The 505,393-nt window shown below is 37.7% G+C and overlaps 3 protein-coding genes, 1 non-coding gene and 2 pseudogenes across 9 annotated transcripts; 3 read left to right on the plus strand and 3 right to left on the minus strand.

The window, feature by feature from the left end:
• Positions 1 to 72,036: 72,036 nt before the first annotated feature.
• Positions 72,037 to 392,927, minus strand: RNGTT (RNA guanylyltransferase and 5'-phosphatase). 2 transcript variants are annotated; one of them, XM_055330806.1, is made up of 16 exons: positions 392,671 to 392,927; positions 385,220 to 385,329; positions 379,770 to 379,873; positions 379,582 to 379,670; positions 366,552 to 366,627; positions 365,033 to 365,273; positions 357,671 to 357,780; positions 356,373 to 356,474; positions 314,005 to 314,140; positions 295,941 to 296,012; positions 291,028 to 291,192; positions 239,327 to 239,395; positions 209,606 to 209,706; positions 122,953 to 123,019; positions 76,179 to 76,302; positions 72,037 to 74,685 (listed from the first exon to the last, which is right to left on the minus strand). In XM_055330806.1, exons 1-16 carry the CDS (start codon positions 392,732 to 392,734, stop codon positions 74,522 to 74,524), a joined length of 1,794 nt encoding a protein of 597 aa, XP_055186781.1. In that variant the 5' UTR covers positions 392,735 to 392,927; the 3' UTR covers positions 72,037 to 74,521. The 2 variants fall into 2 exon arrangements, with proteins under 2 accessions (XP_055186781.1, XP_055186782.1); XM_055330807.1 differs by lacking the exon at positions 295,941 to 296,012.
• LOC129513168 (U6 spliceosomal RNA) lies at positions 121,392 to 121,494 on the plus strand. Its single transcript, XR_008665153.1, has one exon. It is a non-coding gene; the product is annotated as a U6 spliceosomal RNA (small nuclear RNA).
• On the plus strand, positions 245,012 to 245,280 carry LOC129513096 (ATP synthase subunit f, mitochondrial-like; annotated as a pseudogene).
• Positions 392,928 to 442,783: 49,856 nt separating the features above from the next.
• Positions 442,784 to 443,672, minus strand: LOC129512933 (phosphatidylethanolamine-binding protein 1-like; annotated as a pseudogene).
• Positions 443,673 to 456,839: 13,167 nt separating this feature from the next.
• Positions 456,840 to 461,004, plus strand: PNRC1 (proline rich nuclear receptor coactivator 1). Its single transcript, XM_055329550.1, has 2 exons — positions 456,840 to 457,535; positions 459,861 to 461,004. The coding sequence occupies exons 1-2, from the start codon at positions 456,996 to 456,998 to the stop codon at positions 460,302 to 460,304; spliced, it is 984 nt and encodes a 327-aa protein (XP_055185525.1). The 5' UTR covers positions 456,840 to 456,995; the 3' UTR covers positions 460,305 to 461,004.
• Positions 461,005 to 471,318: 10,314 nt separating this feature from the next.
• On the minus strand, positions 471,319 to 490,136 carry SRSF12 (serine and arginine rich splicing factor 12). Of its 5 annotated transcripts, none has more exons than XM_055329555.1 (5): positions 490,040 to 490,136; positions 480,059 to 480,165; positions 478,651 to 478,752; positions 478,358 to 478,499; positions 471,319 to 474,000 (listed from the first exon to the last, which is right to left on the minus strand). In XM_055329555.1, exons 4-5 carry the CDS (start codon positions 478,486 to 478,488, stop codon positions 473,631 to 473,633), a joined length of 501 nt encoding a protein of 166 aa, XP_055185530.1. In that variant the 5' UTR covers positions 478,489 to 478,499; positions 478,651 to 478,752; positions 480,059 to 480,165; positions 490,040 to 490,136; the 3' UTR covers positions 471,319 to 473,630. The 5 variants fall into 5 exon arrangements, with proteins under 5 accessions (XP_055185530.1, XP_055185527.1, XP_055185528.1 ...); XM_055329552.1 differs by lacking the exon at positions 490,040 to 490,136 and adding an exon at positions 488,336 to 488,518; XM_055329553.1 differs by lacking the exon at positions 490,040 to 490,136 and adding an exon at positions 487,537 to 487,609.
• Between the last annotated feature and the right edge of the window lie 15,257 nt (positions 490,137 to 505,393).

Consider the following 505,393-nt stretch of genomic DNA (forward strand, 5'->3'; position numbering starts at 1 on the left):
TACCATGCCTGAAAGAGTTCCAGACTGTTTCTATGTGTGTAACAGAGGCTGTGGCGGGAGAACCTCAAAGCCTGGATAGGTTTGCTTTAGAAGGAACTGAGAATCGATGTGTAGAGGAGCAACTACTGGGTAGGAGCACACCGCTGAGAAGCTGAGGACTAGGGGGTGGAGAGAAAGACGATTTTTAAATCTTTTTCCTTGCATTATTATTATAATCTGTCACCAGCATTTTCTCAGTAAACTGAAATGATGATTCAAGTTACTTTTAAGCATTTGGGGGTAATAGATTTTACTTTGAAAGTGACTCCACCCTGAGGAAGGGCCACATGGCAGGCAGCTTATCTTTATCCAGGTTATAGATACATCTAACATATCTATAGAAATTAAGTTTATAAATAAGAGCTGGCAAGGAAAGCAGTATTGGTTGGGGAGGGTGTTCAGGGGAAAAATAAGTGAGGGAAATAAGACTCTCACAATAATATGAAAAAGTCACTCTCAATTTTTCATCAGACTGTCCTTGAATACTAAACAGTCACTTACAGAACAGTGACAATTGTGAAAGAGGCCCAGGGCCCCAGATCTCCCCTAGGTAAAACCTTCTTCTTATTAAATGACAGTTTGTGGTCAAAACTGCGATGCTGACCCCACCCCCTCTTCCCAATCACAGGCCAGGTGGAGACACCATGGCAATGAGGGCAGGATTTGTCTGCTGGAGAGGCTATTAGCCGCACTTTACATAGCATTAGGGACCTCCTCTGTGCTCTTTCTCAGCAGTTTATCTAAATGTGTCCAGCATCTTGGAGGCTAAAGGGAAACTATGAGAGAACAACTCCACTCCCTTAGAGTTTATTGAAATTATTAACAAATTACCATAAGTGAGAAGTTATTTTATAGCAAAAAGAAGAGATCAGTTCCCCCAAATCATCATTCAGAATATTTAAGAGAACTGTTTTAAGAGTTGCTGAGAAGATGGACAGAGATGGTCCCTGGCCTTGCCCCTTCTTGGCGTTGAAACATGTATACCAAAAAAAAAAAAAAAAGGAAACATGTATACCTGGATCTGTATCTGGGTCCACTGGGATGAATGAGGTTGCCCCCAGGCAGGGAGTCATGGAAACTCCAGGCCAGACAGGTAGAGGGCTTGCCCCACAACATGCAGGCTCCAACTCTCACACCCAACCACCCAGCCTCTCCAAGGTGGAAGGAGGAATCTTCCACTCTAGGGAATGCCACTTTGTCAAAACAATCATAGCAATCCTGACCCACATTAATGTCAGCCCCAAGAGTGGCCCACGGAGCTCCAGGGTCAAGTCTTGGTGCCCGATATTTAAAATTGTATAATCACCAGGGCACCTGGATGGCTCAGTCAGTTACCCATCTGACTTCAGCTCAGGTCATAATCTCAGGGTCCTGGATCTAGCCCGATATCAGGTTCCCTACTCAGCGGGTAGTCTGCTTGTCTCTCTGCCCCTCCTTCCTCAAATAAATAAATAAAATAAAATCTTTTAAAAATAAATAAAGTTGTAAAATCATCATGATCACTGTTAAAGTCTATGAAATATATACATAGATAAAAGACTAGAAACATAGCCCATGTTTACATTAGAATAATTCTTATTTTCTCCATCAAATAAAATGTTTCTAGTTGCCTACCTTTCAGCCACACTCATTTGTAACTTCTACAATCAGAAAATACCTCTTTTAATTGTGAAAATAATCATACATCCTTGCTCTGGCCGTAATTAGCATAATAACCTCTCCAAACCTTATTTCCTCACCTACGAAATGAGAGGCTGTGTGTGTGACTTGCTTGCCAAGGTCCCATTCAGCACCAATATTCTGGAAATTTGTGAGAAATTTAATTATAAGCAATACTAATTTAGCCACAAGAGAGTACAGTTCTTATAAACTTGTTAGAAATCCCAATTATTTGTATCTAACTTGACAAAAAAAATTAAATTTGGCTTGACATAAGGGAAAATCATTATGTATACTAATTCTATTTTCTCTTTTGGAGAACTTAATGATCCATTCATTTATCAGATTTTGTTAAGGGCTTATTACGTTCCAGGAACTCTGCCAACCATTGTTATCTTCACAGCAGTGTATACTTCTATGAAATTGGTGTATTAAGGTAATGCTAGCTGCTATAACAGATAAACTATCAGCTATCAATGGTTTACTATGAGATGATCGTTTCTCACTCATTTAAAGCCCAAAATGGGCATTCCTAATTAGGGTGTCATTGTGCTTTTCCAAGTAAAGACTCAGAAGCTAAGGTTGCTGCATCTTGCGTCTCTGCTACCTTCAAGACACTTACTAACTCACAGTTCTCTACTACCTTAATCTGGCAGAGGGAAGGAAAGAATGGAGGTTTTTCTAACAGCGAGGATTGTTAGTGATTCGCATAACTCGTGCTTATATTCCATGGGCTTTCCTCAGTCATATAACCAGGAATCACTATAGGGGAGGCTGGGGAATCTTGCCATGTACCCACGAAGAAGAGGAACAAGTCTGGTGATTAGCTGTCAGTCTTCACCTCAACAGCCATCATGCCCATCTTTAAAATGAGAAATGAAGCTCAGCAAGTAAGTGGCAGCTTCCAGATTTGAACCCAAGAGCCTGGCTGCCACACAAATGCCACATTCACATAAGTAGAAAATAAACTAGAATTGTTAATGCTGTGATACTGATAAGGGAAGAAGAAATAAACTCTTTGGGGAGGGAGGATAACCTTGCCTAACATAACTAGTGGTGGACAGAGGATCACAGAAGTTAAGTAAACTGCTCAAGACCAGACAACTAGTCAATGGCTAAATGGAGGCTCCAAGCCCAAAACCTTGTGCTTTTACTCTGTTACCAGATTTCCTGCAATTCCGTCTTGAAGGATGAAATGTGTGTTTGCTGGCCAACAAGAGGAGACAAGGCACTGACAAGAGAAGGAACAGCATGTATATAAGTCTGCTGGCAGGATAAAGCCTCCAGAGAAAGAGCAAGTTGCTTCATGTGGTCAGTTATCTGTTATGAAAGCAATCAAACTGTCTATAGCCAGCTCCAATGTAGATTATGTCTGTGAAATATTATTTCTCAGATAGCCCAATTGTTATATTGCCTGTCATTTTTATTTTTGCATAAAATTGAACTTTATGGTTCTATGGTAATAAAATCCTTTCATTATACCATGTTCCTACTCACTAAGCTTTCAGTAAGATATACTCTTCTATGTTACAGCTATATACTTTGATTAAAGCAGTTATAGATTCATCTAATTCCACATTCGAATAACTGCCCTGATCAATTTTTATTTTCTATACTTTCCCTTTTGATCCATTATCCCATTTCTCCAGAATGGGTCTAAGATAATTTGCAATCCCTGGCATTTTGCTCTATGTATAGGTGCTGACCTATACATTTAATAGTTTTAATAGTTGTGCAAATCAGCCTGGCTTGCTCTGTGTTATTCACTATTTGCAGCCTGATTAAAGTCATGAATCTCTGAAATATAACTATGTTTTGAAGATTGCCATCTAAATTATGTAAATAACTAGCCCTGTAATTAGCTTTCTTCTTTGATGAGCTTCCTCTCAGGTTCAAAGTGTGTCATCTATATTTATCAGGTTTGAGGTGTGCTTATCTCCCAGATAGGCATGCCTATGCAAAAGGTGAGGCTCCCCAGGGAAGTGTCATGTCAGCATCCTGACTGAGATGGCGTGGCCACCAGCCCTCATCTCCTTGCTCTACTCACACATTTGCCAGTTCTCAAGTTTGGAAGATTCTTTCAAGGAATGCAAACAGTTGAACCCTTATTTCTCCTAACTACTTTTCAGGCTCCTAAGGTAGAGCACCATGTTTCTTTTTCCATATTCTAGCTCTGTAAGGTATAACTATTTAGAGCCTTCTAAAGGAATTCTTCATATTTCTCAACTTCACTTGAAGATAAGAAAATAACTAAGTAGTTTCTCCTCAATAATCAGGGGCTGGGGACATCTGGGTGGCTCAGCAGTTGAGTGCCTGCCTTTGGCCCAGGGCGTGATGCTGAAGTCCCGAGATCGAGTCCCACATCGGACTCCCTGTAGAGCAGGATCGAGCCCCACATTGGGCTCTCTGCATGGAGCCTGCTTCTCTCTCTATCTATGTCTCTGCCTCTCACTCTCTGTCTCTCTCATGAATAAATAAATAAAATATTTAAAAAATAATAATAATACTCAGAGGCTCTTCTTTCTAGCAGGATAAGATCTAAGGCTTCCAGGCTGAACTTTGGAGGGACCGAATCACTGGTGCTGTCCTTGGCAGCATTTCTGTGGGATGAACACATTTAATCTGGGCTTAAATTCTGGCTCTGCCATCTATGAGCTGCATGACAGTTAATCTGAGCATCAGGTTCCTTATTGGAAAAATGGGGTTATAATATTGACTTTATGGAGTTTTCATGAGAGCTCAGAGAGGTTAATGTGTGTCAGATCCCCTGGCAATATTCCTCAGAGAAATGTCAATGCAATGATTACACAATTAATTCTGGACCAGAACCCCACTCTACCACTTTTCAGTCAGTTTGAGCAATTTACTCAACTCCTTTGGGTCTCAGGTTCTTCATCTCTAAAACAGATTTGGTGATAGCACCTATTAGTTGGGTTATTTTGAGAATTAACTGGGCATCAGAGCTGAACTGATAACCCAGTGGACACTATGTTCTTAGCTATTATCATTCTGGCCCAGTGCTTGAGAAAGTTAGTTTCCATTCCTTCTCATTCCCTCTCACAGAGGCCCCAGTATTGGGTGGGAGCTTACTGCCAACTCACCAAAGTTGGAAGGTGGTGGGCTGGAAGTAGCTAAAAGACCATGGGTAGCTCCTTGTTCAGGCTCTCCACAAATAATACCATAGATTTCTGAGAGCCAACACCTCCTGCTCACGTTTTCTTGTCATAACTGAGTTTTGCAGCTGGGGCCGTTTGCAGATTTTCATCTTGACCTTTTCACCTCTGCCCATCACCTTACTGCTCTAAAGCCAAAAAACCTCAGTCACTGATATGACTTCCCGGAAATCTAACTGAATGCAGACCTAGCTGGTCCATCTCCTCACTCATATCTTTCATTGCTGTTTATTTTTTTGTTCCCAGAAAGCATGCTTTGAGGCCCATAACAAAGCAGCCAACAAGCCATATTCACTCCATGACACTGACTACTAAGCACTGGCGTGAGAGCATGATGGGAAGGTATCTGCCCCAGTAAAGTTCTTTTGCCAAAGTGAGCTGTAAGTAGCTCCACTCCACAGCCAAGCCCTAGGTTAATGGTTAGAGTGTTGGATCAGAGAAGAAAGCAGGGAATGCCTCCTGGAAAAATAGAATATGGAGCTAGACTTTAAAGCAAGATTTAAAACACCCAAGGGGAGCAGCCATGGTGGCTCAGCGGTTTAGCGCTGCCTTCAGCCTAGGGCGTGATCCTGGAGACCTGGGATCGAGTCCGTCAGGTTCCCTGCACGAAGCCTGCTTCTCCCTCTGCCTGTGTCTCTGCCTCTCTCTCTCCTCTCTGTATATTCTCATGAATAAATTAATAAAATCTTAAAAAATAAAAATTAAAAAAAAATAAAACACCTGAGGGGGAAAAGAAACTATTGGGTCAGAAGAAAAAAACCCTATCCACACTGGCTGTTAGGTTTGCAAGCTAAATACTTCATATTTAAGAATGGAATTCTGCAAATCCATAAAGACAGAAAGTATATTAATGGGGAAAGTGGTGCGATTGTTTACGGATATGGAGTTTTGGGGGAGGGTAATGAATATGTTCCAAAATTAAATAATGGGAGTACTTGCACAATTCTGTGACTATACTAAAAATCACTGAATTGTTCGCTATAGAAGGATAAGTTTTATGGTATGTAAATTATATCTCAACAAAGCTGTTATTTTAAAAACCAGAAAAAGAATGAAGTCCTAATAAGATCCTATTATAGAAAGGTCTCTCTGTTCTACGAGTCCTCCTCAGACCTTGGGAACTGCCAGGAAGCAGATATGCTCATGATACAGTGCCACAAACCATGAGGATAAGCATATTTATTGATTGATGATAACATTTTTCCATTTAATTCAGTAGTTCTCAACCGTGAGCAATTTTGTCCCAAGGGACATTTGGTAATGTCTGGAGACATGTTTGGTTGTCACGACTTGGAGGATGCTACTGGCAGATAGTGGGTAGAGGCCAGAGATACTGCCAAACATCTTACAATATACTAGACAGCCTCTCGCAACAAAAAATTATCTAGCCCAAAATGTCAATAGTATCAAAGCTAAGAAATCAGATCTAACCAAAAATTATATATGTTCCTCTTAACCATCTCTCCTTTAATGCAAGTTTTTCAAGGCAATAGAAATGAATATCTAAAACAATTCAAAAGTACTCTTCCAAGAATTTTTCCCTATGTATAATTGTAGCAATAATATCCTAGTTTCAATTTGTTCCGGATTCACAAGGAAAATAGGCTTTTCCTGTAATTTCCTAGTTTATTCTTCTTTTGAAAGCAAAACTGGGTAAAATCTTTAAAGGAATATGGTATTTTTGCTAAATTAAAAAGTTAGTATGTTCAATTCAATTATTCTCTAAAGTTTCCTAGGTACTCCTCTAGGTGCAAAAACATTTTTACTTAACTGAACAAAAAAAATATATGTTGCTTTTTCCTTTAAAATGAAATTTGGAAGAAAGCTATCTTGTTGGAAAAACAGAAATATGCGTTCATTGTTAAGAGGATGTCAGAACCAGGTCGCAGTTTGGTAGAGGGAAGGAAACCAGAGCTTTTGTGTTACTCCAAGTTTGATTTTTAGCTCTGCCTTGTCATCTATATAGCCTTGGGCAAGTCATTGCTCTCTCTCAACCTTATTTTCCTCCTAAAAAAACAGACTTAATGCCTATCATTCCAGGTTATTGTGAGAGTCAAATGAAATCATGCATGTGTGGCACCACGCCATGCTCTTGTGTAGCCTTGGCCACCTCACCCTTGACACACTCCACTGCTACCTACCAACCCCCACATGTTAGTAAATACAGGACCTTTTTGCTCTTTAGCAGGTAGGCACAGTGGTATTTTCTAGAAATGGCATTAAGGAAATGGGTCTGCCACATGGGGTGGCTCTGCCCATTACCAAGCCTAGAGCAGCAGTGGTTGGTGATGGTTTTTGTCACCTCCAAGGCCTGACACCTTCTGACTGCAACAGCCATCCCCTTCTCTATGGTCAGGCAGGCATCCCCGGGTACCTGTGCCTCATCTGTTCTCTCACATCATGTGCATTGTGTCTCTTAACTCCTTACTTCAAGACCCTACATCAGTAGGAGAGTGCCTTTAGCAAAGGAGGTACCAACCCTTGTTGAGCATCATCATCTCATTTAACTCTTAGCAGTAAGTAATCATGGTCATGATCCTGACCTTTAATGATTGCTTGATCATGTGCCTGGCACGGCGCTAACACTTCACATGTTTTGAATCATTTTAATTTAACAATAAACATATGAAGAAGATACTACTATTATCCCTATTTTAAAGGTGAGAAAACTGAGGTGTAAATGAGTAATAAATTTGTCAACGACACAGAAGAGGTGAGTCAGCACTTGCACCTTATATACCAAGTGGTTTCACGTGACATCAGGAACATCTTCCTTGCCCCTTTCTTGCCTTACCCTAAACTGGCTCCTTTCTGTTCTACAATGACCTACCTTCAAGATGGGAACCATAATTAACCTGCTTTGGCTTAGGTTAGCATATTTGAACACTGTCCACAGGCGTAGTGTTTCAGGACCAAGTTCACCTGCCTCTGGGAATGCCGAGAATCAAGTTCATGTTCTTAAACTCAGATGCCAAATCTGACTCAAGTCAGAAGCATACATTTAAAAATTAGATAATACTAATGCCTCAGACTTCAAAGTACTTTTAATTTTAAATGAGGAAGTCAAGCTAGTTTCCCATTCTCCTGGGGATACAAAGACTTTTATAGAGTCCTTGACGTGCCAGTTCACCTCTCAGACAGAAGGATCCACAGTGCCTTCCTCAGCATTTCACTGCAGTTTTGCATGCCCTGATGCCAGGAGGGTTCTGAATCTAGGTTTGTATTCAAGTGGACTCAGGGGCTCTGTTCTACTTTGAACCATAAGTTGTGTGTTTGTGGGCAGTCCTAGATTTAATAGGGCCCTTTTATACCTCCCAGGTCAAGAAAGGATCACACTTTCTAGGACAGCTCTGGGCTATATGCAGTTCCCCTGCTCAATACAGCCCAGACCTTGAACTCAAAAATGACCTCTGGGGAAATGGAATAAAGCTAATGGAATGTACCAAAAAGCTCAGTATTTCATCACATGTCACAAGAGTAGAAAGAAGCACAAGCACATGATATATCACTGATGAATCATCCATCAGAGATCTACCCCAAATGACATTTTCCTTCTGCTTAAAGTGCCTGTCCACGTTCCTCCCATCTTCATCTCTCTTGCCCTTCAAGAGATGCAGCTCAAATGTCCCCACCTCTGGGAAAACTTTCCCATATGCCTACTGAATGAACTGCTCCCTCTTTTGGATTCCTGTAGGACAATGTCCTTCACTAATCACTCCAGCACCTACTGTACCTTGAAATAATGTTTAGGTCTATTTCCTCCACCAAACGAAGCTATAGTGACTCCATATTTACTTGTTTTTGGAGTCCCAATGCCTACCAGTATCTGGAGTGGTTAATGAAGACCTTTGTGAGAAGGGGTAAATAAGAAAAGTGAGAGGGAAGGAAGGTATAATGGGAACAATAAAAGAATATTGAAGTTTTCCACAAAGAACAAATCCCAAGAAATTGTATTAGCGTCCTAGGGATGCCACAAAAATATTACCACAAATTTGGAAATTTTCCAACAACAGAAATTTATTCTCTCCCAGAACTGGAGGCCAGAAGTCTAAAATCAACGTGACGACACACTCCCTCCAAAGGCTCTAGAGGAGAATCCCTCCTTGCCTCCTCCAGCGTTTGGTGGCTCCTGGCATTCCCTGGCTTATGGCCATATCACTGCCTCTATCTTCACATGGTCTTCTTTCTGGTTTGTATCAAATCTCCCTCTCCTTTCTCTTACAAAGGTATCAGTCATTGGATGTAGGACTCACCTTAGATTCAGGATGATCCTATCTTGAGATCTTTAACTTAATTCATGTGTATAAACTCTTTTTCCAAGTGAGGTCACATTCATAGGTACCAGGGGTTAGGACTTGGACATATATCTTCAGGGGGACACATCTCAACCCACCGCGATAAACTCTGAGTCTTCAATACCTCACACTCCTACACTGACTCCCGGGTTCCCAGACTGAGGAACTCTATTCCAGGGCTTCCCAACCTGTTTACCTCCCAGCATACATAGAAATGATGATGTTTCAGCATCACCCTGGAGCAAAGATGCAGTTTTTCATGGTCTGAGGCTCCCTCAGAGAGGATGCGGCTGCTCCATGGCACTGAGCTGAGGGGCTCATTTATCTCAGCACTCGTGATCCATTTCTAGCAGCTGCAGTCCACCATCAACACTCCATAAACATACAAGAGTCACAAAACTTGGGTTACTGCCTCCAATCCCACAGTATCTAAAGCTGGTAGAAGGCTCACAAGCAACATTTCCCCCAGGGAGCCCTTTTCTTCTGTGGTGTTCACCCCACAAGAATTTCTTGCTCTCCTGTCATGGTCTATGAACAGGAGAGACATGGCAGTCCAGTCTCTTCCTTCAACTGTGAAATACCAGAAGGCATCAGAAGCCTCACCCTTTTTCCCTGTGATCTTTTTCCTCCCAAAAAAAACATGTATCTTACCTCTGTGGTTGTAATCCAGTTTCAGGTTACACTCCAACTTCTTTCATCATGCCACCTGGGTTTCTAAGTATGTGCAGGGCATGCCCCAAACCACAAAGATGACTGGTATTCTTTATTCTTTCATTCCTATATGTGTATAGGTTGAGGGCTTTTCCTTAGCAGTTATGTGAATTTTCTGAATGAGGTCTTGAGAAGAAGAAAGTACAATTTTCCTCTGTGTGGAATAATTCTACCCAGCCCCAATATGGGATTCAGGAAAATGCAGTTCCTAGATAGAATTCACTTCACATCTCTATTTTGTATTCTGATGGTGATGGGAGTGTAATCTGTTCTTCCTGAAACACCCTCATCAACTAGGTTGGCCAAGTTCTTTCCTAAACAAATCCTGTGCAGCTTCCAGTTCTTTTTCTGCAAGAAATACCAAATTAGCTGCTTTGTGGTTTGCTGGTAAGCCCTGAGACCTTTATTTCATTATTAGGCAATCCCTGGTCTATGGGTAGCACTGCTTGGAATATCTAAAACTGCCTATTGTTGAAGTTCATTTCATTTCCTTCCTGTGCCTGCTTCCGTTGGTGATCTTGAACATGGGCTGTATATCAAAATGTTACCAGAGGGGGAAAAATACATGAATAAGATGATTATTATGGCAAAAGAATTGAATTCATTTAAAATATCCACATTTCTTTTCAGATTTAATCATTCGTTCTCTCTTCTGTGCAAGGATGATAGTCAGTGTCGGCTGATCTTAAAGATAACCAGTTAAATTTTCTAGGAATATATTCTCAAGCATGCTGCAAAATATATGTGGCTCAGCTTTCCATATTCAAATGGGAAGGTAATTTTTATAAAAGCAATTTTTACAAAGGATATTCAAAGTCTCATTTACAGAGCTGAGGAAGTAATTTTGGTGGGCAGTCTGCCCTTGCTGGACTCACATCTCAGCAAGGACCCTGACAACCCTGGGAATTTGACAGGGCTCATTTGCAGCTTCAAAGACAGGAACTATTTAAATTCACAGCCTTCGTAGCAGTTGGATGTAAGGAGTTGTGGTGATGCTGACATTTTTGCCCCTTAACTCAGCTGTGAGTCAGAACATAAACTATCACAGTGCCAAATTTTTTAAGGGAGGACAACTTTCATGTGTTGGCTGGATTAAGACAGGCCATATATATGCTTGTCCTATGCCCTGAAACTATGCTGGGATAACGATATAGTTTATCATCCAAATGGGGGACGCTTCTGAGAGGATAAGTGGCTAATTTGTAATAATTTACAAAAATGGAAAAATGGCATAAACTAGTACTATCCTATGCAAACTGGGAAATATTGTCAATCTCCATCTCATCCCCACCTCATCCCTGGACATTCCCTCCACAACCTTGTGGATAGTGACTGTGGGGGTGGGGTGGATGTTGGTGGCATTCATCTTTATAGCAACTCCCTCAATTTTTTTTTAAATTTTATTTATTTATTCATGAAAGACAGATTGAGGCAGAGACACAGGCAGAAGAAGCAGGCTCCATGCAGGGAACCTGATGTGGGACTTGATCCCCGGACCCTGGGACCATGACCTGAGCCCAAGGAAGACGTTCAACCATTGAGCCACCCAGGCATCCCATCCCTCAATTTATTAATCAGAGTCTGCCATTGTTGATATATAAGACAACATGGAGAAGGCTAAAGAGTGGCCTCAGCAGGAATGCATGTGGCTCCCAAATGTATGTGGGAGACTTCCCAGTCCTCAGTCTATTCCTCAGTTGCCAACACCTACCTCATTATACGATGACCCACCTCACTGCTACCATATTCTTCAACTCATTTATGTCACAAAACCTAGAAGTACCCAAACTTCCACTAGGCAAACAATGCTTAGCAAGTCTTTTGGTTAACCAACATTGGCCTTGATGACAGAAACAGATTTAGAATCATACAGTTGGGAGAATCCTGGAGAACAAGGCTGCCCATCCACACATTAAAGTAAATAGTTTCAGCCACAAAATAATAAATTTTATTGTTAGAATCTGTCTAGAGATAGAGTTTACAAAGCCTACTTCGACAAATCTGTTCTCATATTTGTACACATGAGCCACCTGAAACCCCATATGTGTCACATGCTCTGCAATTTGAGATTTATTTCCTCTTCTCTGCCAATATGGAATGCCCCCTGTAGGACAACCCCTTCTCTGCTCTTTTCTTTCTAGTTTTTAATCATCTTTCTTGTTCCAACTGGTTTCATAATAGTTTTGGTTACACACACTATCCAAGAGATGATTTAGAAGGAAGAGTTTTCCTATCTGATATTTCTAGGCCCTAAAGATCTGGACTGATAATAACAACATAATCATTAGTGTTTTTCCATAGGGACACCCATGTGCTCTTCCACCTCATTTGGCCACAGACATCATTTTGCCACTTATTTTTAAATACGGATTTCAAATCTAGAGAGTTCAAAGCTATTGTGTCCTGGGTTTTTTCCCACTTGGTCTTTGGCTTCTAACACCTCCTCTGGTGTATCAAGGATATTTGCATTCAATATTATGCGTCTCTGCCTTAACTAAACCAATTAAGAGGAAAAACAGAAAAAAATCTATAAAAACTTTGCCTTGGGAGGACACACAATGCAATGCACTTACTGAGTACTCAATATATTTACTGAATTGAATTAATTAAAGCCCAAACTGTTCTCTTTTAAAAAATATTTGGACATGTTATAATGTTTCCAGTGAAAAATCTTGTGTCACTTACCCTGAAAGAAACCTGGGGATATTTTGTCATTAAGAAGGTTTTGTTTATGGGGTTACTCTTATGAGATATGTTGGACAGAGTTCTTGGCTGGGGGCCCTCTTGTAGACCTGAATTACATCTTGATGGTGCCCAGTTCTGAGACCTTAAAAAAATTCACTTCACCTCTCTTGGTTTGGTGCAAACTAGAAGCATACTCTAATCTCCTGGATTGCAAATGCCATGATCATTCTTCTATTTAGATAAATAATGCATTTCCTTAAATTCTTTCTTAAAAAATATCGTTCATAGGGATATCTGGGTGGCTCAGTAGTTGAGCATTTGCCTTTGGCTCAGGGCGTGATCCTAGAGTCCCAGGATCGAGTCCCACATCGGGCTTCCTGCGTGGAGCCTGCTTCTCCCTCTACCTATGTCTCTGCCTCTGTGTGTGTGTGTGTGTGTGTCTCTCATAAATAAATAAATAAAATCTTTTAAAAACATATTGTTCATAGAAAACATCTAAAACACAGAAAATTACAAACAGTATAACAACTATTTACTATCCACTGCTATTTAACACATCTTAAAATTGTGCTGTATTCCCTTAAAATTTTCTCTTTGAGAAGGAAGGAAGGAAGGAAGGAAGGAAGGAAGGAAGGAAGGAAGGAAGGAAGGAAGGAAGGAAAGAAAGAAAGAAAGAAAAAGCAAGCTACCCTATGACCCAGCAATTGAGAGCCTTGGTGTCCATCAAGAGATGAATAGATAAAGACGATGTGGTATATATATACAGTGGAATATTACTCAGCCCTTAGAAATGATGAATACCCACCATTTGCTTCGACGTGGATAGAACTGGAGGGTATTATGCTGAGTGAAGTAAGTCAATCAGAGAAGGACAATCATTATATGGTTTCACTCATACGGGGAATATAAAAAAATAGTGAAAGGAATTATAGAGGAAAGGAGAGAAAATGAGTGGGGAAAAATCAGAGAGGTGACAAAACATGAGAGACTCCTAACTCTGGGAAACGAACAAGGGGTAGTGGAAGGGGAGGTGGGCAGGGGGAGGGGGGGACTGGGTGACGGGCACTGAGGGGGGCACTTGATGGGATGAGCGCTAGGTGTTACACTATATGTTAGCAAATCGAACTCCAATAAAAAAATATACAAGAAAGGAAGGAAGGAAGGAAGGAAGGAAGGAAGGAAGGAAGGAAGGAAGGAAGGAAGGAAGGAAGGAAGGAAGGAAGGAAGAAGAAAGAAAGAAGAAAGAAAGAAAGAAAGAAAGAAAGAAAGAAAGAAAGAAAGAAAGAAAGAAAGGTATTTGAAGACTGAAGACTTCTCTGATTCCTTTCCATTCCATCTCCCAAAAGCTTAACAATATCCTAAGACTATTGTGTTTTGTTTCCATCTTTGTTTTTATACTTTCATAATACATGCAGGTATTCATAAACTATAATTAGTATGCTTTATGTGTTTTTCAATTCTCTATAAATGATGTCACAGCTTATATTCTTAAATCCTTCTTTTCTCTCACCTTAATTTCTGAGAGGTTTAGGATCTACACTATCACTAAATCACCCTGGTAAATTTCTGTTGTGAATTTACCTCACACATCACATTCCTCATCTTATTAATTATTTTCGTTTCTCTTGGGAGTTCATTTTGATTTATATTCAACTCCATTTAACTGTTTGCTCCTTCTTGTCATGATCTAAAACTGTACATTCTTGAAAGGGGAAGGAAAAATCTCATTCAAAATTCCAGAACTAAAATATTAAATGAGAGTAAACAATTACAGAAAATTGCACAGTTCTGTAGTGCAGTTTCTCTAAAGAATACTTAACAACCTCTAGTGCACTTGTCCTATGGAGAAATAATTTCTACACAGTATGGAATAAAGAACAACGGTTTCATTTCATTTATAAACAGTGTCCTTTGGGAAGGCTCACAGAAAGGCTTGCTAAACACTTGGATGGACTGGTAAATTTCTCATATTTATTCATCAACATCATCTCTCTTACAAGGTAAGCACTAGGGAAACCTCTGTCTTGCAGAGTGCTGTAAAGAATATTCAGCATGTAATAAAAGTTCTGTGATAAAAGTGATGGTAGTCATTCCTCAGGATGTAAGGCACTGAGGGAAAAGGACTGGGACAAACCAAGACAAACATTAACCTTTATTTGTACTAGAATCACATACCCTATAATTATCACACCAAAAGAAAATTAGCATCAGCATTATTAAATCCCCTTCAGCTAAAAATGGGTGAGGATGATAATGACCACTTATTTTAGAGCATCTCACATTAATATCAGAGTACAAACCAATATTCCAACATCCAGTGGAAAATACAACTTTCTGCATTTTATAAATATTGCTGCTGTGGGATGCTCAGTATCCAAGCTGTTTGATAAAATTATGTAAGTCAATGAATGGTCAAGCTAGGATTTGAACTCTGATGGAGAGAATACTATTAACCATTCAAAGAAGATCTTGCTGTTAGGCAACAACAACAAAAAAAAAACATTTCTAAAGCAAATGAACTACAATGCATCTGAAATAATGAACAAATTAATTCCCCATCTGGGGAACATCTTCCAAATTGGTAGATATCCACCTGGGGAAATGGCCCTTTTCTAAGGTTCTCAGAGACTACAGACATATGAGAAAACTTAGATTAGTACCCAACAGAGTATATCAGGCTGAAGCATCTAGTTATGGTGTTAAACTATGTGCCATCTTGAATCTGAAACTCCAAAATCAGAATTCAGAATGAAAGCCCTTTGAACACCCTCCTAGCTTACTAAAAGAATGTGACAAAATGCCCAGGGAAATTAAATGCGATGAAGAGTATTTTTTAAGCATGAAAAGGATAATATTTACATACCAGGCACCATTACTGATCCCTAGAAAATAATAAAGAAAGTTCAACATCAAAGGCATGGTATATTTCCCTCCTACTCTCCCAAGTTCTCATCATTCATGACTACACATAATAAGCATTATACAGCTATTCTTAACTGTTGGAAAAATAATCTCTTAAAATGTATAAATATTATATCAATTTAATCTCTTTCTACCATTACCTTACTAATAGCTAACATTTAGTAATTCCTTCATGAAAGGCACTGTGCTAAGCACTTCACATGCATTTCTCATATCTTTATAATAACATGCATAAAGTGGTATTTGGGTAGTGGATAAATAACTCAATGAAAATCAATCTAAGAAAAAAGTGTATACTCTGGAAAACAGAATGGAGGTTTCTCAAAAAGTTGAAAATAGAACTACCTTATGACCCAGCAATTGCACTACTAGGTATTTACCCTAAAGATATAAATGTAGTGATCCGAAGGGGCACCTACACTCTGATGTTTATAGCAGTAATGTGCACAGTAGCCAAACATCTGGAATGCCCAATCCCTGAAGTTACAGCCTTTTTGATGCTGAATTTGGCTTAAGAACAAAGAGAACTTAGTCTTATATCAGGCTTCCTGCAGGGAGTCTAGGCATGCTTATAAACATTCTCTTTATTTTTTTATTTTTATTTATTTATGATAGTCAGAGAGAGAGAGAGGCAGAGACACAGGCAGAGGGAGAAGCAGGCTCCATGCACCGGGAGCCCGATGTGAGATTCGATCCCGGGTCTCCAGGATCGTGCCCTGGGCCAAAGGCAGGTGCCAAACCGCTGCGCCACCCAGGGATCCCTATAAACATTCTCTTAATTGGAAATGCATAAACTTTTAGTGTAAATTTTTCTGGATAATTGATATAATCCTTGAGAATAAATGGGCAAGATCTTAGCAAAAATTGTGCTTTCATGATCTGGAAAGAAGTAGACAATATTGCTGGCAACTCCAGAGCCACATTAAGGATTTCATGGGCCAAGAGAAGCAATATCAAGATATGCTCTATGTGTTCCTCCTCTGCATGGCCTCACTGATTGCAGTAAGATTGTGTATCTTTGGGTATTTAAGAGAGGAACTTAATATAACTTTACATTTGAGTGTAGTGCAGGAGAGTCTATGGTAGGAAGCATGTGTATATATATTTTTTTTTGAGGGGGAGTCATATTAATGTAGTCCATCTATCTATCTACCTCCAATAGGTTAGCCCTAAGGGATAATTTTAAAAGTCATTTTTCAGGAGAAGATGTCCCTGAGCATTGTTCTCTGGCTTCTCCTAAATATGCCAGTCATGGCACTGGGGGCAATTGAAGATCCCCAAAGATAAGAAATGATAATGAACCAGAAAGATTTCTCTTCTACATTATCTGGGACCCATCCCTCTAGGTTCATACCGAGCAGAAACTGGAAAATTGCTGAGATTTTGGAAATATGAAGGGGTGAACATGGAGCTGAAATTTACCTCAAATCTTGCTCATTTAACTGCTACCACAGGAGGGATGACAAAACAAGGGAGAATTAAGTTTATTCAAAAAACTTAATTCCCTGGCCCTAAAAAAAGGGGGGGGGTGGCCAAGAGCACTAGTTCTGATTTTAAAATTTTAACTGTGAGTAATTCTGTTTCTAAAAGTGTGTGCAAAGTAGTTTCCATAGCATGCAAGTCTGACCTTGAGACATATCTGGACAAATGTCCTAGGAACTAATTGGCTTAAATTCTGTGTTCTGAAGTTTCACATTTTTCTTAAATAAGAACATAATATTTTTATTACTAAATAAGTAAGCAATTGCTTTTTGAAACTTCTGCTTGAAACAAGTATGAATATGTAACCTGAAGCAGTAGCAGGTTTGTGTGTCCAGGCTAAATGTAGAAGAAAGGAAGACTGAGGCATCATTTTCAGGATGTTCATGGCTTCCAAGAATACTGAATTAAATGATCTCAAGACAATTCAGCTAAAGCATTAAGTATCTAGTTTCTGTGTTTTAGATATGATTTTGTTTGGGGCATAAATGTACTTGCTGGATCAGAGCCAATGGAGATAAGGGGAAGCTGCCAGTGTGCCCAATGTCTCCAAAGTGAGAAATCTTAGGAAAATAAGTGTTTTTCCTTTCTTTTGGGTCACCTTAGAATCTTTCCCTATGGCCACAATTTCTTTGGTAGTAAGGAGGGTGATTAGACAACTGCATGTCCCTCCTTTCTTCAGTAAAATGTCAGGAAATGCTGCAGAAGATGAATATTGTAGAAGACTGGGCACGGGATGTCAAATGGATACAGCTGAACTGAGGGTAGAGTACTGAGCACTGGAAGAGAAAAAATATCAAGGTCCTTATTAGAAGATAAATCTCTTATGAAGAGAATAACCAAAAGGAATTGAGACAGAGACAGAAAAATAGGCAGGGTCCACTGGAGAGTGTGTGTGCCGTTACTTAGAACACTAACACAAGGGACAGAGCCAGCCAGATAAGCAGGAGGGGAGTGGGTGCAGAGCCCCTGCTCCCTGCCCTCAGCAAAACCAGGCCCCCACATCCACACAACCTCTCCATGCCAGAGAAATTGAGATGGCAGCCCACATCCTGTCTGGACCAACACAAACTGAATTAGCCAAACAGTGAGATGGGGGACATCCGCTGAGACTTCACTAAAATAAAGGGACACAGAACTCAGCTTCCAAAGGAAAAGAGGGGAGGAAGCTACATGCTTCAGCAGTATTACCCATAAATCTGGCTGAGATGAGCCCTGCCAGCATTCTGTATGTTGATTCACAAATATATTGTCTGAAAACAGCAAGCACAAAAACAACCAAACAAAAACAAAAAGCAAATATCTGACTAGCCACCTAGGATCAAAGAGTGCACTTCAAACAGGTTTGTAATCAAGTCCTCAGACCAAACTATTAAAACACTGACAAAAAGGAATAATACTCAGAGTTAGACATTGACCTGCTCCATGACCCTAAAAACCTAGAGACAATACAAACGATTTTAAAAACATATTATGAACAGCTATACGCCAATAAATTAGGCAATCTAAAAGAAATGGACGCATTTCTGGAAAGCCACAAACTACCAAAACTGGAACAGGAAGAAATAGAAAACCTGAACAGGCCAATAACCAGGGAGGAAATTGAAGCAGTCATCAAAAACCTCCCAAGACACAAAAGTCCAGGGCCAGATGGCTTCCCAGGGGAATTTTATCAAACGTTTAAAGAAGAAACCATACCTATTCTACTAAAGCTGTTTGAAAAGATAGAAAGAGATGGAGTACTTCCAAGTTCGTTCTATGAGGCCAGCATCACCTTAATTCCAAAACCAAAGACCCCACCAAAAAGGAGAATTACAGACCAATATCCCTGATGAAGATGGATGCAAAAATTCTCAACAAGATACTAGCCAATAGGATCCAACAGTATATTAAGAAAATTATTCACCATAACCAAGTAGGATTTATTCCCGGGACACAAGGCTGGTTCAACACTCATAAAACAATCAATGTGATTCATCATACAGCAAGAGAAAAACCAAGAACCATACGGATCCTCTCATTAGATGCAGAGAAAGCATTTGACAAAATACAGCATCCATTCCTGATCAAAACTCTTCAGAGTGTAGGGATAGAGGGAACTTTCCTCGACATCTTAAAAGCCATCTACGAAAAGCCCACAGCAAATATCATTCTCAATGGGGAAGCACTGGAAGCCTTTCCCCTAAGATCAGGAACAAGACAGGGATGTCCACTCTCACCACTGCTATTCAACATAGTACTGGAAGCCCTACCCTCAGCAATCAGACAACAAAAAGACATTAAAGGCATTCAAATTGGCAAAGAAGAAGTCAAACTCTCCCTCTTTGCCAATGACATGATACTCTACATAGAAAACCCAAAAGCCTCCATCCCAAGATTGCTAGAACTCATACAGCAATTCGGTAGCATGGCAGGATACAAAATCAATGCCCAGAAATCAATGGCATTTCTAAACACTAACAATGAGACTGAAGAAAGAGAAATTAAGGAGTCAATTCCATTTACAATTGCACCCAAAAGCATAAGATACCTAGGAATAAACTTAACCAAAGAGGTAAAGGATCTATACCCTAAAAACTGTAGAACACTTCTGAAAGAAATTGAGGAAGACACAAAGAGATGGAAAAATATTCCATGCTCATGGATTGAAAGAATTAATATTGTGAAAATGTCAATGTTAACCAGGGCAATTCACACGTTTAATGCAATCCCTATCAAAATACCATGGACTTTCTTCAGAGAGTTAGAACAAATTATTTTAAGATTTGTGTGGAATCAGAAAATACCCCGAATAGCCAGGGGAATTTTAAAAAAGAAAACCATATCTGGGGGCATCACAATGCCAGATTTCAGGCTGTACTACAAAGCTGTGGTCATCAAGACAGTGTGGTACTGGCATAAAAACAGACACATAGATCAATGGAACAGAATAGAGAACCCAGAAGTGGACCCTGAACTTTATGGTCAACTAATATTCGATAAAGGAGGAAAGACTATCCATTGGACGAAAGACAGTCTCTTCAATAAATGGTGCTGGAAAAATTGGACACCCAAATGCAGAAGAATGAAACTAGACCACTCTCTTTCACGATACACAAAGATAAACTCAAAATGGATGAAAGATCTAAATGTGAGACAAGATTCCATCAAAATCCTAGAAGAGAACACAGGCAACACCCTTTTTGAACTCAGCCACAGTAACTTCTTGCAAGATACATCCACGAAGGCAAAAGAAACAAAAGCAAAAATGAACTATTGGGACTTTATCAAGATAAGAAGCTTTTGCACAGCAAAGGATACAGTCAACAGAACTAAAAGACAATCTACAAAATGGGAGAAGATATTTGCAAATGACATATCAATAAAGGGCTAGTTTCCAAGATCTATAAAGAACTTATTAAACTCAACACCCAAGAAACAAACAATCCAATCATGAAATGGGCAAAAGACATGAAGAGAAATCTCACAGAGGAAGACATAGACGTGGCCAACATGCACATGAGAAAATGCTCTGCATCACTGGCCATCAGGGAAATACAAATCAAAACCACAATGAGATACCACTTCACACCAGTGAGAATGGGGAAAATTAACAAGGCAGGAAACCACAAATGTTGGAGAGGATGCGGAGAAAGGGGAACCCTCTTACACTGTTGGTGGGAATGTGAACTGGTGCAGCCACTCTGCAAAACTGTGTGGAGGTTCCTCAAAGAGTTAAAAATAGACCTGCCCTACGACCCAGCAATTGCACTGTTGGAGATTTACCCCAAAGATACAGATGCAATGAAACGCCGGGACACCTGCACCCCGATGTTTATAGCAGCAATGTCCACAATAGCCAAACTGTGGAAGAAGCCTCGGTGTCCATCGAAAGATGAATGGATAAAGAAGATGTGGTTTATGTATACAATGGAATATTACTCAGCCATTAGAAACGACAAATACCCACCATTTGCTTCGACGTGGATGGAACTGGAGGGTATTATGCTGAGTGAAATAAGCCAATCGGAGAAGGACAAACATTATATGTTCTCATTCATTTGGGGAATATAAATAATAGTGAAAGGGAATATAAGGGAAGGGAGAAGAAGTGGGTGGGAAATATCAGAAAGGGAGACAGAACATAAAGACTCCTAACTGGGAAATGAACTAGGGGTGGTGGAAGGGGAGGATGTCGGGGGGTGGGGGTGAATGGGTGACGGGCACTGAGGGCGGCACTTGATGGGATGAGCACTGGGTGTTGGCAAATTGAACACCAATAAAAAATAAATTTATTATTAAAAAAATAAAAATAAAAAACTAGAGACAAAAAGAATGTCCCAGGGTCCCTGGGCCCTGACTCTGTATGCTAGAAGACAATGGTCTTCAGGAATATATGTGACTACTTCTCAAACTGAAATGCATGGTTGCTTGAGTAATACCTTCTGGAATGGTAATGTGAGCTCAGGCCTGAGGTGAGGTCTGTGCAGCAGCAAGAACTGATGGGGTTCTGGGTGTGTGGACAGCATTGCCAGTAGCTATGTATCCTACAAGGAAATCCGGGGCCATAGGAAGCCATTCAGAAATAGGCCATCTCTTCTTGCCCTGAGTGTCCCCCTCATGGCTCATAAGACTATATGCTTGGCTGATCAAACCAGGAACTTAATGTAACCTCACTGCTAACTAATGTGAGTGTGTTGAGGGGAGATCAGATGGGGGAGGAGGACCTCTTGATTTGCCAGACTATAGCCCACCTGACACATTACATTTCTTATCTTGAAAAATGTTACCTAAACAAAACAAGTAGGAGTGTAATTTCTAGAACAAAATATCTGAAATCTCCGGATTTTATCCTCTATCCATTTCAAACACAATGCTACTCATCACTGCCTAACATGCTTCTGCTTCTTTGAAAAGTATAGTTTCGCTTACAAATATTTTTCCCTTATGTCTCACAGGAGGCTGTGAAATTTAACTAGAAGACATTTATGATCTCCGATGAAAGGTACTCATTAAGTATAATTGTTATCATTACCTGAATCTATTTTTACTTTCCTTGTTTTATATATGAATCCACATGGCTAGGTGTGGTCCACAAGAGCTCCAACATTAGCATTCTTCCCCATTTGCTCACATTCTTCAGTGTCTGTCCTAGCAGGTGGGTGTTTCAGAGCCTTGGGTCTCAGGGCACTGGGCCTCATGGCAATCCTAGATCTCGTGTTCCTATAGGTGGCACTTTCTGACAGGCATAAAATTTCATTCCAAGACAAATGTGCCAATAGTTGGCTTGCTGTGGGTACAATTAGTCACTTTCTCAGAATGAGGAGCAAAGGGCTAATTGTTCTGCAAGTGGACAATTGCTGCTGTAATTATTAGGCCCTGTAATTTCTCATCCATACATAATTGCACATGTGGATGAGGAGAACTTCGGCTGTCTTCTTGCAATTCTGTCCATAAGGCTTCTCATTGTTATGCTCAGGTTTTTTTCCACTTCTATTGGTCACGGTTGTGCTTTTCCATGATTGTCCCTTTTTTCCTCCATAAAACACCAATGCCAAAGCAGCTTTTAAAAAGTTGTCCAGAACAATTTAAATACTGAATCAACCCTCCACTGGGTTTGTGTTAAATGTAACTTGGATATTTACAAAAGAATGTTTCTGGCTGAAGTTTGTAGACTCATAGAAAAGAATAAAGCAAGACACTTCCCCTAGGTTCCCAGTATCTTTTTTCCCCTATAATCCATGCTCTCCTCAAAATCTCCAAGAAAAGAAATTTCAATTTCATAGCCTCTCTTTGAAACTTCATTTCAGCATTATGTCTCTAACTCTAACATGTCTGAGCCTTGTATGTTCCCATGCTCAAAGCAGAAGTTCTGGGATCATAATGGTGGCAGTGATTTCATTGTTAGTTTCTTTGGGCATCGTGGGACCAAATTTGTTATATCCATGCTTATTAGCCAGACACAACCTCAAGGGGTCAATTAATCTGTTTTAGGTTTGCATGTGAAGTTTTATTTATATAAAATGCTTTTGGAAGCAGCTGATCTTCCTCCTGAGGCATTTCGCCAAAATACATTCGATTCCTTTCACCGGCATCCCCAAAGCCTCAGCACATGGCGGACAAGTATCTGGGTGACAGAGAAGACTTGCCTCCTTCCAATTTGCAAAGCTGCTTGAGAACTCCTTGCACAGAAGGGCATCCCACTGTTCCCTGTTCCTGGAGCATGGCTGGGTGTCCTAGACTAACAAGCTTCCCTAGCACCCATGGTGCTGCAGGCTTCCCTTCAGATGAAAATGGAATACTGAAGAAAATTCTGTTTGGCTTTGTGAACTCTCATAATACAAAGCTTGGTAATGCTGGAGAAGGCAAAACTGACTTAAAGGATTTGGGGAGAATCATGCCATTAGGCAATGCTTTGATTTTTTTTTCTTTCTTATTCTTTTGATAGTTCCAAACAAAAGTGAAACACACTGAAAGATATAATACCTACCTGCTGAAACTGAGAAATAGGCTCTGGTGAAATCATTTGCTATTAAAGGTAAATCTGCCTGTATAGAGACAGCAAATGCATGCCTCTCTGCCTGTAGATCTCAGGCAGCCTCAAAATAACACTCAGCTGCCCCCTACCTTATGACCCTTAAAAGCTGCAACCTAAACTCCCCCAACTAAGAATATTAATAAGCACTGTCAAGATCATGCATTGCATTTCCAGCGCCCAATCCCCCCTTTTCCTGCTCAAAGTGAATGGAATCCTAAATGCGCCACATTTGCTTTTATGAGGATGCATTTGCCAGTCGGCCTCAATGCAAGCACGAGTGCTTCAATAGCATTAATAAAAGGGGTGGTAATCTGAAGAGCCTTATTTTTGTCCCTAATGTTCACCCCAAAAGGAAATGTGCTCCTTACTAATAATAGAGGATGTGACCAAAAACATCAAGTGTATTTATCTGTTCCTAGTTCATCTGCCAAGGCTTATATTTCCTATCAGCGCTCTTTTAGAAAGGCTAAAACAATTAACCTCTTTCTCACTTGCCCTGCCAAAAGCCAAGGTCTGGCAGTTTTTGTTTGGGAAATTCAACTGAAGACCAACCCCTCCTCCTCTAACACACAAACCAAGTTAACACAAAATAATGGTAAGAGCTAGCATTCACTAAGACCTAGATGCACTGAGCTAGCAGCCAGGCACTGCTTAGCACGTTATACAGGTTAACTCATTTAATCTTCACCATAACCTGTGAGGTAGGTCCTGTTTGGATCCTCTTATACCACCATGGAAGCTGAGATACAGAGGCATTAAGTAACTTGCTCAAGATAACACAGCTGGTAAGTGATGATGCTCTAGAAACATTGTTTTTGGTCACTATATGATCTACCTCTGTGTCAATGCTGTTTTATGTTTTAAGTTGATATAGACTGACCCATTGCCTTCCAGGTGGCATCAAGCAGCACAGTAAGGACAGTACTGGCTCTCCCCCATTCCTTAAAACCCACGTTCCCTTTATACATCCCATTGTCACTTAGCTCATTCATAGTTTGGCTAGGTTTCTGACTTCCGAATCAAATGTGCTAAAAAAAAATCTTGGGCCCTGGTCCAACCCAGGTTCTTCCAGATTCACTCAGAAGTCCTTAAGTTTACCATATAGCACATGTATTAGACAGACAAGCTCATTATCAGATTATGTGTCTAAAGAAATAACAAGCAACACACAAGTGCCCATCATAGCAGATTAATGACCATTAGGCATTTGGTAATGATAGTCACCAACTTTAGTGCTCATTGGTAAGTATCCATGAACTGTGCAACACTAGCAAACAAGAAGATAGCTACAGATAAGTTGTGTTGTCTTGTGCTTCAATCTGTGGAGATTTGGCCCATCTCCATATATCATATAATAACTTTTTTGTCAATCTGCATATTAATATCTACATTATTTTAAAATAAGTGTTCAGAAGCTGTTAACTCTGTAATAATTCGAATGGGCACTTGTATGCTGCAGTTTTGTCTTTTAAACAAAAGCTAATTTTTAAAAAACTTTTATCCTGATAAAACTCTTATGCCCTTGGGGATCCCTGGGTGGCGCAGTGGTTTGGCGCCTGCCTTTGGCCCAGGGCGCGATCCTGGGGACCCAGGATCGAATCCCACGTCGGGCTCCCGGTGCATGGAGCCTGCTTCTCCCTCTGCCTGTGTCTCTGCCTCTCTCTCTCTCACTGTGTGCCTATCATAAATAAATAAAAATTCAAAAAAAAAAAACTCTTATGCCCTCATTTTAATGCCTTCAGCAAGCTCCGTATAGGCAAGATGCTAAAAATAAAAGTTGGCAGCAAGCTATATTCTATAAAATCAAAATGTTTCTCTAGTGTTTTTTTAAAAAAATAATAAGCAACTTTTTTCCACACTCAATTTGTTAAACTTAAGCCCAAGAAAATGCAAAGGGGATCCAGATTTCTGTTTTACATGTTTAATGGAGTGTGTGTCCACGATGCAACTTTTCCCTCCTCTGGAAATCAATAAACCCACTGCCCTGGCTGATGTCCATCTAGTTCACCCACTCCTAGCACAAAATCTGATCTAAAAGAGGGACAGACTTGGAAAGATCTCTGCTCTAAGTATAGAACAGCATCACTCTGAGTTAAATTAATAGTGATTTTTAATTTTTTAATAGTGAGTTAGTTCATCATACACTTTATGTCACAAAATGTTTTCCTGCTCATAAAAAGCTCATGAGCAATATATAAATCATCTTTCATGTCCTCCAGCCTATAGCCTTCCAAGTTTTCATCTCCTAACTAACACTGTTTCTCTTCAGAGTAATTAACTTAAGGAGAAGCCGGCAATCTGCCTTTAGCTTAACCTTCATTGGTTTCCAACTAAAAACAAAAGGAGAAGAATCCAACATTTGGCCAATGGCCCAGTCAACCTCTTCCCTTGCCAAGAGAGTTTCCAACAGGTGCTGCCATTCTCTGAGGGCCTAGAGATGTGGATTTTGAGCAGCAAACCCTGTTTTCATTCTGCCTTTGGCTTTCCTCTGGATCCTGAAATGACTGTGTTTAACCATAGACCTATAGATCATGGAAGATTATTTTTTCTCCACTCCAAGCAAAGAAAGCATAAGTCCAGGTTCATCAAAAAGGAAACTTCCAGCAGTACTTTAATTAAATGTTAACCTTTCTGTGAAGAATTATAAATTGCATTAGAACATAAACGTCAACTGACGACATTTGAGACCTGAGTTGAACTTATGTAATGTTTCCAATAATAAGTGTGTCTATTTAAGATGTCAGTTAAAAGTTCAAAACCTTGATATGTGGGGGCTGTCAAAAGGAATCATTAGAGCCACATGTTGGAGTTGGTCTTCAGGGAGAAATTTCAGAAAGGTGACAGAGTTTGACCAGAATTGAAGCTTACTTTTGGCCTCAAGATCTGTGTTCATTCCATTCTCCTGCACCTCCCAGGTGCTTGGGGAAATCTTAATAATACTAGACATGTTTACAAGTCAGACGCAGTCAATTCTAGAGTCAAGATCAATAATGCTCTTTTCCCTTTCCCTAACAAGCTGATAGCCCCTGACTGACATCCCTTCACCTCAGAGTAAATGATATGGCTGGTTCTAATATCCCAAATTCCTTTCATTCTGCTTACTGGTAAGAAATGACTCTCCCTTCCATCTGGGTGACAGGTGCCATAAACTGCACATTACTTTGTCAGCCCTAAAGTCAGGGCATCGATAACTTCCACAGGGACAAAGTTGATAATAATCTCTTGGTATAAAATTGTCTTTTAGAGAATTAGATAAATGTGAAACACTCCACATTGTCAAGAACATCACTCAAAACTGCTTGGCCCGTTTGACAGCCCATGATAGAGGACACATTAAGAGGCTGAAAACGTGGATATCTGTTTTCAGGGCTGTACTTCCCACAATCTGTCCCCCTTTGTTTCAATCCAGGCAACAAACTCAGCTCCACAAAGTGGTTGCTGGCCACACTCTTAAACCTGACCAGGACTGAGTCCTGGGAACAAGCCCTGCCTCTCAAGGGCAGACTTACAAGTCCCGCTGTGAAATGTGCCGACTCTGGAGAATAAATAATTCAGTGCACTCTGGTAATATCTCTTTTCACAGAGATTCTGTGACAGGGCCTTGACAATAGCAATGTTCATTGTGTTTGTTAATCCACAAGTAGTAAGGAAAAGGACCGGAGAGGGAGAAAGAAGCTCCCACATGACTCCAGAATATAATTTCATACTGTTATCCCAGTCAATGTCGAAAATTGTTTTAACAAAAGGAAATAAGTGGATTCATAGGATTTCTGAATTGATAATTGGTGGAAGAGTTCATTTGGTCTAACCTAAGGCTCAGGTAGGACCACGTCCTGGTTGGTCAAGAGAGTCCTTCCTAGATACTCTTTAACTCACTTCTTCTAGTTTTTAATTATCCAGAAAAGAATTTCTTTCCTGTGAGTCAAAACTCCTCCCTCACTGCAGTAGACAACCTTTCACTTGAGATTTTCCTTTCCCATGTCCTCCATGAGCTGGACCTGTCTTTCTTCCCTCCTCCACCACAAGTATTTGGAAGTATCTAGGAAGCACTCTTGCATAATAATATGGTTCTGTGCAATCCTAACCAGATCATTCAGATGCAGACTTTGAGGTTTAAGATTTCATGAGTTCACAACATTCCAGGAGCAGACATAGCAAAGCCTTGCAATGGTTCTCCATTTCACCCTCAATAAAAACAGAAATCCATACAATGGTCTTCAAGGCCTGCATAATCTGTTCCCCCATGACCCATCCCCTACACACATGTGCACACACTAATTATGCCCTTCTCTTTCTCTCCAACCTTATCCCAGGCACATTATCCACCCACTTCAGACCAGCTCCTATCTCAGACTACTGCACTCCCCATTCCTCTGCTTGGAGCTCTCTTCCCCAGGATGACCATGAGACTCACTCCTCCACTTCCTTCAGATCTTTGTTCAGGTGTCACCTTTTCACTGAGGACCGGTCTGGCCACTCTGTGTTATATTGCAACCTCACTGCATCCTACTGCCACACCTCTGACTCTAAGACCTTGTTCTATGATGTCTTCTATATTAATTACTTTCTAACATACCATATTATATATTTAGTTATTATGCTCATTCATAATTGGTGCCTCCCCAAGGTAGAGTATCAGCCACAGGGATAGAAATTTTTGTTTTGTTCACTACTGTTTCCCCAGCAACTACAGTAGTGCCTGACACATAGTAGGTGCTTAATAAATATTTGTTGAATGCATGAACAAGTAAACATCAAACCAGTGATGGGCTTCTCAGGCTCCAACAGAGGAGTAAAAGAAGAGGACTGTTGGACGAGATGGCCCTCACTGCCCGTTTGCTGAGGTGGAGAGAACAGTCAGCAACACAGAGCAGGAGAGCATTGAGCAGCCTCTCTAGGGAGTCTGGACTTCCAGAAACCTTCATTTACCTCCCTGCCAGCTCAAACACTGCTATCTCTTCCACTTTTCACACACTATGATTTCTCATAAGGCTCTCTCCTAATTCACTTACAGTCTCTACCCAATATCTGTCCAACCGAGATTTCTAAACACAAATCAAATCATCCACTCTACAGAGCTGCCACTGTGTTCCAGAAATGTTCTAGGTACTGGGGATATAGCAATGAGACAAGACTCCCTTTCCTAGGAAAGCTTACAATCTAGCAGGTGTGGCAGACAGTAAGCAAGATAAGTAAAACCTATCATTAAATGTTCCTGAGGAAAGGCCTCTTCCTTGCTTGCTTAAAACTTGTCCTTGGTTCCCTATTGTCTCCAGAATAAAACTCAAGCCCCTTATGACTGGGAGGAGACAGCTCTTTCATGTCCACTTCTCCAGCTCAATGCTTGCTACGTGCACTCCACCTTCCAGGCAGAACGAACTTGTTGCAATTCCCTGATTATGCCTTGTTCTCTTACACATGTGTCTTTTCATGCACTGTTCCTTCTGCCTGGAGTGCCCTTCTCCCTTTCTTCCATTTTCTTGGCCACTTTAATTTGTATTCAATACCCACCTTAAGCATTATGTCTTCCAGTAGTCTTTCTCTGCCACCCCACCCCTATATCAGTGGGGTATCCTTTTTTGATCTTTTCCCTCTCATTGGGAACACTTCTATCTTTGTCCTTTCCCCACTAGTTTATAACTGTCTATGTCCCACTGTCTGTAGACATCTTAGGCCTTTATAGCTCATGGGTGCCTGACCCATTGTAGTCAATAAATATTTGCTGACATGTCCACAATAGCCAAACTGTGGAAGGAGCCTCGGTGCCCATCGAAAGATGAATGGATAAAGAAGATGTGGTTTATGTATACAATGGAATATTACTCAGCCATTAGAAACGACAAATACCCACCATTTGCTTCAACGTGGATGGAACTGGAGGGTATTATGCTGAGTGAAGTAAGTCAATCGGAGAAGGACAGTGTATGTTCTCACTCATTTGGGGGATATGAATAATAGTGAAGGGGAATATAAGGGAAGGGAGAAGAAATGTGTGGGAGATATCAGAAAGGGACACAGAACATAAAGACTTCTAACTCTGGGAAATGAACTAGGGGTGGTAGAACGGGAGGAGGGCGGGGGGTGGGGGTGAATGGGTGACAGGCACGGAGGGGGACACTTGACGGGATGAGCACTGGGTGTTATCTGTATGTTGGTAAATTGAACACCAATAAAAATTAATTTATAAAAAAAAATAAAAAAAAATAAATATTTGCTGAGGGACGCCTGGGTGGCTCAGCGGTTGGTGTCTGCCTTTGGCCCAGCGCATGATCCTGGAGACCCCAGATCGAGTTCCATGTCGGGCTCCCTGCAGGGAGCCTGCTTCTCCCTCTGCCTGTGTCTCTGCCTCTCTCTCTCTCTCTCTCTCTCATGAATAAATAAAATCTTTTTAAAAATTTAAAAAAAAATATTTGCTGAATAAATAAATGGATGAATAGATAAATGGAAGAATGAAAGAAAGGAAGGACAGATAAATTAAAAGGTGACTGGATGGAAGGGAAAGCATTATGGACTAAATTGTGTCTATCAAGATTCATATGTTGAAGCTGTAGCCCCCAGTACCTCAGAATATGATTATATTTGGAGATAGCATCTTTCAAGAGGTAATTAAGGTAAAACCAGGTCATCAGGGTGCGTTCTAATCCAATATGACTAGTGGCTTTATAAGAATAGGAAATTTGGAGACACATAACAGACAAAAGTCCATGTGAAGACACAATGAGAGAATGCCCATCTAGAAGTCAAGGACAAAGGCATCTATAAAGATCAACCCTGTTGAGGCACCTGGGTGGCTCAGTCAATTTAGTGCCCAACTCAGTTTCAGCTCAGGTCATGATCTCAGGGTCATGAGATTGAGCCCCACTGGGCTCCATACTCAGTGCAGAGTCGGCTTGAGATTCTCTCCCTTTTCTTCTCCCTCCTGCTCTGCCCATCCTCTTGCATGCTCTCTCTCTTTCTAGAAATATAATCTTTAAAAAAAAAAAAACCTGCAGATACTCTGATCTAAGACTTCCAGCCTCGACAACAATGAGAAAATAAGTTTCTGTTGTATAAGCTACCCAGTCTGTGGAACTTTGTTATTGCAGCCCTAACAGACTAATACAGATGGATGAATGGGTGGATGGATGGATGGATGGATGGAAGGATGGATGGATGAAATGATGAAAGGAGGAGGGAGGGAGAGTAGGTGAGCAGACAGATGATACCTTCTCCACAGTCTCTGTGTCATCTAAAATTCCTGACCCTGCCTATGACATCCTGACACCTCCAACAGGTCACAGCCCCACTCTGTGCAGTATTGAAGATACAACCTTTAGTCTCCACCTCTCACCCTCCCATGGTCCTCAACCTCCTCTACTTCCCCTGGATGTCTTCTCTCAAGGAACCTTCTCCAGTTCTCCCAGCACAATCTCCCCCACCTCTGAAGCCTATTCCTTCACAATCTGTTTAGCAGCCCCTCAGCCCCAGCTCTCAGACTGCTGGAGACTTCCAGAAGAATTTACATACCTCTTTTCCTCTATTGTGGCCCATCTACAGCACCTGCCTAGGTTCTCATATGCCCATTTTTTAGGACCTGGACACTTAGATGGCCGCATCTGGCCAAGCTTGTGGGGCTCCTTGGGCCTCTGCTGTTACTCTCCTTCACATCTCTTTAGTGTCAGAGCCCCAGTATATACTCAAGAATAATAGTCCAGATCCATGTGACATTGGTTGGACTTACCAATCTCTTTGCCTCAATTCCCACATATGTAAAATGGGAATAAATAGTAGTGCCTGCCTTACAAGGTTACCATGAAGACTAAAAGCATGGAATTGCATGCAATTATTGTGATCCACTCAACTTTCCATAAATAGACTTGTTGCCTCTAAACCCACTCATTGGTGCCATTTTTCCCCCATTACTTCCTCCAGGCACAACTCTGCTTTTCCTGTTTCTTTAGTTGAGGCAAAACAGATTTCTCTAGGCCCACAAAATTGGGAAGAACCTGGAAGAAGCTGGACAGCCCCAGCAGGGTCCCCTCTCTCCGACCTCACTTGCCTGTCAGCTTTAGTTTCTTCTTCTGCAGCCCAGCTTCTCCTCAGAGATATGAGCCTGGCATTGTCTTTGAGAGCCTGGTGTGGTCCTGAGGCCTGCCTAGAGATGGTCTGTTCTGGCTCTCCCCACAGCTGCTGGAGAGGGTGTCACTGTCCAGCTAAAAATATTCTCAGTGACTAGGGAGCTGTGGGGAGAAGTTAGGCTAGCGAGGGGATGGCTATTTTTTTTTTAGCACAGTACTGTTTAATTCTTTTCACTCATATGCATGTATTACTATAATAAAAATTTAGGTAAAACAAACTGTTTCCTCTTGACTGGCAAACTGTTAAAAGACAACATGAATAAAAAGCATGGATAGCTCACCTTTTCTTTTTTTAATTATGGTAAAGTAGAAACATAACACAACATAAAACAGCCATGTTTAAGTGTACAGTTCAGTGGCATTAAGTACATTTACATTGTTGTGTAACCATCAACACCATTCATCTCCAGAACTACTTCATCTTGCAAAATTGAAACCCATTAAACAATAACTCACCATTCCCTGTCCTCTCGGCCCCTGCAACCACCATTCTACTTTTTTGTCTCCATTAGTTTGATTACTCTAGGTACCTCATATAAGTGAATCATCCAGTATCTGTCTTTTTGTGACCGGCTTATTTCACATAGTACAGTGTCTTCAAGGTTCTTCCATGTTGTACTATGTGTCAGAATTTTACTCCTTTTTAAGGCTGAAAAATACTCCACTGTGTGCATATACCACATTTTTTTAATCCATTTCATTCATCAATGGACACTTGAGTTGCTTCTGCCTTTTGACTATTGTACATAATGCTGCTATGGACAGTGCACAACCAGCTCAGCTTTTAAAAAGTATGCTTTTAAGAGCTTCTCTTGTTTTTATTATGAATATTAGGAAAGCAAAGGGAGGCCAGGGCACCTAGGAAATAAAGGATCCCTCCATCATCTGGTCATCAAATGGATTCATCCTCCATATTCTTTGGGTACCCTCTGAAGCAAAGATTATTATCCCTATTTGATACTGAAAAATTGAGGCTCAGAGAGATAAATAAGTCACCCAAAGTAATACAACTAGAAAGGGGCTGACACTCAGCCCAGGTCTGACTCCATGGTCCAAAACCTTTCTGCTATCTCATGCTGCCTCCCAAAAGTAGGATCAAAGCTGGACCTGATGTGTGTGCAGATGAGGAGGAAGGCAAGAGGCTGAAACTCCATCCCTCCCTCCCCTATGCCTGAGAGACAAATATCATTCTTTTAGAGCCAATGGAGAACAAAGAAAAGTACAGAAAATTGAGCCTAAAGGATGCAGACATGAAGGCGGATGTTCAGACCAGAACACACTTAACTACTTGTAACAATGCCAAAAGGGAGGAAGAATTCTCAAAGTCTGCAAGGAAATGCCAAACGAAAGGGAGCAAAGTGCCAGGAATTATTTCAAGGCCATGAGTGGACAAGAAAATGGCAGATGAGTTTTGGGAGAGGAAAATGCCAAGAATTGCACTCAAAGAAAATCATCCAGGGCACCTGGGTGACTCAGTAGTTGAGCTATCTGCCTTTGGCTCAGGTCGTGATCCCAGGATCCTGGGATCAAGTCCCACATCGGAGTCCCTGCAGGGAGCCTGCTTCTCCCTCTCCCTATGTGTCTGCCTCTGTGTGTCTCTCATGAATAAATAAATAAAATCTTAAAGAAAAAGAAAAAGAAAAAGAAAATCATCCAAAGTAGTCTAACAGGAGGATTGTGCAGAGCTAGTAATGTAACTGTGGCAAAATTTTGGGTAGGTGTGGACTGTGCAAAGGACACAGAGCTGCCCAGTTGCACCTCTGAAGGAAAAGGAAGTAAAAACTACTGGCCATCTTTGAAAGGATATTGATCACAAAATAGAAAACAAAAGAATAAAAATCCTTACAAAGGTGAAAAATAAGACTTGTGTTAGGGGAATGAGTAGATCCCACTGAGAGGCATACAGAGGAAATCATTTTTCTTAGAAAATATCAGAGCTACCTGTTGTGGGTACCAAAATGGTAGGTAAGATACTGAGCAGCCTTCAATAGTGCTCCATAAGCAACCTGAGAACCTGCCCATTGGATGTTCCCACTCAGTGGTATCTCAGGAAAGGATGTGACAAGGGTACAGGAAAAGTAAGTGTGGCCTGAAGGCCAGGTTGACCCATGAGAATGAGATCAGGAGCCTGGGGTTTTCACAGCCCACCACCCCCATGAAGGGTCTGATCCAGGAGCCTGCAGAAGATGACACTATACCTGAACAGGTTACATCCAGGGGCCTGGCCCAGAGTCTGTTATGGGCTTGTCTTTGTGTCATGAGGGGACAGGAAAGGGAGGAGATCAGAGTAGACATCTGATGCTCTGATATTAGGTCTTAAAGATCCTTTGCAGAGTTTCTCTATGTAAGGATGTGGCTTGACTCCTAGAATATATTAACCACCCCACCCCAAAGCATTCCACCTAGACCTGGCCCTGGCTCGGGAGGTCCACAGCTATAGGGAGAAGGGTCCTAGGATGAGCTCAGGGGGACATTCTCAGAATCTTACCTTTGAGACATTTTGCTGAAACTTCTAAGTCCAAAGTGATACCTCTGCCACCTGGAACAAGAATCTCAAGTAAGAACAGTGATGGAGACTGTGGCTTCCTGGGTCCTATCCAGGAAGGACTCTGTTCCATGAGTCAGTGCTACCAATTTCCTCACAACCAAGCACTTAGAAGTAAGGCTTCCCTGATCCCTCGGTCTGGCACACAAGCCCCACATAGCCTTGATCCAGGGGCTCAGCTCTGGATGGCCTCCCTCAAGGCTCTGGAGGGCCACTCTGATCTGTACATGGTCCCCAGAGAATAAGCTGCTTGTGACCTGGTGGGACTTAGTTTGGGAATGAGAAGGGAGTGAGGGCAGGAGATAGGACGGCACTCTGAGGAGCGGAATAAGCAAATGGTAGAGAGAAAAAGTTAGGCAGCCAGTCAGGCTGCTCCTGAGCTAGAGGTGACCAATGGGGTTCCCAGTGCAATTGTACAGCGCCCACACAATACAAAGGTGCTCCACAGAGGCCAGGCATGGAGGTAGAGCTGCACATGGAGGCTGCTTGCCCAGGCCTTGGCCCTAGCACAAGGCTGTATCCACTATAAGGATAGGGACTCTTCCTTATTTACACAAAGACGCAGCACATACGTAAACAGCCCTAGGCTTCTCAGGACACATCACTGAGTGTGAGACAGTTGATGGAAGTGTGTGCCCTTCTTCCTCTAGGGAACACATGGGTCATAAAGACTGAACCACATCTGTGCCTAGACTTAGCTAGGTCAGTTCTGGCTCAGCAAAGCCCCATCCATGGCTGGCATGTGGGGGAAGAAGGTTATACATGTGCTAAGCTCGTTACCCATGGGGAAGATACCTACCTGACATTACACCAGAGGCTGGGCATCAGGGCTTTGCCTCATTCAGAGGCTTGGCAGGACCCCAGCATGCGGAACAGAGCAATGGTCCCTGACCAGTGCAGCCTACTCCCCCCTCCATTCCCACCCATAGGCAGAAGAATCTCTGCTGCCATTACCCAGCCGGCTCCCAGGGTGTGGGGATAATACCCTCCCCATGGCCACTCCGCAGGGATGGCCTATAAGAACCATCCAAAGTGCAAGGGGATTGACCCTGCTCTGCAGCGCTCTTTTGGCTTAATAGGAACAGCTGGTCAGTGAAGTGTTTGCTAGCAATTTAACAAGGCTCAAACAGCAAGAGGCATCTGCTGATAAATCAAAAGGGAGCGCCCAGCTAAATGAGGTTTAATTTAAATTCCTATCTCGAGCTGAGAGAAGAGTGCGGTTATGCCTTCCAGTTGTATTAGTACCAGCAAGACCTGGGCCTTGGGGGAGGATGGCCCCAACAAGACAGAGCTATAAAGCCATGCCAAACTGCTGATAGGAAGGTAGAGGGAGAAGGCAAAGAGAGAAGTTGTCATTTCTTCTCTCATAGAAACAAAACAAGCTTCACTCTCTTAGAAGGCCATAAAACTCCTTACGGCCATGAGCACGTCCACTGTGGCTGCCCCATTACGGCAGAGGGCAGGAGCCCACGCACAAGAGCACAAATGAGCCTGGCAGGGAAGAGGACTGCTCTCTGGAAATGTCATCAGTCCAGAGCCATGATGACATCCAGGGAAAACAAGAGCTGCTTCTCTCTCATTATTTGCTTCCACAAAAAGCATCTCCATCCACTTCCATTAAATCCTCCTCTGCCTGTGAGCTGTGCACAGCCTTGCGTTTCCATATGTAAATGCCCAGTCCCAAATGGACCTGACTCTCCCTTTCTGCACATCCTATTTGTTTCTTAAATCAGAGGCCTGAACTAACATCAGGCAAAAAGCTGACTGCTGCTTTAATCATTCCCACTGCATGCACCTCAGGAAGTTGAGCGGTGACTCACTGAAGATCCCTCCTTTCAGGAGGCCAATCTCAACTGACCTTTTCCCATGTTTCATTTCACTGGGACTAGTGACAACTTCCCTATGGGTCTGAAGGGTATATAGCTGGATCTCAGTTCCCAGGGCCTGTTGGCAGAGGGAAACTCAGAAAGCAAAAGGGTAGAGAAGGAGGTGACCCCCTACCAGCATACAGTGAAAGTATGGCTTAAAGTTCATGCACACCCAATCACTCCTCACCCCCCCCATCCTTTCCAAGCAGCGTCCTCCCCACCTCCACACTCTTCTCAGCTACTCTGACTCTCCTCTTCAAACACATCAGCACATGTTCCCTTGACATGAGTACATGCTCATTAAGAACATGTGACCTGCCACAGTAACCTCATCTTGTTTTATAATAGGTTCCAAGGCTGATAGGCCAGGGCAATATCTCACATAGGTGTGTATCTATTAGTAATTGTGTTTGACTTGCTAGTAAGAGCAAAGAGAATACAGTTTTTCTTTTCTCACACAGAGTTCACAGATGGCAGTCCCAGCCTGGCATGGCAATGGGCATCAAGAACCAAGGCTCCTTCAATTTTCTGACTCTATATCTTTAGCTTCTGACTTTCATTCTGAAGGCCACCTCATGAGCAAAGAAAGGACTAATGGTGGAACACCGACCATCACATCTGGATTCCAGACAGAAGGCAGAAGAAAGAAGAGGGGCTCCCCCACTTCAAAACAGCCACTTTATAATTGTCTTTTAAAAATTTTTCCAGGGGGAGGGGCAAGATGGCGGAAGAGCAGGGTCCCTGAGTCACCTGTCCCCACCAAATTACCTAGATAACCTTCAAACCATCCTGAAAATCTACGAATTCGGCCTGAGATGTAAAGAGAGACCAGCTGGAACGCTACAGTGAGAAGAGTCCGCGCTTCTATCAAGGTAGGAAGACGGGGAAAAAGAAATAAAGGAACAAAAGGCCTCCGAGGGGGAGGGGCCCCGCGAGGAGCCGGGCTGAGGCCGGGGCGAGTGTCCCCAGGACAGGAGAGCCCCGTCCCGGAGGAGCAGGAGCTGCACCAACCTTCCCGGGCGGAAAGGGGCCCGCAGGGAGTTGGAGCAGGACCCAGGAGGGCGGGGATGCCCTCGGGCTCCCTGGGACACTAACAGACACCTGCGCCCCGGGAGAGTGCTCCGAGCTCCCTAAGGGCTGCAGCGCGCACGGCGGGACCGACCGGAGCAGCTCGGAGGGGCTCGGGCGGCGGTTCCGCGGAGGGGGCTGCGGGGCGGGAGCGCGAATCCACCAGCGCAGGCCCCGGGGCACAGGGCGCCGGGACACAGCCCAGGATCCGGCCTCCCCGGGACAGGCAGAGGCCGGGAGGGCCCAGGACAGCAAGGACGCTCCTGCCCCGAGCTGAGCAGATCAGCGGCCCCGCCCCGGAGCCTCCAGGCCCTGCGGACGGAGAGCCGAGAGCCCCGAGCCCGAGCCCCGTAGTTCCTGCGGAGGCTGAATCCAGGCTTCCAGAATTGCCATAGCAACTGCTGCTGTTCCTCCCTGGGTCCCACGGGGTAAACAACCCCCGCTGAGCCCTGCAGCAGGCAGGGGCAGAGCAGCTCCCCCAAGTGCTAACACCTGAAAATCAGCACAGCAGGCCCCTCCCTCAGAAGACCAGCTGGACGGACCAGTGATACTCCCCCGTGTTCCAATACAACTTGTTTCTGGCCACTCTGCACTGAGCAAAATGACTAGAAGGAAAACCTCACCTCAAAAGAATCAGACACAGCCCTCTCTCCCACAGAGTTACAAAATCTGGATTACACTTCAATGTCAGAAAGCCAATTCAGAAGCACTATTCTACAGCTACTGGTGGCTCTAGAAAAAAGCATTAAGGACTCACGAGACTTCATGACTGCAGAATTTAGATCCAATCAGGCAGAAATTAAAAATCAATTGAATGAGATGCAATCCAAACTAGAAGTCCTAACGACGAGGGTTAACGAGGTGGAAGAACGAGTGAGTGACATAGAAGACAAGTTAATGGCAAAGAGGGAAACTGAGGAAAAAAGAGATAAACAATTGAAGGACCATGAAGACAGATTAAGGCAAATAAACGACAGCCTGAGGAAGAAAAACCTACGTTTAATTGGGGTTCCCGAGGGCGCCGAAAGGGACAGAGGGCCAGAATATGTATTTGAACAAATCCTAGCTGAAAACTTTCCCAATCTGGGAAGGGAAACAGGCATTCAGATCCAGGAAATAGAGAGATCCCCCCCTAAAATCAATAAAAACCGTTCAACACCTCGACATTTAATAGTGAAGCTTGCAAATTCCAAAGATAAAGAGAAGATCCTTAAAGCAGCAAGAGACAAGAAGTCCCTGACTTTCATGGGGAGGAATATTAGGGTAACAGCAGACCTCTCCACAGAGACCTGGCAGGCCAGAAAGGGCTGGCAGGATATATTCAGGGTCCTAAATGAGAAGAACATGCAACCAAGAATACTTTATCCAGCAAGGCTCTCATTCAAAATGGAAGGAGAGATAAAGAGCTTCCAAGACAGGCAGGAACTGAAAGAATATGTGACCTCCAAACCAGCTCTGCAAGAAATTTTAAGGGGGACTCTTAAAACTCCCCTTTAAGAAGAAGTTCAAGTAACTCTGAACGTGAATGGGCTTAATGACCCCATCAAAAGGCGCAGAGTTTCAGACTGGATAAAAAAACAGGACCCATCTATTTGCTGTCTACAAGAGACTCATTTTAGACAGAAGGACACCTACAACCTGAAAATAAAAGGTTGGAGAACCATTTACCATTCAAATGGTTCTCAAAATATATCCTAAAAACTACAGAACACTTCTGAAAGAAATTGAGGAAGACACAAAGAGATGGAAAAATATTCCATGCTCATGGATTGGCAGAATTAATACTGTGAAAATGTCAATGTTACCCAGGGCAATTTACACGTATAATGCAATCCCTATCAAAATACCATGGACTTTCTTCAGAGACTTAGAACAAATTATTTTAAGATTTGTGTGGAATCAGAAAAGACCCCAAACAGCCAGGGGAATTTTAAAAAAAGAAAACCATATCTGGGGGCATCACAATGCCAGATTTCAGGTTGTACTACAAAGCTGTGTTCATCAAGACAGTGTGGTACTGGCACAAAAACAGACATATAGATCAATGGAACAGAACAGAGAACCCAGAAGTGGACCCTGAACTTTATGCTCAACTAATATGCGATAAAGGAGGAAAGACGATCCACTAGAAGAAAGACAGTCTCTTCAATAAATGGTGCTGGGAAAATTGGACATCCACATGCAGAAGAATGAAACTGGACCACTCTCTTGCACCATACACAAAGATAAACTCAAAATAGATGAAAGATCTAAATGTGAGACAAGATTCCATCAAAATCCCAGAGGAGAACTCAGGCAACACCCTTTTTGAACTTGGCCACAGTAACCGGAGAAGGACAAACGGTGTATGTTCTCATTCATTTGGGGAATATGAATAATAGCGAAAGGGAATATAAGGGAAGGGAGAAGAAATGTGTGAGAAATATCAGAAAGGGAGACAGAACATAAAGACTTCTAACTCTGGGAAATGAACTAGGGGTGGTGGAGGGGGAGGAGGGTGGGGGGTGGGGGTGAATGGGTGACGGGCACTGGGGGGTACACTTGACGGGATGAGCACTGGGTGTTATTCTGTATGTTGGTAAATTGAACACCAATAAAAATTAATTTATTAAAAACAAAAAAAAATAAAATAAAATCCAGGTGAAAAAAAAAATTTTTTTTTCCAGAAGTCCCACCCAATAACCCTTTTGTGTATCTCATTGGTTAAAACTTGTCACCTGTCCACATCTAGAAACATAAGAGGTTGAAGATTGTAGTCTATTAGTTGAGCATCTTGCCACCTCCCACAATAAATAGAGATTCTTCTACAAAGGAAGAAGCAGAGAAATGTATTTGGGCTGGCACTATCAGTCTCTGCCACAATGGGCAGTATCATTTTCATTTGACAAGGACTCTCATAAGGTTCTAAGGTTGAGATGGTAACACACAGACTGTGTGGGATTCTAAGCAGCATCTCAAAGGGTGTTGTGGCTATGCCAGCTGGGACAGAAGTCTATAGGGACCACACAGGACCTAGTCCTGATAGCAAACATTAACAATAGCTTGGATGAAAATTTTCTAGAAGACAAGATTTTTGCCCCAGTGAGAAGGAAAATATACACAAAAATTATCAAAAATACCACAATGGGGATCCCTGGGTGGCGCAGCGGTTTGGCCCCTGCCTTTGGCCCAGGGCGCGATCCTGGAGACCCGGGATCGAGTCCCATATCGGGCTCCCAGTGCATGGAGCCTGCTTCTCCCTCTGCCTGTGTCTCTGCCTCTCTCTCTGTGTGTGTGACTATCATAAATAAATAAATAAATAAATAATTTAAAAAAATACCACAATGTGTCAGTATCTACAGGAGCCCAGAGAGCTCACATGCAAGGCAGTGAGGGAACACAAGAGTGATTTGCCCTGAATTCTGACTCTGATGGTTTGCACCTGACCCCAGATCCCCTAAGCACATGATGTCTGTTGATGTTTATACACATACAGATACCAAAATAACAAATTCTATTTCTTTTTGCATGAACCTTGTGCTTAGTAAACATATGCTGACTGATCAAAAATTAGCCACGAAGTTCTATAACATCAACATCAGTGAGAGGAGCAGATAGAGAAAGAGGGGTTAAAGACTCTACAGCCCCTGGAAAAGGGGTCCTTAGCTCCTTTCACACAGATGTTTTGAGTAGAACTATGTTTGTCTGAATTGTTTGCAAGACGTTCTTCAAGGAATTAGGTAGATAGATTTGATGACCCAAAGGAAAAAGAAGCAAGAGAGGGGCTCTCTCCAGTCCTGAGTGCCATGCTAATCCAGAAATGCTTCAAGTTATCTGCAGAGCAATATTCAGAAATAGTGCTTGTTCAGTTTTTTTGTTTTATTTTGTTTTTTGCTTTCTATTTTGAAATGATGTTAGACTCCCAAGAGGTTGCAAAAATACTAGATCCATGTACCCTTTATCCAGGCTTCCTAAATTATAATATCTTACACAATCATAATAAATTATCAAAACCAGGAAACTGATATTGTCACAATATTATCAACTCAACTACAGTCCATATTCATATTTCATCATTTTAGCACAAGACTGTACTAATGTAAACACCATCCTAATCAGTATATAAAAGTGTTCTATTCCCTTAATGAAAACCCTTTTCTACTCTTTTATAGTTCCTTTAATATCTCTAGCCCCTAGCATTCAATGATCCATTACTATAATTTTGTAATTTTTTTAAGAGAGTGTGCACATGCCATAAGCTTGGGGGGAGGGGCAGAGGGAAAGGATAGGGAGAATCCTAATAGGCTCCACACCCAGAGCAGAGCTCATCACAGGACTCAATCTCACATCATGAGATCATGGCCTGAGCCAAAACCAAGGGTTGGATACTTAACTGACTGAGCCACCCAGGAGCCCCTAATTTTTTAAATGTTATATAAACTATGTCACACAGTATATAACCTTTTTAGATTTTTTTCATTCAACATAATGCCTTCAAGATCCGTCCAAGTGATTATGTGTATCAATAGTTTGTTCCTTTTTAATGCTGAGTAGTATTTCATGACATGGATGCACCAGTTTGTTTAATCATTTACTATTAAGAACATCTGAGCTGTTTCCAGTTTTCATCTATTATGAATAAAGTTGCAAAAAGAAATAGTGTACAACTATAAACATTTCATACAGGTGTTTGTGTTTGATAAGCTTTCATGTATCTAAGATAACTACCCACAAGTGTGACTGCTATGTCATACGGTAAATGTATGTTTAACCTTGTAAGAAACTCCCAATGGTTTTCCAGATTGGCCACATCATTTTATATCCCACTAAGCAACATGTGAGAGTTCCAGTAGCTTCACATCCTTGCCAGCATGGTAGTGTCAATATTTTTTATTTTAGCTATTGTAATAGGTGTGTAATGGTATCTCACCATGGTTTGAATTTGTATTTTTCTAATAAATAATCATTTTTTGTGTTTTTATTAGAATAGCTTTATTGAGATATAATCTGTGTACCACACAACTCATCCTTTAAAGTACATAATTCAACATTTTTAAATATATTCACACATTGTGTAACTCATACAGTCTCAATTTTTTTTTATGATAGTCACAGAGAGAGAGAGAGAGAGAGACAGGCAGAGACATAGGCAGAGGGAGAAGCAGGCTCCATGCACCGGGAGCCCGACGTGGGATTCGATCCCGGGTCTCCAGGATCGCGCCCTGGACCAAAGGCAGGTGCTAAACCGCTGCACCACCCAGGGATCCCCCGTCTCAATTTTAGAACATTCTCATCACCTCACTAAGAAGCCCCGAGTCCCTTAGCAGTCACCTGACCACCATTTCTCTCATCTTCAACTGCCTCTGACCCAACACCAAGCAACCACAAATCAACTTTACATGTCTATAGATTTGCCTAGTTGGGACATTTCATATAAATAGATTCATACAATATATGGTCTCTTCTTTTTTTTTTCTTTTCCTTTCCAAGTTTTTGTTTAAATTCCATTTAGTTAATGGAATAGTGTAATATTAGTTTCAGGTGTAATCATGTTGAACATCTTTTCATATACTTATTTTCCATTTATATATTTTATTTGGTGAAATGTCTTCAAGTCTTCTGTCCATTTTCTAATTACATTGTTTCACTGTCAAGGTTAAAGAGTTGTTGATATATTCTAATGCAAATGTTTTGTCAGATGTATGATTTGCAAATATTTTCCCTTAGTCTGTGGTTTATCTTTGTATTCTATCAATAGTCTTTCACAAAGCAAAGTTTTAAATTTTGATGAAGTCCAATTTAACAATTTTAAGAAATAAAATAAATTTATTTTTCTAAGAAATCCTCACCTAACTCTAGGTCATGTAGATATCATGGAAACTATCTTCTCTGATCACAATGAGATAAAGTTAAAAATCAATAATATAAAAAACTGAAAATTTACAAAATTGTGAAAATTAAATACACTTTTTAAAAAGATTTTATTTATTTATTCAGGAGAGACACAGAGAGAGAGGCAGAGGGAGAAGCGGGCTCCATGCAGGGAGCCCGACGTGGCACTCGATCCCATGTCTCCAGGATCAGGCCTTGAGCTGAAGGCTGCGCTAAATTGCTGAGCCACCCAGGCTGCCCAAACAATACACTTCTAACAATCAATTGATCCAAGAAGAAATCAAAAAGGAAAACAGAAAATGCTTTACAAATGATGAAATTGAAAACAGAACAAAACGTATGAGATGCAACAAAAGCAATACTAAAATGAGGAAAATTATAGCTATAAGCGCTTATATCAAAAAAAGAGAAAGATCTCAAGTCAACAACGTAACTTTACAACTTAGGAACTAGAAAAAGAAGAACTAACTAAACCCAAAGCTTGCACAAAGAAGAAAATAATAAAGATTAGAGCAGAGAAAAATGAAATAAAGGAGAGAAAAACAATAGGAAAAATATCAATGAAACTAACAGTTCTTTGAAAACATCAAAAAAATTGATAAGCATTTAGTTACATGGACTAAGGAAAAAGAGAGAAGACTCAAATTACTAGAATCAGAAATGAAAATGGGAACATTATTACCAATTTTACAGCAATAAAAAGGATTATGAGAGTAGAACAACTGTACACCAACAAATTGGATAACCCAGAGGAAATGAACAAATTCCTAGAACCACAAAACCTACCAAGACTAAATCACAAAGAAATAGAAAATCTGAATAGATCTATAACTATAAGGAGACTGAATCAGCAATCAACTATATCCCAAAAAACAAAAACCCCAATTCAATGGCTTCACAGGTAAATTCTACCAAACATTTAAAGAACTAATACCAATCCTTCTCAAACTTTTCCAAAAAACTGAAGAGGAGAGAATTGTTCCAATCTCATTTTATGAGACCTTGAGGCCAGCTTTACCCTGATGATAGCAAAGCCAAACAGACTCTACAAAAAAAGTACAGATCACTATCCTTTACAAACATTGATGCAAATATCCTCAACAAAATACTAGCATGCAGAATTCATCCACATATCAAAAGTATTACACATCATGACCAAGTGAATTTATTCCCTGAATATAAGGATGGTTCAACATATGAAAATCAATTGATATAACATGCCACATCAACATAAAGAAATAGAATACCACATAATGATTTCAGTGGATGCAGAAAAAACATTTGACAGAAATCCACACTCTTTCATGATAAAATCACTCAACAAACTATGAATAGAAGGAAACTACCTCAACAGAATAAAAACTACATATGAAAAACCCACAGAAAAATTATATTCAATGATGAAAGACTGAAAGCTTTTCCTCTAAGATCAGGAACAGAATGAGGATGCTTGTTTTTACTATGTTCAACATAGTCCAGAAGTTCTAGCTAAACCAATAAGGCAATAAAAAATAAAATAAAAAGCATCCAAAATGGAAAGAAAAGAGTAAAACTATCTTTGTAGATAATACAATCTTTTATATAGAAAGCCCTGAAGATTACACACACACACACACACACACACACACACACACACACTGTTAGAACTAATAAATGAATTTAGCAAAGTAGCAGGGTACAAAGTCAACATATAAAAAATCAGTTGCACTTCTACACACAATGAACAATCTGAAACAAAAATTGCAAAATAATTTCATTTACAATAGCATCAAAAAGAATGAAATATCTATGAATTAACTTAGCAAAGGAGGCAAAAGACTTATAAAGTGAACTACAGTGAGATATCACTGCACATCTGTCAAAATAGCTAAAATTGGAAACACAAAAAACAAGTGTTGGTGAGTGTACAGAGAACCCTTGTGCATTGCTGGTGGGAATGCAAACTGGTGCAACCACTATGGAAGCAATATGGAAGTTTCTCAAAAAATTAAAAATAGAACTACCCTATAGGGATGCCTGGGTGGCTCAGCGGTTGAGTGCCTGCCTTCGGCCCAGGGTGTGATCCTGGAGTCCTGGAATCAAATCCCACATCAGGCTGCCTGCAAGGAGTCTGTTTCTCTCTCTGCCTGTGTCTGTGTGTCTGTGTCTCTCTCTCTCTCTCTGTGTCTCTCATGGATAAAATCTTAAAAAAAAAAAAAAAGAAAAAAGAACTACCCTACAATTCAGTAATCATTCTACTGGGTACATACCCCAAAATACAAAAGCACTCATTCAAAGGGATACATGCACCTCAATAGTTATGGCAGCATTATCTACAATAGCCAAACTATGGAAGCAGCCCAAATGCCCATCAATAGATGAAAAAAAAATCAATAAAGAAGATGTAGTGCATGTGCACATGCATGTGTATGTGTGTATAATGGTTGTATGTGTGTTTATGTATAATGGAATATTATTATAATGGGATATTATTCAGCTATATAAAAGAACAAAATCTTGCCATTTGCAATGACATGGATGGAGCTAGAGAGTATAAATAATGCTAAGCAAAATAAGTCAGAGAAAGACAAATGCCAAATTATTTCCCTCATATGTAGCATTTAAGAAACAAAATAAATGAGAAAAGAAAAAAAGGAAAGGCAAACCAAGAAACAGATTCTTAACTATAGAGACAAACCAATGGTTATCAGAGGGGAGGGGAGTGTAGGGACGGGTGAAATAATAGATGATGGGGATTAAGGAATGCACTTGTCCGGACGAGCACAGGGTGATGTATGGAGTTACTGTATGTAATCATTATATTGCACACTTGAAACTAATGCTGTATGTTAACAATACTGGAATTTAAAAGAAGAATTTTCAGAATTTTTTTAAAAGAAAAAAATGTTTAAAGACTTATACAATGAAAACTACAAAACACTGCTGAAAGAAATGAAAGACATAAATAAATGGAAACATATCCCATGTTCATGGATTGGAAGACTCAATATTGTTAAACTGCCACTTCTATCCAAAATGATTTACAGATTCAAAGCAAATCTTAATCAAAATCCCAATGACGTTTTTACAGAAATAAAAAAACCCATCCTAAAATTCATATGGAATCTCAAGAGACCCCAAATAACCAAAACAAAGCAACAGTAACTAAAACAATGCGGTATTGGCATGAACACAGAAATGTAGATCAATGAAACAGAATAGAAAGCCCAGAAATAAATCTTTGCATGTATGTTAAATTATTTTTGACAGGAGTACCAAAATCAATCAATGGGGAAAGGGCAGTCTTTTTAATGTAGGAAAACTGGATATCCACATGCACAAAAATGAAATTAAACCCTTATCTAAGACCATACACAAATATTAACTTAAACGCATCAAGATTTGAAGGCAAGACATAAAGTAATAAGATTCTTAGAAGAAAACATCAGAGGAAAGCTTCATGAGATTGGACCTGGCAGCAATTTCTTGGATATTAACACCAAAGACACAGGTAACAAAAGAAAAAATAGACTGGACTTCATAAAAATGAAAGCCTTCTGCCCATCAAAAGATACTATCAATAGAGTAAAAAGGCACACTAAAAAATGGGATAAAATATTTCCAAATTACATATATGATAAGGGTTTAATATCCAGAATATATATTCAGGTAGAGTTAAAACAGTCCGTCACACAGGACCACCCTTTCCCAGATCCTTTGGCCAGAGAGGGAAGGCTTTCTTGAGAGTTCTTTGGTGTCACGTGGCATTTCCAGATTTCAGGCTTCTCTAGTGCCCAGGCTAGGATATCCAGGAGATACACACTCACAAGCAAGCATGCACACACACACACACACACACACACACACACACAGACACACGCATACCAAACTCACCTCTGGGTTATTCTTGAATCTCTAGGTCTCTAGCCATCTGCTTCTTTCCTCCACCTTTCAGTTTTCTGGTAGTTAGTGCTTTATGCATTTTGTCCAGGGTTCTTAGTTGTAATTAGCCTGAAAAATAGGCGGCATGCATTTTTATCCCTTTTGTCTGGAATCAGAAGCCCCTGCTCAGTTGTAGGAAAGTGCTATGTCCAGGCATCAGAGTAAATTTAACCTTGCAAACTGATGCTCACTGAGGCAAGCTTGACCCACAGACTCTGAGATGCAAAGGGGGCAACAGCAGGCAGGCTCCCTGATGTCTGGGGGGTTACATTTGGGGGACAGGACTGCAGCTGCTCTTGCTTATGCACCAACAGAAGAGGATCACCGGGTTTGGTTTGGGTGTTGGAGTTTTCCTTTGTTTTGTTTCACATCTCATGAGAGGAAAATTAACTCTCACTGGCAGCCAGCATCGGGGCGCAGAGCAGCCTCTGGTGAGATCTGGGGTAGGCTGCAGTTAAGGCGACAGAGCGGTAACAAGCCCACGAAGACGTCACCGTCCTCAGAGGAAGGTGTGGGAGAGAGAGAACCCGCCACGAGGCGGGACACGCACGTTCGCCACTTCCCACGGACACGTGCTGCAAAAGGGCTGAGGGTCCCACCAGGCACTTTGCGGCTCTGGGTCTTCCCCAGAAAGAGGCCTGTGTCACGGTGTCGCCAAGGAACGCAGTCCAGCTCGTTGCTGAGCAAGGCCAGCCCGGCTGTGAATCTGCACGCGGACCGGCGCCAGCCACTCACCCCAGGCAGGGAGCGAAACTGAAGGAAATAAGCAAGAGCTGACCACGCTCTAAGAGGAGGCCGAGTTCCTCCGCCAGGGAGCGCGAGCGGCGCCCACCACCACGCAGCGCCGACTCCCGGCGACTGGCCCTGTGCGAGCGTCGAGCGTCGAGCGTCGGGCGCGTGCCGCCGCGGGGGGCGGGCACTTCCTCCGGAAGCCGTGCCGGAGCCTCGCGGGGCCGCGCGGCAAACTGACCGGAAGACGCGTGGTGGCGGCGACGCCGGCGGCAGCTGTGCATCCTGACTTGCCGCGCTGAGGAGATGCCGTTTCCCTTCTCTCTGCTTCAACAAGTGAGTTCGCATTTCCGCTGTTGATGTGTCTTAAAAGCCAACATTGTCAGTGTGTTTTCGGTGTGGGAAATGATCATCCCACAATTGGCACGGCGAGGATTGTTTCACAGGCGAGGCGTTTCCTTTGAAGCTGAATTGCCATGTGTACAGTTCTGTGGTTGAAGACAACACATTGCCTGGCTGCTCGGGGAGCAGAAGAGGAGCAAAGTGACGAGCTTCTTCGGGAACCGGCGAGGCGGCCAGCTGCCGTGGGCGAGCATCTGCCGTGGGCGAGCATCTGCCGTGGGCGAGCAGGCTCTGCGCGTGCGCGGGGCCGTGGGGCGGGGCGTCACTCCAGCACGTGGTCCTCCCCTCCCCCACCGCTCCCCAAAAGGGCTTCCTGCTCTGACCACCGACAGCGGAACTCTTCAGAGCAGAAGGGTGGAAAATGACTTTTTTTTGAACGGAAGGCAAGTGGAATCCAAATTCTGGGGGGGGGGGGGGGGGGGGGAATGTGGCCATGCTCCTTGTTTTAGTCCTCCTAGGGGATGTTCCCGCTCCTCACATACATTCCTGATGGCTCTTCCTGTCGTCAGTCTTCCAGGCCTCAGAATGTTCTCCTGGGGACGTCAGTTGGTTTAGGCATTGAGCTTAAAAGTACAGACACAGTTATCAGTGAAAGAAATGTAGTTGGGGTGTAGAAGCCGCAAAGTCAACTTCTGGTGTGGTGCTTTGGTTATCATACCCCTAAAAATGAAGGCGTAAACTCAGGACATTGGAGAATTTTTTACTCAAAATGGATGAATGGGTGGATGGATAGATGGTTGAGTAGGTGGATGGGTGGATAGATGGATGAAGTAAAAAAAGTGAGAATGGTAGGCTCCATGGCCCCTGGAAGTCCAGTGAGTAGAACAGAAAAACTACCAGTCTTCCTGTCTTCTAGGAAAACCCACCTCCTCCGTGGCCCTGGCCCTGACTGACTGATGCATAAATAACAGGCAGGCCTTGGAGCACTCTCACCCATCCCTATCTTACCTACACGTAGGTCTCTGCCTTTGCTGATGCAAAAACATGCTGTTTTCAAGAAAGAAAGATAGAAATAGGAAAAGGCCAAGGGCTGAGAACCAAGACACAGGCCTATTCAGTTTCAAGGCCAAAATCAACCAGCTACCACTGCCCTATTATTATGTTAGAAGTGATTCAGCAGAATAGAAAAAAATAATTCTGTGTTTCCTGATCCTACAACATGTCTTTCTGTCCTAGCAGAAATGGGAACCTTGGCATTGGAACAGTGCACCGGGCAGAGCTCCTTCCCAGCTGCTGGGCAGCTTCTTAGGTCACTTCACAGCCCCAGGCACCTTCTGACTCCAAGCACCCCAGCCTCTTAGTGGGTGGGAGCTGGGCTGGGGTCTGGGACCTGCTCCCAGGCCCCTCACTCAAGATCAGTGGTGTTGGGGTGTTAGCCAGCAAGACCGCAGATGGAAGTGGTACACTGAAGACAGCCTACTCTGCCCTTCCTAGCTCACCAAGAAGTTCCACAGGGGCCAGACTGGCTCCTCCTCCAGATGCCTTCTAGCAAATGATCCTTTGCTGGCACAGACTTTGAAGAACACGCTTGCTGGCTCTGAGTTGGCAGGTGGGATGGGCATGAGTCCTGTCTCAGTGGCCAACTCTTCCTTTTTCCGCTGTTTCTTTTTCCTTCCTCCTCTTTTCAATAGTTCTCCAACTTTATTCTCTGTCTTAATGCTCTGGTCCTAAACCCTTCATTTTTTCCAGCTTTGGCAAGTCTCTTGGCTCCCGAGGGGTGGGAAAGTTTTCCCTGCTCATCTGCTCTGCCCGCCCTCTCCACACCCCAGCGGGTTACAGACCTGCTGAGATCCAACTTCTTCCTTCTGGAAGCACTTGGCCAGATACTAACTTCCAGCCCTGGTACTTCCCTTTAAAGAGCGGGTACTTATTTTCTTCCTTAGAACCCCAGAGTAGAGATCCTGCTCCTCACACCTTCTGGGCTGCATGGAAAACCCAGAACTAAAAACAGAACAATCTTCCCATCCATACCCTCTGCTCCGTCCATGCCACAGGAGCCACTAGCCACATGTGGCTCTGTATATTTACATTTAGTTATTAAAATGACACAAAGCTTAAAATTCAGTATTTCAATCACATTAGCCACTTTCTGGTAGCTGCAGTTAGTGGCTACTACATGAGACCATACAGAAAAACATTTCTATCATCACAGAACTTTTTCCTGGACAGTCCTGCCCCACACTGGGTTTGGGTCCTAGGGCTGAGAAATGCCCTGGCACATGGGGCTGGCAGGCACATTCCTAACCATTCCAATCTGAACCCACATTCCCATGGTAAAGAGGAGACTTTAACACTAAATGTGAGTCAGAGAACTATCCCCAAGTCTCCAGACATGAATCTCATATTGAAATTTGAAGCAGTCAGCCTTCCTGCTCTCACCAGCACCATCCAGGGACCCCGTCCCCAGCATGCCCTGCGCCAGATACATGAGGACTCAGTGAAGGAGGAGACAAACCAGGCTGTGGTGTTGCCACAAAGGGGAGCTAGCTAGTCTTGTCTTCTAGGACGATAACTCAAAGCAAGACACATGCTCTGAGAAGTCTTCCAGCCAATGCAGAAAGACTGTCTCTGCTTCCTAACCCACTCAACTAGTCAGGAAAAACAACCCCCAAGATGTTTGCACTTGCACTTTTAGGGGCCCTCTGCCCTCCATGCACACTCCCACTCAGGTAAGACCTGAGTCCCTGTGCACACAACACAAGAGACACAAGAAGTACGACTGCCCGTGTCCTCTCAGCACCAAGCGTCCAGATGGTAAGGCAAGACCAGCCTACAAGGCAAAAGATAGATGTACTATGGCCATCTTTCTATCCACTCCCCTTCTTAGAGTCCAGGAGGGGCCAGCTGTCTGCAAATGTGGGAACCTACCGAGTGAAGGCGATAGTCCTGGCCCTTACTTTCAGATTCTTCCCTGGAAGCGTTTATGAGCAGCAGGACTTTCTACCCAGTTGTCCTCTTGCCCTGAGATCTCATCCTCACCTCCTTGCTTGTAGGCACCTCTGCCTCACTTTGTCCTTAAATGTTGCATTTGCTGTCTTTCTGCTAAGACTTTGTCTCTTCATTCCATTCATGTTTGCTGATTGGTTTGCATTCGCTGTTGTCCACGTGTGTTCTCCACCTTGATGCATGGTCTGGGAGCCTGGGCTCCACACATGGCATTACTGCTTCCCTTACCCTCTGGTCCCACCACTGAGTCAGCTGATGGGAGACCTCAGCAGGAGATGGGAAGGTCAGAGGAGAAAGAGTGAGGGGTGTTTGTAGCCATTTCCTTCCTACCCTCCTCCCCAGGCTTGCTGAGATTCTAGTAGGCCCTCATCTTTCTCAGTTTCTCTTTCATATTTGTCATGGCCACCAGGCTCTAGCCACACTGTCTTCTCCCTTTATCTTGGCTGGCGCAGAGGCAGGCATGACTCCTGTTGCTTTTTTCTGGGTACTTCATCATCCCTTATTGGTTCTCAGCCTTGCCCATACTTATGTAGATAACCTTTTCTTTAAACTCTCTCCTTTTAACTCTTCTGCATGGACCCTCTGTGTTTTGCCAGCACCCAGAATGATCTAGCACCCTTCCCCATTTGGAGTGGGTTCTGATTACCTACTGCTGCATAACAAGCCACCTCACACATAGTGGCGTAACATGATAGTAACAGAAGTCTGTGTTACTTCTCAGAGTTCTGGCTCTTGACTCAGCCTAGCTAGGTGGTTCTCATTTCAGGTCTCTCATGAGGCTGTGGCCAATGGTAGCAGAGGCTGGAGCCATCTCCAAAGGCTTTCTCACTTGCGTGGTCCAGCTATCAGTTTGCACCTCGGCTGGGGTGTCTACCGAAGGCCTTCCCACTTGGCCTTGGCTTTCTCATAGCATAGTAGCTGGGTTCCAAAGGCAAGAGACTAAGAAAGAGCCCTATAGAAACTGAATTAGGTTATGACCTGGTATTAAAAGTCACATGGCATGACTTCTATTGCCTTATATTTATTAGGAGCTAGTCACTAAGGCAAGTCCATATTCAAGATAGGAATAGTGTTAAAGAAATTGTGGACATGTTTTAAAATAAGCACAGATGGTACATTCCAATCTGATACCTTCTCCTCCTACTGCCACTTTGATCCATGTCCTCCACACCTTCTTGGGTCCCCAAGGCAGAAATGAGAATGTCTCTCCAGACTCTTCTCTTCTCACCCTAGACCCATTGAGCACCAGGCCTATTGATCTGCCTCCCAAATTTCCCTTAAATGCCTCAGCTCCCATCCATCCCTTGGCCACTGCTGCAGTTGGGCCTCCATCATGTCCATCAGTTCCTTTGGGTCACTGGTAACCTCCCTTCTCTCTCCTAGAGGTCCTTGGGCCACTATTGGAATGCACCTAAGACCATCCCCTGACCCTCCACTAAAGAAAAGGAAGGACTAGAGAGGGGAAGGCCTTTGTCCAAAGTCACACAGTTAACCAGAGGCAGGGGCAGGCTGGAGCTTAGCCCTGCTGCCCATGAGGGCTGGGCACCTTCCAGCACCTTCTGTGCTTGAGGGTAAATCTTTGGATGTTCTTGGAAGGCATTCTCCCACCAGAGGCCTGGGATAGTCTCTCTACCTCTTTGTTTTAGGCCCAAAATATGGTCTCTGTTTGCAAAGAAATGGCTGCTGGAGGAATAAATAAATGGCTAGTTTTATTATTTTCTTTATTCCGATGTACCAATTTACCATTTAGATAGGCATTTCCAGATTTCTGGGTGTCATCATCTCATGAAGGAACTATTCTTGCTCTTAAGGAACTTCCATTCTAAAATTAAACAAGACAGACAGAGGAGATAGACACACACAGTGAGACACTATGCTTTTCTTTTTTTGGTAAGGGCTGGGGGAAGCGCAGAGAAAGAAGAGAAAATAGAAGAGGAGAGAGAAAGATCAGCACTGTTTGGTGGATGGAAATAGCATGAGAGACAGCATAGAACTTGATGGGATCTGGCCCCCAGAAGAAGGGATTTCGAAGCTGCACAACTATTTATTTATTTTTGCATATGGAATCAGCCATTTTATGCAACTGATAAAATCAAGGACAATTAGACCAAATTGAGCTTTAATTTTGGATTGAAAGTGTGATTCTTCCACAGAGAACTCCCTCCCACAACATCTGAAATTACTAACTAGCTGCGGAAGGCACCCGGAGCCATCAGCCCAGAGAAGTGTGAGCTTATTGCCTGTCAAAAATGTAGACTCTGATAAGATCCGGTGCTCCTGCAGGGGCATTAGAAAGTCTAGACAAGATGCAGATTAAGGTCGCACCTCAGGGAGCATTATTGAAAACATTTACTTGTTTACAGTTCATTCAACTTTGGAACTGAGGAAGAAAAAGTGACCCCAGAACCCCTGAAGTACCTGGGCTGCTAGTTTGGGGTGAGGAGGATTTGGGGTGGAGGAGGTGTTGGTAGGATGCATTCAGTCTCATTCTTCAGGGGCACCTGGGTGGCTCAGTGGTTGACCATCTGCCTTTGGCTTGGGTTGTGATCCCAGGATCCTGGGATCGAATCTCACAATCAGGCTCCCCTTGGGGACCCTGCTTCTCTCTCTGCCTATGTCTCTGCCTCTCTTTGTTTCTCTCATGAATAAGTTATTAAAAATCTTTTTTAAAAAAATTCATTCTTTAAAATGTGCTGAGCCTCCCCTAAACTTTAAAAAAAAATTCCATCACTTTTTTTCTCTTTTCTAACTCTCCTCTTCATTGCCAACCTGTGTAACATCCATGTTAAAAATTTAGATTCTTTGAGGCCAGAGAGATGTGGGATGGGACCCCTCCTGACCTTACCATCTCAGCGTGACCTGAACAGGTGAGTTCTTTCTGAGCCCTGGGACTCACCTCTGCTAAGTGCCAGTAGTGACGGCATCTACCGTGCAGGGTGTTGACAGGATTAATGAGATGACATGTGTAAAGCATTAGTACCATGCCTGGCACCACATCAGAGTTCAGATAATGCTCAGCATCATTATTATATCTATTACTGTCATCATAGAGCCTTTCATGCTTCTAGGCCACTTTCTCCTGGTGCCTGCTAACCATTGCTGACTACTTTCCCTCCTCTTTTGGCTGGTCTTCCCTTTGGAAGTTTCCATCCTTGTTGGGAAGCCGGGATGCCAGGCCAGGATGGGTGTTCTCAACTGCGAGGAGTGTGGCACTCCACACATGTCCCTGTTTGGGCCCCCCTGGCCAGACAGAGATGAGAACAAAGCTTTTCCCAGGTATAGTAAGGCTGGGTCCTGCTAAGGTCAGGGAAGGGTTGGACAGGGTTCACCACTGGCCTTCTTCCCCTAGGCAATGAACTCTGAGCTCGTTGGTCAGGAGGTGCTAATGGTTGAATGTAAAGCTTGCCACTTCCTGGAAGGTTTCAAGAAGATGAAGGACTGTGTAATGAGAGGATCCCCAGCTGAGGACACATGGCAAGGCCTTCAGAACCTTCCCTCTATGCTCTAGGGTGGTGCCTGGCCCAATATCACACAAGCCTTCTATCCTTTTGAGCTATGTTGGACTCTCTGACTCCCTCAGTTGACCTGGATTTCTCTTTCCTTCAGGGGAGAGAGAAGCAGAGGCTGAGCAGGCTTTTGCTGAGGACAGGAGCCTTGTGGTGGAATGAGACTGGATGGAGGAGCAAAAGGAAGATGCAGTGAAGGAATCGCTGTCACCTGGTCATGAAGTTCCCGGCAGAGTCATTCACTGGATCAACACTACCAGGCACAGTTCCTGCCCCAGGGGCCCCTGAGGGCTGGAAGAGAGGGATTACCAGTAATATGGGAGGTAAGACAGGGCATGCTGGAAACCCACAGGAGGTGTCCTTTTAGAAGGAAAGGTCTGGACGAGGATGTCATGGGGAACTGAGCAGGAGTTAGGGGTTAGCCAGGTTACAGAGAATAAGGAGAGTCTGTCATGGGGTTGTGTGTGTGTGTGAGTGTGTGTGCATGTATACTGCAGTACTACAATCTGTTTAGGGTGGCTGAGGGTGCAAATGTGATGGGCGGAATGACAGGAGGTGGGGAGGTGGGCCCTGATCATAGAGGCCCTAAAGGTCGAAGTTATGGAATTGGGATTTTCTCAAGTAGGTGATTGGAAGCCCCTGAAGACACTGAGACAGGCGAATGCCAAGTAGGACTGCATTGTCTTCCATCAGCCCACACTGCCTTTGTCCCAGAAACACCTGCTGGGTGCTGGGGTCTCAGATTGCCGAGCCCCCAGCTGCTCCGTCTGTGCTCTGGTAAATTGAGACCTGAGGCAACACCGTTTTTTGCTGCCTTTGCTTAGCAATTGAAGCAAAACAAACTAGTCTCCCATGATTTCAGAGGCCCTTGAAAATGTATTTTTATTTATTTTTTTATCAAAGTACCACATGTACATAGGTCTAAAAAGTCAGAGGCTACAAAGCATTAATAGACAACAGCTGTCATGGACCCATTTGTCTCCCCGCTAATTCTCATTCTTCAAAGACCATGTCTTCTGGTATTTATCTCCATATCTGCAAGCAGCATACATGGAATGCTTTTTTCCAGTTTTAGATTGATTGTGGAAGACGATGCCATCTCTCCCATATATGTATATATATACACCATTGCCTCCTCTCCATTTTCTCAATATAGTTACATCACTGCTGTTGGCTAAATCAGTGGCTGGTTTAATGTTTTCAGCAGAGCTGAGCCACCTGATACACTAGAACATTTTTTTCAGTTTGCTTTTTGTCTTTCCTGGTGTTAGTAATTGTCAGTTTGCTTTGTTTTTAAATGAAACTATCGCTGACTCATTCCCAAACTGCAACGGAGCCCAAAATTCCCTTTCATACCTTTGAGTACAGCAAACCTTCTGTAGTATCCTGCCTCCCCCCTTTTTTTCTGAGCCATTCCTCCTGGACCCTCCCTCTCCTGTTCCAGGTGGGGAGATGCAGCTTTCCAGGCAGCTGCCCAGGTTGAGGGGGGTAGAGGGGAGGGGAGCTTCTTTTCATTCTCAGTCTGGAAAGTCCATTTGCTTTCAAGGCCCTTTTGGGAACCATTTGGGGACCCTGCTTCCTCAAGAAGAAGAAGCTATACAAAACTTCAAAACAAAACTAGAATAAAATTTTATTTTCCTTTTACTTGCACTGGAAACTACTGTTAGCCACATGCATGCCTTGGCTTTCTGAGGGTGCAAAACTGAATCTCCTTTTTGATTTTAAATCTATTAAAGCCTCTATTTTGCCAGTCTGATTTATACAATGGCATATAAGAAATGCAGCTGTTATTACTTCCAGGTGCACGCACAGTAATTTAACTAAATGCTATCTAAGCCTTTCTAAGTAAAAAGGCCTCCTGGGTGAGTTTTAATGAATAGATAAAGCTAATTTGTAATTAGTACATTTAGTTGTTAATATGCAAATGAGGCCTGCTGTTATCTGTAATTAGCACCAAACTCTTGATTGCTAAGGATGCTACTAAAATACTTAGGAAAGTCTGTAATCGTCACTGAAGTCTCCCAACTACCTGAGGCTCTCCCAGACCTAACGTCCAGCCCAGATCTCCCTTACACCTGCGCTCCCCTCCCAGGGGTTCAGCTGCCTGCTGAACTTCTCTCTGTCCTGGAAGCACCCTGAACCTGTTTAAACCTGACCTAATCAAGTTCTGTTCTCTCCTTACACCCGCAGCCCCTTCTAAGAAATCACTCCTCTGGTGCACAATTGTCTTCCCCTCTTCCTTCTTCTCCCGGAGGACCTCCTATCAGAGAATACACCACCTTGCAGTGAGTCACCCGGGCCAGAAACACAGGCTTCCTCCTGAACTCCTTCCTCTCCCCCTCCCTCTGCATCTCATCCATTTCCAAGGTTGCTGCTTCTTATTCCACCCACTGTCACTCCCCTAGGTCAGGCCACACCCCCCTTCCCACAGCCTCCTCTCCTTCCTCAGCATTCCCATTTTATTGCCCACGTGGCAGTCAGCATGATTTTTCCAAACTGCCTCCTCACTTTACGTCTTTCAGGTCTTGGTTTTGACATGACATCCACAGGAAAGAAAGACATCCAAGATCCCCAATCCCTGGGTCTGACATAAGCAACCCTCAGCCCACTCCCATAGCACCTCATACCATCTCAGGTGGCATATAGGCACCCAGGGATTGTTGTTCATTTGTCTGCTTTATTCCTTAAAAGAGGGATATATGTCGCTACCCTCATCAACTGACACACAGTAAACCATCAAATACTTGTCAGACAAATGACTCTGTTGGTCTTCTCAGATTGTTTTTAAAAGTTCTCCATCAATTTTTGCTATTTGATTAATCTCTGCAAATTGACTCCTACCCAAAGCATGCAAGGGAAAATTTTGTCTTAACCTTGATCAATTGGTAGTGAGTACTGATTTAGAAAGGCCTGAGTGAACTTTTGTGTCTTCTCTGACTGCCACTCCCCAGGTAAACACACAGTTCACTCTGGGAGGGCTGGGATCTCCCCATCTCTGGGCTGTGACACCTTGGACCAGTGGGCTCTGCTGTTGGACCTGGGGGGCTTCAGTGGTGTGGGCAGGGGCTGCCAGATGAAGCCCGAGGACAGCCAGCTCTGCCACATTGTGTATGATTCCAGCCTCCATCACCCACATCTGCAGCCACCCAAATGCAGATTAAGTCCTTTGATGGCAGGCTCTAAAAAACAGGAGGAAGATTTTCTCTCTGGTCGGAACATTTGAAATAACATCTTTTCAAATGCGTTGAAGATCAGAATATGAATAAGTTGGGGGTGTGGTAGAAAGGAGTAGTTGAAGGAGGGGCTGGGCTATTCTGAAAGGGGTGGTCTATTCTGCAGCTTGGTCTATTCTGAAAGGGGTGGTGGTGAAGCTTGCTTTCTTTTCTCTGCAAAATGACAAAATCACTGTGGGGACATTTACAGCCAGAATCTTTTTGACATTTTTAAATCTCTGAAATCATCAAAAAGAAAACATTCTACCATGTGCATTGGCACGGGAAATGCTTTTTGTCGTGGGGTTGTCTAAAAGACACTAATGGAGCTTGGTTAGCTTCGTCAAGATGGCTCTCTGAATTTTTGGATCTCTGAAACATTACTTATAGTCTCCTGAGCAGCGTGTATGCCACGTGGAAGGTGGGGCAGAGAGTCCTAAGTTCTCACAAGTCACTGCAGATGCGGCCAGCATGCCAGGTTCACATCTCCCTTCTTGGAATGGAGGGACAGGGACAGCAATGAAAATATTTGAGGTGTGGGACTCTGTCTGACTACCCTTCACTGACTCAAGTCAGCCTGCAAGTTAGCTGATGGAGGCCAGTCCTGCACCCCAGCTCATGTCTAACAATCTAGGAAAATGAAGGAGCTTCAGCTTTTCATTCAGAACTAGGAATGGAGCCCAGCAATTCCTGGAGGGTCATGGAGCCTTTGGCTCCGTCACTCTCCCATGTCCCTTGTCAGTGGTGACTTATTGGACAATGTTCATAAACAAGCACTTGGCTTGGAAAGCAAAGAAACCATAATCCTGATGTCCCAGTGAGGGGCAAGCAGTTTTCACTTTCAGTTACTTGGCCACCTGTAAATAAATCACTTACTTTTCCCAGTTTCCACCTGGCATTCCATCATGGCCATCAGTCCAACCTCAACAATTGCTGACCCAGTTCATTGTCCTTTAGGATCCAGTGTGATGCAAAATCCAGCGACCCACTAGCACTTAATGACAACTCCGAGCAAAGATGCACTGACCACAGGGACACCTTTCGTGTTACTGAATCTATTCCTTTCATGGAAGAGCGAAGCTGAGGGAGAAAAGGGGCTCGGGCCTTGCATGTCCAGACTCAAAGGATGAGCCTAGGTAGACAGTGCAGCTAGAGCCTCAAACAGACTCTTCAACACAGCATGACTCCAGACTGTGCCCTTCTAGGAAGCCCGGGACATACTATGGGCTGGCTCTGAGGCAACATGTTAGCCATAACCTTCATGTCTAAGAGGGGCTAAGTAGCATAACCCCACATGAACATAGGTTGGTCACTCCTTTTGGATATGGGAGGCAGGGTCAGCTCTGTGTCCAGGGTTCCTCTTTTATAATTTTTACAGATGCTCACAGAAAGGTGTGATAACTTGCTAGGTGCCAAGAACAAGGGAGTCACCTGGCCTGAACATAATTCATGGCAGTAAGCACATCTAAGGGACTGTCCTGCCCAGATCTGCACAGGTGTGCTCAAATACTCAACTCCAAACTTATCCAAAAAACTGCTTTCGGTTCTTAAACTGCTTCTGGATTGTTAAACCCTCTGAGCATTAATTAGGCAGAAGCTCTGGACCTCTTTTTTTAAATATTTTATTTATTTATTCATGAGAGACACAGAGAGGCAGAGACATAGGCAGAGGGAGAAGCAGGCACCCTGCGGAGAGTCCAGTATGGGACTCAATCCCAGGACCTCAGGATCATGACCTGAACCAAAGGCGGACACTCAACTGCTATATCACCCAGGTATCCCAAAGCTCTGGGCCTTTCCAGAAAAAATACACATATACACACATTTTGCCTATAATTTTTCCCTAAACGAGGCCATTGGAGCTCAGTTATAGCCTCCAGGTTAATACTGGTTTAAGAGCAGGAGTTGCCAAAAAAAAAAAAAAAAAAAAAAAAATTCCCTCCAAAAGGAAGAATCTTAACTGTAGTAGTGTGTGAAATATTGAGTTCTCTTTGAACACAGTATAAATTATTTTTTCCCCAAACTCAAATTATTTACAACTTCTCAGGAATGTCTCTGTCAATAAAGCAAGCTACACCTGTGGCATGAAGGAAAATGCCTCTGAATGTTTCCATGAAGGCTGGGAGGTTTTCCCTAGAATGCACATCAACTGCAGTCCTGATTCCCTCAAGAGATTGTCTGTGTTGTGATGTGTCACTGACATTTTTCTCAGGCAACTTGGCTGCTGCTTCTTTTTTATTATGTTTTAAAGATTTTATTTATTTATTTGAGAGAAGGCCCAAATGGGGAAGGAGGGGCAGAGGGAGGGAGAGAGAGAGAGAAGCAGACTCCTGGCTGAGCCAAAGGCAGACACAACCCACTGAGCCACCCAGGCGCCCCTCCTCTGTTTCTGATAATTTATCTGGACAGCATTTGTCTATGGTGTGAACGGTGACAATGTTATTAATGAATTTTGGTGCAGATTCACCCACCCTGGTGTGATTTATTGCTGACTGATTTATTGAGCTGTGATTTGGTGTGGCTGAAGCATACAAAGTTCCAGGGAGTCGACTCCTTGTTTCCATCTATTCGGTTGCCACCCTTGCCTCCCCAACACCCCAGGTGCACTCTCCAGAATGATCATTAGAACTAGAAATTTTAATAACCACTGTCCAAACCAAATTCTTCTTGGGGATGATAGAAGTACTGGGTTTGGGGGAAACACTTCTCCAGGGGCAGCTATAATGGAGTGAGCTGCTTGGCGGGGCATTGGCTGGCTCCAGGAAGAGCTGAGAAAGAATAGCCAGGCTCACCCCTTAGGATGTGCAGTTAGTGTTCTGCTCTTGGGTAGAAGGGGCTGAGCACCAGTTCACTCTTGGCTTAGAGGCTCTGCAATCTTTGTGCCGCCTTGCCCAGAGGAGGCAGTTTTTCCAATCCCACAGAGGCACCATATGGGTGATACAGGCCTAGGAATGACCCCCTACTGGTGAGTGTGATGACGAGTCCAGCTCTGGGGTGGAGAAGGAGGGTCCTAGGAGCGTGTCCCTGTCAGACAGCTGTCTGGGCCTCAGTAAGAACAAATAGGACGGGGCCCAGCTGTCTGTTTGGTACTTGGTACTTGGGATGGGGGTTTGCTATAGCATCCAAAGAACTGGCCTCCTAGGCGAAGGCACTACTCCCTGCCAGGAACACCCTAATTAGTGGCAGATGTGAATCAATATTCTTTCAGCATACAAGTTGCTACAAATAATTTTCCAGGGTTTTTACACTAGGCACCTTACCTTCTCCATCTTAGGGTGAGTTCCAGGAGAACGGGGTCTTCTATTTTTTTAAGGTCCCCTCATGGCACCAAGCCCAGCCCTGAACCTGTAGAATTGTGTGTCTGGGCCCATGCAATCCCAGGTCCACCTCTCTGGACCCCAGTCCACTCCCCCACACGGTAAGGATAATGATGACTACTTCCCAGAGCTGCTGGGAGTGTTAATCACAGGCTGGATGTGGTGTGTTCATTACAAAGTTCTGCACAGTATTGGCTCAAGAAGACGGCTCTTCCTCCAGGCAGATTTCCTAAAGGAACCAAGGACTCTCTCGGCCTCTTTCAAACCTCCACTGCAACGTGTACCCCTCATACCTCACTCTTCTTCAAGCTTGGCATCACTTACCACACGTCTGCACAATGCATGCCTGCTGTCCACACTCCCCGCCCCCCCCCCGCCCATCCCCGGCCTCATACATTCCCCCTGGAAGCTCGGAGGGCCAGGCTGACAGCTCAGAGGGACACATGCTAGAGCCTCCAGCACCCTACGAGGATTGGTGCCTGGGTTGCAGGATAAATATTCAAGTTCTAACAAGAAAAGACGTGCAGATACACACCACCAGTGAGGTTTCCAACTTGAAGTCTTCCTCTGCAACAAAACTGTGTTTTTCTATCAGCAGCAGCCTTAGCCAGCCATGTGAATAATTTTAAACAGCCTGAGAAATTACCATTGATTTCAAAGCATTGATTTTCTGCACCACAGTAACACATTAAATCTCTTTTCTAAAAAAGACAAAAGAGAACTAAAAAAATAAACTTTCAGTCCAAAGGGTGGGGGTAAGGGGTCCTTACACAACAAAATTAATTTAGTGAGTTGCCTATTTTTATACTAGATGACCCATGAAGGACATTCTGCTCCCACCCAGAAGATTTTGTTACCTAAGAAGGGAAAGCTCAGTTGTGCCTCCAATAAGAGGAAGGCCCATGAACCCCTGGCTGCCAGAGAGGATGACTGAGTGATGAAGACTGCAGGGCCACCACCGCTGCCCAAGACCCTGGACCCTGGAGGGTGGCGGGACAGGAGAGCTAAGGGCACGCCCCCTCACTTGGTTTGCACCCATACTTGGTTGTCCTGCGGCAGATGCTGTGTCTCCTGATCTGAGTCCTGTGAGTCGGGTCAGCTCTGGGTTTGACTTGTTTTGTTACTGACACTACAGAGGAGTGTTGGTTTTCAACTCAGATGAAATCTCCTCTGGCATATGTGTGATGATTTAAATGGATAACCACCATTCATAACTTTTTCCAAGCCAACCTTGTTTCTGTGACCTTTAGTAATTTTGTTATACTCAGTAGAAAATGCTCAGAGCTAAAACAGTACAGTTATAACTCTGTCTTTCCACTGGGAGAAAAAAAATTCCAGTGTCCTTTACCTTGCTATCCGCCAACTGCCCCTCGCCAAAAAAAAAAAAAAAAGAGACCCTGAAACTTCTATACTTGGTTTCAAACTCCAAGCAGATTTTATTTATTTATTTATTTTTAGAATGCATCAGTTAAATCTGTTCATCTTTTTTGAGTTGAGGGACTGGAAGAAATCACACATCGTTTCTGATGTGATATACCCATGGGCGGTTTTGCATCCTACCCAAAGATAGCTCAACTTCATTTTAAGATGTTTTGCCTTCTATGGCAATCAAAATCAAACTTTTCTAAGTAGACATGTGCTTGTAGGTTACGCAACTCAGAGCACCCATCCGCGGTGCGTGTGGTCTTTGCTTCACCTTGAATAAACTTCCAAGCCCTGGAGGTGTGTGTGTGCACCTGTGCTCCCCATGGGCATCTGGGCGCCTCTTGTCGCTCAAGCTCCAGATGAAAACAGGGCAAAGGGCAGCCACCTCTGGGCTACCTATGGGCTTTGTCAAAGGTTAGATTGCCTGCCTATCTGGAGGCAATCATTTTTCCTCCCCATCTTTATCTTCACAGGGAATAAGACCAAGAGAGCTGAGAATCAGAAAGACGGGGACCAGCGGTGCTAAAGTCACCTAGTATTTCTGGGTCTCACTTTACTTACCTCTAAAATGGGACCAGATGCCCCAGAAGAGGACTTCCAGCTCAAACCCAGTCTCATGCTTTTCTTCTCTGGGAAGATCCCAGGAAGGTGATCGGGAGCCTGGAAGTAGCTCCCCCCTCCCAAACTTCCTCCAGCTAGCCAGCCTCATGCTTGTCATCACTCTGCCTGCTTCTTGCCCCAGGGCAGTGCCGTCCCTTCTGCATACCACCTGGCCTCCTTCTAGCCCCGCACCCCACAAGCACCCTTTCCACTGGATCCCATCAACAAGAAATCTGGGGAAATATATTTGTAACCAAGACAAGCTCCAGATGAATCTTCATCACTGTCCCTGGGCAACTTGATTGTGTCTATTTATCATACATTCCCTAGAAGTCCTATCCGTTTCCTCAAACTTTGCTTATTCTTTCTCCTAAATTAAACTGGATCTTCCTTTAACTGTAATACTTTTTTTTTTTTTGCAACCCTTTTAAAGGAGGCCATTGCATTCATTCAATTAAATTATTCAGGACCCACTATTTGTTAGGCTGAAGAAATGCTTGCTGTGTAAGTGAATGAACAAATGTACCTTGTCAGGTGCTATCTGAGATTTAGGAACAAATAAACCTTTAGGAAGATGGTCTATGTATGGTGGTGGAAAGGATTAAATACACCCCAAAATAGCTGGAATACTAGCAGTGCCACTACTCTTGTTATAGCAACGCTGCTTATAAATAACTAGCTGAATACTAGTTGGGAAACAATCTCTTCCCTAATCACCACCTGCAAATTCCTCCTCCCAGGTATCCTGCCTCTCCCCTGATATCCCCTGACCTCCCTATAACCTAGCAACCAGATAGAGTTAACACCTGGCTTGGCAGGGAACGGTCAGTATGCTGCTCCAGAGCTGTTCTGATTGGTCAGCACCAGTGCCTACAGTTGGTTAACATTTTGACTATAACTAATGAATATGAATAAACCTCAGGTAGGGCCAAAAGGAAATGCTAAAAGTGATTAAAGAAGGGAGATCTTGGGAGACTTGGTTCCATTCCCAGCTATAGCAGTGGGTACCAGCCTTAAGCCTGGCCAGAGGGCATTATATTTCCTGGCCACAGTGATTGGTTCAGTAAGGGGGAAATGATCATCAGATGCAGTGAAATGTAATGAAACTTTTGCTGGGGTTCTTAGTAGACAGTTGTTCTTTATGATGGGTGTGAATTGAGATGTGATTCCTAAAGGACCAGGAGCTACCACAGGAAGCCCAATGATACTTGAAGTTAAGAGTTGCAAGGCTCCTGGATGAAACCGATCCTGAAGTCATCATTCCTGCCTTCTGGACTATGTAGTTATCTAGAGTAGGTGAGTTTGTTTTCCTGTCATGATATAACAAAATAGTCCTGATACTGGCATGAGGCAGCAAAGAAAATACAAGTGTGGAGAAATGGAAAGCAGTGCCCTGCCCTTCTCAGTGTAGCTTGACTCTCCACTCTGGTCTTTCAAACTGGCCTTCTCACTCTCCCATTCACCCAGGCCATCATCTAACTTTCCTTGATTTCTTACCCAGCGTGGAGTTAAATCCCTCATCTTTTCAACTTTCTTCTTTCACTTGGCCAATCTCCAATCCTCAGCCATCAGAACAAACTTCCCGGCACTTTTCACATCATGGCAAACACAGAAAATGACAAATCTTTGGAGGGCACCCTGGGGTAAGCTAAAGCATTAAAGGTGTCTATATGGTCTTGGGGGGAAAGGTCCATTTGTTTTTCTTTAGATTTTAAAATTGTGATAAGGAAAAGTAAGATACAAAGTTTTAAGGGAAGACACAACTTTATATGAAACTTCAAAATAAAATCATTTCAAAATGTTAAATGAGGAACCTGACCTAGCTTCCATGAACATGCCTTTTTAATATCAGATTTAATGTTTTAAATGATGTCCTAAAATCCTGATTAAACTTTTTAATGATAATGTCTTCAGCTTCTTGGTAGTCAATATCAGTGAGAAACCTTGCCCATGTTGGGAATGAAAAAAATTAAAGCCATTTTTTGGCAACCTTTCAAAAACGTCAACTGTTGAATATATTTAAAGAATTCAGTAACATGCTCTGTTTTTCACTTCTACATACAAATTCATTGTGATTTCTTGCTGACGTTACTTGTGATAAAGCAAATGGGCTTCCACTCCAAGACAATTGTTTTTACATAAATTATTTCTAAATAATGATGAGGCCCTAATGTGCAGGATGCATGTGCATTGTTAAAACAGTCTCCTTATACCTAAAAACGGAGCCACCACAATAGTTTGTCAGTCACAGTGGACAGGAATCTCTGACATACAGGAAGGCCGAGACAGCCCACGCCCTAAATACCTGCCCTCACCAGTTCCCAGGAACCTCTTCTAAAAAGCCACACCCCAGGCAGTGCACTCAGCTGCCCCACAGCCTCTCTGGGCTGGGCAGCGTCAGGCTCTGAGACCTACCTCACCTAGGCTCCCTGGTGGAGCAGCAGCAGCATGTGTACTTGGGGTTGGCCCTTGAACTTCTACCTGCAGGAATCCCAAGACGCTCCCTCTCAAGAGCCCAGAGACAAGGCTCAGCTGGAGACAACAGTCGCCCCACCCAGCCAGACCAAGGGCAGAGAGGATCAACACCTCTCCACCAGACCCAGGAGTCCCTGACCACACACAAGGGTATCTTGAAACGGGATGGGAAGCTGGACAGGTCATCGTGACATGAATACATGGCACCACCACTACCCTTTGGGAACAGTCATTCATCTGTTGACAGGCTAAGGCCCAAACCCTACCACCTTCATTTCCTCATATTTTCTCTTGGTTTTCCCCTCACTCCAGCCATCCCTATCATACTTCTGAAGGCTCTCTCTCTATGTACCTTTATCTCAGTCCTTCTCTCTCCATGACTTGCTCCTGAAGCAATGGGAGCTATTTCCTGCCTCCTCTATCAAGACACACCTCTCTCTCGGCTGCTGCAGGCTATACCTTCTCGACTTTATTTTCTTTTCCTTACTTTCTTGAGCTTTATTTGATCTGACATCCTGATGTCTTACTTACTTTACTATTTTTTTCTCCACCCACTAACACGGGGGTTGCTTGACCTCTGTTTACTCGATACCTTCCACTCACATTCCTTTTTCCATCACTGCTGTGTGAGCACATTTAAAATCTTGCTAGTTGTCTGACTCTCCAAGTTGCATTCTAAAATTTCCACCTTGTCATTGAGCATTTCCATCTGAATCTCCTGACAGCACCTCCAGTTCACCATGCTCAGAGGGCCCAGCCCCAAATCAGCTCTTCCTTCTCATGTTCCTGTTTCTGGGAAGGGCACCACCGTTCCCCCACTGAGTTCAAACCTCTGAAGGTAATCTGGGCTTCTCAACATATTGTTGAATCTTTATGATTCCCCCTTCTGAATAATGCCTGTCACATCCCTCTCTTCCATTAGGTATACTTTATCCTATTCTAGGTCCTTTACCTCTCACTGGGATTACAATAGCCTCTCCTCTGGCCTGTCATCTTGTTTTTCTTTCTTCTGTCACCTTAGACAAACTCTCATAAAGAATGCCCATGTTTAAAAGCTTCCAATAGCTCCTTACTGTTAACCAAACTGAGCCTAACTTCTTAGCTGGACATTCATATCCCTTCATAATCTGTCCCCAGCCTATCTGTGCCACCCTATCCATTTCTAGATTTAGAAATATTTATTAGACTTCTATACTTTGTGCCAGACTGACCTAGGCACAGAAATACACCAATGAATGAAATCGAATTCAGTTCACATTCTAGAACTTGTATTCAAGGGCAGAGAGTCAGACATCAGGAAAACACATAAACATGTTAGTAAGTGCTTATGGAAATATAAATTAGGGTAAGACGGCAGGTGGTGATGGGGGCCATAGCACTTTAGATGGGATGGTCAGCCAGGCCTTTTTGATGAGGTGGCATTTGTCTAGAGACTAGAATGAAAGGACAGTGAGCCTTATGAATAGCTAGGGGAAGAGCATTTAGGGAAGAAAAGTTCAAAGTCCTTGAAGTGGGAACATGCGTGGCAAGATGAAACTACAAAGGTGCCAGTAGGATGAGCAGAGTGAACAAGGAGTAGGATAAGAGGTGAGTTCAGAAGAGGCGGCTGGGGCCATGTTATGTAGGCCTTGTGGGCTATGGTATGCATTTAGAATTTAATTCTGAATGAGGTGGAAGGCACTGGAAGGTTCTGAGTAGTTGAGTGACATGTTCTAAAGAATATTACAGACAGCTGTGTGCAGAACAGACGGAGGAGGGGATGAAGGAGAATGAATACCAGGATACCAGTTAGGAGGCTATGGCAATAATGTAGGCAAGAGATGGGATGAGAGACGTTGTAGAGGTTGAGAAGTTGTCAAATTCTGGATACAGTTTGAAGGGGGTGCTGACAGCATTTGCTGATGGATTGGACGTGGAGTGTCAGAGAAGAAAAGAATCAAGGATGATTCTGAAGCAACTGGAAAAGTGCAGTTGCCATTAACTAAGCTCTACAAGAAGGCTGTGGGAAGAGAAGCAAGTCTGTGAGGGGAGGAGAGTTCAGTTTAGGGTGTATTAAGTTTGAGGCGACCATTAAACATCCAAGTGAAGATGTCAAGTTGTCAGTTGGATATTTGAGTCTAGAATTCACAAGCAAGATCCAGGCTAAAAATAAATTTAGAAATTGTTTGTATATAGATGGTATTAGCGTTCAGGGATTAGGAGAGATCTCTTAGAATTTACACTCTGTCCACATGTGCAAAGAGGCCTATGGACTGAGCCTGGTCACTACAACATGTAGGGGTGGAGGAAGTAGAGGGCTCAGCAAGAGAGACCAGTAGGTAGGAGGAAAGACAACCAAGATACAATAGTGGCTTAGGCCAAGTGCAGCAAGAGTTCAACAAGGAGAGGGCATGCGCGTGTGTATGTGCATGTGTGTGTGTGTGCATGTACGCACATGCGCATGTGAAGGAGGATGGGGGACTGGTTGGTGTGTAAATAAACAGGAACTACCACAAACTGATCCCTGCTAACTATGGGTAGATGGGGGTTCACTGTATCATTTCCTTAGTTTTGCATATCTTTGAACATTTCTCATTAAAAAGAGTTGAGAAAGAGAGAGAAAGAGAAAAAACGAAACAAAATCAAAAACCAGGGAGTGAGAAACTCTCAAATGCTGAGAGTGCTGATAGGTCAATTAAGAGAGTGGATCTGACCCTGCAGAGGGCACTGGTGGGAGTGACAAGAGCGGTCTCAGTAGAGACAGAGCCTGTTGGCAGAGGGTTCAAGAGAGAACACAAGGAGGGGCCACTGGGTGGCTCGGCCAGTTAATCATCTGACTCTTGATTTCAGCTTGGGTCATGATCTCAGGGTTGTGAGATCGAGCCCCCACATGGGCTTGGCACTGTGTGTGCAGCTGCTTAAATTCTCTCTTTCTCTCTCCCTCTGCTCCTCCCTTCCCCCACTCTCAAGCGCCCTCTCCCTCTCTCAAAAAAAAGAGAGGGAAAAAAATACAAAGATAAGCAGTGAGCAAGTGCAATCACCTCCTTCTAGGAATTTTGCAAGAAAAATGAACAGAGAGCTAGGTAGCTGGAAGGAGATCAAGGGGCCAGGGGTGCTTGGCTGGCTGGTTAGTTGAAGTCGGAGTGACCACAGCCCCATTTCCTACCACTGTCTTTCACACAAGCTTTAGACAAGCCCCCCAAAGCGCCCTTCCCCACGTTCTCTGTCTGCACCTCCCTACCCATCCACTACGGTCTGGGACACTCCCACCTCCTGCATCATCCCAAAAGTTATGTGATGTCTCCAGGCATACAATTTCTACCTACATGTGGAATTTTCAAGAAATTTTCTACAGGAGCGTTTCGGTTGTCGTGTTGCTCAGCTAAGCTCCCCACAGCCCGCATCTCCATTGTGTATCAGAGCACACGGTGTGTTTATAGTGGAGATCAAAACCACACAGTGTTGCCCTGGCAGCTTTCCGAAGGGAGGAGAACTTCTACAGAAAACTATAAAGTTTCTTATTCCTTTAGATCCTGGAAGATAGCATTCGATAGCAGCAACAAGAATAATATCTTTCGCTTGTCTTTCCCACTCTAAAAGACACCGCTAGAAGCACCAATTTATGCTAAGGGATCATGGGCTGGTATTTATTTTTAAAACGAACTGAAAGCCTCAGCAGTTACTGGAGGATTTCTCTTTGAAAACATCAGAAATCAGGCGGGAGTAGGTGGGAAGGGAGAAGGAGCTTCCCAGTCGAAGATGTGGCAGGCTCAGTGAAACTGCACCAAAAAATAAGACGTGATGAAGACGCCACTTCTCTCCCGCTTCCCTCAGAGTGTATCACGGCCAGGGCACTTTCTTAAGATCCGTCCTGCTGAGAAGTTTCCTCAGAAGCACTCATTTTCAGGACAAAAGGCAAGAACAGACAAGGCGCTTCTCATCAGGATTAAATACAAGATGCTTCATGGATGGCCTCTGAAGAAATTCTGAAGAAACGAGATGTTATTAGAGCTTCTATTATGACAAGAGGCCAGAGTGACAAAAAAAAGTCATGCTCACAGATGGCTAAGCTGAGGGAGACAACAGCAAATGCATCTTGACTGTCTCCATAGCAAGTACAACAGGGCATTTGCACCTCCTGCCCTAGGTACCCTCTGTGCTATGGGCCGAGGCCCTCGTCTGGAGAGGAGGCCGGCGGACACTATCCCGATACAGCGTGAGATCTAGGAGGCTAGCGATGGCAGGAGGGCCCTTGGATCCTGGGAGGAAGGGAGGGTGGGGGTTTCTGGCAGAGCAGTAGCAGCACCATGAGCAAAAGTTCCTGGGTTCACAGAACACAGAGTTCTGGGAATAGCAGGGAGGCACACAGCTGTATCATGGGGCAGGCTCGATCCAAATCTGGATACAGGCTGAGACCAGCTCACGGCCGGCCTCTGACGTCATGTGCCAGGGAGCTCTTACTGGGGGGCAGTAGCAGGAGCAGGTTTGCAGCCTTGAGAGGTCAGTCTGGTGGCAGTGCCCCGAAGGAAAAACACACTGTGCACCACTTCAAAGTTGTGAACATTGGTGACTGTGGGATTTGTTAGCAAAGCCAAATTCTGTTTTTCTGTGTTGTATTTGGCTATGCTTATTTTTGTACCTTAAACAGCTAAGGGTTTCATTCTCTTTGGGGATTTTTCAACATTCAGACAATTCATATTTCTCCTGTACACCTTATATCTCAAGGGCACAACATAATCAACAACTGCAGGGTATACTATGGTCAACTCTGGCTTCGAAAATGACCTTTGGCTATGGAACCAGGGGCTGCTTCTTCCCAGGGGGGTTTCTTGTCCCTCTCCCCACTTATGAATGAGCTGCCTGGAATTTCACCTGTGCAATGATTCCCAACACTGGTCTATGAAAAAGTTTTCACCAGTTTGGGGTGAAATATAGAAGCAAAGGACCATGTAAAGAGTCATAAAACAAAATTTGTTTTCCGTAAAGACCTGTCCCTTCGAAATTATGTCCTACTTCCTTTTTTGGGTGTTAAGATTCTATTTTATGAAATAATGGCAACCTAATATTTTGTAAAGCCCTTCCATGGCAAAAGTTGGCAACCCAGCTGCATGCACTCATTTTTTGAAACGTAAAATCCTCTTAGAAGGCCGGAAGTCCCCTGCTCTGAGTGCCCTCCACCACCACCCTGTCACACAGCGGTCACCTGATATCAGAGTCTGGTAGGAGGAGGGACACTTCTGGGTTAACCAAGGCTGACACCAACCTGCCAGAGCATCAGAGTTGACAGTTAACTATGCGACAATCAGAAAAATGTTGGCCCAGTGTGTAATTTAATCACTTATTTCTTCCTAATTATGTCTTTGGAATTTAGCATCTTAATGAGAATATTAAACTTCTTTTCATGGTCTCTGTGTCACTCACATTTAAATATTGTTAAATAAGTGGTTAAACAAGTCCCTAAAAACATATTTACTTTGCTGATCCCAACTTCATGTCCCTGTTTTGGAGAGAGGTGCTTGAAAGCCATTACCTGTTAGCACCAAAAAAAAAAAAAAAAAAAAAATAGGTTGGGACCCTGCCACGAAGCAGCCCCTGTGCTGGGACCGCAACAAAGCCTTCAGGAGTACTGAACAACAGGTTGGGCGTTGGAGTCAGAAAGACCCATGTTTGGGTCTCAGCTCACAACTTACTAGCTGTGTCACCTTGGGTTCATTATCTGAGTCTCTGGTTCCTCGGCTACAAAATGAGGCTTAGAGATGGTACCTGCCTGCACAGTGTAGTTGTGTTTAGGACAACCCTGGTGCCTGGCAAATATTCAGCAATGGTAATATTGCCTTCATCGTGAATATGGGCTATTTACAAAGTATAAGCCTTCATAAGAATCATGTTAGATCTGAAAAGGCTCTTTTTGACCATCTGGCTCAATCTTAGCATTTTTAGAAGGGGATGGAGGTAGAGAACCAGAACCAAGAAGAGGCAGGGCCTCGACTTGATTTCTGGGGTTAGCCCGAGGTTTTCTCCACAACATTAGTCTTCGTCACCTGTAAGCATTTGATTCTTGACTCTCAAGGTCTTTTGGTTATAAACGACTATACACACTGTTCCAAATGGCATCATTTAAAAATGAAAAATGGCAAATTCCATACTACAAAAAATCAGATAGGTCATTACTTCATTACTTTAGAGTATTTACTGCTGAAAAAAATTAAATGTATTAAAAATGATGTAACAGAGTATCTATGGGGTACTAAGATGATGAGGTGGACAAATAGAAATACCACAGATATCATTTAAAGATGGGCTTTCTTCCCGCTCCCCTACACTCCAAACAAAAAGAAAAGGTGCAAACTATACTTCCTATGTCACTCCAATTTCTTGGTTTCTGGGGAAGAAAAATAGAGGATGTTCCAAGTCTTTATGTTAATTCTAGAATGCAACAAAACCAGATGGATTACAATGGGTATGGATGACAGGCAGGATAATGTCAGCAAAAGAAAGGACACAAAATCGTTAGTTAAATAAACGGACACAAAGGCATCACCAGCAAAACAAAGTAGATACGCTTTCTGTTATTTTAAATCAGTAGTTTTATTACAATACACACTGACACACAATTAGAGAAGGAATGTCCTGACATTTTCTGAGCATTTCACGGAAAGCAAATGTAACCATCCAGGCAGTCAAGTCATCCATATCTTTTCCAAATTCAAAGCAAAAGCTTTTATATTTGATAACTCAGGAAAGCAAAGTTTTCTTACTGTTGTCTATAAAACTTCAGTGTCAGAAAATGGTTATTGTGAAGTGGACTGAGAAGGGAAGAGTTTCTGTCCTTCTTGCTGTCCCAATTCCTGCCTCTTGATTTCCCCCCTTGACTTTCTAGATGACTTTTTATGATACTGCAGATGATAGTGTGTTAAAGGGGCCAAATGGGATCTACTTATTAGGCCGGCTATTATACTTCACTGTAATTGAAAGGAAAGAACAAATTAAGAAAATTAAATCCTGGAAAATGCACAAAGGCAAGGAAAAAATATCTGGGTATATTAAAAATGAGATGCTCTTTTCACATAACTCATTTAAAAGGTTACAATTACCATAAACATTTTAACTCCATTGAAGATCACTGGCAAAAACTAGCTCTTATATCTGCAGAAGGACTGTGCATTATACAGGCTTGGAAGAAAACAACATACCATGTGAAACGAGTCACTAATCCTGGTGAAGCAGGCATCAGACTATTTGGAGTTGCATAGGTGGTTTTTCAGACCCACTCTGTACAAGACACTATGGAACCTTGACAAATTTCCACCTTTCAGCAGTCATTGTGGCAGTCAGGTATTTGAACCCCTTTAGTACCCAAACTCAAAAAAACACTCTAGGAATGAAATACTAAAATGACATTCTGGATACGTTCACTACACATTACATAACTTGGAAAGAACAAAGGAAAAAGCCCAAGCATGACTCTAATATTTCATATAGAAAAGCACTGCAGGAGAAAATTTTGTTTAAAAACATTAAAACTCAGGTGAATATAAATACATTTTTGGTTAATCTGTGCTATATCATATATAGAAATCCTGTCAGATATTCAGTCTGCTGGGTAACTCACTTGCATTTTTATGTCTGATTGTATTAGTAGAAGAATATACATTGATGCATATACTGACATATATATGCATATATATATAAAATTTAGATCATGAAAATTTGTTTTAAATACACATACTTAAAACCTGTACCTCTAAAAATAAATACATTTAGCCTCTAATAGGCTAATTCTCAGAATTTCCTTCACAAACCAATCAGAACACAGTTTCTCAACAATGGCAAATAACCAATTAGCTGCTCTTTAAATCCATTATCTATCAGTAAATGTTTTAAAATTCAGATGTATAACAGAAATAGCATCCCCAGCACAGAACATAGATAGAATTCTGGCTTTGAAAATAAATGTCTTGGCTTCCTTGATGTTTAGTTCCTACAGATGTCTAGGCTTTGCCTCTGCATTTATCTAGCAGTGGGAGAGCATTTTCTAGTGACAGCATTCTATTCCATTGGTATTACCTTCTAATCAAAGGAGTTGGCTGGCATTTCCTTTGCTGTTTTGTTCAAGGGAACTAACACAACATTGTTTGTATTTGGTATCATTCCCCATAATCACAGTGAGTTGTGTGTTTTAATGTAATTTACAATGTGCCAATACCACTGAGGTAAAGCAGAAGTACCCCTGTCTTTTTTAAAAGAAAAAAAAAAGTCTCCTGGGAGAACAACACATAAAAGGGACCTGGTGGTGTATATCTAAGTTCTATGAACTGACTCAAAACCACAGCCAGAATAGACACATTGGATATCTGATATTTTAGTTCAAAGAATAGAAACATGAAAATACTCCATATACTTCTTTAGAAAGTATGCAATTCACAAAAATGGGGCTTTACTTTTTTACTCTTACATTTCAAAAAAAAAAAAAAAACTTCTTAAAATGATATACGCCAGACCAAGTTGTTTAATATATAGTACAATACTTAACAACCTTGTCACTTGTTTTTGAATACAAGAATCTCAGAAATGTAGGAAATCCATGATAAGTGATAGCAAGAATGTTTAATGCCATTGCCTAGTTTTTTTTTAAAGGAAAATTTACCATTGTTGAAATTCAACTTCTAAAAAATACAATGTTTTATGCGCTCACAGTTCCAGATTACTAACTTTATAAATTAAAGATAAAAGTTATCCATATACAAACAAGGCCTCTTTTTCATTGATTTCAATCTCAATTAAACCTTTGGATATTTCAATCTTCAGATTCACAAGGTAAGGCTGAGTTTATCAGATATAAATAAAATGTTTAAGGTCCACGATGTATTGTAGCACTGAGGAAACAAATGCATCAAATATTTACAGGCTGGCTACAATACTTCTCTTTTAAAAAAAAAAAATCAAATGTGTATCAACATCAAGCCACACTCTTTTTCGAATTTCTCTGGCTGCAAAAATGGGGCAACAGCATTTTTTCTCACTCATTTTTCCTCTCAATCCTTTAGTCAGAGGCAGGTCTTAGGTCAAAGGGCGAGGTCTTTTGGGAGGTGGTGGAGGCATGAGCTCTGTGTCAGGGTCCAGATGATGCTTTCGCTTCTGTCCTTGAGAAGCTGCTGCACATCTGTCGATGAACTCAAACAGCATCTCCTTGGTGACAGGGTTGGAGATGCTGTTGCACACAGCTGTGGACAAAGAGAGACACGTGTCTCAACGTGAGGGTTAATTAAGGCAGCTGACTCACCACAGGGAGAAGTGAAAGGGGAAAGGTTTTCATCCCACTATGCTAAACACTTTCATTTCACCGATTGGGGTGACATGCTTCACACATTAAATGATTCTCCGCCTTCCCTGCCCCCCAAATGGGGACTTTTCTGGTGGCTACTCTTTCTTGTAGTGTTAATTTTAAGCCAAGACTTTAAGTATTTGAATTATAACCACACCTTCACTATGGTTTTTCATTTTCCCAAAACTGTTTTAATAGGATTTTCATGTACCACCGTGCATCATGCTATTGTCTATATTCAACTAAAACTTGTATAGAAAATGTGTGCTATCTTCCTTGAGTCTCATCTGTCAGAAGGAAACCACCTTGTCATCACAGCACCAGCCACCATTTCCACTGAGCAGGGAGGTTCCACTGTACCTGACAGATCGTACTATTTTACTTTAATAACTTGTTTGAGGTTAAGTATTACAACAAAATTATGAAGAAATATGGCATCTTTTCTTATGTGATCAAAATTTACCACCAGTCCTTGGAATTGTATTCACATATTTAGTTTTTTGGGGAAAAAAACCTGGCTTAATTATTTCTATTTTCAAAATTAACTCATCTTGTCTGAACACAGATGCTAGTTCCAACAGAACCCTTAAATGTACAATACTAACTTTCATAAACTGCAAAACTGAAACTGGCAATTTCTGTATTTTCTCATAAGCTTATCATATAATCAGCATCATCACTGACTGAGCAGTCTAAAAGCACACAATTCTATTAACCTTTAATCTTAGTTTTTATCTGTTTCTGTTCTCAACTTCACTAAGAATGCAATCCAGAGCAATAACTGCTACTAGTTTACCTTATAAACTTAATTAATTTATGTTGTTCTCCATGAAAGAAACTTTCTATTCTGAATTCCCAAAGCATTTATATTGTACCCAAAGAACACTCAGAAGGATAGCATAGCAGGTTTTAGGAGGTTTTTTTTTTTAGTGGTTTTCATTTACTTTGTTCTCCATTGTTTGTAAAGCTATTTTAGGAGCTGGAAATTACATTTTCCCCTGCTAATTTTGTCTTTTACCATCTGGCAAACAATGGTTTTTATAGTTCTGAATAGATCTGAAATTATCATGGCTTTTGTTGTTGTTGTTGTTCAACAAATTCAACTTGTATACAGCCCATTCATTATCCTGCCCTTTATACTTCTCTTTTGGACACATGGGCGTAAGTGCACAGTCCTAGAGAGGGGAATCCATAAGCCAAATGGAGCTGACAGTCATAGCCTCTTTCCCAACCAGCAAGGACAGGGGTCTGAATGACCCCATGCCCCATCAAGCAGAACACATTTTGATTCTGAAACCTTAATATGCACATGCGTGCACACTCCTGTGCGCTCGCTCCTCTCTCTCTCTCTCTCTCTCAATGTAACAAATACCGGTAGGCTGTCATACTCACCCATGGCAGTGTTGTATGCATTAGGAAAACTTTTGTCTGTTCTCTGTCTCATGAAGACCCAGCTGTTATTCTCAAATTTGCATTCTATAATTTTGTTGTCATACTGTTTTAGCTCTTTTGTCACCTGTTTTAAAAGAGAATTGAAGAAAATATTTAAATCATTTGAAAGGCTTTTTGCTTCCACTATGTGACAGACACATTAGGGAATGCCAAAAACACCTCAGTAACTCTTCATGCAGAGCTTTTTGTCATCTGAAGTGTCTAATCAAGCCTAAGGATATGGTGTGCACTTCCTTGTACACATGCTCATTAATCCGACATTTTACAAATAGTCGTGAAAACAGCTGTCAATATATAGCAATTAAAAGAGGCTAAGCACAAACCAGCCACTTCTGGGCCAAATGCAAATATGTTACCATAGGGACCAAGGCCTTCAGTATCTCTGTGTCCCTATGGATTTCAGAAATTGAGTATGCTGCTTAGGTTCATCAGCTTTCAGAAGGGTCTCACCATCTAAATTCCTATGTCAAAACCTAAAGAAGTTCCCTTCACTAGTTAGTTAAAAGAAAAAGTTACACACAAAAAGTAAATATCAGGATCAGATTCAGGTAATGTGCACCCTACATAGCTTGCTTTTCAAGAAGTAACAACTAATCCAAACTCTAATCTTTAGGTTAGTTACCCTTTCCATCTCCAAACTACTATGAAATACAGATGAAGCTACTTCAGATTTTAGTCTGGCGGGTTTTTTGGCTACTTCACCTCCGATGATTGAATATGAATTACAACTTACTCTATCAAAGCTAACAAGTATCCATGGAAACTATGAAACCTTTTAAGATATTTCATCAGGCTGTGAGGATAGTTTTCATAAATAGGAACCTAAGCTTATCTTTGCAGTTTTCAAATCAAATGCCAGTCATGGTAATATTTTAATTCTGTCCTCATCTTTCACAGCTAACAACTTTCCCTCACAATATGGTAGATTGCAATCATTTAAACTTCATTAGCATTATTTGAAATGCTCTCATTTTTCTACCCACAGATTCAATACCACCTAGGAATATGAAGGGAAGCAAATTTTTTAAAGATGATTTCAATTCACAGATTAGGCAGTACGTATCTTTATAAAAACTATCAAATTGTATTCCTTGTTCCTTAATGAGTATTACACTTGATTGGATTATTTGCATTTTCAAAAAATCCAACAGGACCAATAGATTCATCGGCTCTGGAAAAGACCTGCCCAAAAAATTGACGTTGCACTTAGCAAACTTGCCAAAATTATTCTCTAACATTCATTATTTTAATATCAATTCCCCTCCCTTTCTTCCTAAGGATCCACCTCCTTTTACTTTTAGACATCGATAGCCAAGTGTTAGGCAACTCATTCAGGTAGGTAACCACATTTACCACATGTAGGCTCTAACAGAGGTAGTTTCTAAACCTTTCAGAGCCTCCGTTTTCTAATTTCTAAAATGGGCAAAGGAGTTCCTAACTTACTAGGACATTGGAAGAATTACAAATAATAAATAGCACATAATGGCCAACCAGTAAAATTCTTAAATATAAAATTAGGAAATAACACATTGCTTTCAAAAACAAAAAATGCTTTAAAGTAAATTCACTAAAGAAATCAAGATGACATGGAAAGATACACTTTGAAAATAGGCGTCAAGAAAATTATATCGTATGTACTATACAAGACAGGCTTGTACCAAAAATGTGGAGTTGGTCGGTACGTTTGCTGACCAGCAATTATAGTAAGTCCTTAACATATAGCTCATCATTCTTGTGTTCCTGGTTCCAGAATTGCTGTAAATTATGTGCTCCTCAATATGACTACAGCAATTAAGCAGTATTATTAAGTATCTGTGCATTTATTTGGGCATGCATTAACAACAACTGAGAAACAGCTTTAAGAAAAATGCATGACCTGCCACTATACTAACCTAAATGTATGTCCATATTAAAGAACAATTCATTGTTCTTTATTGATCACATCAGTTATATTCCCAAGTTATATTCCCAAGACACACTGCAAGGTACTCATTTGGTTCAGTAGTAAAATATATTTGACAAAAATAATACCTTTCATATGTGCACAAACTAAAGACAGTTGTCACTAATGGTCAGATCAAGAGAATGACTGCCATACATGGGAGAAGTTTAATTTTAGTATCCAAATCCTAATTTGTTATTATGACAATAACCACTCACAGCCAATTTAGTATTATTATTTACTAAAACAAGACTCTGTTAGGCCTTCTATAATCAACTCTGTTACTCTAGTTTGAGCTATTAAGAGCTTGAAAATAATAGGAATAAAATATTTATAAATCAGGATCTCATATCTGTACTCATAATTATATTTGAGTTAATGAGATTTTTTTTAAAAAAGCAATATACAATGTATTTTATATTGAAAAATATTTTGTTCACGTATCCACCTTGTTGAGTACCACATTTGTTATACTATTTGACTATACCAATAAAATTAGGTTAAGAGACAGTCCAATGAAGTTGGATCTAGTATCTCTGGAGGTTTTTTGTTTTTGTTTTTAAAGAGAGGGAGAAAGAGAGACAGAGAGAAGGGGCCGGGGAGGGGCAGAAGGAGAGAGAGAATCTTAAGCAGGCTCCATGCTGGGTGTGGAGCCTGACTTGGGGCTCGATCTCACAACCCTGAGATCATGACCTGAGTGGAAATCAAGAGGCAGAAGCTTAACAGACTGAGCTGTCCATGTGCCCCTAATATCTCTGGAGATTTTAAATTAGCAGCTCAACAATAATACCTCCAATAAAGAGCCCATGGTAGAGTCAAATACAATCACAGGTGGTCCACTCTGTACTATTCTTACAGAATACTTTTTGTAATGTAAGTGCTAGGCAATTAATTACCTACACTACCAAGTCCCAAAAGGAAACCATCAGTGTTGGCTGAACTGACCTATACAGAGCAGGCAAAGTTGCATTTCTAATACTAGTGGTGGAATGAAACTCTAAAGCTTACTGTCTCTGTTTCGAGGAAGTTGTTTTGCTATCAAGGGCTCATCTTAGGGCACCTGGATGGCTCAGGTAAGTAACTGAATCTTGATTTCAGCTCAGTTCATGATTTTAGCTTAGGTCATGATCTCAGGGTCATGAGATTGAGCCCCACATTGGGCTCCACACTCAATGGCATATCTGCTTGTCCTCCTGTTTCCCCCCCTACTTGTGCTCTCTCACTCTCAAATAAATAAATAGTAGATACATAAACGAAATCTTAAAAAGAGAGAGAGAGAGAGCTCCTCTTTCTTTTATAGAGAGACTGCACAAAGGCTTGAGGGGAGGGGGATTTTTCTGAATTAATTTGCTCTGGAGACACTAATAATAACTAATATCCTTAGACTGAGAAAGCTATCAGTGAGTTGTTTGATTTTAACTTTTAATTTTGAAAGAATTCCAGATATACGAAGAAGCTGTGTATAGATGGTGTAGAGAGTTCTACTATGTAGAACTAATGTTCATATTTTACATATCATGCTACATTTATCATCTCAAATTCACATTGGCTCAACACAATTAACCAAAATGCATGCAGATTATTCAGACTTTAGTTTTTCCACTAATGTCTTTATCTGTTCCAGGATCCCAGCCAGGAAACCACACTGCATTTAGTCATCACGTCTCCCTAGTCTCCTATGATCTATGACAGTTTCTCAGACCATTCTTGACACTTTTGAGGAGTACTAATCAAGTATTTGTAGAATAGTCCTCAATTTGGAATTTTCTGATGGTTTCTCATTATTAGACTGAGGTTATGGATTTAGGGGACAAATGCCAAAAGATGAAGTGCCTCTTCTGTTGTGTAACATCTGGGGGTGTGTGGTATCAACAGGACTTATCACTGGTGATGCTAACTCTGACCACTTCATTAAGATGGTACATGCCACATTTCACTACTGTAAAGTTACTATTTTTCTCCTCTCCATACTCCACTGGTAGTTATTAGTCACAATGAACAAACAGCTCCATTCAAGAATAAGGGAAGTAAGCTCCACTTCCTGGGAAGGAGAGTATCAAAAAAGTTGTGGACATTTATTAGAATCACCAGAGAAATTACTAAGTTTCTTGAGAGAGATATTTTGAGACTGTACAAATATCCTGTTTCTCCTTAAGGTTTTGCTCATTAATTTTAGCATTCATCTGTGAATCTTGCCCACAGCAATTATTCCTGTGGTGTTCTAATGGGGTTTTCTCTTTTCTCCATTCCTTCTACACTTATTATCTGGACTTTTTCTGTAAGGAACAACTTGGCCCATTTCCTTCATTTACTTAGTTGTATCAGTATAAACTCATGGATATTTTATTCTTTGGTTTATAATAAAATACTACTGTCATTCATTTTGTTGATCAAATTGTTCCAGTTTTGGCACTGGGAATTCTCTCAGGTTGGCTCCTGTGTCCTTTTAATTTGCTTCCATTTTTACTTACTTATTTTCAGCATTTACTTTCTGGCAATTCAAGATACTACTACAGGCTCATCTTTGTATTTTCTCTGCCCCAGCCCTAGAATCAGCCATGAAGTCCTCTACCAGGATTTTATAAGAACAGAATCACTCCTCAACAGTCCAGGCTATGCTAAGAAAGTACTGTCACCACCTGTTCAGGTCAGAATTTAAAATTATTATTGAGGGAAAGAGAGAGAGAAAATAACAATGAGACTCTACAGATGAATAGATGTTTCACTTAGAAGTTTCCACTCCATCTTTTGTTAACTGCTCTCTGGAGCTAAACTTAAATTGGCCATTTTTTCTTTTTGAAGTTATAATTGTACTCTGATAATTCAAGTTCTACCTCTATACAGTGACAGAAGGTAAATTTTAAAAACATAACTAGATGAAACAAAAATCTTTCATGTAAATAACTTCAATTTCTAGTACCTATAAAGGTATAGAAAATAAAATAACACATTAGAAATGAAATGGAACTAGAAAAGTTTTCCTAATGGTATCACAACAATACAAATAGCTTAAATCTGAATTATTAATCTTTTAAAAATACTACATTATAGTAGGGCCTTGATATATTACTATTAGAAAGTGCATCCACTATTAAAGAAAGTAAAACACTTGACAAGTTACCCTCTTAAAAAAATGTTACGCCCACCACTACTATTATGTATAAATAACATACTTTGCATTTCTTAGGTTGGAAACAGAGCAGCAGGAAGTCTTTCTCCCTTGTGAATGATGGGGTCTTCAAGCCCTCCAATCAGGTGTTTAATTAATGAAAGCAGCCAAAAAAAAGAAGGCAGCCTAGAACTCTTATTTGTCATTTGTCATAAAGGTCATTACAATCACAACTTCAGGGTATGAAATTCTCACTAAACCATAGATTATTACCTTCCAATAAAGTCAGAGTTAGTCACAGTTCTTACTCAAAATATAATAAATATTCATATAGAATAACAGACATAAAGATAAAACAATGATATGTAGGCAATGGTTATTGGTAGACGGTGAAATCAGGAATGACTTTTACCTGTATCGTGCTGTATTTTTAAACTTTCTATATTATATGTGCTTAACTTTCATAATTTTTAATAATGAAAATTTCCTTTAAAAACTATTACATAAAAGATAATAAACTTCAGCTTGGTTTTCATGAGAGATAGAAAAATAAAAAGAGATAAACAGTTATAGAAAACAAAGTCTTGGAATAAGATCCCAAGACCACAGTTCCCAAACTGTGCAATGAGGTACCCTGGTGTGCTGCAACAAACTCAAGAGAGGTACTGTGGGATATTTTATTTTATTTTATTATTTTTTTTTTGACCCTGGTACACTGGGATCACGCCCTGGGCCGAAGGCAGGCACTAAACCACTGAGCCACCCAGGGATCCAAATTTTTAAGGAAACAGCGGCAAATGTTAAACACCATACAAACTATTAATTGGAAGAAGTTCACAGTTTCAATATAAGATTCCTTGAGATGACTTTGCAAAGCTGAGTTTGGGGGCAATTATTGCGATAAATACCAAGTACCACAAAAATCAGAATAGTAAATGAAGTTGATGGTGTATAATCTGACTCCAAGGTTTGATAAATTATGTAATCCTTAACATGTGCTAAATTGTTAAAATCTAGATACTCATTAAATTTTTTGGTTCCATCCTCTCAATCAATGGCGGTGTTAGTTATTTCTTTTGCCTTAGAGATGTTGTGTATGAGGCAAAATGAACCAAGAAAGTTTCATAGCCTCTGTCCTAAGACCTTTTCATTCATTCATCCTTCCCCAGATCCTAATTTGTAAACCCACATGTAGGTTTTTATCTAGCTCCTAGGGGAAACCAATCAGAGTAGTAAACAACTTTGCCTGAGGTGCAGAATATAGATCATGGTAGAGAATGAGAATTTCTATCAAGTTAATCTCATTGGTTTGGCTCTAGATCACTAAAATATATATTCCTCATTCATCTCCCCACTGTTATTACAGTACTTAATCCCAGGTAGATCCTCAGAGAGGATGTTTACCGAATTCAAGAGAATCATGAGCCTCAGTTTATCAAACCAGTTTGTAGTGTTTGATGGCTGGTTAACTAAAGTAAGCTAATACTATCTCTAGCCTTTCTCTGCTTCCTTCCTCCTACCTTTTCTTTCTTTCCTCCAAAACAAAACAAAACAAAACAAAACGTTTTACGGCTTAAATATCTTCAGTTTGTCATCTGAATAAACAATGCATTTGTACTCTCTGTTTCTGGGTGCCTAAAATGGAGGCGGTGACATTACTAGTCTGCTATCATAGTGTTAAAAGCAGCATTTCTGCCTTGACAGTAAAGAACAAGTAGAGAAAATGAAAGATAAAAGATTTGTCTCCTCCCACCCTGCCCACTGGTCAAGCAATACCAATCATTGCTAGAACTATATGACTCATTTTATATAAATGAATTTTAACAATTTATTCATTGAGCACTTAGTATGTATCAAACAAATATAAATTTGTTTATATTATAAATTAATTATAATAAATTAATTATAATTATTATAAATTAAATTATAAATTTGTGACCCATACACATTATCTGATTTATTTTGCACCACAATCTTATGATAGGAATTCTATTATTGCCCTTCAACAGGTATGGAGTCTAAAGTTCAAAGTGGTTAAATATCCCACCCAAAGTCACAGACCTAGAAAATGGAACAGCCAGGTCTCAATATAGGTTTCCCTGTCTAATGCCACAATGCCATTTCATATTCCACCAGCTATCACAAAGCCTGGCACTCTGTGGACAATAAATGCAGAATGAAACAAATAAGGTTATTTTCCTACTCAGACTTTGGCTGAAATGGAGTATAGAAATCTCTTCACATGTAAGTGTAAGGTAAGTCAGTCATATGAAAACACAAAGACATTGGACCTAATGCAGCCACGGCAAAGCGTTGAAGATCCTTCCTTCCCACCATCTGACAAATACTATTGACCACCCATGTGTCAGGCACAAGGTTGTAGACTGGTGATACAGACACAGTTCCAGTCCTTTGGAATATATAGTCTAGTAAACAGTCAAATAACAAATTATGTAAGAGCTATGAAGAAAACAGATATGCAATAGAAACTAAGGCCAGGAGAAAGGTATCTGGTTTTAGGTGGGGTAGTTTGGGGAGATGATACTTGAGATTTATAATATGATGAGAGGTCAGTTATAGAACGAAGGAAGGAGATGGAAAGAAGGAGAAAGACAGAGAGGGAAACAAATAAGAGCAGGCAGGGGGAAATGGGAGTCATACACACTTCAGGGAGTGATTAACAGTATGTCCAAAGGTCTGAGGTGAAAAAAAACTTAAGATCTTGGCATGCTGAAGGAACTGAAAATAAAGAATGTTCTCTACACGCCTTTAAAGAGGGTTCCACATAAGTCTGACTCATTCCCAAACTCTTCCTCTCATATGGTATGCCCTATATATACCTTTTTATATCATATATATAGAGAGAGGGTCCAGCTGCCTACTTGACATCTTTATTTGAAATTCCTATAGATTTCTCAAACCTGACATATTCAAAACTCAACTCTATCTTCCCCCAAATGTACTTCTTCTCTATCTCAATATATGGGAACTCCACTCACCCAGTTCCTCATGACAGAAACCTTAGTGCCCTCCTGATCCCTTTCCCCTTTTATTTTCTCTCCTATTCAATTTATTACCAGAGTCTACCAATTCTACCTCCAAAATACATTCTGCACATGTCCATTTGTCCCCTCTCTATCTCTCAGATTCCTACAAAAGACTATTCTTCTACATTTCCCCCACCCCATCAATTCTTTACAGCGCAGCCAGACTGGTCTTTGAAAATTGCAAATCCAACCAAATCATTCCCTTGCTTAAAATACAAATAAAAGATATACAGGTTGGGAAGGGAGAAATAAGATGGTCTCTATTCACAAAAGGCATGTTACTCATAAAAAAGGAATCTACAAAGATGCTCCTAGAACTAATAAGTAACTTTCACAAGGTTGCAGATACAAGGTTACTATACTAAAACCAATTTTATTCCTATATATTAGCAATGAATGGTTAGAAGTTTAAAATTTAAATGGCATCATTTACAATAGCTTTCAAAAACATGAAATACTTAAGTATGAATTAAAAAAAACATGCAGGATCTGAATGCTGACAATTAAAAAACATCAATAAAAGAAAAAAAAATCAAGGAGGACCTAAACAAATACCATGCTCATGAATTGGAAGATTTAATATTGCTAAGATGTCAGTTCTTCCTAAATGATCTACAGATTCAACATAATCACAAGCAAAATGCCAAAAGAATTTTTTATAGATATCAACAACCTGATCTAAAATGTATATGGAAAGCCAAAGAAATTAGAATAGCCCAAACAAAAAGACAATGTTGGAGAATTGACACTGATTTCAAGACTTAATAAAGCTATAGTAATCAAGACAATGTGGTTGGTGAGTGGAGAGACACATAGATAAGTGGAACAGAAGAGTGTCCAGAAGTAGATCTGTAATTACAAGGTCCATTGATATTTGCCAAAATTGCAAATTTGCAGTGAAGAAAGGATGGTCTTTTTAGCAAATGGTGCTGGAGCAAATTGCACACCTGTTTCCAAATTATGTACCTAAACACAAATATTTTACTTTATACAAAAATTAACTCAAAATGGAAAATATACCTAAACATGAAACCTAAAACTATAAAATTTCTTACAGAAAACACAGAAGGAAATCTTTGTGACATACGTTAGGCAAAGTTTCTAAAATCAACACCAAAGGGATGCTTGGGTGGATCGGCAGTTGAGCATCTGCCTTTGGCTCAGCGCATGATCCTGGGTCCCAGGATGGAGTCTCATGTTAGGCTCCCTATGAAGAGTCTGTTTCTCCCTCTGTCTATGTCTATGTCTATGTCTCTCTCTCTCTCTCTCTCTCTCTCTCTCTCTCTCTCTCTCTGTCTCTCATGAATAAAATCTTAGGAAAAAAACCTCCACCAAAAACATGACTCATAAAACAAAAAGTTGATAAATTTTAAAATTTATGCTCTGTTAAATATATTGCTAAGTGAATGAAAAGGCAAGACACAGATTATTTGCAAATCACATCTGACAAAGGATTTGTATCAAGGATACACAAAGAACTTTTAAAACTCAGTCATAAAACACAATTAAAAATGGGCAAACACAGGGTGCCTGGGTAGCGCAGTTGGTTAAACATCCAACTCTTGACTTCAGCTCAGGTCATGATCTCAGGGTCCTGAAATTGAGCCCCGCATCATGGTCAATGCTGAGCATGGAACCTGGCTAAGATTTTCTCTCTACCTTTCCCTTTGCCCCCCACCCCACGTGCATGCTTATTCATAAATAAAAAAAGGCAAACAACCTGAACAGATACTTCACCAAAGAAGACATGGATGGCAATTAAGCACATGAAAATATGCAATTAAAATCACAATGAGATACCACTGCACACCTATTAGAATGTCTAAAAAAAATAAAATTGATAAATACGAATAATATCAAATGCTGAGAAAAATGTAAAGCAACTAAAATCTTATATCAAATGGTATAACCACTTTAGAAGACAGTTTGGCAGTTTGTTTATCAAGTAAGATATACACTTACCACAAGAACCAGCTAGGGATTTACTCAAGAAAAATGAAAACACATTCACAGAAAAACTTGAATACAAATGTGTATAGTAGTTTTATTCATAATCATCCCAACCTAGAAACAACTCAAGTGCTCTTCAATCACTGAAAAGATAAAGAAGTTTTAGTATAGCCATACAAAGGAATACTACTCACAGCAGTAAGGACTAAAGCAATAATAGATGAATTTCAAATGCAGTATACTAAGTTAAAGAAGCTAGACTTAAAAAGCTGTAGAGTATGTGACTCCCTGTGCATGACACCCTGGAAAAGGCAAGATTACAGGAACAGAAAACAGATCAGTGGTTGCAAAGTTTGAGAATGAGAGGTGCAACTGATTGCATAGGGCTGTCCTGCAGAATTTTGGGGGAGGTGATGGGCTCATGCTATCAATATTCCTCCCTGATTTGTGGCACATATGTTCTAAGACCTCCAGCAGATGCCTGAAAATGTAGATTGTACTGAACCCTAAATATACTCTGTTTTTTCCTACACATACATATCTATGATAAAGTTTAATTTTCAAATTAGGCAGAGTAAAAGATGAACAACAGTAACTAATAAAATAGGACAATGATAACAATATACTGTACTAAAAGTTATATGAATAAGGCCGCTCTCTCTCAAAATATCTTATTGTTCCATACTCACCCTCCTTGTGATGAAGAAATGATAAAATACTTACATGAGATGAAGTGAGGTGCCTGAAGTAGGCATTGTGACAGCCTAATTGACCTTAAGCTAATATTGACCTTCTGTGGACACAGCAGAGATCAGATGGAGGATCATCTGCTACCTGACCATTGTTGAGTGTGCAGGTAACTTGAAACCACAGAAAGGAAAACCACAAATAAGGGGAACTAGCATATCTTGATTCCAGTTGTGGCTATACACCTCTATGCATTTATCTAATCTCTCAGAATTATACACCAAAGGAGTGAGCTTGATGTATGTTAAATTTTAAAAGCTGAATTTAAAAAGACACAAGAACGATATGAATTTTGTAAAAAGTAAATCCAATCACATCATCCTTTGTGGATGCCTTCCCATTACAAAGTACTGAATGATACAGCCCTTGCTTATCTTTCTAGCTCATATGAACTGTCTCAGAGCACCCTACACCTTCCCTTTAGAATATTTATCATTACTAGTAAATAAAATTTGTTGATTATCCATTTAATATCTGTCAACCAGAATGGTTAATAATTATTAAACACTAAGTGTTGATAACTGTTCTAAGTGCTTTACATGGATTAATCTATTTAATCCTCATAACAGTTGTAGGAAGTATCTTCATTTTTCTAGATACAGAAACAGGCACAGAGGTTTAAGTAATTTGGTTAGGGTCTCATAGCTAGTAAGTGACAGAGAATTGTACTGTATCCCTACTTATCCCTACTAGGTTTTCTAACAAAGAATCTAATTTAATCTGTGTATGTATCTAATAAGACATGTAGAAACTGAAGCCCAGAGAATTTAAGTAATTTGCATAAGGATAGAGCTCACTTGTTTTGGTATCAAAATTCAAATTTTAGGTCTTTGTGAGTCAAAAACATGGGCCCTCCTTATCCTTAAGAATCTAGGTTCTAGGTTGAAAATGTATTAAAGGAGGCAAAGACAGATCCCACTTGTGAACAATTTTACTTCTTGTGTTAGAAAATAATTTAAGTAATTTAAGTAACTATTTCCAAGGATTACACTCCACTTGGAGAGTCTGGGAATGGGAGACAAAGTGATGTGAGATGGATGAAGGGCTTAACATATTGGCTTGAACCAAGCACAATATCTAACAAGTTTCTTCTTCTTTACTTTCTCCCAATGCACACTATTCTGACCTGCATCATCTCTGCTGTTTGCTATTCTAGTTGTAGCACAAACCACAAATCATAGCAAATTGCAGAATTTCTCAATCATTAAGGATTTACAATAGGTTAATTTTAAAATGGACTGCATTTCACAGCTGCAAAGCTTTTGTCTGATTTGTAGACCAAATGAGAAGCCATTAGTGGATTGAAGACCTTTCTGTGGGCACAACTAGCAAAAAGAAAAGGTCATGTGGACAAAATAGGCAGCTCTGCCAGGTAAGGTGGGGTAATGGCTTAATAAGTAGAGTGCCAAACTTGATGACACAAAGCATTGCTCCCTGTTTAGTACTGAGCATGATAAGAATTAGAAGCAGATCATGGATTCAGTGCATGCTTGGGATAATAAAAACAAAACACAACCAAGGAAAGCTTTAGTATCTACCATTTTGGGAAGAAGGGTAAAACCAATATGCACGTTAAACACTTTTTTTCTTCCTAAACAGTTAAAAGTCTGATGAAAGACTTATCTGATGTTGCCTATTTTTAAAGATGTGTGTCCCATAGCCAATGCAAATAATTCATAAAATGTATTTGTCAGATTGAATTTGATGAATGGCCAAGGGGCAGAGGGAGAGGAAGAGAGAATCTTAATTAAGCAGGGTACATGCCCAGTGTGGAACCTGATGCAGGGCTTCATCTCACAACCCTGGATTCATGACCTGAGCTGAAATCAAGAGTCAGATGCGTAACCGACTAAGCTGCCGAGGTGCCCCTACCTCACACTCATTTTAAACTCAGCTATTCAACAGTGAATGCTCTTTTTATGGTTTAGAAACCTCAAGAGAACTGTCCTCCACGTGGATCGGTGTGGCATATGGCAATAAGCCAAAATGCTACAATAAATAAAAATTTCCTTTCCGTTCTGCCCTCATTTAGAATGACAACAAAAGCGTCTTGTTCTTTCCTTTTGACTATCTTTAAGAGTAAATACATTCCTTTTAGAGGAAATACATTCCTTTAAAAGGACTCAGTTTGCTCCAGCAGCACGAATGGGCACCAAAGCCCACAGACCCACACACCTTTGAATCATTAACTTAGGTACACACAATGCCTTAGTTTAGTGGTAATGCTCTTGTGGATAACTAGGACCCATCTGAACAAACAAAGCTTTCCAGGATTCCTTTCTTACCTGTCTGTACCTCAAGTCAGTGGAGACTTATACTGAGATATTCTGACCACAGTACCTGTAACCTGCCTTTGCTATGTCCACTAAGCCATTTAGAGTCATTCTTTTACTCCTTGGCACGCACATTGCATTCTATTTTTACAAATGCTTTCTCAGCAGCTATATTTCTTCTTCTTTGAGAAAGAAATCCTGGAGGTACTGATAAAGGTATTACACAGAGTGATAGTAACACTGCTTAGAATCCAAGGGTTCTATCTTTTTTTCTCTGTATACCCTATGAAGGCTATTCGCAATAGATTTATTTAAATCTGTCTCATCAGCTTCATTAATTGCGCAATCGAAAGCTACTCAGAAGATGCTGGAAGCTTGAAAATTATTACAATAAATTATCTGCCTCAACTGTCATATTCCCTAAATACTTTCCTCAAAAAAATTTTTTTGCCCTTAAACATATCACAATCCCCTTTCATAAAATCCAATATTTTGGAGCTGATAGGAAACTTAAGATCATCAAGTCACTTTTATTCTAAAATATTCAAATACTAAAATGCATCCCCCATTATTTCTATTAATTAGTATATCTTTACGTATGTGAACATTCATGCATTGAGGAGGCATAAAACCAAGAGGAAATAGAAAACTCATTATTTTTGTAACTGGTACACAAAATTAACTTAACGTTTTTACCTAAGATACTTATTTTCTTTAGAGCTATTTTTTTTAAAGATTTTATTTATTTATTCATGAGAGACACACAGAGAGGCAGAGACACAGACAGAGGGAGAAGCAGGCTCCATGCCGGGAGCCCGATGTGGGACTTGATACCGGGACTCCAGGGATCCTGATGTGGGACTTGATCCCAGGTCTCCAGGATCATGCCCTAGGCTGAAGGCAGCGCTAAAGAGTTGCCCTCTTTAGAACTATTTACTTTTAAAATTATTGCCTGAGGGGCAGCCCGGGTGGCTCAGCAGTTTAGCGCTGCCTTCAGCCTAGGGTGTGATCCTGGAGACCTGGGATCGAGTCCCACATCAGGATCCCTGCGTGGAGCCTGCTTCTCCCTCTGCCTGTGTCTCTGCCTCTCTCTCTCTGTCTCTCATGAATAAATAAATAAAATCTTAAAAAAAAAATTATTGCCTGAGATTTTTCCTTCATAGGGAAGGAAATGGGAGGGAACTAACACTGATTAAGTAACTACTTTATAGCCAGCACCACACAAGGCTCTTTATATACATTATTATCCTTTGAAAATAATGAAGACATTAAGGATCAAAGTATTTAATTCTTTTAGGGTTATGTTTGGATCTAGAACTCTATATCGCCCTGCCCCTGAGTAATATCAAGGAAATTCAAGAAATAAGAGGAAAGGAAAATTTTATTATAGTTCACTACTAATCAAGAAATTACTAAATAGCTAAACCAAAGAGCTAATGGAGTATCCTTTGCAGTCACCACAAACTAAAGGAGACATGTGAGCTAGTCTAATAGTAGGTCATGTTAAGTTTAATATAACAATCTTCTAAAATAAAAATAAGAAACTCAGGCTGCATGTGAGAAAAACAAAAACAAAAAAATCCACCAACCTCAAGTATCATTGGTTGGCTAATACTAGTCTGGAGAAAAGAGGTCTGGAAAGAAGTCAGGAGAAAGAGAAATCTCAAAAGTAGGGAGGGAAAAGATGTGAAAAGGAGACAAAGGAAGTTCTAAGTGTCCTAAGCCAGGTCTGTGAAGTGAAGATAAAGTGCTTTTCCGTTGAGTAATACACAACAAAGAAAGATTTCAGTGATGATTAGAGCTATTTAAATTTCTAGTAGGTTTCAGTGATTTAAAACAGTCTTTTCTGTCCTGGCAACTGTTTTATCTCCTTTTATTTCAAAGTGGGGGCGGTGGGGTGGGGGTGGCGGGGAAGGATTGCTGCAAAGAATTATGCATGTATATAAAATGCACATAAGTACTGGCTATTATCTAAAGATTTAGAAATACTGAATTGCTGATCTTTCAGAGAACAGAATTGTAACAATTCACAACTCCCGAAGATTATATGTGGAACCAGATTAAATTTCTCATTTACTTTCTCCTCTCTCCCACCCCCTCCTTCCCCTTACGTTTTTGTTCTAATCCTGTTCTGGTGAAGATAATGGGAATGTGTCTTAGTGGGAATAAAGAACCAGAATCAAAACTTCATTCATGGGCCAAGAAAACTACATCTTTGGACGTTCACCACTTAACTGCTCTTCCCAAGGTAGCCATGGTTATCTATTATTTTCTGGGCAATAATGTTAAGCTACTTGGAATTAAGTCTGAAGAAAGTAAGATCAGTGGCTTTTACCTTTCCTCTAAAAGGTATCTAGCACAATCTTGATGCTGAGTTAAAATTCTGTATCAGGTCATATGCTTGGCAGGAATGCTTTTAAATCATCAGTACTTTTATAGGATATTCCTGCACTCGTGTGCTTCCCTCTAATGTTGACTAAGTCAGCTCAATTCCATGACTGTCAGAAATCACCATCTGAGTCTTTGAAGAGTGCTCCTCCTGTCAATGCCATGTTGTATACTTCTGCCAACTTTTAGGCCAGCATACCTGCAACCCTGAGCTCCCATGGCTTCCGCTGTGGTGGACTGTTGTGCCAGTAACACACTTGCTACATGAAGGTCTGCTCTAGCCAAATGACGATACAGGAAGGATGTTTGTTTGAGGGATTTATTCAAAATTGGAGAACATTATGGAAAAGTAACAAGCTGAGAACACATCATCTGCTTTGTTTGCCAGCTGCCAGCTGTCACAGAAGACACAGTGATCACCTCCTAGGACTGTGCTGTGCCCAAAGGCTCCAAATTATCACTGCTTTAACGGTCTTGCCACCACACTTCAGATGTTACCACTATCATTTCCATTTTTGCTTTTGGAATATTCCAGGAACAACAGTCCTTCGAATCCTACCATCTAATTGGTGCTAAATTTACATATAGTTATGCATCCCCCACTTTGATGTTAAATGGATATTATAGTCCTTTTCTGTCCTTAGGACAGGGAAAAGGGATAAGTCCCTGTCTTAACTACTGCACAGCCTGGAGTTTCACTAGCAGATAAATGCTGCGTAGCCCCACTCCAGAGCCTACTGATGGCAGAGAAAACAACTGAATAACCTGAAATTAATCATGAAACATGAACTCTTGAGTTAAAAATATTGGCAATGGTTTGGCAAGTTAGGGGAAGGGGCAGAGCGAATATTTGGGACTTAAAAATCTGATATGATAAAAGGAAAAGTAGCTCACTCTTAGTTACATTTCTTTCTGCTGGTTTTGGGGTTTTTAAAGCAATTTTTCTTAAATAACTTTTTAGAAATCAAAACCCAACAGTGAGAACAATTATGTTAATAATGCCAGGAAATTTGTTTGCTTTGTTAAATTGAGCTTCAAAAGCACTTCAATTGAACATACATTTGTGATCACAAGTAATGCCTATTCTTATATCCATTTAAAATGTTTACTTTATTACAGCTTATTATAAATGTGAGTCTGAAATGCAGCACCATGGCTGCTCAATTTCCAGGCCACAATTTTATGATAATAGTATGAAATGTATTCATGTGTCAACAGAACTGTCTAACAATGCCCCAAATGGGGTTGTTAGCCGCTCTTTCTGATGGCCACACAGTTCTGTGCTCCATAGCATTAAGAAACTGCTGCAAGCAGAGAGCTCTTTGAGAATTTTAACATCCTCTGTAACATGTACTATTTTGTTACATTTAGCTCAGTTTAATTGCTACTATCTCAAAATACAGGTAAGCACCTACAAGAAAATTGACCCTAAATACCCAAACATATGAATGGGATAAACTGGTTCTGTGACTTTATTTTATGGTTGAGTTTCCTTCTTAGGCAGTCTTCCTGCATGCAGCACAGGGGATGAGACTGGAGAAACTCCTGTGTACTTGATGTTCCCTATTGTGTGCAGTGGTAAAAAGGTAGCTGGGAGATACAATCTGTCACCCTGGCATCTGACAGAGGGGTAAGGAAACAAATAGTATATGCAGATCGGATAACTGGAAATGGATGGTAGGTAAAGGGTGCCCATCCGTTTCAAGTACTGGTTTTTCTGCAGCACTCTGACCTTCCTGACTTTTGTGACAAGTAGCCCATATAACTGTCTCGGGCAGGGATTGAGATCATAAGCAACATTTTCTCAATTAAGCATTTTTTAAGGCTCTATTATGCGAGTGCCAGGCCAAGTGCTTTTATGTTCATTATTTCATTCATAGGATCTATTTGCATGCAGTGGACCATCTGCTTTATAGAGGAAGGGACAAGCATGTCCTGTAGGGAACCAGGATCATGTGATAGTAAGCCAGATACAGTTTTTTGCTTCACGTTTTTGTGTTTACTCTTAAGTCTACCTCTCTAAATTGGTAAAGCTGTGCAAATGCTCAGTTTTAAGATAATTTGCTTTTTATACCCGACTGCCTTACAGAGAATAGTAAGTCTAGAACCTTGATTGGCAGGGAGAATAAGAGCTTACCTAGGCCAGCTCTCTTTTCAGATTAAAAATACTGAGGTTCACAGCCTACCCTTTGTCGAAAGCGTATATTTCATTAGGAGCAGAGTTAGAACAAGGGTCTAGACTTTTGGCATCTATCTCAGTCCAGCACACTAATCCTGTGATGTGTAAAACAATCATTAACAAGCAAAAGAGATATTTTCTCAGGCCAAATTTTTACTTACAGTCATATAAGTTTCACCAAAGAGGAGAAAAATGTTTGACCTAATTCACCTAACATAGGAAAAACAGTTTATATCCCAACCTACCATCTCTCTCTCTCTCTCTCTCTCACACACACACACACACACACACACACACACACACACATTTCATATAACATTTATACCCTTACTAGGTGCACTTTGCTATTTTCTCTTCTATTTTATTTCATTAAAACAAAACCAAAATTGTTTGAAATCCACTAAATTGCTTTCAGGACCAAACTCCAAAGTTAGAAAAATAAATAAATAAAAACCCTCACAGAGTATAAGGTATCGATTTCAAGCAACTATCAAGGAAGTGGGGAGCATTTCACCTTTTCTAGTCTTGAATTATATGAAAAATGGATGTGGACAACTCTCAGGACAGGAATCTTCCTGCTCAAGATGCCAAGCTAGATAGACCCTACCCCCATGACTCCTTCCACCTTCCACATGTCATCTCCTTCCCCAGAGTGACTGCACTGCGAAGAGGCTGCCCTGGGCCAGGCACAGACTCTCACCCATCTCTTCCAGAGTCCCGCTGGCATAACATGCTGGCAAAAAAGAGCTGATGCTTGACTTTAATAATTTCAAATGACATTTTTCTCTACAGAATTAAATCTATTTTGTCAGGTCCTGAAATATCATGTGATATATTACTTGATGGTATAACTTCTTCCTTCTGTTTATATTCTCTGCCTCCCTTAGATGGTAAGCTCCTTGAGCAAACAAAACAAGAGACCTTGTTTGTTCATTGCCAGATCTCCCTAAACACATAATGGGTACTCAATAAATATGTGTTCAAGAAAAAACAACAAACTTGATGAATATTACACAAAGAAATTATAGAAATGACATCAGATGTTAAAACATTCCAGCTACTATTAAATGATTTTCATTCTCTGGACTGATCTGGTTCTCTTCTTGATCCATGCATTTGTACTTATTTTCTAACTAGCACATCATCCTCTCTTCCCCTCTGGCTAACCACTTCTTTCTTTTATTTTTTTTTTTTGAGATTTTATTTATTTATTCATGAGAGACACAGAGGGAGAGAGAGAGGCAGAGAAACAGAGGGAGAAGCAGACTCCATGCAGGGAGCCCGATGTGGGACTTGATCCTGGGACTCCTGGATCACACCCAGAGTCGAAGGCAGAAGCTCAACCCTGAGCCACCCAGGTGTCCCAAGACTCTAATTTTAAACAGGGACTTAGGATCTTTGTAAATAAGGATGAATTCAAAATAGGTTTCTAAAAAACAAAACAAAATAGGTTTCTACCTTCCTGTTGCTACTATAAAATTGGCCTTTATTTCCTTCTTAAAATAACTTTCCATAATAAAAATCTTTAAAAAATCTCTATCAAGATTTTCTATCAAATCTACAGATAGAAGGATCAGCAAATTGTCTCAAGAAATATGACTTGCCAATCAGTTCAAAGTGGCCTTGGTAACAATATTCAATCAGACTACACAAAGCTGAAAGGTTACAGACTGAAAAAAGACATATGACAAGCCACTGAACGTCTGCCCTGAGAGTACAAAGGGCTGGCTTCAAGTCTCTAATAATTTATCACTTTATTAATGATCCAATAGATGATTTACTGAATAGCCTATTAATAATATCTAAATTCAAATTTCAAGGTTCTTTTGATTATCCATTAGGAAAATTTATATAATAAAATAATTCTAGAGATGTTTTTGTAAAGGAGAATTATAGAAAATAAAATATGACTTGGAAAAAACATAAAAGATGAATTCCCAGTTAATACTTAATATGTAAAGGAAAAATGGAAAAGCTGTAACGATCATGGAAAGAGAAATGACAGTCGACAGATTGTTCAAATGATATTTAAAAAGAGACATTCCATTATATTTATATATTATTGTTATTAATAGTTCTCATTCCTTTTAATAGAAAGAGAATCATATTATTATAGCAGGAGGTACTTTTTGAAGAAAGATTCTTGAAGTAAAATAAATATCCTACCGCTAGATGGAGAATTAGGGTGAAGTTTGAGCAGCTTTGAGCAGTTTGCTAGGCTCACTCTTTTTTCCATCTTTCTCTCTACATTCATCCAGTAAAGTATAAAATGCTGTTCAAAAGTAACAAGGAAGATATAAACACAGAAGCAATCATTCCTTTATATTTGTTTTCTATGTTTGATGTGTGTGTGCGCGCGCATGCACACATGATTTGCAAGGGCATGCGTACGTATATAATATATACAAAAGTTTTTTTTCAGATCTTACATACCAAATACAAGCACGTATCTGGTGTTTGGATATATATATATATAAATTCTAAAATTTAGACAAGAATAAGTCAAACCTTCCAAATGAAGACAGGATAAGAACAGAAACCTTCGCTTTCATTTTTGAACCTTCCTAAGACCTAGAATGATAAATAAATCCCAGTCCTCAGTGTACATATACGTAACTGCCTGTTTAGTCAGAAAATGGCATATTCAGGAATAGAACCCCACATCATTGGTGATCAGTCCTGCAGTGTTTAATTTCATCATTTTGGGATGTCTGTGCTTATTTTTATTTATAGCCTCCAGATCTGCAGATATAGGACTTGTGGTTTCTAGTATTCACCCTATCTGGAAATGTATCAGATTCAACCCCCTCCTGCTCTTTGGTCCAAGGATAGAAACAAACACATTCTCCTTTTTTAGAGTATAGGTCATTTATACAACAAATGGTATCACTGGTATCACTGTGCAGTCAAATTCTGGTGAATCAAAAGAACTTCCCCTACCACTCACGACCTGGGGGCAGGTAGGGGGAGTACATTTGTATCAGAAGGAAACCAACAACAATTCTGTGGGAAGGGCTATCTCTAGCATCTGCCCTGCAGGATGAGGAGGAAGTCCTCATTTGATCATTGCTGTCTGATACATACATTGTCAGGCACTTTGGAGCAGATCTAATTCTTTTATTAATGACAGAATGGTTGCCTCTTATAGACCTAACATTTTGAATTCTGCTTTATAAGGAAGGCTATTTTAGAGTAATTCCAATTACTATTCCTAATTAGCACATCACCCTTTGGTAAACTAGACCAAATTTATAAGGAGGAGCAGATATATGTTACCATGAGGTCACAGTGTATATAAAACTCAGTCATGGAAGGTTTCAAGCTTACTTTCTCCTGACTCCAAAGCTCTTACCCATATAGTCTCTCAATAGAGTCCTCAAAACATTTATTTTATTTAACTTTGAATATTTTTACTTTCTTTTTAAACCCTTAAAGCCAAATAATCATAAATGTGTTTTAGTTTGGGCTAAAAAAGGGAAACCTTAGGAAGGTTTTCATGATTGAATGAAAAAAACATATTTCTGATTTAAAAAAAAAATTTTAAGGCAAAAATGAGAACACCGAGTCTCATACCCAATTCTGAGCTCCTTCTGACATACCACATCACTTCCTTTTTACTTCTTCACAGAAAACTAAATAGCATGCAATTTAAGGACAGTTTGATATAGAGTATTCCTAACCTTGCAAGATTATTGGGACAATTTAGGAAGGAGTACTACAAGAAAATAGTAAGAACACTGGAGTAATAAGCAGAACCAGATTAAAATCCTGACTCCGGTGCTTCTGATACATGTGCACTGTACTCCATGGGACACGATCCTTAGGCTCTACACTATTCAGTTTTTAAGCTATTTAACCTGGAGCACAATGCTTGCAATTTGCCAGATGGTTTGCTGTTGGGACTGAATGAGTTAACTTTTGTAAACCATTTGGTAGACATCAGGGGACACGACTTGTTAGTCTGCTTTCCTGTTATTTCCTGGGGTTATTCTGCACTCAATTTATGTAAGAAAACATAATAATGTATTACATAAACAGAAGAATTTTTTTTCCATTTCCTTCGATTTCCACTTTAAACAATAAGAAAATAAAACTAAATACAATTGAAGAAACTAAACCCCATGTGGTTCACTCTTACTGATTCAATGTATGTTTTAGCATAAAACTATTAATGGTAGTAAATGAAGGCAAATAATAGACTATTTGGTTTATTTGCAATCTGTTTTTGTCAACCTGGATTGGAAAAAAAAAGTTGGCTATTCCAAAAAACGATTTATGAATTAAAATCAAAGTAAAACCTAGCTTTGAGAAAGTACACCTTGAGCTCAAATTATCTCTTTAAGCTGGAATTCTGTGCCATAGACCTGAGCTCCCGAGCACAGTACCCATGTGCCCTGTTTTCTCAGGAGACAAGTATCAAGTTTTGGGCAGCCCGGGTCTTCTATGACAAATATTCAAAACACATAATCTGTGGTGTTGGTTATTTACTCACTCGATTTCTCATGTCATAATTTCTCATATGAAGAAAAACTGTAAAAAGAAAGTGTATATGAAGATCCTAATGATCTGGATCCTAAGGTAATAAAAGAATAAGTTCCCTATTTGTAATGGCTTATTAAATGCCTAGGAGGAGGGGTGATGGGAGTAAGGGAAACATCATTTTTTAAAAATGACTTTTATAAACCTGGTATTGTAGATGCTTTGTCCACACTGTTCTGTACAATGCACACAATAATTCTCAGAAGTAGATATTGTTATTCCCATTTTATAGATGAAACACCAAAGTATATAAATTGGATAAAAATCTCAGCAGGTTTTTCTCGTTCTAAAGTCTATCCTAAGGTTCAGGGATTAACATGATTTTCAATCGAATGGCAAATCAATCTTGTGCATTTTAATATATTCATGAAAACATTTCCATAAAGATTTCTAAAAACTAATTATGAAAGTTAATCCCATACCCCATAAAGGACATAAACATGCTTCACACATCAGCCTGTCACATTTCTCACAATTATATCTATACAAAAAAGCACAAAAACTAAAACAAACTAAAAACTGAAGTGTTCTATTCTTTTGGATAAGGTATACTTTTTCTCTAATGTGCCAAATTTCTGAATTGGTTACATAGCATGAGCAATTTTCTCACAGGAAATCTCATATTTATAGCAAGCTAATTACTCTCTAGAAGTGATTGTCACATGCATGTGGATGGTTTTAGGATTCAATTTTGTCAAAAGCTAGAAAATTAATTCATGCCTCATCCCATGCAAGCCTTATGTTTTAAGAGATTAAAAGCCACCACAAAGACCTATTACCAGGGAATTTCTGAAGACTACCCTTGACTAAAAAATCCATTAATCAAGTTTTCTTTGTATGGTATAATTTACCAGATAGTTTGACTGCTATGATAAATTCAAGTTCCATCTAATTGTGAAGGAAATATCTGTTTACTAGAGAGAATAGTTTTATATTTTAAAATTTAGAAAAAAAAAAGCTTACATCATTAATGTACTTGACACAAAAACAAAAGATTCCTGCAAATAAAATGCTCAGTAATTTTCTTTTCTTTTAAAAGTAAATAAGACATATAGGCATTATTAGTTGCACATAATGTGAGATAGTCACACTGTTCTCTACCAGATATGAAAAGGCACTTTTCCCATCTTTACAGCTGTTTTAAATACACACTTTTCTCAAAAGCTACAATAAGCTATTTACTACACAATAACTGTTTCCTCTCAAAAGAGAAATATAAGCAACATTTTGAAAACTTCAATTTGTTGAAATATATAACTGCGGAGTTTATTTTGTATCAGCAAAAGTGAATTATGCTACTTTTGCTACTGTCAGATAAAAAAACACTTAAAATGATTACCAATTTTGACTCTTACTCTAATTTTTTTCAGTTGAATATGGTAATACATTTCAAAAATGATGTCAAAGATGCTACTTGACTACCACAAATATGGAATCAACATATGGTGTATCCTTGAAGAATATGAAGAACATTTTTTATTTTAGAGGCAGCATCTATTTCTTAATCTACATGGCATCTCAATAAAGCATATGATACTATTATACCAGAGGTCTCTACCAGTTATGATACTTCTGTACAAACAATCCTAAAAAGTTCAACAGTTTTCTGAGACTACACATTAATATATAGAGCATCTACTATTCATATACTTTAGTGTGTGAGATACATACTTTCTCATGACAAACATGGAAAGTTTCAGTGGCATGTAAAGATATATAAAGGTAAAATCTTCAAGGGTAAATAAATAATACAGAAAATACAGTCTATTAAGTGTGTAATAGCACTATGTGTAAAACAATGTACATACCTTAATTTAAAAGCACTTTATTGCCAAAAAATGCTAACCATCATCTGAGCTTTCAGTGAGTTGTAATCTTTTTGCTGGATGGAGGGTCTTTGCTCAGTGTTGATAGCTGCTGACTAGTCAAGGCAGTGGTTGCCGAAGCCTGGTGTGGTTGTGACAATTTCTTAAAATAATATGACAATGAAGTTTGCTGCACTAATCGACTTCCTTTCATCAATATCTCTGCCGTAAGTGATGCTATTTGATAGCATTTTACCCACAATAGAATTTCTTTCAAAATTGGAGTCCGTCCTCTCAAATCTTGCTGCTGCTTTATCAACTAAGTTTATGTGATATTCTGAATCTTTTGTTGTCACTCCAACAGTCTTCACAGCATCTTCACCAGGAGTAGATTCCATCTCAAGAAAACACTTTCTTTACTCATCCATGAGAAGCAGCTCCTCTATCCTTCAAGTTTGATTATGAGACTGCAGTAACTAAGTCACATCTTTGGGCTCCACTTCTAATTCTACCTCTCCTGCTCTTTCTACCAGTACCAAGCAGTTACTTTTTCCACTTAAGTCTTAAATTTCTCCAAGTCATCCATAAGGGTTGGAATCAACTTCTTCCAAATCCCTATTAATGTTGATATTTTTATCTCTTCTCATGAATCACAAGTGTCCTCCATGGCATCCAGAATGGTGAATCCTTTCCCAGAAGGTTTTCAATTTACTTTGGCCATATCCATCAGAGGAGTCAGCATCCACAGCAGCTCTAGCCTTAGAAAATGTCTTGTCTGTTTCTCTTTTTCTTTTCTTTTTTTCATTTTTTTGGCCTTAAAGTAGGCTTTATTCCCATCATGGAGCCCAACATGGAGCTTGAACTCACAGCCATGAGATCGAGACCTGAGCTGAGATCAAGAGTCAGATGCTTAACTGACTGAGCCACCCAGGTGCCCCACAAAATGTACTTCTTAAATAAGAAGACTCAAAAGTTGAAATTACTCCTTGATTCATGGGGTACAAAACGGATGCTGTGCTAGCAGACATGAAAACAACATTATACATCTCTATTAGGGCTCTTAGGTGACCAGATGCAGTAATATTTATGGGTTTTTTAAAAATTATTTTATTTTATTTTTTCATCAAGATAAGTGATCACCTATTTCACCCCACCCACCCATCTCCTCTGTGGTAACCATCAGTTTGTTCTCTGTAGTTAAGAATCTGTTTCAGAGCACCTGGGTGGCTGGCTCAGTGGTTGAGCGTCTGCTTTTAGCTCATGTCATGGTCCTGGGAAGGAGTCCTGCATGAGGCTCCCCGTGGGGAGCCTGCTTCTCCCTCTGCCTATGTCTCTGCCTCTCTCTCTCTCTGTCTCTCATGAATAAGTAAATAAAATCTTAAAACAAACCCTATTTCTTGGTTTGTCTTTCTTTTTTCCTTTCCTTGTTTGTTTTATTTCTTAAATTCTATATATGAGTAAGATCACATTATATATCTGTCCTTCCCTAATTGACTTATTTCACTTAGCATTATTTTTTTAAAAGATTTTATTTATTTATTCATGAGAGACAGAGAAAGAGAGAGGCAGAGGCACAGGCAGAGGAAGAAGCAGGCTCCATGCTGGGAGCCCTACGTGGGACTCAATCCCAGGACTCCAGGATCATGCCCTGGGCTGAAGTCGGCGCTAAACTGCTGAGCCACCCGAGCTGCCCTTCACTTAGGATTATACTCTCTATCTACATTGTTGCAATTGGCAAGATTTCACTCTCTTTTATGGCTAAATATTCCATTTTGTGTGTGTGTGCATATGAATACACACATCTTCTTTATCCATTCATCTATGATGGATACTTAGGTTGCTTCCATAGTTTGGCTATTATAAATAATGCTGCAATAAACACAGGGGTACATGGATCCCTGTGAATTAGTGTTTTGGGTTTTTTCAGGTAAATAGTACTGGATCATAGGATAGTTCTATTTTCTATTTCTATTTTCTGAGAAACCTCCGTACTATTTTCCATAGTGGCTGCAGCAGTTTGCATTCCCATCAACAGTGCACAAGGGTTCCTTTTTCTCTATATCCTCGCCAATATCTGTTGTTTCTTCTGTTTTTGATTTTAGTCATTCTGACAGGTATGAGGTGATACCTCACGTAGTTTTGATTTGTATCTCCCTGATGATGAGTGATGTTGTTCATCTTTTCATGTCTGCTGGCCATCTGTACGTCTTCTTTGGAGAAATGTCTGCTCATGAATGAGCAGTAATGTTTGGAAAGAATCTTTTTTTTCTGAGCAGTAGGTCTCAACAGTGGGTTTAAAATATTCAGTAAACCATGCTATAAACATATGTGCTGTCATCCACGCTTTATTCCATTTATAAAGCACAGGAAGAGTAGATTTAGCATAATTCTTAAGTGCCTAGGCTTTTTAGAATGGTAAATAAGCACTGACTTCAACTTAAGGATCTGGCTACATTAGCCACTAATAAGAGAATCAGCCTTTCCTTTGAAGCTTTGAAGCCAGACACTGACTTCTCCTCTCTTCCATAATAAGTCCTAGATGGCATCTTCCAATATAAGCCTGTTTCATCTACATTTTAAAAAATCTGTTTATTGTAGCCACCTTCATTGATTATCTTAGTCAGATTTCCTGGATAACTTGCTGCAGCTTCTACATCAATACCTGCAGCTTTACCTTGCACTCTGTTATGGAGACAGTTTCTTTCCTTAAACCTCATGAGCCAGCCTCTGCTAGTTTCAAAATTTACTTGCACAGCTTCCTCACCTCTCTCAGCCTTCATAGAACTTTAGGGCCTTGTTTTGGATTAAGCTCTAGCTTCAAGGAATGTTGTGGCTGGTGTGATCCTTTACCCAGATCACTAACTTTCTCCATATCAGCAATAAGGCTGTTCCACTTTCTTAATATCTGTGTGTTCATTGGAGTAGTACTTCTGATTTCCGTCAAGAATTTTTTCTTTGTAATCACAACTTGGCTGTTTGGCACAGGAGGCCTACCTTCCAGCTTATACTGGTTGCTGACACACCTTCCTCACTAACTTTCATTTCTAAGCTTTTGAATTAAAGTGAGTATGTGACTCTTTTTTCACTTGAACACTTGGGAAGCCATTGTTAGATTACTGCCAGCCCTAATGTCAGTATTCTTGTGTCTCAGGGAATAGCGAGGTTTAAGGAGAGAGAATGGCCAGTTGGTGAAGCCGTCAGAAGACACAGAACATTTATCGATTAAATTTGCTGTCTTATATGGGTATAGTTTGTGGGGGCCCAAAACATTTACAATAGTAACGTCAAAGATCACTGATCACAGATCACCGTAACAAACACAATAGTAATCAAAAAGTTGGAAATAGTATGAGATTTACCCAAATGTGACACAGAGGCACCAAGTAAGTAAATGCTGCTGGAAAAATGGTGCTAATCGTGGCATTACAGCTGAACTATTTCAGAATACACATTATTCATGTATGCAAGAAAACTCAACATCCTGTTTAAGTTGTAAACCTCCAAAATAAAAATTCAGAAAGGGCCCTTATTAACTGCAAAATAGATAAAATCATTCTTTAAGAGGTTCCTCTTAGTAATACATTGCTTTTATGAGAATACCTGGAATCTGACAATTAGCGTATTTCTAGTTAGGTAGAAAAGCTCCCAGCTTCTGTTAAAGCTCCTGTGTGTTTTCTTTAAGATGATACCTGAAACTGAAATATACTGATACCTTGATGATAAACCATAAGCACTCAGACACAGAGATGAGCACTGTGCTAGAGAGACAAGCTAAGTATCTAAATCGGCACGTGACTTAAAAGAGTATGGATTATAAACCACACTGCACTGCGGGTACTACAACAAAAGCGAGAGCTATGAGGCATCACCTGACAAGGGAACTGAATGCAGAACTGATTCAGTCATTTTGCTGGAGAAACTTGAAGATACACAGGTGCAAGTTACACTGGAAAAGTATTTTAAGCTTCAAATCTGTTTTATATCACTTGGTATGGTTGTGAGTAGCAATGACAGAGACATCAGCTACTGCCACAGAGATGAAAGGGAGACTTTGAGTAAAGGCAGCAGGCTCACTGAAGAAAAAACCCCACTGCAAATGAAAGATTCCTAGCATAACAGCTGATGCTTTTTGCCTTCTTGGCTGTATTCAAATAAATAAGCAGAACCACATTCAAATACTTAGGATCACAAGAGCAATATACGAAATTAAAAGAGATAAAGGTTAAGTCTGTAGGCCCTTCAAATATAACACACACACACACAAGAGAAGTCTGAAATATATAAAACACTACCACTAGTGTAGTACTGTCTTCAGGAAAACACAGAAGAATGAGCACTCCCTCTCATTAAAAAAAGAAAAAACAGGAACAGTGTCCATGAATTATACTTTTCCAGGAGGATGGAGAGATACCTTTAGGACCACTGGTCAAAGCTTATTGATATATGCAAATTAATGTCACTGATTTAACAAGTTACCTGATTTTCCCTATAAATCTTGGCATTTAAGTTATTGGCAAGTAAAAAAATAGAAGCAGTAAGAAAGGAACTGTCAGAAGCTGACTTTGAGAAATGACAGCTGACAGCAAATCACTAACTACGAAAGCACAGTAATCTTGGACCATTTTCTGAGGCAGTAACTGGCTTAAGAAACATTAACAATTCCTGAGGCCATCACTTGATTAAAGTACAAGGTAACAGCCTAAGATGACACTCGAAATAAGTTATATAAATTACAAAACACTTTAAGGAGGTAGGGATACTTCTAATATATCAAAGGAAGAAATTAACTTAAATAGCTGTACGGGAAATATTTTACTAAATGATGTTACTTAAGTCTTTACTGTCTTGCACTTCTTTAAATTTTTATTTATTTATTTATTTATTTATTTATTTATTTATTTATTTATTCATTCATTCATTCATTCATTCATTCATGAGGGAGAGAGAGAGAGAGAGAGAGAGAGAGAGAGAGAGAGAGAGAGGCAGAGACACAGGCAGAGGGAGAAGCAGGCTCCATGCCGGGAGCCCGACGTGTGACTCGATCCTGGAACTCCAGGATCGAGCCCTGGGCCAAAGGCAGGCACTAAACCGCTGAGCCACCCAGGGATCCCCGTCTTGCACTTCTATAGAGCTCAATCTTTTCAATGCATTGTTGTATGAGCTGATTCCCTTGAAATACTTGATCAACATTCCTGAGTGAAAAATTTAATCCAGCAATATTCACACAAAACCAACAACATAGGAACATAGAAAGTGGGATTAGGGCGTCAGAAAAACCTGGTTTCCAATCCCAATTATATCATTTACTGTTTGCATTATCGTGGGCAAGTTATTTAATCTGTGTCTCAATTTTCTCATCTGTAAATACAAAATATCTACTTTATTATGACTGTTAGAAATATTACGAAGTATATATGTCCTGGGCACATAATACATGCTCAGTAAAACTTCTTTTGCTATTTATAAAAATACCTTATTTCTACTCACACTTAGAACCATTAAAATCGTTACAATTCCATTAATGACAGCTAAGTTTTAATTATCATTGATCTTCACATAAACATCTGACTTTGAAAATAATGTCAAAAGTTATTATTTCCAGGATGCCTAGGTGACTTAGTGGTTGAGCGTCTGCCTTTGGCCCAGGTCATGATCCCAGGGTCCTGGGATCGAGTCCTGCATTGGGATCCCTACAGGGAGCCTATTTCTCCCTCTACCTCTGTGTCTGCCTCTCTCTGTATATCTCTCATGAATAAATAAAATCTTTTTTTAAAAAAAGTTATTATTTCCAAAAAGAACACATATATCAAACCAGAAATATGCAAATACATTTCTGCTTCCTTATTACCATGTAGAAATACTGAAAAATAATTTTTTTTTGAAAAATAAATTTTAAGTGAAAATAGTATACTACAGGAAGTAGATATTTGGCATTATGCATTATTCATGAATAATTATTATTATTGGTGCCTAGGTGGTTCAGTCAGCTAAGCATCTGCCTTTAGCTCATATCATGATACCAAGGTCCTGGGATGGAGCCCCATGTCAGGCTCCCTGCTCACTGGGGAGTCTGCTTCTCCCTATCCTTCTGCCCTCTCCCTGCTTGTGCTCTCTTGCTCACACACTCTCTCAAATAAATAAAATCTTTTAAAAGATAATAATTATTTTTAACTCAATCATAGACTTGCTGCTGTATTTTAAAAGTCACAATTCTGAAAATTCTCTGAAGAAGCTGTGAATTCAACAATAAAGGGTTATTATCACCTTCCATGCTGGAAAGGATATAATGAACTAATTTCTTTTTCAAAATAAAAATCTGCAATGAACAAACTTGGACCAATCACTCTGTTGTCTTTTTCTAGAATACAATTATCTTCTGAAAAATACGTCTAACAGACTTTGGCTTAGCCTTAATTTCACAAGACTCACAAAAAAGATGAAAATGATTTAAATAGCAACCATGGAAAAGAAGGCTCTTCCATGACTGAACTGTCAAATTCAAAGATATAACTAGCCATATTAAGAAAAGTTCTCTAGTACATCCACCTCTTGTCATAAATAATAGTTCAACTCAAGCAGCAACACAATGTCAGAAACAACTAATAGAAACATTAATTTGATTTTTTAAAAAGATTTCATTTATTTATTCATGAGAGATACACACACACACACACACACAGAGAGAGAGAGAGAGAGAGAGGCAGAGACACAGGCAGAGGGAGAAGCAGGCTCCACACAGGGAGCCCGACACGGGATTGGATCCTGGGACTCCAGGATCACACCCTGGGCTGCAGGCAGCGCTAAACCGCTGCGCCACCAGGGCTAATTGACTAATTTGACTTTTTAAAAAGATTTTATTTATTTGAGAGAGAGAGAGAAAAAAAAAAGCGTGAAAGGGAGCATGAGCAGAGAGGAGAGGGAGAAATAGGCTCCCCACTGAGCAGGGAGCCCGATGTGAGGCTCAATCCCAGGACCCTGGGATCATAACTTGAGCTGAAGGCAGACACTTAACTGACTGAGCCACCCAGGAGATCCTAATTTGAACTATTTTTATATTAGTTCCATTTCTCTTGTTTCCCTTAGAAATGAACACTTCAGATTAATACAAAGAGGATATAAAAATATTTTACTGCCTGATAGTTATGATTTTAGGAATCTAGGACCCTTTTGTCATTGCCCATGTCAGTGACCTTTTTAGGATTAGTTTCTTTAGCTGGGGCCTAAAGAAGTCATCTAGAATACTGACATGAATTGTCGGGAAGATGTCAGTTCTTTATGTTGAGCATGGATCTCACCTAAAATTTTAATGTTTCTCTAAAAAGGCATTAGGGTCCCCCTAATTTCTAAGTCTTATTCCAACTTAGAAATTCTTAAAATGGTCTGTACAGTCTTGCTGTTAGTATGGCTGGGTTTTTTAAAAATTCTCTAATACAAATTTACCTCTTCAACTATATTTCCTATTACTTCCTTACATAAGCCTTATATCCAAGGCAAATCTTCACAGTTCCACAACTTTGCATTTTCTGTTTTCCTGAATCACCTGACATCCTGCTATCCCTACAGGAAAAGACAAAGACAAACACTCTCTCTCAAATACATACACATCCTACTATTCACTTAGTTGTAGGACAACACAATTTGCGTTTCCTTTGTAAATCTTAACTGCCTCAGTCCACGGTTCTTCTTCAACTTTTGACATTTCTGGTTAATTACAAGCATTTGACATATCACATCCTATCTGAGTTCTTCATTATCTTTTTACAAAGAAATTTCTTTCAGTTCACTATAAATACTATAAATATTTTCAGACTATAAATAAGTTATGGGCAAATATCTTATTAATCTTTATATCCCCAGTCTCCATATATATACTTAACTGATGTTCTTTTTTGACTAGCAGGAAGTTTTGAGACATATAGTGGACAAGAGAATAGTATGTATAGTGAAAGAACAGGGAATTGTAAACATCAGAGGAATGGAAGTTAGGGAAAATAAAGACACAATGGGATGGGAAAGGGTAATGGGAAGAAGTTATATTTGCTAGAGTGGGCAGTAAGAAGTCATGGTGGTGGTAACTTAAAAATGAAAAAAAAGCAAACAAATGCAAGGTAAACTTATGAAAGGTTCTGAAGGCCATTAATAGGAAACTGCATCTATGCTAGAGAATATCAAAATGCCTAAAATAGAGACTATGAAGGAATGTAAGTTTGTTCTTTGTTTTTTTAAGGGTGGGGGAGAGGGAGAGCCAGAATCTTTTTTTTTTTAATTTTTATTTATTTATGATAGTCACAGAGAGAGAGAGAGAGAGGGCAGAGACACAGGCAGAGGGAGAAGCAGGCTCCATGCACTGGGAGCCCGATGTGGGATTCGATCCCGGGTCTCCAGGATCGCGCCCTGGGCGAAAGGCAGGCGCCAAACCCCTGCGCCACCCAGGGATCCCGGAGAGCCAGAATCTTAAGCAGGCTCCATGCCCAGCTCAAAGGCCACCAAGGGGCTTGATCTCATAACTCTGAGATCACGACCTGAGCTGAAATTAAGAGTCAGATTCTTAGCCAACTGAGCCATCCAGGCACCACAAGGAGTATAAGATTTTGAGGAGGTAAGTGAGGAAGATCAACCACAAGTCACTCAAGAGAGGTGGATGTTAACTGTCCTGGCTAACAGAACAAACTGCAGCCTCAAGGAAGGTGGATCTACTAAGGACATTGAGACTCCATCAAGGAGTGGAATTCCAAAGAATAGACTTGCCCTTACTTTTTTCTCTCAAACTATAATTTTTCATGATTTTATTGATTTAATAAATTATTCAAGCCAGTAAAAGCATTTAAAAAATCAACATCGGACTTAAGATTTTACTTATTATAGATAAGAATAACTCCTACAAGAGCTTGGGGTCTGTATCTTTTAACAGGATACAACAGAATGGAATAGTTCATCACTAGTAGTAACTTACCCCCACCAACATAATTTCTACCCTTTCCTTGAATGGCTTCATTTCACTCCAGAAATCTCCACTTTCTGACATCTAATGACCTATATTATATATATGTTCCCTTATTTCATTCATCCTTTTGCTAAACCAAAACGACCCTGAGAGTATCTCCTTGTTTATTCTTAGTGTCACTGTCTTTTGCATCATCCAATTACCCTGTGCTATGCAACCAACCTACTCATCCCGAAACTTAAAAAACATCTGTTCCTTCTTGCAATTCTGCTATAATTCTTTTTGCAGCTAAAATCAGCCCTGAGTCATCAAAATGCCTCCAAGATACACTGATCTTGAAAAATATTTAAATGTTTTAATTCTAGCTATTCTCACAAAGCAAATTCAACTTTGAGCCAGACAATGAGAAACTGTTTATCACTATATCTAGCAAAACTGCCACACCTGGTTGAAAAAAAATCTTGCAAATGAGATACTTTTTCTTTCTAAGCTAATCAGAGCGCTCACAATCGCAGATGATTTGTTTATATACCTGATTTTCTATCAGCTGGCTCTTTCTTAAAGAAACAAATTAGATTTCCAGAGATTGTTTCAAATTAATAATCACATAATACTTCACCCAAATCTCTTGAATATTAAGAATAAAGGTAAAATAAAAAGCATTTAATATAAAAGAAAAATAATAAGTAGAATTGGCCCTTCTAAAAATGATGGCTGAAGAGAAATACATAACAAAATAAATTTCAAACTACATGTTTCGGGAACAGAAAGAGAAATACTTCTTAATGAAATCAGAAGATATTATAATTAGAAGCCTTTTAATATCTCATATTCACAAATGTTCCCAATACAAGAACTCACAGCTCTTGCTATTAACAACTAATGAACATAAATACTCAACACTGACTAAGCAGCAGAGGTGAGATTATAACTTTGAGTTCTTTATATTCCCTTCTCTTTTTATGTAAACAAACCATAATAACTCTCTATCTTGATCTCTGTGGTGAAACCATTTCTTTCAGGTAACTCATTAAGTTCAGCCAATGTCTTAACTAGTATTATATCAACTACAGAGAAAATGTGGCCTACTGTACAAGCAAAACTCAGAAGGACTTCAATGACTATAATAACAATGTATATAATAATAATGCAATATAAATACTTAACTAAATAGTACACACTAAATACTAGACACTAATATTCCATAGAAGGCAACATAATATAACTGTACTGCCTATGGGCAGTATAATCTTGGGTTGGTCACTCAACCTTCTAGGTATTCCTAATCTGTAAAGCTGGAAATTCTAAGTACTTAAACTTTTGTTTGAGAATTATTTAGAAAAGTGCCTGGCATACAGTGTTCAACAGATGTTGATGTATAATATTTTTTGCTTGATAACAGTACTAAAACTGTTTGTGCTTTTGGTTTTAAACAAATTATCCTATTTTCCTATTTCATGACAAAAAGTTTTCAAATACTGACAAAGAAGAAAAAAGATGACATATCCAAAGAGGTACATATGGCTATAACATTTGATGATAAAATGAGAAAAATTATTACACTTTAGGGATATATTACATTAAAATACTCTCATATTCTTTTTATTTTTATTTTTAAATTTTATTTATTTATTCATGAGAGACAGAGAGGCAGAGACACAGACATAGGGATAAGCAGGCTTCTTGTAGGGAGCCCGATGTGGGATTCAATCCCCAGACCTGGGATCACGCCCTGAGCCAAAGGCAGACGCTTAACCACTGACTCACTCAGGTGTCCCTATATTATTTGTTTTTCAAAGTCTAAGCCCCTTTTTTGGGGAAAAAAAAAAGTTTTACATTAAATGAATTTTCTACCAGATAACTTCTTTTTAAACTAAGACTTGGAAAGTCTAATCTGATTCTAAAATATTGCACACTTTTGAGAAAAAACTGTGGGTAGTTAAATAACCTAAAATGTAATTTTGTATGTCTATCCACATAGATTCTGAATAGATTTTTTTAAAGAATGTATGTATAATGTATGTTCACTGATATTATTTTGACTAAGATTAAAGTCTTAGAAGAAAAATTAATGAAAAGTACTTTAATATCAGAAACAACATCAATTATTTTAGCAAATGAATGATCACCTGTGAATCTGTTTCTTGGATATCAGAAATGCACTGATCTGGTGACACTGTAAAAGAATTTAAATATTAATATTTAAAATATTTTAGTAAAACTGTAAAGATTCAAATGGTACCTCAATACTGACCTGTATTTGTAATGTGAAACTTAAAATTTATAGTAGTTTTTCCAAACCTAATCCTTCATTGCATTTAGCATCATTTGTGAATTTTTTTTTAATTTTATTTATTTATTCATAGAGACACAGAGAGAGAGGCAGAGACACAGGCAGAGGGAGAAGCAGGCTCCATGCAGGGAGCCTGACGTGGGACTCGATCCCAGGTCTCCAGGATCACACCAGGATCATGCCGCTGCAGGCGGCGCTGAACCGCTGTGCCACCGGGGCTGCCCTATGAATTTCTTAAACTATAAACTTGTCATTTTTACTTACAGGCAAATAATTCTACTGTTAATAAAATTTTAAGATGGAGAAAATGAATACTTTTTTCACTATTTAGAAAAAAATTATTTTAAGAGATTGTTAGATTTACTTGACTACATTTCTGTATTCCTGTTTTAGAAGATTAAAGATTCCTCCCATCCATGCCCCACGGTATTTTTTATGACATGATGTCACTTAATGCAGCAGTCTCAAACTTCTGAAGGTGCTCAAGGTAGCAACTTCAATACTGCTGATTAAAATTTTGGCAACAGTTATTGATTTGTATTATCTACTCTCAGAGCTGTTACTGTTCTTGAAGAGCCAACAAAGACAACACCCATCTGGAGCTTGCCAAACTCTTGATTCATGGTCATGGACACCTGAAGTAGATCTTTCTCTGTAATTGAGGAGGGGGGGTTGTTTTTTTTTTTTTTTTGAAACTTTATTAGAGAAGAAGATATGTGAATATTCATTTATAACTGACTACTGGAGAAATTATTTTTCTTTTTGTGGGAATAATATGAAATATATAATTTCTAAATGTCTCATAGAAATCTAGATCAGAAACTGGAACTAGTTATCTGAAATATGACTTTCCCAATAGTTAATTTAGATGTAGTATCTCGTATTGAAATGGTTACCAGTGCCTTTGAAATTCAAGCCAGAGAACTATTTTTTTGGGAAGTAAATACTGGTAGGAAAAAACACAAGGGGGATAAGAAGTACCATGTTATTTCCTTTCACCAAAATAGGAGGTCCGTTGCATTATAAATACTTAAACAGGCATGATATCATTTACTTCTTTGAGAACATTTCAAAATTACAAAAAAAGAATTATTATTTTTCTCTCTAAATCATGCTTAATAAGAACTAAGCTTTCATATAATTCTGGTTTTTAACAAAAACTAGAAAATACTAAAATAATTTCCAACATTTTTCTATGAAGTATCTGGCTCAAAAGAGGTTGAAAGTTATTGGAATTTTTTAGCTAAGAAAAATGCTACTTTCTTAATTGGAAAATAATTTGAGAACTATATTTAAAATGTTCTTAGAATAATGTATTCATAAAATCTACATTTCAAATAGCTACTGATGTTAATAATTTACAACCACAACCTTAAATTAGAAAATAAAATTAATTTGTATTGCCTCAAAGATATCCCAACTCAAGATGTAATATAGATTAGAAAATAAAGTTTTCAGCCAGTAAATATGTATGTAATTAGAGCCAGAGTTTTAAATACTTTGATGAACTTCATGGCAAATACTTAATGGTTAAAAAAAAAAAAAAAAAAAACAAGGAACAAAACACAAAACAACATAAAACAAAACCAAGCTCTTAGATATAGAGAACAGACTGGTGGTTGCCAGAGGTTCGGGTGGGAGTGGGTGAAATGTGTGAAGGAGGCCAAAGGTACAAACTTCCAGCTATAAAATAAGGAAGTTATGGCGATGTAATGTACAGCATGGTGACTAGAGTTAATAATACTGCATTGCATCTTTGAAAGTGCTAAGAAAATAGATCTTAAAAGGTCTTATAATAAGAAAAAAAGATTACTGTGACTATGTATAGTGATAGAGGTTAGACAATGGTGATCATTTCATAATGTATACAAATGTTGATTCATGTTGTACAACTAAAACTAATACAATTTTATATCAGTTATACTTCAATAAACAATAAGAATGCTTGGCTTTCTACGTATCCTCAATAATAATGGTAAAAAACATTTATTTAGTGCTTTTATGTCGCAGGCACTAGGCCAAATGCTGAGGATCTCAAAGCACATAAGACACCATCCAACTCCACAGGGCTTATAGTCTCATAGACAAGTTTTCTAAGGATAGGAAGATAAGAATGCCAAGCCTGAAACATGTATGACTACAGACACGCAATAGCGTTACCCAAACTACCTTGGTATAAAGGGAACAAGAACCATAATTCGGGAATATTTTGGGAACTTTTTGGAACCCTAGTCTGCAATTACTACATGACTTCGTAAACAATGCATGACTATACAGAAACTCACAACATTGGGCTTACCTGAAAGCCCTGCAGTGACCCTGCAGCACTCTGTCAGCAAGTGTGTGAGACAAAAAGTGGGTGGCAATGTAAGAGCTGTTGTATAGAAGGATGAAGACTTTTAGCTTCCATGAGGATTTGTGCTTTTTTTCAAACCTTCTTTCACCCCTTGAATCTGTTTTCAACAAAGGGAAAACCATGTTTTCCCTTATTACTACATTTGAGACAATGAAAATTTACCTCTTCATTTACAGTGTTATAAAAATTAAGCTATTATCTAATAAATAGGCTGTACAAATCTAGATCTGATTCCACTGCTTTCTCTCAATTTCTCACCCATCTCCATGTCTTCCTAATTTTTCCCCTAGGGGAGATGTTACCTTTGTTTCTTTCTCTATCCTCAAAATACATGAAATCACTTGGAAGACAGAGTAGGCGTGGAAGGCTCCCTTCTGTTCCTGAGAATTAGAATTTTTTAAAACAGAAAATAGCTTTTACTTGGCTCCATAAAACATCTTAATGCATTTCTCATTTATTTTTTCCTTGCTTTCCTCTTTCCTCTTCCCAGCAACTATGACATCTTACCATTTTCTTTTTTTTTTTTTTCATCTTATTTTCTTCTCCCTCAAAGCCACTGTCATCAACTGAGGGGCAGGTAAGCTTCCTCATGATTATATGCATTGCATAAGTGTAGCAGTCTCCTGGCAGAAGCACAGAGCAGCATTAGCTGGACAAGTCCTACTCTGCAGCAATATTTGCCAAACTGAGTCGTGACCCATTTTCCAAGAGAGAAGTTAATTTAGTGGGTGAAGACCAGCATTTAAAAACCAAATCAACAGAAAAATAAACAGAATGGAAAATAACAGTTATTGCATCACACTTATTTTGAAATTTCAGTTTACACTGTGTGTATATAAACATATGCATGTGTATGTGTATAGGATCTCAATGGAAATACGTTTCTTACCTTCCTACAGGTCATGGTCAATAGTTTGGAAGCCACTAAACTACAATACTCAGTTCTAAGGACTGCGTCTTTATTTCATGTAATGCTTCAGATATTTCAGAAAATTAAAATATGGATGCCAAATATTTTCTTTTATTAAAAAGTGTTGACCTAATAAATACATTCTTTATTTTCTAAATTCAAATATTTTCTAAAAAATCATCAGCCAGTAAGTAGATCAGTTTTCCTAGTGTTTTTCAGTTTTTTCATAATTGAGAGTCCCTAAACACTTTACCTTTAAATTAAACCTACCCTAAAAATTAAAACTGACAAGTTATTAGCCATCTCAAAAATGTTTAAGTAGCAAATAACAACCTGCTTAAAGAAAAAATATCCTATTTTCTGTCAGCAGAAAAAAAGTCTGAGCGAATGGCATGAATTTCCAAATATGATTTTGAAAATTAAGGAAAGCACTATTTCTTTGCATCTATTGCATATGCATATGAATGCAAACACCAATACTATATTTCCTTGGCTATAAGGAGATTTTAAAAATTCAGGCTCAGAAAGCTTAGCATATGAGACTGTGACAAATGGCACCCAGTTACTCAGCAAGGATAAATCTAGGATTTCAGGCAGGGAATAATAACTTTGCTGTACTGACCATATAATAACTGCCTCAGAATAATGGTTGTATTCCTTAGTTTTCACATATAGTTGCTACATGGAATTCATAGTTAAAATAGGACATTTCTGAGCCATTCTATGGTGTCAAAGTGGAAACTGTCTGACTCAGCCTCCAGCCTCCCATATATCTTAGGCTGTCAGAACTGGAAGAGGCAACTAATACCAAGCCCGGCAGGGAGGGGACAGCCCTGAGGCCTTGAGTTTTTCCATAACAACCCCTGAGTTGATTAAAAGTGATGTTGACAGGCTTCACTCCTTGGTTTTATGGATTCTGGCTGCTAAGTGGAGCCTTAAGAACTAGAAACCTCTAAGAATAGCCTTAAGATTTTTACTAGACTGTGAGATATTCTAGAAAATAAAACAGTAGTAGGCATAAAATGTAAACTATTACTTAAACTTTTTATGTCTATAAAAATGAGCTATGAATAATATAATTTATATACACCCAATTAAGATAAAGATATTACATGAAGATACATGGAAATACCATCCCACACCCTCAAATAAGGGACCTCTGAGAAACTTCTGACATCTTGAAAGCATGCAAATAAGGATTAAGCAAAATTTTACTTTAATCAAAGCACTCCTTTTTAATTTCAAAGACTGCATATGAAGGTTTACTGAACCACATTTCTTAAGAAAACTTAAGTCATGTACAGCCTAGTACATTTAGAACCTTGATCTCAAAAAAAAGTTAGTCTTGGATGAGGGTGAAATCTGCTTCATTTATAACACAAAAAAGTATCAGTGGATATGTGAGGTACTGCTTTCTGACTCTGCTTGGCAACTTATTATAAGATGATCCATGTTTTATTTATTTGTTTTATTTTAGGATAAAACAAGAAATAATCATGTATGCTTAAAATCGAGTTCTTCAGATGATAAACTTCCCTTAAAAACTAAAATTTACATGTTTTCAATACCTTTTTGGTTATTTGAAAAATTTGGAAAAACACGCTTTATTTGCTTTTTAGGATGCTTAACTTGGAGTCCTTAAAAACCCTTTACGAGGGTCCATGAACTCCCTGAATTTTAAGTAGAAGTGCATGTATTTTTCCTATTTTTCATAGGATTCTGAAAGGGATTAACGATCTGAGAAGAGAGTAACTGCCCTGAGTAAAAGTTATATACAAAAGAACTGAGCCTTCTGAAAAAAGAACCTTCCAGACAACTTATGGACAATGTTAAGAGATAAAGGTAAGTTGGAATAACTTCCCCTAAAAACAGTAAAACCTGAAACTAGCATGAAGATGCACTAGTCTAAGGCTAATAAAGTCACATGTTTGTATATATTTGTATCTTTAGCCTTGGATAAGAAATAAGAACTAGGGGCACATGGGTGTGGTTCAGTCAGTTAAACATTTGCCTTAAGCTCAGGGCATGATCTCAGGGTCATGGAATCAAGCCCTGCATCCGGCTCCCTGCTCAGCAGCATCTGCTTCTCCCTCTCTCTCTATGATCTCTTTGGCTCTCAGTCTCTCTCAAATAAATAAATAAAATCTTAAAAAAAAAAAAAGAAATTAGAACTAAAAGGTGGGTAATAATGGAAGGTGTACATGTTGTGTAAGAATAGTTGTAATGACTCATGCTATTAATAGTACAGATATCTCATACGCTATAGTAACTTTCAGAATCCAATTAACATCTAAGTATCTATTATCTATTTTGTGATTTTTTCTCTTTTTCATCTTTATAAAATGGAGCTGCTTTTTAGAAATAGAACCGTAACATGTCTCTAACAAAAAGAGCCTTTAACATCAAACCACTCAAACTTAGTCCTACGATGCTAAGAACTTTTCCTTAAATATTCAAGTGAACACTTTTATTTACTAAAAAAATTCAACCAATATGCTCTTAAGGAAAGCCAAGCAGTTTCCATTTATTAAAGGTTATATCTGATATCTGTGCTACACAACATAGTATCATTACACTTAGCTTAGTGGGAGAAAAATTAACATAACAAGTACTGGTATTTCATTCATGTCCAAAACAAGTCAGGTCCAAAGCAAGGGAGGAAATGAGCCCTATTAGTCTCAAGCATGTAAACCATGATTGTTTCATTGTTTTCCAATTAACTTATAAGTATTCTAAATAGGTAACAATCTATATAGCATTTGCATAAGAACCATAAGAATTATGAAGGAACTTCAATAATTAATAAAGATAAATCCTTTCACAGTTTATGAGAGAAACCATTCTCACAACAACATGAAAAAGAAAAGGTGCTCTAAAATAATGGACCTTTTTCTATTGAGTTGATTATCCAGGCATAAAGGGCTAGGTGACAGGCATGAAGGAGGGCACATGACGTGATGAACACTGGGTGTTATATGCAACTGATGAATTACTGAACTCTACATCTGAAACTAAAGATGTACTATATGTTGGCTAATTGAACTTGAATTTTTAAAATTAATTAATAAATTAAAGATAAGGAATTGACAAAGGATTGATCTCTGTCTGTCACTGAGCTTATTAGGAAAGGCCCAGATAAAGAAAATAAATCAGGTGAGTAACAGGAATTAACCTCATACATATACTTAGAATATGGTTTTGAGAGATGTAACTCACAGACACACTCTCTTCTCTACTTTCCCTAAATACATAATATAAGCCTCTCACTTTTTAGTTATTTCAGTTCTAATAAGGAGAAACAGGATTTTCCAAACCAACGGACAGAAAAAAATTAGGCTTTCAAAAATGTTCCTGCAGAAACTTATTAGGGATTCCTGGCTACACTGCTGAATTAGGTGAACAGGATAGAAAGAGAGGTTTATGATGAAACTCTTGCCAACTTGTGTTCCAGGGATATTTAAAATAGAGGAAAACAAATGTACCTGAATGTCTGTCATTGCTTAAGAAATTAGAAAAGTTCAAAAGGGTCCATCAGTTAAGATTCTGATGATGAACTTTTTAAAAAAGATTTTATTTATTTGAGAGAAAGTGTAAGAGACAGAGATCACAGGCAGGGTGGGGGTGGGGTGGGGTGGGGTGGAGTAGAAAGAGAAGCAGACTCCCTGCTGAGCAGGGAACCTGATGTGGGGCTCAACCCAGGACCCTGGGATCATAACCTGAGCCAAAGGTAGATGCTTAACTGAATTGAGACACCCAGGCATCCCTGATGATGAACTTTTGAGAGTGTTCTGATTTAAATTAAATTAAATTAGTGGAGCTATTTAAAGAAGGGCTAATCCTGGTAGCTAAAATAAGATTTTTTTCACTTAAAAATGTCAATAATGGGGATGCCTGAGTGGCTCAGTGGTCTGTCTGAGCCTCTGCCTCTGTGTTCTCATGAATAAATAAAATCTTTAAAAAAATAAAAATAATGTCACTGTTACTAGACTTTCATAATATTAAATATATTTTATATGGGATCCCTGGGTGGCGCAGCGGTTTGGTGCCTGCCTTTGGCCCGGGGCGCAATCCTGGAGACCCGGGATCGAATCCCACGTCGGGCTTCCGGTGCGTGGAGCCTGCTTCTCCCTCTGCCTGTGTCTCTGCCTCTCTCTCTCTGTGACTGTCATAAATAAATAAAAATTTAAAAAATATATATATATTTTATATGTCCTGTTCAGGCTCAGTCTATTCTGAAAAAAATCCTTGTTTTTCAAAGCATAAAAATACATCTCATGTAGGCAGGTAGAAAGAAATTTAAACTCACACCCCTCAACTGGAACAAGAGAAAACTTACACAACCAAGAAACAAATGTGAAGAAAAATTGGAAAACAGAACAAAAAAACATAAAATAAATTTTACAGGCCTATCAGTAAACATTAACAAAAAGTTATAATAACAAAAAAGGATGACTTCAAATCATCCTTTTTAATTAACTACTTTGAAGGTTCATAATATTATTCCCTTTCTTACAAGAAAGCCTAGATGGAATCTAGGATTTAACCCTTAACTAATATTACCATAAAAACAATTTTTGATGAAAAGGTTGAATGATTTCCCTCTAAGATCATGAACAAGGCACTGATGGTCTGTTCTCACCATTTCTACTCAACTCAGTACTGTAGATTTAATTCAATGTAATAAAGCAATAAAAGGCATTCAGATCAGAAAGGAAGAAGGAGGGGATCCCTGGGTGGCGCAGCGGTTTAGCACCTGCCTTTGGCCTAGGGCGCGATCCTGGAGACCCGGGATCGAATCCCACGTCAGGCTCCTGGTGCATGGAGCCTGCTTCTCCCTCTGCCTATGTCTCTGCCTCTCTCTCTCTCTCTGTGACTATCATAAATAAATAAAAAAAAAAAAATTTAAAAAAAAAAGAAAGGAAGAAGGAAAACTGTCTCTATTTAAGTTGATGATGTAATCACTTATGTAGAAAAGCCTATGAAATCTACAAAAAAACAGTACTAGCACTAATAGTTGAATATAGTAAAATTGCAAGACTTAAAGTAAACACATAAATACTGAATCCTTTATATACCAGCAATGATCAAAAATTAAAATGAAAAATATTTTTTATATATAGAAAAACGTTTCTACAGTCAATGTCAAAGAAATTACTACTTATGTTTTCTCCTAGGAGTTTTATGGTTTTTAGGTCTCACATTTAGGTCTTTAATTAATTTTTTAGTTTTTTGGTATGTCTGGTGTAAGAAAGTGGTCCAGTTTCATTACTCCACAATGTAGCTATCCAGCACTGTCTTTGGAAGAAACAGTCCTTTCCCCATTGTATAATCTTGCCTCCCTTGTCGTAGATTAATTGATCATATAAGCATAGGTTTATTTCTGGGCTCTGTATTCTGTTCCATCGATTTATGTGTCTATTTTTGTGCTAGTACTATCCTGTTTTGATTACTACAGCTTTGTAGTATATCTTAAAAGCTGAGATTGTGATACCTCCAGCTTTGTGCTTCTTTCTCTAGACTGCTTTGGCTCTTTGGCGACTTTTGTGACTTCACACAAAATTTTTTTTTTAATATTGTATTTATTTATTCATGAGAGAGAGAGAGAGAGAGAGAGAGAGAGAGAGAGAGAGAGGCAGGGACACAGGCAGAGGGAGATGCAGGCTCCATGCAGGGAACCTGACACGGGACTCGATCCCAAGTCTCCAGGATCACGCCCTGGGCTGAAGGCAGCACTAAACCGCTGAGCCACCCAGGCTGCCCACTTCATACAAATTTTAGTATTATTTGTTCTAGTTCTATAAAAAATGCTGTTGGTATTTTGATATGAACAAATACCATATGATTTCATTCATATGGGAATTTAAGAAACAAATGAATAAAAAGAGAAACAAAGAAAAAAAAACCCAGAGTCTTAAATATGGAGAATAAACTGGTGATTGCCAGAGGGGAGGTAGGCTGGGGGATAAGTGAGTGAAATAGATAAAGGGGACTAAGAGTACACTTACCTTGTAAGCACTGAGTAATGTACAGCACAGATGAATCATTATATTGTACACTTGAAACTAATATACTATTTTATATTAATTGTATTTCACTTAAAAAAACCTTTTTCCTATATTTATTGTATACAGAAATTATGCAGTCTTTATAAAAATATGTTAAAAAATACTTTTATAACATCATAAGTATAAAGTATTTATAGACAAATCTATTAAAAATGTACAAGGTCCATACACTGAAACAAAATATTGTTGAGATATTAAAGATCTAAATAAACTGAGAAATATGCAGTCTTCATGAATTAAAATATTTGATATTCTTAGGATGTCATTTCTCCTCAAATTGATCTATAGATTCAACATGATCCAAATCAAAAGTCCAGTGGGCATTTTTAGAGAAATTGACAAGATGAATCTAAAATGTGTATGAAAATTAAAGGAATCCAATTAGCCAAAACAACTTTGAAACAGAACAAATTTGGAGGATTTACTCTGTCCCTATGACTTATTATAAAGATACAATAATCAAAACAGTATGGTATTGGTGGAGGGATGGAACAGAATAAAAAGTCCAGAAATAGATTCACATAATCACATAAAATCAACTGATTTTCACCAAAGATGTAGAGGTAATTCAATGGTGGAAAGGATAGTTTTTTAAAAATGGTTTTAGTGCTTGCTTCAGTAGCACATAAACTAAATTTGCAACAATACAGAGATTAGCATGGCCCTGTGCAAGGATGACATGCAAATTTGTGAAGCATTCCATATTTAACAAATTTAAAAAGCAAATAAGTAAAATAAAAATAAAAATGGTTTTATAACAGATGGATATCCATGTGCCAAAAAGGTGGGGAGGGGCACTCAGCATTCCTCTATACCTGGAATTTTGAATCATACACAAAAATTGACTAAAATGTTATTAAACCTAAATGTAAAACCTAAAACTATTAAGATTCTAAAATACAAAGGAGAAAAATCTTTTAAAATCTTTTGTGACGTTGGTTAGGCAAACATTTCCTAGATCAATACCAAAAGCATTAGCCACGGAAAACAAACTAATAAACTGAACATCAACATTAAGAACTTCTGCTCTTTGAGGACCCTGTTAAGAGAATGCAAAGAGAAGCCATAGATGGGGGGGGGGAAGCTGCAAATCACAGATCTGATACAGGACATATCCAGAAATTATAAGAATATCTTACAACTCAACAGTAAAAACACAAAAACCCAATTTTAAAAATGGCAAGAGTTGAACAAACACTTCACTAGAGATGTACAGATGACAAGCACATGAGAAGATGCTCAGCATTATTAGTCATGACAAAAATGAAAAATAAAACTGCAGTGAAGCACCACTATGTACCCCTTACGATGACTAAACTTAATAAAAGATGGGCCAGACCAGGATGGAGGAACTGGCACTCTCATACCTTGCAGGTGAGAAAATAGGTTTTGTTTTTTTCCTTCAAAAGTTAAACATACAACTGCCATTTAACTCAGCCATTGCTACTTTAGGTATTTACCCAAGAGGAAAGAAAATATATATCCACACCGAGACTTGTATACAAGTGTTCATAGTAGCCAGAAAGTAGCAACAACCCAAAAGTCCATACAGCAGGTGAAAGGATAAAGAAACTGTGCTATAACCATATAATGGAGTACTATTCAGCATTAAAAAGAATGAACTATTGGTAAGTATGACAATATGGATGAATCTCAAAATAATTATGCTGTATGAAAGCGGTTGGGAGAAGGAGAAGGGGGGTGAGAGAGTATAAATACTGTATAATCCTATTTATATAAAATTCTAAAAAATGCAAATTAATCTATGATGACACAAATCAGATCAGTGGTCGCCAAGAGACTGGAAGAAAAGAAGTGCAGGAGTGAGGAATTTCAAAGAGGCACAGGAAACTTTTGGCGGTGATGAAATATGTTCATTTTGTTGATTGTAGTGATGGTTTCACAAGCTTAAGCATATCAAAATTTACCAAATTACACAGGTTAAATAGTGCTTTGGTCAAATTTAACTCTACTATGAGCAAGAAAATTAAAACAATCCTTTGAAAAACTTAATGACTTCTTCAGGAGAAACATGCAAAAACAAATGAAATCAGTAATTCACATTCATAATATTTTTGATACGTTTATAGTTATTTGCAGGTTTTTGGTGGGTTCCGGACAAGTGAACTACATCTAAAAAAGTATACTGAAAAATGAACAATCATACCTTGATTTGTGCAAAGGGTCTTTCATAACCTCCAACATAGAGCAGACCGACATTCTGAGGAAGTAAACTACAAAACAAAAGAAAAACACTTTATTTTGAAAATATTCTTCCTTATATAAGCTTGTATAATTATCAAAATTTGTATAACAAATAGATACTGTGAAAAAATTATCTTTGCAATTATTATCTTTTGCACTGTGAGACAGTAACCAGCAAAGGAATAATCCTTTTTTAAACTAATTTGGAAATAGATTATCACAGGAGGGTACTTCTTTGTTTTTGTTTATTTATTCAAGTATAATTAACATACAGTGTTCTATTAGTTTCCAGTATACAATGTGATTCAAGAATAATTCTTATACTTAAAATAGTGGTAAATGCTGAGAATGAAAACTTAAGACATAAAAATTATTAACATATTATTAGTAATTCTGGCAAAATTACCACAGAGTGTCTCTGGGAAAAAACTGAAAGAAGTAATGCATATATGTAAAAATCTATAAGGATTCAATTCAAAAATCACTCATAGTACATCTATACTACATACTTACAAGAGATAATACAAACCTAAATAACTGAGTCCCAAAATCTAACAAGAAAACCAGACAAATAAATAATGCTACCAAAAGGTGGTCTCTGGTAAGTGCTATATAGATGTATTTGCCCCTGCAAAATAGTGGAGTAAGAAGTACTTATATGGAGGGAGCTGGAAAAGTTCAAAAAGCTGGGTCAGTCTTAAAGGGTGGATAAGGCAAAGGGAAAAATTTAAACCCAGTCCTGAAAATGCAGGAGATCTGAGACAAAAATGTAGACGAGTATGGCTTGAGGGAGGAATAATTAGGTGAAGATGAAAATCCAAAGGGGAAAAAAAAAAAAGAAAATCCAAAGGGAGGGGTGCCTGAGTTCCTCAATGGTTGAGCATCTGCCTTTGGCTCAGGTCATGATCCTGGGGTCCTGGTGTGGTATTAAGCGCTCCACAGGGATCCTGCTTCTCCCTCTTCCTATGTCTCTGCTTCTCTCTCTGCATGTCTCATTAATAAATAAAATCTTAAAAAAAAAAAAAACCCAAAGGGAGTTTGGAATAAACCATGAAGAATGTCAAATGCCATATCTTTATTGTATAAGTAATATGAAGTCATTTCTATAAAAGATGCTTAGTTCTTATAAAAAATGTACACAAAATAAAAAGCAAACCATATAGAGGGTAAAAAAATATAATAATGGTTACGTTCCCTTTATCATAATTCCCTTCCTATTCCCATTTCAAAGAGATCCTTTATTTCTCATTGCATTAAATGTGAATGAAGAAATATCATTATTAGAACTGTGTTTGTGGAGCATGTAGTGGTACAGGATATAAGAAGAACATAATTAAACATTCTTGTGATTATCTCATTTTTTTAAATCATAAACCTTTTCTTAATGGACACTGTGAGTAAATGAACACAACTCCAGCCTTAACATTAGTGTACATAAAGCATATATAAAAAAATTTGCCTATACCCCTTGTTCAAAGCAACTAGCTCAAAACACATCTCCTTACACTCTAGGTAATGAAAATTAACAGTATTTTACGGCAGGTTAAAAAATGATCTCAAGGATAACTATATATTCTATTACATGAATCTAATAATGAAACATTGAGTAGTATTTAAAGTGAACAAAAGACTGCAAACTCAAAACAATACAATAGAAATTTCTCAGTGTACCATATTGGCCTAATCATAAAAAAATCAGAACACAGGGTATCCCTGGGTGGCTCAGCAGTTTAGCGCCTGCCTTCGGCCCAGGGCATAATCCTGGGGTCCCAGGATTGAGTCCCGCATCGGGCTCCCCGCGTGGAGCCTGCCCCTCTCTCAATCCCTCTGTCTCTCATGAATAAATAAATAAAATCTTTAAAAAAAATCAGAACACAAGATTATCATAAGTATCTTTTAAAATTTATAGTGAGTGACTTCAAAACTCCTAATTTAATAATTCTAGGATATGCATTTCTTCATATTTTAACTTCTCTGAAGACTGGATGCCTCTGATATTCTATAGTGTCTTATAATCATTGTCTCCAGGTGACAGGTGTAAGACGGTTTTTTGGGGGGGTTTTGGGGTTTTTTTTGTTTGTTTGTTTTTTGAAAGATGGTTTTGTAGTTACCTTTCACTAACTCAGTCTAGGAAGATTAAGAAAGCACACTCTCAAAAGCACCTTAGATTTTATGAAATAAGGCAGATAGACATTCAATCTCCCAGGAGTATCCTTGGCTTCTCAACATTCTATAAAGACTTATAAAGCATTAAAGGCCACTAAAAAGAATGTTAATAGCTGATGAACACACAATCCTGATTAAACCAATTTAGCAAAAAGATACTTAAGTTTGGAATATAAGTGATACTTGCAGTAATTCATTTTAGCATGTTGTTGAAGGTCATGAACATAACTAAAGACATTTGTTTGCAATGTCTCTAAATCTCAACAGTGAAATGGAAAATTTCTTAGCCATCAATTAACATATAAAGAATTAAATCTCTCACAAACTATTGCCAGTATCACAAATTTAATGTTAGTTTTATATATAGCAGTGGTAATTTATTTCCTATATAACAAATGTTCACAATAACCTTAATAAACCCCCCTTCAGAAGCAAGAATAGTCCCTATTCATACAAATAGATGCTAGAGAAAGAAGAGAATAAAAGCTGGCTGACATTTAAAAATCAATGTGCCTCAAATTACTATGCATATGCATTTCAGGAAGCTTGCCAATATACTATTTAGTGTGCCCCTCTTCCTCCAACTTGCCTAACAGCTACCCTTCCCTAAGCAAGACATTTCTTAAATATATCAATTATGTAGCATATACATGTTTCACTTTTTACATACTGTTCTCTCTCATTCATGTACCTATTATTACTAACCATAGATTATATTACCACCATCAACTGAGTGGGTTTTAATATATACCATCATCTAAATGCAAAATAATTAACACTCTGAAAACACTTTTAAGATGGAACATTTCTTTAACCATTTTTACCTTTCAAAAAATTAATTTGCCAAATTGTATACATAATTGTTGTCAAATAATAGATACCATTTTGTGGTGAAAAGGTACTTGCATATAATACAGCTATCATATATTTTAAATTCCCAGAGTAAGGCATTAATTCAGCACTGATAGGTGCATTCACATGTATTTGTTAAAATAGAAACTCTCACTCATTTAGTACCAGATAACTGCTTTGCCCTGAAGTTACATGAACATTAACATAACCTTTATTCAAATGCTAACAATTCCTAAAATATCTGCTTTAACTAAATACTTCTGTAGTGTGGCTATCAAAGAGGGAAATAGCAGGGCATCTGAGTGGCTCAGTAAATTAAACATCTGACTCTTAATCTCAGGGTCATGAATTCAAGACTATACTTTAACAAAAAAAAGAAGGGGACAATAGCAATAAGACAGCAATAACATGGAGGGGCGGGGGGGCAGAAGAATCAGGAATGGACCTATTCGCGTTTTTGAAAAAGTAACCACAGGTAAGACTAATGTTCATTTTGCTTCAAATTCCCAAATACTAATATTAACAAATACCTATCCTGGAAAGAATGCTGTGAAGTTGTTTCCAGAAAAGCTTCTCATGTAAAGAAAAAAATAAAACTTGTCAGGTAACAGAATGAACATTATTTAAGTCTCTCATTCACCATAACCTAGTGATTATATCAGATGTAAAACCATTGCTTTAAAAGGAAACTGAGTTTTTTGGGGGTTCTATGTACAGTATCATGTCATCTGCAAAGAGGGACAGTTTTCTTTGCCAATTTGAATGCCTTTTATTTCTTTTTGTTGCCTGATTGCTGAGGCTAGGACTTCAAGTACTGTGCTGAATAGCAGCGATGAGAGTGGACATCCCTGTCATGTTCCTGATCTTAGGGGAAAGGCTCCCAGTGTTTCCCCATTGAGAATATATTTGCTGTGGGCTTTTTGTAGATGGCTTTTAAGATGCTGAGGAATGTTCCCTTTATCCCTACACTTTGAAGAGTTTTGATCAGGAATGGATGCTGTATTTTGTCAAATACCCACCATTTGCTTCAACATGGATGGAACTGGAGGGTATTATGCTGAGTGAAGTAAGTCAACTGGAGAAGGACAATCATTTGGGGAATATAAAAAATAATGAAAGGGAATAGAGAGAAAATAAGTGGGAAATATCAGTGAGGGGGGCAGAATATGAGACTCCTAACTCTGGGAAACAAGCAAGGGGTGATAGAGAGGTGGGCGGGGGTTCCGGTGACTGGGTGATGGCACTGAGGGGGGCACTTGATGGGAGCACTGGATGTTATGCTACATGTGGCAAATTGGACCCCAATAAAAATATATACCAAAAAAAAAAAGATAATAATACTGACATGCTTGGATTGTTGAGAAGACAAAGTAAAATGCCAACTTAAAGTAACTGGCCTGGTCCAGCTATGTATTAGGTGCTAAATAAATGTAAGTTTCTTTTCCACTATCATCCTTAATAGCTAGAGGGAACACGTATCCCAGTTTTTCCCAAACTGTCCTCATTTATCCTTGTCTTCATATCCCAAGTTTGTTAAAAAACTAAAAATCCAAAAGAAAAAAAAAATAAAAGGAAACTGAGGGCAGCCTGGGTGGCTCAGCGGTTTAGCACCGCCTTCAGCCTAGGGTATGATCCTGGAGACCTGGGATGGAGTCCCATGTTGGGTTCCCTGCATGGAGCCTGCTTTCTCCCTCTGCCTGTGTCTGTGCCTCTCTCTCTCTCTCTCTCTCTCTCTCTCTCGTCTCTCATGAATAAATAAATAAAATCTTAAAAAAAAAGGAAACTGAGTCTATATATGCCTCAAATTAAAAGTTAAAAAAAGGAAAGGGCATCTTTTTAAAAATAATAAGCTAAATAACTCAAAATTAACTATTCTGTCAACCCATAATTACAATACTTACTAATATATATTTTTCAACTGCAACAAAATAGTCTGAAAAAATTTAGTCTCATTGTGTTGTCTTTTAAGACAGCTCACATGCATGTGGCGGTAGGGCAGAGGGAGAGAAGAGAGGATCTTAAGAAGGCTTCACGCTTAGTGCAAGGGCCCAAGGTGGGGCGATCTCACGTCCCTGAGATCATGACCTAAGCCAGCCATCTAGGTGCCCCAAAATTTATAAAATCTTTAATGCTTATTTACATAAAATCCTACTTCTTAGAGAAGCCACATCTGATATCTCTACTATGAGGAAAAAAGAGAATACAAATGCATTTCATATGGGATCAATAGCGCCCTTCTGAATTTGAAAAAATGTATATTACTGAGAGGCCTCTATTCTTTGAGACTCCTAGTAGGATGTAAATAACAGCAGCGTATGCCTTTAGGCCCAGAAAAAAAACTGGATGAGCCAATGAGTAAGTTTATTATTATCTTTAGAGACTTTCCACAGCCTACATTTTTCTATCTGGTTTATTTTCTAAACCTTAATACAGGCATAACAAATGCTCTAGATTTTTGTTAAAAAAACAAAAACAAAAACAGAAAACACACTACCACCACCACCAAAACCATGCTGAAAGAGTCTGTGTGTCAACAGAAATAAGTTACCTAAAAATGAAGCTTTGATTAAATGAAGTATATATTGAGTGAAATAAATAAAAATAATAAATAAACCTGGAGGATAAATACAATGCTGAAGCAAACAAGAGAAAACTAAATCATTTTACAAAGGTATATAAGAAGAAATGTTGAGCTACCAGTATTCAGAGAACAAATATATCTGTAACTATATAATTATCAGACAGAAAAAAGTCAATGTAAAAAGTATTATTGAGGTCAAGAGAGATACCTCAGAATAATAACAGGTTCAACTTGTCAAGAGATTTATATGCATCTAATAGCACAGCTATAAAATATATAAAACAATGATGTACATGATGAAATTAAACAAATCCACAATGATAGAAGTTTAAACTTTCCTCTCTCAATAAATGATGGAAAAACAGAGCACAAAAGCAACAATAATACATAAGAACTCAGCAATACCACTGACAAAAATATATAGGGACACCAGCCATAGTTGCACAATACATGGACCACAGAATATACATACACAGAAAATTTATAAAAACTGGCCATATGCTGGGCCATGAAGCAAACTTAAAACAAATAATTTAGATTACAGTCTTTAAATACAAGAATTCAGTTAGAAGTCAAGAACATAAAAATAATCATAAAATCCTCATGTCTAAAATGATATAAATACATCAGTAAGTAAGCTGTAGGGAATTCCAAAGGAAATTATTGAGTATTTTTAAATAGGTAACAAAATAATAATATATCAAAACTTGTAAAATACAGCTAAATCCAACTTAGAAATTTATAACCCAAACTATGTCAAAAAAGAAATGCTGAAAATCAGTGAATTAAGCAATCACCCACCTCAAGAAGTGAGAAAAAATGCCACCAAATTAAACCCAAAGAAAATAGAAGAAAACAGTAAGCTAAAATTCACGAATGGAAAACATACACTGAATAGGGTTAAAGATTAAAAACCGTTTCTTCTAGAAGAATGATTAAATTGACAAATCCCTAATGAGCCTCGACAATAAAAGATAAAGCACAGATAGTATCAGGAACAACACAGAGAATATAACCTACATATACTAAAAAATATTAAGAGTATAAGTACCTTTACACCAACAAGTTTGAATATTAAGACTATAAAATCTTCCAGAAAAATACAGTATACTAAAACTGACATAAGAAAAAATAGAGTATCTTACTTGTCCTACCACAAAAATTTTAATGATCTCCCAAAAGAAAGCAAAAGGTTTAGATGGATTCTTCAGCAAATTCTACCAAACATTTAATGGAAAATTAATTCTAATCATATACAAATTCTTCCAGAAAATAGAAGAAGAAAGAATATTTATATTTTAACAAGTCAGCATAACTCTGACACTCAGATGCGAAAATGCAATGTTGGGACACCTGGGTGGCTCAGCGGTTGAGCATCTGCCTTTGGCTCAGGGCATGATCCTGGGGTTGGGATCAGATCCCACAACGAGCTCCTTGCTGGGAGTCTGCTTCTCCCTCTGTGCCTTTGCTTGTCCCTCTGTGTGTCTATCATGAATAAATAAATAAATAAATAAAATCTTTAAAAATAATAATAAAATGAAATGTTGATCAAGAGAGAAATGAGAAGACAAGCAACAGACCTGGGGAAAATATTTGCAAGACATATCTGATGAAGGACTGTTATTCAAAATATTAAAAAACTCTTAAATCTCAACACTAAGAAAATGAGCAATCTAATTAAAAAATGGCCAAAGACCTAAAGAGACATCTTGCTAAATATATATATAGCAAGTAAGCATAAAAAAAAGAAAGGCCCAACATCACGAGTCATTAGGGAAATGAAAATTCAAATAAGATACCACTATATACCTATTAGAATGGCCAAAATCTAAAACACTGATACCAACGAATATGGAGCAACAAGAACTGTCAGTCACTGCTGGCAGAAATGTAAATGTAAAATGCAGAAGAACAGTTTGGCAGTTTCTTATAAAATGAAACATATTCTTATTATATAATCCAGCACCACACTTCTTGGTATTTACCAAAATTAGTGAAAAACTTTTATCTACCTAAAAACCTAACAGCTAGGTGATAATAACAGAAGAAACTATGTGCTGGGAGAGAGAAGATATATGGGAATTCTCTATTTTCTGGTCAAATATCTGGAAACATAAAACAGTTCTGAAAAATAAAATTTATTTTCTTTAAAAAATGCAATGCTGGGCAGCCCGGGTGCTCAGTGGTTTAGTGCCACCTTCAACCCAGGGCCTGATCCTGGAGACCCGGGATCAAGTCCCACGTTGGACTCCCTGCATGGAGCCTGCTTCTCCCTCTGCCTGTGTCTCTGCCTCTCTCTGTGTCTCTCATGAATAAATAAATAAAATCTTTAAAAAATAAATAAAAATAAAAATAAATTAAAAATGCAATGCTGATAATAACAGAAAGGAAATGTATAGGCTAATTTCTCTCATGAATAAAAATGCAAAAAGGAGGAGGAAAAGAAGGAAGGGAAGCCTTAAATGAAATGAGAGAATATATCATGTTCATGGATAGGAAATCTCAATGTTGAATATACTTAATGCAATGTTAATCCTGAGAGAATCTCGATGAGAAACTTAATAAGCTCATTACAAAATACACATGGGAAAGCAAAAGAACAAAAATACAAAAGATTCTCTTAAAGAAGAAAAAAGTAAGGAGACTGGCTCCATTAGGTATCATGACTTCTTACAAAGCTTCAGCAGTAAAGAAAATGTGGTATTAGCAAGGGCCAGGCAAGAACGCCAGTGGACTATAACAGAGAATCTAGAAACAGACCTACACATAAATACTTGATTGATTAAAGGTGGCACTGCAGGACAGTATAGAAAAATTTTATAAGTGTTGGAAGGAAAACAAACCTGGGTATATTTCTCTGTAATTTTAATGTGACAAAAGAAAATACTGGTAAATCACATTATACAAAAATTTCAACAAACCATCAGGGCACAAATAGCATAAACAGTCAAGAGATACCTAACAAACTATGAGAAAACATTTGCAACATACACTACAGAGAAGAAACTAATAATTCTATTATTAAAAATTCTTAAAAACTGAAGGGGAAAGGAACAAAAACCTGATAGGACAATGAGAAAAAGACATAAAAAGGCAATACACACACACAAAAAGGCATTAGTAATATAAAAAATATTCAAACTTACTTGTAATTAGAGAAATACATTTTTTTTTGTTGAGAAATACATTTTAAAACAGCACCAAGTGACCATTTACCTATCAGATTGGTAAAAATTGAAACACATAGAGACTGTATTCTGCTGGCTAGTCTGAGGGAAACAAAAGTTCTCATATACTACTGTGGAAAAGGCAAACTAGGACAATGTTCATGGAGGGAAACTTGGCAATATCTAACAAAACCACATATGCACTTAAGCTTTTGACCTAACAATCTCTCTTCTAACAATCTGCCTTGAAGATACACTTCCAAAAACTCAAAAATACACACGTACAAGTCTATTTACTGCACATTCTTGGTATGCAAAATACTGGAACAACCCAGGTACACAGCAGAGTAGTTAAATAAGTTATGGTAAATCCACACAATAGAGTAATATGTAGCTGTAAAAAATAATAAGGAAGATCTCTAATTACTGATGGGAGCAATTTCTAAGATATACTTACTATTAAGTGAAAAAAGAAAAGTAAAAAAAGGTATATAGTATGTTATTCTTTTTATGTATTTTATTACTTATTTTTATTTACTTATTTGAGTGAGAGACCGGGAACAAGTGGGGTGAGAGGCAGAGGGAAAGAGAGAGAAGTAGACTCTGCACTGAGTACAGAGCCCAATGAGGGGCTCAATCTACTGATCCTGAGATAATGACCTGAGCCAAAGTCAAGAGTCAGACGCTTAACTAAATGAGCCACCCAGGTGCCACTATAGTATGCTATTCTTAATGTAAGAAAGAAAAAGCATTAGAAAATATTCATGTATCTATTCATTTGTGCAAAAGAATTTCAGGAAAGCTAAAATACAAACTCTAAAGATCGTTTTCCTTTGGGGGATAGGTATTATGGTGAATGAAGAAGCATAATTCCATGAGAGCATCTTTCTGTAAAGTCATGATTACCATAACCATAACAATGTTTCATACACTAAATAAATAAACTAAGTAAATAATCAAAATCAATCAGAATGTTGAGGGAGTCCAAAATGGAATAAAAATCATTGTATTACAAATGAATAACATCCCCCATTAGGGGATGAGGATGAACAAGAAAATAACTTCAGAAAACATATTTAGACTATATTCCATAAGGCCACAGATAGAAAGCACTGTACACAAATATCGTCCTTGAGCTAGTAAACCTGTTTCTCACAGGGGTATAGGTTAATAATTCTGAAAATGTTATATGTATATTAGGATTTAACAAACAAGTAAACATACCATGGGTAAAGAGATACAGGTTTCTCACTGCACAAAGAGATACATATAAGCAAAGGGGGAAAGCTAGAATTAACATTATGATGCTAAATTAGAATCAGAGGTATTAAACAGGAATTCATAGCTTTTAATACATTCACAGATGGATAAAGAAATAAACATAAATGTGTGTGTAGGTGCATGTTAGTACATGATACATTCCTAGCTCTGACAACTGAGAGCGCCTATGATGACACTAAGCAGCAATGACTAGACTGAGGATCTAGGTTTTTCTATGTTCACCACACACACCCACATACGCACACACACACACTATATACACAGTGGGGTCCTTGGAGAAATGGCTGATTCCTGGACTGCGGGAGGGAAAATACAAGAAGGACCTGGAATATCTATGGAACTAGAAAGTCAGGAAGAGCTGAAAAATAATGAGAGAATGTCAAAAAGACATAGAAGCCAAATTGAAGAAGTTCTCAATGACTAAAGCCAAAACAGCAACATAAAATGACAGTACTAGATTATAAACCATAGAATAAACTATTCTTAAATCCTTACTAATATAAGTAAACATATAGGGAAGGGGGGATTGGGGGGACAGTTCTATACAATGAAAAAGAATGAGGGAAATTGAAATTCACCATTATTTGAAAAATTCACCAGCTCGAAAAACAACACATTGATAATTGTTACAGGCAAAAGCCAATGAAAGATGTTACAACTAGAAGATGAAAGTATGAGAAACCTGATATTTGCCTAGTCCCAAAGTTTCTCCCCAGAAAACTTATAATCACAAAGCAAATTTGGCAGCTTTAGAGAAACCCAACCAACTAAATCTAACATCACAGTACTTAGATTTATTAACATGCCTTCACCTTCCCCAACACCATTAAATGCACTTAAAAAAACACAATGTCACTTCCATGGTGCTTCTGTCAAAAAGTACTGAAAGAGATCAAAATAAGGGACAATATCTGATCAGTAGTCTCCCAAAAAGTGTCAAGATCATGAAAAACAAAAATGAGGTATTGTCACAAATTTGATTAAGGACATGAAAACTAAATGCAATGTGGAATCCTGGGTGAGAAAAAGAATATTAGTGGGAAACTGACAAAATTAGAATAAGGAATGTAGTTAAGTTCACAGTATTGTACTAACATTTATTTCCTGATGTTGACCGTAGGGGAAAACAACGTGAAAGATATACAGGAATAGTCTGTGTTATTTTTGGAACTTCTCTATATGTCTAAAGTTATTTTAAAATAAAAAATTTTTAAAACATGCCATGAGACAACATGAATGGGAATAGAGGATATTACACTAAGTCAGAGAATGATTTGATTCATATTATTTCACTTATATGTGAAATCTAAATGGGTGATGGTATTAAGGAGGGCACTTATTATATGATGAACAGTGGGTATTCTAGGTAAGGAATGAATCACTATATTCTACTTATGAAACTAACATTAAAATATGTTAACTAACTGGAATTTAAATAAAAACCTGAAACAAAAAAAAAGTAAAAAAATAAACGAACAAACAAAACAAGTTCTTAAATACAGAAAACAAACTAATGATTGCCAGGAAGTAGGTAGGTAGAGGGATGAACAAAATAAATGAAGCAGATTAAGAGGTACAAACTTCCAATTATAAATAAGTCATGGAGATGAAAAGTACAGCACAGGGAATACAGTCAATAATACGTAATAACATTGTGGTGATTACACTTACTGTGGTAAGCACTGAGTAGCATGTAGAATTGTTGAATCAGTATGTTGTGCACCTGAAACTAATGTAACATTGTCCATTATACTAGGAAAGAAAGAGACAGACAAACAGACAGCTGGCCCACCCATCCCCACACCATGCCCAAAAGTTAACTCAAAATAGACTGAAATACTGAATGTAAGACCTAAAACCATAAAACTCCTAGAAGAAACATAGAAGTAAGCTCCTTGACATCAGTCTTAGCAATAATTTTTTGACATCAAAAGCAAAGACACCAAAAGCAAAAATAAACAAGTGGAACTACATCAAACTGAAAAAGCTTCTGCACAGCAAAGGAAACAATAAACAAAATGAAAAGGGAACTTACAAAACTGGAGAAAACATTTGCAAATTAGGTATCTGATAAGAGGTTCATAACTAGGGGCACCTGGGTGGCTCAGTTGGTTAAGTGTCTGCCTTCGGCTCAGGTTGTGATCTCAGGGTCCTGGGATGGAGCACCATGTCAGGCTCCCTGCTCAGTGGAGACTCTGTTTCTCCCTCTGCCCTCCCCCAACTCATGTGTGTGTGTGCATGCACATGCTCTCTTCTTCTCTCTCTAATAAATAAAGAAAATCTTTTTAAAAAAGAGATTAATAACCAAAATATATAAAGAACTCCTATAATTCAACAGCCACACACAGACACACAAATCCAATTAAAATATGAACAGAGGAACTAAAAGACCTACAAATGGCTCACAGGTACCAGGAAAGGTACTCAACATCACTAATTATCAGGGAAATGCAAAATCAACCCCACAATGAGATATCACCTCACACCTGTTAAAATGGCTATCATTAAAAAAACAAAACAAAACCCTAAAACAAGAGATAACAAATGATGGAGAGAATACAGAGAAAAGAGAACCCTTATACACTGTTGGTGGGAATGTAAATTAGTACAGCCAATAATGGAAAATAGCACAGAGGTTCCTCAAAATATTAAAAATAGAACTACCTATGATCCAGCAATTCTACTTCTGGGTATATATCTGAAGGAAATGAAATCACTATATCAAAGAGGTATCTGCACCCTCATGTTCAATGCATCATTATTTACAATAGCCAACACATGGGATAACCTAAGTGTCCATCAGTGGATGGATAAAGAAAGTGTGCTATATGTACAAAATGGAATATTATTCAGCCATTACAAAAAGAAGGAAATCTGCCAATTGCAACAAGATAAACCTTGAGGACATTATGCTAAATGAAATAAATCCTACAGAGAAGATAAATATGATACACTCTCACTTAAATATAAAATCTAAAAAAAAACCCAAAACCAAACTCACTGTTTAGAGAACAGATAGTCACTACCAGAGATGGGAGTTGGGGGAAATAGATGAGGGTAGCTAAAGTTACAAATTTCCAGTTGTAAGATAAGTAAGTTTTGCAGATGTGATGTAAAAATCATGGTGACTACAGTTAATAATACTTGTAGATCCGCTAAGATAGTGGATCTACAAGTCCTTATCATAAGAAAGAAAATTTTATAACTACTTGAGGTGATGGATGTTAACTAAATTTATTGTAGTGATCACTTCACAAAATATACACATATCAAATCATTATGCAATATACTTTAAACTAATACAATGTTATATGTCAATAGTATCTCAAAACTAGGAGTAGGAGAAATGCTAATTTAAAAGAAAAGACATTAAGTGACTGAAAGCACTAAATAGAAGAAATTTATAACCCACATTATATTTTAAGTTCAACACACGCTTCAGAATACAGCAATACCAATTTAAGTATATACCTATCAGACATGTATGTATGCGTCCTAAAGCACACATACAAAGATGTTTGACAATTACAATTAATCACCTCAAACTGCCATCTATTCAAATACCTTTATATAGTATGATGTTTTATAAACAGAGAGAGAGTGATGAAAGACTGAATTTGCACACATAATGGATAAATTTCAAAATCATGACACTGAGCAAAAGAAGCCAAACCTAAAAGAACATAAGGTTGCATTTATGTGAGGCTCAAAAACAGGCGAAACCAAACCTTGCTGTTTAGAGATCCATACTTAAGTAATAAAAGGGTAAAGAGTAAGGAAGTAATTCTGGATAGTGGTTATCTTTGGTGGGAGGGAAAAATTTGTGAATGAGAAAGTGCGTGCTGGAAGCATCTAGGATGCTAGAAATATTTTCTTCTTGACCTGGGCAGTGGGTTAAGTGGGTGCTAATTACACAAAATTTCATAGAACTATACATTTATTTGTTTTATGTACTTTTTGTATATTTTCTTTTGTGATATAAGAGGTCTTAATATTAAAAGTGCAAAGAAAAAAACAAAATAAGCAATCAGTGAGAGTGACTACTAAATGAAGTTATTCATTGATAAGTAATATATTTTAATATTCTTGTATAAATAGATGAGTATTTAAAGAGATGAGCTCCTAGGGAATCCAAAAGTCACTCATCTCTTCTTTAGTACTGGAGCTACATATTTTATGGCATAAATATAATATGACAACAAAACTCACATATCTGGGCATAACGGTATTTTATGAAGAAGAAATACATTCTTGAAGAAAAGAAATAAAATTGCATTAAAAATATTTAGACAAATTTTCCACTTCCAGTCACAAGAACTGGACTAGCTCCTACTCCCACTAAACAACTAAATACATTATTTTATACAATGTTTTTCGGAAATTAGACAAGAGGGACACCTGGGTGGCTGAGTGGTTGGGCAGATATCTGCCTTCGGCTCAGGGCGTGATCCCGGGATTCCGGGATCAAGTCCTGTATCGGGCTTCCTTTGTGGAGCCTGCTTCTCCCTGTGCTTATGTCTCTGCATCTCTCTCTGTGTCTCTCATGAATAAATAAATAAAATCTTTGAAAATAATAATAATAAAATAAAAACCAAATTGCACATTTTAACTGTGTGCAGATTATATATCAATTACTCTGATTAAAAAAAATGTACAAACTTCTTCTTCCAAGGTTTGCTAAATATATTTTATTTTATTTGCTAAATATATTTTAAAAAGAAAGTCTACAACGGTTCACAGGCCATATAGCAAATAAAAACTGAGCCTACAAATAATTCTAAATTGATCCTCTCTGATCATTCTAAATGAAGAGATTTGTTATTTGAAGAACTGCTTGTGTGAACAGGAAGCAGAACAGTTTGAAAGGGGAATTTAACAGGGAAATCATTACATACATAAAGCTTACTGCCTAATTTGTTATCTAATGATCCTAAACATTATTTTATGGCTTACTTCTACCTACAAAGGAAGAGATGAGAGAATGACTTATGTGGGAATTAGCCTCAAACCTAAACATCTAAAATCATCTGAATCGTCACATCCATAAACGTACATCTCCTTGACAATGACACCATGATGGATATATGTGTAAAACACATTTGTTAAAAGGTTAAATGGAATAACATCTTCATTTCTTGTATGGGTAACTTCTGAATCCTCTTTTATTTTTCCTTCTGTTTTTGTTGTACTACTTTGGACATAAAGAATTTGACCGTGAAGTCCTTGTTTTCCTCTGGGAAAATGTAGGAACATTACATTAAGAAGCCACTTCTGCAGGGAAAGAAGTACAAAAGATGCTCTGGAGAGTAGAAACAGAGAAATTTAAGCTGAGTGGATATAATTCACAATTCAATTTTTTCAGGCTAAATTATAGCACCATGTCACATGTTACCAGCTATTTGAATAATAGCTATGATCAAAGAGAAAAATGTTATTTTTTTAAATCACAGACCCCAAAATGACTGAGATTGTTATATTGCACATTGAAAAGAATTACTGCAAATGTGAATTTCAGCTTCATTGAACTCTTTACAAAATGCTGACTGACACGTGAACTATAACCAAAAATAGAGAACCGCCTAAGTGTCTCATTGATAGAATACTTATTAAATTGGTCTTCTATTAAATTTAGTTTGAATATTCTTCTAAATATTATATATTTTATATTAAAATAGGATTATAATAGGTACTATATCCTAGGCATATACTGGCAATCCTTACTTTTAAAAGTAATTAACTTTTTCATGACTATAAAAATGAATCAGCCTATTTTGAGTTAGCTCAAAAGACAGTTCCTCCTTAATTCATCAGTATATTTTTTGTTCAAACAGGGTAACTACTGACTGGTTGTAGTTTGTAGAGTCCTTGAAGGAACTTTTTACCAGCTGAACAGCTCATGTAAAAGAATTTGAATTATGACAATTCATTTTATCTTTTATTTTGATATCTGTTCCAAACATATTTATAACTAATGATATAATACCAAAATTCTTTTAAAATTACTTCAAATTTAAAAGTGACTGTCTGGAATGCTGAATTGCATGTCAATTATTTATTAATGACAATATTTATCTTTGAAATATGCCTTTGATCAATTAACAATTAAAAGTTAACATAATGAGTGAGATAGTTCAACCTCAATAATGTAACTATAATCAAGTATTCAAGACAAAGTTCCAGAATCTCATGTGTTAGTCTGATAAAAGAAAATCATGAAATGTCCCTAAGAAAGTCATTTTCACTATATAGTGCCATCAATGCTATAGTGCCATCAATGCTATAAAGCATGATAATTTTAACATTTCTTAAAACATTAATATAAGGGCGCTGTATGGCTCAGTCAATTAAGCATCTGACTCTTGATCTCAAGGTCTTAACCTTGGGGTTATGAGTTCAAGCCCCACACTGGACTCCATGCCTACTTAAAAAAACAAATAACAACAAATAACAATAAAACAAAAAAAACCCACATTAATATAAATTAAATGATATCTAGCTAACCAGGACCACATTTTATAAATGACTTTAAAGACCCTCATATCCTTATGACTAGGTTATTCTCTAAAAGTAAGATGAAGATTACCTAATAATCACAATATTTTTCCATTCACTTTCCCCATTCTATTAAATGACTGATGTGAATTCTTGAAGCAGGTTATGGTCATTACAACTTTAGGATATACTCAGCAAAAACATGATGGACAGAGACAGAAAGTAAAATAGTGGTTACCAGGAGCTAAGGTGAGGAAAAGAACAGGGCATTATTGTTTAATGGGTACAGAGTTTCTGTTTGGGATAATGAAAAAGTTCTGGAAATGGACAGTAGTGATGGTTGTACAACACTGAGAATGTACTTAATGTCACTTATTTGTATACTGAAAAATAATTTTAATAGTACATTTTATATTATACATATTTTATCATAATTTTTAAAAGCCCAAAAATATCCATTCCTAAAATACAAGTCTATCAACAACTTTAAACGTTTTTCTCTTCTTGATTTCCAGAGATTGTTCCAGACCTCCTCTTTTCTCCAAATCTCCTCAGATCCATCCTTTCTCACTCCAAAAAACACTTTCATTCCTCACTGAATGGAGAAATCTAGTCGTGTGCTACAAGCTTATATATTCTTAATTCATCTATATTTCTATACATACATTCTTAGCTTCCCTTCTTGTCTCCATGCTAAAACTATCTAGTCCTCCATTTATTTGATATTTTCTGAACGTTAACACTTATTCTTTCTTTTCTCAAAAATTTGTAATCTTTTATTGTGTTCTACTCTACGAGTTAACAAGGAGGGTTATAAAGTCAAGAATGGTAATACTCAAGTTGAGTCCACTGAAAATAACTACAGAATGATAATATTTATGGAAGTAATCCACCTTAGAGAGATGACTCATGATGCTGTGGAAATGGTAGTTTTGAGATTATGGAGTAGGTACAATTTCTAACTGTAGTGCTTATTAACTACATTACTTTTGGCATCTCATTTAACTTCTCTTTAGCTTTAATATTTTGTTGAACAAATGGGTATAGCTTACTTTACAGAGATGTTCTGAAGATTAAATGAAATAATATAGGTACTCAATATTTTATTTATTCAATCAAAATTAGTTGAATACATTAAATGACCATGGTATAATCTCAAAACACATGAGAGTTTAAAAAGAAGAAAAAATTCATTTCCTTGTATGAAATATGGAGGTTTGTGGTTAATGACAAAGTTTAAAAATATAAACTTGTCAGAATTTATATGCTATGTGTATATCTGCATGTATGAAAGAAGGAGAAAAAGAGAGACGTACATGGGCAGAAGGGAAGAGAGACTGACATAATTAGCAAAAATGAGTTATCTAGATGCTAAAAAAGTATATACTACCACGGAAAACCTGACTTTCTAAACTCTATTACAGTCTGAATGATATCCTTCAAGATCACCTAACCCTTTTTCTTTGATCACATAGTCACAAAGCAATCTTCAGATGACTAAGTTTCCTGAGGAGTTAGGTCAGAAATAAGATGCTATAAGTACCAGGTCTAAGTATGTATGTATAGCTGACCCCTGATCAAAATGGGTATGAACTGCACATATCCACTTATATGTCAATTTTTTTCTGATAATTACAATATAGTACTGTAAATGTATTTTCTCTTCCTTATGATTTTCTTAGTAACATTTTCTTTTCTCTGGCTTTATTGTTATGATACATATGATATACAAAATATGTGTCAATCAACTGTTTATGTTTCAGTAAGGCTGTTCCAGTCAAGAGTAGACTATCAGTAATTTGGGGGGGGTGTCAGAAGTTACACAAGGATTCTAACTGCATGAGGAGTTGATGCCCCAACTCCTGAATTGTTTAAAGGTCAACCGCATATGTGTGTATTTGCGTGGGTGTGTCCACACATATAAATGTAATGATATACATTATAAATTGGTACTGATACTTACAAAAGCAACTTTATTCACTAAGAATGTCAACAAGCAAAGCCATGTGCTAAGCTTAATTTTATATTATGTTGATCTCCCTAGTATCAATTTTAATTTAGGACTGTCATTTAATCTTGTCAAAGAACCTCAAGAGTTAGGTACCATTATTATCCCCATTTAATAGATATGGAAGCTAACAGAAAAGACTTATTTGCCTAAGGGCACACAGCTAGTAAGAGATAGAACTGGGAATCAAAATTTTCTTTCTCTGGCTCTTTGTTCTTAATTTTCATGCTGTATGGGCATTATTTTAATAATTAAGAATTTGGCTAAGGCTAATTAATTCCCCACAACATGATCAACTCTGAGTTAAAGAATCAGTTTGGGCCTTGCAAAACTCTATCCAATCTCTTCAGATATACAGGGTACCTCTTCAATCAACATAGCCTACTTAAAAAGAGAAGGTGGGAAAGGAAAGGCAACAACAAGGTAGGGAAATTAAGTCAAACCTGTATTCATCTTGGCTTTCCCCCATCTTCTTTCTCTTTCTTTATGAAAACTGAACCATTTAGTGTATATGCCAGACTTTGGACCAGGTACCAAAGATATAAAGATAATCCCTACCCCCAGGAGCTCATAGCCTTAAAGAGGCAGCAGGTGTGAATGAGTTAAACTACAAGAAACTAAGACAAATTGGTAAATCCTATGCTAAAGACTTAAACACTGAAAGTGGAAGTTTGCATGTTAAGTGGAAATCCATATGCTGGTTTTTAGGGAATTCCTTTTAGATACACTATGACTCAACACTGGAACCACTAATAAAAGTTTTCATATTTTAAGACTCTCTTACCAAACACTATGAAATGTCATTATATGAAATTTTATATTACAATCCCAAGTTTCTAGTACAGTGCACACAAGATGGGTGTGATCAATGGTTGCTTGGTAAGTAAAAAACAAAAGTAAAAAAAGAGGGAAGAAACAAAACAGAGATGTCTGGGTGGCTCAGTGGTTGAGAGTCTGCCTTTGGCTCAGAGCGTGATTCCAGGATCCGGGAGCCTGCTTCTCCCTCTGCCTGTGTCTCTGCCTCTCTGTGTCTCTCATGAATAAATTAATAAATCTTAAAAAAAAAAAAGACTACCTGGATTTAGGGAATTTTAAAGTAGGATTCCTACAAATGAGATGACAGATAAGGCTTAACAGAAATAATGAAGAAGCGTAACAGCTTCCTAAAAATCTCGATTTAATTTTAGAAAAATAAACCTGAGGTATTCATGCAAAATTTAAAAATGTTGCTTGCTCTTTTACAGCCTTAGCTGGAACAAAAACATCAGGAATTATCTGTGGCATAATAATCAATATAAATTATTTTGTAAATGTTCTGATTATGGCTAATGGGGCCCAAGTTAATTTATTTCTAAGATCAAAATTAAAAATTCCACTTCATTTCCTAAAGTTTGGTTATTATTATAAACTCACAGGTTCAGAGCCTGTTACTTTCTAGCAGGTGATACTCAAAAAAAGTTTGGGATTTAAAATAGCCTCTAGAATCTCTGCTTCCAGAATCTGAATTGATTATATGTAAAATATTGGGATGTGAATAGGAAGAATGAGAGTAGATAAGGAAAACAAAGTCAGTAGAACATAAGGGACATCAAAAATAAAAGAACATCAATTTACTAGCCAATAAATTTTTTCATCTGGTATTATTCCTTGACTCAAAAAAAAAAAGTTGTTCTTATGACTTTTTTTTTAAATTAAGAGGAGCAAGGCAGCAGGAGCAGGCAAGAGACATGAGGCAAATCTTACAATCAATATGAACAGAATATGTCATCAGTGCACTGACATACACTTTTTGGGGAGAGAGGGTGGAAAAGTAAGCCTCTTCTGGGTGGATAAATGAGGTAAAGCAATGTGTTGCTTCTGAGATCAGATTAATTTTACAAGGAAATGGAAATATACTTACATTGCATTTTCTCAAGTACAGTGCTTATAAGAATAATAATCTTTGCCATCATATAAAACACATGGCTAGTAAAAACAAAAAGACATTGTGGGATTTATCTGTTATATATAAATAATCTAAAGATGGATGCAAATAATGTTACTATAAATGAGAAACAGCACTAGTAGATTTCCTGTCGGATACCATGTAAGAAAAAGGGAACCTTAATATGATTCTATTACTGAAATGGTCCCAAACAGCAATTGGAAGCTTCCAACTAGTACTGTTTTTAAATGTTTTTTTTTTAATTTTTTCCTGAGAGAGAGAGAGAGAGAGAGAGAGAGAGAGAGAGAGAGAGAGAGGCAGAGACACAGGCAGAGAGAGAAGCAGGCTCCATGCAGTGAGCCCGACGTGGGACTCGATCCCAGGTCTCCAGGATCAGGCCCTGGGCTGAAGGTGGCGCTACACCGCTGAGCTACCAGGGCTGCCCCTAGTACTGTTTTTAAATACTATTCTACTACCATATCTGAAAATGGCAAGCACATTTCAACTTTTTTTTTAAAGATTTTATTTATTCATTCATGAGAGACAAAGAGAGACAGAGACAGAGACACAGGCAGAGGAGAAGCAGGCCCCATGCAGGGAGCCTGACGCGGGACTTGATCCCAGGACCCCAGGATCATGCCCCGAGCTGAAGGCAGGCGCCAAACCGCTGAGCCACCCAGGGATCCCCACATTTCAACTATTTTATAAATAGTTACTTTACTTTTATAAAGTAAAACATAATTTAGTAAGGCATGTATCAAGGTAGCCTAAAATAAAGTGAAACAATTCCATATGTATACAAGGCATGACAAAATTAAAATCTAAATGTACACAGATATTAGGGAATTTAACTTTTCATAAGTACTTAAGGTAAATTTTAATAGTCTGTCATTCATTAGAGATGTACTCAAAAGATTATAAGTACAGTAGTGAAGACATCCTGAAGAGGGATGGCAGATTAGATTCTATTTATCTGCTATTGCCATAACTAAAATCATCCAAAATACTTTGTTTCATTTTTTTCTTACAGTATGTATACTGTTGTTTATAAACTACCTATCAATGCTGCTTATAAAGTACTTACCAAATTTGTATTTCCTGAAAGTTTTAGCCATAGTTTAAAAGTAGTCTGATATTACAGTGAACCTCAAACTATGTAGCTACTTATAAAACATGAAAAGTACAGTACTTCCAATATAACCATTCCGGGCTATGAAAAACACGGTTAATGAAACAACCTCATACATGTACCATGTAATAACAGTTTGAAAAGAAACAGAAATTTCATGGATTAGTGTATTTCAATACAAATAACTGAACACAAGTAAGATGATTCAGTTGAAGCTACTAATTCTTCATACATCTCTCTCAGGGAAAGGAGGGCAGAGTAGCCAGGTGTTAAAAACACTATGAAAGAATCTCTTTATACAAGGACAATTTGTTAAGAGTTAATATACTGATTTATAATTTCTTTGTAGGAATATTTAACATTTTAGCTTTTCTTCCCTTTTTATTAATATTTCATAGCTCTTCCTTCCATTGCTATTCCCCAAAAGGGTGGTCTAGAAATAAATGTGGAAACTGAGTCATCACAATATAACAACAACAAAGTAGGAAGAAAGAAAATCGATGCTAACTGCATCATCAAGAGAACACAATGAATTACAATGACAAGAAGTCCTCTTGCAGTAATAAAAGTTCAGAAACAACCTGATACTTACAATCTTGCCTCAGAGAAAGTGACATGTCAGTATTCATATGAGAACAGGGTGGTAATACGTTTATATAGTTAGATGTATAAAAGAGAAGAGCTGAAAAAGTTTTAACATAAAACTTTGCTATTAAGATGCTTAAAATCGAAGACAAGAATTTAGACCTTACTTTCTGATTTCCTTGTCATCAGCAACTGGAGGCCTCTGCTTCCTTTAATTCTTCTTTACTCTCTTGTGAATGGGCCCTACTCATCTCTACCTGCAATATCCTTTTTCTCCAATAGCACCCATTTTTCCAGACATAGCTCCAGTGTCATGTCTTGTGTGAGGCTTCCCTTGATTGCCCCACCCTAATTTGTTACTGTTCTGAATTCTTGTGCAGTATCAACAACCTGTGCCACACAGTTGGATCCTTCTTTACATATTGTCATACATAGTTCACCATTGTTTCATGTTTTTTTTTCATTTTTTCTTGTTTTTTTTTTTTAATTTTTATTTATTTATGATAGTCAGAGAGAGAGAGGCAGAGACACACAGGCAGAGGAGAAGCAGGCCCCATGCACCGGGAGCCCGACGTGGGATTCGATCCCAGGTCTCCAGGATCGCGCCCTGGGCCAAAGGCAGGCGCCAAACCGCTGCGCCACCCAGGGTTCCCTGTTTTTCTTGTTTTTAAAGAAAGGCAGACTGCCACATGCAGCACCTCATTTGGGTGTGTCAGGAGTCTTGGAAGCCTGACTACCCTATGTTCTCCTACAAATGGACTTTGAAGGTTTTTTTGGAGGTTCCAGGAGGGGAGCCCAGGTACTTATACACCCTTGACCAAAGAAAGGTCCTCTCTGACCAAGCCTGACCAAGCACGCAGCTTAGGAAAAAACACATATTGAGCAGTGAGGGAGGAAGAGACCTGCCTGCCTAGCCAGCCAGATCAGCATAATCAACCCTGTGAGACACTGGGGTGACAGATGTCACAGCCAGATTGCTCTTAGATACTTATGTGTTTGTTTTATCACAGCTATGTTGTAACTCCCTATGGGAAAATGATATTCTTCTAATATCCCTCATATGGTAGTATTTTTTTCTATATCCCTCATATGGTCTATCACTGCTCTAGGCATTCAATAAGTTATTCAATAAACATTTGTAAAATAAATTATGCTAATTATTATACTAAAACCCAATGTTTAGTATATGTATTAGACACTGTGCTAATTGACTTGCATTAATTTAATCTTCACAGTAACTCTATGAGGCAGGTTATAATTAATACTAACGATATTAGTATTAATGTCATTTTACTCATGAGAACATTAAAACTTAGTTTGGTAATAAACAGGATCATAGTTTAGAGCTTTCATCTCAAAGTAATATGCTATCCATAAAAGATACAAAAACTATTATACTTGTGCTTTCAATCTATGACAAGTCTCCCATGTAGAAGTGTAGGAAAGTTGAAAGGCCAACTACTCAATTAATGCTTCAAACTCACCAAACAGTCCTGGGTCCTTAAAGTTGGTACCTCTAGCTCTACCTGGAACTTACTGGCAAGGGCCACACACAAGGCACACAGTAACCTTAAACAAGTGAATTTCATGTTAAAATAAATACACCTTATAAGAGCCTCCCTCCCATCAAAAGAACAGAAGTAAACAATAGGGAATAATCCATTCTTCTCTTCCTAATTTTATTAGGGTAAAATAGTCATTAATGAAGAAGAAAACAACAATGGCTTTATTGAGAAAGTACTAAACGGTCCCTTGCAGTTAAGCTCATTGCCCCCCAGCAAAATTCAGAACATGATCTTAATATTATCAAACAAAAGATTCCAAGAATAAGAAATTTAATTAGATGGTTCAATTCCTTGTTCAATTACCAGGATAAAAGGAGATAAAGGGTCAAGTGTGATAATTTCAAGACTCCTTTGAGGAGATGATGCATAATTACTTCAATAATGGAAATAAATGTGTGGTGCATATGTGACACATAATAACTAAATTATATATATATGTATACATACATACATATATACATCTATAATATGAAGTAATAAACCATGTTTACTAGTTTAGATATTTAAGAGATCATTTTTTAAGCAAATAGGATTCCAAATTTATTTTTCTCCCCCTGAATCCTCTAAAACTAACAACAGATTTAAACTCATTTATGGATGACTGGCCCTAAAACAAAACACTTGCTATATCAAGAAATAGGATGTTACACAGAAAACAATTCCAAATAATGATTAAACAAATTAAAAAGTATCTAGCTCAAAAGTAATGAGGACAGAAATGTTATCTAAAGATCCTTGAATAAGGTAGAAAGATTATGATTGATCCCATACATCAAGGTTGTATTCCCAAGAATCATTTCACAATGATTGTTTTAAGAATGGAGAAGGTAAGAGGGCTGAGAAATATAATTGATTTCCCAGAGTCTGATGTGATCAAGCAACACATTCTACAAAAAACACTTTTTCCTCATAAAAATTTGCTGTTTTGCATTTGCAAACTGTGGGATCCCAGAGAACAAATCTTCTATTCTCTTAAGACTCAATTTTTTATTTCTTCAGTTACAATATATCTTAAAGAATAAGCATGGGGATTTAGTTTTTTAGTGACTACTATTCCATGGAAAAAAACTTTCCACAGTAAAATTGTTTTATTATATCTAGAAATCAATGATGTCCTACTATAATCTGTGAAAACTGAAAATATAAAAAGTCTAGTAGCACCATAGGCCTTTGCCAAAGATAAAAGATACCAGGATAAGAATGCAATCTTTCGGGATCCCTGGGTGGCGCAGCGGTTTAGCGCCAGCCTTTGGCCCAGGGCGCAATCCTGGAGACCCGGGATCAAATCCCACGTCGGGCTCCCGGTGGAGGGAGCCTGCTTCTCCCTCTGCCTGTGTCTCTGCCTCTCTCTCTCTCTCTCTCTCTCTCTCTCTCTCTCTCTATCATAAATAAATAAAAATTAAAAAAAAGAATGCAATCTTTCAAGACTTCTTAACTCTTGAATTTAAGCAATAAATACTGTGTGTGTCAGGAATCAGATGACAAGTGTTTCCAAATAATCCTGCTACCAATTTACCAGCACAATATCAAACATCTTTCTTTTTTATGTTTGATCTCACAAATGATACAATTGTAATCAGTAATAGCATGAAAGAGAACATTCTCCACAAACAGTATAGATTATTATCTCTGCTATTCCTCTTCCCTCACAAAATTTGCTAGGTAGAAATTCATTTAGGAAAAAGAGAACCCAGTGGTCATATCAACTAGATTTTTCCATCTTAGAAGTTTGATTTATATCTTTTTTTCATTCTATCAAATTTATGACCAAGAACATGTATTTTTAAAATACCAAGTAGTCATAGCTACGAAAAAAGAAAAAGAATTATACCTGACATACAGGATATATGTTACAACAGATCCATCTTACTATCTTTGTACTTCATTAAGGTGCTGACTAGCTATGCTAGAAAGGAATAAATCACATTTCGGGGAACAACTATCATTTGGTTTAAGTAGAGTTAGGTTTATACAGAGTGATTCCGTCAAAGAATTAAGAAAATCATTACAATGAGCTCTTTATGCCTTCTTAGAGTAGAAGTCTTAGGATTTTTATTCTTCTGGGCAAGGAAATGGGTAAGAACTGTTTCTCAGAAGATAGTTAAACAGTTCTCTGAAATATGAGCATACAAACTAGGTCGATTCCTAGCTGATATCACTTTTTCCTAATTTAGAAAGACTTTGATGGCAATACTTTTTCAAATCATGACAAATGCTATTACCTACAGCACTCATCCTCTCCGAAGTACAAAAGGTCTTCAAAGCCACAGGAACTACGTTTTATGGTTGAACAATAGACTCTAGCCTCAAGAACATTGATTTTTAGGGAAAGAAAAATCAAACTCCATAATTCAATGTAATTAGCTAAATACACAAAAGAAGGACCAACAGACTCAGGGCAAAGGGGACCACCACGTAAGACCTCATCTACCACTGTTTTGCTTCTGTTCCTCATGGTTGTTTTATTTGTTTCTTTTTCCAGTAGTATATTTTATTTGATCCCATATCAATACTGTAATTTAGGTTGAAAACCTTAGGTTTTCCTAGATCAGGTAGGAAGTTCCAGTGAAGGCAAGGTTGGGAGAAGAAGGTAGCCTTTCAGACTTGAAATCCAGGTGTTCTCTCTTTTAGTTTTCATTAACAAACTATTCCTTTCAGATCCCTTTTTTGCATCATTGGGTCCTAGAGGGCTTCTGTAGCCAGCACAGTTCCCCTAGCTACCTGGCTACCTCACTGACTACTGTCCTCAGGGTAACACCCTTGCTTTCTAGGGTGACCCCCCCTGAACTTCAGAATGTGTGTTTTTGTTTGTGTGCTGAGATCTGCCACTGTCAGACATTTCCACACCTCCTGCTTCCCTTTTCACCCGACTTCCCCTGGCAGCTATCAGATCTCAATATCAGATCTCAGCTTTGGGCATGGAGGCTCCAGCTCTAGCTTCTAGACTATAGGAATGGTGACTGATCTTTACGTAGTTTATTGATGCTGGTACTTTCTGAAATGTTACCACTCTGGTCCCTCAATTCTTCCCAGGCAGCTCCATGCTACCGAGTGCTGTTTCACCCATGGCTCTGCTGGATTGCAGCCACTTCTGGCAGCACTTTGGAATCTTATTTTAGTAAAAATGGAATTCATGCAGTTTCATGTGTTTTCCCGGTTGTGTATATGTTTTCCAGGAGGAAAGGGTTTTCTTTTCTTTTCTTTTCTTTTTAATGCTAAACTATAAGCTTCAGATTTTGGCAATAATACCAAGCAGGCATAAGCCTTCCTCTGCAAAAAGAGGAATCTGAAAGGTAGCCAAGGCCATAGTTTTCACTTCTTCAAAACACAGTATTAAATTATTCATATTCATTTAGTGAATGAATTGCCAATGTCTGTGACTTCTAGAGAAAGAAGGATGAAATCTTAATTTATAAATATTTACCTTAAAATACTATGAAGATTAAGAAAGAAAAGATCTTATGCTGAGACACAGCTTTCAACTAGACTGTGGCTGAGTAGGAGAAAAATATAAAAAAAGAAAATAAGGTCAAGAAAGACACCACATCGTCAAGACAGTGTGGTACTGGCACAAAAACAGACACATAGATCAATGGAACAGAATGGAGAATCCAGAAGTGGACCCTCAACTTTATGGTCAACTAATATTCGACAAAGCAGGAAAGACTATCCACTGGAAAAAGGACAGTCTCTTCAATAAATGCTGGGAAAATTGGACATCCACATGCAGAAGAATGAAACTAGACCATTCTCTTACACCATACACAAAGATAAGCTCAAAATGGATGAAAGATCTAAATGTGAGACAAGATTCCATCAAAATCCCAGAGGAGAACACAGGCAACACCCTTTTTGAACTTGGCCACAGTAACTTCTTGCAAGATACATCCATGAAGGCAAGAGAAACAAAAGCAAAATGAATTATTGGGACTTCATCAAGATAAAAAGCTTCTACACAGCAAAGAAACTATCAACAAAAAACTATCTCCCTACAGAATGGGAGAAGATATGTGCAAATGACCTATCAGATAAAGGACTAGTTTCCAAGATCTATAAAGAACTTATTAAACTCAACACCCAAGAAACAAACAATCTAATCATGAATGGGCAAAAGACATGAACAGAAATTTCACCAAAGAAGACACAGACATGGCCAACAAGCACATGAGAAAATGCTCCGCATCACTGGCCATCAGGGAAATACAAATCAAAACCACAATGAGATACCACCTCACACCAGTGAGAATGGGGAAAATTAACAAGACAGGAAACAACAAATGTTGGAGAGGATGTGGAGAAAGGGGAACCCTCCTGCAGTGTTGGTGGGAATGTGAACTGGTGCAGCCACTCTGGAAAACTGTGTGGAGATTCCTCAAAGAGTTAAAAATAGATCTGCCCTACGACCCAGCAACTGCACTGCTGGGGATTTACCCCAAAGATACAGATGCAGTGAAACAGCAGGATACCTGCATCCCAATGTCTATAGCAGCAAGGTCCACAATAGCCAAACTGTGGAAGGAGCCTCGGTGCCCATCAAAAGATGAATGGATAAAGAAGATGTGGTCTTTGTATACAATGGAATATTACTCAGCCATTAATTTTTTTTTAAATTCATGATAGTCATACAGAGAGAGAGAGAGAGAGAGAGAGAGAGAGAGAGAGAGAGAGGCAGAGACACAGGCAGAGGGAGAAGCAGGCTGCATGCACCGGGAGCCTGACGTGGGATTCGATCCCGGGTCTCCAGTATCGCGCCCTGGGCCAAAGGCAGGCGCCAAACCGCTGCGCCACCCAGGGATCCCTACTCAGCCATTAGAAATGACAAATACCCACGATTAGCTTCGATGTTGTTGGAACTGGAGGGTATTATGCTAAGTGAAATAAGTCAATCCGAGAAGGACAATCATTATATGGTCTCATTCATTTGGGGAATATAAAAATAAGTGAAAGGGAATAAAGGCAAAGGAGAGAAAATGAGTTAAAATATCAGTGAGGGTGACAAAACATGAGAGACACCTAACTCTGGGAAATGAATAAGGGGTAGTGGAAAGGGAGGTGGGCGGGGGGGGGTGACTGGGTGACAGGCACTGTGGGGGGCACTTGGCGGGATGAGCACTGGGTGTTATGCTAAATGTTGGCAAATTGAACTCCAATAAAAAAATTTTTTTAAACAAATAAATAAATAAAATATTTTAAAAAGAAAAAAGAAGGACACCACAACTGAACTGTGTTTGGAACACAAGTTAAGCTACTGTGGTCATTTAATACATATATATACTATAATATTTAAGATCACATAGCTCAGTGCTATCCATGAATGCAAGCTACATATGTAATTTTAAATTTTCTAACAGGCGTATTAAAAATAATAATAACATGAACAAGATGAAATTAATTTTAATGATACATACAAAAGTATTATCATTTCATTATGGTAATAAATATCAAAGTTATTAGTGAGATATTTTACTCTCTTTTTTGTACCAAGTCTTCAAAATCTGGTGTGTACTTTATACTTACACATCTCATTTCAGACTAGCCACATTTCAAGTGGCTAGTCAACAGCCACATGTGGCTAGCGGCTACCATACTATATGAGGAGACTATATGTTCTTTTGGGAATGTGACCTGAAAAAAAATCCTCAAAAAACTCAACTGAACAAAGAAGAAAATTCTGCTGCATCTCAAGGTGGGATCTATTGTACCCATTGGAGCAAGAGTGGAAAGTAACTGCTCATAAACTTCTTGCCTCTGTGAAGACTGCCTAACAAACTAGGGTAGGCCTGTATCATGCAGCCAGAACCTTTCCTTAGACAACATTCTGGAAAGCCAGAAGATGGAGATAATATGCAGTAAGTAATCATCTCGAATCCAGAGGTCATAGTCTCTTTGTAGAAAAAGATTCTATCCTGATCTCATCTACTTGGTTTAAATCAAACAGGTAATCTTGTCAGCTAGGGGTCATAAATTTTTATAATCAACAAGATACATGTATATATGTTACACATTACTTAAATTTGCCTACCTTTTTAAAAAAGATTTACTTCTTTGAAAGAGTGAGTGAGAGAGAGCAAGCACAAACAGGCAGAGGAGCAGAGAAGAGGAAGAAACATACTCCCCTGCTGAGCAGAGAGCCCAACCTACACAGGGCTGATCTCCAGAACTAGGAATCATGACCTGAGTGAAAGGCAGACACTTATCCAACTAAACAACCCAGATACCTCTGGATTAGCTTACTTTTCAAAATCAAGAGTTCTCACTATTTCTTATAGCCAGCTTGAGATTCCTCCATTATACATTTTGCTCTTTCAGCGCTGTACTGTTACAAAAATGCAAAATAGAAGTTATGCTAGATGATGTAAATAGCATATCGGTTGTATACAAATGAATGGAATTAAAATTGCTTAGTGATTCTTTGAAAGTTTTTGTTTCTCCTTCTGCTATGAACTGAATGTTCATGACCCCTACAAATTCCTATGTTGAAACCCTAATCCTCAGTATAAAAGTATTTGAAGGTGGGACCCATGGGAGATGATTAGGGCTCAATTAGGTCATGAGGGAGGCCTCTCATCATAAGATTAGTGCCCTTATAAAAAGAGGAAGAGACTTGAGTTCTCTCTTTCTCTCTCTCTCTCAGCATACACATACTAAGGAAGGCCATGCAAAGACATAACCAGGAAAAGGGCCATTACTGAGACCTCAACAATGTTGGTACCCTGATCTCTGACTTCCAGCTGTGAGAAATAAATGTTTAAACCATCCAGTCTGTTGGATTTGTTATAGGAATCTTAACGAAAACACTCTCAGTAAGACTAAATATACTTTGTCGAGCATAAATTCATTAAGCAATATAAAAGTACACTTCTACTCAACCTGTGTGCAAAGTATGTCCAGACTTCTAAAAGAGTCTAATCTAAATTAACAAGGTCTTATTACATGAATGTACTTAAATGCACTACATTCGGTCTAAAGGTTAAGACTACTGTCTTTAACCATCAAAAATTCTAAGTAGGTTCTTCAAAAAAAAAAAAAAGAGCAATAGATTTATTGATTTTTAAAAAAGGGAACAAAATAAGAACAAATGGAATTTTGATTAAAATGGTTATTACACACCAAATTTTAATGGTTCTTTATACCATTTCCAAGCATAATATTTAAAACTCTTCCTTTTAAGATGCTGCCTTGTGACCACAGTAATCTAAATAGTGAAGTATAATCTGTCATAACTGGTATATATAGAGGTCTAGACAGCAAATGACCTCTGAAGAAGCAATATTTCCATTAAATAAGTCCATAGCACTTTGTACTATCCTACCATATACAAATTTAGAGGACAAAAAAATAACATAAATAAAAAGAAAATTTTATTGAAAAACGTATATTCTCTTGGCAGGAGTTGAGTATAAGCTAAGAAACATATTTCATAGTAATTTTTTTCATAGTAAGTTTAGTTTTTGTTAGTTAATTGTTTTTGGCTGAAAATTAAAAAGCCAAATATCACTAATGTACTTAAATGCTTTCTTGCGTGAAACTGGGAATCTTTTTCAATGATGTAATATGTTTTCTAATCTACAAATGAACTATTTTACTTGTTTCCTTCTCATTCTAAATTAAATAAACAGAAAATCTACCTTGTTCTTGAATAACCTCTAAAGACAAGATTTAATCTTTCAAAGTTCGGTCTTCCATTATTTCTTACAAATAAATCCAAACTGCTAATAATTTATCAAAAGGGGTTCCTTCCAAAGCTTCACATTTGAGTTACAGCAATGACATTAGGAAATTTGTTATCTAATAATAATAATCTATCAAAATTATATTCTATATACTTAGTTATTAATTCTTTGTAACTTTTCTTATGATTGCACCTTTCTAATTATTTAGAAACACCTAAAGATATCTTACCAAGAATAAGCTTTAGTCTATAATTTGACAATCTATAAATCCAGCATATATATCCAAACACATATTGCATATACCCAACACTACATATACTGTAGTCATACTACAATAGTAGTTTAATATGTATTACTGGCTTCAAATTAATAATAAAAGATTGTTCAATGAACAGACTAATCTTTGCATAGTAGCTTACAGTCTATAGACTCTCTTAACATTCATCAAGTCTCATTTAATCTATGTAACAATTGTACACTATTCTACTTAATGGCCTCTAATCTATCAATTTAATTTAGATATAACTATTAACTTGCTACATCGTAAGTCAGTTAACAGTTTTCATGTTGCATGCTCATACAGAGAATCTGCATTCAGCACTAATAAGTTTAAATTAAGAATTTTCAACAAATGCTTAAACATAGTGACCTTCCCTATAAATACCTAAATGAAAAAATTTTTAAACAGATAGGGTATAAGAACCATTCACTAGTTTTCTCATTCATCCATTTATTCGCTTGCTGCCTATTGGTAGGCACTATTCTCACTGGACTGACATCTAAATGGCATTTATTAGAACAGAATTTATATTTTAAAATAATTGAGCAGGGGCATCTGAGTCGCTCAGTCAGTTAAGCATCTATCTGACTTGATTTTGGCTCAGGTCATGATCTCAGAGTTGTGAGATAGAGTCCTGGGGTGGGTTCTGTGATGGGCATGGAGCCTACTTAAGATTCTCTCTCTCCCTCTCCCTTGGTTCTCCCTTCCACTCATGTTCTATTTCTCTCTCTTAAAAAAAAAAATCAATAAAATACTTGAGCAATGATCATCTAATTTTTCTTTAAGTTTCTTTTTCTAATATTTTATTTATTTATTCATGAGAGAGAGAGAGAAAGAGAGAGAAAGGCAGAGGCATAGGCAGGAGAAGCAGGCTCCATGCAGGGAACCTGACGTGGGACTCAATCCTGGGTCTCCAGGATCACGCCCTGGGCCGAAGGCGGCGCCAAACAGCTGAGCCACCCGGGCTGCCCCTTTTTTTAAGTTTCTATTAAATCCCAGTTAGTTAATATGCAGTGTAATGTTAGCTTCAGGTGAAAATATAGTGGTTCAACACTTACACGCAATACCCGGTGCTCATCATAAGTGTACTCCTTAATCCTCATCCTTATTTAACCCATGCCCTCTATTCATCTCCCCTCTAATAACCAACATTTTGTTCACTATCATTAAGAGTCTGTTTCTTGGTTTGCTGCTCTTTTCTTTTTTCCCTTTGCTCATTTGTTTTGTTTCTTAAATTCCACATAAGAGTAAAATCATGTGGTATTTGTCTTTCTCTAACTTATTTCGCTTAGCATATGCTCTTTACCTCTATCCATGTAATTGCAAATGGCAAGATTTCACTCTTTTATGGCTGAGTAATATTCCATTGTATATAACAATTTCATTGTACATTATACATTTGACTCTTTTTATGGCTGAGTAATATTTCATATATATATATCACCTCTTCTTTATCTTTTCATCAGTCAATAGACACCAGGGCTGTTTCCATAATTTGGGTATTATAGATAATGCTGCTATAAAAATCAGGGTGCAGGCAGCCCGGGTGGCTCAGCAGTTTAGTGCCACCTTCAGCCCAGGGCCTGATCCTCGACACCCCGGATCAAGTCCCACGTCAGGCTCCCTGCATGGAGCCTGCTTCTCCCTCTGCCTGTGTCTCTGCCTCTCTCTCTCTCTCTCTCTCATGAATAAATAAGTAAACTATTTTTTAAAAAAATCAGGGTGCATGTATCCCTTTGCATTAGTACTTCTGTATTCTTTTGGTAAATACCAAATAGTGCAATTGCTGGATCATAGAGTAGCTCTATTTTTAACTTTCTGAGGACCTTCCATACTGTTTTCCAGAGTGGCTGCACCAGTTTGCATTCCCACCAACAGTCCAAGAGGGTTCTTTTCTCTTCACATTCTCACCAACATCTGTTGTTTCTTATTAAGCCGCTGATTTTAGCCATTCTGACTGGCACAAAAATAGACACAAAGATCAATGGAACAGAAAAGAAAACTCAGAAATGAACCCACAACTATATATGATCAGTTAATCTTCCACAAAGCAGGAAAGAATATTCAATAGAAAATAGTCTCTTCAACAAATGGTGTTGGGAAAACTAGACAGCAATATTCAAAAGAATGAAACTAGACCACTTTCTATACCATACACAAAAATAAATTCAAAATGGAAGAAAAACCTAAATATGAGACCTGAAACCATAAAAATTCCATAGGAGAACACAGGCAGTAACCTCTTTGACATTAGCTATAGTAACTTCTTTCTAGATAAACCTCCTGAGATAGGGCAAACAAAAGCAAAAATAAACTATTGGGACTTCAACAAAATAAAAATCTTCTACACAGTTAAGCAAACAATCAACAAAACTAAAAGATAACCTATGGAACAGGAGAAAATACTTGCAAATGACATATCTGGTGAAGGGTTAGTATCCAAAGTTTTATAAACAACTTCTAAAACTCAATACCCCAAAACAATCTAATTAAAAATGGGCAGAAAACATAAATAGACATTCTTCCAAGAAAGACATACAGATGGCCAACAGACACATGAAAAGATGCTCAATACCACTGATCATCAGGGAAATACAAATCTGATTTTTCACCATGCAAATTAAGAGTACTGGAGAAACAAAATCTTAATAATCTAACCATGTGAAGAAAACTATGAATAGATAATAAAATTAAATATGAATACATAAATTGGCAGCCCAATGAAAAGCAAGCTGAAACAGAAACAAAATCAACATTCCGTATTTAAAACAAAACAAAACAAAACAGGTATTACGAAGGGGTAACTTGCTTGCTTACCTTGTCTTCAGAGAACTAAATTCAACTCAAACTATGTACTTGAGAATAGACAAAGTGTAAACACTTTCATAGATACTATGGGGGTCAAGTTAACAGTTCATTATAATATAAAGCAAAATACAATAAATGTTAATAACAAAAAAACTATGAAACTTCAAAGATAGAATTAGTTAGGACTTGGGGAATAAAATTTATAAATCAGTTTCATTATATGCATTCCTAATCTGGGACAACTGAGATATGGGCTTTAAATTTTCTTTAGTATCACCTCAAACCGAGCTATTGTAAAGAAAATATCCACTGTGAAAAGCAGAAGCAGTGAATAGAAAAGCAATACATTATTACCCAGCTTTACTTCACCATGACCATAATTTTAACAACAGAGTACAAAAGGAGAATTTTAGGTATAGGAGAAAAGGTTAAAAATTAGCAGAGAAGAAATCTCCATGGTGCTACAATATTAATTAACTGTTATATCAGGATTCTAATTCCCAGACAATACTACAAATATACTTCTATGGTTAATCTATTTAGCAGAATAGGAAGTAAATCTAGAACCCAGACCCTTAATTTTTAGTGATAAATTCTTCACACGTATTATAACAAACTACTCTAAAAAGAAAGCATATATATATATTTTATATAAGTATTTCAAAATGAGAAGACAGATATGGAATAAAAGTCAATTAAATAAACCAGTTCCCAAATTCCAACTTACTTGACACAATAGTATTCTTTAACATGATAATACTGATAGGTTAAAAACCTATCATAAATTTTCAACACGTTTTATATCACATATGTGCAATATATATGGTATAGCTATGTAATCGATGGTAAGGATATGTGCCATATTTATGTTTGTTATACATATCATTTTTAAGCTTTTCTTTAAATTGTAAAAATTAAATAACTATCATATTTCTTGTTAAGCAGAAAATATTTTTTGAAACTATTGTCTTATGTGTATGGACTTTTTATTATGCTGCATATAAAAGAAGGGATATGATAATGATGAAATATTCTTGATGCATCAGACTGAAAAATTAGATCTTTATGGACCATGTCTGCAGCTAAAGTTCTAATTGGATAACTCTCTTTTCCCCCCTTGCTCTCATTTTGAAAGATATATAAATTTAATTTGGTTACTGGCATGGTCTATTGGACTGAGCACAGACGGTGTTAAAAAAAAAAATAGAGTTCCAATCTTGGCCTATTGTTCCAGTTCTAATCTCAATTCACTGAATGCTCTTGGATAAGTCATAAACTGAATCACATTTTTCAATTTCCTCATCTGTAAAATGGAGATAATTATCCTACAAGTTATTATTCAAACTGAAATTTTAAAGAATACTTTTTAAAATCTGAACTGAATACTCAAACATTTGAAAATCACCTGACTCATGTGAACCTTTATCTTTCAAATGGTTGAAGAAGCCTCAAAATAAATGAGAACTTATAATTTAGAAATAGATGCTTTGACTGGTTCACCAGCTCCAGAGGTTATCTGTGGTTTTGTAATACAAGACTAGGCTAATTTACAGTCTGTAGCACAAAATTAAAAGACAAATGATCATCCAAAATGAATTTCACATAATAGAACCAGCTTCCAGTTAACAATGGAAATGACAGGAAAAGACTAAAGTTATTGTTCAACACAATACTTTCTATCTTTCCTCCCCTAATCATAAATTATGTTTACTAAAAAGTATACGAACTGATATATTTGAAAACAAACTTGGTATAAATGCTGCACGTGTTTGTTTTTGTTGCATTTTCCTCTTCTCAACTCACAAACATCTTAGATGGAGACAACTTTCCTAACAAAACATGCACCACTTTGACTCAATTCAATAACTAACTAGTGAACAACAGTATCTATTCTTATAAGGTTATGCATAATTATATATCTGTAAATTAAATATGTTCTAGGACTTCAGCTTACAGGAAGGTAGAAAAGACAAACCTTTTCCCTTTTTCTCTCACGAAGTACAACTAAAACCTAGAGACATGCTATCTAACACAATGGTAAGAACACTCTAACAGGTAGGAAGAAGAAGGAAATCCAACTAAGGAACTCAGGACCCAAAGAACAACAAGATAATGAATATCATAGGGTTTTTTCTGGCTTCATATGTTTCAGAATGAGTATCACAGAAGCCAGAAAGCCAAAAATATTAATGAGAGAAGACCCAAAAATCCCAAGAAAAGCCTGCTGTCTTTACCCAGGAAAGAGATAACCTAGCAAGATAGAAAACTTTCAGATAATTACTACTCTAATCTAGCAAAACACTGTAGAAAAAAATTACCATTCCCGGCCCTAACAACAAAGGCCAAGTGGGAGCCTAGACTTCCAATCTCACTAGGCTATATTGAGGACCCCCAGCCTTCTGACAGTATGTGGACAGAGAAAGCTGGCTGGGGAGCTAAGAAGTATGAGACATTCCCTACCCCAAGGTCAGTGAAAACCATGGGGAGAACCTAGACTTCTATCCCCACCCTGCTCTAAAGTGGTACCCTTCCATCTCTCACTGGGATGGTCTAGGATAATCAGGATTTCACCACCATCCATTGATAAAAAGGCTATCCCTCCCCCAAGACAATATCAATGGAGGCCAAATGGGGATTCTAAATTTATATCCCTGCCCAATGGAAACCTTCATTCTCCCAACAACCCCTGCTCTACAGACCCCAAGTGAGAAACCTGGGGCTCAACTCTAACCTGGCACTAACAAAGCAGCACCTTCTTTTCCCTGCTAGAGAGTTGTCAAGGGAGGCCTGCTAAAACAAGAAGCTTAAATAAGACAAGAGCCAGAGTCTGATAACATAATATCCAACATGACCAGGTTTCAATAAAAAGTGATTAGTTACACTGAGAATCAAGAAAATCTCAAGAAATTATACAATTTTACTTACTTTAATTTATAAATAGCTACCTTTAATCATTTTTGAATGATTTTTAATGGGCAGAATTCTCTAAAATTAATGCCAGACACAAAAACTCAGATCCAGGAAGCTCTGAGGACATGAAGCAGATATATAGAAGGAATTTACACCTACATACATTATGTTTAAACAACAGAAAACCAAAGACAAAGAGCAAATCTTGAAGGAAGCCTGAAGGGAAAAAACTCACTATACCCATGAAGAAACAAGGATAAGAATTAAGAATTACATCAGACTTCTTGTCAGAAATCATGTAGCAAGATAAAAGTAGAGTGAAATATACAGTGTGAAAAGAAAAAAAAATTCACCAACCCAGAATTCTTTATCCAGCAAAATTATCCTTCAAAAGCCAAAGACAAAGATTTTCTCAGACAAAAACTGAAGGAATTTGTTGCCAGAAGACCTGCCCTGCAAGAGTGTTAAAAAGAAGTTCTTGAGAGGAAAAAAAAATTACAGAGGTCAGAACTCAAATCTATATTTAAAAAGAATGTCAGAGAAGGAGTAAATAAAAGTAAAATAAGGATTTATTTTTATTATTAATTGAAATAATTACTGCTAGTTCAAAGTAGTAACAGCAGAAATGCATTGAGTGATTATAGCAATTGAATAAATGAAATGAATGACAGCAATGCTATAAGGGATAGGAGAAAGGAACTAGGAATACTCTGTGGGGGGGGGACAGGGGGAGGTGTAGGGGAATTCTTTGTACTATCTGCCCAATTTTTCTATAAACTTAAAACTAAAGTCTATAAATAAAACACACTCACAAAAGCATGTGATGGAAATAACAAAATATAACAGGAAAACTATTTGATTTTCACTGTAGCCAACAGAAATTATACAATACTTAATTAAATGAGATAATGTATGTATATGTATGACATACAAGGGAAATTTAGCAGATTAAACACTTTGAGTCAATAAATGATACTATTATTTAAAGAACTGATAAGACAAAAGGTAAAGCAAAATTATGGAACTGAGAGCTTTTGTAAGAAGCTTTTTAAGTTAGAGGAGTCCTCATGTTGGGTCTATACCTGACAATTCACAAATGAAATACTTCTAGCTGGATTTAAGGTAAGATGGAAAACAGAGAAAAGTGAGGAACCAAAACCAAGAAACTACCTATATAACAGAAAAAACACTAAATAATATCATTAAATAAGTATCTTTTAACAGAAAAAAACATCTTGGGAACAATAAAACAGAAGAAAAGATATTTTTATAAATCCTAAGATACAATAATCTTCCAGTATCTGTCTGTACAAGCTTCAAAAATAGTCAGAAAATGTGATTTTTAATTATAGCTTCACAGGGTGGTATCCCTGTCTTTGTTGGATAAATATTTTAACAATTTCCTGTCCATAAGGTACAACATTTGCTCACTAAATTATGGTACAAATAAAGTACACATGTAGGATCAATAAAGTAACTGGCAAAAATGACAGTGCAAATCAATTAAGGACCAAGGGGGAAGCTGAAATGCATGAGCAGGTGAAACATGAAAGAGTAAGAGACACAGGAAAGGGCAAAGTATGAGTTTTATGAATTCAAAAATAAGAAGTCACACTGATTTGAATAAAATAAATCAATGGTCCTTAATGACAATTTGAAAGTCTGAAGAAAAGGTTTATGTTTGCATGTGAAAATAATAAGTAATTAAATAAAATAGAATTTTTGCTTTTAGAAACTATTTTCTATCATGTAATGATAGATTTTTTTAAAAAAAAAATTGCATCTCATATAGAACAGATTGAAAAGACTTTAAAATGTTAAAAATGTTTACAATTTTACCAGTTCAAATTTCACGCTTTAGAATGTCCTACCTAATACATGTCCTATGTATCTAAACGAACATTGCTTAATTTTATTATAAAGCCCGGTAAGTACAAAATTTGAATTGCTATATAAAGCTCCCATTAAAATGTACTCTTCAGATATAACATGTGAAATAGCAGAAATTTATTTTTTAAAAGAATATCAACAAAATATATGAAAAGTATTCAAGTACCTCTCATGGCCAAGTAGATCACCTCTCTTAATCTTTTAAGTTGATCATATTTAATTTTTACAAACAAAGCCATTAAATAACATTTAGAATATATATTTATACATTAATATTACCATCTTAAAGGAATCGATAAAATAATCAATTACCCTCCCAATCTGTCAATAGCCAGATATCATCCTAGTCTTCTTGTAGGAAACAATACTTATGCTGAAGTCCCAATATTCCTTTTCCAGAAACAGAAAGATACCACAAAAGAAAAAAAAAGTAATTCTGACAAGTAGGAAAGATGTTTAAGAGAAAATCAAGAGAGCCACTCTGGAATTCAAAACTTCTCAGAAATAGAAAAGCACAATCAAAAGCAATCAAAAGATGAAACAGAATATTGCTTTACGTTGTCAGCCCCACTCTCTTCCATATACTGAAGCCAAATGATGTGACATTACAGTCCAACAACCATTACACGAGTCCTCAGCATATTTTCAAAAGATTTAATGAAGAGAAAAGATCTTCATTAGACACAAGAAAAAGACCTATTTAGACACAAGAAACTATTAATAGTGGTTGTACATAAATAATGAAGAGAAAGAACTTTTACTTTTCATGACTCCAAAGTTTTGTTCTTTCCCCTCATAAGCATCTATGAGCTTTATAATTGAAAACAAACCCAAATAAATAATTATCAAATACTATAACATCTTAGCTTTCCAGTTGTTACTAGCAAAATCAGATGTTCTTTTTATAGGTTTGTAGATCATAAAAATAATCATATAATCTAAAATACTACAAGAAAGGAGCTAGAACAATCATATTTACTTCATCAATATATAATAATAAAAAGCATTTACTAACTGCCCTTCCATTTATGGCATGACGACAATGTAACATAAAAATAAGAGGTCCTGCATCCTATGAAAATAGAGTTTAAACAGAAATATGTTAACTCAAGATAAGTAAGATGCATACAAATCCAAAGCCAAAACAAAACATTTGTTCTAATAACATGTATTAGGTTACAATATAAAGTTTAGAGTTTACTTTCCAAAAGGGAAGAAGAAAGAGTCAATGGCTTAGAAATCACAGACAACTGAGAGGAAATGACTGTTCAAAAATGCATCAACTCTGTTCAAACATATTTTAAATTTGCAATAGAAAAACATTTCTTTTAAGGATGCTTTAAAAAGACCTCTGATTGTATTAAATAGTATGACAGTTAAAGGGTCATCTGGGTGGCACAGTCAGTTCAGCATCCAACTCTTAGTTTCAGCTCAGGTCATGATCTTATGCTCCTGGGATTGAGCCCCACATTGGGCTTCCCACTCAGCATAGAGTCTGCCTCAGATTCTCTCTCTCTCCCTTCCTGCCTCTCCTGCTCTCTCTCTCACTCTCTCTCTCTCAAATAAATAAAATCTTTAAAAAAAAGAGTACTATAGCTAAATAAGGATGTCCACTCTCACCACTTTTATTCCACTCTCACCACTTTTATTCAACATAAGACTGCAAGTCCTAGCCACACCAATCAGACAAGGAAAAAAAAGAGGCATCCATATTGATAAAGAAGTTAAACTGTCACTACCTGGAGATTGCATAATACTATACAGAGAAGACCCTAAAGACTCCACCAAAACACTGTTAAAACTAATAAATGAATTCAGTAAAGTTGTAGGATCCAAAATTAATACCCAAAATTCAACAGCATTTCTATACACTAATAACAAAGTAGCAGAAAAAATATTTTTAATTCCATTTACAGTTGCACCAAGTAAAAATGAAATACCTAGGAATAAACTTAACCAAGGAAATGAAAGACTTGTACTCTGAAAACTACAAAACACTAATAAAATAAAGATGACACAAATGGAAAAATATTTCATGCTCGTGGACTAGAAGAATTAAAGCTGTTAAAATCTCCATACTACCCCAAACAATCTACAGGTTCAATGCAATTCCTACCAGAATAACAACAGCATTTTTCATAGAACTAGAACAAATAATACTAAAAACTGTGTGGAACTATAAAAGACCCCTAAAAGCCAAAGCAATCTTGAAAAAGAAGAACAAAACTGGAGGTAATACATACCCAGATTTCAAGATATAGTACAAAGCTGTAGTAATCAAAACAGCATGGTAGTGGCATAAAGACACAGAGATCAATAGAAAATAGAGAGCCCAGAACAAATCCATGCATATATGGTTATTTAATCTATGAAAAAGATGAAAGAATAAACAATGAAGAAAAGACAGTCTCTTCAATAAACAGTTCTGGGAAAACTGTACTATTACATGCCAAAGAATAAAAAAGGACCACTTTCTAATACCATACTCAAAAAAAAAAAAAAAAAACTCAACTTGGATTAAAGATCTAAAGATAAGACCTGAAACTATAAAAATACTAGAAGACAACACAGGCAATAATTTCTCTGACATTGGGTATAGCAAGATTTTTCTAGATATGTCTCTGAAGGCAAAGGAAACAAAAGCAAAAATAAACTATTTGGACTGCATCAAAATAAAGTTTTTCTTCACAACAAAAAAAAGCAACCTACTGAATCAGAGTAGATACTTGCAAATGATATGTCCAATAAGGGCTAATATCCAAAATATATAAAGAACTTATACAACTCAACACCAAAAAAAAGAAGAAAAGAACTACTTTAAAAATGAGAAGATAACCTGAATAGACATTTTTCCAAGAAGTCCTGCAAATGGCCGACACATGAAAAGATACTCAACATCATTCAACAGGGAAATGCAAATCAAAACTACAATGAGTTACCACCTCACATCTGTCAGAATGGCTAAAATAAAAAATACAAGAAACAATGAGTGTTGTTGGCAAGGATGTGAAGAAAAACAAACCCTTGTGCACTGTTGATGGAAATGTAAATTGGTTTAGTCACTGTGGAAAACAGTATAGAGGTTCCTCAAAATATTAAAAATAGAAATATCATAAGATCAAATAATCCCATTACTGGATATTAACCCAAAGAGAATGAAAACACAAATTCAAAAGATTTATGCACCCCTATTTACTGCAGCATTATTTACAACAGCCAAATACAGAATCAACCTAAGTGTCCATGAATGGACAAAAGGATAAGGAAGATGTGCATTTATGTATGCGCGCGCACGCGCACACACACGCGCACACACACACAGTGGAATATTATGCAGCCATAAAAAGTGTTCTTGACATTTGCAACAACATGGATGAACATATAGGGTTCATCCCTATATGACTATGTGAAATAAGTCAGACTATGAAAGACAAATATCAAATGATTCCACTCATACATGGAATTTGAAAAACAAAACCAATGAATCAAAAAACAAAAGCAGAATCAGACCTATAAATAACAGAGAACAAACTGGTGGTTGTCAGAGGAAAATGGGGTTAGGGGAAAGGGCCAAATAAGTGAAGTGGAGTGAGAAACAGAGGTTTCCAGTAATGAAATGAAGAAGCCACAGAAATAAAAACCACAGCACAGGGAATACAATCCATGACACTGTAAGTGTAAGAGCATTATATGGTGACATATGGTAGGTATACTTGTGGTGAACAGAACACAATATATAGAGAAATTAAATCACATTGTTGTACACCTGAAACTAATGTAACATTGTGTGTCAATTATACTCAAATTAAAAAAAAATTGTTTGTTTGTTTTTTTTAAATTGTTAGACCATTCTCTAGTTAAGTGACCTAGAACTGCTGACAAGGCTGAGAGAAAATTTACCATCAAACGCTTCTTCAAGAATTCCAAGATAAGACTGCCAATAACTAACAACTGAAGTTTGGCAGCATTTACTTAAAATACTTATGTGTTAATTTTTCAAACTTTTTAAAGAGTGCTTATTGAATAGTGATTATAGATTAATTTTCTAGAGTTACAGTTGTAAAGAAAAATGGATTGTTATCCCTATTCCTCCATTTACATTCAATAAATGCAGAAGCATTACTTCCATTTGGAGAAAAATACACAGACCACAGAAGCAATGCCTAGGAGAAAATAATCAGGCATTACAAGCTAACCCTTAAATTTCCAAACACATAAAGGTATGCTAAGTTTCACAAAGTGGTACCAACAGTTTTAATTTAAAATAGTAACACAAGAACTTTACATTAATCATCTTTTATATAAAAAGTGCACAAGAGTGCAGCGTAGAATCCTTATTCAAACAAAATATTATTCGCGGAGCAGTTTGAAAATCACAACTATAATAAAGGAAGTTTGGGAGCATAACAAGAATTTGAATACTGACTCTTATTTAAAGCCATATAATTTTAGGGAAGCTACTGAACCACTTTAGTTTACTTACTTCAAATGAAGATAGCAACACCTATTTTATAGGCTTATGGTGATGAACTGAATTAACAAATATAAACTGCTTACTACAAAGCCTAGACATATTTTAAAACACTTTGTTAGTACACTTCTCTATTTTCCTAAAGAACTAAAAAATACCTTATGTAAACTACATTCTAATACTGAACTTATATTCGCATTTGCCACCACACAACGAATTTCATTATTAAACTTAAGATCATCATCTCTAGAACATATATCACTTCAAAGAAGGAAACAACCAGTAACTGTTCTAAAATAGTTGAAAAGAATGAATCATTCTTATCACTTTTTATAAATACATAAGATAACAGAGGAAGAGAAAACTGACCATTACATTGGCTTTTTTTTTTTTACCTCAAGAGAATCTTATTTCTGTTATTTAACATGAAGAGGTTTTTTTTTTATATTATAAAGTGAGGTTGATTCCTTATAAGAAAAGATCTCCATGTATTTTCAATGTGACTTATACCAAACAAGGTGAATAATTTAAGAGAAAATAATGTAAAATCTCAGGGTTTGACAGTCTGTTATCAAAACACAGCAAACTTTGAAAGGATGGTTTTATCTATTAAAATATGATAAATTGGGGGATCCCTGGGTGGCTCAGCGGTTTAGCACCTGCCTTCAGCCCAGGGCGTGATCCTGGAGTCCTGGGATCTAGTCCCACATCAGGCTCCCTGCATGAAGCCTGCTTCTCCCTCTGCCTATGTCTCTGCCTCTCTCTCTCTCTCTCAATATCTCGCTCTCTCTTCTCTTTCTCTCTCTCTGTGTCTCTCACAAATAAAATAATAAATAAATAAATAAATAAATAAATAAATAAATAAATAAATAAACAAACAAACAAACATCAGGAGTGTTTAAGGAAGTTGACAAAACAGCTTTCATTTTCTTTACAAATATGATATTTAATAAAATAAGCAGCTAAAGAAATTTATCACATGAATATTTTTCATTGCAAATAAACACAACTTGTTTCTATATGTATATAGTCCTAGGATACTTAGGGATTAAAAAAAAAAAAAACAATTTCTGGAAGCAGAAAATTACCATGAGAACACTGCAGTAATAATTGTTGCAAGGAAGATCACCAGTGGAAGCTAAAACTAATGGGTAAAAAACGACAAGATATTTGCATAGCCTGAAACCATCTTTCTCAAGAATGTATTAACATTCTGTATTAACAACAGCAACAACAAAGCAGCAGCTTTACAAAGGAGATATCTAGCAGCCACCACCTTGACCCAAGTGATCAAGAAACATCACCAGAACTAAGACCTATCTCCCTACATCACCTACTTCTGATATAATACGCTAAGAAGGGCACATCACCTGTGTGGTATCCTGGGGAAAAATGCACAACTTCAATCTAACCAGAAAATACCAAACAAACCAAATTTAGGTACTATGTGGAGTATTCCCCAAGACCTCATACTCAATCATTTCCTAGAAGGACTCAAAAGTTGTTATACTCATGGTTATGGTTTATTACAGCAAAAGTACAAGAGTAAAATCAGGACAAGAGTAAAACTTTGCCAGAGAGAAAAGGAAATATGGGGCCAGGTCCCGAGAAAACCAGGCACAAGCTAAGGGAACAGGATATGAAAAATCTATACTATTTTTACAACTGTTCTGTAAGTCTAAAATTATTTCTAACTGAAAAGTTAATATTTTCTTGATTTTGAATCTGAATTTCATACATGAATATGAATTTCATACATACATACATTTAGTTATAGTATTTTCAAGCATATTCAAAAGTTTAAAAAAAGTAGTAAATGACAATGAACATATAAACATATAAAACCATGCTGCAACAAATATTACCTCATGGTGAATCTTATTTATTATCCCCATATGTTGACTCATACCTCCAAATTATTTTGAAGTAAATCACAGACATGATACCATTTCATACATACGTATTTCACAATATGTATTTCTAGAATAGTCATTTTTAAACATAACTACAATATCCTTGGTTCCATCCAAGAAGTCAATTCTCTCTGTATCATTAAACACCTCGCCTGTGTTTGAATGTTTCCTATTGTCTACTTTTCTTATTTTTAAGGAAGTCTTTATATTCAATTAGTTAATAAATTATTGAAGGTTCTTTGGTTCTGCCTCCTCTGTCATCTTATTTTTAAAGAAATCAAGTCTATTATCATGTAGAGTATCCCACAGTCTGGATTTTACTGATAGTACTGTTTTATATACTTCCTTTAGTCCACTGTATTTATTCAAAACAGGTGGTTAGATCTTGACACTTAACGAGATTCATGTAAGTTTGTTTATTTTGGCATAACTACCTCCTGGGTAAGTATCAGAAGATGTATAATGTCTGGTTACCTTCTTTTCTGTAACGTCAACATCACTGATGCTCAATCACTAGATCTGAACTATTCAATATGGTAGCCACGAGCCAAGTATGACTAAGTATATCAAAAGGAGCTAATCAAAATGGAAATATGCTGTAAGTATAAAATACAAACCAAATTTTAAAACTTGGTACCAAAAAAAGGGAATAAAAACTATCCTGCTATATTTTTATATTGATCACATGTTGAAATGGCAATATTTTAGACATATTGGGTTAAATAAAATATACTATAGAAACTAATTTCATCTACTTCCACTTTTTTTACTAAGGCGATCAGAAAAATTTACATTACGTGTGTGATTCACATATTTCTATTGAACAGTGCTGGCCTAAATATATTAGGAGTTCACAAAATGTGATAGTATATTATTCCTTCTTCATTACTTGGCTGAAAAAACTTTGATAAAGAAAAACCTAGCCTCACTGACTATTTGCTTACCTGAGGTATATTTTATATAATAGAATCAGAGGAAAAGGCTTTATTCTTTTCCTTCATCAGCTTTCAAAATAGTGACTTGGTCTCCTTACATCCTCTAAGTACAATAGTGCCAGTTATCAATTTTAATTATGCCAGTTATCAATTTACTACCTCCTAACTCCAAATCTACTCTTCTTGCTCTGCTTTGGGATTCCAGACCAGAACCCTATAATATTTCTCTCTTGCCAACTGGTGCAACATCAGGCTTTATCAAAATAGAGCAGTAAAGGGATATTACATGGCCCTTGCCTAGGTTCTGGTATGCTTTTCTTCACTGGTGCAGTTGTCAATTGAATACTGTATGGGAAGCCAGGTGGCCCTCACCTCAGAGGTCTGGGCAAACCAGCTCTGCCTTACTGACTTTCTCTGGTAAATTGTTTCATCACCAGAGTAGCTCCCAGCAGAGACTGGCTCTGGTTTTCCAGCATTCTGTTGCAAACTCTTCACCACCTGCCTGCTTCCTGTGGTCTACCTGGGGCCTGCTGCTATCCTCTCACCCACTGTTTAGGTCTAAGTCAATCCCCAAAGCCACAGGCCCTTGATGAAAGGGAAGCTAGGTCCTTTTAAGGAGAAGACCCTGTAGTATTACTACAACTATCAATTTTCTATCAAATCTTCCTCAGGAGGCCTGTTATTTTTAATAGAGTAACCATGCCATGGAGAAAAATAAATATACAGCCCTTTCAGAGATTACTATAAACTGACTCTAGGAGAATGAATGCTATTTCTTGGGGACATAAAACACCATTAGGGCCCATGAGTCAAAGCGAAAACTTAAAGAAGACAAGTGATAGGTGAAGTCTTAGCACCAGTTTGATTCACAGTGAGCCCTGCTAGTCCTCAGACTCACCCAGTAGTTACTTCTCCTATGGTGAATGCATAACTAGAAGGTTAAGCATATCTGGCATCTGGCAGAATCTCTACAGGCACTCCCTTATCCATGTGCTAAGGGCCATTACAGTACAAACAGGTAGAAGCTTCTGGAATTTCCCTGCATAACAAGATATTAACACCAGAAGTAATACTAATATCCCTGGGGGCAGTGCAGAGATTAGTATTACAATCAAAACTAAAATGAAGCAAGAATAGTGATACCTATCACATTCCCATTTAATTTACCAGCTTGGCCTGTGCAGATGTCACACAGATCCTAGAGAATGACTAGACTTTATGTAAGTTTAATCAGGTGGTGCCTCCAACAGCAGCTATTGTTCTAGATTGTTACTAGAGCAAATCAGCACAACTTCTGGTACTTGTTAAGCAACTACTGACCAGGCTAATGTCTTTTTCTCCACACCAATCTGTAAGGAATAGAAGCCAATTGTCCTGCCTACTAGGGTCAACAATATACCTTTACAATGTTGTCTCAGGGCAATGCCTATTCTCCTCTACCATGATATAGTGCAGAGATCCCAGGTGCTATTTTATCAAGGTGTTCCTCATGATTTTTGCTTGCTTTTTTTCTTTCCAAATAAACTATATAATCAACCTCTGTCACCCCAGGAAAAATAATTAAGGGCACTTTTATTGAAATGTGGTTAGATTTATAAATTAGCTCAAGCGAAACTGAGTCTTTATGCTGAGTTTTTCTATGCAAGAACATGGTATGTCTTTCCAAATGTTTGAGGATTTTTAAAAGTGTCTTAGTTTTCCTCATATGTTTTGCACATTTTTTATATATTTACCCTGAAGCATTTTCTTTTTTGCTACTGTAAATCAGATCTTCTCTTTCATTATATATTCTATTTTTTTAAAGATTTTATTCATTTATTCATCAGAGACACAGAGAGAGTCAGAGACACAGGCAGAGGGAGAATCATTATATATTAGTTGTTTTTTTAATTTTGCATATGTGAGGCTATTGAATTTTACAAAAAATTTTCATTGCTTATGTCAATTTTTCTATAAATTCCTGTGGAATATACTCATATGATCTAAAAACATATAGTTTTACTTCTTTTCCAATTTCTATGCCTCTAATTGCTTTGTCTTATCAAACTGAGTTGCTAATACCTATAATATAATATTACAGAACAGAGTAAATATTGACCATTCTATATTACTCCTGGATGTAACAGAAAGACTTCTAATGAGAAACGACAAATACCCACCATTTGCTTCAACATGGATAGAACTGGAGGGTATTATGCTGAGTGAAATAAGTCAATCGGAGAAGGACAAACATTATATGGTCTCATTCATTTGGGGAATATAAAAAATAGTGAAAGGGAATAAAGGGGAAAGGAGAAAAAATGAGTCGGAAATATCAGAAAGGGAGATACAACATGAGAGGTTTTTTTTTTTTTTTTTTTTTTTTTTTTACATGAGAGACTCCTAACTCTGGGAAACAAACAAGGGGTGGTAGAAAGGGAGATGGGTGGGGGGATGGAGTGACTGGGTGATGGGCACTGAGGGGGGCACTTGACAGGATGAGCACTGGGTGTTATTCTGTATGTTGGCAAATTGAACACCGATAAAAAATAAATAGATAGATAGATAGATAGATAGATAGATAGATAGATAGATAGATAAATAAATGAAAATATAAATAAAAATAAAATAAAATAAAGACTTCTAATGAATCTGACTTCTTCTGGAGAAGTTAGTGGTTTGGGGGAAGATAGATAATTACGCTAAGGAAGCATTCATTAATTCCTATTTTACTAGGTGGTTTTTCAATGACTGCAAAACAAGTACTATCAATTATAGAGATAATTATATAACTTTTTTCTTTATCTCTAATGAATTCGTGAATTTAGTGAAATTAGTGAATTTTACTGACATCCCCTTTGTATTTCTAGAATATACCCCACTTGGGCCATAATATAATATTATTTTTAAATGTGATATTAGATTCTTCATGTAATAAGTATTTTTTCTTTTTATTTCAGTGTGTACTGGAGTTGTTTTTAAAATCGTATTTTTTCTGTATAGGTCTGACTCAATAAAGTCTGGGTCAATAAGCAAAGAGGTAATTTACAACATAGTGAGATAAATACTATACACACAAAGGGGCCTACCCCAGATAGGGAAAAAAGGGTTAAGGATTGTTTTCTGGAGGAGATTCTTGAGCTGTATCTTAAAGCATAGGCAAACTGTAATAGATGTGGTATAAAATATTTCCAGGAAAGGAAATAGCACAAAGACTCAAAATCCTTTTGAGTAAAGGAACAAGTATAATAGTAATAAGATATAAGATATGAGTAAGTGGAAGGGACCAGATCAAGAAGCTTCCACTCTTCACCATACTGAGAAATTTGGATTTTATAATGAGGTCAGTAAAGGGCCACTGAAAGATGGAGAAGTGATAAAATTTAACTTCTGGGTTGCTTTCTTTATTGTAGATTACTGCAGTTAGCCTTCTGACTGGTCTCCTTGCTTCCACATTCATTCCTGTCCCTAGTCTGTTGTTTTTTATTTTTTTTAATTTTATTTACTTATTCATGAGAGACACAGAGAGAGAGAGAAGCAAAGACATAGGCAGAGGGAGAAGCAGGCTCCCCATAGGGAGCCTGATGTGGGACTCAATCTTAGACCCTAAAATCATGCCCTGAAGCCAAAGGCAGATGCTCAACCGCTGAGCCACCCAGGTGTCCCTGCCCTTAGTCTGTTCTTAACACAGCAGCTGGAGTGATCCTTTAAAAAAAAAAAAAAAAAAGTCCAATTGTGCCACTTCTTAAAACCATACACCTCCTCATTTCACTCAGAATAAAAGCCAAAGTCCTTAAAATGGCCCAAATAACTGTTCCATGATGCCTCTGCTCTCCCTTTGCTTACTGTATTCCAGCCAGTTTCTGAAGTGCACCAAGCATATCACTTCTGCCTTAGGCGCTCTGCACTGGCTGTCTATCCTATACAAAATATTCTCCCCTGGCCCTCATTATCTACATGGCTAAATTCCCTTGTCTTTCACATCTTGTCTCAAAAGTCATATTCTCAATGTTGCACCTTTGCCATAAAATATTCCTGATCTCTTTTATCCTATTCTTTTTCTTTCAATGTAGTACTTTATAATGGTCCACAAAATTTCCTTATATTTTTATTCAAATAATCTCTCTTTAGTAATGTACCTATAAAAATTCTTAACTGCAATCAATCTATTACTTTGTCTTAAAATACCACTTTATATTCCATATTTCCTCTTTAATGTTATTTCATTCAAATAATAATGTTATTTCATATCCATTAAGATCTGCTACAGAATGATAGTTTCAAATAAATTTTTAGTATTGTGGGGTATTTTGGGGGTTTAGGGGCTTTTTTTTTTTTTACATTTTTATCTCCTTTACCCATTTCTCCTACACCTTGCCTCTGGCAACCATCAATCTCTTCTCGGTACACAGGAATTCATTTTACGATTTCACATGTGAGAGAGATCATACAGCATTTTTTCTTCTGTGATGGACTTATTTGACTTAGCATAATGCCCTCAATATCCATCAACATTGTTGCAAATGGCAAGATTTCATTCTTGTTTAGGCTGAATAATACTCCAATACATATAAATATATATTCCATTTTCTTTACTCACTGATGGGCACTTAGGTTGTTTCCATATGTTGGCTACTATAAATAATACTGCAATGAACATAGGGTACAGATATTTTTTTTAAGCTAGTATTTTCACTTCCTTTGGGATAAATATCTGTAAGTGAAATTGCTGGATCATAGAGTACTTCAATTTTTAATTTTTTAAGGAAACTCCAAACTGTTTTCCATGGTAGCAACTACACCATTCCTACCAACAGTACACAAGGGTTCCCTTTTCTTTACATCCTCACCAATCCTTGTTATTTCTTGTCTTTCTGAGAATAGCCTTTTTAACAGGAGTGACATGATATCTCACTGTGGTTTGGTTTGCATTTACATGATGATGAATGATGCTGAACACCTTTTCATGTACCTGTTGGCCATTTATATAGATCTCCTCTAGAAAATATCTATCCAGATCTGCCCATTTTTAAAGAAAGATTTTATTTATTTGAGAGAGACACAGAAGGAAAACATGAACAAAGGGAGGGGAAGCCAACTCCACACTAAGCATGGAGCCCAATGCCGGGCTCTGGGATCATGAGCTGAGCCAAGAAGGTAAATGCTTACCCGACTGAGGCACCCAGGTATCCCAAGATCTGTCCATTTTTAAACCGATTTATTCTGTTATTAAGTGGTATGAGTTCTTTATATATTTTGGATATTAGCCGTTTACATATGATTTGCATATACATAACCACAAAGCAAAAACCTATAGTAAATACACAAAGATAAACAGAAAGGAATATAAGTGTGCCATTAAACAAAGTTATCAAAAACAAAAGAAGAGAGTAAGAAAGTGAAGAAAAAGAGAACTAAAAAAACCAGCCAAAAAACAATTAACAAATATTAAATACCAAAATTTGTAAGAAGCCACAAAAACAGTTCTAAGAGAGAAGTTCAAAGTAACAAATGTCTACCTTAAGAAACAAGAAAATCGTAAACAACCTAACTTTACAGCTCAAAGAAATAGAAAAAGAAAAATGAACAAAACTCAAAGTTAGGAGAAGAAAGGAAAGACTAGATAGAAACAAGTGAAATAGAAACTGGAAAGACCAATGAAACCAACAAAATTGACAAGCCTCTAGTTAGAGTCACCAAGAAAAAGACTCAAATAAAATCAGGCATGAAAGACACGTTAAATTGATACCACAGAATACAAAGAATCATAAGAGACTACTATGATCAATTATACACCAACAAATTGAATAACCCAGAAGAATGGATAAATTCCTAGAAATATACAACAGACTACACCATAATGAAACAGAAAATCTGAAAAAACTGATTATTAGCAAGAAAACTGAATCGATAATCAAAAACTCCCAATAAACAAAAGTCCAGGTATTACTAGTGATTTCTACCAAACATTAAAAAAAGAATACCAATTTTCAAACTCTTCTGATAAACAGAAGAGAACTGTTCCAATCTTATTTTATGAGACCAGTATTATCCTGATATCAAAACCAAACAAGAACACCACAAGAAAAGAGAATTACCAAGCCAATATCCCTGATAAACACAGACACAAAAATCCTTAACAAATATTAGCAAAACTAATTCAACAAAACATTAAAAGATCAATCACCACGATAAAATGGGATTTATTCCAGGCATACAAGGATGATTCAACATTCACAACTCAGTCAATGTGATATACCACATTAACAAAATAAAGAATAAAAATCAAACCATCATCTCAATAGATGCTGAAAAAGCATCTGACAAAATTCAACATCCATTTATGATAAAAACTCTCAATAAAACAGGCATCAAGAGAACATACCTCAACATAATAAAGGCTGTATATGACAAGCCCACAGCTAATAGCACACTTAACAGTGAAAAGCTGAAGTCCTTTCCTCTATCTCAGGAACAAGACAGAGTTGTCCATTCTTGCCACTTCATATAATAATAATATTGGAATTCCTAGCCAGAGTAATTAGGCAATAAATAAATATTTTAATGATACTGGTGTCTTTGTTATGATTGAAGTAAGTAGTATTGAAATACTATTAAAATAAATTCAATTCAATAGTATATTATATACCCATTATTTTGGAAAAATAAACCTTGACTTTGAAATTACAGATTTAAAACTTCAGAACAATATAAGCAACACTTACCAAGTGACCAGTATGTGTCAGGCACTACACTAGAAATTTACATTTATTATTTCTAACCCTTAAAGCCTGCAAGAAAATGATCACTTAAGACAATAGGCAATGTTTAAAAAATATATTATTCCATGCCTTTATGCTTTGGACACACAGTTTCCTCTCCTAGGAAAGTCCTCCTCAGTCTTTCTCACCTAGCAAATTCTTTTAAGATGCATTTCAAATGTCACCTATATCCAACTCCCATACTGGACAACTCCTATTCTCAAAAATATTTCTCACGTAACTACTACAGTTACTTGTCTACGTGTCTTTCAACTAAATGATATTTTCCCTGAAGGCAGATATTCTCTTTTCCATTTTGTTGTCCTAAAATACAAAACAGTGGGGGCACCTGGGTGGCACAGTTAAGTGGCCAACTCTTGGTTTCAGCTCAGGTCGTGATCTCAGGGTCATGAGATTGAGCCCATGTTTGGCTTCGTGTTCAGTGAGGAGTGTGCTTAGGACTGTCTCTCTCCCTCTCCCCTGTCCCTCCATCCCTCTCTCTCTCTCTCTCCCTCCCACTCTTTCTCTCGCTTACTCAAACAAACAAATAAATAAATGAAATGTAAAACAGTGTCTGGGCATATTAAATATTTAACAAATACCCACTGAATGAAAAAAACAGGATAGGAAATAAAATACTAACATTTATTGAGTATAAACTCTGTACAAGGCAATATGCTCTCTATATTTACTATTCTACTGAATGAATGAATGACTGAATGAAAGACAGGAAGATAAAGGATATATTTTACTTTTTTAAAGATTATTTATTGATTGATTGATTGATTGATTCACAAGAGACAGAGAGAGGCAGAGACATAGGCAGGGAGAGAAGCCGGCTTCTCACAGGGAGCCTGATATGGGACTCAATCCCAGGACCCCGGGATCACAATCTGAGCCAAAGGCAGATGCTTAACCACCGAGCCACCCAGGTGCATTTAAATATTATTAATGGCAACTGTAGAGAAAACAAACAGTTCACTATCCATGGAGTTTTTAGTAATTCTATTTGCTAAGCTACCTATTAATTCTATTTACCTTCATATTTATACTATAGGTGAATTATATATTTGGATGTCTATTGGAATGTTTAATCCAAGAACTGCTAATGGATAAAACTATAAAAAGGTTAAAAGACTAAAGTTAGTACTTAAGATATATGAAATTTATTTAGGAAGAGCAGGATATTTGGAGTATGCCTACATTTTTTAAGTTTACATCACATGGAAAATATAATCTCCCAGAGACCTGATATTAGACAGATTGTACTACTGATATAATCTAATATGTAATACTTATGTTATTTAATTTCATAAACTTTGCATCTCAGGACGAATACAAGTTGTCTCATGAACATAGAATTAGTGAGTAAGCAATGGGTTTGACTGAAATTTTAAAATACCACTTACTTATAGGGTATCTTTCCAACAGTCTAACACTCCAAGAAAGATTCTGTATTTCTAATTGTCTGTGAACGATACTAAGCAATACCCATGTATAATTAAACACACAATGTTTTTTCAAGTAATTATGTTCCTCATGACAGAATTAGCAGAATTACAAAATCTAATAACATTATAAAAACCAAATTTATGAACCACATTATACAAAACCCCAAAGGTTTTCACAATTTAATCATAAAAATGCTTATTGATATCCATAACTGAGGTTATAGTGATACAATACCTTAATCAAGATACACCACTTTAAAAAAAAATCAATCAAGAAAGCTAGCATGTCCTTACAAACTCTTGGTCAGAGTCATAATATGACAATTACCAACCTCAAGGTAGATATCAAATTATACCATAGCCATGGAAGTGTCATACTACCTGACATATACATATATATTTGTTTATTTTGTCTTCTTTCACTGGCATGTAAGATTTATGATGGTAGGGACTTCCTCTTTACCATTCAGTACTATATAGCTTTGCTCCTAAAATAGCATCTAATATGTGATAATTACAAAAAAAAAAGCCCCTTTTTAGTTGAATGACTGAATGGAAGTATATAATTTTTCATGGCTATGAAAGATGTATTAGGAGGATCCCTGGGAGGCTTGGTGGTTTGGCACCTGCCTTTGGCCCAGAGTGTGATCCTGGGGTCCCAGGATTGAGTTCCGCGTCGGGCTCTCTGCATGGAGCCCGCTTCCCCCCCACACACACCCGCCTGTGTCTCTTGTGTCTCTGTCTCTCTGTTTCCCATGAATAAATAAATAAAAATCTTAAAAAAAAAGAGAGATATCAGACAGATCTTTCACTCTGTCTTCTTGAACAGATTTTATCAATAAAACCATTAAATCCTTCTTGAAAGTACCATGTTTTATTGAATCTAAGAGGCTACTGATTGTAAGAGCCACAATTAATTTATCTACCACTAAGAAATAAAAAGCTACCACATGACAAAAGTAGCACATGCTGTGGTTGGCTACCAGATCTCTCCTCTCCAAAAATGCGGTATTCATTTTCCCAGGTATCAAGAGTACTGGATGTTGACAGCTCACAGCTGAGTCATTCTCTGGGGATTGCCTACAGCTCAAAGAAGCTCCTTCACCCAAGGTTAGGACTTTTTCCTATTGTTACTGGCATCTAATGATGTGGAAGTACAAAGGGCCAGTGCCTGTATCTCAATTAGGGAAACTGAGAGATAATCCCAGTTCCAGAGCTTCCCATATACAAACTGAGGTTTCTACTACAAGTGCACAACAATGCAACTTTTCTTAAACCAGCCCTGCTTCTGTCATTCTAAGTGATGCATGCAATAAACATGAATGCAAATTTCTGCTTCAGAATCTATTTCCTAGGGAAACCAACTTAAGACAGGCACCACTGACTACAAGACCAACCTGATTTCAAAGATGTTAAAATGGTGGTGGAGGGGAGAATGTGCACCTTAAAATTGTTGAAACACTGTAAATGGAACAAGAGGGTCACAGAGAAGTTCTGAAATTGAATAAAGTATCACAACTTACAACTGCTAGTACCTTATGTGAGGAAAGGGTTGACTTTCTCCTCCGGGTCAAAACACAGTAAAGACATCAGGCTAGAAAGCAAAAGCCCAGAAACAGATCACCCTGAGAAGGTTAACTGTTCCTAGGATCTGCTGGTATCTGGGACTTTGAACTTCAACAGGGCATGTAATTGAGTAGGAGATGAGGAAAAGGGCAGCAAGAAAAGAGAATCAAATCAATTCATCTAAAATTCAAAAGTCAGGAGGTCCTTGATGACATCTAAATTACAAAAAAATACTAACAGAGGGGTCCCAATATGGCTCACTTGGTTAAGTGTCCAACTCTTGATTTCAGCTCAGGTCATGATCTCAGCGTCGTGAGATGAAGTCTCACATCAAGCCCCATGCTTAGCATGGAGTCTGCTTGTCCTTCTCCCTCTGCTCTTCCCCTGTGCCCCTACCCCCACTCGTGCACATGTTCCCTCTCTCTCTCTAAAATAAATAAAATCTTTAAAAAAAGAGAGAGATCCTCTGGCTCTCACATTTTTAAAAAAATACTTAAAGACCTACTAAAAAATCCACACACACACCCCAAAAAAACAAGTTATTAAAGCAAAGACCTAGAGAATACTAGGTCAAACCTTAAACAATCACTGAGTAAACTAATGGACCTACTCAGTCACTCTCCAGTTCAATTCCCCTTATATAATAAAATATAAAATAATACTAATACGAGCTTATTCAACAAGTAGAGTAAAAGTCCATATTGGTGCATAAGAAATACTAATACAGGAAATCTTATTAATTGAAAGCTAACTCATGCTGCCCAGGTAATTTCCATACTAAAATGTGTAAGTTAAATAAAAGGAGACTAAACTATAAACAAAAACTATAGAATGCCATTGTTTATAAAGAACTATGAGAGTTCTACTTTTAGGATGACAAGTCACTGACTTACTGATTGAAGCATGGTTAGTTGTTAATAGGGTTAATATCTATGCCTATGCTGAAATGGACAGTGAGGTTTGTAAAATTTCATTTTCAGGGCTTCCTATGAGCAGAAATAAATAATGTATGAAAATATTGTTATGTCCGACATAGGATATTCATGAAAAACAAACTTTAAAAAAAAAATGACATACTTGGAAAAAACTTCTGAAGAGCAACTTATACAAGTACAAATTAGCCAGTGAAATTTTGGCAGATATAATTACAGGAAATTTTGCCAGAACATGTCTAATGCAATTTTTCAAAAATACTTCCAGGACTTTTTATAAGCATAAGAATTCCAAATCCAAGGTCTCTTCAAAATGATACTTTCGGTTTCATTGAATCATGACAATGTTCTGAGACATTAGAGAAAAAAAGCCCTTCATCAATAACATTTGCATCTGTATACATCTCCAAAATACTAAAGAATTCTAATCTAATCCCATTTCTCAAATATAACAAAATGAAATCCTAAACTGAAAGTTAGTAATATTCAAGTGTAGTATCTTTTGTACTCAAATATAAATTATGCAATATTAATTTGTCCAACAAAAAGGTACTAGTCATCTATTATATGAGAAGATACAAAGATCCCCTTATCCATTGAACAGGTGTTTATTAAATGTAGTCAGTGTGTAGAATTGTATATCCTGGGAGTAAAGAAGAGCTTATTATTCCAAGGAGCATAAGGATAGGATAAAAGAAAAAACATTCAGTCTATTCTTGTTATTCACAGTAGCTAGGTTCTATAAAGTCACCAAGAACACTAAATTAGTGAATACTGAACTACTGCTCTTAAGGGAAATACAGCATTCGATTCCTGCAATCCTCTGATGATAATATTTTTGTCAAACAAATAATATATAACTTAATTTCCTATATTTTGTTTAAAGACACATTATTTAATATATATTGTTAACACTGACCTCACAGCCAATAACACTACAACTCATGTCTGAATGAAACTTATCTAACACACATATTTTCTCCAAAATGCACATCACTGCCTTCTTGCATTAAGAAACACTAGACAGCACTTCAGCATTACTCTTGGAGGTAACTTAAACAGCGAAATCACCAATAAAAAAGCACAAAAAATGTAAAAAACATAGAGTCACAAAAAGGACATTTATTTAAAATCTTAGAGTTAAAATAAGAAAGCTGAGCACTGCCTTGTTCAACCTCAGATGGGAACATGGCCATTGCAGGACTCCCAATATTTTGTTACCCTGTGCATGTCTATGAGTGACTGCAAAGGCTCTGCAAGTATTAATTTTGAGGTTACAAAAATTTTACCAAGTAGGCAAACTCGCAACTGCAGAACCTGCAAATAGTAAGGATCAATTGTATTTATGATCAACAATCATAAATATTGGGGGAGGGGCAAGATGGTGGAAGAGCAGGGTCCCCAAATCACCTGTCCCCACCAAATTACCTAGATAACCTTCAAACCATCCTGAAAATTTACGAATTCGGCCTGAGATGTAAAGAGAGACCAGCTGGAATGCTACAGTGAGAAGAGTCCGTGCTTCTATCAAGGTAGGAAGACGGGGAAAAAGAAATAAAGACACAAAAGGCCTCCGAGGGGGAGGGGCCCCGTGAGGAGCCGGGCTGAGGCCGGGGCAAGTGTCCCCAGGACAGGAGAGCCCCGTCCCGGAGGAGCAGGAGCTGCACCAACCTTCCCGGGCGGGCGGAAAGGGGCTCGCAGGGAGTTAGAGCAGGACCCAGGAGAGCGGGGATGCCCTCGGGCTCCCGGGGACACTAACAGACACCTGCGAGCGCAGGAGAGTGCTCCGAGCTCCCTAAGGGCTGCAGCGCCCACAGCGGGACCGGAGCAGCTCGGAGGGGCTCGGGAGCGGCTCCAGGGAGGGAGCTGCAGGGCGGGAGCGCGAATCCCACAGCGCAGGCCCCGGAGCACAGGGCTCCGGGACACAGCCCAGGATCCGGCCTCCCCCGGGACAGGCAGAGGCCGGGAGGGCCCAGGACAGCAAGGACGCTCCTGCCCCGAGCTGAGCAGATCAGCGGCCCCGCCCCGGAGCCTCCAGGCCCTGCAGACGGAGAACCGAGAGCCCCGAGCCCCATAGTTCCTGCGGAGGCTAAATCCAGGCTTCCAGAGTTGCCATAGCAACTGCGGCTGATCCTCCTGGGGCCCCACGGGGTAAACAACCCCCGCTGAGCCCGGCAGCAGGCAAGGGCAGAGCAGCTCCCCCAAGTGCTAACACCTGAAAATCAGCACAGCAGGCCCCTCCCCCAGAAGACCAGCTGGACGGACCAGTGATACTCCCCCGTGTTCCAATACAACTTGTTTTTGGCCACTCTGCACTGAGCAAAATGACTAGAAGGAAAACCTCACCTCAAAAGAAAGAATCAGAAACAGCCCTCTCTCCCACAGAGTTACAAAATCTGGATTACACTTCAATGTCAGAAAGCCAATTCAGAAGCACTATTCTACAGCTACTGGTGGCTCTATAAAAAAGCATTAAGGCCTCACGAGACTTCATGACTGCAGAATTTAGATCCAATCAGGCAGAAATTAAAAATCAATTGAATGAGATGCAATCCAAACTAGAAGTCCTAACGACGAGGGTTAACGAGGTGGAAGAACGAGTGAGTGACATAGAAGACAAGTTAATGGCAAAGAGGGAAACTGAGGAAAAAAGAGACAATCAATTAAGGGACCATGAAGACAGATTAAGGGAAATAAATGACAGTCTGAGGAAGAAAAACCTACGTTTAATTGGGGTTCCCGAGGGCGCCGAAAGGGACCGAGGGCCAGAATATGTATTTGAACAAATCCTAGCTGAAAACTTTCCCAATCTGGGAAGGGAAACAGGCATTCAGATCCAGGAAATAGAGAGATCCCCCCCTAAAATCAATAAAAACCGTTCAACACCTCGACATTTAATAGTGAAGCTTGCAAATTCCAAAGATAAAGAGAAGATCCTTAAAGCAGCAAGAGACAAGAAGTCCCTGACTTTCATGGGGAGGAATATTAGGGTAACAGCAGACCTCTCCACAGAGACGTGGCAGGCCAGAAAGGGCTGGCAGGATATATTCAGGGTCCTAAATGAGAAGAACATGCAACCAAGAATACTTTATCCAGCAAGGCTCTCATTCAAAATGGAAGGAGAGATAAAGAGCTTCCAAGACAGGCAGGAACTGAAAGAATATGTGACCTCCAAACCAGCTCTGCAAGAAATTTTAAGGGGGACTCTTAAAACTCCCCTTTAAGAAGAAGTTCAGTGGAACAATCCACAAAAACAAGGACTAAATAGATATCATGATGACACTAAACTCATATCTGTCAATAGTAACTCTGAACGTGAACGGGCTTAATGACCCCATCAAAAGGCGCAGGGTTTCAGACTGGATAAAAAAGCAGGACCCATCTATTTGCTGTCTACAAGAGACTCATTTTAGACAGAAGGACACCTACAGCCTGAAAATAAAAGGTTGGAGAATCATTTACCATTCAAATGGTTCTCAAAATATACCCTAAAAACTATAGAACACTTCTGAAAGAAATTGAGGAAGACACAAAGAGATGGAAAAATATTCCATGCTCATGGATTGGCAGAATTAATATTGTGAAAATGTCAATGTTACCCAGGGCAATTTACATGTATAATGCAATCCCTATCAAAATACCATGGACTTTCTTCAGAGACTTAGAACAAATTATTTTAAGATTTGTGTGGAATCAGAAAAGACCCCAAACAGCCAGGGGAATTTTAAAAAAGAAAACCATATCTGGGGGCATCACAATGCCAGATTTCAGGTTGTACTACAAAGCTGTGTTCATCAAGACAGTGTGGTACTGGCACAAAAACAGACATATAGATCAATGGAACAGAACAGAGAACCCAGAAGTGGACCCTGAACTTTATGGTCAACTAATATTCGACAAAGGAGGAAAGACGATCCACTGGAAGAAAGACAGTCTCTTCAATAAATGGTGCTGGGAAAATTGGACATCCACATGCAGAAGAATGAAACTGGACCACTCTCTTGCACCATACACAAAGATAAATTCAAAATAGATGAAAGATCTAAATGTGAGACAAGATTCCATCAAAATCCCAGAGGAGAACTCAGGCAACACCCTTTTTGAACTTGGCCACAGTAAACGGAGAAGGACAAACAGTGTATGTTCTCATTCATTTGGGGAATATGAATAATAGTGAAAGGGAATATAAGGGAAGGGAGAAGAAATGTGTGAGAAATATCAGAAAGGGAGACAGAACATAAAGACTTCTAACTCTGGGAAATGAACTAGGGGTGGTGGAGGGGGAGGAGGGCGGGGGGTGGGGGTGAATGGGTGACGGGCACTGAGGGGTACACTTAACGGGATGAGCACTGGATGTTATTCTGTATGTTGGTAAATTGAACACCAATAAAAATTAATTTATAAAAAAAAACCAATCATAAATATTGAGAGCAGAAAGTTACTTTGGAGATAATCTTTCCAATGTTTTCATTTTTCAGAAGAGAAAAAACATAAGGTGTTGCATGATTATAGGCAAGGTCAGAGTCTAATTAATGAAGGTCTCCAAACCAAAAACATATAGCACTTTACAGAAAACAAAGAATATCAAGATAGTTTAACTGACTCTTTGCAGCAAAAAACTTAGTAAATTATCATAGCCATGCCACACTTCATTATGTGGTTAGTCTTAATTTCCACCATTTCCCATTTTTTACATACTAGAAATAGACAGCTGTCCCTCTAATCAAAATAGGGAAATCCAGAACTTTCTTAGTTCTCCTGGTAACTTCTTGTAGCCAGTCTCAGATTTAAAAAACTCTGCATCTTTCTGACAACCTATATCTATATTTTTAGGGAGTGGGGAAGTGGTAAGAAAGAATGTATCAGGGAAAGACAAAGTTGATTACAGTATTGAGTACTTTTCCTTCTCAGAGGAAATGCATAAAACTGCATGTATCCAGGAGGACAAAAGTACCTAAGGAAATCCACATTAGTCTACTCTTCAGAGTCAGTGGCCTAGCACAAAATCTAGGAGTTGGCCTCCCATGAAACTTCAGCTTGTTCTTATCAAAGTTAAAATAGGGGATGACGACTAGTGAACATAAGTACAGGTTTTGGAACCAGTTCCAGAACACAATATTCTTAGAATATTTAGCAGCTAAACATCAAAACTGATGAGCTTTGATAGCTTTCTTTTCTAACATGTATTTGGATGACTACACAAAGAACAATGAAAATAGCCAGAATGCAAAAGATGGCAGAAAAAAAAATTATTTTGATAGACCAAAGTCTGATTAACTGGTATGCAAAGTGATAGGTGATTATAATTCATTTAAAAAGACTAAATTTAGTAAATTAAAAGGAATCTAGCAAAATGTTTATGATTTCCTAGCATGAAAGAAGGACAAGAATAAGCGGTAACTTGCCAAATCAGAATTTTGAAGTACAATATATTTTTCAATAAAGACGGACCGATGTATGGAACAAAATAACTATCCTGGACAGATATCAGGATATATAAAAACATGGCACAAAATACAAAATATGTCCTACTAGAGTAGAAGACAAGCTGAATATTAAAAAAACAAACTAAACTTGAATCCAAGCGGGAATTCTCAGCTCCCATTAAGTTGACTTATAGACATTTCTAATTCCTTGCGAAGTTTTTTCCAACCTTCTTTTTGGCTGATTCCTCCCCTTCTCCCCAGCCTCTAAACATCAGTAGGTCCAGAGCTCAATCCTTCATCCTCTTCTTTATCCACATGTCTTCCTTTAGCTGTATAATCTAGTCTCAGAGCTTTAAATTCCATCTGTACACTGACACTGTTCAAATATATCTCCAAAATTCTTTTTTTTAAATTCTTATTTATTTATGATAGAGAGAGAGAGAGAGAGAGAGAGGCAGAGACATAGGCAGAGGGAGAAGCAGGCTCCATGCACCGGGAGCCCGATGTGGGATTTGATCCCGGGTCTCCAGGATCGCGCCCTGGGCCAAAGGCAGGCGCCAAACCGCTGCGCCACCCAGGGATCCCCATATCTCCAAAATTCTAAACTCTTAATATTTATCAACTACTTAACATATAGAGATGGATAGCTACTACACTATCAAACTCAAGATATTTAAAATTGAATTCTAAAACCTTTCTTTCTACACCTACTCTTCCACATTATTTCCCATTATTGGAGGATAGCAACTTCATTCTAGAGCTCAGGAAAAATCCTAGAGTCAACCTTGACTCCTCTCTTTCTCTCATACCTCTATGTATCAGTTATGATTTAATCTGAGTACATTAAGAAACACTAGACAGCACTTTAGCATTACTCTTGGAGGTAACTTAAACAGCAAAATCAATAAAAAGCACAAAAAAATGTAAAAAACAGAGTCACAAAAAGGACATTTAAAATCTTAGAGTTAAAATAAGAAAGCTGAACACTGCCTTGTTCAACCTTAGTTGGGAACATGGCCAGTGGAGGACTCCCAATTTTTTGTTACCCTGTGCATGTCCATGAATGACTGTAAAGGCTCTGCAAGTATTAACTGCTAACTATTCAGTGATATGGAGTCAGATAGTGATTACAAGGATTAGACCTTACATCACTGTGGGAGAAGCAAAAGAGTAAAGATCACAAAGGAGATGATTAAAGGATCTGAGAAAAGCCGCTAACCAGGGACCATTAGGGGACACTTGCAAAGAAGTCTGAAAGCCTGGGGCCTTTGTGTTTGATGGTGGGCCTGAAATCAATCAGTATGGCACACAATTGGGAGGAAATCTGGATGTGAACTGGGGAAAAGGAGAATCTCCAAGAACAAACTAGAACCATGTCTACTTTTACCGCATCTACACTTGATGATGTTGGTGACCTAAAGAATCTGCTTGCCTTTCCCAGAGGAGTACATGTACCTGGCCCAGAACTCAGAGAGGCTAAAGGAGGAGATGGGTGGCCAGTGGCTTGTAGGGCCAATTATTGTCCTACCCCAATCAGGTAAGCCAGAAAAGCAATGATAATGTGCACATCTGAAGGTAGTAGCTACTACTGTACTTTTGCATTCAAGTATCACACCTTTCTTAAAGCCAGCTCTAATCTGCTACCATACAAGGACAGGAATTCTGGGAAATATCATTTTAATTCAGCTAAGTTAAAAAAAAATCACCATACTTTACCTCCAAAAGATACTCAGAATCTGACCATTTCTCACCATCATCAATGTTACTACTCTATATCCTAACTCACAAGAACTTTTGCCTGGTTTCTTATAATAACCTCTCAATTGGTTTGCCTGAAACTTTCCTGTCCATTCTCATCATAGCAGCCAAAGGGATTCTTATGAAATATAAGCCAAATCATGTCACTTCTCATTCTAAAATCCTGCAATGCCTACTTCCCTCAGACTAAAGCTGAAGTCTTTACATCAGCCAGAAGGTGAAATAATATGATAATATAGGGTCTGATCTTCTCCCTCCCTCCTTTATTCATCTCTTGCCACACTGGCCACCACGCTGATCATGGAGCCTTTTGCTCTCTTTCTTTTGTCTGGTAGGCTCTTCCCCCATTATTTGGCTAGTTCCTTCACCTCTTACAACTCTTTGCTCAGATCTTATTTCACCAACTAGACTTACAATAGCTCAACTTGTCCTTGCCTGACTGGCTTAGTCAGTTAAGCATCTCACTCTTTTTATTTTTTTTTTAAGATTTTATTTATTTATTCATGAGAGGTACAGAGAGAGAAGCAGAGACATAGAGGGAGAAACAGGCTCCCTGTGGGGAGACCACTGCAGGACTTGATCCCAGGACCCTGGGATCATGACCTAAGCCAAAGGCAGACGCTCAACCACTAAGCCACCCAGGTGTCCCAGCATCTGACTGACTATTGATTTCAGCTCAGGTCATGATCAGGCATGATCTCAGGATCTTAGGATCAAGCCCCATGCTGGGCTCTGTGGTCAGCAGGGAGGCTGCTTGAGAGTCTCTCTCCTTCTTTTTCTGCCTTTCCCCCCAAATCACACTCGCTCCTCTCAAATAAATCTTTACAAAAAAGACTTCAACTTGTCCTTCCTCCCCTCTAACCTAGAACACTCAATCTTTTTTTCTAGTTCTTTAAAAAATTTTCCATACATTAATTGCCTTTCCACACATCATTTAATTCACTTATTTGTTATAGTTATTGTCTGTCTCTCTTGGTTAAAATGTAAATTCCATAAGGCAGGGATCTGATATTTCAAAATGTATTACAGTTCTTAAAACAGTAACTGGCAAATAGAGGATGCTTAATATTTATTTGCTTAACAAATGAATCAACTGGAGCTCTAAGATTAGGGAAAAAAGATATAATATTTGAATAATGATGGCAGGAAATGTTCAGAACTGATTTTTTTAAAAAGCCTAATAAATTCCAATTAGGAAAAAAATCCATACCCGCACTCATCACAGTGAATCTGCAGCACACTAAAGACAGTCTCTTAAACAGAAAGAAAATAAAGGTCATCTTCAAAGGAGACAATTACACTAACAGCTGATTTCTCAACAGTAAAAATGAAAGTCAGAAGACACTGGAAGAAAATCATCTATCTGCTAAAGAAAAAAATTTGTTTACTTCAAATTCAATGTCCAGTGAATAAGGACAAAATAAAGACTGTCATTAAAACAAATGAATTAGCTACTAGAAGAGCCTAAAAGAAATGTTAGAGGATTTAACTACTGGCAGAAGTTTAGTAATTTCACAGAGTAGAAAATATAAGAAGCATAACAAAAGAAGTTATAAATAGGAAAAGCAACCAAATATGATTGTACATAATAGAAATCATAATGTTTTCTGAGCTTTACTATAGAAAAACATAGAAAAAAGTCAACAACACATAAGTTGGAAAGGGGTGATCAAAGTACACAACTTAGAAAGGTAAAGATACCAACTTTAGACTTATACTAAGTTAAATATGAATGCTAAAATTTCTAGAGTAACCATCAAAAGAGCAACATTTCAAATTGAACAGGGAAAAAGATCTATCAAAATAAAAGCAAGAAAAAAAAGAGGAAAATAAATACAGAAAAGGTAAGATACAACACAAGAATGCAAAAATTTTCACATATATGATTAATTCAGATAATTGTAAATAAGCAAAATGCTTCATTTAAAAGATGAAGAATGTCAAAGTACAACTAAAAAGCCTAAAGATATAAAGAAAATGGAAAGTTAAACTTAAAAGATAAACAATATATACCAGGTGTATTCATTTCCTAGGGCTTCCGTAACAAAGTAACACAAATTTAATGGCTTAAAACAACAGAGATTTATTGTCTCACATTTCTGGAGGCTAGAAATCTGGAATCAAGATGTTGGCAGGGCCAGGCTTCCTCAGAAACCTGTAAGAGAGAATCCTTTCTTGTCTCTTCCTAACTTCTGGTAGACTGCTGACAATCCTTGGCATTTCTTGGTTTATAGCAGCAGCACTTCAATCTTTGCCTCCATCATCAAAGGGCTTTCTCTCCTCATGTATCTCTGTATGTCTTCTTTTATTCTGTCTCCTCTGGTGGATTAAGGGCCCACCCTACTCTAATATAACCTTATCTTAACTTATATCTTAATTACATTTACAAAGACCTTATTTTCAAACAGGGTCACACTCACAGGTACCAGCATATTCAACATACCTACTATACCAGCCAAACAGTAACCAAAATAAGAGGGAAGAGAGGAAAAGCTGGCAGAGTTCTAGTAATATCTACTAAAGTCACATAATATACTACGTGAGAACAAGGGTATTACAGTAAAACCAGTGAGGGGCTCTTACAAGTGATAGAATGTTAGTTTGAACGAAGATCTTGTCTACAGCACAGGGGAAAGTCAACAGATTTAAGCAATATCCAGGAAGTAAAACTTACAGTACTTTATAACCAGATAAGGAAGATAAAGATGATTTATAGGTTTCTGGCGTGTGAAACTGGCTGAAATATGTTACCAATATCTGTCTTCTAGCCAGGATAACTTTCTAAAACACAGATAATATCAATTCTTTTTATAGTCTTCATTAACTCTCCAAGGTTAGTCCTAATTCTTTACTCTGGCTTTCTTTGTCTATTGCAATCTGATTCTGGACTACTTTATTCAAATCTGCACTTCCATAAACTCAAGTTATTCAATCAACAGTCCATGTGATTTCATGATTTTTTTCAGACTACACTTTATCTTAAATGCCATGCCTATGTATTTACAAAGTTCTACTTAAAGAAACCATGTTCTTTGGGGCCTTCTTTCTGCTATTACTAATGATGTTTTTATATGTAAAATAAGATTGCCTGGGCCCCAGTAGTATTTTATTCACACTGACAGTACCACATTTGTCACACTGATGTTTATCTGTATCTATCCCTCCAGTCAAGCTACTCACATCTTCAGAGTAGGGCTTATCCATCCTTTTTATTCCCAGCACCTAACAACCTGGTTTGCACATAGTTTTCAATAATGCTTAATGAATAGTGATTAATCAGTTATAACTAGCACTGCTACTTACTATGATGAAAGTCTAAAAGTAAATGGAGCACAGTAGGATTGTGACTTTTTTCTTTTCATAAATTAGATCCTGAAAAAGGTAGAATAAAGGTCTTTGTTTCTTAGTAATGAATTCATGCAATTTGTAGCTAATTTATTCTAAACTCCCTTGAGACCATGTAATATGGTCTATACTTTCTACAATAAACCTGTATTTAAATGCCCAAGCAAATTTTAAATCTATATAATACATATGGCAACTCTACTTATATAAGTTAAAACATTACCCAAAAGAGATAAATTTTATGATACTTAAGGAATTTATGTAACTGTAAAATGGTCAGTAAAAACATCTTTGATATAACATGTTAACTTGTTAGCTTCTTTGGTCAATTTCCAAAGAATTAAATGAAAATAAAATGTACTTTTTTAAAAGGCTGCAAAAGCTAGACAACCTTTGATTACTGAAAATGTGTCTGAAATCTTCAATGGCTTCTGTTTATCAATATGAACATAAAGCATCTTTAAGCTATCGATACACAAAACCTCCAGTTGATAGAGGTTTCCACTTAAAAGAATTTAAGATAATAATTTAGTATAAATACTATGATTACATCTGTAGTGTTACACATTCGACAATGCTGGTATAGTATGTATATATATAGGCATTTAGAAAATCTAAAGCTTCAACTGCTATTACACAGTGAAATGCACTTTCTATGATTAAGTATAATTTTTTTAAATAAAAGTCATTAATAACAGGTGCCAACATAATAAAATTAAGATATTTAAAAATAACCATGAGCATAACCACTACATGTAGATTTGCAAAAATCTTGGATCATAATTGTTCTTATTGTGCCATTATTCAATACTTGGAAGTCCAGTTTGCTAAGATAGTTTCCTGATGTACACAAAGAACAAAATGAGCTCCTTCCATACCCTCCCCCCATATTCTGTCCCCTGAGATTCAAAGCTTAATATGAGTTCCATTTTCCAGAGATAAAAGGACTGCATTAACAATGATGTGCCCTAGCTTTCTTCTTTTTACAATAAATTACCATATTTATATTTTGATGCTGTCATATGCTAGAGGATATTAAATATCCTTTTGTAATAATTAACTCTTTAAACCAAATTAAATAGCTTGGCTCAAAACAGACTGTGAAAGTTAAGAGAATATAATTCTACTACTATTTATTTTGCAATTATTTTAATAATCAGAGCTATTTCATTTATTCCATTACTGATTTTAAATGAGAAATGCAGTAGCTAAAAAGCTCAAATCTTTCCTCCTTTAAGATACAAACAAGAATTTGAATTTGGGGATTTAGCAATAATAATCTGGTAACTTCATAAATACCTCAGGCTAAATCCTAATACAAAAACTATAAGCAACTGCTAATTTTTAAAATTCCATCCATAATTAAATCAAATATGAGCCAGTTAGTGATATTTTTATTATAAACACAATTGTTTCTGCAGTAGACTAATAAAATGCCATGGAAAAGAACTCTCCTTTATATATACAATACAAACAGAGAAGTCTTTTTAGGAGTAAATGTAAATTCTCTACTTTTCAAGAACAATCTAAAAATTTCTGATGGCCTAGAGATATTATAAAGATTTTTTTTAAAAAATAAAAATCTCTGTATATGGTCTGAGAAAAAAGTTTCTTAGAAATACAAAGAAAAAACAAAATTAATATTCCAAATTAACTTTTAGGATTTTAATAAATATACAAATCAATGAGAGCTGTTATAATGTAACCTTTTATTTTCCAACATTAAGGTGATCGTTTATTTTCTGCAAATTAAACCACAATAGAAAGATTTATGGTTATGAGAAAATACTATATAAGCATACTTCTTAAAAATATTATATGCAGGGATCCCTGGGTGGCGCAGCGGTTTGGCGCCTGCCTTTGGCCCAGGGCGCGATCCTGGAGACCCGGGATCGAGTCCCACGTCGGGCTTCCGGTGCGTGGAGCCTGCTTCTCCCTCTGCCTGTGTCTCTGCCTCTCTCTCTCTCACTGTGTGCCTATCGTAAATAAATAAAAATTCAAAAAAAAAATAAATAAAACCTATTTAAAAAAAAAAAATATAGGGATCCCTGGGTGGCGCAGCGGTTTGGCGCCTGCCTTTGGCCCAGGGCGCGATCCTGGAGACCCGGGATCGAATCCCATGTCGGGCTCCCGGTGCGTGGAGCCTGCTTCTCCCTCTGCCTGTGTCTCTGCCTCTCTCTCTTTCTCTCTGTGTGACTATCATAAATAAATAAAAATAAAAAAAAAATTTTAAAAAAATATATATTATATGCAAATATACTTGAATTTAGAAAGGGTTCTGAAAAAAGGGTAGAGTCAAGGTATGAAATGACTGCTCATGAGCACCAGAGCCAGGTGAAATAGGAATGAGTTTAAAAAATTGTCAAAATTAAAATATAAATCCTAACAACCTTTTTGAAGCTATATAAAGAAAAAATAAAAACACAATGCACATAATTTATATGTAAAAGACGAGACTGTACTGACAAAGAGCAAGAGAAGCAAGGGACTAGCTAAATAGCCTATCAAGCTTTTTGTCTTACACAGAGTAGTCTCAAGAGATAGTTTCCCTCTAGAGTGAGATATTTAGAGTTTAAAAGGCCTTTGACAAACTTAAGGGTCATTACAAATAGGAGTAAAAATAGAATACACAATATTGACCATAACAATATATATATTATGGACTGTTCATATTCTTCAGATTTCTTATGCTGAAATGTAATCCCCAGTGTGATGATATTTTGAAGCAGGGCCTTTGGGAAGTCACGAGGATGGAGCCCTCATGAATAGGTTTAGTACTGTCATAAGAAGAGGTCAGGGGCCCCTGGGTGGCTTGGTCGGTTAGGTGTCTGACTCTAGATCTCAGGTCACATCTTACATCTTGGAGTTTTGACTTTGAGCCCATGCCTAGCATGGAGCCTACTTTAAAAAAAAAAAAAAAAAGAGGCCAGAGAGCTAGTTCCCTCTTTTACTGCCATGTGAAGATACAATGAATCTGCAATCTGGAAGAAAACCCTTTACCAGAACCAAACTATGCTGGCAGCCTGATCTCAGACTTCCAGCCTCTGGACTGTGAGAAATAACCAGCCCAATCTATGGTATATTGTTACAGCAGTTTGAAGTAACTTCTGGGTGGGGGGAGGAGAGAAGAGGGTTATGCTGGAATACTTTTGTGATCCTAATTTATAAAACAAGGTATAAAACACAACAATACATAAATATATTTTTTAAAGTAAAAAAGAAAAAAAAAAACAGGACTACCTGAAAATTTAAAATAAAAAGATTAAGGATCACAGAAGATAATTTTAAACATGTCTGATTCCTCACATCCAATTCTGAATTATCAGCCTTTTAAGTCAAGTAAATATCTTTTGAGGATAGAATTTGAGGGATTCCTAGCAAGGGATGTGATTTGTGGCTTTCTCCTGCCTGGGCTAAAAAGAGCCCCAAGATGAAGACCGAAAATTAACAAATCGTGAGAGGAGCACACACCACAGAAATCTGTGAAAATCCTAGAGACAAGGGAATCACCAGCCCCAGGTGACATGCCTAGCCTTCTTGGACCATTAGGAGCTAAGGTTGAAAATGTCTGAGCTACAATGTACACAATAAGCAGGCAGGGAGGCTTTCCCCAGTTATTTAGTGCAGAGAACTAGAAACCTCTATAAAACCGATGCAGTGCATAAAGAATACATATTTTCCCTTGTGTTGCACTCCAACAACCAGAGCTGAGCCCCAATGAGCCAATAACGAAAAATAAGAACAAGAGAGCCCATAAAGAAAGGAAAAAGAATCAAACTGACTTAGAATCTCATCTTCAACAATAGAGCCAAATGACAACAAAAAAGAAAACAAATGTACCTCAAAAATTCTATACTCAAGACATGATTAACCTTTCAGGAAAAAGACAGATGTACAAATTAAGAGTAATAACCTATGCTATCATTGAGGAACTTACTCAAAAAAATAGTTGAGAGAAAAATAAGATATGATTATCCAGAAAACAAATGAATCTGAACAAGAAACAGAAAATAAGGGAAAGAGAAAATTGGTAGGCGATTAATCTTGGAATAAATAAATGCTACTAAATTTAAACTAGATGACAAACTGGATATATGCAGTACAACAGCCAAAAAAATATATTGTTGATTAAAAGGAATATCTAGGGTTTAAGACAAATTCTAAAAAACCAGCTTTTTAAAGTAAAACTATTAAGATGTTTTAGTAATATACATAGGGTTGAGTTGGGGAAAATTTCTGGTAAATACTCCAATAAAACTTAGGTTGGGGAAGGTAGTGAGAATAAAAACATTGCAAGGATTTCATCTGGAGAAACAGAGAAAGGTAAACATTAGAAAGTATTCCAAGTTTCTTATGTAATAAGAGGGGAGAGTGAAGCGACCATCTTGGTAAGGGAAATAGTTGGTATCTTAATTTCAAATAATAGAGAAACATATATCTAATTATGAATATACGGAAAGGAAAGGTAACCACTAATACAATGAAAAAGTATCATATAATTCCTAAGTTAACAAGGAGAAAAATGCAATGAATACTAATGTGATCAGAGTTTTTTTTAAAGGAAAAAAATGCTAGCAGGTAAAATAAGTAATAAACTTAAATTACAGTAGAAAGAATAAAATCAAATACCTTAACATATTAATTTTGAATTACCTAAAATCTCTTGTTACAGACAAGAGACTAAAGAGTGAGGTAAGTAAAACCAAACACATTTTTAAGAATGAACTTAAAACAAAGTAACAGAATTTCTCCAACAAAATATTTGGTTTGATATTTAAAAAGAATAACTATATTGACCATATACAAATCACAGTTTATCACTACATCCTTAAAATATATCTACAAAATTCAGTAAGATGGCAGCAAAACACAGAGCATGTGGCTTTTCAAGTTTCTTCTAGTTTGCTCATTTGGAGCTAAGTGCTAGCGATATGAGGGAAACTCACCATAGCGAAAGTTGTGGAAAATGCCAGATAGAAAGGTAAGGGGAGAAGAGGTTCACCAGCATTCTAAAATTCTTGTATCCTCAGCCTGGAAACCAAGAAAACCCTAGAAAAGTTATCTAATTTGATTGTAAAAAAATTGTCTTTCATTAGCCATCTAGATGAACTAGATGTTAGTTCAACACCTGACATCTACCGTATCACATCAGTGCATTATCCACTGATTTCATAAAAAGCACTAGTCATCTAATATGCACAGTTGCACTATCAATGTGTAACAATGACTGGTCCCTGCATATGTGTGATCATGTATTTCCTATGTCCCAAAGTCAGAGGATCTTAGCATGATAGTTGTAGTCATGAACTACCACAGTGAAACAAAAAAATAAATGGGCAAAAAAACACCCAACAAATTCAAGGGGAAAAAAAGCATAAGAAGCAATATTAGTATCAAACTAGAAGGAATTTAGAGTTAAAAGCAGTAAAAATAATAAAGAGGTACATGATATAATGGCAGAAGGCATGATTTGAGAGGCAGAAATATTAACTTTAAAATCTGCACATATCAAACAGCATAGGATCTAAATATAAAAGGTATGCAAAGAGAACGTGGTTATAATATAAGGCTTCAAAACATCTCTTATACAGGGCAGAACTAGTAAAATGAGTATAGGAATTCACTGATTCAGTTTTTAAAAACATACAATTTAATAAATACAAAGAAAATGTTACATTCCTCAAATAGTGTAATATTGTTGTATGTCCAAGGAAGATCTAGAAAAGTCAACACATACTAAAGACACAGTTAACAAAATAAAAAATTTTAAGATTTTACAAGCTAGATTTTCTAATTAAAATTCAGTGAAAACAGGATAAAAACAAAAGGCAACAAAATGTGCCTGGTTAAAAAGATAAAAGTTTTTTTCTTTTTGAAATTATACCATAGGAGTTTGACAATATTTAAACTTTGACAGGTCAATCACAAAGTTACACCTTTCACAGATTAATCCTAAACCCTGAAATTTTCCAATCACAGGCTTCAAAAAGCAACTTTTATTTATCTTTACAAGTTTAAGTAACAGCCTTAGGCATCACCATCTGTCATACCAGCATTTGTATTTTGTTAAGTTCCAGTATGCCATACGTCAGACGCATATGATTATTTACGTGATTTAGAAGATTTAAAGACTATTTTTAAATGGATTTCAAATCTATTTTTCCTCATTATATCTCAAATTCAGTTATCCCAGATTGTTCTTACTCACTTGATAGTTTTTTCCACTATACTGCAGCCTTTAAAAAGGTGAAGATGTTCCTTCCTCATAAGGAAGAAGAACATAAAAAGCTCTGAAGTGATTCATGCCTTGTAGAAGTGTTTGTGAATTGTTCCATAATAAGTAAAAGCCTATTTGATAGAAAATTACCAAAATTAATTTTATAACATTGTTGTGATAACTGTAATTCAGAAATTCAATTTAGAAAATATTCACTGAATATACTCCAGTGCCTGGCAAATAGGAAAAAACAAATGAATGAATGTTCAACAAGGAAAGAGTTAGCAAAGAAGTACAGGAGGCAAGCTTCTCAGATATTATACTCTTGCTACAAGGTGTGTATTATACTCCAGGTAGTATCTGACTTCTGAAATCATGTGCAACATTTTATGCATACATTCCTCAGACTACATTTTATAACACTGACATATTTAAATAATATAAACACATCTTTAAAAAACACAGAATGTTCTACATTTGGGATCTGTTTACTGATTACTCATGGTTAGACTCACGTTGTATATTCACAGTCAGAATACCAGGTAAATGAAACACACGATGCCTATCTTCCCTTCACTGCTAATGTTAATTTTGATAAGCCAGTCATAGGGTTATCCAATTTCTCAACTGAGTAAATACTATTCTTCCCCATGTAAATTAGAAGCAATCCACAGAAAGACATTTCACAACCATAAAAATATCCTGTTTCTCACAAAAATTTTTCTCCTGGACTTAGCATCCATTGATTATTCTTGCTTGAGCCAATCTTCACTATGATGGTGGCAAAATGTTTTCCACCTCCAAGATTCCTTCCACATTTACCAGTGAGCATTCTACTTTACACAAGACTATCTTTTCTCCTCATTTATTATCAGTATCAGCTCATGGGTTCCTATTTTTGTCAAGGTTTATAATTTATTACAACCCTTCATTGTTTTGGTGCTGCTCACACAGTCCTATATTTAGCCATTAGGAGTCACTTTTACTTAGCTCTTGTATCCTTTCAACATGCCCCCAACCTTTTTCCTCTTTTATTTTTGACCACTTTCTTACCTTCTGGCATAAGAAGATGTTCTAGGGTCATCCTCCAATTTCTCTGCCTAGCCCTAGAAATAAGCCATTTCTTTGAAGATATTTGATTCTTGTTAGTGGGAAAGGGGATTAGAAAGCAGCATCTTGGTGCTGGATATATTCATTATAATTGAGGCATCTGCTTCTGGGTTTTGCCAGTAGACGGAGCTAGGAAAAGTGTTTACATATGTGTCCCACCCACATACATACAAATATACATATTTATATATGTCTATATATGCTTATATATTTGTATATTGTGCACATATATACATATTTGACTATTTTAAAAATTCAAATCCATTCTACAGGATTCTTCACTGCCTTCTTCTATTCCATATTACGGTCTTCCTCTTTCCTCAATGAGAACCCTGACTCCCCAAATGAGTACTCATTTGTTCAATTCCTAACACCTGTATAAAACAGTCTTACATTTCTACAACCATTACACTGTAACAAATCTACTAAAAAAGAGTTCAAAATTTTAGAGTCCTCTCCATCTCATCCCTCCAGAGGGTCTACAGTCGAATATTATGTTACCTAAATTTTCCCCCACACCCTGAATATGATTGATTCAAAGTAGGAATTTAACTAGCATTTGTTTAATCTATACAACATTCCCCAGAGGTATCTAAGTGACAAGCTTCTCATAACATTAAAGCTAACTTAGAGAAATTGTAATTAATGAAAATATACATTAGATTAGAGCAAAAAACACAAGTAAAAGGTTCTCATTGTAAGGAATAATTTAAAATTAATAAATATAAAAGTTAAACTCCAAAGAACCAAATGATAAAACTAAGATGACACCAACTTCTCTTTTAAATTAATAAGTGAAAGGAAGTAATTTGACTTCAGAGTGAGGTCATCTGCAGATATTCTGAAACCGCATGATCCTTTTCTCCTACTAGTAACTCACAGGCACTTTGACTATGATACTTATTTTTGGTAAATGGACTGGGAAAGATTTTCTGTGAAGCAGGGAGGAAGAAACCCAAGAGTAAACAGGAATTAGTAATACCTACTATAGAAAGCTAGGCAGAACTAAAAAGTCAGCTGTAACTCCTCCTTTCCTCTCCTAGCCCACACTGGAAATAAAATATAATCAAGAATTTAATAAATTACCTAAAAGCCTAAAATCCAAGGAAGCATTTGTCTTTAAAAAAAAAAAATAATAAGTTTAGGTGATGAGAATATTTCAAATAAGGTAACTAAAGCAGTTACCATGGGCCATTTGCTAGAAGATGAAAATAGCCATTATTACATACAAAAAAAAAAATACTACCAACTATATGCCAAATAGCTTAGTCATTTAGTATGTAATAAAGTTGACTATATTAGTATTTTCCCCTAATTTCGCTTATTTAAAATAATTTTTATTGACATATAAATAAAATTTATGCATTTCATTCCAAAATAGAGCAAAGGAAGAGGAAAAAACAAAAGAAAAAGACCCTGCTCAGCAAAGAAATGACTTTTTCCCCCATACAGTCTATTAGCCATATTCTTGCTGACTTAATCCTTTCTTATACAAGAACACTTTTTTCAACATTTCAAATATTTTACCACTCTAATTTCCTTCTTAAAAATAAAAACACTAGCTCAAATAAGCATAAGAAATAGAATTAATCAATGTTTTTAAATAAACCTGAGCAAAAGGAAAAAAAAAAACCCACTCTCGTTGGCAGAGTAAGAAGATGTTTTCATATATTTTCAATAGAAGGTGAAGTGAAATCATGTAGTTGATTCTACTAATTTGATTGTGCTTGCTAGTAAGCTGGCATTTCTCAACTTCAAGTGCACAAACCTAAGATGAAGATCAGAGCGCCTTAGCAGATGGAGAGGCCAAGTTCCCTTGAAGAAGGACCTAACAACACTCCTCAAGCATATATTGTATAAATCTGCCACCGGCAAACAACCACCACAGGCCATATCAAGCCTAGCACCTGTTTTTGTAAATAAAGTTTTATTAGAAACAGCCACACTCATTCATTTATATATTGTCTGACTGCCTTTGCACTAGAATGGCAGAATTAAGTAACTGAGACAAAGACTGTATGGCCTGCAAACCCAAAAATATTTACTATCTGACCTTTTATTAAAAAGATGTGCTGACCTTTGCTGTAAATCTTCATCAAATTATTCTTCAAAACACTAGCAGCGCTTGCTAGGGTGATTATGCACTGGAAAAAAGAAATACTCAGACCAGTCAGGAACTCAGACAGACACTTTAAACAGACATTAATTACCAGGGACGTAAAGTGCCATCATGGTCTCTCAGAGAGCTTAGGGAGGTCTGGTGATAAATGAGTTTCCGGCTCAAGTTTAAATCTAAATAGAACAGTATGTCCACAGATGCAACCTGTGGTTACTTTCCAGTTCCTGAAAGTATAATTGGAACAGAAATATCTGGAAACTGGAAGAATTTCCACCTGGGCTCTGTGACCCAGGGCATAAGCATAACTATACTAGGAAAGCCAAATGAAAGCCCCTATAATTTGCTCTCCCTGCCAAGGATGAAAAGCAAAAGGAATAATACATCCATATCCCCAAGGCAGGTGCAAAGATTAGTGACACTATCCAAGACTTAAAAGGATGTTGGAGTGATAAAAATCAATCATATATCATTTAATTTACCTGGTTAGCCTATTCAGAAGGTGGGTGATTGTGAAGAGTGATTATAAACTACCATAATTTAAACAGGTTGTGACACCAAATGCTGCAGCTGTTCCAGACGTGCTATCTTTAATGAAGCAAATCAACACAATCTGAAATCTTACATACAACCACAAGATGGCAAATATATTGTCTCTATGTTAAGTGAGGTACTATCAGAAGATATTTGCTTTTGCCTGGTATGATCAACAGCAAAATTCATGGCCATCAACTCTTCTGCTTTTTGTCATGGTATAATTCATAGAGGCAGTGGTCCTGTTTTCTTAATAGTTAATATATACTTAGTATTTACTGTATGACATGAAGTGGATTAAATGTATGTACTTTCTCATTAAATTTATAGACACTTCTATTATCTACATTATACAGTTGTAGAAATGCAAGCAACACAAAGATTAAAAAACCTAAGAGTGGCAAAGCTGAAACTGAAACCTTGGTGGTAAAATCTGGAGCCCCATTGCTTAAGAGGATCTACCATACTAAGTTTGATGAATAAAAGACCTACTTTGCTTGCAAATTTATGTATTTTTTTTAGTTGACTGATATTTGGGTTGTTTCCACTTTTGGCTATTATGAATAATATTGCCAAGAAGATTCATGTATGGATTTTTATGTGGATATACGTTTTCATTTCTATTGGATATAGATCTGGAAGTAGACCTGCTCAGTCATATGATTAAGTCTATCTTTAACATTCTGAGGAACTGACACATAATGGCTGCACCAATTTACAATCTCAATATCAATGTTTGAGGATTCCAATTTCTCTATATCCTTGCCACCACTGAATATTATCTTTATTTTCTTCAGAGACAGTGATCACTTTGACATTACACAGAACAAAACACTGATCCATGACACTGATGACTCTGGGCTTCCACTTATTAAAAATGAGGAGGAGGAAGCATATAGTTCTTTAGATGCCTTAGTAAGACATATGTGAGACAGAAGATAAGAGAGAAAATCCACAAAAATTAAGGGGCCCATTACTGAAGTAAGATTTCTAGGAGTCCAATTGCCCAAGATCTGTCAGATAATCTCTCCAAGGTGAAAGACAAGTTACTACATGTACTCCATTTACTACTAAAAAGGTGAGGGAGGGGGGGAGGTGGGGGCACACTGCTTGACAAGCATTTTTAAGTTGGGATCAGAACAAAAGAAGGCTCTATAACAAATCCAGTTTGTAGTATAAACTGTTTTACTACTTGAACCTTATAACCCAATATATCCATTATCTAAGAGCTTTGGGCAAGCCCCAACAAGAAAACCATACTAGTCTTCAGGGTTTTAGAGCAAAATCATGCCATTTCCTAAAGATCATTATTCTTTTGAGAAACAGATCCTAGCTTGTTATTGGACCTTGAAAGACACTGAAGGCCTGATCATAGGAAACAAGTAACCACATGATGACTTCAGTTGCCCATGATGAAAGGGGCTCTATTTAACCCACTAAGCCATGAAGTGTAGGGACAGCTGAAACAAACTATTCAGTAGTAAAAATGCTACATAAGACGGGCACCTGGGTGGTGCACTCAGTTAAGCCTCTGACTTTTGATTTCAGCTCAGGTCATGATCTCAAGGTTGTGGGACTGAACCTCTTACATCAGGCTCCACACTGGATATGAAGCCTGCTGAAGATTCTCTTTCTCCCCTTCTCAAGAGGGAGGGAGGGAGAGAGGCAGAGAGGGAGAAATTGGTGTCAAAATTTTGATTTGCAAATAAGAATACTTTTATATCAAGGAACACAAGAATGTCCCACTAAATTGGAAATTGAAACTGCTAGTTAACCGTTTTGTGCTTCTCATATAACTGAACCAACAAGTGAAAAGAAAGAAAAAGAGACAGAAATTGATTATTGACTAGAGTGACCAATTGTATTACCAAAGAAAAGTTGGACTGCTGCTACAGAAACCATTAGGAAGGACTATGTCTGGAACCTAGGATGCTCTGCCTCTTATCCATATCCTCCATATCCAAGAATAAAAGTTAATGGAAAACTATATGAACAAACAATAAACAAAGGTAAAACCACTGAGGATCAGACCTACCAGTATTAAAGGTTTTTGTGTCACCCCACCAAGTAAAAAGCCTGGATCATCTCAGAACAAAGGAAAAATGAAATGGACAGTGGAAAAAGAAAGCTTCAGCTATGAGGTCTCATGACCAGTGTCAGGACTGCTGATGTTGACTAAGTTAATGATTCAGTCATCAGGTAATAGATATTTGCATGGAACTGTGACTGAATTTGAGGAGTGATCAACACTGCCCAGAGATAGATATCACGACTATCTCCTAGAAATGGGTAAATGATTGAAACCCTATATCCCTACACTTTGAATTAGTAAGAGAATATATGCATCTCAAGTCAAAGAATACTTTTGCTGTTCTCTGGAAATTGAAGAACGTGTAGAATCGAATGGACAATAAGTAACTACAGAAGTACACTGTGCTAATACTAAGCTATGGTCACTTGTTTCAAACTCACCCTCCATGCTCCAATATGTTATTCTTAAACTCCTGGTGGGTGAGACTAAAGAAGAAAGAAAGGACCTACTCTCTTTGTTTGCACATAAGTTTTCTACCCCTGGGTGACAATTGATTCCAATAGTAACAGCTGGCTCTATTAAAGTTTTTCCCATAGTCCTAAAACTAGCTTCACTGGGCCCCCTCTGAAAAGTCAGCACCTGCTAGCCAGTAAGTTTACCCTTCCTCAGATGTCAAAATTCAGAGCCATAAGATCTATCCTCCAAGATCTTAAGGCAACAACACCACCAGCTGGCAGTGACCTTCTAATGAGTTCCAGGAGGCCCCTGCAAGCTTTTATGTTTTAATAATTCACCTTCATTCCTTTGTTCCTTACATGGTATGTGCTTCCTACAGTTACTATCTCTTTTTTTTTCTTAAAGATTTTATTTATTCATGAGAGACACACACACACACAGAGAGAGAGAGAGAGAGAGAGAGAGAGAGAGAGAGAAAGGCAGAGACATAGGCAGAAAGAGAAAAGCAGGCTCCATGCAGGGAGCCCGATGCGGGACTCGATCCCGGGACTCCAGGATCACACCCCCAGCCAAAGGCAGACACTCAACCGCTGAGCCAACAAGGGATCCCTACTATCTCTTAAACACTTCTTTGCCTTCTCTCCTTTTCAGTTCTTTAGTAACTGCAATTCTTCATATTAAATTAATTCTGTTAAAATAATTGCTGTGGTTTTTGTTTTTTACTAGACCCAAACTGATATATCTATTAATATCACATAAATATATGTGAATATAAAATCAAACAAGAAAGTTTGTAGGTCTTTCTGTAGTAGGTCTGGTGTAGTAGGTCTGAGTTTAGTTTCAAACCTCTAAGATAATCTTGTATCTCAACAGACTGGACCCACTTGTAAAAGACACCATTTATATTAGTAGCAACTTCCTAGAAACATATATGAAGACATAGAAACCTCAAAAGATTAATACAGTTAAAAAAAGAGAGAGAGAGAGACATTGAGTATTTTTCATCTGCCTATTATAGGTGATACTTCAATATGATTCTTATATACACATCTTTTGGTATTTTTATTTGTTTATATGTACATTTCGCCATTTAATATTTCTTGAGTGTCTACCATATACAAGTCACCACACCAGATACCAGAAATACAACTATGTAGAAGGCAAGATCTCTCCTTTCACAAAACTTGAAGCATACTTCCTCAGGATATATGCTACCTTACTACCAGAAGAGTTGTACCATTTTGTATTCCTATCAAACGGAAGATGGAAGAACCTATTTGCTCACACCCTAATCAACCCAATCAAAATATTTGCCAAAGTGACAGATGAAAAATTAAGCTTCATTGTTGTTTTAGAATGCATTTTCTTTATTAGAAAGAGCAAACATCTTTATCTTTTCACAGAAAAGTGCAGCTTCATTCAGAGCACTTTCCCCCTGACTTGATTAAACAGGGCACACTTTTTGTTTTTTAAAGATTTATTCATGACAGACACAGAGAGAGTGAGAGGCAGAGACACAGGCAGAGGGAGAAGCAGTCTCCATGCAGAGAGCCTGACATGGGACTCGATCCCAGATCTCCAGGATCACACCCTGGGCTGCAGGCGGAGCTAAACCACTGAGCCACCTGGGCTGCCAGAGGGCATACTTTTAATCCATGATATAACCACACAGGCTACTGAGGTTAAATTAATAACTATAACTACCAAAATGACAAAAACAAACATTTATTAGGTTCTATGCTACACTCTTCACATGTATCATTTTACTTAATCCCTACCAAACCTCAAAAAGCAGTTATTATTTTTCCACTTTATAACCCAATAGGTTGAAATTGCAAAGTCTATAATGGCAGAACCCACATTTATTTTGTTAACTCCTGCAATTTTATAGAGAATAAGCAAATTTTCACATCAAATCTATGAGATAAGAACTATTACTAAGGACATTTTAGAGATTAGGAAGCTTAGAAAGATCAAATAACAAGAAAGTATGTAACAGTAACAAGAAATGACTGGAGCTAGGAGTTGATTCTGTGCAGTCTTGGCCAAGAACCCATGTCCTTAACGATTAGACCTGTGTTTAACCACTATATAATATTGCCAAGGCTATTTTAAAATATTTGTTACAAAAATTCTACAAATAAAACTTTTGTGGCTTTATTATGTTGTTCTCCAGGTGTTTAACAATTTATGATTAATTATATTAATAAGCTGAAGATATATGCATTTTAAAAGGGAAAAATTAACAGGGATTAGGATCAAATGAGAAATAATTCACATAGAAAATAGAATTTACACAGTTCAGCAAACAAAAGAATTGCAGGAGAGACAAAAAGGAAATATGGACTTTTAAACCTATTTTAATTAAAACAAAAAAGACAGGAAACATTTAAATGCTTACCATGCAACATCTGTTCTATTTTACATATATTAGCTCATTTAATCCTTTTAAATCTTATGAAGTTGATTTCTATTTTATGAATGAAGAATATGAGCCACAGAAAAAAGGAATGTGTCACACAGTTAATAAGGATATTTAAATCCAGGCAGAATCTGTCATCTAAACTACTATGCTATACAAATAATAAGTTTGTACTACGCACTATAAGCCATTAACATTGTACGCAAGAGTTTGCACTTTCCAGGATAGACCTCTGTAATCCTAGCTTTTGACACAATGACCACAGTTTGGTTGCAGGTAAGTTAATATAAATATGACATTTTTAAAAAAAGATAGCTCTCAGATGAACATCTATATTGTATGTCTATAAAATTCAATACAATGCAAATAGCTAATATATACAAAAATTATTTTAGGCCATGATAAATCAAAGTTAATATACCCCAAATTTTCAGAAATGGTACTAAAAGGAGTTTTAAAAAGCAAAGTTTAGATTTTAATGCCATCTAAAGGGCATTTAACACGTACGTTTTTCTATTTGTATTAAATTTTAATCTAACAAGAATCTATACTATACCCACTTTATTATAGCAGCTGAGTAAGACTCAAAACAATATTTTGAAACATAAGACTTCATTGAAGAAAAAAAAACTGAAGACATTTTTAAGGCCTGGTACTTAAATTTTTTTAAGACATTCCACTCCATCCTAAGCTTTAGATTAGATTAGCTTTTAGATTTAGAAATATTTAGAAGTACAATCAAGAAAGGAAATGAGTTTGTCTCATAGTATTTTAATATCTTAGTACCACTTCACTGGTCACATGCTATGATTCTTAGAATTTAGAGATATGGCTACTCTCCTTTCAAACTATTCCAGGCATATTTCTTAAAATGCTCTCTAACATACAACATTTAACAAAGCATTAAATAAAAGCTCACTCATTTAGTGAAAACTACTGTAATACCTAATTCTTTACATTAAGAAAAGCTTATTACTCTGGCTAACTTAATAATACATATGTTTTATGTAATAGTTATCACACCATATTTCAAATTAAATACTCTATTTTTGAAAACTGACACTACATTACATAAATTATGTACCTATGCAAATGTACCTTGCACATTCCTATCATAAAATGACCTTAAGTGTTGACATGGTGGTGTGTTTTAAAGATGCACCAGAATCAAAAATAATTCCTTTTTTTTCCTGTAAGAAGACATTTAAAAAGAGGTAAAATTTTAAAAGAAGAAAATATACTTAAAAACATACTAAGAACAAAGCAAAACTGGGATGACAAACTACTAAACTGAATTACATTTTGCTATATTTAACTGCAGTAGAAAACTGCAAGAAAAATTAATACTTCATTTTTGTTACTTAGAAAATGGACATTCAATATAGAACCACATACAGTTTCTCGGTGCTAAGATTTATGATCTGTAAAAAGGGAAACGAAGTAATATTTCAAAACTCAACAAAACATCAATAAAACACACACAAAGCCCTATGACCCAGCAATTGTACTACTAGACATTTACCCCAATCATACAAACGTAGTGATCCAAAGGGGTACCTGCACCCCAAAGTTTATAGTAGCAATGTCCACAACAGCCAAACTGTGGAAAGAGGCCAGATGCTCACTGAAAGATGAATGAATAAAGAAGATGTGATACACACACACACACACACACACACACACACACACTGGAATATGACTCTGCCATCAAAAAAAGATGTGGATAGAACTAGATGGCATTATGCCAAGTGAAATAAGTCAATCAGAGAAAGACAATTATATGATCTCGTAATTGGAATTTAAGAAACAAAGCAGAGGAGTATAAAGGAAGGGAAGGAAAAATAAACCAAGATGAAATCAGAGAGAGACAAACCATAAGAGACTCTTAATCGTAGGAAACAAACTGAGGGATGCTGGAGAGGAGGGGGGTGGGGGAGTGGGGTAACTGGATGATGGACACTAAGGAGGGCACATTATGTAATGAGCAATGGGTATTATATAAGACTGATGAATCACTGAACTCTACCTCTGAAACTAATAATACATTATATGTTAATTAATTGAATTTAAATAAAAACACACACACAGGGCTTACACTGCTTGAGTATTATAAACACATCATCAGACAAAATAGGAAATTAAGTAATAAAGCAATGTAAAATTTTTTATTTCATCTTTGGAATCATATTTCCAAAGAACTACATTCATCTATGTCTTTTAAGGAGAAAAAAAAAAAAAGATGCAGGCAGCCTATCAGAATCCCTCAGCCTCCAACTATTTTAGAAGTGAGGCAGTCTTCTAAACAGCAATTTCAGAGAACACATCAAGTCTACACTCAGCTTGCATAACTATTGATGGACAGGTTCCACAGCAAGTTGGCAACTCAGAATATCCGCATACCAGATACTATGTTGGGAAGAATAATCTTGAATTTAGTACTTTTCAATACTTATCCAAAGATTTTATATATATATGGGGCAGTTTTAAAAACTTGATTGATAATATATGATTATTATTATTATTAATAATTACTAGCATGTTAATATAAAACATTTATTGATGCTGTTGGTTAATAAACTTAATTGGTATCGATACTAGTATCAATAGTTATCCAAAAATTAAATAAGAGAAATAATATTTTTGAATAAGTATTGGTAAGAAATAAACTCAAGATTATTCTGGGTTGCCAATGCTATTTCTTTAATCTTTGATATCAATTGATGGAGAAAAAAAAGTATATATATGTATCCCATATGATCCTATAAATAGTAAAAAATTTATCTATCTATCCTTGGATGAACTTAGACCAATACAGAGTAAAATACCCAAGCAACAGTATTTGAGGCCCCAGATAATTGTTCCAACTAAACTATACTTTGCTACTAAGTCAGAAACTCTTAGTTAAGGATGTAAGATATTAAATATTCTATCATAAAAACTGACACTCATATGATTTATTAAACTACTCTCTCTCTCTCTCTCTCTCTCTCTCTCTCTCTCTCTCTTTTAACTTAGGATTACACCACACTGCATAGTATCCTTTATCTAAAAATGCAGTTTCTTAAGAAACTTTATCTTCTGGAGTCTGGACTCAAATTAACTGATCATATATCCTTTGTTCCATTAAGCTGCAAAAAGTAAATCTGTAGTTTACCTTTGCCAAGTAAATAAAAAGGATTTCATAGCATGTACTAGTAAACTTTTAATCTTTCAGTGTTATCTTATTTACTTTTTCTTTATGATTTCCTTTATTAAACATTTCTTATTTTGGTGTTCCATATTTACTTATATAAAAGGTCATAGAGATTTGTACAAGGTTTTGAGAAAATAACGAAAATATTCAGGCTAAAGCATCTTTTTATTCTAAAATCACAACCAATAAAGTCATATAAAGAAGATCAACCAGTAAATGAAAAACAATGAACATTATGAAAAATCTTAATGAAAGTCAACAATTAAAATATGGAAAAATGTTTTTGTCAGGCAAATGCAAGTTTGAAGTAGTTTCTTTCAAAGCAAAAAAGGCTTACTTCAAAACATTTACTTATAATAACAATGATTATATCTTACATTTATAATTCATTTGACAGGAACTTTCAAGTAAAATCTATATTCACTTTTATAATTTAACAAAGTTCATTTTTTATATTAGAAATAACTGTACTTTTAAAGACCAAAATTTTTAAAGTTTAAAGGATAAGTACAAAATGTTAGTAGCTCTAATAGCTGAAAATCAGATGTATGGGTATATACATATATTGTAAAATAAGATATTTTACTTTTGTGGGGGTAAAGTACATGTAAAGTATCCAGTAAACAGTGAAGTCTTATACAAATAGTATTATTTCATGTAAAATTGGTGGCAAAAGTGTATACTTACCCTTCTCCTCCCATTCTTGTTATCTTTAGGCGAAAATCCACAGAATTCAGACTGGGAGGCTTCCATTTCAAAATATCATCACATCGACCCGGTTTATATTTCTAAAATGAATTAAAATAACAATGGTTAATAAGAAGCTAAAAAGTTAAAAATAACAATTACTTTATACAGTAAACTTTGTACTTTTTAAAACAAAGTATAATTGATATACAATGTGTTAATATCAGGTGTACAACATAGAAGTTTGAAAATTTTACATATTCTACATACATGCTGCTCACCACAAAAAGTGCAGTTACCATCCATCATCACACACAGTTATTACAATAGACTATAGTCCTTATGCTGTATTTTTCATCCCTGTAACTTATTTATTTTACAATTGGAAGTCTGGGGCCCTCAATTTAAGCAAAATTTTATTTTTATTTTAAGTAAAATTATTACTTTTTTTCTGAATGTTTTTTTATTTTTTTTATTTATTTATAATAGTCAGAGAGAGAGAGAGGCAGAGACACAGGCAGAGGGAGAAGCAGGCTCCATGCACCGGGAGCCCGATGTGGGATTCGATCCCGGATCTCCAGGATCGCGCCCTGGGCCAAAGGTAGGCGCCAAACCGCTGCGCCACCCAGGGATCCCTGAATATGTTTTTATCTTCAACTGATGACTGAAGCTAGATATCTAACTTCTTAGTGATGGCCTTTCTCCTTTTCCTGACAAAGCATGCAGACCCTTGTTTGTGAAAGTCCAGAAAAAGAATGAAACTGGTTATGCTCTCCAATCTTCTTATGACTTAAAGGAAGTTTGATCAGTTTTTAAAATTATTTTGTCTTGTTCAGCTTTACTGTGGGATAATTTACAATGAATAAAATTAATGAGTGAATTTTAACAAATGGATACAATCGTGTAACCACTGCCAAAATCATGATATATACCACTCAATCACCCCAAAAAGTTTCCTCCTGACATGTACACTCAATTCCCTCCAAATCTCTGGCAACAGAGACCTTCTTTCTATTACCCTTCTATGTACGTTTCCTAGAAATCATAAGAAATTCTTAACAAAAGGTTCTGCACACCATCAGTGATCATACGTATATGAGTAGTTAGCTCCTTTTTATTACTGAATGGGATTCCATTTTATGTATATACAACAAATTGTTTATGCATTTACAGGCTGATGCATATTTGGGTTGTTCCCAGTTTTAGACTATTGTGAATGATGCTGCTCTGAACATTTGCACAGATGTGCTTTCCTAACTCTTGGGTAAATATTTAGGAGTAGAAAGACTGGGTCACATGGTAAATGTATATTTAACATTATAAGAAACTGTGAAATTGTTTTTAAAAAGTGGTTATAACGGTGGATCCCTTGATGGCTCAGCGGTTTGGCATCTGCCTTTGGCCCAGGGCGTGGTCCTGAAGTCCCAGGATCGAGTCCCACATCAGGCTCCCAGCATGGAGCCTGCTTCTCCCTCTGCCTGTGCTCTGCCTCTCTCTCTCTCTCTCTCTCTCTCTCTCTCTCTCTCTCTCTCTCTGTGTGTGTGTGTGTGTGTGTGTCTCATGAATAAATAAATAAATCTTAAAAAAAAAAAGTGGTTATAACATTTTCCATTCCCACCAGTAATATATGAGAGGTCAGTTTGATCCATATCCACTCCAGGACTAGGTATTACCAGTCATTTTAAGTCAAAGGTATATCTCATAATTTTAATTTGCATTTCTCTAATGACAGATCTTAAAATTTTTTAATTTGTTTATTTGTGATTTGTGGATCTTCTTTGGTGATGTGTCTATTCAAAACTTTACCCGGGATCTCTGGGTGGCGCAGCGGTTTGGCGCCTGCCTTTGGCCCAGAGCGCGATCCTGGAGACCTGGGATTGAATCCCACGTCAGGCTCCCGGTGCATGGAGCCTGCTTCTCCCTCTGCCTGTGTCTCTACCTCTCTCTCTCTCTCTCTGTATGACTATCATAAGTAAATAAAAAAAATAAATAAAAATCAAAAAAAAAACTTTACCCTTCTTTTTACTGGGTTATCTCCTTTTATTGACTTGTAAGAGTTGTTTATATATTTTGAATAAATAACCTTGGTTGGATGTATATACTGCAAATATTTTCTGCCAGTCTTTGTTCTGCCTTTTCATTTCCTTACTTAATTTCTTTTGAAGAGTATTTTTTTTACTTTAATGAAGCCAAAAATCAATTTTTGCAGCCTTATTGAGCTATGAGAAAAAAATTTAAGATGTACATGATCTTTTGATTATATGTATAAACTGTGAAATGATTACAATCAAGCTAATATATCTATCATCTCACATAATTTAATTTTTGGTATGTGGCAAAAGCATTTAAGATCTACTCTCTTAGCAAATTTCAAGTACACACAGTAACCATACTCAAACCATGGTCACATCAGGGCTCCAGAACTTAATTATGTAATGGAAAGTTTTTCCCTTTAAGCAGTATCTTTCCTTCTCCCCTACCCCCAGTCTCTAGTAATCACCATCCTACTCTGTTATAATGTGTTCAACTTCTCTTTAAAAAAGGGGGGGGGGGATCCCTGGGTGGCTCAGCGGTTTGGCGCCTGCCTTTCGCCCAGGGCACGATCCTGGAGTCCCGGGATTGAGTCCTGCATCAGGCTCCCGGCATGGAGCCTGCTTCTCCCTCTGCCTCTCTCTCTCTCTCTGTGTCTATCATAAATAAATAAATAAATAAATAAATAAATAAATAAATCTTTTAAAAAAATTTTTTTTCTTAAAAAAAAAAGATTCATTTTAAATATGAGATCATGTGATATTTGTTACTGATATTAGCTTATTTCATTTAGCATAAAGTACTTCAGGTTCATCCATGTGGCCACAAATGCAGGATTTCCTTCTTTCCTTCAGACTAATATTCTACTGTGTGTGTAAGTGTGTGTGTATGTATGACCCATTTGAAGTTAATTTATTTATACAATATGAAATAAGGGACTGGGTACACTGGCAGGTGGGTATCAAATCGATACAGCACCATTTATTTCAAAGATTATCTTTTCTCATAGAGTTGCCTTGGCACCTTTGTCAAAAATCAGTTGTTTACAACTATAGATACAGGTCTATTCTCACTAATCTGTTGCACTGAACGTACCTTTCTTTCCACTAATAACACACTGTCTCGATTATTGTGGCTTTTTACTAAGTTTTGAAATCTGGTTGTGTAAGTCCTTAAACTGTTCTTCTTTTCCCAAACCCTCTTAACTAAGGTTGTGTTTATATTTCCAAATAAATTTTAAAATCAGCTTGTCAATTTCTATGAAAAATAAATCTACTGGGATTTTGATTAAGATTGCACTGAATCAAAAGGTCAGTTTGGGGAGACATGACATCTTAGCAACATGAATCTTCCAATACATTAACATTGCAAATCTGTTTATTTAGATCTTCAAAAATTTTTTCAGCAATGTTTTCTGGGTCTTTTTTTTTTAAGATTTTATATATTTATTCATGACAGACACACACACACACACACACACACACAGAGAGAGGGGGGGGCAGAGACACAGGCAGAGGGAGAAGCAGGCTCCATGCAGGGAGCCTGATGTGGGACTCGATCCTGGGTCTCCAGGATCATACCTCGGGCTGAAGGTGGCACCAAAACGCTGGGCCATCGGGGCTGCCCTGCTGTTTTCTGGTTTTCAATATACAAATCTTAACACAACTTTTGTTAAATTCATTCCTCATAATTTAATATTTTTGGTGATATTATCAATATAAAATATCAGTCGTGTTTCTATCCAACTGCAATGTAAACAATCCAAAAAGGAAAGTAATTCCATTTATAATAATTCTAAAAGAACAAAACACCTAGGAATAAATTTAACCAAGGAAGTGAATTATCTGTATACTGAAAACTGCAAAAACTTACTGAAAAAAATTGAAGACCTAGAAGTTGGAAAACATCTTATGTTCATAGATAGTGTGACATTGTGATTTACAGTAAGAAACACATATTTGGTCTTCATCCTGTTTCTGGTACAGAGGTCCTAAAACCATTGAAATCTCCTAAGTGATGAGTGCAGTAAAGGTCTTTTGTTCTGTCAGTGAGGTAGATTTTGGAAAGCACTTAAGGCTGAGGACTGGTTGCCAGAGCAGCCAATCGTGCAATCAGAGAGGGTAGGAATTTTTCAGTCCCACCCCCCCTGACTTCTGGGAAGGAGAGAAGGAGTGAACATTAGATCAATCACCAATGGCTACTGATTTAATCAGTCATGCCTATGTAATGGAAGCTCCATTAAAAAAAGAAAGAAAGAAAGAAAAAGGAGAGGGTTCTGAAAGCTTCCAGGTTGGTGACCATGTGAAGATTTGGGAAGAATGGCAAGGCTCGAAAGGGCATGAAAATTCCATGCACCTTAGTCATTACTCTATCGATGGATTCCATCTAGCAAATTAATCAAACCTGAGGAGAATGTCATGGAAACCTCTGATTTATAGCCAGTTCATCAGAAGTACAGGTAACAACCTGGACTTGCAACTGGCATCTGAAAGGAGAGTGGGGAGGCAGTAATCTGGTAGGACTGAGTCTTCAACTCGCAGAATTTGACACCACCTCCAAGTGTGAGAATTGAGTTGAACTGTAGGACACACAGCTGGTGTCATAGAATTACTTGTTGATGTGTGGAACACACACACACTGGAATTAGTCTCAGAGTACCAATTTAAGAAGACTCAATATTGCTAAGATGGCAATACTACCCCAAAGCAATCTACAGATTCAATATAATCCCTATCAAAATTCCAATAGCCTTTTGTGCAGAAATAGAAAAGTTGATCCCCAAATTCATATGGAATTGCAAAAGATGCAGAAAAGCCAAAACCATCTTGAAAAGAGAGCAACAAAGATGGAGGATTCATACATCCTAATTTCAAACCTTAGTACAAGGCTATTGTAAATCAAAACAGAGATACTGGCATAAAGCTAGACATATAGACCAATGAAAAATAATTGAGAGTACAGAAATAAACCTATATGTTAATAGCCAATTGATTTTTTTAAGATTTTATTTATTTATTCATGAGAGAGACACAGAGAGAGAGGCAGCACAGGCAGAGGGAGAAGCAAGCTCCATGCAGGAAGCCCGATGTGGGACTTGATCCCAGGAGTCAGGGATCACGCCCTGAGCCAAAGGCAAATGCTCAATTACTGAGCCACCCAGGCATCCCTGATGTTTATTTTTTTAACAAGGATGCAAAGTCCATTCAGTGGGGAAGAGAATATTCTCTTCAGTAAATGACACTGGGATAGCTAGATCTCCCCTTGCAAAATAATGAAATTGGACTGCTATCTCCCAGTATATAAAAAACGAATTAAAAATTGACCAATGAGGGGCATTGGTCCCTGGGCTGCTCAGTTGGCTAGGCATCTGACTCTTGATTTTGACCCAGATCATACTCTCAGGTCGTGGGATCGAGCCCCCTGTCAGACTCCATACTCACTGAGGAGTCTGCTTGAGGATTCTCTCCTCCTCCATCTACCCTTCCCAGTGCCTTCTCTCTAATATTTTTTTAATGGACCAATGACCTATAACAACTAAAACCATATAACTCTTTAGAAGAAAACAGAAGGAGACATTTTTATAATCTTGGATTCTTAGGTATGACACCAAAAGCACAAGCAATAAAAGAAAAAAATAGCTAAACTGGACCTCATCAAATTAAAAAACTTTTGTGCACCACAAGACATTATCAAAGTGAAAAGACAACCCACAGAAGAGGGGAAATGCAAATCATATATCTAATAAGGATTTTATACACAAAATATATATAAAGAATTCCTACAACTCAGTAACAAAAGACAAACAACCTAATTTAAAAATTGTCTGGGGTGCCTGAGTGGCTCAGTCAGTTAAACATCCAACTTAGCTCAAGTCTTGATCTCAGGGTTATGAGTTTGACCCCATATTTGAATCAAATAGACATTTTTACAAAAGATACAAAATGTCCAATAAGCACATAAAGAGATGTTATCATTAATCATGAAAGAAATGCAAATTAAAACCCCTTCATACCTACTAGGGCGACTTTCATTTTTTTTAAAAAGAAGAGAGGGGAAATAACAAGTGTTGGAAAGGATATAGAGAAGTCAGAACCCACATATACTACCATAAGGAATAAAAAGTGATGCAGCCACTACAGAGAACAGTTTGGTAGTTCCCCAAAAAGTTACTCACAGAATTACCCTATGATTCAGCAACTCTACTCAGGTACACAGCCCAAAACATTGAAAAGAGGGATTCAAACAGACACTTATATATGTAAACATTTGATGCAGCATTATTCACAGTAGTCCAAAGGTGGAAACCTAAGTTACATCACCATATAAATGATAAACAAAATATATTATGAACATGCAATGGAATATTATTCAGCCATAAAAAGGAATTAAGTTCTAATACATGCTACAAAATCAATGAACCTCAAAAACGCTATGCTAAGTGAAATAAGCCAAACACAAAAGGACAAAAATTGTATGATTCCACTTGTATGAAATATCCAGAATAGGCAAATTCATAGTGATGGAAAGTAGATTAGAAGTACCAGGAGCCAGAGGGTGGGGGAAATTTAAGTTAATGCTTAATGGTTACAGAATTTCTGTTTGGGGTGATGTAAAGTTTTGGAAATAGTAGAAATGGTTGTATAACACCGTCTATGCAATTAAAGAGATTATAGAAAACAAATGTTTTAAATGTATTCTGGGAACATTGTAAAAAGAGAAAATATTTTACTTGAGTGAACTAATAACTGATTATAGAAGAATGATCATTGTAAGCCTTGACAAATGGATAATATTCACTTATGGAGATCTGAGCACGAACTCAAGTAAATGTGAGTAAAACACAGGAGTAGAAAAATATAGCATCTACTGAAGGAGAGGTAAGTATGTCCACTCAGCAAGGGCATTATAGGGAGTGCAGCCATATTCATGGGTGAATAGCTATCCTGGCTGCAACCAGGAACCCACAGTAGAATAAATGGGCATCCTGCGAAGAGGAGAGACCACCACCATCAATAATTCATAAGGGCCTTTATATACCTGATATGGCCAGTGAAGCCTCCTTTCAAAGCTAGACCCTGAGGGTAGTTCTCAGCCATCATCTGTTACTGTACAACAGAAGGCTGTTTTCTGCTCAGCTTTTAAGTTCTGTCAGCCTTTTGGAATTAAGTTCTTAAAACACTGTATTTCTCTCTGGATAAATTATATTTGATACTGTCGACAAAAAAAAAAAACACTACACACAAAAAAAAACAAAAACAAAAACAAAATTCTCAGCATATTCTCACCTTAGCAAAAGGAGAAATTTCCATGACACGATAGGACAAAGCAGAGCAAAGAAAGAGAGGGCTTTGAAGTGAATTTGATCTGGGTTCAAATTCGACCTAGCCCCCTGGCTGCCTCAGCTTCTACAAGGCGTGTAATTTTGTTTCAAGTAGAAGGAGCTAACCTGCCCTGCTGGACTGTTTTGTGCATCAGACCTCATGAAGATTATGCATTTAGCACCCTGCTTGGCACCCAGTAGGTGCTAAATAATGATAGCTTTTTTCTTTTTTTCTTTTTCAAAAATACTTTTTAAAATCAGTATAACTCAAGTTTTTCAAGCTCAGCCCATGGTGGGCAGCCTTCCCTCCTTGTCCCCTCACTTCCACCCCTTAGCCACATCAAGGGGAATGGAAAATGGGAAGCCAAGAGGGCCCCTGCCAGGGGCAGGCTGCCGGGATGTGTGGTGAGGGCAGCCCTATAAATTAAGTACCTGCAGCCACAGCTAGGGGCGAGGCATACTTGTGGAAGTAAGGCCAGAAGGCAGCATCCCTGACCCCCAGCCAAGGAACGGACTGAGGGCAGGGCTCAGGGGGAAAAAGAAGCCAAAGGGAAAGAGAAGATGTATGGGAGCAGGGGGTAGTGAGGTCTCCAGATTTTGGTCCCAAGAGAAAAGAGGCCTGTTGGTCCAGTTTTGGTGGGTTTAAAGAAGGAAATATATTAGTAAGCACAGGGGAGAGCCAGCCATCAGGCACCCCCAGAGGAGGCAGGCCCCCACCCTGTCCTAGGGGAGTCTGAGAGAAAGATACTCATTGGGAAGGAAAAAGTGCTAAAAGTTCTCTATTAGTAATATTTTTCTTAAATGTAAAAGTTAAATTGCATTCTAACACATTTTTATAAATCTGAGAAAAACTTCAAAAACTTTAGCCATAGGATTACTTATGTCAAACAGAAGTCCACATAGAGACAAATTTAGTACAACTTAAGTTTTGCTAACAAAGACAAACACCATTGGTGTTGATAGGAAAGATATTTTATCTGTAGCAAATTTAAGAATATATGCTATTGCCCCCCCAAGTCTTATGTCTAAACATAAATGAATATAAAATCAGTATTAATATTCAGTGGAAATTTCATCCATTTATTTCCCCCAAGATATTCATTTGGGTAACATATATCCTTCAGGATGATCACAAATAAACCTTTAAACTTATTACTGAATATAAAAAATTTTTAAATGCTAATAAAACTGTTAATATTTTCCAGTTGTCAACCCATTAATGAAAAGAATCTGATAAAATTTAGTTTTTTCTAAAAAAGCATACTTGATAAAAATGTCATAGATCTTTTAGTGAGAGTGGTTCACTATGCTAGTGAGGGGTAAAAAAGAGTAAGTGAAGAAAGGAAAGTCAGCATCCCACCTTGACCTCATTCACAACCTCTGCCAAGGGAATGTCATACTTAAAGACAAATCATTTACTTCTGTTCCCTATTTATTTATGAGTATGAGACCACTTAGAAGTTATTAAACGTAGGAAAGTTTAATGGTGTACAGTCTTAAAATATTTCATGACAAATAGCTAACAACAAATTCTAAAAAGAATTTAGTATATAATATTATTTGTATAATGAATATTAAATATCCTTCACATTCTTCTCTCTGGAAATCAAGGTTCAATCTTGATTCTAATGAGAAAACAGCATGTACTAATTCTGTTTTTCACAGCAATAATTCAGAAACTTAAGTCTTTCCCTCATCTCATTGCACACCAAACCATTTATTAATGTGAAATACTAGACTTGATATTATTGGGAATTTCAAAGCACCTTTGTGAAAACTAATGAAATTCATGATAATAAATTTTAGAAAATTATATTTTAAAATATCAGAGTTCTCAATTACTGACTATAAATTCTACAGTGACATAGATTCCACAAGTATAATGTATTTAAATACTTATTAGAATGTAAATTCTGGGATCCCTGGGTGGCGCAGTGGTTTGGCACCTGCCTTTGGCCCAGGGCACGATCCTGGAGACCCAAGATCGAATCCCACATCGGGCTCCTGATGCATGTAGCCTGCTTCTCCCTCTGCTTCTCTCTCTCTGTGTGTGTGACTATCATAAATAAATGAAAATTTAAAAAAAAATGTTTAAAAAAAAGAATGTAAATTCTACTCCAGAAAAAAATCATGTCTAATTATGTGCCTACGAAACACCTAGTAAAATGCTCAATAAATACTTGACCAAAAAAAACTAAAGTGCAGGGTGTCTGGGTGGCTCAGTCAGTTAAGTATCTGTCTGCCTTCAGCTCAGATCATAATCTCAGGGCTCCTAGGATCAAGCCCTTTAGCAGACTACCTGCTCAGTGGGGGAGCCTGCTTTTGCTTCTGCCCCTTGCCCTTGCTTGTGCTCTCTCTTGCTCTGTCAAATAAATAAAATCTTCAAAAAAATAAAATAATAAAAATAATAAAGTGCAAAAATTTTAAGTTTATTATAAAGTATTATTCTCGGGTACATTTGAGTTTATTTTTTAAATAGAATAATTTAGATTAGGAAATGATTTAAATTAGTAATATTTATGAAAGACTATGCATATCAATCACTACTAAAAAAATCCTTTTTTCATGATCCCAAAAATAATAAAGGCAAAGATATTATATAATAAGAGACTTGTCTTTTAAAATTAAATATTTATGAGTTATCAAACTTAAAATACAGAATCTTGCTGAACTATAACATGGATACAAAAACATCCTTTCAGGCTATAATTTTCAGGGTTAATTAGGGAGGAATGCATTTCGATTTTATTAAATTCACCAACATGTATCTCAATTAAAAAAATTATCAAAGCTATATTTAACTGATACTAATAATACTTAGTTCTACAGAAATAAATCTGGTTTTACCAGGTAAGCTGTTAAGTAAAAAATTGGAGATAAATTACGTCTGAAAGCAATCACCAATATAACCTGAGTTATCCATTATCCTCTTAAAGAAAAAAAATGTAATGAATGCAATTCAGACAGCAGAGTAATGTTTGAGAAAGTACCAAATGGAACAGAACCTGGTTTAGATAGAGGTAAAAGATGGCTATGTGCCAAAGAAAAGTCTCTAAAACTTAGAAAATAAAATGGAGGCATAAGTGATATATTTGTTGGATAAAACAGTGGTTCTCAATAGGGATGACTTTACCCACTTCCCAGCCCAACAACCCCACCCTACCCGACCCAGGTGTGGGTATTTGGCCATGCCAGCATTTTTGGTTGTCACACTAGGGAGGGGGAGGGAGTAATGCTGCCATCTAGTGGGTAAAGACCAAAGATGTTGCTAAACTTCCTGCACAAGGCAGTTGCCCACAACAAAAAATTATCCAGCCCAAAATGTCAATGGTCCCAAAGTTGAGAAATTCTAATGTAAAGGAAGCTAATAGTAATAATAGCAAAAGGGACAAGATATTTAGTTCTTTTTTCCCTCTACTACCTCCATGATTTTAAGTAAGTTCAAAAGTTTATCTATTTCCCTTGTAAAAATGCAGTAGTAATAGTATTGTGCTTGCCTAAAACATGGTATCTAAACCAAAGATATCTCATATTTTGCAGCCCTATGCTACTCTATGATTCCCACTAGGAAAATGTGAGCAGTTATGTTATCATATTCCATCTAGGCCCTACACTGAAACCTGAGACAGAATGCCTTCTTCACAAAGATCAGACTCTGAAACTAAGAAAGATCCCTGGCCTTATCATAATGTTAGTTTTATTTTTGTTGTTCTAGCATTTAGTTTTAAGAAAAACAAAAGAAATTCTAATTGGCAATGCTACTGGAGAGAAAAGTAAAACAACTCCAGACTTAGTGGCTTGGTTAAATCCTCTGCCCATGTTTCACAGAGAAGCAAATAGCAAATATCTATTGCACAAAATCAAGATATAAATACCTTGTATGGAAGAAAAGTCATTCATTCAACACTAATTACTTAGTATGTGCCTAATACCACACTAGTTGGAGAAGATACAAAGACTAACAAGACAGTGAGCTCAACCACAGTGAGGCTTTTAATCTAATCTGCAAGAGATTATAGAGGTGCTTCAAAAAAAACCCTACAGACATAAAGAGTTGCTTAGGAAATACAACAAAGATATATCAAAATTAGGGGAAGGGGGTAAAGGAAGTTTTCCTGAATAAGAAAAACGTATAAATTGAATTTTGAAAACCAATCAGATTATAAGAAAATTCTAAACAATGTGACCAGAAACATACCTGAAATGAAGGGAAGTTAGTTCAAGTTTTCTGAGACTCAAATTGGCTCACTACTCTATGCTGTTCTTGATGTAAAGGGCGGAGGTGGGCGTGGGGAGAGAGAACCACTCTCCCAATAAAACTATCTCAAGGCAATCACTTGGCATTCTACTTCTGAAAAGTCACAAACTTGGTAGAGACAGTAGGAAGAGGTATCATGGAAAGACTCAGGGGAAGAAAATGGAGACTTCCTAGTTTCCAGAAGCTTGCTGACATCTCTCATTTACTTATTAAGTTTTATTGCTACTTATGGAAATTGAAGTTGTAATTTGAGAGTAAAATTATAAGAGATTTGATATAGTTTCTTGGTTTATTCAGGTAGGAAAAATTACTCAAAAACATATTCAGATGACTATTTCTATCTTATTCAAAGTCTAATTAATTTCTTCTTGCTGTTGTTGTAATATAAAACAACCTGTGGCTTATATTTCTAATGAAACAAGTTTTGAAAAAAACTGTTATTATACAGAAACTCCTGAGACTTCAGCTTTAGTTTCTATATCTAGGCAGTTCCATAGAACTACAATGATTTTAAAATTTAGCCATTGAGGAAACTGGCATAAGACAAGTCAAATGAAAATAGTTAATACCAAGATCAGTTAATAGACCTGGATAAGAATACTAGAAAAATGAGGGGCCTTGAAAACATGCAGTAAATGTGCTCTTTTTAAAGATGAACAAACTGATAACCAGAATAGTTATAACTTGTCCAAAAAAATTTCCGAATCACAGTAATACAAAAAGTCTTCATACCATTAACTAAATTAAATGTATCATTTGCCCAAAAGTAAATGATGAAAGGTTGAAAAAGTTGGATTATATGATGTCATGAGGTGAGATTACAAAACTGTTCCAAAGGAAGCCAATTTTAAGTCAGTGGTTTTCTAGTTACTCTTTTGTGGGGAGGAATAAGTGGGAGGAGAAAGCAACTGGCAAGTAGCCTGGATAGCAGGAAAAGAAAGCTCAACAAACCTAAAAAAACTTCTTCAGCACCTAAACCACTTAGCTTATCTCTACCACCAGTGGAAAGCCTACTAGGCCAAGTATCTAGACCTATCTTTAACAAAGGCCTAATCTCCCAGTGCACCCTGAACCTTTCTCTGGGCCGACCAAAGTATCTCCCCTCCATAAGTCTGCACTCTTTCACCTTATACACTATAATATAATATACTATGTCAAGCTTCTCCATAGTATACAAGTGCTTTGAGGGCAGAAACCCTGCCTTTATCCATTTTTATTATTTTCAAAACTCAGCAATATATATATGACATATATAGTAAGCACCCAATTTATTAGATGAAGGAATGAGCTAATACATTCCACAATTCCAGAGTAATTCCCATTTAATATCTATGATTACAGTCATATGATCTTTAAAAATTAACTTTTAGAGCTAGCAGACCCTCATAGTTCCTCTTCTAAAAGACACAAGTCTAAATCAGTCTACTGATAGATGATCAAACTCTAGATACACATAACACCTGCAGCCTAATTACTTTATACATCAACTACTTTAACCTCCTTTTTACTAATTTATACATAGCACTACTAAAATAATTTTCTATGCTCCCAGCATTGGTATGAAGCATTGATATGATAGATAGTGCTCTCAGTTGGAGGCCATATAATTTAGTTAAAGAAGACAATGAGAGCAACCTTGCCCATCTGTCAAAATTCCAGTTTAAGAGAACTCAATTTTTTTATAAATCACTTATTTAATAAATCTAGCTTTAAAACAAATCCAAGAGTTTCAATTACCTCAGAAAGCAAAGAAGTTCTTAAAAACATCGTAACAAAAATAATTTTATAATTTCATGTTACATCACTCAACACAGAAACACAGAAACACACACACACACACACAAGCTGAATGACAGAAAACAAGAACAGAAAGAAAACACATACACAGATACAGGTATCACACAACAGCATGGCAGACAGGGAGTGGAAAAAAAAGTGACTATATATTACTATATAGGCTTATTCTGCTTCATTAAAAACCATCAGAGAAACATTAACATTAAATATCTACCAGAGGTTTCAAAAAAACTGTGTCTATTAAACAGTCATCTGGGGTAAATTTCAAGATAAGAATCAGTTTTGAATATACATTCTTCAAGTATCTATTCCCTGCCTCCTTGTTACTGTTACTCACTGCATATAGCCCACTCCTCTAAAGCTCCAAATACATCTACAATAACAATCACTTCCAAATCTTCATCTGTAGTCCAGGTAAGAGTTTGTTTGGATGGGGGTAAGGGGGCTGTCCTATGCATTGTAGAAGGTTTAGCAGCATCCCTGGCCTCTCTACTCACTGATACTACCACCAACATCTACCCCCTCTCAGTTGTGATAACCAAAAATGTCTCCAGACATTGTCGAATGTCATCTGACAAATAAAATGGCCTCAGTTGAGAACCAGTGGTCTAGAGTATGCACTCACTCTTTTTATCTCGAACAAATATCTATTGATCAACTAGTAGGTCTGTGTCAACCTCTATGCTAGAGGCCAGAGAGACAAAGGTAATGGGAGGATTTCAGACAAATAAGCAATTACAGTAGACTGTGAGCTTTATGAAATGTGCACTTCAGAACTGTGACAGCATGTAATAAAGAATATAACATATAATAAAAAAGATCAAGAGAAGCTTCCAGGAAGTGAAATTTAAGCAGAGAGTTATAGGGAAAAAGAATGAGTATAAACAGAAACAAGTGTAGTGAATCTCAGGAAATGAGACATTCAGAACGTATACATATAAAATACAGCACCTAATATTCATCTCTGAAAACCTATGTTATAGGTACTAAAAATATCACTGCGAATGAGACAAATATGGTCTCTGCTTTCACGGTATTTATAGTCTAATTATAGAAATACAAAATCTTAAAATAACTAAAAATCACAATATGGCATTAAATGCTTTGGAGCCAACAAGAGTACCATGGTAGCAGGACAGAGTCACATTCACCTAGTTGGACCTGGCTTCCCCAAGCAAGCAACACCTAATTTGACATTCAAAGGATGAATGGGAGTAATACAGGAAAGAAGAAAACAATTTGAAGCAGGAAATATAGCTTGTATAAATATGTACTCATTATAGAATATTTCAGTGTGCAGCTTTTACAAAATGAATCGGTCTACCATTAGAAAGAGCTGCTAAAGTTATCACTCAACTTCAACAAAAGGAAAATGGATTTTTTTCATTCTAAATTGACAGAATGTGCACTTTTAAATATTTCCTTCTAAAATTCTAAATTGGGGATCTCTGGGTGGCTCAGTGGTTTAGTGCTTGCCTTCAGCCCAGAGCATGATCCTGGAGTCCCGGCATTGAGTTCCACATCGGGCTCCTTGCCTGGAGCCTGCTTCTCTCTCTGCCTGTGTGTCTGCCTCTGTCTCTCTATCTCTCATGAATAAATAAATAAAATCTTTTAAAAAAATAAAAAAATAAAATAAAATAAAATTCTGAATTGCCACAAGCATAAGGGATGGAGGTGTCAAAAATAAGCCCTATCTTTGTGCTGATCCAAATATGCGTCCAGATGCTAAAATTAGAGCACTAACAAAATACACATTTCAAAATATGGTTGGACAAATTCTGAAAAGCAAACTGCAAAATGACATGCTATCTTTCTTGAAAAGTAGGGTTGGAATAAGAATGTATTAACACATTTGTAATTGCTTATAAGTGGATAAAGAAAGTGTGAAAAGTTAAACACTAACAATAATCAATAACTGAGGGAGGGATGCCATGTGAAAGCAAGACTTTCTTCTATGTATTTTTGTTTTTACAACATGTTAAAATTTCTGTATTATCTAGTCAAAAATTTAAAACACACCACTGTCAAATACAATTTTTAAAATATCTATCATTAATGTTTCAACACTAAACATGTTATCAATAAAAAAGAACTATCTTTAATTCATTGTGTTTAATATGTATCACTTACATAAAACTGATTTTATACTTTATATATTCACCCTATTGGAATTCACTGATTCATTCATTTTTGTAAAGTCCTTACTTATATTTATTTCCCTTTGCTCTGCTACCAATATATCATCATTAGCAGTGTCTTTTAGTTGTACAATAAGATTATATATCTGTATCCAACTGAGACTGATTACAAATTATTCATCTTTGACTGTTTATTTTGTCAACAAAATTCAATGGAAATGCAATACTTTATTTCTTAAGAAAACTAGAAAAATGATGTTCTCCTTCTTCCTTATACAGAGCAAGCTAAGAATATTTTGCTGTGTTCTAACAGTTGAACAAGGAAAAAAAATAAAAATTAAGGTGTACTTTCTTGGCACTTCACTATTACAATTCTTTGGAAATTATTATATTTTTCAGTAAAAAATAACATTTTGGGAAAAGATAGAATGACACTTTTCCAGTCTGCCAGGAAACAGAGCCCTTCTTCAAATGAAGACCTATCAAAATATGCAAGCAAATGTCATGGCAACAGAAGCTCTCACCATGGTAACATCATCCCTGCTTCAGAGGAAAACCACTCTAATTCGTCATGTACTTCAAGACAAGGCATTAGACTAATTCTAATTTTCATTTTACAATCTATCCATAACATTCAATATACCTGGCAGTAGTAGAGATTTAATAAAAACATTAATATTTCACAAGAAAGTAATATTAAAATCAAAGCTGACTCCATTTACATGCAAACTGATTAATGCCAGAGATATAAAATCAAGCTGACCCACCTTACAGAAAATCAAGATAGTGATGAAGACATAAAAAAACAATGACATCACAACTGCTTCAGAGGAAATACTTTTGACTCAATATAGAAAAAAATATACAGTTAATATTTACAGGATAGCTGATATATAAAAGCAAGAAAAGCCTTTTTAAAAAATAAAACAAAGAATATAATTTCAAGATTTTTATTATTACTTTTACTTTGTAATCCATCATACAAAATTGTTTTTATTTCAGTGACAGGTTACTAAAAGAACAAAAATTCTTACTCAGAAATATGTGTCTCCAAAAAAAAAAAAAAAAGAAAAGAAATATCTGTCTCAGATAACAAAAGTAAAATCAAATATGGTTTTTAAAAGGTTAGAAATTAATCAGTTATTACTAAATATAAAATTTTACTATGCTACATAAATCGCTAAAATCCTCTTATAAAATACTATTAAGTATTATCAACTTTGTAAATGAAATTAAAAGATCTAATAGCTGTTAAGTAAAAGATCTACTACCTATAGCATATTAAAATGCCAATGGTCATTTTAAAATATTCATTTTTAGATGACAAAGGTTAGCAATTCAAACTGTCAAGAAAATCATAAAACAAAATCTTATATATGAGTCTAATAAAATCCAACTGGTTTATGGTATAGACTAATAACCAAATGATCACTTTAGTCTGATCAAAGTTTGAACCTTAAAACTTAAAAATACATAGGTTTACATAAAAATAAGCAGCTAATTTTCCTTTGAAGAAAATACCCATTTTTCTCAAAATATTTAAACATTTTGTCAAATACAGCTTACATTTGAAATTTTTAAAAACACTGTGCACAAAGTAATATAAGTCACCTTTAAATAAAAATCAGCTATTTTTGCATCAACAGCCAAGTACTTGGGGAAACCAAAAGACAGCATGTGATAAAGAGTAAACTGCCTTTAAATCTAATTTTGGTATTTAACTTGAAAGCCAGGGGAAATCACTAGAAGATCACTGAATGCAGTGTGAAGAAAAGACCAGAGGGAGACAAAGTGAATGTTGCAGGACCAGTTAGGATGCCACTGCAGCAGACCAGGCAAGAGACAATGAATGGTAAATCAGATTAGAGCTGTGACAGAGGTTACAGAGAGAAAAGGGAATAATGTATGAGATATTTAGGTGATACAGCAGGAAGACAGAGTAAGACCTGGACATGGATGAGAGGGACGAAAGAAGGGAAAATGTCAAAGATGGCATCTAGCAGATTTCTCATTTAAGTGGAGTAGGAAATGCTGGGAAAGGAAAGGTTTTTACAGTTTGTGTGTTTGCTTGTTTCATTGTATGGGGAGTAGAAATGAAGTTTGGCTTTAAAATGTATTGAGTCTTTGGTGTTTCTGAGATTTTCAAAAGGCAGTGTCAAGGTAGGCAATTAGTTAACAAATACGGAGCTTAAATCAAGTCTGGCTTGTAAGAGGGTAACTAAAGCCATGGGTGTGAATAAGATTTCTAGGGAGAGAGTAGACCATTAGAAAGAATGAATGTGGGAACCCTGGGTGGCGCAGCGATTTAGCGCCTGCCTTTGGCCCAGGGCGCGATCCTGGAGACCCGGGATCGAATCCCACGTCGGGCTCCCGGTGCATGGAGCCTGCTTCACCCTCTGCCTGTGTCTCTGCCTCTCTCTCTCTCACTGTGTGCCTATCATAAATAAATAAAAATTTAAAAAATTAAAATAAAGAAAAGAATGAATGTCCAGGACATTAACTGAGAAAGTCCAAACTTGAATGGTTAGTAGAAGATAAAGAGCTTGAATGAGATGGAGAGAAAATGGTATAACACTAGAAAGAATTAGGAGCATGTGGTGTCATAGAAGCCATGAAAGAGAATATTTCAAGAAATAGTGGACAGCAGTGTAGACTACCACTAGATGATTAAGTAAAAAAAAATTTAAAAATTTAAAAAGCCCGCAAAATATTGATTTTGCAATGAAGAGAAATTATTGTTGACTTTTAAAAAAAAACTGATTCACATAATATTTACTTAGTCAAAGCCCTTTTAAAAATACAACCTTATCTAAAACTACAATACGTAAAAGAAAAAAATCAGAGCTGTTGTGATGTAAACACAATGCTTACATAGTAATCAATTCCTCCATGTGGCCCTGAGGTAGTTCACAGAAATCTCTAACTTCAGAAATTAATGTTTTGAAGCCATTGGTCTAATCTTGGAAGTATCTTTTCAGCCCTGATTTTTCTATAATTCTGCAAATGCAATTTAATCTACTTTTTTAAATTGAGGCTTCCATGATAATTAATGACTGCTCTGTGTTTTAGTAAATATCAGATACTGGTGGATTTCTTTATAATCACAAAAAAATATACTCTAAGTTTTATTCTCCTGAACATATCATTAATTAACTTTGGTTTTCCTTTTTCCTATAAAAAAATGAGCTATGTGAAACACAGGACAATAAATGAAAAGGTAAGCAAACTTTCTTCTAAGCCAATGTTTGGTTTACACTCAATAGAATCACCACCTTTATATAGTATCTTTATCACTATTCTTCAGTTTTTTGCTAAGATTCAAATATTTTCGTTTTTACTCTTTAGCAAAAGTTATATGTTCTACCTTTTATCCAACTCTAATTCAGTCACTATAATTAATGTAATGGAGCAGAATTAACTTCTTGCTAAGTTTTAAGTAATTAGCACCAAACAAATGTAAACCAAAGGGTTTTTTCATAAGTAGATACAGAGGAATCCTCTTCATCCTTCACCATTCATTTGCCTTTGGAATATTTCTTTGGTATCAGGGACTGGATTACAGGTTAAAAATCAAACTTTGTCTACTCTGACCCAGACTCCTCTCCACTTTATGCAGATTCACTCAGACTGCTAGAATGGTCACTCGATTAGTTCCTTTCTTCATTTATTTTAAATTTTGGTCAAGGGAATCCAGCAATGCAATACTACATTGTGAAAAGTTTGGAAGATTTTCAGATAAACATGGTGAATTAAACAGGTGCATTGATATTCACTTTGATTTGAAACCTCACTTAAGCAAGAGTTACAGAAAAGAAGTATCAACCGAAAAGGAAACATAGGAAGGAAGACAACAGCAGAAAACATGTCAATACATTTTTGAAAGGCAAAAAAAGAGATGGAGAAGTTAGTAGGGCACAGAGCACAGAAATCTGAATACTAAGTGCTTGCAGAAGAGAATACCAATGAAAGCAATTCATGCTGCATGTCACAGCTCCTCAGAACAGTTAGATAATGTGGGGAAAATAACTCAGAAGGTTGCCAAGGGGGAGAAAGTTGAGGCATGGCACTGAAAACAAGAAATGTTGAAAAATTTTAAAAGGAATATTTAAACCTCTATGTTCCCTCCTCCACCCTAGGCAAAATGCAGGAGATACCCTTATTCCATGAAAAAAACTGAAGCACAAAAGCTCTAGTCCAGAAGATTCAAGTGTAACTGAAGAGGTTAACTGAAACCTGATGAGTTCAGTAAGGCTTCCCTACTTAACAGTGGGCCCTCATCCCATTACCTTCTCTAGTCCAAGAATGTGCAACAATCAGGCAAATGCAACCAAGAAGGGGTCTGGAGGCTTGGTCTCTGAAGAGGTAAAAGAACTCCACAGAAAAGAACCTCAGATCCTAAGATTCAGATAACTCCCAATTTAAAAAGAGAAGGTGAAAAATTTACACATTTTAACATGATAAAAAATACCATAATGCCTATCATATTATTACAATATAGCACATTAATCTGCCTAAGTGCCCATCATTTATCCTGCCTGCATTTAATTATTAAAGCTGAGTTTTAGATTTCCCCAGAAGAAAAATTTAGAAATGTTGGCAAATTTTACATTAAAAATTAGTTCTTGGTCTGATTATAGTTCCTAAATTCTCATTCAGAATTTGCTTTCCATAGAAAGCCTAACAAAGGAAGGTAATTTACAAATCACACAAGTGCAGAATCAGAAATTACACTGGGTATTGGGCTCTACAACTATTAGTGAGAAATACCACATCAAGCTAGGTAACAATGAAAGGTTGAAAAATGGCCCCCAAATACAATTGGGAAAGTTCATCCAAACAGTGTAATATTTATGCCATAAATGAAAAATGTTATTGCTTACCCTAATAAGTAGTCCTAAAATTACATATGATGAAAATGAATCATGGATACTAAATTATAGTAAATATACTGCCTTTAAATAGTGTAAAACCAGACCCACACTTAGTTGGTTGAAAAGGGAAAGATTAGCAAGCCTTAGATATTAAAACTAGAAGTAAACTTTTTCTTTATAAACTGAGAGAATAAATAAAAACTGGAGTGGAAATAAATTTCTCATTGTGTGATGCAATGTCATTTAATGCTCTGTCTCAGGATTATCTAAAATCACATCTCCCATCATTGGAAGCTACACCTGTCTGTAATCAACTCTGTTCTTACCTCTTTATACAGAAAACTCAGAGCTGCTGAAAAGGAAAATTAATGTCTTTCCTTTCACTATGCAACAGCAATCAGAAAAATGCCATTTTTCTTGGTAAAGAAAAGGAACTGGATACAGTATATGAGCACTATGGTTTCAATCCCAAAGAATTAAGGGAAAGAAAAAAACTTAAGCATTCCTTCTTTGAAAGCAATAAAAAGAAATCATAAAAGTCATGAATTATTAGAAAAATAGATCTTAAACTCTGCTCTCTTTAGCAGAATATCATGAATACAATGTTTGATAATGTCATTCAAGTTCATCTACTTAATAGAAACTTAGATTTTCATTTTTTAAAAAGGTAGAAAAGTCACAAATCTCTGTGTAGAAACCAAGTATAGTCTCACTAGTGGCTCTGATAAATCAAAAATGTGAAAATGGAATACAGAGGGCCCTTCCTGTGGTAGTGGCCCAAACTAAGGACACAGTACATAAGAATAGAAAAATCAGACTGAAATTACAAAAGTAAGATCATAAAAAAATAATAAACACTACAAAGTTGCATATAATGAAATTTTGCATATGAGTGAGAAAATTGCTCTCCTAAATGGATTCATGCTAAACTGGAACCTACCCTGGAAGGCAGAGTTAATATATTTTATACTCAGAATACTCTTTAGAATATTTAACACAAACACAATAGAAATAAAACAAACAAACAAAAAACCTCACTGTAGAATTAGAATAGGACATGTGACTAAGTACCACATCCTTCTTACAGCCAGATGCCAATCTAATCAATTAACAGTGAAGTCCGACTAAAGGGCACACTATAAACACCATTAAAAGTATGCATCTGTGGTAAAAATTAAGACAGAAAGAGCTGACAAAGTGTACTTTTAAGAAATAAAAAACCAGATAGGAAACCTCCATGAGAAATTACGATTAAAAATGAAACACATCAAAAATCATTAAAATGTTATGGAAAATGAAAAGAATTAATTAGCCAAAGATTAATAACTAGTACCGTACAGTGCTGTCATCAATTAAACTTTTGCCAAAATAAGTGGCTGTGAAATGCTTCTTCTAACAAAATGAGTCTTTGTAGATATGCACTAACCTAAGGATCTGAAAGGCTAAATTAATAAGAAATTGACAACGTCCACTGATGAACAAAATGTGACTTTCAAAGGCATTCCATATACTATCATAACCTTAATAAATTTAGAATGCAAAAGTGAAAATTCTTAAAAAAAAAAAAGAGTGAAAATTCTATTGAAATGATGGTAGGAGAAAAAAATTATCAGAAATACAGTCATATAATGGTGATAGTGATAAACTTTATAACAACTCTATTTTATTTATTGCAATAATATAAATCTCCTTTTAAGAGATATATTGTTTTTATGAGAGTAATATTAGAATTTATTCTCTCTCTTATTAAGAATTCTTTACCCAATATATTTTCCCTGATATTGGCAGGAAGAATAAATTCTTAAGTGTTAATTTATACTCACATATGTTAATCATCATATGATCATTATAGAATTTCAGAGCTTAAACTATTATAACCTGTACATTTTACAGATGAAGAACTGGATAACCAAAGAGATATAAAGTGCCTTGTCTTAAACGGAGACCAATTCTAACCCACTGGGAAGTCTCTGAGAAGAATATGCAAGTAGCAAAGCTTGTATTATTGTTTCATGAGGAATAGTTGTTTGCATTGGGGATTCTGCAAGGAAATAAGTGAGAATTTAAAGAAGGTCACTGAAAAATTTCTTTAAAAAGAGAGCATAAATTAATTATACATATGCATGTACAAGAAAAATAAAATAGCTATAAATTTTAAAAATGTTTGCCTATATTTCTTTCTGTTGTTTGATTGCTGAAGCTAGGACTTTAGTACTATATTAAATACAGTGATGAGAGTGGACATCCTTGTCTTGTTCCTGACTTTAGATGAAAAACTCTCAGTTCTTCCCTAATGAGGATGATACAGCTGTGGGTTTTTCATATATGGCCTTTATTACGTTGAAGTATGCTCTCTCTATCCCTACTTTTTTTAAGGTTTATATCGTACATAGATGTTATATTTTGTCAAATGCTTTTTCTGCATCTATCAAGAGGATCGTATGGTTCTTATTCTTTGTTTTATTAATATTGACATATCACAGTGATTGATTTACAACTGCACCAAAAACCATAAGATATCTAGGAATAAACTTAACCAAAGAGGTAGAAGACCTGTACTTTAAAAAGTATAAAATACTTATGAAAGAAACTTAAGATGACACAAAGAAATGGAAAAACATTTCATGCACATGGATTGGAAGAATGAACTTTGTTAAAATGTCTATATTATCCAAAGCAATCTATACATTTAATGCAATGTCCATCCAAATACCACCAGAATTTTTCACAGATTAGAACAAACAATCCAAAAATTTGTATAAAACCAAAAAGACTCCAAATAGCCAAAGTAATCTTGAAAAAGAAAAGAAAAGCTGGAGGCATCACAATTCCTGACTCAAGTTATATTACAAAGCTGTAGGGATCAAGACAATATGGCCCTGGCACAAAAAAAAAAAAAAAAAAACAGACACATAGATCAATGGAACAGAACAGAAAACCCAGAAATGGACCCATAACTACATGGTCAACTAATCTTTGACAAAGCAGGAAAGAATATCCAATAGAAAAAAGACAGTCACTTCAACAAATGGTGTTGGAAAAACTGGATAGCTACATGCACCACTTTCTTACACCTTATGCAAAAATAAATTCAAAACAGACTAAAGACAGGGGTGCCTGGGTGGCTTAGTCGGTCGGGTATCCGACTCCAGATTTCAGGTCTGGTCATGATCTTAGGGTTGTGAGATCAGGCCATGTCTAGCTCCACACTCAGGGCAGAGTCTGCTTTGTACGACCCCATGCCAACCCCCCCACCCATTGCTTATGTGCCTTCTCTCTCTTTCTCTCTCTCAAACAAATAAATAAAATCTTTTTTAAAAAATAGATTAAAGACATATGAGACAGGAAACTAACAAAATGCAAAGGAAAAAACTATCAAAATGCTAGAGTAAATTCCTTGACATTGGCCATAGCAACTTACTAGATATGTCTCCTGAGGCAAGGGAAACTAAAGCAAAAATAAACTACTGAGTTTTCATCAAGATAAAAAGCTTCTGCACAGCAAAGGAAACAATCAACAAAACTAAAAGGCAACCTTTGGAATGGAAGAAGATATTTGCAAACGACCTATCAGATAAACAGCAAGTATCCAAAATCTATAAAGAATTCATCAAACTAAAAAAATAAAAAAGAATTTATCAAACTTAACACTCAAAAAATAGTCCAGTTAAAAAATGGGCAGAAGACATAACTAGACATTTTTCCAAAAACATACAGATGACTAACAGATACATGAAATGTTGCTCGACATTACTACTTTCCAGGAAAATACAAATCAAAACAATGATGAGTTATCACTTCACACCTGTCAGAATAGCTAAAATTAACAACATAAGAAACAAAAGGTGTTGGCAAGTATGCAGAGAATGGTAAATCTCTTACACTGTTGGTCGGAATGCAAACTAGTGCAGCCACTCTGGAAAATAGTACGGAGGTTCCTCAAAAAGTTAAAAATAGAGACACCCAACAACCCAGCAATTGCACTACTAGTTGTTTACCCAAAGGATACAAAAATACTTATTCAAAGGGATGCATGCACCCTGCCCAAAGTTTATAGCAGTATTATCAACAATAGCCAAATTACGGAAACAGCCAAATGTCCATCAACTGATGAATGGATAATAGTATATCTATACACTATATATATATATAGTGTGTGTGTGTGTGTGTGTGTGTATATATATATATATATATATATATATATATATATATATATATATAATAGTGTATTGCTCAGCCATAAAAAGGAATAAAATCTTGCCATTTGCAATGACCTGGGTGGAGCTAGAGTGTATTATGCTAGGCAAAATAAGTCAGAGTAAGACAAATACCATATGATCCCACTCATGTGGAATTTAAGAAACAAAACAGATGAACACAGGGGGTAAAAAAAAAAAAAGAGAAAGAGAGAAAGGGGAGGAGGGAACCAGAAAATAGACTTAATTATAGAGAACAAACTGAGGGTTATTGGAAGGGAGGTGGGCAGGAGTTGGGGTGAATAGGTAATAGGGATTATGGAGGGCACTTGTGATGAGCACTGGCTGTTGTATGTAAGTGATGAATCACTAAACTCTACACTTAAAACTAATTTTACACTGTTTATCAGGTAACTACAATTTAGATAAAAACCTGAAGAAAACATTTTTTCCTATATTGGTAAAATATAAAACCAGTCAAATCTGAAAGGCAAGAGGAAAATCTAATGATATATTTTCATTTCTTTGATGAACATTTTCTAAGACATATTGGGACAAACACTATCCTAGACATTGGACAAGTAAAGATAAATAAGAAAGGAAAGTACTAATAACCTTAGAGAAACCCACAGTATTTATGAGACAAAAACATAATCAATATTTACCTTGTGAGGTGGTAGCTACTTCTTTACCTAGTATAAGAAACAGCAAGGTTATCTTGGAGCTCTTTCTTGCTTTGAGAATAATCATTTAAGTCATCTATCTTAATTATAAAGATTCTTAGCAAGTAATAACAACTGTTTAAGAAAAGAGGAAAACAAAATTTTTCTTGGTTTCATAAAAGCAAACCTCTCCCCATAAGTCTTAAGAAATGGAGAGCAGGGACAAGATGGAATATGAACAGGAACCCAAGATCTCATCAAGCCTCCAACTGTTGTTTCTTTTTCAGTCACAATATAACATCTCTCTTCGTCTGGTAGCCTCAAATGAGATCAGTTGGCGTCAAAGAATCTGAGAATCTCCATGTCAGGGAACGGGAAGGGAAGATACAGATCTGTGACCACGGCCTAAGCTGTTACAGGAAAGATTTACTTCTAGACAAAGGTGTATATGAGGCTAGAAATCACTTTGACCAAGGCAGTCTAACAGTAATGACAAAGGAACAGTATGTGATGTGCAGGTGTATGTGTGTGCTGCCCAAAGAATTAAAAGAGATTAAGTGCTCATGCCTAAGGTGACCTAGAAGAAATCTAGAAACTACTTTTCCATCTTCTTTATACCCTAAAAGACTACCATCAGGTTAACAAGAGTAACTTAGAAATACCCATCCTCAACAACATCAACAAAGAAATGATGGCAGCAAATGCACAAAAGGATAGGGTCAATCTAAGAACTCATCAGAATTCCCCCTTTCTAGAATCTGGTAGCTAGAATCAAGGTGACTAAGATGGGATAAGTTTAAAAATCTCAGGACATAACTGTAAAGAGGAAAACCCTAGGAAGTAAAAAGGGATGCTTACAGTACTACACTACACTGTGACTCATTTCTTCACAGGAGAGAAGCGGTCAAGCTATTCCATTTGAATAATAAGGAAATATAAACTTAATTTTGTTCTGCAAGCTGGGAACTCCCAGGATGGGTGGAGACAGTGAAGAGAAGTCTCAAGGAGAGAAAGCAAGGCAGCAGGACTATGGAATGAAAGGCTCTGGGCAGCCCAGGTGGCTCAGCGGTTTAGCACCACCTTTGGCCCAGGGCATGATCCTGGAGACCTGGGATCAAGTCCCATGTCGGGCTCCCTGCATGGAGCCTGCTTCTCCCTCTCCCTGTGTCTCCCATACATACATACATACATACATACATACATACATACATACAAACATACATACATAAAATGTTTAAAAAGAAAGGCTCCAAAAGGAATGCCTTCAAGTAAAACTCAAACTGGATATATCACCTGATAAATTTGACTGTATTGAAAAAAAATTAAATAGTTCCTTTAAAGAGTTTAAGGGAAGAAGTAGTGATAATCATAATAAATGAAAATATAAGGCATTTCCTAACTTTAGAGGAAAAAAGTTTTCTATGAAAATATAATATTATACAACTTGACTCAGATGTGAACAATATTTATGTTACCACAGAAATACAAATACTGAATATTCATTTGACCAAAAATGTGATATAATTATAATGGGATGACAGAAGGAGAAGGGGTGATGTTGGAGGAGTGAAAGAACTCAATCCTGTTCTTCAACAGCAGAGAGTAGGCAGATCATGTATAAAACAGAAAACCAAGGAAGAGCAGCATAAACAGATTCTGTAGAAATAGAGGAAAAAGAGAAAAAACACACAGCAAAAACAACAGAAAATAATTACCTCCTAGGAGTGGCATGTTGAATGCGGGGAAAAGTATGAGAAGAGATTTTTCTATTTTTCAGTAGAAGCCATGATATTGGATATTTTGACTTTTAAAAACATATGCATATGTTATTATGTGTTACTTGGAACTTACAATATTTTTCCCCTAATATTACCTTCTTTATTTTGAATATACAAAAAAAAGGGGGGAAACGATAAGAAATACGATAGCATAAATCCTCAAAAAACTATTACACTCAGATCCAAAGGTATATTAAAAATTATATATGTCAAAAAAAGTATATATGTCATAATTAAGTAGCATTTATGTCAGAATGTAAGGATGGATCAACAGGAGAAAATCACTATAATTTACGTCATGAAAAGGAAAATGACATGGCAATCTCAATCAATAGATACAAAGAAAACACTTGTTAACTCCCAAAACCTATTTATGATTGGAAAAAAAAAAATCTGAATAGAAACAAAAATTTCTTAGCATGATAAAGATTCTCTAAGAGAAATATACCAAAAACATCCTTAACGGAGAAAATTTAGCCACATTTCCTTTGTAGTTGAGAATAAGGTAAGAATGTAACCCTCTCCTCCACCCAATAAAGTCAATGTTTAAGCCAGTACTAGAGGTTCTGGGCAATATGTAAAATTAGACAATTATTAGAACTAAGAACACTCAACAAGATTACTGAATCAACAAAATAAGTCAACAATGTGGCAGTACATTAGAAGTACCAAATAAAGACACCATTTACTCTAAAAATGGGAAATAATAAATATCTAGAAATTAAACGACAATTAAAAACTTAACACTGAATTAGAGAACAGAAAAAGACCTGAAAAGAGCTAAACCTTATTCACTGAGATGAGCTAAACCTTATTCACTGAGATTTCATAGTGTAAAAACATCAACTTTTTCCAAATTAAATTCAAAGCAATTCTAATTGAGCTACTAACAAGAATTTTTCGGTAACCTGACAAGCTACTTCTGAAATTTATATATTAAACCGAATGTCCACACATGTTTAAGAAAATCCTGGCAAAGAACAAAGACTTGCCTTACTAGTTATCAATTACAAAATCACTGTACTAACAAGTCTGGTTATTTGAGTGAGAACAGACTAATACATCAGCTGACTTTTCTAGACATGCCACAGGCTCACATGTCAAGTTATTTCTCTTACATATACTTGAAACCTCATATACACATGGATGTGAACTATGAGTTGAACACAGTAAAATTTACTGCAATTACTTCTATCTTTAAACTTCATTTCAATCTAGGGAGATAAGGCCTAGAAAATACTGGAATTCAAAGATCTAACTTCCATCTTCTTAAGATAGCATTTTCTACAATTTGTCCCCAGCCTTTAACTCTCCTCCATCACCTTTCCCTCGACCACAGAATAGCCTTTCCCTACCTGTTTGGCAAAGGGGGCTGGAAGGAAGATAGAAGCCAATCACATATCACATTATATCTAAACTTGTATATTAAAGTTCTACTATACATGTAAAATATAGATAATATAGTATTTAATACACAATCTTCAAAAATATTAGTTTCCTTCCCTTTCTCCAGGTACCCAGTTTGATGTCTCTCTATACAACTTCCTAGTTAGCCCATACCCTAATTTCTAAGGATAGAGTTACTGAAAGAAAAATGCAGTGTATGAGGCATACTGCAGCACATGCTGAGGTGTAGTACATGAACTGCATGAGGTATAGTACAACTCTTTCCTGCAGAGCAGTGGTTTTCATACTTGAACATGCATCAGAGTCAGTGGAGAGCTTGTGAAAACACAAATTGCTGGACTCCATTCCAGGAGTTTCTAATCCGTAGTGTCTAGGGTGAGCTGCTTTTATAACAACTTTCTGGGTGGTGCTAATTTCCTTGTCCACAGGCCACATTTTGAGAAACAGTGCTCTATGGAGCACAAGGTGTTAAATGAGGGCAATTTTGTTCTCCACGGGAAAGCAGGCAGTGAACGTATATATTTTTGGTTGTCATACCTGTAGAGATGGGACTGAGGGAAGAAGTAACACCGGCACCTAGTAAGTATGGACTAAGGATACTGCTAAACCCCCTAAAATACACAGGACAGCTCCCCAAAGCAAAGAATTATGTGGCAAAAAAATGTCACTGGTGCTAAAGCTAAGAAACCACACTATCAAGCAAAAATGGAACTTACGCCCAATATATGATGACCATTCAGTTACTGCAAGTTCTTCAATGAGTTTCAGAAATCTGACATGTATTATTCAAAGAATTATATTTTCTTCAAGTATTACAGATTCTTTGAATTTCACTCATCCATAACAAATTTTAGAAATATTAATATTTAAGGGTAATTGGGGTACAGAAAGAAATAAGCATTTAAGTAATGTTATCAGTAGACTTCTAGTAAGGAAACAAATTAACATTTTGCAAAAATTATTTAAAAAACTAATTGTATCAAAAGACTAATTTCCTTGAAAATTAATGATCAATGTTTATTTCATAAGCTTAGTGAAAAGCAAATAACTGTTCATTTTATCATTATATATTGAATATAAGTGAAATATCTTGTAATAAATTATTTAAGGATAGGCAGTAATTGTAGCAGTAATCAATCCTAAGTAAATATACCTCAAGAAAATGTACTTTATATATACAAATACATGCATGTGTAGACATATATTTATATACATACTACAAATGCACACACTGCATGCGCACACACACACACACGAACTTACTCCAACAGGCTGAAAAATAAGTCCATCCATTTCATGGCTGACTTCTTTGGCAAAATTTCCTTCAAGTAACTATAAAATAAATACACACATTTTCAGAAATACAATAAACACTTAAAGAGTATTTTAATTTTTTGCAAGCTTTACAAAAAGTTCTTAATACATAAGCTTTAAGAACTGAAATACAAAATGGGGGAGACAGATGACACAGAGGGATCTAGATTAACATATTGCAAGATTTTTTTTTTAACGGATAAAGACTGTCACTCCATGGCAGGCTAGATATCTTGAAAAACAGTCGTAACTAAAACAACCAAAATGATGGATAAAATATTAAAAACATTTTTAAATGCATTGCTGAGGCAGCACAAAAGGAAGGAAGACAGAGGCCAAAATCAAAGTGAAAATAGAAATTCTGAGAAGTAATTAGTACAGGGAATAAAACATAAAACATGCACAAAAAAAGGAAATAGCAGAGAACCTGCAAGGGGTAGATGGAGGCTGGGGGCAGAGGAGATATCCCCTGAGAATCTGTAACCACAAGCAAGCTCAGACATGGGATCACAGTCCAAAAACATATCATCTGTGTCTTCCCCAAACCCACCAGATTTTTTAAAAAAAATTTTGTCCTACTTTTTGTTTTGTTGTCTTTTTTGTATTTTTTCAAGCAGAGAAATGCATTACAAGGGATATACAGTATAAAATACAAATGAGTTTTTTCAATGTCATTATCTACTAAAGAGTAGACATAGTCCCAAAGCTCTCTCATTAGTTCTGAGCAAAGAGTTTTAAATGTTTCTTTCACAGATTTCTATTATTCTGAAGAACTGAATATGTGTTATCACTAACAGAAGCCCTAAACATTGATTTCCGTATTTCAGAGAGCCAGAGTCTGACCAATTTACAGCACAGTCCAGATAGGTACGGGATTCAAATATTCCATATCCAAAATTTTGGATATGCCGCAGGAGACATCTCTTTTATCACAGTCACAACCTCTTAAAACCACTTCATCTACAGGGAGATTTGTATTCCAAAAGCAATAACCAAAATTTCAAGTTTATTTCACATGCAACAAATCTGTGAGTCTCATCCCAAACTGTGGCTTCATCTTCTCTGCCACTTCATTCTTCAAAATTTGTAATTTGTCTAAACTGAGGGCAGTTCAGAAAGAAAAACAAGAGCAATCTTAGTTTGCAACGACTTTAAGACCACTCTGATTTAAATATCTAAATTCCCTTAAAACTATAAAGCTCCTTAGTCAAATTCATAGGGACAGAAAATTAGGGAGCCCGGGCAGGGGGAGTCAGGGGAGAATAAGGAGTTAGTGTTTAATAGGTACAGAGTTTCATTTGGAATGATGAGAAAAATCTGGAGATGGATAATGGTGATGGTTGCACAACAATGTGAATGTCCTTAATGGCACTGAACTGTATGCTTAACAATGGTTAAAAAGGTAATTTTATGTATATTTTAACACAGTTTTTTTTAAAAAAACTACAATGCTCTTGAAGTTCTCTTTTTGGTTCTGCCTTTTCCTTTTATTACAATATTAAGACTTCTTAGGGAGTTGGCAAACTGGGAATCTTAGTCACATTATCCAGAGTCTGGCCAAACAGGCAAAAATTTCAAGAGTTCCGAGATTCCTATGTTTGTCTCCAATGCACTCAGTATAAATGACCTAACCAATTAAGAAGGCAATTTTCCAGAATAAAAATTCCATATGAATTAAAAACACTGATTTCTTATAAATTTCTTTTAAGAGAGGAAAAATAAACCCTAAGTATCAAAGAGTCAAAATATCAGCTTACATTCTTGCTGGAAATTTGGAAGGCAATGTTAAATTAAAGACTTTGGATCATGTATGTGATATATTCATCCTAGAGGAAAAATATTTGAAACTTGTACTCATACTGAGAAGCATATCTAATTAGACTTTCATGTTCTATTTCAACCTTTTTCAAATATTTACAAACTAATGATGGGTAAAGGCTCAAGCAAGATAGAAAAAGTACAACTTTAATACTTCTTATATCCTATCATGTAAGAAAAGGTAACCTGCTAAATTCATAGCACAAATTCTACTAAGAAATAATACAACGAAAACCAATGCCACATCACCATTAAAAAAAAAAAGTTGTTTGTTGTTTTTTTTCCAAGTAGGCTCCGCACCCAACCTGGGTTTCAAAATTATGATCCCAAGACCAAGAGTCACATGCCCTACCAGCTGAGGCAGCCAGGTGCCCCTAAAAAACTTTTTAAAGGTTAAAGGAATTTGTTCTCCTTTAATTGTAGGTACATCATCTATGGCAAGTATATATAGCTTTTCCATTCTTAGATCAGAAGTCTCAAATTTATATAATGGCTCCTCCCTTTATACAAAGTATGTATAAAGTAACAGTATAGAGTTGGTAAGACTCTAAATAACATGATGTTACTTGTTGCAGAAATGAAAATAACTTCATTTTTTATTTTACTTTTTATGAACTAAAAACCTGTTGAGACAAAACAAGAAACAGTTTTTGTTTTTAGTCTTATTTTACTCCTTGTTGATTACTCCAGACAATCTTTCTTTTTTAACATTTACATTAGTACCTATCACATCCTATAGGACCTATAAAAAAGTGTTGTTGTGTTTGGTTCTTAAAATATATCATTCAAAATACATAATTCTTCACAAGATTTGTATTTCTGAGTTATTATTATTTAACTTGCCAGAAAAAGAAACTGAGGCTATTAGAGATTCAGTAATGAGCTTCAAGCCAGACAGCTAAAAAAAAAAAAATAGATTTCAATTAAAAATGAGAAAAAAAGCAAAGAAAATCTGCTTTAACTCTGAAATAAATGTCCCAAAGATTTTTGCAACATCCTATATATATAGGTCCTCCAATCATCATTCAAGGTTTACATATTTTATTTTCTTCATTAGATTGTATATATGTATGTATGTATGTACGTATTTATTATTTGGAAAAGAGAATGCATGTAAGCAAATGTGGGAGCAGGAGTGAGAGGCACAGACAAGCAGACTGTACTAAACACAGAGCCCGAAGTGGGATTTGCTCTCACAACCCTGAGATAATGACCTGGGCCAAAAACAAGAGTAAGATACTCAACTGAGTCACCCAGGCACTTCAATGTTTATAGACTTTAAATGCATTGTACCATGTACTACTATATAAAAAAGGTATATACAAAGGTAGGTAAAATTCTTGAAGGGGAAGAAAAGATTTTTTAGAAATAGAGATCAAATCTATATATTGTATGAATATTGTATAATTTATCACTAATAGAGTTACGTGTTCATATTTGAAATCATATAAAGTATGTTAAATTAAATCATATAAAGTATGTTAAATTAAAAATACTGCTCTTTCCCCTTCACAACTCTTGAAAGACAATATATCCAAATTTCTCGTCATCTTCATATATCACTATCTTTATCATTATAGCCAAAATTTAAGACATTTAACCTATTTTTGTTATTGTCACTCTTGTCTCCTGAATAACAATATAATTCAAATTATACATGCAACTTTCACAATAAATCTTATCCCAAGTTAAAAGTACCAATTGAATAACATTAGGAAGGTTTTTCCCCTTCATTCATTCTATATGTCTATGTTCATAATCTTCTAAGTGTTTAGCCCCTTTAAAGTTATCCTTTTTAAAAAAACAAGATTTTATATAATTATTTGAGACAGAGAGAGAAAGAAAGAGAGCATAAGCGATGGTGGGAGAAGGGCAGTAGAGGGAGGGGGAGAAACAGGCTCCCCACTGACCAGAAAGCCCACACAGTGGGGTTCAATCCCAGAACTCTGGGATCATGACCTGAGCCAAAGGCAGACATTTAACCAATTAAGCCACCATGTGCCCCTCCTTTAAAGTTATCTTTAAAAGTCTGTTTTAAGGGAAAGTTCCACTTTCACTTACTATAAAAAGTGGCAAGAGAATGTTGCTTCTAATATGATAATTATAAAAAAGCAGATAATCTATAAAATCATAATTTTTGATAAGGCTATTAGAAAGCTAAGGTCTCTAGGCAACAGGATGAACTGAATCCCAACCCCCTCCAAAAGGAGAGAGACATATAAATTGATCCACCTTTGGGAGAATTCACCTTTTGTATTGATTTGTATTGATTCAATACAAAAGATGAACAGTTTCTTTTGGTAGAAACTGTTCTTTGCTCCACACTCTCAATAAGCCCATGAATAGCAGTCATGTGCTGAGGGGATGTGAAGTCTCTGGAGTATGAAAGACAATTATATAGCAACACAAACCCATCTCAGAAAGAAACAGACTGATTCAACCACTAATTTCCCCACTTCAAATGAGATCTATTAACAAACTGAAAAAGAAGTATACCCATTTACTAAGCACAAATACATTTACCTCAGTCTCTACTGTTCAAAAAAAAAAAATCTAGCACCCAATAAAAAAAATTATCACATATACACAAAGCAAGAAAAAAAATGATATACATTGAACAGGTAAGACTGTCAAAAGAACAAGACTCAGATATGGCTAATGTTTTAAAATTATAAAATACTTTAAAATAACCTTAACAGGGCAGCCTGGGTGGCTCAGCAGTTTAGCGCTGCCTTCAGCCCAGGGCAGGATCCTGGAGACCTGGGATCGAGTCCCACGTCAAGCTCCCTGCACGCTTCTCCCTCTGCCTATGTCTCTGCCTCTCTATCTCTCTGTGTCTCTCATGAATAAATAAAATCTTTAAAAAATAAATAAATAAAATAAAATAATCTTAATATTTTAAAGGAAAAGGTGAAAAACATGTATGAACAAATGTGGAATTTCAGCACAAAGAGATGAAAACTATAAAAATGAGACAAGTAGAAATATAAAATATAAAAAAAGGTTCCTCAAAGAGTTAAAAATAGAACTGCCCTATGACCAGCAATTGCACTGCTGGGGATTTACCCCAAAGATACAGATGCAGTGAAACGGCAGGACACCTACACCCCGATGTTTATGCAGCAATGTCCACAATAGCCAAACTGTAGAAGGAGCTTCAGTGTCCACTGAGAAAGATGAATGAATAAAGAAAATGTGGTCTATATATACAATGGAATATTACTCAGCCATTAGAAACGACAAATACCCACCATTTGCTTCAACATGGATGGAACTGAAGGTACTATGCTAAGTGAAGTAAGTCAATGGGAGAAGGACAAACATTATATGGTCTCATTCATTTGGGGAATATAAAAAATAGTGAAAGGGAATAAAGGGGAAAGGAGAGAAAATGAGTGAAAATATCAGTGAGGATGACAGAACGAGAGACACCTAACTCTGGGAAACGAACAAGGAGTGGTGGAAAGGGAGGTGGGCGGGGGGTTGGGATGACTGGGTGACAGGCACTGAGGGGGGCTCTTGATGGGATGAGCACTGGGTGTTATGCCATATGTTGGCAAATCAAACTCCAATAAAAAAATATACAAAAAATTAAAATTAAAAATTAAAAAATGGGGGCAAAGTAATTTTTTTTCCAACAGACAAAATCTGATAAAATGAATTTCCACCAGGCTATCCTACAAAAGATTTTAAAAGTCTTCTAGTAGAAGAAATATGATATAAACAAACAACAAAAACCTGTATCTAAACAAAAAATTTCTGAAGAGCTTCAGAAATGGCTGAAAACTAGATAAAACAGACACCCATGACTCCTAGATGGAGTCATATGTACCAGTGAAGGAGATGAAGTTCATGGATGACAAACTAGGAGAGCTGCCAAGCTGGATACTAATGCAGAATTTCTCCCCTACAGGCACTGCTGGAGCACTTTACAGAGGTTACTACTGGTACTACAACAACAAGGACGTCAATATAAGAAAAGGGGGCATCACTGAGATTTCTATGGTGCTGGCAACTATGGGCTTTTCAACTACCGTCGTTGCTACCAGGAACTTAAACATGAGCGGCTACAAAAGTACCACTGAAGAAGGCCCAGTGTGGAGGCACATTCTGCATTCCTGACCATGACTTTTCCCTGGCACCTGAATCTTTTCATATCCTAATAGAGAATTAACATCCAATAAAAGATGACTGGTTAAAAAAAGAAAAGAAGAAAAGAAAGAAAGAAAAGAAAGGGAAAGGGAAAGGGAAAGGGAAAGGGAAAGGGAAAGGGAAAGGGAAAGGGAAAGGGAAAGGGAAAGGGAAAGGGAAGGGAAGGGAAGGGAAGGGAAGGGAAGGGAAGGGAAGGGAAGGGAAGGATAGGGAAAGGAAAGGAAAGGAAAGGAAAGGAAAGGAAAGGAAAGGAAAGGAAAGGAAAGGAAAGGAAAGGGAAAGGGAAAGGAAAGAAATGGTTGAACAATAGAATAAATCCTTTCATATCCTATATGAGAATTAACATCCAATAAAAGACTGTTAAAAAGAAAAAAGAAATGGTTGAAAAATAGAATATTTGTTCATTTCTTTAAAAAATAACTAATTAAAGCAAATATATTAAAATGTACTGTGTAGTTTATAACATGCTTTTGGAAGCAAAATATATGACAGGAAATGGAATGATACTGTTGTATGTTTTTTACCCCAACTATAAAGTGATACAATATTATTTAAAGATAAACAGTGAAAGGCTAAAGAGATATATTATAAATCTTAGGCTAACTCCTAAAATATAAAACAACGATGTATACCTAATGGGCCTAAAGTGGAGCTATAAAGAAATGAAAACATTCTCAAGTAATCCAAACGACAGTAAGAGGGAAAAATGAAAATAGGAACACATAGGCAAATACAAAGTAGCAAGATGGTAGATCCACACCAAGCCACAGTAATAATTACATTAAATTTAAATGGTACAAGCACCCCATGTAGAAATTGTCAGGAAAAAAATAATCAGAACCAACTAACTATAGGCTGTCTACAATAAACCCACTTTGTATATAAAGACTGAAAGCAGAAGGATAGATTAAACTCACACAATGTTATAGGTTAATTATGCCTCAATAAAGCTGGATGGATGGACAGACAGAAAGATAAACGTACAATGAGAGAAAAGATATTAAATCCTAACACTAATGAAAAGAAAGCTGAAGTGGCTAGCCTATATTAATATTTGACAAAGAAGACAAGAACAAGAAATATTACCAGAGATAAAAAGGACCTATAACAATCTTAAGTGTATATGCACCTCACCAAAAATAATAATAATAATTCAAAATGCATTTTTTAATTAACAGAGTAGATAATAAAAATAAGGCAAAACTCCTCAATTATACATGGATTATTTAACTCTTTTCTGAATAAATGATTCGACAAGTAGAAAAAAACATTCAGTAGAGATAAAGATGTCTTGAAAACACATATGTCAGAGTAGGCAGTTAGTTAGGTTCTAACAGGATACCTGGACATTGGCAAAAAGGAAGTCATGGTCAGCTCTTGGGAAAGTCAGAGGCCAGTCCTGGCACCATCCAAAACAAAGCCACATGAAGCAAACCCAAGATGGCTGACATAGGAGGCCAGAAACTTGGAGGCCTTTTGTGGATGACTACATAAGGAAGAAAAAGCCCAAAACCTGCTCCCAAGAAATCCTCATCCCAAGTAATATTCTACTCCCTGGTTAACAACTGTCAATAAAAGGTAGAAACTCAAACCCCAGGACATGCAACTCTGTCTCTGCTTCTGTCTCTGTCTCTGACTCTCTCTCTCTCTCCCACTCTCTCTTATTCGAGCTCATGGGCTCTCATCTCTACTTTTCACTTAATAAACTTTCCTGTATATGTTACTTATCTGCTGTGCTGCACATCTGAACTTGAATTAATTCTTGTTACAAGATCAAGAATCTTCAGCAATTCCCTTTGTCTGGCTGGGTTGAGGCCCCAGGGTCCAAGGTCTCCCCAGTTTACACAGCAACACTTAAAGAACACCAGTCAGAAAATGAGTAAGTATATGGAACACTATAGCAACACTGAAACAACCTGACCTAGCTGACATTTACATGACATTCTATCCAACAACAGGAAAAACTACTTTTTTTCCAAGTACATAGAGCACATTTATAAATCAAAGTCACACCAAGTATGTTCTCTGATCACAATGAATTAAATTAAGTATCAAGAAAAAGGTATCTGAGAAAGCCCCTCAATGTTTGGAAACTTAACAACACACTTGTAAATAACCCATGAATAAAAGAAGAAATTAAAAGAGAAAACTTAAATATTTCAAATGGAAGGAAGATGATAAAACAGTAACTGAGATTTGAGGGATGTGGCTAAAGTACACTTGGGAAAATTTATTGTACTAGATGACTAATCAGAAAAAAAAAAAAAAAGAAGTCACAAATCAATGATGTCAACTCTACCTTAAGAAACTAAGAACTCTAGAGAATGTAGAAAGTTCAGGGGAAAAAAAGAGCCACCTTGGCTGAGATGATAAGCCCAGTGAAAGAGAACCATGCGCCCCTAAAGCTAATAAGCCCCAGATATAGTTGAAGAGGAGGGCACAATCTCAATTCACTAGAAGGCAGAGAAGTTGATGAAATGTCTCACAAGTTTTTAAGAGATGTAAGTTGTGGTTAGAAAGGAATATGTCTGCACTTAAAACTTTAAAGTAGGAATAGTAGCCAGAAATAAGTTGCCAAAGTGAAAGTGACTAAATCAGAAGAAAGTCACTGAGTTAAAAATTGCAAAGAAATGGAAAACCCATTGTAATAAACAGATCAAACCAAACACAGGGAAGCTGTATTCAACAAGAGTGACGGGCAGTCTGAGAGAATTTAAGTCAGGCAGTGTCTCCAAGGAAGGAATAGTTAACCAAGGAGCCAAAAAGAGTTTCAATATACACTGTTAAAATAGCATGGCTTGAAAAGTTAGGTTATTCTAATAACTTAAATAATAGGTATTCTAAAAACTCATTTTGGTATTCTCTTATCTCTGATATTACATTCCAAGATAGAACGTCCTATAATTTTAAGCTTCTTTGGTTTTTAACTCTTCCATATTTTAAGTATAACTTATTTATGAGCTGCACTGGTATTCTTAAAAAAAAAAGATTATTTATTTATTCATGAGAGACAGAGAGAGAGACATAGGCAGAGGGAGAAGTAGGCTCCCCCTGGGGAGACTGATGCAGGACTCGATCCCAGGACCCCAGGATCACAACCTGAGCAGAAGGCAGACATTCAACCAATGAGTTACCCAGGCATCCCTGCACTGGTATTTTTATGTAAGAAGTGCTAATCTAAGTTTTTCTGAGAGAATTTATTGGATAACACTTCAATAAAAATAAAATTTCCATCAGTGTTTATTAGGTAGCTATTTCCTGACTGCCTACTAATGCTAGCAGTCTAGCTAGCATTAAACAAACTGGGGACCCAATGATAATATAAGCATAGGCCAATATGCCTAAATAATACCTTAATTTCAAGTCATTAGCAAAAGCATTAAATGCAGTGATAGAACTAGCCATTACCTGTCAATCTTTCTACAGAAAGATAGTTCAACTTAAATTACCGAAGTTGTTTCTAAAACACTTCTAACAAATTCTTAAAAGCTATCTCACTTTTAAATACAAAATTTTAACTCCAAAGCCCTGGAAGCTTTAAAGCGGAACATATAGTGAATTAATTTTTTTATCTTCCACCAGATTAAATTAGATGAATAAAAGGTAAAATAGTAGACATAATATACCAAATATTTTTTTAAGATTTTATTTATTTATTCATGAAAGACGGAGAGAGAGAGAGAGAGAGAGAGAGAGAAGAGAGAAGCAGATACACAGGCAGAGGGAGAAGCAGGCTCCATGCAGGAAGCCCGATGTGGAACTCGATCCCAGGTCTCCAGGATCACACCGTGGGCTGAAGGCGGCGCTAAACCGCTGAGCCACCCAGGCTGCCCCCAAAAAATTATTAATGAAACATTACAGTGTGTCATCAAGTTTTACTTATAAAAACATAATCCCATCACTGGAATACCATCTGAAACATCCTAGAGGAGACATGTAACTACATGTAACTTTCTATTGACCAAAAATTGGTGGAAATGGCAAAAAGGTAACACACCAGATGATGGACTTTGAATTGGTATTTTATGCGTCTATGAATCAGAAGTAATTGGAAACCAAATTGTTATAAATGTATAAGCAAAGAAAAATAATGCAAAAGGGCTTGAAATTAGAAACATAAAAAACAATACAGAAACTGCAAAGTTATAAAGCACAGAAAGGAACCTCTTAGCAGTAAGTAAAATGATAACTTAAGACCACAATGAAGAAGAAAATGAATCCGGTGTATTTGGGAATGCAATTGGCAACATCTATTCATTAAAGTAAAGAAAAATACACCAAGGGAATACTTAAACAAGAAAAGAATAATCTCCATCTTTCTGTTCTGGACTATTCTACTCACATAAAACATTTTCTGAGCAGATAGCCCCACACAGCCCCAACCATTTGAGAATATTCAATACAGTAACTTATATCTGCTTATTTAATTGTGCTTTCATAAATCCCCTAAAATTCACGGCTTTATTTTACCAATCCCCCCAAAATGGAAATCTCCACTCACCTGGATACTACTCTTCATTCTTTTTCATTCCTAAAGTCTAACTTCTGGTTTAGGTTAAGATTATTCAATGCTTCTGTACCCTAAATATTTTTCTAATCAGTACATAATCATTCTACAAAACTCATCCATCTAGCTCACCAAAAAGGCAAAATTATTATCTCCTTTTGAAAACAATGATTTGATTTCCATTATTTACCAATGATGATTCAACAACTATATCATTAGCTAATCAAAATATAAATAGCTTCAAATGGCTCTTTCAACCCATACTACTACAATTAAAATCAACCTTAGTATAAATCTGGTAAGTGCCACATGACAAGTTAGAAAATCTATTAACAAAATTTCTCTAGGAAATATAGGTTCTTTATTATTTTTGGTATCTTGTCAGTCTTACTTTTACCAAAATTCCCTCATAATTCTATAAAATGAAAGTCAACTCACCTTCATGGAACAATTAAAGTTCTTTATGCCAGACTTCTTTTTCATCTCATAATTGAGGCATTATTCATTTATTCAAGAAACATTCATTTGATGTCAATAACTCACAGCCATTCTATCAAGTGTTTGAAATTTAAAACAGATCAATAGGTTTTTACCCTGGAAGAGCTAGTGTCAGGGTCTAGTGTGGAGGTCCCAAACTCAAATACCTGGAGGCCAGACCATGAAGCTGAACAGGACTCGGTGTAAGAAAACAGGGACTAGTTGATAAGAATTATGATGAGCTGGGGAGCACATCCTCATCCTCAAGCAAACTCAGTGTTTCTTAAGTAATAGAAGAGCTTACACTTTCGGGAGCCTACCAGTTTATGACTTGTGGTTAAGATGGATCTAAATACACAAAAACAATCCTTTTACAGTAAAGTGCATTTAGGAGAGCTGTTTAAAGACTTCTAAGAAAACAGAAAAGTAATTATAATTTCATCTAGTTGTATCCAAATGTTTACTGAGTGCTAATCATGTATCCATGAAAACAAAAAACAACACAAAACAAAACATGAGAAAGAAGAGGTAAAACATCTAAAAACTATACCGCAGGCACTTTTCTAAGTACTTTACATATATCAAGGCATTCTAGTCTCATAACAATATTACGAACTAGGGACTATTATTATCCTCATTTTATTCTTTTTTAAAGATTTTACTTTTTTATTTAGAGAGTGCACATGACAACACTCAGGCACACACACAAGCAGTAGGGAGCGGCAAGAGGAGGGGGAGAGAATCACAAGCAGATTCCATGCTTTGTGTGGAGCCCATCACAGGGCTTGATCTCATGACTTTGAGATCATGACCTGAACCAAAATCAAGAATCAGTTGCTTAATTGACTGAACCACAAAGATGTGTCCTGATTCCCATTTTAAAGGTGAAGTTTAGAACTTGCCCAAAGTCACACAGCAAGAAACCAAGAATCCAAAATCATTCTGGTCCAGAGCCCATGTTCTTAACTGCTTTTCTATGCTAGCAGGTCATGTACACAGAAATCTTCTCCTAATCTCTATTTGAGGTTATGTGCTCCTTCAACATTCTGTCAGAGCACCCTGTGCTTCCTTCTACCACAGGATTTTCCTCTTTGTCTACCAAATTGAACTGTGGGCTTTTACAGGTCAATAAAATCACACACATATCATTGTATCTTCAGCATCTATCACAGTACTCTGGAGGAGTATGCTCTCACTTCAACAAAGGTTTACTAAATAAAATGAACAGCACAGTTTTGAGACCAATAATAAGAAGCCAGGAGTACCAGGGTGGCTCAACTGGTTGAGCATCCAACTCTTGATTTTTGGCTCAGGTAATGATCTCAGTGTGGTGAGATTGAGCCCCACATCAGCCCATGCTGGCCACGGAGACTGCTGAAGATGCTCTCTCTCCCTCTCCCTCTGCCCCTCCCCCTGCCCCAACACGTGCTCAAGCACTGCGCTCTCTTTCTAAAAAATAAATAGGGGTGCCTGGGTAGTTCAGTCAGTTAAGCACTCGACTCTTGATTTCAGCTTAGTTCTTGATCTCAGAGTCCAGCGATCAAGCCCCAAGTCCTGCGATCTGCACCCCAGTGTGGAGCCCACTTAAGATACTATTTTCCCTCTTCCCCTGCCCCTTCCCAATCCTGAAGGCATGTTTACTCACTGTCTCTCAAAATAAATTTTTTAATAAAAATTTAATAAATAAATAAATGCAAGCCAATGGATATAGTTAAATAGAAAACACATGGAATTATCCCAAGAAACTGTGTAATATAAAAACATTTAAAAAAAATTATTAAGAAGTTTAAGTTATTAATATATGTACAGATTATGAAAGGGGCAAGAATTTTTTAAAAGATGAAATCATCTCTCATAGTAACTTTCTCATAAACCATCCCTTATTACTTTTATTATGAAGAGCAAGGATAACACTAATAGGGTCCTAACTGGCCTTGTTGCTAATAGGTTAACTTTTTCTTTCAAACTATTTCTACTCTACCTCCACTAGAACTGACTTTCTAAAACAATTTGTTGTATGTCATAACCACAACCAAAAAGCTTTGAGTGCTCCTCACTGCCTATATAGTCCAAGCTCCTTCAGCATGGTTTTTAAAGCACTTTTTTTTCTGGGAAACCTTTCCTAAATGTTTTCCAGAATGTTTATATAGATTACAGCTGGTAAAAAGTATAGGTGAAAAAAAATAAATAAATAAAATAATAAAATAAAATAAAATAGTATAGGTGAATATTTCCTTTGTGGGTAAAAAAGTATGATCTACTAGTTTGGGAGAAAAATAAGCACTTTTGGAAAGAATACAAGAACAGAATGGGTACTTTACCATAAACACATATGTGATGCAATACAAATAAAATTAAACTACATAAGTGGCTGGTCTGATTGTTCCAACAAAAGGGGCACAAATTTGAGAAAGAAAGAAGTTAAATATTTGTAATTTGAGCAAAAAGAGGAAATCATATTTTTTTTTTAACTTAAGACTTTCAAAGAGCTACATGGTAAGCTGCAAACAATACATCCTTTGTTTGAATAGGTATGTACTGAAGAGTTAACTTTACCAAGAGAGGTTTGGCCTTTGCCCTCCACTACCAGGGGATGATCTCTAGGCCCCTGGAATGTCCTGCCTGACAAGCATATCTTTGTTTGCCTGGGGCGTTTAGGCACCAGAGACTCTAAAAAGGTGATTTACAATGGAGACTTTGGAATAAGCATATCAGTTCTGCCCTCCAGAGGAACTGGAGATTAAATCTATTAGCCCAGACCTCTTAGAATTCTGAGCTGAAGACTAAAGGTCATCTATGCAGGTAATATGTGACAGAATCACAATATAAACTTTGTACACCAAAGGTTCCCTGGTTGGCAGTACTCTTTGGGTACTGTCAAATGCCTCTTAGCCAGAAGTAAGTAATGCTGTCCATGATTTCTTAGGAAGAGACCACCAGAAGCTTCAAACTTGGGTTCCTCCCAGATTTTGCCCCATGCAGTTCTTCTTCCTTTTTTTTTTTTTTAAGAATTTATTTATTTGGGGATCCCTGGGTGGCGCAGCGGTTTGGCGCCTGCCTTTGGCCCAGGGCGCGATCCTGGAGACCCGGGATCGAATCCCACATCGGGCTCCCAGTGCATGGAGCCTGCTTCTCCCTCTGCCTGTGTCTCTGCCTCTCTCTCTCTGTGTGGGACTATCATAAATAAATAAAAATTAAAAAAAAGAATTTATTTATGCATGAGAGACAGAAAGAGAGAAACAGCCCGACATGGGACTCGATCCCTGGTCTCCAGGATCACGCCCCAGACTGAAGGTGGCGCTAAACCGCTAAGCCACCAGGGCTACCCAGTTCTTTTATTATAAAACTATAATGACAAGTACAGTGCTTTTCTGAGTCTCTGAGCCATTATACTGAATTATCAAACCTGAAGGAGTCCCTGGGAACCCCAGAATTTGTAGCCAGCAAATCTGAAGCAAAGGTGAGCCTGGGAGCCAAAACTTGGAGCTGGCATTTGAAATGAGGGCAGTCTTGCAGGGACTATGCAGGTGGACTAAGCTCATTGTAGTAAGTTTTTGTCACTGAATTCCTCTAGTCGACATAATTTGGACTGTTGTCAAAGTCATACTGATCAGTAGGAAATCATGACTTTCCTTGTTGGGCATTATGTCAAGAGACTGTTCAAGAAGCTACAGACTATGGAATGATGCTGTAGTTCCCCTGTCAGTTAACAGGTATAGTGAACCAATTAGCTACCACACATGAGAACTTTAAGAGACGCTGCATATCTTTGAATGAGGATAACCCATACTGGGATACCAAATGGCATTTATCTGCAAACTAAACATGTTCTATAGCCTAATAAAGTACAGAAAAAATGGTAGTGGGACCTTAAGAAATAAACTTTGTTTTCCACAAAATAAAAAGCATGCAACATTTCCCTTATTCTTTGTATTAAGGTAGCATAGAAATAAAAATAGGACCTAAGATTTATATCTAGACCGCTGTAGAAAATAAAATACTTCATGAACAAAATAGCAAAATATATTTTACCTCTGTTACAGTGATATTTTTTCTATACTTAAAGTTACGCATCTATCAACAATTTAATGCACCAAAACAATTACATGGTTCACTGAAATTTTACCTAGCACCTTAAAGAATTATTGCTTTCATTAATTGTATTGTCATTAGTCTCCTATGCCCAAGTCAAAATTCTTAATAGTTCTCTTTCATGCATGTACTTACAGATTCTTTCCCAGAAAGGCCTCAATCTACTTCAGCCTAATGAGTCATTCTCTACTTCTCATGGGGTACATACATGTGTAAACAGTATAGGTGGATACATATGTGCACTAAGCTTCTACGTTAATAAGACTAGAAATTCTAAGGATATGCAAACAGAAAGGCAAAGGATAAAAATAAGGAAATAAATGAAAACCCTTATGAATGAGGAAAAGGAATGGATAGAACTTTTCTTTTGGCTGTATTGTACAAAATTAAACATACTCTTACCATATAATCCAACAACAGTGCACCTTGGTATTTACCCAAAGGCTGAAATTTTACACCCACACAAAATTCTACATGTGGATACTTATAGCAGTTGTAGTCACAATTTCCAAAACTGAGAGCAATCAAGATGTACTTTAGTAGGTGAATGGATAAACTGATATATCCAGACAATGGAATACTATTCGGTGTTAAATTATCAAGTCATGAAAAGAACTTAAATGGATATTACTAAGTGAAAGAAGCCAATCTCAAAAGGTTACACATTGACATTCTGGAAAAGGCAAAACTAAAAAGACAATAAAAAGATCAGTGGATGAAGGGGTTAGAGAAGAAGCAATGATGAACAGGCAAAGCACTGAGGATTTTTAGAACAGTGAAACTATATAATACTTCAATCTATAGGGATCTGTGTCATTAACATTTGTCAAAACCTACAGAATGTACAGCACCTGAAGTGAAGCCTAATGTAAACTATGGATTTTTGAGTAAAAATAATTTTGAGTAATAACATGTCAACAGAGGTTTAATCAATCATAACAAATGTACTACTATGGTGCAAGATATTGATAGTGGGTTAGATGGTCCATGTGTGGGAGTAGGGAATATTCTGTACTTTCTCCTCAATTTTATTGTGAACCTAAAATTGCTCTAAAAAATAAACTATTGGGGAATCCCTGGGTGGCTCAGCGGTTAAGCGCCTGCCTTCGGCCCAGGGTGCAATCCTGGAGTCCCAGGATCGAGTCCCACGTCGGGCTCCCTGCCTGCTTCTCCCTCTGCCCCCCAACCCACCCCGTGTGTCTTTCATGAATAAATAAAATATTTTTTAAAAAATAAATAAATATAAATAAAAAATAAACTATAAGGAAGGAAGGAAGGAAGGAAGGAAGGAAGGAAGGAAGGAAGGAAGGAAGGAAGGAAGGAAGGAGAAAAAAAAGAAAAGAAAAAGAGAAAGAAAGAAAGAAAGAAAGAAAGAAAGAAAGAAAGAAAGAAAGAAAGACAGACGGAGGGAGTGGGGAGCTATCAAACCATAAAAAGCACCAGAGGAACTTTAAATGCATATTGCTAAGTAAAAGAAGATCATGTGAAAGGGTTATATACTATATAATTTTAACTATATGATATTCTTCTGGAAAGGGTAAAATTACAGAGACAGTAAAAAGATCCATGAGTGCCAGAGGCTCAAGAGATGCCAAAAGGGATGAATCAGGGAGCACAATTTACAAATTAATCTGTATAATCCTATAATGGTAGATACATGACATTTTGCATTTGCCAAATCCATAGAACTATATAACACAGGGAGCTAACCCTAATGTAAAATATAGACTTTAATTAATATCAATATTGGTTCACCAAGTATATCAAATGTACCATATTCAAGTAAAATGGTAATGGGGCAACTGCATACTGGGAGAGAGAGAGGGTCTCTAAGATCTCTGTACCTTGAGTTCAATTTCTGTGAACATAAAACCACTCTCAAAAAATAAAGCCTTTTAGTTTTGTTTTTAAAGAAAAGAAACATATAGACCAAATTTTGTCAACAACATAGAGGAGGTGAGGGGAGATCCAGCTGATGCAACACTACTTACTGAGCAGACTCATTCTTTCCCCACTGCTCTATAATGTGACATTTATCATAATTCAAGTGGCCACATATTTGGGCCTGTTTCCTTACTATTTTGGAGATATATATATATAGTTTTTTAAAAGATTTTGTTTATTTATTCATGAGAGACACAAAAGAGAGAGGCAGAGACACAGGCAGAGGGAGACGCAGGGAGCCCAATGTGGGACCTGATCCCAGGACTCCAGGATCACACCCTGAGTTGAAGGCAGACGCTGAAACCACTGAGCCACCCAAGCGTCCCCGATATTTTTAAAGTAATATATGTGTGTGCACCAAAATGTTCACATCAACACTACTAGTTCTAGTAGAACTAGGCTAGTCCTAGACTAGAAATAATCCAAGTATCAGTCAATAGATTGATTAATCAATAATAGAATGGATAATAGCCCTAAACTAGAAACAACCCAAATATCTATCAATAATAGAATGGGTAAGTAAATTATGATATAGTCAGAGTATACTGCAATAAAAATGGTCAAACTATGTCTACATGTAACAACAGAGATGAACTGTACAAATATTAACTGAAAGAAGCCAAACACAAAAAACTCATATACTATTTAATTCCAGGACAGTAATAATTTCTGGGGAGAAGAGAGTGAAGGAGAGAGACCAGGAGGGCACACAGGGAAGGTTTTGGAATACTGACAGTATTCTACATTTGTGCATTTCATGTGATTGTTCACTTTGTGAAAACTGTTGAAGCTTTAAATTTATGATTTATGTACACATTTCAGAATATATCTATGAAAAAAGTTTGCTTAAAAACACTATATGAAGAAAGAATTGGCTAATTTTTAGAAAGCATATGCTTCACGTTCTAAATAAATTTCTGAAAAGCACACTAAAATATAAAGAGCAAAATTAACTATGGTGAAAAAAGATGTGTAAAGTATAGGACATTTTAAGCTCTCCAATAATACCAAAGAACGAAGAAAAAACAATAAAGTATACAGAAGAAAAACACATGTGAAACAAAATTTAAAAAAAAATAAATAGTGGGGATCCCTGGGTGGCTTAGCAGTTTGGCACCTGCCTTCGGTTCAGGGTGTGATCCTGGAGTCCTAGGATTGAGTCCTGTATCGGGCTCCCAGCATGGAGCCTGCTTCTCCCTCTGCCTGTGTCTCTGTCTCTGTCTCTCTCTCTTTCTCTCTGTGTGTCTTTCATGAATAAATAAATAAAATCAATCAATCAATCAATCATAAGCAAAGCTATATTAGGAGACAAACAGAAGGGGTGCCTGGATGACTCAGTTGGTTAAGCAACTGACTCTTAGTTTCAACTCAGGTCATGATCTTATGGGTCATGAGATAACCCCTGCATTGGGTGGGCTCTGGGCTGAGCAGGGAGTCTGCTTGAAGATTCTCTCTCTCTGCCCCTACCCCAACTTTCACTACTAAAAGACTTACTAATTCTTCCTTTGCTCTGACAAAACAAGTAGAAAAAAAGTTTATAGAATGTTATAAAAACTGATGATATATTAAGCCATAAAGAAAATGCCACCTAATTCCTAGAGATAAAATTTTCCCGACTACATTCTCTAAGAACAAAGAAATCACAACTAATAAAAAATAATAAATAGAAAAAAAATGGGAAAAAGTTGACAAAATCGAAATTTAAAAACATTCTGTTGAGTGTTGTTTAGTCAAAATAAATGAAAATTACAATGATCTGCTTCTGGGCAAGATAAAGTAACATGGCAGACAGTGCTATCAAAGAAATCACTAAACAGGCCAATATTAAGTAAGGACAGAGGAAAAATGGTCAAAAGTGATGAATTAGACAGTTTTTCCTTAGAAGCATTTCCCAATTCTAATCATTGGCAAAATTTAGAAAGTTCAGTTTTTCCCCTAGGCCAAGGGACACTCTGAGAAACAGAGAAACAAAGGAGAAACTTTGTTAGACTCACAAAAATAGAGACACAAGATTGGGAAAAGATTTAAAAATATAGCTGAATTACCCCCTCAAGATTATTGCAAAATACTAAAGTTACACAGATACACAGAAAATAAAAGTTAAAGATAACATTTTATCTAACAATAAACATAATCTGAAAATGTTAAAGTTATACTTTTCTAAAAAATACAGTATTAACAAAATTCAGTCAAAAATGTAAAACTGTGAGAGCCATCTTTTCAAAGATTCTCCTTCTTTAAAATGTCCTAAAACATAGAGACCAAGAGTAGGAGACCTTAGTTTCCTCTGATCCCAGGAACTCAGCTAAATAGTTATTAAATCCTTCTGAACACTTGCAAACTCAACCAGAGATCCAAGAAAATAGTTACAACTCTACAAATAGAAAAGCAACCATCTTCTGCAAGGTAGGAGGTTCAGAGAATCCCAGGCAATACATGGGAAGGTAGATGCCAGGGGTTAGGGAGCCTCCCTAAGCCGACTGCAGGAAAAATATAGCATCAGAGCACAATATCCAGACTTTAGAAGTCTGCCCTGGTGAGAGACTTCCCACCTGAAAGGTGCTCAGGTGGAGAAGTGGGGGTGGAATCCTAGGTGGGACAATGTAGTCTCAGGACCCTCAGGGTCACAAGAAGACTGGGAGTGCCTGAGCACCACAGAGTTCCCAGGCATCAGAGCAGGGAAACTGGCGGCAATCAGAAGGCCTGACAGTGGCTCTCAACTTGGGGTTGCCATAAACCCAGAACCACCGCAGGGGACCAACAAAAGGCAGAACAGGTGAGACCCACCCCCTAGCTGCACTGGAGCCCACTTGGCAAGAGTCTATAGAGCTTGGAGATTCCAAATGGGGTCACGTGCCTGAAATAAAAACAATCAGTCACAGGTTGGGTAAGCTCAGAGTGCAGATGGAGACAAGGGAGACAGGAGGGACTGCCTGTTTTTCCCTGATGGGTCACTGAGGAGTGGGAAGGAGGGTGCCACCTTTCAGCTCCTGGGCTGGAGACTGGGAGGTCAGGATTTTCATTCATCTAAAGCTGCAAGGGAAGCCTTAAGGAAACAAAAGCCACATAGAGCAATCCAGAGCAGATACTTAGCCTGGCCCCCTGGCAAGGATGGTGCAATTCCACCCAAAGGCAAGGACACATGAGAATGTAACAGGCCCCTCCTCCAGGAGATCAGCAAGAGCATCCAGCCAAGACCAAGCTTACCCATTGCTGAGAACGGTATAACAACAGCACTAGGGGAATAAAGTGTATAGAATTCATCGAGGGTTTTTTTTCCCACGATTATTTAGTCTTTCCATTTTAATTTTTTTCTTTCCTTTTTTCAACAAATTTCTTATTTTATCATCTTTTTAATAAATCTTTTTTAAGGGCAGCACAGGTGGCTTGGCGGTTTAGTGCGGCCTTCAGCCCAGGGTGTGATCCTAGGGATCCAGGATCAAGTCCCACGTCAGCCTCCCTGCATGGAGTCTCCTGTGTCTCTGCCTCTATCTCTCTCTCTGTATCTCTCATGAATAAATAAATTAAATTTTTTAAAAAAGCATCATGAGTTTTCTCTTAAAAAAGATCTTTTTTAATTTTCATTTTTACAGTACATTCTATCTTTTCATTAATTTTATTTCTGTATATACATAAGTTTTTCTTTCTTTACAATTCTGGGATGCAGTTTCTTCTAACAGACCAAAATACATCCAGAATCTAGTGTATGGCTCTGTTCTCTTCAGCTGTATGATTATGTTTGCTTTTTTGGGTTTTTTTTTTTATTAAAGTAATTTTTAATGTTCATCTTTAGAGTCACTTCCTACCCTTTCAATGTATTTAACTTTATTTTTGTAAATACATGTTTTTCTTTCCTTAGAACTTTGAGATATAGTTCCTTCTAACAAGGCAAACAAAATAAAATCAGGATATAGAGTATTGTTCTGTTCTGTTCCCCTGTCTGTTTATATTGCTTCTTTTTTTTTGGGGGGGGAGTCCTTTAAATTTTCATTTTTACACTTACATTTTATACTTTCATTGTACTTGATTTTTTTGTACACATATGTTCTTCGTTTATTAAATTTTTGAAATCTAGATTTCTAACAGACCAAAATACACACAGGATCCAGTGCATTGCTCTATTCTGTTTACCTGTCTGATTATATGCTTTTCTCTCCGCCCTCCCCACCCCCACCCCCAGTTTCAGGTCTCTTCTGATTTAACATATATTTCTCTGGGGTTGTTGTTGCCATTTTGTATTTTGTTCTCTCATTCACCAATTCTTCTGTGGACAGAATGACAAGATGGAAAAATTCACCTCAAGAAAGAGAACAAGAGGCAGTATAAACTACCAAGGACCTAATCAGTATGGACAAGATGTTGGAACTATACCCTTCACAACCAGTCAGAATGGCTAAAATTAACAAGTCAGGAAATGGCAAATGTTGACGAGGATGTGAAGAAAGGGGAACCTCTGTATACTATTGCTGGGAACACAAGCTGGTACAGCTACTCTGGATAGCAGTATGGAGGTCCCTCAAAAAGTTGAAAATAGAGCTAACCTAAAACCTCATCAATTGCACTACTGGGTATTCACCTCGAAGATACAGGGGTAAATCCGAAAGGGCACCTATACCACGTTGTTTATAGCAGCAATGCCCACAATACCCAAACTACAGAAAGAGCCCAGATGTCCACCAACAGATGAAAGGATAAAGAAGATGTAGGGTGTGTGTGTGTGTGTGTGTGTGTGTGTGTATACACACATGTATGTGTATGTATATGTGTATATATATATATATACATACACACACACACACACACAATGGAATACTATTCATCCAACAAAAAATGAAATCTTGCCATTTGCAACGACATAGATGGAACTAGAGAATATGATGCTAAGCGAAATGAGTTAATCAGAGAAAGACAATTATATGATCTCACTCATGTGGAATTTAAGAAACAAAGCAGGATCACAGGGGAAGAGAGGAAAAACATAACAATGAAATCATACAAGGAGACAAATCATAAGAGATTCTTAATCATAGGAAATAAACTGAGGGTCACAGTGGGGTGGTGGTATGCAGTAACTGGGTGATCTTAAGGATAGCATGTGATATAATGAGCACTGGGTATTATATAAGACTGATGAATCAATGACCTCTAACTCTGAAACCAATAATAACATCATATGTTAATTAACTGAATTTAAATTTTAAAATGTGCATAGGGAAAAATAAAACAAGAAATGCCCTAAAAATTATTTTAGAGCTGAGTTCATTCAAACTTTCAAAGAACGGTTTGTTACTAATGTAAATAAACTATTTTCCATCATGGAAAAAGTTGGAAATAACTCATTTCATTTAACATAATGAATATAAAAGCCAATTACAAAACCAATCTCTACCTACTATCAACTAGAGATCACTCTCTTATCATTTATTCAGCAGTTCCAGGTGATGTTCTAGGCTCTAGAAATATGCTAGCAAATCTTCTATCACATTATATATCTTATCAGAAATTGTGTCTATTTCACAAAGAGTGAAAGTGAACGGCATACCAATTAAAAATAAGTGATCAGGGGATCCCTGGGTGGTGCAGCGGTTTGGCGCCTGCCTTTGGCCCAGGGCGCGATCCTGGGGACCGGGGATCGAGTCCCACATCGGGCTCCCGGTGCGTGGAGCCTGCTTCTCCCTCTGCCTGTGTCTCTGCCTCTCTCTCTCTCTCTCTCTCACTGTGTGCCTATCATAAATAAAAAAATAAAAAAAAAGAAAGTTCTTTTAAAAAAAAAATAAGTGATCAATCTATAAATAGATCAACACTTATAATGTGATGGTTTAATTTTTTTTATTTATTTTCTACAAAGCTATCAGTGCGATCCAATGAGAAAAGAAAAGTCTTTCCAAAGGTGCTGGCATAACTATATATCCATATGGGGGAAAAAAAACAAACCTCAATTCTTACCCCACACTATAACTGATTTGAGTTGAATAAAACATACAGGCATATAAGCTAACACCACAAAGCTCTCAATATTTTTCTGACCTAGAGTTAACAAGTAAAGTTTTCAAATTTCAACAGGACACACAAAAAAGCACTAACCATAAAAGAAAAATAATTGATAAATTAAACTTCAGTGAATTTAATAACTCCTGCTTACCAAAAGACACCGTTTAGAAAATGAATCATCAAGTTACAAAATTGGGAGAAAATATTAGGAAAACATATCTGACAAAAGACCAATGCCCAGGATATATAAAGAACTCTTCAGAGATAAACAATCTAATAAAAACTACAATTAAAAGTGCATTGAAGTCTATACTTTAAAAGTATCCAAAAAAATGAGTAGAGAGAGGAACAGATACATGAATTAAGATGTGTTAAATCAGATATAGTAAAAACATGAAATGTTTCTTAGCAAAATCTTACTGAAAAATATCAGGGATTCAGAAAAGGACTAAGGAGGTGAGGTAAAAACTGGAAAGAGGCAGCCATAAGATCTGAAGACAGCTCTAAGCACAGTATAAATGTCTTTGAATGAAATGAAGTATCACAAATGGAAGAAAAAGAAACACTGAACAGTAACTAGAAGAAAAAGTCATAGAAAATGAGCAGAAAAGTAGTCAAAAACTAGATCATATGTTTACTCTACACCTAGATAATGAATTTAGATTCCACTTTTAACATAAAAAGAATCTATGTAGGCACAAAATACTAAATATTAGCAAATAAAGTTTAAATATACTTAAACTGTGCTATTTAATATGGTAGCTACTTGTCTTTTTAGACTTAAAGTAATTAAAAATTCAGTTCCTTGGGACTCCTGGGTGGCTCAGCAGTTGAGCATCTGCCTTCAGCTCAGAGTTTGATCCTGGGGACCAAGGATCGACTCCCACATTGGGTTCCCTGCAAGGAGCCTGCTTCTCCCTCTGCCTATGTCTCTTCCTCTCTCTATCTCTCATCAATAAATAAATAAATAAAATCTTTTTTAAAAATTCAATGTTTCAGTTGCACTAGCCACAATTCAAGTACTCAGTAACCATATGTGGCTAATGGGCACTATTTTAGGCAACAGAAAATGTAACATTTCCATTGTCACAGAACATTCAACTGTACTGTTTTAAAAGAAAACACACATATCATAAACATAGTGCCAACAAAAGAAATCATACAAGAAACTGAAATTTTATTTTTTTAAAAAAAGATTTTATTAATTTATTTGACAAAGACACCAAGTGAGCACAAGCAGGGGGAGCAGCAGAGGCAGAGGGAGAAGCAGGCTCTCTGCTGAGCAGGGATCCCAATGGGGGCTCGATCCCAGGACCGAGGGATCATGACCTGAGCCAAAGGTTGACGCTTAAATGACTGAGCCACCCAAGTGCCCCAAAACTGAAATTTTCTATAGATTTCTTAAAAACACAAAAATAGAAATGAAAATACTAAACATAGAAATACTTACAAATGCCAAATTCTTACCAAATGAAATGCTTAAAAAATTCTATCAGTCATCACAGAAAATATTTTGAAAGGTGCACTCAGAGCTAAAAAATAAATTGATAACACAACCTCCCATCACATTTGCCATGTATTGGTTAGAAGCTGGTTAGATACCCATACTTAAGAGGAGGAAATAACACAAAGATCATGACGTCATCTCAGAATTCTATCACATGGGTAGAAGTGGATACAGTCACAAACTTCCAAGTGTGTTTGGTAATATGGATTAGAACCTAAATTTCCATTATTTAGAATTTATCCTAAGGAAATATTCATGAACTTTCACCAAGTTACCTACAAAATATTCATCTTAACATCTAATAAATGTGGTAATAATCTTAACATCTAATAAAGAATACTAACTAAAAACATTATTTTTAAATAAATGCAGTCTATTTTCTCTATATGTATGTTTGACATATTATATTTTAATATAATATGGGGTTTTTCCCTATGTTTCTTTGTTTGAATACATGCAAATCTTACCCTTGTTTGGTGGCTGCGACCACAGTTTGTCATGCAGTGATATTCATATTTTTTCTATGATAAAGCACAGTATTCCATAATGGGTTGCTGCTAAGATTCACTGTTACTTCCCAGGGAAAAAAAAAAATGGCTAGATGACATTGCTCTGATCATGAGCACTGTTTTACTGTTTTTAAATGTTTCTTCTGCACATCACACTTACAGTTGCCATATTCCATGTGTTCATTTAAACTGTACATTTCCCACTAACCTCCACTTCACTCAGAACCCAGCAGTCACATTCAAATGGGACAAGGCTAAGAGCACACTGGTGGAAAACAAAATGAAAACAAACATGCTCTGATCTCAGCCTAATCTATTTGAATAACTTTTATTTGAACCAATTTTATAAGCTGGAATGGAAAAAATACAGAGTCCCTCTCTCTACCAGGAAATACATACTTCCCTATGTCACAACCCACATGTTTTTACATCTCTGAATATAGGATATATCTTATAATCAATCAACGACATACCATAATTTAATTGGCAGAGGTCTCTCTTACCCAGTGGTACCTAAAATAAGGGCATGGTCATATAAGTAGAAGCATCTTATTTGGTAAAACAAGGTACAGAAAATAATTTTATGTGAACTTAAAGTTACAAAACCAAATATGCACTAGAATCACACCTGTGATTTACAATTTGTTCCCATGCATTTGTCTTCAGAATCTTAAGCATTAGTGAGACTGCTTGAACCAATAAATTTAAGGCTTCTCTGAAGTGACTGCCAAAAGCATTTTCATGAATAAATACAAAACCACAACCAATTAGTTAGATAATAGGATTTTGCTACATATTAGTGGTTAATCTGTGACTCCACAATCAAGTCAAGTTCTTCAATGCTTCACCTGAACCCTGTGAAGTCATCATCACAGACTATATTTCTTGAGTAAATAAATACTATACAATCTATTGAAATAATACTGCAAGGAGTGGAAAAGCACATAAAATAAAGGGCCACAAATCAATCTTCCTAGAAATTATGAAATTATTTTGAAGTTTTATTGCACTCATTCAATGATAATACATCAGTTTTCTATACTTAACTTTTGGTAAGACTGGCTCTGATCCAGGCATAAAAGTGACTAGACAGATATGTATCCAATGACCAAGAAATACAATCCAACTAAAAAGTGTATGTCCCTGATTTTCCTTATCTACTCTAAAAATTGACATTTTCTCAACCATGCTTAAAGTCCATTCCCATTTATATACATTACCTTTTCAATTCTTCGGGGAGAATTGAAATATATATATGCTGTAGATTTCAAGAAAGTCCAAAGTTGTTATAAACATCTACTCTTCCAGCAATGTAATAAGTAGTGAGTTTTTTTTAATTAAGAACATTAAGATGGACTATGAAAGTTACTTTCCAACTCGTAAGCTAGAACCAAGGACCCTCCCCTCCAATCATTTTAACAATGACCAACAAGATTCACTTAATTTTCTATGCAACTCTGGAAAGGACAAATGCTATGACTTAACTTTAGTCTTTCATTTTAATATAAGTCTCCTGGGTCAGATACTGATATCAAATTACTGGTTCACACAGATGAGAGTTACACACTTAAAAAAAAAAAGCGTTCAGTTGATTTTGAAGACAATCATGCGATATGTCAATCCTATGCCTTTGTTAACCTGTAGGAGATTCACAGCCACAGTGGGTTGGGACAATTAATCCATAAGAATTTTTTCAGGAAAAAAACTGCCTCAATTATTTTAGAGGCCAATAATCACTTTTTTTCTTCTGAATCTACTAATACATATCTCCTGAATGTTAACTGTAAAACAAATTTTAAGCTATTATACTGAAGAAACATACAGCAATTTCCCCATAACTGTGAATCTTTCATAAAAATGTTTAAAATGTATTTGGCATCAGAAATAATTATATCTTTATATTTTAGGGAATTACTATCCATGTTTCAGATTTACTACTCCAAAAGAAGTTCCTGGGACAATAAACATTGAGGCCCACCATACAAAAGCAATTCTCTTTATTATGCATTACTGTGATTTTCTTAAATCTTCCTCTGCAATGGTAAATGAATGAGACTGAAGGGATCCATCAGGTCATACTCAATTTCAATAATGAACGACAGATCAATAGACTAGATAATGCGAAGCTGAACAGCTGAAATATGAGAATACATAAAGTTATCTCCATTTTATCTCTCATCTGCCTTTAAGCCAAAAATGTTTCACCATTATATCCATTACTACATAAAAAACTAAGCATAGTCACTGAAAAACCTCTCAATGTGTGAACAACATATCTTCACACTCAAGGAAAGATTTTTCTCTTCATCCACAGTTGCAATAACAAACTCTCAAAGGTTCTTTTCCTTTTACTATAATACAAACAATACAACAGAAAGTCATAGATATTTGTATGTATAAATAACAAACCTTATGGCTAGATTTTCTTTATGAACCTCTAGTTTTAGACAAACACTTAAGAACTTTATATTTAGAGATAGAAAAAAATGAAAGCAGACTATACCTCGAAAATAAATTTGAATGTCAGATGAAATACACAAATATAAATAAAATATAAATAAAACCTCAATTTCTACCTAGCAAAGTATAAAAAAATAATAAATGAATAAACCAATTAAACTAGGTGAATGGCCTTGAAAAATTAAATGTAGTAAAAGAATAACTTTCAAAATTCTTTGTTGAATCCTCGCAAAACTTATCAGAAAGATCTTCACATTTATTACTTTTTCATCCTACACAGCAAATATTTTACTTTCAAAACAGCAATAAACAAATCATTGTAAAACTGTTATCTACAGAATCTTAATAAAGCAGTCAAACTGGACAAGAGAAAGTAAATGACTCCAAGCAGAGAAAAGCAATAAATTTATTGCTAGGAACATTCAAGAAATTATTAGGTCTTTCTTTTTCTTTTTTATTTGAATGTGTAAGATGAGAGAGAGAAGGATGGAGTCTTGCTTAATGTTTTAATCTGGTCTAATTTCCTAAAATCATTCAAAATTGTTCCTTGCATGTTCTCTGACTGGGTCCTAACCACATACAACCCTATGAGGAACATAACTACCCCTAAAGAAAAAATAGGGAGTTAAAAGAAGCAAATAAGCAGGAAATAAATAAAGACAACTTCTATTTCATGAGAAAAAGACTTCACAAGTGTGAAATAATCCAAGGTCAGGCTTGGTCATAATAAAATAAAAATGGGGAGTTTACAAGAAAGAAAATGAATTATTTTTGCCAATTAGTAGAAAAATAAATTGGCAATTGGGCAAAAATACATTCATCAATCTTATTGCTTTTTATAAATGGCTAAAATTTCAAAGTGCTCTTTCTACCTACTTACGTAATGGATAACTACTATGCCCTGAAAATAAGAAAGAGGAAAATAATAATAAAATGTAAAAGAAAGCAGCTTCTCAGACTAACCAAATACTAAAAGAGGTCTGAAGTTTAAAATACTGTCTCACAGCTCTGACACAAACTTTCCAAAACATCTACTGAAACACTTAAGAAAAATGCAGGATGAAAACCTTAAACCTTGCATCAGGAAAAAAAGTTCATATGCTGCCAGAACTTCAAGGCTAACATCTCTATTGAAAAGGCTAGTCAATGGACCTTGTATACCACACATACAGGAAGCCTGACCAGTAAAAATGACCCATTCTAACTCCCTACAGATCTCTCAAATCCTATCATAGATTATAGCAGAAATCAGGCAGCTAGCTATTCTTCCACGTGTGTCTACAACACCATGGGGCAAACTGTTCCTATACCCTCTCTTTCCCTATCTTCTACATGGGTTTCAAAGAATGTCTATAGGATTTCCCTTGGACTCTTTCAGATGGTCCATGAGGTCAAACCTATTTTCATAATAACATCAAGCAATAATTAACCCTTTTCACTATCATTCCTTTATGAGCACACCATAGTTTTCCAGCAATACATGACATAGATCACAAAAAAAAAAAAAAACGAATCTAGCTGTCTTCAAAAAAACCACTCTTTAATTTGCAAAAAGGCAAAACAATGACACTTTTCACAATGAATTTTCTGCTTTAGAATATGTAATTTTTCACAAAAATGTTACTTCTATTAATATAGTTGGTTTAGTTGTTTTAAAATAACTATTTTTAGGGACACCTGGGTGGCTCAGCAGTTGAGCACCTGCCTTCGGCCCAGGGCGTGATCCTGGAGTCCCAGGATCAAGTCCCACGTAGGGCCACCCTGCATGGAGTCTGCTTCTCTCTCTGCCTATGTCTCTACCTCTCTGTCTGTGTCTCTCATGAATAAATAAATAAAATCTTTTTTAAAAATAAATATTTTCAGTTGAAATTTTCAATATGATATCACTAGATATAATCTCCATAAATTAAAAAAAAAACTCTCCAGGGTCCTTAATAATTATAATGAGTATAAAGGAGTCCTGAGACCAAAAGTCTGAAAACTGCTACTCTAGAGAACCTAAGTCTCTTAAAGAACTTCACTTCCTTTACTGACACAAACACTCTAAGTCCAAGAAAATAATTAGGAAGGAAGAGTACGTATATTGGTTTTATGTTCACTCATAAAGAAAGTGTGGTAGTTGAAGAAAAGACAGGAGGCTCCTGGAGAGCAAAGCATATTGGAGACTAATATTCATATACTCCATCTGTTCAGAGGATCATGCAGTAGAAGATAAAGGAATATTCCATTTTACTCTAGCATAGTCCCAGCTACACAAGTGACATGAATGTAAAATAGCATGTCAATTGAAATTTAAAGAGTGCAAATAAGAACATCTACAACCTTTGTCAGCTAACAAACATGAGGACTAAATGAATCATTATTCAAGGAAAGAGAAATATCATGAAAACTCATAGGAAAACTAAAACTTTAAACATAAATTCCATTTAAAAGTTCCATTAAAAAGAAATAAATCTTTAAGAAAAATGTTTATCTCCTCAGCTGAATGCTAGGGGACAAAATCTCTCAAGAAAAAAGAAAAGAGAAATAAAGTAATAAGAACCAGATGAGAAAAAAATAACAGGATATTAAAAGGAAAATAGGTAAAGAAAAAAGTAAATATTGCAGAAAGGGTTAAAAAAATTCACATTAGGGAAAATAAACCAACATTAGGAATAATTAAATCTTTCAGTGAGACCAATCTCAAGATTTTCCAGAGTACAGTACAGGAGGGGGAAATAGGGGGAAAAAACAGAAATGATATATTATATAAAAACAATTATACCCAAGGTTATAATGTTAAGTATGTCTAAAGAAAGCAGAATACTTAGAAATGATGTAACAAAAAAGGGCATTGGGTATTTCACATGTCTTTCTTGAAAATGCACTTCAGTTTCCACTGCAGTTAAAGCTGCTATGAACTTCACTCCCCCTAGTCAGAAACACCAATAAAATGACAAGAATGGAATGAACTCAGAACTAAAAAAAGCAAGTGGGGGACAAATATCAGAAACTGAGAAAGATTTCAATAAACTTTTGAACATAAAGAAAACAGAAACGTGGTGACATATAAAACAGTACACACCCAAAACAATGGGAAGCCAGTCACAAAACATCACATATTGAATGACTGTTTCTATCAAATGTCCAAACTAGGCAAACTGTCTTCCCTCTCCTCATTGAAGGAGAGGGAAGAGTTGATCATCAGTAAAGTGACATATGATGGGAACAACTCTGAAAACTGCTAGGCCATCAAACAAGAACAATGAGGATCATTTAACACTCAGCTACTATATTTGGAGATTTCTGCCACTTGTGTTTCAGAACACAAACAACCATGTCCTAATACACAGTTCAGGATATTTCAACTATTAAAAAACTGGCTTGAGCTTACAATTCCCTTCATTTAATAGTAGCAAATTCTAATGATACATAGGCATAACTCCACAAAGAAATCTAACTGTGATTGTTTATATTTTTTTAGTCAAAAATAAATCTTGCGGGATCCCTGGGTGGCGCAGCGGTTTGGCGCCTGCCTTTGGCCCAGGGCGCGATCCTGGAGACCCGGGATCGAATCCCACGTCGGGCTCCCAGTGCATGGAGCCTGCTTCTCCCTCTGCCTGTGTCTCTGCTTCTCTCTCTCATTCTATGTGACTATCATAAATAAATAAAAATTTAAAAAAAAAAAAAAGAAAAAAAAAAATCTTGCAAGAAAACTTAATGACATCTCTAACAATACCCATAAATCTGCCCAAATGCTTTAATCAAACCCAAGGCTTTCAAAGTATTGACATGAAGTTCCAACATGAACATTGATACAATTCTCTCCTTCTCCTCCTATAAATCATCCCAGCAACAAAAAAAAATTTTTACCGGGGATCCCTGGGTGGCTCAGCGGTTTAGCACCTGCCTTTGGCCCAGGGCATGATCCTGGAGTCCTGGGACTGAGTCCCACATCGGGCTCCCTGCATGGAGCCTGCTTCTCCCTCTGCCTGTCTCAGCCTGTGTGTGTGTGTGTGTGTGTGTGTGTGTGTGTGTGTGTGTGTGTGTGTCTCATGAATAAATAAAATCTTTTAAAAAATAAAGAAAGAAAAGATTTTTACCTGTGATTTTATTTGTCAAAGAAACTTTTTTAAAGTGACTCAAGTTTTTCAGCAAAACTCAGAGGCAAATATAATCCACAGATTCTGAAATACAAATGTAAACTATAAAACGTAGCTAGAATCCAAGAGAAAGGGGGCTAAAGGAAAGTTCATAGTGTGGTTAAAAGAATTAGCAGCAGATGCCAGAAACTGTGCACAAAAATACACTTCCTGAAAGTAAATGGCTTGCCTAGAAGTGAAAAAGTGAATTTCAATATTTGAAATACTGAATACAGAAACCAGAATAAAAAGACAGAAGCACTCCAGCTCCTAGGCAAGTTTAGAACACATTCAGTGGGGTTACTTAAAAGAATAGCATAGGAAATGCATACTGCCTAGAACAAGCTTGACTCTGTGAAAAAGCATGGCCAAAGTAAAGCCTTGGGTAATATAATCTGTATTCTCCTCCACAGTAACCTCCTGCAAATAACTGATCCAAGCATATCTAATTTCTTTAAAGATGGGTAATATTAAGGAAACTGACATAGCATCAATACAAAAGTACTGGATGAAAGAGACAGAAATGTAATAGTAACAGTGCAAACTTGAAAAAAATACTGCCCTACGTGAATGACAATTGTTACCAAACATTTTATGATGACTTTTTAAAAATTAACAAAACTCGGGATCCTGGATGACTCAACAGTTGAACATCTGCCTTTGGCTCAGGGCGTGAACCCAGAGTACCGGGATCAAGTCCCACATCGGGCTTCCAGCATGGAGCCTGCTTCTCCCTCTGCCTATGTCTCTGGCTCTCTCTCTCTCTCACTCTCTCTCTCTCTCTGTCTCTCATGAATAAATAAAATCTTTAAAAATAAAATAAATTAATAAAACTCTCACTGCTGTAAAGACAAACAAAAAAGCAGAAATATAGAGATTCAAGGAAAAAGATGGCAAAACAACTGAAAAAGACAATACACAGGAAAACAGTTCAAGGGAAAAAATAATGACAGAAATTAAGGAATTATAAAGAATATAGAATAATAATATAGAACAGGAGCAAGAAAATATAAATTTAAAGGCTACAACAAAATGAAACAGAACAAAAGAAAGGATCAGGGCATCAATATTAGATTTAGAGCAATGGTTCTCAAAGCAGGGTCCCTGGACAAGCAGCTGCAGCTTCACTTGGGAATTTGGGAGACAGTGCCAATTCTCATGCCACTGGAGACTTACCAGAATCAGAAAATCTGGGAATGGAACCCAACAGTCTGCTTTAACAAGCCCTCTAGACAATTCAGAAGCTCACTAAAGTCAGAGAACTGCTGCCTTGAAAGATGGAAAAGGAGACATAATACAAACACAGCCAAAATGTCCAAAGAGGAAAACCGATCAATATAATATCACAAATATTTAAAGATAAAAGCTAAGAAAACTTAAAACTTGAATCTCCATATTAAGAAGAATATAAGTGCCAGAGAAAATTGACCTAGAACAGTTAACTCTAAGACATTTCTGGGAAATTAGTGAACTTTAAAGATGAAGAAATAATCTTTTGAGCAAAGGAACAAAAAGATTAAATTAATTAAAATGGAAGGGGAAAAAAACACAAAATATCAGATGGAGATGGCATATTACTGCTTTACAACAATATTAAATATTAGAGGACAGTGGAACACTCAAAGGTTAAGTGTGAGCCAAATTTTATATTCCTCCAAATGACTCTTCAAAAACAAAGGTTACTTTGAACACTTTTGAACATGCAAGAACTAAGGGACCATTGTTCTCATGAAATATTCTTGAGAAAACCACTAAGAAATAAACTTCAACCAAGCAAAAACAGGAAAAGAAGTGGTTACCAAAGCAGTAAAGCCTAATAAAACAAATGTGGGGATTAGAAGAAGGAAAGAAGAAGGAAAGAACAGTGTAAATATCAATTACCCCCAAAACATGAAAATAATATAAATAAACACTAAAAGGAAAAAAGGGAAAAATGATGGGCTGGGACTCTAGGTTTGTAATTTAATGTTAAATCAAGTAGTAGAAGTATATTTTACAGTAGGAAAATATTATTTATTAAAAGCTAATACTGGAAAAATGGGAATAAAAGAACAAAGACATATTATGCATAGATAGGAATTTAATAGGTAATAAAGAAATACAAAACTGAAGTTATCATAGAAAGACATAATTATGAAATTAACTACTAGAACAAAAATACAGACCAAATACCAGAAAACTGGAAACACATGCACCCACACACATTTTAACAGCAGAATGAAAGACTTGTGGTTAATTATGAAAATAGAAAACATAAAACAATGACAGCATTGATACCCAATAGATCTATCATGTGGATAAATATAAATGGAATAAATCATCACTTTAAAAAATAAGAGTTCTACACATATCCACCTAAGTACTTCGACAGAAATATTTGTTGCAAAAAGAAAAAAAAAAAAGAAATATTGGTTGCAGCATTATTTACAATAACCAAAAAAAAAAAAAAACTAAAAATGTCCATCAACTGAAGAATAGATAAAATGTTATATAGCCATATAATGAATTATTATTCAGCCATAATAAGAATGGAACACAGATTAATGCTACAATGTGGATGAAACTTTAAAATGTTAGGCTATGTAAAAGAAGACAGTCACAAAACATCACATATTGAATGACTTTGTTTCTATCAAATGTCCAAACTAGGCAAATCTTTAGAGACTGAAAAAGTAGACTGGTGGCTACCAAGGGCTACAAGTTTGGAAGAATCAGGGAATGGTTGCTAACAAGTTGAGAGTTTCTCTGGAGGTGATGGAAAATATTCTAAAGTTGATTGTGTTGGTGATCACACAAATTGAACTGGGCACTAAATTGAATTCATAGAAATTATACATTTCAAATGAGTAGATTATATGATATGCAATAACACCTCAATAAAACTATTTAAAATTCCAAATAATAGAAGTGTTACAGTGTGTATCACAAAGGAAAACCTCACTGTATACACAGCACATAAGGGAAATGATATGATTCAAAAAACATTTTAAATGGTAAGATGCACAAAGGCAAATACAAAAAGAAACAAGGCTCACAATATTAGTCACAATCTTAACAGTCAAGACAAAAAAAAAAGATTAAACAAGTAAAAAAAAAACAGTTTATAAGTCTAAAGATAAACCCAAATGAATAAACAATTATCTGTGGATTTATCATCACCAAAAAGTACTGTATTTATAGTATGAATATTCATGAAGAAACTTTAAAAGACATTATAATTAAACAAACAGACACTAGTTGTTAGGAAGCTTTCATTTACCTCACTTAGTCCACAACAAATTGACTGAACCAAAAATAAATATTAAGACAAAAATCAAAAACATAATTAGTAAGGTAAGTCTGACATATATCAACATTTTTACCCTGAAATTATAAAAATAACGTCTTTTGAAGGGTCTAAGAAACAGTAAAAAGAATTAATAATATCCTATAATAAGTTCCAAGAAGCAGAAAAATACAGATAATATTTTTCTTCTTAACACAATAAAATTTAAAATAACAAATTCAGAAAATAAAGACTCTTCCACCCTGAAATTTCACAACTTTTTAATGAACACAGAAAAGGCAAAAAAGAAAATTGCAGAATTCTTAAAAACATGACAAAAGTTACCTGATATCATATTATAGTTATCAGACTACAGCAGTGTCAGAGAAAATTTTAAGTACTACCATCTGTTAGAAAAGAATGAGAGTCAATGAATTCAGTGCCAAACTTAAAAAGTTAATAAAGGACAGGGTACCTGGGTGGCTCAGTCAGTTAAGCATCTGACTTTTGGTTTTGGCTCAGGTCTCATGAGTCATGAGATGGAGCCCCACATCTGGCTCTATGCTGGGCATGAAGCCTGCTTAAGATTCTCCTTCTGCTTAACATTAAATAAAGTTCTTTAAGGACAATAAAATAAAGAGAGGTACAAACCAAAGATTAATTAAAATAAAAGTAGGTTTTGCTTAGGAAAAATACAGAGATCTGTAACTGAAAGCTGGTTTACTGTGGAGGCAAAAAATAAAAATAAAAAATAAAAATAAATAAAAGCTACTATTATTAAGAAAAAAAAAAGCAAAGAGAGGCACCTGGGTGGCTCAGTCAGTTAAGCATCTGCCTTTGGCTCAGGTCACAATTCCGGGGTTCTGAGATCGAGCCCTGCTTTGGGCTACCTGCTCTGGGGAAGGCTATTTCTCCCTCTGCCCTCTCCCTCCACCCTTCTCCCTGCTCCTGCTGTTGCTCAATCTCTCTCTCAAAAATAAATAAAATATTTTAAAAAAAGAATAAACCAAAGAAAGAAATATTCAACTAATAAATCCTGAGAGGAAATAACCATAAAAACCAATCTAAAATCTTATAATTACTTTCTCAACCCTATACAAGTCATTTTAAAATATTAATAAAGTAGATATCTTACAAAGAATGTTAATTTACCAAAACAGACTTCAGAAGAGGGAGAAAATCTAAACAAACCAATTTTCATAGGAGACATAGAGAAAGTCCAATAAATCTGTTTAACCCAACCCCAAAATACTAGAGCCCAAAAAGTTTCACGGGAGAATTCCACAAAACCCATCAAAACTAGGCAATTTAAGGCTACTAAAACTACTCCAGAACAATGCAAGAGAGAGAGAGAGAGAGAGAGAGAGAGAATCCTATATTCTTTTTATGAAACAAGTATAACACTGAAGGAAAAGTTACCAAAGATTTACAGAACAGGATCATTTATGAACATCAACGCAAAAATCCTAAATAAAATGTTAGGAAGCACATCTTTTAAAATTAATATATTATATATTATGGAGAGCTATTCCATGCTCATGGATAGGAAGATTCAATAATGTCAAAATGTCAGTTCTTACCAACTTGATCTATAGATTCAATGCAATACCAATTAAAATGCCAGCAAATTACTTGGGGATACTGACAAATTGACTCTAACGTTTATATGGAGAGGCAAATCACCCAGAAAACCAACATAATATTGAAAAGAAAGAAACAAAGTTGGAGGCCTGACACTACCTGACTTTAAGACTTACTACAAAGTTATAGTAATCAAGATACCGCATACTAGCAAAAGAATAGCAGTAGAACAAAATCCAGAGCCTAGAAACAGATTCATATATACACAATCAACTGATCTATGACAAAGGAGCAAAGACAACACAATGGGGCAAAGATAGATGGTGGTGTTTTAACAACTGAATACCATATGCCAAAAAAATGAATCTAGACACAGACTTTATGCCTACACAAAAATTAACTCAAAAAAATCATAGACCTGAATGTTAAAAGCAAAACTATAAAACTCCTAGAAAATAACACAGGAAAAACCCTAGATGACCTTCAGTATGGTTATGCCTTTCTAGAATATAATACCAAACACATGATCCAGGAAAGAAATAATTGATAAACTGGACTTCATTAAAATTACAAACTTCTGCTCTGTGAAAGGTAATGAGAAGACAAACCATATACTACAAAAAAATTTGAAGAAACGCATCTAATAAGGACTCTTAACCAAAATATCCAAAGACTCCTAATAACAAAATGAAAAACTAAATTAAAAAATTGGTCACAGACAACAAACGCTTCACCAAAAGATTTAGATGAAAAATAAGGAAATGAAAAGATGTTCCATATCATATGTCATTAAGGAACTGCAAATTTAAAAAATTAAAAACTAATAAGATACCACTATACACATAGTAGAATGCCCAAAATCTAAAACACTGACATCACCAATTGCTCAGAAAGATGTGGAACAGGAACTCTCACTCATTGCTGGTGGAAACACAAAAGGCACAGCCACTTTGGAAGACAGCTTAGTGGTTTATCAAAAAAATAAAATATATTATTATACTCCTTAGTATTTACCAAAAAAAGTTAAAAACTTATGTCCACACAAAACCTACACATAGGTGTTTATAGCAGCTTTATTCATAAACTGCCAAAACTTGGAAACAATCAAGATGTCCCCTTCAGTAGGTGAACGCATAAATAAACTGTGGTACATCCAAACAAAGTAATATTACTCGGCACTAAAAAGAAATTAACTATCATGCCATGAAAAAAGACATGGAGAAATGTAAAGGCACATTACTAAGTGAAACAAACCAGTCTAAAATAGTGTGATCCAAAAAATAAAATAAGGGGCACCTGGCTGGCTCAGTCCACAGAGCATGCAACTATTGATCTTGGGGTTATGAGTTCAAGACCCATGCTGGGAAACAAAATTACTTAAAAGTGAAATCTTAAAAAATAACAGGGATGCCTAGGTAGCTCAGCAGTTGATCATCTGCCTTTGGCTCAGGGCGTGACCCCAGGATCTGGGATTGAGTCTCACCTCAGGCTCCTCCTGGGGAGCCTGCTTCTCCCTCTGCCTATGTCTCTGTCTCTCTCTCTGTCTCTCTCATGAATAAATAAATAAAAATCTTTAAAAAAAATAAAATAAAATAAAATAGTGTGATTCCAACTATATGACATACTGATAAAGGCAAAAAAAAGACAATATAAAAATCAGCAGGTGCTAGGGTGCCTGGGTGGCTCAGTCGGTTTGGCAACCAACTCCTGGTTTCAGCTCATGAGCTCGGGGTTGTGGGATGAAGCCCCATACTGGGCTCTACACTCAGCACAGAGTCTGCTTGAAACTCTCTGTCTTCCCACCACTCGTGCTCACTCCTCTCTCACTCACTCTCTCTCGCTCTCAAATAAATAATTAAAATCTTTTTTTAAAAAAATCAGAAGTTGCCAAAGGGTAGGGGAAAGAGAATTATGATTAAACAGAGCATGGATTTATAGAGCAGTGAAAATACCCTGTATGATACTGTAATGATGGCTTTGTGATATTACTATTTTTCCAACCTACAAAATGTACAACACCAAGAGGAAATCCTAATGTACACTACAGACTTGGAATGATTGGAGTGTCGATGTATGTTCATTGGTTGCAACAAAAGTAACATTCTGGTGAGTGACACTGATAATATAAGAGACAATGAATGTATAATGGCAGCAGGTGTATGGAAAATCTCTGTATCACCCTTTAATTTTGTTGTGAGAGAAGGACCTAAGATGGCACCTAAGCTTGCCTCCTCCCCCGATCACAGTTAGATAAATATTAAATCATTCTAAACACCCAAGAAATCGATCTGAGGACTAAAGGAACACACTGCACAACTAGAGGGACAGAAAAGGCCACATCATGGAAGGCGGAGGTGTGGAGATATGGTTTGGGAAAAAACAGATCACAGATGCTGTGTAAGGGAATGACCCGAGGTCCAGAAAGGGGAGGAAAATAGGGGAAGAGAGAAAGTGAGGGAAGGAAGGAGAGAAGACGGGAGGGAGGGAGGAAGAGGGAGAATACACACAGAAAATTGCACAAGGAAAACATTTTCCCAAAGCCAGTAACTGGGAAAACATGAGGGGCTGATTTTTCTGAGTTTTTACAACCAGCAGGGCTCCAAAAATAGAGATTTAGAGATCTGTGGCAGTGCTGGTGTGGAGCCCAGTGGGTGCTGCAATGGCTCCTATGGAGAAAGAGGGCAGATAGCCCAGGAGCAGATTTCGCCATCTGAAGATCCCCTGGGATGCACGGGAGAGAGGGTTCCCCCTTCTTGGAGTATATCTAGGAGATGAGCAAGAACCATTTTCCTTCACCGTCCCCTCAGCATAACCTCCCCAGGCCTCTCAGCATAAACTAACCAGTGGGCAGCACAGCCAACAATGGCAACTTAAACAGCTTACACCAGGCCCCACCCCCTGCAGTTAGCTAGTGCAGCTTTTCTTGGGCAAGTATGCCTGAGGACCAGTGCATCAGGCCCCTCCCCCAGGAGACCAGCACAAATCCCATGACTACTGACTATAGCATCAGGTCTCTTTTAATAAACAGATCAGAGCACACCTAGTTAAAAAACTTACCACCATATGGCCAAGGTCCAAATATTCCATACTTCAGGCAAGGAAAAACTCTGTAGAGGACGAGCCACAGGAAAGAGCAGGCAAGATACAGCAGCAGAGTGCACACAGCATACACCAGAGACACTTCCTAAAGCACCCGGCCCCGGACAGTATATGACCTCTTCTTCATAAAGCCATTACCCTTGGGGGCAAGAAACATAACCAGATTTCCTAACACACTAAAGAAGACACAGACCTAGGGGCACCTGGGTGGCTCAGCGATTGAGCATCTGCTTTTGGCTTAGGGCGTGATCCCAGAGTTCCAGGATCAATCCCACACCAGGCTCCCTGAATGGAGCCTGCTCCTCCCTCTGCCTATGTCTCTCCCTCTCTGTGTGTCTCTCATGAATAAATAAATAAAATATTAAAAAAAAAAAAGACGACGACGACAACAACAAAATGCCAAGACAGATGAATTCATCTCAAAAGAAAGAACAAGAGAAGGTCACAGTCTGGGATCTAACTGAAACAGATATAAGTAATATTCGTGATCCAGAATTTAAAGCAATAATCATAAGGGTAATAGCTGGACTTGAAAAAAGCATAAAAGACACCAGGGAGGTTTTTACCACAGAGATAAAAGACCTAAAAACTAGTCATGCCAGAATGAAAAATGCAATAAACAAGACTTAAAACCCACTGAATGTAATGACCACAAGAGTGGACGAAGCAGAGGAACAAATACGTGATACAAAAGATTAAATTATGGAAAATAATGAAGCTGAAAAGAAGGGGGAAAGAAAAATATTGGATCAGTGTTGACAGGGAACTCAGCAACTTAATAAACTTAATAACATTAATGATATGAAAGAGTCCCAGCAAGAGAGAGAGGGGAAAGGGGCAAAACATTTACTTGAGGAAATTATAGGTGACAACTTCCCTAATCTGGGGAAGGAAACTGACATCCAAATCCAGGAGGCACAGAGAACTCCCATCAAAAACAACAAAAGCAGGCTAACACCAAGATATATTGTAGTTAAACTACCAAATGTAGAGATTTAAAAAAAAAAAAAAAACTAAAAGCAGTAAGACAAAAGAGGCTCCTAACTTACAAAGGAAGACACATAGGGTTAGCAGCAAGTCTATCCACAGAAACTTGACAGGCAAGAAGAGAGTGGCATGATACATTCAATGTGCTAAATGGTTAAAATATTCAGCCAAGAATACTCTATCGAGCAAGACTGTCATTCAGAATAGAAGGAGAAATAAAACGTTTCCTAGACAAACAAAAACTAAGAAGTTTGTGACCACAAAACCAGCCCTGCAAGAAATATTAAAGGAGATACTTTGAGAGGAAAAAAAAAACAAAATCAACAAAGACTAGAGAGGAAGAAAGAAAATCTCCAGAAATGACAAAACAAGTAATAAAATTAAGCATTAAATTCATATCTACCAATAATTACTCTGAATGTAAATATACTAAATGCTGCAATCAAACAACATAGGCAGATGGATTAAAAAAAAATACCCATTTATATGCTGCCTATAGGAGATTCATTTTGACCTTAAAAACACCTCTAGATTGACAATGAGGGGATGAAGAAATATTTACCATGCAAATGGATGTCAAGAAAAGCCAAGTAGCAATACTTGTATCAGACAAACCAGATTTTAAACCAAACACTGTAACAAGAGATCAAGAAGGCCACTACATCATAATAAAGGGGTCTATCCAACAAGAAGATCTAACAGTTGTAAATATTTATGGCCCCCAACGTGAGAGCATCCAAATATATAAAACAATTAATATAAACATAAAGGAACTTACTGATAAAAATACAATAATAGTAGGGGACTTTAACACCCCCACTTAAAATGGACAGATCATCTAAGCAGAAAATCAACGAGGAAACACACTGAACCAGATGGATTTAACAGATATATTCAGAACATTTCATCCTAAAGCAGCAGAATATACATTCTCTTTGAGTGCACATGGGACATTCTCTGGAAAAGATCACATGCCAGGTCACAAATCAGGCATCAACAAGCACAAAAAGAGATCATACTTTGCATATTTTCCGACAATGCTATGAAACTTGAAGTCAACCACAAGAAAAATTTGAAAGACCAAAAATCACATGGAGACCAAAGAACATCCTACTAAAGAATGAATGAATCAACCAAGATACTAAAGAAGAAATTTAAAAATACATGGAAAAATGAAAATACGATGGTCCAAAACATTTGTGATGTAGCAAAAATGGTCTTAAAAAGAAATATATAGCAATACAGGCCTACTTCAAGCAGCAAGAAAAATCTCAAACACACAACCTACTCCTTACACCTAAAGCTAAAAAAAGAACAAATGAAGTCTAAAGCTAGCAGAAAAGGGGAAATAATAAAGATCAAAGCAGAAATAATGATATACAAACAAAAGACAGTTGAACAGATCAATGACACGAGGAGCTAGTTCTTTAAAGAATAAAATTGATAAACTCCTAGACAGAATTATGAAAAAGATAACAGAAAGGATCCCAATAATAATACTCAGCCATTAGAAACGACAAATACCCACCATATGCTTCAACATGGATGGAACTGGAGGGTATTATGTTAAGTGAAATAAGTCAATCGGAGAAGGACAAACATTATATGGTCTCATTCATTTGGGGAATATAAAAAATAGTGAAAGGGAATAAAGAGGAAAGGAGAAAAAATGAGTGGGAAATATCAGAAAGAGAGACAGAACATGAGAGACTCCTAACTCTGGGAAACGAACTAGGGGGGGTGGAGGGGGAGGGGGGTGGGGGGTGGGGGTGATTGGGTGACAGGCACTGAGGGGTGCACTTGATGGGATGAGCACTGGGTGTTATTCTATATGTCGGCAAATTGAACACCAATAAAAAATAAATTTATATTTAAAAATAATAATAATAAAATAAAATAAAATTCAAAAAAAAAAGGATCCCAATAAACAAAACCACAAACGTGAAGGGAAAGATCACAACCAACAGCACAGAAATACAAGTGATTATAAGAGAATATTATGAAAAATTATACACAAACTGGGCAATCTGGAAGAAATGGGAGAAATTCCTAGAACCATATAAACTACCAAAACTGAAAAGAAACAGGAAACTTGAACAAATCAATAACCAGCAAGAAAAATTGAATCTGTAATCAAAAATCTCCCAACAAACAAAAGTCCAGGGCCAGATTCCCAAGGGAATTCTACCAAACATTTAAAGAAAAGTTAATACCTATTTTTCTCAAAGTGTTCCAAAAAATAGAAATGGAAGGAAAACTTCCAAACTCATTCTATGAGGCCAGTATTACCTCAATTCCAAAACCAGATAAAGACCCCACTGAAAAGGAGAATTACAGGCAAATGTCCCTGATGAACACAAATGCAAAAATTCTCAACAAGATACTAGCTAATTGGATCCAGTGGTACATTAAAAAAGATTATTCGCCACGACCAAGTTGGATTTATTCCTGGGCTACAGGGGTGGTTCAACATCTGCAAATCAATCAATATAATATGCCACATTAATGAAAGAAAAGAACCATATAATCCTCTCAATAGATGCAGAAAAAGCATTTGAGGGGGCAGGGCAGGATGGCAGAAGAGTAGTGTCCCAAGTCACCTGTCCCCACCAACTTACCTAAATAACTTTCAAATCATCCTGAAAACCTGAGAATTCAGCCTGAGATTTAAAGAGAGAACGGCTGGAATGCTACAGTGAGAAGAGTTCATGCTTCTATCCAGGGACAGGCGGAGGCTGGGAGGACACAGGACAGTGAGGATGCTCCTGCTGCCGGGCGGCCCTGAGCTGTGCAGATCAGCACCCCCCACCTCCCGAGCATCCAGGCCAGTGTGGACTGAGAGACTACGGTAGTTACTGCGGGAGCTGACTCTAGGGCTGGAGAGCTGGCTGCCGCCAGTCTTGTTGTTCCTCCCTGTGTCACCTTGTGCCTGACTGTGCGGACTGAGCGGGGCCACCAGGGAACAGGGGCCTTATAGGATAAATAGCTCCCACTGAACTCTGCACGTGGCAGGGGGCAGGGCAGCTCCCCCCAGGTGTACACACCTGAGAATCAGCACAGCAGGCCCCTCCCCCAGAAGACCAGCTGGAAGGACAGGAGAAGAGCAAGTTCCTGACCAAATAGCACTGAAAAGCTCCAGGGAAAGTTGAGGGACTTACAGTATATAGAATCAGAGGATAGCCCTCCTTGTTTTTTTTTTTTTGTTTGCTTTTGTTTTGTTTTGTTTTTGTTTTCATTTCCGTTTTTTGTTGTTTCCTTTTGTCTTCCCCTTTTTTTCTTTTTTTCCTTCCTTTTTCCAGTACAACTTGTTTTTAGCCACTCTGCACTGAGCAAAATGACTAGAAAGAACTCACCACAAAAGAATCAGAAACAGTCCTCTCTCCCACAGAGTTACAGAATTTGGATTACAATTCGATGTTAGAAAGCCAATTCAGAAGCACAATTATAAAGCTACTGGTGGCTCTGGAAAAAGCATAAAGGATTCAAGGGACTTCATGACTGCAGGATTTAGATCTAATCAGGCAGAAATAAAAAATCAATTAAATGAGATGCAATCCAAACTGGAGGTCCTAACGACGAGGGTTAATAGAAGAAAGAGTGAGTGACATAGAAGACAAGTTGATGACAAGGAAGGAAGCTGAGGAAAAAGAGAAAAACAATTAAAAGATCCTGAGGAAAGGTTAAGGGAAATAAATGACAGCCTCAGAAGGAATAATCTAATTTAATTGGGGTTCCAGGGGGCGCCAAAAGGGACAGAGAACCAGAAAGTGTATTTGAACAAATCATAGCTGAGAACTTCCCTAACTTGGGGAGGGAAACAGGCATTCAAATGCAGGAGATAGAGAGGTCCCCCCCCCCCCCGCCCAAATCAATAAAAACTGTTCAACCCTGACATTTAATAGTGAAACTTGCAAATTTCAAAGATAAAGAGAAGATCCTTAAAGCAGCAAGAGACAAGAGATCACTAACTTACATGGGGAGAAATATCAGATTAACAGCAGACCTCTCCACAGAGACCTGGCAGGCCAGAAAGGGCTGGCAGGATATATTCAGGGTCCTAAATGAGAAGAACATGAAGCCAAGAATACTTTATCCAGCAAGGCTCTCAATCAGAATAGAAGGAAAGATAAAGAGCTTCCAAGATAGGCAGAAACTGAAAGAATATGTGACCACCAAACCAGCTCTGCAAGAAATATTAAGGAGAACTCTGTAAAAGAAAGAGGAAGTCCAAAGAAAATATCCACAAAAACAGGGACTGAATAGATATTATGATGACATTAAGTTCATATCTTTCAATAGTAACTCTGAACGTGAATGAGCTTAATGATCCCATCAAAAGGCACAGGGTTTCAGACTGGAAAAAAAGCAAGAGCCATCTATTTGCTATCTACAAAGAGACTCATTTTAGACAGAAGGACACCTACAGCCTGAAAATAAAAGGTTGGAGAACCATTTATCATTCAAATGGTCCTCAAAAGAAAGCAGGGGTAGCCATCCTCATATCAGATAAATTAAAGTTTATCCCAAAGACTGTAGTAAGAGATGAAGAGGGACACTATATCATACTTAAAGGATCTATGCAACAAGAGAGCCTAACAATCATGAATATTTATGCCCTGAATGTGGGAGCTGCCAAGTATATCAATCAATTAATAACCAAAGTTAAGACATACTTAGATAATAATATACTTGGAGACTTGAACACGGTGCTTTCTACAATTGATAGATCTTCTAAGCACAACATCTCCAAAGAAACAAGAGCTTTAAATGATACACTGGACTAGATGGATTTCACAGATATTTACAGAACTTTACATCCAAACTCAATTGAATACACATTCTTCTCAAGTGCACATGGAATTTTCTCCAAAATAGACCACACACTGGGTCACAAATCAGGTCTTAACTGATACCAAAGATTGGGATTGTCCCCTGCATATTTTCAGACCATAATGCTTTGAAACTTGAACTAAATCACAAGAAGAAATCTGGAAGAAGTTAAACACGTGGAGGTTAAAGACCATTCTGCTAAAAGATGAAAGGGCCAACCAGGAAATTAGAGAAGAATTAAAAAGATTCATGGAAACTAATGAGAATGAAGATACAACCGTTCAAAATCTTTGGGGTACAACCAAAGCAGTCCTGAGAGGGAAATACATCGCAATACAAGCATCCCTCAAAAAACTGGAAAAAACTCAAATACAAAAGCTAACTTGGCACCTAAAGGAGCAGGAGAAGGAACAGCAAATAAAACCTACACCCAGCAGAAGAAGAGAGCTAATAAAGATTTGAGCAGAACTCAATGAAATAGAGACCAGAAGAACTATGGAACAGACCAACAAAACCAGGAGTTGGTTCTTTGAAAGAATTAATAAGATAGATAAACCATTAGCCCACCTTATTAAAAACAAAAGAGAAAAGACCCAAATTAATAAAATCACGAATGAAAAAGGAGAGATCACCATCAATACCAAGGAAATACAAATGATTTTAAAAACATATTATGAGCAGCTATATGACAATAAATTAGGCAATCTAGAAGAAATGGACGCATTCCTGGAAAGCCATAAACTACCAAAACTGGAACAGGAAGAAATAGAAAACCTGAACAGGATGATAACCAGGGAGGAAATTGAAGCACTTATCAAAAACCTCCCAAGACACAAAAGTTCAGGGCCAGATGGCTTCCCAGGGGAATTCTATAAAACGTTTAAAGAAGAAACTATACCTATTCTACTAAAGCTGTTTGGAAAGATAGAAAGGGATGGAATACTTCCAGACTCGTTCTATGAGGCCAGTATCACCTTAATTCCAAAACCAAAGACCCCACCAGAAAGGAGAATTATAGACCAATATCCCTGATGAACACAGATGCAGAAATTCTCAACAAGATACTAGCCAATAGGATCCAACAGTACATTAAGAAGATTATTCTTCTTATACAAGTGAGATTTATCCCTGGGATGCAAGGCTGGTTCAACACTCATAAAATAATCAACGGGATAGATCATATCAACAAGTGTTATGCTATATGTTGGCAAATCGAACGCCAATAAAAAAAAATACCAAAAAATAAAGTTAAAAATAGAACAACCGTAGGATCCAGCCATTGAACTATTATGCATTTATCCAAACAATACAAAAATACTGACTTAAAAGGTTATATGCACCCCAATGCTTATAGCAGAATTATCCATAATAGCCCAATTACGGAAACGCCCCAGATGTCCATCAACTGATGAAGAAGATGTAGTGTGTGTCTGTGTGTGTGTGTGTGTGTGTGTGTGTGTATATATATATACAGATATAGATATAAATGAGTATTAGCCATGAAAAGAATAAAATCTTGCCACTTGCAACTACATGGATACAGGTAGATAGTATCACACTAAGCAAAGTAATTCAGAGAAAGACAAATACCACATGATTTAACTCATATGTGGCATTTAAGAAACAAAACAAATGAACATGGAACAAGAGGCAAACCAGAAAATAGCCTCTTAACTATAGAGAACAAACTGAGGGTTGCCAGAGGGGAAGTGGTAAGGGGGATTGGTTAAATAGGTGATGGGTAGGGATGCCTGGGTGGCTCAGCGGTTGACCATCTGCCTTTGACTCAGGGTGTGATCCCGGAGTTGGGAGATCAAGTCCCACATCGGGCTCCCTGCAAGGAGAGTGCTTCTTCCTCTGCCTATGTCTCTGCCTCTCTCTCTCTCTGTGTGTCTCTCATGAATGAATGAATAAATAATCTTAAAAAAAATAGATGATGGGTATTAAGGAGAGCACTTGTAATGAGCACTGGCTGTTGTATGTAAGTGATAAATCACTAAATTCTACACCTGAAACTAATATTACACCGTAGGTTCACTAATGGGGATTTAAACAAAAACCTGGGGACACCTGGGTGGCTCAGTGGTTGAGTGCATGCCTTTGGCCCAGGGCATGATCTTGGAGTCCCAGGACCGAGTCCCACATCAGGCTCCCTGCGTGGAGCCTGCTTCTCTGTCTGTCTGTGTCTCTGCCTCTCTCTATGTCTCTCATGAATAAATAAATAAAATCTTCTAAATAAATAAATAAGCAAACAATAATAAACAAAAACCTGAAACCAAAAAAAAAAAAAAAAAGTTGTGAACCTAAAACTGCTCTAAAGAAATTATAATAAAAAACACTTACAATAATACAGTAAGATTAACTAGGGCTTATCACATCAGGAAATATTTTCATTTAATTCATGAGATAAACAAATCTAACAGAAAAAGATAATGATATTTTACCCATAGTACATAAAAAGCCACTTGACAACACTGAATACTTAATTCTTGTTTAAAAGCAAAGCAACTCAGTAAAATAGAATCAGACACTTGTTTAACTTGATAAAATAGATTCCAGACTCAAAGACAATATATTATACTTTGAAGAATCACTAGAAGCATTCCTACTCAAATCATAAACAAAACAAGAATCCCTATAACTATCACTACAGTTTAAAATTGTATTCATGCATAACTGAATCAGATGAGAAAAAAATTAATGAAAAATCTAAAGAGGAAAACTGTCTATTTATACTTAATATTAAATACCTAGAAAATCCAAGAGAATCAACTAAAGAATTATTAGAAACAGTAACAAAATATACAGTGAGAATTGTATAAAATCAGTATTTGAAAATTAACAGCTTTCAAATTTAAAAATTCATCTTGTATAAAAGGTATCTGCTAAAGTCCTACAGGTAACATCACCCTTAATAGTTAAAAACAAACTTTTCCTGCTCCAAAGAAAAGGAACAAATATGGCTTGTTCACTCTCCCTACTTCCATTCAACATTAAATAAGAGGCTCTAGCCAGTGCAAAAAGGCAAGAGAAAAAAAGATATACAGAGTGGAAATGGAAAGTAAAAGTACCCCTTTTTTTTCCAGACAACATGTTTGTCTACATAAAAAGATCTGATGAAATCTACAAAAAGCAATCTAAAAAACTAAAGAAAACTATTTCTATTTATACTTAATATGATTAAATAACTAGAAAATCTAAGAGAATTAACTGAAGAATTATTACAAACAGTAACAAAATATTTTAAAATATTTAACAAGACTGTAAGAAAAAAATCAATATACAAAAATCAATGTATTACTATATATTATCAAAAATTAAAAATGGAAATTTTTTAAATGCTATATATATCAAACAGTATGAAACCAATCTGAAAAAACTAGAATGAGTAAAATCTGATCCTTAAAACTACAAAAATAGCTGAGAGAGATTAAAGATCTAAATAAAAGGAAAATACCAGGTTGATGAATTGGAAAATTCAACATTGTTAGGGTATCAATTCTTCTCCCTAAATTGATCTCTACAATCAATGCAATTCCAATCGAAATCCCAGCTTCCATTTTGTATATACTGACAAGCTTATTCTAAAACTCATAGGAAAATGTAGAGGCCTAGAATAGCCAAAACAACTTCAAAAAAGAAGTATAAAATTGGAAGATTAATCCTATCTCATTTCAAGATTTAATTTGAAAAGTAATCAAGACAGTGTGGTACTAGTGTAAAGGCAGACAAATAAAAACAAGAGAAAAGAACAAAATCTAGAAAAAGACCCAAACATACATGACAACCTATTTTTCATAAAAGTACAAATACAACAATGAAAAAGGATAGTCTCTTCAATATTTAGTGCAGACAATGGAATATTCCTATGCAAAACAAAGAAACAAAAATCTACCAAATGAGGAAAAACAACTCAAATGTCTAAGCTATGGAATAGTTAAATTATGGTTCACTAATAAGATGGAAATCTGTGCGACTGTTAAAAAAAAAAATAAAGGAAGGAAGGAAGGGAGGGAGGGAGGAGAAAGAAAAGAAAAAAAAAAAGAATGAAAAGGGGATAACCTCAACGTACCAATAGGGCAAAGGGACTCAAAATACATTAAGTAGAAAAAGCAAAGTACAGAACAGTATGTTAAGAGTCATCTCTTGGATGAGGTTGGTAAGAATATTAACAAATGTATTTGCTTATATATGCAGAGGAAAATTCTGACAGATACAGTAAATGCTAATGGCAATGGTGATTCTTCTTAGGTGATAAATGAATAGGAAACCTTCAGAGAAACTTTGCTGCATGATTTTTACAATTTTGTAAACCATATTAATCATTCAAATAATTCTTTTTTAATTGGTCCTCAAGCTGTAAATACAAATAAGTTGTAATTTGAGAAGCTGCTACTTATTTTTACTACCTTGGATATTATATTGTAACTATGTATATTAAAGTTAAAAACTGAACAACTCATGATCTTTTCACTGGGCTTGACAGATCAAATGACAAATTGAGTAGGTTTTTACAGAGCTACATAAAGTCCTAAAAATCAAAGTTATCAACATGATTTTATCAATATACAGAAAAAATATTCTATTTTCTGCAAAAACATGCATTCTTTCTAGTTGTAAATTTTGTTTAAAACCACATAAAAACTTTCCTCATAAAATGATACACACTTCTCTGACAAATGCTTTATCATTCATAATATCACTAGTTCACCCATTGCCATTAGCAATGATAAAAATAATAATTTCTACAGCAATAATCTGTTTACTGTACCTACTATCCTATACCCGGTGTTACTACTCTTATCCTTTAGACCATGCTACAAAATGAGCTTTCCTTCTGTATTCATGGGAACAAAAAGTAACAGTAAGAACTGGAAAATGGTGGGGAGGGAGGTATAGTTAAAATTCCAACCAAAATTCCTTTAAAAAAGATAATATCCTTTTTAAAGGGGCTACATAAAGAAAAAAAAAAGAACAGGTTTTTCTAGTGGAAAACTAAATGAAAAACTGTTCAACCCAACAATTTCATATCCCTAAAGAACAGTTCTAATAGTCATCCACTGCAAATATTTCTAAGTAGCACTGATTCAGACTCAAGAAACCATAAGACAAGACTCAAGAAACTAAGACACATTTTCTTAAATGCTGAACTTGAATTGTAACAGCATAAGCTGTCAAGTTAATTTTTTTTCAAAACCAATGCAAACTAAAACCATGTGGCTTTTGCCCAACTTTTACACTGATTTATAACTTCAAAAGTATTTCTGTAAGAGACTACCGCTCCAGTTAGCAAATTTTCACCAATGACATGGCCCAGGTTAAGTGTTAGCCAACCTTATCCTTACCCTATAGATTGGGCAGGGCACAGAAATAGAGACCCTGATAACATTCCTGCTGCCATAACAGACACAAAAGGCAAGCAGTGAACTGTGAGAAGATCATGGCAGGAGTGGTCAATCAATAGTTCCACACCAAATATCAATAAAAATAGAATGATAACTTTATATCCCTTGACAGGAAAAAAGACAGGCCCTGGGCAGTGCTGGAATTACTGCTATTATTATATCCAAGGGCTAATACCAAATTAAGTGGACTTGAGCACAAGTAGGTAAAAATACAGCAAAAACTTGCATCATCTAGCATGTGGAATTATACTAGAAAGGAGTTTAAAACACCTAATTGCATATGTTGCTATACTTCCTATATATTATTCTATCATAGCCACCCTTCTCCAAAACATAGTAATTTCATGGTGTATCTTTACTGTCAAATACCATGTAGCAGTTAAAAAATAACATGGCAAACCTCTAAGCAATGACCTGGAAATATTCCCAAACCACATTGTTAGGTGAAAAAACAACAATCCAAGAAGATTCAGTATGATGCATTTTAAGTGCCAAAACAACAGAAAGAAGTAAAAGAAAACTCTCAATATATGTGTATGTACACAAATGAATTTTTTGAATAAGAGTATGTACCAACCACAGGTGACCTTCAGAAAGCATAACAGGTGATTTTCACACTATATCATTCTTTACTGTTTACAGCTTTTTAAAAAAGATAACATAAACCAACAGCCATGAATTAAAAACTATTATGAGAAACAAGAAAGTAACCAAGTTTAAATTTCCATCACTGAGAATTTTACTTTGGAGAAGACTTGAGAAGTGCACATTTGTCCAGAATAGTGTTATATTCAATTAAAATAATTTCTGAAAAAAATCAAGACAACTGGGCAGTAAAATGTCATTCATATTCCTCTTATAAGCTGAATTATGACACGCTGTAAGTACTAATTAGAAAATTTTACCTTTCTTGACGTATAGATGTCAAAAAATGGCTTATTTCTGACACTAAACGGTTCCTGTGTTTTGTCAATGAGCCCAGTCTTCATTTTTTCATGTCGAGGGCTTATTATTTCTCTTTCTATACACTGCAGACGAATATTAAAATCACAATCTCCAACTGGCTGTGCCTGAATTAAATGAGACAATTATTTAAATTTCAACACTGAAAACTATTTTATCAGCATAATTATTAAGGCTGTCACAGTGTCCATATCAGTCTACATAAACAGCATCCTTTGGACTTGTCTAATGCACAGACTGCATAACCACACATGCCAGTCCTGATTTCACTAATTAAACACACCTAAACACATACACAATTATTTATTTTAAAACCATAAATGCATAAAATACAATGGAAGAGTGGTATAAATCTTCTCTAATATAAATTAATCTGATGTTTTCACATCTGAATTAAAGTATTAATATACTCAGTAATCATTTTTATTATTTGAATTAGTAAAATTATATAAATTAGTAAAACCTATATAAAACAAAAATCTACATAATTCAGGAAAGTATAAGCAAATAACACATCAAAATAAACAACATAGTCACCTAAATGTTTCTTGTTGCTTAAAGCACTAATGCTTTACAGGCCTCAATAAACACAAGATAATTATTAGACTAATACAACCTCAACTCTAAAAACTAATATAGAACAGTTTCCATAATATACTCAATTATATAGTTATAAAGAAAGCTCTTCATATACAGTGTATAGTATGGTACACATATATGTGGTATAGATGATTTGAACCATAAAGTTAAAAGTGCATATACTTTTTCTGTAAATTGAAGGTAGGGGCTTTCCCTACCCTAATAGTATATATAATACAGCATCCAATACTTCATCTGGCTAACAGTAACCATCCAGATTAGTAGCATCACCTCATATCAAGTACCTTTCTTCTTTACTTTGCAATTGGACACCCTTCCATGAATTTTTCTCACCTTTTCATCTTCTTCCTCTTCTCTAATCTATATTACTCAACCTAATGCTTACAAAAGGGTGGTAGTATTTGGTTAAGCTGTGGACGTTAAAAATGCCTTGAGGATGACTTTTTCTCAACTTTGGAAGGATGACAATTCTGATACTTAATAAGAATAAGGAGCAAGAGAGAGTAAGCCCTAGATATGAGGTAGTATAATATGTTCCCTTTACATGAAGGCATACAACTGTTTGTAAAAGGTATGTATTGAGGAAACATCAGTAAATCATCACAAAGTCCATTCTTGTCCATGACATCTGCATCATCAATAAGGTTGAAAAATCTAAAATGTTAGGCTTATTTATTAGACTTATTAGATGAATTCAGACTTCTATAAAATGAATGTGGAACAAGCAAGTTGTCCGTTTTTTAAGAAAATAAAGTCTAACAATCGTCTAAAAATATTTAAGTGGTCTAAATTTTCTTCTAAATACTTTTTACTTTTATATCATATATATTTGATTTATGTATATAAATTTATGTGTATGTATATTTATGTATATATACACATAAATCAAAGCAACAAGAAAAAATTGAAAGCAAGTTCACCTTCAAATCTATGCTGCCTTCAAGAAAGGAAGTACTTAATAGGTAGGTGATAAATCATTGAAAACAGACAACAGAAAGATCCTATCATTACCCTAACTAAAACCCTTCAATACTGCCCTACTTACATCCAGAACTAAGCTAAAATGCCTATTCAAGTCCCCTGGCCCCCTATTCTACAGACTATTCTCATTTCTTGCTGTGTTCCACATCCCACCACACATAAGTACACTAACAACCTCTAATGCTCCTGACCTCCATGATTCTATCCTTCAAAATTAATTCATGTAACTTTTTTCTCTTATCTGCAAGTCCATGCTTCCTTGACTCAACTGAACCCTGGTTAAACCAAAATACTCTCACCTCTCTAGTTCCTTTCATATATCCCTATTATTTCTAACATATCTTTATTGTTCTTATACTATTATAATTATTTCTTTACATTTATTTCTCATCCATAAGACCAGTGGTACACAAATTTCTTTTGATTTTGTACTCAATCTAAATACATACCCTAACAAATGTTTACAATACATGCATGTTAATTTTTAATGAGTTGCAACATGTACAACTGTATATTTTATACAACAAAAATTGAATAGATAAAAATAAATGAAAGTTCTACTTTCTTCCCAAATCCCATTGTTGAAATGGTATTCTTTGGAGGCCAGTGTATCAAATTATACATTCCCTGAAGGCAAAAAATTACATCTTATTCATCTGTGTATATCCACTACCAGGAACAGCACTTGACATATAAAAGATGATCAATGAAATCCTCCTGGACAAAATAAACTAAGGGAACTAAAAAGATTTTAACTATTTTTTCAAAACATCATTTTTTTTCTAATAGTAACCTTGATCTGGTGATTCAAAATAAACTAGTTAACCATCAAGGCTCCATAATAAATTAAAGAATTAAATATATGACATGCTTTTGATTATAAATATATCCTAATATCAAATGTGGGGGGAAATGTGACTTTACAACTAATGGCACCGAAGTATTTATTGAGTAAATATAGACCTTGTAAAAGCATAACTTAACCATTCTTATAGCAAAATTGATGAATTTCCTAAACAGGACACAAAAGCACAAACTTTGAGAAGGTCTAGTAAGTTTGATTTCATGAAAACGAAAAACTCCTGTGCATTATAGATACTAATTTGCAGAAAATATTGTTTGTCACATACATAACCAAAAAAGGATTAGAATCCAGAAAAGATAATTAGTTCCTACACATTAAGGACTCTGACAACCAAATAGAAAAACCAGAAAATTATTCCAACTTAAGATTAAATGACAAAAGAAAAATCCAAACAAGTAAAAATGAACATATGAAGTAGGCTTAACTTCATTAGTAATAAGGGAAAAGCAAATTAAAACAAGATGAGATACCATTTCACACACATCCAATTAGCAAAAACTTTAAACTCTGGTAATACCAACTGTAGTAAGTTGTTACATCTACTTCTGAGAGGAATTCAGCAATGTAGCAAATACACCTGAAGTTGACAATTCAGTCAGAATCTCTATGATGGAAGTAGGGATAAAGGATTGTACTTTTTAAAAGCACCTCAGGTGCTTACATCCCAAGAATGAGAACTGCCCTAGACAAATTCTGATGTATGCACACAAGAATATATAAAACTGTTTAATAGTAATATAATAGCAAAATACAGAAACCTAATTGTTCATCAAAAGGAAAAAAAGACAAAATCTATATATTTATACAAAGCAATACTCAATAGTAATTAAAGTGAATGTACTAAACCTATATGCATTAATACAAATAAATATCAACAAAATAATGTAGAGTAAATGCTTGGTACCACAGTATAGTGTAGTATTTATATAGCACTAGAACCCTTGCACAACAATACCACATATATTTTATGGACACACACATAGATAGTAAAGTTATTAAAAATACTCATGGAAACAATAAACATCAAATACAAGGTAGAAGTTGCTTCTAGGTAAGACGGTTAAGAATAAGATAAGTGAGGTATGCATGAGAAACTTCTGGATCTGTAATAATTTATCTTATTAAAAAGAGAGTGGAGTAAAAATGACAAAATGTTAAGCTTCAACAAATCTGGTGATTAGTATATGTACATTACTCATATCATTCTCTATACTTTTGTATACACTGAAATTTTTCATATTTTTTTAAAGAATTAGAAGGATGTTGTCAAAGACAAAGTTCCCAGGCTAAGCAGTGAACACACTAAAACAGAGCTCAATGTCAAAAGGCAGAGGAGACAAAATTCTTCCATTCACAAGAAAACAATGCTACCCCCACCCTTTAGGTCTTGTTATGGGTCAATGAACATTATTCCAAGATCTATGATAAGAGTAAGCCAATTCTGGAAAGCACTACTTTTGAGGCAAACAGATGAAATTTAAATTTGGTGGTTTCTGACCTGAGTCTCTTAACTAGAAAACTGTTTGAAATCTATAAATTCGACAGAAAATGAAATATGTACATTGAAAATTTCCAGGAAAAAAAATGCCTTTAAAGTAATCTGGATTAATGCAATCCTGAATCTCAATACTATAATTTAAAATATATACTCCAAAAAAGAACTTTTAAAAAATTGTTATAAATCTTCAGAATTCTAAAACTTAAACAGCACTTTTAATTCCAGAATTCTTAATTGCTTTCAGTCTGGTTTGAATACTAAATGGCTATGCAATTTGAATAAGATATGTCTAGAGGAATGATTATACCTTTTCATAGATGTACACTATTGAAAGAGTTTCTCGCATTTACAGAAGTCATCTTGTACTGCCTAAATAATTTAGACACTGATACTATAATTAAACATGAACAGGCAGATTCTTGGCTTGTCTAAAACTATAGGAAATGGGTAGAAAATATAATTTCTATTTTTTGATATCTATTTTTAACAGAATTTTATATTTTGTTTTTAAGTTTCCTGCCTATACTCATGAATAACATATTTTTGCCCCCAAGTTATACATTCAATACCCATAATCAGCTTCTCTTTTTTTTTTTCAAGTGACAGTAATAAAATTGTGGACTCCTTTTTTTTTAATTGTATACAAGATAACTAAAACCAACAGTTTCCATCTTATAAAATGCTGTCTTATTTTATCAGCTAAACTATTTTTCTTTACTCAGTTGAAGTAGTTAACAAAATCTAAAGACAGAGAAATGTGCAAAATTATTATTAAGATATCAAATAAGTAACTCAAGTCACAATTTTTCTCTCCTACTATCTCTAAGGCAGATAACAATTTTTATTTGTAAAAAGAGATCTGTTATCTCAGGGACAATTTTTACTTTATAAATTATGTTAACGGTACTTACATTGAATTTAATTATGTCATATATCAAATATCTAGGAACGGCCTGTCCATTAACTCTGTCAATAATCATTTCCTTAAAAGAGAAAAGAAGATTAAGTTTCTTCATACTTTAATGGCAATTTCTTTAATTTGATTAAAATATAACATATACACAGAAAGCACGTAAACCATATGTATACAACCTGATGAAACATTAAAATGAACACACTTATATCCAGATCAAATCAATAAACTGTCAGCATCCCATAAATTCCTGTCATGAATTTATTCTGTACTGAAATAAAATGATATAACAATATCTCATTATGTATTTTTCTATTTGAATTACTATGTTACATTTTGTTTTATGTTTGATTTACTAGACAACTATTAGAAGAAAGAAACTACAAATTTTAAATTCCAAATATGAGGAATATTTTTATTTAAATTTTGTTAAATAACTTTTGCTTGGGATCCCTGGGTGGCGCAGCGGTTTGGCGCCTGCCTTCGGCCCGGAGCGCAATCCTGGAGCCCCAGGATCGAGTCCCATGTCGGGCTCCGGGTGCATGGAGCCTGCTTCTCCCTCTGCCTATGTCTCTGCCTCTCTCTCTCTCTCTCTGTGACTATCATAAATAAATAAAATTTTTAAAAAAATGTATTTTAAAAAAAATCACTTTTGCTTTAAAATTTGTTATAGGCCAACTACTTTAATCATAAAATTTGTAGGTATAAATGGTGCCCTCATTATAAATATATTCCCCATGTGACCCATGTGGTCTTCCTTGGTCCCATGTCCCTCTACTATGATCAAAGGGAACAGGACAAGAGAATATATTACATATTATAGCCATTAAATTTAAAAAAGAATCTTAAATTCTGCACATGGACAGAAAAGAGATAAAGGACATTAAAAGATGATTATAGGCGGTGCCTGGGTGGCTCAACTGGTTGAGTGCCTGACTCTTGGTTTCTGGTTTCAGCTCAGGTCATGATCTCATGGGTCACTGGATCAAGCCCCATGTACAGTTGCACACTCAGCAAGCAGGGAGCCTGTTTGGAAATTTTCTCCCTCTGCCCCTCTCCCTGCTTGCGTGCTCTCTCTCTCTCTTTCTCTCTCTCCAAATAAATAAATATTTTTTCAAAAAAATGATTAGGCACATAATGTAGTATTTTATAAAATTTTAATTCTTGGGGATCCCTGGGTGGCGCAGCGGTTTGGCGCCTGCCTTTGGCCCAGGGCGCGATCCTGGAGACCCAGGATCGAATCCCACATCGGGCTCCCGGTGCATGGAGCCTGCTTCTCCCTCTGCCTGTGTCTCTGCCTCTCTCTCTCTCTCCTGACTATCATAAATAAATAAAAATTTTAAAAAATAAATAAATAAAATAAAATTTTAATTGTTAATACATTTTAACCTAAAATTATTTTTCTTTCCTCATATTCTTCCTAAGAAACTAAGCAGGATTTTTGTTATATAATTTCATGACAGAAAATCCACAACCATCTAAAATTACAAAGAACACACTGACAAATATACTTTGTTAAGAAGCTATTACTAATTAATTTCTTTCCCAAATATGTATTTGTTAACCTGTAGATACTTATTCATGGTTATCATCTTAAACCCAACACATGGCATAAATTAAATTACTTTGTTATCTTGACCTGTTTACTAAATATTTTTACTTAAATACTTGTATCTGAGAATTTAATGAACCATCAAGGTGGCACCAAAAACAGGTTTAAATTCATTATTATTTTCAAAAATTTGTGGATGGAAATTAAGTGAACTTTCAGGTTCAGATAACAGCACAAAATTTCCCTTCCAAATTCCTGATGAAATGAGCAAAAATATTCCTTTGAACATTAAAAATGTTCAATAGGAACAGTTCAATAGGAAATAGCAAAAAGGAAATTTTATTATCAGCAAACAAAACAAGTAAAAGGAAATATACAAGTAACCACTAAAAACTGAAAACTACCTGGAATGGAAGTTGGCAGAAGAGTGGGTCCCCAAATCACCTGTCCCCACCAAATTACCTAGATAACCTTCAACTCATACTGAAAATCTACGAATTTGGCCTGAGATTTAAAAAGAGAACAGCTGGAATGCTACAGTGAGAAGAGTTCGCGCTTCTATCAAGGTAGGAAGAGGGGGGGGGTGGAATTAAAGAAACAAAAGGCATCCAAGGGCGAGTGCCCCCAGGACAGGAAAGCTCCGTCCCAGAGAAGCAGGAGCTGCACCAATCTTCCCCGGCGGAAAGGCACTCTCAGGGAGTTAGAGCAGGACCCCAGGAGGGCGGGGATGCCCTCAGGCTCCCTGGGACACTAACAGACACCTGCGCCCCGGGGAGAGCGCGCGGAGCTCCCTAAAGGACTGCAGCGCACGCACCCATTGACCCGGGAGCAGCTCAGAGGGGCTCCGGCAGCGGCTCCACGGAGAGGGGGCTGCCGGCCAGGAGCGCGAATCCAACAGCACAGGCCCGGGAGTTCAGTGAGCTGGGGACACAGCCCAAGATCCGGCCTCCCCCTGGGACAGGCAGAGTCCAGGAGGGGCCAGGACAGCAAGGACGCTCCTGCCCCGAGATGAGCAGATCAGTGGCCCCGCCCCCGAAGCATCCAGGCCCCGGCAGACTGAGAGCTCTGTAGTTACTGCAGGAGCTGAATCCAGGGCTCCAGAGCTGGCCGCAGCCACTGTGGTTGTTCCTCCTGGGGCTTCACGGGGTAAACAACCCCCACTGAGCCCTGCACCAGGCAGGGGGCAGAGCAGCTCCCCCAAGTGCTAACACCTGAAAATCAGCACAACAGGCCCCTCCCCCAGAAGACCAGCTGGACGGACCAGTTCCAGGGAAAGTCAAGGGACTTAAAGTCTACAGAATCAGAAGATACTCCCCCGTGGTTTTTTGTTGTTGTTGTTGTTGTTGTTTTTGTTTTTCTGTTTTTTGTGTGTTTTTTTTTTTTTTGGTTTTTGATTTGTTTGCTTCCCCCACCTTTTTTCCTTTCTTTCTTTTTCTTTCTCTTTTTCTTTTTTCTTTTTTTCTTCCTTTTTTCTTTTTTCTTTTTCTCTTTTCTTTCCTTCTTTCTCTCCTCTCTTTTACTCCTTTTCCCAATACAACTTGTTTTTGGCCACTCTTCACTGAGCAAAATGACTAGAAGGAAAACCTCACTTCAAAAGAAAGAACCAGAAACAGTCCTCTCTCCCACAGAGTTACAAAATCTGGATTACAATTCAATGTCAGAAAACCAATTCAGAAACACTATTATAAAGCTACTGGTGGCTCTAGAAAAAAGCATAAAGGACTCAAGAGACTTCATGACTGCAGAATTTAGATCTAATCAGGCAGAATCTAAAAATCAATTGAATGAGATGCAATCCAAACTAGAAGCCCTAACGACGAGGGTTAACGAGGTGGAAGAACGAGTGAGTGACATAGAAGACAAGTTGATGGCAAAGAGGGAAACTGAGGAAAAAAGAGACAAACAATTAAAAGATCATGAGGATAGATTAAGGGAAATAAATGACAGCCTAAGGAAGAAAAACCTACGTTTAATTGGGGTTCCCGAGGGCACCGAAAGGGCCAGAGGGCCAGAATATGTATTTGAACAAATCCTAGCTGAAAACTTTCCTAATCTGGGAAGGGAAACAGGCATTCAGATCCAGGAAATAGAGAGATCCCCCCCTAAAATCAATAAAAACCGTTCAACACCTCGACATTTAATAGTGAAGCTTGCAAATTCCAAAGATAAAGAGAAGATCCTTAAAGCAGCAAGAGACAAGAAGTCCCTGACTTTCATGGGGAGGAATATTAGGGTAACAGCAGACCTCTCCACAGAGACCTGGCAGGCCAGAAAGGGCTGGCAGGATATATTCAGGGTCCTAAATGAGAAAAACATGCAACCAAGAATACTTTATCCAGCAAGGCTCTCATTCAGAATGGAAGGAGAGATAAAGAGCTTCCAAGACAGGCAGGAACTGAAAGAATATGTGACCTCCAAACCAGCTCTGCAAGAAATTTTAAGGGGGACTCTTAAAATTCCCCTTTAAAGAGAAGTCCAGTGGAACAATCCACAAAAACAAGGACTGAATAGATATCATGATGACACTAAACTCATATCTTTCAATAGTAACTCTGAATGTGAACGGGCTTAATGACCCCATCAAAAGGTGCAGGGTTTCAGACTGGATAAAAAAACAGGACCCATCTATTTGCTGTCTACAAGAGACTCATTTTAGACAGAAGGACACCTACAGACTGAAAATAAAAGGTTGGAGAACCATTTACCATTCAAATGGTCCTCAAAAGAAAGCAGGGGTAGCCATCCTTGTATCAGATAAACTAAAATATACCCCGAAGACTGTAGTGAGAGATGAAGAGGGACACTATATCATACTTAAAGGATCTATCCAACAAGAGGACTTAACAATCCTCAATATATATGCCCCGAATGTGGGAGCTGCCAAATATATAAATCAATTAATAACCAAAGTTAAGATATACTTAGATACTAATACACTTATACTTGGTGACTTCAATCTAGCGCTTTCTACAATCAATAGGTCTTCTAAACACAACATCTCCAAAGAAATGAGAGCTTTAAATGATACACTGGACCAGATGGATTTCACAGATATCGACAGAACTTTACATCCAAACTCAATTGAATACACATTCTTCTCAAGTGCACATGGAACTTTCTCCAGAATAGACCACATACTGGGTCACAAATCGGGTCTGAACCAATACCAAAAGATTGGGATCGTCCCCTGCATATTCTCAGACCATAATACCTTGAAATTAGAACTAAATCACAACACGAAGTTTGGAAGAACTTGAAACACATGGAGGTTAAGGATCATCCTGCTAAAAGATGAAAGGGTCAACCAGGAAATTAAGGAAGAATTAAAAAGATTCATGGAAACTAATGAGAATGAAGATACAACCCTTCAAAATCTTTGGGATGCAGCAAAAGCAGCCCTGAGGGGGAAATACATCATTTTACAAGCATCCATTCAAAAACTGGAAAGAACTCAAATACAAAAGCTAACCTTACACATAAAGGAGCTAGAGAAAAAACAGCAAATGGATCCTACACCCAGCAGAAGAAGAGAGTTAATAAAGATTCGAACACAACTCAATGAAATCGAGACCAGAAGAATTGTGGAACAGATCAACAAAACCAGGGGTTGGTTCTTTGAAAGAATTAATAAGATAAACCATTAGCCAGCCTTATTAAAAAGAAGAGAGAGAAGACTCAAATTAATAAAATCATGAATGAGAAAGGAGAGATCACTACCAACACCAAGGAAATACAAACGATTTTAAAAACGTATCATGAACAGCTATAAGTCAATAAATTAGGCAATCTAGAAGAAATGGATGCATTCCTGGAAAGCCACAAACTACCAAAACTGGAACAGGAAGAAATAGAAAACATGAACAGACCAATAACCAGGGAGGAAATTGAAGCAGTCATCAAAAACCTCCCAAGACACAAGAGTCCAGGGCCAGATGGCTTCCCAGGGGAATTCTATCAAACGTTTAAAGAAGAAATCATACCTATTCTACTAAAGCTGTTTGGAAAGATAGAAAGAGATGGAGTACTTCCAAATTCGTTCTATGAGGCCGGCATCACCTGAATTCCAAAACCAGACAAAGACCCCACCAAAAAGGAGAATTATAGACCAATATCCCTGATGAACATGGATGCAAAAATTCTCAACAAGATACTAGCCAATAGGATCCAACAACACATTAAGAAAATTATTCACCATGACCAAGTAGGATTTATCCCCGTGACACAAGGCTGGTTCAACACTCGTAAAACAATCAATGTGATTCATATCAGCAAGAGAAAAACCAAGAACCATATGATCCTCTCATTAGACGCAGAGAAAGCATTTGACAAAATACAGCATCCATTCCTGATCAAAACTCTTCAGAGTGTAGGGATAGAGGGAACTTTCCTCGACATCTTAAAAGCCATCTACGAAAAGCCCACAGCAAATATCATTCTCAATGGGGAAGCACTGGGCGCCTTTCCCCTAAGATCAGGAACAAGACAGGGATGTCCACTCTCACCACTGCTATTCAACATAGTATTGGAAGTCCTAGCCTCAGCAATCAGACAACAAAAAGACATTAAAGGCCTTCAAATTGGCAAAGAAGAAGTCAAACTCTCCCTCTTCGCCAATGACATGATACTCTACATAGAAAACCCAAAAGCCTCCACCCCAAGATTGCTAGAACTCATACAGCAATTTGGCAGCATGGCAGGATACAAAATCAATGCCCAGAAATCAATGGCATTTCTATACACTAACAATGAGACTGAAGAAAGCAAAAATTAAGGAGTCAATCCCATTTACAATTGCACCCAAAAGCATAAGATACCTAGGAATAAACCTAACCAAAGAGGTAAAGGATCTATACCCTAAAAACTATAGAACACTTCTGAAAGAAATTGAGGAGGACACAAAGAGATGGAAAAATATTCCATGCTCGTGGATTGGCAGAATTAATATTGTGAAAATGTCAATGTTACCCAGGGCAATTTACACATTTAATGCAATCCCTATCAAAATACCATGGACTTTCTTCAGAGAGTTAGAACTAATTATTTTAAGATTTGTGTGGAATCAGAAAAGACCCCGAATAGCCAGGGGAATTTTAAAAAGGAAAATCATAGCTGGGGGCATCACAATGCCAGATTTCAGGTTGGACTACAAAGCTGTGGTCGTCAAGACAGTGTGGTACTGGCACAAAAACAGACACATAGATCAATGGAACAGAATAGAGAACCCAGTAGTGGACCCTCAACTTTATGGTCAACTAATATTCGATAAAGGAGGAAAGACTATCCATTGGAAGAAAGACAGTCTCTTCGATAAATGGTGCTGGGAAAATTGGACATCCACATGCAGAAGAATGAAACTAGACCACTCTTTTTCACCATACACAAAGATAAACTCAAAATGGATGAAAGATCTAAATGTGAGACAAGATTCCATCAAAATCCTAGAGGAGAACACAGGCAACACCCTTTTTGAACTTGGCCACAGTAACTTCTTGCAAGATACATCCACGAAGGCAAAAGAAACAAAAGCAAAAATGAACTATTGGGACTTCATCAAGAAGCTTTTGCACAGCAAAGGATACAGTCAACAAAACTAAAAAACAACCTACCTACAGAATGGGAGAAGATATTTGCAAATGACCTATCAGATAAAGGGCTAGTTTCCAATATCTATAAAGAACTTATTAAACTCAACACCAAAGAAACAAACAATCCAATCATGAAATGGGCAAAAGACATGAAGAGAAATCTCACAGAGGAAGACATAGACATGGCCAACATGCACATGAGAAAATGCTCTGCATCACTGGCCATCAGGGAAATACAAATCAAAACCACAATGAGATACTACCTCACACCAGTGAGAATGGGGAAAATTAACAAGGCAGGAAACCACAAATGTTGGAGAGGATGTGGAGAAAGGGGAACCCTCTTACTCTGTTGGTGGGAATGTGAAATGGTGCAGCCACTCTGGAAAACTGTGTGGAGGTTCCTCAAAGAGTTAAAAATAGACCTGCCCTACGACCCAGCAATTGCACTGCTGGGGATTTACCCCAAAGATACAGATGCAGTGAAACACCGGGACACCTGCACCCCGATGTTTATAGCAGCAATGTCCACAATAGCCAAACTGTGGAAGGAGCCTCGGTGTCCATCGAAAGATGAATGGATAAAGAAGATGTGGTTTATGTATACAATGGAATATTACTCAGCCATTAGAAACGACAAATACCCACCATTTGCTTCAACGTGGATGGAACTGGAGGGTATTATGCTTAGTGAAATAAGTCAATCGGAGAAGGACAAACATTATATGTTCTCATTCATTTGGGGAATATAAATAATAGTGAAAGGGAATATAAGGGAATGGAGAAGAAATGTGTGGGAAATATCAGAAAGGGAGACAGAACATGAAGACTCCTAACTCTGGGAAATGAACTGGGGGTGGTGGAAGGGGAGGAGGGCGGGGGGTGGGGGTGAATGGGTGACGGGCACTGAGGAGGGCACTTGACAGGATGAGCACTGGGTGTTATTCTGTATGTTGGCAAATTGAACACCAATAAAAAATAAATTTATTATAAATAAATAAATAAGCAAACAAACAAACTGAAAACTACCAAGAATGGGGCAAAACAAAAAGGTACAGCAGCATTTCACTACAAGTTCACTAAACTCCCAGAGACCCTACTTGTAAAATGACAAATTCTTGATAATTGTCACTATTACACTCAAATATAGATAGAAACAAACTCAGTAGTTATTCTTGTCTTCTTTTTTCTCTCTTCTGATTATAGTAATAGAAATAGCACAATACTCTTTGTGCCTGAAGAAAGCCTCCTGAACTCCACAATAAATTGAAGAAATAACCTGCACATTACTGGAATAATATATGGTTCCCAATTAGCTAAAGAAAACATTCACTAAAAGCCTTTTTAAAACGACAAAACCCAAGGACTCTAACAAAAGACCCCATACCTAGGCTTAGTTTTTCCCAAATGATCTCCCCACCACAAAGTCTCCCCTTGCCTACAGCTGCTGTCGTTACTCTAGGTTACAGAAAAGTACGTAAAAATAAAATACCTAAGCTTAAAATTTAGTTAAGAAAATACCCTTGGGTACTGTTGCTATGATTGTATAATGGTGCAACCATTATGAAAAGTAGCATGGCAGTTCCCTCAAAAAATTAAAAATAACACCTCCATATGATCCAGCAATCTCACCTCTGGGTATATATCCCAAAGAATTGAAAGCAGGGTTTTGAAGAGGTATTTGCATACCCACACTTATAATATCATTATTCCAATAGCTAACAGGTGGGAGCAACCCAAATATCCATTAACACACAAATGGATACATAAATGTGGCATACAAAGATAGCAAAATGCTATTCAGCCTTGAAAAGAAAAGAAATTTATCACATACTGCAACAAGAATAAACCTTGAAGACATTATTTAAGTAAAATAAGCTAGTCACAAAAAGATAAATCCTATATGATTTCACTTATATGAGGTATCTAAAGTAGTTAAAATCACAGAAATAGAAAGTAGAATAATGGTTCTCACAGGCCTATGGGTAATGAGCTATTTAATGGGAACATAGTTGTAGTCTTACAAGATAATGTTCTGGAGAACTGTTGCACAATAACATGCATAGAGTTAACACTACTGGACTGTATCCCTAAAAATGGTTAAGATAGTAAATTTTATGTTATGTGGTTTTACCACAACTATAAATTTAAAAAAAAATTAATAAAATCCAGTCAAGAAGGAAAAACATATTTCCTCTTCTAACCAAACTGGAGAATCAGGAACTAGATTTACCATCCTGTCTGAAACAATCAAAGAGGTCGACAAAATAGAGGAGACAATCATTTTCAAGACACTAAACATCCAACAACAAAGGACAGTAATCTCTAGGAGACAGTAAATAAAGTATATGAGCCCCACAATTTTCCCAACTTCTAGCCCAAGAGGTTTTCAGGCTTCAGTGCAGGCAGGGGGATCCCAGGTAAAGCCCAATAGTCTCCCTGAGTATGTATGTATGTATGAATGAATGAATGAATGAATGAATGAATAACAGGTTGTCTGGGGAGACCAACAGGACTAGAGTTCTCAGGGCAGAGAGAGAGAGAGAGAGATATGCCCAGATAAAGAACTACAAGATATCCTCAAGGCAGACTTCCATGAATGTTCAGCAGAGTATACATGTGAAAAGGACCACACAAAGCTGGGAATAATGTCTCTGCCTACCAGACAGATTAATTCACAGGGTATTGAGTACTCAGAAGGAACTTGTCTCAGCAGAGAATAATTATCCCTGCTCTAGTCCACCTAACAAATCTTAAAAGCAAGACTCAAAAAGTATAAACCAGTACCAAGTAAATTAACTGCATACCAGAACTAAGCACAGGAATATCAGGCTCCCAAAAAGGTAAAATTCAAAATATCTGGCATCTAGTCAAAAATTAACAGGTATGCAAAGAGGTAAAGAAAAAAAAAACCTATAAAGAAGAGAAAAATCAATGAAAAATCACCTCAAAACTGAGAAAGCTATCAAAATTAGCAGGCAAGAAAACTAAGGCAGATGATTATAACAGTATTCCATATATTCCAAAAAGTTAAGTAAAGACATAGAAGATATAAAAGACTCAAAGGGCAGCCCGGGTGGCTCAGCGGTTTAGCGCCACCTTCAGTCCAGGGTGTGATCCTGGAGACCTGGGATTGAGTCCCACGTAGGGCTCCCGGCATGGAGTCCACTTCTCCCTCTGCCTGTGTCTCTGCCTCTCTCTTTCTGTCTCTTGTGAATAAATAAAATCTTTATAAAAAAAAAAAAAAAGACTCAAAATGAATTTTCAGAGGTGAAAACTACAATGCCTGAAGTAAAAATATTATGGATGGAAAAATACCATGCAATTTAGACACTACAAAAGAAGAGATTAGTGAACTTACAGACACAGCAACAGAAACTACCCAAATTTGAAATAGAAAAATAAAAGTTGTTTTTAATGAAAACAGCATTAATAATCAAATCTTCAGACAGGTAAAGAGTAGAAATAATAGCAAAAAAAAAAAAAAAATACTTTGGGGATCCCTGGGTGGCGCAGCGGTTTGGCGCCTGCCTTTGCCCCAGGGTGCGATCCTGGAGACCCGGGATCGAATCCCACGTCAGGTTCCCGGTGCATGGAGCCTGCTTTTCCCTCTGCCTGTGTCTCTGCCTCTCTCTCTCTCTCTCTCTCTCTCTGACTATCATAAATAAATAAAAATTAAAAAGAAAATTACTTTGAAGGAAAATTGTAAACCTGGGATGCCTGGCTAACTCAGTGGTTGAGCATCTGCCTTCAGTTCAGGTCATGATCCCAGGGTCTTGGGATCGAGTCTCACATCAAGTCCCTACTGGAAGCCTGCTTCTCCCTCTGCCTATGTCTCTACCTCTCTCTCCTGTCTCTCACAAATAAATAAATAAAATCTTAAGGAAAAAAAAATAAAAAAGAAAAACTTGTAAATCCATAGATAAAAGATGCTCAATAAACCCTAAACTAAAAAAAAACTAAGGAAAACTGCAAGATACAGCAATTTTATATTGCTCAAGAAATCATTAGAAATTGCTCCGTTGTCTTTTGATATTAAATATTGCTGTGGAGAAACCTGCAGCTTAAGACCTGCATTATGAGCCCCACAAAAAAACAAACAACAACAACAAAAAACCCCTCACATTTGACTTTCCTATCCTCTGTACTTTTCTATATTCCATTATCTTTTTTGTAGTCCCCAGGTATCCACCCTTCTCTACCTATCCATCCAATATTTCCTGAGCCCAGGCTGTTATTAGACATAGCTCCAAATACTGGAGAAATTAAGCATACAGTCTCTACCTTCAAAAAACAGAGCCCCAGAAAGAGAAGAAAATACATAGTAGCTAGCCTAGGTCCAGCGAAAAGTTCTAGTTTAATGAAAGGCTGCTATATAGATAGAGTGACCATGCAGCTGACTGTCTAAATCAGAATACCTAAAAGATTTCCTATTAATAACTATACCAAGACAGCAGATGTAAACCTACACTATTTCAGCCAAATAAGGATATATAGTATAGACTTAACTAGGAGTAGTTATTTCTACTTGAAGAGTAAGAGAAAGGTTTGATAATAAGACATTGTGATCCATTCCTTAAATCCTGAAAGGTACAAGTGGGTATTTCCTAGCAGGATGGTGAATGAGCCAAATAGTATTACAAAGGCATGAAAAATGATGGTTTTAGGTAAATTGTCCAAAGCTCAGTATAGACAGAGCTTATAATTCGAGGGTTCACAATCAAAGACAATGCTAAAGACATATGGGCATGGCCCAGATATAAAGAATATTATGTTCAGTAGTTTGGGTTTCATGCTATGGGCAATGGAGAACCAATGAAGGGTTTTAATTAACTGTTCTCTGGAAACCTGCAGACCTTCAAAGTTCATCTCAAAGGTAACCCATTCCTCAAAATCCTTTCAAGGCCCACTTACTTCTAATTATCATTGTCCACCTAGGTGATGAAACATTCTGGAATTAGATAGTAGTAATGGTTGCACAATCTTGTGTATATACTAAAGACTACTAAATTATACAGCTTAGAAGGGTGAATTTTATAGCATGTCAATTATGTTTCAATTCTTAAATATAAAACTAAGTATTTTTAAATCCTAAAATCAGTTCTTCAGAATGAAGGGAAATGATGGAACCCTAGATACACAGCATATATTAAATGTCAGCTATATATATATTAATTATATACATTCTGAAAATATAGGCACAACAAAATGACGGAAAGAAAATACAACAAAATGTTAAAATGTAACCTCTTCTTGACAGTTTAATTTTTCTACTTTATGATGTACAGACTTTCTAAAATTTTAACAATGAATATGCATATTCCTTTACAAAAAACATTAACAGTTGAAAAGGCATGACAGGGATCCCTGGGTGGCGCAGAGGTTTAGCGCCTGTCTTTGGCCCAGGGCATGATCCTGGAGACCCGGGATCGAATCCCACATCGGGCTCCCGGTGCATGGAGCCTGCTTCTCCCTCTGCCTGTGTCTCTGCCTCTCTCTCTCTCATTCTGTGTGACTATCATAAATAAATAAAAATTTTAAAAAAAAAGGCATGACATTTTTTCCAAGATTCTTGCTATTAACTTTGGTGACTAACTGCTATATTCTCCTCTTAACCTCAATATAAAATCAACTGTATTTCACTGATTGTTTCAAATGAATTAATGCCATATTTCTAAACTCCTATTTTCCACATTTTGTGGGTCAAAGAACATAATTTAGAGAGCAAAACAAAAACTTCAATGTTCACATCTGACAGCCAGACAATTAGGTAGTTTGAGTTATTCTTGGATTTGGAATTTTACAAAAACAATTTGCAAATGAAAATGTAGAAGAAACAGGAAACTACAGAGGACTGTTTTAATTAACTAACTGGAAAAACAGATATGGCAACTATAATTCTGGTCCAAGTAAATTGACATCATGAATCATATTGCTATTTTAAAACTTCACAAGAGTCTATTATGCAGCTTTCATTTGTCCAAGTTTGGGGTGAAAATAAATAGTATTGCTCAGTTAAATCTGCAGATGGTTAAACATCTAATTTTTAAGCATTATTTCCTACCTGGAATGCCCTCAGCCCATGTCCAACAAAAAATCTCTTTCTAAAGAAATCTTTCCATATCTAACGCCAATTCCTCTATAAAACTTCTTTCATTCCAAACTAGATGTAATTTATTTCTTCTCTAAACCACCACTAGACTTTTTTTAAAAAAACCAATCATCAAGTTATTGTTTTATTTGAAGGTCTCCTCCATCACTACCAATTTTTCTCCACCCTATCAAATGAAGTATAATGTCTCAAGGGTGAGGCCTTGTTTTCAACCCTCTGCATTCTTGGCACAGCAACTTGAATATGAAAAGCATTCCAAAAAATATTAGTTCAATGATAAACTATGCTAAACCGTGGCAAATGCTTTAACTTAAGAGTCCTTTTCTTCCTTTTATTTTATTGATTACAATGCTAAAAAATTATATCTTAAATGAAGTTAACAAAAACAGAATGTTCTTCTTGTTCCCATGAAGGCACTGCCAGATCTGCCACACTGGCTGTGCACAACTCCAGGGGTGCCAGTCACACGAACTACACTAACTACAGAATTGAGAATGGCACACCCTGGAGATGTGCAGTGGACAACACTTCCAACCTTATATAATGGCTCTGTCAATCACAGAGTGTGTGTGTGTGTGTGTGTGTGTGTGCTGCACATACATGTTCCAAATGTTTATGTATATATAGTGTCATTACAAACTGACATTTTACTACAGCCCCACAGAGTACTCTCTTTGTTTTGTGACTATATTTACTCTGCTCAGTCTCTGCCACTCCATCCAACCATACTACCTTCTTTTCTTCTTTTCTAATCTTTAGTACCTGGTTCATAGTCAAACTCTCAACCTGAACTCCTACCATCACTCATTAAGAATCACCTAATGTTTTCCTTGATCTTACTTCCATTGCTCTTCTTCACACAACCTCAAACTTTCATCCTCCCTAGGTCACATCCTGAATCTTCTCATCACCCCAAACTATATCTCAGGAATTACTAATTTAAACATCATCTTATTCTCCCATCAGTCTTCCATCTTCTGGTTTGCACACTCCAATATCTATCTAGCTGGTAAATAAAAACAAAGTACATGGGATGGGGCCAAAAGCATTCAGGACACTTGGAAAATGATATTCCCTCTGTTAAACAAATAAGTATGTATTTTATGCATGTGATTTTCATTAGGATCATTGTACCATTGATAATTTAAGTAATCATTCACAAGCCACTCCATATCATCCCAACAGTGAATAAAAGCCAGAAATAGGAGCAAATTTCATCTGGATTAAAACAACAAAGGATTCTCATACAAATTCCAGAGAATTATTAGCCACATATAATTCAGTCTGGCTCATGAAAAAGAGTTAACATTGAAGAAAGGTTAGAAATCTTAAAAACATAAGTAGTATCCCTGTAGAAAGGAGACCTGAAGTTGTGAGAAGTTATAATAAAGATGTAGAGTCCCTTTCCCTCCAAAGAAAGGCAGTGAATGCGTAGCAAAGAGATAAACCATTCAACCAAACACAGCAAAGGGAAAGATGAACACTCTGAAGACAAGCCTACCAGAGATTGTAGAGAAAAGTATAAGCTTATTGTTTTATAGATTTGCACATTAAGTACAGACTAACCTCTTAATCAAATAGCCCATTCACCCAAAAGCTAAAGAGAGCAAAATCTAAGTGGCAAATCAGAACAACCAGGAGACTGGGTGCACTTAAACTGCCAAACATTAAACTATATGCTAAAATGAAAGTATTAAAATCAATCTAAAACTATCACTGAAAGACAAAAAAACTAATGGAATGAGAAAACAAATGAAAAAAGAAACAATGATATATAAGGGAATCCACTACTCAATAAAAATCATATATCCAATTAAAAAGGAAAAACAGATGAGTTGAATGGTGTTGAGACAACAGTTTAGACATTTGGAAATAAATAAAATCACACCCTTACCTTATTCTTTTTTTCAAAATATATTTCAGATAGATCAAATATTTAAATATACAAATAAAACTAAAATATACTAAAAGAAAATACAGGTATTATAATAATTCTAAAGTAAAATGGGAAGAAAACTAAATAAAAATTTCTTAAAATGATACAAAAGCCAAGTATGAAAAACTAAATGTTTATAATTTTACCTACATAAATTTACCTATATAAATTTAAACCTGTGCCACAGAAAACACCAAAAAGCAAAATACATTTTTTTCAAAATATATGTCACAAAGTAATAACAGGCAAAAACTTCTTACAAATCAGTAAGAAAAAGATGAATATCCAAGAGAAAACATACAAAGGATCTGAACCAGCAACTCACAAAAGAAATACAGTAATTCATAAAGAAGTGACAAAATGTTAAACCTCATTAACAATCCACATAATTAAATATTTACTATGTGTCAGACACTAGTGCCAGTACTTTATAAACTATCCAACTTAATCTTCATAATAGCATCAAAATCTAAGTACTGTTCCTAGCCTCCCTTCACTCAGATGAAAAAACTGAATAAATTACTTAAATCTCTTATATAACAACTGATGAAGCCAGTAAGGCACCAACAGATAGACTCAGAGTTCTTAATCACTATGTTATACTGTCCCATAAAAAAGAATTCCTTCCCTCATCAAATTAGAAAATATTCAAAATTTTCAAAACCCAGTGTTTAGGAGTATACAGATCCTTTACATATGGTTGGTAGAAATGTGCATGGGTTCAAACTTTCTGGAAAGAAGGGTGCCAATTATACCTGTCAATATTTATAGTGGGCATGCCCTCATACATAGCATAGTGAACAGGGTAGAGCCTATTACCATCCCCTCCTTAGGAGCACTATTCCTCTTGCACTCCCAAGTGGCAGTGCTACCAGTGACTGACTGGCTTCCATCAGTATGTAACTCAGGCAAGACCCTTTGGAGTCCTCCCTGCGACTGACATATGAGTATTAAAGACAAAGTTCTCTTTCTGCTTGCACTACAATGCAACTTGCCTCCCATGTGAAAAAGCCTTCATGAAGAATGAGACCAAACAGACAAGTAAAGCAAAGAAAAAGAACAAAACCTTGCCAGTATCCTTTGAGGCCCCAGATCCAGCTTGAAGCAGGTCAAGCTAAAACATTTATTTGTGCCAATTAAGTTTTCTTTCTTCAGTTACTTTAAGTTGGACTTCAGCTACCCGCAATCAAAAGATTCTTAATACAGATTATAATCTCACCGCTAAGAAATCTTAGTTATAAAATTGTACAACTATGAAAGGAAAAGGGTATAAGTATATGCATGTAAGTGTCTTACAATAAAAAAAAAAAAAAAACTAAAAAAAAAAAATCAAAACATGGGATCACTGGGTGCCTCAGCGGTTTGGTGCCTGCCTTCAGTCCAGGGCGTGATCCTGGAGTCCTCGGATCGAGTCCCATGTCAGGCTCCCTGCATGGAGCCTGCTTCTCCCTCTGCCCGTGTCTCTGTCTCTCTCTCTCTCTCTGTGTGTGTGTCTCATGAATAAATAAAATCCTTAAAAAAAAAAATCAAAATATCTACCAAAAGAGGACTGGTTAAATAAATTACAAAGCTGTTTCTTAAACTTGCCTGATTAGAATCACTTGGGCGCTTCCAAAAGTACAGATAACTCTGGCCCCTTGGGAGAGTCTAATTCATTAAGTTGAGGCTGGGTTATTGAGATGATCATATTTTTAAAGAGCGTCTGCTACAATTTTCACAGTCAAGATAGTTTGGATACCCCAAATTATGGTGTTAACTTATACAATGGTATACCATTCAGACATTTACGTGAGAAAGAGGTCCAAAACAAATTGCTATTGGGGGGGGGAGGAGAAGAACAAGTTACAAAACACATGTACCATTTGGTTCTTTTCATGCATATTTCACCAGAGTTCTCATTTTCAACCAAGGAAGAGGTTCCACGATTATTCAGAATCCTACTGGACTATAAGGGATCCCAAAGACCCTAAAGAATCTAAGTTCTGAGTTGCTATTACTAATATGAATGTTACATCCCACAGGAGCAGACATAAGATTGAACACTCTGTCACAGAGAAAAGCCTAGAAGAATGTTCATCAAAATGGTCATCAAAGTTACTCCAATGGTAGGTCTGGTGATTTTTACCAGCTTTTTCCTAATGTTCTATATTATTTTAATTTGTATTTACAATGAACAAATATTTTCAGAATTGGGATGAAGAAAGCTGTTTATACAGGAGCAAGGTAAAACATTTTTAATCAAGTAATTTTATGAGTATTAAATACAGATTTTCTGAAATAGGAAAACTCATACCAGCTTTTAAAATTCAAATATAAAAGTATAATGGTTGCTTTCAAAGGCTTGATTCTCTTTAAACAAGAATTACTAGTCCATGTAGCTGAAGAGTCAAGGGAAAATGTGATAATGTTGCATCAAGTAATTGAAATTCAATTAATATTAAAATAATAAAACAGTCTTTTTCAACAAGCATTATTTTTTCAGTCACAAAGAGCAAAAAAATAAATAAGATTTAACCTTGTTCAGTTATTCCCATACCCAAGACAATGATCAAGTGAGAGTGTTTTCTCCAAAAAAAAAAAAAAACTTCAAAAAAGTAGATTATAAATTTCCTAATGAATTAATAAAAATACACATTTAAGGGTACCTGTAGTCAATTAAGTGTCCAACTCTTGATTTCAGTTCAGATCATGATCTCACGGTTGTGAGGTTGAGCCCCACTTTGGGCTCCGCTCTGGGCACTGGATCCTGCTTAAGATTCTTTCTCTTCCTCTCCCTATGCCCCTCCCCCCTCTAAAAAAAAAACATTCACTTGCAAGAAAAAACAAAAATAGCAGTATCGGTCTAATTTAAAACAGTAACAACAACAAGGGACTTACCCCATCCAAGAGAGTATTTGATAAATGTATGCGGAGATCTTTACGAAATGGAAATTCCAGATTTGAAACATGAAACACTGAATTATCTCTATCAATCATAAAAACTTCATTTGTGCCATCAATCAACATCATATACCTGTAAATGAAACATTAAAAAGATAATTATAACAGTATAATTCAAGTATAGGATCATAAGAAATAAGTTTTTTTCTTAGAGGCGCCTGGGTAGCTCAGTGGTTGAACATCTGCCTCTGGCTTAGGTCGTGATCCTGGGGTCCTGGGATTGAGCCCCACATCGGGCTCCCCACAGGGAGCCTGCTTCTCCCTCTGCCTGGGTCTTTGCTTCTGTGTGTCTCTCATGAATAAATATATAAAGAATCTTAAAAAAAACGTTTTTTTCCTTAGACTTACAATAGTTGCACCGAATAATGTTCACTACACTCTGCCAACCCCAACAATTATCATTCAGATTAAAGTACCACAAATAACAAATGCTTTTTAAAAAAATTTTTTTCCTATAAAAACACACGTTTCCTATAAAAACACATGGTATAGAGAAATCAAAGTTTTTTATGGAGACAATGTGACATTGAAGAGCAATCTTATCTTAGGAGAGAATACTTCTCTAATTTTTATTAGATCTTAAACATCGAAAGTTTACAGAACACACATACTCTTATATCCAATTATTGCATTTTATTAGCCCAACAACTATAAATCAGTTATTACTCTCTCCAGTTTGCAGTAGGAAAAAAGAGAAAGTAAGTGATCTGTAAATGGCTGGACCTCAAACTATTCAATGCTCTTTCTACTGCACTATCATTAGCAAAATAGCTAACCCTTCTCTTTGAATCAAGATTATGGCATAGCCAGATATTATCATTTCAGGTCCAATTCTCATTCATTACTATAAAATTAAAATTTTAAATATATTAAACATTAAACATAAAACATGTTAAACATTCCTAAGAATTTTTTTCTGCCCTTATCTTCTCAGAGCCAATCAATTCATGAGGCGATTTATATACTCTAAAATGCAGCATTCCTCAAGTGGTCAAGTTACCATCATTACTTCCCCATCACTGGATCATCAAGAATGGAGCTGTATTTCACACCACATATAAAAAATAAAGTCCAAATGGATTCAAGCTGAGGAAATTACAAATGGATAGGCTATGGCTACCAAATGAATAAATGGCAAGACTAGGGGTGAAAATAAAGATGATATCTAGGTACCAAAATCTTCAAATGAGAGAAAATTGACAGCAATAGAAGTAAGAAAGTTAAAAGACCTAAGGCCCAAAAGAACAGAATTTTATTTAAATTGTTCCTGTTAATTGAAAAAGTAGAGGAATATAGTCTGTCTGCATGTACCACTGAAACTGGAGAATACTGACTAGTCGGCCCAACCTCCTGGTTGTCAGAAAAAAGAAACGATTTAAAGATGTACTTCAATCAAGTAAGGCCAGTGGGTGAAAGAAACATTAAATGAAACATTAAATAAAGAGATGGAAGTTAACATAGCAGAGGTTAATGTAACAGAGGAAAATTTGTTTCCCATAAACAAGGAAAGAGCAAACATACACGTTTAGGAGAAGGGAGGAGAAATGGGAGAGCTGATTAGGGTATAAGAAGTATGTGACAAACAGGTTGAAAAGCAGCAAGGAAGACCAAAAGAGCTTACATCTGGGGGCTAAATTGGAAGCATGCTGCTACTAGTGTTTTCAAAATAATTAGTCCCAGCAGGGCCCTGGAGAGAAGGCAGAGAACTCAGGCCCCTGCTACATATTGAAACAGCTGTAGCCCTAGTAGGTGTAGGTTCTAGAGAGCCAGATTACACTAGAAAAAATAAAATCAGCCTCAATCAAGAATTACCATGCCCCTGAGCGACTCCTAGACCAGCTGCCAGGTCAACAGGCTAGCAGACAACAGAAATACTTACTTCCTAAAGCACTCCTGCACATGCTTTTCAAAAGCACCAATTCCTGGGGTGCCTGGGTGGCTCAGTTGGTTAAGCATCTGCTTTTGGCTTAGGTCAAAATCCCAGGGTCCTGGGATCAAGCCCCGCACTGGGCAATCTGCTCAGTGGAGAGCCTGCTTTTCCCTCTCCCTCTGCTGCTCCCCTTGCTTGTGTATGTGTGCTCATTCTCTCTCTCTGTCAAATACATAAATAAAATCTTAAAAAAAAAAAAAAAAAGCAATGCCTTGTGGATAGGGAGAATCCAGATTTCTTGGAAGAAGTTAGCCATCCCCTGGATTGTGTTTCAAAGAAAATTTAAATCAACATAAGGAAAGGTCAAATAAAAAGCAATTGTATCTTTTGTAAAAATGATATTGAAGACATAATCCATCATGTTGTTCAAGGACTCAGGCCAGCACTTTGCAAAGCTTAATATTTACTTTAAAAAGTATCAGGGCAGCCCATGTGGCTCAGCGCTTTAGCGCCGCCTTCAGCCCAGGGCCTGATCCTGGAGACCCTGGATCGAGTCTCCAGTCAGGCTCCCTGCGTGGAGCCTGCTTCTCCCTCTGCCTGTGTCTCTGACTCACTCTCTCTCTCTCTCTCTCTCTCTCTCTCTCTCTCTCTCAATCTCTCTCTCTCTCTCTTTGTATCTCATGAATAAATAAAAATCTTTTTTAAAATTTAAAAATAAATAAAAATAAATAAAAAGTATTTCATGGCAAAATGAATTAGGGAAACACTATCTCTTAGAAAGTCAAGATACATATTAGGAATATGAAAATTTAAAAAAATAAAAAAATAAAAAATAAAAATTAAGGAATATGAAAATAAAAAGGAGTAAAAGGCATCCAAATTAGTAAGGAAGAAATAGAACTTCCACTATCTGCGGATGACATGATATTCTATGTAGAAAACCCAAAAGACTAGACCAAAAAATTACTAGAACTGATAAGTATACTATAAAACACCGATGGAAGAAGCAATCCACAGATTTAATGCAATCCCTATCAAAATACCAACAGCATTTTTCACAGAACTAGAACAAATAATCCTAAAACTTGTATAGAATCACAAAAGACCCCAAATAGCCAAAACAATCTTAAAAAAGAAAAACAAAGCTAGAGGCATCACAATTCCAGACTTCAAGTCATAGTACAAAGCTGTAGTAATCGAAACAGTGCAGTACTGACACAAAAATATCTACATCGATCAATGGAACAGAACAGAAAACCCAAAACAAACCCACAATTATATGGTGCATTACTCTTTAACAAAAGAGACAAGAATATACCAATGGGCAAAAGACAGTCTCTTTAACAAAGGTGTTGGGAAAACTGCACAGCTACATGCAAAAGAATGAAACTGGACTACTTTCTTACACCATACACAAAAATAAACTCAAAATGGATGAAAGACCTAAAAGTGTGCCAGGAAACCATCAAAATCCTAGAAAAGGGCACAAGTAGCAATTTCTCTGACATGGGCCATAGCAACATTTTTCTAGATATGTCTCCTGAGGCAAGGGAAACAAAAGCAAAAATAAACTATTGTGACTACATCAAAATAAAAAGCTTCTGGCACAGCAAAGGAAGCAATCAATAAAACTAAAAGACAACCTACTGAATGGGAGAAGATATTTGCAAATCACATATCTGATAAAGGGTTAGTATCCAAAATATATAAAGAACTTACACAACTTAACACCCAAAAAATAAATAATCCAATTTAAAAATGGGCTGAAGACTTGAACAGACATTTCTCAAAAGAAGGCATAGAGATGCCCAACAGACACACAAAAAAGATGCTCAAGATCACTCATCATCAAAAAAAAAAAAAATCACTCATCATCAGGGAAATGCAAATCAAAACTACAATGAGGTATCACCTCACACTTGTCAGGATGGCTAAAATAAAAAATACAAGAAACAACAGGTATTGGCAAAGACTTGGGGGGAGAAAAACCCTCTTGCCCTGTTGTTGGAAATGTAAACTGTGCAGCCACTCTAGAAAACAGTATGGAGGTTCTATAAAAAATTAAAAATAAAACTACTCTACAATCCAGGAATGGCACTACTAGGTATTTACCCAAAGAATACAAAACCCTAAGCCTAAAGAATCCACAAACCCCAATGTTTACTGCAGCATTTACAACAAGCCAAACAGCTTTGGCTGTTGTAAATAATTTGTTATGGAGGCAGCCCAAGAGTCCACTGACACATGAATGGATAAAGAAGATGTGGGGGAAACCCTGGGTGGCACAGCGGTTTAGCGCCTGCCTTTGGCCCAGGGCGCGATCCTGGAGACCTGGGATCGAATCCCACGTCGGGCTCCCGGTGCATGGAGCCTGCTTCTCCCTCTGCCTGTGTCTCTGCCTCTCTCTCTCTCTCTCTCTCTCTCTATCATAAATAAATAAAAATTAAAAAAAAGAAAAAATGCTTTAAAAGATAAATTAATTAATTAATTAATTAATTAAGAAGATGTGGTATATACATACAATGAAATAATACTAAGCCATAAAAAAGAGTGAACTCTTGTCATATGCAGCAACCTGGAGAGCACCAGGCAGTATATAATGCTAAGTAAAATAAGTCAGTCAAAGAAAGATGAATTATCATGATTTCATTCATATGAGGAATTTAAGAAACCAAACAAAGAGAGGGAGAAGCAAGAGAGAGAGAAACCAAGAATTAGACTCTTACCTATAGAGGGTTACCAGAAGGAAGGTAGATAAGATGATGGATGAAATAGTGATGGGGATTAAAGAATACAGTTTTCATGATGAGCATTGAGTAATGTATAGAATTGCTGAATCACTATACCGTATACCTGAGACTAATATAACACTGTATGTTGGGGGATCCCTGGGTGGCACAGCGGTTTCACGCCTGCCTTTGGCCCGGGGCGCAATCCTGGAGACCCGGGATCGAATCCCACATCGGGCTCCCGGTGCATGGAGCCTGCTTCTCCCTCTGCCTATGTCTCTGCCTCTCTCTCTCTCTCTCTCTGTGTGTGTGACTATCATAATAATAAAAAAAAAATTAAAAAAAAAAAACACTGTATGTTAACTCTACTGGAATTTAAAAAAAAAAAACTTTTAACAAAAGAAAAAGGAAAAAAAGAAGTCTGTTTATTTTATTTACTCCATTATCTTTAAACTTAATCCTAACACCTGTTAATATTCAGCAGAATTAGTGCTCTACATTCACAATTTGAGAATGGCTGAATTATGTCAATACATTTTAAAATTCAGGAAAAAGAAATGGTTTGCCTCTTCTGTTCATGTGACAGAAATTATATTTCCCTTTTCACTGGTTTCTCAGAAGCTCAGAATTAAATATAATGTTGAAATTGAATAAATATTCAATCCCAGGGTGTGGCATATTTGTTTTTCCTGTCATAATTGTTTTATTTTCTATTCATACTTTAACTTTAACACATTATATATATATGACATATCTTACTATCAGATCTTTCTTTTTATTTCAACTTGAATATTAAAAGAAAGTATCATCCATACACTTATTGTAAATAGATTTAAAAGATCAAGGGGAAAAAAAGGCTTTAGATGATAGAATTCAATATATATGATTGCTCATGGAAAACACAGCCTGCATCTGCAGAGACACCAAGAGAAATTACTTAGCAGTTAGTATTCAGAGATTCTTCTGCACAAATAAATTTTCAGGCTTTGGAACAAAAGTTTCTGGGATAGGATTTTTTGGTTTGAATTCCAGTCATTTCAAATCATGTGTTCTTTTCTTATATAATATCTATGAAAAATAAGAGTTTTCATGTTATGGAGATAGAAATAACTAATGTGAAATATCCCACATCACTCTAAAGTCTCTGAAAGCAGACAGATGCTTTAAAAAAAGAAAAGAAAAGAAAAGAAAAGAAAAGAAAAGAAAAGAAAAGAAAAGAAAAGAAAAGAAAAAAGAAAAAGAAAAAGGCTACTATCCCATATACCATTATATGCTGTCAAGACACTAAACAAATAACCTCAAGCACAGGTTAAGTATTGAAAAGGTAAAATACATGAAGCTACAGGAGCATACAAAAGGAGGAACCTGGGGGATCCCTGGGTGGCTCAGTGGTTTAGCGCCTGCCTTTGGCCCAGGGCGCGATCCTGGAGTCCCGGGATCAAGTCCTGCATCGGGCTCCCAGCATGGAGCCTGCTTCTCCCTCTGCCTGTGTCTCTGCCTCTCTCTCTCTCTCTCTCTCTCTCTCTCTCTCTCTCTCTGTCTATCATGAATAAATAAATAAAATCTTTTAAGAAAAAAAAAAAGGAGGAACCTGTCAGAGTGTGGAGATGAATAAAAGCATAAGGCATTCCAGAAGGATTTTCATGTAGCTGATGATAACAGTAGATAATTATTATTTCTTACTGAGCAACGACTATGCATTAACACATTTAAGCTTTACAGTAACCCTACCATGTAGGTAAAATTACTATCCCCATTTTCCAGATGAGAAAACTGAAATGCATATTAAGTAACTTGCCCAAGGTCATAAAGCTGGCAAAATAACAAAGCTGATAAAACCTACACAATAGCCTATGTCTATAACCTCTACAATGTCATGCAGGAGTTAGCCAAGTAACTGCTATGGAGTGGGAAGTGAAAGAAAGGCGGGTGGGGGTGCTGACAATCAGAGCTTGGTACAGTCTACCAGGTGCAGTATCTTTGAGACAAAAACTGAATGTGCATGTTCTAGCACCTAAAAAAACTTCAGAACACTGAAGCATAAAGAGAAAAAGAGGAGAGGCACCTGGATGGCTCAGTCAGTTAAGCATCCGACTCCTGATTTCTGCTCAGGTCATGATTTCAGGTTGTGAGATACAGCCACACATGGGGCTTCACGCTAGGTGTGGAGACTGCTTAAGATTCTCTCTTTCCCTCTCCCCCTTTCCCCACCATGTAAAAAAGAGACAGAGAGAGGGGGTGGATGGCATGACTTAAGACTAGAGAAGTAGTTCCAAATTTAGGAATTAATAAAAATCTTCTTTTACTTTATTACTAGAAAATGGAAAACCCTTTGAATGAGACAAACAAATCATATGGGTAATTCAAGCACTCATTTAATACAGGAAACTGGTTACATGGATACTGAAAAGCTGAAAAGGTAAAAAGGGAAGGCTAAGGGAATCAAGAAATTCATAACTGCAGGAAGTACTACCACCACAGGGCTGGGGGAACAAAATGGAAGAGGTGTGTTATGAGGAGCTTAGAGGAAAGGTATTATGGAGCTATGCCTGGAAGAGTGTGGGGAGGTCCATGGAGTTTGGTGTTCAAACCTCTATGGAGTTGGCACCACACAGTTGATACCTTGGATACACTGTTTTATCATCAAATATTGTTCCTTTTATGAAAGTTGCCTTGCAACTCAAGTTTGAATTTCTGTGGAAGAAGGACAAAAAAGGATGCTCAGATTGCTAAGGCGATGCAGTCTAAGGGGTGAGAAAGAGATGCAAATGGCACTCTATCTAGAATGTGTGGCCCAGAAGCCAGTACCTGGGAGAGGGAGCAGCAAGGCTGGTGCTGAGAGTGCCAAAACAAGCTGGAGAATGAAGTGATAGTTATCACTGGTTGCTGAAGGTATATAGAAACTAGAAAACAGGAGAAGTCCTCTCTCTTTTTTCCCAAATTCGCTCAAGGGGTCCCAGTGGTAAAACCTAACAGGAAGCAAGCTGGCAAGGGAGATATGCAGTTTGCAGAGTCCCAGTCCCTCATCATGGTTTAAGGGTAGACCGGAGCTGAGAAATATTAGGTAAATATAAGGTAGATCACTGAAAGGCTTTTAGGAGGGAAAAAAAAAAAGCATAAACTGACCCACATTTTTTAAACTTCACCCCCACATAGCATGCATCCCTTCAGAGTAGGAACCAATCTGTAGACCTGAGATATTATACAGCTTCTGCTGTATACCAAGTGGGACCACAGTGGCAAGGACTACTTAGAGGTAGGTAGATTAGCTCAAGGTATTTAAGCCACAGACTGACAGGACAATATGCTACTACTGGTGAGATATGCAGCTGAGGGAGTAGAAGTCAAGGATGACTTCCTAGCTTCTGGCATATGTAACTGGGTGTACCTTATTTATTGAGCCATGAAGCATTTGAGGAGGAAGGACTAACTGGTTTTAGCTTGGCAGAAGTGACAGACATCATGTTTTAAATATGGATACGGAAATTTTCATTTTCACTTTGAAAATCAAAAGGCCTCTCCTGGCAACCAGGTTAGAAATAGGCTCAGGTTCTATAAACCAGACAATCAAATGTTCTTTTCCCAAAACTTTTAAGTTCAGCAAATAACAGAGAAGCACAGGAATAGCTCAAAACTGATTCAGAGCGACAGCAGAGTCACTGTCAGCAAATGCCAGGGGTGGCTTCCTACGCAAAGTGTTCCTGTGCCTGATCTTGGTTCTGGTCCTTGATACCTGGCTGCTCTGGATTCCTACCCATTTTCCCAGACTGGTTCTCCTTAGAGCCTTCCAATTTATTCCTCTCCTTAAATGAGCCAAAGTTGATTTCTACCGCTTACAGCCCATGTGATGCTAACTGATATGCTGGGTTTTTTTTCCTTTTTGTCCACTGTATAACAGGTGAATTCAAGTAATTTAAATGTTAGCCTATGATGTAACCTCACTGTTATGGTCCCCAACATACCCTCAGTACCAAGGGTTACATGATACTAGCTAGCTCTTTATATAATAATTTCATGCCAAGAGACATGCCATCTATTTCCTGTCCTTCAAACAAGGTAAATGTGTAATATTAAGCCCAGAGTTTACTTTCCTCTCATAAGAGTACTTGGCCAAACCCTCTGTACCAGCTACATTCCTTCTCATCTCTCTTACCAAAAGAATTGGCACACAAGTACCTCAAGCCGAATTCTCAAGGTTGTAAAAACTATACATAAATAAATTCAGGTATACTAAAATTTCTTACAAAGAAAATTTAGTTTAGAGCCACTTCCCCAGATAAAATTATGAACCTGCCTGACAAGAGCAGGTGGTCAGACTCTGCCCCCTACCCACCAACACCTGTCACACCTTATTCTAAGAACAATACAAGAACAGCTGACTTGCCAAACACCAGATTTCCTCCTTCCCCATGGAGGCTTACGTACACTTTGCCTTTTTTTTCTCTCACTACCTCACCACTCAATAAATTTTATCCAATGGTAATCTCTTTTTCAAACTATAGTCATGTCTCCTTTAACCCATTTTTTTCTGTTTCTTTCAACTCTTACAAAAAACTATATATATTTTACCAAAAATTTTTTTAAATAAAGACAATTTCCTCTTTCTCACCTCATTCACTTAGTTCCATTAATGAATCTCAGAAAACTCTGATCAAGGCTAGTGACACATCTGTATCAAGCAAAATTAAAAAGTCATTCAGATTTTAATCCACCTACACAAAATAATCAGTATCACAGACAGAATCCCTCTCACAATTTCCATCATACTCTCACTCTCCCTATCCTGTAAAAGCAAACCTGTTTTCCCCAACAGAATTTTTTAACTAGTCAAAATAGTGTTTTTTATAAGCTTCCTGCATTTGTTGCAATTATAATTTGGTTCATTTCCAGTGCTGGAACAGTACCTTTTGTTATTTTTCACAGCTGACATACATAGTCAGTAAAGTAGCTACCTTAGGAATTAAGCAAGCCTTGGTTGGCAACCCAACCACCATTTACACTAGAATTCTACTGAAACACAGCCCAAAGTCTACCAAAATAAGTTCAGGAATCTCAGAGAAAGACTTCTGATAAGTTTAGGAATCACTATTTGCATTACTTTCACAAAAGGAACAATATTTGATAAAACAATGTAATCCTATACATGATATTTATTTGATGATAAAACAATGTAATCCTATACACGAACTTTACTTTCTTTTTTTAATTTTTATTTATTTATGATAGTCACACAGAGAGAGAGAGAGGCAGAGACATAGGCAGAGAGAGAAGCAGGCTCCATGCACCGGGAGCCTGACGTGGGATTCGATCCCGGATCTCCAGGATCGCGCCCTCGGCCAAAGGCAGGCGCTAAACCACTGCGCCACCCAGGGATCCCCAAACTTTACTTTCAAACTAATAACTATTTGCCTGTTTATGTGACAAAAGTAACATTTTAACCCGTGAAAAGAAAAACTATTTGAAATTACAGCTTTACCTTATTTCATCTTCCAGAAATTCAAAGAATTCACATTAAAATCATTATTTTCACATTAACAAATCAAAGAGAACACACACAAACATAATAGCATCACCACACCTTTTTTTTTTAAGATTTTATTTATTCATAAGAGACACACAGAGTGAGAGAGGCATAGAAACAGGCAGAGGGAGAAGCAGGCTCCATGCAGGGAACCCAATGCGGACTGGATCCCGGGTCTCCAGGATCACACCCTGACCCAAAGGCAGATGCTTAATTGCTGAGCCACCCAGGCGTCCCTACCAACTACCCTTTTTAAAACTTGATTACTATTAAGTCATTGAAATGAAGAGACAGTTTTAACATATTCTCTTCATCAAAAACGATCAAAATTTTCATTCAGCATTATAAAAGATTCCAACTCAATAAGCAATTTTAGTTTGATTCATTGATTCTATAAGCACAGCAGTCTTCTTCAAAAGGATTAGCTCTTTTTAAATCCTCGTTATCACATCAATTTAAGGTCATGAAACAGATGTGATTAAGGTTTAATGGTCTTGCAGTCACTTTATGCCCACAGCTTCATTCTATTAAGTGATCACTTACATATACACAACAGTAATTAAACAGAAAACATGTATTATTTAATTTTAAATTGCAAAGCCCATTCACTATCCCACCAATTTAATTGTCAAATTTGTCTAACCAGCCTTTGATCTTAGAATGTTAATTGTATATTAAGTGGCAAGCCAGCAGCATGCCACTGAACATTCAGCCAACTTGCCAACATCTAAATGTCTTCTACCTAAGCATAGCCACCTTTTACATGTTATTTTTACAGCAAATTTTCTATGTTCTGCTCATCTCTTTTTTGTTGTTGTTGTTTAAGCTTGGTACTTGGTAAAACTTAGCCTACGGAAAAATCATCAAATGACTAACTTTTTTTCTAATTTACGTAATTTATCACAAGTAAATCTTGAAGACCTAGGAATATCTATCATTAAAAAAAAGAAAATCACAGGTTCTCCAAGTTTTCTCATTAAAATATGTGTGCTTATTTCTATTAACAAATATTAATAGTTTTCAAATATAGATGTTTCTGTTTCAAGACACCTCCTTCAACCAGCAAGATTTAAAGTATCATGCAAAGCTTAAAAACCAACACTATAGGGATCCCTGGTGGCGCAGCGGTTTAGCGCCTGCCTTTGGCCCAGGGCACGATCCTGGAGACCCGGGATCGAATCCCACATCGGGCTCCCGGTGCATGGAGCCTGCTTCTCCCTCTGCCTGTGTCTCTGCCTCTCTCTCTCTCTGTGACTATCATAAATAAATAAAAAAAATAAAAAAAAAAACCAACACTATAAAGTTTGGCAAGGCATAAGGCCAGTATAGTTTCTAAATTCGTCCCTCCCATTCCACAGAATTAATGATATGTAATACAAATAATCAAGTGTATGATAAGATATAGAACAAATTTGTTCCAAACCACCCAATAATTAAAAAAATAATTTAATCTGCTTATTCTGTTTACATGTGTCAAATGGTACAAATGCTATCATTATGGGCTTTGAGAAGCCTGTATTACCAGACTTGGCAGCGCTGACTGTCCCTAAAAAAACAGGCAAACAGATTAGAAATAAAAATCTCATCAAGTACTATGAAATGATTCTAACTGTCCAACTCCTAACCACATGCTTTAACTTCAGAATTGCAACTTCTTTATCCCTTTTTCATTTTGCCATCTCATACTGCTCAGAAATCTGTGTATGGGGGCAGCCCGCGTGGCTCAGCAGTTTAGCGCTGCCTTCAGCCCAGGGCCTGATCTTGGAGACCCAGGATCAAGTCCCATGTCGGGCTCCCTGCATGGAGTCTCCTTCTCCCTCTGCCTGTGTCTCTGCCTCTCTCTCTCTCTCTGGGTCTCTCATGAATAAATAAATAAAAACTTTAAAAAGAAATATGTGCATGCCTATTTCTAAACCTATGTATCTGTACTACTACACCATCCTAACCTAAAATAATGGGAGTCTACTATGGTAGTTAAAAACAGTTACTTAAACATTTATTGTATTAAATACTAGCTGTAGCGTTAATAATGATATTCAGCTTTAAATACTGTGTGCCTTAGACATAATATAATAACAATATCTGGCATTTAAAAAGTATTTATTATTTTAGAGTGCACACAAGCAGTACGAGGGGCAGAGGGAAATGGGGAGAGACAATCTCAAGCAGACTCCGTGTTGAGTGTACAGTCTGATGAGGGCTCAATCTCATGACCCCTGAGATCATGACCTGGTCTGAAACCAAGAGTCAGACACTTAACTGAATGGGCCAGCCAGACATCCCAGGAGCTGATGTTTTATTACCATGTGCCAGGCACTGTTCTGAACCCTTCATGTAGTAACTTGCTTAAGTCTTTCTCTTTTTCTTTTTTTTTTTAAGATTTTATTTATTTATTAGAGTGTGCATGCGCATATGAACAGGGGTGGATGGGGGCAGAGGGGTAGAAGGGTTCTTACGATCATCCCACTTCACCTGAGTAGCAGGTGCACATATGTGAGCACACATACACACTGAGCCCACCTCCAGCCCTGCAACAATCCTAATAGCACTTAAGGCACAAGAAAAACCAGGCTAGATTCAAAAGCAGGTAAAAAACAAAAAGTATTTATACAGACACTACCACAGACACAAAACCTTCTCTGGTTATATTAACTCCTCCAGTTCGTATAAGTCTGAAAATAAAGTACAAATAAAAGTCACTTAACATCAACAGACACGTTTTACTCTTCTATAGCAAGAAGCTCCCACCTCAAAAACGCAATTTGAATATAATATAGATATTTTGAAGACCTTCTAAGTTCACTTAAATTTGTTTCTCAACGTTCACCTAAAGTCCAGAATGTAAGCACTCCAAAACAAGAACTGGACACAGACATAGCTGAAAAAATCCTTTTCAAATCCTCAAAAGTGATACAGTTAGAAGACAAAATCTTATCCATCTTAAAGAGTCAAGATGAATAAAGTTGGCTATTTATTAAAAGTGAGCTGCCATTTAACTAGGAGGAGAAGAGGCTTTTTCCCAGTCTTTAAATATTTCCTACACTAAAATATATATGACTGTCACATTAAAAAATAAAAGCTCACCAACTGCTAATTAGGTATAGCTTGTTGAACATCCTGAGAGAATGGAGTAGATTCTTGCTACTTAGAGTGTAGTCCTTGGACTAGTAGCATTGGCATTGCCTGGGAACTTGTTAAAAATGCAGAATCTTGGGCCTCATCTCAGATTTACTGAATCAAAATTTACATTTTAACAAGATCCCCAGGGGATTCACATGCACATTAAATGATGCAAAGTGCTGGATTAAACAATTTCTAACCACCCATAACACTCAAATTGCAAATGAAGATAGAAAAGCCAAACAGATAAAATCGAACAAAAAATTAAAAAATTTTAAAATACATGGAAAAAAGGAGCTGTCTAAAAGTTACATTCAAATACATTTTTTTCTAAAGCACCTGTCTAAAAGTTACATTCAAATAGATTTTTCCTCTCTCCTTAGCTATAGAAATATCCTTGTTCTGATGCTAACTCAAGTAAAAGGAACAAAGAGGAGTATGAAAGAGAAGTAAAAGAAGAGTATGCAAGATCACAAGTTAGTGCCAACACAATCCTCTAGTTTTCACATTTCATATTATGCAAATTTGAAACTCACTATTGGGTAGACTAACTGAATGAAAGCTAATATAATCTAGTTTCAATAAAAGTTTCACTGAGTCCCCCGAAAAAAAGGTTTACCTAATAGTCCTTGAATGATAACTGAAATAGGAAATAAAATGTGGGGACAACTGGGGGAGCAGTGGGGGGGGGGGGGACGGACAAATTACTATAGGGTCTTCCAGTGCCCCCTGCAGGATAGCCCCTTGAGGATGTCTTGGTACAAAAGTCAGCTGTGACCACACCCCTTTCTTTTATTCTTCCACTCCCCAAAGCTTAGTCGGCTTCCCCTTCCACAGCAAATGTTCACTTCCCTGCCTTCTGAATCACTATGGAAAATACTCTCTTACCACTCTCTATTTCAAACAGCTCTTTTAAGTCCCTCAAAGGCCACTGGGCTAACCAACTGACTCAGCAATTCCAGGCGGCCTTAAACTTCAAGAAGACTGAGAATAAAGGATCCCCTACCTTACAAATTCCTAAGAATAATTCAAGAAGAAGCAGGAGCTGACATTAAGGCAAAATTTAAATCAGAAACTCAAGGCTTAGCAGTCATTAAAACTCTGACATGTTTAAAAAATATAAACAAAAGATTTAACCGAAGCACCAGTGCTAACAATGTTCTTCCTCTGGTCTAAGCACCTAACTTTCCCAGTGGCCAGAACTTACATAGATTCTGGATTTATACCAATTATTAGTCAGCACTGTCCAACTCAGGTTGTTCCCCCTCATGGCTTCCTTCTTGTTGCTCCTGCTCCTCTTGCCCATATTACTGGACCTTCAGTAGTCATCTTCCTCCTAAGGACACCTATGTTCTATGCCATGTCATTTACATGCAACTGTATTTCATATTGTGTTCTCATGCATTCCCATGTTAATAGAGCAATTAGAGTCTAAAAGTATGAACCAGCTCTTTTTTTTTAAGATGTTATTCTTAAGTAATCTCTGCACCCAATGTGAGACTTAAACTCTCAACCTCAAGCTCAAGAGTCACAAGCTCTACTGACTGATCCAGTCATGCACCCCATAAACCAGGTCTTAAATTTTCTTTTTTTAAAACATGTACAAACTAATTTTCCTCTCAAACCTTTGCCACTGAAAGAGACTACACATTAAAATACTTTATTTGGTAGCTCCAAGTATATAGGCAGAAAAACTACCATTTAAAATATGACAAAAATTAGGAATTGTCTTTAAAGCAAGGAACATCTTTTTATTTTCACATTATTTCTACTAGAACAATAAATATTTTGTTATTTGTTTTAGCAAAAGGGAGAGAACAACTTAATCTATAATGATTTTACTTTTGGGGCAGCCCGGGTGGCTCAGCGGTTTAATGCCGCCTTCAGCCCAGGGTGTGATCCTGGAGACCCAGGATCGAGTCCCATGTCAGGCTCACTGCATGGAACCTGCTTCTCCCTCTGCCTGGGTCTCTGCCTCTGTGTGTGTGACTGTGTGTGTGTGTGTGTGTGTGTGTGTGTCATGAATAAATAAATAAAATCTTTAAAAATATATATATAAGGACTTTACTTTCAACACAGATATTATACTTTACCATTAAAATCCTCAAGTATTTCAATTTATAAATGGGCTAATAGCACAACTAAGGTATTTTTAAGAAAGACATACACATAGAGGGACGCCTCAGTGGCTCAGCGGTTTGAGCATCTGCCTTCAGCTCAGGGCGTGATCCTGGAGCCCCGAGATCGAGTCCCACATGGGGCTCCCTGCATGGAGCCTGCTTTTCCCTCTATGTCTCTGCCTCTCTCTCTGTGTCTCTCATGAATAAATAAATAAAATCTTAAAAAATAAAAAAAACATACACATAGAGAAAATATAATAAGTAAAACTATATGTGTACCAGTTCAAATTATTTTTAGTTTCTGCATTTATTTAGTAAATAATGCTTAATGGATCACACTATTAGAAATTAACTGTTTTCCACTAAGTCTATTAGTGTTCACATAAAAGTAGCAGGAGATATTCTAGATACACCAATCTCAAAAGCTAAATACTAAATACAAGAAGTTAAATACTACTAAGGCTACAAAAACAAATATAATATAGACTCAAAATATTAAGGCAACTACAAAGGCCAGATCACAAAGTAGACTCACTGTGCAGTTGCTTGAAGTTATTTAAGCAGCAATTCTATTTGTTGTAGTTATATACTATACTCTGTACCTCTAGTCACAAGTTTATATCATCAGGCTAATATAAGACATAAAAGGCTTAAATGCCATTCTAAATAATTCATGAGGAGACAAAATTTAGTTCTCTGTCTATGCAAAAGTATTTTTAAAATTAAATTTTCTATATTCTAAAATATTGCTAAAATAAAATTTGTCCAAGAAAGCTCACCTGCCAGCAAAAATATCAGCAACAGCAGCAACATTAGAGCTGGGCTGAAAGCCAGAGACATGGTGTACTAGGATGGGCTGCCTATAAAATCTTAAAATCAGATTTCATAATTTAAAAAAAAACTGTCAGAATTACTCATTTTCAATTTCTTTAACTTGTTCACAGATACTAATGCAAACTTTTGGAAATGAAATTACCAAAAACATGTAAAACCTGAATATAGTTCCCTGAGAAAGTAAAAATACTATATATGATTTTTAAAGAAAAAAAAACATATGGTCATAGAAAATTTTTCCCTAAAATATAATTAGAGTACATATGTCCAAATCAACTATTCTTCATACACCACACACAAGTCAAGTGATTTTTCTATCCTCGGACCATAAATTTCACTATCTAAAATAAAGAAAGAAGTTATATTCTTCCAGCCTAAGTTTTTCTATTAGACTCCTTTGCTACCAAGACAAACAATGGAGAGCAAAAATCCCACATGGGATAAGAGAAAATCTTCATATAATTCTTCACTCTCTATGATTCCTACATAAGAACACTGCAATTTCCTGAAGTAGACAAAATACTTTTAGGGATTTTAATATGGTTTAATAGTATTTACAAAAATACTTCCAAAATGACACTACAAAGTCACCTAAAAATATAATTTAGATACAATGCACAGAAGAATATGTCAACATTATCAAAACTACTGCGCTTTGAATATTCTTGTATACATGATCCCCCCTAATCCTTACTAAATTCTTAATAATCCCAAACTAATATTTTGGTATGTATTAGATGTTACAATGTACTGGGTACCTCTACTGCTTCACAAAAGCAGCCTGAATTAAAAGCTGGTCCTCTGCTGCCATCTAGTGAACTCATAAATGCCAAACCTAAACCAAAAGTGACTGGAAAAAAATTTTCAGGGATGAATCTGTTTAATAAATCATTAAAATAACTAGTTCAGAACACAGTCCTTATATATCCCTGCAGAAAATGCTGCAAAAACATTTAATGCACTGGAAGTACTTACTTTAAAAAATATATATGTATATTTCCTTAAACATATTCTAGAGCATAGAGAATATAGCAATACTTATAATGAACTATCAGAAGAATAATTACTCATATAAAAAAGTTATCTAGAATAACATTATCACAGTACTATTATAAAGACAACATTTTCAAAACAATCTAAATTTCTAACCATACAGGATTTCTCAAATAAATTATGGAATGGACTAGAGATCCAGAGGGAGTCCTTTTCCTCCCAAGACACTATCAAAATAACCACAAAAAAAAAAAATTGTACATACATACACAGCCATCTAGTGGTTTTAAAAATATGACTACAAAAAAAAATAAATAAATAAAAAATAAAAATATGATCACAAGTCCACAAATTCTTTGACACTCTCCCACCACCCCCTTCACGAAGTGGAACCTAATTCCCCCTCCCCCTTCAGTGAAGGCTGGATTTACATCTCACTTTCAACAAACAGAATATGGCAAAAGTGACTGTCATTTTTGAGATTAGATTATAAAAAGGCTATTGCTTCCATCTTGGGTATCTTGGGAGTAACTGCTCTCTCTCGGATCATTTGCTCTGTGGTAGACACTCAGGCAGCTGTAGGGACCCACTCGGAACCCCAGAGTTAGTATGATTATTTTAAGCTGAAGACATGAGATATTCAACAGATGCAGAATGAGGCCTCCTCAGAGCTTCCCATATCCAACTAAAAGCAGAAACTTCTGGGGGTGAAGCTGCCATAAATTCCTTCTTCAGAGAAGTTTCACTCCCAGGAAGGAGAGAGTGAAACTGTCTTAAATCCTCCTGAGGGACAGGGGGGGGGGGGGCCGCACAGTTATAGCCATGAAGAAGACAGAAAAGACCACTCAACCCAGCATAACAAACATTATTATAAACTTTCTTACTTCCCTTTTGTTCTAAAAACCCATTTGCCTTTCCCAAAGAAACCCTTTTGTTTTCATAGCAGTCTTTCCTCCCCACTTCTTTCCCCTATTAGTTAGGTATATAAACCTCTAACTTTAGTGTTTTAGCAAGCCACTTCTTTCATTGCACTCCCACATGCATATGAATACACTGTTTTCTCTTTTCAGTTTTTTGTCAGCTTCGCAGGCTCCCAAACAATCTAAGAGGGTAGGGGGAAAAGGTTACACACACACACACACACACACACACACACACACACAGAGAGACTATGAACAAACCCACATGGCAAGGAATGGAGGCTTCAGGCCAAGAGCCAGTGAAGAACTGAGACAGGCCATCAACCACAGGAGTGAGCTCAAAAGTGGAGTCTTGAGAGGACAGCAGGCTTGGAAAAGTTTGAAGGCAACCTCCTAAGAGCCTGACCCACCCAACTAAATTGCTCCCCAAATCTATGAGTTAATAAATGTTTCTTATTTTAAGCTACTAATTTTAAGGGTAATTTTGAGGTAATTTGTTATGTAGCAAAAGATAACTAATGAAACACACAACAAGGAAGATAAGAAAGAAGGGAAGAGCATCAGCTCCCCAAATCTATGAGTTAATAAATGTTTCTTATTTTAAGCTACTAATTTTAAGGGTAATTTTGAGGTAATTTGTTATGTAGCAAAAGATAACTAATGAAACACACAACAAGGAAGATAAGAAAGAAGGGAAGAGCATCAGCATCAGCAAGAACTATTTCAATAAATTTCTGGTCAACAAGAAATAAATGGAGATGGGTGGCTCAGCGGTTGAGCATCTGCCTTTGGCTAAGGGCGTGATCCCGGGTCGGTCCGGGGATCAAGTTCCCACAACAGGCTCCCTGGGAGGAGCCTGCTTCTCTCTCTGCCTATATCTCTGCCTCTCTGCCTCTCTGTCTCTCATGAATAAATAAATAAATCTTTAAAAAAAAAAAGAAAGGAAGAAAGAAATGGAGAAGTGCTAAGAACCACTGCACAGAGGTAATCCTTCCCATTAATCTAAGTAGTTCCAGTGGGAAAATTTTTAAGTATTTTTATTATTTCAATCCAACCATAGACTTAAAATTTTAAAAAGAAAAAAAAAACTATGTTTACCAAACAGCATGTAAATGTAAATGAAGTTGACAACATTAAAGTTAGATCTGACATAACAGAGGTAGGTGAAGACAGGGAACTCTAAAGTCCTCATCCTACAACATGAAAAATCAAGAAACACTCTACAGGGGCTATCAGAACAGTGAAGGCAGGATTAAAATTACAGGCTTGATCAATAAAGAACTAACAATAATAGTATAAGTAGGATGAGAAACTAAAAGAAAAGGAAGGCACAAAGATTTTGGTTGAGCTACATCCTCATGTAGCTAAAAACTACATGAGTAGTAGTCTAAAAACTCACCTATAGCTGATTAATAAACAGAGATATAATCATATTATTTAGAAATCTGGGATAAGCATAGGATAAGTAAAAAATAGAAATGGTTAAAGGTGGTTGCCTTTAGTGAGCAAGACTGATGGAGAAAAGGAAGGAATGGAGAAGGGATCTAGTGCTCTACATTATAAGCTTTCCAATATTTTTTTAACCATGAGCAGGTACTACCTTAATAAAGAAGTAATTTTATTTGTAGTCCTCTAAAAGAAAAATGTTTAATGAAATGGAAAAATATTTAGGATGGATTAAGTAAAAATAGCAGATTATAAATCACAGATACTAAACAGTTTATGTAGTAGAAAACATAGTTCACCTAATAAAAGCTGCATTATAGCAGGAACCACCATAATAAATTTCCAGCACCCAGAATGGTACTTGGCATATAAATACACTGAAAAATACTGTGGAATATTTTCTTTAAGCAAAATCATGTGTGTAAGAGAGGAAGGTCTAAAGGCATACACACCAAAATATAAGCAGTAACCATCTCAAACTGATAAGATTACAGATGCTATTCATTTTTGCTCTTTTCCTTATCTTCATTTTCTAAATTTTCTATAATAAATAACAAATTACTTTTAAAATGGGGGAAAAGTTTTTAAAACACTGTCTTTTTTTCATTATTACAAGACCAGAATCACAAGACAAAAAACTACATTTTTAATAAAATACCAAGTCTATATTAGAAAAAGTCACAACTACTAATAATGGAAAAGGTTTAGTAAGGTACAGACATATTCATTGATCTTGACCTAATTAAGATGATCAGAAAAACTTTCAATATAATGAAAACTGAAAAATTATTATTCATTGCACAAACAAGTAATTAGTTCTAATCCTTGTAAACAAACCTCATGAATCTCCACCAGTTCTATAGATAAGAAGCCTCTCTTGAATATTTTAATTAGTTACTTTTAGATTAAGTAGCTCCATTCATTATGAGAATATAGAGTATGTCTGACTTCAAAGTATAAAATCAAATTATATATTCATTTGCACTAATTACCATGAAGGTAACAGGTTATGCTTTTTAGAACTTCTTAGCCACACAAACTAAATATATAAAATACTGTATCCTTTTAAGTGGTCCTCTATCAGAGTAACGCCATGTCCACTGCCCAGATTTGCCTCTGGAATAAAATTTAAAAGGCATTTACAATGGTTTGGGCAACACCTTGTACCAAAGGGCACAAAGATGTGAAAACCACTTTGATTTTTATAAATCATTCAGTCTTTATAAAAAGAAAAGATCAAAAGAATATTCCAAAGTTTGTTTCACTTTGCATTTATTCCTGACATGGCTGATTACTTTCAATTTTCATTTGTATACAATGTGCATTCCTTAAAAATCAATTATAATTCTTTCAACGATTTTTCACTGATTCACAAAGAGGAACAGATTTTTTTTCCCTTTTCTTTACCCAAACTAGTAGTTATCATTTCTATAATCACACATAACAGATTAAGAGCACTTGAGCAAATAACTAGTTCTGAAAATATCATGGAATTGTGAAAAAAATAAGTATGAAATCCATTTAACATCTCATCTAACAGCTCCAGAGCTAAAATAAGGGCTGGGGACAAATGTTCTTCAGTTTAGTCAGTAGCACTCTTCAATACTAAATAACAAATGTGTTTGCATCTCTTACTTATTCCACTATCAAAATTTCAAAATTATCTAGGACATCCAATATTACATTCCTGAAATCACAGTGAGCATTCATATTTCATACGGAATATCAAATAATGCTCCTTAGTAGCTCTCTGGTACCTCTCATTCATTCTGTCTTATACTTTTCAAAGTTTTATGACAACTCTTATATCTTACAGCTGCTTCAGGGTAGGAATTCTATTCTGTTTTCCTACAGTGTATTGTATTGTATTGTCTCTGACACCTTTAGTCACTTAATAGTTACCTACTAAAGCAAAACATTATTTCTACAAACATTTCTACAAACATACTGATTCTCCCATTAAGAACTTGCAATGCTATTCCAATTACCACCACAAAGCAATATGAAGAAAACTGATAGGGACGCCTGGGTGACTCAGGGGTTGAGCGTCTACCTTTGGCTCAGGGCGTGGTCTCAGAGTCCGGGGATCCAGCCCCACATCTGGCTCCCTGGGAGGAGCCGCTTCTCCCTCTGCCTATGTCTCTACCTCTCTCTGTATGTCTCTCATGAATAAATAAATAAAAATCTTTTAAAAAAAACTGATAAAGTTTATCTATAGTTTACTTATAATAGAACAGTATGTATCATATCCCATTTATGGAGGATCAGGCAGTAGGGGAAGAAGGTAGCAGATAGGTAGATGAAGGCATAATGTCTACAGGAACCAAATATCCAACTCTTAATTTTGATTATCCCAAGGAATGGGATAAAAGTTCTCACAGAAAGCACTTTTAATCTCCCTATATGTTTTATAAGCCAGACAATATCAGAGTAAGTATAAACTAAGACAAAAATGCACCTATAAAACAGCAAAAATAACCAAAGAGATGTTGAACAAAATAATGAAGACATCAACTGGCAATATAGAAAAAAAGAAATACCTTTATGATACAGCACAGTGGTAAGGAACCTAGGCTCTGCACCTGCATTCGAATCCCAGTCCTGTTACTTAAATAACCGTATGGGTTTGGAATACTTACCTTTATGTGCCTCATTTTCCTAATTCATAAAACCAGAATAATAACAGTATCTACACTTCATATAGTGCATGCATTAAATGAGATACATAATAGTACTCAGGACAATGTCTAGTACAGTAAGTGCTTAACAAGTGCTACCTATTAAAAAAATGGTTGCTAAAAAAAGTTACTATAGCCAAAATACACAATAAACCCCAGAAACCACACTGTTTTTTTAAAAAATGCTAATTAAAGGCAATAATACAATTTTATTTTTGATTGTCAACTTGGTTACATCATTATTTATGAAACTACCCAAATTGCCAAGGATGCAATGAAATGAGCTCTTTTAGGCAATGGTATTTGGGGTGCACCACACAATCTTTGGCAAAGTGTATCAAGGACTTCTGAAGTTTCCATACTCTTTATCTAAGTATCAAAGTATTTTAAGTGTCAAAGTACTATATTTATCATAACCTACACAAAGTGGATATAAGGAGATCATTACAGATATTTATAACAAAAAAAAACAATCTAAATGCCTCAATAGCAAATAATTTTATCTTGACAGCAATTATGCAGTATTTTTAAAAAGTAGACTTTAAAATGGAAAATGTTCATGTTAAGATTAAAAAATTAGATAAAAATATTATACAATTTAGTTCTAATTTTGACATATGGAAGATGTTCAATACATTTATTGACCATATGAATAAACAAACAAAATCAATCTCTTTATCCAATATTATCTCCTTTCATATATTTGGGGCTGTAGCCTACCTCTATTTTAAAATACATATACTTAGAACTATTAATCAAAAAAAGTTAAATCTTTTTAATATTTCAAAGTTCCAGATGTTTGCTACCCCTAGCATATAGGCAACTGCAAATTCTACCCCGGGGCTGTACCTATGTTTGCAAGAGGTCTTACCTGTATCTGTTTAGCTCTAAGAGTTCTCTAGCCAGATTTGGAAACAGGTATTGAATTCATCTGATCTTTATTTTTAGGCATCACTTCAGACACAATATCTCTATTAATTAGGAATAATTCTCACATTTAGCATTTAGTCAAAGAAGCTAGTATTTAAAGGATCTTTTTATCCATTAGTAAATCCTAAGGATTTGGTTAGCTGATAACTATTTCATAAGTCTGGTTTTAAGATGTTAGACTATTTTTGACCAATACCCCATGTTCTTCCTATGCAGTAACTACACCACACCCTAAGAGAACTGTGAATGGATTCTAGGAAACAAAATGTTGGTTCCCATGTAAAAACAGTTTTCCAAGGAGTCTTTAGCTATGACAATAACTAACATCCACCGAATACTGTACTAAGCATTTTATATGTATGTCCTTTAATCAATTGATGATCAAAATCTCAACCGTATCCTTAACTCAATGGTTGGCTAAACATTACTCTGATTCAGATCAGTGATTTTTACACTGTATTCCACAGGGTGCTAAGAGCAGTAGCTCCCAAACCAGGCTTGAAATCAGAACCAACTGGTGCTTTTCAAAGCAGAGTCTCCAAGCCAAGCAAGACCTACTGAATTTGGATCTCTGAATTTTTTTTTAATGAGAGTATCTTATATGGTAATAAAATCATGATGGTAATATAACTCAAACACCCACTGGTGTTTGAGGATTGTTACCTAAAACGTTCCATCATGACATTAGAGAACACTCAGAATGCAACCCCACACACTCTCCGGAAATGTGCAACAACAAAAGCAGTATCACTTTGACTTATTTTATATAGTGGGGCTCCAAGTAAGAGCTGGGCTTAAAGAAGATGTAAAATGAGTCCTGATGGTTTCTTTTTTTAACCAATTTACCACCAGATATAAGCTATAGCTTCAGGGACACCTGGGTGGCTCAGCGGTTGGGCGCCTGGCTTCGGCTCAGGTTGTGATCCCAGGATCGGGGATCGAGTCCCGCATCAGCCTCCCTGCATGGAGCCAGCTTCTCCCTCTGCCTATGTCTCTGCCTCTCTCTCTGTGTCTCTCATGAATAAATAAATAAATCTTTAAAAAAAATAATAAGCTATAGCTTCAGATCATTAAACAGTGTTTCTGATTGACCTCTAATCATAATTAGTCTCCTTTCTCCACGATCAAACAGAAACACAGGAATCATAGCATTATTGTATTCCTCCTAGTTGCAAAACTGGCCTGGCTCTCTCCCAGCAGGTTCCAACAAAACTACCATAAACCAAATTGTAAAAGCCCAAATACTAGAACAAAGAATAATAAAGAAAAAAGCTGCAGAAGACCAGAGTTGTATTGCTGATTTTGCCACTACTTCTACAACTGAAGCAAATACCTTATTTTCAGGATTCTGATCCCTTAGACCCTTCCACATAACTCTAAGTTTACCTAGAACAGTTCAAAAATTTAAAATCCTTTCCAGACAAACAGTGTATGTTCTCATTCATTTGGGGAATATGAATAATAGTGAAGGGGAATATAAGGGAAGGGAGAAGAAATGTGTGGGAGATATCAGAAAGGGAGACAGAACATAAAGACTTCTAACTCTGGGAAATGAACTAGGGGTGGTGGAAGGGGAGGAGGGCGGGGGGTGGGGGTGAATGGGTGATGGGCACGGAGGGGGACACTTGACGGGATGAGCACTGGGTGTTATTCTGTATGTTGGTAAACTGAACACCAATAAAAATTAATTTATTAAAAAAATAAAAAATAAAATAAAATCCTTTCCAGGTATAACTTTATACACTAGTAAGTCTCTAAATATTAAATATGACATAGGCTATAATTAATAGTTACTAGTAAATAAGAGATAAATTCTTATTAATACCTATATCCAAATTTCTTATGTATCATATCATAAAGAACAATTTGCTTTGCAGTCAAAAGAAAAACAGAACTAAAGAGAAATTTATATTTGCTCTGATCTCTTCCCTCAAGTGGAACTGAAAAAACAGCTGAGTGAACAAATCTAAATTAAAGTAGTATACACATAATTTAATTGATCATAATCTGATTTACTTATTCTGTTCCTAAACAGCATAAAACATATTTTGGTTTTGTTTGTAGTTCACTGAAAATTATTCCAAAGACATCTGAAACCTCTTTAATATTCTTCTCAGTATGTAAGACTTTTCTAGTCTGCCTTATCCTCGCTGTTCCTGTCTGAACATTCAGCTCCAGTCATTAGAATAAACATCTGCTACAAACATCATTAATGAGATACATATCAAGGGATCCAAGCAAGCTACTAACTTGCTGGAGGTAATTACACTGTTCTGTATAAGAATCATTATAGCAGCAAATAAAGAAACTACCTATTATAATTAGTTGATCCATACAACGGATACTTTTTTTTTTAAGATTCCATTTATTTATTCATGAGAAATACAGAGAAGGAGGCAGAGACATAGGCAGAGGGAGAAGCAGGCTCCCTGTGGGGAACCCGATGTGGGACTCGATCCCGGAACCGTGGGATCACGCCCTGGGCCAAAGGCAGAGAGACGCTCAACTGCTAAGCCACCCAGGCACCCCACAACAGATATTTCTATAAGTCACTAAGTACGTTATCAGGACATATACATAACAAAGGCATGGGATAGGATTTTTATTGAGGAAAAAAGACAATTTTCCTCTCAAATTTATGTTTCCTGAGTTACTTACATGAAACATCTTGTCAAAGTACCCGTGGCTTACCAATGACAAAAAAATTTTTTAAGATTTTTTTATTTATTTATTTATTCATGAGAGAGAGAGAGAGAGAGAGAGAGAGAGAGAGAGAGAGAGGAAGAGACACAGGCAGAGGGAGAATCAGGCTCCACGCAGGTAGCCCAACGTGGGACTAGATCCCAGGACCCCAGGATCACACGCTAAGCCAAAGGCAGATGTTCAACTGCTGAGCCACCCAGGCGTCCTAACAAAAATATTTTTATGTTAGGGCACCTGAGTGGCTTAATCGGTTAAGCGGTTAAGCGTCTGCATTAGGCCCAGGTCACGATCACAGGGTCCTGAGGTCAAGTCTTGTGTCTGGATCCCTCCTCAGCAGGGAGTCTGCCTGCCCCTCTCCCTCTGCTCCTTCCCCCTCACCCCCACTCATGCTCTCGCAAGTAATAAAACCTTTTAAAAATAAATTAAATTTAAAAATAAAAATATATTTTTACATTAATCTTATGTTTCCTACCTTAAGCTCACTTTTACACTTTCTTATAAAAGGAAACCAAAACAAAAAAAGAAAGAAAGAAAGAAAGAAAGAAAGAAAGAAAGAAAGGAAACCACATTTGAGATATATTAATGTATAAAAGACGTAAGATAGTCTCTTAAGAAGAATCATTCAGGGCAGCCCAGGTGGCTCAGAGGTTTAGTGCTGCCTTCAGCCCAGGGCGTGATCCTGGAGACCCAGGATGGAGCCCCACGTTGGGCTCCCTGCATGGAGCCTGCTTCTCCCTCTGCCTGTGTCTCTGCCTCTCTCTCTCTCTCTCCTCTCTGTGTAGTCTCAGGAATAAATAAATAAGATCTTAAAAAAAAAAGAAGAAGAAGAAGAAGAATCATAGAATCATTCAAACGTGGGTCGGCAAACTGATCCAAAGGCCCAATGTGGCTTGCTACCTGCTTTTGTGTAAGGTTTTATTGGAACACAGTTACATTCATTTGTTTATGAAAGAATATCAGAATATAGCTGCTTTGGTGCTATAATGGCAGAGCAGAAATAGCTGAGACAGAAGACAACACAATCCACAAAATTAAAGATAATTTACTATCTGGCCTTACAAAATACATTTGCTGAACCTTGGATTAGATGAAAACTTAAAGCTAGGAATTCTGTTTTAAGCACTTCTGATCCATCTGGCACTTGACAGAGCCCTGGAAGTACAAGTTTGCAGTGTAATTTCTGAATGGATGATAAAAAGGGGATTCCCAGACCAGGGTTCAGAAAGAATGAATCTGTCTACAATTTCCTCCAAGAAGCATTATGTAAATATATCTCGCTTACTTAAATAGATGTGTTATAAAAAGCTGACTATAAATTACATCTCCATAAGTGCCTAAGTAGCTTTCTACTTCCTGCAATAATTCTCCTTGTAATCCAAGTCCCATATTTACCTTATAAATCCAATTTTTCTTAAAGCAGGGTATGATTGTATATGTGTATGTGTATTAGATTTAAGTCAGGAGATAAGTATATGCATATATTGCTATCTTTTCTCTACTAACTTCTACTGAATTTGAAGTGCTTTAAATTATTTACTTCACTTAATTCTTTTATAGCAACTCTATGCAGACATATCATCCCTATTATTACATTAATCCAAACAAAAGTAGTCATTTCTTTCTTAAGTCTATCTAGCTTTAAATTCTTTCCTAGGGCATGTTTTCCTTGAAATATACTTTTTTCTTTTGCTAAATGGTTTACATTTTTGTTGGAAAATTGAATGTGACAGAGTTGTAATCTTTTAAATGTTAAAAATTTCATAACTACTGTGTTTCCCATATCTTTCATGTGAAGACATTAGCAGCTTTCCACTGATCAATTCAGTCAATAAATATTCACTGAGGGCCTACCACGTGCTAGGCACTATTCTAGGCAATGGGGACACAATGGTTAAAAAGACAAAAATCCTGGGGTGCCTGGTTGGCTCATTCAGTAGAGCATGTGATCCTTGATCTCAAGCCCCACATTGGGCATTGGGCGCAGAGCTGGAAGGAAAGGAGGGACAGAGGGAGAGGAATGTTTTCATATGGCAGAGAGTATAAATCATTCATATTTTTTATAAAAAGACAAAAACTCCAGCCCTCATGGAGATTGCTTTCAACATGATTATCAATTCATAATAAAGCTTTTGCTTTTCTATTACAAACTGTTCCCATAACCTTACACTTTTCCTATTGTCAACATAGTCTAAGTTACTATCTTTTACTTTGCTACCTGCATGACAACAGTAGTTACAAAAAATAGGAATTTAGTTTTTACCTAGATAATGGTTCAGAAACAGCTGAAATTAAATTTATAGTACTTAATCTCAATTAAAAATAATTAAAAGAAATTTTGAGGGGGGAAATAAAAGAAAATTTGAGATTAATTCTAAAATTTTTACATAGTTCTAAATCTTCATTTTCAAATGGATGTTGGAATTAATTTTGAATGAATTTTGAAGACAGATCATTTTTTTTACTGTATTACAAATTCTGCTTAATTAACTACACAGAAATTCTACTTTAAAAGTTCTAATTATATTTTCCCAGAAAACTCTTCAGAACCTGTGAAAAGGCAATATTTCACAATTTCACAACAGTTCAATTCCAACTGCATCTGCAATACCCTGATAACACTTCTGCTGATACTGAATTTACACCCAACTATATAACAGATTCTCCCCTCCTCTGCATGTCCACTAGGACCAATACATATTACGATTCTTTCTCTTAATTCTACCCTTGGAATTCTCCCATGGGTCAAGTTCTAATTCCCTGTATATATCACACTTTGTTTATGCTCTCATTAAGAATTGTATTCTTCCATTTAATCACTTATGCTAAGCATTACACTAATTACTTTAATTACCTCACTTAATAATTTTACTTTATAAGAGTAACACATTTCCCGATTTTTATAAATATTCTAGATACATAACAAAAAAATCTGATTTATTTTAAAAATTAGTGCCATCTTCATATCAAAATCACACAGAGACAGTACAAAAAAAAAAAAAAACAGACCAATCTCACAAACTATACGTTTGTAAATCATCAAATTTAATCCAACATCGTCCTGGAAAAAAAGTAGTTCAACTTCAGAAAAATCTATCAGTGTAATTCACCACATTAAGTAAATTAACAAATTAAAGGTAAAAACTCATATGACTTATCTCAATAAACACTAAAAATGTATATAATAATATTTGATGATAAAAAATCTTAGCAAACCAGGACTAGTAATTTTCTTAACTAGATAAAGGCTGTATGGTAAAACCTATAGCAAATAGCAATAATAAAACTGAGAATCATTCCCAATGAAGTTAAAAACATGACAAGATTATCCAATATCATATAATTCTACATTCTCTAGAAGTCTAATACTATAACACACTCACATACTAATTACAAGAAATGAAAACAGAAAAATATTTTCAAACATTACTTACACAGTAAATTCAAAAAATCTATAGTCCCACTAATAGAAAATGCAGTGAGTTAGTGAACAGAAGGGTTCAGCAAGATTGTTGGTACAATATCAACATGCACAAATGATTAGTGTCCTCATAATAGTTCATGAGCTATTTGCCAGGCGTGAGATGATACATCTGAATTCAAAGCAAGGAACCTCCTTTTGACTTCAATAGATATTAGGTGTTTCCACTTTAATTTCCAAGGAACAATTTCCAAGTTTATTACATGGCCTCCTTTTAGAGCCACATGCAAACAGGCAGTTAACTACAATATCAAAACATAGGTTCTTTTTCGAAATTTTAACAAAGGACATGCCAGATCTCTCCAGTGAAAGCTACACAACACTGCTGGGAGAAATTAAAGAGGACTTAAATAAATAGAGGTTGATCGGTTGGAATACTCAGTACTGTTATATGTAGATTAGATGTGAATCAAATCAAAATTCTAGTAGGCTTTTTCGGAGAAACTAAAACGTAAATTCTCACATTTAGAGAGACATGCAAACAATCCAGAACAGCCAAAACAATTTCTAAAATACAACAACAAAGTTGGAAGGCTTTGACTACCTGATTTCCAAACTTACCATTTCCAAACTTATCATTATGGTAAGGATAAACACATAGGTCAATAAAACAAGAAATACAACTACAGATATATGGTAAACTTATTTCCAACACATGTGCCAAGACAATTAATGGAAAAAAAAAGATAGTCTTTTATAATAAATGACACTGGAACTGCTTTTCATTGGGAAAAAAAATATCATTGAACCTTACCTAACATATATACAAAAATTAACTCAAATGTATCACAGCCCAATGTATAAAACTTCTAGAAAAAAAGATAAAAAATCCTACAACCTTGAAGAAAGAAAATATTTCTTAGAACACAAAAAGTATGAACTACAAAAGGAAAAATGTCAAAGAAAACATCTCCACACAGATTTACATGCATACAAATGTTCACAGCAACTTCACTTAAAATGGCCAAATACCAGAAACATGGCAAATATCAATCACAGGTGAATAAACAAAATACAGTAATACATCCATATACTATAATACTCAATAAAAAGGAAATAATTTACTAATTTATATAACAGGTTTTTTAGAAATCATTATAAAATCATTATACTGAGAGAAAAAAGTCAGACACATAAGAGTACACACTGTATGATTCCATGTATACAAAATTCTAGCAAGTGCAAAGTAATCTATAATGACAAAAAGTAAACTACAGGTTGACTAGGGCCAGTGGCAGAAAAGGGATGGACTATAAAAGGATTGGAGAAAACCTTTAGAAAACAGAATGTTCTGTATCTTGATTATGGTAGTGCTTTCACGGAGGTTTATGTCTGTCAAAACTCAATGAACTATATGCTGCACATAAATTATAACTCAATTAAGTAGACAAAAAATAAAGTAATACTGTTGTAAGCCATGTGGGAAAAGTACATGTGTCCTTTTGGCACAGTGACATGGTTTGGTTTCTCTAATAATGAAGTAATGAATAACAAAAGCCCTATTCTTTGAAGTAGTAAAGGGAGGGGGGTACTTAAAACCCTCAGTTTTAAATACCTAAACCGTTTTTCCCATTTTAAGTATTAGTTGGACACTAATACTTAACAAGTATTAAGCAAAGTACTAAAGATCCTACATAAATTTGAAAAAAGCTATTTTTTTTTAAAAAAGCTATTTTTTTTTTTAAAGATTTTGTTTATTGGGCAGCCCCTGGTGGCTCAGCAGTTTAGTGCCGCCTTCAGCCCAGGGCGTGATCCTGGAGACCCAAGATCGAGTCCCGCGACGGGCTCCCTGCATGGAGCCTATTTCTCCCTTTGCCTGTGTCTCTGCCTCTCTCTCTCTCTCTCATAAATAAATAAATAAAATATTTTTAAAAAAAATTTTTTTGTTTATTTATTCATAGAGACACACAGACAGAGGGGCAGAGACACAGGCAGAGGGAGAAGCAGGCTCCATGCAGGAAGCCTGACTTGGGACTCGATCCCGGGTCTCCAGGATCACACCCTAGGTTGCAGGCGGTGCTAAACTGCTATGCCACCAGGGCTGCCCGAAGCTACATGTTTTAATAAGTTCTCATTTGAATGTTATATATGGAAGTTGTAAAAACAATTTGAAAAATAACAAAATGAAAGAATCTCCAATCTTCACAAACTTCCAAGAAAAATGTGAACACTGTACTAGTTTACAGACAGTAGCTCAGAAACACAATAGAAAATTTCTACACATTTAACAGTTTGGGTTAAATAGTTTCCTTTCTAGAAGAATAACAACAGCAGCAAAGGCAAAATGCCAGGCACAATCAGAAACTGTCTTATGTACATTAACTCAATTATCACAAAATCCAATAATTCTAGTATCACTCCCATTTTACAAATACGGAAACTGAGAACCCAAAGGTAGTAATATGATGAGTCACAATTTGAACCTGGGCAGTCTGCTCTACAGTCTGTTATCTCAGTTACTATGTGATATGGCCTTTTATAAGATAAAAGCTTTCTTTCCTTCCAATGCTATGATTTCTTGACAACATACATGTGCATGCACATACAAACACCCCAAAATAGGAGGTTATGCCCCAAGTATAGTAAGAATTATTTAATACAGGTTTCATTTTAAAAGTATGTTAGTTCACACTATAGGGTTCCAAAAGTAGGAGAGGAGAGAGAGAGAAAAGGGCAGAAAACTTATCTGAAGAAATAATAGCTGCAAACTTCCCTAACCTAGGGAAGGAAATATACATCCAGGTCCAGGAAGCACAAAGAGTTCCAAACAAGATGAACTCAAGGAGGTCCACATGAGGACACATAATAATTAAAATGTCAAAGGTTAAAGAAATAATTTTAAAGAAATAATTTTAAAAGCAGCAATAGAGAAGCAAAAAGTTATGTACAAGGGAAAAAGGCTATCAGCTGAGTTCAGCAGAATCTTTGCATGATATATTCAAATTTCATCCACCATTAAACAGGTCTTACAGGAAATGTTAAAGGAACTTCTTTAAGTGGAAAAGAAAGGGCCATAATTAGGAGAAAATTATGAATAAAGAGATGTAAAATATGACAACATATATGTAAAATGTGGAGGAGGAAGTGAAAAAGAAGTGCTCTTAGAATTTGTTCAAATTTAAGTGACCATCAACTTCATAATGGCTATATACTAAGGATGCTATATATGGATCTCACGGCAACCACAAACCCAAAACCTATAATAGATAAACAAAAAACTAAAGAGAAAGCCAGCCCAGTATAACACTACAGAAAGTCAACAATCATCAAGAAAGTGAGAAAAAAAAAAAAAAATGAACAGAGAGAACTGCAAAGCAACCAGAAAACAATTATCAAAATGACAGTAAGTACATACCTATCAAATAATTACTTTAAAAAATATATTTGCATCTACTGTACATCAGGGTTATTCTAGAAGGTACTTTATATTAACATTTCACTACATATTTGCAATCCTAAGAAAATATTATTTATATTTTACATATGAGAAAACTAAAGCTCAAATTTGCCTAATTTATGCAAGGCATGGAGCTACAAAGTTCAAAGACTGAACTACAAACTCTACCTATCTCCCTCAAAAGCAACACATACTCTTAACCACATGATGTTGCCTCTTTTTTTAGTCCCATTTAGAGCTACTAAGCTCAGTTTCACAAAAACTTCCAAAATTCTTGTTTCACCTAATTTTTCACCAAACTTTAAGTGCTAATATTGGTTCTAATTTCCAAATATGTCATTGAACCTCTAAGACTTAAATATTACTTTTTATATGCAGAAGATTCAAATCTGTTATTTGTATTATTTAAGTTTATATAATACATTTATCAAAAAAAATCAGTTATCTATCGACAGATGAATGGATACAGAAGATGTAGTGTATATATATATATATATATATATATACAATAGAATATTACTCCACTATCAAAAAAATGAAATCCTACCATTGGCAATGACTAAAGGGAGATGGAACTAAAGGGTACCATGCTAAGTGAAATAAGTCAATCAGAGAAAGATAATTTAATATGTGGAATTTAAGAAACAAAACAGGAAGGGAGGGAAAAATAAAATAAGATAAAAATCAGAGAGAGAGACAAACCACAAGAGCCTCTAAACAATAGGAAACAAACTGAGGGTTGCTAGAGGAGAGCTGGGTTGGGGGATGAGGTAACTGGATGATGGGCATTAAGGAAAGCATCTGATGTAATAAGTACTGGGTGTTATATGCAACTGATGAATCATTATATGCTAATTAACTGAATTTAAAAAAGAAATAATTTTAAAAATGAATTATAAACACACACCTATCATTAAGCCTTAAATAGTCCCAAAATATGTATATATCCATATTTTACTAGTCATACATCAAATACAATCAATTTTAATGTCATCGTTTTCATTAATCACAAATTTCTCATGTTTTTATTTCCACTAATCACATGCCCAACATGAAATTTCAGTATTTTTCTCAAAACAATTCTTAGGAAGGCCTGACACATTCCAATTGCCTTTCTATTCCTGCTTCTCTTAAAATCCACACAACACATCCAAAGCATAAACTTTAGATCCTGATGCATTATATATATATATATATATATAAAGACCCTATTTGTAATTCTGACAAAGTCGGGGTTAAAATAAGAAAAATGGAAGGCAGTATTTCAGCAGTGGGCTCCTGACACAGGTGTCCACTTTCTCCCAAAGCACAGAGAATGTGTGTGAAGGAGCCAGAAGGGAGGAAGAGAGCATAAGAAACTGAAGGAAGTTCAGTCATACCACCTCAAGGGAAAATGACAGACTCCTCACAATGAGATGCTCAGATAGCAAGAAATTATTTACTTTAATATTTACCACAAAAAAAAGAAACAAATGGAACAAAGGAATTTAAAAATTAAAACAGTGAAATACTGCTTTTTCTTTTTGCCTTGAAATTCACTATTCACTATAAACTTCACTGCACTAAGATTTGACCACTTCCTGTTGAAAATATCTGATATGTTCATCACCCAGGGTCCTTACTCAATCAGCAACTCTACTTTTTTAGAGTTTGATTTTTCTAAGTTACTAATTGGATGACAAACTAAAGTTCCTAACTAGATGGCAAAGCATAAGTTTTTAAATGGATCCCTAGATTTTAGGTTATTATTTGCATGTTACAAATGAGACTGCGGCTTAATAGTATTAAAACAAAACAAAACAAAATCTTAATTCCAGAACAGGGTTACTTATTTTAACTCCTAGATTCCAACCTAACACATTCTCTATCTCTCTGTCATTCACACACGAAGATGTGCATGTACCCCAATTTCTTTTTTGCATCAACTATAATGCAAACAAACCATCAGCAATTTTACGGACAGTTAAACTTGCCATGTGATTTTGCTAATGCTGTATAGAGAACCTTTGCAAATACACAAAGGTTTGAAATTAGAGGCTTAGTCAACTAAAAATGAATTAACAATTACTAAACAAACAAAAAAAATTACTAAACATTTTCTATATGCCAGCACCATGGTAGATACTTTATATACATTATTTCACTTAATAATCAAAATAGCCTATGGGGTAATTACTGTTCATTTCATCATATAGATGGGTAAACAACATAAAAAAAGGCAAAGAAATTCTGTCCAACATCTCACACCAAGGAAATTATAAGAGCTTTATTGAACACATTTTTGTGATCATTCTGATCCCACGCTGCCTCAAAGACATCCCTAAATTGAACAGTAAACTCACTACATATTAAATAATGAAAGTTATCTTTCTTTAATCTTTTTTTTTTATAAATTAATTTTTATTGGTGTTCAATTTACCAACATACAGAATAACACCCAGTGCTCATCCCGTCAAGTGTCCCCCTCCGTGCCCATCACCCATTCACCCCCACCCCCCGCCTTCCTCCCCTTCCACCACCCCTAGTTCATTTCCCAGAGTTAGAAGTCTTTATGTTCTGTGTCCCTTTCTGATATCTCCCACACATTTCTTCTCCCTTCCCTTATATTCCCCTTCACTATTATTCATATTCCCCAAATGAGTGAGAACATACACTGTTTGTCCTTCTCCGTCTTTCTTTAATCTTTAACAAAAAACTGTCCTTTTTTTTTTGCTTTTCAATTAAATCTCTTTCTTACAATTTCATCCTAATTGTCAATTTTAGTTTTAAAAATAAACAAATGTGTATTTTGCACTACATGGGACAGAGGCCTATGATTTTCAAAGCTTTTCAGAATTCCATGTAGATTTGTAGCAACCCTAAGCAGCATGTAAAAACTAAACTATGCCTTTGCCTGACTTAAAAGAGGCTTAAGATGCTTCTTTCAATTACAGATTCATCAGTTAAAATTTCCTCTGCACATTTCCATTCAGAGTTGGCTTTTATATGACATGACACATCAAGCTAGCATGCCTCTTATCTCTCCCTCAGTCTAATCTCATTTTAATTTGACAAAAAAATAATGTCCTTCTCTGTCTACTCCACTATCCAGCAAAATTATAACATGAGTCCTATGGGTGGCTTCAAATGTTTGAGTAGCCACAGTAAAAAAGAAACAGGTAAAATTAATTTTTAAAATGTGCTATTTACTTCAAAACATTCAACATATAATCAATACTAGAAATTATTGATATATTATACATTCTAGTATTTGTGAATTCTGGTGTGTATTTTATACTCACTCACAGCACATCTCATTTCAGACTAGGCATGTTTCTACTACTCAGTAACCATTGTGTAATGGAAAGCATAGGTCTAAACCAGGAGTCAGCAAACTTCTTCAGCAAAGGGCCTGATAATAAATATTTTAAGTTTTACAAACCACATACAGTCTGTCACAAATTCTTTTTTAAACCATTCTTTAAAAATATAAAAATGGATTGCACAGCAATGTGATCATACTTTTTTTTTAAGATTTTCTTTATTTATTCATGAGAGACACAGAGAGAAGGCAGAGACATAGGCAGAGGAAGAAGCAGGCTCCATGCAGAGAGCCCAATATGGGACTCGATCCTGGGACCGGGATCACGCCCTGAGCCAAAAGCAGACACTCAAAGGCAGACACTCAACTCCTGAGCCACCCAGGCATCTCAATGTGATCATACTTAATGCTACTGAATTACACATTTTAAAATGTTAAAATGGTGAATTTTTAAAATATGAAATCATTATGTTGTAAACATGAAACTAATATAATATTGTATGTCAATTATAATACAATAAATAAAGAGATAATAAAAATCTGAAGGTGTCTGTACAGGGAGACAAGAAAAGAATAGGTGAATTTTACGTTATATATATTTGACCACAGTAAAAAATTTAATATATACAAATGTTACTCTTAGCTCACAAAAACAAGCCATGGGCAAGATTTGGACTACAAGGATAGTCCAATACCTACTCTAGACAAATTCAACAGAACTATCTAACAAGAAAGAAAGTAAATAATTTGTATGTGCTGAGGCTCTTTAAAAACATTTGCGTGTGTGTGTGTGTGTGTGTGTGTGTGTACATATATTTTATGTGGTAATATTACTGCTTAAATCCAGAATTAAAGCTAGTATTTTAAGAATTATAAACAAAGTACAAAATACAGTGAAAACAGGAAAAATATCTAATACGTACTACAAGTCAACTTGGAAACTAAAGAGACACAGGGGATCCCTGGGTGGCGCAGCGGTTTAGCACCTGCCTTTGGCCCAGGGCGCGATCCTGTCGACCCAGGATCGAATCCCACATCGGGCTCCCGATGCATGGAGCCTGCTTCTCCCTCTGCCTCTCTGTCTCTCTCTCTGTGACTATCATAAATAAATAAATAAATAAATTTTAAAAATAAAAATAAAAAAAAAAAATAGAGACACAGAAGCAGATACCCATACTAGAAAAGACTGTCGTACATACGGTTTATAAACATGAAGTAAGAGGAGCTCAAATATTTATTTGCTCCTCTATCTACATGGGCTACTAATATGTTTAATATTGGGAAACTGACAGTACATTTCATTTAGAGCATTCCACAATTTAAAAGCCAAATTTCTAGGGCAACCCCGGGTGGCTCAGTGGTTTAGCGCCACCTTCAGCCCAGGGCCTGATCCTGGAGACCTGGGATCAAGTCCCACGTCAGGCTCCCTGCATGGAGCCTGCTTCTCCCTCTGCCTGTGTCTCTGCCTCTCCCTCTCTCTGTGCGTGTGTCTCTCATGAATGAATAAAATCCTAAAAATAAATAAATAAGTAAATAAAAAATAAAAGCCATTTCTATACATCCTTTCTCATTTAGGCTTCAAATAAACATTATGAAGTAGAAAACATATACAGCTATTTAATAAAAGATGGCATGGGGTGCCTGGGTGGCTCAGTCAGTTAAGCATCTGACTCTTGGTTTCGGCTCAGGTCATCATCTCAGGGTCGTGGGATTGAGCCCCACATTGGGCTCCATGCTCAGCGGGAAGTCGGCTTGAGATTCTCACTCTCCCTCTCCCTCCCCCTCGCTCTCTCTCTTCCTCTCAATAAATCAATAAATAAAATCTTAGGGGAAAAAAAAAAGATGGCATATATTACTAGCAACAATGAACCTTATCCAAACCAGTAAAGGATAAAGACAGATCAGAAACTAAGTCTTCAACTTCTACCTCTGTGCTCTTTCTACTCCTCAGTACACTTTTCCTAACACAACTTTCTTCTGTACTCAATCCATGCAATGTACCAAAAGGTCATGAAATACCTTTAACAGAAAAGTTTAAAAAAATGAAAATAAATATAATCTTTTAAAAATAAATAAATAAAAATAAGTAAATAAATAAAATAGAGTCTAGGGTTCATGGCTGTTAATCAGCTGTTCTAATTCCATGGGCCCCTAGACCATTCTACAGCTCCCTGAGGTTCTTTTCACCCAGTAATCACAGAAAGTCCTCCTCCCATGCTATTGGCCTTAAATCCTACTGTGCAAAAGACAGATTTTGCACTAGTCCAGAAAATATCTCACATAAATGTTTTTCCTCCCAGAACAAAGTATCCTAAGACAGAGTAGTAATTCAAATAATTACTTAGAGGGTATCCTTTTGTTTTGATGGAGCACAGTTCCATGAGAAATGAGATATTTCCATTATCAATCAAAACATCTTAGCTCAAATTATTTAGCTAATCATTTAGAGGTCTGACATTATTGAGAAGACATGGGGAAAGGAGTTTATGAAGCAGGAAAGGGAAAATAAACAAAATTAGGAAATACAAATGACAAATGAAACTGATTTTGTTATTTTGCCCAAGGTTTGGCATGATCATAGCCTGGATACTATGGAGAAGACAAGGTAGAAAGTAAAGAATACACAGATTATGAAACTCATTGGATCAAAACTATGTCTCAGTCCAAAATCCCCAAACCATTTTATAGTATAAGTCTGGAGATGGGCATCTTTGCTCCTCACCTTTTTTTACTCCTTCTCCACTCAGAGGTGGTTAATAAACCTAGGACAGTAGGGCACCTGGGTGGCTCAGTGGTTGAGCCTCTGCCTTTGACTCAGGTCATGATCCTGGAACCCTAGGATCAAATACTTCATCAGGCTCCTCGCAGGGAGCCTTCTTCTCCCTCTACTGTTTCTCTGCCTCCCTCTCTGTGTCTCTCATGAATAAATAAATAAAATCTTTAGAAATAAAACACAAATAAAATAAACCTAGGACACTGTTACAATATTAAATATCTATTAATAAACCTTAAGACATTGTTATGCAGCTATTAAAAATATATATATCGAGGCACCTGGGTGGCTCAGTCAGTTAAGTGTCCAACTCTCAATCTCAGCTCAGGTCTTGATTTCAGGGTTATGAGTTCAAGCCCTGCATTGCACTCCACACTGGGCATGGAGCCTACCTTAAGAAAACACACACACACACACACACACACACACACACACACACACACACACACTCATCAACAACTTAACTTCTGTGGATCCCTGGGTGGCGCAGCGGTTTAGCGCCTGCCTTTGGCCCAGGGCGCGATCCTGGAGACCCGGGATCGAATCCCACGTTGGGCTCCCGGTGCATGGAGCCTGCTTCTCCCTCTGCCTGTGTGTCTGCCTCTCTCTCTCTCTCTCTATCATAAATAAATAAAAATTTTTAAAAATAAATAAATAAATAAATAAAATAAACCAAAGAGTGTAGCTGTGCTTCAATAAAAAAAAAATCTTAAAAAAAAAAAAACTTAACTTCTGTTAATCCTTACTACCAATTTAATACTCAGATTCCAAGCTTATTCTAATCTAAAAAATTAAATATAATATTAAATATAATTTTAACATTCTGAAAATAAGCAATGAAGCTAATTTTTATCCTTCAAAAATATACATTCATAGGGAGGAGGGCACGGAAGGGACAAATTATCCAAATTGTCTAGATCTAAATCTTTAACTGTATCCATCCTTAGAGATTCATCCTTGTAAAATGAACACTTCCAGGAGCACACAGGGCAAAATTAACTTTATGTCTCTATACTATAGCTTAAAATTTTATCAAGTATTAATTTTTTAGATTCATTTCTAAATTCAAAATAATATTTAAAAATAAACATATACCTAAAACATACTTGTTATTTAACTATTTGTATTCACTATATGAAGCATCAATAGAACTTTTTTTTTTTTAAAGTATTCTCCACACCTAGCACAGAGCCCAGTACAAGGCTTGAACTCAAGACCCTAAGATCAAGATAAGCTGAAGTCAAGAGTCAGATGCTCAACCAACTGAGCCACCCAGGCACCCCGATATAAACTGCTTTATAATCAAAGAATAAGATCAAGACCACAATGATGTAAGGGTTATTTCTAGGTGATGAGAATCACTCTTTAATTTTATTTTCTTCTTTTCATTTGTTATTTTCTGAACTTTGTTTCATGAGCCCTATTACCTATAAAATCTCCCCCCTAAAAAAAAGCTAGAATATGCTAAATTGAAAGGAAAGATCATTTCCAACAAAGAAAAACAAATTAAATGAAAAATACTTCAATATATTCTCTATTTAAAAAAAAACAAAATGTTATTACTAAAAAGGAGATCATATTGAAATAGTATCATTATATTCACCCAATATTAAAATCAAGTTCTATCTGCCCCACTCCATATCTTCATACGCATCTTTTAAGATTAGCACAAGCAAAATACAGATGAAGATAACATGATAAAAAAGGTGTAATTGTCACGTTGACATTCAAAAACTTCCCACAAAAATGAAGTGCAACCTATATCATCTTCAAAATAACATTTAAAATGTGAAAACAACATCTCAAAGAAATACCTGCATTGCCACTTTCAATGCAGCATTATTCACAATAGCCAAGATATGGGAAGAACCTAAGTTACCGTCAATAGAGAAAGATGTGCTATATAAATACAATGGAATATTAGTCAGCCATGGGAAAGAAGGAAATTCTGCCATTTACAACAACACAGATGGGCCCTGAGGACATTATGCTAAGAGAAATAAGGTCTGTCAGAGGAAGACAAATACTATACAGTATCACTTACATGTGGAATCTTAAAAAAAAACAAACTGATAGAAACGCAGACTAGAATGGTGGTCACCAGGGGCTGAGACCCTAGAAGAAATGGGGTGAAACTGGTCAAAGGGTACAAACTTCCAATTACAAGACAAATAAGTTCCAGGGGTCTAATATACATCATAGTGATTACAACACATAATATTGTACTATATACTTGAAAGTTGGTAAGATAACAGATCTTAAATATTCTCACCACAAAAAAGAAAAGGTCATGATGTGAAGTAGATGGCAGTACTAGCGAATAGTAATCATCTTGCAATATGTAAGTGTATCAAATCAACACGTTGTACACTTTAAATTTATGTAACATATGTCAATTATATCTCTATAAAGCTGGGAAAAAACTAATTATATAAATGCTATCTTAATTATTCTGAAACATTTTCTTTATTATGAAAAAGTTAATAGGAGAAAGTTAATATCTATTAAAATAATTACTACAACCATTAGAACATTTGAATTAAAAAATACAGTGGATCCCTGGGTAGCTCAGCAGTTTAGTGCCTGCCTTTGACCCAGGGTGTGATCCTGGAGTCCCGGGATCGAGTCCCACATTGGGCTCCCTGCATGGAGCCTGCTTCTGCCTTTCTCTCTCTCTCTCTCTCTGTGTCTATCATGAATAAATAAATAAAATCGTTAAAAAAAATACATATGGCAAAGCTATAAAAATGTGATTACAAAAGAGAAAGAAAAAGTTAAATGTTATTGAGGAAGTATAAAATTACACTAATAAATATTTAAAAGTATAGGAATATAAAACCTGAAACTAAGCTTTGTTGTAAGAATACAATACTTTCACAAGTATATAAAATTACAAAAAGTATTAGCAAAGATTAAAAGGAAAAACTATTCAAAGGAACAAAATACAGAACAAAATATTCGAAGGAACAAAATATCAAGGAGACATGGTAATTTTTAGATTATAAACTGACAACACATCTGTTAGTTTTAGAAATGTTCAACCACCATTAAACACAAGGTGGTGGGCAGCAGACACACCAAAAAGCACAATATTATCAAGAGAAACCACTTTCAAACTTAAATTTGGTATAAACTTATTTCAAACTAACAAAACTCTGAGGGGCAACTGGCTGGCTCAGTAGGGGTTAACATGCAACTTGTGACCTCAGGGTTGTGAATTCCAGCCCTACATTGGCTGCAGAGATTACTAAAAAATAAAATCCATTTTAAAAAAAAAAGAACTCTGAAACCAAAAATAATATAGCAGAATGAAAGAAACTGAATTAGATAACTAAGAATACTAGGAAAACAAAAATTATATATTTGAAACATGATTATTTTGCTGTTCAAGTCAGAAATTCACACTCCCAAGAGTATAAACCTTCTCTAACAAAGCAGTATTCTTCAAGCATTAGAGTTATTTGTATAACTTTATTTAGAAGTCTAACTTACCGAGTACCATCTGCTTTCCAGCTTACTTTATATGGCTTCTGCTCCAAAAGTTTAATATTTTGCTTGTCCATGGAAACAGGCTGTGCTCCAGGGAATCCAGACCTTAAAGAAGAACATTTTATTACTATTATGGCTGGCATCCACACAAAGCAATACATCTTAAACCAATCTCGCATTAGTCACACATTTATCACAACATTCTCCCCATCATGAGATTAATGTCAACTGGAATATCAGCTTTCCCAAGAATGCTAACAAAACGTCATCATCTTCTAGACATTTCAGACTCAAGTTAACAAGATTCTAATTGCCACTATATACTGTAACTATTAGGCTTTTTAAATATTAATATTCATGATCTAACAGTAAAGAAGTACGTTTACAAAACTTCTACTTCAGGAAGAAGCTTAAATCTTGCTTGCCTTAATTATCTTATTCTCGACCCCATATCCCTCCATCATGACTCTGCCAACTTGGCATTACTCCACAAAGTTGGCAAATTTCTACTTAAAAGATGCCCAGAAGTGACAAAACAGGAAAAATATAGGTCAAGACTAAAGTTCACTGGCAAGGGTTTAGCACAGCACTAAAATCAATGTTACTTCATTATCATTTTCATCTTTTAGTTAAAATTATTTCTGGCTAATTTATCTGTGTGCACCAGTCTAAAAGTTCTTTATATTAGGAATTTTTAACAATTATCAATCCTGTTTCATCATATTCTAGCTGTACAACAATCTTCTGCCACAGATGGCAATCACCAATAGAAGTGACTGTAGACTAAGACTGGACAGCAAGAGAGCAGAGCAGAAAACTCTCTCCTGAATCCCCTCCCATGAAATGTCTGATAAATATTTTCAAGTCACGGTAGGGGCAAAACATATTTAAAGCTGATTCTCCCAGGTTTCAGAAAACTGGATTACAGAAAAACTGGGAAATTAGGTACATTTAAGTCTTCAAGTTTTACCTCTTCTCCCTCAGTACAATGATATGGGCAACCCAAACATTAATCAGCAACAGAATCAACACATAAAATAAATAGTAGGCAGTGACAAAAGTAACCTTCTATTCCATTAGGAAGACATATCTGAGTGATTTAATTATGTCTAGTCATCTAATTTTGACTCAACTGTTGGTCTTGAGAAAAATCTGATAAACTCTTGCTTGATATCTTTTTAAGCACTCGAGGTAAAAATTCAAACTTCAAGGAGCAAAGAAGCTAAGTCAATGTTTTCATTAAGGTAAAATGTTTCAGAGTATGAGTAAGTTTTTATTTAAAACTTGAAAATGTTTATTACCCTTCCCAGCCACAGAACTGATGACACTTCTGTTGTACCTCTCCTAACTTTGGTTGAGTTGTTACTTGAGTCACACCTTTAACAGTTACACCTTCCAGGAAAATAGCACCCTTAAAAGGAAAAAAATATATATTTTGTTAGTGTTCAAAATCTATTTACAAAGACCAGACTGAGAGATAGATTTGCTTATTTTCATAAGTCTGAGCAAATATATGAAATACATTTCATATATATATTTTCATATATTCTGGTCTAGTCCAGAAAGCTCTATTAACCTCCTCCCCTGGGACTGTATACTTGCTTTCCTTATTCCATCATATCCTTTTCAATTTACATATAAAGCCCAGTGTCTGTATCATATTGTCAAAGCACTCCACAGACACTATTTATTAATAACAGTAATAATAACTTACCTACCATTTACTCAGAGCTAGGCAGAGGATCTGACACTATACATTTTCTCTAATCCTTACAACAGCTCTGAAAAGTAGATTATATTTATTTTACAAGTAAGTAAATGAGACTGTATGCAATTTATTCAGGAGGTAAAAATAGAATCTAACCCAGGTCCACACTATACCATTCACTAATGACTCTCACTGGGGACAGAGAGAGGAACTGTACTACTGATAGAGTACGGATTTTAAAGAGATAAACACCCATAATATATACCTTCATATATTAGAATAAGTTTAACAGTAGACAGGCATCTGGGTGGCTAAGTCAGTTAAGCTTCTGTCTTGGGCTCAGGTCACGATCCCAGAATCCTGGGATCAAGTCCTGCATCAGGCTCCCTGCTCAGCCTGCATTTCCCTCTGCCTCTGGCCCTACCCTTACTCGTGATCTCTGTCTCTCTCTCACTCTCTCTCTGTCAAATAAATAAATAAAATCTTTTTAAAAAAAAAAGAAGAGTATAACAGTAGTCAAAATGGCTAAACTACAGTCATTGGATGTAACAAACACTATTACTCATCACTGAATTTTTAATCTAAATTTTTGAACTCAGAACTACATGAAGTGTTTTATTGTATTTCATAGCAAGCATATTTTTAAAATATTACAGAGAAGTAGAGCAGATGGAAAATTTATATATCAAATAAATAAAGAACACTCCTGGAAATTTTAAAGACTAAAAATACAGTCTAGATTCATGCTACAATTACTTTCAGACCCATAAAAGGGCTGGCATCAGTCTCAAGAAAAATCCATAAAACAACTCTAGCTGTTAATGTAATTAAGGAATAAAAAATATGGTCTACAAGCTGCAATGATCAACCTTCTGGCAAAGACTTGGCAACTCGAGCCACTTGGGAAGAAAAAAAAAGAACACAGTATTTAGTCCACATACGTGCCTGTCAAATCTAGAAGAGTCCTGAGTCAAAATCCAGCAGACGTTAGTTCTACTTTTTGCCCCTAATTCTGAATTGCTTTTTATAGTTATCCTTTATGTCATCAACTCTATTTTCCTTAAATAAGCCTACTTTGTAAATTTCGTGAGCCAAGGGATTAAGGAATATCATTCCTTTCACATTACACCATCACCACTTTCTACTAATCACTGAAAGTTCTGCTTTAGAATCATTCAACCATTACGTTTAATAACTAAAGAAGGAGAAAAAGAACCAGGTTCACAACATATTTTTAGTATATTTAGTAACTGAGATACTCAGATAACTGCCATAAACTTATAAAATTATATCCTGTATATACTAATTAAAAGGAGAAAGCATTCAGAGAGTTTAACATTCAGCATCTTTATTTTGAAGGTACTAATAGCATAGGATTTTTTTAAGTTTTACATGAAGAAGGTTCACTCATGAGCATGTATTTCCTGAGGAAAGTTAAGAAACCAATGATAATTTGAAAAGCAAGGGCAAATAGCATAAATTATCCCTAAACAAATAAACATTATTTCATTTTTTAAGAAGGAATAAAAAGGACTAAAACATAGGAATATGATCAACATTCTACCAAGCATTTTCCCACAATATTAGACTTTACTATTAGATTTTACTATTTTACAGAAATATTTTAAAATATTTTAAATATTTTAAAATAAAATATTACTATTTTACAGAAATATTTTAATAATTCTATGCAGCTGAACCAAGTATTTTAATTTACCAGAATAAATATTGAGCCTCAGCACATTTTAACTATTTAAGCTTGATTATAATTTTTTTTATTTTTTTTTTTTTATTTACGATAGTCATACAGAGAGAGAGAGAGGCAGAGACACAGGCAGAGGGAGAAGCAGTCTCCATGCACCGGGAGCCTGACGTGGGATTCGATCCCGGGTCTCCAGGATCGCGCCCTGGGCCAAAGGCAGGCGCCAAACCACTGCGCCACCCAGGGATCCCTTTAAGCTTGATTATAAAAGAGAACTCCAACCATCTTGCAAATGCCTCTCCATTTATATTTCTTCTTTCTTAATCTTTCCTACAATGCATTCATTTTTTTCACTTTATCTTCCCCTACTTCTGCAATAATTATTATTAAGTAAAAAATGGTAGGAATAAGTCCATTAGAAACAGTAAGCATGGTGTACTCCATACACAAATACTATTTACTTTTTAACTTAATTTGCTATGTACTGTCATTACAAATTTCTTCTGACAAAAATATATTATTCAAAATTATGTAGTAATTTCAAAAAGTATCACTAAATCTAAACAGCAATGTCTTAAGTCTGGAACTATTTTCAAACATACTACAACTGAGATTCAAAGTCACTGACATTTACTTTCACTTTTTAACAAACTACCATTTCAGTGTGTGGGAATAAAGAAATATCAAAAGTGAAAAGAAGATAATGTATGCTTAAGATGAAAGATGTGCATTTCATTAACAGTCTGTCAGGCTTAACATGGAAATTCATATGGCTGCCACAAAAAGGACAAAAGGAATCAGAGATCAGTTAGAGGGAAACAGAAAACTGTACAGAAGATGGGGGGTGCAAATTATAAAAGGTGTGTATGTAGAGAGAATGAGTGAGCAAGTATGTATGTAAGGTGTAACACGGATATTTTAGTAATGAGGAAAATGCATTAACAGTCTTATTCAAACAGATGATCCCAGATATCGATTCAAAGGAGCAAGCAACATAACTGTAAGTCATACTCTTCCAAATCAATAGTAGCATGTGCTCAAAAGATGACCAAAGGTGTCAGAAATGTGAAGGCCAAGTACAGGACATGTACCACTGTTAAAAACCCAAACGGAACTATCAGAATTCACTACAAGGAGTCAGTCCATCACTTCAAGTCACAGTCATATCAATATGAATCGGGAAAGGGAAACTCTAACAAAAATAAAGTCTCAAACCAAAATAAGTTCATTGTGTTGAGATGTAGCTACAAAAATTAGTAACTCTTGGGACTGCCTCTGTTATCTTCAACTCAGATAGAAATAAGAGGAAAATGAAAGTTTTCCAATCATTCGTCAATTACTTATATCTATACTTCTCATGGCTTTCAAGCATACTGTTGACATCACCCAGAATCAAGTATTCAGTCATCTTTCCTCTCTGATGGTCGATCTATCCTCACTGCTTTGGAGCTCCTTCTCTTTGGTTCACCTTATGACTAACCACCTTCCCAAAGAGTTCCAATATAAACCCTGGAATCTCTTTTTCATAAATAACCTTCCCTAAAACCTCAAACTTTTTCATGAGTACCCCATTCCCTATGTCTTAATTAAGAGCTAACTCTCCACCAAGGAGACCACTTCTCTCTTAAGTAAAAACTACTCATTCTCCCACTGCCCAAGTCCCATGGGGGTAGTATAAACCATTCTCCTATACTTTCACTTGCATTCCTGGCCTCTTTCAAAAGTTCCTCTTCCATTCAGACTAACTCCATCGGCTATATCACTCAACTGTGGTAAAGGAGACATCCACTGTGGTTGGTGGCAAAATAGCTCTCATTAAGAGGTGCCTCTCATCCATGAAGATAGGACCCTAACAACCATGTTATATGACATTACAAGATAACATCCCACTCCAGCCAAAGTTGATGGGAGCATAAGCAAATCATTAACTCAGTCTGAACCAATCAGATTCTCTCTTCTGGCAATTTGGAATTAGGATTCAGAGTCTCTTCATGTGGCTAAAATTACAACATGTAAGCTCAGAAGGTACAGGATCGTTATAAGCTCTCAGATAAGCAAGGAATAACAAAGAGCCAGTTTTGAAAGACAAAACTAGTGAGATGACACAAAAGGAGAGAAACAGAAATAGGAGAGAAAAGCAAAGATGAGAAAATAAGAACAAAGAGCAGAAACTAGGTTCTAAATAAATAGCTTTCCGGTCCAGGCTCTAGTCCCTTCCTGAGATCCAGCTATATCCTGGGTTTGAGTCCTATCCCTGAACTTATAGTAATTTCCTCTTATTATTTAAGCTAGTTTGAGTTAATTTCTGTTAATGGATTATTTTAACATCAGTTTAGACAAAGCTTAAGAGGGATTAAGTAAACTGGAAGACAGGCCCATCTCCACATTGAAAAATGAACAAAAAGGGGGGGTGGAAAATATAGAAAAGAAATAAGAGACATTAGAATTGGGGAGAGAGGTAGTCTGGGTAAGTCCCAGAAGGAGAGAGAAAAAGAATGAATGGGAATCATTACTTGAAGAGATAATGGCTGAGAATTGTCTAAAACCAACAACAATAAATCCAACCACAGATTCAGGAATCACTATAAATAAAAAGCAGAATAAACACAAAGGAAACTCTAAGTAGAAACATCATAGTAAAATTGTTGAAAATCAAAAACAAAAAGAAACTAGCTTCAGAGAAGCAACTTCTTAATAAAAATGGATTATGGAATGATATCTTAAAAGTGCCAACCCAAAATTCTATACCCAGAACATTCTTCAAAATGATGGCAGGAAAAAGACACTTTTCCACAAATACTGAGAGAATGTTACAGTAGACCCACAATAAAGAAAATACTAAAGAAAACTCTTCAGTGAGAAGAGTAATTATCCAAATGGAACCACAAACGTACATGAAAGAAAGAACAGCACCAGAAAGGATAAATATGTGGGTTTTTCTGCTGAATATTCACTGTATAAAATGATGATGATGATGATGTCTTACGTGTTTAGATACATGTAGAACTAAGATACACAAAAACATAAAGGCAGAAAGAGGTAAATGCAACCAAATGTCCTAAGATTTTTGCATTGTTTAAAAAGTGGCAAAAGTACTAATATATACCAGACTTTAAGTCAAAGATACATACTGAAATCTTGAATAACCACTAAAAGAATAGCAAAAGAATGTATAACTAACAAGCAATGGGTTGGGGTGATATAAAAACAATTAAGCATAAAGAAAGGAAGATAAAAAGGAATATATCATAATGGGGTTGGGGTGGGGCGGTGAGAGTAAGACTTTAAATTTTAAATCTGATTACAACAGTAAAATAAATGTTCATGGACCAAATACTTCAACAAGGCAAAAACTATTCACTGGATTAAAAAAAAAACCAACAACACAATACCTATAAACATGTACCTTAAATAAAAGATAAAGTTTAAAGCAAAAGGATAGAAAAAAGATAATCCATATAAAAACTATCCAAAAGAATGCTTGGGCAATCAATCATACTAACATTAGAATTTTTTTTTTTTTTGCTAAAGGTAAAGACACAGGTAAGATACAATAATCTTCTACACATATTTGTATAAACTAAATGGTATCACCTCAAAATACATAAAGCAAAACTTGGCAGAACCAGAAAGAGAAACAGATAAATCCATAATCATAGTGGAGAATTTCTTTTAGTGGGTGGAGGGACAAGAGAATCCCAAGAAGGCCCCATGCCCCACATGAAGCCCCAACTGAGGGCTCTATCTCACACCCCTGAGATCATGACCTGAGCCAAAATCAAGAGTTGGATGTTTAACCAACCAAGCCACTGTGGTGCCTTCATAGTTGGAAATTTTCAAAGCATTCCTCCTAGTAACTGACAAAACAAAATAGGAAAAAGTAGATTGGGGATTTTATTTTAAATGTCATTTATTTTCCCTAACGAAATATGCCCATCTTGGCTATGTTTCTCATAATTATGCTGAAGCTCATTTGCAACTAATTTCTACCATTAGAAATTAAATGGTACTTGATATTATAAAATAAACATCATTTTTAAGACCCTTTCTGCTGGGGGTGGGGGGGACTGCAAATTTTAGCACAAGTTTGCAAAATAATAATTCTTCGCTTTAAACTCTTTCACACAAAAATAAATAAACTCACACACAAAAAAAATAAAATAAAATAAAAAATAAACTCTTTCACACATTCAAATACTATAATTCAAAAACACAGTAGCATATGCTCATGGCTAATGCTAGCCTTAAAAAATATAGTTAAATTTCCTTACAAAAAGTGATACTGTAAGAAGGTAGTCATTTATGCTATATTATGCTATTAGCCTTTTCTTAGAATGTAATTATTTTTCTAGGTATGTGATTCAGTAATCAATGAGTTAGACTAAGAGAATTAAGTTATTTTTTAAATTATTTCTATGCTTCAAAGCAATTAACACTTTTCAGTGGCCTCAAAGTCTTGAAGTTTGAAATGTGTATATACATATTAAAACAATGTTTTTCAAATAAGGGACTTTTTTAAAAATCCCAACTGACTGTATCATATGATTTACATAAAAAAAAAAGACATCTTATTCCTTGCCTGTGAATCACTGCCTACTAATAAGGGAGTTGTATCTTTTACTGCTCAACTGATATCCACATTCCTTAATTACTAACTTCATTAACATTTCATTATCTCCACACTTTGCCTAACTTTTCCCTTTGACCTATATGCCATATACCTGTATATAGAAGTACAATCAGTACTTTTCTTCTCAGCATCTCTCCTGTCCCCCCCGAGAGGAGAATTCCTAATGGTTTTTTGTTAGGCCTTTTAATGGGAGTTGTCCATAGAAGTAAGAAGATTAGTGGGAGTTGTCCATAGAAGAGTCTTCTCAGTTCAACTTTACAGAAAATATGAAAATACCAACCATGGAAAGGAGTAGAATTTATATGTAAAGTTATTTTAACTATATGACAATTTTGTAAAGCATCAGTAAAAAGTTTCACTATGTAGCTGGAATCTCCCAATACTTTACAAGAAAAAAATAGTAAATTCTCAGTCTAATATGTAAGAGTTGTTTGGTTTACCTACGAATCAGAACAAAATGAACTTACTCAACAAACTTTTCCCATAGAAAATGCAGACTCATGGCTATCAAGAATCTTTAGAAACAGCCAGAATGAAGTAACTTTACAAATCTAGCTAAACACAGAAATCTCAATAAGCTTGCAGAAGAGAAAAGTAAAGACTATAATATTTTTAAACATTACCAGTTTTAACCGTTCTTTTCTCCTTTTGCCGAAGGAGGCACTTGACCCAGGTTCTGATTCCTTTTTTCCATCCTCATCCTCATCTTCCTCGTCATCATCCTCAAAACACCAATCTGGCAATAGTGGTGGAGGTGGTGCTTCCTCTATATCACCATAGCGACGAAAAAGTTCTTTCAAATAATCACCCTTATAAATTCCTGGTGGTCTGGCTTGAGCAAAAGTAGCAACTGCTGCTTCAATACTATGGAAAACAAACACCATGGAATTTCCTCACCACTCTTCATTTATGTAGATTTATCAAAACTCACTCATTCTATTTCAGGTACCAAATGAAGTATAATATAGGTTTATGAAATGGACAAATCATATTCCCCACACCGAAGGCATTCAATCATTGAAAGACAAATTTCTTCTGAAACAGCTTAAATATAAGATACACTGATAATCCCTAAACTCTAAAGGTAAGCTGCAATGAGCATATAAAAGAGACCCGGGTAAAGTCTGTGAAAATTCTAAATAAAGCCTTGAAGATTGAGGTCTGACTCTAAAAGAAATCAAAGAAATGTGAGGAGCAATATGAATAAAAGTAAAAGCATGTTAGCTTTTAAGAACTTTCAATAGACCCAGGTAAAAGAGCAAAGGTCCTCAGAGAGAGGCAAAACCACAGACTAACACAGTAGTCTGGGGTTACTGTTGAAAGCATTTCAAAGGCCAGAAAGACAGACCTGGAAAAGCATGCAGTAGAGAACCAGAGGATGTGTGAAGAGAAATACACAATCATATGTGTACTTCAGCTGATTATATCCACAGAAGGACCCTCTGTATTTATATACAAAAATAATGACCCTCAATCAATAAACAAGAAAATTCAGGTAGTAATATCCCATTCACTCAGGAATTTCAGGCAATTTCAGGTTCTCTCAGGATCTAAACAGACACTTCAATAAAGACATGTTTGTTTGATTGGTTCAAATTCAGTAACTGTCCCAAAATACCTCTTTTCATATACCATTATAAGTTTTCCTAATATTCAACAGCTATTAAAAAAGGTATTATTAAAAATGAAAAGAACAAGGGGCGTCTGGCTGGTTCAGTCAGTGGAGCACGCAACTCAACCTCAGGGTCGTAAGTTTAAGCCCCATGTTGGGCATTTTGCTAGCTTACTTACAAAAAGAAAAGAAAGAACAATAACAACAACAGTAACTTCCAAAGGTGAATACAAAAAAAATATTGAGAAAAGTTGCATCTGATTATTCTGGAATATGTAAAAAAAAAATCTGGAAAAGAAAAGACATAGTATAAAAATCCATAAACATTAAACTACAGTGCCACTTAGAACAACATACCAGGTAATAAATGGTATTTTAAAGATTAATCAAGTCTAAAACGAAAACCATTTTAAATTTTATTAATCATGACTTTATCAAAAATTTGGTAATATAAAATGCTAAAACTAAAAGAATCAATAAAATATATCATCAATTACTAGTCTTCTTCCGTTATAACAAGAAACAAATACCTCCAATCCATTTTCTCCACCAAAAAGGCACATATGAGGAAACCAGTGCGATTGAAACCATGGGTACAATGAACACCTAGAAAATAAAGCAGCTTTGGTTTAAAATTAACACATTACTTCAGAAGCCACATTTTACTTTAAAATTCCAACCTGCAATCAAAACATTTTAATGATTTGATAAAATAACTACATTTTTAAAACTTTGACCCTTTCTTATAACTATTAGTAATTTCTCAGTTTAAGTTGCTTAGCATCTAATTTATCCCACTAGCTAAAAGTTTAGTATATATTGGTTACAAATCATTTTAGACTCTAAGGTCGAAAAATTTCTCTTAAAGCTAATGGATTCCAAGCACTTTAGATAAGATAGTATTTTTATCAAACATACAACTTTAAAAGGTGGACACACACATCCACACAACACTTCACTGGATCTAGAAAATAACTGATGGATATACAGCACAATAAAAATAAAACTACTTTGAAGTTCTTTTAGAAACCAACTGACAGGGATCCCTGGGTGGCGCAGCGGTTTGGCGCCTGCCTTTGGCCCGGGGCGCGATCCTGGAGACCCAGGATCGAATCCCGCGTCGGGCTCCCGGTGCATGGAGCCTGCTTCTCCATCTGCCTGTGTCTCTGCCTCTCTCTCTCTCTCTCTCTCTCTGTCTCTCTGTGACTATCGTAAATAAATAAAAAAAAAATTATTAAAAAAAAAAAAGAAACCAACTGACAGTATCTTTACACTAATTCATAATATTTAAAATAAACTTTCAGAGGATGCCTGGATTGGCACAGGTGGCTAAGCATCCAACTCTTGGTTTTGGCTCTGGTCATGATCTCGTGGTTGGGAGATCAAGCCCCACATGCAGCTCTGCACTCTGTGTGGAGGTTGTTTAAGACTTTCTCTCCCTCTCCATTGGCTCTTCCCTGCCTCTCTCTCTCTCAAATAATCTTTAAAAAATAAAATAAACTTTCCAGAGAAAAACTTGAGAAAAGAATTTTTTCTTAAATCTTGTTTCAGTATGTGTTCAAGATTATGTGGGTCTACCTCCACATTCGGAAAAGCTGCAAATGAGCTTCATAAATTAAAAAATGACTGCATTTTTAAATCATTTTAACTACTTTGAAAAAGTAAAAGTTTGGTTGACATTACTAACATGACATTACTTAACTCACTGTCTTGCAAACCTCAAAAATGAAGCTTTTCTTGTTATGTTTAATGGAAAGATAATCTGCCATTTAAGATTATACCTTAATAAACTACTCTTTTCTTTGCAATATAAAGCATCCTAATAGAGGACAACTAAAACCAAATATATAACTAAATTAAAAGTTAAGAATTACAAAACTTCTAGAAGAGAATATGGGAGAAAATCTTTGCAATTTAATGTAAGACTTCTTGGATAAAACAAAATAAAAGGAAATATTGATAAATTGGGCTACTTCACAATGGTAAATGCTCTTTGAAAGATGTCTTTAAGAAAATAAAACACTAGGGGGTGTCTGGGTAGCTACTCCATTAAGTGTCCTAAATCTCAATTTTGGCTAAGGCCATGATCTCAAGGTTGTGAGATTGAGCCCCATGTCAGATTCCACGCTGGGCATAGAGCCTGCTTAAGCTTTCTCTAAAAAGAAAAAAAAAAAAAGAGAAAAAAATAAAAACACTAGCCACAGAATATATTCTCATTACATATATCTAATATAGAACTTGTATCCAGAATATTCTTTTTTAATTTTTATTTATTTATGATAGTCACAGAGAGAGAGAGAGGCAGAGACACAGGCAGAGGGAGAAGCAGGCTCCATGCACCGGAAGCCCGATGTGGGATTCGATCCTGGGTCTCCAGGATCGCACCCTGGGCCAAAGGCAGGCGCCAAACCGCTGCGCCACCCAGGGATCCCTGTATCCAGAATATATAAAGAACTCTTACTACTAAATAATAAGACAAACACTCTAATAATTTTTAAACGGGCAAAGGATTTTAAAAGATACTTTATAAAAGAATATGTGTAAATGGTTAACAAGTACCTGAAAAGGCAGTCTACATCATTATCATGAAAATGCAAACTAAAACCACAATGCAATTCCACTACACACTAATTAAAATAGCTAAAATAAAAAAGACTGACCATATCAAATGTGAGTATGCAGAGTTATTGAAACCCTCATACATTGCTGGTAGAAATATAAAACAACACAATCCCTTTGGAAAACAGTTTGGCAATTTCTTAAAAAGTTAAACATGTATCTGCATCAAATGACCCAGACATTCTAATCCTAGTTATTTACCCAAGAAAAACAAAAATGTGTGCGAAGACATACAAAGATGAATGTCCACAGCAACTTTACTTATAATGGCCAAAAATAGCAAACATCTCAAATGTCAATCATCAGGTGAAGGGATAAACATGTGGTATACCCATTCAATCAATACCTTCCACTCAGCTATAAAAATGAATTGCTAATAAATGCAATGAGGATATATATATTTATATATATATAAATTTCATTTACACAGAATCTATAACATGCAAAAATTTGCATGGAACCATGAAAGACCCTGAACAGCCAAAGCAGTATTGAGGAAAAATAACAAAACTAGAGGTATGATACTCCTTATTTCAAACTACTCTATAAGAATGTAGTTATTAAAAACAGTATGGTACTGGCATAAAGATGGACATATAGGCCAAAAGAACAGAATAGGGAACCCAGAATTAAACTCCTGCATATATGGTCAAATAATATTCAATAAGGGAACCCAGAGTACTCAATGGGGAATGAAAACAGTATTCACGCAGAACAATAAAACTAGACGCCAAAAAAAAAAAAAATGAACACCTATCTTACACCATTCACAAAAACTAACTCAAAAGAGATCAAAGCTTTAAATCTGATTCAATGCCATAAAACTCCAGAAAAAAAATGTAGGGAAGAAACTACTCCACACTGGTCTTGCCAAGAATTTTTTGGATAGGACACCAAAAGCACAAACCACCAAAGCAAGTATAACAAATGAAAGTATATCAAACTTGAAAGCTTCTGCCCAGGGACACCTTGGTGGCTCAGTCATTTAAGCATTTGCCTTTGGCTCAGGTCATGGATGCCAGGATCCCAGGATCAAGCCCTGCATTGGGCTCTCTGCTCAGCAGGGAGCCTGCTACTCCCTCTCCCCACTGCTGGTGCTCTCTCTATTTCTCTCTACATATCTCTTTCTGTCTCAAATAAATAGATAAAATTTTTTAAGTTTAAAAAAAAAAAAAAAAAAAAAGCAGGCAGCCAGGGTGGCTCAGCGGTTTAGCGCTGCCTTCAGCCCAGGATCAGGTGTGATCCTGAAGACCCGGGATCGAGTCCCATGTCAGGACCCCTGCATGGAGCCTGCTTCTCCCTCTCCCTCTCTGCGTCTCATGAATAAATAAATAAAATCTTAAAAAAGAAAAAAGAAAAAACACAAAAAAGGCCTTTGCTACATAAAAAAAAATTTTTTGAAAAAAAAAAATTTTTGAAATTTTGAAAACCAGTATCTTAAAGTTACCATCAACTAAACTAAATCACCTATTTCTATAGTCACAGAAATAATCATGAATATTTAGAATAAAAACTTTAGTCAATGAGCAATACCCAATTAACAAGAATACAAAGGAATTGCAGACAAAGCAATCTGTGCAAATAAAAATATGAATCAAAACACCACATATGGCAAACTATAAATGAATTAGAATGGCTACAGTGTGCAATATATAATGAGAAAGTAATACTAAATGCAGTTGGAGGCAATGAAAAGAACAATATCCTGAATTGTTTAGTACTGTATCCAATACTAAAGACAGTAAAAGGGCAATGGAGAGATATTAAAATTTTTTAAGCATGGCAATTAAATTATCATGTTTTAAAAAAAAACACTCTGGGAGACCTGGCTGCCTCAGTCGGAAGCACATGTGACTCTTGATTTCAGTGTTGTGGGTTCGAACCCCATGCTGGGTGTAAAGATTAAAGATAAATAAATAAATAAAGGTTTAATAAACAAATAAATAAATAACCCACTCCAATGGTAGCTCAACAGAAGACAGAGAGGGAGCAATAATAAAGGTAAGAAAAACAATAAGGAAGCCATCCCAGTAATTTATGTGTGAGATAAGGGTCTGAGGGACAAGGCTCATGGTGATAAGGTTAATGAGGGGAGGCAGACTGAAGAGATATTTAAGACAGAATCTCCAATCTGGGGTGTGAATGACTGTCAACAGAGAGAAAAGATATAAAAGGAGTCTCTGGTTCTCTGATGTTGGTGGGCAGTAGCACCATTTATTAGCTTGGGAAGCACAGGAGTTTACATCAGTCTTATAGGCAAGATAATGAGTACAGCTGGTGACGAGGAGTTTAGGGTTCTTTTGGGACTTAAAAGCATTGGAAAAAATAGCAAAGAGCTTCACAGGTGTGGCTGGAACTGAAGATGAAAGAATCATCAACACATAGTCAACTATGGAAGGGGTCTGTGGTATAAGGTCACTAAGGATGGGTATGTAAAATAAGAGAAGAAAACTAATAATAAAATCTGAGAAAAATCAACCTTTCAAGAATAAGTGGCAAAACTATAAAAAAGACTAAAAATAAACTACCATGGGCTCAAGAAAACAAAGAGAACATGGAGTCATCTACAACAAAAAAAGAAAGTTTCAAGACATGACTGTTCAGCTGTTTAAATGTCACATAATAATAATTAGAAGTGAAAGTCACTATTTGTTTAAGAGTGCATGAGGACTCCAGATTGCAATGCAGTGAATGGGAATAAGTGAATTCAAGTATCAATCTTTCAAAAAATCAGCTGGGAAGAGGAAGGGGAAATATAAAACAAGAAGAAAGGTGTGGGTTTTTTTTTTGGTGGGGGGGGGAATATCATTTAATATGAGAGACTTAAATATGTTTACAGGCTGAAAAGAACCTGGTTAATCACAGAGGTTGACAATAACGGATAACAAGGACACAACTGAAATGAAGTTTCTAAAGAGTAGATAAAAAATAGAGATCAACTTTGAACAGGAAACGATGCCCCTTAGAAATAAATGACTATAATCATGAAACTATAAATTCTATTATCTCCATTGCTTTTTAAGAAAAGTTGCCTCAAAAGTTACAAAAAGTTACACCTTTTGTCCAACATGAATCCTAACATATAACTTTTCCTTCTACTACTTTGTATTTCAGACCAATTTAAGCAACAAATATTCTAACTGTAAACATGGTTCTCACCTAAACCACTACTGTTTTTGCATCTAATTTTTACTCCAGCAAGATATTTTTACAAATAGAAAATGTAAGAATAACTGCCAACTAAGTGATTAAGTCATGTGATGAAATATAATTTAAGAAAGTAACACAGCTCTTTTAACATTCCTTATTATGCAAATATGTAAAGTTTTAGTCTTATACTTCAAAACATTAATAGATGACTAGAGTTTTAAAGTAAGATAATAAAATAATAAAAACATCATTGAAACAAATCTCTGCAGAAAACTATGGAAGATCATGTATTTGATGTTAAAAAAATTCACTGATTACTAGTATGATATGGCTTCAATGTTTAAAAAAAATAAGAACGTTCAGTTTTCCTCGGTTGATTATGAGAATGGGTCCACCTAGTGGCAAGAAAGCAGAGTTTACATCTAAAGATTAGCTCACTATTAACTATTTCAAGTCAACTCCTTATTAAAATTTGTCTTTGTTTTCAATGTAAGCTAATACAATGAAATAAGTTTATATGGCATGTCAAAAAATATTAACACTAATATACATATTAAGGGAAAACTGTTCTTTAAAAATCAAATGAAGAGAAGAAACAGGTGCACCTGGCTGGCTCAGTACAGAGCATGTGACTCTGGATCTTGGGACTGTAAATTTGAGCCCCACATTCGTTATAGAAATTACCTAAAAATCTTTCAAAAAATAAAAAAGAGAAAGAGAGAAACTATGTCTCCAGCAAAAGGACAGAAGGATGAGCTACAACAATAGGAATACATATCCTGGAAATATAAATTACGAAGAGGTGACTTAGAAAAGGTTAATGGCAAACTATGTTTTTAAATAAAGCCTTATTTCAATATATGTAATTTCCTTTTTATCTCACTAGTCAGATAAATTAATTTTTAGGATCTCAGACTAAATCAGTACTTCCCAGAGGACACCTGGCAATGTTAGGGGACATTTTTAATTGTCACAACTGGTGGGATGCCACTAGCATCCAGTGGGTAGAGGCCACTGATGCTGTTAAACATACCACAAAGCACAGGAGAGCCCTCCAAAATAAATTATACAACCCAAAATGGCAATAGTGCTGAGGCTGAAATGCTCTGGTCTAAAAGAGCAAAAAAAATAAGAACAGAAAAAGGAAACTAACAATTATTAAGAACTTACTCTATACCAAGTTATCTTAAATATTTTTTAAACCAAAAAAAAAGGTTTTTACCAAAATAAATATATGCTACTCATGAAAATACATATTCACGAATCTGTTACAGTATTGATAACTAGAAATACCTAAATTAGAGGTTACATATCTATTATACAATTTACTATTTACCAAGAAATCAGCTACTTCTCTTTTAACAGATTTTTTTAATTTCTCCGGTCCCCAAAATTCTTATTCTGAAGACAGATATTTCTGTACATGCAAACAACAAATGCACTACAGCCTCCATGAAGAGCTATAAAAAAAATTAAGATTTCTGGTAAATCATTTGGGGCCAAAACCTGACTTTATGTGACATTTATTTATAGTCTATTTTTCCTAGTGTAAATGAATATTCAGGGCAGTCCCAGTGGCCCAGCGGTTTAATCACCACCTTCGGCCCAGGACGTGATCCTGGAGACCTGGAATTGAGTCCCACAAGAGGCTCCCTGCATGGAGCCTGCTTCTCCCTCTGCCTGCCTGCCTCTCTCTCTCTCTCTCTCTCTCTGTCATAGAGAAATAAATTAAAAATCTTTTTTAAAATGAATATTCATGTTTAACTGCAGAAATGTTAATGTGTTTAATTATGGAATGATCTCCAACACCAAGATTATCTCTAAATACTATTTTCTAAATAGGAACCACTAAAATGAACCAAACTCTTCAGAGAAATAACAGATGCTGTCTGGAAAACATCATGTGCCAGAGAACAAGGAAACCATCAGACTAATGGGTAATATCAAAAGAATATAGAAACCAACTGAAGAGGCTCCCATTGCCCTAGGTTGGAGCAGTTTGGACGTTAAGAAAAAATGTTGACAGCAACTGATTTAAATACATCAACTATATAAAAATAATTCCAACAATACAACTGGACAATTTATAAGGGTAACTTATTTTCCTAAACCTAGGAGTGTTAATCTTTCTGAAATCATGACATCTTTTTCTGAATGTTAAAACTTTTTGTCCTCCTTTAATTCTTCAAGTGTATTTTTAGCATCTACCACTGCAATGATTTCTTTCAAGATAACAGTTGTCACTCAAAGGCCATAGTGCTGTGTATCTTCTGGATGTACACCTAAATATAGGTGTATATATGTGCACTTGTTACATACAGTCTTGTGAATGTACCATAATACTGTATAGCATATATTGCATGTTATTGTTCTTCTGTTAAATAATAGTTGCATACTCTATAAACGACCTGCTTTTATCAGCTATCAAATTGTTTTTATTACAAATGAAGCTGTGATGAAATTCCTTTCACATAAATCTTCATGTCCATCTCTACTTCCTTAAAATGAATTCTTAGATGTAGTCTTTGTAAGTCAAAGTATATAAATGCTTTCAAAGATCTTGAAAAATATCACCAAATGTCCCTCCAGAGAAGCAGTACCAAGTAACACCCTAACAATATATGAGTGCACTCAATGTATCCAATCCTTGACATAATTTTTTAAATCCTTACAATTTGATGGGGGAAGGTAACAAGTATATTTTAGTTGTATCTTTTGTTAACAAATGAAAAAAAAATTTTCATGTTTCTTGGCTATTTGTATTTTATTTTATATAAGTTGCATTTTCATTGTTTTCTGTATTTTGCCATTGGGATTATAAAATCTCTTTGCATATATTATTTTTTAAGATTTTATTTACTTATTTGAGAGAGAAAGCATGCAAGCAGGAAAAGGGAGAGGGACAAGCAGACTCCTTGCTGAGCGCTGAGCTGGATCTCACAACCCCAAGATCATAACCTGAGCCTCAGATACCAACCAACTGAGCCACCCAGGTGTCCCTCTTTGTATATTTTTTTTATACATCATATGCTTCAAATATTTTTCCAAACTTGTCAAATAATACTTGTGCTCTGTTTCTGTTATATTTTATAGTTCAGAAATTATTTTTCATTTTCATGAGTTAATATAGAAATCAGGGTAGCAACAACATAGAGCCAGTGGCTCAGTGGTTGAGCGTCTGCCTTTGGCTCAGGGCATAATCCTGGGGCCCTGGGATCGAGTCCTGCATCAGGCTCCCCACAGGGAGCCTCCTTCTCCCTCCATCTATGTCTCTGCTTCTCTGCGTGTCTCTCATGAATAAATACATAAAATCTTAAAAAAAAAAAAACCTATTAGATGCATGACCAAAGGCAAACTACTTAATTTCTCTGAAACTTAATTTTCTTAACTGTAAAATGGGGATAACACCACATACTACATAGTTGTCATGAGGTTTATATTCATTCATTTCTTCATTCATTCACTTATAGTTTCCCATTATGTCTGCCAAGCAAAGAATAAGCACTCTTGATTACAGTAGGTACTATTACAGTAATGGAGAACACATTTTCATTTTTGACAGGAACACTCAAATTTAAGTGTGCATTAAAAAGTCACCAAAGATCCTTGTTTTAAAAAAACAAAAAAACAAAAACTGAATTCCTAGGCTTCAACCCCAGAGTTTTTGATTATGTAGATTCAGGATGAGACCCTAAAACAAATATTTCTAATAAGCATCCTCAGGTGATTCTCATGCAAGCAGTCCAGGGACACTGCTGTGGATTCTGCCTTTGGTGATATATCGAAATATACTACCTTATCCCAGAATTAAATAAATACTGACCTATATTTTCTCCTATGTGTTTATGGGTCCTTTTAAAAATATTTAATCCATCTAAAATACATGTTATTATATAGTGGACTAATTGTTTCACACCATTTATTGAATAATCACACCTTCCCCCTACGATTTGGAAAACATATCCTCTACCACCAGGAAACTACTATAGTGTCCATTACTTTACCCTCTGCTTTACAAACTGGTAAGGACAATCCCCTCATTATTTTTGTTTTCAAATTTTTCTTGCTCATAATATTCCCTCTTTCATTTGCCAAACAATGTTGTTCTGTGCTCAATATATGTTGACTTATGTTGAAGCAGTAAATTTTACAAATAAAAGAAATTAACTTCATAATAATTGTTCCAAAGTCTCATTGGGATTTTGCTTAGAATTACAGTAAAAATTGAAATTAACTTGGAAACAAATATCTCTCTCTTTCTTGAAGTCTTTTAAACATCCAAGTATATTTTCTTCATAAAGACCTCCTACACTTCTTAATAACTTTATTCCTTGGTATCATGTATTTCTGTTACAGAAAAGAGAAGTGGTTTAGAGTATGAACTTAAAACTAAGATTGCTTAGGATATGACCTAAGCTCTAACCATTACTAGTTGTGTGGATGACCTTGAATAAGTCACTTAATCTTCCCAATCTTCAATTTCTCATCATAAAATGGGGGTGACAATAAATTCCATGTAAAAAGACGTTGTAAGAAGAAAATGAGACAATGAATGTAAAACAGTTTACAGAGTGACTAGCACAGAAGAAATGCTCCATAAATGTTAATCAGTATTATGAATAAGATTAGTAAGACCATCCTCTAATTTTATTTTCTATTTACTGTTTATTTGCAAGAAAGTTGATATTTTCTTATCTGTGTTCAAATATATCCCCTGTACTTTCTTACTATTTCTAATAGTTTTTCACTTAATTCTCTTTATAGGGAAAATATTAGCTACTTAAAACTTTAAAAAGAAGAAATTGCGGGGATCCCTGGGTGGCTCAATGGTTTAGCACCTGCCTTCGGCCCAGGACATGATCCTGGAGTCCCAGGATCGGGTCCCGCATCGGGCTCCCTGCATGGAGCCTGCTTCTCCCCTCTGCCTATGTCTCTGCCTCTCTCTCTCTCTTTTTCTTTCTCTGTGTCTCTCATGAATACATTTTTTAAAAATCTTAAAAAAAAGAAGAAGAAATTGCAAAACAAAATATATTGACAACAAAAGTTTTAAAATATTACCTTAAAAATTAAAAGGCAAATCAAATGTAAAAACTTTCCAAAAGTACATATAAGAAGTTAACTTGGGCCACAGTAACTTCTTGCAAGATACATCCACGAAAGCAAAAGAAACAAAAGCAAAAATGAACTATTGGGACTTCATCAAGATAAGAAGCTTTTGCACAGCAAAGGATACAGTCAACAAAACTCAAAGACAACCTACAGAATGGAAGAAGATATTTGCAAATAACATATCAGATAAAGGGCTAGTTTCCAAAATCTATAAAGAACTTATTAAACTCAACAGCAAAGAAACAAACAATCCAATCATGAAATGGGCAAAAGACATGAAGAGAAATCTCACAGAGGAAGACATAGACATGGCCAACATGCACATGAGAAAATGCTCTGCATCACTTGCCATCAGGGAAATGCAGGTCAAGACCACAATAAGATACCACCTACACCAGTGAGAATGGGGAGAATTAACAAGGCAGGAAACAACAAATGTTGGAGAGGATGTGGAGAAAAGGGAACCCTCTTACACTGTTGGTGGGAATGTGAACTGGTGCAGCCACTCTGGAAAACTGTGTGGAGGTTCCTCAAAGAGTTAAAAATAAACCTGCCCTACGACCCAGCAATTGCACTGTTAGGGATTTACCCCAAAGATTCAGATGCAATGAAACGCCGGGACACCTGCACCCCGATGTTTCTAGCAGCCATGTCCACAATAGCCAAACTGTGGGAGGAGCCTCGGTGCCCATCGAAAGATGAATGGATAAAGAAGATGTGGTTTATGTATACAATGGAATATTACTCAGCCATTAGAAACAACAAATACCCACCATTTGCTTCAACGTGGATGGAACTGGAGGGTATTATGCTGAGTGAAGTAAGTCAATCGAAGAAGGACAAACAGTGTATGTTCTCATTCATTTGGGGAATATGAATAATAGTGAAAGGGAATATAAGGGAAGGGAGAAGAAATGTGTGGGAAATATCAGAAAGGGAGACAGAACATAAAGACTTCTAACTCTGGGAAATGAACTGGGGGTGGTGGAGGGGGAGGAGGGCGGGGGGTGGGGGTGAATGGGTGACGGGCACTGAAGGGGACACTTGACGGGATGAGCACTGGGTGTTATTCTGTATGTGGGTAAATTGAACACCAATAAAAATTAATTTATTTAAAAAAAAATAAAATTAAATAAATAAATAAATAAATAAATAAATAAATAAATAAATAAATAAAATACAAGGGGAGACATATAAAAAAAAAAAAAAGAAGTTAACTTGGGGATCCCTGGGTGGCTCAGCGGTTTAGCGCCTGCCTTCGGCCCAGGGCGTGATCCTGGAGTTCCAAGATCGAGTCCCACAACAGGCTCCCCGCATGGAGCCTGCCTCTCCCTCTGCCTGTGTCTCTGCCTCTCTCTCTCTCTCTCTCTCTATGTCTCTCATGAATGAATAAATAAAATATTAAAAAAAAAGAAAAACTTAACTTATGGCATCTATCACGAGAAAAAAATTATTCAATAAGCTACAAAAAAACAAATAGTTGGTTATATAAAAAACATTTAAATTAGATCCTCAATTCAAATCATATGTCAATATAAATATCTGAAAGAACAAAGAAAATCAAAGCTAAAAATCAAACCTTAAATATTCTAGAAGACCATTAGTAGCACTGTTTATAATAGAAAAAAAACTGAAAATAAACCAAATGTCATTTTAAGTAACTGTCCGTTTTAATTTACCTATTTAATACATTTAGTGTTTATTATCTGCCTTCCTCCCACATCCCCTCCCCCTGCTCCCAGTCCATGCTAAAATATAAGCTCCAATAGAGCAGAGACTTTTTTATTTTCTCCACTGATATGTTCCAAGAGCCAGTACCTTGCAAAGAGTAGCAATCAATAAATATCTGCTGAACTAGTTGTCCATCAACAGGAAAATGGATAAACTATATGATATTCATGATAGAATATGATAGAATACTATACAGCAGCCAAAAATGAACCACAGTTACACACATCATCATGAATCACTCTTAGAAATACAATACTGAGTGAAAAAAAGAGTTTCACTCAGGGACACCTGAGTGGCTCAGTGGTTGAGCGTCTGCCTTTGGCTCAGGTCATAATCCCAGGATCCTGGGATCAAGTGCCGCATCAGGCTCCCAAAAGGGAGCCTGCTTCTCCCTCTGCCTTTGCCTCTGCCTCTCTCTCTCTCTCTGTGCCTCTCATGAACAAATAAATAAAAAAAATTTTTTTAATATATTTTCAGGACACCTGGGTGGCTCAGCGGTTTGGCGCCTGCCTTCGGCCGAAGGTGTAATTCTGGAGACACGGGATTGAGTCCCACGTCAGGCTCCCTGCATGGAGCCTGCTTCTCTCTCTGCCTCTCTCTCTGCCTCTCTCTCTGTATCTCTCATGAATAAAATAAAATTTAAAAAAATATTTTTTTCATAGTATACACAGTATAAAATGCAAAATTATAAAAAATAAATATGCAGTGTTTAAGGTAAAGTTTCCCAGTAGTATACCTGAAGAGGGGCAATTAGGGCTTTATCTCAAAAACTGTAAAAATTACAAATGTATTTCATAGTTCACAAGTTAGTCTATTACTCTACTTTAATCACTTTTCTTAGTGATTACTTAAAAAAGAAAAAAAAATTTCTGTATCACCTCACTTGCAAAAAAGAAAACGGAAACCCAATCACAAAATAAAATATTTAAAGAGTGGTAAAGTAAGACATACCTATAAGTTCTGGAGGGTTTCTTTCATTAAACCGCTCACACAGACGAATAAATGTCTCAGTATTCTCAGTTGTAGGGCACTCACCATGTCTAGTAATACGGAAACATTTTTTTTTTTGAAAAAGAAGAAATTGCAAATTTCAGCAAAAGGTTTCAATATTAAATAAAGAATCTTAATACATGACTTACCCTTTACACTGAAGTTTTATGTATTTGATTCCTTCTTTTTCTATGTCATTTCTGTCATAGAACCTTGAAGTATTTGTTAGGTCCACTAACAAGCCCATCTTAACCTTAAAAAAAAAAAAAGGAAAGAAAGAAAAAAGGAAGATTTACTAGTAACTGAATTTGTTCCAAAACAAACTGACGAAATGGCAATACTCCAGTTTATCCATCTATATTGAGAGAGATTTTATGTTCACTCTGCCAATAAACTATTGACAAGAGCATCAGTTACTGAAGTCTTATTCAAGGTACCAGAACTTAAAAGGCACTCAATGAAATAAATTAACCCCCAAACTAATGATGGAACTAGAACAGAAGCAAAACTTACTCCACTTCAACATCATAAAAGTCTACCTAAAAAAGCAAACATGGATGCAGTTTTCTGCATCCACCCGACTTATGATTTATTAGCAAGACAATACAGCAAGAATAGCATCTGTGTGAAATACACCCCATACCCCAGGCACACATCAACTCAGCATTCTAAACAGCTATCACTACATCACAAGCTAGGCAGCTAAATTCTAAAGTGAGTACCATATACGATAAAAAGTATGTACAGTCAAAATTCTTTTGTAAATCCCTCAGTCAATAGAGAATAGTACACATGGCCATAACTATACATCTCATTGAAGACTTAATCCCACCTCTTAGCCAGTTTTTCTTCCTGCACTGGAACTAAAATCATTATTTCTTCTGTTCACCATCAACTGATATAGCTGGCTTGTGATCAGAGGCCAAGTGGTTTAAAAAATCTTTCACAACTAGAATCATCTTCAGACTAGTAAGAGAGTCTCACTAAGATATGTACATCCAAACTGAGCCAAGTTAAAGAACAGTTAATTCATACATCTTCGGGCGTCTGAGTGGCTCAGTTGGTTAAGCAACTGCCTTAAGCTCAGGTCATGATCTCAGGGTCCTGGGATGGAGCCCCTACCTCAGGCTTCCTACTGAGGAAGCCTGCTTCTCCCTCTCTCCTGCCCCTGTTCATGTTCTCTCTCACCATCTCTCTAATAAATAAATTAAAATTTTAAAAAAATTAAGGAGCACCTTAATTAATTAATTTTTAAAAAATTAAGGCTCAGTTAAGCGTCTGCCTTCAGCTCAGGTCACGATCGCAGGGTCCTGGGATAGAGCCCTGCATCAGTGCTCACTGTTCAGCAGGGGAGTCTGCTTGTCCCTCTCCCACTGACCTTCACCCCCCTCGTGCTCTTTCTCTCTCACTCTGCTTTCTCTCAAATAAATTCTTTAAAATAAATAAATAATGGGAGCACACGGGTGTCTCCATGGTTGAGCATCTTGCCTTTGGCTTAGGTCATGATCCCGGGGTCCTGGTTTACAGTCCCACATCAAGCTCCCCGCAGGGAGTCTGCTTCTCCCTCTGCCTATGTCTCTGCCTCTCATGAATCAATAAATGAAATTTTTTAAATTAAATAAATAAAATAAATTTAAAAAATAAAAAATTCATACATCCTCTAACCTATTTTGAAACACATTATTCTCTGGGAAGAATGGCAAGAGAAACAATCTGCACTTTTTTTTTTTAAGATTTTTTATTTATTTATTCATGAGAGACACAGAGAAAGAAACATAGACAGAGGGAGAAGCAGGCTCCTCACAGGGAGCCTGAAGCAGGACTTGATTCCTGGACCAGGATCACGCTCTGAGCCAAAGGCAGATGCTGAGTCACCCAGATGTCCCCAATCTGCACTTTTTAAATTGTTATTTTTCTCTCTTTTATTGTTGCTGATTTTACTGAGTACCTATTATTGGATGTGCCTAAAGGAGATTGGCCTACATAATGTTTTGACTCCATTCTTAGAAAGAAAAATGGCAAAAGTATTTATATTTCACACACAACAAAACTGACAAAACTAACAAAACTTTTTTCCAAAATACTAACTAACTGCCATAATGTGCTCACTGATTTTGCCAGATTCTTTAAGTACAGATGAGAGATCAATCTACCCATTAAGAGAGTTCTTACTTACAGGAAATGTATGTTTTATGGCATTTTCTACAATATGCCACCCCTGGACCTACTTCTTTTCTCAAAGAGCTTCAGCAGTGATCTCAATTCCTTCAGAGGACATATATTGTCAAACACAGAGGTTTAGATCTCATTAATACAGCTTCTCAGTGAGTTAGAATTAGAACTCATGGGCAGTCCTGGTGGCGCAGCAGTCTGACTCCGCCTGCAGCCTGAGGTGTGATCCTGGAGACCCGGGATCAAGTCCCACATCGGGCTCCCTGCATGGAGCCTGCTTCTCCCTCTCCCTGTGTCTCTGCCTCTCTCTCTCTGTGTCTATGAATAAATAAGTAAAATCTTTATAAAAAAAAAAAAAGAATTAGAACTCATGTTGTGTGTATCCAGGTCCAAAATAAGAAATGGATGCAAAGTGGAAATGGGCAAGAAAATATGAATTTTCTAACTACATAGGAAAGTTTAGCCAAGGAAATGAAGAAACTGTACCGTATGACTTTACTGCCTGAAGCCCCATATATGTGTATGTGTGAGATGTGTCTATATAGGTAATATGTTATGTGTGAATCTGTCTGCATACACATATACATATACATTACACATACATATTTATTTTTCATAATAGTCCCAATCCATGAAGTAAGAATAATAATAGTATCTACCTCATGGAGTTGTTATAAGATTCAATAAAGGCCTTATTCTGTGCCAAGCACTATTCTACGTGCTTTATATACACTAATTTTATTTACAGATGAGGAAACTGAAACAGGAAGAGATTATGTAACTTGCCCACAAAGCTGCAAGTGGCAAACTGGAAATCAAAGCCAGAATATGTGGCTTCTAAGCCTAAACTCTTACAATACCAACCAGGAAATATTTAATGCTCTATAAATGTTAACTATGATTTAATTCATATCACTATTGATAATGAAAATAAAAGTTTAGGGGATCCCTGGGTGGCGCAGTGGTTTGGCGCCTGCCTTTGGCCCAGGGCGCGATCCTGGAGACCCGGGATCGAGTCCCACGTCGGGCTCCCGGTGCATGGAGCCTGCTTCTCCCTCTGCCTGTGTCTCTGCCTCTCTCTCTCTGTGACTATCATAAATAAATAAATTAAAAAAAAAAAAGAAAAGAAAAGTTTAAAGTTTACAAAAAATATAAATACGCAAAAAAACTACACCAAGAAAAGGAATAACAAGTTATCAAAATCTAAGTGACAATTTTTCTCCCATGATAGAAGCCCTTGGGTAGGGCAGCCCAAGTGGCTCAGCGGTTTAGCGCCACCTTCAGCCCAGGGCATGATCCTGGAGACCTGGGATCCAGTCCCACATTGGGCTCCCTGCATGGAGCCTGCTTCTCCCTCTGCCGGTGTCTCTACCTCTCTCTCTCTCTCTTTCTCTCTCTGTCTCTCTCATGAATAAATAAATAAAATCTTTAAAAAAAAAAAAAAGAAGAAGCCCTTGGGTAATGGGTATTAATATTAGATTAATGTGGGGATCCCTGGGTGGCTCAGCGGTTTAGCGCCTGCCTTTGGCCCAGGTCGTGATCCTGGAGTCCCGGGATCGAGTCCCACGTCGGGCTCCCGGCATGGAGCCTGCTTCTCCTTCCTCCTGTGTCTCTGCCTCTCTCTCTCTCTCTATGTCTATCATAAATAAATAAATCTTTAAAAAAAATTAGATTAATGTACTAAAATAGAAGAGTACAAACAGTAGTGTTACAAGTTGAATTATGTCCCCTAAAAAGATATGTTCAAGTGATAAATCCTATAACTGTGAATGAGACCTTATCTGGAAATAGGGCTAGAGAGTCTTTACAAATATAATCAAGTTAAGATGAGATCATACTGGATTAGGGTGTCCTTAAAAGACAGAAACTTGGGATCCCTGGGTGGCGCAGCGGTTTGGCGCCTGCCTTTGGCCCAGGGCGCGATCTGGAGACTCCGGATCGAATCCCACGTCATTCCCGGTGCATGGAGTCTGCTTCTCCCTCTGCCTATGTCTCTGCCTATCTCTCTCTCTGTGTGTGTGTGTGTGTGTGACTATCATAAAATAAATAAAAATTTTTAAAAAAATTTAAAAAAAAATTAAAAAAAAAAAGACAGAAACTTAGACACACACAGGGAGATGTCAATAACAAGAGACAACCCACAAAGCTGCAAGCCAAAGAATATCAAGGATCACTGGTATTAACCAGAAGCTAGCTAGCAGAAAAGAATGAATGGAAAAGATTCTCCTTCTAAGCCTCCAGAAGGAACCAACCTTTCCAATACCTTGATTTAGAACTTTCTGCACCCACAACTGTGAGAGAATAAATGTCTGCTGTTTTAAGCCACTCATTTCATAGTAATTTGTTACAGTAGCTTTAGGAAACGAATCAGTATGATATCAGATTAATATAAAAAATTACAAAGTTTCATTTGGGAAAGTAGTTTGGCCCTTTCTTATAAAATTAGCTATGCACACTGCAATCATACTCTTGAACATTTACCCCAGAAAAATGAAAACTGTACATGAATGTTTACATAGCTTTATTTGCAATACCCTGCAACTGGAAATAACTCAAATTGGTTAAATGGTTATTTAAGCATTCAATGAGAGAAGAGTTAAATAAACCCTGATACATCCATATAAGTAAATACTATTCAACAAAAAGAAAAGCTTTTTGTTGAAACATACAACAACTTGGATGGCCCTCAAGGGTATTATGCTTAGTGAAAAAAGCCAATCCCAAAAGGCCACATACTGTTTTGTTTTTTAAAGATTTTTTAAAAATGTATTCATGAGAGATAGAGAGGGGGGGGGGCAAAGACACAGGCAGAGGGAGAAGCAGGCTCCATGTAGGGAGCCTGATGTGGGACTCGATCCTGGGTCTCCAGGATCAGGCCCTGGGCTGGAGGTGGCACTAAACCGCTGAGCCACCCGGGCTGCCTGGCCACATACTGTTTTATTCCATTTATGTAATTTTCAAAATGACAAAATTATAGAGATGGAAAATGGATTAGCAGGTACAAATGTACAGAGATGGGGGTGAGTAGAGTCTGGCCATAAAGGGGTAGCATGTAAGAATTCCTCTGTGGAGATCAAACAGTTCTGTGACTAACACCAAATCTATACATTGGATCAAAATGCAGAGAACTATATACATATACACAAAAATGAACACATATAAAAACTCTAAAAACTAAATAAGGTCTGTAATCAATTCAACAGTACTATACAAATGTCAATTTCCTGCCTTGATGTTATACTACAATTATGTAAGATGTCACCATTGGGAAAAGCTGGGGGGAGGGTTCACAGAATTCTATGTACAATTTTTACCACTTCCTCTTAGTCAATAAATTGTTTCAAAATAATAAGTTTTTTTAAGCCACTTGAAGAATGAGAGAGAAATAAAGTATACTAAATCAATACCAAAAGATTTTGATTCTTACCTTCAGACTCTTTAGATAATTTGAGAGCATACTGGGATGGAATCGATTTTCTTCAGCAACTTGACTATCATATCTTGGTCCTAACATTGTCTTCAGAGGTAAGAATCTTCCTAAACATTAAGACAGGTAACAATTTTCATTAAAGAAAATGTTCCAGGTTGAAACCATAATTAGCAATTCTCAAAATCACTTTCTTTTTTTTTTTTTTAATACTTTTATTCATGCATGAGAGACATAGAGAGAGAGAAAGAGGCAGAGACACAGGCAGAGGGAGAAGCAGGCCCCATGCCGGGAGCCCTATGTGGGACTGGATCCCAGGTCTCCAGGATCAGGCCTGGGCTGAAGGTGACGCTAAACAGCTAAGCCACCGGGGCTGCCCCTCTTCTTTTTTATTTTTTTTTAAAGATTTATTTATTTATTTATGATACACATAGAGAGAGAGGCAGAGACACAGGAGGAGGGAGAAGCAGGCCCCATGCCAGGAGCCTGACGCGGGACTCGATCCCAGGACCCCAGGATCGCGCCCTGGGGCCAAAGGCGGGTGCCAAATTGCTGAGCCATCCAGGGATCCACTCTTCTTTTTTAAAAAAATATTTTTATTTATTTATTCATGAGAGACACAGAGAGAGAGGCAGAGACACAGGCAGAGGCAGAGGGAGAAGCAGGCTCCATGCAGAGAGCCCATGCAGGACTCAGTCCCAGGTCTCCAGGATCACACCCTGGGCCAAAGGCAGATGCTCAACCACTGAGCCACCCAGGCGTACCATAAAATCACTGTCTTAAAACGTTTTAAATGGAACTGTTCACGATGTATTCTCAGTACAAACCACACTTTTAAAAGGTATCACCTTAGAATTTTTAAGGACAACATAAATTCCAAAAATTGACAAATAGAATAGCAAAAGAAAGGGGCGCCTGAGTGGTTCAGTCAGTTGAGCATCCCAGTCTTGGTTTCAGCTCAGGTCATGATCTCAGGGTCATAGGATCCAGCCCCACAAGAGGCTGAGCTCAGTAGGGACTCAGCTTGAGATTTTTTTTTTTTCTCCCTTGAGATTTTTTTCTTCGTTCCACTCCTTCCTCTTCTGTTCCTCCCCCAGCTTGTGTGCAAGCACATGCGTTTAAGTTTGAGGCACAGGTATGAACAAAATAGGTAAAGCAGATTAAGAGGTACAAACTTCCAGTTGCAAAATAAATAAATCACAGGGATGAAAAGTGCAGCATAGAGCAGAGTCAATAATATTTTAATGATATTGTATGGTGACAGATGGTAACTACACTTATTGTGGTAAGCACTACATAATGCAAAGAATTGTCAAATCACTATGTACACCTGAAACTACTATAACATTGTATGTCAACTATACTTCATCAATAAAATTTTTTTAATTTTATATTGGCTAATAGTTTTAAAAAGACTAAGGTTTTAAACTACTACATTAAAAAGTTATTGCCTTAAAGCCTTTAAAAATATAATACTAGAAAACTGATAATGGAGTACATTAAATCAGTCTTTAAAATTTCTAATTATACTTCTTTACTGTAAGGTTGGAACTTTCTCCATCATATAAGCTTTATCCTGCATTCCAAGATAGGGATCATACTGAGAAGCATACTAACCAAAATCACTCTTTTTTTTCTTTAAGATTTTATTTATTTATTCATGAGAGACACAGAGAGAGGCAGAGACATAGGCAGAGGGAGAAGCAGGCTCCCTGCAGGGAGCCCAATGAGGGACTCAATCCCAGGACCCCAGGATCAGGATCTGAGCCAAAGACAGACACTCAACCACTGACCCACCCAGGTGCCCCCAAAATCACTCGTTAAACAACTATCAGTGATCATAATTTCAGCAAGACTAACTGAAAGCCTTTTATTTTTGGCCTTTTGTTTTCCCTGAATCATAGTATAAGCATAGGAGGAGTCACCTTATATAATCAATTTTAAAATCAACTATTTTAACTGATTTATATCTTAAAACTCAATAATATCAGTAAGAATATCTACCTAAAATAACATGAGTGAAATCTTAACATCTATCCAGAGACTTTTTTTTTTAAAGATTTATTTATTTATTTATGATAGACACAGAGAGAGAGAGAGAGAGAGAGAGGCAGAGACACAGGCAGAGGGAGAAGCAGGCTCCATGCCAGGAGCCTGATGCAGGACTCGATCCCGGGACTCCAGGATCATGACCTGGGCCAAAGGCAGGCGCCAAACCGCTGAGCCACCCAGGGATCCCCTATCCAGAGACTTTAACCTAAATTCCATAAAACATAATTTTTTAAATGTTTGTGTTTTATGCAACAAACCACTCAAGATCACCAATAACCTCCACAATGCTAAATCCAATGGTCAGTTCTCAAACAACTGGTCACTTTTAAGTTCAAGATCATTTTTTAATTCAATTTAATTTTTAATTCCTGAATCACTTTTTCACTTGGCTTTCAGGATACTACATACTCTTGGTTTTCCTCCTATCTCTCTGGCCTCTACTTCTCCATCTCCTTTACTAGCTCCTCCTTACCTCCCTGACCCCTCAATGTTTTGTCCCAGGGCTCTGTCCTTGGACTTCCTTTCTATCAACATTCACTTACCTGGTGTCTCATCTGATCTCACAGCTTTAAAAGCCATCAATGTGCTGCTGACTCAAAATGTGTATCTCCAGTCCAAACCTCTCCCTGAACTCTAGGCTCGGATATCAAACTGCTTACCTGACTTCGTCTCTACTTGATGTCTAACAGATGTCTCAGACCTGATCTCCAAACCTGAGCTCTCGCTATGTAAGGCCTAAAAGATGCTCCTCTCATGGTCTTCCCCATCTTAGCATATGTAACACTAGTTTTTTCAGCAGTCTCAGGCCAAACCTTTGGTATTATCCTTGACTCCTCTCTTTTTCTCATACTCCAAGCTCAATCCATCAACAAATCCCTTGGCTCTATCTTCAAAATATATCTAGAATCTGAGCACTTATCACCTCTACCATCAACTCATTTAACTTATTACAACAAATATTTAATGAGTACTTACCACATACCAAGCACTGTTCTAGGTACATGAAACATGTCAGTGAAAAGAAAAAAACAGGTAAAAATCTCTGCCTTCATAGAGTTTACACTCTATTGGGGAAAGATAAACCATAAATAAGAAACAAAATAAGTAAATAATATATGTTAGAAGATTCATCCCACTAGGCCCTCTCTCCTTCTTTGTTGTCTCAGAGGTCCAATCTTTCATCAGCTCCTCCAGTCTTCACTTTCCTTATCCAATGTCAGAGTCCACAGCTGATCATCATAGTCAGTCCCCTCTAAATACCCTTAACTTCCTTGATCCTCCATATCACTCAGCCACATTTACCTGAGAAAAACCAAGACCTCCATAAACTCAACCACCTGCCTTCTTTGGGCCTACACCTATGCAGCTCAGGGCTCCCAGAGAAAACCTCACCATATAGCAGAAGGCTGACACTATAAACTGTGTCTAAATCATCTCCTTAGCCCTAAAGACTAGCACAAATATTTGCTAGGTAAAATGACTCCAAAGTCACCATCTCTATCACAAAACTGTTTCATATTACATTCCTAAAGTTAGTTCCGAGTAAGTTCTTCACACATAGAAAGCACAAGATAATTTTTTGTTGAATGATCTGCCTTTGAGAAACAAGAATTTTGCTTTCCTCAAAGTGTTTACCTGAAATCTATCACTCATAGTTGAAAAAAAGAATTTTTCAGAAATAAAGCTTGGCCCTATTTCAAAGAGCCCTCTCCCACTGGAAGTCTGGTTTAATCAGATGTAATTTCATAGTGGAACAGATTAAATATAATTAGTACCATCTTCCTTCTGATTCAGGAAAATTATGAACATCTAGTACTATTGAAATGTATCCCAATGTTTACAGTGAGAAAATGTAAGCAGCCATAACACATTTTCCTAAATATGCCACATACCAAGGAAATTATACAATAGCATGAATTACTTTTAAAATCAGAAAAAAAAAAGAAAAAGAAATAGGTAGAAAATGGAATGTGAAATATTCCTTATTTTTCACTAAAGCTTTCAAGAATATAGCTAGTATCTCTTGCTCTACCCACTATAAAACATTGCTAACCCTGCATTTCTAAAATACACAATGTGGCATGAACATTTCTAGGATGCAAAGACAGAACTTTAAGAGAAATGTAAAGAATCTTATCAAGAATTGTACGTTGTGTTCGTTTTACTTTCTAATAAGCATTAGAAGCTGAAGCTGTATTGATTACTACTAGTAAAGATCTAGTATGACTGTCAGAAGGCCTGGAGTTCTGTCCAGGGATCACAATTAATCTGATAAGTGAGCTTAGTATCTCACTGGAACACAATAATTAAGAGTCTAATTTTTGGAGGCCAAAATATTCTAATACAATAATAAGGAAAAGCTTTATTCCCAGGCCCTTCATTCCCAGCAAAGGGAGAAAAAAAAGGCACACAAGTCTATTTCTCAGAAAAGCGTAAAGCTGCCTGAAGTTAGCACCTCACCTGCTGCTATCTACCCCAAGTCAGTGCTACATTTGTTCCATTTATCTAACAGTAAATCAGTATTCTGAACTTAGTCACTGCCAGCCTGCAGATTACATTACAATTCTGATTTTTTAACCATTTTTCTAACTCCAAACAAACAAACAAAAAAAAAAAAAAATCACTTCAACAAGAACTTCTTTATGATCTTGTTTTTCTCACAAATCAGTGTAGTGGATAACCCTAATGGAAGAATCCAGGAAGCATGCTCCGAGCCAGAAAGGAACCAGACATCTAAGTTTAGAGGTTCCTTCATAACTCCACAAAGAAAACCACACGTAAAAAAGAAAGGATTCACTATAAAGTTAGGGATGTAAGGAGAAAAAGTCAAAACAGCTAGGGAGTAAGACCTACAAAAAAAAAATTTAAAGAACTGTGATGAATTCATTTGAATAAGTGTGATGATTATCAAGTACAACTCTTTATTACAAGTGAATATGCATATAAAAACAGAGCAGGGGCACTTAGGTGGCTCAGTAGGTTAAGCAGCCAACTCTTGATTTCAGCTCAGGTCATAATCTCAGGGTGGTGAGATCAAGCCCCGCATCAGGCTCCACACTCTGCAGCGAGTCAGAACCTGCTTGAGATTCTGTCCCTCTCCTTCTGCCCCTCCCCCTGCTTGTGTGTGAGTGTGTGTGCGCACACATGGGTGCTCTCTCTCTGAATTAATAAATCTTTTTTAAAAAATGGTTAGAGCATAAGGAAAAACATTTCCTCACCCTAAGATTTGCTTAGGTTATCTTTCAGCATTACCTTTATCCATCATTTATATGGTTCTATCGACTGGAGATTTTATATAAAATGTGAAGAAAAGCTGACAACATAGGCGAATCAGAAAACCTGAATTTAAAAAGGTCTATAGAATCTCCCCTTTCAAAAATTTCAAATAACTAGTCAGACATACTACAGATATGTACCTAACAAGTAATCATAGTTCACTACAAAACCTTTTAATTTTGGTTGCAAAATACCTTCTAGAATAAGCAGCAAGTAAGTTATAGTTAAAGTTTAAATCTTTCACTCTTTAGAAAGACACTGTAAAGCAAATGAAAAGGTGGGCACCTGGGTGGCTCAGTCGGTTAAATGTCTGCCTTCAGCTCAGGTCATGATCCCAGGGTCCTGGGATCCAGTCCCATATCAAGCTCCCTGCTCATTGGGGAGTCCTCTTCTCCCTCTCCCTCTACCCCTCCCCACTGCCCATGCCCGTTTGCTCTCTCTCCCTCAAATAAATAAACACCTTAAAAAAGAAAAGAAAATGAACAGGCACAGGCAAGCTACAGATGGGAGAAAAAAATGTTTAAGCATATATCCAACAAAGAATTTGTATTTACAATACATAAAGAACTCATCAATAAGATAAAAGCCCAATTTAAAAAATTTTAAAAAATCAGTACATGATGTGGACATTTCACAGAAGATATGTGACTTGCCAAGAAGCTCAACATCAAACTACAATATTACTAAATACCTATTACAGTGGGTAAAATTAAAAAGACTGATCATACCAAGTGATGGGGAGGATATGAAGCACATAGAACTCTCATACATTAATGGTGGGAATGTAAAATGTTAGGACTTTGAAAAATAGTTGGCATTTTTTTAAAAGGTTAAACATTCACCTACCATATGATCCATTCATCTCCTAGAGATTTACATAAGAGAAATGAAAGTGTATGTCCATATATACAACTGTACAGGAATGTTCATAGCGAGTTAGTTTGTAACAGTCAAAATCTGGGAACAACCCAAATGACTATTAACAAGTGAATGGATAAACAAAAGCGGTGCCTCCCTAACAATGGACTACTACTCAGCAATAAAAAGAGATGAACATACATACATACAAGAACTCAGATAAGTCTCAAAATAATAATGCTGAGCAAAAGAATAGAGATCTCCCCTTCAAACAAGGGTATATAAACAATTTATTATAAAAGTCATAGAAAATGCAAACTAATCTATAATGACAGGAGGTTGCCTGAGGAGAAAAGGATTACAAGGGGCAGGGGAAACTTTGAGAGGTGATGGCTATGTTCACTATTTTGATTGTGGTATGGTTTCAGGGGCGTTTCATTGGAAGTGTGTCTGTGTACATGGTCAATAATCAAACTGCACTTTAAAGTTTGCTGTTCGTCAAACTCAATAAGGATGCAAAAATTCAAAATAAAAATCATTAAAAAAAAAAAAAAAAAAAACAAAACCTCCAGGGATCCCAAGGTGGCTCAGCGGTTTAGCGCCTGCTTTCGGCCCAGGGTGTGATCCTGGAGTCCCGAGATCGAGTCCCACTTCGGATTCCCTGCATGGATCCTGTTTCTCCCTCTGCTGTGTGCGTGCGTCTCTCTCTCTCTCTCTCTCTCTCTCTCTCTCTCTCTCTGATTCTCATGAATAAACAAAATCTTTAAAAAAAAAATACTTCCCCTTGGGCTCAGAGATAGAAGTCTCCTTTAAAAAATAAATAAAAATAGAAAACAAACTCCAGTCTCAGTGTCGATCCATTTCACCACTGGGAAACTTTCCTCTCCTCTTGAGCCCTCCATCTCAAGACTGACATTTGTCCCTTCCCCTTCCGAGAGCCCTGGAAGATTCACAAACTTCTGACTAAGCCTCAACGTAATGCCCACAGTGTTCTTGGGTCCTCAGCTTATGCCACACAAACCTGCTGCCTGCTCTCCCGTTCGCGATACTGAGCGGTCCTGGACAGCGACACGTGCCCCCACCCAACGACCCACCCCCTCCAGTCATTTTCCCAAACACTCAACCCCGAAGCTTCATCGGACCGAGCTCACCTCGGTCCTGAAATACCACTAACAAGCACAGAACCCTTCAGAGGCCTCCCCCCGCCCCCCGGGCCCGCCGGTATGCAGGGACTCGAACACCCCACACGCCTCCGTCCGGGTTACCTGCCACCGGCTGGCCGCGCCGCGGACAGTTCAGCCACCGCGGGGGGATCTTGTTATGAGCCATGTCTCGGGGCCGCGCAAAGCCGCCGCCTCCACCAACGCTCGCCGCGCCAACGTCGCCGCCGCCGCGCGGTCGGCTCCGCACGGGGGCTCCGAGGCTTCCGAATCCCAGCAGGGGTCGGGATCCCAGCAGCTCCTACCCGGGAAACGTCAGAGGCGGCGCGCCACTTTCATTCAGGCTCAACTCCGCCGCTCCGAGCGAGCCCACAATGCACTGCTACTTCCGCCCCCCAGAGGCCCCGCCCCCTTCTTTCCGAGGTCAGAGGGGAAGACGGAAAAGCCCGTTAGAGGGATGGGAAGGAGTTAAAGCCCCGGCGAGTGGGCGGGGCCCGTCACCCGTAGCCCCGCCCCCCGCCGAGCACGCCGCGCGCTCTTAGGACAGCTTTGCGCAAGCGCAGATGGTCCTGCGCGGGTTCCCGCTGAAGGACACGTATCTTCTCTTCGCCCCTGGACCGCTAATGGTCGTCTCGGGAGACGTAGAGAAGCCAAGACTCTTTCCACGCGCAGAGTGATCCGCAGCCTCCACAAAAGCATCTGTTTTAGTGATGCAAGGGTCCTTCCCACCACTGCTAGATCCTGATCGCTCTTTTTCCTGACAGGCTTGGCGTCCCAGCAGGGTCTGGGTTTGATCTGGAATTTGGGAAGTGCTCCCTGACGTGGATCAGGGAACCTGCTTTCGAGAAATTCTAAGGGCGAGAAAATGGAATGCCAGAAATGAAGACTTGCTCTTTGGGTTGGGGCGCGGGGCGGGGCGTGGCGGGGGCGGGGGGGGGGAAGCGAGTACTAATAAGGACCCAAGAAGTATCCGAAATTAATCCCAGAACGTTCTTCAAGACTTTTGTTTGTACATTTCTGGAGCAAACTTTCAGAGTGTTTGGGAGTTTCAGGGGGTCCCTGTCTCAAAGTTACTAACGTGAATAGCTTGGCACAAGGCAGGAATTGCCCTGTGGAGTACCACTACCTGGCGGCGTCCTTTGCCTTCCCAAACAAATGGTCTTTCCCTTCGAGTTGGGAGCATTTTGTAAACTCCATCCCGTAATAAGACTCTGTTATTACCAGTATTGAACATAAAGCTGGATAAGGGAAAGTTGATTGTAATGTAACAGTTTGGTCTTTTTTTTTTTAATTTATTTATGATAGTCATCAGAGAGAGAGAGGCAGAGACACAGGCAGAGGGAGAAGCAGGCTCCATGCACCGGGAGCCCGACGTGGGATTCGATCCCGGGTCTCCAGGATCGCGCCCTGGGCCAAAGGCAGGCGCCAAACCGCTGCGCCACCCAGGGATCCCCTAACAGTTTGGTCTTAAACGCCAGTGCTATATTTGAACTGCAAGATGGTGAAGTTGGTGGGTGGTGTGTATATTTTAAAGGGTAGGTGTGAAACTTGCAGGGCAGCTCAGCCCCTGAATGCCTGGACCCTCTCAGTAAGACTCAGATTTCTCCCATAAATAGAGAGGCCCAATGGCTCTCTGCCTTGAGAGAGCCTGAGTTAGGTCACACTCCCAGGCTGCCCTTGCTGTCACATCTTGAGACCTTTATGTGAATGTGTGTGAATGTGTCACACCTCTCCCCACAGGATAAGATTCCCTTTCCTTACAGACTAACGGTCTACCTAGATAACTCTCTTCTCTGCTGGCAAAGTGAATGCATACCAGAGTGGTGAAGTGTTTGATCCCCCAAATCTCTAAAGATGGAAAAGGTGAGCCTAATTCTGTGATAATGTCTCACTTTCTCTTTCTGGGGGTGACTCCCATTGGAGACTGTCCCCCTCAGACACACTGTGTCCACCCAGAGAGCTCAGGCCTAGGCACAGGGAGAGATTCCCAGAGCCTTCATACCAGTGATGAGCAGCTATAATTGGTTGTAAGGCCTCAGTTTTACGTGTGTGCCTCATTTTTACGTCACTATCTAGTCATGCCCTCTCCATCCTTAGTGCCCATAGATCGAAAGGACCTTGTGGCTTCCTTCACCCCCACAAAGGAGAGTAGAGTAGGAAGGTGGGATCCGCGTGACTGGGCAGTTTCTCCCTACCAGGAATCTTTCTCCTACTCCCACATCTCTGCTTTTCTGCAAGAGGAAAAATAGATGCCCACAGAGGAGCCAACATGACACCTCCCTGGTTTCTTAAAACCCCTAACCCACCCTCACAAATATGTCTTAACCTACTCTTTATTGATCTTCATGGGTGAATTCTTCCCTCGAACATCCATTTTGCCAATAAGGAAACATGTAACGGCAAATGAAAATAAGACTGAATTTTCCCTGTTGACAAAAAGCAAAGAGACTCCCCCCACCCCCACCTTTTCCTAGAACATTCTCTGGAGAAAGCTTGTATTTGTAAATCCTGCCTCTTCACTTTGATGTGTGTATAAATCTTTTCAGCAGCTCAGTGGACCTCTTGCCTGTCTTACCACACAGGAATGTTTTTCTTAGGGCCTGGGAGCCATCTCTGCAAACAGGAAGGGAGATGGCCCCCCTACCTACCTGTCACCACAGGAATTTAGCCCAAAGTGACTTGAGCTGTAACTGCAAGAGTTAAGAAACCCATTGAGTTAAGAAAAATTTGTTGTTCTTTCAAACAATGGCAAATAACTGACACAAGTGGCCTTGCCAATTACCAAATGAATTTAGGATGAACTACGAAAGAATGTATAACAAATGGTACTGCCAAATCCTCTTTAGATGACTACGGGTTATCATTTATCTTGGGAACATATAATCTATGCAGTATATGTGCTTGGCTGTAGGAAAGGGTGAGATTTTTTTTCTCTTTTTGCAGTCTCATTAAAGGATTACCTGTGAAGCTAATTGTAATCTGATTTCATGCGCATCCAATAACAAAAGTGTGTTCTTTCTTTTCTGCATTTGTGGGGAGGATTCTCCAGGTTGGCAAGAGATTTTATTCCTAATTTTTTCACCATCAAGTATTTATGCCCCACTATTAAAGACTATTGCAGAAATCCCCCTCTCTTGCCCCCTTAAGCCTTGCCATGGAGTTGAGTCTCCTGCTCCCTGCATCTCCATCAATGGCTGATGAAGAGCCAAATCTGTTTATTCTGACAGCCAGAACATCAGCACATATGGAAGGATGTTCCTACCTGTCTTCCCAGAGGTTGGCAAAATGTCAGCAAGTGCTATTCGCTTTTTTGATCAATTCCCATCTTCCCTGGCTGACAAGTGCTATGATGCCACCTGTGACTGGCTCCCTTTCTCATTCTGGTGACCCACTGCCTCGACCTGCTGCTTGTGCTTTACCAGCTATAGTACATAGAAGAAGGTCAGAAAGAGATCACCTTGGGTTAACCTTGAGCAAAGGAGAAACGTGTCACATCTCACAGAGAGGTTTAGGTTCTAAATTCAAGATATGGGGCAAAAGAAGACAAACTCCAAACTATCCTCCACTGCTGTTTCTTCATTTGAACTCCAAATGAAGTCGCTGACTAGCATTTAGGGTCACATACAAGCAATCTTTGAACAACAGACACACTTTTCACAGCCAGATTCTTCAGTCTGAACTTCACATCTTCCTCCAGGGCATAGGTTCAAGAAGCAGAACAATAATAGCCTCTCTCTCTCTTTCTTGCATGCCTACATGGGTACAGGTAAGTTCATATGAGTCAAATGTAGGTATGATGTGACTTCTTTGTAGTCCAATTCATACCCACCAATAGCTACTCTAATGTTGTAAACCAAAAGAGGACTCTGAAGTTTCTTATTCACACAAGCTCTATCTGAGGCCTAAAACAGTGTTTGTAATTTTATATTTTTAATCTTTTTTTTTAAGATTTTTATTTTTAAGTAATCTCTACACCCAATGTGGGGCTTGAACTCATGATCCCAAGATCAAGAGTTGCATGCTCTTCCAACTGAGCCAGCCAGGTGCCCCTATATTTTTAATCTTAAAGAGGACCCATACAAGTTATATAAGGTCAGGCCTGTTACTGGTTTAATTGTGGGCAAAGAGACATGTTGAAATCCAAACCCTTTTAGTACCTCAGAATTCAACCTTATTTGGAAATAGGATCTTTACAGAGGTAATCAAGTTAAAATTCGGTCATTGGGGTGGTCCCTAATTCAGTACGACCTGTGTCTTATGATAAGGGGAAATTTGGACATAAAGACAGGATTGCACAGAAGAAAGATGTCATAAAGACACAGGGAGAAGACAGCTATGTGACTAGAGAGATGGGTCTATAAGTCAAGGAATACTAAGGATTGCCAGCAGATACCAGACGCTAGAAGAAGCAAGGAAAATTCTCCTCTGTGGTTGTCAGATAAGACACGACCCTGACTACAGCTTGATTTTGGACTTCCAGCCTCCAATGTGAGACTATACATTTGTTTTTTTAAGCCTCTCAGTTTGAGGTACTTTTTTTATAACAGCTCTAAGAAACTAATATAAGGACCCCTAAAAACCTGGTTCTGCGCCTGCTCTAAAACATGCTTTCTGGATCTAAAGCTCTTGGAGCCAGCGTCTTCCGGACCAAAGTCCCTAAAGGTATAAATGCAGACAAATTTTCCCAAGCCCTTTTATTTCTTTTTTTCAAATTTTTATTTAAATTCTAGTTAGTTAACATACAGTGTAATACTGATTTCAGGAGTAGAGTTCACTGGTTTATCACCTACCTACGATACCCAGTGCACATCATAATAAATCCCCTCCTTAATACCCATCACCCATCCAGCCCATCCCCCATCCACCTCCCTCCATCAGTTTATTCTCTAAAGAGTCTCTTATGGTTTGTTTCCCCTCTCTTTTTTTCCCCTTTCCCATATGTTCATGTGTTTTATTTCTTATATTCTACCTATGGGTGAAATAATATGGTATTTGTCTTTCTCTGACTGACTTATTTTGCTTAGCATAATACACATCCCAAGGCCTTTTAAAGGGAAATTTAAGGGGATCCCTGGGTGGCGCAGCGGTTTGGCACCTGCCTTTGGCCCAGGGCGCGATCCTGGAGACCCGGGATCGAATCCCACGTCGGGCTCCCGGTGCATGGAGCCTGCTTCTCCCTCTGCCTATGTCTCTGCCTCTCTCTCTCTCTCTGTGTGTGTGTGTGTGTGACTATCATAAATAAATAAAAATTTTTTTAAAAAAAAGGGAAATTTAAGGGGCAGCCCGGGTGGCTCAGCGATTTAGTGCTGCCTTCAGCCCAGGGTGTGATTCTGGAGACCCAGGTTCGAGTCCCACATCAGGCTCCCTGTATGGAGCCTGCTTCTCCCTCTGCCTGTGTCTTTGCCTTTCTCTCTCTGTCTCTCATGAATAAATGAATAAAAATCATAAATAAATAAATAAATAAATAAATAAATAAATAAATAAATAAATGGAAATTTACCTGGGACATTCTCAGGGTTTCAGTGCCCAAGAGTCTGTTCTAAAGAACTCCTATATTCAGCCATTAGTACTACATCACTGTTTACTTTAAGAGCACTTAGATCCTCAAAGGCCGAGTTAGATATTTCTTCAGGTGGCAAGCATTAATTCAAGTATCTGCCATAGTCCTCACTACCCAAGGGTTTACTGTTCCTGTTGCTGAGGTGAACCACATCTGCAGAAAACGCCCTTAGACCCAAAGGTTCATCTTCCATCAGAGGAAGGCCTCCTCCACTGACAAAAGGCCACAGACTGGGCTTAAAACAACGGAAAAGTGTTCTCTCACATTTCTGGAAGCTAGAAGTTCAAAATCAAACATAACAGAGCCACCCTTTTTCCAAAGCCTCCAAAAGATTCTCCTTGCTTCTTCCAGCCACTGATAGTCCCCGTCATTCCTTGGTCCCAGCCTCTGCCTGTATCTTCACATGGCCCACATCCCCCCATGTCTGTGTCTTCATATGACATTCTCCTGCCTCTATGTGGCTATGTCCCTCTTTCTTTCCCTCTTTCATAGGACCCCAGTCATATTGTCTTAGGGCTTACCCTATTCTGGTATAACCTCCTTTAAGCTTGATTCTGTCTGCAAAGACCCTATTTCTAGATAAGGTCATGTTCACAAGTACCAGACTTTAGAAGTTCAATGTATCTTTTGAGACTGTTCAACCCCTAACATCCACCTGACTTCTGTCTGGAAGCATGTCCAGGCTTGCAGAAACAAGCTTTTCTGAGCCCAGGAATTTGGCTGCCATATGTTACAGGGGCCAAGAGCAGGCCACTCCAACATGGGCCACTTTGGCATGAAATTATTCTGAGCTGAAGGCAATTGAGACCCTGCAGACTCTGGAGAAGCGTTTGTCTCTCCCTTAACTGCATGGAAGAACCTAAACTGGGGGGCGGGGGGGGGGGTTCCCAGAGCAGGGCAAACATCTAATTGCCAATCATCTGCTCTTCTTCTTATCACCCAAGGAATTGCATTCCTTTCCTCTGAAGTCCCAGGTCCCTACCCCTTTCTCCTTAGTTCAGGATGACATATAGACCCCATTCTGCCTGACAGTCTTTGGAGTTTCCATGTCCCTGTAGATTCCCCACATGTACGCTATTAAATTTTATTTTCTCATTTATCTGTCTCATGTCAATTTGATTCTTAGTCCAGCTAGAAGGACCTTGAAGGGGACAGGAGTTCTTGCTCCCTAACAATGTCTTCCTCTCTCAGAGGATCATGCAGTTTTTTTTTTAGAAAGTCAGAAACTGAGACAGAAGCCTTAAAAATCACCTTCATGTCCCTCCCTTGTTTTGTATACTGCTAGTAACTGCAGAAAATGAAATATATGAGCAAACCCAAAACTACCCTCTCTTCCAGCTTTCTACCAACAGCACGGAGCCTGCTTGAAGAGTTTCAGGTCTTTAGTGACATGCTTTCACACCTGTTGCTCTCGGAGGCTCCAGCTAGTCTTGAAACTTCTAAATGCCCAAATTCATGGCTGCACCTTGTTAAAAGATAATCTGAGGCATATTAAAAATGTTAAAAGTTTATTTGAGGAAAAAACTGTTTTGAATTGGGGCTTACCAAACTGGAACCGGTTTGGAGCACTATGGGGACAGGAGCCAAGGGAAAGACTTTTTCTACAGAGCAGTATAGAAGCAAAGAAAATAAATTATTTGATTGGCTGTAGTTTAAAGCCTAGTTGGCTGTTTGTGATTAGTGGTCCTTAGCATTTTGATTTCATGACCTGGAGACATTTACAGGCTTAGATTTTGGTTTGCTCCTGTAGTCCACCATGGAATTAGAGCCACCTCAGTCTAATGGCCTCCTTGTTTAATTCACATAACATCAATTCCCCAACAAGGACTTAACAGGAAATAACTCCAGTTCCGGGGGAACAAATACATGCCCAACACCAAACAGGCTCCTACATAGATCTGATTCCCTGGTCACAGACCTGTGTGCAAGGATATTACATCTTTATCTCCTCTAGATCAACTTAATCTTATTCTGAATTCATTCCTGCTAAATAGGTAGTATAGGGGTGGAAAGATAATGTTTCCTCTATTCTTCTGAGTTTTGGGACAATATCTCCCATAATAAGAGACAGATTAACAAAAGGGGAAATTGATTAACATGCGTGCCTCAGGTGTAGATGGGGGACACTCAGGGAAACCGAGGGTAACTCCTCCCCCCAGAAATCCCAAGCCACCACCTTAAATACCATCTTCAGGTAAAGACAAAAGAAAGATGTTGGGGGTTGGAGGATGTGCAGTTATGTGGGGGGACCATGGAAAGCAGAGTAAAAGGTAAGCTTTGTTATGCAGATTTAAATGGCTGTCTTCTCTGTTACTGTCTCTAGTGATTTTAGACTTATCTTTCTCTTCCTGATACCAAGGAGTCTGCTCATGAATGGGGATTTCCTTTCCTCTATGAGTGGTAAATTTCCCTTACAGAACGGTAACTTCTACTCTGTTTTCAGAATTTCTCCTGTGTCTACAGTTTCTCAAAAATAACCAGTTCAAAATAATCCTCTGACAAAGAGCTACTCTTCAGTAGGAGATTTTAGCTCTGTCATTCTTGGGGCTTCCCCCACTGCTATACCTAGAATTGTGTTCCAGGGGATCCCTGGGTGGCGCAGCGGTTTGGCGCCTGCCTTTGGCCCAGGGCCCGATCCTGGAGACCCGGGATCGAATCCCACATCAGGCTCCTGGTGCATGGAGCCTGCTTCTCCCTCTGCCTGTGTCTCTGCCTCTCTCTCTCTCTCTGTATGACTATCATAAATAAATAAAAAATTAAAAAAAAAAGAATTAAAAAAAAAAAAAAAAAAGAATTGTGTTCCAGGAGCTCAGACAACACATCTCCAGGCCAGGATGGCCTTTTGTCACAGACCACCTGACATAGCTTCTTTAGCTCTCTACTGATCATTGGCCACACTGTAGGGAAAGGGCATTGCTTTTGTGAGGCTGGAAACCCTATTGCTCAGACCTTTTCTCTCTGGGTCCACCTATAGCCATTTTTCTCCCAGGTACTACAAGGGAGCAAAATCTAGAGTCTGAAGGAATACCCAATACATTCCTTCACTAAGCATACAGCCCAGTCCCAAAGGAAGGTTTAAATAAGCACATATGGCTGGATAATGTTTTGGGGAATTAAATTTTTAGGGTTTGATGACAGAATGGATATATCTCATGAGGGAAGCATCAAAGATGACTCCAGTCTTCCTGTTTTAATTACAAAGGTCTGCAACTTTCTGACCAGCTCCAAGAATCCTAAGCCTATTATTTGAAATAAAGAGCATTAAAAGTGTGTATATTGGATCATTTCTTCTGAATGATGAGAAGTTGGATGTATTTGAGTTATAAACATGAACTACAATTCCCAAGGATTTCTCTACACCTCAAATTTGAGCTGCATGTTGGCCACTAGATGGAGCCAAAAAGTAAGTAATCCAGCCTTCTATTTGTTCTGTTGACCCAGAAAGTAGGTCAGTGAGTCAGGTTCTTCAATTACGTATGTGTGGGCCTGTTCCAAGGGCTGAATTTGGCCTTGGTTCACCAAATTCATAATAACAGAGGTCAGTCTAACCTACAAGATGATTAAATAACAGTGACTAGGAGAGTGTCTCTGTTGTGCAGTTTATATAACTTCCTTCAATGGAAAATACGAGAGATTAAAAGGAAAAATAAGAAAATGCTTTCTAAACATTACTGCCAAGTCATGATGGTTTTCAGAGATACAAATAGCTATCTGTTTCTGCATGCCATAAAAAACTTACCCCTGCTTTAAATTATGCTGAACATTGTGTTTGCATTTGAGAATAATAAAATAAAACTGTGAATCGTGCTTTACCTGGCACAAAGTGTTCAGAGGTTTTCCAATTTGAGTTCATCCTCACCTTTCTGTGAAGTAGACATTGCTATCATCTCCATTTTATAGATGAGGGAACAGACTCAGAGAAGTTCAGTAACTTGCCCAAAGCCTCACAGCCAACAAATCCAGGAACCAGGCTGTGAGGTGATGTGCGTGCGATGCCGGAACCTGCCAGCAGTCAGGAAACCTTCATTTTTCATCCAAGCTCTACCTTGAGGAGGGGAAATCATCCTTCAAGACCTGATTTTTTGTTTTTCCATTTGAAAAATGATTAAGTGGTCCTTAAGGCAGAGTGCCTTACATTTAAATGCACCCAATCCCTGAGATCTTGTTAAATGCAGATTCTAATTCACTAGGTCTGCGGTAGGGCTGAGATTCTGCATTTCTAACATGCTCCCTGCTCCCCAGTTGATGCTCATGCTGCCTGTTCTGCGGATTGGAGAGCCACACTGTAGAGCCTTTCTATTGCGGAAAGCTAATAACTAACATCTGCAAGGGAAAACTAAGAAATGGGCAAACCATATGTCCACAACAGTGCTTGCAGTTTAAAATATTCACTGGTGGGATCCCTGGGTGGTGCAGCGGTTTGGCGCCTGCCTTTGGCCCAGGGCGCGATTCTGGAGACCCCAGATCGAATCCCCGTCGGGCTCCCGGTGCATGGAGCCTGCTTCTCCCTCTGCCTATGTCTCTGCCTCTTTCTCTCTCTCTCTCTCTTCTCTCTCTGTGTGTGACTATAATAAAATAAATAAAAATTAAAAAAATAAAATATTCACTGGTAGCTATCAATTTGAAAGGAACTCAGTTGTTTGGTATTCATCTATATTTTATGCTTTATATTTTAGATTAATTGAAGCCTAGCAGATTTTATGGAGGGATGAAACTTTGTTATTCCAGCTATCAGCTGCTAATATATCGGCTCGTTTCCTTCTTAGGTCAATTGCTTTTAATTCTTGATTAACAGCACACCGTGCATCTCAGATGAAGTCACGCCAGACTTCCAGCATAACATCTAGTATGAAGCTGATCCAATGCAAAATTAATCTTTACCTAATTCCACGCTGAGAAACAGGTACAGCATCCTGTTCCCAAATACATAACCTCTAGATTTCTATACCCTCTCCATACAGGAACACTTTAATCTCTTTGCAGTTTCCTTGCTAGGGAGCTATTAAACTATAGCATGTACTTAAGATCAATTGAGAAATTTTGCTTTTACGTGGTGCAGTGCTTTACGATTTACAAGAGCGTTTTCATCTGTGTTAACTCATCTGAGCCTACAAAAACTTGGTGAATTAGATAGGGAAGATATTTTCCCTCATCGCAGATAAAGAGACAAAGTCTCCAGAAAGGTTATGACAGACAGGAACATAGCCAGTGTCTCTTGACTCTAACTGGCAAGCACTTTTCACCTCACCACACTGCCTTCTTACCCTACTTCATGACTCAATGTGTATATGAATCTGTAAGCAAGAGGTGTGTCTATGCTGTAGATAAAAGAAGAGGAAAGAAGGAAGCGGGATAAGCTTGGGATTACTGTAGTACATTGAGGCAGGTTGATGGTTAGGGAACATCTGAAGTTCCTGGTGACATATTTCAAAACTCCAGATTTGGATTCTACAGAAAGCTAACTTCAAAGGTCATTGACTCACTTCTAGAATGGTATGCTCAGAAAAAGTGCTCTTTAAGTCTACTCCATTCTATTCACATTTCTATTGATTGCTGACTGTGTGTGAGGAAATCCAGAGATTATAAAGATGAAGACACATTGTTGAACCATAAAAAGCTTATTATTTATTAGGAACAACTCATTCTTTCAATTACTCATGTATTGATTCTTTTTTTTTTTTTAAGCCCCAGTGTGGAGCTTGAACTCACAACCTGAGATCAAGACCTAAGCTGACACCAAGAGTCAGACACTTGGGGCCCCTGGGTGGCTTAGTTCTCAGCAGAGGGTCTGCTTCTCCCTCTCCTTTTGCCCACCCCTCTTGCTCATGTGCTCTCTCTCTCTCTCAATAAATAAAATCTTAAAAAAAAAAAAAAGGTCAGACACTTAACCAACTGAGCCACCCAGGCCCCCTACCTTGATTTATTTAAAAATATGATTTAGCACCTTGCTATGTGCCAAATACCATCCAAGGAGGAGAACAGTAGTAATGAACATGACAAGGCCCTGACCTCAATGACTTTACTTGGCCAGTATAAGATACAGAAAAAAAATCAGTGTAAGCACCGCAGTGCAGGAGCTGCCCACCCTTCCACAAAATCTCAATCTTGAAAAGTCAGGGGGACAAGCTTCCAAGAGAAAGGCACATTTAAGCTGACCCAAGTTAGGGGTGGGTTGGGGGCATAATAGGGGCTGTATGTCCAAAGGCCTAAATGTAATGGTGTAATTTTAATGGAGACAGAAGCCTGATTACAGTATTCTGCAGCGTGAATTAGAAGGGAAGAGGTGGACAGAGTGGAGACTGAGTGCAGCTAATACTTGTACCTGCCTGTGAAGCAAAAGGAGTAAGAGTTAAGGCAGTAATTGTTGGATAACTTGAAGCCAAAGAGTTTGATTTTAATATAAAAAAATAGATTACATTTCCATGAATACCTCAAAGGGCCAGTAGAGACAGAGAAGAGGGGACAACTGAGAGGAGCATGCCCTCTGAGGGCAGGGAAGGATGAGTTCCCAAGTTCAGATGACCTATTATAAGGTAGAGTAATAAAAATACCATGAAGGGACGCCTGGGTGCCTCAGTGGTTGGGCAGCTGCCTTAGGCTCAGGTCGCAATCCCCGAATCTGGGATTGAGTCCTTCATCAAGCTCCTGTGAAGAGCCTGCTTCTTACTCTGTCTATGTCTCTACCTCTCTCTCTCTCTCTCTCTCTGTCTCTCTCTCTGTCTCTTGAATAAATAAATAAATCTTTAAAGAAAAAAATACTATGAGATTAAACATTTTATTCATGCTAAAAAAAATCCAAAGTAGCACTTTGAGGGCAAGACCCTTGTCAGTTCTGCACAGTGCTGTATCCCCAGCACCTAGAACAATGCCTGGAACATGGTAGGTGCTCATCAAATATTTGCTGAGTGAATTAATTCATGAATGGATAAAAGTAACCATTAATTAGACACAATTTGTGCCAGGACTGTGAAAATTATTTTCTTGCATATTCTCTTTAATTCTTACAATTCTTTTTTTTTTTCCTTAAGAGTATTTATTTATTTATTTATTTGAGAGAGACTGAGAGAGAGAGAGCGCACAAGAGAGCAAGTGAGCATGAGCAGGGGGTGGGGGGATGGATCCCAGGACCCTGGGATCATGACCTGAGCCAAAGGCAGACACTTAACAAACTGAGCCACCCAGGTGCCCCTACAACAACGATTCTAAAAGGTAAATAATTATTTCCATTTTACAGATGAGAAAAGAGAAGCGCAGGTTTAGAAATGAAGGCGTTCAGGACATGCCAGCCAAATTATACTGCTTGGGCTATTGATTATTTTGAGTTGAAAGCATTTGAGAAATAGCGGATAAAGGAAGAGCTTCCTGATCTCCCCTTTACTACCTAAAAACCACAAAACCACAAAATTTCCCATAGAAAAAGTACCCTCCCTGTACCAGGAAGAGAGGAACATTCTTATCACCAGAAGACTAGGAGTCAGCTCAGAAACGGGTGTGTACAAACAAAATTAAATAACCCTTATCTTTCACTGGTTTCCTCCCCTTGTATCTCCTAGCCACGTGCTCACAACTCACTACCCCCTCACCAAACCCTTTAGTCATGTCACTTCTCCACAAATGTATGGTATTTATGGCCAAAAAGGTATAAAAACTTCCTGTTCTGGTCACTTCTTCAAGTCTGCATTTTCTTGCGAAAGCTCTCCCGTACATGCGAAGATTTAATAAAATCTGTTTGCTCTTCTCCTGTGAGCCAGTCTTATGTCATTTTAAGTCTTAAGCACAACTGTAGACCCTAATAGGGCAAAGGAGAATTTTTCTTCCCACACAAAAACTTAACCCATAACCCATAACCACACAGCTAATGAGTAGCAGACATGGAATTTAATCCAAGTCAATCTGATTCAAACTATGCTTTTAACAGTGACTATGATTTTAAGTATCTGGATTTTAAATATTCTATAACTTTGCCAGATTACCATACTAGCTAAGTACTGGTGCCTTAACCCACTCCAGACCAATTGAGTCAGAATCCCTGAAAGAGGGACCCAGGTGTCATATTTTAAAACCCCTCTAGGTTACGAAAAATAAAAATAAATAAAAATAAATAAAGCCCCTCTAGGTGATTCTACAGTTCAGAGAAGGTTGGTAACTACTTCACTGTATCACTTTCTAATTTGAGGCTATAAACATTTATGTACCTGTCATTTTATTTTGAGGCAAAATCAATGCAAGTACACCAAACCAAAGATTTCATTTTATTTTCCCTGGGTACCAGGCACAGAGTATCTTGTCACTGGAAAGTGTTGGCAAGGGGCAGCCCCGGTGGCTCAACAGTTTAGCGCTGCCTTCAGCCCAGGGCCTGATCCTGGAGACCTGAGATGGAGTCCTATGTTAGGCTCCCTGCATGGAGCTTGCTTCTCCCTCTGCCTGTGTCTCTGCCTCTCTCTCTCTCTCTCTCTCTCTCTCTCTCTCTCTCTGTGCCTCTCATGAATAAATAAATAAAATCCTTTAAAAAAAAGTGTTGGCAATAATACTTATCCAAAGCCTTGTAGAAAAATATTAAATATTTGAAGTAAAAATTTAAAATATTTGAATAAAGAAAAACTTTTGATGCAGCATCTGGGTGGCTCAGTTGGGTAAGTATCTGCCTTTGGCTCTGGTCAAGATCCTGGGGTCCTGGGATCTACTGAGTCCAGCCCTCTGCTCAGCAGGGCGTCTGCTTCTCCCTCTCCTTCCCCTTCTGCCCCTCCCTCCCCATTTGTTCTCTCTCTCCCTCTCTGTCTCTCAAATGAATAAATAAAATCTTAAAAAAGAAAAAAAGAAAAAAACCTTTGGTTACTTGCATCAGCAGAGTAAGTAGAAATGAGGTGATTATGGAGAAACAGAATAGCATCACAGTTAAGCATACAATCTATAGAGCCACAAATCCCAGCCCCAAGGTTACTAACTGCATGACCTTCACCAAGTCACTGAACTCTGTTCACTGCTTTCTTCCCCTAGGAAATAGAGATGATGATAGCACCTACTTCACAGGATTGTTACCAGAGTGAAATGAGTTAATATGTGTAAACACAGAGAGCCCAGAAGCATTCTGTGCCATCCAGCGTTGTTATTACTTATCTTTCCCTACTAGAGAAAGATTTTGTCTGTTTTCTTCCTAATCATATCTCAAGTCCTAAAACAGAGCCTAGAGCCACAACGTGGCCTCTCCGTAAATGCTGATTATTGTTGTTATTTTTGAAATGAGAGAAGCATGTAAAATGAATATTGTGTGTGCATGCCACTTAAAAATATTCATTGAGGGCAGCCCAGGTGGCTCAGCGGTTTAGCGCTGCCTTCAACCCAGGGCGTGACCCTGGAGACCCAGAATCAAGCCCCACATCAGGCTCCCTGCGAGGAGCCTGCTTCTCCCTCTGCTTGTGTCTCTGCCTCTCTTTCTCTCTGTGTCTCTCATGAATAAATAAATAAAATCTTTAAAAATATATATTCATTGATTCTGAAGATAAAAACAACATTTGCTCATAAATCATGTTACATCATCATACTTTCAAAGGAACTTGGTAAGCCAGTAAGAATGAAGAAACTGAGAGCACCATTTTAAAAGTATGGTGAGACCTAACTGTAGAGAGCAAACTGATGGTTACCAGCGGGGAGGTGAAGGGGGTGGGTTAAAGAGGAAGATGGGGATGAAGGAGGGCACCTGTTGTGATGAGCACCGGGTATTGTATGGAAGGGTTAAGTCACTATATTGTACACCTGAAACTAATATTACACTGTATGTTAACTAACTGGAATATAAATAAAAACTTTAAAAATATATGGTTAGACAGTTAAACCTTAAATTTTACATACATACATCATCATCCAAATAATATTGACTTTAGGTTAGAATAAAAATATGCAAAAATGAAAATAGTTAAACATTAAGATCATGGCATTATAGTGATTTTTTTTTTTACCTTCTCCCTTGGATTTCTTTCACTATTATTGCACCATCATTTCTTACTCTATCTGTTTTTCCTCCTGATAGTAAACTGAGAAGAGCTTCATCCACTCTTGAGAAAGAGAAGGAAAAGGCAGGAAATAGTCCAACAGTTAAACTGCACTGAATAGTTTAAAGTTGCCCTTTTAACAGCTGGAAATTTCTCATGGAATGGCTCCAGCCACTCCTCAACTTGCAAAAAAAAAAAAAAATCCTTTAGGAAGCTTTTGCCTTATAAGCAATTCATAACCCTTAGCAAAGTTGGATCAAAAAAATGTACAACATGCCTATGAGTCATCCTTAAAATACTGGTATTTTCTTCAATAAGCCTCTGTAATGGGGGAAAAATTATCATTCCACACAAGCTTCTGAGACCTGTTATCACTTTGCAGATTGAATAACCCTTGGAGACAAGGCAATCTACTGGCTAGACAGCCTGGAAACAGATTCCAGGCCAATCAGCTGCCTAGAATCAGTCTTTGGCCCAATCACCCACCTAGAAACAGTACCTGAACCAATCACAGTCTTCTAAGAACTGTTTCTCCTAAAATCTGCCACTGCTGCCTTGCAAACCAAAACCAGAGAAAGAAAACATACCTGAATTCTTTCTACACTGACCTCATGTGTTCCAGCCCATCTGTGGCCTATTTGACAAGTGCTTTGAACTCCATGCCCCTCAGTGGAATTCATTCTGTATCGAGTAATTTTTTAGCCACGTCATACCCTTTGTGGAAAGAGGTAAGGAATAAATACATTTCAGAATATATCATTTTGTACACTGTAGTGGTTTTGATGGGTTTTGTATCTATTTTTCATTAAAACTAGGTGGTTCTCAACCTAGGCTGCACATTAGAATTGCCTGGGGTGTTTTAAAAATTCTGATGCCCAGGCCTCACCCTGGACCGATTAAATCAGAATTTCTGTCATTGGTGTTTATTAAAGTCCTGCAGATTATTCTAGTGTGTGTCAGGGAGCAAGAACGTCCTGTCCCCTTCAAGGTCCTTCTAGCTGGGCTAAGAATCAAATTGACATGAGACAGATTGACAGAAGATCAAATGTAATAGCATATGTTGGGAATTGCCCATGGCAATTCCAAAGACAGGCAAAAATGAAGTACGTAATGTCATTTTGAATTAAGGAGAAGGGAGTAAAGGGTCTGGGACTTCAAAAGGAAAAAACACAATTCACAGAAAATGAAAAGGAGTAAATGTTTGGTAAACAAATGTGCACTGGGCTGCTCAGAAACAGTGGGACACAGAGGACTTTGATCAAACAAGCCTTGTTAGGTTCCTCCCTAACACCCCTAGTTCATAGTGTAATGTAGTTCTTTATGGTGATAGCTTTCTTCTTGAGCAGTTCCTCTATCTAAATGCTTTCTGGAGAGTTGAAGGGGAAGGTAAAGAGCTTTTCCTCAATCGGTTGGGGTTTATTACTTTTTAACTTAAAATAATCTTCTTGCAGCGGCCAGCCCTTGGCCCCTATATGTGCATCTTAAGTTGATAACACCTGCCTAACTAGATCTTAAGAACTGGCCAAAGGCAAGGCAATGTCTTACAATTTGCATTGTCTTGCCCTGTCCTGCCTAGACCAGGCAAGCAGTTGATAGGAAACACACAGGGAGTTTCAGCAAAATGCCTAGGATCTGGAGTAAGATCAGGAGTATGTCACCCTTTGAGCTCAGTAAGGGAATATGGAGTAGTTTTAAGAGCTTGTTATTGTGGACTCAGATCTCTGTTTGAGGTCCATCTCTATCATCGCCTAACTCTCTGTCCTGAAGTAAGTTAATTGTAAAAGGAGGAAGTAAACAGATCTGTTCCAGAGAATGTCATAAAGATCACATTAGATAGTATAAGTAAAGCACTTAGCCTAGCCCTTAGTACATGCTCCATAAATAGCCAACTAAGAATAAACACAAAATGGTTGAGATGACCCACTTGCAAAAGTAATCCTTCCTAAGAGATGATTTGTAACATTAGCAAGGGCTTAGAAAGTAACCTGCAGTGACTGTTCAAAGTGTATCCTGTTATTTCACTCAAAAGAAATGTAATCTAATCAATCCTCTTGTAACTTGAACATTTGAAATGACATGGTAGTAATGGAAGTGTGGTCGCGGAAGTGTCATCACTGACAGTCAATTTAAAAAAAGAAAACACTAGAGATAAACAGAAAAATAAATTGATTTATTATCATTTTTTAAATAAATTTAATTTAAAAAGAGGTACAGAGAGACTATGATGTGTCTCTAGCACTGTATGGAAGAGAGAAGCTGTCCTCTGTCATGGGAGCATTTTTGTTCCAGGTTTTGGGAGACTTTCCTGGATTATTGATTATGTGATAAGAAAGAAACTGTACTACTACTCCAGCTGCAACTTGACTCTCTAGAATCAATAGGCCCTTTGGGGGCCTCCAGGAACTCCCTGGAGAATATCAGGCCTTACCTAATTACCAAGCTTCCTGGGTCTGGGAGTTAGGACTATACATACAGCAGCAGTCTGATTTTTTGTCCTAGAGAAATCCCTCTCAAAACTCAGAATGTAGTATGAAAAACTTTTCAAAATCTAATTACATTTATGTTTCAGTTTGTTAGGGCAGGAATTTCTCGTTTTGATTAACCTCTGCTAGTCTCCATCTACATGAAGGACACAGTGAACTTGATTCTTTCAGTATCTAATTGATGTCTTAGAGCGGCACCTGGGGGGCTCGGCCGGTTAAGCATCTCACTTTTTTTTTTTTTAATTTTTATTTATTTATGATAGTCACACAGAGAGAGAGAGAGAGAGAGAGAGAGGCAGAGACACAGGCAAAGGGAGAAGCAGGCTCCATGCACCGGGAGCCCGACGTGGGATTCGATCCCGGGTCTCCAGGATCGCGCCCTGGGCCAAAGGCAGGCGCCAAACCGCTGCACCACCCAGGGATCCCAGCATCTCACTTTTGATCTTGATTCAGGTCATGATCTCGGGGTCATGAGATGGAGCCTGTGTCCGGCTTGACTCTGGGCATGGAGCCTGCTTAAGATTCTCTCTGCTGCTCCCTCTGCCTCTCCCCATCTCTAAAAAAATAAATAAATAAAATAAAAGAAGCCTTAGAACTAAATCGATAGTAGAGCTATTAATTCTTTCAAGCTATACAGCTTTTGGGTCATGGGATTTCACTTTTGCAAGGTTGTAGCAGCTGCCCCTCCATCACCATCTGGGAGTCACAATGTATTAACACTGGTCATAAATGAATAGAAATTTCTCCTGCTTTGGATACAGAGGAAGGGACTAAATCCACTATAAAAATAGAAGGTCATTCTTATATCTCCCAGAAAATACAATATTATTTAATGATCCAAACTATTTTCTAAATGATACCTTTGTGTCCTCAATGCAATTGCAGTCCTTTAATAAGCTTTACTTAATAAATATGACTCCTGAGGTTTCAGAGAGCTTGTGTAGTGGTTGCCTGCATAATTTATTTCCCAAGGTACGGATAACATAGGTTTAAAATTATAATTTGTCATAAATACTACTAGTGTCACAAATACTACAAATATAATATTCAATGATAATTTTTTCATATAGATACCTAGTTGTTTCAGTCACATTTATTTTTTTTTAAGATTTTATTCATTTATTCATGAGAGACAGAGAGACAGAGAGAGAGAGGCAGAGACATAGGCAGAGGGAAAAGCAGGCTCCATGCAAGGAGCCCGACATGGGACTCAATCCTGGGACTCAATCCTGGGACTCCAGGATCATGCCCTGGGCTGAAGGCAGGCGCCAAACCGCTGAGCCACCCAGGGACCCCCTCCAGTCACATTTATTGATATAACTGTCATTTTCCCCATTGAATCTCCCTGGCACCTTTGTTGAAAATCAATTAATTGTAAATGTGTAAGTTTATCTCTGGATTCTGTTGTGTTCCATTGATCTATTTACACCAATATTACACTGTCTTGATGACTGTGGAGCCTCTTGTAATTCCTGAAATCAAGCAGTGAAGTCCTCCAACATTGTCCTTTTTTCAAGACCATTTTGGCCATTCTTCATCCTTTGCAATTTCACATAAACTTTACAACCAGCTTGTAAATTCTTTTAAAATAATCCTACTGGAATTTTGACTGGATGGCTGTTGCTCTAGAGATCAATTTATAAAGGGTAGACATAATAATAATATGGAGGCTTCCAATTTATGAACAATTTATAATCCATTTATTTAGGTATTTAATTTCTTTCTATAATGTTTTGTAGGGTTGTTTTTTTTAAAGCATTTCCCACACCCTTTATTTTATTTTATTTTATTTTTAAGATTTTATTTATTTATTCATGAGAGACACACACAGAGAGAGAGAGAGAGGCAGAGACACAGGTAGAGGGAGAAGCCAGCTCCACACAGGGAACCTGACACGGGACTCGATCCTCGGTGTCCAGGATCAGGCCCTAGGCTGAAGGCGGCACTAAACCTCTGAGCCACCTGGGCTGCCCTTGTAGTTTTCATTGTTTAGGTTTTGTACACTTTTTGTTAATTTTATTTATTCCTAAGTATTTTGCATTGTTATTTTCTTGCAAATGGTATTATTTCTAAGTTTTATGTATGGCCCAGTAACATAAGATGTATCTTGGTGAATGTTCTATGTACATTTGTAAAGAATGTGTATTCTACAATTATTGGATCATCTAAATATGTCAGGCCAAGTTGGTGAGAATGTCACATAAATCTTCCTATCCTTATTGATACTTTGTCATTTATTCTATCACATACTGGCAAAGGGGTACTAAAATCTAGTGTGATTGTGGATGTGTCTTTCTTGTAGATTTTTGCTTTTACTTACTTTGAAGCTCTGTTACTAGGTACACACGCACTTAGGAATTTTACATCTTCTTGATCAAATACCCTTTTTTTTTATCATCACAATATCATTCTCTATCCCCAGAAATACTCATTTTCTTCAAATCTACTTTCTCTGATACATAGAAATACTAGCTTTCTGATGCTTAAGTTTGCATGGTATAGATTTTTTACTCTGTAATTTTCAGACTGTGCTTTCATATTTAAATCCATCTCTTGGAAACAGTATATAGTTGGGTCTTCCTTTTTATCCATGCTGGCAATTGCTGTCTTTTCATTAGACTGTTCATTCTGCTTGTATTTGGTATAATTGTGTTATAGGTGAATTTAAGTCTATTCTCCATGCCATTTGTTTTTTATTCGTCCCCTCTCTTCTTTGTTCCTCCTTTTTGGTCTTGTTTTGGATTAATTTTTGTATTCCAGCCTATCTCCTACTGGCTTTTTTCTAATATTTTAAAGGGATTGCTAAAGATTACAATATGCATCCTTAATTCATCACAGTCTACCTTGAATTGATATTACACCATATCATGTATAATGTAAGAGCCTTGCAACAGTATATGATGATAATTTTTTATAAAAGTTATATCTTATTAGAAACTTCAAATTTATATATAAAAATATATGTATATCAAAACTCATCATATAGAACACTTAAGATGTTTGCATTTCACTGTACCTTTTAACACACACAAAAGAAAACCTAAACAAACCTTAAGTTCCAGTTAACGATATGCATACTAATGTATCCGGGGATGAAGTTTGCTGTACACATCAGAAGATAAGACGAATTGATGAATGCCAAGAAGAACGGCTAGATAGGTAAATATGTGACAAAACAAATATAATAGAACATTAATTGTAGAAGATAGGGCAATTCTTTCAATTTCTCTTTCTTTGAAAATGTTCTTAATAAAATGTAGGATAAAAAACCACTCTTCTGGGCATCCCCGGGGGCTCAGCGATTTAGCGCTGCCTTAGGCCCAGGGCCTGATCCTGGAGACCGGAGATCGAGTCCCACGTCGGGTTCCCTGCATGGAGCCTGCTTCTCCCTCTGCCTGTGTCTCTGCCTCTCTCTCTCTCTGTGTGTCTGTCATGAATAAATAAATAAAATCTTTAAAAAAAATACCACTCTTCTAATTTGACATGAAAATTAAAATTTAATTTATTTTGTAATGTCAGTTAATTGTATAATGAAACTTAAGGACAGAAAAAAATTATGCATATGAATGTTGTTGGAGTGATGACTTAAAAGCTCTAGTTTAGTAACGCCTTGATCTTCTGAACTCCAGACCTGACCTGAATCCTAAATTCACAACACCGCCTGCAAGGCTGTGCAAAATCTCACCCTTGCACACATTTTCAGTCTCCTTGAGCAAGCTTCTTCCCTTTGCTCTCTGAACACCAACCATATGAGACTTTCCCTGAATACCCAGGGTTGCTGGTGCTCGGTGAAGTCCCTGACACCTCTATGTACACGGTCTTCTTGCCTGGAATACTGCCCTCTGGCACCCTCTCCTTTCTTTTCTAAAAGTCATGCTCATCATTTAGGTTTCAAAAGAGATATCATTTCCCCAATGAAACAGTCCCTCATCTCCCAAAGTAGGTCAGGTTCCTATCCTGGAGGAACCATGGGAAAGCACCTCACAGGGTGTCAATTGCTCTGAAGCCAGCACAGAACCACGGAATTTCCTTCTCAAAAAAAGCAGATGTCACTAACAGCCTGTGTGTGACCTTCATAAATTATCCTTAAGTAAGGCACTTCCCTTCTCAAAAAGAAGGAGTATGTGTTTAGATTTTAACATCTAAAAATCCCTGACTAAAAACCCGTTTTGGTTTAGAAAGAATGCTGGCTTGCTTTTTATGTTATATAATAAGAAGAGCAATGCTTCCCTTCCATGCCCTAAATGAAGTAAGAGAGCTGTGACTGACTATTAGCCATGAAGCATAGCTTCTGCCCTAAGGAAGCAATGCAACAGAGTCAGAACAAGCTAGGAGGAAGCTGAGGCTAAAGTCAGAAAAGCCACTTATGAGGCCACTGCAAAAGCTCAAAGGCCTGAATTAGATCAATGAAAACGGAAAAAGAGAGAAAGTGACAGGTTGGAGAAGAAGAATATTCTGGTCTTGCCACGGGATATGTGGAGGGTGGGTGAGGAACACCTGAGTGAAAGGATGGATTTGGGGACTCATTTATCCCCAGGCACCACAGCTTTGGGATGTCAGTAACGTTAAATCCTAAACTGCATAACATTTAGGTCTTCACTTTCCATCTCCCCACAAGTACCACAACCCCAAATTCCCAATCTGGCAAATGTTTATGATCTATAATAATAAGCACTGAAAATAACACAGAATGAATTCATTAAAAGTTCTGTTTTTGTGGAAATATCCTCTGCAATAAATCTCCCCTGTCAATTTTTTTTTTTAAGTAAGACTGGGAACAATTTCTCAGAAAGCATCATTTTATATTATAGCAGAAATCTATTTTTTTGATAATGTTAGTTGAAGTAGCCACCGAGAAACAATCAATTTTGAAAAGAACATAGAGTACTTCTACAAAGATTTATTACCGATACAGATTTCTTTTTTTAACTTAATGACTCACCAGCAAAATCCTTTAGAATTGGAAGGCTCTGTACTTTGCAAGATTGCCAAATTGTCACTGATTTATTCCCCCAAATGTAATTTGAAAGAACCTGCTGTGTAAATCTGAATACTGGAAACCTGTAAACCAAGAATCTTTTCAAATCTACTTTTCCTATTAATGGTGCCTAATGCCTGAGAATAGAATCACAAATTGGGAAGAATGTGGGGCTTTAGGGTGCTAAACTTCTGTGGGAAAACAAACAACAACAACAACAAAAGAACAAGAAAAAAAGAAAAAAGAAAGAAAAGGGAAAAGAAAAAAGAAAAGGAGAGAGAATTTATTAGTTCGTGTTCCTGAAAAGGCCAGGGCACAGTTCACTTTAAATATGGCTATACCCAGGGCTTCAAATGATAGCACCAGGAATTTGTCTACCTCCACCTCTTAATTCTGCCTTCCTCTTGGTTGGGTTTACTTTCAGACAGCTTCTGAAGCTCTAGGCTTACCTCTTCCCAGATTAAAGTCTTATAGAAAAGAGAGTTCCTTTCTCTCTGAGCACATCACTGAACTATTTACAAAGGTGTAGGAGAGGTATAAAGACCCTGCAAGGACCCAGAACCAATAATGGCAGAGGTCGCAAAGGACAAGTGGAAAGAGGTTGCCAGAATCCAGAAGGAGAGGGGTTACCAGTGACCTTTAGTTAAAGAACATAAACAGTCTGAGGGGTATCATAGAAGGAGCTGGAAGATAAATATCGTGACCACTTTCTGCACCAAACTGAGTGACATTGTTTTATAGAATCTGGAAAGAAAGGGCTAAAATGACATAATCAATTGTTAATTGATATTATGAGGATGTGGAGTATTTAGCTTCCAATTTGCCTAATGCTAGAAAGTCCAGGGCTAGCTTTGGGAAATCCCAAGCTTTCCTTGTGGAAACTCCTGTGGGCAGACAGTTCAGAGAGCTAGTTTCACTCTCCTCACATGGACTTCCTGTATCCACTGGTTTCAGATTCACTTCTACAGACAAGCCTAAGAATCGCTCTTGATATGGGACTTTAGTATATGAAAAAAAATGGTGTTTCAAAACAGCACAGAAAAGATGGAGTATTCAATAAATACCATTGGGACAATTGTCTAGTCATTTGGAAAATATAACAATATTAGTTCCTTATCTGGTACCAAGATCATATATTTATAATCTTGGCAGGACAGAAAGCCGTCAAGTACAATACAAAAAGCAAAAACCATAAAGTAATGACTAGGTAAGAAATATCTGCATATGTAGATAGATATGGATATAGGTAAGTACATAGGTATTTATAATACAGAATGCATATAAAGAACTACTAAAGATAGAAAATAAAAAGGCTGGAGTGCCCACCTGGCTCAGTTGGTAGAGCATGGGACAATTAATCTCAGGGTCGTGAGTTCAAGTCCCACTTTGGATATGGAGCCTACTGAAAATAAAATTAAACAAACAAACAAATAAATAAAATAAAAAGGCAAATACTCCAGTAGGAAAAAAGTGGGAAAGAATATGAAACGGCAATCCTAAGTCTAGATTTTCAGTTTCATTAGTAATTATGGAAGTAAGAATCCACTTAACACTGATTTGCTTGGCAAAGCTTAAACATTTGTTTTATCAAGCATTACATCAAATTTACACACACATATATATATGTCAAGGCATGGGAAAATGGGTAGTCTCATTCACTGCCAGAAGGAGTATAAACTGTTATGGCCACCTCAGCAACAATGTGACAGTACTTTAAAATTAAAATGTGTATTATATCTTGGGATACCTGACTGGCTCAGTCAGTAGAGCACAGGACACTTGACTTCAGGGTCATGAGTTCAAGTGGAGCATAGAGCTTACTTTAAAAAGTAATTTAAAAAAATAAATTGTGCAATTCAGTTTTTAGCATATTTATGGAAGTGTGCAACCATCAGCATTATGTAATTTTAGGACATTTTCATCATCCCAAAAAGAAATATCCATCACCCACCCTCCCCCAACATGTCTACTTTCTCTCTATAAATTTCCTTTTCCTGGACATTTCATATAGTATCATACAATATATTTTTTGGTATGTGTGACTGACTTCATTCACTTAGCATAAATTTTTTAAAAGATTTTATTTATTTATTCACGAAAGACATAGAGAGAGAGGCAGAAGGAGAAGCAGGCTCCACACAGGGAGCCTGATGTGGGACTTGATCCTGAACTCCCAGGATCATGCCTTGAGCCAAAGGCAGACGTTCAACCATTGAGCCACCCAGGCGTCCCTTTAGCATAATGTTTTTAAGGTTCATTTATGTTGTAACATGTATCAGCACTCCTTCCTTTTTATATAATATTTTATTATATGGATATACCACTTTTTAAAAAATTCATTCACCAGTTAATAGACCTTTAGATTATTTCTACCTTTGAGCTACTATAAGTAATGCTGCTGTGAATATTTGTGTACAAGTTTTGGTGTGCCTATATGTTTTTGTTTCCCTTGGGCATATACCTAGGAATGAAATTGCTGGGTCATGTAATAACCCTATGTTTAACATTGTGAGAAAGTGACATAGTGTTTTTCAAAACAAGTGCACCGTTTTACACTTCCATCACATGATATGTCTTTTGAAAATCGTGCCGCAGGGTAGGTTATGAGAGGCAATGGTTGTTTCCCTTTATGTAAACTACCTCAAAAAAAGTTTGTGTCTGTTAAAAGCAAAAATGAGTGAGTGAGTGAGTGAGTGAGTGAGTGAATGAATGAATGAATGAATAAATAGCAAAATCTCAGTTCAGTATCAGGTTGGAAAGTTCCCCTGGCTAAGGGTGGGAAGGCACAGTAACAGCTAGAACCTGGCCGAGCAATTGGCTAGCGCAGTCTGAAAGGGAAAGGGGGGATGACTCAAGACAATCAAGCTTAACACAGGTCCAGCAAGGAGACAAGTTGAAGCCAGGAATCCTATTTCTATGACTGGTTTGGAACTCTACACAGTATTGAATCGAGACACCCGGAAGCATAAGGAAGATTATTACAAGTTGGGTCATTTCAGAGCAAAGGGCCTGCTGAGGATTCAAACCAGGTGCGAGGGTTAGTGGAGCAGTTTTGAGAGCCTATCAGTCACAGCTCAAGGCTAGGCTTTAGATTCTGTATTCTGAGCTACAAATACTGGGCAAAGGAGATGTGTCTCTGTGGTAAGCCAGGCATGATGGGAGCTGGGTGGCTCTCAGATACCAGGCATGCTAGTGCTAGAGGCCATTTCCTAACTGCCTTGTGGGGAGGGTGACTGTGACCAGGCTACAGCTTTCCTGGGACCTGGACAATATAGCAATATCATAATTAGCACACATAGGGTAGGAGGGCTACAGCAGGTGGAGGCTGATAGTATACAGCATAGTAGTGACAAGTTCCAAAGAACTTTCTTCACATACTCTAGCTCATTTGTTCCCAACCTGGTGGGCTGGTTTGCCCAAGGACTGTAATTATCCCAAAATATCTCGACACATTGCTAAATTGCCATTTATAACTTCTAAGTTTTTACAACTCTTTCTTAAACATACAGTTAAAACATAATTGAGAAAGCTCCCCAAAATGGGAGCCCCTCAAAATAATATTCTCTAAATAATTGTTTAACATTTCTAAGTGTAAAGTGTTTTAAATGATATTTTTTCAGTAAAACTATTTACTTAAGACTAATTTGCTCTTTGAGTTCCACTAACCAATGTAAAGTTAAATGTCCTGGGAAAAATCTGCACAATAATTCCTACTTTTCTGGGTTTCTTGTTTCCTCCGTACTTTCCTTTTGTGATTTTTTTTCTTGGGGGGGGGGGACCAATAACTTGCTAAGGTATATTAAAGAGATTAAAATCCAGATAAGAAAATAAATCACTTGCTTCTTTTTTTTTTTTTAATTTTTATTTACTTATGATAGTCACAGAGAGAGAGAGAGAGAGAGAGAGGCGCAGAGACATAGGCAGAGGGAGAAGCAGGCTCCATGCACCGGGAGCCCGACGTGGGATTCGATCCTGGGTCTCCAGGATCACGCCCCGGGCCAAAGGCAGGCGCCAAACCGCTGCGCCACCCAGGGATCCCAAATCACTTGCTTCTAGTAAATAGTACTAAGGCCATACATTCTATTCAACCCAGGCGTTTAGTAGATAAGGCCACTTGTCTGCAATTCAAAAGCACAGTTTCAAAGGAGATTAATCTGAATTGCGGGGAGATTTTTGGTTTTCTTCTCTTTAAATTCTGCTCAAGGGCACTGTGTATTTTAATAGACCAAGAAATTTTTACAGATGTAAAATCGTAAGAAGCTTTCTGTGGAAAACCTGAGTTAACAGACACCACATTCTAACGTATTCAGCAATGATTTGTGCCTCTTAGAGGCACCTTGGGCAGCTGGCTTGACCCTTAATCCAGCTCTGCCTGCAGTATTTACATTTTCGGTTGACACAGCCTCTTGGAGTAATAGATCCTGTATTTTAATGCGTGCTATATAAAGAGCTACTTTCTTTTATTTTTGTTGGGAAGACTGTTAGGCTTCAGGAATGTTACCTATTTCCACTTTTTCAGGATTTGAGAAAATAATCCATGATTATTCATCATAAATTTAAGACTTTCACTTTTTTTGGCAAATGGAATCTTTTTCATTTTTACCGCCATACATAATTCTCTCTGCCCTTGATCATTTTTAGTGTCCTCCACTGGATCTTTTCTAGTGCTATTATATCTTTGAAAAGCAGAGACCAGAACCCCATGAAATATTCATCATATAAAGTATTCCAGGGCCGGGTGCTCCTTCAATTACAGTCACCTCTCTTCTCTGCAAAAATCCCCAAACCTATTCTCAATCATTCCCCCTGACACATCTCTCAGACCTGTGCTTGCCAGAGACTGAAGCAATCCATGACTGGTCCCTCCATCTTGACACAAGCTAAATGCAACCAAAACAAACAAAAAAAAACACCCTTGAGACCATAAACTTCCCTTCATTGAATATTTATTGGAGTTTGAGGATGTGCCAGGCACTGTGCAACGTATGTAGAGGCAGTGATAGGAGGTGGTTTCGAATATTAATAAGAAGCAGGAGCACTTAGGAAACATGCAGTCTACTGGAGGAGGCATATGAATTAAAAATTATATATCTCGGGGCACCTGTCTGGCTCAGTTGGTAGACCCTGGGACTCCTAATCTAGGGGTCACTCAATGGGCTTTGAGCTTACTTTAAAAAAATTATGCATCTATATGTAAATGTTGTGGGTCTCAAGCCATCTCTAGGAAGTTGTGCTCCTTTCCTGTTACTGCTAAAACAAATTACCACATACTTAGTGGCTTAATTCAACACAAGGGTATTCTCTTACTGTTTGCGAGATCTGAAGTCAGAAATGAGTCCTAAGGGATAAAATTAAGGTGTTATTTAAGAAACAAAACAGATGAACATATGGAAAGGGGAAAAATGAGAGAAAGAGAGAGAGAGAGAGAGAAATCATAAGAGACTCTTAACAGAGAACAAACTGAGGGTTGATGTAGGGTGGGGATGGGCTGGATGGATGGGTGATGGATATCAAGGAGGGCACTTGTGATGAGCACTGGGTATTGTATGTAAGTGATGAATCACTAAATTCTACTCCTGAAATCCATATTATCCTATATGTTAACCAACTAGAATTTTTTTTTTAAAAAATGGAAAAATAAAATAAGGTATCGACAAGGTTGGTTCTTCCTCCTGGAGATTCTGGAGGTAATTCCTTATCTCTTCCAGCTTTCAGAAGCTGCTAGCATTCTTTGGCTTGTGGCTGCATCACTCCAATCTCTGCTTCCATTAGCACATTACCCTCTCCTCCTTTCTCTGACTTTCCCACCTTCTTTGTGTAAGGAATCTTGTGATCACACCAGACTCACTTGGATAATCCAGGATACTTCCCCATCTCACGTCACTTAATTTCATCTGCAAAGTCCCTTTACCATGTGAAATCACATATTCATAGGTTCCAGGGATTAGGATGTAGACATCTTTGGGGGACCACCGTTCAACCTACCACTGAAGGCAAGAGAGCAATGATTGAAAATGACACACTTTAATATTGAGTACTAGTAATAGGTCACTTTTATTTGGCCTTTGTTCTGTGCCAGGCACCTTCCGAAGCACTACTCATGTACTTTTCTCCTTCAGTCATCACACCAGCCCTTGGAGGCAGCGCCTGCTCTTTTCCCCACTTTACAGATGAGGCACCTGAAGCTCCAGAATAACTTGCCCTGGACCCCACCCCCAACCCCCACTAGCAAGCAGAGGAGTCAGCATTCAGATGCAGCTGTCTGCCCTACAGTCTTTGCTCCAAATCACTAATAAAAAGAGAAATGAAGAAGAAGGACATTCCAGAACAAGAATATAGTGTATTGGGCAGCCCGGGTGGCTCAGCGGTTTAGTGAGGGTCTGATCCTGGAGACCCGGGATCGAGTCCCACGTCGGGCTCCCTGCATGGAGCCTGCTTCTCCCTCTGCCTGTGTCTCTGCCTCTCTCTCTGTGTCTCTCGTGAATAAATAAATAAAATATTTTTTTAAAAATAGTATATTAGGAGGCCCAGAGCCTGCATCTTATAACTGGAATGAGGATATACAGGGAGGAATGATGGAAGACAGATAGGAAAGGAATAGGGATTGGACAGTGATGGACTCCATTGCGGGGCAGGCCCTCTCACTAATGATCAACCGTTGAAGGATTTTTTTCCCCCAAACCCCATGAAATGATTTTAGAAAGGAGAATAACCTGATCAGATGGTTGTTTGAGAAAGGTAACTGTGGCTGCATTTGGGGAGTAAATGATGGAGGTGTGAATCTCACAACAGAGAAACCTGCTATGAAGTTTTTATAAAGATCCAGATAAGAGATGGTGGTAGCCTGAACTAGAACCTGGGGAGTGGGATTGGAAAGGAAGGTCAGAAGAGTCATAGAAGAGTCATAGAAAGGGCAGAATGGACTGGGTCTTGCTGACTACATCAATGATTGTGAGGGAGGTAAAGAGGGCAGAGTTAAGGATGTCTCAATTCCTGTCATGGGAAACCGGGTGTCAGTAATCGGGATGAGTAATAGAACTTGCACATACTAAGATTGCACAAAAAATTCTCTGCTTAGATTAATATATTTAATTGAGGGCTTCCCACCGTCAGAGACACTGAACATTAATGACACAAGGTACTCGGGTCCAGTAGCCCACAGTGTCCCTAAATCCCAGCCACCTGGTCTGATCCTGTTACCACAACCTAATGGAACTGAAAAAGGTGATGTAACAAACCAAACTGCCCACCACCCATCACATAGTTAAAACTTGGGTAATCTCACTCCATCACCAAGCACACATTCTAAGAGGACTTCAAAAAAGAATAAAGCATTTTTCTCCCTCCCCAGAGTAGGTTTGGGCTAACTGAGGACAAAAGACAAACATCACATGAAATAATGAGCAAAAGTACAAAAGACTTTATAATCAGGTGCTAAATTATGAAGTACATTCCATTCAGAGGAAAGCGATGTTGATTTTTACCCTCCTAGAATAGCCAAGAAAGATACGAATTTTAGTTGAGCATCTACTGCCAAACCACCACCCTAAAATGTATTGTTCCGTCTCCCAGAGAAGGTAAAGGAAGTTCCCTTAGGCACATGGGTGCTTGCTGGCAGAGCCAGGGCGTGACCTCGGGAGAGATCATCTCAGAGCTGGCGCTCCCTGGAAGGCACAGCAGAAGCTAAGGCTGTAGGGCCTGTGGGGTCGGCTTGGGACAGGCCCATGGGCGAGGCAGAGAGCAGCGACACGTGAGGAAGAGCACGAAGGCAGGACTTGGCCCAAGCTGTTAATTATTCCAGAGAGGAGACATTCTCACTGGAGACTTTCAGGTCGCCCACCACTGCTGGGTGTTTTAAGCATTTCAGTTTGGCAGTAAACATAAGTTAAAAAAGTTTGGCAGTAAAAAAAATTTAGTTACAGAGGCCTAAGCCTAGAATACTCAGCGCCTGCTCACGGCCTTGAATAATTGTGACAAAACAACAGCTGATCTGATGGTGAGGCAGCAGGCCCCACCTCAGTACCCATGGGTCCCACCTAAGGGCTTTCCAAAGTTCATGGAAACAACACCAGCTAAGTAGTCAAGTTGCCACTCCCATCACACCAGATATGTATTTTATTGGTGAGAACGATGACTAACTAGTAGGCTGATTTATATGCCAGTTCCCACTTGGCCTTTTGCCTGACAGCAAAATTTACTACTGTCAACTAACTCTCTTCCTATTTCAGTATTAAAAATTGTTACACTCTCAGCAGTAAAGCACATCCAGCCAAGTGACAAGCAAAGAACTGTTAGGGAGAAGTACATAGACAATATGGGCTGGACTTTGGCAGGAAGAACAAGAGCACATACGGGCCAAGAAGTGTTGCAAGGAAGGAATTTTCTAGAGTCTTATGCAAACCCCAGTTATTATCCTGGGCAATGTTGCAATTTCACTTCTGGTTTATATTAACTAGTACTAGAAACACAGAAGGGGTGACCTAATTCTTTTCCTGCGGGTTTTCCTTTTATTAGAGCTGTACTCTGGTAGGCTGCTTAACTTACTAATTTTTAAAAAATCAACATTGAGCTCCACCCTGACTTAAATTTTCAAATATATCATTACAGTATCTAATAAATGTAAATTCCTTTTTAAAAGTTTTTTGAGGTGTAATTTTACATTCCATGAAATTCACCCATTTTTAGTGTACAATTTAATAGCTTTCAGTATATTGACAGAGTTGTGCAAATACCACCACCATAAGAATTCATTTTTGAGCTTTTTGTTTGTTTGAATTTTTCAATAGATAATTTTCAAGAGTATATAATAAAGGCAACTGGGTGGCTCCATTGGTAGAGCATGCAACTCTTGATCTCAGGATTGTGAGTTCAAGCCCCATGTTGAGTGTAGAGATGACTTTTAAAAATAAATAAAAATAAAATAAAAAGAAATAAAATCTTTAAAATATATATAATTTTCAGGACTAAGTGATAAGTGACAAAAAAAAATCCATAACCTAAGTTGTTAATTAAACTTGAATTCATTTTTATTTGATTGGTCAGAGGTCTCCCACACCGCTCTTTCAGAAGCCTGTGTTTGAAGAAACAGTATGTCCTGATAATGTGATTTATTGTTCTAGCTCATCCTGTGGTTTGGCTACTACTTGATGACCCTGAAGTAAATGAGCACTGAGTTAAGAAGTAAGGAACATGTGGTAGCCAGTGACCAAGGGACTTCTAAAGTTACTAATGAATGCTTTGGGAGCCAGAGAATCAGCTACTTTGAATGATTCCTGATATTACACATGGGAAGTCCCTTTGTAGGTCAACAGTGTCAGGTATTTCTATTTTGCTTTCAACCCTGATTCTAATTCCCTTCACTCACCCACCTCTGTCCATGTGACCTTAAAGTGTGGAACAAAGCTCTTTCCAGTTTTTCCCTTTTCCAAATGGATCTTCACAACCTGGATTTTTGGCCTTATTTGATTTGCTTTCCCTTCATGCTTGAAATGATTACTTACTCACTTTTCCTGTCAAAAGTCATCTTCACTGCTGCCTCTTCCCCTTTCTTCACAATCTATTATGACAGCAGATATCAAAATTTTTGCTCGTACTCAGAAATTTAAAACATGGTGTGAGGAGTTTCTGAACTCTGTGGTTCTGCAGTTAGCTAGCTCTGTCAGGAGTTGCATTCAAAATCTCAGTCTTGGGATCCCTGGGGGGCGCAGCGGTTTAGCGCCTGCCTTTGGCCCAGGGCGCGATCCTGGAGACCCGGGATCGAATCCCGCGTCGCGCTCCCGGTGCATGGAGCCTGCTTCTCCCTCCGCCTGTGTCTCTGCCTCTCTCTCTCTTTTTTTTTTTAAAAATTAATTTTTATTGGTGTTCGATTTACCAACATACAGAATAACACCCAGTGCTCATCCCGTCAAGTGTCCCCCTCCGTGCCCGTCACCCATTCACCCCCACCCCCCGCCCTCCTCCCCTTCCATCACCCCTAGTTCGTTTCCCAGAGTTAGGAGTCTTTATGTTCTGTCTCCCTTTCTGATATTTCCCACACATTTCTTCTCCCTTCCCTTATATTCCCTTTCACTATTATTCATATTCCCCAAATGAATGAGAACATACACTGTTTGTCCTTCTCCGATTGACTTACTTCACTCAGCATAATACCCTCCAGTTCCATCCACGTTGAAGCAAATGGTGGGTATTTGTCGTTTCTAATTCTGCCTCTCTCTCTCTCATTCTATCATAAATAAATAAAAATTAAAAAAATCCATTTAAAAAAAAGAAATCTCAGTCTTAAGCTTTCCACTCTGACCATCACCTCCTGCCTTCTGGGCTCTAACAGACTGGCTCACAGAGGTGCCCCCAAGTCTGCTAGCTTTGACCACAAAATATATCCAGAGGTCCACCAGTTCTCATCACCATTATCATTATAGCTGTGGGCCAGGATTCCAACGCCTCTTGCCTGCACTACAGCTGCCTCCTCCTAACTGATCTTGCTTCCATCCTAGCCTCTCTATAATCTCATTTTAACACAGCAACAGAGAGATCCTTTTTAAATGTAAATCATATCATGTCCCTCCTCAGCTTAAAATATTCCAAGGCTGCACTGGTTTCCTATCTCAAGCAAAAATCTCTCAAAGTCTTTACATGAACTTCAAAACCTGTATAATCTCATCCCCCTTATCTCTCTGACCTTATCTTCTACGAGTCTCCTCCCTGCTTTGTTCCCGACACATTGGCTTCTTTGCTATTTCTTTTTTTTTTTTCTTTGCTATTTCTCAAAGAAACCATACTCACCTCTATTTCAAGGCCTTTGCATTTTCTGTTTCTTTTGTTTGGGCCTGTCTTCTCCTAAATAGCCTCATGAGTTGCTTCCTTTAATTCTCAACTGAAACGTTGCCTTTCAGTGAGGCTTTCTCTAACGACCCTATTCAAACTAGCAAAAGCCAAAACCTACAACTCTGCCCCTTTGCACTTTCTATTCCTCTTCTCCTGCTTTATTTTTCCCTGTGGAGCATATCCTCATCTGGTGCACTACCTATTTATTTGCTTATTTTCCACAGTGCCTCTCTCTCCACTGAAACATAAGTCCCATCAAAGCAATAGATATTTATTGAATGAATTAATGAACTTAATAAATATTTATTGAATATCTACCATGTGCCTATTTTAGACACTAATGACGTAACAGTGAACAAAAAAAATAACATGCTCCCTGCCCTCATGCAGCTTGTATTTTAGTGCTAGAGATGAACCATAAACAAATGAACATAATATATAAGTATAATGGTCAGTAGTGATACATGCTGTGAAGAAAATAAATCATTTAAAGGAATAGAGATAAGTGAATGTCATTTTAGAAGGCACGTGAGGAAAATTCTTTCTGAGGCAGCACTTGACAAGAGCCTTGAATAACATATGAGTGAACCCTATAGAGGTTTGAGGTAGAGGTTTGAGGGAGAGAATTTCAGGCAGAGAATCCAGCAAGTAGAGAGCTCCTGAGTCCAGGCCAGTTTAGCATGACCAAGGACAAGCAAAGCCAATGTGTGGGGAGAGAGCAGGAAAGGGTACAAGTGGTAAGACAGGTAGTTGCAGAGGCCACAGTAAGAACTTGGGGTGTTTCTGTGACGATAGGGGAAGCCATTTGAGGGTTTTGAGCAGGGCAGTAACAGGATGTGATTCCCTTTTTTAAAAAAGATTTTATTTTGGGGGTGCCTGCCTTTGGCTCAGGCATGATCCCAGGGTCCTGGGATCAAGGCCCATATTGGGCTCTCTGCTCAATGAGGAGCCTGCTTCTCCCTCTGCGCAACCCCTCTCCTGCCCACTCATGCTCTCTCACTCTCTCTCAAATAAGTAAATAAATAAATAAAATCTTTTAAAAGGGGACACCTGGGTGGCTCACTGGTTGAGCATCTGCCTGCCTTTGGCTCAAGTCATGATTCCAGGGTCCTGGGATCAAGTCCCGCATCAGGCTCCCCGGAGGGAGCCTGCTTCTCCGTCTGCCTATGTCTCTGCCTCTCTCTGTGTGTCTCTCATGAGTAAATAAAATCTTCATTTTTTTTAATCTTTAAAAAAATACTTTATTTTTAAGTAATCCCTACACCCAATGTGGGGCTTAAATTCCCAACTCTGAGATCAAGAGTCACATGCTCTACAAACTGAGCCAGCCAGGGGCCTCTGATTCACATTTTAAAGGACAGCTTCGGTGCTGTGTAGAGAATGGACCCCCATATCGGTCTCACCCATTCTCCCATGAAGGGTGAGACCAGGCAAAAGGAGACCACTTAGGAGGCCACTGAGGTAGTCAGTGAGTGTTGAAGTTGGGTGGTAGCAACGAAGAAGATCGAAAAAACAGATTTAAATAAGTGTGTATCACAGATCAGATTTGCTGATGAAATAGATGTGAAATAGGAGGGAAAACGATCAAATGATTATCCAAGGTTTGGCCTGAGCCCCTGGAACATGTCATTCACCAAGATAGGGAACATTTGGGGGAACAGATTTGAGGAAGATGGTATTTAAATCAAGATCACCCAGGGAATGGGATACAGATAGAAAAATCCAAGGACTGGAGCCTGGCATGCTAAGGAAAACAAGGAGGATTAGATAAGAGACAAGGAGGCATGCAAGAGACATAGGAGACAGTGAGGTGCTGGAACCAAATGGGGCATGGGAAGGAGGTGTTTCTAGTGAGAGGAAGTGAAGGAGCACCTGGCTGACTCAGTAGGTAAGAGCAGTAAGAGCATGTGACTCTTGATCTTGAGGTTGTGAGTCTGAGCCCTATATTGAGTGTAGAGATTACTTAAAAATACAATCTTTAAGGGAAAGAAAAGTAGGAGGAACTGACCAATTGTGTCAAATGTGGCTGAGGACTGAAAATTGATCATTGGACTTGGCAATGGGGAAGTCATTAAAGAAGTAGTTTCCGTGGAGTGGAGGGTGGGCAGAAAGCCAGATGACGGTGGGTCAAAATGGATCTGATAGACTCAGAATCAAGCAATGCCAATGAGAGGGCTTGGGCAAATAGTTTAACCTTTCTACCTGTCAGCTTTCTCACCTGCCTAAAGGGAATTGTAGCTCCTTGCTCACAAAATGTGGTATAGATTACTAAGGATTCAGAAATTCTTGAACTACAGGCAAAATCAACCTAAATGTTTTAGAATGTTCTCATGTTTAATGATACATGCTTTTATTTTTTTTTTGATACATGCTTTTAAAAACTGGGGAAAAAATATATATTAAAGCCCTACTATATAAGACAAGCACTTTGCATGATTGGTGGTTTGTTGTTGTTTATTATTATTATTATTATTTTTAACTAAGCTCTAGGCCCCGCCTAGGGCTTGAACTCCTGACCTCAAAATCAAGATTCACACGCTCCACTGACTGAGCTACCCAGGCGCCCGGCACTTTGCATGTTTGATCTTAATATTTAATTTTGATTAGCCCAAATATAAATATCCTAAAGTATTGTCACCATTTCTTTAAAAAGGTAGACTCCAGGGGCACCTGGGTGGCTCAGTTGGTTAAGCGGTTAAGCACCTACCGTCAGCTCAGGTCATGATCTCAGGTTGCAGGATTGAGCTCCAGGTCGCCTACCTGCTCAGGGGAGAGTCTCCCTCTCTTCCTCTGCCTCTTCCTCTGCCCCTAACCTTGTATGAGCTCACTCACTCTCTGTCAAATAAATAAATAAAATCATTTTTTTAAAGAGTAAGATAAGACCCTGATATAAAAAGATCAAATGGTGCAGCACCTCAGGCCCACAAGTCCTATCCTGTCCCTGTGCTTTAATAAAAACACCTTTCTGCATCAGAAATAATAATAAATAACAAACCAAATAGTAACAAAGGAAATATCTCATTTTATATTCTTTATGTGATCCTGTATATTTCACTTTTATTGTTATTGAAGTGCTAGAGATCTTTCTGAAGGGATTTACATGTGACTGCAATCTAGGCCTTCGATGCCCATTTTAGGAAAAGTAAACACCCACTTAAGAAACATTTTCGGGTAAAATGACCTTGTGGAAGTTTTTCCCTCAAAACAAAACAAACTAGGGGTTCCTTTAAAGACATGTTAATCCAGCTGCATACACTTTAATTTGTAGGACTCCTTTATTCTTTCTAGGGTTCTGTTGCATTTTGCCCTGTTACTTTGTAATACTGTATCTTCTAGTAAAAGTCCTTGAGTTTTCCTCCCTTCTCAGCCTCAGGGCTCTGTCCCCTGCCTTTTCGGAGAGGGAGTGGCCCACTAGCCCCAGGCTCTACCTTCCAAAACCACCCTTTTCCTTTCTCAGGGTTCAGAGACTATGCTTTCTTTTTCTTTTCTTTTTTTTTTTTTTTTTAAGATTGTATTTATTTAGAGAGAGAGGCAGAGACACAAGCAGAGGGAGAAGCAGGCTTCCCTAGGGGAGCCCGATGTGAGACTGGATCCCAGACCCTGGGATCACGTCCTGAGCCCAAGGCAGACGCTCAACTGCTGAGCCACCCAGGCATCCCTATGCTTTATTTTTAAAAAGCAGTCTTCTCCCACCCAGCCCCAGGAGGGAAGCTACTCCAAACTGGGAAGAGGATTTTCATCTAGAGAGATCTAAAAAGCACTGTTTTAAAGACTTTAAGTAATCTATGTCCAACGTGGGGCTTGAATTTACAACCCCAGAGATGGAGACTCACCTGCTCTATGTACTGAGCCAGCCAGGCACCCCTAAAAAGCATTGTTTTAATTCTGCATATTTTGAATACAAATGTATACTTTTGTTCCAGAATGTATGCTTTTTTTAAAAATAATATTTTATTTATTTATTCATGAGAGAAACAGAGAGAAAGGTAGAGACATAGGCAGAGGGAGAAGCAGGCTCTCCCTGGGGATCCCAATGAGGGATACTTTTGAGCAAAAATACTAAACGTCTTCCTTCTGCTGCTTCTCAACTTCTGTCTTCCTTGTCCAAAACCTTTCATCATTTGGCCTCACTCTCCTTGGAGCCACCCTCCCAGATAAAGTGGCTTTAGAGTTGGGAAATTAGGCAAGCTGAGGGCAGACTGAGTACAACCCTGCACCGCGCTGCAGTGTGGTGGGAAGTGCACTGGCCTGGACACCAAGTGATCCGGCTTCTAATTCCTATCCCACCGGGAGATCTTCAGCAAGTCTCATGTTCATCCAGGGCATCAGTGGCTCTATGTGGAGAACAGGGACCAGGAATGCCGTCAGGTTCTTGCTATCCCTTTGAGGAGGAGGAGGAGGGCACTAAGGCATGGAGATGGAAAAAGTATCACAATAGATTCTTCTGAAGTGTCGGAGGAGAAAAGAGTGGGCACCGAGGATTAATTCATTGTTTGATTTCTCTTGGCAAAGAAAGTAATACATGGTGACTAAAGATGTGTCTACTCAAATTCACACTAAAGCAGTGTAGGGAAGACAAGTGGCACCTTGGTACAAATGAGGTTTTTCTTTTCATAAAACCAAATATGATGGCTCTCGATTGGCAATGGTTCAACTTAAATTTTTCAACTTCATGATAGTACAAAAGGGATACGCATTTGGTAGAAACTGTACTTTGCATTTGGATCTTTTTCCAAGCCAGCGATATGAGGTATAATCCTCTGTCAAGATGGTGAGCAAAGGTGACCATTAGCTCCCAATCAGCCACGCTATCATGGGGGTGAACAACCAACACGCTTAACTTCTTGTGTATCCACACAACCATTCTGGTTTTACATTCAGTACAGTATTCAGTAAATTACACAAATATCCAACACTTTTGATGAAATGGGCTTTGTGTTAGATGATTTTGCCCAGCTGTAGGCTAGTGAGTGTTTGGGCAAATTTAAGGTAGCTAAGCTATGATGTTCAGTATGTTAGGAGTATTCAATGGCTTTTCAATTTACAATATTGCCAACTTATGAGGGGTTTATTAGGACGCAAACCATTGTAAGTTGAGGAAGCTCTGTAATGGAAATTTCAGACATTTCTTAGAAATGCTAGTAAATAGATTTCTTGAGAGTCATTTTCAAAGTGGTTCTATCTCTTGGGCCTGAGATTAATGGGTAATTTCTATTTCCTTTTTATCTTTTTATATGTTCTCTGAATCTTTTACTAATATATATTAGTTCTGTAATCAGAATGGATACCTTTTTAAAAGAAAGAAAGAAAATGACTTTAACCATATAAATGGAAGAGAACAGGAAAGAAACTTAAAAACTAATAATGATGAAACTGACATTTATTGCATATCATTTATTATCCACTGGACAGTAACTGGCTCATTTACTCTCTCAACTCTGGATAAGAAGCTATTTGTTATTACTGCCACTTTACGTATAAGAAAAATGAAGCAGAGGGGGGTCAAATAACTCTTTTAAAGTCACAGAGCTAGTAAATTCAGTTGCTGGGACTTCACTTGGATGGTCTAACATCAGGGCCTCTTCTATTTATCATCTGCCTCATAAATGATGCATAAAAATTAGGCATAGTTTTGTATAATTTCAGGGAAGATTTTTCATACTAATTACATTTTATTTAGGTTAATATTCCCTGAATGACACATTAACCAAACGCTGGAGGAAAGTGGTTTGAAATTATGGTAGATCTGTGATTTAAATCTTGCTGTGGATAAGCCAGCTCTGTGCTAGAGTTAATGGCACAAACAACCATCCGTCTATGCTGTGTTGAATTCAATAAGGAGGCGGTTCTAATGCCTTAGAGGCTTACACAAAACAAACCTGTAAAAACCTCAATGCTGAGAAATCAAAGTTGGGGAACACCAATCACAAACAGCCAGTGGGACTTTCTTGGAATGAGGCAAATGCTTAAGCTACAGCCAATTGCATAATTTCCTTGCTTTGTTTCTGCCTTTTCTTTATAAGTTTTTCCCTTCACTTCTGCTGGCAGAGTGCTCCTAACTACTTCTGATTTGGCACTGCCTGATTCCCACTAATTTTTGCTGAAATAAACTTAAAAATTTTAATATGCCTCAATTTGTCTTTTAACAGCTCTGACATTTGGGTCGTTTCATGTAGGCACCCCAAAGAAAGTTAAATGAAGGTGATTCAAGCTGCTAGAAAGAATCTGGGAACATCGTAATTGCCAATCAGTTTTTTTAGATTAAGTTTTTTTTAAAGGCATAATCTATCCATGGTACAAGATTGCATTTGCTCTGCAAACAATCAAGGAGAAATCGCACCCAGGAAGAGAATGCTCATCACTGCTACCTATTTTGTGTGCACAAGACAGTCCCTGTCTCAACCAGAAACTTCAGCCACTTTAGGGCTTTTGAATGTTAGTCTTATTTCTCCTGTTATCTTTTTTTTTTTTTTTTAAGATTTTATTTATTCATGGGAGACACGGGGGGGGGGGGGGGGTAGAGACATAGGCAGAAGGAGAAGCAGGCTCCATGCCGGGAGCCTGACATGGGACTCCATCCCGGAACTCCAGGATCATGCCCTGGGCTGAAGGCAGGTGCTAAACCTCTGAGCCACCCAGGGATCACCTCATCTTTTTTTTTTTTTTTTTTTAATATTTTTATTTATTTGACAGAGAGAAAGGGAGAGAGAGAGCACAAGCAGGGGGAGCCACAGGCAGAGGGAGACAGAGAAGCAGGCTCTCTGTTGAGCAGGGGGCCCTATGCAGGGCTTGATTCCAAGACTCTGAGATCATGACCTGAGCCCAAGGCAGCTGCTTAACCAACTGAGCCACCGAGGGGCCCCTCTCCTGTCATCTTCTACCTCCTAACTTTTCAATCAACTCTCCGGTGGCTAGATCCATTTCACTGCGAATCACTTCTCAGGAGACTGGATCACAGAAGTCATTTCAGGACTCATAACTGAGCAAAGACCTCAAGTTCAATAAATATTAGCTGGATGAACAAATCATTTCTGGACAAGCAATTTTTCACCTAATATCTCAGGGCAGGAAAGGACATAGAACTGCAAGATATAAGAAAGATTACCTAGGGGTGCCTGAGTGGCTCAGTGGGTTAAGCAGCTACCTTTGGCTGGGGTCATGATCCAGGGGTCCTGGCATAGAGCCTCATATCAGGCTCCCTGCTCAGTGGGAGTCTGCTTCTCCATCTCCCTCTGCCCCTCCTCCTGCTCATGTTCTCTCTCTCACTTTTCCTCAAATAAATACATAAAAACGAAAAAAGAAAGATTATCTATACCAACCAAATCTGACTGGGGAGGGTAGGAGAGTTTGACAGAGTGAAAGACAACTTCAACTACCTTCATTTTGACCTCACTCTGTACTTTCTAAGTGATTAAGTTCTTTCCAGCTCATCTCTTAAATCAGGCAAGACCCACAGGGCAAAGCATCCCCAGATGGGAACCAAAATTACCCCCCGAAGCAGTAAAGACTGCCCTGAGCCAGCAAGACCCCACCTGACTGGCCCCAAGATAAGTATCACTTTGACCTTCACTGCCCCCTGCACTTTCCCACCCACCTTTGTCCCACATTTTCCTTATGTAAACCTGGAAGTATTTTCAGCACTTTGGCGACAGTCTGAGACTCTAGTCTGCTGTCCTCGGGGTGTCGGCCTCACTGAAATAACCTCCTTTCTTGTTTCACTGCCACTCATTTGTCTGCCTTTGAATTTTGTCAGTAGCCAGTGGTCCAACCTGCTCTGTGTGGGACCCCCCTCTGTTTGCTCTTGCACCCCTGTATTCCAGCTACAAGAATAACAGCATGTAGAAACTGGTTTGCAATATACTGATGGGTCATTTCTGGACAGTCAGTTGGGCCACATGAGATTGGGGCTCTCTTTCTTTCTTATCCTGTCTGAAAGCCAGAACTTTTCCAGGATGAAGATTCCCCTCTTTCCCCTATCATTATTTTCCTTTCTAGACCTCTCTTTTTTTTTTTTTTTTTTTTTAGGATTTTATTTATTTATTTGAGAGAGACAGATAGAGCGTGAGCCGGGTGGGTGGAAGGGCAAAGGGAGAGGGAGAAGCAGACTCCCCCCTGAGCAGGGCTTGATCCCTGGACTCTGAAATCATGACTGAGCTGAAGGCAGATGTTTAACTGACTGAGCCATTCAGGAGCTCCTCTCTTTTCTTAAAGATATTTTTATTTTTAAGTAATCTCTACATCCAGTGTGGGGCCCAACTCAACCCCAAGATCAAGAGTCTCATACTCCACTGACTGAGCCAGCCAGGCACCTCTCCTTCTTGCATTAATGTTGTACGTGTAAGGGCAGAACTCTGCTTTTCCCTTCCAGGTGACCTAAGTGGCAAAGAAGGTGGGAACCAATTCCTCCTGGAGAAAAGACCTGTCTATCCTGTTCTCTTTTCTCTCTGGTATCTCCTTCTCTTCATCTTACTGTCTTCCATGTGACCAGTTGTTAATAATATTTGGGTTTAGGGTTAAGAAGGGTCTAATTGAGTCATTCTTGCCAGAATTCTCTGCCTCAGGGTTTCATACACAAGCTCAGCAACAATAGAATAAAGTATTCTACTCTTCTAACTTAACATAGTCTCATCCCAGGTAATAACTCCCTCTTAGAGCTGTTTCTCTCCTTTTTCTTCCTTCAGGAGTTGTCTGGAAGGCGGTGCTTAGGTGACCTCATGATTTCTCAGAGCCCATGTTCCCTGGATCATCACTACCTTGTCCTGCCAGGATGCTAGTCTGGTCTTGTTCCTGAGCTGCCAGTCATAAGGTCTGCTTTCCTGGTTCTTCTCCTGCCCCAACTGTAGCTGGCAAGAACTTTTCTTGCATCATATCTCCCTCCTTACCAGAATGGAATGTGTCAACACCTACTTTCCAGAGGCCTACTAGCAGAATGGCTACCTGGAAACATATATCACTTTTGGTAACCCTACTGGGGAAAGAACCTGGAATTTGGGATTACCCCCAATACTTCACAAAGTCAAGCCCTTACAGGGCTTTCTTTCTCATTATACTCTTATATTCTCCTCATATATCCCAGTAATATGTTCAGGGATTTTCTGTTTTGCTTACCGTGGGAACCCCAATGTCTAAATAGTACATGGCACATAGTAGGTACTCAATAAGTATCTGTGGAATGAGTGAATGGTTGATCACATCTGCCGTGTATGGATTTATCCAGGTCGGCTGTCAGAGGCAATCTTACTTCCCTTGCCTACAGATGGTCACAGAGCAGCACATGGAAGCTCAAGTGTTGCCCACAGCACGCACCAGCTCAGAGGTGGAAGCTGAGGCAGTAGGGCTTGGTGAGGTCTCTCAAAGAACAAGAATGAGAACAAACAGGGGCCAATAGTAGCCGTAAAGGAGCAATTCTCAAACTTTTACTTCTCAGAACCAGGACCGCTCTATAATAAGTTTTAAAAATTATTAAGGGCTCTCAAAAGCTCTCTTACAGGGACTAAATCAATATGAAAATTGAAACAAATTTTAAAAATATTATTTCATTAAAAATTAACAACAAAAACACATTACATGTTAGCATAAATAACATTTCCATCTGGGGCACCTGGTTGGCTCAGTGAGTGGAGTGTGTGACTCTTGATCTCCAGGTTGTAAGTTTGAGCTCCACGTTGGATGTAAAGATTACTTAAAATTTTTTTTGAAAGGGTGGGGGTGCCCAGCTGGCTCAGTCAATTGAGTGACCGACTCTTGATTGGGGCTCAAGTCGGGATCTTAGGGTTGTGAGATTGAGCTCTGTCGGACTCTGTGAAGCAGGGAGTCTGCTTGAGATTCTCTCCTTTTCCGTCTGCTCCTCCCTCCTGTGCTTGCTCATTCTCTCTCAAACAAAATAAATAAATAAAATCTTTAAAAATAAATAAACAATAAAAGATTTTTAAAAATTAAAAATTAGAAGAAAAAAAACCCCAGCTATCTTTCCAAAACAAAAGTCACTGACAAGAGGGGTATTTACTTTTTGGCAAATTGCCTACATCTTCCTTAATAGAAGGCAGCTGCATTCTCATATCTGCCTCTGCATTCAGTCCGTTGTGATGTTTTAGTTGGAATTTGGCTTCATACAGACACAGAACGGGAAAAGGGAGGATCTTTGGGGCTCTGGGGGTTCTCTTGACCACATTCTGAAAACTGCTGTCCTCAAGTGAAAGTCGCTGCAGCAATAATAATGATCTTCTCTGTTACAGAGCCCCCAGCCCTCCCGGGAACCCGGACCCTGGTATGAGAACAGAATCCCTATTTCTCACCCTCCCTCCCTCCGACCTCTTTGCTTAGGATTGCACAACTCTTTAATAATGTATAAAACAGCTGACAGCCTTGAGCAGGAAAATTAGATAAGATGTAAGTTCTTTGGGGAGTATGCTGGTCTTGGGTAGAAGGGAGTGTAATAAGCATCTCAGGAAGGGGATGAGGGAAAGAACATATGCATTTTCAGTCACGAGAAAAAAGGTTATAAAGTGCAGGCGCATTCGTGAGCAAATATGTCTCGGTGCCTGGGCTGAAAAAAGGAAACAGTGACGTTCAGCCTACTGGGTGTGTGTGGAAGGAGCTGGTATATGCAGTTACATCCTACCTCTGAATCTTCTTGGGCCTTGCTGGAGGCCCCAGCTCTATTCCCATTAGTTGAGGATCTGATGGAAAGAGAGCGGACTACCAGGGACAGCTCTAAGCCTAGTCAGTTCTCAACACCGTGGAATGGCCTTGCTACCGTGGTGGGAAGGCTTCAGGTAACACGTTCTGTTTACAAACCCTCATAAGCTAATCCCACCATCACCACCACCTTCCCTGTGTAACTGGCAAATCTGCTTTTATAGAAGGAAGGCACAGCCAACAGCGATCCAGCACTAGCCCTTGCAGGCCGCAGATACCACAAGTGGCCCAGCTCTACCTGGAAGGATGTATGTGTGGATATGAGTGACTCCATACAGCTGTAGCTAGAGGCAGGAGCCACACCTTAGAGTATTTTCATAAATAGATGACAAGTCCAAACTTCATACCTGAAACTTCCCAAGGATTTTTTTTTAAACACTAACGAATAAACTTACCATCTCTGCTATGCTCCTATCCCAACTTGTGACATCTTTTGCATTACTGCTCTACCTTGCTGTTTAGGTGGCCCAGGATCATGACAGGCCTCTTTAGCACAGTAATTCCCAAGTCTCATACAGTGTTTGGTAGTAGAAAGCACTTATAAAGTTTTTAGTGAATGAAAGTTAAGTAAAGGAATTCTGGTGGTCTTGTTATAATGTGTACCAAAAGTGTGTGCTTTTCATACATCATGCCATTTCATTAAATTGTTCATGTAAAGTTTATCTTCCCAAGAAGATATAAGTTCTTTGAAAGAAGGAAATGTATATTTGTGATTTTTTTCTAGATGTTCTGCACCACAACCTATATCTACCCATCTTATGAGAGTGCTCCCTAGATCATTCTAAAGGACACATCTTCTCTTTTATAGTGTTAAATGCTATATTTATTTATTGTTTTACTAAAGAGCAGGAGTTGTTTATTTTTTTAAAGTCCCACTAATGGTTTTAGATAGAGAAAGTTATTAGTTTATGGTCTAATAATATTCTTCATTATTCAGAAAAAGTCCTGGCTAAAAGACTTGCTTTACTACCTACTGTGTAACAAAATCAGACTATACATGAAAGCATATATTTAACTACCAGGTCCCCCACATCATTTCCAACCAAAGAAGCTCTGTTTTTATCTGTTTAAAATGGGAAAGTTTCCACAGATTTTTTTTTAACCTAAATCAGGGCAGCAGTGCCTGAAAAAGAATATATAGTATTTCAGTGGAAAACTTGACAGACATTAAAATAACAAGATGAATAAAGTAATAGGCCAGACAGAGAAGTTTCCCAAACAGAAAGAGAAGATTTCTATGTTTCTCCAGAAACTCACTTTACCTATTAGCTCAATGAAGAAGTATAAACAAGGATTGGGGGTTTTGTTGTTGTTTGTTTAATATTAACAGCTTTATTAAGATAAATTCACCTACCATAAAATTAACACTTTCAAAGTTTACAATTCAGTGGATTTTAGCATATTTATAAAATGGTGCAACCATCACCCCTATACAATTTTAAGACTTTTTTTTTTAAGATTTATTTATTCATTTTAGAGAGTGATAGAGAAGTGTGAGAGGGAGGAAGAGCAGAAGGAGAGGGGGAGAGAGAATCCTCAAGCAGACTCCTTGGTAAGCACAGACACTAACATGGGGCTTGATCGCAGGACCCTAAGATCATGCCCTGAGCCTAAACCAAGAGATGGCCAATTAACCAACTGAGCCACCCAAGCACTCTAATTTTAAAATAATATTTTTATTAAAACAAAAATTTTGTTTTGTTTCCAAAAGAAACCCCATAGCCATTAGCCATTCCTCCCTATTCCCTCTTCCCCAGCCCTTGGCAACTACTAATCTACTTTTTGTCACTTATGTATTTGCCTTTTATGGACATTTCATATAAAAGGAATATTATACTATGAGATCTTTTGTGGCTGGCTTCTTCCACTGAGCTTGTTTTCAAAGTTTGTCCATGTTACAGTGTTTATCGGTACTTCATTCTCTTTTATGGCTGAATACTATTTCATTGTATGGATAGACCACCAAATTCTAGTGTATCCATTAATTGACAAACATTTGGGTTATTTTCACTTTTGGGCTATTATAAATAATGCTTCTATTTTATGTACAACTTTGTGTGTGTGTGTGTGTGTGTGAATATAAACATGTATTTTGCTTCAGTTCTCTTGGGTATATACTTAAGAGTGAAATTGCTGGGTTGTATATAAGTATGGTAAATATTTTGAGAGATTAACAAGCTGTTTTCCAAAGCAGCAGAACCACTTGACAATCCTACCAGCAATGTATGAGAGTTTTAATTTCTCCATATCCTTACCAACGTCTGTATTTTTTTTTTTATTGTAACAAGCCTAGTGGATGTAAAGTGGTATCTCACTGTGGTTTTTTATTTGCATTTCACTAATAATTAATGATGTTGAGCATCTTTTCATGTGTTTTGGGGCCACTTACATATTTTCTTTGGAGAAATGTCTAGGCAAATCCTTTGCCCATTTTTATTATTGAGTTTTAAGAGTTCTTCACGTATTCTGGATACAAGTCCCTTATCAGATATTTGATTAGCAAATAGTTTCTCCCATTCTGCTCATTCAGTTCCATGCTTAACTCTAAACTTTGGGCAAATTACTTAACTTTCCTCATCTGGAATGTAAATGGATTCAAAAGACTCACTTTTGAATTAGGATGCATATCACTGGGAGCAGGTGCCAGTGACCCAGAAGTATAAGTCATCAAGGGATTCCATGTGATTCTTCTTCTGAAATGCCAATGTTATTCAAAAATTTGGGGTAAGCAGAATCTTAAAAGTCTGGAGGAAAGAAAAACTGTATGTGCTGAGTAAATGGGAATTTTGACACTTGAGAACCTGGTGACAGTTGTGTCAAAGTAATCAAGGTAAGTGGACTTTAGAGATATAAATTATGCCTGACCATTGGAACCAGTTGGAGGAGCATGTGATTCTTGTTCTCAGGGTCATGAGTTTGCCCCCAGCAATGGGTGTAGAAATTACTAAAAATAAACACATAAACTTAAAAAACAAACAAACCATGAGATACCACTTCATATCTACTAGGATGGCTATAATCACAAAAACAAACAAAAAACAACCAGTAAACAAGTTTTGATGATGATGAATAGAAAATGGAAGCCTCTTACATTACCAGTGGGAATGTAGGATGGTGCATTCACTCTGGAAAAGTCTGGCGGTCCTCCAATAAACATCTGATCACCATGTGACTCAGCAATCCCACTCCTAGATATATACCCCAAAGAACAAAAACTTGTGCACCAAGGTTCACAGCAGCACTATTCATAATAGCCAAATGGTTGAAATAATCCAAATGTCCATCAATTAATTGATGGACCAACAAGATATGGTATATCCATGCAATGCGCAATGTGCAATTTTGGCCACAAAAAGGAATGAAGTACTGATACACACTATGATGTAGATGAACTTTGAAAACATGCTTAGTATAAGGAGTCAGCCATGAAAAACCACATATTATGTGATTACATTTAAATGCAATGTCCAGAAAAGGCAAGTCAATAAATACAGAAAGCAGTTCAGTGGTTACCAGAAGCTATGGAAGGGGGGAAATGGAGAGTGACTACTTATGGATGAGGATTTTTTTTCAGATAAAAAATGTTCCAGAACTAGGTAATGATAATGGTTGCACAAGATTGTGAATATACTATTACTGAATTGTACACTCTAACTTGGTTAACATGACAAATTTTATGTTATGTGTACTTTACCACAATTTAGAAAATAATTCAGGGACAGGGAAAGGAATAAATAAATAAAAATTTAAAAGAATGCAAACTTCCAAGGATAGGCAAACTAATATCCCGTGACTTAAAAGAAAACCCATAGTAGAGAGCTATTGAGTTGAAAGCACAAACAGGCAAGTTACAAATTGCTTGAAGCTTCGCTCACAATTGAATGGGCCAAGAGTGGTTACCAAATAGAAACTGGGTCACTCAGAGCCTTTTCTGGGAATTTAGAAGACGGATTCCCATTGTGGACTTGGCCATGGGACAGGAAAGAAGCCACACCCTAAGAATTACTAACTAAGATGTGTTGATGTTCCAGAGCTCATGTCTCCACTTATGCTTGGTTAGTGTTCCAATGGAAAGAATGAGCTTGACATTGTTACAATAAATCCCTTCTAAAAAATAAATAGATAAATAAATCCCATTTTGCTTGAGTTCTTTTCTATGGTCTCTTTTCCTTGAAACCAAACATCTAATCCCCATACCTAAGATACTTAGGTATTTTAGGACATTTAGGTAATGTAATATTACCAATTGTATTAGATTCCTTTTGCTGCTATAACAAATTACCATAAATTTAGTGACTTAAAACAACAGAAATTTATTTTCTCACAGTTCTGGAGGCTAGAAGCTCAAAAGGCAGGGTCACCACACTCCCTTTGAAAGCTCTTGGAGAGAATATCAGTTCCTTGTCTCTTCTAGCTTCTGGTGTTTCCGAGTATTCCTTGACTTGTTGCCATATCATAATCTCTGCCTCTCTGGTCATGTTGCCTCTTTCTCTTCTGTGTGTCCCTCTTACCAGACGCAGGGCTCCATCCCAGGACCCTGAGATCATGACCTGAGCTGAAGGCAGACGCTTAACCTACTGAGCCACCCTGATGCTCCAGCCTTCCAGCTTTGAGTGTCAGTCCTCTTTCTATCCCTTCCAAAGTACACCTGCCTCCAGGTGCTGTGCCTACTCATCAGCTTCTGGGGTTCCCACAGCACAAACAGGATTTTCTAAATTGCTCAGCAGGGTCCTAGTGCCCCTCTCAGTATGACTTCTGCCTAATATAAACCTTCTTCGTATTATTTTGTTTCCTTCCTATGCCTTCCTTGCACACCCATGTCTTTATGCCTTCATTTTCACTTTAAAATCCTGTCACTTGGGCAGCCTGGGTGGCTCAGCGGATTGGCGCTGCCTTCAGCCCAGGATCTGATCCTGGGGACCAGGAATCGAGACCCATGTCAGGCTCCCTGCATGGAGCCTACTTCTGCCTCTGCCTGTGTCTCTGCCTCTCTCTCTGTGTGTGTCTCTCATGAATAAACAAATAAAATCTTAAAAAATAATAATAATAAAATCCTGTCACTCTGCATTTTAAAGAACCATTTTTTTTTATTTGTTTGTTTAATGTAAAATAAGTACTACAAGGCCTAAAACAAAACCAGAGCGCTTCTGGATTCCCTACCCTCCCTTGCTTCCTGTCCACTCCCTCTTTCCCATCTTTCAAACTTCTTACCTGGTATTTAGTATTAACTTTCATATCTTTTTTTTTTTAATCCACACAATGTTTTTATTTTTATTCACTATAAGCAAACAGCAGAATTAACACAGCATTCCACAACTCCAGATCGGCTTTTCTATAGACGAAGAGCGAACTGTGCAACAGGCAGAGGCTAAAGGATTTTGACAACCCCCTCAACCAGCCCTGCAGCTCATCTAGATGACTGTGCCTTAACTGCAAAGCAACTCTCCCTATTGCTTTTTTCCAGTACTACCCTTGAGAGGGGCCAGAGCAGGATACTGACCCCTAGAGTAAACAGTCTGAGATGTACCACGCTGGGGGTTAGTGTCATGGTGAGAGACACAGCCATGAAAACATGACCCAGAAGTGCCATCGGGTACAATTCCGGACTCCGGCTGACAAAGGCAGAGACAATGAATCTTTTTTTTTTTTTAAACCTCCCTTAAAGATTCTTTGATGTTCGGCCCTATTAACTATAGACCTGGTCTTTCACCTCAATTTTCCTTTCTTTAAATTCTGGGTTGCTCTTCTTATATTAACAATTTGATAACCCCAACATAGTACCAAAATATCCCCCAAAATGGAGTTCAGGTTTGATCAAAATGTAAACCCGAGGTGTGACTCTAGAATTATAAAAGATAGGCAGGAGGAAAAGTCACTCTAAACAACTATCTGATTGCTCAGGCCTCACCTGTGAGAACGGGGATGGGGAAAGTGGAGAAATCTACATGCATCACTGAACTTGAGAACACTGCTTGAGACTTCTGGGACAGCTACTGTCTCCCAGCACTGCCCTACGTCCCAGACAGCTGCTCATAGAGTTTGGGCACATAGTCATCCCCTTCCGCCTGGTAACACGTGCCAGCCACCGGGGGCCCAAGCTCGTACTTTTTGCGAAAAGATGCCACTTTGAATTTGCCACGGTGGTCTCCAGATCGGTTGCTGAGAATGGGCTCATCACACTTCAGTGGCCCACTCTGTTCGTATACCAGCCAGATGTATCAATGAAGGCCTGTGCCCTTGGGAGGCCCAGAGCCGACATAATCGGAAAGGACTGTGCCACTGCTAATGTCGTTGCCCTTCATGTTGACCACCAGAAAATGGTGCCATTCCCTGTATTTGGGGTCCTTCCTGCTGGGAGCATCCGGATCTGTCAGGACAAAGGTGTAGAGTTTACCTGGATCAAGACCATCCCATGCAATACTGGTGGGCCGGTTCTTAACCTGGGCGGGCATCAGCACTTTGCCCAGCTCGTCGACCTCCATCCCGGTGTGTTTGACATGCAGCGCATGCTGCGGCTGCTCCTCCACTTCCTGCAGGCTCAGAGGCCTGGACCACTTGCCAAGGTCCACTGGCATCACGGAGCTGAGCAGACGAGAGGGAAGAGTTTCTGCAGACAGGACACAGGCCCACAGCACCGACTTCCAGCAGTCAGCAAACTGGCCAGAAGAGGCGTGGGCCCAGCGCCTGGGGAAGTGCAGGCCAACTTTCATATCTTAAAATAAAACACTAATAGTGCTGTATTTCATTTTTGGCTTAAGATATAAACCAATGACTTTCTACTCTGAAGATGAGGTTTTAGCTGTATTATTATCCATACCTCCCCTATAAACATATATATTCACAAATATCATATACATATATTGGCCTTCCCTATCCTCTTAATGTAGTTATAAGTTTGGATTCTATTGATATTTGGTGATTTGCATCTAATCACTTGTACTATGAATATATTCTTTCTTGTACTTTTGCTCTTCTTTGGAATTAATAATTGCCTTGCTCTTTCCTTGACTTCATTTTCTTTGCTTCATTTTCCATTTACCCAGCATTTATTCATCCCCAAGCTCTCTGACAGAAGTGCATCTCTTCTCAATTCTTTTGAACATATCGAGGATTCTATTTTCTTTTTCTTGACAATCTTCCACTCCTCCCCAGTATCTTCTGTCTTCCTACTGCAGTCTGGGCTACACAGTCCTTAGGTTACCGGTATAGCTGTCACCCTGAGCTCATTTCTTACCCTTATCCTGGAAATTCCTTTCACCCCTCTCTTGTGTGGGAGGAGTTTCCTAGATCTCATGTCCTATTCTTTCTTGGTTTACTCACTTCAACGAAATGAAATGACCCTTGTAGTAACTTCCTGAGAAAAACTGCATATAGAGTAAATGTATTGAGGTGTTATCTATTTGAAAGATATTTATTCTACCCTTATCCTTGATTGAGGCTGCTAGAACAAAGTACCATAGATTGGGGTCCCTGGGTGGCTCAACGGTTTAGCATCTGACTTTGGCCTGGGGCATGATCCTGAGTCCCCGGATCAAGTCCCACATCCAGCTCCCTGCATGGAGCCTGCTTCTCCCTCTGCCTGTGTCTCTGCCTCTCTCTCTCTCTCTCTCTGTCTCTCATGAATAAATAAAATCTTAAAAAAAAAAAAAAAGAAAGTACCATAAATTGGGTGGCTTCTAAACAACAGACATTTATTTTTAAGTTATTTGCTACCATTTATTTCTTCCTGGACGGTAGAAGTCCAAGACCAGGGTGCCAGCCTATTTGGGTTCTGATGAGAACTCTTCTGAGTTCCAGACTACAGTCTTCTCGTTGTATCTTCACATGGTAAAGAGCAGAGAGAGGATGCAAGCTCTCTCACAACTATTTGAGTGGCACTCATCCCATTTATGAGGGCTTTACTCTCATGACCTAATTGCCTCCCAAAGCCTCCATCTCCTGATACCATCTCATTAGGAAGCAGAGATTCAACATAGGCATTTTGGAGGGACACACACATTGAGTACATAATAGGAGGAGACAGATTTCCTTTTTTTTATTAAAATATTTTATTTATTTATTCATGAGAGATACACATACACATGCAGAGGAACAAACACAGGCAGAGGGAGAAGCAGGCTCCATGCAGGGAGCCCGACACGGGACTCAATCCCAGGTCTCCAGGATCACATCCTGGGTTGGTTGAAGGCGGCGCCAAACCACTGAGCCACCTGGGCTGCCCATGGAGACAGATTTCTAAGTTGGAATTCATTTATCCGTGATTCTTGAAGTCATTGCTCCATTGTCTTCTAGCTTCAAGCTGATATTTCAGATACTATTCCATTTCGGCTGTTTTGTACATGACCTATTTCTCTCAAAAGGATTTTTTTAAGTTTTTTTTTTTAATTTTTATTTATTTATGATAGTCACACAGAGAGAGAGAGAGAGTCAGAGACATAGGCAGAGGGAGAAGCAGGATCCATGCACCGGGAGCCCGACGTGGGATTCGATCCCAGGTCTCCAGGATCGCGCCCTGGGCCAAAGGCAGGCGCTAGACCGCTGCGCCACCCAGGGATCCCCCATAAAAGGATTTTAATAATCAAGTCTTTTTTAAAAATTATTTTTGTTACCTTATTACCTTTCTTGGTGTAAGCTGATTTTCATCCATTATGTTGAGCACTCAGTGGGCCATTTCAATCTGCAGACTCATGTTCTTCACTTCTAGGCAACTTGTATGATTTATTTCTTTTTAAACTTCCTCCCCTCCACTTACTTTGTTTTCTCTTTCTCAAATTCTTATTTGGTATATTGCATCTCTTGAACAGATCCTCTCTTTTATTTCTTATTTTTCAAACTCTTCATCTATATTATTTATTTATTTAATTATTTATATATTTATTTATTTACTTATTTATTCTCTTCATCTTTAAATTTTACTTTCTAGGAGATTGCCTCAAATTTATCTTTTATTTTTTTCAACTGGAATTTGTATTTCTGCCATGATATTTTTAATTTTCAGGAGCTCTTTCTTTCCTTTTTTTTTTTAAACTGTTTCTTTTTTATACCATCTTGTTTGTGTTCTATAGATGTAATAGGCTCCTAACACTCTGAGGCTATTAATTAGAGGGGCTTTTTACTCATGCTTGTTTTCCTTTTATTCCTGCTTGTTTCTTTGCTTAGCTCCTCAAAAACTCTGGTGATCCTTGCCTGACTCGTTATATTTTAGAGTATAGCAATAAGAAGTTGATTGTAGGGCAGCCCAGGTGGCTCAGCAGTTTGATGCTGCCTTCAGCCCAGGGCGTGATCCTGGAGTCCTGGGATCAAGTCCCACATCGGGCTCCCTGCATGGAGCCTGCTTCTCCCTCTGCCTGTGTCTCTGCCTCTCTCTCTCTCTCTCTCTCTCTCATGAATAAATACATAAAATCTTTTAAAAAAAAATCTTGAAAGACTGCTTCAAGGGATGCCTGGGTGGCTCAGCGGTTGAGCATCTGCCTTCAGCCTATGGCATGATCCTGGAGTCCCCGGATCAAGTCTCACATCAGGCTCCCTGCATGGAGCCTGCTTCTCTCTCTGCTTATGTCTCTGCCTCTCTTTCTCTCTCTGTGTCTCTCATGAATAAATAAATGCAGTCTTAAAAAAAAAAGTTGATTGTAAACTCTGTGTGCACGGTATACATTATTGGCTAGTGGATACCACTACAGGATGATGTGACTGGGCTGCATCTTAAAGAACCTCTAATGTTAGTGTTTAACCTAGTCACATATATATGCAAAATAACTATAAATGCTAACTTACTGGTTAGGCCACAAAATCACACTCTTCTCTCCTCTGAAGCTCAAAAAGCTGGTGACATCATTTTAGATACGGCATTTATAGCAATGAGTCATATCTGGCTGTGAGTCATAATCAATATCTCGGAGAAAACTTGGCAAAACATCAACATCCCTACTTCATTCTGAGCTCCTCTGTGAAGTTAGTTCTGCTTGTTCTTCAGCTCTGCAATCCAAACATTCTTTTGGTCTTTGTATGTTCAGGAATTTTTAAAATGATATGACCCAGGGAATGTTAGTTTTCTTTTCTTGTACAAACCTTAAATTTTCAAGGATAAAATAAAGACATGGTAAAGATAATTCAAGCAATGTTGATCTGATCATTTTGTACAAACCTTGTTTCTGGATGTTATAAGGACATGAAATGTTCTTTCTTACGAAGAGTTAACAGAAACTCATTGGCCAAATCTCATTTTTCTTTTTATGTTCCGAGGTTATAAACTACAGGAAAAAACTATACAATCTCACTTTGGCTTGAAAATAAGCATTTCTCTAAGACAAATACTCATTTTGTAGCCTTTTATAGAGCCCTAGTGTCTGAAATTCTACTGTATCATATCACCTTAAATTCAAATTCTATAAAAATTGGAGTACTGGAATATTTTGTAAAAATGAAATATGCTGTTTTCCTCATGGACTCTTAGTTATTTAAAAGGATAGGATTGAATTGATTACTCTGGGACCTGAAGAATAAAGATTTGGTAGATATGTTTTAACCCATTTTCAATTTATCTTAAATTTTTTGGGAGGAGTTTTCTATCTTCTGGAAATGTCAAATGAAATAGTCAAAGATAACCAGACCAATTAGACAAACAGACTTTCATGTTTTTGCACTGAACAAGAAGAGTAAGAATACTTTTTCTATTAGGGCTTCATAGGCGAATAAAAAACAACTTAACTATTTTGGAGTTCTTTCGTTTTTGAGAGACAAACCAAAATTTTAATTCACTTGACTTTAAAGTGAAGACCAGGGATGCCTGGGTGGCTCAGCAGTTGAGCGTCTGCCTTTGGCCTAGGACATAAACCTGGAGACCCGGGATTGAGTCCCAATCAGGCTCCCCGCATGGAGCCTGCTTCTCCCTCTGCCTGTGTCTCTGCCTGTGTCTCTGCCTCTTTCTCTCTCTGTCCTTCATGAATGAATAAATAAAATCTTTAAAAAAACAAAAGTGAAGACCATCAAAAATGAAATCTTACTTAAAAAAAGAAAAAAGAACACCTAATTAAATCACAGCAGTTTTATTTTCTCCCCAGATTGCTCCCTCCAGATTTTCATGTTCCTGTCAAGGCTATCATTTCTCTCCAAATCAATCAGATTTGAAAGTTCGGGAGCCATCTATTTTATTCTGCTTTCTCTCTACCTCTTCTCACCCTATCACACCCACAGCCAGCCTGGTGTCTCTGCTGGACTCATCTTGTCAGCCACCAAATCTCAGGCCTTTACCTCCATGTTCACCTTTCCATGTTCTTGGACCCTGTTAGCCTGAGTCCTCAGGAGCCTCACAGCTGTTCTGGCCTTCAACCTATTTGTCTCACTGCCTTCAACCTATTTTTATTTTTAAAAAAATATTTTATTTATTTATCCAACCTATTTTTAGAGGAGTTTTCTGCTTATTTGCCTAGAGAGTCAGGTAAGTAAAGGAATGAAATGAGCTGGCTGAGCACAGGTCTTATTTGAAAGGACAGCCTCCACTCAGTTTCAGCTAATTGTTGCTTCACCAGGGATGATGGAACAGTGTCACTAGAAATCCAGCTTCCCAAGAATAGTCAGAGATCCCTCATTTCCATAGGTTCTCTCACTTCCTTTGGATTCCTGGGAATTGTAGGTACCAGAAAAGAGAGAGATTTAGTTTTTTTTTTTTTAATTTAATTCTTTAAAATTAGTTTCAATTTGCCAACAGTATAGTAAAATATGCAGTGCTCATCACATCACCTGCCCTCCTTCATGCCCATCACCCAGTTACCACATCCCCATCCACTTCTACTTCAGCAACCCTCAGTCCATATGATAATTGGCTTTCTTTAACTGACTTATTTCACTTAGCATTTTATCCTCCAGTTCCATCCATGTTGATGTAAATGGTAGGTACTCATCCTTTCTGTGACTAATACTCCATTCTATATATACACCACATAGGAAGAGAGATATTTTGGACCTGAAAGGTAGGTTATGAAATGTACTGGGCTGGCCAGACTTCTCAATGTTTGTCATGTCCACAGTCCCTGAAGTGGCCCTAAGTGGTTCCTTATTCACAGATGCCTCATCATCCTGGTTCATCATCCTCGCCAAGAGCCACCAAGAGGAGGTCAAGTGAGAAAGTTCTGTTGAACCAAGATGATGGTAATGAATCATACAATCTAGACCAATCCAAACTATACCAATCAGTTTCTCTTTCTCTGGAATTTGAGCCTTAGATAAACAGTGAGTTAATTGGTGGTGCTAGTGGATGTGGAAATATATAAGAAACACAAACAGAAAGAGTAGTTGAATCACGGGAATGCCAGAACATTTAGAGTAAGGATCAACGAACATCTGCTAGGGGGTGACAAAATAACCTAGTAATTAAGGTGCACGGCATCCTGAATAAATTTTGAGTTTCCAAACTTCATTCCAAGTCTGGTAGGCACTATACTGTCATTCCTGTGTCTCTCTTGAGTTCTGAGCATGAAGGTTTTCATTGCTCCTCTGAGGCCTGGTATGTATCTTGTCTTCCTTATGTCTATGTGAGCATACCCTTAAAACAAATACACCATTACGTTAGGAACCTGAGTGAATTCTTGCAATGATAAAAACCTAACAATGTATGCAATGTTCTTTAAAACAAGGTGGGGGGTGGTAATTTTAGTCAAACCTTGGTAAGTTAGAAAATGCTTGTTCTAACTGCTTCTCTTCTGTGGTTCTCTCTGCCTTCTCAATTTGTTTTGATGTAGAAAGTTATTCTGGAATACTTATAAGAACACTACTTAACTAAAAATACATCAATAAGTCAATAAAAATGTGCCAATATTGTACAGAGTACATTATGTCACACACACAAAACTGGCATTAAGGTTTTTTTTAAAAGATTTTATTTATTAAAAAAAAAGATTTTATTTATTTATTCATGAGAATCACACACACAGAGAGAGGTAGAGACATAGGCAGAGGGAGAAGCAGGCTCCTCACAGGGAGCCTGATGTGGGACTCGATCTCCAAACCAGGATCATGGCCTGAGGTGAAGGCAGACACTCACCGCTGAGCCACCCAGGTGTCCCTGGCATTAAGTTTTTGATGACTTGATCAAGAGTAATTGCAAGTAGGGATAGATCTGGATGTTCCAAGTTTTACAAGGAGCTTAAATCATGAAAAGGATAGTAACTCTGCAGAGTTACAAAACACTCTAGAGCAGGAATTATACTCCAGTTCCATGGTTTCAATATTTAAAGAAGGAGAGATAAAGTCAGAGTGATAATGAGAATAATAGGAAAAAATTAAAAGATAAAAAAAGAGAGAAAGACAGTAAGAGACAAAGAGGGACTAAAGAGATCAAGGTTAATGAAGTGATTATACACTTAATAACTGAGAAGACATAGAAGGATTATAAACAAGGGCACAATTGCAGTCCGAGTGAGGGGGTTAAAATTTCAAGATTATGAGACGGTTGGGTGACTCAGTGGTTAAGCCTCTGCCTTTGATCAGGGCGTGATCCTGGAGTCCTGGGATTGAGTCCCACCCACATCGGGATCCCTGCATGGAGCCTTCTTCTCCCTCTGCCTATATGTCTCTGCCTCTCTCTCCGTGTGTGTCTCTCATGAATAAATAAATAAAATCTAACAGATAAATAAATAAATGTTAAGTTGGGAAGACTACATTTTTTTAGTAATGGGATAAATGTTTTAAATGATTTCATACTGATAGAATTTTTAAAAAATCAATATAGACTCATGACTTTGAAATGCCTTCCAATTTTGTCCAAAAAAATGGCCTAGCAGTGATGTTATCCTAATCCCAATCTGCACTCCTGCAAAACAATCTCATATTCATCTTTGATGCCCAGACTTTTCCACTACTATTTTTTTCACTTAAAGGAACTAAGGTTCTTTGTAAAATAGCTCATTTTGTGTTTTGGTTAGAGAAAGATGGAGATCTTGTGTATTTAAAACAAGAATGTGGGGATCCCTGGGTGGCGCAGCGGTTTGGCGCCTGCCTTTGGCCCAGGGCGCGATCCTGGAGACCCGGGATCGAGTCCCACGTCGGGCTCCCGGTGCATGGAGCCTGCTTCTCCCTCTGCCTGTGTCTCTGCCTCTCTGCCTCTCTCTCTCTGTGACTATCATAAATTAAAAAAAAAAAAAAAAATGTTTTCAAAAATGTTTGGGAGAAGTGCTGAAGAAACCATAGAACCATCTTAAAAGGATTTTTACTGGCCAAGATCTAAAGATTTAATCAAAAAAGGGAAAATGATTATAGATGATTGCAACTTTGTTAATCTATGAAAGTCCATAATGATTCTCCAAAGGAAAAAAGTTTACAATTTAGTGCCAGGTAATTTAGCTATAAAAGATAGTGTGGGGGACGCCTGCCTGGGTGGCTCAGCGGTTGAGCATCTGCCTTCAGCCGAGGGCCTGATTCTGGAGTCCCAAGATCAAGTCCCGAATCGCTCCCTGCATGCAGCCTACTTCTCCCTCTGCCTGTATCTCTGCCTCTTTCTCTGTGTCCCTCATGAATAAATAAATAAAATCTAATAAATAAATAAATAAATAAACAATAAATGTCTTTAAGAAAAAAGAAAAAAGAGTGTGGGGTACCTGGTTGGTTCAGTTGGTGGAGGGTGCCTCTTGATCTCAGAGTTGTGAATTTGAGTCCCATGTTGGGTATAGAGATTGCCTGAAAAAAAAAAAATCTGGGATGCCTGGGTGGCTCAGCGGTTGAGCATCATGTCTTTGGCTCAGGGCATGATCCTGTGGTCTTGGGATCGACTCCCACATGGGGCTCCTGCATTGAGCCTGCTTCTTCCTCTGCCTCTCTCTCGTGAATAAATAAAATCTTAAAAAAAAAATCTTTTAAAAAAAGAAGATAGTGTCTGTGATTATACAGATATATTCATATTTTTAAAAATTTTATTTATTTGAGAGAGAGGGAAAGGCATGCAAGAGAGAGCACAAGCAGTGGAGAGGAAGAAGAAGACTGCCCATGGAGTGGGGATCCTGATGCAACGTCCATCCCAGGACCCTGGGATCACAACCTGAGTTGAGGGCAGACACTTAACTGACTGAGCCACCCAGGCGCCCCTAGATGTGTTATTTTTTTTTAAGTTGAATAAATATAGAGTTATATGTATGAGGTTTTTTTTAAAAAAATCTAAAACATATATTAGTTTACAAAGTATAGGCATGCCTTTTCTCTAATTGCAACAGTAGGGAAGGATGAGTAGAAGAAATTGGAAATCAGCCAAGCAGTCCTGGAAGAAAATATTAACTATACCAAGAACAGAAAGAACTGCTCCACATCATTTGTCACACATAACAATTGGGTAGAAAGGAGATCCAACATTTAATCAGGAGTGGGGCAAAATGATCAAGTAGAAAAATAATTCCATAATATGTTTCACAATGAGAATATGCTAAATGTCCTGAAGATAGCTAATTTCCCCTCCCTGTCTCATGAAAGGTGAAAACTTTCAATGATCCTATTAATTGTAACAAATGAATGAGACCAAATCAGATTACAAAAAATGAACAACCTAGCTGAATATGTAATGATAAGAAACTGGATTCTGTAAGGTGGCCAAATGATACCTAAAAACTACATCATTTCAGGAAAGGTATTAGGTTGCATTCTGTGAATGGCAAGGATTTGAAAGGTTTTATCAGCGTATGAAAGGAGAGCCAGCCAGGAGGCACAACCAAGCCTATGACCCAACTAAGATTTAAATTGGTTGAAACCCCAGCTGGTCTAAATAACATGCTTTTTCTTTTGGTTTTATATCTAGGACAAAATAGAATCAAGTCTCTATAATATTACTGTACCCCAGGGCTGCCACTGCTTCTTTGACACCGTGTACCAATAAGAAAAAGACATCTATCTCTTCAGGTAGCCCCTGGAAAGATAGCTTTTAAAAGCAGAGTGAGAGCTGTAGTTCAGGCCTCCCTTCCCCCTTTGGCCAGGCGCCCTCGTGCAAAGCACAGCCTGCATAGGTCTGCTGTTCCTTTTAGGAAGTTTTAAGAAATAAATGTGGTAAAATTACTGCCACCCCAGAAAGGTATAAGGATAAGAATCACAGAGACATTAACTTCAACCTGTGGTAATGGTATGTTAGTAGCAACCTAAGTATCAATTTTGTCATTATTGTGAAATTTTGTGCATATTGTTTGCTTCTAAACATAAACTTAATAATTTCAATTAATATTGTCAGACTGTTGATAAAATAAGGTTTGTGATCAATGCTTAAATGTCTGGGAAAGTTGCAGTTGTTAAGTTTAAACATTTTGATTTCCTAGTTGTGTTCAGTGTTTACAGGAATTTTATTTCATAGACATGAAAGATTAAAAATTTGGGCATCAAGGTAAGTATAAATTGGAGTGTTCCTCTTTTCACACGTGTCCCTTAGAGTGTGGACATTTAAGATCTAAGTAGTAATAGAGGAAATGGAAATAAAGTCACAATGAGGGGGGCGAGAAAAATATTAAGAAAAGGAGGACAGAAGGATGATATTAAAGGCAGAGAAAGGGAGAGGACAGTAAAATGTAAGAGACAAAAGCAATAGGAGAGCAGAGGAATTCAGAGGGCTCTAAAGGGTTAATGTAGGTCAACTGCTTATTTCATACACGGTTTTTACCTCTTTGTTCTTTTTTTCTAATTTTTTTTCTTTGTTCTTTAATATCTGGTTTACTTTTCAAGTGTTTATTAAAAAAAGGTGGGGGGGGGGGCAGCCCGGGTGGCTCAGTGGTTTAGCGCTGCCTTCAGCCCAGGGCCTGATCCTGGAGACCTGGGATGGAGTCCCTCGTTGGGCTCCCTGCATGGAGCCTGCTTCTCTTTCTGCCTCTCTCTCTCTCTCTCTCTCTCTCTCTCTCTGTGTCTTAGGAATAAATAAATAAAATCTTAAAAAAAAAAAAAAAGCTTCCTCTAAAGAAACTGTTGACTTAGAAATAAAATCAAGATATGCAGCACTGGGACAAAAGTCCTTTAAGAACCCTGAGAGTCAGGGGATCCCTGTGTGGCTCAGTGGTTTGGCACCTGCCTTACGTCCAGGGTGTGGTCCTGGGATCCTGGGGTCCCGGGATCAGGACTGAGTTCCGGGATCAGGATTGAGTTCCGGGATCGAGTTCCGCATCAGGCTCCCTGTGTGGAGCCTGCTTCTCCCTCTGCCTGTGTCTCTGCCTCTCTCTCTCTCCCTCTGTCTCATGAATAAATGAATAAAATCTTAAAAAAAAAAAAAAACAAACCCGAGAGTCCTCCCAAAACTTTCTTTATACTTGGAATATCTTGGTACCTCCATGATTAGCCCTTTGGGCCCAGACAAGAGCATCTGACCTTTTCCTTTATATCATATAGCACAGATGAAACCAGGTTTGACTATCAAAATTAGGCTTTCCTAAAGACTAGGATCTATAGGGACTATACCTGAAAAATAACATGAAATCCAATTATCTGGTTTATAAAACCTGGATTATTCTCTTCTGGTGATCCATTCCTACTCCCTGTCTCTTCATGGTGGGCACCATCTTAGTGCCCATCACCCAGGTGATCACAGCTGCAAGGCTACCTTTCTCAACGTACAGGATCCAGGGTCTTACATGATGCCTACCCTTCAGGCCTATAAACTACATATCGTAATAACTCTAACATTCACCCAAGAGATACACACAGATAATAATAGATCTCTTCCATCAAGGGCCCCTCTGAACTACCAGTGAGTAGCCCCCTGGAGAGTAGATTATTCTCTAGGACAGTGTGATATTAACCCCAGATAAAGCCAAACCTTAGTATGGGATATGATGAAAAGAGAAGCAAGCATTGGGAGTTCAAGGGACTTTAGTCCTTGACCCATTCTGTGACCTTTAGATAACTTTTTAAGAAGATTTTTATTTATTTATTCATGAGAGACAGAGACAGGGGCAGAGACACAGGCAGAGGGAGAAGCAGGCTCCCTGCAAGGAGCCCAATGTGGGACTCAATTCCGGACCCTGGGATCACACCCTAAACCAAAGGCAGATGCTCAGCTGCAGAACTACCCAGGTGTTCCTAGATAAATTATCTTATCTTTAGAGGCTTTATTTGTATAATAGGGAAAATAGAACTCATCTCTAAAGGATTAGGATTAGAATAAAATGAATTAGCTGAAGTGCTCTGAAAAAGTATAAACCCTTAAACAATTCTTTAAAAAAACTTTTTTAAACTCTTACAAAAACAAAAGAGCTACATTATTCCAGAGTCTCCATAATCTTTTCCACCAACTGTTGCCAGGCCATTCTCCTCACCTGATCTTTAACCCACTTCAATTTGCAGACTAGAGGATTTGAATTAAAGGCCCTCTAAAATCTTTTAAAGCCCTGGAAGTATATAGGTATCCCATTGGATACACAAAACTGAGTAAAACCCAGCAAAAACGATAAAACTCGGCAATGATGGAATATCATATGACAAGTTTATACAGCTCTCCCTCAACTTCCATCTGCATAAAGTTTTGGAAGCATTATTCTGGGTATCCCGTCTGTCCAACTTTGTTACCAATCATAAAACATTTATCGAGCACTACAAAGCGGAAAAATACTGGCTGGAGGCTACGATACAGCTACTGTGGTGGTCTCCAAACTAAAGTGGCAGGTAGTTTGGAGGATGTTAAAACTTGGGTCTTTGCCATCCCTGGACTGGAGTTCAAATTCTATTAACTTGCTGTATGATAGCCTGACAAGTACTTTTTGCTTTTCGAAGCCGGTTTCCTCTCTGATAAAGTGGGGGCAAAATAGAGTACCTACTCCTTAGGGTCAAGTTCAAATGACATAATTCATGCAAAGCACAGTTTCTGCCACAAAAGTACTTGGTAAAAGAGCCGTGGTCTGTGTGTGTGAGCGCAGTGCGGAGAGACGACGAGCGTGGGATTTCCAGAACACCCCAGCCAGCAAAATACACTGCATGTTGCAGAGCTGTTTCACTTTCTCCCTTTGAGACGCAAACCTCCCCCTTTGCTTCCTCCTCAGTGCCAGGCACCGTTTCGTGATCCCAAAGTCTCAGAGTCCTTCAAGTATAAAGACAGTAACATTCCCACTGCTCAATCACGGATTTACGGGGAACGCTGTATTAGCTAAGGGGCCCCTTTCAATCAGTCACTCCCCTTAATTCTCACTCTTTTCACCGCGTTTAAGGAACAGCGCTTGGAGACCCGAGTAAATGAAGACAACAACGCAAGCCACACTTTGCCAAATAGAACTTAAATGTGGACTGATCTTGCAATTGCTAAGAATGAAACCCCTATAGCGTACTTTGAAACCTTTTTTTAAAAGATCCTAATAACGTTATTATTCTGTTGGGCTTGAAATAAGAGACTCCCCCCCCCACCCCCCCAAGGTCAGTGGCTGAGGAGGCATCCGTGGCCTTGAGGTTTCCAGGTTTCTTTCTCCCGCCCCCATCCCCTTTTCCAAAATCCGCCTCGATCTAGCACTTGGACCCCTGCCTTCAGGGCAAGGTGCGGGGGCGAGAAGGGAGCAGGGTGGGGGAGGTCGGGCTGAAACGGAACTTCATTGTTCGCGGGACCGACTTCCCGAAAGAGCCCGTTGGCAGCGCCTGCGCAGTGCACGCTCTTTGTGCGGGGCTGCAGCAAGCTGGTTGTTTGTGTGTGTCTCTTGGAGGCGGGGGAGGGAGCGCCGGGGGGCGTGGCCTGCGCTGCCGCATCCTGATTGGGCTCTCGGGAGGAGGTGGGCGGGCGAAGGGCGGGGCTTCGGATAACAACACTCGGCGCTGAGGCTGAGGCTATTTGTTGCTGCGCCGCCACCGCCCGAACCATGGTCCGCGCTCCACTCGGGCTCTCTTAGCAGCAGCCGCCGCCGCCGCCGCCCTGCAACCGCTGGCTTCTCGTCCTCCTTTTCTTCTCGCTGAGCCACTTTCCTCCTAGAGCTATGACCGTCGTCTCCGTCCCGCAGCGGGAGCCACTTGTCCTGGGCGGCCGCCTTGCGCCCCTGGGCTTCTCCGCCCGCGGTTACTTCGGAGCTCTCCCGATGGTGACCACGGCCCCGCCGCCTTTACCCCGAATCCCGGACCCCCGGGCACTGCCCCCCACCCTCTTCCTCCCTCACTTCCTTGGCGGAGACGGTCCCTGCCTCACCCCGCAGCCTCGCGCCCCAGCGCCTCTGTCCAACTGCGGTCTGGCTCCGGCGGGAGGCACCTCTCGGGCAGCGCCAAAGAAGCGGCGCAAGAAGAGGGTGCGGGCCAGCCCGGCGGGGCAGCTGCCCAGCCGCTTCCATCAGTACCAGCAGCACCGGCCGAGCCTCGAGGGCGGGCGGGGCCACGCGACGGGCCCGAGCGGAGCGCAGGAAGTCCCGGACCGGGCCTCCAGCGTGGCCCCGGGTCCTGCGGCCGCAGCCCAAACGGAGGAAGCGAGCCCGTTCCCCGGCCAGCTGCCGCCCCCGGCGCCCGGCCAGCCCTCGTTCAGAAGAGAGGTAAGGGCCGCGAAGGGGGACATGGGGGCTGGTGGGGGAGTTCTGGCCCTTAGGCAGCCCCCGCCGGGCTCTGGAATTCGGGGCCCCGCACTGAGGGGTCGGCAAGGGGGGGGGCCGGGGTGAGGGGCGGCTGTTTACTCGGGAGGGAAGTTTCCGTGACGCCCGCTCGGTTCCAGCCCGGGAAGGGGGGGAGGGGGAGGCATGCGCTGGCGCCGCTGATTGGCTCCCGGGACTCAGCCAATGGGAGCCGCGGCTGCGCCCCAGCAACAGCCCCGATTTAGAAGGCTGGCGGCGTTCCAGGGGGTTTCGGCGCTCGGGCGCGCGGCGGGGGGGGGGGAGGGGGCCCGCGGGAGGCTGACGTCAGCGCGCTACGTGCGCCGCGCTCCGGCGCTCATGAAGGAGGCGAGGCCGGGGAAGGGGCGGGCGACCGCTCTGGGCTCCCCGACGGCGGGGCGCTCGAGACTAGGCGGCGCGCGTGCACGGCCTCGGCCGTGTTGTGGGTCTTGGAGTGGGCCGCGGGCGGCTGCAGTCGGGCTGGCCTTCCGCCGGGCAGCGGTGCCCGGGGTGCGGCTCTGCCCCCGCCGCCACCCTTCTCAGCTGTACTTTTTCTTTTTCTTTTTTTTTTTTTTTTAACTCAAGAAGTTGGCAGGGACGGCTGCACCTGCAGTTCCTGCCTCTGGGACGAGAGCTTTTGCGTGCTCGCCTAGCAGATGAATACGGAGTTGCTGACTTTCAGTCTGTACTGTCCTGGGTTTTGCTGATGGGAGGTAGTTTTCTTGAGTCCAGAACGATGAAACTTTTCTCTAAAAAGCTGTAAGTTAGGGTTGATTGACGTCGAAGCCACTCAGTCGCCGCGCTGATAGGTCAGGATAAGATCCGCACTAACGAGATTAAGTCGCTAACGAGATCTTGAAATTGATCTGGGTAGCAAAATAAAACCTGCCAATTTCAAAGCCTTAACGGTCTCAAGAAATGAAAGGGAGTGACAGGCATTCCTCGTTGGACGAATGCTGGAGGGATCGGCAGCTCCTCGCTAGACAGGCATGCCTTCGGCAGAAAATCCGACTCGATCGCCGTGATTACCTAAATAATAAGTACAGTTTTAAGATTCCAGGGCTCTGAAACCGTGTCCGATAGGCCGTCTCCTTTTGGAGGCTTCTTGGTTCCTGGTTAAAAGTAATCTTTCTCCGGCAGTTATTGACCTGGAGTGTTACCGTGGGCCCCCAGGTACTTGTATTCTTGTCCGGCTTCCCTACCGCAGTACGAGTGTGAGCAGGGCGGTGAGCGAGTGAATTACTTTTTACTCCTCCATCCGGTCATGGCTTCCTGTAAGGGTCACTAGTTAGGGAAAGGAGTTAGAAGTGGTGCGGCAAGGTTGTTTTTTAAGATGTTATTTATTCATGAGACACGCAGAGAGGCAGAGACACGGGCCGGGGAGAAGCAGGCCCCATGCGGGGAGCCCCATGTGGGACTCGATCCCGGGTCTCCAGGATCAGGCCATGGGCTGAAGGCGGCGCTAAACCGCTGAGCCACCCGGGCGTCCTGAGCGGCAAAGTTCGTAAAGGCAATTGTTAAAACAAGAGGTAGGGACAGGTGGAAACAACTTTTTTTAAAGATTTTATTTTATTCATGAGAGAGACAAGAGGCAGAGACATAGGCAGAGGGGGAAGCAGGCTCCACACGGGGAGCCCCATGTGGGACTCCATTCTGGGATTCCAGGATCACGCCCTGGGTCAAAGGCCCAACCGAGCCACCCAGGTGTCCCGGAAAGTTTTAATTTTAAAGTTGCTGCTATATGTGTAGCTGGAAAAGATGATAAAAAGTGATTAGTAGTACTTAGATTTATGAAATTTTGTTTTCAGAAGCCGGGAGATAATTTTTCTGTGTAGTTAGTAGCCATTATCAAAACACTTAAAATCTAGTTCCTGCTAATCAAATTTTTATTCTGGAATAATTGTTTTTTAAACTTTCTTTCCTGGAGAATTTTAAAAGGATTTGACTAAAAGATAAACAGTAATCTGTGAACATCCTCTTGGCCACATCTTACTGTTTGGAAAGCAGCTTATTTTACTCTTTAGTTATAGAAAGATGAACTTGGGTTACTTTGGGTTTCTTTCCCTGTGACACTTCTGACTCTCTACATTCATATTGGTGGTGGTAGTAAAACTTAGATGTGTGCTTATTTGGTAAGTGCAACGAGCCCACGGTGAAGCAAGGCAGTAAACTGAAGTCCAGAAGAAGAAAACATTAGGTATATGGTGTGAAGTTTGTGACTAATTTTTATGAGCCTGTATTCACTTTTATGTTCCTTCCTTGTCTTTGTAGGTTTTAAAATCAAAGATGGGAAAATCGGAGAAAATTGCCATTCCCCACGGCCAGCTTGTTCATGGTATACACTTGTGTGAACAACCAAAGATAAACAGACAGAAAAGCAAATATAACTTACCACTAACCAAGATCACCTCTGCAAAAAGAAATGAAAATAACTTTTGGCAGGATTCTGTTTCATCCACTTTAATTCAGAAGCAGGAAAAAAAGCCTTTTAAAAACACTGAGAATATTAAAAATATGCATTTGAAGAAATCAGCATTTCTAACTGAAGTGAACCAAAAGGAAAATTATGCTGGGGCAAAGTTTAGTGATCCACCTTCTCCTAGTGTTCTTCCAAAGCCTCCTAGTCACTGGATGGGAAGCACTATTGAAAATTCCAACCAAAATAGGGAGTTGATGGCAGTACACTTAAAAACTCTCCTAAAAGTTCAAACTTAGATCTCAGATTGCAATGTCTGTCGGGTTTCAAAATCTCTGGACTCTTAAAGAAAATTGGTACAGAAATGAAAATTTGCCTTGTAACTTACAAGTGCAAAAGATGAGTTGAAAAAATTACAACCAACAACTTGTATTATATTTTATATTTTGTAAATACTGTATACCATGTATTATGTGTATATTGTTCATACTTGAGAGGTACATTATAGTTTTGTTATGAAAGTATGTATTTTGCCCTGCCAAATGGTAGGTGTTTTGTATATATACAATGGAGAAATTTTAAGTGTGCTAAGGCACATGGAAGACCGATTTATTTGCACAAGGTACTGAGATTTTTTTTAAAGAAACAGTTATCTCAAGGTGAAGATCTAAATGTGAACAGTTTACTAATGCACTACTGAAGTTTAAATCTGTGGCACAATCATTGTAAACATGGGGTTTGTCTATGTTTCTCTAAATTGATTTCTGCGTTCTAATCTGTAATTACTGGAAAACTATTCCCATTTTCACCAAACTTAATTTCTGGTTTTTGGTTTATCCATTCAAATTTAAGATACCTCTAATTTTAATGCCAACAAAATTGGTTGTACTCAAATTTTAAATAATAATATAATTTGGCCCCCCCTTTTATACTAGTCTTGGCTCTTTGTGTGTGACTTGTTTGAATGTGTGTCTAGGAAATGGATTTTAACTTTTAACATTTTACTGGCTTAATGTCTTAGTATTATACTAATTGTCTTTCTCTGAAATTTAGAGGGTCCAATAATTTAATGCTATTACCTCTAAGGGGAGGAATTCCCCATTTTACAATGGAAATGGTTGTGGTCAAAAGTACAGCTGATTTAGTTTATAACAATGTATTTTTATATAAACTTTCATAAATACTATTTGACTTACCCTGCAAGTTCAGTGAAAGAAAATAACACTTGGTTTGGTTTACTAAATTTATATTTATTTTGAATGGTGGTTCTTGAACCAAAGCAAGCATAATTTACATTAAAATAGTAGATGGAAGATTTGGAACCTCCTGATGTTGGCTAAAAGATACAGTAGCTCTATGTATTGTTACTTTATTTTTTTTTTGTTACTTTAAAATTCAAACTTTGTTCTAAAATTCTAAAGTCCTAATTTACCCTGTATAGTTTTTAGTTCTACAAAGTGAAAGTTGATCTTGAAGCAAAAGGAAAAGATTTTTTAGTAATCAGGCATTGACATGAAAAGGGTGTTAACAGGGTATATATGATTTTCTGAAGGTGGAATATGAGAAAGGTGCTACTGTCCTTGCAAGAAAAGATGTAGAAGAGACTCCTGTCTTGCACATTTGGTTCATAGGAGGGTAGACTTTCAGGCTGTATAAAGGTGATTGTGTGGGCACAATGTTAGAATCGTTATTGATGAGCTGTTATTGAAGCCAGGAGGGTATGAAAACTAGAATAGACACAAAATCTAAGCTAGTTAACAGAACTGGCTGTAGTCTTGTTTACACAGCTCATTCATAACCCAGCCAACTATTCTTGGCCCTGGCTATAAAAAGCTTCATTCCTTTATGTATGTAGAGAAAGCTATACTTTAATAATATTATAATAAAGTTACATATAGCTAGCTTTAAAAATTAGAGAAGCTTTAACAAAATACAGTAAGCTTTCAACCTTGCAAAATTTTGTAAGATTTTTTAAAGATTTATTTATTTATGATAGGCAGAGACCCAGGAGGAGGGAGAAGCAGGCCCCATCCCGGGAGCCCGAGATGGGACTCGATCCCGGGACTCCAGGATTGTGCCCTGGGCCAAAGGCAGGCGCTAAACCGCTGAGCCACCCAGGGATCCCCTTGTAAGATTTTCTAAGTAAAAAGTAGTTAAATTTTATAAAGGAAATGTTCATAAAGAGGTTTTATGATTTTTTTGAGTGAACAAAATTGGCTAAATTACAGTAAAGATGATACAGTGAAAAGGTTAATTAGAAAAGCTGAATAGTTTTGTTTGGTGTTAAAAGATTTAGCAGCCTCAATCCCTTCGGACTACTGTAATAGTACTAAAGACTGGATAGCTTATAAATTTGCTTCATTGGTCAGGAAGTCCCAGGATCAAGGCACCTGCTGATGTAGTGTCTCCATTTCATGGCTCAGACATGGGGAGTCCTCATCAAGTCACATAACAGGAAGGTGGGGAGCTTTTTTTTTCATGAGACAGAGGCAGAGAAGCAGGCTCCATGCTGGGGGCCCAATGTGGTGCTCCATCCTGGGACTCTGGGATCACATAAACCTGGGCCGAAGGCAAATGCTTAATCCCTGAGCCACCCAGGCCTCCCTTGAGGGGGCTTTCTTGAGCCCCTTTTGTAAGCACATTAACCCATTCATGAGGGTTCTGCCTTTATGTCCTAATTCTACTTCCCCAGGGTTCCACCTTACAATCCCATTAATTGTAGGTTAGGTTTCAATATAATTCACACTTAGTGCAGGCCAATCTATTTACTTTTATTTTTTTCTACAAGTCTTGAAACATTTCCTCCAATGTTCATTTAACTGGTTCTGTGGGTTTATAAAGCAATTTTGCAGTCACCAGCTTCAGGTGTAAATTTTAACTCCTGGTAGAGGGGGCTCCTAATTGCAAAGGAGCGAAAAGTTTATATGTGAGTTAATTACATGCAATGGCACTTCATTATGGATCATCAGTATGTGGGGTATTCACTGAAATTACTTTTATTTTTTTAAGATTTCATTTATTCATAGGGAGAGAGAGGCAGGCATCATACAGAGAGCCTGCCGTGGGACTTGATCCAGGGTCTCCAGGATCACGCCCTGGGCTGCAGGCAGTGCTATACCGCTGTGCCACCGGGGCTGCCCTGAAATTACTTTTAGATAAATGTACAATACCTCAACTAGCACTGATAAAGTGAAATACTAAGGAACACCACAGAACTTTTATTTGCATTAATGCTTGGTGTACTAAGTATTTTAGTGTACCTGTAGGCAGATAAAGGAAAAGTAATAAAACATCAAATCACACTAAGATTGATAGGAACAGCTCTTTTCAAACTCGTTAAAATACAAATTTTAAGGTGGTTTATGTAATTAGTTAAAAGACTAGATAATGTATTAGGCAAGTATTTACATTTTCAGGACCAGCATTCAGGTTTTTAGGCATACCATTGACCTTTGAATCACATGGGTTCAAAACTGCTGGTCCACTTAGATGTGGATTTTTATAGTATAGTACTGTATTTTCATGAGTTTTCTCTAGCTCACTTTATTGTAAGAATACAGTATCTAATAGAAAATATGCTAGGTGACTTACAGGCTTCTGATCAACAGACTATTAATGGGGAAACAAATTATATGTGGATTTTTGACAGCACAGGAATTAGTACACCTAAACCCCATGTTATTCAGGGGTCAACTGAACTATGTAATCACCCCTTCACAATAATTGGTATATTTTAGTATAAAGCCATACAAATGTGGGACTTAAATGGGATCCAGTCATGCCACACTTGGGGGAAAACCATTTGTATTTCTCTTCAAACTATCTAAAAAACCCACGTTACTTTTGTCTTTACCTGCCCTCTTCTAAAAACCCTAAGTCAACTTCCAGCATTGAGAAGGAACAAAACCTAGGCTCTATTGCAGTGCTTATGCCTTTCAGCACTAGGCCCCAGAATGGACCTGGGGCAGGGGGACATGTGGCAACCCACCCAGGATGGTGAAATTAAGATTGTGAGGAGCTGTGGTAGGCTAGACTCTGCATGCACCCAGCTTATTCTCCAAAGTATTTAGATGTCAGGGAGAGGGTTTGGGTTGTCCTGGCTCAAAGCCACCCACCTCTGCCCTATCCCTGGTTTTAGAAATGTTGGGAAGAACCATATTAATGGCTTGAAATGACAAAAACGAGGGCTGCTTTTGAGACTAAAGCCTTCAAGAAGTATAAAGACAAATTTTGAGTGGGGACACCAGTTCTAGAAAGGAAGGGAAAGTTTAAAGAGGCAAAGGAACTTTTTTATGCTCATTTTGTATGAAGTTCCATTCCTGCATGTAGATGCAGATACCTTCTCAAATAATTGGGAAACGCATTTTAGCAGTTCAGACCATAATTTGAAAATTCCCTCAATATTTAGTCACCGATTTTTAGGGTTTTTTTCTAGTAATGTGTTGTAAATATTAAAACTAATGGGTTGCCTTAGAGCTGACCTCTTTCCCAGTCTGATTCCAGAAAATAGTTCATTCTTGCACAGGTTGGATAACATTTCTGTATAAGATTCAAAAAGTTCTAAAACAGAGTTCCTGTCTTTTGGAAAATAAAACCGTCAATAAAACTATCTCAGCCACTACTCCACAACCCTCCCCCCTTGTTTGACATTTCTCAGCTCCTTTGTGACATTTTGAGCAGCATGTCCATAATTTAATGTGTGGGGGTTTATGTGTGAGGTATGCTCAGGAAATACAAAGATAATGGCAGAGCTGAAAGTAGTAGCACAAGTGGCTGGGAAGAAATTACATGTGTAACTAAAATAAATACAAGCTGCATTCCCCTTCCCTACAACAAGTGCCTGAAGAGGTGAAAAAAGTAGTCACTGTTTCCCCCAGAAAGTAGTGACATTCGTGTGAGTAGGGGTTGTCTAGCTGCCCATCTGACACCTTAGAAGTAGTACTGAGTTGGGCCTTAAGGTTTTTGACATGTAAGGAAAAGGAAAATAATTGTCAGAGGTAAAAGTGCATAGACAGTGGTGTAAGATAGATGTGGAGTATCCAGTAGTTGAGGACAAGTACAAAGAAAGAACATAAAATATATTGAAAAGTGTACTGTGTTAATAACCTGGGGGTGAGTGTCCTAAGAGCTGCAACTTTATTCTGCAAGCATGGCAGCCATCCAAGGTTCATGAGCAAAGGAAAGAGATCCCTGCTTCAAAAAGAAAACAGGTGAAAATATGGAAAACAGCTTGGAAAGGGAAAACTGGAGGAAAAAGGGATTTGTCAGTTAATGAGATGAGCCTAAGGATATTATCAGAGCGAACACTGATTCCCTCTGATAGGCAAGGACTTACTTAAAGGTTTTGAAGGTAGAATTAAGAATTGAGCAACTGCATGGAGGGTAAGAAAGAGTTTTTAAATTGGGTAATTAGGGAAACAAACTAGCAATGAGGGAACTCTGGAGCGGGATCTGAATTATAGATGCCGTTTTGATTTGCATGTAGAATTTGCGTGTAGGACATCTACATGGAAATACACAGCAAGTAGAAGATAGGTCAGTGCTAGAAGTAGTTTGGTAATAGTGCACAGAAGCACTATATACAACATGAAAATGGAGCTGAAATATTTTGTCTTCCTGTAGCCTCTCTTCTCTCACAAGGCTTAACATCTTTACCAGTACTCTTGAGCTCATCCTTTCTGTCTCCTGGGGACTCTGGACTTCACCTATGACAGCAAATTAGTTGAATTAGTATTTCCTCTGGAGGCGCCTACCTGGCACAGATGCTTAAGTATTGGCTCTTGATTTGGGTTCAGCTCTTGATCGCAGTGTCCTGATCAAGCCTCCCCTGGAGCCCCACGTCTCCACTCAGTGCAGAGCCTACGTGAGATTCGCTCTCCTCCCTCTGTCCCTTCTGTTCATGCTCTCTCTCAAATAAATCTTAAAAAAAAAGAAAGGATTTCCTCTGAAACTGTTAAATGGTGATTGGTTCTCTACCTACCTGTAAAAGCCTGTTAGGAGAGAGTTCCAATTCAAGTTCTGAATGGATAGCAGGGGAGCCCATTTGGTGAAGGGAGTAAAAAAGTTTACCTCCTCTTTGTTAGTCCAAGGTTTCAAACTAGGTAAAACTGACCTTTAATAACTTTAAATTTTTTTTAATTTTTTTAAAATTTTTATTTATTTATGATAGTCACAGAGAGAGAGAGGGAGAGGCAGAGACACAGGCAGAGGGAGAAGCAGGCTCCATGCACCGGGAGCCCGATGTGGGATTCGATCCCGGGTCTCCAGGATCGCGCCCTGGGCCAAAGGCAGGTGCCAAACCGCTGCGCCACCCAGGGGTCCCTACTTAAGAATTTCTTAAGAAAGGATTCAGGAAAGTAATTTTTCCTAATTTAATACATGAAGTGGCAGAAAATGTGGTAAATCTGGTTGTAAATAGATACTAATCCATATATACATAGCTACTCCTAAATTATTACAGATAGTTCTTTTATTCTAATATTAGAAATTAACCTAATTAGTTGTCAAAACCAAATTACAAATGTATTCTCGGCAATCTAGAATCTTGAGCAGGGGATGGCAGGTAAAAGACATTTTGACTTTTGATTACTTCCAACATGCAAATGTTTAATTTAAATTGAACTCAAAATTGCCTTCTAGTATTAAGATCTTTATTTTTTAAAGACTTTATTTATTCATTAGAGAGAGAGAGGCAGAGACACAGGTGGAGGGAGAAGCAGGCTCCATACAGGGAGCCTGATGTGGGACTCAATCCCAGGACCCCAGGATCACGCCCTGGGCCAAAGGCAGATGCTCAACCGCTGAACCACCCAGGCGTCCCAGAAAAATCTTTAAATAAGATTATTATACTGTACTTATTAGCAACATCAAATCATAGAGAGCTTTGGTTCTTCCTATCAAAACCTTAGAGAGCTGTAATTCTGGGGATCATCCTGCTATGAAATAAAGGCTGTCAGTGGTTGAAATTACCCTTACTCTTCAAGTGGTCAGGCATTTATTGCTCTCAAATTTTAGAATGATTAAAGGGTTAATATCAAAGATCAGATAGCCCTTTTCCATTAGCTTTCCAAAGGTCCTACTCACTGTACATTCCTTAACCACCTATGTCTATTAAGCTCCTATAATCTGATGCTTGAGACCAGACCCTAAATTTCAAAAGAGAAGAGAATTAGGTTTGTGAAAGGTATTCAGCTAAGGTTTTCTGATCGCTCTTTAGCTAACTGGAGTATCCTATTTATTAACACTCTGGTTTTCAAATTTTTACTGTTAAATTCAAAATAATTGGAAAACATGGATATAAATGTAACAGAGCAAGTAAAATTTACTGTTAATTGTAGAATTTAGGTAGTGGGGTATATGGGTGTTCACTGTAAAATTAATTTCTTTACTGAGGAGTTTTTTAACAGTCTTAATAGAATTTGGGAAGATTAAGGCTGCTTTACTATTCACTCCAACATTATATGTAAGTTGAGTACATGCCAATAATTCTAAGTTCAATAATTCTAAAAGCTTATATGTAGCATACAAGCATAAAGTTTCTCTTGAAGTTGTAACTGTAAATGTCCCGTTTTTCTTTACAATTTCAAGTCCGGTTAGTTGGTTATCACACTTATAATAGAACGATTCTAGTTAACGACTGAAACACCAAAGCCACTGTAAACAAGAACTGAAAGATTAGAGAGAGGATAATGTATTTAAGCATTCAAGGGATCCCTGGGTGGCGCAGCGGTTTAGCGCCTGCCTTTGGCCCAGGGCGTGATCCTGGAGACCCGGGATCGAATCCCACGTCGGGCTCCCGGTGCATGGAGCCTGCTTCTCCCTCTGCCTGTGTCTCTGCCTCTCTCTCTCTCTGTGTGACTATCATAAATAAATAAAAATTAAAAAAAATTATTTAAGCATTCAAGAAATGTATTTGGCTTATTCGGGAAATGTGACAGTCAACATTTAATATTAATGTTGACATAAATGCTGATTGCAGAAGCTTTAATCAGGGAGGATGAAGAGATAGATGGAAGCTTACAAAGATTCTGAAGGGGATTTATAATAACTGCCCATGGTTTGAAAGTTAAAGAAATTATCTAAAGTGGAACAACTTGAACTTCAAGCAGTGAAAGGAAATAGGTATGTATGACTCCCAAAAGAGAAGAAAGGGGATGGCTGAAGGGCTTGGTTAGCATTGAGGTGGTTAGGAAGTAGGAGGGCATGGGGGTGTAAAACTCTTCATTGGTTCCTACTCTTTAAAGGCTTTAATGTTGAATTAATACCAATGGTGCTAATGGGAAGCTACAAGTGTTTAAAATTACTCTGTAAAAGATGTAGTTCCACTTTCCATGATACACTAAGTCATATAAAAACCATAACCTTTTAGTGAAAATAGAGGAAAATAGAGGAAAGACAAAGTATGGTCAACGAAACCTTTTAGGAATATTTGACTACTAACCCGCAGGCCAGAACTCTGTATAAAGTGCTTTCATATGAGATATTTTAAAATAAAAATTTTTCATCCATGTTTGTAAGTGGTATAAAAAAAAAAAACAAAACACCTCATTTAGTAGATTCTATGGTAAGAGGGAATTACAAAGTACAAAACAGTACCAAAAATGGTTCAACTTATATATCCACTAAAAATTTAAAGGACTATCTTAACAAAACTAGAACATTAATATTTTTCAATTCAGCTACATTTAATACATTAAGGCCAAAATCTGAAGATTTACTGACAATGATGAATATCAATGCTTTTCTATAAAATTCTTATGAAATCATTTATTCCACAATTCCTTCATTTTTAAAATACAAAAATTCCCAGAAGAGACTGACCAGTTGTATAGCTTATGTCAACTTTGAAAAGGTTTTCAACAGAATACTTTTCTCAAGTTGTGAAGTATTATTTTCACAAAGCAGATACTACCTTACCAACTTAACAATTATGATTCCTAATCCACCCCGCCCAAGCCATTAAAATTCAATTCACTATTAAAAGAAACAGGCTATTCCTTGGGGGTTGGAAGGCTTTTTTTTTTTTTTTTTTTAAGACTTGATTGGTTGATTTAGGGAGAGTGAGCATGAGCAGGGAGAGGGGCAGAGGAAGGGAGGGAGAGAGAGAGATTGAGAGAGACGGAGCGCACGTGCACCCATGAGAGAGCCCAAGGCTGGTCTTGATCCCACAACCCCTGATATATAACTGACTGAGCCACCCAGGCACCCTTGGAAGACTTACACTGAGATTTTTCTTGAGACTGAAGTCAACTTAACAGCATTTTAAATCTATACTATTAGGAAAAGCTAGGCAAACTAGAATGTAATTATTTATACTTTAGAAAACAGGTGGTCATAGCAATGAATTCTGGTTTTCCTCAACCTACCTCTTTGAAGCCATTTATAAAAAGTGTATAAAGTACTTAGCCATTTAGTTCATATTATTATGAACTAGAGAAGTAGTAATTTCACTTCATGTTTCAATTACACTTTTTCTGAGAAACCACTCATACTACACATAGGATCAAACAGTAATGGACATTCAATCAACCCATTTCTATGACCAAGTGCTAATTACTGGCCAGGCATTCTCTCATCTAAAGAGACTGACCCTTTAAATTTTTTGTTAGTGTTCTGAAAGTACCTGAAATCTGACAACAGTAAGATATTCTTGATTTCAATTTGTAATCTATTTACTATAAACATGTAGGTTGAATATAGTGTTTTGAATTACATGAACGATATACTTAAAATCACTTACTTTTAAAAAACAGTAACGATCAATCTACTCAACATCCATCTACCACAAATTGATACAATTTCTTTTCATAAGTTCAGAAATGCAGTGTATTCCTATAATCTAAGATTCATATAGCCCTTTCCCCCAAACAGGATAAAAACATTTTAATTTTGGGGAGAAAATAGTAATGTTGGGGCATAATAATCTATATTTTTATTTCAATTTTTCATGATTCCTTTAAGTAAAAAAAAAGGGGTCATTATTGTATTAATTTGAAAGAACTAAATCAACCTGTTATGTCTAACACTTGTATCAGAGAATATATTTCTAAAAAAGTTTATTGACTCAATTATATTTAATTTGCTTTATTTTATAAACATCTTTTAAAGGTAAACAAGACATAAATTTTCCAGAGAGCCTAAACTGATCTTGTAAACCAATGCCAGAGTTCATATGATCCTAAATACATATGAATAGTGTATATTCATCACGGGAGGGATTTAAATGCTAAGGTGCATAATCTTCATTTAATACTTGGAAATGTATTCTAGTCAAATATAGGAAAGTTCGGACTCCAAAACTCACTGAACCACTGATCCTTAAACTCTTGCAAGTCATGGACTTGTTTGAAAATCTACAGGGCCTAGAAGTAAAGTTTCAGTTCCATGACGCCAAGTTAACATGTCTGCACCAAACCATACTAAGTAGCGTGTGTGTGTGTGTGTAATATACACACACACACACACACACATATATATGATTTTATTTACTTTTTAGACACACAGAGATGGTGGTACACAAACAGGCAGAGGGAGAAGCAGACTCCCTGCTGAGCAGGGGGCCTGATGCAGGGCTTGATCCCAGGACCCCAGGATCATGACCTGAGCTGAAGGCTGGACTAAGCCACCCAGGCACTCCATAATATATATATATATATATATATATTTTTTTTTTTTTTTAAATAAACTACCCTCTACTCTCAACGTGGGACTCAAACTCCCCACCCCAAGATGGAGTCACATGCGCGACCAGCTGAGCCGGCCAAGTGCCCCCTAGGTAGCATACATTTATCTACATACAAATACTTTAAATATTTCACCACTCTGTGTAGGAAACAAATTTTAATTTTTAATTCTAAGAACTTACAATTTTAATTTAGTTTAGAGGACTGTAAATGTATTTCTAAATACTTCACATTTTAACTAATTTTGCTTGCCTCTTGCAATGGGATGATAGTAAGGCAGACATTATGTGTAATATAACAGTTGCATCTCAAGTAAACACTACAAATAACATATAAAGCCCCCAAATTAGTTCTTTTCATTTAAAAATAAGTTAGGATTAAATCCTAGGCTCCAAATAAAAAATCTGGCATATTCCACTGTTTGCAACTGCAAAGTATCAGCTGCTATACAGAAATTATTTGTGTAGTATTCTTGGGGAGAAAGAAAACAAACAGTTGTAGTGGCCATTTTTATTTTCTTTGACATTAACTTATCCTCTGATCCTGAACAAATATACACAGGCAGCTCTCCTACACTAAGCTCGGGAGGTACCTGAGTAAATACATTATCTTTAAAGGAAATGATCACAGCTGTATAAAACATTTGCTTTATTTATTAACAATCTTATCGTAAGTATCTTCTCCTAAATGATCCAAGAAACAATTCTATAACAAAAGTGAATCCTAGAATAGAGATATACCTAGAAGACAATTTCTCAAGCAACCAGCACAACTGTCAATTTCCACTTAGTCACAGAACCCATTTACACTGAAAACTTATAATAATTTATTTTCCTAATTCTATTTTCTTCTTTCGCCCTAAACATTATCTTAATTTAGCATATATCTGTCACAGATTTCTCTTCCAAAAAGTATAACAATCAGGGAGGGGTAGTTTGGAGCCCAGCCACTGCCCACTCCCAAGTCTAATAGTGTGTGACCTGGTGGGTATCACTGAACCTCTCTGCATCTCATTTTCTTTATCTGCAGTGGTTTTTTTTTTTTATCTCATACAGTTGTTGTAATGATGAGTGAATAATGTAAAACTTATAGAGCAGTGCCAAGTAAACGCTCAAAGAAGTCTGAACTATTATCATTTGAGTTTTTCCGTCAAATCAAATAGTATCTTCCTAAGCAGTCTAAAGATTATAATGGAAAACCAAATCAGAAGTAAATCAAAGGAAAAGCAACTTCAGAAATATCGCTGTATTAACTTTTCACTAAGATGTAATCAAATGCAAAGTAAAGACACTATAAGTCAATTTCTACTTAGTATTTCAAATTACTGCATATATACGTGGATAAACCCATTTATTTAGAAAATATAAAACATTACTATTAATACTTATCTGTTCTTTCTTTGGACTATCCTTTACATTTTTAACAATGCCACATAATTTTATGACTAAATTTTATTACAGCTGAACACTTCAAAGAGCTGTAGTTTTGAAATAAATTGTTATTATGATTAAATAAAGAAAATGTATTCAGAAAGTACTGTACAGTTTACATTAACTTATGGTACTTGTCTAAATATCACCAGCATATAAATTATTCTGTAAAGTTGTTTCTTACATAGGGTCTAAATTGCAAAGAAAAGTAGAATTTGTATTTAAAAAAGAAAATAGAAGCAACACTGGCTCCTATATGCCAAAAATATAAGACAGATTTTTTTCTTAAGCACTCTAGATACAAATATTAAGTGTATGGGCTGAGAACTTTTAATTTTCAATATAATTCAACAAAGTACGCAAGTAGAACTCTATAAATATATCCCCTATAATAATCATATGCAAAACCATTTTATCACAAATACTACCAAAACCCTCTGAAAAACGTAAACTACAAACACATTTTTAAAGAAATTCTCAGGTTTAACAACTACAAAAGCAATATCAATAAAGTTATTTGGTTTATAAAAATGAAGGACAGTGTAAAGTAAATCTGAATACCACAAAGCTTATTGAGGATGCAGTCTTGAATTCCTTAATACAAGATACTCAACACTTTCAAAAATAATAGGACTTATTCTATACAATTTAAAGTCTTGAGCTGGAACTCTAAAAAAAAATTAAGTAGTAGATGAAAAGTAGGTATGTAGAAATAATGTTATAAAATATGATTTTTATACAAAATGTACCACTCTTCAAATGTATAAGGCTTAGTATGAGTATTTTTGGATTATGAGTGCTGCACACAATTTTTAGAGAAGTAGTCTCCAAGTATTCAAAACTCAATATGTTTAAAACGTTTTGATATTTCTGAAGTGAATGAACACAGTACAGGATGCAACTTAATGTCAACTTATCTATACTGTTCCACATAGTAAAAATTAAAGCTTTTTTGAGCTTAGGAGAGAATGTATCTTTTGAATGCTTGATCTCTATATAAATTCTATTTTTAGAAATGTCAGATTTTATAATATGAACTAATATCCACTAAGAATTGGCCCAAGTCTAAACAGAAGATACAACAAAGACTTAAGGTGTTAAGCAGTTTAAATCTGCCCTATGTAATTATACAGTCATAATTACTTTTTACATGAAAGTAAAAGTGCTTTAAAGTAAAAAATATTTTTGTAAAAGGTATCATTAATATTACTAATACTTAATATGCAAGTATAATTTTCTATATTCGTTCCATTTTACCCATTTCCTTTGAAAAGTATCCTGCCATAATGTAAACAAAAAATGGTCCATAAAATGGTGACATCAGACACATAATTTGTGGTATGGGCCCTTTAAATTGAGACTTTATTAACCCAAAACTAGAGAGATTTTATTTGTTGCACATGCCCAAAGTAACTCACAATTACTATGAGCCTTGAAGAATTTTTATTTAACATAATGAGAGGTTGGATAACTTATATTCGAGACTATGTTGCGCTCGCTCTTCTGTGGCTGTTTACCAGCTGTTTTTATGACGATAACTCCGAGATCTGGAATGTGATCGAAAATGAGAGTGTTTTGCTGTTTGTGCTTTAGCTTCGGAATTGGTATAGCCCTTGGGAGATTTACAAGGGGATCTTGCTATGGAGTCAGAATGTCTTCCATGTGATCTTGATTTTGTTCCTGAGCTAGTTTGCTTCTGAGGTGAACTTGATTGTGATTTTCCTATTGACTTGGACCTTTTTGGTAAGGACTTGGACCTTGACCGTCCTCTAGAACCAGAATTCCTTCTTGGAGTTCTTGACTGCCTTGCTGAGGTAGACCGCCTTGGTAGTGATTTGGAGCGAGATTTAGACTGGCTATAAGAAAATCGCCTGTGTCGAGACCTGCAAACATTCATAATGTTAACAGTATATATTTCACACAAAAACATTTAATGAAAGGTCAGGAAACAGCAGTTTCAGGAATTTATACACTTTAAATAGTATTAGTTATGTTTTTCCTGGATAGCCTAAGAAAAAATTTTAATTTTATTATGCATGCTTTTTAGTTCAAATATAAGTAACAAGTTTGTAAAATTTGTTATATCAGAATCTATGACCAAAAGATTTTTACTTTGCTAGATTTATCTTATAACATGGGTCAGTTCTGAAAAATGCCTTGCATGTTTAATCTAAATTATACAACTTCAATGAATGAGAATCTGAAGGGAAAAAAAAGATAAAGAAAAAAGAAAGTAATTACTTAAAGTTTGTCAAACAGTACTTATAAAAAGAAAAACAAAAACCTAGATGCAGGACTTTTGAATCCTGCCATGATACAACAACTTGCATTAGACTAACCTTCCCATGGAAAACAGCTATATAAAGAAGCTAAACATTATAAAACAACTATTTAAAGGCATTGGAGAATAATCAACCCTAGGAGAACTTGAGGGGTTACAAGCTATGACTCTTTTACTAAGAACATTTTCCAAATGCTGGCATGGAGAAATTGAACCCAACCAGAAAATGGCTATTTGACTAAGCTGGAAGACAAGTTAGGATTCACATTTACCAAAAACGGTTGGAACTAAAAAGCCAAAATTTTAGCAATGAGGGAGTGGCAGACAAAAAAAAAATCTCCTAAAATTTGCCTATAAATTCTCCTTAAGTCACTGTGTAAGTACAGGATGAGACTGTATAAACTGTATAAGTACAGGATGAAACTCCAAGAGGTCAGCAAACACAGCAGTTGGAAGATGCAAGAATTAAGCTGAAATTCTATCAGACACAAAGTGCTGGGAGAAAAGGCTGGAGTTCAAGCTCCGCAAAGGTCAAGGACCCTTGAGTAACAACCCAGGCTTTCAATTAAAAACCCAGAAGGACCATATCCTTATAGGTAAGGACTATGTCCTAAGAGTCAGTGTAAAGCTAAAATATATTAGCTTTAACAATGCCTCAAACCAAGCCTTGATAGGGTCAAGGTGATTTGCGAATATTTCACCTGCTAGAAGAAAACAACTTTCTTTGGAGGATATCATCTAAAGTCTTATAAGTTTTCATTGGCAATGTCCAAAATCCAATTAAGAAATTATGAGGTATTTGAAAAATAGATAAAAATGACTAAAAGCTAAGGAAATAAAAGACAAAAGAAACAGACAGAAGGGACATTGACATTATTCATACAGGAATTTTAAAAAATTACTATGACTAATACATTCAAGAAAATAAGAAGAAAAGACGGGCAAAACAAATATACAAGTGGAGAATTTTAACAAAATATTGGAATCTAAAATGGACATTTTAGAACTGAGAATACGTTTCTGAAATTTAAAAAGTCATTAGATTGATATAATAGCAATCTAGATACAACAGAAGAAAAAGTGACCTGAACTGTAAAACAGATTATTAGAAAAACATATATACTGAAACACAAGAAAAGGAATTTTAGGAAATCTAGAACAGAGCATAAGAGATATATAGTACATCGTCACACAGCCAAAAAGAAAAACTGAATGAGGCAGAAGCAATATTTGAAGAGATAAGGACCTAGAATTTTCCCAAATTAATGAAAGGTATCAACTCACTATTTCTTTTGTTTTTTATTTTATTTATTTATTCATGAGAGACACAGAGAGAGGCAGAGATTTAGGCAGAGGGAGGAGCAGTCTCCATGCAGAGAGCCCGATGTGGGACTCGATCCCAGGACCCTGGGAGCACACCCTAAGCCAAAGGCAGATGCTCAACCACTGATCCCTCAACTCACTATTTCAAGAAGCTCAGTAAACCCTGAAGAATAAGACACGTTATCGTTAATTATTTATATTAATTTCTTGATAGCCCTGTAAAAACAAGGCTTTAAAAAATTGGTTTTAGACCCAGAGTTGTTCCTCTCCATGCAAATCTTTTAAAGTTCTTATTTTTTAAAGATTTTATTATTTTTTTTCCATGCACATGCACAGAGGGGAGGAGCACAGGGAGAGGGAGAAACAGACTCCCTGCTGAGCAGGGAGCCCAATGATGCCAAAAGCAGATGCTTAACTGACAGAGCCACAGGTGCCCCCTCCATCCCTCTCTTAAAGAAAAAAAAGAAAGAAATTATTAAATTTCATTCCTGTTGTAGAAAACCAAATGGGAAAACTGTCCTTGAGAAAAAATCCAACATAGGGGGAAAAAAAAAGGGGGGTGCTGTATTTGGACTAAAGAAGGCTAAAGGGCAATTCTTCAGGAATATATATATATATATTCACTGATATATGAATTCACAAAGATTCATGGAATATCTAATATGAGCTAGGGACTACTGCTAAGCGCAGGGGAGATAAGCATGAATAAGACAAAAGTCCTTGCTCCTCAAAGAGTTCATCATAATCTAGTGGATAGCAACAAACTAGTTTGTTTTTTAATCCATATCCACTAAAAACCAGAGACTCCTTTTTAGTCTAAGATAATATCACATATACTGTATTTACTTATATGTTAGGCTTATACATATTCTGATTATTTACATATACTTACATACACATATGCATACACAAAATCTGATCCTTATAAATATAATGAGAGTTAGGTTTGCATTCTCAATAATACAATTTTACAAATGAAAAAACCTGAGGTCAGGGAGGTTAAGCAATGATCTTATAATGAGTACAAGGCAAAACAATATTGTTTTACAAGATGTGGTTCTTTCTGTTCTTGACACTCCATGATGATTTGGGACAATTGATAGACATTTTTTATTTTTCCCCAGCTAAGCGTATTACTCACAGAAAGAGAAGATTAGTGTAAATGCTGATCATTCTTTTTCTTTTTTTTTAAAGTAAACTCTACAACACCTAATATGGAGCTCAAACTCATGACCCCAAGATCAAGAGTGGCATGCTCCACCAACTGAGCCAGCCAGGAGCCCCAGTGCTGATTATTCTTTAAGAATAGAATTTATGTTAAAATACTACATGCCTATGAAAAAATTCTAACCCTAACCTCGAAATACAATAATTATTTAAGAATTTAAGGCTGCTAATACAATTTCAGTTATCATTTAAATAGCTTCACCAAATAATTAATTTCCATTATGATTTACTATTATTCTAACAGAAACAAACTCCTGGCCAGCAAAATTAGATAACCTGCAAACATCTTTTTCTGAAAAACTTACTATTTTCATGTCTTCTTCTTATAATACCATTAGAAATTTATTTTTAAAAATAATTTATCTTAAAAAAAAGAAAACAGTTTATCTTTTATAAATATATTGATTATATTAATTTTAGGTTCAACCTCCTTTCACAAGCAATTAAATTTCTTATGAGCTTCTATTTTTACTTATTTATTTTTAAAAGATTTTATTTATTTATTCATGAGAGACAGAGAAAGAGAGAGAGGCAGAGACACAGGAGAGGGAGAAGCAGGCTCCATGGAGGGAGCCCGACGTGGGACTTGAAACCAGGTCTCCAGGATCACACCCTGGGCTGAAAGCAGTGCTAAACCGCTGAGCTACCCTGGTTGCCCTCTTATGAGCTTTTAATCATCAGAACATAATATTCTTAAATTTTGGGTTCAGTTAGAAAATACAAAAATTTTATTTATTAAAAATTCTTTGATTTTCCGTCAGTACATATTATTTTTCTATTAAAAAGGTTTAAAGTCTGTCATGAAATAAGAACACTAGAAGATATTCAACAAACTCAAGTAACCATACATTTCAAATAGAAAAGACCATATCCTTTATTTTATTTTATTTTTAAAGATTTTATTTATTTATTTATTCGTGAGAGAGACACACAGGGAGAGAAGACAGAGAGAGAGGCAGAGACACAGGCAGAGGGAGAAGCAGGCTCCATGCAGGGAAGCCCGACATGGGACTCGATCCTGGGTCTCCAGGATCACACGCTGGGTTGAAGCACTGAGCCACCCAGGCTGCCCTTTTTTTTTTTTTTTTTTTTTACTTTAAAGAGAGAGAGATGGAGTGGAGGGGAGGGGAAGAGAGAAGGAGAGAGAGAATCTTAAGCACACTCCACACAGCATGGAGCTGGATGCAGGACTGGATCTCACAACCCTGAGATCATGACCTGAGCTGAAATCAAAGTCAGATGTTTAACTGACTGAGCCACACAGGTGCCCTAAGAGCATATCTAACAAAAGTTGATCTTTTTGCATATTAAACAAAATTATTCTGGTGACCTGTTTTTGAAACTCTTTAAAATGTCTTCCAGAAAAAGTAGAAAATTAAGTTTTCAATCCTCTTGTATTTCGTACTTACTCTTTAAGGCTATCAGACCGTCTCCTATTTCTTCCCCACGAAGAACTTCTACTTCGAGTTCTCCTTTGGCTGGGGCTTCTTGATCTCCTATGATCACTTGGAGAACAAGGGTGACGTTCTTTTGATTTCATTTGGCCTGGTGCTAGAATATGAAACAATTTATCACCTGAAAACCTCAATAACAGTTACTCTAGTAGTATTATTTCCTGAAAGAATTTGACATTAAAAAAAATCTGTCATAACTAAAACTCATTCTGCTGAATAAACAAGATCTAATGTTTAGCCATACTTACTTTTTCGATCACCTTGTGCAAACTGTATTTCAATTTGACGGCCACATACCCATTTTCTATTGAGGTTATAAAGAGCATCTTCAGCATCACGAACATCTTCAAATATGACTAGCTGTTAAGGATACTTTGAACATCAGATATCAAGTAAAAATGTTATTTTTAAATAATTATTTACATGTGACATGAAATTAATAGGAAAAACAACTCCAAATTATTAAGCTTACATCTCCTATATATATATGAAATCAAAAAAGAATTTCACTTTTATCATGAAAACAAATGCCCCCTTATGATTTAGGAGAATCTAAAAGTAAGAAGAACAAATGTGCAATTACACTTTTAATGTACACATTAGTGCAGTTGCAGTATGCATTTATAATGTGAAACAGATTATGAAAAAAAAATTAGTCCAACCCTGGCTAGTATTATAAAAAGAACTGTTTAGGATTCATTCCCTTCTTTCAGGTAAAAGATTCATCAGGTTTTTCACTGAGAAAAATCAGCATGCAAATGCCTTTACTCTGAAATTACAAATTATTCTTTCACTGAAAGACGTTTTAATTATGACATTTAGGAGAAATTACTAATTATACACAAAACTGCACAGACACATGTAACCTAAAACATTATACCTTTAAAAATGATATTTACTTTTGAACCTATTACTTTAAAATACTTTTATGTTCTTATTACTTGGGATATAATTATAAAAGAAACACAAAGGCAATCTGTGAACATCTGGAATTACATATACTGGTTTATAATATCCCACTAAACTTCCTTATCTACATATATATTAAACCTAACTAAAATGGAAATAAACTATATAAAATGACTAAATAGCTGTCTTCCAGGAGGTTATTCACTGGTTTAATTTTTTTTAAAATAGAAAACAGAAAAAGCTCAAGAAATGCAATACAAAATGAGACTGGCAATTACCTCAATGTCACTTGATCTTGAACCTTGACCTTTACTCTTTAAGGCTTGCAAGATGGACTTTATAAGAGACGAAGAACCAACAAAATCAGACTTGGCTTTGACTCTGGAACTCTGAATAAATGTAGGAAAGCCGAAGTCTCAACCTGGTGTTGGCTTTGTCTTTTGCTTGATAAAGACTTCCCCTCTTCCAGGTCTTTATATCTGTGTCCACCCTCCCTCTTTACTCCTTGATGCTTGAACTTTAGGTGCCTTTTTTCTCGCCTGCTCGGTTTATGCTTGGATTCTAGCTAACAGGTTGGTTCAAACTGGGGGTGCTTGCCAGCTACTGTGGACTGCTTTAGATTTTCTGAGATAAAGAAATAAACACATTTAATTAGGCAATATTAATCTCATAACATATGCTCCTGAATACACATGCGTATCTGCACACGTATCCAGTAATTTGACATGCACACAGAAAACAAAGGATATTGAACATAAGCAAATCCTCTTGGGCGGCGGGTGTAGAAGTCAAGTGGAATGTAAACGTCTACTATAGGGCCATATCGACCAAACTCACGGCGCAAGTCCTCAGGCCTGAAGTGTTTTAGAAATAAGGCAAAGAAATATGAATAGCCGGATTAAAATGTTTTGCCTATGGAAATCCAGTTGAAACCTTCAAAAGAAAGTATATTATCTAGACTAGTATTATCTAAAATTGCCTGTCGTAAGAATCACCCAGGGTTTAGAAAGAAGGAAAAAAGAAAACAAATCCTCAGGCCTCACTTTTAGAGGTTCTGGTTTAAAAGATAAAGATTAGGGGCTGGAAATCTGTATTTTTATAAGCACTCCAGGTGGCTGTTAAGCTTAATCAGATTGGGGAAACAATGACCCAGGAAAGTTATCCATCTTTGAAAGTTATTTCTATTACAAGATATTTCAATTGTCAACATAAAGAGTTCTAACAACCCTATTTCATTGAGAACACATTCATTTGCCTCACTATAATTTCATGTTTATGTTAATTTTGTTTTCAGATCACAAGAATTAGGTTCTAAAGAAGTCCTAAAATTATTTCTCAGGCTTTAAAGAAAAATGGATGTTTTACTACTAAACATAAAGCAAAATACCTACTGTATTCTTAAATTTGACAACTATATTTAAACCTCCTACATGTTAGATAGGAACTAACGAGGGGAGACTAAAGGAATATTTAGCATATTTGTTTTCATGGAGGAACAATCTAACTCAAGAGGCAAAATGCTTAGCATTTATAGCTGACAATTACAGTGCATTTGTAATCAAGTCTCTGTTCACCTTAAGACCGCTTAATTCTCACGATGACCCTATGGTTGTTTAGAGATGAGCACACAGACAGATCAATTTACCTAAGGTCACCAAGCCAGCAAAGGACAGAACTAGAATCAAACTCCCACAGCCTGATGCTAGTCTGTTCTTAACCATTATACCCTACTGCTCCCTGGAGATCTTAGAGGTTCAACATTAAGCTCTGGGCACAAAACATGGCTCAGAAGAAGTAAGAGTACTTCAAAACATATTATGCAGAAAGACGACTCGAGAAAACGACCGCAAAGTTGCTAGCCTGAGCAAATGGAAGAAAGATGGTGTCGGTGACAAAAATTAGATAGCTGGAAAAGAGATGAAGAGGGAGGGTGGAGGCAAAAGAAATGCTGGATTTGAGGTGATGGTAGACCATCTCTAAGAGTTCTGTATATAAGGGGTGCCTGGGTGGCTCAGTCGGTTAAGCTCTGCCTTTGACTTGGGTCCTGATCCCAGGGTCCTAGGATTGAGCTCCAGGCTCCTTGAGCTGGGCGACCTGCTCAGCAGGAGGTCTCCTTCTTCTCCACCACCCACCCCCTCCCCAGCTTGTGCTCTCTCTCTCAAATAAATAAAATCTTTAAAAAAAATTCTGTAGACAGGGGCACTGGGCTGGCTCAGTAGGCAGAGCATTTCACTCAGTCTCAGGGTTGTAAGTTCGAACCCTATATTGGGAATAGAGATTACTTAAAAAATAAAAATTTCAACAGACTCCTGTAAACTGAAAATTCTGATTATACAAATTAATTATATTTTCCTTTCAAGACCAGAAGTCAGTGATTAAAGCAGGGATGTGAATTCAACTATGATTAAATGTCCACTATACACCAGGCAGTGCAGTTGACATATTTATTATATGTTTATTATTTACTATTTTTATTTCATTTAATACTTACTATAAAACATTTGTCTGCCTTCCCTGAAACTATTATCTTTAGAGGATAGTGACAATGTCTTCTTTCATTTATTCATTCAACAAATAATTTTTGAGCACCTACGTGGCCAGACTCTAGGGATATGATGGAGAACAAGGAAAATACAATCCTTCCTACCACAGAACACAGACAACAGAGTACAGATTCTCAACTATTCCTGAATATTAGAATCATTTGTGGAGCAGATGTTACAGAAACAGGTACTCCAGCCTGATGCATTAACTCTGGACTCAATTAGTGCTTCCCAGGGTGGGGCCTGGTTAGGTTTAATTTTTTTTTTTTAAGATTTTATTTATTCATGAGAGAGAGAGACAGGCAGAGCATAGGCATTAGGAGAACCAGGCTCCATGCAGGGAGCCCATTGCGGGGCCCCGCCCCACCACCAGGGATCTTACTCTGAGCCAAAGGCAGACGCCCAACCACTGAGCCACCCAGGCATCCTGGTCTAATTTTTTTATGGGGATTCTGAGAATCAGTGTTGAGGATCACTTTTAAAAGGGGTGTCTTTACCAGTATACCTAGCACAGTTGATTGGACACAATAGGCACTCAAAATACTGAGTTACCATTTAATGTTATTGTTATCCATTTCATAGTCAAGGATACCAAGAATGAGAAATTACCCTGCTCAGAGGTACATACAACCAGAAGTAAAGCTGGAATTCAAATGAATATTTTCTAAGGCAATCAACCCCATCAACCTACTGTGTGTGGCTGACAGGAAAAGGATCCTAGATAGTACAAAAGGACGTTGGAGCAATGTTTATCATGGTGGCTTGGAATACCAGAAGCCAAAGGTGACAGGAGTCGGAAGGAGACAAACTTCTAAAAAGAGCTGGGTCCCATTCACTGTCACCACTCCCACACCTATTAGCTGTTTTTTGTTCTCATTTTTGCATTTTTGGGGTCTGTTTGGACATTCAGAAAATAGGGCATTAATACCTATATATCTACCAACAGTATATTTCAATACTTGTCATCATTTTCAGTAATTTTAAGAAATGAGACACTTGGGCAGCCTGGGTGGCTCAGTGTTTTAGCGCCATCTTCAGCCCAGGGTGTGATCCTGGAGACCCAGGATTGAGTCCCACGTCGGGCTCCCTGCATGGAGCCTGCTTCTCCCTCTGCCTTTGTCTCTGCCTGTGTCTCTCATGAGTAAATAAATAAAATTAAAAAAAATATATATATATTTAAATGTTGGGGCAGCCCGGGTGGCTCAGAGGCTTAGCACTGCCCTCAGCCCAGGGCCTGATCCTGGAAACCTAGGATCCTGCATGGAGCCTGTTTCTCCCTCCGCCTGTGTTTCTGCCTCTCTCTCTCATGAATAAACAAAATCTTAAAAAAAAAAAAAAAAAGAAAAAGAAATGAGACACTTATATTTACATTCTTCTTCTAGAAACAATCATTATTCCTCCCTATAACTTTGTCCTTTTTTTTTTTTTAAAGACTTTATTTTTTTTTAAAGTAATCTCTATACCTAACATGGGGCTTGAACTCACAACCCTAAGAGCAAGAGTCACACACTATACCAAGCTAGCCAGGTGCCCCTCCATAACTCAGTATTTTTACTGCAAGTGAATATATCCCTAATTATGTGTTTTTATATATACATAAAATTCCATTTAAATAGTATCTGACAGTTTGTGTAATTTTGCTCCTTCTCCATCCTTGAGATTTCTCTATGTAGTTCTAGATCACTCAATTTAACTCTGTATTGGTATTATCAATAAACCACAATTTACTCATCCCTTTCTATGGATAAGCACTTAAGATGCTGCCTTTTTTTTTTTTAATTGCAAAGGGTGCTACAGTGTACATTATGATACATGTGCTACATACAGTAGAGCTCTGCTAGATTCCTGGAATGTATCACAATGCAATTGGTGGGTTAGACAGTATGCTTATCTTCAGCTTCCCTACATGTTCTCTAGAGTGACCGAATCAACTTATACTCAAAACAGCCATAAGAATTCCTATTGCTCCCACCTCATTGACATTTTCAATTCCTTTTTTTTTGTTTTTTTTTTTTTGACATTTTCAATTCCTTTTTTTTTTTTTAATTTTTATTTATTTATGATAGTCACAGAGAGAGAGAGAGGCAGAGACACAGGCAGAGGGAGAAGCAGGCTCCATTCACCGGGAGCCCGACGTGGGATTCGATCCCAGGTCTGAGAGAGGCAGAGACACAGGCAGAGGAGAAGCAGGCTCCATTCACCGGAGCCCGACGTGGGATTCGATCCCAGGTCTCCAGGATCCCGCCCTGGGCCAAAGGCAGGCGCCAAACCGCTGCGCCACCCAGGGATCCCTTCTTTCTTTCTTTTTTAAAGTAATCTCTACCCCCCCAGTGTGGGGCTCAAACTCAGGATCCCAAGGTCAAGAGTTGCACTCTTCTGACTGAACCAGCCAGGCACTCCCAGTTCCTATTTTTAAAATAGCCTTTGATTAGTAATGCCTTGAATCTACAATCTGGGAAAGAAGTGATAACGTAATATTTTCTCTTCCAATCCAAGAACATGGTATATCTATCATTTTATGTTGTCTTCTTTAATTTCTCTTGGTACTGTAGTTTTTAGTGCAAAGGTTTTTATTACATGTTTTATTGTTGTTGTTGTTAAACTTATTCCTAAATCTGTTTTTTGACACTAAGGCAAATGAAATTGTCTTAAAATTTTCATTATTTTCAATTGTTTGCTGCTAATATATAGATTTTTCATAAGTTCATCTATATGCTTGATAACTTACTAAAATTCACTAGTTACTGTAGTTTTATGTCACTTAAGAATAGGTGCAACTTTTGCTTCTATCTTTACAATTTTTTATGACTATTATTTTTCTTGCCTTGTTACACTGGTTAGGACCTGCAATAAAATGATGAATGAGGATGTGTGAGTGGCATCCTTGGCTTGTTCTTTTTTTTCTTTTTAGATTTACTTATTTTAGAAAGAGAGCGCAAAAAGGGAGGAGGGAATCTCAAGCCGACTCTGTACTAAGCTCAAGGCTCCACACAGGGCTTGATCTCACCACCCCAAGACCCTCGTAACTTGAACCAAAACCAAGAGTTGGACACTTACCAACTAAGCCACGCAGGCTTAGCTTGGTCTGATCTTAGGGGGAAAGCATTCAGTTTTTAACCATTAAGAATCTTGTTAGCTATAGGGTTTTCATAGATGCCCGTTACTGGGCTGGGGAAATTTCCTTCTATTTGAGTTTGCTGACACTTTTTCTTATGAATCTTGCTGAATTCTAATACTTCTTCTATAGCACTGTCAGTATCAACATAGCCTCATATACACTGTAACCAAAGAATGCTAAGGATATCCAAAAGAGGGGACTTGATGGCTGTTCCCAAACCTGATGTGCTGTTATGCAGCAAAATGAGAGTTATGTTTGGGATTTGGACATTACTTTGTTCCATTAGAAAACTATACCTGACATTTAAAAAAAAAATTACTCTTCTACATGGCAAAAAAAAAAGATATTATTAAAATCAATATTCTTTTTTTTTTTTTTTAATTCATGAGAGACACACACAGAGAGAGAGAGATGCAGAGACACAGGCAGAGAAGCAGGCTCCATACAGGGAGCCTGACGTGGGACTTGATCCCAGGTCTCCAGGATCACACCCTGGGCTGAAGGCAGCGCTAAACCGCTGAGCCACCAGACTGCCCTAAAACGTATTTTAAATCTTTCTTTGGTTCTTGTACTCAATTTCGTTCCTAACAAATTTTATGCTAAGCCATAATATCTTTTAATGTCTTGTGCTTTATGGCATATATTAAAATGGCTATTGCAAAAATAACATTTGAGATAAAATTTGGCTTTGTTATAAAACTCACATTTTATTAAATGAAATTTGAAAACAGGATGAAGAAAATTACACAAGTGGACTTTCTAGGCTCATTTTCTATAGTTTTCCTTTCTTCATTTTTTAATATAATTGAATTCACACAAAATATATAATTTTATGTCATTTAATATTTATCCCAATAATTTTCTTTATAAGCATACTAAACATAAAATTAATTCAAAACGTAAAGCATACTAAACATAAAATGAATTTAAAACATAAAATTAATTTATCTAGCCAGCATGCTACTAGCATGCTACTTCATACAAAAAAGCTTTCAATATAGGTTATATGTAATTATATTACCTTCACAAAACTACTCAGTAGCTATGCAATTTTAGGTAAGAAACTTAGTTTCTCAAACCGCAATTTCTAATCTGTAAAATGGGATTAACGAAGAACATACCTTATAGGGTTATTCTGAAAATTTACTAATATACACAAAATGTGTAGTATAGTGCTTAGCACACAGTGAATACCCAATAAATGCTACCAATTACTATTCCATTAATACAAACCCCCTAGACAACTGCCCCCAGTGGCAGTGCTAAAAAGTGAAAAATTTGTAAAAGGAAATCAATAAATCTCAATTTTTAGTCTTGCTTACTTATGGTAGATTATCTAGATCAGAGATCATGTGTCACTTGCTGATGTGTTTTATTTGGCTAGTACAATGTTTAAAAAATGTTAAGGGGGGGGACACCTGGGTGGCTCAGTTGACCATTTGCCTTCCACTCAGGGAGTGATCCTGGAGTCTCAGATGGAGTCCCACATTGGGCTCCCCAGAGGGAGCCTGCTTCTCCCTGTCTGTCTCTGCCTCTATGTTTCTGTCATGAATAAGTAAACAAAAAATAATAATAAAAAAAAATGTTAAAGGTTGGGACGCCTGGGTGGTTTAAGCGGTTATGTCTGCCTTTGGCTCAGGGTGTGATCCCAGGGTTCTGGGATCGAGTCTCACATCCGGCTCCCTGAATGGAGCCTGCTTCTCATTCTGCCTATGTCTTTGCCTATCTCTCTGTGTCTCTCACAAACAAATTAAAAAACAAAACAAAACAAAACAACGATTAAAGGTGTGCTGAAACATGAAACTGCCAATATTTTACGGCTTTTAAATCTACAAAAATGGGAATCTCATGATTCAACTCCATAAATGCCAACATTTTGAAACAGTTTACACACATGAACAGAGTTTTCTGACTTTAGAAAATTAGGATGATGTGGCAACAAGTCCAAACGTCTCCACAGTAGTTATTAGCCGGAGCTAGTAGTACCAACTTGCTGTCCTCTTAGATGGCACTTTGCTACTACAGTCCCCACTATCCCATTGTGCCTTTAATCTCACAACTTCACTCCTATTACTCTGGCTGGCCCCTGTGGGGGCGAATTCCAATCAGAACTGGAAACCTCTCTCTCTCTCTCTCTCTCTTTTTTTTTTTTTTTCTGGTAGACACACTGGAGCGGCTTGATGCTTATTTAAGCATTCAAGTGGTTTGTTTAACTGTGTGAATTTTTACTCTACCCAAATTATAAATTCTGTTTTCTACATCGTGTAAGGGTAAACAGGTTGAGAGAAGAACAAATATAAACAGAGGCATCTTTCAGATGTCAATTAAGGTATTATTAATCCACAATCTATAACTGTGACCTATATAACAGTCGGGATCAAATTAAAAAAAAAAAAACAAAAAACAAACTTAACATTTACTCCCCTAACGTAAATCATGATGACTCCATTATGGCTCTGGAGTGAAGGGCTCCCATAGATCTGTAGCCACGAAGCCCCACGTAAGTCATCAGAACTCTGGGCTTCTGCGTTTCCTTATGCACAATAAAAGATAATACTGCCTACCTGAAAAAAAGGCTGAGCGGGGAGCAAATCAAGTAAACCCGGCGGAACGGAAAGGTCTCTGAAGAGACCTCTGAAGAGGTCGGCCCCTCGGGCGCCTGGGAGGGGAGAATGCGCTTTGTGCCCAAGTCCTTGCTCACCAGCAAGGGGCAGGCACCGCGCAAACGTGCCCCGGCGCGCAGGAGAACGCGTGCCCCCGGGCATCCCAGTCGGTCGGCCAAGTCCAGGCAAACCGTTATCCTGCGTGTATGTCGCACCCTGAACTTTACAGGAAGACATCTGGACCTCCTCCCCCGAACCCATCCTTCGTGCTGGGCAACAGAATCAAATTCGGCCGCCGTCCCCCGCTGAGCAGAGCGGACCCGGGGAACCGGAACCGTAAGGCCCAAGGCAGGTGCGCGTTATCTTACACCTTCGCCGCCATCCCCGAGTCTCGTCCATGCGGGACGCGGGCCGCGCAGCTCGGCCGGGGCCCGGCGACAAAGGGCCCGAGCGGAAGCGCCCTCGACCCCGGCGGCCGGGAGGGAGCGGCGGGCGGGCTCCAGCCTCGGGCCCCGCGCCGGGGGCGCGCCGAGCCGGGGCGGAGCGGCGGCCCGAGGCCCGAGGCGCGCGTCCCGCCCCGAGGAGCCCGAGGAGCCCGAGGAGCCCGCGGCTCGCAGCGCCCGCGGGGAAGGGCGCCCCCCGCCCCCCGCCCCCCGGAGGCCCCGGCCCGGCCCGGCCCGGCCCCGCCGCCGGCTGCGCGACGCCGCCGTTACCCCGCCCCTCCCCCGCGCGCCAACCTGCGGCGGCGGCCGCCGCTCACCTGGTGGCGTCCGCGACGTTCCTGACGAACAGGGAGGTGTTGGGGGGCCTCGTGTAGCGCGACATGACCGCTGCCTCCGCCGCCTCCGGGCCTGCCCGCGGCCGCCGGGCTCGCTCCGCGTCTCGCCGCCGCCGCTGCCGCCCCAGCAGCTCCGCCGGCCCCTCCGCGACCCCCTCCCCTCGGCCTCGGCCCCGCGAGCGCGCAGCCGCAGAGGCGGGCGGGGGGCGGGGGGGGCGCTGCGCGGCGCGAGCCCGTCCGTGCGGACCGCGCGGGGGCGGGGCCGAGCCGCGCCGCGCCGCGGGTGGGGGGGCGGCGGGGGGGCTCGGGGGACCGGGCGGCGCTGGGTCCGGGGCGCCGAGGGGGTGCGAGGAGGGCCTCGGAGGAGGGGGCGGGGCCGCGGGCATCCGGGAGGCGGGCTGCGCGCGGGAGTCCCGGGGCCCGAGAGATCCGGGAGAGGACGCAGCGGGGCCCGGCATCAGGGTGGTGAAGGCCAGGGTCCTGGGGGCTGACGCTGAGCTGGGGGCCCCCGGATCCGCAGACGGGGGTCGGGCTTCGTCGGAGTCGGTGGGGATGACGACTGACTTCGACTGCCCGACAGCCCGACAGCCCCTGGGGCCTTCATCCCTACATCCTCAGACATCCTCAGCTCGAGACTTTGGGAATTGTTCTGTCGCCTGCCCCTTTAGGCCTGAGCCTTCAAAGGTTTTCAGATTGCGAGGACTCGGGGTTTTGTTTGTTTATTAGTGTCTTGATTCTTCATCCATTATTCCTTTAGGGCCTACTATTCAGCGGTGGGTCCATTCTTTAAGATATTTATTGAGTGCCTGCTATGCCCCAGGAAGTGTGCCAGGTGTGGGATATAGCAACGAACACTGCAGGCCCAGTCCCAACCCCCCAGAGCTGGCATTGTAGGGGGGGGGGTCCAACGGTACACGAAAGAACAAATGAATGTGTGATGTAGAAGAAAGCAATGAAAATGTAGTGGCAATTGAGCAAATTTATTTTTTTTAAGATTTTATTTATTCATGATAGACATAGAGAGAAAGAGAGAGAGGCAGAGACACAGGCAGAGGGAGAAGCAGGCTCCATGCTGGGAGCCCGACGTGGGACTGATCCCGGTTCTCCAGGATCCCACCCTTGGCCAAAGGCAGGCAGGTGCTAAACCACTGAGCCACCCAGGGATCCCCTAGGCAAATTTAAAGTACCCTCTTTTCCTTGCTCCAAAATGTAGCCCAGCCCTTTCTAGTTATCCTCTGCCTTCAGGTTTGCTCTTGTGGTTGGAACAACCTATTACCCAGAACTGTAACCAGGTAACTTGTAATTATTAATTAATAGCACTCCTTTTTATTCTCAAAAGCACTTGATTTTGGTGGGTAAACAATAAGGTCACCCTATGCAGCTCACAGCTGTCTTAAAGGCTGGGAGAGTTTCCCAAGGTCTAGAAATGCTTCTGGAACAGTGGTCATTCACTCAAAGAGGAGTTGCTTTGGCACAGCAGGCACAGGGCTAGACGGGGGATATAGCCTGGGTAGGGGAGTGAGCAGGGTTCCTAGTCTCATGGAGCTGACAGTTTGGTAGGGAGGTCGAGTCTAACAACTACACTAATAAACGCATAAACTATACAATAAAGGCTGTGGTTAAGAGCTGTATGCTGCTGAAAGTGCCCCTACTGTGGTTGATAAACAGGGCTAGAGGATCACTGACCTTTTCCTGAAGTCTTGGGGAGATATTTGAAGAATGAAGAAGAGAAATCCATATACTGGAACAGCATGTGCAAAGACTTTGACACAATATGGGACTGAAAGGAGGCAAATGAGTAAAAAGCAGGAGAACAGGAAAATAAGGCTGAAGAGCAGGCTGGGTGTATAGTAGGAAAGTTTGGAATGCTGACTATAGTGGTTTGCTAGGGCCATCGTAACAAATTAAACCTGGAATTCAGTGGTTTAAAACAAGAAAAATTTATGAGGTGCCCGGCTGGTTGGGTCAGTCAGTGAAGCATGAGACTCTTGACCTCAGGGTTGTGAGCTTGAGCCCCACGCTGAGTATAAAGATTCCTTAAAAAGAAAATCTTTTTTAAAAAAGTTAAAAAGTTTATTTATTCATGAGAGACACAGAGAGGGACTGAGGCAGACAGGCAGAGGGAGAAGCAGGCTCCATGCAGGAAGCCTGATGTGGGACTCGATACTGGGACCCCGGGATCACGCCCTGAGCCAAAGGCAGATGCTCAACCGCTGAGCCACCCATGAGTCCCATAAAATCTTTTTTTAAAAAGAAATAAATTTATTCTCTCACAGTTTTGGAGGTCAGAAGTCTAAAATCATGGTGTTGGGGATCCCTGGGTGGCGCAACGGTTTGGCGCCTGCCTTTGGCCCAGGGCGCGATCCTGGAGACCCGGGATCGAATCCCACGTCCGGCTCCCAGTGCATGGAGCCTGCTTCTCCCTCTGCCTTTGTCTCTGTCTCTCTCTCTCTCTGTGACTATCATAAATGAATAAAAATTAAAAAAAAAAAAAACTCTTAAAATCATGGTGTTGGTACACACTTTCTCTGAAGGTTCTAGAGGAGAATCCTGCCTTGCTTCTTCCAGTCCCTGGTGCCCTTAGACATTCCTTGACTTGAGGCTGCATATCTCTGGTCTCTGCCTCCATCTTCACAGGTCCATCTCCTCTTCTGTCTTATAAGAATACCTGTCATTGCATTTAGGGCCCACCCACATAATACAGGCTGCTCTCATGTCAAGATCCTTTAACTGTAGCTGCAAAGACCCTTTTTCCGAATAAGGTCATATTTGGGGGTTAGGACTTGGACACACCTTTTCTGGGGCCACCATTCAATCCACTATGATGACCTTGTGAAGATAAGAGACTTGATTTGGTGGGAAATGAGTTATTAATAAATCTATTCCTTAGCATATTAAGTAGAATAAAAACTCCATGTAAACTATGAACTTATTTAGTTAAAAATATATGTGTGTCCATATGTAAATTGGATTTTTTTTTCTAGGTGATTTTTACTTTTTTCTTCTTACCTCTGGTACTGTCAGATTATTTTTGAAACCTTCCTTATAACTGGAAAAATTTTACAAAGCTCTTTACAGTTTGAAGAAAAGCTTTTGTAGGAGTATGTGAGATTTAACAGTACATGAGAAGTGTTTTTTTTTTTTCCCCTGTTCCTATTGATGGAAGTATCTGAGGAAAGGGTTTTAAACTGTGAAAGGAGGTTCAGTTAGAAACTTGGACTTTAAAAGTAGCTGGAATTGGGGGCACCTGGGTGGCTCAGTTGGCTAAGCATCTGACTCTTGATTTCAGCTCAGGTCATGATCTCAGGGTCGTGGGGTTGAGAGTCTGCTTGAAATTATCTGTCCCTCCCTCTTCCTCTGTTTGCATGCTCTCTCCCAGTCTGTGTCTCAGAAATAAATTTTTAAAAATATTTTTTAAAGTAGCTGGAATTGGGGATCCCTGGGTGGCGCAGCGGTTTGGCACCTGCCTTTGGCCCAGGGCGCGATCCTGGAGACCCGGGATCGAGTCCCACGTCAGGCTCCCGGTGCATGGAGCCTGCTTCTCCCTCTGCCTGTGTTTCTGCCTCTCTCTCTCTCTCTGACTATCATAAATAAAAATTAAAAATAAATAAATAAAGTAGCTGGAATTGATTTAAAGTTCGTTGTGGAAATGGTAACTGCAAGGAGATGGACATGTGAATTATCTTGACTAGTGATCATTTCACTGTATATATATATCTCCATTATATTGTACACCTTAAGTGTGTACATTTTTATTTAATAATTTAGCTGTGGACCCATAATTATTTATATTACATAAAAACATATGCTCTTCCTGTTTCTAAAGAAGTGTAAGTAACCTGCTTTCTAGTTGGAAGGCCTGAGGAGGGACATGGTCAGGCATGCACAATGAAAGAACATTATACAATGCTCCGCTTGGCCAGTGTCTTGGCCAGGTCATCAAACCAGTTGAGATGAGTGATGAAATTGTACTTTGTCTTTTCCTTGGCATTTTGGAGTACACTTAAAGAAGTAGGGAAAAGGCTTAGGTCAAGACTAGATACCCTGCCTGGCACCATACTCACAAATAATATTTACCCTAAGTCCTAGAATTTAGCTAGGTGCCATTTAGTAAATCAGTCATTGCTTTGAGGCACCAAATGGTATCCTACCAGCTTGGGAGAGTTAATTTTTCTTTCTAAATCTCCAGGGAATTCCCAAGGAGTATACCACTGGCAAAATCTGACAATTGTTTAATAACGATAGCCCCTATTCTATGGCAGACTTTAATATATTCTATGTAGCAGCTGCTTCCTTTCTACTTAATACATTTAAAAAATTATGGTCTGTCCTCACTACGAAAAAAATAATAAAATAAACATAACATAGATTACTGATTTTATTTATTTTAAAATATGTTATTTATTTATTCATGAGAGACACACAGAGAGAGGGGCAGAGACACAGGCAGAGGAGAAGCAGGCTCATGCAGGAGCCGACGTGGACTCCATCCTGGGTCTCAGGATCAGGCCTGGCTGAAGGCGGTGCTAAACCGCTGAGCCACCAGGGCTGCCCTATAAGTTATGTTTAAAATAAAGGCACATATGAATTTATTTCTAATTTTGAACCTTTACTCCTGAGCCCTGTCTTTGGGGGAGAATGCCGATAGCTAACTTGTCATTTAGAATCTAAGCACTTAGGGCTTGCCTTCATGTTCCACCTGCCCTCCCACTCTAAGCTGGCTATCTCTTCTACTCTTTTTGTGACTTTGGAGCATCTATTACAAATGGTAGACAGGAGAAACACAACCCTTTCAATCTCAACAGCAGATTTGGGGGGAAAGTTTGAAAGTACAAATACACTGTTTCTGGGTTATTTGTAAAGTTTGAAATTCAAGACTATCCCTATTTTTAATTACTGCAGATATGCCAAGGCTGGTTTATAGGACCAAGAAACATGTATTTGTTCTTTTAAAGTAATCCTGTAGTGTATGTGGCTATATAGTTATCTTTTCTTCCATTTCTTAAATCGATCAAAGTAGGTTAATTATTAGGTCTATAATTAAGGAGTCAAATCATGAAAGACGAATATATCTTAATCAGATCAATGAACTAGTTTTGTTCTTGACTGTCAAAATGGAGAACTAGAACTTAGTGAAAATTATATTGTACTTGGGTGTGTGCGAGTGTCTTGAAATCAGTGTGAGGAAAGTATTTTGAAGAAACAAATTCAGAATTAGTAAGTCACCTGATAGTGAACGTTTCTTATGCTGGGAACTCACTCCCCAACAGATGGTGCTAGCTCTCCAATAGTTAGAGCTGCTCTGGTCTACCCTTTCTTAAAACGTTCCATGCATGACCTTGAAAGTGAAGAGTGATGTGGTGATTTGGTTTTTTGTTTTGTTTTGTTTTGTTCTTTCCCTGTCTGTCCCAGCTGATGTAACCACCATCCTAAATCTTTTTTTTTTTATTGGAGTTCAATTTGCCAACATATAGCATAACACCCAGTGCTCATCACATCAAGTGCCCCCCTCAGTGCTTCTCATCCAGTCACCCCCACCCCCCGCCCTGATGTGGTGATTTGTATAGAATGTATTATAAACTTTCTTCTATTGCACCCAAACTTTGGTTTATGGGTTATTATTCCACACAACCTAGTTGAAAAATCTATGATTGTATCCTCTTATGAAGTTGATTTCTTCCACAGCAGCTATAGGAAATAATTTAAAAGGTCATTTATGTGGTAACAGTGGATGGTATTTAACTTTTTCTGAAACACTGGATTACAGAAGGCCTGTCACTTTACCTGCATGTCCCCCAAAATGACACTTGGTTTTGAAAATTTTAGAGCTGTGTGCTTCTTCCTAACCTAATTAACTTGGCAAATGTTTAGTGATAATCTGCTGTATGTTATCCACAGTACTAGGAACCGGGGATGAAAATAGGAGTTATGCTTTATAGTTCTGAAAGACCCAGGCCAGTGTTTCCCAGAATTAAGTCATTTTCATATAGCCTATGAGATTTTTGCCATGGTGCACTTCTTTACTGTAATAGGCTTTTCTTTAAATTGGCTTACTTTTATTTTTAAAAAACACTCTATCACCAATATTAAGTTTTAAAGTTTCACAGAGAGAGGGTAATCATTACAAAATATCATTTTATTAGAAAAAATGTAAATTCTAGACAATTTTATCTATAAAGGGTCCAAGACTGAGGTCTGCACTCTAACAGAAATTAATCATTACACAACAGAAAGATGCTAAAGCCACCCTAGCACCAAAATAAAATGTTTTCCCTGATGTAGATTATTAAAAGGGGACCAACTCTCACTCTATGCAATAAATAAAACCATCTGTAGTACCACCAATGGTGAGTGTCCTACAATTTGGGAGACATTCTAGCTAGAGGGAGATACACATGTAAACAAATCATTGCAATACAGTTTCATTAGTGGTACATAAAGATCTCAGAGTACTATGTAGAACATGATGGAAACAGATTAGCTCTCTGTGGGGGAAGGGAGGCTGCAAGTTATCGTAAAGAAAAGTGATGTTTGAGCTATTTATTGAAGGGTGAATATAAATTCACCGAGGAATGGTAAAAACAGAGCATTTCAGAGAAAGTGAAGTAGCTGAGCAAATGCGTAGTGTGGTGTGCTGACCTAAGAGGAGAAGGAAGAAGGAATGCTAAAGAGGTTGGCATGGAGATTAGGAGCTAAGTTTTGAGAGGTTCAGTGTGTGTGTGAGTACACACACACCAGGGAGCTTTCTTAATTCTTTTGTTAATGGGACTCCATCAAAAGTTTTTAAACAGGGGATTAAGAAAATTAGATCTACATTTTATAGGATGATTCTGACAGATTCATAGGATGAATTGCAGGGAGTAGTGGTAGAACCTGGTACAAGCAGATCAGTTAAAAGTCTCTTGCATGCAACGTATTTTGTCCTTACAAATTTTTTTTCTTAAATCAGAGAAAGACAAATAATCTATGATCTCACTTATATGTAGAATCTAAAAATAAACTAGAGCTCATAGATACAGAGAACAGACTCGTGTTTCCAGGGGCAGGGGATGGTGGTTGGGCAAAATGGGTGAAGAGGGTCAAAAGGTACAAACTGCCAGTTGTAAGAAAATAAGTGCTGGGGATGTAATGTATAGCATGGTGACAATAATTAAGTATACTGTATTCTATATTGAGAATTGCTAAGAGAGTAGACCTTAAAAGTTATCATCATAAGGAAACAAATCCATCTAATATGTGTGTGGTGATGGATTTTTTTAATTTAATTTTTTTGTGGTGATGGATGTTAACTAACTTATTGTGGTCATCCTTTCATCATTTATACACATATCAAATCATTATTTTATATACCTAAAACTAACACAATGTTGTATGTTAATTATATCTCAGTTAAAAACAGATATTTCTTAGCTTTTTCCACTGAAAATACTTAGAAACAATGACTAGCCCCGCAGCATTCGGCATCCCTAGAGCCAGAATATAGTCTCTATTATTTTTTCCTAAAAGGAACCATGACTTTGGAAGAGTGGCTAATGCCAGGTCTAGGGCAGGAAATGTACAAGATAAGCCTGGGATATCTGGTCATTTCAGAAAGAAAGAAGCCTTCAAGGTCTTCGGGTGTCATATTAAAAGGATTCAAAAGACAACACTGGCTAAAGAGGGGACAATCTGAATATCAATAAGAATAGTAACTGCAATGAATTAAAACATACCAAATATTTTTAAGCGTACAAGTTCCTAATTATACTAAAAAACACCAGCCTAATTGATCACCTTTTGTTTTTTCTTAGAGAGGAAGGGGAGCCATGGAAGGAGGAAAGGGAGAGGGAGAGACAGAATCTTAGGCACGCTACATGCCCAGCACAGAGCCCAATGTGGGGCTCGATCTCACCACCCTGAGATCATGACTTGAGCAGAAATCAAGAGTCAGACACTTAGCTGACTGAGCCACCCAGATGCCCTAATAAGTTTTTTAAAAATTGAATCTATCCTTCCTCTGGATTAGCTCCACTGGTAGACTGCTCAGATTGCCAGTAAGAAATGTTTACAGGTATTACTTGAGGGGGTTTGTTATGGAGCTGGTGGGAGGGCTGGTGGAGGCATGATTACACAGCAGAACTCTGTTCTAGGCTTTCAGTGCCATAGAAGGGCCTCAAGCCACTGTAGAACTTGGCTTCAGGTGTCCTTGGGAAACCACAAGTGGTGGTGGTGGAGCTGTGGCTGGATGATGGGCATCTGGACCCCGCCCTCTGTGGTCTTCAGCTGGAGTCAGTGGTCTGTACATCTGCCATTGGCCTTTTGGTGGATCTCATATTTGTTTAGACTTGTCCTGTTGGCTGGAAGCTGACTTTATGTGCAATGGAGAATGCTGTTTTCACAAACACTGGCTCAAAATGTCAAAAACACCAGCTGCAGTAATTCAAGATAGTGTCAACTCCCTGACAAGCCTGGCTTTGTTCAAAAGGGGAATGCAGGGGTTGAGTCATCTTTGGAAGATACTAGCCTAAAGAAAGAGTCATCAAAAATTCAGAGCCTGCTGGACACGTACAGAAAGTTGAAGAGGACAAACTTTAACCTGAAGGAGGAAATAATTTCCCTAATAGAAGAACTTAATGAAGAAAGACCCAGACACACAAGGCAAGAAGAGATGATGGCTAAAGTTATAAGAATGATATGGTCACTGAGCTAGGAGTCACCACATCTCAATAAGCTTTACCAGCCAACAGCTCCCTCATTATCCCTCAAAAGGGTGGACATGATCTGAAAGCAGAGCTGCTTTTTCCCTCTGTTCAGGCTCCTGTGCTGCCAAGCCACATTTACCCACCTATGCTCCAATATGAGGTTCATTACTACCCCACCCCCCATCCAAGGAAATAGTTCCTGTGGAGACTTCCTTTTCCTTCTCATCTCCTGGGAAGCACTTATGGGGAGGTCTCTTCTTGGGCTGGAGTTTCTCTTCCACCTCCAAATCCTAAAAACAGGCATTCTTTTGGGGTTAATTCAAATATCAGATGAACCAACTATTGGAACCAACATCCAAAAACTAGAGACCTCTAAAATTATGTCTCTTCAAAAAGAATTTTAATCTCATTCATCAGCATTTTAAATGTTACTTAAATGACCATACTTGTGCTCAAAGTAACATCCAATAGAACTTCAGTTCTCAGAATAATGGTTTTTTGTTTTGTTTCATTTTAAGATTTATTTATTTGAGGAGAGGGGCCGAGGGAGAGGGAAAGACAGGAGAGAGAATCTCAAGCAGACTTCCCACTAAGTGCAGAGCAAAACATGGGGCTTGATCCCAGGTCCCTGAGATCATGACCTGAGCCAAAATCAGGAGTCAGACACTTAACCAACTGAGCTACTCAGGTGCTCCCTCAGAATTCTGTTTTATAAATATTATTTTCATATGATTTCATAAAGCTTTTTTACTTTATTTTTCTCTATACATAGTATAGATACAGTGTTGTATTTGATTATGTGGGCAGTTTGTCAATAGTGTACAATTCCAAGTGGATTCCATAGAATTCTTCAGAAGGTCCCAGGCAGGATTGATCCCTAGCTGTGTCTAGTGATTCAGTAATACACTTTGTATTGGCTTTCTCTTTTTGCCTGTATCTCTCCCCTGTTTTCTGGGATTATCTTGTAAATAAGTCACCTGTATTTATGAGTCCCTGGCTCTGCTTTCAGGGGAAACTAAACAAAGACATTGGAATGTACATCCAGCCATACTATATATAACTAGACTCACCTTCTATTGCTAGGGTTGTAGTTAATGTGGACATTGCCGTCTATAAATGAAGCTTAGTCACATCTCTCTGGACTTAAGTCCTTGTCAGAGAGAGAGAGAGAGAGAGAGAGAGAGAGAGAGAGAGAGAGAGCATGCAGTGGGGACAATGTCATCCCCAGATGGTGGATGCCTCTGGCCCATGAATTCTCTAGAGCTCTCCCATGCTGTGCCTTCTCACATGTTCCTGAATGTATCGATCACATTAGATCAATGAGATTGACTGAACTTCTCCTTGCTTATTCCAATGTTTCTCTGTATCACCCAGAAAAGTACTGGAATCTTTCGTCATAGGTGTCCATTAGTAGTGGTGCAATCTCAACCAGTGTCTGGCAGCAAGGTAGTAATTCATTTTCAGTAGAAAAGTGGTGAGCGGCTGTATTGGGGTAATTTTAGGAGCTGAGAGACTGGAGTAGCTCTGCACTTAGGCCAATCCTGGTAAGTGTCAGAGAGCATCTCATTAGAACTAGGTGCATCTCATTAATCTTGGGGTGTATGATAAACGAGATAGAGCATTCTCCAACACAGAACACCCACCACCGACAGTCTTTTTCTTTTCTTTTAATCATCACCTGCAGCCAATATATGCCCCTGAACTGAGAGCTTCAGAATCAGAACAGGTGTCTGTTACCCGGATCTCAAGGATTGATGCTCACTGGCCCTTAGACTGGGTCAATCTGGCAGAGACATTCTGCAACAGTCTAGTGACTCTTGGTTCTCTGTCCTTATCTAAGAGAAAAACACCAAAAAATAAAAAATAAAAAATAAAAAAATGGATTGGAAGCTTGGCTAGGGTGTGCTAACTGTGGCTTCACTATACTATACTTACACTTAGGTCTTACTTTGTAGACACCAAAATATTAGTATCAGTAGGTTTTTTCTCCTGGGCTAGTTTTTTGTTTGTTTTGTTGTTGTTATTGTTCTGTTTTTCAGGAGGGAGATCCCTTCTATCCTCCCGCAGAAGGTACAAACCTGGCTACTATTATTCTAAGAGCTGAGTAGAGGCAGGCAGGGCATTAAAGGTTCTCACAACTCAATACGTAGAATTTAACCTAACCGCCCTATTTTACCATTTGTCTTACTTCTCTGAGATATTCCTGAGGTTAGAACTCTGTTTTAACTTTCACAGTGAGAATACTTGTCTTCTTCTGTTGAAATGGGAAAGGTTTAGGTGCCTGGCTATGCAATGTTAGAGCTGGCATCTGGAGATCTAGTTGTTCCTTATATGGGCTTACAACTAATCTTGTCACTTCAAAATGACAGGTGCCACAGCTGTCTTGTGTTTTCTGACTTTTCTGATTGCGGGTGCTGAAATTTCAGCTTTCTCTGCTTTGTTAAGTCCCCACACCTCCACCTGTTTGCCATATTCCATGTTGTATACTAGCAGCAAATCATCCCTCTGAGAAAGAATTTCTCAGCTTCCCTTGCTTCTAGTTGTGGCAACATGACCAAGTTTTAGCCAAAGACACACAGGAAGAAATGCTATGAGAGACACCCAGAATGACCCCTTAATGGGATCCAATTCAGGTGAGGGATATTCCTTTTCTCCTTCTCCCTTTTTCTTATTGCCTGGAATGTGGACATGAGAGCTGGAGTGCCAGGGATTATTTGAGCTCATGAGGAAACCTTGAGGAAGAGAGCCACATAGTGAGGATGGCAGAGCAGAGATATGGAAGCCTTGGTCTCTGGTGGCTAGAGAGTTGTCCTGAACTCATAGCAGACTTCTTTTAAAACAGAGAAGTGAAATTCTCTAAGTTGGGTTATGGGGTTAAGTGGTGCTGTATCTATTCTTAGCTGATTCATCTTTTATCCTATCCCTTTAACCAAATCTTTGGTGGTGACAAGAGGCAGGGAGAACAATCACCAAAGTGGCTAAAATGGTGAGGAAGTCAGCCTTGTTCCTCGAACCACTTTGAATGAGATCCCCATCTCCCAGCTCAGAGTGTCTTCTGTTTGGCAATGCCTGTAAGGAGGACCAGGAATAAATCTAGACTTTGGGGGACTTACTGCTTCTCCAGTTTAGGGCATTTATCTGAGAATCAGAATACAAAATTAGATACGCTTTCAGGTGGGGTTCCCTAGAAGCAGAGCCTGAGACTGGGATTCTTGAGTAAGTGATTAATTAAAGCCTTACTCTCAGGAAATCACTGGGGAGTGAGGATGCAGGAGAAAGCCAGAGAAGCGAGGCAAGGGTGTGGTTTCAGAAGATACCTAGTCTTGGCCTGATCTCCTGGGGAGCTCTGGAAAGTATGTTACCCTGTGATAAGGCAAGGACTTTTATGGCTCAGCATCAGACAGTCACGGAGGTAGTCTAGCATCCCAGTCGTCTACGAGGGAAGGTGGCTCTCCGAAGCTGTGGACAATCAGTCTGCTGCAGCAGGGTACAGATGTGAGTCCTTAGTAATCAACACTTGCAGCAACTGGGATGTGTGCACTTTCTTGCCAAAGGGAATGAGGTCAGGAGACCAATAGCTATTACTACAGGTACAGAAGTAAAGAATAGAAATAGTCATTTAAAATTTTTTAAAGTTGGGGTGCCTGGCTGGCTCAGTTCATAGACCATATGACTTTTGATCTCAGGGTTGTGAGTTTAAACCCCATGTTGGGCATGGAGATTACTTAATAAAAGAAAATTAAAATTTTTTAAGTTGATAAATATAGTAAATATCAGAAAATCCAGAAAAAAATTATATTGCAGGTGCCTAGAACCTCTCTATAATACTATTTCTCCTTTTCTTGTTTTTCTCCATAGACTTTGATTTCTCTCTCTCTCTCTCTCTCTCAAGTAGGCTCCATGTCCAGCATGGAACCCAACATGGGGTGGGGCTTGAACTCATAACCCTAAGATTAAGACCTGGGCTGAAAAGTTAGATGTATAACATACTGAGCCAACACCTTTCTCTCTCTCTCTCTCTCTCCCTCTTTTTTTTTTTTTAAGTAATCTCTATGCCCAATGTGGGGCTTGAACTCACAACCCTGAGATCAAGAGTCACATTGCTCTACTGACTTAGGACCCCTGATCTCTTCCTCATAGGACAATGGTTTGTAATACTTTCTATAAGCAGTACAGAAGGATGATTTAGTTTAGCATGATTGTTTAAATTTTTTTTATTATTGATAATTTGGAAAAGTTTTTTTAGCTTCATAACTCATGACTAGTAAGGTCATGTTTATTTTTAGAATTATCATCAAGTATAGTAAAGCCTCTGTCACATACAAGCTGTAAATTTTTTTAAATAGTTTATTTATTTATTCATGAGAGACAGAGAGAGAGAGAGAGAGAGAGGCAGAGACACAGGCAGAGGGAGAAGCAGGATCCATGCAGGGAGCCTGACGTGGGACTCGATCCTGGGTCTCCAGGATCGCGCCCTGGGCTGAAGGTGGCGCTAAACCGCTGAGCCACCAGGGCTGCCCAAGCTGTAAAATTCAGACATTTCAAGTTTTCTTGGGCAATGATAAACTTTAACTCTCAAGTCATCAACGATTTTGTCTGCCATGTCTTGTCTCAGTGGAACATAATGAACTTTATATTATTCTTGTTGATGCAAGTATTTTGCATCAAATCAAGGGTCAATTAAGTCTTCTCCCAATGAGTGATATGTTATCAGCCTTTATCAAGACACAATCCAGTGCTTTGCAATGTATATATAACATATGACTTCATAGACAGATGTGCTCATTGTGTATACAGTCCTGCTAAGTTTGTACACTACAAACACAGTAATTCTGTTAAATTCTATTTTGTACAATCTCCATCAAAAGAGGGGGAGAAACCATGATGCATTTGTAATTGTATACATTGCATTGTTGAGTATATCACTGACAGGATAGAACTTCCTTTTTATATATCTATAAAAGGAATCTATATATCTAGTGTTTATATCTAGTGTTTGGAATAATTTCCAATAAACTGACTTCCAGTAAACTCCATTCATTTCAAACCTTGTTTCTTCCCTTCTACCCATGTACTTACAGTGCTGTGCTTTGGAGGATAGGGTCACATTGCAATATGACCTCTGTCCCTGTATCTTGATGTGACAGGATGCTAGGGGAGTCAGCATAGCAGACAGTAGGAATATTCCTGGAAGCCATTTCTACACCTGGACAACTGGCAATACTTTCCTATGCACATAAATAACTGCTATACCCATAATTATATTCCACTAAACCCAAACCAAATGTATGCTTAGTTCATCTTCCCATTAAAATGGATCCCAGAGGGATACTCAGCAGTTGAGCCTCTGCCTCTGGCTCAGGGGTCCCAGGGTCAGGTCTCACGTCAGGCTCTTGTGAGGAGCCTGCTTCTCCCTCTGCCTATGTCTCTGCCTCTCTCTGTATATATGTCTTTCATGAATGAATAAATAAAATCTTTTTAAAAAATAAAAAATAAATGGATCCCAGAATGCTTATGGCCATTCCAGTGTGACATGACTGAGGAATTGAAATATCTTCTTCAAATTTTACTCAAATTTATGACCATGCGAAACCATTCTAAGCCCTTTTTGGGCCTTGAAGCTTAGGCTTCATGAAGCTGTGAGGTATATCTGTCTGTGGTAGGACAAATAGAATGACATGTAGCCAGGAACATTGCCGTTTATTTATGCTGCTGTAACCACAGCACCAGGAAAAACCACCACCGCAATGTCCCAAATGTTCTTGAGATCCAGGAACATCCTTTTATCCACAAATCCAACCCTTCTTAATCTTACTGGTTTTGGCATGAATTACCCCCCCAGATTTCACTTCTCTTTCTTCCTCTTTTTTTTTTTTTTTTGTGGTTACAGGAATTTCAAACTGTCATATCTCCTTTTTGTTAAACCTGTGTTTCCAAGAATCTTGCTGATGAAGACACATCCTTACCAGATGAGTCATGTTCACCTAACTCTGCTAATTCAGTGCAATTTACTTCTAGCACATTTATACATGAAGTATTTTTCAAACATATATATCTGCATGATGCTTTAATCATTATATAATTTCTTTTTTTTTTTTTTTTTTTTTTTTTTTTTAAAGGATTTTTTTTAATTTTTATTTATTTATGATAGTCACAGAGAGAGAGAGAGAGGCAGAGACACAGGCAGAGGGAGAAGCAGGCTCCATGCACCGGGAGCCCGATGTGGGATTCGATCCCGGGTCTCCAGGATCACGCCCTGGGCCAAAGGCAGGCGCCAAACCGCTGCGCCACCCAGGGATCCCCATTATATAATTTCTAACCATATATATATACACACTTTTATACTCAGAAAAAAATCAGTGTTTTATATACTTATTAATCTTATAAATTTGCTCAGAATAGATTTCTCTTTTGATCAATTCTATAGTTCACCATAAGTTAAAAAAAAAGTGGCAGTATAGTAAGGTATGGTGGCCAATTTCTCTGGTATGAGTAGCAGAAGCTAAAAGTGAAATCCATTGCTACAATATTTTTACCTTACAAGCCAATTGATACTTTTCAGAAGATGTTTCTATTAGCTTTTAAGGTTTTTCCACTTCCATAGGTTTGCTTCCTGTCAGAATGGTGGCTTGGTTAAGCTGATTATCTGTAGAACGATGTAATTTCCTTGCATACACCAGCCTCAATACTACTGAAGCTTTACTAATTATTGCTGCTTCAGATACCAAGTCAACCAAAATTGACTAACAAGCACTTGCTGAGTTTCTATATTGATTTAAAAATATACAATGAAGCTAAGGGAATATTAGTACTCAAAAGTCAAAGAGGGACATTGGAAGCACTTCATAGAATGTGGGGTTTGAAACTGGAATCTAGGGTAAAGTGTGTGGAGTTTGTTTTTTTCACAGCCTTGGGTATTTGAAGATCAAATTCTCTTAGATTAGCAGCTATGATAGATGATCCTATTGTGCAATGTAGAAACTCAGGTTTAATATGATCTTGCATCAAACTTATTTAGCCATTAATTGAAAGCAGACGAATAGACTGGTTAGGTCATGAATTGGCAACTTTGGCCATTCTATTTATTTATTTAAGCTTAGTTTGTTTTCTTTAACTTCACCTTCACTTTGTGATCCATGGGCTAAAAATGCATGTTTTTGTGTATATTTTATTACACTTATCACAGACTTAATTTTTTTAATATTTATTTATTTTAAAAGATTTTATTTATTTATCTGACAGAGAGAGAAAGCACAAGCAAGGGGGAGCAGCAGAGGGAGAGGGAGAAGCAGGCTCCCCACTGAGCAAGGCGCCTGACATGGGGCTCTATCCCAGGACTCTGGGATCAGGACCTGAGCCAAAGGCAAATGCTCAATTGACTGAGCCACTCAGGCGCCTCAATTTTTTTTTATAAATTAATTTTTATTGGTGTTCAATTTACCAACATACAGAATAACACCCAGTGCTCATCCCGTCAAGTGTCCCCCTCAGTGCCCGTCACCCATTCACCCCCACCCCCGCCCTCCTCCCCCTCCACCACCCCTAGTTCATTTCCCAGAGTTAGAAGTCTTTATGTTTTGTCTCCCTTTCTGATATTTCTCACACATTTCTTCTCCCTTCCCTTATATTCCCTTTCACTATTATTCATATTCCCCAAATGAATGAGAACATACACTGTTTGTCCTTCTCCGGTTACTGTGGCCAAGTTCAAAAAGGGTGTTGCCTGAGTTCTCCTCTGGGATTTTGATGGAATCTTGTCTCACATTTAGATCTTTCATCTATTTTGAGTTTATCTTTGTGTATGGTGCAAGAGAGTGGTCCAGTTTCATTCTTCTGCATGTGGATGTCCAATTTTCCCAGCACCGTTTATTGAAGAGACTGTCTTTCTTCCAGTGGATCGTCTTTCCTCCTTTATCGTATATTAGTTGACCATAAAGTTCAGGGTCCACTTCTGGGTTCTCTATTCTGTTCCATTGATCTATATGTCTGTTTTTGTGCCAGTACCACACTGTCTTGATGAACACAGCTTTGTAGTACAACCTGAAATCTGGCATTGTGATGCCCCCAGATATGGTTTTCTTTTTTAAAATTCCCCTGGCTGTTCGGGGTCTTTTCTGATTCCACACAAATCTTAAAATAACTTGTTCTAAGTCTCTGAAGAAAGTCCATGGTATTTTGATAGGGATTGCATTATACGTGTAAATTGCCCTGGGTAACATTGACATTTTCACAATATTAATTCTGCCAATCCATGAGCATGGAATATTTTTCCATCTCTTTGTGTCTTCCTCAATTTCTTTCAGAAGTGTTCTATAGTTTTCAGGGTATATTTTGAGAACCATTTGAATGGTAAATGGTT

This window comes from Nyctereutes procyonoides, unplaced genomic scaffold, assembly GCF_905146905.1.
Source record: "Nyctereutes procyonoides isolate TBG_1078 unplaced genomic scaffold, NYPRO_anot_genome, whole genome shotgun sequence".
Classification (NCBI taxonomy): Eukaryota; Metazoa; Chordata; class Mammalia; order Carnivora; family Canidae; genus Nyctereutes; species Nyctereutes procyonoides.

Excerpts from the sequence above, each read along its gene's own strand:
- RNGTT (XM_055330806.1), bottom strand. The coding sequence starts at position 392,734 with ATGGCTCATAACAAGATCCCCCCGCGGTGGCTGAACTGTCCGCGGCGC. Across the intron at positions 379,874-385,219 it reads ATTATCTAAAGAGTCTGAAG|GTTAAGATGGGCTTGTTAGT; the intron begins GTAAGAATCAAA and ends TTTTTTTTTAAG. Across the intron at positions 291,193-295,940 it reads ATGACATAATTAAATTCAAT|GCACAGCCAGTTGGAGATTG; the intron begins GTAAGTACCGTT and ends CATTTAATTCAG.
- PNRC1 (XM_055329550.1), top strand. The coding sequence starts at position 456,996 with ATGACCGTCGTCTCCGTCCCGCAGCGGGAGCCACTTGTCCTGGGCGGC. Across the intron at positions 457,536-459,860 it reads AGCCCTCGTTCAGAAGAGAG|GTTTTAAAATCAAAGATGGG; the intron begins GTAAGGGCCGCG and ends TTGTCTTTGTAG.
- SRSF12 (XM_055329552.1), bottom strand. The coding sequence starts at position 488,400 with ATGTCGCGCTACACGAGGCCCCCCAACACCTCCCTGTTCGTCAGGAAC. Across the intron at positions 480,166-488,335 it reads AACGTCGCGGACGCCACCAG|GCCTGAGGACTTGCGCCGTG; the intron begins GTGAGCGGCGGC and ends AAAACACTTCAG. Across the intron at positions 478,753-480,058 it reads AGGATTTGCTTATGTTCAAT|TTGAAGATGTTCGTGATGCT; the intron begins ATCCTTTGTTTT and ends AGCTAGTCATAT.